Here is a 547997-nt window from a genome sequence, read left to right as displayed (position 1 = left end):
TTTTTGTATTTTAACAATGAAACTTGAAACGCGACTGCTGAAAATAATTTACGTGAGCACCATAAAGCGTTTATTTCAATTTAAGCTATTGAAAATGGAAGATAAAAGGCAACACATAATCTCAGCGTTGAACCATCCTTTTGTCCAGTTAATTCTTAAAGATTCTTCAATAACATATTTATTTATACAACATATCCACATATGAGACATGCGATATAAAATAGGCTATAAATACATATTACATTTATAACGTTTCACACAACCTATAAATAGGATCTACCATATCTAAGCAAGTGTTAAAATTTTATATTCATAGAATTTCAAACTATCTCCTTTAATAACAGTATTTTCCAGATGGATTACTTTAACTGGAGACTCTTTGATCATAGCGCAGATTATTTCCATGTAGGTTCTTTCTCACTAGAGCTATGGGAACAAGCGGTAAATATGATCTACTTTATCGTAATTAATGAAGTAACAGGGTAAACAATAAAAGCCTCCTTTGAAGTATCATACTGTAATCCTTAAACGTAGATAGTTGTTATTGAGAAATATTACTACCACTAGCAGATACCTACTTGGTTTATTACATTAAAATATAAAATGAAAAAAAGGATGATTTTTAAATTTAAACATCTATTTATATGTATCCTTATCCACCTTCTATCTCTTCTCACTGGTATCTATTGCCAAAAAGTATCCACACTTTTGTTGTATTATGAATATAGGTAGGTACTATTTTTCGATGTATAACAAAATGGAAAGTTCATTTTTCATGAAGGTAAGTATATAGAAGAGCATATATTTTGTGCTAACAATACACAACGTACCTAACACAACATTAAACTACAATTAGGCAATTTGGGATTTTGCGCCATTATCAATTCAACACATTTGAGCTTCGAGCGTTCTATGATTATGCTCTATATGCCTGGAGCTCGTAGAATATAGAATTATATACTGAGATCCGAAACCCAATACATTTAGCCTTTTAAGGGTACACCTGATACTGGAAAGACGACAATAAAAGAGCTCTTAATATGAAATTAGTGTTCTTATGTACAGAATACCGCATTTTTTTTTACTTTCACGGTTCTACGTTCATCAAGTTATTCTAATCTCATTTGAAAACCTCCAAAAAAGTAAGCGACATAAATCTCATAGACGACGTCTCAAATAGTCGCTGTAGTAGTAGTTACTACAGCGACTAGTCGCTGTAGTAGTAGTTACTACAGCGACTATTTGACCCGTGCGTCGTTTGTTTTCATTTTCTATTCTTATTACAATGTTTGTTTAATTAAAAAATTCACCAGTCACCAAATTAAACTGTCTGTCTACCTACCATGACATTTGGATGAACATAAAGACCTGCGACTAATAAAACCATACGAGAGCATCGTGTTGTGTATAAAAACATAAAAGATAAAAACCTCGTAAATTCAACCGCTATATTTCATATTATGGTAAGTGACGCTGCATTACTCAATTCACCTGGGCCAAACTACGCTAAAAGCTTTTTGCTGTTTGTCGAATGTGCGAAGTGACATGGAGGGTTTGCTGTATTTGTTTCGTGCTTGGTGACAACACATACCTAATGTGCTTAGAGCTCTCTTAACCCTCCGTGAACCACGTGGATAAAAGTTACGTCCTGCACTACGTGGGGTTTCCTGGACCCAATAATCTTTCCACGTTTTTTTAAGCTAGTATTTATTGTAAATTTGTAATGTGTATATTATTATTATCCCTTGACTATAAGAGGTTATATAAATAAAATAAATTTATCAAATATTATATACATTTATTATATCTTTAGGCAATGTTACAGAAATAGTACTTTTTACCAACTAAAATAAGACTATGTTCTATGGGTTAGACTTTAAGAAAAAAAATTAACTAAGAACTTCTTAATTCTATGTTTTGGAGGCATAACAAAGTAGTAAACAAAAATAAAACAAAAATTACTAAAACTAATTCAAACTCCAACTCAAACTCAAACATTTATTTATTCAATTAGACTACTACTTTTAGTAGCACTTTTGAATCGTCATTTCATAAGTATTTTTAACATTTACCACCGATTCGGAAAGCAGTATCTATGGAGAAGAACCGGCAAGAAACTCCATAGTTGCTCTTTTAGTCTATTTATTGAAATAAACTAATTGGTCTTCTTGAGATCCAAGTTGGTTCAAATCACCACAATTCCATAAGTGCGGATAATATTGCATTTCATTGATGTGATGAGCCATAATGAGCCCTAGAAACAATTTCAGATAATTTTAAATAATAAAAAAACAAATTAAATAAATATTTATATAAAAATAGTCGTATTTTATCACACTATACTGCTCACCTTTTAGTAGACGTCCCGAACTACGTGGGGTTTCTGACACCCAGCTGCACTTTGACGGCGTCCGTTCACCGCGTCTGCGACGCTACTATTAAACCGCTGTCGCTAAGAGGTCTGGCAACGTCAGAACTCCAGCTAGACGAGGTTTCAAGACTTTCGCACAATGTTTGGAAAAGATACAAAGATTTTTGTATGGCTGGGGTGTATTAAACCCCACATGGTGCACGGAAGGTTAAGACTAGTAGAGTACTTTTGAACTGTATAATTAGTGTTGAAAATGAGTAAACTTTAGTAGGTGTAAAGAAACATACTTACGGTGTCGGTGATAATATACAGATGATAATTTACGATGCTTAAATAGGCATGTGAGATCTTTAAACTTTTCTCAGCCGTACGTCTTACATTAATTATTTTGTAATAGTCGATTCGTATCAGTAAGAACGTCTAACAATAAAATAGTAGTGTAACTTATATAAATAGGTAAATACAGCTCAGATATAAATGAAAATTAATACGAAACATCAAGCGTTGCTTTGTAGTCATAATTCGCAAACAAGATTATATTATCTGGGATATATGTACACACGTATAGAGAGATCTATGAACATATTCCAATTACGGTGAATATCATAAACGGGATTATTCGCACTGTTTTGAAATATAAACTAATTGAGGCAGAGGTAAAGAACCAAGAGATGAGAGCAATCAAGAATAATGATCCCCAGTCGGGTAGGGGTCGCGGAAAAACAACGATTTGTCACAGCTCCACTAAGTCTGAATGATTACGATATTTCTTATATTTTTAATGGTTCTGCGAATTTTATTTATCAAAAAAAAGTATAATAGAATTGAATAACGTTATTAAAATTATGGTTATTATAATAATTAATAATGTACGTACCTACCTACCTATGTATGTATGTTTAATGTGTATTAACTAAAATTCTACCTACTGAATAAAATGAAAGTGTAATTATTGTCATTCAATTAGCCATTGCGAAGTAAAAACAAATTAATTAAGAATTTTCATCAATTATTATATCTAGATATGGAAAATTAAATGATTGTTGGTGTTAATGATGTTAATGCAGCACACGTAATTATAACACAACTGAAATAACCAGACATTACCTTTTGTTAACAATAAGTCTTATCCATTGCGAATGTTGAATGATTGGAATAAAGGCAATAATTTATAAATTTTGAAAATTTCACTGTTGCAACTTTTAAAAAGGTACCTAGTATGATATAATTGGTTTTATAGTCACGAAAATTTAAACTCTAAAGTACCTTCCTACTACGAAATTAGTGATGCTTAAAATTCTACTAAAACCGAACTGTTTATCGGTTCTAGTCATTATACTGCATGAACTTCAATCCCTTTATAATAATTTATAGCACAAGAGTATTCACATTTATAGAAACTTTAAGGCAAATTTAAACAGATTCTACAAATCCAATACCGCTTTATAACTTTACTGAGAACGCATATTTTCCTCCCATTTCAAATTCTAAATCAACATCGTATTGATATTGGAACAAAAATGAATAGAATATTAGATTACCTACTTGGAGCTGAAACTTGAAAGCTGCTTCAAATGTTTGCGGAACACAAAAACATGATTTCCAAGAAGAAAAATATAAAGTGCGTGTTTTAAGTTTACTTTCATTTTTTCTGATATTAAATTATTAGAAAGTGTTTTTCATTAAATTTCTATTCAAGGATAAATGTATAGGTATATGTAAATTATATACCATCTTTAAATAATTAAGATTCCTTAAAGATAAAACAGCTTACAACACAATAATTATTTTTATTAACAAAATTTGTAACTAGTAACAGCAATGCATTTTTACATTCAAACTCAAACTCAAACTCAAACATTCATTTATTAGTAGCACTTTCGAATCGTCATTACATAATATTTTTAACATTTACCACCGATTCGGAAAGAAGTTTCTATGGAGAAGAACCGGCAAGAAACTCCATAGTTGCTCTTTTAAAATCATGTCGATATTACATAATATGTAACTTATAACTAAATACATAATATATCATAATATGCCAAAGAACAGCTATCCTGTGGTTTTTACGCGACAACCCTCCATGGGTTTTTATCGTCCATATATTCCTGAATACTGTATTTTATATACCTAAGTTTTAAATTTAGAACTACTAAACTCTTTAATATTATGAGAAATTCTATTGTAAATTATGCATATAATGGAGATAGGTACCCAGTTTATTTACGATAATATACAATTTTTCCAACAGCTCTAGCAATTCCACAATCCACTTCCATCAGCAAGATCAAAATATTTGTCGTCTCAACGTATAAATGACTTGTAAGACGCGAAACATTATGAAACAAATCCGTCCCTTGCTGATTAGAATTCTTTTTGAAGGGAGAAATTCATAAATGCATGAAAAGTAGGCCGCCATGTCGAGCCCTCAACCCTCATTACATTGTGCCTTCGAGGGAATTCACTCGCATATTTCAAAACCTTCGTTATAAAATGACATCGACACATTTAGATAGAATGGAATTATTCTTGCGTTACACAACACTTTTATTTACTCTGTCAGTTTTAATAAAGAATCTATATTAAATAGGTGCATAGTACATAATATAAGATAGGTTAATTGAAATGAAATTAAAAAAAATAGTCCTGTGAATTGTTACCTAGTTACCTACGTGATTTACAAATATTACGACAGTGGGCAAAAATTATATCTATGGGTAATTTCAAGTTATTAATATAGATACACAGCCTTTATAGATAGGCATATAACATAAAATTTAAAACATGAAATGCAATGAGGAACACGACTAATGAGTTTCCACGTTATGATTAATTAATCTACAAGTGCCAACTGTAATAAGGCGCGGAGGCAGATGTTGGAACAGAAAAGAAAAATATTTAATTAAAATCCATTCGCATTCTCAGTTGGAGCGCAGTTCGCTCGTAAATTAATAGCTTTTACATAAATGAATCCGTTGCAAAACATTACTAAATATATAATCTGATTTTATGCCGACTGCACGTTGACTTTATGAAAATTTTAATAAAGTTCTGGCTTAGTTAAAAGAGAGCAGTTTTTAATAATTTACAGCCTGGCCTACGAAGGGTGAGTAATGGTTCATTATAATTGGTCGGCTTGAATCATTTCTTTACTTTTATAAACATGGCTACGTAAATTTTTTTTTTATGAAACAGTAGACATTATAATAAAAAAGAAATGAAGTTTAGAGAAGTAGGTACCTACATATTACTTTTATATAACCTGTTAACTTCATATACAAACCTATTTATATCAGACCAAGAAGGAAATGAGATATTGATAAGAACATATATACAAGTTATTTGAACTCCCAGACAAATAATTCTGAACGATATCCAATATCATACTAAATACTAAAGCATCATTAAGTTTTTCGCTTCATTACAAAAGCTCTATATAGATAATAGAACATAATAAAAAAACGACGTGTGGCAGTTGGCACTCGGGGACTGCCGCGGTAAAGCTAAGTATTGCATGCTATGCCTTCAAGCCACACCTCCAACCGTCGGAGTGGGGAGCGTGAGGTTTTTTCGTTACGGAATTTCTCGATTCGGTCCCCGCGCTCAAGGCCCGCGATAGAAGCTATGCAATAGCTTTAAAAGTATACGAGAACAATCGCATAGGCATTATAATGCTTCCAAAACAATCCACTTTCCACGATACCACGCTACATAATAACCAAATTCGTGAATATTTCACGTGCCGAACATCGTAAGCGATTGGAAATTAGAAACGGGCTGACAGTGACATAGACTGATGAATTGACTTGATTACCCACTATACTGATAGTTCCTGAGTTACAACTACATTAGATGAACACGATTTTCCCTTGCATATTCATAGAACTATGTTGGTTTAATGCTCTAATATGTTATTACTAGGTACTAATACTGGTCACATGCTATCGATTTTCGTCTAGTTTTTTTGTATTGTTTTTTATTGTGGTAAGTTTTAAGCTATTCTACTATCGCGCGGCTTTTATTAAGTACAGCAAGATTGGTCGCCGTTGTTCACATAGAAAATTGTCGAAAAAAGTAACTAAGGTAAATTTCAATACGTAATATTACTTAAGTTATTAATTTTTTAAATCAATAAAATTAAATTAATGAAATTACCTAAATCAGAAGCAGAAATCAATATTGTATATATTATATATCAAAACGAAAGTGAATAATTTAAATGCAATTGCCGATTCTACCTTCCCTGTTATAGGTACCTAATAGAATTAATGCTCTTAAAGCTTTGTTTGCCATGAAAATAGAATTCACAAGAAACAGATTTCGCAAGAAACAGATTGCATATTGCATAGTAATTCCCAGTTTAATTAACGTATTTATGAGCTCTACATTAAACATTATTTATTATAAGTCATAAAGAGCAAGCTAAGAACTCGATTTGAAAATAATATCACGTTTCGAATGAATAAGTTTGTGATATAAAGCGTCTAGCACTCTTTTGTTACTGAGCTTTTCTTGCTGACTAGTAAAACATATATTTTTCAAAGTATGTAGGTATCATTTTTATTCACTTGCTCTATCTTTACTCTATATGATATTTTAATTCAAGATAGAAGCACGAAGCAAGAAAAGCAAAATGATTTCTTATTATTTCTTATTATTATTATCAAAAGGAAAGATCCTTTAAAATCGCTTATTTAGACGAACTGAACTTAACATATAGGCAACATTCTTTGAGAATATTTTATTTAAACTTTATTTTGCTTCCATTATGTCCCGATGGTTCAAAACTTTCCCAAGCTTGTGAAGTATCCCATAGCTGCGGTGTCGTTGAATTTTAGCAATTTCAGACAAATAATTTTAACGTTTCTGTTTATTGAACTGCTTTACTACAAAATACAAATTTTATAAAAATTTAGTAAAGTTTCTATAATTATTCTTCGTCCCCAAAACAAACAAGCAAAGAATACAAGATGTTTGTTAAAAATGTACCTACCTTCATCATTGTTGAGTTTGAGTTTCATTTAAACACCTTCCTGATAATAATGCTCTATTTAATTGGTATTCAAATAAAATAAAATGCATTTCGAATGCAGTGTTGTTCGTAAGTAGACCCTATTCAATGATAAATGTGTAAAATTTATTTCGACGAATCCGTGATTGGATAACACCCTGCCATGCTTTCTATGCTGAGTAAAGTCCATCCAATTACGCAGTTTTAATTAAATCACCAACAACGTTTCCATTCATTTAGTTGTTTGAAAACTCTGTGATGTTATATTGTATGAATTCCAGAAAATGTGTCCGGCCCGTTGTCAGTGAGATAGATCGAGAGTAGGAGTATATTATATAGAGTACTATATATAGAGTATAGAGTATTATTATTATATAGAGTACTATACCTGTATTCTTTGTTCTTTTGCTTATATTTTCTTTGGTCTTGTTGACGCACAGATATTATCATAGTATAATATTAGGTATACTTACTTAGTTTTTTTTTTATATGTTGCAAACCATAATTTTGTTTTTAGTTTTCTTTAACGACCGTGTTTGGGTCCTATGTGACTCAGTTAAATAAATTTGGCCAATACAATTTTATAGGGAGTAGAATTATATGGGATAAGTATTAAAACTAAATGCGAATAAATTTATATATTATAACTCGCTGACCCGGCTAACGATATTCTGCCAGGACACCCTTATCACTTAGGGGTTTGAAAAATAAGTATAGGTAGGTACATAACGATCGATAACCCGAACATTAACCTTAAATACCGATTCTTATACCTACGGAATATACCTATATACATTATATAAACCTAGGTACTAGCTGTACCCCGCGGTTTTACCCGCAGTGCTCCGCTCCTGTTGGTCTTTAGCGTGATGATAATATAATATAGCCTTCCTCGATAAATGGGCTATTTAAAACCGAAAAATTTTTTCTACGTTCGCGTTCAAACAAATAACTAAATTCTTCAGCTTTATAATATTTTAATTAATATAGTAAAGATAATCTCATAAAACTAACTATCTACTGAAATACTATCTACTGTTCTTTATACTTTGAAACCATTTTAACAGCTTATTAATTTAAATTAATACAAATCCATACTAAGTTTATAATTAATGCGAAAGTAACTCTGTCTGTCTGTTACTCAATCACGACTAACTAACTAACAACAATAACTACTGAACCAATTTTCATGAAATTTGGTATAGAGATATTTTGATACCCGAGAACGGACATAGGCTACTTTTTATTTCGAAATATGTACCACGGGCGAAGCCGGGGCGGACCGCTAGTCCTTTATAAAATTCTAAAGCATTGAAAAAAATGTACTCTACTAATCCAACATACATTTTAAACATTCCATATTTGCGTTCACAATAGAACCGCGTGAAACTTACCTGAGAAGCTTTCACAATCATTTCTTAAGGAGGAAAAACATTGTCGAGATGTTTTCCTTTCTATATGTAAATAAGAAGCAAACACTTTTGTATTTTATGACGTTCCCAAGCTATTATTTCGAGGGCTGTGTAAGTTTTTTTATGATATGAGTTTGTTTAGTTTTAATATTCTTTCAGACGTTACAATAGATTTATTAAGTGAAAGTGGTGTTTTGAATGTGGTAAATAATTTGGTGTTGCTTTTTCTTGCATATTGTGTAACTTTATAATAGAAGAAGTACATTCAATATATCTTTGTTATTTTTTTAATACGTCAACACTGCCGGCTGCCAAGCCCGATAAAATAAAGGATGGACTCCAATGGGAGCAGCATTCTTCCTGCCATACGCGCCTTCAACATATCCGCTTATAGTCTAGCGACTGATCGCAGATATAATATTAAAAAAAAAAAAAAAAAAATTAATACACAAACCTACTACTTGATAAGTCATTTTATAACAAGGCACTTTTAAAAAATAGTAAGTATTTAAATTATTTTTAAAAGGACCTTTTTCTCTCATCTATTATATGCAAAATGAAAAGAAAAACACATTTCAATATGAAAAAATAATTTATTAATCGACTAAAACGTATAAAAATATCAATAAAATTTGTTACATCACAAGATATACTTTATAACTTATATCCACTTATTTTAAGGTACATGATTTGAGTAAAATAATAAATATAAATCAAATTTAAATTTTTTATTACTAAACTTTTTACTATCATGTATTTTAAAATATTATGCGCCTACATGAGATGGAATATGGGTCACAAAATTTGCTAAAGAAAAACAAGGCCTGAATATCTCAAAAGCCTAAATAATTAAAAATAAATTAAAATCCCCACCATACTGCAAATCTTCACATAAAAAGTTTCTATACATTGCATAGATAACAGATAATATATTTTTAACTCTGCTCTAAGACCATAAATCAGAAGTTACACAGATTAAAAATCATGCTCAATACAAACACTCTTGAGTCTATTAAAATAAACGGATACGAAAGAGGTTAAGAATCTTAAAATATAACCAGTATAATATGAATTAATTTTGCTTAAAACTTGGGATAATTTTAAAAAATGTAATATACAAAATTCAACCAGCAAGTTGTGTAAGTTTAAAAATTATATGGCTACACATTAAGATTCTTACCTATGAACAATAAATATACTGAAATCACAGATATTACCTTAAAATAGACGTCACATCTTACAACTTTTTAAAAGTTAAAAATGCTTTAAAGTATACTAGTTAAAATTAATTTTATACATTTCATAATCAATATAGCTTTTAACACTTTCAAATCATACAACACGATTATTATATTATATAATTTATTGATGTATATAAATAATTGAATATTCCTAATACTTTTTAACTCTTCCGATTTTCAATAATTAATTTTAATGAATCTTACACATGGCTTATCAACTTTATACATTCCGACGAAATTGATACATTTTTATATTACAATAAATAATTTCAAATATATTTTTAAAATTTTTATTCATATATTTACACGAATAATTAACAATAGACTCGGATAAAACAAATTGTGTTTGAGTCTTATAAATATGCTAATAAATTTTGTTTTTTTTCCGACCACTAACGATTGCGAGAATTACAATTTTTAAACCAAAAGGAAAAGGTTTATAATCAATTGAAGAGACAGTTAAAAATAATGATCGTGACTGTAATATCACATTTATTTTAAGTTCAATTTTATAATGGAAACATCGGGTATAAGGTAAAATCTAAATAAATGGACAGTTATTCATGAGTTTCACATCGTTTCATTGTTTATGATCTAACAACGTAAAATTGCTTCATTGTAATTAAATAAATAATTTTAAAACATTTTACAAATTTGTGGATCACCAAAATTTATGTGATCCATAGTTACAATCACTAAGAATATTCACCTTAACTGTTGTAAAATATGTTTTTCTTAATTTACCAAACAAATAACGGGCCAATTATCTTGACTTTACCCTGTACCATACAAGAACCACCCAGAATTTTTAATCCATTTTCTACCTATAACTAATACCATATCTCGCTGCCACTTGTGGAGTATGTGTAGTTGCTACCGCTAGTAACAGAGGCACATCATTAACATCGATGTTGAGAGACTTCGTGAGTGTTGTTATATCGCAGAAATCTGTTGACATCAGCATATCTGCGAGGGTCTTGGATAGCACGCAGAATTCGCGTAACTTGCTCTCTAGGAAGAGGAGGCACTGCAACAAAAATAATAATGTTAGAGATACGATCTTATCCAGTTTACAATTTTTCCGGTTAGTTATTAAGCTATTGCATAGCTTCTATAGCGGGTCTTGAGCGCGGGGACCGAATCGAGAAATTCCGTAACGAAAAAACCTCACGCTCCCCACTCCGACGGGCGGAGGTGTGGCTTGAAGGCATAGCATGCAATAGCTTTACCGCGGCAGTGCCCGAGTGCCACACGTCTTTTTTGTTTATAAGTACAATATAAAATTAACTTGCAAATCAATCTATTTATTGTCACACAATTGCATGTGTTACATTTTTAATGTGGGAGTCGAACCCGCTTCGGCACGAAATAAGCTCTGTGGGTGTCATACATTAGCTTGCACCAAGTAATGTATCACACCATTACTGAAGATGAGCGTCAAATGCGCATGCTACTGTATTTGTAGATGAGTGAGAGAGCCGAAGGCATCATTAGCTTTTAAAAGTGGGCAACGCTTTTGCAAAGACCCTTCGTGATACCATAAACAGACATTTATGGTCGTTACTGATAGCTTACCATCAAGCGAACGACAAGCATGTTTTCTCGATTTTACATATAAAAATAGGGAGCTAGAAAAAAAAGCAATTTAACATTGATAACAGCAAACTCACCTGATGCGGTGGCACGCAAGCTCGGCGCATAGCCGGCAGAGCGTCAAGCATGCCGCCCACCAGCGGCGACAGCCCACCGCATCCAACACCACGACCCACCACACGAACTTCCCTACGACAAAACCAAATCTTATTATTCCACTAAATTATTTATTTACTAGATTTCCGCCCGCGGCTTCGCCCGCGTTTGCAAAGGAAAACCCGCATAGTTCCCGTTCCCGTGGGATTTCCGGGATAAAAACTATCCTATGTGTTAATCCAAGTTACCCTCTATATGTGTGCTAAATTTCATTGTAATCGGTTCAGTAGTTTTTACGTGAAAGAGTAACAAACATCCATACAACCATACTTACAAATTTTCGCCTTTATAATATATATTAAGATTTATTTATTTATTTATACATCTTTGACTTACAGTACAAAACATACCAAAACGCACAAAGATAACAATTATTACAAAGTTTGACTTAAAAATTAGGTACAATTAGAGACAAACGATACAATATTAACATTAAATAGGTCAACTTCAGATTTAGCACGTAAAAATTTATTTAACAAATGCCGATCGCTCAAAAAAGTTTCTTTTTATTTTCATACTAGCTGTTCCCCGCGGTTTCACCCGCATTGCTCCGCTTCTGTTGGCCTTAGCGTGATGTAAGAATATAGCCTAGCCTTCCTCGATAAATGAACTACCTAACACAGAAAGAATTTTTCAAATCGGACCAGTAGTTAGCCCCGAGATTAGCGCGTTCAAACAAACAAACTCTTCAGCTTTATAATATTAAGTATAGACAAGAGCGCAAACGTTCGTACATTGTACGATTATTTATACACAAATCTTCGACAATCAAATTTACACACAAAAAATGCGCAATTTACACACAAAGTTACGCTCTCTATCGCATTTACGGGTAAGGCTTTAAGATTCAGCTGACTCTAGCGCGCATTTATGCCACGTGCAGCGAGTGTTTTATATAAATAATTCATTAATTTTGATGGTTGAAGTAGTATTATATTATGGATGCAAAAGTATATTTGTCTATTGCGCTTTCATGCTTAAACTACTGCAAATAAATAAAAAATGCTATGTAAATGTAAGGGATACGTCATTTATAACCAGTATGTATCTATAATTTGTCTGCCATTTATATGTAATTTTAAAGAAATTCTCAGGCTGTGTATGGATGTGCATTTTAAATCGTCTGAATACAAGGTTACAGGAACTAAGATAAACTGTGAATTTTATTATACTTATTGTTATGTTGAATTTTATTATACTTATTGTTATGTTGAATTTTATTATACTTATTGTTATGTTGAATTTTTTTATACTTATGTACACTTTATCATAGCACATTAAAACTTTAAAAAAATATTTAAATTAATTAAATATCCGTAGCACACTTAAACTTACCACGTATTCGTATCTCCAATAATGGCAACCGCCTGCATCGGCGAATCTAAAGTTTTATTCAGGTACAAAGTCAAATCTAAATCTCTCTTCAAATCTGCTTCCCACACTTTTGGACTTGCTAGCGTCCCTGCAAAAAACAAAGACAGTATTTTAATGAACTAAAAAATTGCAACAAGTCTCAATCACCATATATAATTAAAAAAATATATGAAACAAAAGTCGCGTCTGACTGTTCCTTATTATGCTTAGCTCTTTATAACTACGCAACGGATTTTGATGTGATTTTTTTTAATCAATACATTAGCATTTCAGTCTTACGAAGACGGGGCTAGTCGCTAGTGTAATAATATGTAATATATAACATTAGTAAACATATTTGTAAAAAAACATTAAAAATGAAAGTTGTTTTATTATTTTACCTTCAAAGAAATTTTTATCTAAAAAAAATCAGCTCACTCAACACTAAATATTTGAAAGATAACAAAAACTATCTCACTGTATTTTTCCTTTCCTTCCTGACACTCCTTATCATGTCAAATAGTGACAATATGTTACAAATTTCTAAAAAACTTATTATCTTTGATAACATATTTGTATATTGTATTTAGAAGTTCATTAAACGACTCTAGTTATTATTTATTTACGTTATATACTTGGTATTTTCCACATTTCATCAGCAATGAGGAGTTTCTATATAATGATTTGTAAGATGTTACTATATTTATAGTTCATTCTTACCTTGTAAAATTAAATCAGGTACATAATGGTCGGTGACTCCTCCCAGTAGCGACACATCGAAACCGGAACGAACTTGCAGTGCAGTCTTAAAACTTATCCCCGTCAAGGGAAATTCTATCACTTCTTTAACATCTACTGTCTCTCTCTTACTAACTTCTACTACATCTTTCTCTTTCCTCTCGTTTTTCTTAGCGTTAATGATAACTGTGTTTTCTTTCCTCTTCCTAACGAATGTTTTAGGCGATAGCTCTCTATGTTTCTCTGGCTCGTGTACGATCGTTTCCTTCGCGTATTGCGGCTCCGCTTGTCTCGGCATATCATTCATGTATTCCATTTCCGAAGCATTCGTAGGCGTCTGCAGCAAAGACTCCATCATTTGGCATTTGTAACAAGTCTCGCACGTCTCCTCCTGTATCTGCGGCACGACCGTCGGATCGAACTGGAAATTGTCCAACTTCAAGTTCCCCGGTTTCCCGATATAGTGTCTATCTAGAATCTCTAAGTTTTTGCTCTTCATATAATTGGTCACTATCTGTGGATACTTATCGAACTCGAACTTAAAACCGGAATGTTTGATAGGTTTGGAATGTTGAAGCGTTTGGTTGCAGCACTTCGCACTGCTGATGCCGTTGGGCTGGTTACGATTACAATTTTCAGTGCAGTCCTCTTTTTTCTCTTCCGTTCCCGTCGTCGGAGGTTCCGAGTTGACAGGCTCGGTCGGAACTTTCGATGACTTTTTCACGCTTTTACCGCCAGATTTATTCTTCAAACCGATTAGCTTCTCATTATCACCGAGCACAAACAACACTTTGTTATCCACATCACTCTGGTCCGACACGGATGATTTCTCACTCGAATCTGAAGAGTCTTTGAACGAGATCATTATTGAAGGATTTCTGCGCATTTGATTACCCTTTGACGCGTTACTCAAACGAGAACTAGAATCTAAAGCATATTCTGGTTTAGAGAGCTTTTGACTTAAATTAGTGACTGTTGTGGATTTTTTGAGGCCAACTTCGACCGCGCTCAACAAACTCTTCTGGTTATCACTCGACACCGTATCATTGCACGTAATCGTTAAATTGTCTTTATTACACAACGTACTATCACTACCACTGACATTTTGCACTGAACACACTTCTAAGCTTTCCATGAAAGATTTTTCTGTTCTTTTAACACACATCACTCTGCTTTGACTGTGGTCAAAGTCTTGGTACACAAAATCGTTTCTCTTCACGTCGCCACACCGCATGAAGTATGTTAAGACACTTAAAAGTCTGGTAATGAATTGCCTATTGGTGGATCCCGCGACAATAGTCCTGGCAGTTCTTGGCGGGAAGCCGATACTGCCGCAGAGGTCACCCAACTGCGCCCACAGTGCGTTGTAAGTTCTTTGGAAATCTCGCTTTGCTGGGAGCTTGGTTGGGTCAACTGTATCGTAAGGACTAACGGTCGTCACCCAACCAAGATGATACGTGAGCACGTGAGTCAGGAGAGTGCTGATGAAACTGTAAATAAAAAAAAACTTATATTGACTCTTAATAAATATTGTATAGAACTGTACTAGGCACGTGTTAACGTAACGTTACGTAAACCATTCAATAAAAGACTCGTGCAATCGTCATGCTCATTGATACCTTAATATTAATACGACATACGATACGTAAACGATAGCTTGGCACAAACATCCTACAAACAGGAAGTTTAGTCCGCATTTGCCAATTATTTAAGCCTCATTACATTACTTTATATCAGTTCAAGTATAGAATCGAATTTCATCACACGGATCCCGCCCACATAAGTTACACAACGGATTCTTACGATTTGTAAGCGTCAATCTTTAAAGTAATTCGCATCACGTGAGTGCCGCGTAAACAAAGGACGTAAATATGAGCGGCGAAAATACAAGCCGCGGCTAAATATACCGCGTTCTCGACATGGCTTCCATTCACACGTTCGCGTATGTAATTATCGGACAAAAGTTACGGGCCAAAGACACGCGTTTCTTTTTTCGCTTAGCGATCATTAATCGTGAAAGCGCTTTGGACAGTGTCCAAGAAAACATCTAGTATCTATCAACGTCTCACTACCTATCGGATTAATTACGGGAGATTAAGCGATTGTGTAACCGAGGTGAAGTTTAACTACTAATTATATTGAATGCTTTTATTGTTGCGTACTAATGGCTGACTCTCGCTCACACATAACATTTCTTAAATACTTCCCTACACGTACCATTACGAATTCGGATTGATACAACGGATGTATTGACACCTAGCCAATTTAACGTTCCTAATGTACATTCAAATTAAATTAATACAATTGTATTACCCAGAAGTATTATTTTAATAGAATAATATTATGATATATGTTGCAATAGTTAAGATTCATGCACCAAGCAAGGATCTATCAAGAATTTAATCCTAATATCCTAGGCTAATAAATACCCATATAATAGATAATATTTACCCAGTAAATGTGCTAAATACAACTGTGTGACAACTATTATATGAAATTAACATATACGTGATAATTTGCACATCCGAGAATCTACTACATATTATCTAAATGCTTAATACGACAATTCATTTAGAAGGAATTCCTTTAGCGACTCTATTTTTCTTAAAAAAATACTATAAAAATTAAAGTAATCAAAATTCAACGTCATTATGTGCACACCTTAACAATCATGTGATTCGTTTGTAATAAAGCAGCTACGTCATTAAAACGACAGAATGTACGGCCGATTTAAATATAGTGTTAAAATATTTTTATCACCTGCGCACGTTACTTTTTACGTGTTTAGCATTTCATGCAAACATCTGGCAACAATATAATTTTTAATGACATAAAGTTGCTTTCACTTGTCTCAAATTTTCAAAAAATCCAACATAATTGAAAAAAAAAACTGAAGAGCACATAAACCGATGTTTTTTCTTTATTTTGCAAAACTAGTATATTTGTACGTCTAGCCGGTTCAACAGTATTAAAACATTTGGCTTCATATCAAAACAAGAATGAAACAAAGACGTCAATTGTAAGGGACGTTCTGATTTTACAGATAAACAGTGCCCGTGTGATGTTAAAACTTAAATAGAAACTTTTTTTTCGAACAGACAGTTTCTTTTGTAATAAAAAATTAAACGAGATGGTAGATTAAAATTTCAGTGTATCATTCTATTTTTACGTAAAGTTTTCTTGTATGAATTTTTTCTGTTATCATCTGCGAAATAAAATTTGATTTTGATAATTATTACAAATGTTTAAAATGTCCAAGATAAAGATAAATAATTGAATAAAAAAATATGACAAATCAACCTACGTCTGATTTAATGATAACAAAAATCTAGATAGGATTTTTATTGTAATATGCGATCATAATGATGAGGAACGGAGGATCAATCACGCGCAGTTTTTTCTGTTTTATTAATACTGAACATTAAATCTTACTCAATTTATTAATGCCTCGAGGCCTTACTTGAGTGTCTGTCTAGAGTACCTAGATGTAGGAACATCCAAATTGATATTATAATGAGATGATTTTAACCATATCTGGCTTTATTGTTTTGACATTTGATAATTATATAGAACATTTGTGGCGCATTATATAACCAAAGTGAGTTTCAAATTCGCATCTTTTTTTAAATAAAATAATCTAAAATTTTATATTATCCCTTCATAGGTAGGTAATTTAAGTGCAGACAGTAGCTTCTGATTTCAATCTATCTTGTCAGATAAGAAAACTGTCATTTAAACAAAATCCGAATATTAGTATCCTTAATCGATCATCTTCTGTTATTTGATAGCAGATAATCAACATGTCCGATAATAAGACTATCGAGAAACGAATCCGGTCACTGTCACTCCGATTAAATCCTGATTAAAAAACTTAAAAAAAGGTCGAGTCGCATTCTTTCTTTCGTAAAAATGACCTTTAATTTCTCTTTACTTCAGTCTTAATCGATATCAAAACATAAACACTTATATATTCTACCATTTTTCTCTATAGTCTCCATAAAGAAGTTTTAACCCATGTCCAGATGTATCACAAATCATCCCTTATAGACCTTTTGCTTAAGTTAATACATTATGCACTTTATTTCAAAGCCCATAAGGTTCAATATACTTACAAGTTAGTACTCTTCGTGTCTCCCACACTGATGACAGAACACAGATCCGATAGAAGTGTATCAGCTATCTTATTCCTCTGTCTTTGCTCGCTGGTGACTAGGTTCAACCATACCGGCTGCAAACGTGCACCGAACATTAGGTCTGATAACCTGAAATATAAGTGTCTAAATTTTAGTTTGTTCCATGCAAGTTTTATGGGCTTTTCATAGACTGAACCATGATATTATTATCATAAGTCTGTAGTTTATTGGATGAAAATAACGTTTCTCTCATATAAACCAATCAACACCGACAAACAGCAGTAAAATATTATTATAATTTTAACATTTGTATCACTGATTTGAGAGATTGCTATTAAGCAAAAAATATTTGTTGTTTCAATAAACTATGTTATTTTTTGCACGGGTCGATGTATCAGTTAAGGTTGATAGCAAATATGTTCGTTATCGTAGCTTTAATCTAGCTAAATTGATTACTTAGGTATATATTTTTTTAATTATCCAACGATTAAGTACATAATCCAATTTTACGTCTAGTCATTAATTAAATATTATTAAGAAGTCCACATTCTTTCTTTTTTATGAACGAAATAGTCTATAGACTTATAATAATATCTCCCTTCACGAATTGTTATATCGAAACGGACGCATCTATTTTCATCTACACGTGTCACTTTTTATTACTATCCCGTCAAAACTTCGTAAAAATGTTCAAAACGATTGCATCATTTGCCGACCGAATAACCAAATCTTACATATTTCTTTAGTAACCTTTCTTCGAGTGAACGTTCATAGGTTTAATTAAAGGTCCGTATTAAATACTATAAACTAAGGAATAGAAAGAAGCCCGTGTAGTTAGTTCTACTCGATATGAGAGTAGAAAACTCGTGTATGCATTATATACTTCGTCACTTATCGTCATTTCGGCAGACTGCCACGCTCGCTGCATAATACTGTCGTATGACAGGAAACACGTAGATAAAGCTAACTACGCTATATTTGGAAAGCATGGAGGCAATGTCTAAAGAACGTTCCAAAATGTATCTATCCATAATAACATGGCATTGGGCATCACCGCCTATTTTGAGCTCATTTAAAACGAACTATGCTATCAAAAAGGAGCAAAAGTTATGTCGTGAGTTATGAAAATTCTGTCTCATACAAGTCTACGTGATGTTAATTGCGTAGGCAGAAAATATGTAAAATATCAAGGCAACTAAATTAATAGTCTGCTTTCACGTTGCACTAATAAACAAATGTGAAGGTCCTTACAAACCATTTATGTAATAAATTTAACCGACTACTGAGGTAAACAAAAACATATTTGCTAAAATTTTAACAAATGGAACTCTCATTTTTCTACATTTAGCCTATTATATTTGAATATAAATCTTATTGAACATAGACAATATTGTCCACAATATTTGAAATATTTGAAAGAATTGTACACATGTATTAAATAATTTACACAAAAACAATGACTTTAAAACACTTCATTTTTATTTCAATCGTAACTAAGAGCAATAGTCACCTACGAGCAATTTATTACGAACTATATACACAATATGTGCATACAAAAATCAATATTAATCATCAAGTATGTGACAAGTGAAACTACGTAAAAAGTAAAAATATCATATCACGCTCTCAATCATGACCTAAATTTCATTTCGAGCAAACTTTGTTATAGTAAAAGCATACAAAACAAAGTAACGGTCCTAGAAATCTACCTTCATACTAGCTTGGTGTTTTATTAAATTACTGTTTTGCATAAAATAGCAAACAAAATGGGATTTTAGGGAGTTCTACTTCACATAAACGTATTTATATTTTATCACAGTTGTTTTCGTAGGTATTACAATACAAACCTACAGTGTATAAAAATGCATCATCAAGATACGTGTAGTAATAGTCGAAATGAGCGTTCAGTCACAACGCAGTCAGAATGAGCTCATTCTCATTCATTTTCAACTACGAGTGAATATTAATACGACTATATATATTATGTAGTAACAGTAGAAGTATTTGTAAGTAACTGTTTATGTTTTTATTACAGAACAGAAATAAATGTAGCAGTAGGTACTAGTTACTAGATTTACAATTTATAGCAGCAATAGTAACAGCTACTAGTAACAGAAGTAACAGCTACTAGTACCAGAAGTAACAGCTACTAGTACCAGAAGTAACAGCTACTAATAGCATAAGTAACAGTTACAAATAACAATTACTATAACTCACCATCTAACCGCATCTTCCGTAGCCGCATGTAGGGTAGACACGAATTTTCGTTCCGCGCCCGCTCTGAGCGTCGCCAGTCGCAGTCGACACACGAGCGACTGCAGTTGGTTGGAATGTTGCACGCAGCGACGGATCACTTCCCTATGGGTTTTATTATTATTAAGTTATGATAATTAATGTATCACAACGCAGTTCGGACTGTGCTTATGAATGAATGAATGTGCTTATGAATATTATACATGAAAAAATAAGTTTGGTTTATTGCACTATTTAGTATTTAAAAAAAAACAAGGTTTGTTAGATAGCCGCCCGAATATAAAAAGGCGCCAAATTCTATCATTGTCTTTCATAATAAATTAATTAAAAATATGAAAAACGTATCACAATCTATATTTCAAGAAAAAGATACTATTTCGTATCCCATTTTCGCAATCAAAACAATTAAAGGTGCAACACATAATATTATGTATTTCGCAATTTCTGAAAAATTCTTAATAACAGTATATTCAACACATTTACATACTACTTCATCATTATTTATTTTAGTGTCGTCGTATCATATTTGGGCTGTTTGCATATAAAAATCACCTGATCTCGAGTGCAAATATTATGATGAAAGGTATTAATTTTCGCTACGCATCGATAATATTATTTGTACACGATATAATTCATTGTCACATGATTTACTACAAAATCCATTGATAAGACTCAATGTGCCTAACCTAACCACAACAAAAGGACAAGTTACTAAGAGTTATTTTATATGAGTAAATCTCAATATGGGATCAATAAATATTTCTATATTTTTGTTTATAACTTTAAAAATTTAATGTGAGTGGAAATGAATTGATGGAAATACAATTGGAATTTATTTTCTTTGGACCTTAACGATATCAAATTATTTTTATACAGTCAATATTATTATAATTATAAATACGTACAAAAATACGTATTTGCTGGGACATCTGCCAAAAATTAACCTACCTCAATGCTATCAAATGATACCTCGTCAAATTAAATATTATAACAGGTTTTCCTTAACTATAAGAATTATTTATATTCGTAGTAAATATTTGCAAACATTTGCAATAAATTATTCGAAATTTGTTCCAGAATATAAAGTAAACACTATTTTGTGCGTTAAATCTAAATAAATTAATCATATTTAGATATTATGGTTTATCCGTTTACTTAAGATAAAGAGCGAGATAATATACTATCGTGTCACCTGACATAAACACTTCATATTAACCTTCCATTATAAATTGTATCTATGTCGTAAAGTTCGTAAAAAATAGTCATCACTTTTCAAATGCAGTGTACGTCGAAAATGTGCCTTAATATAAAGGTCATAAGGTCGACTATTTCTGTTGATTGGAACTAGTGGTATGCCTATTATTATTAGCACATGGAAAACCGAGCTTTCTACTAGTAGTTTTTGTCATTTTCCTAAAATTTAACTTAACTAAATAGATTTACCGCCTCCATGTGTCGATTCGTTGATCAAGATCATATCTACACTAATATTATAAAGAGGAAAACTTTGTTTGTTTGTTTGTTTGTTTGATTGATTGTAATGAATCGGCTCATAAACTACTGGACCGATTTTAAAAATTCTTTCACCATTCGAAAGCTACATTATCCACGAGTAACATAGGCTAGGTTTTATCCCGGAAATCCCACGGGAACGGGAACTATGCGGGTTTATCTTTGAAAACGCGGGCGAAGCCGCTGGCGGAAAGCTAGTTTATTATAAAAGAATTGGTCGTTTATAACTAAGTGTTCCCCAGACTGAAGTCATTAAAAATTCAATCAATATTTCTAGTAAAATTTCCAATATGCATGCATACTATAAATATTTAGGTATATACTTACATATCAGCACTCTCAGCCACAGTGATCAAAAGTGCCAAGCCCAATTTGGTCCTTCGAGACATCACCGACGAACTCGCGAGGCTATCACTTGTCCCGCTTGTCACGCTATTGCTGTACATCTGTGATAATAAATATATTGTAATGTGTATTTTTTGGGGCATTCTATGAAGGAACTTCTCATATAATGATACATATATCATTTGGGCATTGAATTTAAAGTCGCTATTATAAAAAGTAATTTTGATGTTATTTATAGAACGAACACTATTTGTCAAATAGTTGAAGGAAAAACGTTCCTGATACATCCATACTAATATTATAAATGCGAAAGTAACTCTGTCTGTCTGTCTGTTACTCAAGCACGCCTAAACTACTGAACCAATTTGCATGAAATTTGGTATGGAGATATTTTGATACCCGAGAAAGGACATAGGCTACCTTTTATTGCGAAATATGTACCACGGGCAAAGCCGGGGCGGACCTCTAGTACACTATAGTTTGAAACTGAATAGAGAAGTATCCACATTTTTCGAATAACCTTCTCTCTAACCAAAATAATTTCCTAAGCCACTTTTCTAGTCAATACATTATGTCTAAATGCTGCCATAACGTCGGCACTATAACCCCTTAATCCTCGTCTATTATTTTCAATAGCATTCATCAAATAGAACAAGGATCAATTACTTGATCTGCGACCATTTAGCTGTCGTGTAATTGAAACTAATGTTAGATATGTTAATCTAGGTTACGATGATGTTAACCAGTCTAATAATAGCTAAGAATAGTACATAGTTGTCTATTAAACTTGGTTGTGTTGCATTTACAATACAATGTCTTAATAATTGTAGGAAAGGCGGAAATCGTAAAAACTAACTGCATTCGCCTATATAAGTCGAATAAGTTCTTGGAAAGAAATTATGATATCCTACATTACTGTTATATCACTGCCCTAATTCTGATTTTCCATTTTCTATTCTGGAATGTCTGGAGTATATTGAGTCATCAATTTTGTAAATTAATAAGCTTTTTACTCTGCTATAATAACCACATTCATAATAGTTCCACATGTTACGTTTTTAAAGACATGTATCATGATAATAAACAGTTCTACATGTTACATGTTACATTTTGAAAGCCAGAACTGACATCTTGGCAGAAACAACACATACAAGACCAAGGATAATAGACATATCCATCAAACATCAACATTCAACCAATTCTCGCTACGAAATAAACAATAGAAAATTATCACACCACTAGTGCACCTAAATAACAATAATAATAAATCGTCACACCGATAAGAAGTTCACATGACTTAACGATAGCGGTCATTCATGTGACGAGTCACGAGTGATAGTAATCTTCCTGTGTAAACAATTAAAAGCTTCAATCGTCATAAATTCACTTTATAAAGGTATTAAATTTTATTTCACTTTGTGTGTGGTAATGATATATTAGAAATAAATGCTAAAAATCAAGGCCAGAGCAACACATAACAAAGTTACTTTTATATTTATATGTAATTTTCGCATTTGTTCTATAGCGACTAATGATATGATGACACTCAAAATTAAGCAAAATCTCTCCTACATAAAATTGACCGAAAACACACATACCATAAAAACATCGTAAACCATCAATTTATTCAACACATATTCCAAAATTAGCTAACTTCCTTCCATCCCCATCCACCTTAAGTCTATAACCAAAACCTCTGGAACATTTCACATACCTGCGAGTCATTACTAGACACGGTCGTTACCGTTGGAACTCGAAGCGACGTGGAGGTGAGATCGAATCGAGTGGCCATGCTCTGGAACGTTCTGCGTTGCCAGCTGCCGCTCGAGCTCAGCTTGCGGCCGGGCGACGCTGGTGGGTATTACACGCCTATTTATATAGTAAAGTGCCGATGCTCTAGTAGTAGAATCTTTTTTATTGTCTCTTTTCGGGTGAAATGTAATGTAATGTATCAATTAATAGTAAACTATTTCTGTTATACTCAGTGACAATCACACTAATATTCTGGTAGTTCGTACAGAAAACTGTTGCCTTCCTAAATAAGCTAAATGTAATTTTACTATTATTATTATGTAAAATATCGTAAATTAAAGGGAGACTTATCTGTTTCGTTTTGATTTGAGATCGGAGTAAAGAAGCTGGGAGAAAGTAACATATAAATATAATCAATAAATTTTAACTCAAACAATACACATAAAAAACTATAAATTTAAAATCATCTGAAAATTACTCAATTATCAAAAGTTAAACACAAACTTTTTGTAAATACTTACATGTAAACGAATATTCAGATTGCATGTTTCCATCCCACGTGTCCAGCATCGAGAAGAAATCGACATTCGAACCAATAGTACTGTACGAATGGTCGCCATAGAAACCTGAAAATTATTCTTCTTTATCATGTTGAACTATAACTAAAATACTTTTTATATAGAGTAAATATTATTGGATGTAGGTCAATTGATATTACGAGCTTCGATGTATTAATTATTATTAAAGCTACATAATATTGTGCTTTAGTTCTGTCTTTGTTTGCGATACGCATTAAAGAAGCTTAGTTATTTATTTTATGTTCAATCAAGAAACTCCAGTCATTTTTCTATGTAAAGTTAGCTAACTACCCAAATATCTAAAAAGCTTATAGAATACTTAATGAATTTAACTCCGATTTCCAATGTTCTAATTAATAATAAGGTAATAAAACTTAGTCTTAGACCAAGAAAACTTTATATAATATGGCGTGGTTAGTAAAATAAATAACGTGATTGTTGCATAACATTGATATGTTTAGATAATAATAATATGTAACATCTGATTGTCTGGTGTAGATAATGAATCTAATCTAATCTAAATCTCTAATCTAGAATGGTGTCAAGAATCTTTAGAATAAACACGAAAACTAAATAGAACTTCCATGATTATGACGCATCATATTATGACCTATTAAACTTTTTAATAGGGAAGAGAACTCAAACGAAGATACGAGTTTATCCAATACTGCAACGTAATATTCATTGACATATTTGTTGCTATTTATAGAAAAAGAGTTACGAGATGCGACAATTCCATATGAGTTTTTGGAAGTATCCATACTAATATTGTACATGAGGAATTTTACTTGTATAAATTGTTGTTACGGCTAAACACTAAACTGACTTCTATGAAATGTTGAGTAGATTAGCATTTGGGACGGCCCTTTTATTAAACTTACCCTAACAGAAGAGAAATAGATCGTGGAAATTGGCATCGCAAACTATGAAAATGACGTCGTCTAATACAAGAACGTTATTATTTTACACTTAATAAATTATTTTTTCAGCAATGCAGGTGATCTTAATTGCTATTTCGATTGCACTATCGCATATATTTATTTGTTCCTTTACCACATATTTTGTCAAGATTTAATTACTCATAATGGTTTTACCAAAAAATAAAGTAAAATGTCAATATTTTAATCAAGCACATATCAAATACGCAACATAACATAGGTACTCCATAATACAAACAACTCAAGATACAGGGCTATTTAATTTCACGCTTCTAATAATAAACACAATAACTATTTCCCATGCCTAATTGAATTGCTTCGAATCGACTGCCAACCGCCATTTATTATGATCACACATGTTAAATTAGAATTTATACCTTGTACAATACTCGTGCCTTTTGAATCAGTATTATTAAAAAAAATTCATTAAAACCCATCAAGCGTAAAAACACATACACATACAAGCACGTTATACTATAACAATTATAAAATAAGTATGAATAGTACTGTCATTAATTTCTTTTCCTAAAAGCTATATAGCTGAACTAGCCGTCCGCCTCTACTCTGTCTGTGGTATTTACATAGCCTGAAACACTCTAATAAAATCTGTATAAAATCGGTCCAGTAGTTCCTGAGATTAGCGCATCAATCAAACAAACAGTTCAGCTTTATTCATTAGTATATCCTAGTTTAGACAATATAATAATGAGAAAAAACACCCACCAGAATCTCCTCTATCAATCGAGAAGCTTAATGACACTCCCTCCTCCCGCAACGGCATATTCAGAGGAGTGGAACAACTCCGTAACTCGCTGGTAACATTAGCGTTGATATCCGTCTTGCGATCCGCCCGACTGATCCGCCGGGAGTTCGGGACAAAGAACATCTTTGTACACATCAACCTGGGTGGAAGAAAATGCTTATTCATAATATACTGGCTGTATAACATCTCTGTGGTGAAAAAAAAATCCTAGAAAACCATTATTAATATCCCTACCTAATACTAGACTTGAAATTTATACGATATAAAGAAAAGCGTTATGAATTAAAACTACTAATATGTAATGTTTACGGGGTGTTGATATATGTATATTTATATTTTCTCGAGAAACTAACTCATGTAAATGTAAACGATTGAATCAATCATATAACACTTAAGATTGATTAATTAATTAATACAGAGATGAGCAAAAATCATCTTCAAAAATAAGAAAAAATTCTAACATAAACAAAATAAATTAAAGAGAAATTCCATTCTAATGATAATATAATGCAAGAAAAGTAAATTTCAATAGTATCATGTATGTGGGGATGGTGTAAATGAAAAGCCAAATTCGCCCAATCGATTTATTTCCCAGACACCGGTTACATATCAAAAATACATTTTCAACAAATCTCCATTACATCGTACCAAAAAAACACACAGTCCAATCATAGACAACCAAAAATCTACAGTCTACAGATAACATGTCCACAGATTAAATAATAGAAAAACACAGACTAAAAATAAAACTAGTAATCATGAAATACATCTTAATATTTTATCCTATTCCCACACGGTCATCCTGCAGAATCATCTGTCCCAGATGAGTCAACAGTCGTAGATGATCAATATGGTAAGTAGACAATGGTAAATCACCTTTATCTATTACATGTAGAAATCCTTCCTTCTTTCCTCTTTTATTTGAATTAAGTATACATTCCACGCAATTATCAATGTTTGTTTTAATCTTTTCTTTTAAATTCTCCATATAATAATTTCTATTTATTAATTCCTCAGTCTTAACACAACCAAAATGTCCGTTTTCATGATGTTTTCTTATAATTTCATTTTGCATTTTCTTAGGTACAACCATTAATTTATTTCCATCCTTAATCTTCCATAACATTCCATTCTTCTTTTTTGCAAGCACAATTGGACTAGCATAATCAGACTTACTTGTTTTTATTATTCCTTCATCAAGCCATTCTTTAATCTGTTTGTCAACAATGTTAAGCTCCAAAGGTGACAATCGTCGTGGATTCTGATAAACTGGTACATCATCGGTTAATAATATTTTAAGTTTTACATTTGATTCTTTAGTACATCTTTTGGGGTTATATTCTTTTATAATATTCTGTATTTTATTCTTATATTCTTTGTTTTCAATATTTGTGATATCTTCATTTTCATTCTCTAGCATTGTAAGGTGTAATATTCTTGTTGCAGTGATAGTTCCAGATTTAAAATTGATTTCTACTTCTTTCAGTACAGGATTTCCTAATATAATGTTGACAGGGATAGCGCCATCATCAACAACATAAAATAAAGTTTCAAAATAACAATCATCAATTTCAATTTTTGCTGTGAAAGATCCTTTTGTATAAATTTCCTTTTCAGCTATTCCAGTTAAAGTTTCTGTTGTTCCTGAACTATAAGATAACAATTTTTCACCTTGAATCTTCCTAAAATAAGACATAATTATTAAATTAGCATCGCTTCCGGTATCAATCAGGGCTTCTACATCAATATTATTTATTTTCAGCTTCTTGAAAGGTCTCACATCAATATTATTTTTAGTTGACATAATTTCCAAGCTCTTTTTTATACTTTTAGAACATTCAGTTGATTTATGGCCAAACAAGTTGCATTTAAAACATTTAATGCCTTTAGTACAATTAGGCGACTCATGATCTAAATCTCCACAATTGAAACATCTCTTTACTCGTAGTGTTTTTTGAATTTTCATGCCAATGGACTTTGATACTGAATTACTTTGAATCTTATTAGGTGAATATGATTTTTTCTTAATTTCTGAATAAATGTCTAATTTCTTTCTGAATTCTTTAATGTTACAAGCGCCATATAAAATATTTTTGTTGGACTCACTGTCTTTAATACCGTCGATGACATATTCCATCAGGGCTTCATCTTCAACATTCCCAAGTACTGCAAGTTCCTTCATATGTAAAAAATATTGCTGATGAGTCTCATTCATCTTCATCCGGCGAGTTGAAAGTCTCTTGTGAACAGTTGCACTGTTCAACTTCTTACCAAATTCCTCACGGAGCTCAGACTTAAGTGTATCCCACGTGGTGGTCCCACTTAGTGAACGTAAAAATAGCTTGGCGGATCCCGCGAGAAGCCGCTTCGAAAATATGAGTTTTTCTATTTCACCCCATTGCATTAAAGAGGAAATATCTTCAAAATCTTTTACGAATGTTTCGATGCCATAGGCATCATCACCCGAAAATGGCGTCATTGATTTCTCTAAGTCATTGAAGGAAATACGCGGCGATGGTTCACCACAATCATCATCATCCTTTACTCGTTTCGGCGGCATGTTGAATAATGTAAATAAAAAGTTTTATAGTCTTCAAGTCGTAATCGTATAATCATAAGCTTCTTTAAATCTTAGTCTTCGTTCGTAATTCGTAAATTCTTAATCAGGTTAAATCACCGGCATCATAGTCTTCGTCTGTTTTTTCTTTATTCCACCATCCCGTATCCCGGACGAGCCCCCAAATTATGTGGGGATGGTGTAAATGAAAAGCCAAATTCGCCCAATCGATTTATTTCCCAGACACCGGTTACATATCAAAAATACATTTTCAACAAATCTCCATTACATCGTACCAAAAAAACACACAGTCCAATCATAGACAACCAAAAATCTACAGTCTACAGATAACATGTCCACAGATTAAATAATAGAAAAACACAGACTAAAAATAAAACTAGTAATCATGAAATACATCTTAATATTTTATCCTATTCCCACATGTATATTTAATAAATCGTTTAAATATTATAATAAAACAAAGGAATATTTATTAAGGTCACAATGTAACCGTATCTTGGCAATTTGATAAGCACACATTAAGAAGGACACTGGTAATGGAGGGAACATACTGGTGCAATGAAAATATCATATTACATAAACGTATTATATTAGAACAAGTGTATCTTATTATTTTATAAGAGGTATAAGACTACTTCATAAAGTTCTCTTACACACAAACAATATTCCTTGGAATAGAAGATCGATCTTGATAACAGCTTTTTGTTGTCACTTCGCCTTAAATTCTGCTTTCTGAACCAATTAGTAGTTCAATAAGAATCCAAAGCAGTACATTATGAAATACATATAAAGAATTGTCAAGTTTGAGTTTGTATTTTAATGCAGTATTTACTCAGGAAACTACAATCATTAGGTACCTACCTAGGAAATTCCATCCTTAGAATACGAGATAATTTTATCATGGCGATAGCGTGATTCAATAAATCACCGCTCTACTTAATCACTTAAGAACCGCTTTACTTCGTTGTGTAAACGATCATATAATAAATTGCCTGAACCAGCGATTATTACCTAAATCGAAATAAATCTGGTTCCCGCCACTTACGGCCGGCTGCTATTCGCGTATTCAAACATTCTATTTCTATGATCGTGATACGAATGGAACGATTTATAGATGTTGAGATACAGTCGAATTCATAGGGTTAAGGTCAAATTCAACATTTTGTTTTAACGGTAATTCAGCAATGATATTTCTTTCGTCTATTTGGACCACCCATTGTGACCCATCTCTATGGACATTTCAGATTTTAGATGTATAGTGTCCAAGAAGTTCTTAATTTTGTTTTTTATTTGATCACCCTATACTTAAATCGAATCCAGAAACTTTTGTACTACAAAACTTGCAATATCGTCTTTGTAGAAAAGATCCTTTCAAATTCGTCCTTCTGTACGTAAGAAATGCCAACTTTGCAACTTCTTTAATATCACCAAAGAAGTTGCAAAGATCATCAGAGTGATTCGTGAACAATCTAAGGAAGTCCGACATTACAAATACAATTTTCCTTTCAACCTACTAAGTAATTTTTGTAGACGACAATATAAAAACTTTTAAAAATACTAATTTGACTAAACTATTTTAAACCTCATGTACTATAAATAACGTCTAATCTATTAAAAACTAGCCAAATATACATTTCACATGAGAGATTGATAACCAACAGTTATGTTCTAGATAATTACCTTTTCGGGTCGTCCATGATGTGGATTTTGAATGACACGCTCTTGCAGTTCATAGCGACAGCGCCGAATATCATCTCACCGAGCATGCCCGCGTCTGATGCTGGTCCCTTATACTGAACAAAAACAATTTCTTTAAGAGACCATAATAGCATTATCTATAAAATGTACTTATACACAAGTAAGTAGTAGTAGTTCCACCACTCGGATCATACACGATCGTATTTTTATGATTTTTTATTTGTTGGATTTGTCTCCTTTGCCATTTTGGTGAAATTGGAAAGCTTACAACAAACTGTCACCCCAGGGAAGGTGAGGTAAGCAGCTAGTTTAAAATAGTGTTCAAATAACTCAAACAATTGAATTCCTCTTATTTGTCCTCACCACAATAGAATCTGGGTTAATTATAAACAAACGTTAAAACAATATTAACTTATCTATTGTACCAAAAGCTAAATCTAGATGCATTAAACGAGTAAATTTGGTTGATTTCGGCAAACAATATCAGTTAAGAAAATAAAATATGCAAACCATGGCGGGAAAATTTTATGGTATATTAATAGTGTTTTAATATACTTAAAGATAAGATCTATATTAAACTAAATTTTATCTTTATTTAATCAAACGAGTGTGATTGAGTCGAATTTAAACTTTCACATCTCTAATTCTAACAGGAAGTAAAATTTAAGGAGATTATTATATTAGTGTTTGAGATTCAAACTGAGCTTAATCATACTGAACAGAAAGGAGTTGTAAGATCAGAGAACCAAGGTCACAATAAAGTTTAGAATTAACAATACATAATAGTTAATTCTAAACTTATTTGCATGGCAATAAATTCATAAAACTTGGTAACTGGTACATATTATAATATCAAATTTTGTGTAATAATTTATTCATTGGGTCATTAACAGAACTGTTAGATTGTATCATACATATTGTAATAACATTAAAAATTCATAATATGATTGCTATCTAGCTTTTAACGTTCCATATCATATAAAATAACGTTAAAGCCTAGATAAAGTTAGAAATTGTATAGGCGGATCAATCGATTGTCCATTCAATGATTTACTTAAAATAATTAATATAGGGGTATGGGTTCCAAAAAACTAAAAAAAAACCTTTAATAAGATGAAATTATTCTCGTCACCAATATTCCGAATATTTAATTAAATATGTCCGTTTAAAGTGGGTCAAAATTGAGTTAAAAGGAATCGGTTTAACACACAAACATACAGGTGAAGTTATAACCGTGTTAAAATAATTTAAAGATGCTGCTAAACAAATCTTAAAACACATAAAAATTCTAATTAAGAGACATTCATACGTGAATAATGAATATAATAAACGATAAGTAGAAAGGAAAAAAATACTGTCAAAACATACGATTGTAAATATGTATTGCAACGCAGATAACAGCCAACCTTTGACGACTTAATGAACGTAATAGATGACGCATAAGGAAAAGCATCTGCTGCAAATTATAAAGAAGATGCGTATTTTAATTTTAATGGCGCGGAATCTTTACAACAAAATCTGTTCCATGGAATATTGTTTGCACATGGTAAACAGTTTTGATTGTGATAGGTCGTTGTAAACATCGGCATGTGTTGTTACCAGGCAGATATTATTGATTATTATGTTAGCATAGCATTTTACACATACGTGATAAAACCTAATTTTAATTAGCGTAATTTCTATGCAGTTTCTATTTAGAAATTTTATAAATAATTTAGTATAAAATAAGTATATTTACCTCTGTTAAGAGGCAGTATTTTTTGACTCTCTAGTTTCTAGTAGCATAGCTTTATCTCTCCTCTCAATATAATATTGCTTCAGGGCTGTAATACTTATTATTTTTGTTTTCGTTTGAAATCTGCATATTGTTTACTTTGTGTATTGCAAGAGAAAATCAAAATTCTGCATTTATGCCTTGACCCTACGAGAGATCATTCACACCGACAGTTGGCGGCCGCCAATGTTCCAGCAAAATCGTCTGTATGAGCCATTTTATAAAAAAATCGTCTGTATGAGCAATTTTATAAATCATACGGAAACAGATAATTATGTAATATTTTTAATACTAGAAAAATTAAATGACAGTCTAACGTTTGCAATTACATGTACATATTTTCCTTAATTCTAATTTAGCTATTTACGTTTATATTTAATACATACTGTTTATAATGGTTACTTTGCACGAAGTCGGGAAAAATGTATAAAGCTACTATAATCAATAAAAAAAAATAAAAATCTTTATTTACCAAAAAGTAGTACATTAGAGTATTATAGGAGATCCAAACTAGGCTGTTGCCTGTGTCTTGGATCTAAGAAATGTTATACAGGTCTCTAAAAAGTCTAAAGTTTAGTTACATAGGAACACTTGGACATTAAAATAGAATAATATTTATTTAACAAAAAGCGTGATTGTGTATAGGACGGTCGTGTGTGATGTGTGTGTGAGTGTGTTTGTGAGTGTGTGTGTGTGTGGTTGAGTGTGAGTTTGTGCTTCTGTGTGAGTATTTGTACTATCAATGCTTTGTATTTTTGTTTCAAAAACGGACGAGAAGAAATTTTATTAATTGCTTTGTTTTCATTCTTACGTTTAAACCAGGTCTTCTGTGTCGCTGTACGTTAATTCGTGAAGCCAGGATTTCATTATCTTGTTGCATTTGTGCAAGTTACAATTCTTCAGTGATTTAGTTTTGCAGACATTATTGTAAGTGTGGATCAGTGAGTAAGATGGGCTTCGTCTAGCTATTTTTGAGTTGTATGCAGGAAGTGGGATACGATATTTTCTTTTCCTTAGTAGTTCCTCGTAATCGGGGCGTGAAGCAACAGATTTGTGGGTTAGGGTAACTGCTGATAGTATGTATAGTTGGCGGACGCGATGAACATTGAACTCCCGATACAGTTCGTTTGTCGGAAAGCGGAAAGGCTTTTTTAGAGTAACTTTGATTAATGCACGTTGTGCTCTCTCCAATTGCAGAAGGTGTGATTTAGCGGCACTTCCCCAAACGGAGATGCTGTAATTCATTACGGATTGACAGAGAGATATGTATACTTGTCGTAAAATATTAATGGGGGTACAGTTGCGGAGCTTCTTCATTATGAAGATGAGTTTTCTTATTTTAACTGAAACTTCTGTTATATGTTGATTGTAGTTTAGGTTGCTATCTAAAGTAACTCCTAAGTATTTTATAAACGGAGTGGTTTCGATGTGATTACAGTCGCATGTTGAGTGAGTGATGTTGGGGTTGGTACAAGTATGAAGTTTAATAGTCTGATTTGGCAAAAGCTTTTGATGTGCGGATTTTGAGAAAGACAAGAATTTCGTTTTCCTAGGATTTAAGGTGAGTAGGTTTTTGTTGAGAGCTTCTAGAATGGTTAATAATCCTAGTTCTGTAACCTTTTGTGCATGTTTCCAATCTTTACCGTGAAACAGAACAGCAGTATCATCGGCGTAAGCAATTGTGTGGGAGTTTTCTATAGTCAGTTTGAGTATATCATTAATGTAGATGGTGAAGAGAGTGGGGCCGAGAACACTTCCCTGTGGAACACCGAATTCTATTTTTTGTTTAGAGCTAAGGTTACTGTCAATTTTTATGCACTGAGTGCGGTCCGTTAAGTAGCTCTTAAACCAATTTAACGCTGTGTCTCTAACTCCCATTACCTCCAGTTTCTTTGCGAGTAGTCCGAGTGATATTGTGTCGAATGCTTTAGCCAGGTCTAAAAATACGGCTATGCAACATTCTTTATTTTCTATATGTGAAGATATTAAGTTGGTAAGTAGGGAGATAGCATGTTCTGTTGATCTGTTTTTTCTAAATCCGAATTGATTATCTGAAATTAGTTGGTATTTGTCTAAGTAAGATGTTAGTCGATAATTCACAATTTTTTCAAGTACTTTTCCAAGGATGTTTAATAAAGCTATGGGTCTGTAGTTTTCCGGTTGGTTTTTTATTCCACTTTTATAAATAGGTATCACAACTGCTGTTTCCCAGCAGTTTGGGAACACTCCCGTCTCTAAGCTTAGGTTGTATATATGAGTTACAGGTTTGATGATTTCAGGAAGAATGGCTTTTATCGTTCGGACTGTGAGATTATCTATGCCGGGGGAGCTATCATTATTTATGCTGTTTATGAATTTGCGTACTTCAGTTTCGTCGGTGGGGGAGAGGAAGAAGGATTGAGATGCTGTGTTATCTGTTTTATAAGAGTTGATTAGAGCTCCTTGAGATATATTTAGTTTTGTTAGGATCTTGTCGGACAGAGTTTTCCCGACTGAAGTGAAATATTTGTTACAATTGTTAAGAGAGCTGTTTATATCATTATTGATATGTAGAAGTTCTATCGAAGAATTAGTATGATTAGAGGGATAGCTTATGTTTTTAATGGTTTGCCATAGCATTTTTGTATTAGATTTATTTTGATCTATTAGAGTGCTGTTGTATTGTATTTTCACATTTCTGAGAATTTTATTACAGAAGTTTCTATATCTTTTATATATATGTTGGCGGATTTGATCGTGAGGAAATGCCTTTGCATCTTTATGCAGTTTGTCGCGGTGTTTAATGCATCGAATTAAGCCTGGGGTGATCCAGGGCTTTATGTTTGTGCATCTGCGACTTACTTTCATTTTAACGGAGTGTTTTTCTATGTTCTTTGATAATGTTTCATAAAAATAGGAGGAAGCCTCGTCAACTTTTGAAGAAGAGAGAGTTTCATTCCAATCTATCGCTTTTAGTGTATGTATAAGAGCGTCTGTGTCAGTTTTTATTCGCCATCGAGGCTTATTTTGTGATTGCTTTGTCTTCGCGACTAGGCCAATAACAATGTCATGATCCGTTATAGACGATTGGCAAATGGCGCCATAAAGTTTACTGGACGCTTTGATAAAGATGTGATCGAGACACGCATCACCCCGTGTGGGTTTTGTGATAGTAGGAAGTAGACAGTGAGAAGACATGAGACATAAATAATCTAAGGACTGTTGACATGTAGGGTTGCATATATCAATATTAAGATCACCGGCTACTATCGCTGTAGGTTTATCACTTAATGTTTGAAGGAGATTATCTAATGAATAAAGAAATAAGTTGTTGACGGGAATGGAAGGGGTACGGTAGATTCCCAGGAGAGATATGTTATGGTTAATATTTAGTTTTAAACTATCGGCGTTGGCTATTGAAGAATTTACCATGACTGTGTTGTGACAAACTTTAACGAATATGACTACACCACCAGATTTGTTTATTTGGTTGGAGGAGCGAAATGTGTTGTAACCAGGTAAACTATCGATTATGATGTTTTCGTATAGCCAGCATTCGGTTAAAATTATAGCGTCAAATTTATTATGAAATCTACTCAGATTTAAGGCGAAGTCGTCGAAGTTGCGTTGGATACTTCTAATGTTTAACGATAGTACCGAAAATCCGTTTGCGTTTGGTTTAAGTTTGGAGTTATTGTATTCTTCTATGGACTGGTAGGGATGACATTCAATACAGATAGATTCATCTAAATCATTGCTTACGTTAATTAATGACATACTGACGATATGAGTTTATAACAGATTGTTTTTTCTTTAAACAAGATTTTGTCATCCCTATAATGAGTTTGTATAAATTTAAATTTTGTAAAAAGCTTATATAATATCCATAATAATTATGAGTGCAACGTGTTGATGTGTATGATAGGAGGTGAGTGTGTGAGTGAGTTGTGTGTAGTAGTGTTTTGTAGTGGTAAGTGTGTTTAGATGAAATTATTTTAATAAAGATATACATTCGTTTAAATGAAATTACAAAGAAGATAATATTGAGATAACTTAAATTAGCGCCCTTAAATACAAAAATTAGAAACAAAATTATTATTCGTTTTGGCCATAGGTTCACACAATTAGTGTGTATACAATTATTGGTGTGTTTACAATTAGTGTGTGTACATAACATAATTTTAATAAAGACATAATATATTAGTTTATATGAAATTACAAAGATAATAATAAGATAACTTAAGTTAGCGTTCTTATATACAAAAATTAGAAACAGAATTATTATTTTAAACAATATTCGTTTTGGCCATTGGTTCACACAATTAGTGTATTTACATAACGTTATTTTAATAAAGACATATATTAGTTTATATGAAATTGCAAAGGTGATAATATAAAGATAACTTAAATTAATATACAAAATTAGAAACAAAATTATTATTTTAAACATGATACGTTTTGGCCTTTGAATCGCACAATTATGAAAAATCCTTAAATATGTAGAAGTAATAATAGTTATATTGTTTTTCATCATATTTTTATACAAACTTATTTTTGACTCGTGCAACTTATTTATAGTAAATTTTTTCTTAATAACAATTATGTAATTTATAAAACGTTTTAAAAATGAAAAATTAAACATATAATTCACTAATAGATAAATAATATAACCATAAAAATGCACAGACAGCGTTATTCTATTTCATTTTTTATACAAAATGTGACTGTAAACATTAAATTACCACAAATAATCCGCAACAGATGAAATAAATCAATCAACGAACAAAGAACTAGTAATACCTACTTTAATAATCAAGGAAGTGACATTTCAAGACACGTATTCGAGAACACGTGATTATAGGTAATTTAGAATTAATTTCGTCTTGTTTGATGACACATGTTCGCGATCATTCCACCGGACAGTATCCGAAGCTCATAATCCATTAATCTTTAATTGTAATGAAGGGAAAATCTAGCAGAAATACTATAGATCAGAATTTTCTATAATCTATGGTAAGGAAAAAATAAATATAATTTTAAAATCAACTTTTTCAAAGCGGTTCGGAAGTTGTTTTTAAATGAATGTATTTCTAGATAGACCAGGAAATCCTACATTGCCAATAAATAATCAGGTTTAGGTTCTTAATTCATTTTATTTTAAGGATGATTGACGTATGGTGGCAGTGGCTCTCTTTATAGAGCGCTTCATAAAAAGTCATACGACTGAGTCAGCGTGGTTTTTACATTGTCAGAGACAGGAAAACAGTGTTTTGCTAGTAGTTATTCGAAAAATGCCTTGTCTATTTTTGTTTATGTAGTTTGATTTTTTGTTGCAAGTTTGATTTAAAAGTGGAATGTATTTGAAATGCTTACAGCAAAAGGCTATAAGAACAGCAGATATGCTGTAAGCCAATCATATTCTATACACCGTAGAATTTAGGTTTAGTAAAAAAGCAACATTATTCTGATTGCGAGCTATTTTACTTTAGTTTGAACACACTATTAGGTCATTCTGGGTCATTCAGACTTGATCATATAAAATGTCACGGTTCAATCTCTTAGCCGCGTCACGTGACTGCAATTCCAAATGATTTATGTGGACAGGTTTTAGATTCGTTGAGTTGACAACACTGTTATGGATGTATACAACGGATGTATACGATAATTTTTTTGACAATAATAATAAATCATTACTTTCTTATTATACGAGAATTTCATTATTGACTTACGTAAATGAAAATAAAAAAGATATAAACGCCGATAATATTACCTTAATATAAAATAGGTAAACATTATTTATAAAACACAATAAACTGAAACAGACTTGTCTTAATTATAGTTTTCATTGTGGAGTAAGCTCATTATTCACATTTAATGATTACCGACCACAATAATAATTCAGCAATTAAATTGCCCATCGTTCTAATTATTTGACGGTCAGGTTTTATGAAAATATTTCCTTGTCATGTTTCGACAGCTGAATTCCTCAAGGAAAACTCATAATCATTTGTGAGTTTTTGTTTTAGAAAATCCACCGGTCGTTGAACAATAGGAGGAAATTAATAACGATTTGAAATCAAATGCTCCGTATATTTTACAATCGTAAGATATTTTTAAATTACTTACTAAATATTGCCGAAAGTCACTGAGAGAAAATAACGTAGGTTCTAATTACTGAAACATACTGTTAAGTAAGTACTAATATTTTAAATTCATTCAAATAAATAAAATAAATCGATTACATTATAATGTGTACTCATTTGTTATAACTCCCACACACCTGCGAAGAGTTTGTTTGACTATCGTATTTTCAGCTGTTACAAAAATAGAATTACTTTTACACTCAACCTAAAAAGCATAATTTAATTATCATATTTACTTTATATAGCGTCTATATTCCATATAGAGTAATTATATACCAAATTGGTCGCACTAAACGATCCCATGCGACCATTTGTCACAGCCGTAATAGTACATGTTTATTAATCACAATGAAGCTAAAATTACAGTCATACAGAAACTCTTCTTTAGGATCACTTACGTTGTAATCAAAAAGGCTAACAAAGTGATCTAAAAATAGATGCGAGTACTTCGTACACATACACAGTCTCGTGACGTTACAACTGTAGTGTTATTTTTATATCTAAACGATTATATTGATGAAAAATCGTTATTGCGATTGACTTCTGACATGATATACCAATTGTTGAGATAAGGGCGGGAATTCTCTTTTTTATTCTATTATTTATTCCTATAAGGAACAGTCTTAGAAACTAAATGATTATTGATTATTAAATAAGCCTACAGGCGGAAAACTCTAGTCATGTGAAAGGTCAAGGGTATAGGTATTTTCTATGAAGGTCTACACAGGTACTATAGCGAGTATTTCTCATGTATGGCTTCTATAATACGTTACAATGAGAACTCAAATAAAATACATATAAGGTCCGATATAAACCGAGGTCGGCATTAAGTAAAACGATGATGGATTCGGAACTATAGAGTTCATTATGTAATTGCTGTATTGTTTAAATTTTGCATTCATAAAATATCTGACCTAATCACCTAATATTAAATACATTGAGATTCTTGTTTATTTGTTTGTTACGGTCTATCCAAATAAACTCCGTAACTTTTACCAAATCTAGTATTATTACCAATAGCTTTATTTTTATTATTTAATGTTAATGATTAAAAAGATTTCATTGTTTTTCTCCGGGTCAACCCACATGTCTCGAGTATTCTTAAAACAAAATAATAAAATAAACAATTCAATAGAACCTTCTGGAACAGTTTGTCGCTATAAAGGAAACGCTCTAGTGATGAAGATAAAAGTCAATGACTCACGAAAAAGTTTCGGACAAGAACCCGGCTTATAATTTTTGATTGCATGATAAGAAAAAAGGATCACTGAACGCAAAATGTAGGTAGTAGTAGGTATTTGAATTGTTAGTCGTTTTTTTGTTGTAAAAAACGCTGAATAAATACTCAGCCAAACTATAAAAACGATTAACATAGTTAGGTCAAATGCCAAAATAAAAAGGAAAGTTCATTTTTAGACGACTCACGACTTGCGACGAATGCAAATTAGCTCAATTAGTTAAATTGAATGTCACGTGATATTTGAGGATTTACGCATATTACAAAAACTGTTTAAATTTGATTCAACAGGATATTTTTATTTTAAGCATTCTTATGATTACATACATAATGATGATTACAAAATCTACATTAACAACAGGTAATAAGCTAATAACATTAATCATTTATAATAGACCAAGTGGATCTGATTTTTTTTTAATGTTCTGTAATAATTTATCTAATATACTACTAATGGTATAAAAAAACATTATTCTTGAGTACAAAATTTAGAATAACTTAGATAGATAGATTTAGCTTTTGCGCTCCTGGCCGGTGCAGGTGTGATCAACTTGTATGAACACTTTTGAAGCCAAAAAAACTTATTAGTCAGAATTCTGCGTTATACAGAGCAAAAATGGAACTTTTTGTTTATTTCGTCATAACCATCTGTCAAAGGCATTTTCGTCATTCGTTGCTGAAAACAGTTTCGGCACTTTCACAAAACACAATTACCTGTCACCGAAAATAGATTCTATATCTATTTTAAGATTGTTTTGCATACTCATATAGATATTTCAGAAATATATTGACCCTGAGCTTTCATCATATACCTAAGCCATTATATAAAATTAAATGTTCTAAGGTAAATAATGACTTGAATTTTTTTGTCAGATATGATATTATTATTTTTTTTATGATTATAGATATTATTTAATGATTATTCTAATATTTATGTAATTTTTTAACTGACTTGAATTACAGCATTTTTTTTTTAATTATATGTAACTTTTATTACATAAATTGCATGAAATATTATTTACCCTTCTCTTGAGACATAAAGAAAATTTTATCAGTGCTTATTTTCACAGATTTTTTTTTACAAAATATCCTTAAAAAAAAACACCAAGCTAAGCTAGCTACTCAAATCTATCTATACCCAAATAATAACAATAATCAATTACTAGAAAATCAATAAAACAACTTACCAGATATTTAAATCCATCCACCACCTCCACGATACATGGCAACTTCCTGGTCTCTCCGTAATCTGGCACATCATTTTTATTAGCTGGTAACTTTTCTATTGTCGACGAATCAAAAAGCACTCTTCTTCCACGTCTATCACACTCTTTGTATAGAAGCAAACGCACTTGCTCCAATTCTGCTTCACGAGATCTGTTTTAATAACAATTTTTATTTTAATGATGTTCTAATAAGAATTTCTTTTTATTATCGTCAATACTATCATTTAACATCTCTAATAATTCCATATTTAAATATTATGTGAGCCAGTGCATTTGAACAAAATATTTATTTGTCGCAAAATTAAAAACTTTCTCTTGCACAATACAAGTCATGTGCCCACTTTGCATTCAATATGCAATCATTATTGTTTACACTTAGCTTTTTAACATTATGCAAAATACATAGTAACACTAACTTATTTATTTAAATGAAAAAATCTTATTTTAAAAACACTTTTTTATTTGGAAATAAAATTATTATTTTGCTATAAACTTTCAACATTAATTGTCCCACTTTTGATAATAACTGCAGTCATTTAAACAAGTTTGCACTGCTTCTGTTTACATAATGCTAGTTTCTATTGAAGAACAGCAAATGATCTAACATTGTAGTATTTTTCAAAGCACCGTCAATTATCAATTATCATTTGATTATAAACTAAACACCAACTTTTTAATTTACCTCAATAGCATTTTAATTCATAGTCGCTTACAAATTATTCACAGCTGTTCTCTACAAATGTTATGTACTAGCATCAAAGAGATACACACCACATGCACTTTACATGCGGGAAATGCAACACAACTTTAAATGCACTTAGACGGCTGGAGGATGGGCAATCAGCCGATGCGAGTGGAATGTGCGAGTGTACTGGGTCGCGTGTAAATAACAAGTAAACATTGATTGAGTAGCGGCCGCCCCTCTTCCTGTGTGACGTCATCGGGCAGTCGCCCACGCTGCCCCCCGCACCAACCTCGCTTATCACATGCTTCGGGCCTACCTCTGCCTCCCTTGCTATTTGCCACTTGCCAGTCGTTGTCGGTGACGACTGACAGTCTGTTCAAAGAACTGACAATACTGTGTGCGTCATCAACATTCTCCGCAATAATTTATTTTAGATTCGTTTCGCTTTTTCGCCAATTCATTCATAAGACTTTCGAATAATGGAAACAATGTATAAACGTTACGACTTACCTACTCCCAAGGAGTGAATTTCTAAAGCCATAACTTAGTTTTCCATTTGTAACAAAGATTTTTTCTAACAATGCCATTACGTCACACACCACATTTCACAGCAATCCCGTTTAAGATTCTTAAACTCATCTTCATGTTAAACACAACTCAAGAAAATGATATAATATCAATATTTTGCACTTCATTAAAAAAACATCCGATGTAAATTGTAAATAAAAATAATCTGACAGATCACGTGAACTTAAATGACAGCGAGTCATATGATTCACCATAGACAAGAGCTATACTTTTACATTAAAAAGGTCAAGGTTAAGGGGAAAAGGTATAAAGATAAATAATTATAATGTATAATTAATAAATTAGGGGTGGATAATTATTAATGAAAAGTTCTTATCATAAAATGGACCGGCTGCAACTAATTCGACGAATTTTCCTTTTTTTTCTAACTTAAGATGGCCTACAGGTTAAAATAAAATCTGTCATTTTGACATTTCTGAGTATACATTACTAACCTGTGGTTCAGATTTTGATTGTCATTGTCATAATCTGTTTTCTATGGTGTTTGTTTACTTTCATTTTTTTAGTTTTTCCTAAAAAAAATTGTATTCTATTTAAAATTTCCTTATTTATTAACTTATAAAAAATATTTGTAAATAATTAAGTGACAAGAATTTTGTGGTAAGATATATTTGAGAATTAAAATGAATTCCTAACCTTACAACATCTTTATAATCTTTTATGTTCCTCTTCCAAAGAAATAAATTACTTATGAGCTATTAAAAAATAAAAATGCTCAGTATTTGTGAGAAAATTCAAGAATTCAGATCATTAGTGTTAGCATCGATAGGTGAAGTTTCTGAATTGGACCACGCCAGTAAAGCATTACTTGTTAGATATTTGAACGACACTACAACTATAACTTCGACTTCATCAATAAAAATTCAAGGTATAATTGATTATATGTATGAACAAGTCAACATTGGGAATTGGAAAGATGTGAGAATATTTTTACGTAAAACAATAACCATTGCTTCCTATTTACGTATTTTAGCCATTTTATTGAATTGTAATTCACTTTCTGATACTTTGATAAAGGAGTTATATGTAGTCATAGACTTTGGGATTATGTTTGGATGTCCCATTAATGCAGAGCCTAGACTACTTCAGAAATGTGCCTCAATTGTAAATACATTTACAAAACAAGATGAGAATAACTCTGAAGACAAAATTGTAAACAATAAACCAAATATAAGTCCAAGTTATGAACATGAAAGAGCTATTTCAATAGATGTAATAAACAATCCTAGTATGGAAACATTTTATAAAAATTACATCATGTTAGAACAACCAGTTGTTTTAGACAAATGTATTGATCATTGGCCTGCACTGTCTAAATGGAAAGATAATAATTATTTCATCAAACTAGCTGGGCTAAGAACAGTTTCCATAGAAATAGGGAAAGAATACACAGATTCAAATTGGACGCAAAAGTTAATCACTATGAAAGATTTTATTAACAATTACATTTATCAATCTGATGGACCAATTGGATATCTAGCACAGTATCAGCTTTTTGATCAAATTCCGGAGCTGAAAGATGATATTATAGAGCCAGAGTACTGCTGTTTCTCAGATACAAATGATCCAGTAAATATAATGGCTTGGTATGGTCCTAAAGGCACAGTATCTCCCTTACATCATGATCCCACTAAGAATTTATTAGCACAAGTAGTGGGTGAGAAAAGACTTTATCTATTTTCACCAAAGGACTCAGAATATGTCTATCCTCATGAGCATGAACTATTAAATAACACAGCTAGAGTGGATCCAAGAAGTCCCGATTTTGAAAAATATCCTGAGTATAAAAATGCTACACCATACTTCTGTATATTGAAACCTGGCCAGATGCTGTATATACCACCTAAATGGTGGCATTTTGTTGAATCTTTATCAGTTAGCTTTTCAGTCAGTTTCTGGTGGCAATAATTCAATTTTTAACATCATTGAAGTTAAATAGGACAGATTTGAGAGAGATTGTATGATATATCAACAAATGAATAAGGAGAAAGTTTAAACAAGAATAAAAGAATGGTATGTAAAAATATATTAATTTATTTTTTATAAATTTTTGTATTATTATTTATATTCATTGTTCAGAGCCCTTCCGATAAGCATTCTTCTGATTTCCGATGTGCCAGCACCAATTTCATACAGTTTTGCATCTCTGAGAATTCTACCAGTTGGGTAGTCATTAATGTAACCATTTCCACCTAAAAAAAATTATTATTATTTATATTTAAAACGTGCGGCGTCTCAAAAAGCGATGAGACATTTTTGACTAGTCAACACTGCCGGCTACCAAGCCCGATAAAATAGAAGGTGGACTCCAATGGGAGCAGCATCCTTCCTGCCATACACGCCTTCAACATATCCACTTATAGTCTAGCGACTGATCGCAGACATAATACTTTTAAAAAAAAATATTTTCCTTGAATTTTTTTATTAAAAAAAAATCTAAATATCTTTTCAAATATGTTTATACAGATCTATAACATTCCATTGTTTGAATAGGTGGAAAAATGATTTAAAATTGGACTTAATGAAATTATTTATTAAATTGTTTTTTTAGAAAGTAGAAGTCACAACATATTTATTTACTTACTAAAAAACATAAAATAACTGAACCTTTCTATCTACCTGTTTGTCAAACTTGACACAGAGGTTTATGCTATACTAAAGTGATATGAAATATCCACATACCTAAAATTTGAATAGCATCCAAAGCCATTTGTGTAGCCTTCTCTGCACTATATAGGATCACACCAGCACAATCCTTGCTGTTGACATGTCCCTCATCACAGGCTTTAGCCACGTTATACAGGTAGCAGCGAGTTGCACTTAGTGTTGTATACATGTCTGCCATTTTTCCCTAAAAAATAATATTTACATAATATCACATTAACAATCAAGTTTACAACCTTATAATTTACTATAAAAAAATGGCTCAATTTCACATTTTAAAAGTTTTATCTGCTTTTGCAGCTATTTGCACACCTTTGTTTATAAATAACATTTAATTTTATGTTAATGTACTTAATAGCTATAATGTCAGACAATACTACCAAATTACCTGTAACAATTGAAATTCGCCAATATTCTTGCCAAATTGTTTCCTAGTGTGTGCGTAATGGAATGCAGTGTCAATCGCAGCCTGCATCAGTCCCACTGGACCAGCCGCTAGGACCAACCTCTCTAGATCCAACCCAGACATTAGGACATATACACCTTTGTTCAATTCTCCTAATATATTTGAAGCTGGCACCTGAAAATTAACCCATAAATGAAATATTTGAAAATTGATATCTCAATCGCTCTCTCTCAAGTCTTAATCTACTTGAATGTCACATTGAAGAAAAATAATTTAGGTATATAAAGTTTTTTTTTATACCATCGTTATGGTTATTTTTAACAATTTCTTGGCGTAATTTCTGTCCTGCGTAGGCACTTTTTTTTTTAAATTGTAAAATCTTACCATCACAAAAAATATTGTTGTTTTACACTCACCTTGCAATCTTCAAACACTAATTCACCAGTGTTGGATCCTCTCATACCCAATTTATCCAGCTTTTGTGCTGTGGAAAATCCAGGGAAGTCTTTTTCTATTATAAAAGCCGTTATTCCATGTTGTGGTTTACTGTTTAAATCTGTCTTTGCGTATACCTGAAAAATACGATTTGTTTATTATTGAAACACTTACGAAAAGACTTGTTGACAATATTTCATTTATAACTTCATACCTAATATGGTGAACCCATATTAGGTATGAAATGATGACTAAAAAATGATTAATTTAAATATAACTAAAAATAGCTCATACATACCACTAATACATCAGCATCAGGGCCATTTGTTATCCAGAACTTATTCCCATTCAAAACATAATAGTCTCCCTTCTTTTCAGCCCTCAATTTCATAGATACTACATCGCTGCCTGATCCAGGTTCGGACATAGCTAAGGCACCCATATGCTCTCCGGAACATAACTGCAATGATATGCAAAGTTAATTTTTGTTAAAAAAAACTGGCCAATGTCAAATTTAATTAAATAAAATTAAAATAGGAAGAGGCCTTACTTTTGGTAAATATTTGCTCTTTTGCTCATGACTTCCGTTTCTATTTATTTGATTCACGCAAAGATTCGAATGTGCTCCATACGATAAGGCAATACCTCCGCTTGCTCTGGAATTAAAATTAATATGCTGTAACAACTTTTTTTTATAGATAAATCCGTTTCATGAACCATCAAAAAGTACTTTCAAATCGTTCATTAACATTAGGATGATATTATAATTTATATCATTGTACCTTACCTTGAAAGCTCTTCCATGATGACGCAGTGGTCGGAGTACTTTCCTCCAGTGCCTCCATAGTCTGGGCTTGCGGTTATTCCTAGAAAAAGTATTTAGAATATATTTCCTCAGGTCTTAGGGTTTCCTTCTCGCTGATTTCCGAACACTATTTGGTTGAAAATCTTTGGACATTGGCATCTAAATGCCTCATGGACATCAATAATACTTGCAATAACGACGATGCTTTTAAAATATTAGGTTCAAGTATTTATGAATTTCTAAATAAACCCACAGCTTCCAATATGATAACGAAACCTTCGCATTTAGCGACTTTAATCAGAAAAACGGAATTATTTATTTTACTTACCAAGCAGACCGAGATTTCCAAGTTTTTTCCAAAACTCTCTTAGTTCTTTAAAATTATTTTCCTTGTCTATTTCAGCTGCTTTTGGCGCCAATTCTTTTTGGGCAAAGTCAAATACTGATTGCCTCAGCTGTAACGCAAATTTTTTTATGGAATATCTAGCGAATCTAATGCATAAGATTTTAGAAACTAAGAAAATGTAAGGATGTTTGACCACAGTATGTAGGTAATTTTGGAGCTAAGGTACTCACCTAGTTAAAATTGTTTATGTGTTTTAAACGTGATGAAAACATGATAATAGTTCCATTTCGCGAGATTTATTTTAGATGGATTAGATATAGACGTAATAGGTAGCATTTTTAATAATTGTTTAAAAACACATAAAATATTTGTGCTCTATTATATACCATCTATTGTAAAACAGTACGAGTTTAACCCTGTGGTTTAACCAACCAGTAATATTATCATTTACATTTAACCTTGACCAGGCTGACACCAGATTAAATTAAAAATAGGTACATTTCCATTATTTGGTCAACTTAAATGAACAATTAATTCAATAATTATTTTATAGAAGTGTGCTATAATAAGCATTGTTTGTAATAGTTATCAAAATCAATTCCTATATAAATAATATAAATAAATTACAAAATAATAATTATTTTTTTTTTACCTGTTGTTGTTCACTGCTCAATCCAAATATATGTTCATCTATGGGATAGTACGACATACATCGTACGTTTGGTTTCGCATTTTTAGCGAGTAATTTCCTGACACACAACCGTAAAGACATGTTACCGGTTTTATACTGATGTAATATACATTTATATCGCAAATAAGCAAAGCAAATAATGAATTATGAGCCGTATTACATTAACATTGAGTTGATTGTAGAATAACTGATTATTATGCATACCCACTGATAAGGGTCAACAAACGCTGATAGTGACTTTGTTGTTGGAATTTGATAATAATTGTTTGTGTTAGAATTTGAGTATTTGTTTCGTACTTACCATCAAGGTAGGTATGTATGGTAGTACTTATGGTACCAACTTATAAAGTATATTTTTTATTATAGCAACATAACTTGAGTTTATTGGTCCATGATAACTACCAACTAAGTTACTGTTTCTTTTCCTTATAAAGGCAAGTATGATTAAAAACTTCTATGCTCTAAATTGAAGTATTTTGTTTTTATTTAAAATTGTTTTGCGTAGTTATGTAACACAAAATACATTTTTCTTTACAATTTATTTTATTTTCTAGTGTTTAAATACCCCTGCAATAGATAAAGCAATAACTTTGTGATGAAATTTAATCTTAATTCGTAGCAATAAGGTTGATAATCATATACTGTAACAAAACATTATTACATATTGTATTTCTGAATGTTATTTAAAGTTAATAATGTCACTGATTACGAGTATGATAGATATTTTGTGTACGGATGAAAATAAAACAACATTTACACTATGTATATCACTTTATTTGTATATTAAATAAATCTGATTTTCAAGCACCATAATTATACTTTATGTTTAAAATATACATTTTAAAATCTTTTAAAAATTAACAAGGACCCTTCCCTTTAAATATTTAAAATATAATACTTCAACTATTGTTCTTAACCGAATAAATTAACAGTAATATACATCGATTTCGCTATTTTGTTACAAAAAATACTGGAATGTGTAAAATTACACAAACGAAAATAGGAATGTAATAAAAACATTAAACATTGCACTCACATTGAGATATTCACAATAATATTTGATTTATAATAATATAATATAATAAATTTAAATTAAAACATTTGTGCCAAATAAACGATTCTTAAATAGTGATCTTAAATAAGTTACTATAATTAGTTTGTGTCCATTTTGGATTTTAAAGACTGGTAATATTCTGATAATACTTTCCAGGCGGATGGCGCCATGAATCCTTTTGGCGGTTCCTTGCCAGCACGAGCGAGGCCTGATAAAAATAACATACTGAAATTAGTACTAGAAATCAAATATGGCAAAAATTAAAAATTAGAAAGAACTTTTTTAACTTTGATACCAAAAATAAGGACCTTTAATAAATTTTCTCTTCGAAATAGAAATCATACCGTCAAATTTATAATTACCCCAATTTTCTTTGAAGTTTAAGTAATTTATATTAATAATTATAATCAATATTTTCTGTTAATTATTATTTATACCTCTCATCCTTGTTCCAGATATGAAATCGAAATCTTCCTTCCTGGTGGGATCGAAGAACGCCATCTTGCCAACAGATGCGTCGTAGGCGGCAACGCGGAATGGAATGATCTAGAAAAACAATAAACAGATTTAAAATTCGAATGTTTTTGATTTCTTTTAAATAACCATTGAAAAAAGCTCTTAACGCGAGCGCGCAAATCGTAAGATACATATTAATATCGAGTGCACTGTAAACATTTGCGTGAAAGGGCTTGTCCAGAAATGGGGAATTCGTCGCGATTCTCACGGTGTCTATTATCTAATTAGCGTGCGAATGTATTCGCGCGAAACGTTTCGCACACAAAAATGAGACACATAAAAATATCTGTTCGCAGCAAATTTCTGGGGAATAATCAAATAAAATTTAAGTAAATAAAAAATGCTAACACTGACCTCCAGATCATTAAGGCCCGGTGCAACAGCCAGCAACATGGCGCCATGTCGCGGGTCGAACAGGTCCCCGGACCCGTCGGGGTGCGGCAGGCCCGCGGGGTCCCGCCCCACTATGTAGTGGTTGGCCCCTGCGTTCATACGGCACTTGGCGTGCCATTGTACCTGTAGGGGGAAATGTGTAAATTGAGGGTAGTTGAAAACAAAAATAAAATTAATTTGAATATTGTGCGAAAAAAAAAGAGAATAATCATTTTTTTGCGCTTTGCTTTGATTGCTTTAGATTGCTTAGAATTGGCGGTATTAGTTTATTTATAAAATTGAGGGTAGTCGCGAATCAACTTAATGGAGGGGGCATTTGCATTTTAATAATTGTAAAAGAATTATTTTTTTGTAAAATAGGGTATTAGAAGTACTGGTTTCATGCCTTTAATCATTTCAGTATTTAAACATTTATATTTTCTACTAGGGTATAAATAACTACGCAATAGTTTAAAATTACATAAATAAAATAGTAATTGTAATTCTAAATAATAAAACGTTCATATAAATTTAAAAAAAAATCTCACCTCAGTAGGTCCCGCATACATCATGGGCGAGGGAAATATAGCCAGTATGGTGGACTGCGGGTCCAACACACCCTCGTTGAGCACCGCCTTGTGTTGGTTGATACGGACCTCTAGGGGCACGTCGTCGTCTTTTGTCCAACCGCCTGGGAAATTAAATTTATTTAGTACTAGCTTACCGCCCGCGTCTTCGCCCGCTTTGTCTAAAACCTAATAATTTATATACTAAAACCTTCTTCTTGAATTACTATATCTATTAAAAAACCGCATCAAAATCCGTTGCGTAGTTTTAAAGATTTAAGCATACAAAGGGACATGGGGACAGAAAAAGAGACTTTGTTTTATACTATGTAGTGATGAAATATAGTACTTGGAAGTGTGATTGTGGCAAATATTGTCATTGGTTAATTTAATAATATGTTCTGTCTTTCACTTACACAAAGGTTTTACTTTACAAGTAACAAAATGATGATTGCCTAAACTGGAAATGGAATTTCTATAGAACAGGACTGTGGCAGAATAGGATAGGATGTGGTAGGATATGGCGTGCAAACTTATTCGCAAAAAAAAGTTATAGAAAAAGACCTGAAAATAATGGCTAGAAATAATATTTGATTTATTAAGTTAGTATTTTAGGATAAAGCAATGAATACATACAAACACCAAAATGCATATCACATAGTCATAAGGGAATTAGGTTTTAATATTTACCCAGTGGATGCAATAGAAGTACCGGTTTCTGGTATCCCCTTTCGATGAGTTGCCGCTGCGTGTCTTGCATCAGCAGAGCGTGCCCATTGTGAATGGGATTGCGGAGCTAAAAATAATTAATTAATATTTAGTTTAACTCTGGAATAGTATCTAGGATAGAATAATCTAAAAAAAAACATTTTGTTTTAGTATAGAGACCTGATTAGTTTTAGGCACAAATAGGAGATACGAATTACTTTTGTATATTATATGCATATATGCAATAATACATCCACATTAGTTACCTAATATCGTTTTATCGATAAATATCGATATCACGACGATCGACGTTTCTTTTCCGAAATGCTTATTGATACTATAAAAAAATCACAATTCTTTTCAATCTTTTTTTTTTTAAAACTTATTTAGGTGCGTTGAGAATAAAATTTCAAGGTCACGTCATAGAGTAATGCGACGATTTTGGTATCTTTGAATCTTGCCAAAGAATTTTCACTTCTGACACGTGTGCTCGGCACACACTCTTTTTTTTTTTGTAATTACAATCAAATTAACTTTTTTATTATTATTACGTACCTGGAAAGCGAAAACAGCGTCCGCATTGAGCTCCCTGAACTTGCGGCGCAGCTCGTTGGGCGTCAGGCGGAACGCGTCGAGCCCGTCGTTCCAGCGGACCCGAGCGAACACCTCTAGGTTGCCGCCTACTAGCCAATCGCCGGATTCTTCGATCATCTAGGTGTATAGATGGTTTTTGAAGTGAAACTTCTTTATCGGGGTTGGAAAAAAATTTAGGCTGGTTGCAGAGCTTGACCGACCATCAGTGCGTTCCATCGGTCCTGACGATACGCATCAACAATGTGTATGACTATGACACTTACGCATGACAATACGCGTGCGTATGGTCGGTCTAGCTATGAACGGTTTCATGAATTTCCATACATATGACAAGCGCGACTGACGTACGCACTGATGGTCGGTCAAGCTCTGCAACCAGCCTTAGTGTAACATTTTTCGTTACGCGTGACATTTTTCCGTTACGCGCCATCTTTTTCTTATCCCTACCACACGTGATTCTGTTAAGTTCTGTAAGACGTATTTCTGTAAAGTTAAATACAGTAAATTATTTTTTGAAAAATAAGGTCATAAAGAAGTTTTACTCCTTACGTTAGTAACATTTTCTTACTTACATTTTTTTTTTACAAATTTTCATAATTTTGAGGAAAGTGCTTAAGTAGTTAAGTTAGTTGTCTGTTTTTTTCTACTATTAGATTGAAACAAAAACGCAATCACTTCATTAATTTCGCTTGTTTTATGTTATTTTAAATGATAATGTAATTGCGACGGATTCTTGGAAATTGATCGTCATTTTTAAATGTTTATGAAAATATTAAACTAGTAATTGAAAACTTATAGTCATCGTTCTATTGTCCACTTTCTACGCACGACATTTACCTACGTCGGTGCGGCAACGTCGCGTCAAACGTTCGTCATACGTTTGTCTTGCAGTAACAATACCAAGTATAACTTATGAGTACAACCAGGTAACATTGATTTCACATCAATTTATTATTTATTAGTTTTTTATTTTCAATTTGCATTTGCATACTGAGAATAAGGCAGCCGAAATTTTAATTCCGCCATACAATGTGAAAGTCAAAATAAAAATATCCCTTCAAATGCGCAAAAATAAAAGATTGTAGCTGTTTTTCGTTCCTTAAAAATGTTAATGCAAAAAATCCAAAAAATTGAAGATGAAACCCACAAACACTATTTTCTAACTACCCACCTTGATATAAGGGTGGCCAGTATTATAAATGCCAAACTGGCGACTGCATCTCTCCTGTTTCCTATGCGGGTAAAACTCCGGCGACCGTAGCACGGCAACACTTTTACCCTCATATACCAGGGAAATCGCTTTAGAACCGGTCATTCGTTCTTTGTCCTCCGTTTTAACTGGCAACACTATGGGCACGGATTGGTTGACGATAGTGCCGTCGGATAGTGTTAGACAGTTGGAGTGGAGCGCCTGTTAATATCAGAATTATTATTAAAAACAATATTTGATATTGAATATTTCATAATTATTAGATCATTAAGTAAAGATTTTTTATAAACAACTAGCTTTCCATCCGCGGCATCGCCCGCGCAGTCAAAGAAAACCCCGCATAGTTCCCGTTCCCGTGGGATTTTCGGGATAAACCTATCCTATGTCCTTTCTCGGGTATCAAAATATCTCCATACCAAATTTCATGAAAATTGTTTAGGCGTGATTGAGTAACAGACTTTCGCATTAATAATATTAAGTAAGTATGGATTTTTACCTCAATTTTTTAAAAACACAATTACTTTATAGGAATTTAGGCATAAATTTACATTGAAAACATAAAACATTATTTTAGTATTGCAACTTTTATTGTATGCTTTAAAAGTCAAATAGACATTATAAAATTTCAAGGTAGATAGTTATCCCGTTAAAAAGTATTAAAAAAAATACGTAAAATTACTTACTTGTAAATATTCAATTTCCCTCATAAATCCTTTCAATGGATACGCCCAACCTTCCGATAATACCTGAAAACATCCATGATTATTATTCACAATAAAACTTTAATTATGACGAATTCTAATTACAATTCGACTAGGTAATTGTTCAGTTCAAATTAAATTGACGAAGGACGCAGCCTTCACTTTCTAATTAAAATGTCGAGTACTCAAAACAATAAAAAAAAACATTATCTAAATTAAGAAATAATAGGTACTTTGTTGGCTACAGGCTATTACTAGCCTGTAAGGGTGGCCGTACACGGACCGCTTGAGCAGTTAACGGCTGAGCGCCGTACACGGACGGCTCGAGCGGTCGACGTCAACTGCTCGAGCCGTCGGTTGTTGACCGCTCGAGCCGTCGCTATCAACCGCTCGAGCGGTTGATTTTTTTGACTAGTCAAGTCATTGATTTTCAGGGGAGGAGCGAGCCGACGACGGCTCTAGCGCAGTCAACGGCTCGAGCAGTCAGTGTATGCCTCACGACCGCTCGCGAGCCGTCAACGGCACGGTGGAATTTCGTCATGCAGTTGACGGCTTGAAGCGGTCGCGACGGCTCGAGCCGTCACGTGTACGGCGGTGAATGAATGCCTATAGTTCACCGCGCGGTCGCGGCTTCAAGCGGTCGGTCTCAACTGCTTGAAGCGGTCCGTGTACGGCCGCCCTAACAGCCAGTAGTAGCGTAGCGTTATACATTTTTAAAGAATAGAAAAAAACCAATCACTCAGCGGGATTCGAACCCGCGTCTTTCGTCTTGCCTGCGTGACGCCTGGTACCTCTCAGCTACCCGTGATCCCCAATCAGAGCATTTTATTCTACTCTTTCGGTTTAAAATACATATATATTTTTAAAGCATTTGAATGCAATAAAACTAAATATCAAAATTACTTTAGTAACAAGCTAACAAATATATTTAATAATAATACAACTTACTTGAACCCATTGCATGTCGAGCTTTGTAAGCTCAATTTGCGGCAACCTTGCAGCTTCCTCGATAGCACTGCTCAATCTGTTGCCGTATATGAAAAGCTCCTCCACACCAGATACGCTTTCGAAGTGAGGAATTACACCCTGGATACAAGAAAATGAAAAAAATGCATATTTTCAAAATATATTAAAAGCTTGGTTGAACCAAAAGACATGATCTTAATTCAAAGAAGTGAGAATTGAAAATAATTATAAAGTCAATATTGCTGTATGGTTAATGGTTATTGGACAGAATATTTATAAAGTGTAAATAAGTGCCATACAATTTTGAAAATGAAAAAATTAAATTTTATTTTAATTTATTTTGATTATGCCCCAAAAACTGATAAACGTTGAACTAACTTGTTTGGTAAGTAAATTCAACGTACTTGCATACTGAATCTTATTTTTTTAAACTAATTAATTAAACAACACAAACTGTAACTTTATTTCGCATTTTATTGACAACATACCTGAGCCTCAAGCAGCTTAATAACCTCCATGGTGGATTCTTCCACAGAACGGCCAACTGTCTCTATAACTAACTCAGGAGCTTCTGGACGCTCATATTCTTGTGTGATTCCTGTGAATCCCTGGAATTTAAACCAAAATAAATAAATATTGATTAAAATCCATAGATTGTATAAAACTTGGTATAGTATGATAAGTGTCTAATTGTATAAACAACGGAAGGAATGGAATACTGACTACAACTGACCCCATACCCAGATGTCTTAAAGCATTATTATTTCCAAAATGAGAAAATGACAGCGCTATAGGTCGTCTAGCGCTATCACTTTCCCACACTGGAAATAATACTGCTATAAACTAAATATAAGGGGGTCAACTCACACCAAAAGAGCGGCGATGGGCAGCGAAGCGGAGCGCAGTTTCCGTGTCATATGAATTTTTACTTTATTGTCATTACTATAAAACTTATTATCGCCTGAGAAACTCGAGCCTGCGACTCGTTCGAGTTTCTCATGGTTACACGACTGATGTCTGATAGACAAACATAAGAACGCAAACTGTTCAGATTAGTAACTTGAAATTTTGCACCATTTATAAAGAAAAAAATATTTTTTGCAAATTCACTCATGAACGGGATAAAAAGTACTTTATATGAAATCTATAAGTTGTGAAAAAAATTCTGTAAAATTGGTATATTACTGAGCAGTGGTGGCTCAGTGGTGAGACCTCGGACTTCGAATCGATAAGTCCGTGGTTCGAGACCAGGCGAGCGCGCAGGAAATAAATTGATTTTTCAATTTATCTGCGCATGTTGTAACATCACCACTGCTCGAACGGTGAAGGAAAACATCGTGAGGAAACCGACATGTCGAAGAATTAAAAAAAAAAAAAAAAGTTCGACGACATGTGTCATCCGCCAACCCGCACTTGGCCAGCGTGGTGGATTATGGCCTGTACCCTCATAGGAGGCCCGTGTCCCAGCAGTGGGAACGTATATGGGCTGATGATGATGATGATGATGGTATATTACTACGAAGTTGATACAAAAACAAACCTTTATTTGTCCATCACGAGCCTTCTTATACAGCCCTTTGGTGTCACGTTGTTCACATACTTCTAGCGGTGTATCAATGAACACCTCGAAAAACGGAAGATCCGAATCCGTGTGGGTACGACGAGCTACCTCTCTATCCTATAAATAAAATAATTAATTACTAAACCACCTTTAAATGGTCAGAACTAGATAATTTAAATGAGACCAGCCGGAATACATAAGCTTTTAAATAAAAGGAGTAAATAGGTTAACCCAGTCGAAAATTTTGTGGTAAAAAACAGTCTACTCCTCCTTTTTTCGAAGTCAGTTGATAATTATCAAACTAGGTAAAATCAATAATGAACAAAGAAATCTAGGTTGTAAAAGGGAGTAATGAGAAAACCAATTTAGATAATTGAAGGTAGTTTTAAATTACTATGTATTAAGATTGGGCATTTTAAACTACATTTTAGTTTACAAACATTAATTTTATGTAATAAGATTGCGATCAAGGACAGATCAAAACAGCTTTTACAAGATCTAAGATTTACTATCACAACTGAACTAGCAAATGTTCCAAAAGCATATTTACTACTAGCCTGAGTATGTGAATGTTGCATTGTATACAAAATATTTTTTTGCTCGTGAAAAAACTTGAATTGCAATGCTCAAATCAAGTTTTCCAGAAACAGGTTTACTGACCCACAATTTACTTACATATTTAGTAAACATTTTTTGTACATTTCTCATGAGTTCAATAACTCCTTCACTATCATTGCCATACTTTTGAGATAACCCAAGTAATTCAATGTCCTACTTAGTTAACGATAAATCAAATCTGAATAAGATTTAGTACTAATTAGTGTTAACGAACCTTATTAAATAGCAATCGAACACGATAAAGTCAAAGGCCAAATAGATATGAGGTTTATATAGAGCTCTTTATTTTTAGGTGCAAAAAGGGAAATACGCGGATGTATCATTTGGTGATAAGCCGATGATAATTAGTATTCACAAGATACGTAGCAGATTTATTGTATTCAGTACCCTAAGTAGGTAAGCTGTCTCTCTAAGGAATTGCCCCCTTCAGTGAACAATATCTAAACACACTTTTCGTAATAGCTCATCTCTATCCTGTTTTCATTTTACAACTGAAGAGTATACTGTGAAGAATTTTGATAACTTTTTGTTTGCGAGATTGGGTAGAAATTACAATTCATGTTATTATTACGCATTAGGTACTAAATAGTCACTAGCCATTCTTTTGAAGAATTTTTCCTTAAATTAAACACAATCTTATTTAATCCGGCGTTATCATAATGACAATTCAATTTTGAGCCATAAAATTACTATTAGATAACAAAAAAAAATATCTGTCATATTTACTTATGATCTCAAAAAATTTCAAGGTTCTTTTTTTGTAAATTTCTCTTTGTTATATACTAGCTTACCGCCCGCGGCTTCGCCCGCTTTGTCTAAAACCTAAAAAAAACCGCATCAAAATCCGTTGCGTAGTTTTAAAGATTTAAGCATACAAAGGGACATAGGGACAGAGAAAGCGACTTTGTTTTATACTATGTAGTGATTTTCTACCTAACATAAACTACAAATATAGATATTATAGGTTTAATTTAATAAAATATAATTCGAAATGACCGACCTTCCTACATAATATAGGTAAGTAGATAAAGCAGAACATAATTGAAATTCAATTCAATCATAAGTTTTCGATCTTACTATGGAATTCGATCTCGAACTTTATAATCAGTAGACTGAACAAACATTTTAGGTCAAATTAATTCTTATAATTGCGATCGTTCTTTAATATTAAGAGAAATCTACTAACGGCTTAATTTTAACCTTGCATCAAGTCGAGCATAATTATAAAAATTAAGATGTTTATCAAAACAAGTGTAAATATTAGCTTAACAACTTTGTTATATTAATGCAATAAAAATGCATGATAAATGACATAACAAAAAATGTAATGCTTGTCTCTCTTTCTACCTTCAAATTTCTACAAAATGTAATTAATACTTTAGAAAAAATAACAAAAAAGGTAACCTTCATTACAGTTCTCGCATCGCTGTTATATAAAAAATAAATAACCTTTTTAACATTTAAAAAGAAAGTCGTTTCCTGAATTTAATGATTCTTGGTTGATTCTTTCTTTAATTATCTGCGTTTAAAAAATAATAAAAAATCGTTTCGACATTAATTGTTACTAGGTAATTAATAATTTAAACATTTTAACTCACTAAATGATTGTATTGTCACCGGTCCTTGATAAGTATACAAAGTTTGAATTAAATCCGTTTTAAGTAAGTTCCAAATCAAGTCTAAAGAAGTCGGCTACATACAAACATGTCGGTTACAGTCAAACGTGAAACTACTCAAAAAGCGTGTTATAACTTTGTTTAACCCTACAAAAAAGGTCTTCCCAGCAAGCAGAACCAAATATACAAATTCATCACATTACCTCTGCAAACGGGGACACAAAGCTGCACAAACAGACGACGCCACTATCCGCGAAAAGTTTGGCCACTTCTGCCACTCTTCGGATATTCTCTTCCCGATCCTCTTTACTGAAGCCGAGGTTCTTGTTAAGGCCTGTGCGAATATTGTCTCCATCTAGACCGTATGCTGGAATGCCTGGAATAATGCCAAATTTATTTATTAGTAGTTCGGGATAATAAAATAGAAAAAATAATTGAATTTATATTTTTGGTTTTATGGCATTCAAATGCTTTATAAATATAAATTTATAAAGAATAGAAAAAATTCCATCACGAGGCGGGACTCGAACCCGCATCCTTTCGCGCCATTCCGGGGTAAATGAATTAATTTTTCTATTCTTTATAAATTTATATTTATAAAGCATTTGAATGCCATAAAACCAAAAATATAAATTCAACAAAAAAGGTCGTGTTCCATCGTTACAATATTGTATTCACTGAAAAGTGCTTCATATTGGTTGAAATGGTTGTTAATCATCTCAATAGATGGCGCGCGCGGTGTGTCCCTTCAGACACATAAAACTGAAAGGATAGAATAAATTCGATCGCTCGGCAGGCGGGTCACGAGTGGCTGAGTTGGTGAGGCATCCGCCCCGGAATGGCGCGAAAGGATGCGGGTTCGAGTCCCGCCTCGTGATGGAATTTTTTCTATTCTTTATAAATTTATAGAAAAAATAATGCCTAGAAAATTACAATTATTATCTACTGGCTGTGGCTCTTAGAACTGGCAAACTGCCTTAGGAATAATGTGAGTTTAAGCTAGTTAGGTTCAGTAGTACAAATTGATTAGTTAATTTATCAATACATAGTGGAAAGTGTTTTTCATAATTTATCAATAACAAACAGCTGATTAATGAAATATTTTACCTTGTTGTAATATTAGAGCCAATGTTGTTATGGTGAAAAAATACCTTAAATTGTTCATATTGTTTAGTGAAATAAATGATCGTCATTATTTTATTTTTTTCATTCTGAAAGTTTAACTCAAGGAGAAACCTGTTTTTTTTAGTTATCTTTTAATTTTATACAGTGTTATTCAAATATTGTACTACGAACACCATAATATAGAAAAAGACACGGAGCCCAATGCAAATGCTCATCATATATAGGTAAACCAGACTCTGATGGCAATTAGGGAAATCAAAATTTTGAGTGTGCAACCCTAGGGAAAATGGACTGAACGATCTTGATACTGCTTATTTTTTATTTTGTCCTCAGTATCATTAGTCACATTACTTAAGTGGACAATACTGTACTTAATAATGAGATATCCACTTAATATTATGTAGGTAGGTACATACTTACATGTATAATATAGGTACAATTATACATATTACTTTTATACAGTATACAGGTAATACATATTATTATTTACACATACCTATATTTGTATATTTATTACCAGTATGCCATGTGAAAATATCGATATAATGATAATGTAGATCAAAACTGCTTATATTTTTTTATTAAATAAAATAAAAATAAAATAAAACTATGTTTATTTTCGTAAGTATTAACAGATACACATTATAAAATTGACTTGGACAGCTTTGACTTGAAGAATAGCCGTATTGGAAACTCCTGTAATAAGTTTATATTCTAATCAACAAACAATATTATAGTTACCTACATATAATATTTTTTTAATTTAAAGTATCAAAACGGGTAAGTCCAATTTACCAATAAAATCTTCAAAATTGAAAATTGTGATGTGTTGGACCCTTCTTCATCGAATGTTTTCTTATCAACAATATAAACAACACATCTCGCTTGTGATCGCAGCGGCATTTTCGACATTTTCGAAGATTTTTTAGACAAAATCCTAAAAATTATTCATCAACTGCAAAAAAGACAAATAATTTGACAACCAATTTGATAGTTGTCAAATAAGTTGCCACATGAAAATCTTTTATTTCTTAAATAAAAATATGCCATCAGATTCTGGTAGACCTATACCATTTTTGAGCATTGCAATGTGAAAATAAACAACTCCTTGTTAAAGTTAAGACTAATGAGCAACACATGTAGGATCCACCATGATCCTCGTTAGCTTGTATTCAGTATTTGAATTGAATAACGAAATAAAATACACTGATAATCCGAGATATAACTAAGCTTATATGTTATTTTTGTCAATTCTAGATCCAAGTTATTTGAAAAACTACTTGTAAAATTCTTACGGTTCTTACGTATAGATACCTATACCGAGAAATTCACCTCATCATACACTAACCTCGAGGCAAAAACTTAATGATTTTATGTAATAATATTTTACCCTACAATTTTCTCAATAATTAGATTATATAATAAGCTCCATGATATAACTCTATATTGAACTTTCCTAACATCTTATTCAATGTGATGTATTATAATAAATCAACTTGCTGCAATTTCACAGAATATTTAATTTGTGGATTTTATAAAAGGCTTATATCTTTGATCCAAATTTAGCATAAAAGGTTTGCACTATTTTATTTTCATACTATCGACGGTAAAGACCCAAACAAGTTCCAAAAATTATATGTATTCCGTTTAATATTACAAAAGTAGTTATTAATATAATAGAATAATATACGTATATTCGACTTTATTTTATGAAAACCAGGAGAATTTAACGGTATCTAAATGATTTCTTATAAAAATGTGTTTGTGAATTGAATATTAAGTTAACGTGAAATCGATTGAAAATATGTGTAAATAAAACAAACTTTTTTTTATTATACAGGGTTACAGCAAAAGTCGATGTAGATCCGTTAAGGGCATGTAGTACACATCATTTCTGAATGATTTCACTATGTAACCCCCCATCCTAAACTTAACCGTTTTCGAGATATTCGAGTTTTAATTTTTTTTATGAAAATGCCCAATTTTTCGGCTATTCAATTGAATATTTTGAATATTTTTGACTCTTATGATTATTTTTTTAGTTTTTTACATGAAGATTGAGATGCTTAATTACCTCAATGACTAAAATTGCACGTAAGTAAACTAAATAGGTCATTGTAGACGATCGAAACTTAAGAAAATAAGTACAAATTATAAAAAAATATTTTTCTTTTCTGGATATCTCAAAAAATTATTATGGCACTTGCTCTGCAGATGTGCTTAAAAACATCTACATTTTATCAGCTATCCAACGAGGTATAACACTCTAGGGTATTTATTAACCTCAAAGGTGAAACTTAGTTTCTAAGGCTACATGGCAGTCAGAATAAATAGTCCTTATTTAATCTAATTAATTTGACTTATGTTCAGCATCATCATTTCAGCCTACTCTGGCTTCCACTATTGAACATAGGCCTCCCTCGGCTAGGTACAACCTTCATGCATCCATCGATATCCCGCTATCCTGACCTAGGAGATCATTCAGTTTTATAGCATTTTTTTGTTGACATTGTCGATCGTACAAATAATGACCGTACGCCAACTATTACTTGAGCGTAAGTGACTAGTTACTGGCTATTGTTTGGAAAATAACGTAATCGGTGCGTTGTTAACGCTAGTTGGCATACAAAGTCACTCACGCTCAACTCATAGTTGGCATACAGATCGTCGCCCAACCAGCAAATATGTCCTATAACAATAACTTACAGCACTAAAAAGCTTTTTAAATGACGTATAACAGTGTCGCGGTGACAAGCTTGTTGTATAATAGCGTTTAATGAGATGATTTTGCTCTATAATCATACACAGCAGATTTGTCCCATAACAAGGTGATGTAAACGTTTATATCACTATTTTATACGGCGTTTATAGAGCAGCTCTTATCCAGATTTTGATACAGCAATAACAGGGCGATATTATCACATAACAGCGCTGGTGGTCTCTTTTTTACAGCAAATTAGTGCAATAAACGATTCTAGGGTAACCTTTATAGTCCCATGCCTATAGAGGCGTAAAAAAATCTACAATAGGACAATTTAGTGTTGTAATGGTTTTCCTTATTGCTATTATAGCACTGTGAATCTTCATGGTAGCTGAAACTCCATAATAGAGCAATTAGGTGATATATCCGAGTTTTATATCACTTCTTTGTAACCGTATTGAATTATATTAGTGTTTTTCTGCCCATTATAACGCAGTGGTGTAATAGCTGAGTGGTCAGAGTTATAGGACTGTTTTACTGTATAAAAGAGTTAATAAATCTGTTATGTGACAAAAACGGCGTATAAATGTAGTAAAATGCGACACTTACGAGAGATATACGGCTTATAAGAGAGTTTCTTTCACTTTAAAATAACAAAAACCTGCCATATTGTCAGCACCGTATCGTAAATAATTGAAGGGTTCTATTTAATAAAATCATGGATTTAGAACATATGTAAGACAAGTAAGGATTGACAGACAAGACAGACAAATTCAAGGTGAGGCTTCGAATACGGACAATGATTCCGTACAATCTGTTACATCCTATGAACAAAACCAAGTTAACAGCCATCATGTGGTTTGTGATAATTCAGAAGCAGACCATTCAGACTCTAGTGTTCTGCTTGATACTTCGGGATCGGGATCTAAAAATCGGAATTTACACTAGAAAAAATACAAAAAAAATGTTATGGGTTTTCTATTTACATCAGGGAACCCTACTAATTTAATCCAGTTTAAGGCATGACAGTTGTCAAAACTACGTTCGTTTGCGGTTGTATAATAGCCACGGAGTTGCTTTTTGGCATCCTATACAGCAATTTAGTGTAAAATTAGTTTTTAATTACTTAAAACTCAATAATTCGAGTGGGGCATTAAAAAAACATCGTAATTATGCATATAATCTATCAGTAAAATTTCATTCGCCAGTCAGTTTATGTATCTAACATAATTAACAGCGTAACAAAAATTAATACTCGACACCACGATGATGGTTCCTATAGTCATTTACTCGTATTATCAACTGGTACACGATTTACCTATTTATTACTATTTTGTACTATAATTGTAGCGTCGCGGTGGCTCGTACATTGCAACTTCGTGCTACAAACGATTTGCGGTTACTCTTAAAACACAACTTCGCGCTGTAACAGCATCGCAGTTCCTTTTATATTACTAATTCGCTCTATAACAGCATCGCGATTCTATAAGTGTACTCTTCTATAGGTCCAAATGGCATCTGAGTTGCTGCTACAGCAACACAATACCATCAAATGGCTTTATAAATGCGCCACTTTGGGGTTTATACAACGTTCATATCACCCTTATAGGACTACCAATTAGCACCTCTGAAACGTTCTTATCCCTTCTATAGAGCAACGATTTGTTGGTTGGGCGGTGATTGTAGTAAGCTAAATGAAACAATAAATCAGTTCAAAATAACATTTAATCACCTAAAGTTTTTGAATAAAATTTTATAGTTCATGTTCTACGTGTCCACCTCTATTTCGCACACATTTTCTCGTTCTTTCATGTAATCCACTATTCACTACACCATGTGGTTAATGTTCTTCTTATGTCGTTAGCAGCATTAATTATCCTTTCTTTGAGAAGTTCCACTGACGATATGGGGTTGGGCTCACTGTAAACGAGGCTCTTCATGTGCCCCCATACATAAAAATCAATGGGGGTCAGGTCGGGACATCTGGGTGGCCAGGGTAAAGGCCCACCTCGTCCAATCCATTTGTTAGGATAGTTAGTGTCCAACCATTCCCTAACGCTTCTTCTGAAATGAGCAGGGCAGCCATCATGTTGAAACCACATGTCCCGCAGTAATTGTAATGGGAGATCATTAGTAGGTCACCTAAGTCACACACATAAGTCGTGTGGGAATCCGAAAGCACAATAATTCGCATCTACCATGGACGAATCGCATGAGTAGACTAAAATGGATGGCAAGCAAACAAACGACCAAATACAAAACAATGGGTATGTTGTATCCCCAAACTTGTTTTTGCACATTATTTTTCTCACTCTCATTTGCATAAATCGAAAGTTGTCTCGCTCACATGCACCGGATTAACTTGAAGGACAATAGCCGAGGGACCCGTTAGACCTACTACCTGAACCTTTTCAACTATGTTTTTTTCTATGAGTTTAAATACAACCCTAGGTTGTTATACCTCGTTGGATAGCTGATAAAATGTAGATGTTTTTAAGCACATCTGCAGAGCAAGTGCCATAATAATTTTTTGAGATATCCAGAAAAGAAAAATATTTTTTTATAATTTGTACTTATTTTCTTAAGTTTCGATCGTCTACAATGACCTATTTAGTTAACTTACGTGCAATTTTAGTCATTGAGGTAATTAAGCATCTCAATCTTCATGTAAAAAACAAAAAAAAATAATCATAAGAGTCAAAAATATTCAAAATATTCAATTTAATAGCCGAAAAATTGGGCATTTTCATAAAAAAAATTAAAACTCGAATATCTCGAAAACGGTTAAGTTTAGTATGGGAGGTTACATAGTGAAATCATTCAGAAATGATGTGTACTACATGCCCTTAACGGATCTACATCGACTTTTCCTGTAACCCTGTATATATGTTTCTAAACATAAACTCCAGTTTTAAGCATCCATAACTCTGTGATAGCTAACATCTCTTCTATTACGAAATGTCTTACAGAAACATTTATACAAAACTTATTTTATATTAAATGCAATTACCCAAGAACTAATAACACATATCTTTACAGACTGATGTCATTTAGATAAGTGCGACCTTCAATTTTGTCAAAACAAAAGGATTACCTTTAGATACGAGGTACGCTTCCAATGCGAAGGCAATACTGGTCTTGCCCGCTCCACTGAGACCAGTGAACCAAACAGTGCTGCCCCTGAAGGCCTTACTTCCGAAGGCCCTGCTTCGCTTGGCCCTGGAAACTTGGTGTTTCTGCTCCACAACGTTGGTTGCTACTTGCGCGCACTGCAACAAACATTTATCATCAATAAGCCGATAAACATTTCCGTATTTCGAATGCAAATACATATACCGAAACTTGGGATTTTGAAAAGTTGTTAGGAAGTTGGGATTATGCTAAGACAAATTACTAGATGAAGTTGTATGGAAAATATAGTGAAGTGTGTGAAAACATACGAATAATATTCTTATGTTTTCAGGCGTTTATGAAGGTCATAGTTAATTTGCATTTAATTGAGGCTCTACATTTAGTAAAATGTACCTAATTATTCATTATTCATAAAAGTATGTAATATGTATATTTACCAATTTAAATTCAATACATTTTAAAAAGGATAATATACTGATATAAATTAGGTATGCTATAGTTAAAACTAATTAACTTGTCATTTCATCCTTAAATGTTTAATTTTTTATCTATTTAATATGTTAATTTTATGTTTTTAATAATTAAGCATAGCTTCTATCGCGGGCCTTGAGCGCGGGGACCGAATCGAGAAATTCCGTAACGACTAACGAAAAAACCTCACGCTCCCCACTCCGACAGGCGGAGGTGTGGCTTGAAGGCATAGCATGCAATAGCTTTACCGCGGCAGTCCCCGAGTGCCACACGTCGTTTTTTTCCATTAGAACAATTTCAGAAAACAATTCGATTGAATCGTTTCCGTGAACGTGCTAGAAAATCCAATTTCAAGCTATATTGTATTCGATTGATCGTGAAGTAACTTTAAACTAATCAAACCTGACCTTGCGAAAGGTCAGTTAAAAAATAGGTTGGACAGTTAACACTTTACTTCCTGTTCCCTATGGAAAAGTGCAATTTATTATATCTAGACATTATTTTATTCATAACTTTATAATAATACTCCTAACACTGAATATTGAAATGAACCTAAAATCTGAATCGGTTACTAGGTCAATTCCGAGTCAGATAACATTCTGCTGGGGTCAATGAATTGGAAAATACTTTTTTATCATGTACCTACTTACTCTCATTATTTCATATACTATTTTCCTGGTCTAAAAAACCATTGCAAATTTGTTACAATTACCGCTAATTATTATCTCTAAAAATTTCGACAAGATACCTTCCTATCTCGATAGATACCTAATAATAAATTATTATTATTGCTATCTTAAAAAAATAGACACGATAAATTTTTATCACAGTAGATACTTATTATTGCAATCTTAATCACGTATTTGTTTTATTAAATATAAAATGCAAGAGTCTAATAAACTTGATGTTTTATGCATCAGTCATTGCAATGTTTACATGTATGAACATAATTTTGTAGTAATAAAACCACAGAATAAAACAGAAATACGATTCCAACAGGTCATATTGCATGAACAGAAAATTACATATAATTACAGTAGACTTTAAAAACCTATTTGCCCTTGATTGGTCTTTACTTAAATATGGTAAATGCTGCAGTATGACTGGGTAATTATTTATTTATTAAGTTACCAGGATAGCAATAAAAACTATACCTAACGTAGATGACTAGTTACATAGCATAATGAAAAATGAACGTTATCGTTAGATAGACTATAACCGACGACGGCGCATTTACATCAAACGAGCGAATGCTCATTCAAACCCCACTATGTCAAATTATTTTAGTGTAAACAGGCGTAGAGCATTCTTTCATTGTTCTTAGGGTGTTCGAATAGATCTTATGCAATGTTCTAATACTGAACAACACTGATACGAGTTTTAGTTTACACTAAAAGATCAAGAAAGACTGCTCTCGCTCTAGCTCTATATTCGTTTGATGTAAAAGCACCGTGAGATGATGTCCGCGTTACAACTTACAACTCTACCTTCCTATTTCCGCTTAATAGGTCATAATATGGAGCTTTTTATACATATAATGTTTATGTGATGATTAAATGTACAAACTAAAAAGTGAAATTACTACTACAGTAAGCTGAGCGAGTAATTTAATGAGTTTTAAAAAGGAATATTTTAACCGTTTGTCTTTTCAATCGCCATGTATCATAAGTATCATATTATGATTATCGAGAATCCCGAAACAGTATCAAGGACTTGTGCTCTTAAAAACAATCTAGGAAGCCGAAATTACACATATAATCTTAATATATTCTTCTTAATATATATAAATCTCGTGTCACAATGTTTGTCCTCAATGGACTCCTAAACCACTTAACCGATTATAATAAAATTCGCACACCATGTGCAGTTCGATCCAACTTGAGAGATAGGATAGGTTTTATCCCGGAAATCCCTCGGGAACGGGAACTATGCGGGTTTTTCTTTTAAAACGCGGGCGAAGCCGCGGGCGGAAAGCTAGTATCCATATAATATAGCATTCATGTAAAAAGAAAGCAATTCGATTCAATCAATATTATAATATTGTAATTTTTTTCCTGAACAAGACTGGAAAGTACCTTTTTACATTTAGTATTTATATACCTACGGTAATGCAAATGAATTTATAATCTCGAATGTTGATTAAATAATTTATTTACTTCTCAATATCTCCTACATTCACAAGTAAATAAACTATTACTTAAATAAATAAAAACAAATATTTAAAAATTATCTAACAAAAAGCTTTGAAAAGCTTTCGCTTTTACTTCCGCCTCATCGGTATGATGGTCGGCATATTAAAGGCTGTTTGTATGAATAAAAATCTACATAATCCTATGTAACGTACTTCTGAAACCTCAGATTAGTAAATAATTTCTAATAAAACTCTATCAGAGTCTACATAGTATAAAACAAAGTTGTTTTAAAAAGTACGCAACGGATTTTAATGCGAAAACGCGGACGAAATCACGAGCAGAAAGCTAGTGAAAAATACCGACTACGGAACCTCGTTCTCAACTCGCGCTTTAAAAATTCTCTATGACATTAAAATTTTTCTTATCTCTTATGAACCCCTTAAGAAATTATTGAAATAATTGCATAAGTGCTCATATCGGAAAATATATGAATTCCATAGATATTGTACCTATTATTTATGAGTTATATGCATGTTACGCGTGAGTAGATATATATTCCAGTAGGCAAAGGTGTTACACAACGTAAAATACTAACATATTTTATAGGTATTTATCATTTGCGTTAGGTACTAGAAATAAATTTTACACTGCCGCACGTGTAAAATATTATCAATTAAATTGTAAGACGAAAATGTGTTTTCTAAGCTATTACAACTAAGTAGGTATGTTATGAGTTAAAAATTTACACATTTATGTAATAAATACACGTATCATATTTACAACTGTTTAAACATCAACGTTGCTAATTTCATTTCCGATGGTGAAGCAATTAATAAAATAGCCATGAATTCATACTAATATTATAAATGCGAAAGTAACTCTGTCTGTCTGTTAATCAATCACGCCTTAACTACTGAACCAATTTGCATGAAATTTGGTATAGAGATATTTTGATACCCGAGAAAGGACATGGGTTAGGTTTTATCTCGGAATGCCGTGATCTTGTTTCATACCAAATAGCTTTATTTCAGAGTAAAGACCCATGAATTATTATTAATTAGGTAATGAGAAAATTTATGGGCATTCATAAATATACCTAAGTAAAAACTATACAAATAGATAGAGATTTGTTCCACACAAATCTCTTAAAAAATCTCTCCTTTTTTTAAATAGGATACTAAGTACATTTTTCTATTACAAAATTATTATGTGTGTTAGTTTGAACTTGTAGCACTCATCACACAAAAGGCCTCGGGTATGTACAACGATAAGTTTCATGCCGCTAATAGTTCAATTAAATAAATAAATTTGTTACATCGGAATTGGATGGGCAGATTTAGGTCTCAAACACGAACACTAGACTCTAGCTAATTTAACAGGTGTTTTTTCTATGATAACCGTAACAATTTGAAAATAATGACTTACATTATTCTTTAATTATTATTATAGGCAACTAAATCTAAAACAAAAATAAAAATGCACAGTCATCAAAAAAAGATAAGCATATCAATTAGGTACTTATAATGTGAGAGATTATCGTTTATTTCGGCTTTCTTATAATTGAATTACTTATACATAATTTAGATAACAGTCCGTGTTGGTAGAAAAGTTATTTATTACTAATAAGTACCTAGAATTCAAAGTTTAATGAAGTGAAAATTGCCTGTAAAAATTTTTTAATCAGAAGAAATTTAATATTTTTCGCCCGGATATTTTCGCTACTAACTACTAAGTACGCGTATTAATACTTATGTGATGTATTTAATAAATAATACAATATATATTACTTTATATAATAACATATCATATTATGATGTTATTATTTTATGGTTGCGAAACTAAAAATGTAGTAGAAAGTGAATATCCAGTTTACAACAATCTTGAGGAAATAAACATGAGTGAAAGTTGAGTCATTCATAGAAGTCGCGCTATCGGTAAATATTGGCAACACATTCACACTTTCGCTTTAATCCGCAAAACAATAATTATTTTTTTTTAATTATAACAATATAAGCACTATTAAAATAATAAATAAATAACTACAAACCGTTCTTAAAAGTGTGTTTCCCCACTGGCCTATTTTAAATTTCTCAAAAGTTTCTGCAACTTTTCTATTCCGTTTTTCCAAACTCATTTTTGAAAAAAGAATTAGCGTTTAAAAATAAAATAATAAAACTTTCCCGCCAAAAGACGCGAGAGTCTTCTTGTTTACAAACACAGTCTATATTAAAATGTTGCCGAACTGTAACCGCGGCAGCGCGTACGCTTTATTGAATAACACTAATCGACTGTTGTTTGACAGTTCATTTCTCTCCCACTGCCGGCAAAGTTCTTGAAGTAGGTTTTATAGTACCCTAGTTAATACATAAATAACCTTAGATTATAATTGAAAACGCGATTTACTCGACTGTTTCCTCATTACGTAGAGTCTCATAAATAAAAATATAGTCGCTTTGTATATTATTATTACATTTCAGTGAAAAAATAGATAATAATAATAGTCGTCGTAGACGTACTGAGATAAAAAGAATAGGCGTAGTATTACGAAATTTACCAAAGTAACATCTAAAGATGAAAAATTAAATTTAGAAAATTAATTATCTAAGTATAGGGTATAGGCCTAATCTACCCCAATAGGTAAAATATTATTTTAGACTAACTTATTTTTTAAACTTGCGTTAAATACAGACCCTGTTACAAATATATGTCATAAACCACATAGTTAATCAATCCGATTCTTCAGTTCAATGACCCTACTAGATAGGAAATGACCGCAAGACTTAAAAACACACTGCACTATATGTATTTATGTCAAATTGTCAACACAATACGAATTTTCGATTGATAAATAGGAGAAAATACTTGTTAAATTAATGTCATATCTTGGGCTTGTTTTAATAAGATTAGTACTTACTATAAGATATTTATTTCCCTTTATTTATTTATCACAACAATAACAGCTTATTTATCACAATCTATAAAATGAAATCTATTTTACTATAGAAACGTCATCAATGCTGGTTTAGATTAAAAGATAAAATGGAAATTGATTAAGAATTGATGTCATTAAATATAAAAAAAATTATGATGACTGTTGCTTGCTCGCACATATGTTGTTAATAAGACTGTGGTAATAGAATTTTACCATGACCTAAGTTGACAACTACTTTATAATACAATATTGACTACTACTACTGGTTGGTTGGCCCTATCCTTGTGATAGTTCATTGCATTAATCTGACTTTATGCATATTATAATGAGCATTAAATGATTTAGAGTATAACTTGGCACCAAAACCACTTTTTATCTTTTAAAATTTGTTTGTTTTAAGACAGTATTATTAAAATGAATTGTTATGACATAATCCAGTCATACTTACAATCAGGTTTATAGTAATAAATAAGATTTTCTAGTATTAAGAGAACATATAGCTGCATATAAAAATGTTTGTCGGTGATATCTTAACAATATTTATTATATCACAAATTATAGCACACTTAGATAAGTATGTTATATTCAAAATTAAGGCAATGAGATATGCATACATATGCAGTTGGGTTTAGTAATAAATGAAATTAAATAGAATTAAGAGATCAAATAGATGCATTTAAAGAATGTTTTTTAGTGATATCTTAACAATTTATGGTATCACATATTATACACAATAAGTGCAGATAAGAGCTTATACAGTATATCTGATAAAATATAAATGATAATGAATATTAGTCCTGAAATATGAATATAGGAATCATGTTGATGTTGTAATAGAACTTTTTTAAAGGTAACATCAAATACAGACATGAATTTATTCAACTAGGTTTACTTCTTATGCAGTAAGCTTACAAGAGTTGACCTACTTTCTCAAAAAAACTATGACACTCATAAAAAAGCTTTTTCTTTTACTTTACTACATAGATAAAAAAAGGAAAAATAATATTATAACCATATTCTTTTGCACTGTTGTTTATAATTATTAATATAGAATGTTTCTAGAAATGAAAGACTTTCATATACATGATCTCTCCTCCGTACAAAAAGAAAAATATGCAAAATATAAAGAAAATTTAAAGAATTATGTGCTTATAAATTTATAATTATGTGCTATTTTGCCACAAGATCATTTAATATTATGTTAACATGATTAATTTTTTACATTGAAATCTAGAACCTAAGTTAATTTACAATAAATATTTGAACATTTATTAAGAAACGTATTGTATATATTTTATTTTTTCTATTAATATTAACTGTTTATATAAAGAAGCTTCTAATTCGACTATTTAAATCAAACAGTTTACTTACTGCCTTGAGCTTCTTCCTGGGTCTTGAGGGTCCGTCCATTGCTTTTACTTTTTAACTTGATCCAACTTTCTTATAAGAGGTTTCTACGTTAACTATTATAGATTTTATAGTATCGTTCAGCTATCAATTAAAAATTAGAACAGATAAACAGTCGGCTAGTAGTCATTAGACCTTGATTTAAATTGTTATGTGTATCAAATAGTAAATTCAAGCTTTACAGGTACTGCTGCACTAGGTGCTGCACTATGCAGCTTTGACCATTTGCCCACTGCCCAGTGTCCTAATTTTAAATTATAATTTACAATGATTATTTCATTATTTCTTGTATAGGTATAGGTACCTCTTTACGTCGCGGATATTGACACTATGCTGTCACAATGACAATTGACAAATGACAATTACATTTCACAAATGACATGCAAATGACAAAATGAAATCCCTATTCCAAGAAGCTTATATCCTCTAAAGTCTAATACACTGGAGATTGCACTATGACCATTAACTTGAAACAAGAAACTATGACATTCAATGACGTCAGTCATGTTTTTTGTCTCTTTCTGTCGAGTGACCACGCTGGTTTGTAAATTCAGGATTTTTCAAAATAGAAAAAACTAAAAATCATGGTCTATAAATAATAACGACATATATTTTTAACAGTATTTATATTATAATATTATGGTCATACTTTATAGGTAGGTACATACAATTTTAATTGGTATAGAATGATAGTTATAAATAATTTTTGGCTACAAAGCTTGGATATGAACCGATATATAGCATTAACATCCTTTGTAAATAGAGGAAAGTTGTGTTTTGCATCAGATGCTGTTTACTACTCAGATCTTCTTTTTAAACGCGTTGCTTCGACGGGTCAATTTCAAGCCAGAATCATCAAAGAAAAACTGTTTATAGCAGCCTTGCACAAATTTCAGCTAACTTTACAAAGTTTATTTTTAAAAAGGTATTTTTTTCTGGGTCGTAATCCTCAGTAACCTTGATGGGCACATATATTTCTTTTTATTTTACTTTTTGGAAAGCTGAAATACGTAAAACAAAAAAATATGAGGTAAGTTGAAAAAGTATAAATTTCAATGTAAAAACGAACAATCTTATAACTACATGTGAGTGCAATACCGATGTCATGTGTTGTTTCATTACTAGTAACAATCTTTAAAATGGTGTTCTAAATTTTCATCGTAATATTGTTATTACAATATATTCTCTTCGCTATCCATAAAAACTCGTCATCATGGTTACCTTACTTGTTAAATCTGTTTATTGAAAACTTGTTGAAAAATGATAAAGTATTAGGGAAATAACAAATTTAACATGACTGCTTACTAAAATGATGCTAAATTAGACAATTTTTGCCATTGAAATGATTCTAAACAGGTAAATGCAGGAGTATTGAGGAATATTGTAAATAACGTAAATATACACTTGCCTGTGAAATTCTATGCCAGAATTTGGTGTCCAAACACTTCTGCAATTTTGCACAATACAATGCATTCTTTATATTCGGAAAATATTCATTAAATAAGCAACAATATTAACTTAAATATTCGAAGCGACGCAATTTTTTTGACACACATGCCATATTGACAAAGTGAGAGTTGCTACAATTTTATTATGGTGACTACCCATAATCAGGGAGTATCGCTTTTTAATAATTGGTTCAGATACTTAGTTTTTTTTAGCATAAATAATAATTGTCTCATCCAACAGTGCTTCTGAATGACGTAGTTGGCAATTTATCAACAAACTCATGTACAAAAACTAACCTTTTGCACAGAATATTACAGCATACATAGTAGCCTTGGGAAAACTTCGTATTAACAGTGGCAATACCAAGTTAGGTGTGAAAGTGATAAAAAACATGAACTGGGCAATATTTTCTTGTTACACGTCAATGTTCATACCGAAATCTCCAGTGTATTAGATATAAGCTTCTTGCCCTATTCCATACAGCTAAGGCCGTGTATCCATCTACAAGTAAGCCGGCCACATACATCCTCCAGCCTCCGTTTTCCGAAACCGGGCCTCCAAACGCAGTAAATTCATACAAAAGTAATTGCATGACACACACATTCGATAACTTTTCGTGCGGTTTTTTCTCCCCGTTCTTTCCGAATGCAAGCCCATGCATCCGGAATTTCTGACGGAAAAAAACGAAACGGATGCAAAGCCTACATACATTTGGTATGGCCCGCCACACACATTCGAAAATTCCGAACGGAACACTCAGTCAGCGCAGCGCGATCTGGCGCGATCGAGCTGAGCGAACGCGTATCGTAGTCATTGCTGGGGCACCCACGAATACGATTATTTACGATGAGTGATATTGAACATTTAATCAGAATTTGTGCAGTACACGCGCTCTATAAGACTATAATACCTACATTCGCATTTTCGCATTCATAAGTGCTGATTTACACAGGGTCAGTAGACAAGTCAGTCGCGGCGCCAATTTCGGCGCCGCGGCTTACTTTAACTGTTTACATGAAGTAAGTAGTAGTGGTGCGTTTCTCACAGTGACCACACGTTTGTGAAGTCAGTGGGAAAAATGAATTCACGAAAACAACTGAAACGACGATTTAATTATTTGATTTTTTTTAATTAAAAATTTATCAATTTTGCTGTTGAATGAGTTAATATAAATTGTAGAAAATGAGATAACTAAAAATAAACGACAATAGGTAAGAAATTGGATTTAGGGATTTAATATCCCAAAGGCACTCGTTTTTGCCATATAAATTGCACCAATTTTAAGGTTTCGTCTTCGCTTACGGGTCATTTTTCGCAAGCGAAAAAAATGTGGTCACTCTACAACGCAGCGGCAGTGACTAACCACGCTCTGACTTGTCTGTTTACACGGGGTTTATTTAGCTGACTTGGGGGTGCGCGGGTGGCGAGGGGTGCCGACTGACTTTAAAATATTCGTGCCCGAATATTCAACTCAGCGCTGACTTCAAGCCTCTGTACTGACTTCAAATCTGTTTACACGGGGTTTTTTTCGGGTCAGCACTGATTTGCCTCGAATTTGTAGTCAGTTACTGACCCTGTGTAAATCAGCACTTATATTATTATCAGTTATCTGTGTTAAATTGTTCTTACTTCTTTGTCTATGACAGGTTTTATGATATTGTCTATTGAAAATTGATGTTGTTTTAAAATAAAATAAAATAGTTTTGAATTGATTTCTTTTTTAGATTAAGTTGTAGATACTAGGTATTAATAATAAGTAATAAATACTCTTGTAGGCTTAGGGAGTCCAATATTTTCATTTGTGAAGATTAATAGGTAAAGCTATCATCATAACACCAGTCCTGGAAACCTCATCGCCAAAAATGCCAGCAGTTACTTCTACAACTGCTGAAGATCAAAATGAAGCGGAACAAAAAATGTGGAATGCTCTCAAGCGATATATTATACGTGAAAGACAGAGAAGAAAAGAAGGTAATTTGATCTTAATCGAAACTTCAAGACGCAATAGATTGAAGCTTAATTGAAGCTTCCAAAACAGATTGTTAATGTTAAAAATTTTACAATTTTAGAATATGAGGCTGAGGTGGAAGAAGAAAGATTACGTAAAGAACGTGAAGCCAGGGAAAGACAGGATGTTATGACTTTGGGTAAGCCGTAAGATTTTTTTTTCTTTCTTCACGCAAGTACTACTGAACCGATTACAATGAATTTTAGTACTTATATAGAGAGTAACTTGGATTAACACATGGATAGGTTTTATCCTGGAAATCCCATCGGAACAGATACTGCGGGTTTTTCTTTGAAAACGCAGCAGAAGCCGCAGGCGAAAAGCTAGTCTAACTTAATATTTTAAAGTATTGTTTAGCCACTTTTTTTCTTCCTTTTCTATAAAAGCCAACTCAGGCATACTTCAAACATGAAATGTGGGTGATTTATTCACTACATAATTTAAAGCAAAGTTGCTTCCCGCACCTGTCTGTGTATTTATGGTTTGTACTTTAAAACTACACAACAGATTTTAATGATTTTTTTACAGATAGATTGATTCAAGTGGAAGGACTTAGTATAAAATTTCTTAGGTTTTAGATAAATGTGTGAAATCGCAGCGCAGGTGGAAAGCTTGCAAAAAATAAATGAATAATCCATGTTTAAAATCTTAACAACAACATATTTCAGAGGAAACAAAAGAGCAGATAGAACAATTGGAGCAAAAGCTCAAACAATTAGAAAAGGAGAAACAACAACTGTTCATGCAATTGAAAAGGGTGTTGAATGAAGATGAGGTTAGAAAGAGACAGCAACAAAAGGAGGCTAAGTGAGTAAAAGAGATGTAATGTGTTTCACATATTAATTATTATTCCTTATATTTTATATCCCTAACATCTTACATCTTAAAGGGAAGGATTCTTATGGTTTATAATATACTCATAAAATTATAACAATGAAATCAAAGAGCAAACAACCTTTTTTCAAATTGTGAGTTTCGTTAAGTAAACAAAAGAATAAAATAGTATAGAAAAAGTAGCTTTATTAGTGAACTAGCGCCGCCACGGCTTCACCCGTGGTACATATTTCGCAAATCGCAATAAAAGGTAGCCTATGTTCTTTCTCAGGGTCTAAAGATTGTCTGTGCCAAATTTCATCAAAATCGGTCCAGTAGTTTAAACATCTAAACAACTGTATTTAATTTTAAAACAAATCAACAATGTCAAATAGTACACAAATATCACAAACACTAATAATTTTTACTTGTTTTTAATACATAACATTTATCTTTATCCCTCTTCTTTCAGTGAAATGCAACCAATGAAAATGCCTCTAGGTAATATACAAATGCCAATGTTTTCGATGCCATCATCACAGCAAGGGCAAGGGGAACCCCCACAGAACCAGGGTCGACCCTCGCATCTCAATTCTCATAACATGCTTAATAAGGTATTCATGTATATGCCATTCTGATATTTTGATATATTTAAAATGTTTGTTTTTTTATTGACAACGTTAGGGATGCAACATCATTTAGAAAGAATAAAAAATATTGTATACATTCACAATTTTATAATGTTAAGAACAATGTCAGCTGATACCTTAAAAAAAATAATTTTAATTGAATATTTACATTCGTAAATTAAAGGAAAAGGAATTTATTTATGTGTTAATATTTTATGAAATGGGAATGATTTTATTTGATTAAAAGTAAAATTATAGAGTACATATCATCTCAGGTCAATTCTCTAGTCTAGCGTAGCAATTAAACTTAAAGGAAATCCTGAACTAAAGTTTAAAAAAATTCTAAATAACTGTGTATATTTTTTATCCATATATATTTTGAAACAGATTATATAATACAATTAACTTGCAGTGCAAAGGTCTACTAATAATTCGTTACATGGATGCTTCAGGTATTGTCTCTACAATATCAATGTCATGCCTTGTGATGAAACTGTATTACTTAGATATGATGTCGCTTTAAATGTGTTTATTTTTTGTCTCTGTTATGTTGTGCATCAATTTTAAGAACTGTATTATGGCACGACTCATAATGCGAAGCATAAGAAAGTGCTACAATCGAAAAAAATTGTCGCAACTAATCAATTACACGATTGGTAATCCAAGTAATCTCATAAATCTGAACATCGTTTTATAGATTTAATGGAGATAAATACTGTCACTACTAAAAGTTTATACAAGAAAATAAAGCCGGAAAAATATGTAGAAAGAGAGAGAAAATAAAAAAAATTAAACAAAATTAATTTTTATTGACTTTAAAGCGACTATGCGGAGATTGGTATCAAAAATAGTCGTAATATCATTAAGCACCGTTTAATTGCTATTTACGAAAAATTCAAATTAAAAATTACATAATATATTCTTTTCGTCGAATGAGCATTATGAGTCGTGCACTTTTCCAAAAATTTTGAACTTTTATTTTTCTTTATACCTTGCGATGACCCTCCTCTCGATGTTGTGGTAGTTAACACATGGGGCTCAAGGTGTTCTCTTTTTGTTCAAGAAAAACTACTCAAAGTACAAATTGTTTCCACAACAGCAAACTATTGTCCGTGCCCCTATACAGTCGGGGGTTAAGCGGCAACGGAGCCCGTCGCCGACGTACGCTCTGTATGCGCATCGGTTGCACCAACCGTCTATGAAACAACACGCTGTTTATTCTGATCATAGTAAGTTTTGTTATTTTTTTTTTGTTTTGCAAAAAAAAAATTTTCGGCTGCAATCAGCATTTTGTCTTTAAATGTTTGTACATTTTAATTGTTCTTCAATTTTGTACCATTAAATATTTTATTGTTATGTTAGATAAAGTCAATATTTGAAATAATCCTACAATTATAAAATTAAGATAGACAGGCACATAACTGTTACAAGCTAATATTCCCATAGCAGAAAAAACCTGATTTACCATTATCAGTAGGTTATTAACTTATTAACCTATAAGTGTATACAGATAGAGATTATTTTGATTTGATTTGTGAAATCTTTTGCAGAAGTAGAGGATGGCCGAATGGGCCGACAAATGGCTCGAGCTGTACTATGGAACAGTGAGTTTTGTCCGCTAGGTGTCGCTAATGTAGCTTGTGCACGCGTTTTTCATTGTGTTCTACTTAACCCCCCATCCAATATATAACTTCATTTTGTATTAAATTCCTTCCTTCATTTCATAGCTTAACGTTATACTTTATTTGTACCTTCGTGATTGCCCTTGACCTGTCTTTATTGTGTTGCATTTTATTTCTTTCTAACTTCCACTTACGATGCTGAATTAGGATTTTTCTGACGCAATTACTTTGAACTGTTATAAATAAGTAAGGTACTGTAACATATGGTTTGTGTTAATTTGAAGCATAACATAGTAATTTTGATACGGTCTGCAACTTAAATCTGTTAACTTCTAACCCATACATACATTCTTTAGCAAAGTACAAGTATTTTGGATAAAAAGATTGCATTGTTTCTCAGCATCGCTTATGGAAGTTAAAATATTGTTTCTTTCTCGGCATTAATTCCATACTAAAACTCGACTAATCCAAATTTTATTTTTCATTCCATTCATTTTTCCTTTTAATTTGCTTTTCAACGCATTCAATGTGGTAGAATAGTCTGGTTTAAATTTAACAATTTAACTAATATTCGTTTTTGTCTTGAAATAATCATAGAAACTTAATAAGAGTAGTATAGAAATGTTTTTTTAGATTTTAGTGATTTTTATTTACTTTTCACGTGTTCAAATCTAAATAGTAGTTAGATTCATATATTTACGCCTTAGTGCAATAAAAACAGAATATATCCCATTTCATTTATAATTTGTAGTTAAAAAAATCTACAAAAACTCCATCAACTTTGTTTTATTCTGTACCCATTGTAGGTTCAACTAACGCATAATTATTGTTCACGTAATACCGAAAATTATACATATTTCACCCAGCGTTATAATATTACTTAGTTATATGTAGCAACTTTAAGTACCTACATATAAATATGTAATAGCTTTAACTAACAAGTTAAAGGAATCGTGCATAAAAGAACCATTTATTTCTACTGTATATAGATTTCTTAGAAATACTATAGAATTGATTTAATAGGTAATATTACTTATCTCTCAATATTTTTTTAATATTAACTTCATACAATTCCATACCATCAAATGTGATATTGTATCAGCTATCCTCGATTAACATACTATAAATATATCCAGAAACGTCGCAATACGCGTCCAACGTGAGCGGGTCGTCTGGCGCGTACTACGCGATGCCAACCTCAGGCGTAGTGGGCGTGGTCACTGAACGACCGCCGCCATTGCTATACGCACACCATGCGCATACGCCGCATACACCACACACCCCGCATACGCCACACCATACGAATCTAATGTATGCGCCGGCGCCACAACCGCAGCTGTACTTGGATATGCTGAAGAACAGGGAGGGTCAGCAACACAATGAACAGAAGAAGGAATCTCAGGTTAGTGGAATACACACTACATTGTAATACAGGTATACGCTATATACGCCACATCGTACGAATCTAATGTATCCGCCAGCACCGCAGCCACAGCTGTACTTGGATATGCTGAAGAACAGGGAGGGTCAGCAACACAATGAACAAAAGAAGGAATCCCAGGTTAGTGGAATAGTGGTGAGCGTGCGGCCAAACCACGGATAAACTGTAATTTAGATCTTATTCCTAAAGCCATTAATTTTACATTCAGTATATCATAATAACAGGCTCCACAAAAATATATCGTTCGGAGCTTGGCGCACTGTCTTGCGGTCAAATGTGATAATGTAAACCATATTCTAATAGGAATAAGTGCTATATTTGAACAATATACATACCTATAATACCACTTACCATTGACTGAAACCACTGATGAATTGAAATTTAGACCTTATCCTCATAGTCATAAGTGCTATATTAAATTCCAGGCGCCACAAGTACTAATCGGTCTAAGTGAAGCTCACCATCCAGCGGTGAGCAGCGGTGTGGTGTACGCACAGCCACCTGCTTCGAGACACATTTCGATACATCCACCGCAACATAATAATATACAGGTATGAGTATTTAGATTACGAAAAGAAGGTTTAGGGCCGATTTTTCAATCGCAAGTTAATAACTCAGCCCCCGGAATCACAGACACAATAGAAAATCTATTGTGTCCTGGCCGCGATCGGGCCGCTCGAGGCTCAATGAGTTAAAACTTACCCGTCCAATAAAGCATTACACGATAATTATTAAAATGTCACCTGTAAACAGTCAAATACGGGCAATTAGAATACATTTTGAAATGGTAGTTTAATACGTTATTCGACGAATAAGTTTTAACCAAGGATTTAAAAATCAGCCCTTAGTAGGAGATATTTATTGGGTATCATTTAAGCTATCACCAATCTAATTAGTTTTGTGTTTCTTAAATAATAGGGTTTGTCCTCAAAATAGTAGATCTGTCACCAAAATGTAGTCACCAAACAATGCAAAATCAGTTCCACATTAAATCACTTAAAATCCTGAGATATAAGGTCTAGTACCAAATAAATGTTTTTGTATGTATTATAATAGGTGTGTCCTAATAAGTATTTGAGCAAACTAATTTAAAGAGATCACCAATAAATCATATTATGTTACTAAAAGTTAAAATAATCAATATTTATTCTTAAAAATAATAACCACTGAATAATCAGCTCTGGTTTAATAGCTGGCTAATGGTTAGCATAATTGTATATAAAACACTTAATTAAAGTTAAAATAATCAATATTTATTGTTAAAAAACAATAATCACTGAATAATCAGCGCTGGTTTGGATTTCGAAGGGCGCCCCTTTTTTCTTTTCTGGCCGATAAGCACATTTTTTGCTTCTAGTGGGGGGTTGGTCAGCTTTAAGCTGTATGGCTAATCCGATAATATGTCAATTTTTAAAGAGCGCCAATTTGTCTCCGCCCCTTTGATCATTTTTTCATTTAAATTATAAATTGATGTATTAAATTGGTAACGTATACTATTAATTTAATATCTGAACGAAATAAAATGTTACTACTGTATTGGTGACAAAATATCAAATAAAAAGGAGTCGCAGTCAGGGATCGATAATCGATTTATTTGGTGACAGATCTACCATTCTGAGCACAGAGCAATTTAAGTAATAAAACTGTTATTATAAGAACGAGGTTTATATTCATGTAATGCAATATTATTTTATTGGTTATCGATCTCTTATTTTACACACATATTAACATTAATTTGATAATTCACACCTGGGAACAATTTTTGTTTATCTGAGAACGAAAATATTTCGTGGTGATAGATCTATTTATTAGGTGATACAACTTGATGACAAATATAAATTTTGGTGATAGAAAATATAGTTCCCATATTTATTTATGGTTTAGTTTAGATAGAGAGGTGTACCATTGTGTTAAGTAGGTTGATTAAATAGTAATTTTTGTAGAGTAGACTAGTTAAGTGTAGTGGTTTTTTAAATACAGAGTTCATTTAATGCTTTATAAATTTGTGTCGCCTTTTCTCGGAAAAAAATGAAGTGCAAGTTTATGTTATAAAGAGGCGTTTATGTTAGTATTTCGTTCAGAGAAATATTGTGAATTATTTTTTAATGTCACGAAAAGAAAAGACTGCGAAAATTAAGACGTGGTCCTCAATTGGTGAACTAATTAAAAAATTCAAATGAACCTATGGTTAGGTGACATTGCAATATTTCACTAAAATTTAACGAAATTGTGCAGTGTGCACTATTTCAATTTTTGAAGTAATACTTCTTTTGGCGCGATGGAGAAAAATGATGAGAGTGAATTTTTACGATGCGCGCGCACACCGACACCTAAATTTAACAGCATGAAGTTAGTTCTAGGTGGTATGAAAATTAATAACTTTGTTCAAGTTGTATATTCTAGTATTTTTTTCCATACGCCAAAGAAGTATAACTTCTAACGCGTGTACATAAGTACACACACTCTTTTTTTTACCTTCTGCCCTACATTTTAATGTCAATGTTTTTTTCATACTTTCAGACGGCGAAACCAGGCAGTATAACTCAAGGATACCCAGTACAACAATCCAACCCAAATGTGCAGAACCCCAACATATATCCAAACAGACATCGTTATTAGCTAGTAATTGTTAAACAACACGCAAAAAAACAAAAACCATAGAACTATTGAAAAAAAGGTTCATTAATCATCTGAAACAGTATTGGAAAAAAAACTAGTGTTTGTTTGTGCAGTGTTGTTCAGTGGATATGACGGTGAAATAAACGATTTTGTATAAAGAAGTATTTTTTGTTTAAAATAATGTTGTTTTCAATCGATTATATCAGCACCAAACAAAATTACAGGTGCTAAATGTTTAATTAATTTTGTCATGTAAATACAGAATACAGATACGAAATACAGAATATATTTTATTGTAAGTTATCTTTAGGCTATTTTATTTAAATCTGTTGTAATATAATTCCCTAATCCTGTTATTATTTTTTGTCTCATACGTTAAATGAAGTATAAATGTATTGTAGAAATAGGCTTTTGTGAGCTGGTGGCAGAAAATAAATTTTATAAAAGACATTGATTTTTATTTTTACCCTCAAATATATCCAATAACTTTATACACCCATATGTACTAGATTCTTCACTTAGTTTCTTCAATTCTATTAATTCTAAATAAATAATAATAATATAATAATAATTCTAAATCTTATAGGAAACAAGGCAAAAAATACCGAAAAATAAGAAGAAAGGAGAAGTCTTATTAGTTACTAATATCCTTACTCAAAACTAGGCACATATTAAATTCGTCAAATAATGTGGTGATTGCATTTTTACTATCGATCAAATGTTTTTACGTCACATTCAATAACTATGCAAACTTAAACAGATTGTACTATTGCTATGAAGTCGAGAAAATTATATCGTACTAGGTTTCAGCCCGCGGCTTCGCCCGCGCAGTCAAAGAAAATCCCGCATAGTTCCCGTTCCCGTGGGATTACCGGGATTGCGTCATTTTTCCGGGATTAAAAGTAGCCTATGTCCTTTCTTGGGTATCAAAATATCTCCATACCAAATTTAATGAAAATTGGTTCAGTAGTTTAGGCGTGATTGAGTAACAGACAGACAGACAGACAGAGTTACTTTCGCATTTATAATATTAGTATGGATTATTACAACACAAACATTACCTTTTCAGTCTCAAGACTTTAATAAACGAACAATATAAAGATCGAAGTTTAATTTGCTTCTACCACGAATCGATTTGGCCTTCAATAGTTTTAATACTGTGAGGTTTCATTAGGTAATTGCCAACCTATTAGGTAAATAGTCTACGTTGCGATCTAGAAAATTATGGAATATGATTTAGTTACACGTGTTAAAGTAGGTAATACTATTTTATAAATCTTGCCCGCATGGCAGTAAAAAGATAAACTAATTAGGTATATCGAGTTTAGTAGATGGAATCAAGTCTTATTTTTGGCATCTTGCAAGTGTTTGGAAAGCTGTGCCATGCAGCCTGTACGGCTGTTTTCAAGCATTAGATCATCATAAGTAGGTACCTGTTACAAATCTATACTAATATTATAAAGCTGAAGAGTTTGTTTGTTTGATGGTTGGACGCGCTGGTGGTTGGAATCTCAGGAACCACTGGTCCGATTTGAAAAATTATTTCGGTGTTAGACAGCCATCGAGAAAGGCTATATAAAATCATCACACTAAGACCAACTGGAGCGGAGCATGGCGGGTACAACCGCGGGGCACAGCTAGTAATCCATAAAATATGAATGGAATATTAAACAAATTAGGTACTTACTATATAACAATTCTCCGTTATAACTAATATACAGTTATGGTATTTAAAATTTATTGTGTGAGTATAATTTTAAGACTCATATCATCATTAACTCAGCTTTTAGAAGTACATATTGTACTTACCTACTTCTAAAAGCTGAGTTTCAAAAAAATATTGAATGAATATTAGTATTTAGAATATTATAACCAAATGATAATAATTAAGATCTTCCATAAAAAAGTAGACTAATGAAAACGACCAGGCTAATTAGGAACAATACGCTGACAAAAGTATTATTTTCTTCACTTTAAAATGCAGCCATAACCTACCGCACCTGTAGAATAAGAGGGGTAGGTTAGCGGAGGGGGGTATGACCTAGAAGTGGGTCAGCATCGATCAGTAGATACTGCATCTTATTCACGATAGCCTATGAATCTGGAATGATCGGTGAGTAAATGTTTATGTAAAACTGTTTTCCGCTTTGATTTTGTTTTGTTTGAAGCTTTTCTGTTGTTGTTGTAGACAAGATTAGAAATTGTCTGTGGTTAAAAAAAGCGGGAAAACTTTCATGTCGTCATTGCGTTGGCGTGATCTTTGATAATTGTCTACTTATTGCCTTTAAAATTTTTATCTTAATAACTCCTTTTTATTTATTGTAAATATATTTTATCTTCTTGCGCACCTACTTAACATCTAGTAGGTCACTTCCTAGACACTGTGTGTCTGTGTATCGGATTAAGAATTTGATATTACCAAATTACCTACATTCTAAATGACGTAAGCATAGCGCTAGATTTTACTCTTTTCTTCTTGATTTGATTATATTCTCCATGTCTCCCAAATTGAATAAATTTTCGAGAACTTTTAAAACTTTTGATAAAGTAAAGTACCTAGGTGTAATTTACAATACGAAAAATTATATTGTAAAACACTGTTCTCAATTGAGTTGTTAATTTATAGATTTTTGATTAGGGCTGATGTTGATTAGCTACGCTCGATTATATCTATAAAAGTGCCTTATTATTATTAGTTGCTTGCTTAGCTTTTATAAGTGATAGGTACTTCAACAATGTATTTGTACTTTGTAGAGTTGAACTGAATAACATGTCTGTTATAAGGTCTGTTACCTGTACGGATTTTGTAAGATTTTTACTGATATAATCATACAACAATTTGGTTATTACCTACCTAGGTACTTAGGTAAAACGTAGTTAGGAACTAACTAAGTATGTCTATGTCCAGTTATATTATCTTAGTGAGATTGTCTGGCACAATTCCAATACATCCCGACAAACGATCCGTAATTTCATTCGTTCCGTGATAGATTGAAAAGCGAAAACTAATGTTTCGCTTAGTTTCCTTTCAAAGGTTTATGCATCTATGCTGAAATCACAGGCTGAAATAAACATTGATGAGACAATAAGTTGTGCTACGTTCTTACGTCTAAATATTTTCGTCGTTTGTTTATTAATTATGATTGCTAATTTTAATATTGTAAGAAATTACACGCGAGGGCGGGTTAAATATTAGTTTGAATGTAACTAATAAGAATGTACTGCGATTCTACACAGCTAATTGATGTAGGTAGTTGATAACAAAACGCAGCGAGTCAACGATTATTAGCAAAGTGAGGGTAGTTGGGTCGAACATCGTATAAACAATGTCCGGGCCTCTAGGCACGATTCGTACGAATGGGCCACGTTTTTAAAGGAAAGCGGCAATTTATAGTATTCGACAGCTAAGCATGTTTTGACAGGAAATAGTGGCAACTATTCATCGATAAAATTATTAAATCAAAAGTTACGTCTAACAATATTATAATATGACAGTTACCTATTACTTGCCTTTGCGAAAGTATTATTATTTTTAATTAATAATAAATTATCACTATAATAGCAAAAATAAAACATGACCTTATATTTAATAGGTCCCTTTGTGCGCTATGACTTTAATTACAATAGGTAATAGTTCCAATTGAAAGCTTTTACTTAATTTGGTTCCAACCTTCATAAAATAATAGTCCATCACTATAGTCACATTAATTTTTAAGTAATCACCTCGAATTAGTCCAATTAAAATAAAAAAGTGGTAAAAGTAACTCAACGTAACTACCCTCAAATCCGAAACGAAAATATAGTAACATAAAGCCGCTTTTCAATCAAACATGTTTGGGAATACTTTTATTGAAGGAAATAAAATTAATCCTTAATCATTAAAATACAATATATAACACGCAAATCAATGACTATATATCTATTGACTATCAATAAAGTAAGAATGGTAGCCATAGATGGTAGCGTGTAGCGTGACGCCATTAAAAAGAGTCAATTGTGTACCTACTTGTTTTATTCTGTGACGTAGACGGTAGAACCATTGTAGAACTGTCGTAGCAATGTTAAAGTTAATAATAAAGCAATGCACAAATATTATAATAGTGAGGCTTTTATTGATATAATAAATACCACAATAACATTTTTCAATAGGTACTGTAGTTTCAATCTATTAGTTTTTCGAGATTATTGATGAATTTGTACCAAATTAGCGTAAAGCATCGTCGCCGTTCGCGTTCGCGAACTTTATAATTATAATTTTTAGGCAATTCAATATAGATATTTCCAATATAAACCCTTCCTGGAGAACTATATTAGCCATTGGTGAAAGCTGAATTATTATGAGTTTATCGCAAACAGATAGAGACTCGGTGGACGTTACTTTTTATAATATGTAGGTAGTTATATGTTACATAAACATTTATGTATTAAATTGTACGTCACTACATAAATAAAATGCCAATACCTAATTGAAGCATAATATAATTACCCTTACATCATAAGTTCTACATGAAAGGAAAGTAAGGCGATTGTTCTACGATATGAATGTGTGGATTATCGATGTAAGGTTTCAACAAATCACTTATATAAACACAATATAATCTCTCCAACAGTGTTAAAACTTTAGTTAGGTATCTTATTATATATTATCCTATTACCAAGATTTCCTTAGCCCGTGTAAAAATAGAAACATGATCTAATAAAACGGATGAATTATTTAGCTCTACAAAATGCACCTAATTCTTAGGATATCGGTAATTTGTTTATAACAAAAGGTAGACTAATTAGATTAATTTGTTTTGTCTACCTCTTTAATAAATGCTCATGTAGTTCTTATTAATTATTAGTGTTTATAATTTTAGAGTCTAATTTTCTTTGTCTCAATGAAACGGTCTTGTACGCATGCGCGATGCTATCGACTACTCCCCTCAGCAAAACCTGAATGTAGTGCTCGGTTATAGATAGGTACTATGATGCGATGTAGTGAAACAGAAATGTCTTTGTCTGGGCTCAAGCACTAATTTAATTACGTACATATACTTAGCATAGGCACTCCTAACCGCATTTAAGTGTTTTTATACGTTTATAGTAGAAGTAGAGCAGCTTTTTGTATGCTCTCATTTTGAATATCGGGTAAAATCAAAATTATATTTTTTATAAGGTATTTTTCATATTTATTTGGTAGGTACTTAGAAAGAACGGGAAAAAAAAAGATGAATAAGAAGTAAGATTTTTCTCTTTTCTTGTTAGCGTAGGTATTTTATGATAAATGTACTTTCTTTAACTGTGGAAAATACCTAATTATTTGTAAGTATTGAAAAAAATACTGTGTCCATGTAGAATGCGTTCACGTCAATAGTACGTACGTACTACGTAGTTGATTTACATAAGACAAGCTCCGGCTCTCCAACTACTTATATTTAAACGAACTAATCTCCTGATTACCTCGCAACCTTATTGCTAACTAACCGTGAACGATACATTTTGTCTACCCTCTACGCGATTAGCATGCAACCCACGCAGAACTATTTCCATCACTGCAGTTCATATAAACCCACGGCAATTTCCTCATAAATCGACCTTGTGTTTATTGTATCAAATGCATCAATAATAATCAGACGATATGTTTACGTAATAGTCGTATAACGTTGATGTATGTTTTATTGTTCTAGCCAAACTATCTTTGAGCTATATGTTCTCATAAACGTATACCTATAAAATAGTAATATGGAGATTTTCCTGTATCTGTGTACTTACAAATAATTGTGTTTTTATTGTATTTAATTTATTGTACATTATGCACCCATGGACCTAACAATTTTTTTAGGTCCATGTATGCACTTAAAAATATTAGATATTGGTTCATGATCAATTATGTTAGGTAGGATAAGTTTTAAATATTACCATGGTATAACTTTACAATTTGACATTTAACTGCGCAAAAGAAACCATATAAAATGAAATTTATGTTTAACATTATATTGAAGAATTGGCTTGAATAAAACAAAGAGAACTTGTGTGGAAGTTTTCGTGACCTAGAATAAACTTGAGAGGAAAATGAGAGCTGCAGATGTTATTGTTGAAGTACGTAGCGGGAAAATAATTTGTAACTGTTTCTTTTGAATAAAGTGAAAACGGTTCGAGAAGTGACTTTACTCACAAAGTATTTTAAATAAGTATTTTAACATGAAACATTGTAGTTTAAAATGACTAATTCCACAGTATTACAATATGTAATAATATGCTAATTCTATGAGGTTAACTATAAAAACAAAATTGTTTACAATAGTTAACATAATTTGCACAATAAAATACATTCTATTTTATTTTAGAAGAGTTCTATACAAACCCGTTCTGTCGTTTTTGACTGAAAAACACAAACAAACGTAGTAAATCTTTTTCAAATTATTGTTATGTAACTTTTCAAATCTAAAGCAATCCTTCTATTAATCTAACATTGTCTATTAGATAAATATCCTTCCACAAAACCATCTATAATATATACCTACAGTTTCTTTGATCTGTGATACCTACGCACAGGCTGACTGAACTAAACGAATTCATAACGTTTTCAAGGCTGCAATATAATCAATGAATATCCATAACCATACGCACAATAAATATAGAGTAGGTACCCGTGGTGACTTCAGCCACGCATACGATTAAATTACCTATACATTAGGGTAGTTATCTACTGGGGTAGTTCCCCCCACTGCCAAGGTCACATCGATCGCAGCGGGGGATAGTCAGCCATCTTCTGTGGGGATGGGGATGTCGGGAAAGAATGATAGCAAATGTTGGTAAACAAAGATCGTCAAGTACTACAAAATACGAAAATAGGGTAGTGTTTACGATTTTCTTTTTAGTTGGGAACATTGGGATTTGGAAACATTAAACATTGTTTATCAATTTAGATTTAGTCTGTTTATCATATTAGCATATCTATTGTCTATACAAAACAATCTAATATCCGAACAAATAAACAGAAACAGGAAACTCTACTGTTGATGTAAATGTTGGGAATTTGATTGTACTTAATTATTGAAAACACGATGAAAGCCGTGGATGAAAGTCTATTGGAAATACTAAAATAACATTCGAGCTTTGTTTTCTTTAGTTCATCCTTCGGAAAGAAAGATGATTGATTATTTAATACGTAAGTGTATAGGTATATACCTATCAACTTTTTAACGTATTATTATGTACACACATACAGTCGGTAAAAGGTATTCCATATATAAAATATTTATGTAAGAAAGATAAGTACATATCAAAGTAAACATAAGTTGACGTGTTGTCTAGTCCGTTCCTTGTCGATAAATATTTACTTAATTTTTTGAGGGACAACATAATAATACCGATGATACATAATACCGATGTATTTTTATTTATTATGATCAAAATTTCTCAAAAAATGTTGGGTCAATCTTTTCTCACTTTATTTAACAATCCACACACGCACATTGCACAAGGCTTTAGGTCCTTTTCCAGAATAATTGATAGAAATCAAGTTATTTATATTTTGATTAATTAATCTTTAGTCTTTACACAGTAACAACAATGCCTGTTGCAATTTGATCCGATGATATATAATACATTTAAACATTTATATCATTGCGCATTGGTTACGCAATTAATTTACTCGAATATCATGTAAGTAATTTGATAGATATTAATTATTGTTTCTATTTCGTGATGATTTGTATTAATATTCCTAGTAGATAGTTACAAAATATTGAATAACATTTACTTTTAGCTTAATTTATTGGGCCATGATATTTTTTGGTTAATATACCTACATAATACATGCCTATATGTGAGCGTAGAACTAATAATTAACTTATCCTAAACGTAGCCAAAGTACCTACCACAAAACAGATTCAATCACTAATATTGTAATACTGTGGGTTCAATAATTTTTGGTGCATCATTCTTTATAAAATCAGGAGACAAAAAATATTACAACAAAAAAATAATGTCCTCTTTATACTACGCAGTAATTTAAATGCGCTGAAGTAGTGGCGCAGTGGGTTTAATGACAATGTATATTCGTACCAAGTAATTATACACATAAGGTACTCAAAACATAATTTTAGCTCAGCCAAGTCTCCGGAGATAGTAGACTATGCAGTTATTTAATGGAAGCACGCTGGGAAGGTTACGAAAGCTCTTAAAATTCTGCTTCTGTGTAAGCTACGCCGGCCGGCTTGAAGGCGTGCTCCGCTCTTGTTTACGAGTGTAGTGATGTATAATGGAAATATCGATGATTGTATATCGATGTCAACAAACAATAAAAACTTAAAAAAATTGTCTTGAGTAAGGTGGTGAAGGTATTTAGAATTGTTATTGTTTTAAAATACGAATGGACAATGTGTTTAATGGCATGTTATCTAATATTTATAAGCATAATACATGCTTTCATATTTTGTAGTTTCAGTAGGTTAACCTAACCTACTGAAACTACAAAATAGCATAATTCTGTGGATACTTTTTAAAAATTTCGACCAAGAGCTTAAAAAGCTCTAGCTATATAAAATATCCACTCAGGGCTTAGGCGCATGATTTAAACAGCTTTTTACTTTCATTCAATTCGAACTTTAACTCAAACATTTATTTATTATTATAACTTTATAAGACTTCTTCTAGGAGCACTTTTGAATCGTCATAACATAGATTTACCATTTATTAGCGGTTTCCAATTCAATTTACTTTTACTATAAGAAAACAAATGTTCCAAACCTGTAACATTGTAAAATCAAGAATACATTTCTATCGATATGTTGATCCAGCACTATTAGAGCATCGGCGCACACCGCCCAATGTTTCAGTAACTCTCGCTTGGCGTTCGCGATAGGACATTAATTCCCTCCGCCATTTTATCTGCGACGCCATTCTGTGAAAATACTTCCTAGTTTTCATAAACCTTCCTGAATAAACTGTTTACACAGGTATGTAAACTATATTTTATATGTATTTTACTGTTATATCGTAGGTTCTAGAAGGTTTTATTGAATTTTTCTCAAGGACGTTTTCCGTCCTTGTCTGTTCAGATGCTCTGTAAATAGAGAGCTTTTGTTCCGTATTGAATCTGAATGACTGCTCAGGAAAGGGTCATAAATATGCATTTCTGAATGAGGTAATACAGTTTGTGCATTTGTTTTGTATTTACATGTATTTTACAGTTGCAATTCATTATATGACTGTACATAATATATTATACCTACCTACATTAATACGTACCTAGATAAGTATATATAGTTAGTTAGATCATACAATAATATAACCTTTTGTTCTAACAAATGGTTATATTATTATTGTTAAATATTATATTTATTATAAGATAGGAACATTTTTTTATCGTTGGATAATTAATTTTATAAACTAGGTTTTTGAATTGTACTTATTTTAGCCGTATTTTTTTCTTTAGGTATTTATATTAATTATAGAATGGGATAAAGACACTAATAAATCAAAATCAAAATAATGTTATGTAAGTAGTCTATATTTACTTACTAAATAAAAAATGGAAAATATAATAATTTCAAAAATAAAAGATTTCAGCGCAGACTTTACGATAAAAATAGGTAGGTAGGTACCTAACTATAAGATTTGATCATTTGACCACTAGCACCATTTCATTATTATATGCGCAATATAAAATCAATCCTCAACCAATTCCCAAATTATGTTAAAACTAAACCAGAAAACATTATGAAATATATCTGAGCTATTGTAATCAATTAGACCGGCTTTTCTCCGGGGATTGGTACAGGAGCGCTCCGCCAGTGACACGCCCACTTGCGATCAGCGAACCCTGCGAAAATCAGGTCAAATACGCCTTTATGTTTACATAACTATTTGTTTATACTATATAATAAATAAAGTAAAAAAATAAGATAAACTCATAAAATTATTGCATCTAGTCACCGATCCTTGAAGGTTTGAATTAAATCTGTTCGTTAAAAATTGGTAAAAATGGAGTCTAAACGAGTCGATTATAAACAAAACATGGAGGTAAAAAAGCTAATAAAAGCGTGTTAAAAATAATTACCCGCATAATATGTAAATTAGTATAAACTAAAATAAGGCGTAATTTCTCTTCCGTATACAGCAGACTTCTACTATAGGTACCTATACCTTAGATTGTGGATAGCTATAACATAATAATATCTATTTGATTTTATGTAACTACTTACTACCTACAGTCTACAGATTGTATTAATTGGGTCTATATGTAGGTATCTTTAACTTCACTCAATCAGTTGATGGCTACCAAGTGGGTAGCATCACAATAGGTTTTCAATTTATGATTAATTAAAATTAAAATTATTATTATAACTACCTAAAAGAAAAGATTTAATCTTTTATAAGAAATTGAGATTATTTAATATTATAAAATAAAAATGATTATTAAAATAATTAAACAATTTTTAAAGACAGAGTTAATACCTATATCGAATTAATTACAACTATTGAGTCTCATTTTTTTACGGATATATTTACAGAATTTGAGTTTCCAATCCCTTTAAGGAAAAATAAATTACAAGTTTTATTTCTGAGAAGGAAATTCAATAGTATTCTATTGCGCACCTAATGGTTATTTCATCAGTCATACACGTGTAAAAAAAAGACAATTCGAATTATTTCTTCTTATTTGGGTATTTAAACATTTTCTTTTGTTCCAGATCTTCCTGTGACTTCGAGTGTTATTCAAGAACAAGTGAAGTGTTACCAAAATGTCTAGTACGATAGACGAAAATTGAAAGTTAGTTTAACATAACAGAATAATGTGCCTATCGTCTATCATGATGATAAAAGCGTTATTCTAGGACTATTACGAGCTAAAAGGCTCTAAAACTCACTACTTATCTATCAATGCTAAACTACAGGCTAGTTTCAACGCACTTCTTGAAGCAGCCGTAGTTTGTTGGACAATAAACTCTTCATAGACTGCTCGAGTTGTAACACTATGTGCCGGGACCGCGATATGTTGAGGCAGAGCTGTGAGATCATCAAATAGAGACTCTGTGCTGTTTTACAATTAATAATCTGTATTTTAGTGAATAGTTTACCGCCAAAACGGCGCTCGTTTCCGTGCTACCGTTTCGTTTTGTTTCTTTCATTTTGTTTTACATAAAAGGATAAACAATAGCCCGGTAGTTTAGTGATTGGTTGTGGATTATCACCCGGGGTCTCGCCCAGGTTTGGGCCCCAGAGGAACCCTGGCAAGTCGAAGTCGGGACAACATTTCCAGAATTCTCAACTCCATAGTAGGCGCTGCGAGATACTGCATCGTAAGTATTATCGTCACAAACGGTCAAATCTTATTCAGGACACACGATCCACAATTGGCTATAAAAGCGCCGAAATTAAACTTTTCTTGGTATGAGATACATTAGATGTGGGTGTCATTTAATTTCAGAAACACATTTCGGCCGATTACTTTTGGAAATTGGGGATTTATTTTCGAGGGTAGTCTTTAAAAAGAAGCAAAGATGGTACTATTGGAAATTGATCAGGTACTAACTAGGTGACGGGGTAAAATTTTATTATAAACTTTTATGTAGATCCACGATATTTTCAAGAGTATTTTCAAGATTTTTAAGCTTCATATTAGCTTTGGCACAAACAAGGTTATTGGATAGAAAGTGACTCGAACATAAAAAATCCTAATCATAAACACATTCCTTTAAAATTACCTAGGTTCCAGTAACCTTGAAGATATATAGCCGCGTTGTAAAAACCTAGCTAAAGAATATTTACAATGCCCTAGTAGAAAACGCTTTAGGCAGTACAATTCAAATAAATCTACACAAGTAAATTTCGTACAATATATATTGCTAATACACCGACAATCATGTACTCATACCACGGCCCAAGACATCTCATAACATACCTACCTAGCAGATTTGCAAACGAATTCAAGCTTGTCAATCCATGCATAACACACACATTAACATAGACATTACATTAGGGTTACGGCACACCATCCGATTGCTCGAGCGACCGTCGCATTGTAATTACCACAAACGGGTGGCGTGCGCAGTGCTGCGAGCAGGATCGGGAACGGGGGAGTGAGAGAGAAGATATGGCAGCCCCTGAGGGTGAGCGCGAGGCCCGTAAACGGCGGGAACGTCGCGACTCGGGCTGTGCGCACGAGCGCAAAGAGAGGAGACCGCACAGCGAAGAACGGCTCCCACCTCCTCCGCCGCCACCACCGTTACATGATCACAATCGTCTTGAGGTTTGTTAAATCCCTTTATTTAGCAAATTTGGTGCTGCGATTACATTCCTTAAACGTAAAGTTACATCTCAAAAGAAACTGTTAAGAAAGATGACAAATCAGTTGATCAGTCAAATTTAACCAGCTACCTAACCTGAATACTACTTTTTTGTTATGCAAAAATTTTTAACACTATAGAGCACTGCAAATTGCTTAGTAAATAATAAATATTATGAGCTTATGTATTTAAATGTATTAATCATAAACATTTGGTTGCAGTCCGAACGTCGTGCAGAAAGGCTGTCTCGCGCACGTAGACCACAGTTCGGAAAGCGACGCCGCGCGCCTGCCCGCCTCCCGCGACAGCCCCGGGAAATTGACCATGTGTCCGCAGAGGACTCCCGCTGCGGCACACCCCCACACTTTGAATACGTTGTTCAACAGAAACCAGAAGGTGGGTAATTTTGAAATGATCAATCAGATTTTAATTTACTTTCAGAAAGTTACGAAAGGAAGGTTTTGTTTTTTGTTTTCAATGGATCACCTTAACTGGGCCTACTGGACTGATTAAAAAATTTTCTGATTACTTAGGACTGCATTTTTGAGTATCATACATTTTACTTTGCTTCTAAAGAATTGTACCACCTACAAAATCAACACAATTTAACTTTATTAAAATTCAGACAATAATTTACTTAATCTTATCCAGTATGTGAAGAAACCGAACGATCCCATAGCTCTCGACGCGAAGAAGCGGAACACGCGCGTCGAGACGAGCGAAGCGTGCCGCCGCGGCGCACGCAGCCCAGTCCCGATAGACGACTTGAGAAAATTAACAAGAAGGTATGTTACAATATGCAGAAAATCTTCTTTAGGAAACTAGTATATGTAGAACTAAATAGTTCAACGACATGTGCTATCTGCTAACCGTATCATCAGTGTGGGGTATTAATGTCATAATGCGGTATATGGCTATACCAAAACTCACGAGTATTATAGACTAAACTGTCGTTGGAAAACAATCTTAATAGGTTTTGGTGGCCGTATGAAAAAATATGATGATAACGATGTTATATTATGTGCTATCTAATCAGTAAGAAGGTGAATAGCAGAAAATGATAGGTCAGAGACTAATAAAGCTGAAAGCATTTTAAATTTGCACAAAGTAGAAGTAAATATTATCAAAGTAGTTTGTGATAAGGATAAAAAAACATAGTAGTATGAACGATAAAAGATAAATGAGCTTTTCCAAAGACTATTGACTTTTGCGGATAGGATAGCAATCTACCGGATTGTACAAGATAGATGATACTTATTGCCCAAGCATAAATATACAGGTAGCTCTATTTTTCGTCAAATATTTAAGTACACTGTTTATACTATTTATACTTTTCAAAATTAAGTAGTATTTTTGAGTATTATTTTCTATTCATCAAACAAACGTCGTTTGTGTCCGTACTCCGTATACAATGCCTACTATAATGATTCTATAAATGCATCTTTTTGTATTTACTTATCTAAGTATTTACAATTATTGAGTTGCGGTTATTTCAAAAACCTGAAACATTTTCCTGATTATATTAGGTAACTGATTTATTAATCATGAATAATAAAGTTTATATTTTGCTCGATTCATCGTGCGGAATGCGAAGATATGATTCTCAAAACTAAAATCCAAGCGAATATGTTACATTGCGTGCCGAATGAAAATAAAATGCCCATATTTCTTTGTATAATACTCCTTCCGAAATGTACTCTGCCTTATAATATCTAGAGTAGGTACTACTAGGTACTTATCTATTCGCATCTTCAGCCTTCAACTCTAATTTACATAGCGGCAAAGATATCATGCAAACATAATGTAGAACACGTTTTGATAACGCCGCATTTAGAATCCCTCAATGTTATCTGTACTTGAAGTTTTAATTGATCATTGAAGCATTAATCAAACAGTTTATAGTTACGATTTGCATTGACTTCATTTCATCAACTAATTTCCGAGTATCGCTATTTTAAGAATCAATGTAAAACAATAACAACTACACTTGTTATAGCTCGAAACTATTTGCCTTCTAAATTGGCCGAATACTTTACTAAATAACAATATATATATTCGGTTCATTTCAAATTAATTGTCCCTATAGACGAACGGAAAGATCAATAGTATACTCATTCCTTACTCAATAATAAATAACAGTTTAACTAAACAAAATTATGACTTTTTTGTCGTTCAAGATCGCCGTTCTCAAGAAGTCAATTACCAAATACGAGAACGACTTCGAAACCCAAAACGGGCGTGCTATATCTCCCGGCGATCGAATGACTGACGTCCAACTGACGCGCATGCATGAGACCCTGCGGCGCTTGCAAACAGAAAAGCGCTGCATCAAAGCGGACCCCGTGGAATACGCTCTGAAAGTTAAAGCCGCTAAATTGCAGAAGGAAAGAGATGAAAAGCTGGATGCAGCGCTGAAAAGCGACAAATCGATGGTAGATGTGGTTCGGGATATTGAAGAGGTAAGTGTACGAGCATCTTTATATTGGCACAGCGTTTGGATTTTGTTTTGTTTTTAAAGCCATAACTTTCCAATAAATTCTGATATGTTGGTCTACGTGACTACTGAACTCATGATACTTATATTTAAATCATAATTATGGTTTAAACGTATTTCTCTCCAATAGTAGGATAGGTCAAGGCGAGGTTTATTACATTTATGTTTACTTTTGGGCAACATGCCCAAGTGTGACTTCAATATTCCGTTTGCCAAGTAATATATGCTTTGCCGAATTTATCCATTTATCTTGGAGTTTCATAGCTGCATTCCGTATCCTGCACCTGTAGTCTCGACACATTAGTCGGTAATTACCGACAACTAATTTATAGACCCGTCTTCAGCAATGAAAATGATGTCGCTTAATACCTCTCCCCAATTTGATGGAAGCATACAATAGATACATATTTGTTTATAATTTTTATTCTTCACAAAACTTTCCGTTATGCGTCAAAATATTTATATAATAATAGCAGTGTAGTAATGCATTTTTATCTAAATTAATAACATCATTATTTCAATTCCGTAGATATATGAACAATAAATAAAATATAGATTTCATGGATTTGGAAAATCATTTCTTTGCAACACATTCGAATGTTGTCAAAACAAATTATACTTTGACATTGTCAATCGTTATGATACCGACGTTTTGATCTCGACAAGATCTCGATAACTAAAGCCCTTCTCCCATTACGATACTTCTAGAATAGGTACGATACTCGAGTAGAATACTAGTAAGATATTTGCTCGCTACCCGATGATCGCATATTATGCGACTGAAAAAATGACATCGTTATTGTGCCTCGTTTTTGTGGGCGGACGTTATATAATAATAATAATAATTCATTTATTTATTGTAACAACAGTTAGGTCGTTATGTCGAGCAATCAGCGATTCCAGTGACGAAGAAGCTCTTGCAGTTTTTCTTTTTTATAGAAATAGAAGACGGCAACATAAGAGTAGGAAGTACTGGATTCATCCATATATTGAAATAAAAATAAATTGTAGAGATTTGTAGCCGCACGAGAATTACAACTCATGATGATTAGAAATTTTTATTTTTCTACCGAAGAGATACGCGGGAGATTTGACGCAAAAGCGACCAACACGTGCGATGCTAGTCGCGGACGTGTAGGATACCGATAGCGTAGTGTGCGAGCCTACATACAAATGTATGTGAGTTACTCCGCGGCGACTAGTCTCCGAGACTTGCAGGATACTTGAATCGCCTGTGCGTATCGTAATGGGAGAAGGGCCTTACGGTTTGTGTGGGTTTGTAGATACGGTTGAAAATATCGGAAAAATTATAGATTATTATAATCTATATACATATAATAAATCTGTAGAAGGGTCAATTCTGTACATTGCAAATATTGAAAAAATAAATAGCAGGGGGTGTTACTGGATCGATACCAAACCCAAATATGTGATTAAAAAAAATATTTGTCTGTCTTTCTGTCTGTCTGTCTGTATGTGAAGGCATCACATAAAAACTAACGGTTCGATTTCGATGAAATTTGGTATAATTATACCTTATTATCCTGGGCATAAAATAGGATACTTTTTATCCCGGAAAAATACGTAGAAAAAAGAAATCTTAATTTTTCTTAATTTTTCCGCGCGGACGGAATCGCGGGCGGAAGCTAGTTTTATAATAAAAAAGATATTTCACACTTCCGATGCTATATGATTAAACGCAATAATTTTTTCTCTTATTTAATGTTATTGCAATTAAAATGAAATACACAAATAATGTTTTATTTTTAAGATGGTTTCAAAATTTTATTGAAAACTAGCTGTCCGCCCCGGCTTCGCCCGTGGTACATATTCACGTTTTCTTTACATAAGAACCATCCTCGTACTTCAAGGAATATAATAAAAAAAGAATTAAAGAAATAGGTTCAGCTGTTCTAAAGTTATGCGCTTACCAACACATTTTGGGATTCATTTTTATATTATAGATGTTATGAAGCCTCTTATATTACTTATATTAAATAAATATTAGAATAGTTTACTGCTATCTGCATTTATTCAGCCTAAATATTCGATAAATTTCTTTCTGAACTTCTAAGATAATAAAATTATACAGATGAATACAAATAAAATAAAAACGAGCCAATTACGAAAAAAAATTTATTAGAAAAATTTAATTTAATAGTTTATAATAGCGTAGTTGAAAATTTGGCTCAAAACCATCATCTCTCACCAACATAATTCTAGTAACTTGTACATCTGTAAAATATAAAATTTATATTTAATAAAAATAAATATTTATATTTAAGTAAATCAATTGCGTATATTTAAGTAAATCAATTGCGTATATTCATCCTTTGCTTATTAACTGTAATAAAATATACCTACAATGATGCACATAATATTATTGTATAATAAGACAAGCTAAAAATACAAGTGATACAAATTATCCGTTCCATCTTTAGTTTTAGTTCCGTCCGTTTCTATGATGTCTTAAAGATTTTTCGCAAGGCTTCGAATTGAGCAAAATTATCTTGTAGAGCTTTTAGAGTCTTTTGATTAGAATGTTATTGCACTTCACAAATAACGAAATATTATTACTTAAACTAAAACTAATAGCTTTAACTATATAAAAACATAACGCAGATTGATATTTTCTTAGGATATTTGTTATCCAATAGATTTATAGGATTTTTAAGAATATAATTAAAAATTATCCTCTTGAAAATACAAAATTTATATTTATTTTGATTGATTGATGTCAAATGTCAAAAAAGTAAAGAAAGAGATTGCCATACATGGAATTTTGGATTCCATGAATATGTAATAAATAGAACATTAATTAAACGATTGATATAAAAAAATATCGAATTTGATTAAAATTAAATTAACTGCCATGTTTTTTGTGCATAACATGTGCTTTTTTCATATGCAATTGTATTTGTAATAATGCGAAAAATTTATGTAACTAATTTTAATTTACTATATATTCCATAATATCAAGGTAAATTTCTTGGAAAAACAACACTAAATTTTTTAGGTCCATACTATAGATACTGAAAATCGTTAGTTACCGACCGATTTCGGTCGACATCGATGTCGATTAATGTGTCGAGACTACAAGTACTGAATTCGTTTTCTTCGATATTTATCAAGAAACTTGGAATATTGGTAAACTATCTTACGCTTTATCTATTTAAACTTTTATTTCCAAATCAATAATAAATAATATGTACTAAACTAAATACCTACTTACCTGACTGTTTTAAATTATTTATCATTTTGTATCTGACATTCCTGTTCATATCAGTACACTAATTTCTGTATTTATTATGCGAACCATGCGAAATTACTGCATATTTTATATTTACCCAATCAATAATTTGGAGGCATTTTCAATACTTTACTTAAAAAAAAATGTGCGACAACCCTAACTAAATTTCCCAAAAATTAATAACACAATGTTCACTTATAGTGGATAGACGGGTGTCGTCAAGCAGCTGGTCGAATTATAGCTTCCGAAACGACTTGGACCTCAGCGCAACTAGCTGCAGAGAAGGCCTGTGTGCAACGCGCTTTACTCCGCCTTGAGGCGGCTAGAGGCAGACCAGCCGCTAATACCGCAGAGCGAGGTGCCGCTAGACACCTCTATGAGAGATATAGAGCTGTGAAACGCGCTCTACAATCCAGATCTGATATAGTGAGTTGTATTGTAGAGTTTTTATTAACTTAGCTCTTTCAGTAAAAGTAATAGAGTATTCAATATACTATTGAATATTTACAATATAATAGAAAATATTCAATAGTAATAGAGTTTTGTAGTCTTGAGAAAAGGGGCTTTTTCAGCAATATATATGTCGTGGCCATATCGTAGATTTGCTCATTTCATGAAATGGCCAATTTAGTTTGGCCAAACGTGGATGGCCATTTCACGAAATGCGACCATTTTTGTTTCTTTTTTAAAAAGCGATTCGCTTCTGGCACTCGCCGGCTACTGCCGCGGCACGCTCGCTTTGCTCGCTCGGCTCGTGCGTTGTTTATTAAAGTCTAACCTAACCTAACCTAACTGTTTTCTATTGAAAAAACCATCTCGCTTCTGGTATCTGGCGGCACAAACTTAAATGACAATGAACAAGTTCTTAAAATATTCTGAATTTTCTAATGTTTTATGGACTCTCTAAGATATTTTATACGATCTGGCCAAATGTCGATGATCAAATCGTGAAACGTTGACGATTTAACGATCTGATCAAACTATGTTGGCCATTTCATGAAATGAGCAAATCTACGATATGGCCACGACATGTATACTATAATATTGAAGCTACATAATATAAGCGGCCAATATATTTTTCAATGATTAAGGTGGTTAGTTACTCTATATGAGACACTAGTGTTGTCTTATGTGCGAGTTCTATGAAATGTAAAGCTACTAGCGAACTCTACAATTTAGATAAAAGGTGCTAAGTATATACCCTGTATCTAGAGGTTGAGAGAATCAAAATCCAGCAGTTATTAGAGATGTAGATTGTAGAGTTCATTTAATGAAAAAAGGAAATTAATAGCTACTTCTATAGCGAGTAACTATAGAAGTAGTACTACTTTACAAGAATCAGTAATAGCAAGACCATAAAAAAACGACGTGTGGCAACCGGGGACTGCCGCGGTAAAGCTATTGCATGCTATGCCTTCAAGCCACACCTCCGCCCGTCGGAGTGGGGAGCGTGAGGTTTTTTCGTTACGGAATTTCTCGATTCGGTCCCCGCGCACAAGGCCCGCGATAGAAGCTATGCAATAGCTTAAAAATATCGAACGATAGAATAGATTAGTACATTGTTTAGTCAAAATATTTCGTCAATATTATTATCTAGTAATAAAAGGGGAGTAGGTCACATTGGTGTGTTTTTTGTTATCAGTATTTAACGCGTTATTTGGGAAGTAACTTGCCACTGCGACTGAGAAAAATATTTACTTGTTATTAGTTTTATATAATCAATGTAATTCACGTAATTACCATTTTTGCATCTCATTATAGCAATATAAAGAAAAAATAGCATTCTTAGTTTATTAAAGGATAGAAAGGTGTTTTTAATGTCTGGTTGACTTATCAAAGAATCTTGCGCTGAATCAATAAGTAGAACAATGGAACGCTACTGGGTTTGTTGAGTTGTTTCCTCATAATTTGATTATTTTAATACGTTTCTTTATAAGAGTAAAAACATACCTACAAATATCAAAACTAAATGTTTAATTACGAAAAAAAAATTTTTGTTTTGGTATTTCACGAATTTGTAAGGATATAGTGGTGTACTTTTAAATTCAGATGGGAACTAACGGTGAACTAGCAACGATTCATGAACACGAAGCGATGCTGTTCACAAGCGTTGATAGCTCCAGTGACTCGCAGGAGAAACCATCGGACACTTCTCAGGTAAGATACAGATAAGAGATAACCATTCACTGTAACACATTTTCAACCAGGAAGTTTTGTTAAAAGAAAAATATAAATTCGTCGCAATGAAACAACGACACATAGATTAGTATGTACGGATGAACTCATACTTCAGCAGTCACTTTAAGGCCGTTTTGTTGATTGAAATTTCTAAGCAAATTTGAACTCGATACTTAGGGTGTTCTGTCGCGTGTCAGACAAAGCATAAAGACTCCAACGCGTGATGTGGTTCAGGAGATCCCATCAAGAAGTCTGCTCCGTCAAATTGCACTCTATGTATTAGAATAATTAAGAGCTATAGCATACGAAACTGTAGAAAGCTCGCTGCTTTTTCCATAAACTGCCATTATCCGCGTTTTCTGCCAAGTTTACTCTGCAAAATTATTGTACTCTATATCTTAGTAATAAGGGTGTGTTTTCGCACAGGAAACAGCAGAAGAAAGCCCGTTACAATCACCTCCAATACGCGAAGTGGTGGAAGAAATGCCTTCATCCACATCTTCAGCTAAGTCTGCTACAAGTGAGGAGACACCTTCCAACGAAGGATTGCATTTCCTGGGCTTGGATGATCTGGCCAGAGCCCTAAGTGAAGCCAAGATGCAGAAATGTGTAAGTATTACAAAGTTAAATATTTGTAATACTAATCGATAATTAAATAATACTTAGAAGGGGTCATTGGTATTATACATCTAAATATGCCCTTATTAAACATCATTTATGTTAATCAAATTCTATTACATAATATTATATCGTAGTCGCAGATTAAGACCATGAAAATAGGTAACCTATTTCTTGGCAAAATATATAGAGCCTATGGGAATGAATAGAAAATATCCTGTATTTTAACGAGGCTAAACTTCATTTGACAAGTTCCTGCAAAATCAGTTTCTGTGTGGTTGGTATAAAATTTATACAATCCTTCTCTCTGAGTATTCACACCATCAATATAATTAATTACTTAGATTAATTAGTAACGTTAATATTCCAGGTTCTTCGCCGAACAATAAAGGAGTACGAGTTAAACTTCGAAATACAGAATAGCAGGAAGGTCCAAAGTGACGACAAGAAGGGCAGAGAAGAAGAATACCAAAGATACAAAGCTATTAAGGCCAGGATCAAATTGTTGAACGCGCTCATTAACAAACAAAAAGGTTTGCAGTGAAAAGTTTTTATTGTGCACATTTATATAATCAATGGTCTTCAAAAAAAATTGACACGTCGCTTAGGATGTTTCTTTTTAACCGACTTCAAAAAAAAGGAGGAGGTTATCAATTCGGCCGGTATGTTTTTTTTTATGTATGTACACCGATTACTCCGAGGATTCTGAACCGATTTACGTGATTCTTTTTTTGTTCGATGCGGGATGGTGTCGAATTGGTCCCATAAACATTTTATTCGGATAGGCCCAGTAGTTTTTATTTTATGAGCATTTTTGTCTGTATTTGTAAATGTTGCAAGTGCAAGTTTGAAGTCGGTTGTTTTTAACGCAGATATTGACTTGTTTCATTTGTCATTGAGTTTTAACTAGCCAGTCTCAATTAGAGCTAGCGCGCAAGAAAGTTGCTCCGCAACTATTTTGTCTCTCCCATCAACTCTATGGGCTAGTAAGAAAGTGCGCGCACGTAGCGACGCAACTCCCCATAGAGTTGATGGGAGAGACAAAATAGTTGCGGAGACAAAAGTTGCTCTTGCGCGCTAGCTCTTATGCCTCCTCCACACTACTCGCGAAGTTCCTCGGCGAAGTACTCGGCCGAAGTTGACTGAAGTCCGCGGTGCTACACTACACACTCGTTCAACTTCGCGAGGAGCGCATACGTTCATATTCAGAACGAACTTCAGGTAACTTCGTGCCCTTTGACTCGGGCGCAAAAACCGACAACAAACGGAAGTCGGCCGAGGCGAGGTAAAGTTGGACGAAGTAAGCCGAAGTGCCTCTCTACATTATTCTATTCGTCTAACCTCGTTCAACTTCGCGAGTAGTGTGGAGGAGGCATTAGGATGGTTAAAAATATATTTTTTTTTAAACTTACGTCAAATTGATCATAAAATTTTGTTTCTGTTTCAGGCTTATTAAAAAATAACAGAGGTTGAATTATTGAGCGTTGTATTGAAGGTGACACTTACAATGTTGTAGTAAAAATCAATTTTAAAATAATCTTTTATGAATGTACTCTCTTATTATGACTGTAGAGTTTAAATTTCACTGTTTAGACAAGAGGGTTACGACTTTAAGTACAAAGGCATATGGCCTAAGGTTTGTATTGCAAAGATTTAATTGTATTTATTTAAGAATTTAATATTTTCTAAACTTTAATGACACCTTTAATGTACAAGTGTTACGGATTTACTAACGAGCCCACATTAAATTCTATATATCGAAATACATAGAATGTATAATACATAGAAATGTATTAAGACATTGAGTGTATTATTTTGACTTTGTAAATTTTGAAAACATCATGGCAGTTTATACATACAAAATAACACGTAGTTTTTGATGAAACAAAGAGATTATTAAAGTAGATAGTGTATATATGATCTCTGAAAACAGGAACTTTCTTAGAAAAAATCAAAATAGGTATTATGTTAAAAATAATTGTAACATAAATTTAGTCTCATTTTACTTTACGTACACACATGTAGCTTTAAATTAATAATGTGCATGATTTCAGTTTTGTATTGAACAGTGCCAATTTTTGACAGCTTATGTCGTAAGTACCATCACACACGGATGCATTTTCGGTTTACGGTTTGAATTAATAATTTCCTGTTATTGGACATTACTCATCTAACTCTAATTAATTAATAACATTCGAATTCATTATTTTTATGATTTTTTTCTTATCGTTAATTTTTGTCGTGTTTACAACTAATAATCTTATACCTAACTTTAAGAAAATAATCATTTGTTGTGACAAGTTATTTAGTGCAATTTTGTAAAAACATAGAGAATTACCATTATTTCACTAGATTTTAAATACGACTGAAAACTAAATAACTAAAATTCTATGGAGATCTCTTGTTAAAATTATAATGGTACAAACGGAAAAATTATATTGTCACAAGTTTCTTTTTATAAGTGGTTAATTGTTGGCGCGTTTTTGAAAGTGTTTTATAATCTATTGCTATGCACTTAGGCTATACATACCTAGTTATATTAATATTATAGAGGCGCGCGAGTATAACCTGATTGTACGATAAAAAATATTGTGAATGTATGAGTGATGTCCGTTTCTAGTAGAAATGAATATATGCTTAAAACATAAAATCATCTAATAAATAATGTGTGTGAAATCATCTACTAAATAAATGTTTTGTGAAAATTGAGGTTGTCATTGGATACATTTTTAGCCTATGGTTGACAAACCTAATCTGTGTTTGCCTTTTTCGCTCTTTATATGTTCTGCATTGAAAGGACAACACAGATATTTCTTTGTACTTTTGATTGTAGTGATCATATCACATCATATACTCTTGTTTTTCGACACACGGATCGGATAGACGTCGTCACCAATTCGCTTATTATAATTAACAATTTAATATTAAAAATTGTGATTATTCTTTGAAAGTATTTTCTTTAAAATAAATAGCCGTCTAAAAGGCTAATTTAAATTTTAACATAGTAGGTACATTGTTAATTGTATAATGACTGTAATATAAAATTACACAGTGAAGTTTCTATAGAAATTGTTCAGAAAAAGGTCGATTCGCAGCATATTACATATAAAAATGCACTGTTATTAATAAATATGGTTGAAGAATAATTAAGATTGCGCATACATATTAAATGTATTTGATAATCATTTCGTAAGTTGAAACATAGACGAATACAATCGAGTATTGTAAATAAATTATTATTTATATAGATACTACATACATAGGTACCTACTACAGTTAGGCTTAGCTGCAATATTATCTTGAATGATTTTCCGATATTTTTTATTTATAATTTAACTATTATTTACCTCACAGAGGTTTTGTAATAATTTAACTACGCTTAGTACTAAGTAATTAGCTGTGATTTATTATGATATATATATAGAAGTATCCTTGTGTAACAAGTCTATACCGTAGTTTTATTTAGATTTTTATAACGTTTGTTTTGTCTTGGACACAAATGAATTTTATTTATATTTTATTGATATCCCTATATATATAGTCAAATACATATTGGATCTTATTATTTATTTCAAGTAGGTACTTGATTTTAATTTTTAAACGATGTCAGGAGTTATTTTGTATTTTAATTTATTCTCCTATAACATTTTATTTCATATTGATGATGATGATCATACGATTTAAATGATTTAATATAATATTGTTCCTTGTTATAATGACACTTTTATGAATGTAGCACTGAAAATTAACTTTGAAATATGTTAAATTTTTTTTTTGTTTTGCTTTTATTATCAATAATTATGTAGATACTTGAACAGTTCATCAAATTGAGATTAATATTAAAAAAAATGAAAGTAAGAGTTCTTGTGACAAAACGTAGAAAGTTTTATTTTATATTATGCGAATGTATTGCCAGATAAAATGAATATTCGATTTTTTCCAACATGGCAACCAACGTTTATATATTATCCATGCGAAGGATGTGACCTTGGATGTGACTAATAAAAAATAATGTACCTTCAAAGAAAGCTCTTGTTAATACATGTTTTAATATACGTATGACATATGAACATCTGTTAGATTATAAGCGTCTTCTTACAGAAGAAAATTATATGTACAGAAGTAGAGTCGTAACAATATAATATGTCGACTATAAAAAGCTTTTCTAACTTCTTTAAAGCTAAGAAGCGATTTTTCCACTTCGAAGAGGAATTTGTAAAATCACTACATTTAATTAGATGTCATGGTGAATAATGCATAGGTAGGTATTAATAGTTTAACTGCTTACGTAAGATCAGTTATTTCTAGAAAAATCGCTTCTTATATGGATTTTTCTATGTGATGTAAACATATAACTTATAAGTATTTGGTAAATTATGTACAACCAATCAAAAAACGGCTCTTTAAGATATCTATGCATCATGAATATTTGGATATATTGTAACTTATAAATACATACCTACTATAGTTATCAACATGTAGCGTTCATCAAATCAATTAATATTATTGGACGTTTTAAATAAAGGACAAATAAATCGAAGTTTTTTATTTATTGTCAAACCCACTCCCCGCCTAAAAGTAATAGAATATTATAAGATTTAGTTATTATTTACATTTTAAGTGTTCTGAACCTCAAAAGGAAAAACGGAACCCCTATAGAGGTCAAGACTCTTTGTCTCAGGAACGCATTTAGGAATCAAGCTGAAATTTATATTGAATAGAAGTAGAAGTCCTTTGAATCTGTGAAAAAAATTAAACTTATAAGCCAACGCAATCAAGAGATACAGCCGTTTGTGCTGCAAGTTTTCGCAAATTTCGTCATTCGCAAGGCAATCAAAACCTACAGGGTACTTACCCGTGAACAGTGAACACAGAGTCTTGAAATTTGGTAAAGAGCAAAATCTTATAGCACATAAAGGAATACCCAATTGCTAAATTTAAAATTACAACATAATAAAATAGTTTGTCGGAGCCCTCGACTTGCGAATCTGATTCGCACTTGGCCGGTTTTATATTTTATCCTAGATGTTTATCCTATATTTTATTTCTCAAAAAACCATTGAATAATTTTTTGTAACTGAGTTTTATTTACAAATTAATGCATGGTGTTCAATGTTCATACGTTAGTATTTTTTTATTTTACACTTTAAAACTCATTTTATGTGATTTTAATATATCCTTTTAGATAACGGGAATCCTTAATGTCTTTCAAAGTAAAGGTATCGCAAAACAAATGCCTACATTTTAAGTTTTAATTATGCCTATTTAAAATATATGCCTTATTTAGGTACGGTTGGATGCGGTGATCGGGACAAACAAAAACATAACCGAAGAAATGAAAACAAATAAATTTCAATATTAATTTATTTAAAATATAAAGCCGGAGTATCAAATACATAAATTATGTTTTATAATGTTTAGGAGTCGAAGTATTTTCCGTTCCGTCCAAAAACGAGAGAGGCAGGATGCTAATGAACTGAGGATAACCCTTTTTATTTTTTAACTTCTCACTACACAATCCATAATACGCACAAAATATAATTAAAATCACTTGAAATATTTTATTAAACAACATTTTGGTATCGCTTATTAATTAAATTATAGTTGTTTACACTTAACTCGGTGGCTTATCACTGAAGCTAGTTGCGGTTAACCCGTTTGAATAATGATAAATATCTAACAAAACACAAATAAATAAGGTGGTTTTGTTATTATGACTATAATATATTTCCTGGTATATTTGGCTAATAAATTATTATTGTTTGCTATTTTGATGAACAAACAACGTCTCCTTTGAGTCCACAAAGTCCCTAGAGTCTCATTCATTTAAAACAATAGATACTAATTCTCCGATGGGGCTTTACTTTGAAACCAAAGAACTTATAATACGAAATACATCTCTTCGTAAACCTACAAATACTTACCTTTTGATGTAAAAGTTCTCAGTCGCATTTTTTAATACGCTAAAAATATCCAAAAACAAACTTTTTATAACCTCTATCATATTTTTTATTCTCGTACTGCCAGCATGTGCCACAGATTTTTTTTTTGTACTTAGATCATTCTTCATCAATCTTTCATAGATACAAATTTGTAGAGCATTAATCGATTCTTTTTAGCAAGTAATGTACATTCAACGACATGTATTTCGATGCATTGACGGAAGTGGCAATTGTAAGAAAATGGCCCGTTAATGAGTTGTTAAATTTTCCATCCTAAGCGGATATGGCGAATGGCACAATAAACTTTATCATCCGTAATTAATTGCATTACACGGTTTAATCTATTTACTTATCTAATGCAGCTGGAATCACATGCAACTTTTTTTAACGTAGATAATAAGTTTTTTTTTTTTCGAATTGAAACTGTAAAGGTGTTTTCAAATATGCTTGGACATCATTATCACAAATGATTTATTTTTAATATCTTTTGAACTATTATTTTATGCTCTATTTTCCTAGTGAACTTAAAATATGTACTCCCCATATATTTTAATAAAATGTAGCGAATAATAAAAATGATAGGTAACTACTATAAAATATTCTTAACCGATTATGTATAAAAATAAAAATAATTTCGTATTTCATACCTATCAGTGCTTGCAACGATTATTTGAAGGTGTAGATTTAAGCTGAAAAACGAAAGAATCTAGTAATTCATTGATAACCCTCACTATCGAGGAATACGATGCTTGGGGTCAAACGATACTTTACAACACAGTTGACAACCGTTCAAATGCTGATGATTAGGGACCTATTCTAATACTTTCTTTCTTAATATTTGTAATGTGGATTCTGTATTAAAAACAAATGATTTCGAGAACAAGGCTCTTGGTGGGCTTTTATTGACTACATCTTGAAGGCTCCATCACTCTATGGCTGGATTGCTGGCATCATACCCAAGTCGTCAATATCATACTTTCCCAAATAAATAAAGCATGATTTATTACTCTCTTTTGTCCGTGGCTTAATCGTAAATTATTAATCGTGTATAGACTAAATGGCAGACTTTAATGATTAATCTATGAGTAGGTATACCTGTGTGTCTATGCCAAAATTCAACCAGTTATCGATCACTAGAAATAGGTACTCACTGAGCTAACATTAGAGAAATCTACATTAAAAAAATGCAATAATCTGAAATTAAGCATAGCACTCTATTGTCGATTATTCTTGAATTTTATACAAAAACATCGATTATACATAATCAAAACAATTAAGAAATTATAATTTAAGCAAAAATAGAATATAAGTAGGTATGAGAAAAAACTTCTACAAGAAGATGACAATCCTATGCAAATATATTATATATATTAATTTATTACCGACGATTTTTCTACTATAATAAGTCAAGCTCTAAGAAATATCAATCTGTATGTGTTACCTTATAAAATGCGTATAGCCATAAAAAGAAGCTAGAACTGAATAATTTATAAATTATATGTCTATTGATAGTCAAGGATTACATTTTTTATCCAATAATTGTTGGATTATTCACTCTAAAATGTTCTTTAATTAATCTACTCAATCAAATAGTTCTCCAGGTTTTTTTTTATAAGAATGACAATAACAGGTTCTTAGGTATAATTTTAGATCGTTAATATTTATAAAATTGATTACAATTATAAAATAGAACACATAAAACGATGTGGTAGACCTTAGGGAAAAATTAAAGAATAGCAATATCAAGTGAACAAAGTATATAATATACCTAAGCATAGAATTATTTTAAGAATATTACATAAAAGTTACAGTATCATTAGAGAAGGGCCACAAAAGTCCTTTTTTATTTTTCTGAACTTTCGAATAAATTATATTTTACCAGCTACTTCAAACAACTTCCCATATTAATTAAGAACTTATTTTACAATCCTGGAAATCCAAAATTCGGTCATATTTAGAAAAAAAAAAAAACGAATTAAGTGTCGTACGACAATATCAAGCGAAACCATATCGAACACTTTGAGAATACACGCTTATTGAGTCAAGCATAGCTGTTAATATATATTGTGTTGATCCGATGTAACTTCAGTCATCAAGCAACCTGGGTTCTGAACACTTCATCATGCTTTTCAAAGTATTCCTTGTGGCCTTTTTGGCAGTCGGTAAGTTTAATATATTTATAAATGATATAGGAAAACAGAGGAAAAATAACAAAAAAAAACTGTGTAAAAGTTTGCGATAAAAATTGTTCCTATTTAGTAAATATATTGGCCTTAATAATGTGCTTTACTGAAAAAAAAAATCGTTTGAAAAGTGGAAAGCGCTTATTTAAGTATTTTTTTTTTTCATAAATGTAGCTTAAACTTAAATGTTACCCTGCTTCTAAATTGTTGTATGTATGTTGTATTCATTAATAATATTAATTCGTTAATAAACAATTTTTTATTCGGATTTTAATTGTCGACCTAGAGCCCAAACGTAATGTTTTAAATTACCTACATACCTATAAAACAAATGCGCCTAAGTATAAGTAGATATTTTTATTTTTTACACATGGGTCATTTTAAATTAAGTGTGCCTACTATAAGGTATTGAAATAATATCGATTATCAATATGTAGTATTAAAGATCTCGTTCATGATTGTGTAAAACTTTATTTGTTGTTTATAATGAAAAGCTCCGTCCGAGCTTAGATAACTTTATAACCTACATATTTGTTTTTAAATCGTCAGTTGGTAGCGACTTTTACATGTTTATTTTAAATTAATCGTTTATAGTTGAATACAAATTGCAGCCATGAATTAAAATATCGTCTATTATCGTCAAGCTACAATACTAATTATTTAAACAATTTAACAAGACGTAAAAATATTTTTGAAAGAGTTGCCTATTGAAAGCTCTATAAAAAGCCCCATTGAAAATGATGCTAGAAATAGTAACAGAGTAGCTAGGTATATCCTGGTCGGTTCCTAGTGTGAATTCCGTTTGCATTGACAACATTAATGTCAGTCTGGGTCACAGATCGTCATAATATGGTGCAAGTCCCCTTCTTCCTGTGCAAGCCATTTACCAATTTACTTCGTCGCTACGTTCGCTTAGAACATTCTGCTATTTGGCTTGTTTCTGTGTTGATACTATCACATTGTGTCGAATTATAGAAGATCGTAGTTAGATATTAAATAGTTTTATCGAAGCCATAATCGTTATAAAATTAATCTAAAATTCATTTAAATATGTAAATATTTCTTACTTTATTTCCGAGTGATGCAACTGAAAGAAAAATGCAGTTAGATTATAAGTAAAATGCTAATATGTATGTCCAAACTCTTAATTCCTAGTTTGATTATTATTTATACCATACGATACCTATAGGTTAGGTTACACGGGTGACCTATAGATTAATTAGATATACTTACTTAGTTATAAAGGGGTAACGATTCGTACTACTCGTTACACTAATGACATTTATTAAGTGTAACAATCAATGCTCAAACAATGGTTAATCTTTAATAATTGTAACATTAGTTTGTGGGTTGCTAATGTAGTGCATGGATAATCGAAGTATTGTTTACGCTCCTATATTGTTATTAAGGTGATAAATGATATAATATATAAGTTCATAATGATCTTGTTTATACAAATCTGACAAATACAGAGAAATGTTTATTTGCTTAACGAGTAATTTTATGTTTAGATTAGATAGTTAGGGTTAAAAGGTTACTGAAGCAGATGTTTATACTTTAAATACTTAATACAAGTTTATATTGCTTAATATTTTTAATCTCTGTTGTTATTATATAAAGGTGATAACAACGATGTCGTTCCTATAATTATAATATCAAATATGTTAATCTCTACACGGTTTGAAAAAATTAAATAAACGCTACGAGATTAGAATAGAAGATTCTTGCGTTTTGAGAACGTCTCCGTTAAAATAGCGTAATGTTGCTATTTTATATTTTTTTGAAAATAACATAAACCTTATTGAAACCAACAGGAGTCCTCGGTGAGTACAAGCTCAGCGAAGACCAGCGTCAGAAAATTAAGGATGCTATAAAGGACACCTGCACCAAAAACGGCGCCGCTGATAAAATCGACCAGGCTGAGGTAAGATTAAGATAGATAAAGATATTAGCACAAATATATTGTTGTAAAACGTTAGATAGATCTATATTACACTCCTCCATCCCTGGGAGCCGGATCTATGCAAATTATCCCAACTATTAATGATGCGAACAAATTTACGGTCAACGTTATTTTTACTTCGGCTTTTAGCAATACTATACCTAATAGTGCCGTTTGTAGCATTTTCCTATACCTACATAAAAAAAACTAGTACCGAAAGGTCATCTGATGCTAAGTAAATATAAATACAAGTCAATTAAATCGCATGTTTATAAATTAAACTGACTTAAATTATCCATTTCCAGAACTCAATCAAGAACTTCGTCGACTGCGTCAAGACTCTGTTCAACTTTGATACTCTCAAAAACGAAATCGAAGCAGCTAAACCTAACGGTGCCCTCGATGAGGTCTTCAAGAAGTAAGTAGATAATAGAATAATAGAATCAAAATTTACAGGGATGTAAAATCATAATAATGTTGACGTAATATTAGATATTTTTTAAACAACGTTAGAAATAAATATAAAAAATGTATATGTACTTAAAAAATTATGCATGTACTTTCTTTAAATAGCCATGATGTCTTAATGCAGTATTAAATAAATAATAATAAATAAAAATACTTTATTGTACACACAGAAGTTCACAGAAAGACAATAAAAAAAAAGTATTATTTTCAATGTGGAAAAATAATAGCGCTGTAGGTCATCAAGCTCCATCACTATAGTATGGGAATACTACAAATAAAACCTACTGCTTTGTCAAACCCTACAAGTTGTCAATTTCTTGTACATTTGATGCAATTAACTTCACAAATAAAGGTACTGCGCCAAATCGCCCGAGCTGAAGACTTGCATACACACGCTCACGGAGGGCGTGTCCCCTTGCCTGCCCGTCAGCATTCGCGACAACATCAACTCCGGCAAGAACGCCAGCGACCAGCTGATCGACTTCGTGTGCTACAAGGATGGAGACAGGATTGCTTGTACGTATTGCCACAGATTTGTTGTTTATGTTATGAAAATTGATACATTTGTGTTGGAAATAGGGTTATTGGAAGGATTAAAGATCAACACCAAGACATCAATTAAGTCAGGTTGTAATTCAACAAATTAAAGTTCAAATCTAACACGAAAAAAAAGACGGGTTGCACTCCGGGATTGCCGGCAGAAGTGAAAACTTGATTATTAACGTTAAGCATGTTTGATATCCATCCGTCTTACGCTTTTTCGATCAGGGTCACGTGTCCTGACGCGAGTTTAAGATTTTATACACATTAAAGTGCTCGATGCCGCTAAAGAAGTTTTCACTTCAAAAATACCAAAATGAAAACCTCCATTTTTTGAAGTCGGCTGAATAAGAAAACGAAGATTATGGTATAAAATTATTACATAGCAATTACAGGCAACATTCTAAAATCTTTTACATTATCTATCATTACAGTGTTCATCGCCGAGGGAGGTCCCGAGTGCTTCCAAGAGAAGAGCAACTCTCTCCGTGAATGCGCCAACAAGGCTCGCGAGGGCATCACCGACATTGACTCCGTAAAAGCCCTTTCTATTGATGTACGTTTTTCTTGTACCTAATAATTAATTAAATATTTGATTCTTTGGTACACACTAATATATTTTGCTCTACACGTAAAAATTGCTTGTTATCGCAATTTGGTTGGATATAATGTGGCAATCGCTGCGAACTGCGATATACTATTTTCTAGAATACAAATAGATTATTTTCACCGGATACCACGCGCAAACGCTACGAGCACAAGCAGTTATGAAACAAATATTTATTTCTTTTACAAGCCCAAATAAGATGTCTCTTTCCTCATTTACGCGAGCGATACCTTTATAAGTTAAAAAAGGTCCTTACATATATATTTTGGTACGCTAATGTCCTTATCGTGATATTAACCTACTGTTTATTTTAGGAGAAATGCGCCAAATTCGACGATCTGACCTCTTGTGTGGTCAAAGCCCTTGAGGAATGCTCCACACCCACCCCTGGTAACATGGCTGAATCACTCATGAGATACATCAGGAAAGGAACTCCATGCAAGGTAACAAATACATAATGTATAATAAATACATAAATTATTGTAATCATCTGTGTAATTAATAGGTACATTGTTGTAGTCTAGACGGCATTCCAGTCTGTATGTCTATTTTATATTAAACATTTATTTTTTAACATGTAGATTGTACACTAATATGCTAAAGTAGTTACTTTTATTATATTGTTTTTAAATAAATACAATTATGATTCATATCTTTCTCTCACGATGAGGGAATAGGTAAAATAATATCTCAAATTAAAATCTATCTCTCTTTCATATTATATTCCAGCTTTGTTTGAATTAATTTACTTTTGTATTTATTCAAAAATTGTGTTTTTGTTTCAGGCAAACTAAACTCACCCATCGTGAAAAGACTGTCATTTAAGTGCCATTCAAATTTCGTATAAAACAATAAACGCACCATTTTTCTGTAACTACTTGTTTCATTATACCTTATTATTTGTAAGACGGATTTAATTCCTTGTTACATAACGATTTATTTAGTAAAAATAGGCGAACCTGAAATACATAATATTACTAGCTTACCGCCCGCGGCTTCGCCCGCTTTCTCTAAAACGATTTGAAATTTAAACTATCCTATCTCTCAAGTTGGATCGAACTGCACATGGTGTGCGAATTTTATTATAATCGGTTATGTGGTTTAGGAGTCCATTGAAGACAAACATTGTGACACGAGATTTATATATATTAAGATTTTAGTGATGTACATATTACGATACATGGTTTTGCCGATACGATACCGACGGCTTAGTAGAAAAATAAATAGTGAAATATTCATAAAAGTTACCAACATTAATTAACAGAGACTCAACTGTAAATCGTATTTTTTTTTAAATAAAAATGCTAAATCAAAAGACAAGAAAAACATCTCTGAAAATAAAGGTATTTTATATCGGTAGAGCATCACAGGGAGGAAGGAACAAGGAAATAAATAAAACGAAAATGCATTACAAAAATTATACTTTAATGCAACACCAAATTATCACAAATAATTAAAAGCTAAAACCGCTTCGTTATGACACCAATTCAGTGCTTTATGATAAATTTAAACAATACAAGGTTGTCGCAAAATATAGGAAATTTACAAAATAGGTTCCAATTTTTTGAATGAGTATGAGATATAAGAAAATATACAATTTTTTGTCATAAAAATATATGCCTAACTTAACAATTATAGAATAACACCCGTGTACCTATACGAAGAACAAAGTAATTTGCATAAAAGAAATGCACTGAACTTGAGCTGCCATACATTAACATGAAAATAAACAAAATAAGTGACAACCCTATAATTAGACTTCACTTCACAAGATGTAAAAACTTTTGTCAATATAAAATAAATAAATAAAATAAAAATTCTTTATTGACATAATTAGATATAGATATAGAATATAGAATTATTTTTTATAACATATTGCCATGTTAATTAAAATTCTTTTTTAGAACATCATAACTAGACATCGGATTATATGCATTTGCATATTTGCATATGCAAATGCATAAAACTCTCTAATTACGGCGTTAGTGCATATTTTATCCTTTTTCCCCAATCGTGCATATTTCGTGCATAAATCTTTAAGTAGCGGGAGTTTTGATTGGTCGACTAACCTTTATTAGCCAATCAGAACGCTCAGCGAGTAAACAAACCCTATTTTGATTTTTGGCATGGTAAATTAATGGCAAAAAATTACAAAATGGGCTCCATTTTAAGTAAATTTTGAGCCATTCAAAATAGGGCTAGATTACCCTTTTGGGGCTAAAAACGTAAAACACGGGTTGAATTCCAAAAAAGGGCTAGATTTAGCCCGGAAAGGGTTAAGGTGGCAACACTGGGCTCGCGGGTGACAAACGTCACAAATTTGCGCTCAAAAATTTGGTTAAAATGCTTAATTGTATATTGGCACAAAAACTATACTCAATTTCAAGAAAATTTCAATGTTTTTGTACAATCTTTGATTTAAATATATAAAAATAATAAAGGTTTTTTTGATTTATATGTGCATATTTTAGGCATATCAGTCGTTTTTAGTGCATATTTCGGCCTTTTTTAGTGCATATTTGCATGCATATTTTGGCATTTTGTTAGTGCATATAATCCGATGTCTAATCATAACATAAAAATAACTTTTTTTTCATTGAATACACACTTTAAAATTGCTTTATTTGCTATATTCATCCGTCTAAAATAGGGCTGTCACATGCATGTCACAAGCTGCCATTAAAATCTAAACACGAACCTTAAAACTGAAATTATTCACAACATCAATTTTACAACCAAGTGGTAACAAAACTTATACCATAAACATCGAAAACAGCATGAAATTTAAAAAAACAGATATCGTATCAGAAATAAAACAAAAAAATAGTGCATACAACGATAAAATCACATTTTAAAATGGTAATTACGCATGACTTCACATCTCTAAAACGTACTACACAATGGCTACTCTTTACTCTATGGAAAAAATGGCGTTTTAAACACAGGTACAAACCGTATCACGTCTATGGTCTATGAAAATAGATAAACATGGACAAATCCTTAACCTAATGCTGGAAGCGATAGTTTGGCAACACGTTGGCGATATGGTTCACTAGAGGATATGTAACTTTTGGCGAAGCTCTAGGAATCTAGAAAGTATTGGAAAAGCGACATTGTCTATGGTCCATTCTCTTGGAAATAATAGATGGAATAAAGACATTTCATATGAAGTTCCGTACATTTTAGAATTTATTAACGGACATGATAGTTCATGTTTCAGCATTGTGGAATAGTTTTCGGGTCTTTGAACGATCGAAAAAAAAAATATAATTATTGTTATGTATTATACGACTTAAAAATTAGTTATGACAGTATGGATAAAAAAGACTAATAATTAATTGGAATGTTTAAAGTTGCTATAAAGGAATGCCCAGTAGATGTCGCTTTTCCAACACCACGTTATCACTAATTACAAAAATACTGTAACATTTTAAAGCCGTCTCGCTCAGGGTTTAAGCTTCTGTTAAAGCACTCTTATACTCTATAAATATTTTCTTAAAGGTAACAAGTCCGTTATATGGAATGTGTTATTTAATAGTAAAATGTTGGAAATTGATTACTAAATCCCAAACGTTAAACTATCAGACCTGTATTAAAACATATGGTAGATCTGACATATTGATAAAAAAAAAATTATTCCACTAAAACTATGTTTATTAAAAGAGCTGAAAAACGAAATAACTTTAAATTATACATACATTGTTGGATTTAAAATACTGTCAATAGAAAGAGAGAAACTGAGAATCAATATTCTTCTGAAAAGTTCACTGCAATAATAAAGTCAGGTACATCAGATCTACCATATTTCAACGAATTACGTAATAATACTTTAGCTTAACATTAAGATCGTTGTTCATCTGTATTTAGGTCGAATTGGCTTCTATTGTCACTTTTGCGCGCAGCATTAATAAAGCCCAAACTAATAATTACAGTATCGAAATAACGGGGCTCAATATCGAATGTCATGGAAGAAATAGTCGTGTTTTTTGGCTTAGAATAAAGCTGCAACGGCTAACGCGCCCAAAGCTAAGCTACTGACGGTTAGACCCTTGGCTGAGTTGGCTTTCTTGCCTTCCACCTGTAAAAGTAATACATGTATTTTAATTTAATTCAAGCGCCCAACAGAAGGTGACAAAACATTTTCTGTAACTGTTTTAAAAACAAACAAACACAAAAAAATTACAGTAAAAAAACACGCACACAAAAATAAAACAAAGTAAATAATTAATTGACAAGCAATAACAGACTGCATTTAACTATACATGACCAAATTATGACTATAAAATGCTCGCTTACTCATTTCCCTAACTGATCAAGTCTATGTCAAGTTTCTATGAGTATAGTCGACCGTATTATACTTGAAATAGGAAACCCAGATGATCTGGACACTATTACATAAAAAGCACACACGGATTCCCCAAGAAAAAAAAACCACAAACAAAGCATAGACAATAGAACATCAAAGAGCTCCCAAACACTAACGCGGAAATGTCAGAAACTTACTTTTGTAGTTCTCTTGTTACCCTCCTTTTGTTGGTTGTAAAAGAAAAGAAAAATATGTTAAAGAATATTTCACATAGTAAATTTACATCATGTTTTTTATTTATTGTTATCTATACAAGACATAATTATGGAAGAAAATTTAGAAGGGCTCATTTCCAAAAACAATTCTACTAATTTTATTCATAATCTATACTAGCACATTCTATTATACAATACAATAATTCTAATCCTTGATATTTTTCAATTAAATTTGATTAACGTTTCACAACAAAATCATCTATTAGTAAAAAAAATGAAATAAAAATAGTTGAAGACCCATCCCAGGGCTAATCTACTTATTTTTATAAAAATCAACTGTTTAAGAATAGAAATAGGGGATAAAAGTTTTTGATCGTGGTTTTGTAGATAATAAATAATAACTTACCGCCATATCCTTGCAAGGTGTGCCTTTGAGTACGAACTTGAAGAGAGACTCCACAATATTAGCCGATGTGGGCGCTGAGCATGTCTCCAACGTTGTGACCACGCACTTTTGGAGCTCCGTAAATTGCTTGCATTCCTTTTCCTGAAAGATAATTGTATTTGTATGTGTACTTTAAATTAATCTATACTAATATTATAAAGCTGAAGAGTTTGTTTGAACGCGCTAATCTCGAGAACTACTGGTCCGATTTGAAAAATTATTTCGGTGTTAGATAGCTCATTTATCAAGGAACACTATAGGATATAATAATCACGCTACGACCAACAGCAGAGGACGTGGGTGAAATCGCGCGGAGCGGCTAGTATTACATATTTTTAAACCCCTTTTTTCAACGAGACTTTCGAATTTAGGTAGTATTCAAGCACATTACCTTTCATTATTTTAGATCAATAGTAATTTACGGGAAAATATTTAACCATATTCATCTGAATCTTAAGTATCATTTTATTTCAATTTCAAACCCCAACATAATATAAAAACTAACTTCATAATACTACAATCGAAGTATAACTTTAACAATCTGTACTAATTCCACACTTAATTTAGTACTGCTAAGTCGCCGTAGCACCCCGAACGTTATCAAATACATACAATCATTTGCTTTTATCCTACACTAGCTGTTCCCCGCGGTTTCACCCGCATTGCTCCGCTCCTGTTGGTCGTAGCGTGATGATATATAGCCTATAACCTTCCTCGATAAATGGGCTATCTAACACCGAAAGAATTTTTCAAATCGGACCAGTAGTTCCCGAGATTAGCGCGTTCAAACAAACAAACAAACAAACTCTTCAGCTTTATAATATTAGTATAGATTGGACCTTACCTTTTACATATCAAAATTAGTACGCGATTATCGAATTTCAAGTGTTCTAAAAATAAACCTCATTCATTTACAAGAACATTTACGTTATCACGATAAGTGTGAACATGATCGTTATAATCACAATTTTATATAGTTGTGAAATAATGGATCACGATTATTTTATTATAATGGCCATCAACTGAACGCTCTATCTAATACACTCATTAACCTAATACGACTATGTCCTTTATTAATGCGAAAGTCTAATTACATATTATAAATAAATTTAACTTATAAATATATCGCATTGGATCAGGTATAAGTTTTTCATTTCTTAAAATACCTTTTATACTCAAACATACTATCAAAGCAACGAGCATTTCTAAATACATATTTTCTACAACTTTTCTAGATTTTTCTTTGGCTACACAACATAAAATTATTCTTGTAACACGATTTATGTAAAACACCAACAGATGTGAGCCTGATAAATAATTGAACGGCATTTAAATATTTATTACATAAAGGTCACTTGAAAAAATTTCTCATAAAAAATTTCATCTGTGTGTTAGTCTACCGCCATGACTTACCCACCCTCGAAATAATACCGCTATAATGGGCCCTCTTCACAATGGAGATTTAGGCCAATGTCGATGATCGGCCATCATTGTAGATGTTTATTCATAATCGCCATAATGGCGACAAACATTGACGATCATTTGTTGAGCCAACGCTGCCCATTGTGAAGAGGGCCTATAATACATCATGGTAACCCCCTGATGTTTTTGAGTGAACTAGTAAGAAACATACATCCAATATCCAAACATCCTAACAAACTTTCGCATTTAAAATACCACCAGTAAAAATAACATACCCCAAACACGATCATAGGAATGTTATCAGCAGTTATGGATCCCGCGTTGAAGTTGAAACTAGATCCCATGGTGGTGTTGAAGCATTGCTGGATCTCGTCCTGTTTCTCTTGGATGCATTCTGGACCATTCTCTGAGATGAACACTGAAAAATATATGGCATTGAATTAAAACATGACTTAAGGAAAATTGTGGTGTTTGGGCAATGGAAGAAGTACTTCTTAAGCCCGATAGGTGCCTGATGATAAGTCAATCATATTTTTCATATATTTGTATTTTAAAATCTAAGGGTGAATATCCCATTACGCAAATTACAAGAAGACTCTAAAAAAAGAACTAGGATAAATGGAATCCTAGAGTGTTTCTTAGCCTATAATTTACAGATATTTCAAGTATGCAAAGAAAAACACGTTATTTACACCTGAATACTTATCTCAATAGACTGCGATGTTAATTACCATAAACCATAGTCCATACATTTTTTATTATAATTAGTTTCCGGAATGACATGGAAACATAGTATCTAGCAGTAAACAGGATATGAATTGCCTATTGACTACTTAACTCCTAAAAAAACATTAATAACACAAATACGGTGATAAGGGTTACTTTTTTCTAGACAATTAACTTAGTGACACAGTTACAATACGCAAAAATGTCACACTCCAAAAAATGCAACAACAGAAAATTTCTATGTTGCTGTTGTACAAAAAATGCATATTTTCACAAAGACTGTAGCCACTCCAGCTCTTTTATTTCAGAAGTAATTTGTTTAAATAAAGGCACTAGAAAACTTACCTGGGTCTCTGAAATAAAGTTTATAATGAGGCCACGAAAACGTGTGTCAAAACAAAAAAGTGCAACACTTTATAATATATAACCCAAATGTTTCTTATTATAATGATGATTACCATTTCATAAAGTTAAATGTTTTTACTCCCCTTGCGATTAAAGTTAATGATCCCATAAGAAATGTTGAATATTATTATCAATGGCCGCTGCATGAGACGCTTTTGATAAGTAGTTAGTAAATAAATATCGTAAAAGATGCTTCCCAAATTGTTTTTATAATAAGGAGTATTACACAATTTTCTTACACTCAAACTAATTTTAGACAAATAATTTATTCCTATTTGCTTCCTATTTTTTTGGTAGATGCCAAATACACATGTAAAAGAAATTATAAATACCTTTTCTTTTATTTTCCGAGTGAATAAATTCTACTGATAGTGAGTACTAGTAGTAACTAGTAAGTAAGAATATATTGACACTAAAGGTTGAAAGGGTACGGGTAAGTACTATTGAAAATCCATAAAACTATATTTAGATGACCGCAACCAGGTCAAGTATCCTAATAGTGAGTTTTCACGAATGTCGTATTGTATTGATCTATAATGAATAATCTATATAGACAATACATCGACTTTTTACATCCATACTATATTATATAATATTATAAATGCGATAACTCTGTCTGTCTGTTACTCAATCACGCCAATTTCCAATTGCCAATCAGTGAACCAATTTTCATGAAATTTTATGGATTATGGAGATATTTTGATACCCGAGAAAGGACATAGGCTACTTTTTATCCCGGGAAAATTACGCAATCTCTTCTTTTATTGTGCGGGCGAAGCTCGGGGCGGAAACCTAGTACGCAATACACAAGTATTCGGTAAACAAACGTCTATATAAAAACTTACTAGTACATATCGCTAATTATATACCGTTTAGTAAATATGTTTTTATGTATATCGGAAATTAAAAATTATAGATTAACAGATACGAAGCGTTAAAATGAAATGATATAATATAAGTGTAACCTAGACATAAATTAAAGTTGATATTGATGGAAAAAATACTAACACACCACTCTACCCTGTTGTTTCATTTTAAATCCCTTTATATATAACAAAACTTTATAAATACATACATTTATCCCCCATAAGTTATATCATACCCATAGTATATCAAAATATAGCCCCCACTCAATTTTACCTATAACTTGCTCTCGCATCCTCTTTTGCATGTATACTGTAACGTGCAAAAAAACGATTTAGTGCTAAAGTCCAGAGGCCAGCAAATTTATTCAATATTCTTATAACCTTCATTGAAATACTTGAGAAAACCGATATTTTAAAGTCTACAGAGAGACTCTTAACCAATAATATTATAGTTTTTGCTTTACTTCGGTTTCCATTCTTTCAAAAGGAAAATCAATTCGAGTATTGGCATTGTTCCTTGACGCTTATTGTTTGATAATTTTTCGATATTCTATTCGCAATTGACGATACTTATTTTGAAGTGTACAATTAAATTCGTGATTGCTAAATGCATGACACCTATATTACCTATATTGTCGCTGTTGAATCTGCTATTTGCCGAATATCTGCTATTAAAGAAATGACGTTGAACGTCAACTTGATGTTTAAATTCAACAACTTGACGAGTTGTCCTTTAGTCATTCAATTAAATGTCGTCATTCAAGGAACGTGCCAGTCATTCAATTAAATAGCATATTTAACCAGATGACTGCGATATAAAGATAACAAAAAATCGTGTTTTATATTATCTGTGTACATAAAAAAACATTTGTTCAACTCACAAGCAATCCTATCGCCCTCCTTAAAGCAGATGAACTCAGCGAGTTGCTCAGTAATATTGTGCACCGTCTTGATGTTCCCGCGCTCCTCCTCAGAGAGGCAAGGCTGGATCGCGTCCGTCATGTTGCGGAAACAGCCCTTGAAGTCGGGGGTTTTGTCGCAGTACCTGGGAATTTAATTCAATGATTTGTTTATTAATAAATTAAATCATTTATTTTAACAAATCATTCCAACCACTAAAGGAAAACGTACAGAGTATACTTACTTCCCGTGAACACAGAACCTTGTAACGATACAATGTCATACCATAGATAAAGGGAAAATTATGAAAAGCATAAATTTAAAGTTACAACAGATGAAAAAAACTGGGCTATACCTACGGAACCTTCGGTGCGCGAGTCCGACTTGCACTTGGCCAGTTTTATAGATAGTTAAAAAAGGTCGTGTTCTATCGATAAATTGCAAACATTAAACTATTGTATCGTGTTAGTTAGGATGCAAATTGATTGTTAAGAGTGGAGGAAGATTACGAGGAAAACAGCACTAAGTATCTCGGGTATCGATAAAGTTAGATTACATTATAGATATAAATAAATATTAAATACCTTTTAAACACTTCGTCCACTTGACCATTGGGTTTTGCATTTTCGATTTCTTCTTGCAATTTTGTAGGATCTACTAAGGCTGACACGCACTTGGAGAAATCTTTGAATGCTGCCTGTAAAGAAAAACATTATTCATTATTAGGTAAGTAATATTTATATATTTATTTAGTAAAGCTATATTTTTGGGCAGATATTCTTAATCAAAGAGAGAAAACAGAAGAGACTATTATTGCCGGTTCGCTTTTCTCTATAAAACTGCTATACGACATTAACTTCTACATTTGATAATACAGAGATAGTCATAAAATAACCTTATTTAAGTAAATGTTTGAATTAAGGTAATATGTTTGTTTTTTTTTTTTTCTAACAATGCATGTTGAATAAATATTTCATCTTGATACGTAGTTAGGTGACGTAGAAAAAATAAATAGTAAGATTTTCACAAAAGATTTAAAATAATATAATGGCATAGATGATGATGATGACCTTTGAACCTCTAGATAAAAATTACTACAATATTATGCTTTATAAGGATCCCTTTGATCTGATGAAACTCGAAACTTCACTGGTCGTTTACCTTCTAACTATGCAAATAAAATACGTAAATGTATTAAAATTTTAAACAAGTTTTAGAAATATTCTAAAACTTGTTTGAATCTCAAAACTTTTTGAAATCTATTATAAATGTTTATTGTTGAAAAAAAAACGAGTCTGCATATTAATATTGTTCGAACATGTCAGATAAGTAATTTCACATGTGTACCTAGGTATTAATTGATGATATAGGTAATGTTATTATTTACTCTCATAGGTTATTCATTACACCTAAATGTATTACAACTACAAATAAACAAAAAAAAATATTTATTTCTTAAAACGGCTCGTAACTGGTTAATTTTAGTCCTAATAAGTTGCGAATGTAACTTAATTAGAAATAATGTTAAATAACAAGTTAGATACGGTTGTTTTAAAAACCGGTTTGTTCACGTGACGGAAAAACTGTTATTAATCAGATCGTAACTTCATGTTTCTGATGCTATGTGTATACTAGCTTATATCCGCGACTTTGTCCGGTTTCAATGGGAATTACAGTATGCAATGCGAAGTGAGAAGTAAGAACGCGAGCGGAACCGGGGCGTGCGGCTACAGTTTATAGGTGCGATAATGTCGACTAAACAATATTTTAGTTTTAACGTTAATTGTAATGCATACCTCATAAGATTTTTTGTGTAAACGATTAGAAAAAAACTGAAAAGAGAACTTTCAAGGCATGCTTGGGATAAACCGCCGATGACCTAGTATAAAAAAATACATTTATTAATACTGATTTTTCTACATATCAATCTTCTGTTATATTTTTATAGCTGCTGACAATTCAAGCCGTAGTTGGCTAAATAGGATACAAGGAATTTGATACTCAAGATCGTCCGGAATATTATATGCCAATGAACTCAAATTAAAATAGTATAGGTCACAAGGGCACATTGGTTAATTTTATACGTACGTAGATAATACTTGTCACTTGTAAATTGTAGTACGCTAGTTGACCTGTGCCCTTCGCTGGGCGTCAATATTTTATCGATATTTTGAACAACTACGCTCCATACAAACTTTCCCTAAGGAGGTAGAAAGGTACTTGCATATGAGGATCGTTAATAATTTTACATGATTCAAACAATTCGAATAAAAAAAAAAAACAAAGTTATCGCTTATTTACATAAACGAGAGAAACCGCCTAATCCCATCATGCAAATGTACCGGATAAAACAATTAACAACCGTGATATTTCCATAAAACCACAAATGTTTTTTACATAAAAACACCATAAATTATAGCAGTATTTATACATTGTGGTTAAAGACTAAGGTCTCATTGTAATTTGTACCTCACTCTTATTATAAGTACCTACTTTGGAGGCCACTTCAAGATTGTTTTCAAGTGACTGTTATTTAAAAACAAGAGGGTTTGTTCTTTATGGTTCTTAAAACCATAAATATTTCAACATGGGATATCGGCAATTGCCCACTTAAAACAAATTCAACATTCATTTTTTCGACTTCCAAAACTTAATATCAGCTTTAGTGTGGCTTTTGTTTAGAACACTTAAAGCAAAGAAAATAGATATTACGACACCTAAAGTGTTATAAATTGCAGGAGGTATATCTAAGTGTTTAAAGTATATTGTAACAACTGCAGTGAAAAAATATAAAAAAACTTAGAGCTATTTTTTTTTAATTATAGGTATTTCAATGTAAACTAATTACGAGGCAAAATGTCCATAAAATTTCTCGGTTTTCCTCGTCATGACAATTAATTTATCATTATAATATAGATATTATAGATGTCGTTACGATAATTTTATTATTGTACAAGTCTCGTATTGTGAAAGATAAGAACATAATAAAAGGGAAATATAGTAAAACTCTGTAAAGACGATTTGGTATTATTAGAAGCTATTTAGATAATAATTCAATTAGGAATACACAACATTAAGCTACGTTGATATCGAGTAGATGTTCTCACGATCATTATAATATATTTAACAATAAATAATATCTTTGCATCTTTACTTCAGCGATAAGACATAGGTAGTTAGTTACAGCTATCAAATGTACCTATGAATTTACTTCATTTGAGTAAAAATTGGAAGCGCCAATTGAAAAGGAGCAAAAGCATTACGTTTCTTGTAAAAATCAAAAAACAATCACATAAACATAATTATTCCATAGATAACAATAAAAGGTACTCTTTGGACCTTGTCAAAAATTTTAATAAGATGTAGTTCTGCTAAACAAAAAAAGATTGGCTAAACGACTAGCCTTCACCTTGAAGATTAGGCCCGTATTGCAATATCTTCGTGATATCTTTTTTTACTTAATATATGAGGAGTTTGTTTGTTTGCTGGTCCAATTTAAAAATTATTTCAGTGGTAAATATTAATGGTAGGTACAAGAGTAGGTAGGATATTTGTCGAGGGAAGAGAGGCTGGTTCTAAATCGTCACGTAAGGAATCAGCCACAGGTATCAAAACGAAATTATACCAATGCATATCGTTACATAAGTCGAAACAAATACGTAGTATGTAGCAATTGTTATATAAGTACATAATATTATATTCATTGTCATCATTATATTCATTCCTGAATACCTATTACAGGTATTCAAACAAAAATAGCAGTGCATAACGTTACGTAAGTGAAATACCTAGGTACTAGGTATGTAGTAATATCATTCAAGAGCTCACGAAACTACCCCTTTGTAGCCATTACGGTATTGTCTTTAGGCATTTGGCTGATATTCACAAATTCACAATAGACGACTCTGAGCTGCATGTAGAAGTACACATACATAATATATTCAAGTTTCCGTGAACTACACGGAAGATGTGAATATTCAAAGGTTAAATCTAAATTCTAATGGGCATAGGTATTTGTTTAAATTATTATTATCTATGCACACTTATGTCGAAAAGATTTTTATAATACGAAATTGTTCTTTTGTTTATTTATTTTTCTAGTAAATCCGGATGTACTCTGACATTGCTGGAATGATTATGATGGAACCTTTACATCTTCCAGTAAAGGTTCCATGTTAAGAGGAAAAACTGTAGCTGCATTATCTTGGAAAAACAATTAGGGTTATTCGCGAAACTCCCATTCATCGAGGACGAAGTCACGGTCATGACCTAGTTTCATATACCTAATATCTATTAAGAGCAAGTATATACATGAGTTAATTGTTCCTATATTTTTAAAACTGAAAATATTATGGCATTTCTATTGAAGTGTGTAACTAACGCAGTAGTACAAAATTGAACAAATAAATAGGTACGTGCATTTTAACAAAGTAGCATTATTTTTTATTTGGCCTTAATTGTTCTAAATCATGTTTAAATCATAATAATTACTGAATAATTTGGCGTCGATATCGTTTTAATCTTATCTGAAATCCGTTAATGAAGTAATCTTGGATGGCATTGGTTCATGTATCGATGTGTATCGATAAATTTGAAATCAAATTTCATATACGAGCTTGATAGGGTAAAATTCCACAGAGGAAAGAAGTGCAATCAAATTATATTAACTTAAATAAATTCAAAAACTTGTTATTTTTGTATACAATGGTGACAAAAACCTCATTTCAATGATTTTACTCAAGTATTTAAATTTTTTTGCCCATCCGAGGTCTCGATGTACATGTAAAATTATATTATGACGTTAGTAACTCGTTATGTTTTATCCTACCACTTTAAATAATATGCAAGGAAACATATTTATTATTTATTCATCTTTCATGCAAAAAGGACTGATAAGATCGGGATAAAATTTGTCATACAAAATATAGTCTCATAGACACTTCAAAATTAGCCTGATTAATGCGGATATCAAGAAGCTTATATCTAGTACACTGTAGATTGCACTATGACCATTAACTTGTAACAAGAAAATATGACCTAGAATGACGTCAGTCATGTTTTTTGTCTCTTTCTGTTGAGTGACCACGCTGGTTTGTAAATTCAGGATTTTTCAAAATAGAAAAAACTAAAAATCATGGTCTATAAATAATAACGACATAGGTATATTTTTAACAGTATTTATATTATAATATTATGGTCATACTTTATAGGTACATACAATTTTAATTGGTATAGAATGATAGTTTTAAATAACTTTTGGCTACAAAGCTTGGATATGAACCGATATACAGCATTAACATCCTTTGTAAATAGAGGAAAGTTGTGTTTTGCATCAGATGCTGTTTACCAAATTGCAAGCTACTCAGATCTTCTTTTTAAACGCGTTGCTTCGACTGGTCAATTTCAAGCCAAAATCATCAAAGAAAAACTGTTTAGCGGCCTTGCACTAATTTCAGCTAACTTTACAAAGTTTATTTTTCAAAAGGTATTTTTTTCTGGGTCGTAATCCTCAGTAACCTTGATGGGCACATATATTTCTTTTTATTTTACTTTTTGGAAAGCTGAAATACGTAAAACAAAAAATATAAGGTAAGTTAAAAAAGTATAAATTTCAATGTAAAAACGAACAATCTTATAACTACATCTGAGTGCAATACCGATGTCGTGTGTTGTTTCATTACTAGTAACAATCTTTAAAATGGTGTTCTAAATTTTCATCATAATATAGTTATTACAATATATTCTCCTCGCTTTCCATAAAAACTCGTCATCATGGTTACCTTACTTGTTAAATTTGTTTATTGAAAACTTGTTGAAAATGATAAAGTATTGGGGAAATAACAAATTTAACATGTCTGCTTACTAAAATGATGCTAAATTAGACAATTTTTGCCATTGAAATGATTCTAAACAGGTAAATGCAGGAGTATTGAGGAATATTGTAAATAACGTAAATATACACTTGCCTGTGAAATTCTATGCCAGAATTTGGTGTCCAAACACTTCTGCAATTTTGCACAATACAATGCATTCTTTATATTCGGATATAATAAGCTTCTTGGCGGATATTAAAAATAATTAAAATCCTTTCAGTCGTTCTTGAATAATAATATAAACTTTTTTCTTATTATAATAAGAAAAAAATAAATAATATATTTTTGGTAACATTTTTTACTGTCAATCTACTGACTAAAATTTAATAGTCTCGTAAACGGCGTACCTTCTTAAGTAACATGGAGTAGGTAGTTAAAGAATCTTGAGAATATATTATTGAGAATATAGAGGATACTTAGATATAATATATTATGTCAACATTCCTACTCGAAATATAATTATTTAAAACAATAAAAACTTATGATGGATTTAAAACTATTTTTTTAATTTAACAATAATATGTGTGTGAAACAAATGTGGCAATGGCCGTTTTAAATTGTATAGTCAATAAATGAAATCTTCACACTCTTTTATAATTTATTGTATGTAAATTTAATAAAACTCAAAAAACAACGATCCCGAATTCAATCAGCTTATTCATGTTGGGAATACCCATGACCATTGACCAGTCAGGGTGTTGTGAAATTTAAGAAACATTTTCAACCCCCTTTACCATTAATTAATGAATATAATTACAATCACCCTTTATAATTATTGTCAGTAGCATGAAAAACGAATATTCCCGATGTTTTGGAAGGCCTTGCAAAGGAGCAATAGATGCGTTAAGCTTTATATGAAAATGTTCCTATTTTGTATTAATTTTTTAACCGACTTCAAAAAAAAGGAGGAGGTTATCAATTCGGCCGGTATATTTTTTTTTTTTTTTTTTTATGTATGTACACCGATTACTCCGAGGTTTCTGAACCGATTTACGTGATTCTTTTTTTGTTCGATGCGGGATGGTGTCGAATTGGTCCCATAAAATTTTATTCGGATAGGCCCAGTAGTTTTTATTTTATGAGCATTTTTGTCTGTAGGTATTTGTAAATTTTGCAAGTGCAAGTTTGAAGTCGGTTGTTTTTAACGCAGTTATCACTTGTTGGATTAAAATTTTAAAGTAACATTATTACCACGCATACCATACATAAATGCCACACACGCCATCTTTCAATATCACCGAAGTCCACACGACATTATAAGAACGGAAGTGTCAACTTTAAAAACTATTAAAATACGCCAAACCAACTTAGCAACAAGGTCTCCGTATCAAATTTCCTCAGTACTTAACGAATCACTGCTCACATTCGGCAGTTAAGGGCAGATGGTCAAGGAAGTCACTCAAGGGTGTTAAACTGGTACGGTGACCCCATACGGTTCTTCACCCTTATGACTAACATATGGAGAAAATAAATTTGATGATACGTGTTCATTAAGTAATTTGCGAACTAATTCAACAAAAATCTAATATTCTAATATTTATATTATAAAGGCGAAAGTTTGTATGGATGTATGGATGTTTGTTACTCTTTCACATAAAAACTACTGAACCGATTACAATGAAATTTAGCACACATATAGAGGGTAACTTGGATTAACACATAGGATAGTTTTTATCCCGGAAATCCCACGGGAACGGGAACTATGCGGGTTTTCCTTTGCAAACGCGGGCGAAGCCGCGGGCGGAAATCTAGTAAATACATATGTATTTATAAGGCGTAAAAGACCAGATTTACAAATACATTCGAGAAACCTATTAAAAGTCCTACACAAAACTGAATGTAAGTGCTTATATTATGAAATCGATATACCTACGGAAAATTCCACACCTTCATCCCCAAATGTATTTCTTACGAAAATCATTTACTGGTACCTAATATTTATTTTAGAAAAATATATGGGATTACGCCGCGCATGTTTCTTAATAAAAAAAAGTTTATTGACATTTCCAAGTACAACGGTCTTAGATGTTTGACTGGCATATGCTAATTTAATATTAGCACATAGGTATTTACCGTTCTGTAGAAAACACATATGACATGTTTACAACAGCTGTGTATATATTATTATTGCATATAGATAATCTTAATGTTTTTAAAGAAAACAACGAACTAACTAGGTGTAATATGTTTATCATTTTTTAAATTGCACAAGGAAAACACTATATATGTATAAACATAAACATTCTTTATAAGACTGACCTTTCAGCAACATACGTTGAAAACCATAGAGAGATTATATCAATTTATTTAAGTCGGACAATTGAAGAATCAAAATTTTTTATTTTAAAGTCTAAAATAACTAAATAAAGTACCTATAACTAAAAATGTTCTTTCGCTCAGACCGTAGCTGTAGGTGACTAATATTATCATAATATTACCTATATGGACCAGACTGAAAATCAGCGCTGTTGCGTTCTTATTTCTTACGAGTCAAACAGCATCGCTTAGTTGTGAATTGTGATTGTGTAAGTTTTTCTAATATAAATATAAATATAAAAATGTAGGTATACATAGAAAAGAGTAAAATACACAATACACATTCACTCTTCACCAAAGCTAACTCAGAAACAAAGCTCATTTAACAATTAAGTATTTATTATTTCTTTAATTTATCATTTTGCTTACAACAAACGTATGAACAAAAGGTATTATTTTACAATGAACGAACCGTTAGTTAGGTAGTTATAAGAACAGGAACCTTCTTCAGAATACTTGTAATGTAAACATTGCCTAAGCAAAGCATTGAAGCATAACATTATATAACAACAATTTATAAATGTAACCTACATTTACCAAAAAATTTAAAACATTTACCACAAGACCTTCTTTGTTCGAAAGGTTTCTTTAAAATTTATATAGTTATAAATTTTAATCATAATTCATAGGTATAATCATATTATACTAGCGGTCCGCCCCGGCTTCGCACGTGGTACATATTTACGTTTTCTCTACATAAAAACCATCCTCGTACTTCAAGGAATATATTTAAAAATAGAATTATCGAAATTGGTTCAGCCGTTCTCGAGTTATGCGCTTACCAACACATTTTGCGATTCATTTTTATATTATAAGATTATTTATGTAGCTATTTTCTAATACATGCTGTCGACAACATAATTAATTAAATATTGCAATACGTATTATATGCAAAATGTATGCCTATTAAGCGTTATTTACTAAGGTGTCGATATACAATATCCTCCTTGTATTTTATTATATAATTTCTTGTATTAAATGTTGTAATTTTATATGTATAAGTATGATAAGTGATACCGTTATATTACACAAATCTAGACAACGAAACTAATTAAATCAATGTCTATATTCTAAAGCAGTATTATTTTAGGTGTAGCTTGGTTCTTTAACCCATTTAAGAGCGTCCGCGTCGTTTATCCATCAACTTACACATGACAATTAAAAAGAAAAACAATTAATACCCTCATAAAAACAACACGTTTCCAAAGTTCGTGATCGAAGAAAGAATTTTATCGCAATTTGCAACGAATTATAAATGATAAGGAGTTATTTCTACCTTTATATAATATGCACATCACCTGCATATATAGGTACTGTAGTGTAATTTTCCAATAAAGATCAGTCACCGGTCATCAAGCCTCCCCCTTAGTAAAATAATCTATACGAATATTATAAAGCTGAACAGTTTGAATGTTTTATTCAATTTGCTAATCTCAGGAACTACGGGTCCGATTTGCAAAAATCTTTCAGTGTTAGATAGTCCAATTATCGAGGGAGATTATACTAGGCTATGTGTACGCTTAGACTAACAGGAGCGAAACAATGCGCGGTTAAACCACAGCTAATGCTTCTATCTATACTAATATTATAAAGCTGAAGAGTTTGTTTGTTTGTTTGAACGCGCTAATCTCAAGAACTACTGGTCCGATTTGAAAAATTCTTTCGGTGTTGGATAGCCCATTTATCGAGGAAGGCTATAGGCTTATATCATCAAGAGCAACAGAAGCGGAGCCACGCGGGTGAAACCGCGGAGCACAGCTAGTAATAAATATTAAAAAAATATACGAACCAGATAGAAACAAAAATTGTTGTAGGCAATTTCGTATAGCAATAAATAATAATCACACTTCCGTTCATGAAATAACCGTTGATTCACGGTTCAAGGAATAGAGTAATATTACCTAATTGCATATTAGTTACGTATGAAATTTGATGCTATTTTTGTGTCTAGTTTTAAGTTTTAACCTGTACACACTACACAGTACACATATCTACTTACTATGAAAAGTCAAGTAATTATAGATGAGAGACTGAAAGAATCAATTCGACACAAATCTTTGTACTAAATGTAATAATATACTTATTGTCTAAAAATGTCTCTCTTTACAGGCTCCAGACTCTATCAATTTTCAAGGGATTATAACCGGCTAACTATCGAGTAATTTGGCTTTTCTTATTGGAAAAAAGTAACAAGTAGGTAGGGTAAAAAACTTGCGATAGAAGCCACGGTCAGCTTGTATAGGGATATTTTTTGTTATTTTTTCTTCAATTATTTTTTGGTGTAAAACAATGTGTAAAACACGATATTATTTTACAAATACAAATAGGGGTTTTATAATTTAATATTTCTAATTTAATATCAGAAAATCTTTCCAAAAATTCTTTAAAACTTTCAGTTCATAACTAAAGATTTTATTATGACTAAGCAAAAAAATTGTAAAAACCTTTCAATTCATATTAAATTGAATACCTACACTAATGTTTATAAAGTCTGTATTAATTCAGTTATAATAATATCTTTGCGATTGCCGCCTTGCCGATATTTTCGTAATAATGACAACAAAGAATTGTTTTCTTTGCAATTTGAACTTCCGGTGGATTTATCATTCCATTGTTTCATTTATTAAATTATAATTTACATTAATAACAATGTTTTGGACATAATTCAAGGCATGAATAATTTGATATAGACAATTCATTTACAATTATTTTAATGCTTGTTTTAATTATTTCTCTGTCTATTATGAAAAATATTAATAATGATGAGAAATCATTTCTCAGATATTAGATACCTAAGGCAACAGAAGATTGTTTACAATATTAACTACTTTTAAGTGACTGGAGCTGTACACAATTTTTTAAGGTTTATAAAATAACTTTGTTATAAATGATTAACTCTTTCACTCAAAATATGTATTGGTTTCTTTGATTAATAAGCATAATGCCTGTTTATAGGTAATCTAAACCTTTCTGTAAATTTGTGACAGAAATTGCCACATATTGAGCATTTTGAACCCAAAAATCAAACTCAATTGCCACAATCTACACCAAGAAATTGGCATTAAATACTATAAAACATAAAAGCACTTACTTCAGCATTGTCATACGCGCCCGGCCCACCATTCTTATCACACTTCTCCTTGAAGACTTCAGTTGACTTGTTCCTGATAGCCTCAATCTGGGCCTGGTCAACTTTCCCCTGGAGTTCTGGAGGCAGGGAGTTGATGGCATCGGCTATTGAGGGCTCCGTGGACTGACATTGTGCGAGACCTGAATGAAATCATTACTCATAATATATTATGAGTATTATGATTATTAGTATTAACGGGGACTGCCGCAGTAAAGCTATTGCATGCTATGCCTTCAAGCCACACCTCCGAGCCCGTCGGAGTGGGGAGCGTGAGGTTTTTTCGTTACGGAATTTCTCGATTCGGTCCCCGCGCTCAAGGCCCGCGATAGAAGCTATGCAATAGCTTAAAATAATATGGAAATAGATTGGTTATTATTTAAATAGTAGTAGTTTTAGCTTGATTTATAGGAAATTACAGCAAATCCTTACAATTAACAATGTTATTAAGGAATATATTCATTTAAATCAACAAAATAATTTAAAGCAAGAATATATTGTGTGAAAAATGGTGGCCTAATAATCTAATTATTATTTAACTACTCTACTGTGATAGTATGAGAATGTCATAATCTGAATAAGATTATTATAGATAGTCTCTGGACTAAACAATAATTAAAATTTATTGGAAAAAGCTTTAGTTTCTTATGTAGTAACTTTTTATTAAAAACAATCAAGTGTTGAAATGCAATAATTCAAATATTTTAAATGTATAAAAATTAATCTAAGTGAGTAGGTATATTAAAATTTATAAACTGAATAAGTACAGTAAGTTCATTTCATCTTTTTTAACAAATATCTGTTCAAGAATTTTGAGAATATTGAGCTATACAGATTTACAAATAGGATTTTTATCAATCATTTTAAATTAAAAAGAAAATATTCTTACCGATAATAACAGCAAACGTGAAGTATTGTAGATACATTTTCGTATAACGACTCTTTAATTACGTAAAAACGAAATATAATACTCAAACACACGAAATTAGTTATTACGAACCAACCGGTTTCACAACTTCATATATCTAATTCAATATTCAATGATGATAGCTTCGCGTCGAAATTGCCCGAGCAATGAACGTTAATCACAATCTAAAACACAATTTCTACGTCCACCGGAACTTGTAACTCCAACTCGAATGTTGACTTCACAGTTCACTGTTCACAGTTGACTTGTGTCTAGTTGACACTTGACAGCTACAGCTTGACACTTTGAGTCTTGACAGTTGAGAGGCCACAACCCGTAGACAGAGAAACTCCACAACCCAACCACTGAACCACAGAACAGTAAGAACATAATAGAAGTGCTATAATGTCATAATTAGTATGAAAACCAGTGTCGCCAAACCCACACATTTAAACCGATAGTTATACAGTACACTACAAGTAAACTATGCCTTTGATTGGACAGCTTAATTTGAGTAAAAACTGACTTAGGTTATAAATTCAGCATTTCAATATGTACCATAACAAACCAAGTTACGGTTTATTTTAGTATAACATCCCTAGGTATATTAGCTGTTTTGTTTCTCTTTGCTCAGAAATTCCAAATTCGAAAACATTCAGCTATTCCACAACAGAGGGCGTTGGTTTTCAATACATATAACTTTGAACCTCAACACATAAAGATAAGGTTGAAATTTGTGTCACTCTAAGTTAATGACATTAACTTGACATTAACCTGATGCTATGCTCTAAGGGATGTCAGCCTTGTTATCGATAATTCACAAATAAATATATTTTTGTGCATTTTTTTTTCTTTCTATTATATGAGTATAGGATAATGTGTCACATTTTGGAGTATGTTTATTACTACTAAGTACGTCTTTTCATATTATTATATTTAAATAAAAAACGGATAGAATAGTATAAATCTATATTTACAAAACAAACAGAAAATATGCATTATTTTAAATCTTGGAACTGCCGTAGGTTTGATGTATCGGTGGCCTTTGTTAGACTGCTCATTGCTGTTCAGCATCCAGTTAACTCGTCACGTTGCATTTATTATCCATTTCTCTTTTAAATTAGGCTCTTTCGAAAATCTATAAATAAATAGGACAAATGAAAGCTAAGGAAAAATAGAATAAAATTTAATATTTATAATGTTTGTCTTTTCTAAAGTATCGATACTGTCGATATGCGCCACATGCATCACTAATCCGACATTAGTTTGTTTATTGCAATAATATTCCAGAAAGTCTTGTTTGCTGTTCAATCTATATTAGTACTTATTTCTTATGGATTAAGGTTCATTTTGACTTAATATTTTTATAAATTTTTGACAAATTACGACAAGCGAAGTTGTTACATAAAATATATTTAAAATAAATTAAAATAAGACTTACCGATGGTATGAAATGCCTCGATTGCTGATATTATTTCGTCTGCTATCATTTTTCCACTCTAATACCGAACAACACGCTCTAATTATTGAATAAATATGGAAATAAGGTTTGACAGTTGACAACCGGCTCGAATATTTTTCTGCGCACAACTGAGAGCCAGTTAGGTGCTCTTACCTTACTAGTGACACGTGGGCCACGCCCACATCGCACTTCTATTATGTTCTTACTGTTCTGTGCACTGAACCTTTGCACAGAACAGTAAAAACAAAATATAGGTACCTATAAAGTGTGAAGTGTGCGTGGCAATGGGGAATACCACAGGGAATACCTTGGGAATACCGAATATACGTGTACACAATTGACACTGCACATTGTACCTTTATCAACTGGACTTAATGATCAATGCCTTTAATAATATAAACACAATTATATAAGTACATAATTATTATGTATATACTACTCTTTCTCTTCGGGTGCTAAATAACTAAAAGAAAACCTTTTTTTTATTGACAATATTATATAAAACATAAAACACAATACCTAATATGATTATATCACAGTTTTGATTCTCCTGCATAATATAAATAAACAAATAATCTACCTAACTGTATTTTCAAATTTCTATATGCCTTTTATCATTTATTCCGAAATCCAACTCTGGAGGTATTTGAATAATATCTATTAGGTACTTGCAATTTAATTTTATAGGCGCCTACACGACTGCGTCTGAGACTTCGAATGGTAAAGCGTAAAAACGAGGTAAACGTAAAACTCTGCAGTGGGAAGACAAATTTTTAACAAAAGCTTCCTCGAGTAAACCACAGAACAGTAAAAACCTTAGAGCATAAAAACAAACCAAGGGTGCCAAGAGTAAACTAATGAGATGATACTGTGGATGATACCTACATAATACAATGATAATAAAAAGCGTAAGTATAAAAAGTTTCGATCTGATATTATTATGACTTACAATGTCATAAAATCTGTGCTTAAATCGAGGTTATAAAAATTTTTAGTAATGATTTAAAATTAGGTAAAAAAATAATATTTTTGGCCTATAATAATATAGGTAGATATTAGGTGAAAAATTATGACTTCTTAATATGTTCAAAATACCTCACAATAAATATGATATAACGTTTATGAATATAATATAATTATAACCTTAACAATGCAACGCGAAATTTACTGTTATCAGGTAGGCAGTATTCTGAAAAGCAAACGAAAAAAATACGATAAGGGCACTCAGAACACTGTAAAGTTTATTAATGATGCCATTTCTCCGTTGCCATATAAATATGAAACAAAATACACAAAGACTGAGCAAAATAATGCTACTAATAAAAAGTGCAAAGGATACAATATATGTAAATGTAAACTTCGAAAACAGAATAGAACATACAACTTGAAAAATGTTTCAAATCTTACTGAAATCAATAATGATAACCCAATAAATAAAAAGAGCAACAAAAGCCGATTCACTTTATTTTCAAAGAGGAGACGAAGTTATCAAGTAAATCCTAAAAGAATGTCACTTATTAGCTTATATCGCAAACGTGCTAACCGTACAACAGAACGTACGGACCAAGACATGGTAAATAACAACAAAATTAACGCGAAAAATGAAAATATTGCAGAAACGAAGAAACCAAAAATTGCAAACACTGGGGTAACCCAAAATAATAAAAATAATAAATGTAACAACAGTAAAATGGAAAAGATTAAGAATAAGAGTAACCAATCTCGAAAAGTAAAATTTAACTTCGAGCCTACTGATACCACACTATATCCAGAACCTTTATCTGATAAGAAAAAAATCAATAAAGCAACAAAGAAACAAGGACACGCTTTTAAAAAGCCATTCCCAACTAATACCGAAGAAATTTATAAAGAGGAGTATCATAAAAATAAGGAAGAGAAAGAGGTCTCGCCAGACATGAAACATTTTCTTTCGAGAATTGGTGCTGGAGATCAAATTTTAAAAGTAAAGAAAAAATGCAGTAATGTTATATTAGGATTTCTAAATCATAAAAAACATTACATTGAGAAACAACCGCCCCCGGCGCCTCTATTTGCAGTAAAAGTCGATTCCTCAAATTTTCAAGTTTTAAACTCAGCCGAAATAAAAAGAAAAGTTAAAGCTATGGGAAACGTTGCTAAAAATGAGACATGTGTATGTCCATCACGATTAAAGAAAGCGAAACAATACGGTATAGGTGATACATGTGAAACTGGAATTTGTGAATTAGCGGGAAAAGATAAATATAATCGTTTTAATTGTAAATGTGTAAAAAAAGCTATTGTAGAATGCAGTGATACGACATGTGATGAACCATTCATTAAACAAACAAAATTAAGGAAAAATTTAATAAATAATTACGTTTCTCCAAAGACCAATAATCCTATGTTTCAAATGGTTTTAGACAATAATCACATGAATATTTTGAACACGGGAGAAATTAAAGACGTAATAAAAACCGCGTCGTATACAGGCATATGTCCAACAGGAGTTTGCAAACAATCCGCAAGAAATAAAAGAGCCGTTTTAAACTGTAAATGCGTAAATAAAAAACTTTCGCCTGGTCTATACGAATGTGATGAACGTACATGTAAGCCAAAGAGATCGCTGTTTTATATTATTTGCTCAAGAATTTTCAGCGGAACTGATGATTGGAATACTGCCCGCCGTACTTATAATCCAAATCGAAGACGAGCTCTGCAATTAGGTCCGAATATCAATCAATGTAAGTTATTATGGACAATTTTTAATTGATCATTTTTTGATCAAATTAGTTATTAGTTTATTATGCATATCATATTTAAATATTCTCAAAAAATCCTTTTTCTTATGACATGAGATGAGATAACATTAATTTGTATACCTACTTATCTACCCGATAACTTAAACATTGTTAAATTGTGGTGTTTTTAAATATTTATAATAATTTTCATTCATCTTCAACTAAATACTCGATATTAAATACTAGATAAACTGAAATAAAAATAGGTTTTGAAAAATTAAAAATTATTAGTCAAGTTAAGTACCTAAAATATTGCCTAGTATGTTTTGTATTGAATGTAGAAGAAAACAATATGGAATCGAAATACATAGTAAAAGCCGAAATAATATACAGGGTGGCCCAAATGTCGTGGATCAAACGCAACAAGGGGTTAGGCGAGGTCATCAGCAGCAAAAAGTTTTTCTACGGGAGGTCTCTAAGGTCAACCACTGCAGAGTTATAATTTATTTTGTATTTTTATGAGAAAATTGGCTTTTTGAAACTTATTCTTATTAAAATTCGAAAAAATGTACACCTATATCTTTTTTATCCTTTTAACTAGATTAGTACTGATTAGTCCTTGCGTTAGACATGCTATTTATGGTTGTTTATTGGGTGTGTTGAAGATAATCTTCAATTTTATGAATTACTTTTTTCTCAAATCATAACTTTTTATTTACTTCGAACCCCACTGTGAAAAAAAAATACTCTACCGAAAAGTGACGCTGTATTTCAAGTTTTGGCGCATTCAATGGGGATTCTGAAAAGGTATTACACATGGCCATGAGTAGGTCTAGTATCTTTCAAGGACGAAATAACAAAACAACGATTGCAAAATAATTGTTTTATTAAAGCAAAACATTATACAATAAATGCTCAAAATTACTGCCTCTGACCATAATACACAATCTGCACCGTCTAATAAAATTTCTACGTAACCTACGGAATGCACCTCTGTTGTTAGTAACTTGTTCCCTAGCAAATTCGAGCTTTTTTCGTAGTTCTTGTTCAGTATTGTTCTCTCTTTGGTAAACTATTTCTTTAAAATAGCCCCAAAGAAAAAAATCTAATGGATTTAAATCGGGCGACCGGGGTGGCCATGCAATAGGTCCTCCTCGACCAATCCACCGATTGGGGAAGCGCTCATTCAAATGATCTCTAACTGCTCGAGTGTAGTGAGGCGGGGCGCCGTCATATTGCAGCCACATTTCTGCTATTCTTTCTTCTGAAACTTCAGCTTCGTTAAGAATTTGGTTTAAATTATTTTGTAAAAAATTTAAATAATGAGCACCATTCAGTCTTGCTGGCATTTCATGCAGCCCCAACTGCTGGTTAATTATACCAGCCCACATGTTAATGCCATACAGATGCTGGAATCGATCATTTCTTATGATATGGGGATTCACTCTGGAGTAAAAATGTAAGTTGTGGATATTGAACACTCCCATTCTTCTAAAATTTAACTCATCCGTCCATAAAACATTATTGAAAAACTGCGGATCCTCTCTGTTGTATCTTAGCATCTCTCTGCAAAACTGTACTCTAGTTGCATAATCACCGGGCAGCAAAGCTTGCACTTTTTGCACATGGTAGGCGTGATATTTATTCCTTTTAATAATACGTTGCACCGTCGATCTTGGAATCCCGAGATTACGGGATATTTGGCGTTGACTTACACCAGGATGCAATCTTAATTCTCTCAGCACTTCATCTTCATTTTTTTACCAAAGAGAGAACAATACTGAACAAGAACTACGAAAAAAGCTCGAATTTGCTAGGATACAAGTTACTAACAACAGAGGTGCATTCCGTAGGTTACGTAGAAATTTTATTAGACGGTGCAGATTGTGTATTATGGTCAGAAGCAGAAATTTTGAGCATTTATTGTAAAATGTTTTGCTTTAATAAAACAATTATTTTGCAATCGTTGTTTTGTTTTTTCGTCCTTGAAAGATACTAGACCTACTCATGGCCATGTGTAATACCTTTTCAGAATCCCCATTGAATGCGCCAAAACTTGAAATACAGCGTCACTTTTCGGTAGAGTATTTTTTTTTCACAGTGGGGTTCGAAGTAAATAAAAAGTTATGATTTGAGAAAAAAGTAATTCATAAAATTGAATATTATCTTCAATACACCCAATAAACAACCATAAATAGCATGTCTAACGCGAGGACTTATCAGTACTAATCTAGTTAAAATGATAAAAAAGATATAGGTGTACATTTTTTCGAATTTTTATAAGAATAAGTTTCAAAAAGCCAATTTTCTCATAAAAATACAAAATAAATTATAACTCTGCAGTGGTTGACCTTAGAGACCTCCCGTAGAACAACTTTTTGCTGCTGATGACCTCACCTAACCCCTTGTTGCGTTTGATCCACGACATTTGGGCCACCCTGTATATTTTGTTACAGATGGTGGGGTGAGGAGGAATTTGGAAAATAATACTAATGTTGAATGTATGTGCAACTGCGAATGTGACAAAAAATCTGTGAAGAAAAATAAGAAAAAGAAAGTCAAACGAAAACCATTCGCAAAGAAACATCCAGTTGTTAAACGTACTAGTATTTTTAAGAAAGAAAATATGTCAAAAAAATTTCATCAACAAGAAGTAAAATTTTCGAAACTGAAAAAGAAAAGAGCAAAGGAACAAAGAAAGAAAGAAAAGGAGGAACAAAGAAAGAAAATAAAACTTCAAAAAGAAATTGAAAAGCTAGCTATGAAGGAAAGTAATAATACAAATTTTTTAGGAAATTTTGTTAACGGTGTGCTTAATTTAACCTTACAAACTGTAAGGCGATTTTTCACGGTTATAGTATCTATCATATTCGATCCAATAAACAGTTATTTATACACGAAAGACAAGGTAAGCAATCCGCTTGATTCAGCAAAATCTTTCAAGCGTTGGATTGTGGATACTTGGAAGTCAAAAGACTCAAAATTTTACAAAACCATAGCAGATTCGAACGCGATTAACGTGCTTGCGGACCATTTAGAGGATTCCGCAGTTTTCCAAACGTTTACCAATAAAGGTCGCACACAAGTGGAGAGGAAAATATACGAAAGGAAATTTAAATTGCGTAAAAAGAGAATGCGAAAGCGTCATGACGCTGCACTTTATGGGTGTCGACACATGCTCCTTACCACATTAAGGAAGCACCCTTGTTTGTGGGTGTACCACATATGCCCCAATTGTTATCCTCAATGTTTGAGTCTTTTAACGATTTTTACTAACTTTTTTCATATTTTGTTGTATTTAGGAGCCCTATTATGTTGGACTCCATGTATTATGATGATGGAATTAGTGCGTGCGTTCTTGTGTTGTGTTGTTTGTACACAGTGATTTTATACTAAGTAAATTGTGCTATATTAAATAAATACATGTTTTTTTTAATTATTTTTTTTTACTTATAATAAATATTCCAAATCTTTTTGCCACGAAATTACTCAAAAAACTCAAGCTTTATAAGTTTCTGGGTCATCTACAGGGTTAGTTTTCAATGACCGGACAAATTTTCAGAAATGGTTCAGAGTCGATAACATTTTAGATCTAATGAAAAAAAAACGTTTTTTTTTTTTAATTAGATTCCATTCCACTAAAAAGCGAACGTGTGGATATTACAAAAGCACAATTCAGTTCTAACCTTGATAGGTAGAAGTTAGCACACACATAAATTTGGCGATGCGCGCACGCACACAAGTGCATTAATGATTCTGGCGGTGTTTACGATTTAGGAAATTTTTAAGACATTTTCAAATGAATGCTATTATTTTTATTTTATTTTATCCGACAATAATGTTTCAAATGTACCTTTGATTTAATATCTAGATCTTAATTTTAAATTTTGGCTGGTCATTGAAAACTAACCATACAAGCGAGCGAGTGGCACAGGTAGGTTTCGGTGAAATTTTGCTGTTAAATGTTATGGAAAAATTTTCTATAAAAGGTAGGTTACTTTACAATAATTAGTAATTTATCAAACTAGCTGCTCCGCGCGGTTTCATCCCCGTGGCTCCACTCATGTTGGTCGTAGCGTGATGATATATTATAATAGCCTATAACCTTCCTCGATAAATGGGCTATCTAACACCGAAATAATTTTTCAAATCGGACCAGGTAGTTCCCGAGTTCAGCGCGATCAAACAAACAAACTCTTCAAGCATTATAATATTAGTATAGATAAATAAAACAAAAATAAGTTGAAAATTGAAATCCCAATTTAATTGTAACAACAACAACAAAAACACAGTCTACACAATTCGAACATTAATACAAATGGACTCCATACAATACACGTTATAAAAACAAGAAACAATTGAAAATTTTGTTTACAAACTTTAAGAAAACTTATAAATTCAGGGTACATCCATGGACAACATTTGTATATTAATTTACAACGCCTGTGCCTTACTGTTCTCATATATATTTTGTCGCATTTGTAATCCATCACTTCCCTACTTTTCTTTCGTTTACATCTCGAATTTTTGCCCCTGTGTATTTTACAATAGAATAGTTTAAAAACCTTTTTAGGTAAACAAAGAAAACAATTGCATAGCTGGTTCCTCTTACAAGGGAAACAAAATAGTGCATGTTGATAGTTTCTACAGATTGTTGACTTTTTATTAGGGAATAAAAATTGGCAATGATTGGAAGTTTCACAGGACGAATGGTGATCACAGCTGGCAGTACATGGATATAAAGCCCAGTTAATAAAACTGCCTGATGGTGACGAGGCAATACATGTACAAGGAGCTGGCGAGTATGGTTTCGTTGCCTGCATCTGTATGCCTTTGTCCCTTTTCTCAGTACATTTATTAATGTGCCGACATTTATGTTGACTTATTTTTGCATGTTTACATCGATGGCCGGGTCTTCCTTGTCTATAGCCAAGGTAGGTGTTGTCGCAAATGACTGGATATATCAGTGGTTGATTGCGTTTTATTTTAGAAAATAAACTTCCCTTTTTCCGTTTGTTTTTTTCAGTGTACAATACTATTGGACCAGTGCATTTACAAGGTTTAGGCTTGGATGATTTAAAATTAAATTTGGAAAATTTTCTAGCCTTTTTCTTACACTTGCATTTTCGGTCCGTAACATAATATGGATAAATTGATTGCTTAGGAACATAACAGCAACAATTACGAATCGACTTTGATGTAAAGAAATCTTTCGTACACGTGCATATTTGAGGTCTCTTAATAATTTTATTATATTGAGTTCCTACGGTACATACACGCGTTTCAGGCCCCGTGCGACTCATTGATTGTTTAGATTTAGTTTTTGTGTTTTGTTTGCAAGTCTTCTGTTTTAGCAAAATACACTGAGTGGCAACAGCTTTTATATTTTGCTTCTGAGAATACTTAAGAGATGTATTAATACTAACAATTTCTTTCGAATCCTTGTGAATATATCCTTTTTCAAACATATTACATTGTGTCCCAATGCATACGGTTTTGGTTATTTTAGATTTTTTAGAGTACGAATTACATTGTGTCTTTTTACTATATGAAACTTTTGTAATTGAGCAATATGGTGTGTTATCCTTTTTTGCTGGTTCGGCTAATCGTTTGTGGCATTTGCAAAATAATTTTTTTACTTGGCCATAAACTGTATTTTTTTTCATAATCAATGATGTCTCCTCAGTGATGTCTTCCTGTTCTTTTGTTTTCGTAATAGTTTGTACTCTGTCTCCACATCCGAATTCAATGATCTTTGGAGTGAATATATTTCTATTTTTTATAGTTATCCCTTGCGAACGCCTTACATTATTTCTTCGTTTCGAATATATCTCAGAGTTATTATTATTATATTTGCATTTCGTGTTATATTTTTGTGTGCATGTTTCACTATTGCTTTTTTTCACACTTGCTTGTACACCAGCTACTTTTTTTCTTCCATTTACACCACAAGAATCAGTTGAAAGCTTTTTATGTACAAGTATTCGGTTCTTATTGCATACCTGAGTGTATTTTTCTTTCATGTATTTTCTAGTATTTTCTGTCTGACAAAGAGACTGCTTTGATTTTATAATTATCGCCTTTTTACTCTTAGTTACATTGACTTTGAAACCCTTTGAATTTTTGTCTTTACATGATGTTGAGCAGTGTAATTTGTGAATTATTTTACCATTAGATTTACTTTGAGTAGCGGGCGACATTGTTTTATAAAAATAAGATTGTGAAACATCAGGAAACTGTAATAACGGCAATTTAAAGCATTTGTCTTTTTTATTTTTACATATTGGTTTAAATGGCTTTTTATTCTTAAGACATTCATCACAATTTTCTTTTGGCAAATGTTTACAGTTAAAATGCATATTCCAATAAGTTTGTGAAAAGGGCCCATGTTGAGGCTTGCAAGAAGTAAGATCTTTTACTTTCTCAATTGATGTCGTAGTGCGTTTCGAAGGAATTTGGGTCAAAACAGGATTGCTTTTGACGTTGAAATCAGAAATAGATGAAAGAAGCCCAGACTTAATTTTTTTCCATATACTTATTTTTTCACCTGTTATACAAATATCCTTGTAGAGAACCGCCTTATATTTTCTTTGTTCAGGAGCAGAATCATAATTTATTGACCTCCGAGCTAATTTGCAGTTAACCTTATTTCCAACGCTTAATTTTGGCTTCAGTAACGTATTCATGTTTCCGCTTTCTTGCTGCATTTGTGGTATATTCTTTGTTTCCCTAGTAGTACATAAATCTCTATTAATTTCATTATTGTTCACTGGAGTCTCCATTAACTGGGAAATATTTACCTCCTTCCTAAAATTACTTGCCTCATTATTTTTAATTAAAGGATCAATTTCTTGTATTTTCGGCGAGCATTTCATTTTGCTGCTATTCTTTTGTGATCGATGTGGCTTAGGACTTTTCATTTCAATATGTTTTTCTAATGAACGAACTTCAGAAATCTAATTGTTATGAAATGACAACAGTTGCACTGCAAATTTCAGCAATTAATGGTTTTGCTTATTTGTTAATTGTTTTCATAATCAACTTCATAATAATACCTAAATATAAATAGTAGATATATTTTAATGGTATCACGTACTTATTGGGATTTTAAAACAGTAATAATAATTATTCTTCATTTATGAACTAAACTAATTTATGGCCAATGATGATTGCTGATTCAACAACATAACACTATAATATTATATACTGAAATTAAATATATATTAATATAGACTCATATTAAATAACCTAACCTAAATACGCTAGGATAGGATTATATTATGACAAAAGACAATAACAACTTTCTTTCATTCTTGACACTGAAAAATAAGGTAGGTCTAGAACTTGTATAGAACAAATAGTAATTTTATTAACTTTGTTTTATTCGGTTTAATTCCAGAAATTGATAGGAAAATTAATTTAAAAACTTCTCATTATTTATGAAATTGAATTAATGATATTTTATTTTTCCAAAGATATTTTCGTCTCGTCTATAACATCACGTACCAAATGCGTACCAAGATCACATAGATAATTTCTTGGAAACTTTATTTTTGACCTTATAAGCATAAAAATATAGTCTTGTTATATCTAATTTAATAACCAACTTACTTACTATCGACGAAATGTTGTTTTTATTACCAATGAAACTTTAACACTTTGACAGCTAAGTATTTTATTTATTTCCAATCTCTGACAGCCGATCACGTCCCCTGTCCGTGACAGTTTTTTTGTTAGAGACGCTGATCACGTACTGCGTACGTGTGTGAATTTCAATACTGTTTACTTTAAAACAACGGCCTGTAAGCGTGATCCGCGTCATGTCAAAGCTTAGATGAATGTTTTGGCTACACACACAAACGCACTTCAAATACTTGCGGTGTGTGGGGTGCGGGAAACAAAGGATCGCACGAGCCGGGTCGACACTCGACTCTCGCGCGCCAGTTGCCTAAGCGATCGAGACGTGTGACAATTTTTGGCGCGAAATGACTTCGCGACGACGATTTCGTCTGGATTCGGAAAGAGAAACTAGAGATATTATTGACATTTTGCAAAATGATGAGGATTCGGATATTGAGGAGAACACCACGATAATAGAAACTGAAGGTAAGCTATTGATTTACTTGTATTTTTGTAAGATCGTAATTGCTTTTGGTTTTGAATAAGTACCTACATGTTTTGTTTTTCAGAGGCAATAGACGAGTTTAGAGCCGGTCAAGAACAATTAGAAGTTAGTGATGAGGACATACCCGAGCAGGAACATACCAGAAGACATACCAAGCACCGATAAGGACAAGGGGGCGGTCAAGGATTAGAAGAACAGGTCTAGTCTTACTGCCCAGATTGCAACGTGCCCTTGTGTTATGACCCGTGCTTCAAAAAATACCACACCAGGAAAGACTACACGTCATAAAATTCGAAAAATGTTGATGTTAGAGTTTTTTTTTTTTTGAAAACGTGCCTCATTCTAAGTTGATTTTATAATAAAAAAAATACAATTACACATGTTTTTATTATTTTATATAATAATATAAAATATCTTCAATACAATGAAAAAAAAATCACGGCCGCAACTATTATAGTTTTTTTTCTATGAAACTAACAAAATGGTCAAAAAGTGCCGGCGCGCCCAGAATGGTACGCTCATTATGTATGCGGCTAATTAGCATAAAATAAGCGCCACGTACGTCGGACGTGATCCGCTGTCAAAGTGTTAATATATCCTAAAACATCTACATAAGAAAAGCAAACTTTTCTTCCTGACCATCAAAATGGTAGTTACCTATATCTACAATTTTTTGCGTTTATTCGAACCCGATTAAAGAGTATTAATCTAATAATAACATTGATGACGATCTCATTTTGGTCTCAGGATTAGGTTAATTATTAGTGAGGAAGATAGGGGAAGTGGGCCCAAAGGGGGCACCTTACCGGAAAATTAAAAAAAATGAAGTTTGAAAAGAAGTTAAACCATTTATTTTTTTGCAAAAAGTTCCATTAATAAATACTTTTGAATGCTAAGTGGTTAAACTTGTCAAAAGTTAAAGTATATAATAATTATTAACAGTTTACTAAAAGCCTACGATTGCCTGCTTTGCCCGAAGGGGAGGCCTAAAGCGGGCTTTCGTTTAGGGCAAAACGGGCAGTAGTTAGGTAAAGCGGGCAGGCCTGGATTTAAACAGCAGATTTCAAAATATACAGCCACAAATAATATATAAATCTAATAAATAGAGTAAAAGACAAAAATATTTTATAAGTTATGTACTTATTTCAAACAGTCACACAATTATTTTTAAATTTAAATATGAAACAAAGGAACTTAAAAAAATAAAAATCTCATAAAGTCACATAACAAAATTAAAAATAAATTTATAATTGTCATTAATGATGAAACATATTATAAAGGTCAGCATAACATGTGAACGACAAGTATTTAAACAAAATAAATCCTAAAATAATGTAATAGGTAGGTATACAAGTTCCATAAATTCTTGTTTAGACAGCCCGTAAAATAAAGAGTCCACGTATTCCAAAAGCTCCATACCTTGTTCCGTAGAAAAGACAGTAGTAAACCTAACAATTAGCTCATTACACGAACCCGATTTAAGATGTCTTTGCAATGTCGTTCTTGGAATCCCATATTTACCTAGTTGCTACTTTTTTGACAGGTTTTCCTAACTCTTGCACTTCACGCATTGCTTGCTGCATAGTTGAGCATTGCCATGAGGCTTGTGAAGTTTTACGCTTATATTTACTAACTATCTGAAAGGAAAAAGCAAATTCTAAAGCAAAAAATTAATAAAAGAATGTAACATTTTAGCGGACGGGGCAAAGCGGGCGCGTGCCCGCTTTACCCTGCCCGCTATGCCTTTTTCGACATTTGAAAGGTTCAGACGAAATTCTAGCCTCAAGATTTTTAGACATGTGGATTTTTATGGAACCACAATACAGCCAGAAAGCCACTTAATAACTAACAAATTTTGATTAAAGGATTGTAAAGACCAAAATAAAAAGAACACATATTACATACCTTGCAATATTTTTCAAAAATCATCGAAAAACATTTATTTGTTGCAGCTTGTAAATGCGTGCTCGCAAGCGAATCGAACGAATGCTGCGAGGTGGGCTAGGGGTGCGGGGATCGTGCTCACGTGTCGCGCGCGCGCCATTATTTAAAATTTCGATACTATACTGAGTGCCCGCTTTAGGCTCTATGCCCACTTTAGGCCTCCTTCCCCTAAGTAGAAACGAAGTCAATTGTGTTCTGAATTGATTTAATGAAAAAGCAAATACATTTTAACCACATTATACATAGGAAATTAGTTTTCTTACATCGTTGTTCCGTTAAAGTAGAGTTCATTTTTTAGACCTTTTCCTAGTATTTTGTTCCTTTTCAGTTTATCGATAATGGCATACTTATGAAACTCTTTTACAGAGTAATTGAAATCAGTGCTATTCAAAGACACTGTTGAAGTTGCTCGCGAACGATTATTTAATCTTACTGGAATTTCTTTGAAATTGGTCTTATTCTTAACATCTATATTTTTGAGATTCATGCTTTTTAGATCATTTACTACCTCCTGTATTGAATTGCTCGTAGAATCGTAGAAATAATCTTCGTCGTCGGACTGTATTTCTCTGTATTTGTCCAGATATCTCTCTATTTTACTTTTGGATATAGTATAATGTCTTTGTCTTTTGTCATTTTTTTTAGCTGAATCAGTAATATTTTTGGTAGGTTTTTTATCAACAAAATTGCAGGCATCTTGCTTTATTTTGCTGAATATTTTACAGGGTTGTAAGCCCAGGTCTAAGAAGAAACTTTCTATCCAGTGTGTGTAGTAGAAAATTATTGTAACAAGAATGATACAAACAATAATAGCCCCATTGTAGATGCAATATGAGCCCATTTTCGGTGTACAGCCTGAGGAACAACTTCCAGATTTAAGACATTGTTTAGCGAAGCAGAATGCGCAGCACATAGGTAATAGAGAACAAAATTGTAGTATCATCGATATGTAACTATGAACTGTATGAATTGAAAGGCGTATTAAATCTTCAATCGCATACAGCGTTGCGATAAACACCCTTGATATCATTTGCAGAGCACAAATTATTGGAACATAAATCGTATAGCACATTATAAGTTGCTTTTAGTTCAGATCATAAATTGGATATATTTTTTTTAGTTTAATTTTAATGTTTTTCATTTTTTTTGATACTTTAAAATTTTCATATAGTTACAAAACTGGTGATGGTACTTCCTTCAATTTACATTTTAGAATGACATTTCGTTGACAATGTAATTTTTAGTTTACTTGTTTTAATTATTTTTAATTTCCTGTGAATTTCCTGCGTGGATGCAGCATTTTTTGAAATCTTACATGCCATTTAAAAATGTATGTCGATGTCGACACTCGATACCATGTATTAAATATATATATATATATATATACTAGCGGTCCGCCCCGGCTTCGCCCGTGGTACATATTAACGTTTTCTCTACATAAGAACCATCCTCGTACTTCAAGGAATATAATAAAAAAAGAATTATCGAAATCGGTTCAGCCGTTCTCGAGTTATGGAATTACAACGAAAAGTGGCATTGATTTTTATATATTAAAAAAAAATATATATATATATATATATATCTCAATTCCATAATACACGGGTACCATCATAAGGAAGGTACCCGGTCCTTTGGAAGGCTTACGTGGGGACACGGATCCAACACGCAGAGGCCCTTTCGAGAACTTTACTGTGTTGTGGGACACCAGCCGCAGCCTGCCCATGACTGCACTATAGAGATACAGCCCTGGGCAGTCCGCGGCCGATGTAGGATTATTGCAAGATAAGGAAACAAAATAAACTGGGCTATGGAATGGGATGTTAATGGACCGGAATTAAGGACTATGGAAGACTATGGCACCTGCCTTTCTACTGAGATATAGCAAAAAATTGTTGGCAGGTGGTGACTCGCCCTCTCACTGTATGGGCCCCCGAAATAAGTCGCTGCAGTAGTGCGACAAGGGGGCAACATATTGTGAGCAGCTAAGGGTGGAGAGGCGTCCCTGGACTTTAAACTCCGATCACGCGCTCCCTGAGGGTCCAGCATCACGTGCCCACTCGCCACTTACGCTTCGCATCCACCCTTCGAGCTAAAAGCTCTCGCTACTCCCCGACACCCCGCCACAAGGTGTCCTGCGGGTTGACTGATTGCACGGGTGGAATATCTATTGTCACATAGACAATAGATATTCCAACCGTGGGCGATGGGGTCGTCACATCCCTACGCCATATATATATATGTACTTATGTTATAATCTAATGTTTTTAGTAGGTGTCTATTTAACTATTACAAATAAGCTCTCATTATCATCAGAATAATATGTTGTACAACATCTGATGTTCAGTATAGTGCAGGACCACCTAATGACCCCATAGCACACCCATTTAGTTAACGAACATGTAAAGCAAATCGTCAATCAATCTATACATAAATCTTCGCAGATATTCTACCTATGTGAAAATAAAATAATAAAACTTCAAAACTGCTTGACTAATTCTCATGAAATTTTGTGTGCACCTCGGGTAGGTCTGAAAATCTAAAAATATCTATTTTTTTTATTCCTCTGAATGATAAGATTAAGGCAGAAATCAGAACAACGTTTGCCGGGACAGCTACAATATATTATGAGAACAAGAACAGAAAAAGTACACATTTATAAACTTTATTAAACACAAACATATTAAATTATATAGTCGTGACAATAGTCGACAAATTAAAAGTTAGATAATATTGTTGTCCAATTCTTGTTACTACTAGGATTTTCAGTTCGTCCTAAAAGCTTCGGGAAGAAGAAATTATTTCTTAACACAGTATTCTTTTCTTCTGTTGGTTCAGATACTGATTCAGCATCTGCTTCTAAAATATACTCTTGAGTTGGGTTTTCATTTAACGTTTCAGCTGTTGACAGGGCTTCATAATACAGGAAGGTAGGTTCTGAATAAGTTGTCGTATCCGTTTCATCTGTGTAATCGCTTTCATTTCTAGAACACTCTGTAATATCACCGGGGGTGGGCACAAATCTCAATTGGGTGCTCCGTGTTTTGATGTAGCCTAAGCTGTAGAATATTTTGTCTAAAACGCCTGTCGCTCTGAAGATGAAGAAGAGGATGATAATCGCGATAGCGGACATGATGCAGTCGCAGGCGCCTCCCCTGTTAACTGGGCAGGGTCCACCACCACCACACATAAAACATTTCAACCGTGCCGTAAGCAAGAACACTGCGCAAATCGGTATCAATGATATCATTTGGAGAAGGAATGATATGAAGTTGTACAGGGTCTGCAGTATCATTCGTATCAGATTCTCCAACATGAGGATGACGGTCATAAAGACACGTACAAGCATTTGGATACCGCATATTACGGTTTGCAGGACCGCGTGCACCGTTCGACACATCTTGAAATTGCTGAAAATAGAGTATCATATAATTTAAACGTATTTTATTGATAAAAAACTAGATCTATTTAGAATAATATTGCAAGTTAACAGGAAGGGTTCAATTTGTTTGTACACAGATCACACGGACTAAGTAATACTTACTTTTATTTATTTTATGCGGGTTAATTTATTTCAACATACTTATGGCAACATACAATAACATTTTTGGATACAATTGAAAAATTCACAAAAAATAGCACAATGACACAACAACTATCAAAACATAATTATTCTATCATTGATATCAAATTTTATCCAGAGAGTAAATTTAAATCAAGCAATAAACAGTAGATTTCTGTACTTTATTTTTTTTATGGATATTTTATTGTCACTGGAGAGTCGCGATTAGTTCGCAGACAAATCTGCGAGGGAATTTATTGGTTCTCGGTTGCAAAAATCTTGAAATTCAAGAAACTGCGGAGTGCGATTCTCCTGGAATTTTTTGCCAAAAACAACATCGTTATGGAATGAATTACCATCTGAGGTGTTCCCAAGCGTCTTTGACAAGGAAACCTTCAAAAAAAGGGCATATAAATTTCTTAAAAAGCCGGCAACACATTCGCGGTGCCCCTGACAACGCGAATGCTTAGGGGCGGCGGGCACTTTCCATCAGGTGACCCGCGGCCCGCCTGCTCGCTTTCCCGCTTAAATTTAAAAAAAAAACTTTAAAGCGATAAGTATATTTTGCAGTACATAGTTTCTACTCCACCATGCTTTTAAATCTTGAAATCATCCACACTAATTTTAAAATAAGAAAGATTTCTATGGGCGGATACAAAAATAAAACAACACAAATTTTTAACCATTTATTAAAATAATCACGCAATAATAATTTAATAAATCTTTTAATATTTTTTTATAATAATATAATAATATATAAACAGTGCAAGGATAGTACGCTTGTTTAACCCGTTTTCTTAATTTAAATGCGACAAAAAATGTTACTAAATTTGCACCTTCAAATTGCGCATGAGTCGAAACAAGCCATAATATATCTATCTCTCTTTTACATGAAACGTGTTAGGGATATTGAGGTGTGAGAGAAGGACGGATATATGTTCTCGCTTACAGCTTGTAAGCTTGACGCATCATTAAATCGAAATAGCAATCATTGTCTATGGAGACGCTGATCCCGCTGTAATAGTTCATAAACTCCTCGAGGGTCACCTGAAATATTTTTTCAAATGTTTAAAAAATCATTTTAGTGATGGGATTTTTGCGATAAGTAAATTATATAATAACTCTCATCCTTGTGTCAAAAAAGAAACACAATTTAATGCGATGAAAATAAGAATGGGAACAGTTTAGCGCCATATTCCGACGTCATAGATCCTTTCAATTCAAAAGAAATGAAACTCAATAAAAAAATACTCTACAACTCTTTGAAAGAGTGTTCTCCTTTTTTATATTTAAAAAAAGGAAAAGACAAACCTTTCCATCGATGGATCCCTCCGTTTCGAAATTAGCGAGGAACTTATTCAGAACCTGGTCTGCGGTCTCTTCGCCGCTCATGTATCTTTAAATGTAAAGATAAATAATTAATTAACATGATTGTTTCAGATACTAGCTATGCCCCGCGGTTTCACCCGCGTGGCTATGCTTCTGTAAGTCTTAGCGTGACGATATATAGACTATAGCCTTCCTCGACAAATGGGCTATCTAACATCGAAATAATTTTTCAATTCGGACCAGTTATAGTTCCTGAGTAATCTCAGCGCGTTCAAACAAACAAACAAACAAACTCTTCAGCGTTATAATATTAGTATAGATTTGAGCTAGGTTATCCGTTATAGCTGTCTATAGAAATGACACGCGATTAAAACTAGCTACTTTTGGATTTACTTTGGGGTTTATACCCAACTGCTACTAGACTCCTAGACCAATGTAATATGCAATTAGAAGGATAACATAAAAATTTTGCAAAGCCATTCTGTTACATATATTATTTTTATTTGATTTACCTTGGATTCGATTTAACAGCATACACATTGCGTATATCATCGATGGTGATCACTCCATCACCAGTTTTGTCCAGTTTCTTGAACGCCTGTTCCACTATCGCGCGACGAGATTCCGACATTGGCGGCTGGAATATATTAAATTAAAATTATTTCTATCCATACTAATATTATAAATGCGAAAGTAACTCTGTCTGTCTGTCTGTCTGTTACTCAATCACGCCTAAACTACTGAACCAATTTTCATGAAATTTGGTATGGAGATATTTAGATACCCGAGAAAGGACATAGGCTACTTTTTATCCCGGGAAAATGACGCAATCCCGGAAATCCCACGGGAACGGGAACTATGCGGGTTTTTCTTTCAAAACGAGGGTGAAGTCGCGGGCGGAAAGCTAGTTTATTATAATTTAGAGATACATTTATAGGCCGGTTGCAGAGCTTCACCGACCATCAGTGCGTACGTCAGTCGCGCTTGTCATATGTATGGAAATACGCGTGCGTATGGTCGGTCTAGCTATGAACGGTTTTATGAATTCCCATACATATGACAAGCGCGACTGACGTACGCACTGATGGTCGGTCAAGCCTTGCAACCGGCCATAATATTTAGAGAGGGCCTTTTTTTCAAACTGTTAGTTTATACATATATGGGATAACGTGTAAGTACCTAGATTTTTATTTAAGTTAGACTTAGAGGGGACTTTGTTTTCAGGGTTATTTCTAAGTTTGTTCTGAAATTATAGCTTTCAATAGACTCTGAATTTATATATTTTTGAAGTGAAACTTCTTTAGGCGCGTTGAGAGTAAAATTTCAAGGTCGCGTCATGACAATACATAATAATATTGCAAAACTGTGATACAGTCATGTCATGTGATAAATCGACGATTTTGGTATCTTTGAATCTTGCCAAAGAAGTTACACTTCTGAAACGTGTGCTCGGCACACATGTACTTTTTTTTGTAATAGGTATCTACTGTCACGCAGCCTTCTAAATATTGTATTTTATCACAAAAATATAACAAATACAGTTACTCCTTACCCGAATATGGACGAGAAACTCATCAAGACTGATGGATCCGCTCTTATCCGTATCAAATTGGTTGAACAAATTTTCTGCATCCTGGAGAAACGAAAAATATTGAATTTATATTTATTTTCATGTTTAATAACAATAGCGTTTAAACACTCCTATTTTTAATGATAAAGGCATTATTGATAAATTATTTCAATGCAAATATTTAGGAATTTGATTTAAACAATTCCGATTGTTGTATTCAACTTTTATGAATATTTAATACCTCTGCCATTACTACTAGAACTAATACAGAATGATTTTTTGATAAAGTACTTATCCAGAAAATCATAGAACTAGATTTTTAAAGAAACTAATAGGCATTGACCTACGCTACAGCAGAGAGTTGAATATGTGGAATACATAAGATTATGACCAAAAGAAAATGGCCTTGATAATAAAGACAAATCATGGTGATTCTATTGATGATTATGCTGATGCCGAAGTTTCGTATAATATACATATTTACCGCTTTGCTCAGTTCGAGGCCAGTTTCTTTGAGGCCATTGATAAACTCCTCTTTGTTGAGCTGCTTGCTGCCATCGTCGTCCATTCTACGGAATACTCTGAAATTTTTGAAAATAAATAGTCAGTTAATCGAGACGTAACGTCAAGAGAATTTGAGGCTTACCATAGTACATATTATATTAGGCATCAGTGATCAAACAAACATCTACTAAAGAATTGCTAGTTAGGGGATAATCATAAGTAGGATTGATTTAACGAAATAACATCCATCATCAAAAGCATACTGAGTCTAAAAAATTGGTGATTTGTATTATCATTAATCACATTCCACTAGGACCTGTGTAGATAAAAAGCAAAATCAAGCAATAAATATTATAGGCTTTATCTAAAAGTCTGATAGGATTATACATAATCGCACAGAACTATATTTACCTAATTTAACATTTTGCCATATAATTACAAAAACACACATTCAGCCCTTATATTATATTAAAGCCTTGTCGAAATATTTAGGACGAAGACGACACACCAAATTAATTGCCACTTTAACATTGTACCAACATGGACACTACACGTAACGTCTAAAAATTAAAGAAGTTTCAGAAGTGAAACTTCTTTGGCAAGATTCAAAGATACCAAAATCGTCTCCTTACTCCATGACGTGACGATATTGCCATGACGCAACCTTGAAATTTTACTCTCAACGAAGTTTCACTTTAAAAATTATTTAATTTCTTAGTGTAGTTATAAATTATAATACTTGCGTAAAACCAATAACTACCTCCCCAGCCCCAAGATCCCGACAGCCCCCCTTGACAAGCAGAGCAGCCGCAACTTCTCCAGGGGATCTGTTGTATTCGCCAACGCCCTGGTGCTCTTCTGCATGAGCTCCTCATCCTGGCGAGTGGAAGCGGATTGCGGCCGGTGCATCGCTACTACGGGTTACATTTTTGTAATGTGAGACAATTATTTTATGGCAACTATAGTGTAGAATTATTGAGGACAAATTATAATAGAAAAGCTTTTATAAGACCACTATAACTTGATTACGATTTGTACAGGCATAAAAAGCTTCGATTAAAAGTTAAACATGCACATTATTAAATTTCACATCAAGCCGTTGTCGCAACTTGGAAAGAACTGAGCCCGAGATATTACAACTTAAAGTAAAAATATTTTACATGACATATTAAAAAAAAAACGCATAAAACAACATAATATGATAAGAAATAATAAAGCAAAATCAATAATTCTCTGAAGACCAACAAACAATCATCAAAACGTAAATATAACATACGGTACGGTAAAATACAATGGACCTTGATACCTTCTCAATTAAATCTAATAAGATTTGAAAATGCTATAAAATATAAAGTTTCAGTACCTACGCGCCCACGAGCGCTACATTTTAAAGTAATTACTAGCAACCCTGGTAAACACCTTTAAGTTAGAGCCAACATTATCTATTGGGGTTAAAAACCCGGCGATACCAATCAATATCGACCTTTTTAATAATGTAACTTATTGTCCTACATAGGCATTATGAAACGCGTAACTAAGGATATTTTCATTTATAAAATTAATATAATATACTAAAATAACACAGTTACTGATATTTCATAATCATAGTGTTTTAGAAAACTACAAAATATTATTTCCAAACTTTCCGATTAATTTTTCCGGAATAGCTAATAATAATATTATACGCATAACCATACCATACATAAATATTAAAAAATAAGTACATATTTCAATGTTCACTAAAAATCAAATCAGATCCTAAACTAATTACTGTGCTCAAAAGCAAGGAAATTCCCCATTTACAAGCCCTAAGATTCAAGAATCAAGCCTTGAAATATCAAAAGAAAGCCTTTCGAGCGTTTATTACGTATCTAAATAACCAATCCCCTGTAACTTCAATTAAATTTAAACTTACTATTCGACGTCGTCCTGTATTTAGCACGATACATGATGATGGAGCCACTAAAAAACTAAACTAACAATTCAATTCAGAGACATTTCACGCAAACAAAAACACTGAAAGTTCGTAAACGTCTTCATAGTTCAAGGGGTTTGTTACGACTGGCCTCACTATGTGTTCCTATACATTTAGTGTACATCTACTAATAGTAATTAGGTACGTATACTACTATAGATACAGAGCTAGTGGTATGTTCCCAAAGGAATCAACCTATTAAAACAGCCGATCCCATATTCTGTAATTCGTAATTTTTCCAACGTAGTGGTAATTTATTGAGGCCAGACGAATGATAAATTACTTTGAGAACCTAATTAGTTAATACTATTACAAGGTAACGATGTATAAAGTGAAATATAACTCCAGTAGGTAGCTCTACATATTATATAAAGCTTAATATTTTTCAGGATATTTTTTTATATTGATAATCCTCAATTGTTTCGGGAAAATTTTTGAGATACTTTTTATTTCAAAAAACAGAAACCGTAAGTAATTTCCCTATATATTTTGATTTATAATGATTCTTTTCAATCATCCTTTGCTATGTAGGTAGCTCTACAGCTCTTAAACTTTTCTTTATGACTTTAAAGGTTTTCTTTCACTCCTTTATCTATTCCAAAAATGACATGAAACCAAAACAGTCCCTTTACCGGTTATTTAACCTTGAATCAGAAAGGTACATGAATTCTTTTAATTAAAAGTATGAGTCTTTTATGAGAAGCGTGACAAACGCTTTTACCAAATTTGGTAGGTCAAGTTTTCCTTTTGTTACCTCAGTTCAGGGACATACGAAGCTAAGCTGCGGTGAATATCCTTCAGCGAATACATTACATTGCCCAAAAACGAATTCTGGCTACAGATCTTATCGTAAATAATACGTTTTAGTCACTTTTGTGTTTGGAGAAAATTAATGCTTGGGTACTTTTAGCGTTTAGCTACTGTTAAGAATGTGTATACCTATTGGGTATATGAATTCAACATAAATGCAGTAACTAAGTAAACTAAGTAATAGGTTTTGAAAGGAAATTATCTTCAGCCAGCATATTATAATATGTTTCCATTACACCACCTCTTGGCTCCTAATCCTATGAAGGTTTAGTTTGTGATAGCAAGATGTGGAACATTTTACCAAAGACGGCTTTACATCTTGGACATTTTCTTCACGAACTTTACCTTCTTCTATCATTATAATATGAATGGTTTTGGAACTTGAGCCAGCTATGAGTTAACGTTCTTTATTAGTAAAAAAGTTTAATAGTTACTACCTATTGAGCGTTATTAATAAGTTGCGGGTACAATAATTACTATACTTTATAGATTTTTATTTTTTTTTTCACATTACTATAGGGAGAAGTAAGGGCTCGAATTGTATGATGTCTTATAATAAGTTGCGGGTACAATACTATACTTCATAGCTTTTTATTAATTTTTTCACACCACTATAGGGTAAAGTAAGGGCTCGAATTGTATGATGTCGTGTGTCGGTCGCGTGCTGAAATGTATTCCAAAATAAATAGCATGCCAACGATTTTATTACTCACACAACACAATTAACAATCGACGGCTGATTAGTGTAATGAATAATGTTTGTTTTCAATTTTCACTGTAAAAAGGTTACGAATACCAACCCCTATGCATTGAATGGCGCTTGAAATCTATCTACATATAATATATATTTATTTAAAAAATCATATAAGCAAAGAAATAAATTAAAATGTCTATAAATACATATGAATTTTTTTTCTGGGTAAAAATAAGATATCGAAATAGGCGATTCGAAATGTAGGCTATTTAGTTAAACGGATAGCTTAAGTTTTACAATATTAAACCCTTTTAATAATGAAAACTAGATCTTACTGACGCACTAATTGTTGTTTACAAAATCATTATGTGTAAGAAGAGGGACGCGTAGTAATAATTACTTTTAGCCCACTTTACTGTAATAATTGTTTTATGTACGCAGTATAGGTACCTACGTAGTTTAGTTCTTGTTGTCTTATCGATATTAAAACTCATTTATAATAAAAATATTTTCTTATTTACACAAAGGCTAATTGCGAGGTAACTATTTGATTACTTAAAAGTTAAAACTAACAAAACTCATGTTTTTATTTTTTACTAACCATTTTAATTTTTATGCTAAGTTCAAACGTCGAATATAATAAAATAATAATACAAAATTTACCTATCTACTAACTAGGTATAATTATTTTAGTACCTAATAAAGTTATCCTCTATTATTTTTTCATTTAATTTGAAATAGATAAGAAAAGTGTGTTCATCGATCGATATTTTATTTATACCTACATACCTATTAAACCAGTCAATACTAATGTGAATACCTTCGGCTCTACAGACGCAAGTCGTATTAGTAGATAATAATTATATCGATCTAGTATTTATGAATTATGAATCACATATACCATTAGGCTTATCTCAGATAATGTCCACTGTCATAGTCTAGAATTGTTATGTATTTGGTATTTCACGAATATGACTCATTTTATAGGCTTGGTTATTGGTGTATTGTCTACACTCTACATTGTGTGTTTTAAGTGACACAAAGTAGGTTATGTCTATATACATATACGTGTAATATAGCGTGATCTTTTAGATTTAATCCGAATTTAATTTACTATTAAGTACTTAACCATCTTTTACATTTAAAATTGAATACTTAATACCAAGTTATTTTTTCTATCTCTACTCTCTACTCTACTTTTTGTAAAGCAAGCCTATTTTTTTAAATAAGGTACTAAACTATTATACCTACTTACCTATTAAAAACCTGACTTTTAAAACTGAAAGTTTTCGTTCGTTTTACTCTAAAGCTTATCTATTTTGCATTTATTAAAATTTTACTAGTAAAATGAAAATATATGCTATAGGGAGCCGATACGTTAACAATTGAAAAGTGGTGTATGCCCGCATAATTATAGCCTTATCGAAGGGAAACGGTACTGTAAAGTGTAAACGTTGAAGCAATTAAAGTTGATCCTTACAAGTATCGACATACACGTAGGTACATACCTATTAAATATATATTTAAAACATACCATCAAAATAGTATTGTATCAACAAAAATAAAACATGTATTAACAAAGGCTCCACAATATCTAGTTCCTTAGACTCTTCTCTGATTTGGAATTTCTAGGAAACAAATTAAAAATATCTCGAACAAAATATAGAACACATTATGTACAAATACGAACTTTATTGCGAGTATTAATCGCATCACTCTTTATAACAGCAAAATGGCAAATATGTAATTGAAGCCATTTCATTTCCCATTGGTATTACCATAAATACCTACTGCTAAAAAATTAAATATAAATAATACCATTGTATAGAATGGCGCTTGAAATAATATATCTACATACAATATTTATTTAAAAAATCATAAATGCAAATTGCAAAGAAATAAATTAAAATGTCTATAAATACATATGAATTTTCTTGGTAAAAATAAGATATCGAAATAGGCGATTCGAAAGGTAGGCTATTTGAACGGATAACTCACACAACTAGTTATAGAATTTACGAATTTAACAACATAATATTATAAACTTACCAGCATCCATGATATTCAGCTGGCTATTGTCTTTATCGCCCTTCGCTGTAGGCTTCGACGAACTCTCGTAGTTGAAGCAAGCTGCAAACAAAAGACTCATATTAGCGCTGAGAAAAGCAAATTTCAGAGACAATAGGTTTCTTTTTGACATACATTATAGGTCGTGTTTAAATGGTGTCAGAAATAAATCTTTAGGTGAATAAATGAGTTTACAGCACAAAATAAAGTGTCTTTTAAACTGGAATAGGCATCTACAATTGATCAAATATCGTTTTATTTAGTTATCGATATTATTTTTAGCCGTGCTTAAATCTGTAACCTAAATGTATTTCTAGTATATTTATATATGTCGTAGGATTTTAACATCAATGAACATTATATTAATATGAATCAAAATAGACAACATACGCAATTGACTGCGTTAAAATTTGATAACCCTATCCTATGACGATCCTCAACAAGGTTTGGCTGCTTATTCACGTGGAACAAAGACAATCCATTCTATGCACAAAGCATCAAGCATGAAATATTTAGATCAATATATATGACCGTCTACAATGACCTATTAGTGATAGAGTGAATTCTAATTATTGCGTCAGATATTTTCCATTCATGAGTTTTCCGGTTCAATCGATCTTGGTTTGCATTTAGAAAATACTTAAAGGTATTATTGGTACTTATTGAAATAATTATTAAAAAGTAACATCTTTTTAACATAACTACCAAGCAGCATATTATAATGTGCATAGGCGCGTTTATACACATTACACAGTGAACACAAAAAAAACTTACCTACTCTTATTTTAATATCTATTATTTAACAAAAACAAATATGTATTAATTGAAAAAATAAAAATAAACATCTTGTACCATACATAAGTAACTTACCTTTCCCACCAAAAGTTTATCGTAAAATATTTACTCGCCGATTTGAACGGATGTCAAAGCGGCTATAGCTGAAAGCCACTGTCTCAATAATGATGTCTGAATACAATGTTACACGCTATGGGAAATCGATAGCTCTAATTATGCTATACCACAACATAATGTGAATAATTTAAAAGCTCTATTATTTTGCCGCATAAATCCATGATACGGTTGCTATCTCTACTTATATCTACTCACCTATACATATAATATTATATTAATCTCTAATAAATGACCTATAATTTTCGAAACAAAGCGATGAATTTAATTGATCCTTTGTCTTTGGACAGTAGGTAATTAAAAAGCTGCATTACTAGCGCTTACGCTTATGTACCTACAACACTAATAAAATGCAACGTGTTACGTGACAATGCAAGAGCTTTTACGACTCGTAGTTGAATATTTGAGTTTGAGTTTGACCGGTGGCAGGTAAATAGGTAGTAACATAGAAATGTAGTTACCTTGTTTTTTTTTCAAAAAAAATCCGATTGTATAGATAGATCACTTTTCTGTGATACCTAAACGTTTACACCAAAACCTAATTGGAATTCAATAGGTAGGTAACATCATAGGACTACAAACAAATTTTTTTTCAATTAAATAGGTAACTATATACCTAATAATTGTAATTGTATATATATACAATTATTGAAATGACACAGAAATAAATATCACCGAATTTAATTAAAGTACTATTTACCGTATCTACTACAAACTTAAAAGTACTTTAAAAAGACGAAGTATCTATGTATATCAATTTCAATTACTTGTTCTATAATATTAATTAAAACTTCCTAATTCAAAACATGCCTATCTCAAGGCATAACAAATTACATAAAACACCGGCAATTCTAATTCATTATTAATAATACCTATTATGTAATTTCAGTATGTAGGTACTAACTCACCTTATATAGTTACGTATAAGTATATTTGTAAGATTCGCTTCTGTGCGGATAGTTACGATAAAAAGATAAAAACAGGCACTATGAGGTAAAACACTGCAGATACTAGGGCAAGACTGGCATACGTAAGAGACTAGAATCTAGATGAAGCTATGACACATAGTACGACGTTGCAGAGGCGTGTAACCTTCATCCTTATTTGATACAGCCAAGTTTGTTTGTTAGGTAATATAATTATTAATTGTTTACTTCCGTTAGTTAATCATAAATTAGATGAAATCGCATATGCATATGAACCTCTCTGAACCTCGTTTCTCCTGCACATGAACCCGCGGGCGAAATCAAGTATGTATATGGCTTATACTTTATCCTGATAAATACGTAAGGTGTGGGTATACACCACTGCCAATTGTCTTCAAATCTGTTCAGTGGTTTTCGTGTGAAAGAGTACCAAACATATTAATATCCATACTACATTACTACCTATCCATTGAACTTTCTCGTTTATATTATTATCTAGTAGAATTGTAAGTTTATGTAGTAACATCAACTAGGTAGGTACTTAACTAATAACTATATTGTAACTATTATTAGTTGGCATCACGCATTTCATTCATACGATGAACAGTTCGACCTTAGTACCTTTAATGTTCACCAATGAAACGTTTTAAACTATAACATAGATCAGTTTTCGATATCATTGTGTAAACAAGTTTTATACATAATCTAAGATTACCTAGCGTTTTACGTACTGACTATAAACTACCTATTTAAATATAGTTTGTATAATTTAATTCGTAGTTAAATACATAATTAAATTTTACTTACGAGTCAATAACTGATTTTCATTAGCTCGAGTCCTAAAAACATAGAAATTTAAACATACCCGCCATGGAGGCGCTGCTCATACGTCCCCGAGTGAAATCAATTTTGAATAATTTATTGTCCACAGAAAAAAATTCACGCTGAATTAATAGTAATAAAATAGCTGAGTGTTTTTACTTTATTTCCAAGTATCAATGTGGATATTACTATAATTAGTATTAATAATAAAATAATTGCAAGAAATAATATTAGATGACATTATCTTTCAACATTATTTTTTCGAAGTTCTCCTCGGCCAGTATCATTTAATTTGTAATTACTAAGTAATTTGTTTTTATTAAAAAACAATATTTGATACAAAAAACCGAAATTAACAGGAAAGGTACTGTTTTTTATAATATTTTTTCGTTAAGCTAATAAACCTTAGAGTATATATTATAGATAGTATATATACTCTAAGTAATAAACGTTTTTAACTTATTACAATAATATTTTTTAAAATTACAGCAATTTCGTATTGGTAGCTCTGTGCAAAAGTGTCGTCTGTCATTGTCATTACGTTGACATAAACTGTCAAGTATTATCATGTGTCAAAAAGGCTGAAATGTTTTGCAACAAATAAACATTCTTCACTGTGTTTGATTTTTCTTTACTTTGATGAAAGTTGAAAAGAGTGTATTATTTATTTTTGGCTAAATGATAGAGAGCTATGGCGCCTGGTAAAAAGAATTCTGCGCGTGGCAAACGATCAAACCAGCACGTGCCTAGAGACTATGCAGAAAGGATGCAAGATTTAAGTGTCCAATCATCAGAAGAAAGCGACTCATCAAACAGTTCCGACGATGAAGGTTCTGAAGCCGAATTTGCTGTGAGCATGTGGGATTTAAATCACTGTGATCCGAAAAAATGTTCCGGTCGAAAACTACTGCGACATAACCTAATAAAAAACTTAAAATTGGGTCAGCGGTTTCAAGGATTGGTGCTCTCTCCTGTTGGTACACAATGCGTCAGTCCAAACGACAAGGATATTATTGAGAAGTTTGGTTTGGCTGTGATAGATTGTTCCTGGGCGAAAATCGACGAGACTCCGTTCAGTCGTATGAAGTCGCCACATCCGCGATTACTGCCGTTCTTAGTTGCGGCCAATCCAATTAATTACGGGAAGCCGTATCAATTGAGCTGTGTGGAAGCATTAGCTGCTGCCATGTTTATTACGGGTCATAAAAGGGAAGCAAAGTTCTATTTATCCAAATTCTCATGGGGACATTCATTTTTAGAGTTAAATTCGGAAGCCCTAGAAGCGTATGCTTTATGTACTGACAGTAAAAGTGTGCTAGAAGCACAGACTAAATATTTACAAGATGTTGAAAATGAAAAGGACACGAGATCAATGTGGCCATCAAGCAGTTCAGATTCAGGAACAGATAATGAGACTAACAAGTTATGATTTAACTATATTAGGATATACTTATTTAAGCTTTATTTTAAGTGTACTCAAGCCTGAATGGGCTGTGCCTCAACGGATTTTCGAAAATTTGTCAAATAAAATCACTGACAAGTGACGGAAACATTATGACACTGTAAAGCATAATTGAAAAATAATTTGTAATATAACGGCTGTTAACTAAACTCTACTTGTTAATCTTGTTACTAAATAATTTATAGTATTGTTAGCTATAGCTTGACTGCAAGTGTGTACCGCACCCTAAGTATGTGTGGTGAGACAGAGACCAGGTAAGAAAGAGCACGAGTTAGAAGTTAGAAAGGAATGGTACGGTTGGTACTCTCCTCCGCTTCACCGCGTACCTTAGGTGAGGTACTCCGGTACTTGTGATCAAGCTATAACAAGATCAATAAAATTATGAGAAAGCAATATTTCTATGTATTAAATATAAAATGTTGACAAATTGAGTGTTTTGATTTGTATTTATTAAAAAATGTTATCAGTTATCACACATTATTTTTTCATAATAATTATATATTATTGGACTTGCTGTGACTTTATCTGCATAGAATTGTTCAAGCAGCCTAAGTTATTTCTTATTACATCAGCTATCTGCCAGTGAAAGTTCTGTCAACATCAGAAAAGCAGATTAGCCAGATAAACACTCCTATCCTATTAATTTTTAGCTAAATGTTCTTTACTATAATATAATAATATGTATTTGGAATAATAGGTAGGTATTGAAAAAGAAACTCATTGGTGTTAGTACGAACTAATTTAATTATATTGTTAATCTCACAGAGCAAACATATCTTTTTCAGATCCATTTGCGAATTTTTTAATTTGATGAAAAAATACTTTGTTGTGTCTTCATGATTCTTTTTTTCCTATTGTTCAAAGATTTAATCAGAATTGAATTTAGCGCCATCTATTAAATTTTGTTAGAACTACATTGTAACCGCTAGGTATAAAACTTGGAACAGCGCCATCTAGAGTAAACATTTGTCAATATAAAAAGTTGCCTCACATTTCTAATAGATGGCGGTAATAACGTAGAGTCCGATTACCTCAAAGCTCTCATGTGTCCAGTCGTCGAGGTTTCGGTTACGATAAGTTTAGTTTGCTTTTGTAGTTCAAGTGTGGGAGTTGACTTATGTTGAGCGAAGTTATTGTTTGGAACACGCGATGTATTAAATAATACAATATATGTGTGAGTGATTTAATATTTTGTGTTTTCTGTGTAGTGTTTATGAGTGAACTTATTTGAGTGTAACGGACAATTTTCAACTGATAAGGTAACTTAGATAAGTAATTATATAAGTTAAAGCCTTACTTTAGTTGCAACCTGTCACGCAGGTGTCTCGAGTCACTAACCTCCGATGAAAAAAAAATTGCTTTCTATGGATAGATTAATAAAATTATTTGATACTTAAGTAGTTATTCCGAAATGTATTTTATTGAAGCAAATAATATTCTAAAGTTGTTTTATTTCTCATTGTGACTGTTTATGAAAGAAAAGTTCTTAGTGGAATATTTGTGAACTTTTAAGTAAAACTTTATTCAAAAATGATAATTTAAAGTTATAAAGGTTTTGTCATATTTTAAATTAGGTATGTTTTTATGTACCTAACGAAAATATAAATTAATCCTTTAAAAAATAAAAAAGGAAAAATAAGTTAGGCTTTATGTAGAAATGTAAAAGCTCCGAACTTTTTGCTCGATTGTCCAAAAAGAGGGTTATGTTTTCCGATTTTATATTTTAATATTAGCTTTCCGCCCGCGGCTTTGCCCGTCTTGTCTAAAATCTTATTCATAATAATATAAATTGGGGAATTGGGGAATAGGAAGTATCTCAATGAATTTTTTAAAATACAAAAGGTTCAAGAATTCCAATTGAATGTCACCTATAAAAGCTTTGATATGGACGAAAATGTATTTAGGTAGTTGCGCTTTGTTGTAGAGTCGTGGTAGAGTCATCGATATAAGCTTTTTGTATAACTTAAACTAGGTACTTAGGTGGTGGTAAACCTGTGCCATTTAGCTACTATTATGTATTCTGTGCCTGTGCGCTAAATTCTATTCTAATCTAGTTTCAAATTTTAAATTTAAAACACGAAAATGGAAATGACTATCATACTACTAATAGATAGTTTGTAGACAGTAGGTACTTAGTAGAGACCAATCCTAGAGCTTTACCTAGGAAGCAATTAAAGTATGTGGGTACTCTTAAATTATGTTAAATGTTGGCTAATAAAATATTTATGATTTTTATTGTCAGGTTTTATTGTTGGTCAGTCTACACTCTACAGCATTAAATGCAATTTATAAAATATTATGTAAAGAATCATATTTCGTTTCATGTTTCGAATTACCTATTATTAATTTTGAAATGTTTTAATTTAATTTATTTAACGAAAATAATGATTGTATTGCAAACCGACCTTCATAGAGCGTATCTTTAAAATACTTTTTTAAATTTAGAAACGTCAAAAATAATCAAGGATACTTTTCATTCATAAACAATGATCTTTCGATGAATGTTTACGATATTTTAGAATTGTAGAATAATTTACTAAATTATTTTAAATGTGAGGTGTTCACTATAAGGATCATCGCATGGACGTTCTTATAAAAACGACCATCAATATATTATAATCATGTAAAATATTCGACGGTATGATAAGTCGAAATATTTGAATGTTACTTGTTTCGTCCGGTAAGTTGATATTCTGTTGTGATTGTAGAAATAATAAATCTCTAGGTAAAACTGTACATTATAGGGCGTGGAGTTGAGAGTCGACAATTTTTTTGTGGTTAGCTATTGTCCTATGGAACCCAAATCTGAAATTTCACACCAAGGAAACTTTTAGTTTTTGAGTTACGAATTTTTGAAAATCGGAACATTACTATAGAAAGTTACTCCATCTTGTTTTTGTTACGCATATTTATTATTTTGTCAATGTCAAATTTGGCGTAAAACAATTCGAGACGCTCCGCTCGCTGCGCTCGCTCCGCTCGATTGTTTAAAAAAAGTCTAACATAACCTAACCTAACTTGTTTCGAGTTCGGAGAGTTTTTTTTTTCGTAAAAAGTTAAACAAAATTAATTACTCTACTTAATGGTTAGAAATGTTGTACTTGAAATGAATCACACTAAGCAGGTACTGTGTGTCAGGTTGACATTGACAAAACAATAAATATGCGTAACAAAAACAAGATGGAGTAACTTTCTATAGTAATTTTACGATTTTCAAAAATTCGTAACTCAAAAACTAAAAGTTTCCTTGGTGTGAAATTTCAGATTTAGGTTCCATAGGACAATAGCTAACCATAAAAAAAATTACGACTCTCAACTCTACGCCCTATAATGTACAGTTTAGCCAATCTCTATTCTATGGTTATTATATTTACTTATAGGAAATAAAATTTTCGTTTATACACATTTAATTAAGAAGCGTTTAAGAACGAACTATCATAATCTGTTGATTTTTTATTGAGATCTAATATTGAATCTAATCACAACGGAAACGTCACCATAATACTAATACATAATAACATAGTAATATTGAACCGTCTACAAAAATAGATTGTGTTTATTTGCTCCATATACCTAATAAATATTATATTATAAAAAATATACTTAGTACTAAACGTTAAGAGCTATTTAATTTAGTAGTTAGTTAGGTACATTTTTATTGATATAAAATTATTTTGAAACTTTTACAGTAGGTTTGTGAGTTAGCAGAGGTCACTAGCTATACTAGTGATCTCTGGAATATTATTATACTTTTTATTAGCTTTTATCTAAAGTTAAACCGTATAAAGCTAGGCCGAACATTTTAAATGAGATTACTATTTGATTAGATTTTTTCCTGATCATTAGACATTATCTAGGTACTCTAATTTAATCAAAAACATTTCAACTTAAACTTAAATTTTTTGATCGCTTTACAGATGTCCAATTATTGTATAGTGGACAAGTGGATAATCTGTCAAATTATGCGGAAGAATGTTAATATTTTTTTGACAAATTCGATGTGTTTTTTCTTATGACTATCTACACCTAGTCACCGAAAAGGCAACACATCATGAAGTCTCTAAGAAAACCGCATAGCACTAGTCAGACTTGCTCCTGTACGTCTTGTATATTCAATAGCGATACTGATGGTCATTCTCTACAAAAGTTTTTGGTGAGTGGCTCTAAAATAGATCGTCTTTACTATGGAAAATATATTCCCCTTCGAGAAAGAAAACTTTTAGATAAATTGGTAAGAACTAGAGCAGTTTATGATGATATTAGAGCTCAGTTAGTCACAGATAGTACAGGGAGTTTACAGAAAAATGCGAATTTTAAACATTATTCATCAGGCAGTGAACTTGATGATATAGAAAAAAGCAGTGCTATTTTGGAACTAGTTAATTTAGTAGATAAAGGTGCAGCTATAAAATCATCAAAACTTAGTGAATGTTGTAGCTGCTGCAGTTGTTCGTTGAAAATGCGGACAGGTGATCATAAACAGAAACATCACAAACATAAACATGTGGCAGAAAAACAAAGATATGAATTTAAAAGAAGAAGAGGAGTACGATTTAAAGCTAAACACATAAAATCTGATCCTTGCACCTGCACGTTTCAATTCAGTAGTAGAGCGAAAATTCAAGCAAAACCGGAATTCGAAGATAACAATGAAAGTACAGATACAAAAGCTCAGGCGAATAAATTCAAAGCAATAGCAATAAAATCTTTACAAAAACTTGAGGATTCTAAAACAAACCTCAAAAACAAAATAGATGCGGGTATGATCAATTTTCAAGATTCTAAAACAAAGCTACAAGAGTCTTTGGCGCTTCATACTAACGAATCGTTGGGAAAAATTAAGAGGATGAAAGATCGATTAAAAAGGAATCAAGAGTTTCCAGAAAGAATGGCATTCGATACCGATCTGGTAAATGAATACCAAACTAAAACAAATCGATTGAAGAACCTTGCAAAATCGTCGCGCGATAAACTAAAAATTTCACAAGCCAAGTTAAAAAATAAAATGCTTGAAGGAGGTGAGATAATGCAGTTGCAGATGAAGAAATCTCTAGAGAAAATGAAAAAAACTAAAGATAAAATTAAATCTATAGTATGTGAATGTCCTGAATATATTTCAGAAAAGGAAATAGATTTAGCTTTTAAAGCCAAGAAGGAAGTAGGTGAAAAAGTGGATTTGCAGGTTAAAAAATCTTTAGAGAAAATTAAAAAAACTAAAGATAAAATTAAATCTGTAATATGTGAGTGCCCTGAATATATTTCAGGAAAAGAAAAAGAATTGTCATTTAAAATAAAAAAAGAAGGACGTAAAATTCGGGATTTGCAGTTTAACAAATCGCTAGAGAAAATGAAAAAATCTAAGGATAGAATTAAATCTGTTATATGTGATTGTCCTGAAAAAGAATTAGCATTAAAAATAAGAAAGGATTCCATTCGAAAGTTTAAAGAAAACTTGAACAAGAAACAATATTTAGAAGATTGGAAATGTGAGAATGATTGCATCCAAGGAGTATGTATTGCAGAAGAATGCTATGAAAAATTAAAAAGAAAGGCTCACAAAAAGAAAATACGTGATAAACGTTATAGATACTCCAGTAAGCGAAAAATGAGTAGTCGAGAAGTAACTGTTAGTATATTGCCTAAAAAATCAAACTCTGGAATTCAAGCACAAAAAATCGTAGTGCACAAAGGCACAAAATATACAAACACACAGAAAGGTGTTAATATTAATAACAGGTATAAGGAAAACAAAGAAAAAGGCCTGGAATATTCTAAAAACAAACGAAAAATAAAGACACGATCACCGTTGTCATCGTTCAGTTCTGAACAAACTAAGGGATCGCGTCCAGCAGTTAGAATTAGTTCTTCGGCTAGTTTTAACATTCAATTTGTTAAGAATAAATCAAATTCAAATGTAAAAAAGGGAACTGATATTGAGCCATCACCCACTACACAAGTTAGTCGTTTAGGAAGAAAGCTAATTTTGTCCAAACACAAGAAGGGATCGCAGGTAAAGTTAAACAAGTCTATAAAAGATATAAAGCAGAAAGGTTATGCTCTTAAAAGATGCTTTTGTACTTTGAAACTAAAGCCAAAAAGACGGAAATCAGTATCTCAGAAGTCTACTGGTACTATATCTACATTTAAAAGTTACGAAGGAAATATTAATGGTCAATATCGAATGGAAACTAGAAATTTTAATAGAAATAAAATTAACAGTGAATATCATAATGAGAAGCTTTTGCCTTATGAGTGTGAGCCCGGTATTTGTGTGCCATACAAATGTAATCCATACCATTGTCTAAAAATACAAAATAAAAGGTTGGCTTCTAAGAAGAGAATCCGTACCAAAAATTCTTACACTACCAGTTCTAGAAAAACAAGATCAACATCAAGCGTTACACCCAAAGAAAAGACTTCTAAAGCAAAACATGTGCAGTCTGCTATAATACCGATACGAATGCATGTACCAAAAAAGGAAAAAGGAAATTTGCAAACCAAAAATGGTGTCACAGAACCCAATCGCAATGTTGTGCGCATTGGTTCAACTATAAGTTTCAATATAGATTTCTATAGGGACACAGGAAATCAACAATTACTTCCCAAACAAACCCATGAAAAAAGCTTTAATCTCCATGGTTTAAAATTACAACCAAAAATGAAAGATAAGAAACATATTAACCAAAAGCCAAAAAAAATCAAAGAAAAGAAATATAAAAATCTGCCTATGATGTCCAGTACAGCGACTGAAACAAGTGGGAATTTTTATAAAAAGACGCGCAGTAAGGCAACTAAAACAGGAAGCAATTTGAGCTATTATTACCATCTTGAACCGTACGAATGTGAGCCTTTTACTTGTATTCCAGGAGAATGCGATCCATATATTTGTCTTCAAAATATTAAGAAACGTTTAAAGAATACAAAAGAAATCAGTCTCGGTACAATCAATCCTGAGAGTAGATCGACATCGAGTTACACATATTCATACGGAAAATACAAAGATGTCTACGTTCAATCTAAGCCACATACCAAAGTGCAGAAAGTTTCAGTAAAAACAAAACCCAAACCTTTGAGTAAGATCGTGTATACCCCCAAAATATCAAACATTCAAAATAAATTAAGAAATTCAGTATCTGTGGGATCTACATTTAGTTTTAATGTAGAGTTTTCTAAAACTTATAATGCAAAGGAAGCCCAGTTAGATTTATCACCGATTCCATTAGACGGTAAAACAAAAAGAAAAGTGAAACACAAGGGAATTAAATTAGATACAATTACAGTGGATAACATCGATACACAAATGGAAAGAAATAAAAAAATAAACAAATCATCTGTTGTTGGACCAATTTTGAAAAGATGTTTCTGTACACTTAATTTATATAAGAAACGTAGGAGAGATAAGGATAAATATTATCATATTCCTAAGAATACGATGTACACAGTTAATACAGCTTTAATAAGTAGTAGAATGCAGAGCCGACTTGGTTTATGTGGCAAAAGTGAAGAATATACTTCTGAAAATCAATCAACATATGAAATGTCAAGAAAAAATAGCACTTTGCATATTTTAAATCAAGAAAGAAAATATTCTATAGGCAAACAATCTTTGGAAATAAATTCAGATCTAAGTATAAATGTAAAACTAATTAAAAAATCTTCACACCGCCAATTTTTATTAAATCAAACAAAATGTCAAAAGGAAATCGTTATAGGAAATTATGAAAGTTTTGAAAAATTTAAAGATAATTACATTTATCCAGTATCAATAAATCAAACAAAAACTGGCCTTGCTCACTATTTAAATAGCTGCATTTACTCTATGAATATGCAGGTAGACAACAAAAAAGTAATGAATAGAAAACTCAAGCCGTACGAATGTGAACCAGGCGTTTGTATACCCGGGCAATGTGATCCCTATGAATGCCAAAAATTGATAATGAGGCGACTACAAAAAAGAATTTCTAAGTCATCTGGTACTCGAACAGATTCTAGATCAATGTCTAGTAGTCAAACGCAGGAAACACCCACCAAATCACATATAACTAATGTATCTCTGAAACCCGAGTATAAAAAGAAACCAACAGTACAGAAAATGTCAAAGCCCAAAGACAGAAGCCAAGTTGTTCGAGTGGGATCAAATTTTAGTTTTGATGTTGAATTTTATAAAAAACGTTCAAATAAGCCAGGCAAAATACAATATCATGACGATTTTTACTCCCAAGAAAAACCGCCAAAGCGAACGAGAGAAACAAAAGAAAAAAAAATAGAAACAAACTCTGATACTCAAGACAGTGGATCACAGTCGAAACTACATAAAGTAAGAGCTAAAACCTCTCAAGCTTTGCAAGGTGTACAAAGATGTTTCTGTACTTTGAAACTACAAAAGCAAGGTAAGCTAAAACAAAAAGTGAAAAAAGAAACTGCCAATACAGTGCGAAAAGAATCAATCAGTGTGAAAACGGTAAATAGAGGACAGAATACAAAACCCATTAAAATTACTCGAGAATTATTGCCATATGAATGTGAACCAGGTATGTGTATACCAGGTGAGTGTAATCCATATGAATGCCTCGAATTGATTAATAAGAGGAAACGCAAAGAAAAGGGTACCGATACAGTGTTGCGTAAAAAAATAACTACTTCTAGTGCAACGATAAGCACGGTACATAAACGTAAATCGCGAGCAACTTATGTACAGCCAAAACGCCAACCGAAATTCAATTCTGAGATAGTGAAACCAAAGTATAAACAGGTTACGTATCCTCATGATACTGGAAGACAAACAGTGAGAATTGGCTCTACCTTTAGTTTTAATATTGACTTCTATAAGGATAGCCCACCTTCTGATAATCAAGTAAGTGTTATTAAAACTGACAAGTATACTCACAGTAATAAAGTTCCTCAAATTCCCGTAGCCAAAGAAAGAAGAAATAAACAGAATTTTACACATCTGAAGTCTCAATCGCAAATATCACAAACGTTAAAAGTACCACAAAAAACTTCGTCAGTAGATGCAAAACCTTTTTTACAACGATGTTTTTGCACTTTACAATTACGCAAAAAAGAAAAGCAAAAACAAGAAAAGAAAAAGATCCATAATGTCAAAGAAATACGACAGAAAAATGTTAAGACAATGACAAAAGATATAAAAGATGTTCAAGAACTTCTTCCATATGAATGTGAGCCTTCATTTTGTATACCAGGCGAATGTGATCCATTAGTTTGTTATGAACGAATTAAACAGAGAAATAAAAGAATTAAAAGTTTGGGCACGGAGACAAAAACTCGAACAAAAAAATCAACTGGCAGTACACCAACATCTAAGAAACAAAAACACAAAAAGATACAATTTCAGCATGTCGATGATGAGCCAAAACCGATAGCGAAGCCAAGTATACCTAAACCCATAGTTGAAAGTGGACAAAAACAAGTTGTACGAATTGGTTCGAATTTCAGCTTTAATGTAGAATTTTTTAAAGATTCAGGGCTTAATAGTAACAGAATACAATATGATGATTCACAAATTCGAAAAAATAAAACCAAATATATAAAACAAGACAAAGAGGAATTGCCAAAACCTGCTACCAAAAAACACAAAATTGTACAAGATAAGAAATCTTTGCATGCTGGTCAGTCACAGACATTAACTACATCCAAATCTGTGAAATCTGGTATTATATCAAATTTAGAAAGGTGCTTCTGTACGCTGGCACTTATAAAAGATAAGAAAACCAAAAAGAAAGCCAACAGTAAGGATGAAAAGGTACAATTGAAAAAAAATAAAAAGGACAAAATAGAAAAGAAAGCTAAAAAAAAGAAAAAAGGTAAAGTATCAAAAGCTGTGGATAAAGATGTTCAAACGACTAAATCTTCAGCATCAGCAATTAGTTCTTTCATTAAAAATTGTTTATGTGCTCTCAAAGAAAATACAAAAAAACAATCACCAATGGTAAAAGTAGAAATAAAACCACATAAACAAAAACAATGGAAACTTGAACCTTATGAATGTGAACCTGGTGTATGTATACCGGGCCAATGTGATCCATACAAATGTGAAAAACGCATACAGAAACGATTATTTCGTGAGAATGCAACAGAGACTAAACACATAAAATTCAAGACTCACTCTAGTTCTACGCCTACTAAAACGCATAAAAGCCGTAATGTTAAAACAAAACCTTTAAAACTAGAACCAGCAAAAGAAAAGAAAGAATTGCCTTTAGTTGTGCCTAAATCGAAACCAAATCATTCAGTTTCTTTAGATCGTGAAGAAAATAATAAGCAAACTGTAAGGATAGGTTCATCATTTAGCTTTGATATAGAGTTTTTTAAAGATAAATCGACACCTGATTCCATACGAAAGATACCAACGCGTTTAAAAGCTATCGATTCAGGAATATCAAAAAAAGAAAAACCTAAATATAAATCTACAGGACAGCAATCATTTCATAATGTGAAAAAATATGATTCATCACAATTATCTACTATCAAAACGCAGCCCAGCAGTACGATTACCGATCCGATACTGAAAAGATGTTTTTGCACTTTGCAATTTCATAAAAGTGCAGCACGTCTGAATAATAGCCACAATGCACAAAAGAAGCCAGCACGAAATAAGAAAAAAGGAGAAATACCGAAACAAAAAACTACATCTACTAAAAATACCACTACTATATCGTACATGACGTGTTCTAATGATTGTCCGCCTTTAATGTGTATTCCAAATAAGTGTAAGTCTAAAGTATGTAGAGAAAAACATATCAAAACAGGCACAAACAAAGTCGCTAATGAGGATAAAATATTACATAAGGCTGTGGAAGCAAAAGTACTTTCCAAAAAATCAAAAAAAGTACAAGCTCAAGTAAAAGATACCATATCATTGAAATCTTACAAAGAACAAGAAAAAGGTATAGTGGAAATACCTCGCTTTAGTAATTATTTCAAAAAAGAAAATAGACAAGCTCTCAAATTTGGTTCAAATATTTCTCTTAATATCGAATTTTATAAAGAATTACTACCTCCAGTTCCTCTTGACATGTCAGATAATAAAGAAGAAGATTTGAAACCAAGTAAATATGAATCATGTGATAGATCAAATTGTTTAAACTTAAAGAAGAAAAATATACCAGCATTACGAGCAAATGTGCGTAGTAAAAAGTCACAAATTGAAAAATGTCAAACAACAAATAAACGATCTAACACAGCCAATAAGTTAAAAAGATGTTTTTGTACCCTGAAGTTACAAAAAAGTAAAAATGAAAATATCGCATCTAAGGCGCCTTATTCACAAGTTATTGAAGTTCGTAGAGTAGAAATTCAGAGCAATAAAAAGAAAATATCTAAGAAAACTAATACCGAATGCAGAAATGTGTGTACTAAAATTGATGCTGCGTTATTAAACTCTGACAAAAAATATAAACCTTCATCACAAAAAAATACCAACAATATGAAAACTATTTTACCATACCAACCGACCAAATTTAAAAAGAATGTGAGCAAAACTCTTGTAAACTATGGTAAAGCATCAATCCGAAAACGCCCTGTGAAGCCTTCCATTACTATCTCCCAAAAAGGTAAACGTTTAACCAGGAAAAAGAGTCAAAACGCTTTTAATTGCACTGAACTTTCTTCCTCTAATCAAACAAATAAATGCGCTATTAAACGGTACCTATGTCGCTGTGCAAATAATGCTTTGAAATCAGGAAAGCCAATATTTTCAGAATCAGTATGTGATGAAATTGCAAATAACAAGGAAAAACAATTTAAACAGTCGAATAAAAAAGTTCCGAAAAAAACTAAAAATGTAAACCTAAAATGTGGACCATGCGTTGGTGACCTAAAAACTTCTCATAGTGAGCGTCAATCAAAACATTTAAAAGAAGTATCTGCAGTAAGGATTTCGAAAAGTCTTAAACTATCGCATAAAGATAAAAATATATCAAACTTGGATAAATTGAAGATTCTCAAGACTGATCTACTCCAAAAAGGCGATGAGTATAAGGCACCTTTATCTAAACTGATGAAATCTGCAATGAAGTCCACGGATGATAAAAAATTTGTTTGTTCAAAATGTTTGGCTATACATAACAATACAGAAAGGAAAAATTTAAAGGTTAATTTCAAGGATTCTCCTCATACCATAGAAAAACAAGGAAAATCAAACAGAAAAAAGAGATTGCCTATACAAACAAACGCCCAAAAAATAAAGTCCAAAAATGTATGTGAAAATTGTGCTAAAAGTATTGATGAAAAATGTAAATATTGTAAAGTTTGTTTCAAATCTGAGAGCCAATTTAAACAATATTTTAATATTTTCATGAAACAAATCGAAAAGTTGCCTGTAAAGACTTGGATTAACAAAATACAACAAAAGGAGTTTATAAAAAAAGAATCTCCACAGCCATTATTTGATGTTTATCTGGAGTCGGATAGTTTAAAAATTATCAACAAAGATGAAGTTGATAAAAAAGTTAAAGAACTATATACACCTAAAGGCAAAACTGAATCTCAGAAACACGAAAAAACGTGTGTTTGCTGTATTTGTCTAGGAAAAAGAAAGACAGTCACAGACAGTGTAGGCAAATCTGATAAAGTAAGTAAAAAACAAGGTATTAAATTTGGTAAAAAGAAATGCACCTGTGGAAGTGAAGTGTGCGCGAAAACTGTTGAAGAAAAGAGATTGAGCATGCAAGAAGACAAGAAATCAAAAGAGTTGAAACCATGCATATGTGGAAGTCCGGTATGTGGAGAAGAATCTCAACTAATGCATAAAATTACAAAAAGTCCCGGCGAAATAGTTTGCACGTGTAGAGAAGAAATGGAAAAAAGAAGGCAAAAGAAAAGGGAATTAAATGAAATAGCGTATCGGAAGAGACGCAAAATTCTGTCTCAGCAAGAAAAAAGAGACGATAGTATTCGAAGAAAACATCGGCTTAAAGAAAATTTACGACTTGAAAAATCAATAAAAAAAGATGCTAGCGACACCATGTTATTGACTGAATCAGTTGTAGATGTTGCAAAATTGGGTATTACAGGCGTATCCGACCTGCTTCGCATTTTATATAGATGTGTTAGAGATCCAAAACACACTTTACACAACTTGAAATCAATGCAGGAAAATCCTAACCTGATACTAAAGTCGTTGAAAAATGCTTACAGTGACAGTGGCGTGGCAGCGACTTCGAGAAGAGTAGCGAAGCGTGTTCAATCAATGGAAACTGTAAAATCAGCGACAGATTTACTGGAACAATATCCAGCGACGAATTATTTAATCCACATTAATAATCCGAAGAAACGGATGCGCAATATAAAGAAAAAACGGCGTAAAGAACGCATTGATTTCCATTGTAATCTTTTCATGAGCTCTTTAAGGAAGAGACCGTTTATGTGGATATATGATCGTTGTCCCTGGTTTTATCCACATTGTTTATCAATTCTCAATGTTTGGCGTCAATTTGCGGATGTAATGTTGTTCTTGTTAGCTGTTGTTGTATGGAGTCCTTGTATTTTTGCCATGGAAATGTGTAGAGCCGTGATGTGTTGCACTTTGTGTACGGGTTAAAGTGATGTATTAAATTTGTTGTATTTTTTTGGTATATTATGTGCAATTATTAAATTTTGAGGTATAAACTTTTATGTATATTTTATTTGCAGTTTTCGTGTTTTTACTATTTTAACTAAGAAAAATAGACTTCTCTTTGATGCTTACTCTCGCACATAAAGTTATGAGTAGCTAAAATGTAATTTACATCCCTATTATGAATTGAACATTTTGTGCTTATAACCTATGCACCCCGAGTTCAATGACCGATGCTTAAAAATTTGGGGTGCATGTTTTCTGGCCCTATGTCATGGTCAGTTTTAATATTCAATGTAAATTTTGTTTCGTATTTATATCTTACTACATTCATAATTATTATTCAGAACAGAAAATTTTGAAAAAAACAATGAAATAGGTATAAGTTTTATAATTGTAAAAAAATGCATTTAATATTTGAGTTACCTCCTTTAAAAAAGTATATTTGTGCTACGTAATATCATACTTTACCTTTACCACATAACAACACACTTTCTTTACCAACTTCAATAGTTGTCAAGAACCGTTCATCTTCACACTGCTAATCTGTAATCTGCAAGCATTCAGCAACTCAATAGTTATCCAACTATTCAATCGAGTTTAAGCGAAATGAGACGCAATGCGTTCAAAGTGCGAAAACAAAAGAGAGCGGTATCGACCAAACCCTCAAAAGTGAGGGCCGCCACCCTCTTTATGACTCAGAGGGGAGGACCCTTGCACGTAGGTACCTCTGTACCCTCAGTACAGAACATGCACTCACTATTGATCTGGGGTATTTGGAACCATCTAATAAGTTTTTGACCTATCGAATTTCGGCTCGCATTTTAGGGTTGAAGTGTACTTGGTATAGTACAAAACTGTGCGATGGGTTCTGTACAAAAATAAATTTTAGTTCCTGTGAGGCTAAATTATAATATGTTGACTAATAAACTACTTGTAAGGGACACAATATCATAGACTACAATATTTGTTTTGCAAACCGTTGGTCAATTACAAAACTTCTACCAGAAAGAAAAGTATCTAAACTACATTGAGTTACTATGTACTACGTACTAGGTATACGTACCTAGTACGTAGTACATAGTAGTTAGGTAGTTATAATATCTCAATGCTAAATTACCATCTATTATTTTGGAACAAGCAATTTTATATTTTTCCCAAAACAAAAACGAATAAAGTCAAAGGTTGCATTTTTGAAGAAACTTTTTATTACTATTTTATTTTATATCAGACGATTATGGTAATTTTATGATTTATTAAAGTATTTACATATTAATAGGCAATAGCGACAGTTCATAGCTACCAGTTGCTTTATAAATCAAAACAATATAAGTACCTATTTCTTACATCGTTTAAAATTAGTTCGTATTTTTATCGAAGACTAGCTTCCGCCCACGACTTTGTACGTGCACCCCCGTTTTTCCCCGTTCCCGTAAGAATATCGGGAAATCCTTTCTTAGGGGACGCCTACGTTATGACATCTACCTGCATGCCATGCCCGATACGTCCAGTGGTTTGGGCTGTGCGTTGATAGATCACTGTATCAGTCACCTTTGAGTTTTATATATAAGTATTGATTATTTCACGAATACGAATTGTTACAAAGCAACACCATTAATAATAATCTCATAACAAATTATCATCAGCATATTAATATAGAGACTGAAATCATCATATAGTTTACAAAATTGGATTAATGCGGAAAATTTAACATGCTCATAAATTCATACATAATATAATCGTAGGCACTGACATATTTTCCACATAACTCGATTAACATTCTGTCATTTCGGGTTTATGTTCAGTTTACAAATTACACGTCATCGAATTGATCCTGCGTCCACACAACGTTGCTGTCTCTTTCTTATATGTTTATTCCGATAGAGACAAAACTATAAATATCAGACGGATACATACATTTTGAATTTGTTCGATGATTCAGTAGCATAGGTAAATTTTGTTATTAGAAGCGAAATTAAAAATTGAAAACTAAATTGTTTATATTATTTATAGGTAATTTTTCTAAGTAGGTATCTGTAATACTCTCATTGCCAAATTATATAATTTTATCATCAATGCTATTAATTAATCTAGATACAGATTACAAGATACAATTTATATTTACAATAAACACATGCATATTTTATTTAATACAATACCTAGTTAACAGCTAGGTATACCTATTCGATGCTGAAATATTAATTTAAAATAAAAAATAGGTACATTATCAAATTTTTACTTAACCAAAAAGGGTTCCCGCCAAAATGCTCTTCCAACATGGCGGATCGAGCGCCTCTTTACGATCACCGTGAAAATTACGACGCTCTCCGTACGTAAAACTTTTATATCCTTCGTGTCGGTTTCACGTAGCACCGTATAATAACAGAGTTACTGCTAAAAAGCATGCAGTGCATGTTTTCTTACACGATTTATAAATTGTTTGGAAATTTTTGAACAGTTTAAATTCTAAATAATTAATTTTAGTGATACGTAAGTGATAATACATTAAAAATGTTGTTTTTCTTTGTAATGACCGTAATATTTTGAACAGGGGGTTCTTTTAATTATTTTTAAACATGTACTACTCAAAAAGTTTAGATAAAATTAAACTTTCATACCTAATTACATTTTATTCATATTTCTTTACTACCTACATACTTTTTAATAACAATGGCCAATTTTGTTGTTACAAATCAAACATTCATAAGATACATCAATTCGATACGTTGCGAACTATTTTTCGTAGCACCGTAAGCGTATGTCGACAAAACGGATTAGTCGCAAATACGTGACCATTAGCCCGTAAAAGTACTTAGATTTACGCACCAAGTTTGTTTACTACAAATCGATTGGGTGATTCACTGAACTGCCGCGACCGTGCCAACTTACACAGACTAGCGATCCCCATCGGTTATTTACCATGTTCCAAAGATTTATATTGACTCTCTTTTATGGGTAAAACGAGGAAAATTTGGAGGGTGGTGAAATTAGTTCGATATGTGGAAAATAAAGAATTTAATAAATCCGGTTTTGAGGTTTTTTCCAAAATTCTATTATGATTAAATGTTTCTGTAATCGGAATCCATAAGGTTTATGGATGCTGTATTTGTTTAGCTAATAATAATCTTTAAATACGTGTTGTCTGAATCCAAATATTCAACGGGTTTGCAGCTTCTACGAGTATTATGATCAAATATTAAATGTACTATTTGCTAAGCCAAAATAACCTAAATAAATAATAAGCAATTGATATGGTAACATATTCGTCAGTCTCCAGAGAGGTTTACGACAGAAACGGGAGTTTAGACGTTATTTTATAGCAAAACTTGTGCCAAAATAATTATTACTGACAATTCCACTCCTCTCTATGAATATTAAATGAGATTTTCCATTCAAGCACGCCCTTGATTCGTTTTTAAAACAGTTCTTATGTTGAAGATGGCGCCGTCTAAATTGTAAATGTCGGATTGTATGAATATTGTAATTTCCCGCCTACTATTTTAATTTACTCCTCTTATTTCTGGAACAAAATAACTTCTGTGTTCTTTGCAGCTTTAATGGATATAGTATTTTAATCACATAATTGGTAATTAGGCAAACGCGTATCTCAATAAATGTTTCTAGGAAGCTACGTAAAAGCTCACAAATAGGGAACCTACAGTGTGCTATGACATGGTATGATAAACGACATTCCTCACAGAGGCCATCTGTTCGCGACAGTAAATAAAGTTGAGTCGTACATTGAACATTCTTCTGAAGATCTAAGCGTCATTATTCTACGTCTACAACCATTGTACAGAGAGACAAATATATTCTCAAGAAAAACCTGCCAGATGCAAAAGGTTTACAAAAGCGCACACGACGTTCCAGTGACAAGGTTTTTGTAGATCTCTGATTGATCACTTGAGTTCGTCGACCCGTTCGAGAATTCTCGCTACGAATGCGTAACGGTTGCAAAAAGACGATGCAATTTATCTTTTGTTGATAGCGGACGTGATAAAAAGTTAACGATTAATAGTGGGCAATTTGAAGACGATGAATGGGAGATTTAGGAAATGTGTTGTGGCTCTATTTAGATTGTTAAACCTAGCTATTCGAATTAGAATGTATTCATTACGTCACTAAAACCGATGATGACGCCAGTAAGCTTTTTTTTAATAGTAAAAAGTAGCGGAATGTTAAACGAAAAACAAGTACTTACCTACATAAGTTCAAAGCAAACATCATACCATAGACAGTCCGCATTGCTTGTTTAGCATGTGTTAATGCACAAACAAGTTAACATAGTTAACTTATAATATGAACTGAACATCACTAACTCGTACGCAACACAATAAAAGAGTAGAAAATCGTTGCTTTGAAAAGGAAATACACCGAGCTGTTCTAACATTATTAATGACAATCACGCACGATTCACTAAAAGAATACAATCTCGATAAATCGCTGGGAAATGGCGTCCATTAATCAGGAATATTATCATCCGTACGTGACCATGAGCAGTTTGCGCGGCAAAAGCGAAATATGTGACCAATTAACGCCCGGGTCACGGCCCGTTCGATGTGATTACATAATTCATATTATGAAAAATTGTTAAAATTCTACCCTGAAATTTCATACCTGCTCCTGGATTAATATTAAAAATTCCAGACAGTGATTGCTTCGGCGCCCGTTGAGTACCATTTTGTATTTCGCATAAATACTCGAAGTATCGTTCCATTTTTTATTAAATTCAATTTTGTACGACTACGTCCTTTGTGTTTCAAAATAAAACGAGCTGTCGAGGTCAACTATAAAACTTATACATGTAAAAAGAAACAAAAAAAAAACAAAAAGAAGGAAGATACATCTAGAATTTATTAAATTTATCAAGCATTTTGTAATCATATCAATTTATATAGCTACCTAGTAAAAAAAGTACTTAATATGACCTTTTGATTATAACTACTAAGGGAATACTAACTACTAAACGCTTTAGACATAAACTTTACACGCGCATACGATACTAAATACATATAGCAGAACAGCCGAACTAGAGTTTCATAAAAGTATTAAACATTGATAGCAGTAGCGTTATGAAATAATAAATTTAGGGTTGTAAGCGCGGGGGCACGCTCCCGCGCAGTTTGCTATCTGTAAATGGATTTTAAATTAAAGCCCACGAAGGGATTGTCTGGGATCACGTGTATTGTATTGTTTACTGTCTCAGTTTTAATGAAAAGTATACACGATCGCTTGTTGATGGAGTGAGGTTTGATCAAAGCAAGGATAACATAAGAGTTACATTTAGTCATTAGGGACCATGTTTCTGCAATAGCTAGGTTTGCTGTTTGATAAAAAAAATATTTCTATTGCTTGTAATAGTTTGTAAAGTTTTTAATTAACTATTCCTACGGAGTAAGTCCGGAAAAGGTGAAATTTCTTGCACCCTTTGTTGACATGGGCCTCATAAAGGTAAATTTTTAAAGTCCTCAAAAATTATACCGAAAAGAACCACAGAGGGGACCTTAACATTAAAATACCGTACTTTAGTGAGTATATAATCCTACAAATAAGTAGAGAATGTTAGACTATGTAGACAGGTTAACGGCGAAAACAACATACGCGTTAATTGCAACTACTATGGTATGTCCAAAACAGCCTCTAATCCTGCAATCTAATATGGACTTCAAGCGGATCAATTAGGGTTGTGTTTTGTCTGAACTCATTGTGTGGTTTTCCCGCGCAGGATTGCAGGCGCTCATTCGAAACAGCTAATATGCCTGTGACGTAAACCGCGGAAATCCCGTCGTATACCTAAGCGCTTGTAGCCAACGCGGCCGCCAGTTGCACACTTTAAAGTTCTATGCGTGAATTTTCATACAACATTTCATACTTTGCTGAATGCTAGACGAGACAACTGTCTGTAAATAATAGTATCATGGGTAGGAACATTTGGATTCTCGAATATTTTAACTTTGAGGAGAGAAATCTATACCTATGGAATAAAGATATTCGATGCCCAGTGCCCTTTAATGTAGACCAATGGTTCTATACAGTTCATCTATACTTTAATCCTACTGATTTAAATTTTATTGCTAAATGAAACCAAATAAGCAATAAACTCTAAAGGTAATCTGATTTCACGCCAGCCTATTAATCCCTTTTAATGTGAAATAAATATATAAATATCTTGGCGCTGCTACAAATCTAATTATCCACGAAATGATATGGAAGCATTAACATTTGGCCCGGGCGTATTTCAGCAGTGGACCGTTAAATCTCTCACACGTTGTGCAGGTCACAGAGACGAACTAACACCGTAAGGTCCCATGGTTATTTATTATAGGGGTATGGGATCAGAAGTATATTTAAAATTTACCAAAAAAAATAAAAATTTTGGCCCACAAAAATTTGTTCTTTTAAAATATTGTTTAAATTTCATTTGACACACACTTTGTTAATAATTCGGGAATATTTTCATACATTTTCGATCAAGTATTGGTTATTGAACGTTGCCAACCCCAGAAATAGATTGGAAAATAAGTTTGTAATTAGTTCTTGTAGAAAACTAAACTGAAACTTACACTAAATGTTTATTTATTCAACTAGACTTCTACAATAAAATCACTTTTCAAATCTCTAAGCGTTGGAGTGTTTCTATTTTTCTTATTTTAAAAGGCAAATTTGTCTAGCTTACGCATAGGCAATTTCGTGTGAGCCTTTGTTTATCCCACGTCGGGTCTGTATATTCAATTTATGTAATACCTATCATTCTTTACCTTTACATTGGTGAATACTTTGACACACACAAAATATAATTTTATGCTAAGATACTGAAACACAGTTGACGCAAAAGCTGATATATGAAGTTATTATGTACTGGGTATTTAGAGAAACATATTTAGTATCAATAGGTAATCGGCTTAGTAATCGGTATTCGGTATCTATTTAAGAATTTAAGAGGGTGAGAGAAATGTACGTTATTACCATGACAACGCAAGCTTAAACGCAAGTAACCCAATAAAAAAGTTGAATTACCTATGTATTTTTAATCACCACAGCAATTTTGATCACTACACATATAAATGAAGTGATAATTTAGCTCCGAAAATAATATAAGTTCTTATATAATATATGCTCTACTGAATAATACTTCAACATTAAAAAATCTTCAGGGCCCGATGTAAAAATGGCCGTTGCCGTACCCTGTCCATTGCTAATCCTCAGAAAATCTATTTTGATCGCTTCAAACAAAGAGGACAATGGGCTCGCAAGATAAACGGATTAAAATTTACAATTTATAGTCCCCGGATTACGTTTAGATTCACATGTGACTAATGCTCACGTGCGATTAAAGTTAAAACCTTAACCTTTTGAACTCTATATAATATTTCGTAATTTATGGGAGCAATAAACTTAATCGTGGTCCTTTGAAATCACGTTTCACGTAAATACGTAAAAATTATACGTATTTTTTATGGGTGTTCATTTAGATTGTAAGGTGCGTGTTTCTTGTATCGTAATTTAATGAATTGCATTTTTATATGAACACACTAAAATCTAGTAAGTATATAATATTTTCGATATAAATCTTTGAAATTGTACTAGCGTAATATAATTGTTTAACATACAATATACACACAAATCAATATGAATAACTAGCATCATTTTTATCGCTATAGAAACACTATTAAACTTACATTAATGGTCATGGTATTGGAATCAATTGATCATCAAGGATATCCCGACGCTGTCTGTTGCAGCCGGTGCTTCAAAAAATCGATGTCTATTTAATGTGGAAATAAACTAAAACAAAAGTATAATTTACTCTTTATTTCCATACAATTCAGACGTATCAAAAATCATCATAAAATAGGCCATTTATTTAGTAAAAAATCGTAATAGATTAAAAATCACTATGAACATAACATATCTATAGTTTATGGTATCATAGAGATGAGAGCTTAAATTTGCGTGCGTCATTTTGTCTATTCCTAATCCCTTTATAACTTTTGGTAACCAATTTCCTCGTGGGAATTGAAATGGAATAAATTTATAGCATTCACATCGACCCTTATCCATTCCACCGAGTAAAACCGCTATAATTTCCATCCAGACCTAAGCTCGACCATTTTAAATTAAATCCAAAACCTAAATTAGGACGCTGCTAAACTTGTTACAACATATGTTGGAAATGGGTCATTTAGACCAGATCTCTTATGAGCTTTGCGATAAAATCTCAGCTGGTTTAGATGTAATGTTATTTCATTATGGCAATAACAATTTTTCAACAGCAGGTCAAATAATGTTTTATTACATGTTACATTGTTCTTACAAGCATTCACGACCAAGAGTGTGTGGGTCTTAGAATTAATTTTAATGTATTCTGTATATAAATCTTAATTAACAAACTACATTAATTGTACGCTATACGGCTTTGTTCACCTTATCGTATGACAACTTATTTCTGTTCCGAATTTTATTCTCTAGCTCATTCTCTTTCAAGTTCTCTAGACGAGAAGTATTAATATTTTTTGCAATATCTATTACTTTCTAATATTCTTCAATATCAATTACCCGTTAGTTCATCAAATTATAATCATATTTAGTATATTACTAGAAAAGTAGAAACGGCCGTAGATCTACATTCATAACACCGACTTACTATACTCAAACTTCGATTTATATCTAATTGCTTCAAATTATTCATTACTAAATTTTTGTACAGGAATCTTGTTAATTTGTAGAGCGTCCGGAAAAGCTTTGAGGCTGAATCCAACGGGCTGTCTGTCCTAATTAGTGTTAACAAGTGCTCTCAACTTACCTTTCTGAATCCTAAATGAGTTTCATACCGTACAAAGTTCTAATTTCCTTGGACTTCAAATTAGAAGGTAAAGGTCTTGTGAAATTGTGAATACTAAACTCAGAGATTTGTGAATGATTGATTTGTAGAAACTCTCTCTTTAGGTTGTAGGTATGCAGCGTAAAAAAGCTACAACTTTTTTGTCTTTATGCCGTTTGGAATTTATTAAGCTTTTGCTAGTCTGAAAAGAAGTTAGGATCAAAAAATAATAACATGTATTTTATCCTTATTCACATTACCTTTAGGAAATATAAATAAAGTATTCGTTTTACTAAACGATATCACACATAAGAAATGTTATAAATTATCTTTGTTAAACGAAACCAATGATGAAGAGCAGTGTTAAAATTTTTTGTGATCTTTAAAAACAAAATGTACCTGGTAAAGGTACCAATTATTTTGGGATATACGTGATTAGGTTGAATCGGGTTTAAACATGGGTTGAAAATAAATTCCGAAAAAACGTTTACCTGTTTTGAATTTATATTTTTTTGGGTTCTCGTTTTTTTTCTACTTGATGTAATTAATATTTGGATTAATGGGTGTGTTCTAACCTTTAACTGACAGACAGATAATTTCCGAGCAATAACTAGCGTTTAGACTAGGTATTTATGTATTCTGTGCAATAACCAAACATTTTCCTGTTTGAGTTAAAGTTTGAACAGTATATGTATGTTTCAGAAATCCATTTAAATAAATGAAACCTTAGATAATTTATTAGGATAATATACTTTTAATAATCATTTTTAAAGATTAATTCACGTTTAAATAAACAATAAAATCCTCCAAACATTTCGTTAATTAACAATTGATCGAAATAATTAAAATAAAAACAAAATCGAAAGTTCCTACAATCATTACCGCCGTCTGTTTATTAAAACATTCCGATTCATATTCCAACGTATTATTACAGACTTGAATGCTTTTATTTTGAATCGATAATTACAAACTATGTTAGGACTTGCTAGCTATTGTGTTCAAAACTAGACCTAGTATGTGGAGGATAGAGTTGAAAATTGCATTGTTACATTTGAACCAATTATATGACCATCAGGAGCTTCGGGTAAACGGGTTTCTGTCGGGTCTCAAGATGGATGGACTGGCTTCTGGCTATCAGTTTTTTTTACTCTATCTGTCTCTTTCTCTTTTATGAAAACGGATGAAAGAGATAATCGATCGGTTTAAGATAGTTTAATATATGAAAAGTGCATTCAAGGAATGTACTGAATGAAATAATTTATCAACTTCTGCAGTGGAGTTGAAGATGATTTTAAGTGTTTAAAAAATATAATTATTTCTTATCCATATTTCGTGTGTGAATAAAAATAATATTTGTATAACAATACCAAAACAACACCATAACTCACCTAATAATAGTTATATCTGAGACAAGAAATCAATCAAAAGGTTTGTTCACAGTTCAAAAGGAATCTTATCAAAACTACACTAATGACGGATATTTTAAACAATTCTAAATCAAATTCAAACAAAAGTTTAACATAACACAAACCGTATTATCCTTAGTAATTAATAGACATCTGTAACAAAGCCATTTGCATTACCGTGTTAATTAAATATGCATTAGATCTCTTATCATAGTACAATGCGTGTATAATCGACATAACGTGTCCGTGTAAGAGAAATAATATACTTTTGTTTGTTACAATACTATAATAATTATTGTATGTAGGAGTAATGCTGAAAAAGTCTACAAAAAAAAAATCAAAGAATTACCACAGATAACATAATTAAGTTGGTACTTCGTACGTACCAACATACAAATATTAATTTAAAAAGAGGGCCCCAACATACCAATATTGATAAATGTTAATATCTAAAGGCATGTCATAAATTCAAATTTTCTTTTAAGCCCCGGTAAATAGCGGGAGGTTAAAGTTTCGTGGGTTCATCTGTTTGAAATGGAAACGGCTAGGTGTATTTATAGCCTTTGCGGTGCCTTACCATCGACCTGTGGTACGCATAATATATTATTGTCTGTAAAATATGTATTGGAGGACTTTAAATAGAATTCTATTTTTAACCGACTTCAAAAAAAAGGAGGAGGTTATCAATTCGGCCGGTATATTTTTTTTTTTTTTTTTTTTTTTTTTATGTATGTACACCGATTACTCCGAGGTTTCTGAACCGATTTACGTGATTCTTTTTTTGTTCGATGCGGGATGGTGTCGAATTGGTCCCATAAAAATTTTATTCGGATAGGCCCAGTAGTTTTTATTTTATGAGCATTTTTGTCTGTAGGTATTTGTAAATTTTGCAAGTGCAAGTTTGAAGTCGGTTGTTTTTAACGCAGTTATCACTTGTGGACTTTGATATTGAAATATAAATTATTTATTGCCATTTGTGAAGGATGAAATTAATCTTATTTTAAATTAAAGCATAGAATTATAATATAATACATAGAATTATATATTATAACAAATAGATTCCTTTCGTCAGAAAAATATTTAATAAAGAGATATATATAGCACTAAACCAGAGCAAAACAGCATGCACTCAAATTATACGTAGATAGTTAATTCAGTTAACAGCGATAGTCATGCCTTGCAGTTCGTCTATCTAACTATCAACTGAAGAGTCCATTAACTAGATTATATGATTACCCAAAACAACTGCTGTATAGTGTCATTCTTTAACTTTTGCCATTGACAAACGTGAACGCAACCGTACGGAATATTGCGTTCAAAAAATCCATCATTGCCTTCCTTTTATTTCATCGCAAAAACCGAATAAACGGATAACAGCCAGAGAGTTTGTAAACCCGTTCGTGTACGGTTAAATATGCATACAGACCACTGAGAAACAATCGGGAATGAATGCCGGCTTCAAGGATATCTTGTAAACGTTTAAGGGATACCGTGGTTACGAATCAATTTAGATACTTTATTTATTACTTTAATATTTATAAACACAATAAGTTCCTTATTTTATCCATTTTGTGGGATTTATCGTTGTGTATCGTGAACAATGTTTATATCAATATTTATAATTGTTTGCACTATAGGATAAATATTTGTAAGCCAGTTTGTTGGAAAATTGTGTGGACTTTATTGTAATATATTGTAAAACTAGGCACCACAATACCTGCAAATACATTTTTCATATTCATTTTCACTAAAAGTAAGTAGGTATGTTTGTAAACGTGACATTGAATACAATCGCTTGCAAATTGTACAGTTTTTATATTATTTTGTTATAATTTTAATATCAGGGTCGGTGATGCCATGCATAGACTATAAAGACTGTTATAGACTAATGAAATAACTTATTTTGCCTAAGGAGGATAATAAAACAACATAGTGCTGAAATTCATAGCGGGAAATTCTTACAAGCTTTATTTAGAGATACTTTTCACAACGATGAGTTTTTCTCGTACACCTTTTCAATTCAGGGAAAAAAATCCTGAAACTTATACTTCTTATATAATTTAGGCAAATCCAGACTGCTTTCATAGTTGAACCAAATTTACATACAAAATATAATTTATGGACGAATGAACAGTTAATTAATAATGATTTTTATCTCTAATTAATCATGGTTAATCTGTCAAAAGCGTATTTACACCCAATAAGGTAAGGCAATAACTCACGATCGTTTGGCGCGCCATTACTCCACGCGAGGACCGCAACCAAAACCACACTAGTTATGAGATACATTGTAACACTGCATCTATTTACTGGAATTGCTTTATATATAATGACCGTGACTGCCCACCGCTATCATTAGGTCCATCCGAATCGACCTTGACAATTGGATAATCGCCGGAACGTTATTGTTTTGTGCTTGGACAGTACTCCTAGCAATACCAATGTATATTGTAGCTAGAAATTTAATTAGATCCGCGGGGAATAGGACAATGTTGCAAGCGTTTAACTTATAAAGATTCCAATATGTTAGTAATTTAGTATACACATAATAGTACTATCGAAACCTATATAGATCCTTACAAAGGTAAACCACTTTTTTATACGTTTTTAGTAGGAACCTCGAGATAAAATTTGAACTACTATTTTAAAATGAATTTTCGTATTCAAGGTTTTGGAATGAAGTCACGAATAATAGACACTTTAGGTCTTCATTTATGAAAGTAACTTTGTATATTACTTATAAGAAAAAAAAATTATCTTATTATTTTATGGAAATTGTTTCCAAACCACACCCTGCGTTCAACCTACCAATACGATGGCAAAAAATGTAGATAATACTCATTTAAAAAACTCCATTTTAACAAAATTATCCAAGCTGTTAGCTGACCATGTTCATTAGGGAATGTTAAAACGTCTGCCTCTAAATCGATACAAACGCGTTGCTAGGCATCTTTGTTGGGGATGCTCCCCTAGTGTAAGCTACCCCAAATGCGTATTCACAATAGCTTGGTGCTTTTTGTTCGTTACGCTTATTACGACTCATCGCTGATTCATTATTTTTACTTAATCCTCGATCGATTGTGCTTTTAATTGTTCTTGTGGTAGCCTAAAACAAATGGAATACTTTACTATTATTCGGCACAATCAGCCCCACGATCTTTGACCATTAATATGAGAGCGTAATGGAAAAGGCAATAAAATAAAATGGGAAGGATTGTGTTTGTGTTGATATTTTATCATACAAATTGTAATATATTTCAGAATGTGTAATATAGTTTTTACTGTAATTAGTGCACTGTCCATTTGTTGATATATTAATAACTAGGTTTCCGCCTGCGGCTTCGCCTGCGCAGTCAAAGAAAAACCCGCATAGTTCTCGTTCCCGTGGGATTTCCGGGATTGCGTCATTTTCCCGAGTAGCCTCGGTCCCTCCTTTCTCGGGTATCAAAATATCTCCATACCAAATTTCATGAAAATTGCTTCAGTAGTTTAGGCGTAATTGAGTAACAGACAGACAGACAGAGTTACTTTCGCATTTATAATATTAGTATGGATAACGATCAACGACAGACTGTAAAGAAAATTCGATCAATCAAAGAATTTAGAAACGCTTCCCTTCAATTCATTATACTATAGTGCACATTAAAATGTTACTGGGAAATAAAAAGTCTAAAGTTTTTATAAGCCTTCCTTTATAAACATGATACTACATTTTATAGGTACATATATGGTAGTATTTGAACATTGACCTTCAGGGAAAGGTTCCTCCCAAGTGTATAGTAATTAACGAATTAGTGTCTTAGTTTTGTCGTCACTTACCATTAAATTTCTGCAATATTCCAACTTCAGTACTATATGTATATAATCGATATTTACATGAATGCTTTTTAGTACTGCATCAAATTATCAACTTTTCGTAGGGGAGCCACCGACGCGCAGTCATTACATAAATTTTTATTTCGATCACGTATGCTGGGGCAATCAGCAAATAAAAGAAATGTTTTTCAAGTAATATATTAACTAGTCTTGTCGTGATTTCGACAATATGAAATATTTTTAGAGATATGTATCTGTTTAGAATTCATAATATCTTTAAAGTTGTAACACACTCGACTCACACTTCTTATCTAACATCTACATTGAAGAAGTTTAATTTAATCATATAAACCTGTTTTTAATCGTTCCATTGATCCCATAAAAAATATCATTCAAAGTGACATAAGTAGCTTATTTCTCAATTGTAATATAGTAGCGAGTATACAAAACCAGATATACTTACAGTATACTAATACATACCTACAGTATTATAAATTATCTGTGCTAATACCGTTAGCACAGCGCGCGTGATAACTAAGTAAAACATCAATTCAAATTGATATAGTTCATTTTTCATTTGAAGCTACATAGGTAACACAGTACATATAGTAGTGAGAATTCAAAACCATATACTCAGCTGCATCGTCATAAATGGTAGTAAGTAAGCAAAGGGTAAGTGAAACGAACATCCTACATTCGATTTTGGCGCGTGACTTACAATATTAGTTCTACGTTGCTGGTACGATGTACTTATTATTTCATTCATTATTCTTTCTACTACTGTATGACGTAGTAGCCTTAAATACTATATACGATTGCAAACGAGAGACCAACGACCTATGTTTCCTCGATCGGAATGCAACCGGAGTGCTTTGAAAGTTTTATCGCTTACTCTGTTCAGTTCGGAAACAAGAGTTTAGTCCGTTGTATTTAGTTGTAACTTCCAAAGCGGTTTTACGTTATTGTGACCTGTGCTACCGTTTTTTATTTACCTCCTTTGTTTGAACAAAGACGTATGAACTAAAAAGCATATACCTACAAATAGTAACAACTGTGGTAACAACTATAACATTAATTTAATTATTTTATTGTAATTATCTTATAATTAGAAAGCCAATTAAACATTTAAACGGTTTCTCTACCTAAATTTTATGAAGTATTATGATTATCGTGTAAAAGCTAGAGAGTAGAGCTACTATATTGCTTCTTACTAAATTATGGTTTTTAACCTCCTGAGACCCAGGATTTTTTTTTCTTTCTTTTTTAATAAAAATTAGCTGTATCTGTTCTAATGCAATTATAGATATTAAAAAAAATGGAAAAAAAAATCTTTCGTGGAAAACTTGGATTTTCTTTATGTCATTTATATATTACAGGGGGTCCCAGTTCCAAGTGTAATAAGTTTATGAAAATGAAGAAAAACTACTTGTTTTTTTAGTTATTATATATTTTTAAACTTGAAACCTAATATTTATTATTCTATCTATTGTTCTGTATCTATTTTTTGTAACTTGGTTCAAAGATAGGTATTTTTAAGGGTGAGAAATAACCAGTTCAAATATTTTGCACCGGCGCGGCGGTGTATTTATATTGTCACGTCCACCCATAGGTCTTATTTCTAATCCATCCTCTTGGTCAGCCTCCTCTAATGCTTGGTCCACGTCATGTGCGTCCCCGAAATGGTCTGCCAATAACTGAAGATGACATATATAGTGACGATTCTGTACTGACGTGACTCATACTCATTGGACGAATGGAAGAAGACTCATTTTCTGGTGTTTGGGCGGCTTCATCGGTATCATTTGGGGGATTATCTTCATCTCAAACATTTATTTATTAAATTAGACTTCTTCTAAAAGCACTTTTGAATCGTCATAACAGTATTAACATTTACCACCGATTCGGAAAGCAGTATCTATGGAGAAGAACCGGCAAGAAACTCCATAGGTCCATCATATAGGTCAATATTTGACTCATCCAGGTGTTGGTAGATCTCAGTATCTTATAATCCTTGAAAATTATAATAAAATCTGTAACATAAACTAAATAATGTCATATAGGTAATACATGGGGCCCTTGTAACCAATACCAATTTGGCAAGAATTGAGACCAAATGTCTTACCAGTATGACATAAAAGAAAACATTCATATTTTTCACAAGTTTTAGATTTATCTTACAAAATAACTATTGCGGTTGCAGAAATAATATCTATTATAATTAGATATACAAAGATATACTGCAATATACTAATGGTTCCACTAAAAATGTAAGATTACTGACCACGTGTTTGCCGTCGCACAGCCACCGTCAACTTCGAAATGAGAATACTTCAAATCACTGTCACTTATAAAACCAAAAACCGTTTAGTATAGCGGATGACATACCACTACATCGATTTGAGGTATTATTCCCGCATATACGCAAAAGATGGCGTTGAAATATTTTTTTATTGTTTATGTAATATATATATGACCGCAGGCCCCAGGAGGTTAAAACGTATTTATTACAGGTTAGTCTTTATCATATGATTATGATGATAAGTTCAATTAAATAAACATTTATTAAGAAAACTCCGAAAGAAAAAGTAACATCCATGCCACCACCTAAATAAAAGGGTTATTGTAAATTTGCCACAAAGTTAATTCGTCACCTAAAAAAGTATGTGTAAATTTGCCACACTTTTATTTTTTTGAAGTTAATTCGTCACGATTTAATATCAAGTATTGTAAATTCGTCACATCGATAATTTAAGTACAGATAGCAAAAAAATTAAACAATAAATTAATTTAAAATGTTTATTTCTTAATCAGTTTTAGATTTTCAACCTTACATGTAAAAAAATCACAGTCAAATTGGATGGCGATGGACTTTGTAAAAACATAAGGAAAAGCATAACAAAGTTAAATTTTGCTAAAAACCAAGGAACATCTATTTTGTATATGTTCTAAAAATTCACAGCAGTTATAAAGAGTATTACTTAAGAAATATCTAATATCTACATTATTCTACATAGGTAATGGTAAAAAATCACAGTTCTCTCTATAAATATTTTTAAAATGTAATGAAATGAGAGCGGCTCTATAACTAATTAGACCGCCTCCTTCGTACAGTGGTTGACGCGTGAGCGTAAAACCGAGGGGTCCTGGGTTCGATTCACGGTGGAGACGAAGAAAAAAAAAATGTCTCGGTCTGGCAGGACACAGAAGGCTGATCACCTACTTGTCCCTAAAGAAAATCGATCAGTGAAACAGGTGTGTAATGCATCTGCCCCTTACCCCACTTGGGGACATGGGACTTCACTTCACTATAACTAATATTTATCACAATCGTATAAAAATAAGGATAAAATATTTTTCACCTATTTTGTATACAGGGTGTAAGGGACAGCCTCCCGAAAACTTTAACCATGGAATCATTCTGAGCAATTTTCTCAAAGAAAGCATATTGTGGAAATGAAAAAAAAATTTCAACCTCCCATACAAAATTAGCATCTCACTCGAAAATTTTGTATGGGAAGCCGAATTTTTTTTTTTCATTTCCGCAATATGGTTTCTTTGGGAAAGTTGCACAGAAAGATGACCTGAGTCCATGATCAAAGTTTTCGAAAGACTGTCACTTACACCCTGAATGTTCTAAAAATATACAACAGTTATAAAAAATATTACTTAACATCTATATTATTCTACATAGGTAATCGTAAAAATCACAGTTCTTTTTATAAATATTTTTAAAATGCAATGAACTAAAAGCGGCTCTACAATATTTATAACAATCCTATAAAAATAAGGATAAAATATTATTCTTTTATTTTAACAAGTAAAGATATTGCTTAGGTACTTACTTACTTTACTTAAATCATATCCTATAATATTAGAAAAACACAAAGCAAATAAAAATCAAAACTCAAACAGACTAGCGCGTTTCATGATCATGACAATTAATAAATCACAGTTAAAATCACATTAATTATTTTTATAAGTCAACTTTCGTTTTCCATAAAAATAAAAGTTCTAATATACATAAAAAATCATTTCAAACTTTTAAAAAGCGCAAATCAATTTGACTAAATAATGAATTTACCTTATGTGAATGATGACTGTAATATTAAAATGTAAATCATTATATTGCTGGTTTCATCGCAGGCTGAAAGGTATAATTCACTTGCCTTGCTTGCTGGCGGTACTTTACTACTTGTGGCAAATTTACAATAACCCGAATATACCTGTGACGAACTTACACATACTTTTTAAGGCATGTGACGAATTTACTTTCAATGTATGGAGTTTTAAAAACGTGACGAATTAACTTTGTGGCAAATTTACAATAACCCAAATAAAAGCCACCATCAAATTCTCTTCATAATACAATTATTTGTTGTGCAGACAACATTAGATATCATTTAATGAGTCATGACTAACGTAAAACTATGTGAAGGTATTTCTTATTCGACGTCGGGTTTTTGATCGCGAGAACTTTGCGTAGGTTGTTGAATACTGTCGTGTTCTGGGAAGTAATTAACTAGTAATAGGAGAGTAGTAGGTATGCAATAGTGTATTTCCTTTGTATGGGTTTAACAGTAAATATGAGTCGAACTCGATTTATATGTTTTTATTAAAGTGAAACTTTTATTATATTATTGTCTCAAACTTTTTGGTCTGTGTAGCGCATGTCGCGTGACGCACGATACGTACGATAATTATCGTACAAATACGATAATTTTTAGCTAAATGTCTATAGCGTGAAAAAAAGTTTCACTTTTACCGTGGTTTCATAAAACCACACAACATTTTTCATTTATGAGATATTTTAAATGATAAAAACGTACAAAACCGCCTAGTATCCAAATCTAACATACTTAATATATCTCTCTCAAGAAATACTTACCTTTCACACTGTTTATCCATTACAATTTTACAAATAAATAAAATAACATACCTAATTTTCTTGTTTTTCGTCTAGTTGTTGAATATTTACTACCTACTTACATAATATTATTTCAAGTAGTATAAAAGTTGAATATATATAAGCTATATAAAATATATACAAGTACAAATGTTTTATCCTTATGCAAATAATATCTACATGTCATACGTTGATTTGTTGTTGCATAAAATAACATACTACATTTATAGGAAAGAGAAATCTCTCTGGTGATAGAATTGCCTTATAAATTCAAGTAATTGAATTAGCGATAAACGAGGTAAACATAAATGTATATTTTCTCGATATTATAAAACATATGTACGGAGAAAGTTACAAATTGCATTTGAACAAATCCATAATATATCGTGTTTTATTATCTGGCTACAGATTTTTGAATGAAACAAAATTAAAATAATTAGATATCAGTATCTAATTATTTAAATTTATCTAACTATTTTAATTAAATTAAATGCAGATTATACTGATATAATCTGCATTTAATATGCCGAGAAAATAGTTTAGCAAAAGAGCATTTTCGCAATAAAGATAAACTACAAAGATTTAAAACTACTTTTACAAAAAAGGTTCGCCCATACAGATTTTTTTCAAATTGCATAATACGTAAAACAAGTTTAATTATTATTAGATATTATATACAACGATTAAAAACAAATTTACGCCTTTTTTATCACTTAGCTATGTACAAAAGAATTAGCTAAGATTCTACATATAAAAATATCCAAGTAATTTTCGCAACTTATTTCAGCTAAATCTCTCGAACGTGTAAAAGTCGTTCACGTAAATATTTTATAAGAGTTTATCGTTGCTATAGAAAATCTTCAGTAAACGATCATAAGTTGACGTCTTTATAACTTTGATGGAGACTTTACTTGGGAAAACTTTTAACTTCCGTTCCATTTGCTGCAGAGTTTATGAAGGGCGAAAATATCGATTTGAATTAGGTAAATGCAATCTTTATCACGCATTTGGTGATTTTATAATATCTTTTATTATGAAACTTTATTTCGTTCTTGGAATTATTTTTAAAATAACTATCTAAAAAGTAAAAATATAGAAATATTCAAAGAGTTAATGGGGATTTGGAATTCTAACGTTTTTTGTGCCATAAAAAACTTGGTAGTGTAGAATATAGATGGTTGTTTTCTAATTAGGTATTAAAAAAGGAATATAAAACAATCACTGCTATTTGAAAATCTGATATATTTGTAAGAACTTATTCCGTTTAAAAGTTTCAAAAATCAAATACATTAAATAGTTATTGTATTTTGTAGTATTCCAAAATGCCAAACAAATCAAACCAATATATAGTTTCAATTAACATAGCTGTAAATATTGTTGCCGCACAAACTTCAACTCATAATTCTGTCGTACGCCGGAAAAACTTTACAAGTGAAACGAGCTGTTTTTCAGGCAACTTTCTGTTTTTGTTCGCTCCACGGCTAGCGGCATGTAAGATAACATGAATCATGTGCTACAGAGTGAATTTTCTGCACATTTCAAGGATTTTTTAACTTTATAATGGAGATAAAGCTACAAGGTGTGTACGGAATATAATGCTCTGCATTTTTGATATAAAACCTATTTTGTTCTTGTTTTTAGGTAAGTAAAATGCGATGTTATGCTGAAGCGATTAATAGGTTCGCTTTTTCTTTTGCGGTATTTTTATAAGATGGGTGGAGAGTTATGACTATCATGATTTGTTATTAGCAATAGATTTTTTCGGTAAATTACGCTATTACTTAAGGCTATAAACCATTCATTTTTTGTCTTTATTAAGGTTGTTCTTATCGCAACCATTCAAATTAAGTTAAAACAACTCTCGACAAAACAAAAATATACTTAACAATAAAATGTACAGAATCATTAACTCGAGTTCCCGCCATATAAAAAAGTTGACAGCGTATTTTCATATTTCTATGTGTAAGGGGTTGATATTAAACGAGCATGGCTAATGTATAATTCCGCGGATTATAGTGTTATGTATAAAATGCTGGGATATTTCACCTTTGGATATGTTATGAAAAATTATTATACATATGACTTACCTACGTGGTAAAATAAAAATGCCTACAAAGTGATTGCTTTGTATGTTAGTCTAGACGTAGAAATTTACTGATGCTATCAATAATGGTCGATTCGATTTAATCTATTCCAATTACAGTTTTATAATTACTAATTAGTAACAGAAATGATTGTGCTCTACAAAATGTCAAAGTTCTTACACCTTTTATCTATGAAATAATCACCTAAAACGAACGAGGGCTAAACAAACATAGACCTATCCTACTAATATTATAAATGTGAAAGTTTGTGAGGATGTGTGTGTGTTTGTTACTCTTTTACGCAAATACTACTGAACCGATTTCAATGTAGCACACATATTATAGTGGGTAACACATAGGTTTTATCTCGGAAATCCCAAAGAACGGGAACTTTGCGGATTTTTCTTTGATAACGCGGACGAAGCCGCGGGTGGAAAGCTAGTATATTATAATAATATACTTACCATAAGTTTTCTTTATAAAACAAAAGTATTATACGTTTACGACTAGTTTACAATTAGGCAGGCCAATAAGAAATTCAGGAAATGTACGTACTTTAGAAAACAAGCGAAAAATTAAGGTTGACTACATCTTCACTAACCCTTGTTAGAGTAACTGGGGAGAATTCTGGACGGAGGGTTAATTTCAGAGAGACTAATTTCTTTGAATCCTTACAAACTACGCATTAGGGACGGTAGGAACGGGCTATGGACAAATATTTTGATTCACTCCATGTAAAATGTTTGGCTAAAGCAAGCGTTGAATACACGTCTCTGGAGAGCTGTTCATTGGTTTATTTATGAAGTTACTAGCGTTCTGCCCGCGGCTTCGCCCGCGTTTTCAAAGAAAAACCCTCATATTTTCCGTTCCTGTGGGATTTCTGGGATAAAACCTATCCTATGTATTAATCCAAGTTACCCTCTATATGTGTGCTAAATTTCATTGTAATCGGTTTAATTAGTATTAGCGTAAAAGAGTAACAAACACTCACACACACACATCCTCACACACTTTCGCATTTATAATATTAGTAGGATATTTATTGAAAACGGGATCTGTGAAATAAAATTAAAAATAATTTGATTAAAAGAACACGTAAACGTTATTTATTTAGCATTATCTTAAGTTAATGTGAAAGTTGTAACTAAATAATATATTTCTGTCATATTAGGTATGTTTTATTACTTTCATGGTTTCTATAATAGAAAACGTTTGGTTAATAGTTAAAGACTTATCCTCTAACTATATTACCAATAGGTATATTCTAAGCTTCTGTTCATTATTCTTTCCCCTTCGTATCAATTCGTCAGACGTGTTTACTTTTATAGTTAGCGTGCACTTTGATAATGGACCCCCCGTGTTGTGATTTTTAACTCGCGTTTGTTATGTTATTAATGATTTAACTATTCTATCGAGTATTGGTTTATTATGTTCATACTAAGTGTTCATATAATAGTCAATGTTACTTTAGGGCGGATTTTTTTAATATTAAGTTGTTTTTCCGGCTTCGAAATATTTCGTTTAGGTATACTATGCATACAAAGTAGCTAATTGTTTATATCTATGGTTTATAGAAAAGCAAAATGTATTTTTACATTAATTCTGATAAACATGACTAAACGTGACTGATAGACATGAATAACAGCCGTTGCTGTATAATTTATTTATTACTTTAGCATGTGTGTATATTTGTTCTCCTTGTAATTAATTTCTCCAATGAATCCCTTATTTATTTAAAGTTGATAAAATCTAAAATTACTACCACTAACATATAAAACAACTGCACAAAACACTTCTAACATCACGTTTTCTTTACAGAACAATAGCTGGAAATCATCCACGGTAAGTTAACCCTACGCTGTCGAAAAATAAAAAGCGTCCCGAAGTTGGCTTCTGGCTACAGCGTGGTTTTCCATTGAAATACGTGTCTGCACTGTGAGCATGAGTCACAAGGGGTGGTACGTAGTAGCCGGATTCATTTATTCTATTTATACAATATACTATGTAGTATGTAGGTATGTATTGTGGTACAAGACTGGCGCGATAGAATTTGCTTAACATTTTTATTGTGTGTAATGAATGTTTCCAATCTTACTATGTGTTTTGATACAAGACTTTACAAATTGTATATTGCTGTATAAGTGTATAATGTTTTGTTAATTTTTATTGCTCTAGAGTTTGTATAATATTTCTATTGTTGTATGTGTTTAATAAAGATAAGACAAGAAAGTGTAATCAAATTTTAATTAACTTAATTTATATGTAGATTCTCGTTGGATTCTCAGGCTTTTATAAAAGTAAATACGTGTTTTAAACTATTTTGAAGTTATTGTGATATTCTCTATCTCATTAAATATTATTAATATCATTCAAATGTTAATAACGATAAGTGTAATAAGACTTCACTGGTTCGTTTCGATTATTAAAAATTACGTAACTTTTAATAAAGTTATAAACTAGTCCATAATTAAGCAGTAATTGTAAACGTTGATTGTAGTTATAAAGGTAGACATTGTTAGTAAGTTTTGACCACCCTAACAGGGAAAATCCCCAAATTAAAATTCCTAATCCGCCAAGATACGTCGGGGTTATAAATGATCGAAAACTTAATGGATTTGCATGCTATTAATTGAATGAGGAGTATTTTGCCTTTCGTTTTTTCATATTATAAATTATTGCATGAACATGAAAAATACTGTAGAAAAATTTACTGTATTTTTTTATTGAAAAGTGCTTTTACGATAGAGTTATCAAACGTACGATCAATAGGTATTTTCATTGTTAACGATTTTTCGATATAAATGACCGTTTAACATACGTATTATTTTGATAAAGCTTTCAGTGCTTTTATTTTCCACGGGTGGGTAAAGATAATTAGGTTTTAAAAGGCTTTATTCTTATTAACACGTGCAATAGAACATTAGCAATAGTATGGCATAATTTTGGTTTCATTAATAATGATAATTTATCATAGAAAATACATAAAAATTAGAAAATAAATAAATATAGGATATGGGATACCTAATTAGTATCCCTGCGTTTTGAGAAGTAGATATTACTTTTAGTCAATACATACGACTTGATTGAATATTTTATCTTTTATTCTTACTATGATTTCAGTAGTAGAGTCTATAGGTATGTATACGAATATTTAAGCAATAAGTAGGTATGCAATATGGCGCCTAATTGCAAGCATTCACTATCCGACCGCGACCCGAATGATTGATCACCAGTAAGCAATATGGAAATAATTTGTCACCAGACTGATCAATTAAAATGGGCTTTTAAAACGAATTTACGTCTTTGAAACGTTAGATTTAATTAAATTGACGCTGAATGAACCATTGAAGCGATAGCAGGAATTCATTAGGGTTTTGTTTTAGATCGGGTACAAACGAAGACGGATGAACGTTCAAGAAATGTTACACTCTTTTTTGGTTTCTTTTGTTTGATGTAACATGGACTACACTAAGGAAAAGCTGTGGCTACGCTTGCTTTATTGGAAATGTGGAATTAAATAGTGTGGGAATCGAATAAAATCTTTATTTGTCTACTAATTGACTATTTTGTAGGCTAAAACTTGATGTGTTAGAATGTAGAGCAAGCAGAGTTTTACGAATAAGTCCGGTTATTGATTATTCTAAGGTATCTAATTTCAATATGATATTATGCATCTCTCGTAATTCCTTATTTCTCAATGAATTATATCATTCCACTTGCAATTACCTATAACTTTTATACAACATACAATAAACCTTAAATTTAAAACAATAAGTCATTGACTTGCCTTGTAAGCATGGTGCATTCACGCCAGTCTATTATAAAACGGGGAACATTAAGTGTTAACAATAATAATAGTACTGCATGGTAATCGAACAAAGCCAGTCGCATACCGGTCGCGGCGGACGTGTGTCGCATCGCAAATGTGTATTGGCCTTGGGTATCATTAGGGTTGTCAAAACTGTTTAACTGGCTTTTTGATATGTGTAGACTTCAATATGAAAAAGGATTTCATGTAATTGTTGTTAATGTTGACAATTTTTTCTTTGGTCGGTATACTGTTTATGTGCTCTGGAAAGTCTTTGATTATTTTGAATTATATTATTAAAAGACTATAAATTATAATGCTTAAATTATATTGTACTTAAAAGACTATAATATAGTCTTTTTAGTACAATATAATGTAAGTAGGTATTTTGTCGATTTTAGTCACTAGGTACTATTACAAATATATTATGTTGAATGTAGTTAATTACCAAGCCAAGTAAATTTTTTCAATCAATCATTTGAATTTGAAAAAATGTATAATTTTAGTGAATATTATTGCGATGCTTATGATGATTTAATCACGTATGTTTCTTACCTATTCAACTTTAAAACCTGTGCTTAAAATTATATTTTGACAGCCCTGCGTAGTACCCACGGGAATCTCTGTTCGTTACTCCTGAGGCAGTCGATCCACGCGACAAGATGGGAATTATGATTTCCCTGATACATTGATATAGCCACACTACAGTGTAGGTACCTAGGTATGAAAAAGACAATGTAGCAAACGACTCTATGTAACAATTTCATATCAAAAATTATAGGTGAACCGATTTTGATAATTTATTTTTCTTATGATAGGAGTAGGTTAATGAGACAAAAATTATGCGTAGACACAAATATCCAAAATATCATACGACTCTACAATAAATAATAATATGCACTACATGTTTAGAAGGTATAATTCGTTGAAAGTAAGTATATAATGAAAAATTAAGCCCGTTTTTAAGTACCTACCTACTATAAAAGCATTATAAATTCTAATAAACTTCCTACTTTTAAGCAGAAGAACTTCGAATAAACAGACACGCGTCTCTTGCATAGTAAGCAAATATGAGACGTTCAACTTCATATTTGTTTGAAAAACTCGTCGTAAGCAGATACCGTCATATCGGGATAGGTAAATACCTCCACAAATGTAAGACCAATATTTAAAGACGACTAGCTGACTAGCTGTAATTTGAGACGTTTGATTCAGTTTGCACCTATGCAATTGACGTTTCCTTAGTGAGAGCCATGTTGTAACTGATTTTAAAGCAATATTCTCATTTAGTCTCAATAATTTATTAATTCGTTAAGTTATAGAATAGGTATCACAATTTTCATGACGAAAAAATAACCCGTAACCGTATTTAAATGCAAAACATATTCTAAATAAACTTGTCACGTTTTCTTATAAAACGATTTAAATCGATAAACAATCTTCTGAGCTAATAACTTGGCCAGTAAATAATCCGATACGACCGGAATAAAACCTCTTCAAAGGAGTGATAGTAAAATAACTGCATAGATAATAATATCGTTAAAGCTCATAGCCACAGATTAGATAAGTCTCTGCCTTCTCATAAATAAAAAGAGCATCTTTGTGGTCTGACCGGCAGGACTAGTCGTTTTGTTGAATAAATAACTCTATGGAATGACTGGTTATGTCGTTCTGTTCTGAGGAGTTAAGTAGACAGGTTGATATTAATTTAAAAATTAATTTTATAGTTAATCCTGTTACTTAATGGGAATAACATTCATGAAAGTTTACGATATTTTCATAAATAATTGTGAAAGCCGGATGGCAAGAATGTGTATGAGTAATGAGTATATAAACACTTAGCGGGTGTGTGGTTGGTATTTTCAAAATCAGTCTTATAGATTTTGAATCGAATCGCAACAAAACCAATCAATAATACGTATTTTCCCCAAAACCAAGCAGAATGAAACAAAAACGTGATTCAATTTCATGTTTTTCGCACTATAAAAATTACAAACCAATTTCTGCCCAATGACCTATTATACTAGTAGACGCGGCATACGCCAACATCATTGCACTAAAAAACAGCGTAATTAATACATACCTACTTACTAACGCATTATCACCAATACAGTTGTTCTCTCTTTCACTCTCACGCACGAGACATACATAATACATGTCTCACTCATGTACTTCGTAATAACAACTGCCGATTAAAATATAAAAAGAACGTCCAGCCACGACGCTGAATGGTGCGTGACTAAGTGAAACTCGGGCACTTACCTGAGTTTTTTCTTGCCAAAATAGAGAGCGGGTAACGTATCTAGCTCTTTTATATATCATAGTTTCTGCCTATATATTTTATGCGTATAGATAAAAAAAGAAGCCTTAATAAAATGTTATTACCTACCTATATGTTTATTCACATAATATAAAAGCTTTTCCGTACCCACTGTTTCTTAGAAACGATTTCTTACTGTTAGCCTGTTGTAAAAACAAGACATACTTACACGCCATTATTTTATTTGTCGTTACAAGACTCCCTCTATGGCTCTCTGAGTTACTGATACCGTTCTCTCTAGTAATTACAGAACATTTTTTTATTTAACAAAAAACCTTGCCAGGAATTTCCTTGACCATAGACACACTTTTATCAATTGTTACAAATACACCTCTATTAGTATACATTAAGATGCATTTTAACTTAATGAGATGAAAACCCTACTCTTAGACATCGTTTACAACAAACTTGTTATTAACTACACCTGTCAGTACATATATATGCATAACATCTGCTAATGAATTTGATAAAAATAGAGATTCTAAAAGGTGTTTTTGGATTCATATTTCATATTCAAACGTATTAAGGCATTATTCAATCATGCCACAATAAAATAAATTTTATTTTCTTCCAAATCACCTCGTCGAATTTATTAATTAGAAATTATAATTAGGTGTAATGAAACTATTACCTTTTGAATTTTTAATATTCCATATTTAAGTGATTTGCTAATTATTATGATAAAGTACAACCATAAACATAGGCAATCCAGAGTAACTCAAATCATATGCCTCTATAATCTATGCAATGCATATTAAATACCTATGGTTATAGGTTTAAGTGATCAGCTTCTTATAGAAGGTAATTAAAGTTCAAGGAAGGTTCCCAGCCCCACAATTCTCATGCAACAGAGCGGCACAAGTTCCCGTCTGATATATAAATATTTATAACTATGAATGAATCTGATATATTCAATTGAGTGTCGCCGTAGTTCTTATATGTTTGTGTAATGTATTCATTGAATAAGTGTCTTTAAAGCATCATTTAATGTCTTTAATTATAACGGTAGATAAGAAAATAGTTTGAAGATACAATTTTATGGAAGTTTCATCTGCACTAAATCAGAGGAAAGAAAGAAATTTATCAGGAATAGCACAACACGCACGAAATACAAAAGACTATCAAAAGAAAGTAAAAAATATATCACAACAAGGATCGAATGAAATTATCTTTAACGAAGCGCTTAAATATTAAAAATCATGTTACAAAGAACTTTGAAATAATAAATAATCTTTGACTAGAAGAACACATTAATACTTATAATATAATTAATTTATCCATCTGTTAAAATATATGAACCGATACAAATACAATCAAATAAATAAGCGTACCTATTTATAAATTATAAACTAAATTTTCGGAACAAATTGCCTAATGTTCCAACAATACGACTACAAGGGTCCGGGCTAATCAACCGAAATCCTTTTATTTGTAATGTTTATTGGACTCACTTTGTGCTTTATGAGAATATTAAAATGAAAATTAAGTAGACAACAATTAATATCATAATGTGTCAAATTTGTTAGATCATTGTAGAGCTAAATACGCGCGCTCACATATATTGTAGATAGGTATCTACTGATATAACTAATATAAATTCGGGATACATTTTTATGTAAAAAATATCAATAATTTATATGTCGTATAATATTTATAACGGACGCTATTTTAAACGACGGAGGTTCTCAATTCGTAGAGTATTATAAAACGCTTAAAATAACAGAACCTTTCTTCGAACAATAATAATAATGGTACGTCGAGTCATCATGTAATTTTCATGATAACAATTGTGATAGCAATCGCGTCAAAGATCTATTTTAAATATTGTATGTTTATTTTGCACGGTAACTAAGGAGGTCAAAGGACTAATCCTTAACCTCCTTCCTCGCCCTCCGGCACAAAGCCACTCGGTCAACAATACCTCCTTAATTATAACACTGGTGTCTCTTACATAAGATACTTTTGTAACCTGAAACCAAAATGTTTTTATTCACGTATTATTTATTTTATCTAAGTGTAACTTTAATGTTTGTGAATAAATAAATTCTGTTTGACAACAAAAACAAAGTGGAAGCTTTTTATAAATGTGTACCTACGTGATATCGATTTTTAGATGAGATATATTTATAGCACAAGAGACACCAATATAAACTGAATAAATAATCTAGTATTATTCTTTGTATATCTAACAAAGAAAACTAATTTCATATGGTATGTTCTGACAATATTTGTTCAACATTGCGATAATAATAAGCTACGAAAGTTGTTTCCAAAGTAAACATAACAGATTTATTTTTAGCAATCTACACAAATAAGAAAACGAGGAGCCGGGGAATTGTAAATTTCATGAAAGTAAAATTGTATGTTACGTCACGGGAATATAAAATGAAATTCGGGAACAACATTCCTTGCACTCTCTGTCTGCAGCCGAACGTAGCCCGAATACAAATGGTCTAAATAAATACCAATGTCGCACTCAATTCTGCATTTCATGAGATGTTACTGAGACACTAACTATACCGGCGAAATGAATTATTTATCAAATTACGAGCGAACTAACGATTTGCAAATGACTTAAGGTGGATGTTCCGACCGTCCCTCCATACATTTTTGATTACCTCTAAACACTTAACACAGACACTATTTCTTTAAAACTAATCATTTTATCACTTCTCTATAATGAAATGTGTGCGCGTTCGACCTTTTTAATCAATAATTTACAATACAATATTATTATAAATCGGTAAACTACCAAAGTACTTCCGAATTTTCAGACAGACAAACAAGTAGTTTGAACACGCAGTTTTCTTATACTAGTAGCAAAAATCAAAACCATAATATTATGTTTACCTACTATATTTTACTAAAAGTCGAGTGCGTTGAAATCGTAAATAATAATATAATGTTTTTCACCTTCCTGGTTATTTTCCCATAGTAAATAGTGTTTTAGGTTTGTTGTTGTAGGTAGGAATAATAATAATTATTCTTACTTGTTGGTTATGAAATGTATATTGAAATAATTTACTTTTACAAATCATTAGTGATATTAGTTTTGAGTGAAAATGCTTGGATCAGCATAATATTATAATTATGGTACTTCAAATACATGTTTTGATAAAAAAACAATAGTGTAATAAAATAAAACTGCGTTTTATTGTAATCAATGTTGACAGTTTTAAATTCCAAAATTATTGATCAATAAAATAGTTTACACCAACAAATATAACTTTTATTTTTATAACCATCGTTCATAATTATAAACCGTAGCAGGTGGCGTTTTGAAGTTCTGTCTACTCATACAGAAAAATGGAAAACTTGTTTTTTTTGTAAACAATTTATTACTCATTATTGTTGTTTGGCTGTGTGTTTGGCAACTCGAAGCGTGGTCGTCCGTCGTAGGTACTTTTGTTCGGCGTCGCGTCGTCGCTCGTCCGCGTCGGCTTGATATAAAACATTCTTGATTTCATTGACACGCGCTATGATTTGCGCGCGGAATTTCTTGTGTTGTGAATTTATTTTTGTATGCTATGCATTTTAATTGAATCAAATTGCAATATTTCTCTAGTATGCATTTGAGACTATATTGTAATAATTGATCGTGGGTAGGTATAGTAATTAATTATTCTAATAACGCAATTATATTTTCGGTGGGATTCAAAACAAAAAATTGGCCCGTGATTTTTATGAAATTTCACCACATTGCAAATTATATATTATACAATTACAATTACAATTATTATAAATCGGTAAACTATCAAAGTAATCACAAACTTGCAAAATATGCTTTTCCGAATTTTCAGACAGACACACAATTTTATTAGTTTGTTTTAGCAAAGTAGGTACCTATACCTATACGCTTACGTCGCGCGTCGCGTGACGCGTCGCGTCGTCGAAAACGGTGCGCCCAGAAACAAACATACCTACCTAATTCAGTTACAATCCTTTTTTTGTTCCGTAATATATTGTATTCTAATACGATTTTTTTTATTCGTCGGCCAGTTCTACTAGGTATAAAAAGATAAAATTGAAATATAATTATTGTAGCGACAGCCATATGTTACTATGTTTTCGTAAATATGTTTTTCACCTTCCTGGTTATTTTCACATAATCTTATATATATATAAATGAATCGCAAAATGTGTTGGTAAGCGCATAACTCGAGAACGGCTGAACCGATTTCGATAATTCTTTTTTTATTATATTCCTTGAAGTACGAGGATGGTTCTTATGTAGAGAAAACGTAAACATGTACCACGGGCGAAGCCGGGGCGGACCGCTAGTCTAATATAAAAATGAATCGCAAAATGTGTTGGTAAGCGCATAACTCGAGAACGGCTGAACCGATTTCGATAATTCTTTTTTTATTATATTCCTTGAAGTACGAGGATGGTTCTTACTTCTTATGGAGAGAAAACGTAAACATGTACCACGGGCGAAGCCGGGGCGGACCGCTAGTAAATAATAAAATAATAAATAGTGTATTAGATTTGTTATTGTATCTTGTATACCTACGAATAATTATTCTTACGTCTTGTTGGGAAATGTTCAAATACCTACCTATTGAAATAATTTACTGTTACAAATCATTAGTGTCATTAGGTAGTTTTGAGTGAATAGGCATGGATCAGAAATTCAGAATATAATATGCTACTAACTACTCAAATACATACACGCCAAACTTGTTTTACATTCACGCCATCTAGAGTTCAATCTTTATCATTTTTGTATACGTCTGTGTGTGTAAACGACCCTGTATGCAATGACAGATGTTAAAACGCATGGTTTTACCGAATTGGGTGGATTTTAAGGCAATGATATGACATATTTAAATAAAATATAATATTCAGTAATCGCCATAACTATTCCTACGACCTTAATCTTTTCCAATTACGCAAAAACTCAAATAAACTAGAAATGTAGAATTCAGCGCCATCTAGCGGGACATTGGCTGGGAACAGATCGTAGCAATCACCTTAAGATAAAGCGTTTAAAACGGTTCCATAATTTCGAAGCAATGAATAATCATGGATTATTTAAATCGTGTAAATAAAGTGTCTACTTCTACATTCATATTATTCAGAATTTTGAGTAGTTATCCCAGTACTGAGATGTTGTTTAAATATAATAAAGATGTTTTAATAAGCATCAAAGTTCTTCTTGCGGTGTAAATGTTAGGTGAGGCTCAATTATTTTTCTACATATATTACTATTAATATTATGTAGGTTAGTGAACACATTTCATCTTAATTTAATTAAGACACATGAATAATTTTTTTCCCTACAAATAATTACTTCTTTTATAACATAAAGAATAAGCTGTTAGCTGAACTGTAAATGTTGCGATGAATCCGTTTTAAACTGTAAGACCATATTCCTTAATCTGTCTTAATGTTATAGAATTTGAGAGTACTCAAGAGTATTTCAATGTAATTTAAGTATACGAAACGCTTTGAACCCCAGAGACTAAATCTAGATTAAGTAATATTACGAAACTAGGAACTAGGCTAGCATAAGATCTCAAGATAGAGTTCGGATGCACAACTACATTTAACTTTTAGACAGTTGTTTATTGTTAATAACTTTAAAATACAAATCTGAAAATACTTTTTATACGTCCAGAAATAAGATGGTTTGGAGACTCAAATATTTGTGTAGAATAGTGAATACCAATAGGTTTCTGTTCGTTTTGGATGATACATAAACGTATGCATTAGAAATTAGATAACTAAATATACATCAGCAGATCATAAACATATATCAAGAAATAGATCCAATATTTCATCCAATGTATCTTCTATAACTTGAAACACAAACATAATTGACATTTCATTTTCTCAAATACTGACATGACATTTTCTCAAATACTGTACATAAATTTAAAAAGGAATTGCTCTCGATTGAACCTTTGCCAAAACCCAGTTGATTATGTAGTTTTATTTTAATTAATTATTTTGCCGTCAAAATTGGATTTATGTATTATGTATTATGTATATGTGTATTTTTTACCTAATTTGCAGTTAGCTGCAGACTGTGTGTCTGATTTGGATTTAATGTTGTATTTGTTAGTGGTAGTTGCCTATAATTGTGACAGCACTATGTCTACGATTGTAATTACTTTAAGGCTTTTATCTATGTATCAGTGTATGTCATGTTGGTGATCCTTAATGAAATAAATAAATAAATAAATAATTAATTACCAACCTCAATACTTCATATTTTCAATGTTTTCAGCGATTATACGTTGAATCCCGAGCTTGAAAAGCGTACTCAACAAATACAAGTAATGCGTATGTTACTTCAAAACTCTTGACACAGATTGTGGTAGCTTCCACCCTAATTACTCCGAAATGCATACTCTTACTAAGATGTTACTCGTAAACATTGGCAAATTCGTACTTATGTTATTTCTTGGTAAATAAAGAGGGTTATATGCTTTTGTATAATGAATAAAATACAAACGTCACAATACGTACTAATAAGACTGTTACTGTTGTTAATAATACTGTTTAAATACCTCCTAATTGCACATTTATTTAAAAAAAAGTGTAGGTATAATCTTATTTAAATATACAACGAGCTTTTTTGTCAAATGCTATTTTACAATCTCAGTTTGATCACTCCTTATTACCTTTACCAGATAAAAAACAACCAAAATAATGCACTAGGCATAGTCATACATTATGTTAGTACATTTATCTATTTTTTTAAGTAACTAGCAGTTATATATTATGTTCTTTGAGCAATATTTATTTCTAAGTCTCTAGTCTCTATAATATTATAATCAAAATCAGAACATAGGCTACTTATCTTAGGCATAATGTTCAATAGAAATCTTTAAAAAGTATTTGAAACCCTCGTCACCTGCCTTCCTGTCAACAATAATGGGATATTTTACGACCCGCTGAATAAACATCTGGCCAAACTTTTTTCAATTAAAGTCCTCAATCAAAAACTCGATACGACTTCCTCTTAAGCCTCGACCCGCAAAAGTACATATATCTGTGAAGTGCTTCTCTAATTCATACAATTGGGTTCAAATATTTTATGCTACCAAAATATTAACTAACTAGCTTCCGCCCGCGACTCCGTCCGCGCGGAAAAATTATGATTTTTTTTCTACGTATTTTTCCGGGATAAAAAGTATCCTATTTTATGCCCAGGATCATAAGGTATAATTATACCAAGTTTCATCGAAATCGAACCGTTAGTTTTCACGTGATGCCTTCACATACAGACAGACAGACAGACAGACAAAAAATTTTTTAATCACATATTTGGGCTTGGTATCGATCCAGTAACACCCCCTGCTATTTATATTTTCAATATTTTCAATGTACAGAATTGACCGTTCTACAGATTTGTTATATGTATAGATAAATGTTTACCTACCACCAAATTTAATTCATTAGCTCAAAGGATCCACTATTCTACGAAACTAAACACATATTTTCAGTTTGACACAGGTCATACATAACTTGAATATGTTTCAACTGAAAATACACAATAATATATGATAACTTCATCATGCTTCGTATGGATGTCCCCATCTCTTTACCGTATTTTAGATTTGTCTTTCATCAATGACGTCGTTTTCCACATGTGAAAGAATTTCAAAATCGATTAATAAGTAACGTTTTGAATATATACCACATTCATCCATTATAATACTACAATTAATGACGATAATAATCTTTGTTGTTTTGAAATAAGTATAATCTATACTTAATATTATAAAGCTGAAGAGTTTATTTGTTTGTTTGTTTGAACGCGCTAATCTCGAGAACTACTGGTCCGATTTAAAAAATTATTTCGGTGTTAGAAAGCTCATTTATCGAGGAAGGTTATAGGCTATATATCATCACGCTACGACCAACAGGACCGAAGCCACGGGGGTGAAACCGCGGGGAGCAGCTAGTATAATATAATATTTAAATGTAACAACATATTGGTAACTTAATCAAAACCACATACGTACATACACGACACTACTGCCACAGGCTGCTAGAAGTTTGATGCAACAAGGTCTAATTGTTCATAAAGTTATGCTATGCAGCATCTGCGTCTTTCTTGAGCTTCGAGAGTTAAGGTGATTTTCCACCAGAGATTTGCTATGCTTTGCTTTGGATGCGTTTGATATTCACCAATCATAGTCAATTATGCATAATGCATATAGCTTACCACTGTTGGAAATGGATTTAAATAAGATTTTTTAAATGAATATACATGACACGAATGGTGTAGCTATGGGCAGGGCAAAGCCTGTTATCGATACATTGCATGGCTTGAGCTGTGCATCTTCCTTGAACAGCTACATTGAGGCAGCGCATCTTCATAGCAAAACTTACTCGCACCGCTACGTAGCTTAGTATCAGTGGAAGCGGTTGCATAGTTTAAAAGCGTAGCTATTACATTTTCGTAGCTGCATAGTATATCTCTAGTGGAAAAACACCCTCACTCCATAAGCTTCAAGAGTTAATGTTGGAACTTACATTTCTTGCCAAGCCGCTTATGTAGCGCCCCGCGAAATTTGCAACTTGAAAATTTAATGAACAACCTCTTACTGTCTGTGGAAACAAATTATTTTTCTGATTTACTCGGCATTCCTGTAACGTGTGTTTTAGGAAATTAATTAATGGTTGTTGTTATTTTAGTTTAGACAGTTTTACACTTCAGTCTAGACTTTACACATTTTAATTCAATTAACACTCACGCAAGTTAATTTATGATTGGTTTTCAAATTTAAATAATAAAAGCTGTTTCTTGTTAATACAAAATTATACAAATATTTTAATAAATCTACCTTGTGATTGTTTTATTTGAGTTTATCTTTAAGCTACACGTTAATCACTTTTATTATAATCAATTGCCTGGAAATAACGTGTCCAAAAGCTTATTTCTCACCTGAAACTACCCTATTAAACTCAGTCACGTAATCACCATATTACCATAATATTACAGGTAATACTAACAGATTAAATATAAAAACCCGTATTCGTAAAAGTTCAGTGGTTTCCACGAAAGAGGTCCATTGTGGTGTTGATTCAAGGTCGAGATCGTTGGTCGATGCCAAGGTCACTTTTTTGGTCTCAACACCCGTCGATTGTTAAGTTTCTCAAATCGTAATAGTATAGTATGTAAAAATATATTTTATTTTTTATGACTGCAATATTGTCTATTTTAACACGTGTTAGTAATAAAAATAAAGACTTATGTGTATGAACCTTTCTTTGGCTAAAACTATGTTGATAAGTATTACGATAAACTTTTTCTATTAAAAATCTGCGCTACATTTAGCGGACATTATGTCTTGAAAAGAAAATAGGTCAATATTGTCACTCTTGATGACTTCATGAAGATCAGATTAAAGAGTGCTTTCTTATGTTTGGATTTACGCGAGCATTTAACGTTTAGAAATTATAGACAATTTAAAGGATTTTGTACCCACGAGACTACGTTATAATAATTTCTTACTTTCGCCTATATTTTAGCGTGATAGAATGAAAATGAAAATGAAAAAAAATGAAAAATATATTTATTTATAAACCAAATGTTTTTTACACAGCTGATACACTTAGTTTGACGTTGCTCGCTTTACACATATTGGCTTAATCTATGTTTATTAAAAAGGATTCCCTATAGCACCCACACTAGGCAAGCCTGTATCGTGGGCACTGAGACGATTTTACCAAAAAAAAACAGAATTAGATGTCCTCGGTATGATCAACGCTTATAATAATACGTACAAAAGCATTTTATCACTTATAAGCTAGGTACAGAATAATAAATATGGAAAATACTAAAAAATACAATTAATATAATAAATTATGAAATAAATAAAATAAATGAATATATATAGATTATATAATATATAATATGTAATAACAATAAATATAATAAATATGTAATAATATAGGTGCCGATTATACACAAATTAAAATTAATATAATGATGCAAGAAGATTTTCTGTTGATACGTAGTTTAGAGAATTAAGGTAATTAGTTACGATGATCTTTGCTTTTTTAGAAGTGCAGTTTTTTATGTTACAATTGGAGCTAATTTTATTATAAATAAATATACCAATAAAAGGATTGAATCGCTTAGCAAAAGAAGTATTTACACGAACATTTGGTATTTTGTAAATACGCTTTCTCACATAATTCTTGTAATTGGGAGAGGTTATGACCCATTTGTGCGTAGATATAAATTTATCAAGAATAAAAAGTTGGCGAACTGTAAGAACACTGGCGTCTTTATAAAGGTCAAAAGTAGGATATCTAAAAGGTTTTTGTAACATAGTCTTAAGTACCGCTCGTTGAGCCCTCTCAATACGAATTAGGTTTGACTTAACGGCGCCTCCCCACGAACCAATGCAGTAAGTAATTAGTGATTGGCATAGCGCGAAATATATAGTTTTGAGTAATTTGAAGTCGGCAGATCGGCGGAGTTGCTTCATAATGAAAATGATTTTACGCACGCGATCAGACAGAAGATTTATATGATTCTTAAAACTTAGATTTTGATCCACCAAAACCCCTAAGTACTTGGCAACTTCAACTCTTTCAATGTATTGAGGTGCACATTCGTCAGGAGATATATTTATTAAATCGATAAGTGATGGGGCGGACGCAGCAGTCTTATGAAAGCAGATAAAATTCGTCTTGTCTAGATTCAGGGTCAACAAGTTACGTTCGAGCCAAGAGTTTACCTGTATCATTCCCTGCCTTGCAGCCAACACTGCCTCATTCCAACTGCCACCGTGAAAAGTGATAGCAGTGTCATCCGCATAACAAAGAATATCAGCATTGCTGAGGGGGAGGTTGTGAATATCATCCATGTAAAGAATGAAGAGAGTGGGACCCAGGATACTGCCTTGTGGAACACCGTAATTAACTTCTTTCGTGGCACTAACACTCTCTCCAATCTTCACACATTGAAGTCTCCCTCTGAGATAACTTTCGAACCATAGCAATGCATGACCCCTGACACCTTTATTATCAAGTTTTCTAAGCAGCAGCGGGATAGAAACAGTGTCGAAGGCCTTCGCAAGGTCGAGAAAAACACTGAGACATGCGTTTTTGTTGTCCAAATGTGAAGCTACTATAGATGTCAATAGGCTTACAGCATCTGACGTACTTTTTTGACATCTGAAACCGAACTGACGAGATGATAGAAGATTATTGGACTCTAGAAACTTGGTAAGGCGGGAGTTAACGATTTTCTCCAGAATTTTCGAAAAAACGCCCAATAGTGATATCGGCCTATAATTATTGGGATTGTCACGAACTCCTGATTTATAAATTGGGCAAACTGCAGCAACCTTCCAGCTATTAGGGAAAATACCGAGTGATAGGCTTCGATTATATATTGACGTTAAAGGACATAAAATTTCTTCCCGAATCTGCTTAATTAGTGAATTATTAAGGCCATCAAGGCCAGGTGATTTTTCATTTCGTAATTGTAAAATAAGGTTTTCAACTTCAGATGTATCCGTTGGACTCAAAAAGAACGATTTTGCTGGGATATTGTTCGATTTAATACTAGAAGCCAGCGTGTCTTGAGTAATTTGTAATTTATTTAAAATATTAGTAGCATATGATTCGCCGACTGAGGTAAAATGTTCGTTACATATATTTAGAGATTCAATAGTTCCATTTTTATTAATATTTAAGAGATCTAAAGACTTATTTTTGTGGCTATCTATGTAACAAATATTTTTAACTACATTCCAGAGCTTTTTGGGGTTTCCTACACTAGATTTTAGGATATTGGCTTCATACTCGCGTTTCAGTTTTTTCAACAGATTATTAGTAAAGTTACGATAACGGTGGTATACGTGGAGTAATACTGTATCGAGAGGGTTTCGTTTGACTCGAATGTGAAGACGATCTCTGTGGCGTATGCAACGCAAAAGACCGGGTGTTATCCACGGCTTTAAAATATATTTTGACCTGGAACAATGAATTTTTTGAGTATGTTTATGAATAATTGTAAGTAGTGTTTCTGTAAATGTCTCAACCAAAACATGTATATCACTTATAGCCATAACCTCGGACCAATTCACCTTTTTTAGGTCGTTTTTGATGAGATCTATATTTCTTTTAAACATAAACATTTTTGGTGTATGAGTTTTTATCTTCCCTAGTCTCATGCCAACCATGACAGTATCGTGATCTGTTATATCAGTTCCACAAACTAATCCCACAACAGCTTTGTTCGTTTTAACAAAAATATGATCGAGACACGCCCCTTCTCTTGTAGGCTGTGTAATCGCGGGAACAAGACCAAATTCTGCTAAGATACATAAATAATCATACCACCAGGAGTTTGCAGAATGTGCCAAAATGTCAATGTTAATATCACCCGCCAAAACCAAATATTGAAAATTTAGTGTTGTAAGGTGCATGTGTAAAGAACCAAGAAAAATTGAAGGATTTCTGAAGGACGGGGAGCGATAAATACCTAATATGCACGTTTTTTCATCCAGAACAAGCTGCAAACAATTTGCATCGTCGATTAAAGGTTCCGACACTGAAACGCTCAGGGTACTCCGTACATAAGCCACAACTCCACCGTTTTGGTTAATGAACTTGTTGGTTTTATATGCAGAGTAATTAGGTAGTATAGGAATTTGCAAGAGATCATTGAGCCAACATTCAGTGAGTATAATAACATCATACACTATATTTAAGCGTTTTAATGCTACAATGAAACTATCAAAGTTTTTATTTATGCTGCGAATATTTAACGAGAAAATTTTTAAATTATATTCACTTGTAAGATAAGTTCTGCATGATTCAAGGTTAGAAACAGTGTTACATTTTATTTTATACGAATCTAAGTCTGTTGCAATGTTATTCACAGCCATTAAAAATAATAATTGTTAAAATCCATTTGAGTATTAATTTCATGTGTTGGGAAAAAAGTGAAAATAATTTTTTAAAAATGTAAATAATATTTTTTCTCGCCTGATGATAATATTGTAGCAAATTTGTGTATGTACAAAACTGCATTAATAATATATTATAAATTTCTTTAGCATAAATTAATATGAGATAATATAATAATTTATGTTTATAATAAATATAATAAAATAAATACATATAAAAATACATTATAGATTGTAATATATACATCAATAGTTTAAATAGTACAAAGTTATACACGGTTAACATATTATGTCGATGAAAATATAAGACAAACAGGGTTCTTTTCAAACTAATTGAACAATAATTAAGACTTTTACAATTGAGAGATAATGAATCAATAATTTTATCACTACGGCTGACTAGGGACGTGTTTGTCTGTGTTAAAAATATTGGCAAGAACTTCTCGCGACCGGATATGAATTGCGCTTTTCCCTTCGCGCTGTCTAACATAAACGTTTCCGTTACTGCACCAACAGAAGGCATAGCCGAAATTCTTATATAGACTTCGAGCCTCACGAAATAGAATTCGATTATCTTTGGTTAACCTTTCGTTTATATAAATCTTACAGGCATCTCCGGGTAAATTAAAATCTGCACTGCTAATGTTTTTTCTTGATTTTGCGGCTTTCAATATCTCGTCGCGCTTCGAGCGGCGAAGAAATCGAACAACAACGGGACGGGATAGCTTATTGGTATTGTCAGGGCCCTTCTCCTTCGAAATACGGGGACCCACTCGCATTGCCCAGTCTATGTCTACATCGCTTAGTTCCACGCCGACTTTTCGAGCCGCTAATAATATAATATGATGAAGGTTTTCGTGAGAAGTCTCCGGGATACCGGCTAATTCAATTTCATTACGTAGATGTTGTTGCGCTTGTAGGTTTAATTCGCATTGAAGATTGGATATAGTGACTTTCAGGTCATCAATCTGCCTAGAGTTACATTCCAATAGCTTGATACGCGATTCGCTTGTATTAACCTTCTCCTCTAGTTTATCAAGGCGCTCGTTACAAATTATCAACGATTGAGTGGCGTCTTCTAATTTCAGCTTGACGGAGGAAAGTTCCTGGGTCAGACGACGAATTTCGGTAGTGAGTTCCTTTACGTCTTCACCCGACACTGTCGCAGCGGACGTATCTTTTTTACGCATCGTAATAAAATGAGAGTCGCTAGTGCACCTCACCGGGGTATTGCTATTATCACCCCCTCTCTTTTGGGCCGAAGAGCAGTTAGGACACTCCCATATGTTTTTTTGTTCTGCGGATAATCCACTCACATTAATACATAATGGACAGAATTTTTTTCCACAGTCCGCAGACGAACATTTGACGAAGTTGTTATCTTTAAAAGATTTAAGGCAACCGGAGCACTTCATATTAACTTAATAATAGTAAACTGTGACGCCGCGATTTTTTACAATATACTTCCGTGTCAGTTCTGCGGAGGCTTATCTTTGCCGTGCGTCGACTCGTAGCCAATGACTAACGGCAAGCGGCCGCACGGAGATGTCACCCGGTCGCTCACAGGACTTACGTGCGGTAATCGCTTGCACGGAGATGCTGCCGCAGAACACTACCCGACACTTTATTACTTGCGAAAAGAATTACTTTACTCACTAAATTGATTGAAATTATATATATAATTGCACTAAATACTTGTTGCACTGTTCTTGTTCGTTCACAAAGAGTTTATTTTAGAAAAATATTATAGAGAAAACTTGTTTAAACAAACTTTTACAGCACTAAATAATTATTAAATACGGAGCTTACACAAAGACCAAGTTAACGATTTGACCGAGGCGTCAAAGATCATAGAGAATATTAGTTAAGTACTCTATCTATGTCCACATCTTAACATTGAGTTATAACTTTCTTCTTTTATACTTATTAAAAAGCTGTATCTACGATCAGGAGATAGAGCCCACTCTATTTGAGTTACAACGCTGTAGAACTGACATCCATACTATAATATTATAAAAGTGAAAGTAACTCTGTCTGTCTGTCTGTTACTCAATCACGCCTAAAATACTGAACCAATCTTCATGAAATTTGATATGGAGATATTTTGATACCCGAGAAAGGACATAGGCTACTTTTTATCCCGGGAAAATGACGCAATCCCGGAAATCCCACGGGAACGAGAACTAAGCGGGTTTTTCTTTGACTGCGCGGGCGAAGCCGCGGGCGGAAACCTAGTATGTATATAAATATAATTCCAGACAAAGGAAAAAGTTAATCCACCAGACAATGCTAACGAAGATAAAAAATAAAGGTAACAATTAAAGATTTCACAGCCATAAACCGTACGAATGCGTGTAAAAAGCGTAGGTATATAAATACATGAGGGCATTGTCCATAGCTTTGATCCCACAAAATCTTGTTTAACCTTATCGCAATGCTATTTTTATTATTTTTATGTTAACGGTTTTGCCATTATTCGTGAAGAGACGTGAAGGCGGGAAAATTATAACATTCCTTGGCATTGTTGTTGTCGCTGATAAATTAGAGTGTAAAACTGTAGCTGGATATTAAAGATACCCTCTTATGGTTCTTTTATTATTATAAAGAAGTACTATAAGTAGTAATTAGAGGTTATACATTTATTTAAACTAACGGAAACCATATGAAAAATCGAGTTTACGTATACTTATTAACCTAGCTGAATTTGCTTTTGACAAATAAGTATGTTCTAAATTAATTATATAGTGATTTTATCGCAAATTATATAGATAGCTATTTAAGATATACATAAATGATAAAATATTTAAAGCTCATAAACGTTTATAACGTAATAAAATTATCGGTGTTGAAAGCTCTTTCACGTTTAATTTAAATTGTGACCGTCTCAACTTCTGGAATTATCCATTTATCTACAAATACATTAAAATATTGCATTTTAAGCAGTTCTAACCATATAGAGAAACGGGTAGAACGTTTTAAGTGTCCAAGTCTGTATAGACTGGCTAGACCGGATTTGTAACTGTTAAACGTTATAGTGGCCAAAGCTGAATCGTAATTAAAAACGTTTAAATTGGCCATCACACGGTGTTTGAATAAGAAGTTTTTTTATTTGTTCTTGTTTCTTTCTGTTGCTTGAAATATATAAAATATCAGCTATATATTATAGGTACAGTTCCTTTGTTTCATGCAAAGTTTATGAATCAACTAATGTAATTGTTTAATATTGCATTCGAAAAGGTTAAGTTCAAATTTATTTCACGGTTTGTTCCCTCTTTGTACTGGGGCTGGCAAAACTTTTGCAAGTTACTTTAAACTTCCTTAATCAAATCAATTCCATTCGAAATAATACTCGATTTCAGGTATTTTAAATAAATTCGTTTTATTAATTGGTACTTATGCCAGTATTTTATATACAATTGCGAAAAAAATTACTTTCACAATAGCTCAAAGAAAACACCTATACAAAAATAAAAGCATGTAAAGTTTTTGTTTTTTAGATACCGTAAAATAGAAAATTTTAGGAAGATATGGAAAAGAATTTGTTGTACCAATTAATAATGTATTCACTGAATAAGTCAAAATCATTGAACAAATAAGGCTGATAGCGTAACTCAACGGCACACCATCGCTTATCAGCTATTTGTAGCTAAGACAAAGCCATATTTTTCAAACCATTAATACCCGTCGAAAAATAATGACAAAACTCCACCTATTTCTCAACAAACAAGTCTTGATAACGAACTCGGGAATAATTTATTAAATCCATCCATTCAAAATTAAATTGAATTTCTTACGAGGTATCCGCAACGTTGTATTACGGGGCAATTTGCTTTGTTACGAAAAGCATCAAATTTTTCGTTCAGTTGGTAGATTTAAGTCCTACCAAACTGATTTCAGTGTATAAACTTGATAGTGTGAACTATAAAGTTGAAGAATCATGATAATAAAGTTATCAATAGGTTTAAAATGTTCTTTTTCCCTTATTTTGCTTTTGCACTTCATTTCGTTCCATTATCCATATATTTATATACTTACAAACGACGCGATGATAACAGAGATTAAGTCAATTAAAGTATAGATATAACTTCATGGTCCTTAAATTCCCAAAAGTAATTGATGTTATGCATTTAATAATGACAAGAGCTCCATTGTTAAATAGTCATAAGCTTAATCCTTTTCGTTGTAAGAAAAACTGTGTAATTCAATTAGAATTAATTTAGAACCAATTTAATCTGACCGGGCTTCAAAGGTTTCCCTTTAATTAAATGACACTTAGCTCTTTTATTTACTTCCCTGATAAAATATACTGTTACCCAGCAATACTGGGTTTAATGCCCCTGGTTTTAAGAATCATTTTTGTGTAAAATCTGGGAGATATTGAGCTTGATTCCGGTTTTTGAGTTGACCATTTAATAACTTGTGGTTTAAAATTTGGATGGACATGTATGCTTCTAATGTGATATCTTTATGACTTGATTAAAATTAACAGTGAGTTTGAATTGCGGTATCTTCTAAGTAATTCAATTGTTTATTTTTTCTCGATTGATAAAATACTGAATATATTATTTAGTTAAACATATGTGACTGCTCAACCCTGAGCAAAAAGCTCTATCATCACTTACTTCAATAGAAAATCACAGTTGCAAAATATACCGCAATTTACATAAATTTTGTAAAGGTATTCAACCATCCTCAAATTAACCAAACGTCCATCCTCGTAATGACGTCATAAACTGAAGATCCAAGGACATTTGTCACTGACAGACTCCGTCGAAAGTGAACCGCCTCGCTCCGGCAGTCATGCGGCACTGTACATACACAAATGTATGTAATTAACGGTATTAAATGATATAACAGGCGATAAATCATACTTACACTTTCGTATATTGCTTCTAGTTTTACGCGCGCGTACCGTACTGTTTTTGTGCAGCTTTCGCATTGAAAACGGTGACTTTCTGAGTTGTTAGTTTATGATATGAGAAAGTCGCGTTTTTTGTGCGATACGTTTGAAGTTACACTACTATAAAAATAAAAGAATGTGATGATAAACAACAGTAGTAGGTATGCTGGTGATATTTTTTTAATACGCAGTAATCTTTGTGTCAAATAATTACAAACATTCCTACAAATATAGAAACGTTTCCTCTTTATAATAATAGTTTAGATAAGTGTCAATTTTACGCCAAACCTTTTTCTTCTTTTCCCAAACACTTATTTTGTTTACTATACAGTTTGCATTGAATCTAGTTTCACTTCGCTATTTCCTAGATGGTCTTTTTATCTCTTCAAAAGAGCGTAAGCAAGGGTTGCCGTCTTGGCGGGAATTTATTTTAAACCGGCCTTTTATGATTCTCTTCTACAAGTTTTCTTAAGTACGTGCGTAAGATAAAAATGTCTTCCAAAGTTTAAAGTTTTAAAACGTCTAAGATAACGTTGTATATATTTAAATACGTTTCTTATAGGACATTCTAAGATGTGAATTTAATTCGAATAATCGAGAAATATCCGTTCTAAATAATTAATGACTCGAGTATTGAAATCTTAAATTACATTAATTAATTGGATGATAATAGCTTTCTGTTATCTGTTCATGTTTATCTTTTATAGTAAACGTTTGTATCGAAATTCATAAACCGAGTTTGTGGCTTGCTGTGAGGCTTCGAGGCACAATTTAACATTGTTGATGGTAACCATAGCAACAGTTCCGGTCGACTGGTTTTCTTCTTAATTATCACATATTTAAACTGTGTTTAATTAAAAGATACTCACTACGTTTGATTTCATAAAATAATTATGCAATTAATACTAGGTATGTGTACTATTATATACCTCATACAATGCGCGTCAAAAGCGATATACGATTTCATATTGATAAAAGCTCTTTCAAAAAGCTTAGGTACTACATTATGCAAGTATACTATTATTTACCTATATTAGTTACAGCATTAACTATGTGTTAAAAATAATAACTTTATAATAAAACATTAACGCTTTTACGCAATACAAAATGAAAAATGTGTTCAATAACGTCTCGCGCTAAGTTCTTATAGGATTATAGCAAAGTCTTGTAAGGCGCTTCAAGCTGTCTTATCCAATAAAACTTACAATAGATTTTCTGCGTCGCTGGAGCATTAAGGCATCGCCTTATCAAATCTACACTTACTAATGCCTGTTAGCTGGTATCAATTAGACGGTTGGGGCCAGGAAACATACACGCTATGTAGAGCTTTTGATTATTATATTTTTTGTGTGAAATAGGCAGCTTTGAAAAGGTGAGCAAATGGGTTCATTTTAACAATTAACACATTTTTTTATCGTATACATTTAATTAATTAACTGTTAGAAATAAATATGTAATTACGCGATATTACGATGTTACAGAAGTGGTATAAGTATTTTATTTGAAAGTATATTTTTTCTGAATGTCTGTGTTATAATATACATATTATGGTTGTGAACACCTGTTTCGTATAGTACCTATTAATAATATAACTTTAGATATTAATAATTAATACTGGGATTATCTCCTTCCTATCTTCCTCTTTTTTATCCCTCCAAGAGCGTTAACCATGTCATGTTTATCCAAAACTTTTTACTTACTTACAATACATCCTTCAAAGGTTCAAAATCGCGAATTTAATGGCCTCCACTTAAGTCATCTACAGATAAGGATAGTGCAGGCTTATCCGGATCTCCGCGGGGCGCAACGTGTTGAAAATATCCGGTTTGAGAGTGTGTGTGTAACTCCCGGGTATTGTTTACGTTTAATTAGGCTCGTAAATAAAGGGATATTACGTTACACGCATGGTGTGTGTGTGTGTGTGAATAAGCCCTTAATGTCTTAGTCCTTAGATATAATTATTAATTGGGGGATTTGCAACTTTGATAATGTGTTTGGATAGTACCTATAATCGATTTGTTGAAGACGTTCCTATGGAAAACTATCCATATGTTAGGAAAATAATTATCAATAAAGAAATTTCTCCTGTTATGTAAAGATATTCCACATAGAACGAAGACCGCGGCGAAAAATGCTTCGTAAGGCTTTTCGCTCTGTGTGGATCCGCCTAATAAAACTTTTAAATTAATTGTCAAAAAGAAGCCGTCTCTACAGTTAAAAGATTTTTAAAATACAAAATAAGTTTGCAACAAAAAAGAAAAAGGCGCCTGTATCGATAATTAAGTACTTAATGATATCAATCGTTTATGGGATAATAAAACTAACAGCATTCCGAGTAATGCAAAAAAAACATATCTGTATCACATTTAAACCCAAAAACAAGTCATTTGAAAACTGCCCGTGTGGTTAGGCCATTACGTAGCAAAGTTGCTTGCTCCAATTTTCGTTTCTAAATGTTTAAATCCACTTACAAGTCAACAGGTTTCTTGGAAATTTAATAAAGTTCTCGCTCTTAAGATTGATATCGTAAAAATATTCTGAATAAATAAAGACATGAAATTCATACATTCGTTTCTTTCGTTCAAATATTAAAGAGTATTTTTTTAAACCTTAATGTAGATCCAAAACATTGTGTGTGCACACATGTGTATTTTTAATTAAAATGTTTATATGGCGATTAGAATATGTATCAACATCCTATGATATAATAACAATTGTTCTATTTTCAACGTCTTGTTTTGCAATCCTAGTCGCGTTATATTTATAGTGTATTGTGAGAAAGCTACAAAGATATTTAACGTTTATTAAATTATTTGTAAAAAAGTAGTAGATGTATACTTAAATAAATATAACTATTAGTCATACATCCTGCAATTTCAATTTAGAAAAAAACTATCCCCATGCAATCCTAGAAAATGTAATCACCGTTAGAAAGGAAGTCAATGAAAAATTGATACGCGTACTTAACAAGATGAATTTGTCCCCCCCACTTATTGGAATGAAAACCGAAGCCTCCCTTGGGGGACATAAATATGAATATACGTACGTAGTGGCATGAAGCCGTCTGTCCTGACATAATTCAAATTAAGCTCATGAGGGTCCGCGACAAACGAGCTCTGATTATGAAAGTTTCGAAGGCATTAACGTTATTGCAAAATGTTGGTTGGAATATTATGTTTTTGTGGCTTCGTGTAACGTTAGGCTAGCGGTATCTTTGTATTAATAATTTATGCGATTTGATAATTTTGTTATTGAGACGTTTTTAGTGACATGATTTGGCGTTGGTGCTAAATTGACAAAGTTGAAAATATGAATAGTCTAATAAGGTAGAGATTGTTTCATGGTAGTTGTAAACACTTTTAATATTTCAGAGTATCTAGTCATTTTGAATTGCTGTGTGTGTTCTTATGCGCATCATTATCAATCAAAGGAAGCTGTATCATCTTATTAATGAGCTTCTTTTTACTCCAGTTTCCCAAATTCATTTATGCAAAAAAGCGTGCCAAAATGAAGTATTTTCATATTTCATCCACCTCGTTTCTACCTTGAACAAACAGAAATAATAGCCTAAATAACACACGCTCCGCTATTCAAACAAACCCAGGATGAAAAATACTTTAATTCACGCGACATTGTCTCGACATCGAGTGACATTTTATTTGGAGATTTTTACATAGGACCATTTTTTTGTTTACGCTTTTTGCGTACTGGCTTTTTGGTTAAGCTCCGTCAAAATTACGCACCGGTAAAACTGTTTTTGGCGGGAGAAAAAAATTTTGTGCATGGGTGGTTGCGTGGTGTTTAATTTGAAATAAATCGGTGCTTTTTTTAAATAAATAAATTAATTTTTATTTCAAATTGAAACTTAGGTTTCCCTTCAAGCAGGAAACCTTAGAAGATCTAAGCAAACGAAATTATTAAAAATTAATTTCTCTCTCGACTCGACTCTATAAATAATTTCAAGTACATCTTTAAAAGTTTATTCCAACGTTTCTCTTTGTAACTTTTTAGGTACCCATTTAATTAGAGAAAAAATACGTGTTATTAATAACATTATAAGATACTTATAATAATTTTGAAGCAAAACGTTGAAGCAAAATTTGTGCTGCAAACATTTTTACTTACATTTTTTATTTGGGCGTGAAACCACACCACAGCAAATGAAAGGCCACAGGCGTCAGGCAGTGACACTAACTATAGCCGGGTTCAAAAAATTAAAAACCACATTTCAACAGGGATTCAAGAGGACATGAATAATTCACGGGTCGTGCTAACGAATACAAAAGTTACAGTTTTCAAGGGCATATCCTCTACTTCTTTCGCCAGATTAATTCAGAAAATGTAAATTTCTGTGATATAAAGTGTAAAATATGTATAACATTTTGGTTTATTCGTGTTCATATACTTGAGTATTGAATTATTCTATTTTTGATGAATAAATATGTAATTTAAATTGTATTAAAAAAAAAAATTTCTATTGTCAATGGGGAAGCGCTTGACCACAACTACTGTATGAAATTATACTATAGTTTTCCGATTTTCAGTAGTAATATAATGTATACGCTAATATAACTACATATTTACCAAGGACCTTACAGTTACGGTTCAGATTTTTATGATAGATTATCATGGATATAAAATAAACGACCAGCTCCAACTATATTCAATAATACCAAACATATCTTACTGAAATGTTCTATGGCTATTAACATTTTATTTTGGCTAGTAACAGATCGGTTCACACATTTCACCAATACTTCACAGTAAAGTTGGGTTGACAGGTGATTAATTCCCTTGACCCTTTTTCACATAATACGTCTAAGCTGTGAAGAGAATTCCCAATTTTCAAGACTTTCAGAAATTGACATAATATAGGTAATTTAAATGCATAAAAGTAACTAGGAATTTTTCTATTGTTTAAGAATTTATCATTTTGAAGCATTTGAATGCTATAAAACTAGATATCAAATGACTACAAGTACCTATATACTGAAAGCACAGCACATGCAAGCTATATACAATAAACACGATTGTAAAACTCAAATCGTTAATAATTATAGCGTGTTATATACGAAGGGAAGCAGGAAAATTGGCTACCTTAAAGTGAGGTTAATATTCAATATATACTTTTTGCCGTGAAATTATTAAAGCGTTGTGAAGACTGGAAGTAAAAAATAATAATCTTCTAGCAAAAAATCCCGTTATCGAACTCAAAAACATTTTCACTTATCTCAATCTACTTTTTATTTAATTCTGAAGCCGTGTGAATCTAATCGGTTTTCGAGTGACGCTTTGCTTTTTGCTACGTTTTAGCTATCGAGATGGGCATTATATCTTCATTCGGTTTGATTCGTTTTTGTCTTGTTTTTGTTGATTCTGGCTATCGAGAGATACTTCTACCATAGTATAAAGAGAACAAGCAAGTTATCTTTGAATAAAGTATGTACGCGTAGCGCTTGGCCACGTACGTACGTAGGTACGTACGCAAGTTTGACGCACGCACACAACATCACTAGGTTCCTTCTCATTAAGCGATCGGTGTTTGTTTATACAATTATTTAAAATATCAATGTGACTAGTGACTACAACCCTGCGCCTCGTGAGTTGAGGTACCGTGCGCTCCTAAACGCCGGGAGACGGCCTACTTGTCTACGACGGTATACTATGGTTCTACCATAGGTTTCGAAGTAGAACATTGCAATTTTCTGAAACCGGTTCGTAACGCACGGTCTCGCCTGCGGTGGTAGCTCATTATTATAATGCTGTGGATTTATATAACGATCCAATGTAACTGTTGATTTGTATATTATCCATTATTATATATTTTAGCCAGAGCAATGTCTTCCTTGTTTGTCTTGAGTGCTGGTCGTAATAAAGATTTGACTGCAGTACTATTAAACAAAAGCATTGAATTGAAACGCAGACAAACATTTTAACTAATAATGTAATTGGAAGTCATATTATTTCGGCCTGCTATTCATATATAACAAAACTAACTGTATACGTACGTAAGTTTATTTTGCTAAGTTACAGAATATTTGTTATTTCTGAAGACGTAATTTATTACAATTCTCAACTTTATTAGTATGGGTTGAACATTCAATATACCTATTTCCTTTGAGTCAATTTAACACAAAATTTGACTTATATCACCAGCCCTTTGGTATTTTCGATAACAATTTCTGAAATAAAAGCTTTTAGAATTCACGTTTTCATTTCATTTTGTCACTGACTGTATCATACAGAGACTTTGCATAACAACAATTAAAACCTTTTTAAATCATGTGTACTCAATCCTATAATTTCTACACAAGTCACCGTTTTATAAGCTCATTAAACTAACTGCAATTAAATCTGATTACACCTTCAGCTTCCGTAAAAGGTCGATGTTTGAATTTATTCATTAGACACAATACAGAAAACATTGGCTCTTAAGCTTGTTTAATGTTTAGTGAGTCGACATCGCATTAATCCCGTAAGTAGAAAAACTCATTAAAAGGATCCGTAGCACATAAAGGCAATAAACTTTGTGTAAATACCCTTGTTATCGATGTAACATTCCCTGAAAAGGTAAGATGTTATCACTATAGGACATAGGTACATGTCATTTGTACCCTTCCGAATGGTCGAACGATTCGGACAATGGTAGGGAAGTTATAATACAGGGATCATGAGATATGAAGATTGCTCGTTTTATTGCTAAACCTTTCTATGGGTTTATAAATTGCGATCGTTGTTACAAATGTTTAGTGTTAGTCACTGTTTTCATAAAACTCTGATGGATAGAGCAATTGGGGTGTTGAAAAGTTGCTTTAAAAATGTTTTAGAAAGTACCTACTTACAACATATTAATATTTTTTTTTAATTCAGACGATAAACATTCTTAGAATATACCTTAATATGAGTAAGTAAATTGTATAAACTAGGAACATAACCGTTTTATATACTATATGTAAATCTAAACAATAAAAAGCATGAGATCGTCTTAATTATTGAAATCTCATTAGACTTTACTATGAATTAATTAAACGAAGTGCTTTAGAAAAACTCGTCGCGCAATTAAAAGCCAGACAAGTGCGAGTCGTATTTTCTCTAGAAATTGCACTCGTTGACGTCAATTATAGAGATTTAATTACGAATTTACAATGTATTGGCTCTAAAATCATAAACAAATATATTAATTAGGGCGATATCATCGTTAAGCGATAATTCAAGGATAATACCTTCAATTAAATAGAACTCAAGCAGTAATATTTATAAAACATGACAAATAATTTTCGATATACTAAGTTTTCAAACCCGTACAAAACAGTAAATATTTAATTTCATAAATTGAGAAATAATCATGTTAACCACGCTTGCGAAATTATTTTCATCGCGAACTCCAGGCTTGTAGCAACTTAGCGAAAACCGCTAAATCAACAAAAGTTTTGGCGGGAAACTTCAACAAGTCAGATTAATTGAGGGATTTTTACGAGATTACGTGTTCATTTAACTTTCCCAGTAAAGCCCCAAAGTTGCGTCAAGGTGAAAGATAAGTAAGAATGTTGTGTGTTGATTGGCTTCTTATATAGGTCTAGATAACTCTTACGTATGAACTTACAAAGGCAAATATGATACAGTTTTCCTCCTCGATATCGTTGATTGTCTTTTACGCTAACTTTCAGACCGCGGCTGCTCTATCGAAAACAGAATGAAAACCGCTGCTGTAGTTTTGGAGTTTATAATTAAGGAGGAATAATGTTATAATATTTAGTGATGCACGTATTATTGTAACCACTTTATTAACTTTCTGTATTTTATTATAATTTTACTGAATTTATATATTTTCTGGCTTTAATTGCTCAAAGCTTCTTAGTTTTACTTAATTAAGGATCTAAATACAAAACATAATGTTTAACAATCGCACCTAGTCAGGGAATTACACATCTCAAGTGGTTTAATTAGCAACAAAATGGCTACGCATCTCATTACGGCTCGATTGCCGCCAATTTCATCCGTACTAACCATAGTATAATGAGAAAAGTAGGCCAACTCCCGGCGTTTAGGAGCGCACGGTATCTAAACTTGCGAGGCGCAGAGTTGGCACTTGTTAGATAGATATTTTAATAATTGTATATACGTATTATTGATATTTTAAATAAATGTATGTACGTTATATTGTGTGTACGTACATGAACGGGGGATGTGGCCAAGCGCTCCGCATAAATATAAACGGCGCGATGAACCTTTGTTTGAAGATAACTTACTGTTCTCTTTATACTATGGTACTAACCCTATACGTTTAGTACCGCTAGAGACAAGATTACAATCGTAAAACCGAAGAAAAAACGACGAAATTTGTATTCAACACGAATCGCTCCCTAGAAACAAAGGTCAGTAAGATAAAATGGCCGGAGTAAAACTTTTAGTCTTTGCCTTAATTTACTTTGTGTGGCTTTTATATGCCTAATTATTTTACGGATCATTTTGGTGCCACTTTTGAGGAGTTAGTAAAGTTTTATTTTAGCTGTTATTTTTCTTGACTTGACTTCTTGTAAACTTTGCTTCACCGCAATGCATAGATGCTTTTGAATCTCAAATAAACACAGTAGTATACGTAGATACATAACATATCTAAAACGCCAAAAATTATAAAAGACTGAAAGAGTTCAGATACCATTTTTCGCTTTTCCAGCAACATATAAGCAATTTTAATATCGATAGCTATAAAATGTGAATATCAAGCTATTCACTTACGACTCACAGTAACACGTGCGACGCCAAAATGAAGGCTTCATTATGCGAATCGGTAAAATGTATGAAATATAGCGGGGGTATCTGCCTTGCCCTGATAATGGGCCACACGGGATGAAATTTTGCCAAACGTATTAGCATTTTTATAGCAACGCTTTAGGATTTATCTGTAACCGAGAAAAGCGAGTTTCTATTATTTGGTCCACCGCTCGTGGTAGTTGTTATTAGTTAAATATGTAGTTAAACTCGGTTAAACGTTTAAATGTTTAAACACGGTGTTATTTGAAGGCAGGGAACTATTTAGTAATCTATGGTCGAGATATGTTAGTACAATGAATTGACTATAACGTTTTAGAACGACTTTGTTTATGTATGTAGTTATTATATTTCCTAGACAGTTAGATTATTATCTCAAGAATGGACGCCGTGACTGTAATGCGGTCAAGAGAACTATTATTATCATAGAAAATAAACTGAATGGTATCCAATAAAACTACGTTTATGATTGTTGACAAGCCATTTGCTCTAGTACTCATGTTTCATATTCTATTGCATTGGTAGGCAAAATTTCCACTCTAGCAGATATAACGTCATCAGTTAACCAATAGTCAATACAACCAGAATCCACATCGTAAAGGACATAACTACATGCCTATCAAACCATTCTAGTAACTAAATCACAACAAATGTTTTCTCTATAAACGTAGAATCTACATTTAAGAGAAGCTAAATATATACATACGGCTTTTCTTGGTGTAAAATACTGCGAGCATTTATCTTAAGTGTAATTTAAATACAGTGTAACATCTAGCAATGTATCTTGAACTTAAACAAAGAAAGAGTAATAAATAGTGTAACAAATTAGCCCTTTTCATCATGTCATAGTAAAACAAGGTGTACTTACTTAAAATCATAAAACAAGATGCATATTACCCAGAAAATGTTTGTTTTTTATGTGATGCATAAAGTATTAGTTACATTATCTGTGGTGATACTTAATAAGTATGTCTTATCATCTACTACGTCTAATCTTATTTTCTTTCATGTCGAAGATCCAGAGCTTATCGCGAATCTTAATATCATCGTCCACTTACCGATTAAATCGCCATCTTATTTATTTTACAACACTATTTTTTCATTTAATAGTAAACATTTCTCGAGTTTTTACGAGTCACCATCAGATTTAGGTCTGAGCCCTGAGGCCATTTTCAGACGTGCGTGTTAAATGCAACCTCTATTTAGAAATACATCTGTTAAGTTATAAGTTTATTTTGTAGTATTCGAAACTAGTTGTTCGCCCCAGCTGCGTGCAGGTTTTGCCGAAATAAATGCAAAGAGTTTATAAACAAAACTAAACACAAAAAAAAACAAAACGTTAATTGTGACTTTTTTACACGCATTTTTCTTTATTTAGAAAGTAAGTAATTTTAACAATTTGAATTAAATTTTTCTAACCATTCTCTCTTAAACCTATTACAAGACTTTTCAATCTCTATTTTCATAATATATTCTGAAGTATCAAGGTTTTAATAATTTAAACGGGATATCTCAAGATATTTATTAACAAGCGGGAGCCTGCTGTGATCGTGGCAAGCAGTTGATAAAGGCATTAAAATATGCAAGTAACTTGCTTCTGGGCTCAGCCCTGTCTAATTAGGCGGTAAATTACAAAGCCTTTCCCTTTTCATGGTAAAATATTATATTTCATTATCTGTATAGACTCTATACTAAAGAGGTTATATTATAGGGTTCTCAATATTAATTAATAGATTATTGAATAGAAGATTTGTGTTCTCATTCAATGCTATTGTGTAACAGATTCGGATTACGAAATATAATGTTTGTAAGGTTTACTTGATAATAAGGATAATAAATATAAATAAAATAACATTAAAGCTTTAATAATATGTACGACGATTTTAAGCTCTTCGCTGAATTGTTATAAAACTTTGTCTTATAATTTTACGTTTATTTTTTCCACATGAGATTGTAACTACATATAAAATGATTTGATCATCTCTCTCAATTTTATATGCATTTAATCAATAAGCAATACAGGGTGTCCCACTGTTGGTATACTAAGCTCAAAGGAGTTTATAGTTTTGCATACGCTGAGTACGTAAAAAATACTTATAAAATTCCAGACCCATTTTTTTTCTATGTGTACACCCAAAACAAGCAACCCGCCCAACTTTGCCACCAGCACGTGAGCTATTTGTTTAAGATTATGTTTTCATAGACAAAATGTTTTATGCCGGCTGCGCGAAGCTAGAGAAGAAAACATGGATTTTCAGGAAAAATTTAGCAAAAAATTTTTGACGTAAGTAATTTTGTTGTTTAAGTAATTTTTACGTGATCAGTGTATGCAAAACTACAAGTCCCTTCGCGCTTAGTATAACAATAGTGGGACACCCTGTATAATTGGAAAAGCCGACAAATGGTCCTTAAAAAGGTTAAGCGAACAAAAACTTAGAGCCTTCTAATTGGGAACAGTGAAATTTTATCACAACCATTATCTGAAGGAGACTTAAGATAAAATGGTTATTTATCATTTCGGCTTCTTGGAACAAACTGTAGCAATTTATTCGTAGAGTTAATAGATATAAACTAATTTCAGCTTTCAACATTGTAACACAATTTTAACATTTACTAACTTTAAACTTCTAAATGAAGCGAAATTAAAATAATGGTATTCCCACATTTTAAAGTTGATTTTGAATACGCTTCCTTCATTATTCTTCATCATTAAAAAACACTTACTCTGCCCAAATATAATAAATTCTTAAAATCAGAGTAACGCGTTTTCGTCCCTAAAAGTTATTATTTCAAATTAACTCATAACAACGTTATCTTATTAAAAACTGTCCTCTGTAAAACAATTAACGTACAGAAGCCTCTGTAAATGTTAAAAAGGGAAATCTCATTTCATTTTATTTATTTTATTAGTGCTTTCGCGGCTCCGGTTGTGTTATTGCTGCGTCGTGACAAATGTTTCTTTGTTCTGTCAATAATTGAATATATTTTATGTTTTAATTAAAATAAAACATTGATACAAATTGAAATCATCCATAGGTTATATGTGTGTGTTTATAAATAGCCGTGATAATAATAATTAAAAATTTAGATTAAACAAATTAAATTTATTGGTCCGAAAGCATCAGCAGTCTTCCGTCTATGCCTTTCAAATTATAAAGGTTCAATTCAAATAAGAATACGAGCGTTATAATTCTATACAAATTACTCTTCCCTTACAAATCCATTTTGATTACAGGATGAGGAGCGACTGGACACTTTGTACTTACCGATCTCTTTGCTTCTTAGCACTAAGAAGCTTTCGCATAAAATTTAAGGATAACGTTAGACTGTATGATAGCCTAGCGTTTGATACAAAGCTATTAACATATAGCAGTTTGTATAAATGGTAAATGTATTAACTCGCTATAAATATGTAGGCAGCTAGCGGGCAATCATCGCAATGGTTTCGGTCAGTTTGTCATGTTTAACGCTCAATTAGGCCGTACAGTCGCCGACATTTTCGTCATCAAAGTTTATTTTAGCCTATTTATTATGCATGTTGAATTTAACAAAATAATCCAAAAGCATTTGCATGCCTTTAAAATATCGATTTATTAAGTGATACTGTCGCTTTGTTTGTCATTTATTTTAAGCATACAGGAAACAAAACAAGGTAATTCCTTGTCAAAAAGAAAATAATCTTGCATTAAATATTTAAACCTGTTAATGTTATCTGGCGATTGAACTTTGACCTTTTTATAACATGATACACAAAACAAACAAAATGAAAGCTTTGATAAGGTTTTGGCTATAAATATTCCTATACGGAAATTATAGTCGTATTTGGTTCGCAAATTATCAGAATTACACCGAAATACCAGAGCTATTCTCGTAATAAGCGTGCTATCAGATACAGTGGCCAGATAATAATTTCTCCTATCGGAATAGGGAAAACAATACTGTCTCTATATACTTTCGATCGTGACAAGCTGTTACAGTATTAGATACCTCCGTTAATGTATAGAGCAATCAATAACTGAACTTTCAATACAGTCTGGTCAAAGTATATTCTAGAAATATGCCCCGTAATAACGTCCCTTACGTTTCTATTTACGTATCGAACAAACACAGAATTGACTATCAATTTAATAAACGTAAAATTTGACAAATTTACAAGCAATTTTTAGTATTTATTCAGTTTAGTTAAGCAGTATTCGTCACGTCAATAAAGTTTGTAATTAAACTTTAACATATCTAAGATGAAGACGAGCACAAACATGAAATGTACACAGAGCTATCAATGGAGATGCCGCAGGCCATATTGTGGTTAGTGTGTGGTTACATACAAACAAACAAATTACTGCTCTTGCTTGAAATCGATAGACGTAGCCACTAGACACCATTTACATTTACTGCCTGGATAACAGCCGAGCATCGTTGGTTGGTTTTAAGCGGTGTTCGGAAAAATGTGAAACTAACGTGATGTTTATTTTGTAACGCGCAAAATAAAATTCAAAGTCTGTTTACATTACACTTTAAAACACAAATAGGGCTTCTTTTTCAAATTGCTTTAGCGTTGTTGCCTTGGTTAACAGTAAACCTGAAAATAAAGTTTAAAATGACGATAAATTAATCAATATAAGTAGGTATTTTAATCGTAAATTATAGATGCACGATGCAATTAACCTACACGCGCACACATACATGAAAATCACACAAGTAGGTACAATGCATCTTTTGAGAATTATGTCACAAAGATTTACTACCAAACATTAGTAGTGAATTAGTCTGCATTTAGTTCTTTCGATATCAAACTACAATTTCTTTTCCGAAATTGGATGTTAAGTGTCACTCCGGCTGTTCAAAACGCACTCAAAAATATGAAATGCGACCCAGTTCGACAGGTAGAGTTTAATTCGACAGTTTCAAGTATTCGCGACGCGAAAATACACTGCTCACGATGTTAAATACAGTGTTTTTATTTATTCACTAGCTCTCCGCTTCGCCCGCTTTGTCTAAAACCTAATAAATTATATACTAAAACCTTCCTCTTGAATCAGACTATCTATTTAAAAAAAATTGTATCAAAATCCGTTGCGTAGTTTTAAAGATTTAAGCAAACAAAGGGACATAGGGACAGAAAAAGCGACTTTGTTTTATACTATGCAGTGATTTATTAATTTCTAAAACTAAATTAATAATTACGCTATTTCCAGCGATTATACCGTTTGTTTGTTAAGTTGAATGGCTCAATTAGCGAACATCAAAGTTCCGCTGTTTATTTAGGACGATATCAAAGCTAACATTTTTAATGTTTTTCTTTAAACGACATTTTTATGTTATCTATACTTCAAAGTGTATTTGTTGTCAATAATATTGTTAATTTTTATAAAAATATTACCTAACTTGTATGTTATTTTTAGCATCGTAGCGTCCTTTGAAATTAGGAAAAAAATTATTTTATTTTGTTACTTATTAATAATATTATGTTTTCAGGTAAGATACATCATGCAATGCTGATGCGGTGGAAGGTATTTTAATTAGAATTACACTTCTTAATAACTTCACAAAAATATATTTTTCATGTTCAAAATCTACTTAGTTTACGTAACCTTAAATCCTCTGAAACTCAGAAACTCAATAAAATTATATAAAGTACCTAACTATATTTGGTTTTTAATATGTAAGTATATCTATTAATTTGATGTCATATTCCATTGTCCAAATAAATATAGATTTTACGTTAAGGCAACCGCAGTTCTTCTTAGCAATATCAAAGGTCTCGCAAATCACAGGAATAATTTCAATACTGTCTCGAAAGTACTAAAAAGATGCTTTGAAAGCGGTTCTAAGATTTGAGTTCCAATAGGTCCTGGAAGTTTTAAATTCACGGACATTTCTTTAGTTAGACTAAAGAAGTTGCCAGCTTAAAAGCACAATTTGTAGAACCTTCGTCTAATATGATTTTGAAATTTCCAACTATTCAATCTTGAAAAGCGCTTGATTGAAAAGAGACTGTTGTATAGCATATTTGAAATAGTATTTTAAGACCGTTTTTAAGGAAACGAATTTCAAAGGAACTTTCTTGCCAATGTTTTCGTAAAATACATATTATATGAAGAATGGAATCGTTTTATTGCAATTCTATGAATGAAGAGGAATTCGAAGTGTAATGTTTTCGGAATTCACGTATGATTTTTTATCATTTAAATGTTATCTGTTAAATGTATAAAATATTTGTTTTTTTTTTTCATGTCCATTATTTCACACGGAATTTAAAAATGCGTAAATACATCCCGTATTCTCTTACAAAACCTTCAGCGTGTTTGCCCTTTTACCAACAAAAAACACAGAATAAAACCATACGAGCCGTGTGGACTTTAATCCAATTTTATGCAAATTGGTTAGCGCAGTGTTCGGTAAGCAAACGGAATGACATACACTGCCATAAAAGTAAAAGGGACATAAACTTTATGAAGTCATATTTGCATAAATTTTATGGAGCAAATACTTAATAAGGATGTCGCGCATAAATTGATTTTCATGGTTTTATCTGTTCGTTCGTAATATTGTTTCTTGTTGTTGATGCTAATAAATTTTAAGCATGCCAGATGTTCTTTTTGAGGTAGCGAATGCCTTTTAAATTCATTAACTAAATTGTTTTCATACCAAATATATACATGGATCAATTTTTGACCAAATTATATATTTAAACACTTCTCCATACTATGTAGATACTAGATAGGTACTACGTATTTATATTCTTTCTACAAATAGTAATTCTTTTACTCAATATTTTCAAAAGTATCTAACTCCAATGCATTTAAGAATAAGAATCAAAATGTATTTGAAAGAAATTGAATACGTATACCAATAGGATCAGACGAATCACCAACTTCGTCCGCATTAAATTTGTATTTTACTTTCCCTGATTTTCCGTTTTGTCCCTACAAAGTACTCTAACTACGTCCTCCTTTGCGCTATTAGAAACTTTCCTTTGAATAAAAACCTATGTAACTAAATATTACAGACTTTGGTTAACATAACAGAAGAGTATAGAGCCTGTTAAAAACAGACATCATTTTCAATAGCCTTTTATAGAGTTTAAGGATGCTACTTAGTGTTATTTAGGGCAAAATTTATAGATATCGTGTGACAGATATAACAATAAAATAGATGCGGGTACAGGATATGCTAATAATTGACTTAAGAAATTGGCCGAGCAAAGTGGCGTTTACTGTTTTGAGAGTCGTATTTCAAGACACACGGATGTCTCAGATTATCTCACGGATCATTATGCTTGAAAGTAATGCGACGAAGGATGCTCATATTTTTGTTAACAATGAGATTTTCCGTTTGAACCGGTTTTATATAGGGTGTTCATTTGTCACTTAATATCGGTCTCTGAATTTTTATTATTCGATCATAGTACTAAGGGGTAAGCTTGAATTGTAGGTTTAGTATTATCGATGCGATGAATTGAAAAAGTTTTCTATATTGGTGACTATAATATAGTCACCAATACTTATATATTATGTAAATTGAAAAACGTCAATGTACATTTTTTTGCTTTCCTGGTTCGTGCTTAAGGTATATAACCTTAGTAAAGAGTTAATGTAAGTAGTTAGAAAGAAAAGTAAGCTTTCTTAACCAACACTTAAGATCAAATAAAAAAGGTTAACATTATATCCAATGCCTCAGTCCTGAAATATTTACTCCCAGTTTATAAATAATTACCGTCAGACAAATAAAATGTTAACTATCACGGTTGTCGTAATAAACAATCGTTTGAACTGGTGTAAAATTTGTGAGAGCACTAACGGTGTTTACAGCGCTATAAAGTGATAAGTTTTGCGCCTGTGTCCCGCCAGTAATACCGTATATTTTATGTTAACCCACCCTGTATAATATATTTACATAATGGTTCTGTATAGTCGATAATGTTTGTGATATATGTGATTCGTCGTGTTATCTTTGTCAATAAATTTCTATGATTGTATTGATATTGAAAACTATTTCGACTACATACTAAGATAATAGTGATGAATGGGTCTATAAATAATAATAGTTACATAGTTTAAGGGAAAGTTGTATGTAAAAAATATTAAAAATTATCTTCATATATTGATGATCTGTAAGTAACATAATAATATGTGATTGAGGCATAATAATCAGTATTTCTATTTCAGTATTAAGTTCGCCAGTATTTCTAAAAACTCTTCTTCATAGTGCATAGTATATTATAACGTCCATATGATACCAAACATTTCTACCTGTCGATTATATAGCATAGTCCATAGATATTATGTTACAAACAGACCATCCATACTAACCCTAATGAAACAAACAGTCAAGTTAACCAATAAACTATTAACGTCCCCTGCGCTACGTGTCTCGCCGTAATTGAGATCTACACTATGTATTTGAGGTGATATTGTCGCTATCCCCAATGTATACAATATTATAGCTCGGAATACAAATAATCATTTTCCTTATAAACTAATAAAAACATTTATTTTTGTCCTTTTTGTATTAAGTTGTATAAAATATCTTACTCGTGTCGTGATTTAAATACACTCGTGAATAATACCTTTAATTAATAATACGCCTTCGTCTTTATAAATAACAAAATTTATATAACAAAAGATTTAAAGAGTTACAATAACAGGTAATTATTTATTTATTTAAATGTAGCTTGATATAGTTACATAAATCTCATAAACATGAACCTATATCACACGTATTGAAAGAAATCACAATAAACTGCCTATCACATTAATTAGTTATGCATCCCAATACAATCTTCAAGAAGCAATCCTGGTAACAATACCAAAATAATTTAATATTCTGCCGAATATCTATTCAGTTTAAATCATTTTCCCTATCAAATTTCACCCCCACTCGCCTGTTTTCTAACCATCAAAAAGCTCTCTTTAATTGACTCTATCCGTGGTAATGATCCAAAATGGATGCCAACGTAACGTAGTTAAGCCAGACGTCATGTGACGCCATGTAAGCTGTCACCGACAAAGCCTAGCTCGATGTGAAGAGGATTTGAATTTATTACGGTATGGATGGTATGATAAAAATTGGTGCATATTTAAACAGTTTATTGTTACATTTCATATGATATTACTAGCCAATATGCATAAAAGTAATGTAATTCGAACCCTTAATATGTATATTTTTGGTAAGTGCACAATGTAACCTGTTGTATTTTCCACGAGCTTCTCCAATATTTGTTGCTGTAATATACGCAGCATAAATTAAATGCATTAGTGATTAATCAATACAAAATTATTTAATAGACAAAACCCCGATTTCAACTGTAAATTTAAGAAAAAAATTGTCATAAAAAATGTATGGGGATTTTTTTATAATGATTTTTTTTATTTTATAGATAGGATTTTTTTATTTTTGTATTAGGATTTTATGTAAAAAAGAAAAGATTTACTTCGAGATAGAAAAGTACCTATAGCATCCTATTCTTCAATGAAAAATCAAAAACTATGTTCCGAGAACTGAAAAATGTTAAGGCTAGGATTTTCCGGAGTATTAGGCATTTTTGCTGTCCCAGAACGCGCGAAATATATCTCGCGCGCGCGCGTCTAAGATGAACTTGCGTGACCCCGCCGCCCGCCACAGTATAAAATTTTCAGTAATATCAGTGGCTTTCATATTTATTAAATTCGAATATATTTATTAAATACGAATATATATCATTTATAGGATACAAAAATGAAATAAGGGTTATTTTAATTTTATAATTTTTATTTTTTTAATTATAAATAAACAAGGCGCAGGTAGGTTTTTAAAACACGATATTATTTCTTTAAGCTAAAGATTAATAGCAAACAGTGCAGTTCGCAGGTCCGTGATATGCAATGACTACGGAATGGTCGTGCCCGACATGCTCTTGGCCACTTTTTCAAAAACAACGCAAGTTAAATTAAATATTTAAATTAAACTCAAATTCTTAAATTAGGCATGTTTTGTCAAAACATAAATTAATTAAGTATTGTCTACTTTACATGTCAGTTGTCAGTAACAGAGTGTCAGTTAAATAATTCTCCAATGCAATGCAACCAATGCAATAATTCTGCAATTTTTTATTCTATATTTATATGCCTTTTCACGCAAAATACTCTTGAGTATTTTATTGTATATAAACACTTATGAAAATAATGGCAATATAGCTGGGTTTTAATTAGAAATCCTTTATGTTGGCCGATGATTATAGAACGTTATTGTTATATCTAAGTTCATCTTTTAAAATTCTTCAATATTTAGTTGTCGAGTTCGCAGCACCGGCTGGACATTTTGATAACCCTGGACTGGCTGGAAGTAAGTCCACACTGTGTAGACTTTCTACCCTCATCTGACAACCTACGAATTAAATATTCCATTATAATTATTTCACCCCACACAGGGTGGTTTTAGGACCTCCTGCCAAATTTAAATCAGTTGTTCAGATCAGACCATGAAACTGAACAACTTTTCCAAAGAAACATTGAAAAGTTAAAAAAAATCAGACTTCCTATACAAAACCGACCACATGATCGAGTAGTTTTCTATGGGAGGATTTTTTCTCATTTCGACTCATGCATGTTTCTTTGTAAAAGTTGTTCAGTTTCATGGTCTGAACAACTAACTGATTTAAATATGGCGGGAGGTGCAATAATAACCCTGTATACACACGGGTAGCTCTACTGTTATTGTCTATACTGTCCCTCTTTTGTCGTTTATTTATTTTTAATTTTTTAACAAAAATGCACGGCGGCGGGAGTCGGTGAGCGCACGACTCGACACAGGTCTTACCTCAACAAAGCCTCGCGGGCATTTGAAGGCCCGCGCGGCCTCGATTTCGCGCGTATCTTGGTTAATTTTTTTTTGTGATTTAAACTATATTAATTCTTAAATATTTTATGAGACTTTGCCCTCCGTAATAGTAATACCTACCTAAATATGCATTTTCAAAATGTTTTTGTTATTAAACACACCTATAAAATTGAAAAAAACAGCGCAAAACGGGTTGACTTCCCGATTTTTTTTGATCGTACAAAGTAATTGATATCGTGTTACCGATGACACTCTGCCTTCAAATAGATCTTTGTGTGTGAAATATATTTTTTCCAGTCGAAAATAATGAATATTTCATTGTTTAAAATTAATCTAAAAAAGGGCAATAATCGGAAATCCTCGCCTTAAAAGTAAAATTCTGAACCGTTACAAGCGGTGCACGTTTTCACTTTTACGACTTTTAAAATCTTTTAATTGTATAGCTGCACTGGAAATATTTAATATTTCTGTTACTAATAAAGTGAACAATTTTTAATTTCAACGAAAATGTGCGAACATTTTACGAACTGTTAATTTAGTCTGTAAAAATTGTATGATTTAATGAAGTCTGTGACTTTTTTAATAAAGAATTTTAATTTTTTAACACAGAATATTTATTTATAAATTCTATTGATAAATAAATATTCTGTGGACTAAGGGCTTATTTTTCAATCCTTGGTTAAAACTTATTCATCGAATAACGTATAAACTACCATTTCAAAAATGTATTCTAATTGTCCGTATATGACAGTTTACAGGTGATATTTTAAAATGTTCGTGTAATACTTTATTGGACGGATACATTTTAACCAAGGATTGAAAAATCGGCCCTTAAGTACATTAAACAAATACATGACTGATATTATATTACACTCAAAGGAATCTAACTGAGCAAGAAAAGCAAGATATCACGTTAAAAACTGAATGGTCGGTGCGCATGCGGTTGACTCCCTCTACATCCTGTATTGCCGGCTCCACACTCGCGCCGCGAAGGCCCGCGAAGGCCGCGAACCGCGAGTGTGGATGGTTTCGCGACATCGCGTTCGCGCTTCGCGGCGTTCCCCGTCCGGTGGCGGTTTTTTGGTCCGCTTCAAAGGATTTGCGAAGCGCGAACAAAGCGCGAACGCGAACGCATCCACACTCGCGCTGTGTTCACAGTTGTTCCGAATTACGTATTTTATGTTTTAAAAGCAAACATAATTTTAGTGCATAATATTTTTATTAATTCTCATATATTCTCATTTATAAATTCTCCTTAACTTGTTTTTGGACTTTATAAAGGCATAATTGTAATTCGCTAAAGCGCACAATGTCAGAGCAGCAGCAACTTCCACGTCCATTTTAGTCAAATGCGCGAACGTTAATGCGAAAGGTCGCGAGTGTAGAGGGCTATATTTATTCGCGGCGTGTCAATGCGCGAGCCGCGGCCGTGAACCGCGCCCGCGGTTCGCGGGCGAGTGTAGAGCCGGCTTAAAACCCGATCCAACCCTTGCTAAGATGTTCACAAAGACAATTAATAGACTTACTTATGTTATTAATGGGCATGTTTAATTAAATTACTGTATAAATTTACTAATCGCATCTAAACAGTAGGTTATTCATAAAAGGACACATTATACAACATTCGTAAATTAAACATAGGATTTAAAGGAAGTTTATGTTAATTTGTTATATATAATATACTAGCTTATCGCCCGCGGCTTCGCCCGCTTTGTCTAAAACCTAGTAAATTATAATATACTAAAACCTTCCTCTTGAATCACTCTATCTATTGAAAAAACCGTTGCATAGTTTTAAAGATACATAAAAATTGACATAGGGTCAGAGAAAGCAACTTTATTTTATACTATGTAGTGATTTAAAATTAAATCAAACCATACTAATCACTAAGGCAATTAAAATACAATATTCCCACGGACTTTGTTCATTGATGAGTTACTCGATTAACCCGAAGTTTCCATTATCCGCGATTTGTTATTCTTGCGGGAGGTGAATTTAGAAATGGACTAAAGTATCTGGCAAAAGTTAACCTTCAATTTAAAATATTAACATAAAAATAATAATGAATGATTTGTTTTGTACAATATCAAAGGCTTAATTTGCTGGGAAGAAAATTATTTGTTGAAACCATAATTAAGTAATATTAGTACTTATAAAGTAACTAACTAGCTGTGCCCCGCGGCTTTACTCGCATTGCTCCGGTCCTATTAGTCTCAGCGTGATGATTTAAGTACAGCCTTTCTCGATAAATGGGCTATCGAACATCGAAAGAATTTTTCAAATCAGACCAACAGTTCCTGAGATTAGCGCGTTCAAACAAACAAACTCTTCAGTGTTTTAATATTAAAATACGTAGTATAGAGTATGAAAACAGTATGTATAACTTTTACAACTAACTCACTACGGATGCATAGGGCATATTATATTATAATGTCTTAAGTTTTCGCTTTGTTTTATCATAATAATAAGAAGAACTGTTATTACCCACCAAATATATGCACAAACTGTCTTCATAGCTACACAAGATATAACTATTGAAATACACAAGCGTAATCCAGTAGAGAATCCAGAATAAAACCGGCTTGCAATAACACGTTGAAGAAATGTTTAGAAAAAAAGACCGGTCGAGCCCATAAACGTGAGATTCCGCACACGCAAGCACTGCAAATTGTTTCAAATTATCTCTTGGACTAATCTACGGTAAATTCATTGGAAGTATTTGATTTCCAATACTTTTATGGCTTATAACTTACTGTCCTGTCGTTAAAGGATTGATTTTACAATCGCTTTGAAAGATGAGCGATTAGTGCGGAAAGGAGAGATTTATGTGCTAAGTTTGAGTTTGACTTTAAGTACAGGACCTTAGTTATGTTACTAATTTCTACGTGGTAATGTGTGTGCTTTGCTTGGTTATGGACTGACTATATTTGTGTCGAATTAGGTACCTACTTTTCTTCACAAAACGCATGTGATGAAAATCATATCGATTTTTAAGGTAAAGAAGAAAAGTACAGTAATAAAAACGTAATAAAATATTCCTGTGTTAACATTATACACATACCTACTCTGCATATTGTATGGACAATAGTAAGAAAGGCCTTTGCGTTCTCAGTCCTAATGAAGTTTTGATGACCCTCCTGGGCATCATATTAGTTTCTAGAATTCATAGTGTGTATAGTGGATATTGCAGGAATGTGCAGATGTTATTGTTGTGTAACGCTGTTTTAACGATGTAATATACGGAAAAATTTAATAAGAAATATAGTACAGTATTTTGTTATTATACATATTTCATGATAGAAACTTATTAGTTAATTTTAATGTATTGATACGTAAGTCAAATAAATAACTGATAAGTATTGATTAAGTATGAATAAAAGTTCGTCAATTAAATATTTTGAAACTAGTTAACTTGTTTAATGAATGCAATAGGGTCAATGTTACCGTAATCTATACTAATATTATAAAGCTGAAGAGTTTGTTTGTTTGAACGCGCTAATCTCGAGAACTACTGGTACGATTTGAAAAATTCTTTCGGTGTTAGATAGCTCATTTATCGAGGAAGGCTATAGGCTATATATCATCACGCTACGATCAACAGGAGAGGAGCCCCGGGGGTGAAACCGCACGGAGCGGCTAATATACCCATAAAAAATGTTATTAACAATAAAGTTATGAAAGTGTAACACTTAAGCTGTGCTTGATTCTGATGTGTCGTAAAGGAAAATGCAATTTTTATGCTACCTACGAATACAGGCAATATTCTGTATGAACGTCGAGTATGTTAGGAATCCTGTAAACGATCGGAAGTCGCCACATAAGAAAGGTATCATACGTGTGGGAGAGGTGCGTGCAGACGAATACGACAGGGACCGGTTTCGAGCCTTGTATTACCAGAAATTGCTTACCGAATTCAAAAACAGCCCAATCTATTTAAAACCTTATCCCATTCACTTACAATTCAATTTGGAACACCAAAATCGGTCGCGTGCTGGTATTTTTTGAGACAATTTTAATAAAGTTGAACATGCATCTTACAAAGTGGTGGAGCTAATATCTCCCTCAGGGATTTGATAGGCTTTCGTTATGAACCCTTTGCGGCTTTGAATGATGCAGACTTCATTTCATTTTATGTGCGGTTCCGGATGTATTAATCCTCTTAGGAAGGTTTTCATTCACATCTCATGGATATTTTTAAACGTAATTCAAAATATTTGTAATGTATTTTTATCATATCAGTGAAAATCGTGAAGACCTAAATCAAAAATTGAAATTCAATGTGAAATTGTTAAATACTGAGTAACTGACGTTGTTATATTTTGAGGTGCGTTATTTTAGAGAATAAGTTTGACGATACAGCAATTAAAATATCATTATGTTATTTTCGCAACTTATAACTCTATCCCCATCAAAGTTATTTTATTCGAGGGTTGACTCGCTCATTTCTTCCAGTCGAACAATTTTCGTAAAACTATTTATAAACAGTAAACATTCATTGCTATTTGATGTTAAACATTTATAGATATATCCCCATAAATACCCATTTCGTTTGAAGCTCTCTCGCCCACTTCGGTAAAGTTTTAAAATAAAATTTTCAATTGAATGAAAATTTGAAAAGTTCTAACTAATTCGTTTAAGTGTGGTCAGTCAACCGTAAAATACTCTCGTCGAGTTGATATAATTTTTCTTTCCTCTTACATTTAATTAAACCTCACAGTGTGCATTTAATAATGCTGTTCGACTGATTGCAAGATACTTTACATGGAAAATTATTTCAGATCAAACATTTACTTTCGTAATTGTTCTGTAAATATACCTCTGTTATGAAGAGAATTTATATGTAATCGTTAATCTCGATGCATACTTATAATTTTAAGTAAATAAGGTACCTACGGATAAATTATTCTAGGAAGAAAATATTAAAAATTAAAGATATGTACAAATAGGTACATTGATTAAATTAATTAGGTATGTAAGTACTAAAAAATATTTGTATCTAAATGTGATACTTATTTCATGTAGAATGGAAAATACACATGAGTTGTTTTCAATTTTAAATCATCAATTAACATTTTAATAATTCGATAGTTATTTACTCCCCGTATAACTAGCTCATACTAATCGAATCCTACAACTCGCCTCACGCAGCGACCAGCGTGTCCCCAGATTTAATCCCATTCCGTCCTATCCAATTTTAACTTTGTTTCGTTTGTAATGTAATTGCCGATTCACACATAGCACAGTGAATTTGAAATTGCGCGAACTTTGTAAGCGAGAAGCTGTGTCTGCCCTGTAATGACGAGACGTCATGAAACCAAACTTTTACACATTTTCGTCTCAACTTTGATACAGTCTTTAATTATAAAGTTTTTTTACATCTCCTATGCCTTCTACGTCTTTATTATATTGTGTGTATTGTTAACGGTTATTTTAATTAAATGCGTTTTATTTGAGTTGTATTTTGATTTGATTTGTAAAGTCGTGAGACAATAGGTTTATAATAAAACACTTAGTATTATTCCTTATAGAAACGTTATAATTCAAATAAAAACGTTCTATTCAGCTAGTATTCTGTTCAATTTCGTATACCGATTTTACCCAATGAAAAAAGGACGATCCAATTTTCATGTTTATTCTAGATTTATTAAAAAGGGTATTTTTATTACGCATCGCCTCGGCAATAAATCCCCTTGTCTATGACCTCAGTGTACTGCCCTGGGATTATACTGGGGCAATCTGTCAAGCTCTCGTAGAAAATGGACACTATTCAGCTCTACGTAACAATCATATTTTACGCAATTTGTTATATTTTTTTGTTATTAAAGTAATGAATCACGGTCATAAGCGGCACTTATAAGTAATAAAGTTTTTCTCCGGATCTTTAGAACTTTTTGGGGCCTTTTATAAATAGTATGGAGTGAACTTAAACCTAAAATAATTATGATACGCAAAGAACTACTTTCTTTCCTTTTACTAAAATTTTAGACTATTAGTATTTTTAATGTTATAGAAAGACTAATCATATTTCGTCCTTATAGTTATTAAATCAAAATTTATAGGCCAAAACTATTCATAAAAAATGTTCTATGCCTCTACGTCCGCATTCACTTCATATGAAAATTTAAATACGTTACAGATTTATCTTTTCAAAAGTTTATAAATTAAAAACCACAGTGTTTACATCTTTAATTAATATCCAAGCTTGACGTGAATAAACACATGAATGAAATGGTTTTATTCGCATTACCAACGCCATGCATAATTTTAACTAATTAGGTTAAATACGCTTGCACACGGCTACAAATTAGCGCCTGTTTCAACTCAAAATTACGCTTTAGCTATTAATCTTCGTTGGAATTTTCGGATACTGTTGAATCTGCTTTTCTTGCTAAAGCGATGAGTTAACAAAAATATTAATTAGTCTCATATAACGCCGAAATGGAGACAGGTATACAATAACAATGTTTTAAATTTTATCTTACTTTGGTCTACTTTATATTTCAAATGGTACAATGAATACGTATTACAAAATCAATTCTCTATTTATATAAATTTTTAATATAAAGCGAAAGCCGACAAAATTCTATAAAGCTCATGAATAAGTTTCCCAGTTTCGATAAGACCTCCATTAGGGTAATATTACAGAACTAAAAATGAGGTTAACACTATTACGTTTCTTATAGTAAGGATCATCACTTAGAAGCCATACAACGACATGAATGTTTTGGTAAGCACTTTTTATGGGTTTACAAAATATATACTTATATAGCTACGTAAGTTTCATTTTATTTATTTATTGGTGGAAATCGGTTATACGCACAGGTATTATATATTATATACATATTTATTTACGATGATAGCGTATCGATCTGTCCCAAAATGAATAATTTGTTTATGAATGGTTGGCAATCAAATAATACAATTTTACGTACCGTTTATCTAAGAGATTAGAAGGGAGATAAATATGAAGCATAATATAATATATACATTAATGAAAGAGAAATATATATTAATGACTCATGCATTATTAATGCTAACGTTACAACAATATCAAACATAATACAATATAAATTCATAAGTATCGCGTAATAAATGAGAATTATTCCTATCATTTTACATAAATTATACACCATTTGGAGATTTGGGCCAAATGCCTGTACACCTGTACCCTTGCTAAGTAAATGTGTATCTTGCTGAGTGGGGGTTGAGCCACACTTGACTCTCTGAGCACCATCGATACGTGAAACGTGGCTGAAGAGGGTTCCCTACTCCTTAGGGTATGAAAGACTTTGCTATGTTGCTTTTCTTAAGACGTCCTTGAGATTCCTGTATTTTATTGAGCAGTATCCGCGTTCTGAAGATTTATTTTGATGAGTGGGTTGTGTATATTTTACAGAAGTTTACATAATTACTCTGTTTGGATCGCAGAGCTAGTTAAGCAAGTAAGTAGTAAGTAGTACATATTAATATGATTAGTAACTAAAGTTATAACTTATAAGTATACTGTAATGATATCTGTTATATACTATTAAAATTATACCTCTATACGTGATTTTATAACACAAAAAAGTGACCACAGTACAAAAATAATAGATTTAGCATTCATTAAAAATGTATGTCATTTATATTATTGTATGTTTGCTCTACAAAATTTTCATGATTATTTTTTACCTAGAACATTCCATATGGGTATCATGCAAACGCTCTTTTATCCTAAGAGAAAGGCGATTCACACAAACTAAGGACTGCATTTCGTACCAAAGCTTAAAACAATTGTTTTTAATGAGGCCAGGCTGTGAGTGCATTTGAATAGGACAAAACCACAAAAGGCCAAAATGACGAATGAATCTAGTTATGACGTCACGATAATGGATCTCATTATGAATATTGTATGGCAAGGTCTTTATTAAAACATACGGCATTTGTTTAACATAAATAAACAATACATTTAGTTCATTATGTTATGCTAATTTAATTTTATTCAAATTGTCTATTCATTGAAATTTCAACGCATGTTGAAAGAGTCCATAGTAATATTATAAAGATAAAGTCTAACTGTATTTTACGCTACACAGGTTTACCGTTCAATTTATTTTGAATAGATTTGGCATGGATATCTCCATTTTAAGGATCAGAGTTCCGTGAAGTACCGTGGAGTGCGAAAGCGAACCGTCAACTCATGTCACATATATAATTAAGATTATTAAGAGCATATTCAAGTATCCCATGTATTAGGGAGAATAACAATACATTTCACTGATTAATTTTCTTTACAAATAGATGATTGCGAGCTTTTGCTCTAACACCGAGATCAGTCCATTGTCTTTCAGGTAGAATCCTGTTACAAACTACATAATAATCCAGTATCTTTACACTTCACAATATAAAAATATATAAATACGTGCTTGGAAAGTTATTTCGAGCCACAAGTTCCATAATTCAAAACATTTAATTAGGTACCTAAAGAAACTCCTTCGTCTTAGTACAAAATTGTATCAATTACAGGTGGCTTTTAGACAAAGTTCCTGTGGGATGTTATTAGATAGGTAGACCTAGGGGCGCCTACGCGCAGCTAATTTGGTGCGCTTTATTAATTTCCTGGGTTTCTCCATACTTCCTACTTTGTATCCTATTATTATTTTTATTTAATAAAAGTACTAAGGAGAAAAGGATTTTTATAAAGGAGACTAGAGAGAGGTACTTTGATGATTTAATATGGCTGTATTGTATTGTATTTTATTGGTCTAAGTAGGTATTAAATATTTTACCTATGTCATATAAAAAACAAAGTAGGTACACAATGTTTAGAATTGCACGAAGTCAGTAAGTATACTCTTATTACTCATAGAAGACGATGATATTATAAAGTAAACGTAGATATATTTAATAAATATGTTGTGAAACGAATGCTTGTAATTAAATTATATTAAAGCTTTAACTATTGTTAAAAATCACATACATCCGTAAGTCCTTTCTTCTATAAAACTTACAATTTGTACTAAAGAAACGTTCTATAAACTTTGTTCCATAACAACCCAAACGAAGTATCCGGGCTATCAATAGACCACTCTAAGTTGAACTGTCCGCAACTGAAAATTTCCTCCACAATCTATACTTTAGTTCCATTATCTCGAAGCTCACTGAAACTGGTTGTAACAGAAATTACTCTGATTCCAAAGCAGACAATACAGTGAATAGGCCTTCGTACAAAGCTTCAACGGAATCGCTTTGAATGAGACTTTGTTAAATATTTTGGTCGGTTTTCAAAGTTAAACTCCCTGAAATAGAATCATTTCATTTAATTGATGAAATGGAGGAATGAGAATGGTAATGAAAGAGAGAGTAATGGATATAAAATTGTATAGGTATTGGTTATGATTGTGTCAAATTACGCGGTTGATTCCCGGAATTCCCGGCTTTCGCGGTTATTCATTGCGAGGAAATCTAGTAAAGTGTATCTTTATTTTAAAAATAAATGCTTTCAAAAATGAACTTACTACACACATGGTTTTCAGTATTACAGACATGAAACATCAAAGTGAATATAGCGGAAAAGATAATCCTATTAAAGCCCACACCTAAAAGAATCTTGATATTATATTTGTTGGAAGGTGCACCATTATTTTCCGACAGCACAAAGGATTGTATTGAATCGACGATATAACGCTCTGCGGCGAGGTGAATGGATGGGATCTTCACTTCCTTTTCAAACGTAACCCCAGTAATGGTTCCTTCGGTATCTTAGTATTTTATTCAGAAAATATATCCCTTTAAATATTTCCGACCTTTCTTTTCTAATTTCCTGGAGTTGGAAGTTTTTGATCGGTATTATGTGGTGATCAATTCCTTGTATTTGCTTAATTATAAAGCCTTATTTATTTTCTTATTTTACTCTATATCACAGAATTCTGAATAATTTATTATATTTTTCTTAATTGTGAAGTCCCTTCAATTATAATTCTGGAGATTAATGAGAAGAAAATCTAAAAAAATATATCCATACCTTTCGATTGAAAACTATGGTCATCATAATTTTGCACAGATAAAATTAAAGATTAGAATGGGGTAAGCTTAGCGGTAAGTTAATAACAGATAGTATATAATATAATATCGTACTATGAAATACTCAAACCACACTCAAACATAATACCTACATCGAAGATCTTGATGTTACCATATTATTATATCGTCTTAAGATCGTCTTTTTATTGCCACAAAGTGATCTTTTCGCCATGCTTATGCACTAATGAGTTTATAACTACATATTATGTATAGAGTATTACTGTTATAACCATTCTCGTTCCAAATGATCATGCTCGTTACAAGAATTCACATTCATAAAAAGTGAGATTCAATCATGCTTACATTACTTTTTAAAGCAATACCATTTTATAGATCATGGGGTGCAATGTTTGGTGACCCGAATAGTTGTCATAAAGGGTACAACGAATATCATGGAAAAATTCATAGTAAATTTAAAAATTTGAACACGTTTACTTTATTTAGGGCACAGAACACTTTATAATAATTGGGCAAATACAAATAGTGAAAAGCTCTAAAATATTATCAATACGCACCTTCCTGGTCTTCAGAATGAATATCATATTTTCTATTTATTTACTTTGTGCGGAAAATTATTAAATAAGCTCTCAGAAACATTACCAGTAAGTACAGAAACCGTTTCTTAATCTTCCTAATTAAAACGGGTAAGCTGTTCAAATTTAACTTAAAGCCTTATTAAACCGAAGTTTCCAGAATTTCCACATGAGTTTACGAAAAACGATTCGAGAACAATAAACGCCCTTCGAAACCGAGAGGATAGCTGGCATTGTGAGTTCCAGACCACTCAACTTCCCTCTTAATTAAGGAGGTAATACTTAAAGCTCAGAGTTGCTAAATAAAATTGTTTAATCTTGAGTCTTCTTTGTGGAATTGCAATGTTTAAAGTGTATGATGAAATATTTTTATGAAGACAACGGTAGAGAAAAATATGAAGTGCATAAATAAATCATTTTGTTCTGTGGAAAAGTTTTATTTCTTATTTTAATAAATATAGTAACTTATTCGGTTAAGCGTGACTTTTCATTTTCATTATTAAATATTAAAATAAGCTCAAAATATACATATAGTCTTATAACAGTGAAGTGTACTTAAAGTGACGCGTAAAAAGAAATCGTTTACAATCTAAGTTTACAATACAACAAAAATATTGATTTCTTTCGAGACATGTTTATAGAACTTCATTGAGAAGATAAAAATGTAAAGAATTTTCTACGAAAAGTATTTTGGAGTGGAGTTTCGGCGTGTTCGTCATGTACAAAATGTTTCAATATAATGGTGTTTGAAGTTAAGATATATTATATCTTAACTTTATATGGATTTTAATTTTCAATGACGTTAATAAATAACTTACTACAAATACAAGCTTATGAAACTAAATACCATTATTTTTTAATTATTACCTACGTAAAAAAACTTAATAGAAAAATATAAAATTCTAACAAAAATAACCAAACCAAACACTCATGTAATTCCTAACAAAATACATTTTCATGTATTTTTACTTATAGTTCGTCATCTCTTAGCCTAGTTAGTGTATCAGACACGTCAAATAGCCATTCACACGTGCGCCGTCTACGTCTAGATAACGAAGCTCTCAGTTACACTCTTTTCTCCCTTTGCCGGCTGTTTTTATCCGAAACTTGTAGCGTTTACACTTGAATAGTACGTAGATATCTAAATGAATAGTAGCATGTATTATGGTTGTTATAGCAAGTGTTGTTGGTACTTTGATAGTTAATAGTTAAGCTTTTTCATGTTCATAATTATTCATAATTTAATTTCTGTCTGTTTAATTCTATTATTTGCTGTGAACCTTATTAAGTAATCAGCTTACAAATTATGAAATCTATTAAACAGAAATAAAATATATCAATAAAAATCATGCTATAATATGAAATTATTGTAGGTATTGTCACCGATCCTTGAAAAGTGAGAATCGGGTACATACACACCCACAAACATACATGTGAAGCTATAAAGCTTTTTAAAATAGCTTCTTCAGCCAATTGTTCCAAACTGTATAATGCATTGGAATGACCAGTGTTACATCATAACCACGGCTGTATTTGTCTTTGATATTACACCGCATTCGTCTCCATTAGTACCATGATTAGAGGTTTTATTTTTGTTTCTGGTCAGATTCGGATTCACCGTGAAGTGGATGAAATTGATATGGACATAAAAAGTAAATGAGCTTGGCGGTTGGAAGACGAATTACGTGATTATTTGTTTTTCGTGTTTGAATAAGATTGTTTTTCTTCACATAAAGTGGATTTGTTAACTCGTAACTTATATTATATTCGTCTTTTAAAAAGGTTATAAAGTACCTATCGTTTACAACCATCAATTATATTCAAAACATGCAAAGCTATAAAATATTCCATATTCCTTGGCGCAACAAAATTGCCGTAAACTTACAAAATTACCAGTTACAGTTTAACCTAGTTTAAAGTATTCAATGATTAAAACGCAGTACGGTTTCTAGAACAGAACATATTATAAAATTCCCTGTATCGAGTGTAATCATAGGACGGCGACCTCTAGCGGTCGATACGGCAATACTTTATAAATTCAAGTACTGAAGCCTGATGACTTTAATGGATCAAACATTCCCTGTTAACACGCTTTTATTACCCTCCATTGTATGTTAACGTAAATTAAGATCGTAATTTTCACTTGCCAAATATCAGATTTTTATCATGGTCGATGATGATGCAATAATTTAATAACATTATTATCTTGATCAAGATAATCTTACCAGTTAAAACGTATTTCGTAATTTTTCGATAATATGTAGGAAATATTTTTATTGTACCTTAATACTGTTTTAAAACACATTCTCCAAACTTCATATTTTTGTCTATTTTTGGTCTGCTTACACAGTTAGGAATTGTAAATTTACCTTCTTTCAGTACTGAAATTCTTCACTCACTATAAATTAAAACATAATATCACTATGTTGCAGCTATAATCATATTATATGATAGCTTGATTAAATCTTATAGCCCACCGTTATTATGAGCTTAATTGCTTGAGGTATTCTAAATTTGTTCATGTTTGATTAATTAGTCTACGCATTATTGACGCTTAATTGGAACCAGATTTCTCGTTTAATAACTTTATTAATATCGAATACTTGCAAAGTATTTATTAAATTTTATGTGCTGATCTGTTGATTTTTTTTATTATTAAGTATTTTTATTTATTGGATACATAATCATGTATTTATGCTGCAGCTTATGAAGTTATTCTGAATCTCGTAAAAAAGTTATGTTTATAAGTTGAATGTACTAAATGTAACAATTTCAAAGTACTTCTACCAATACTATAAAGAAAATGCCGTGAATAAACGTAAAATACTCTGCAAGAAAAACTTCCCAAGTCTCTAGACTCAGATAGGAACAGTGTGAGGCGTAAATCATTCAATAAAGCCTTCTACAGTATTCCCAAGGTCAATGACTTCGCAAACATTGCACTAACTCAATGTTTCACAGTTTGAACACTCCGTTTGTTCGTAAACTGTTTAAAAAGGAAATAGTTTCTTAACACCTGACGCAGTATTTTATTTTAATGTTGTTGACGAACTAAATATTCAGTTAGCGTTTAAATCTTGTAAATGTTTGGAACATATTAAAACTAGTACTGCATACCTATGTTTAAAACGAATACATTACGTCTTAAAGTAGTAATGCTTGCAACATTATTTATGATATAGATTATAGACTAGCCGTTTCCCGCGACTTCCATTTTGGCGTAATTTATAATGTGACCGCCTGCGGCTTCGCTCGCTGGGACTGTAGAGTTATTACCTTAAAACCGATATTATGTAAAGAACAAAAAGGTAGCATTTATTTATTTATCTGGGTACATCGGCATCGACAGATCGCGCATACATCATTCCTTAATAATAAATATAAAGTAAGAATATTCTAATGCTTTACCCTATTATAGATGTAGTATATTATAGAATGTAGTCAATGAGGATGTTTTATACAACTAAAGTAAGTATATTAATTCAATATTGCTTAATTCTAAAACGTGATGTGATATGATCTGTGCACTTTTCGTTTAGCATTTATAAACTTTAGATGTTATTCTGGTATACGAGGTACAAATACATACTGCCAAGATTGATAAATAAATCAGTTTTTGGTGGGATTCAATAAAACACAGCTCTACATTTCCAAACATAATATTAGGTTATGTTAACGCACTTATTATCACATTAATATTGTATGATGTTATGTTGTATAGAATTATAGCTTACATAACGAGCATTGAGAATATGCTTTGTTACTTTCAGATAGAAAATCGAGTTATTAATGATCGACGATGATGAACCTAAATACCAAATAATAACACAGGTATAATAAGTTTCAGAATATGAAATATGATATTGTAGTTCATGACGAGATAGATTTCATTGTTTAGTTAAGAATAATATATAATATACATCATACTTATATTGTATTACCTACCATACCTATAGTAGAGCCATTTTAATAGGCAACATTTGACAGTTCAACAAAATTCAACAACGTAACCTAGTAACGACGACATAGAATAACATGATATTTCGTTTTGTTAGAACTGCACATTTGCTTTACTTTTTTCAATTACGATTACATATTTATAATAATAATGACCGATACAAGTTATTTTTAGATTTCATTTTACTGATAAACCATCCTAAACATAATAAACAATTTCTGAATTGAAGAACTGACGTCGCTACAATTTTGTGTCAATAAACCTTTTTTCTTTTTAAATACTAGAGACGTTACTCTAAAAATCGAAATCTGACATCTAGAATCGAATGCATTGATTACTTGTGAATAAAAATCATCATAAATTAATAAATTCGATTGACAAATGTTTCAAATCCGTATCGATTAATACACTTTAATCGATGTTTTTAAGCAGGTTACCTCTCTTCGAAGATAAAATTGATAGACGTCAAATGTTGCCTATTAAATTGGCTCGACTATAATTGTCTATAATCTATATTATTAAGTACTGCAAAAATAATTTCTGTAGGTATATGCAATTTTAGTCCTTTGAGTAGGTATAGGTAGCAAGTAATCATGTAAACTTTCCCTTTTATGAAATTAGTAATGTTTGATTACACTGCTTTTCGCAGCACCATCAGAGAGCTTTATATAGTAATTTAGAAGTAATATAATATATTTGTAGTACGCAAAAACGATTCCATATTTACTCATAGATTTCTACAAATATTAATATTCGATACGAACTAGCCAGTTTTCTAGACGCAAAATAGGAGACAGAGCTTTACGACGATATTTCGTGCATCGAAAGCTCTCATAAAATATATTATTACAAAGTAAACTTTACGTCCCGCCTTCTCGGAAATGACGCTTGAGGAAACTAAAACATTGTATTTTCGTGCTATTTATGAAAAAGAATTGGTAACTGAAAGAAAAGAAGAAATTCAATTAATTTAAAGATTTTTGAATAATTACTTTAATATGACCTAGTAAGAATTTCACTTTCTATCATCTTTGTGTTTTGAAAAGTATTCTCCATACGTCTGTAGACTGCAACGAACAACTAAACTAATACAATTTTAACTGAACATTAGTTCAGTTTGGTACAGAAAATTTAAATTTATCTGTATACATATATGTGAGTAAATATGACATCAATGTGTTAAATAAGGAGTATTACATTATTTATGAAGTTATAAATTCCACTTATTATATCTTCTTGTGACTAATAAGCTGTCGGATTACAATTTAATACCGCGTACGATGTCGTTAACTTTCATGTTCATAAAAATATAGATATAAATTCTTATAAATTAGCAATAAAATATAACACGTCAATAAAGTTATAATAAGTCGAATTATTTATCATAATTTATCGTTCATATTATAACCGGTAACATTTCAATTCAAGTTTTTATAAAACAATACTTAATCATACGCAGTAATTAGTAAGCGATACAGATGTTATTAAAATTCCAATTCCAGTTGCACTGAACAAAATCGAACTCATATATTTATTGGCTTGAAACTATTAATAACTACCAGCTTCAGAGTAACACAGTATTGAAATTTAAACTTACTACGCATACAGGTTAAAATCAAGGAAAGTGTATAGTTGTAATGCAGTAAATCACGTAGAAAGATAAATGATCACAGTTTCGGGCCGCCAGGGTCCCTATTCATCAAGGGCTCACACCAAGTCGCAAATTTTACAAATGTGACCACATACGGAGCGTAAGATGCGTGTGATAGGAATTTTTATTAGTATGTAAAATACAATCTTGACTTGGGAAATAACTACACAAATAAATATAGTTACTACTTACTTAGACTTATTTACTGACTCAATCTAATTAAATATCTCTATATCTCTCATACATAAAGGACTACTACATTTAAAAAACTCAATAATACGCTAACTTCAGGCATGTCTGTCTTAAAATTGAACACAACAAACGACTATAATATTTTGTGCAAAACGGCGCAATGAAATGTATTATTTTAAGAGGAATACGCCGAAAATTTTTATTTATTCGTTGTTGTTGTACTGAGATATGGTATTGGAATTCTGAGCGTTACAACCTCTTTGTTTAAGTGGTATATAAATTATACGTCGCCATTTGTTATCTGTGCCTATTGTAATAGGCGGGAAAATGAACAATATATTATTGCTTTTAAGTTTTCAATACCTGGATTTTTTTTAAGAAATGTTGTTTAGTGTATTTTATTTTTTATTTTAGTCAGAATTATCTTGACAATTTAATTAATTTTGTTTTCATATGTGTTTTTACATTAATAACAGTGTTTTATGTATTAAAATCTAAGGTTATTCATTTATTCTCATCTAATATATAAAAATCAATGCCACTTTTCGTTGTAATTCCATAACTCGAGAACGGCTGAACCGATTTCGATAATTCTTTTTTTATTATATTCCTTGAAGTACGAGGATGGTTTTTATGTAGAGAAAACGTAAATATGTACCACGGGCGAAGCCGGGGCGGACCGCTAGTACTTTATAATTACATTTAAATATCATGAAAAGTTCAGGTGAGAAAATATATAATGCCTAAACAAATAATTTAATAATCTATTTAGATAATTTCAATCTCTATTATTTAGTTTCAGTTTAAAAGTTTTTTCGCCTCACATGTTTCATGTATAAATTGCTAGATTACCGCCCGCGGCTTCGCCCGCTATGTCTAAAACCTAATATCTAATATATAAAAATCAATGCCACTTTTCGTTGTAATTCCATAACTCGAGAACGGCTGAACCGATTTCGATAATTCTTTTTTTATTATATTCCTTGAAGTACGAGGATGGTTTTTATGTAGAGAAAACGTAAATATGTACCACGGGCGAAGCCGGGGCGGACCGCTAGTACTTTATAATTACATTTAAATATCATGAAAAGTTCAGGTGAGAAAATATATAATGCCTAAACAAATAATTTAATAATCTATTTAGATAATTTCAATCTCTATTATTTAGTTTCAGTTTAAAAGTTTTTTCGCCTCACATGTTTCATGTATAAATTGCTAGATTACCGCCCGCGGCTTCGCCCGCTATGTCTAAAACCTAATAAATTATATATTAAAACCTTCCTCTTGAATCACTCTATCTATTAAAAATACCGCATCAAAAACCGTTGCGTAGTTTTAAAGATTTATGCATACAAAGGGACATAGGGACAGAGAAAGCGACTATGTTTTATAGAGATAGGTACTATGTAGTGGTTTCATCTGAAAATAAAAATAAAACCATAGTTCTTTTAAATGTTTTTTTTTTTTACATAGGAATTGAAAATACAAAAAGCATAGATACCTACCGTTATTTAATATCTCAATACAATTTATAATTTAAACTTCCTTTGTGTCGTAATGTTTTAAGTTATAAAGGCTAAGCTTAGCTGCAATATTTAAATGTATTATCTTGTTACATTTAATCTCCGTTTTAACTAAATACAAAGAAGAAAATAGTTTCTTACGTACTTTATAGTTGTTTGTTTACTTTTCTTTTAAAGACCCGTCGCAAAAGGAAATTGAGTTTTTAAATATATCAACAAGAATGTAAGATTTTAAGAAATGTATGAAATAGAGATTCAAGAGTCTTCATTTTTTTAAATCTTTTTACATAGTTGATATGACTTTTAGAGACAAAAATTATTGACAACAAATATAAATAAACTCACTTAAGAAATAAAACACGACCAAAAAAAAAACGTTCGCTACTTCCATACTATCTATGAAAACCGTCTATCATTTAGGATTTCGTATCTTTATATCTGTCGTATAAATAAATGTCAAATGACCGGGCAATGGCGTAGATAGCAATCGAATCGGCAATTCCTGACACGTTTAATAGATAGCACCATTAGTGTTAGGCGCTATGGTGATGCCAATTTTTGTAATGGAAAAATCCCCTTTTCGACCGTGTTTTCGCTTGTGATCTGAATCTGAGTGTTGCGAATTTTTGAGGGTCATAAAAATTGTATGTGTAGGTAAGATGAAGACCTACATAACTAAGATGCGTAAAGAATAGGAATGTTAGGTGTATTGAGGATTTTGTTAATTCCAACATAACACATCGGCAATTTTCGATTTAGTATAATTTTTGTTTTAAATCGAAAATGCATGACTTTAGGAACTATGTAAATATTTACTTGCCTAAACACAAAACTTTTTAAGTAAATCAAGTTTTATCACTTTAATTACCTATTGTTACCCTAAATCAATTTCCCAAAGGGCATTATCGAAAGAGGATATTTTCGCTGTTATAATCCTTTTTCTCTTAAAGAACAATATTAAATTATTAGAAATAGCAACGTTAAATTCGCATCTATGATTTGATGATGTTGAATCATTTATCACTCAATGGGAGCTTATTTACCGAGCGCAAACACATGGTTCCCAACTCCCGCCAAAATTTCACCATACGCTACCAACGGTAATTATCACCCGCTATGAATTTAACACGAGATTATGTTTTGGCGCGCTAATCCTAGGATTGAATGCGATAAGACGACTTATTTATACGTAAAATTGTTATTACTGCTTATTTTGCAGCTTATACGGGATTAAGTTTTGAATTTTGCAAATTTCGAGATTTTCCATCGTTCTCTAAACATAAGCCATAAGCCATTGCTAATATAAACATCATAACCGTTAAACCAAAATAGCGTTTTGAATGGAAACATATTTATTTAATTGTTTCAGAAAGTTGTTTCTTACGGAACTATCATATTATTATTAAATGGTAACTAACGTAATCTCTCTGTTCGTTTCAGATGGGCCACCACATACGAAGAACGAGGCGTAGGTGTTGCAGGTGAACAAGCCTAGCAATGACGCGGTGGGCGCACGCGGTGTTGACGGCATTGCTGCTGTCAGCCGCCCGCGCCTACCTCATCCTTATTCCCGATACAGCTCCACCAGGCCACACCGTCATAGATGCCGCTGTCTACAAACTTGGCTCCGAACGAACGTACACCATCGATGTCCACCGCACCGCTAACTTCGTCCATCACATCCTACGAGTCAACCGGACAACTGGACTCGTTACCCTTCGCAAGCGGTTAAGATGTGACGGCGTACTTTACCCCAACCTCTTCACATTCTACGTCGACTCTACCTCCGAACGCATCAGAGATATAGACTACTATAGCTTGCCAATTAGAATCTTAATAGTAGGCGACGACTGCAGCAGGAGACGCGCTGACTTGTATGACATTGATTTCGATCGAGTCTACGATCAGGATGACTCTGCGATGCAGTATGAAGACGAGCACATTAGAGATAAAAGAGAAGTAATATATCACGAGAGTATAGACTGGAGATTATTAGAAGAAAATGAATTGGGCTCTAGTCAAATTAGTGTTCTGTCCACCGCCGATCCCTGGTCTAGCAATATGTTTGAAGATTACGTTGCTAGAAATAGAAGTAGGCGAAAACGATCTCTATTAGTACCCTTTGATATGTCTGTAGATATTAAGATTGCGGAGGCTAAGCAGTGGATATCAGAGACGTATGCGAGCTTCTCAATACCGACCACGGATAGATGGCAAGGGATATGCTTGAAGAAGTCACAGTTTGTGAATTCCTTGACGGCATTTTTGCCACGGACGGTTCAAAAAATGTGTAAAGTGCAATTTTTAGATGTTAGTGATCCAAGATTTGTTATAGAGAGTAGCCAAGGAGATTTGGTTGCAAGTAATGATGTGTGTATCCAAGAACCGATGTGGAAAGTCTCTGTATTATTTACATTCAATTGTGATCGAACAAATATTATTGACTCTGACCATCGACTGAAAATTGTGTATCACCACCAGGAGCTAAATGATACAGATATAGCGAGAAGAGTCAAAAGGGAATTGAGGAATCAATCTCCTTACTTCGAGCAGGCATTATATGTAGCATCAGTGGCTGAAGAACAGCCACCTGGTGTTATTGTTACAACTGTGAGAGCCCGGTAAGTTTTTCTATTTAATTCCTAGTATAAATAGATATTAAACTCGTTCAGAAATACCTACATCACAAGTTACATGGATCGATATGCCTTGACAGAAATAACGAATACGTTGGTGGTCTATAAATGTTTTATAAAGCTATTAATATACAATTGTCTCATGCATTTAAGTGACAAATTAACCAACTGTAGACAGACACCATTGCGCTATCCACTGAGTCATGAATGCCATGGAAATAGCACCTTCTGATCGTAAACCATCTGCCGCTTTAATTGACTTTAAGCTGGCTCGTTGGGCTTTTATGAAGTCATCTATTTTATGCGTTCCGGAAATAATGTCAACCGCGGACAATAGAGACGTGTTATAAAGCTGAAATATCTCAATTTACAACGGTGACGCGCTCTTTTGTGCGATGACTGGCGGATAAACAGCTCATTTGTTTATTCTAATATTCATGGTCTAGTTTTATTAGAAAGGGAAAGTACATAAAGCGTAATGTTGATGTAAAATTGTAGGTTGAAATGTGGAGAGAATTTAAATGGAAGACAAAAACTTAACAACTAGAATTTTATTATTTTAATTGAATTGAACTTTTACGTGTTCCACAAAAAATTAATACTCATTGTGGTAAACAGACGCTGTTAGCAATAACTTCTTCTGTTGTAATAATATTTAGAACTTTAAAAAAAGCAAAAAAAGTATCAAATACATTTCAAATCAATGTATAAATTGCTATGTTTATTACGTACTTATAAAATACTTAGTACTAAGTGATGGCATCTAATGATCGTATATAATAGACAAAGATCGAGCAATTTGTTTCATTTCCTCAATTTCACTACTGGATTTTACGGTATAAAGATTATACCGTTGCACATGTAATTAGAAGCGAGTGTGGTAATATCAACTTAATACCTGTAATCTCAATGTAATTTAAAGCCCATGACAGCTTCAGATGCGTGTAATGATTACGAGAAATGATTATTTTACTACAGATTAAACTACAAAAAGAATAGCGGTTGAATTGGGATATTTTCGAACGATTAAAAATTCAAAACCGCCGGCTATCTGTACTATTCGTACAAACAAAACTTCAGCGGAAACGAATTTTAAACGCATTGCACACAAACTACACTTACAGATAAATGTTCCGCTTTATATTGTGTTATTCTAGTTTATAAATTGTAAACAAAACATTCAATAAATGAATTATCTGATTCCTATATTTATGTGATTTGTAGGTAATAAGAAACTCGTTATTTTATTATTTTAAAATGGTAGTATACATTTTCAGAAAAAAAGCAAAATGAATAGGGTATGTGTTGCCAATCTCTAAATAATTGAGGATCGGTCTGGGATTATTGAAAGCAAAAGGGTTAGGGATTCGAATTTTTGGCTCACAAATAGTTCGTGAACTTTTATGTAGCATTTTCCATGATAGGTACTTTCCATGTTATCGTCGTTATATTCTATTGCTGACTCGCGAATACCTGTGTAAACAACGCAATTTACATACAATACATATATCGTTATAGGTCTTTTGAGAGAGAAGAAAAGATAGATTTTACAAATGCATACAAAATACAATGTTTCACGACGTTTTTTTTTATGTTCTAAGTATTGTTAAGTTTAATTTTATTTTATGAAATAGTCTCGAAGTGATTTAATCACAATCAAATACCTATTCTAAAACGCAGTTCTATAAAGTAACAATACAGACTATAGCCACGTAAGTAAGAATGTATAACAAAATACCGAAAATAACTAAAATAAACCTAGGCACTCTCCGTTTTGAGTGTGTGTATAGATCTTAGATGACACAATTTAACGCTCTATATTTATGATCGGATATAAATAGGCCTAAATTTATGTTTCCACCAAATAAATTAATTAGGCTTCTAAAATTCTATCCATAATCAACAGCGATCCAGAAAACAGTCCAGTCACGTACTCCATGTCAAGCCTGCTGGATTCGCGTTCAGCGGGCATGTTCGCAGTGGACACCCGAACTGGGGTGGTCACCACGCAAGCCAGGCTAGATAGGGAGAGGCTAGACGTGCACTACTTTAGAGTGGTGGCGCAGGACGATACGTTCCCACCGAGGAGTGGTACTACCACTTTACAGGTTGGTGGTTCTGTTAAAAAGGAGTTTTAAGATGTTATGTGTAATGGTTCGTTTTTTTAATTGAATAACTTTGCAGAAATATAAATAATAAGTAAAGTAAAAATAACATGTCAAAGTATATAATCTAAAATTTAGGTATATTTAAGCCTTAGTTAAAAAAAATTGGTTGCCTGTAAAGTCAGTATACGGCTATGATATATAAAAGAGCTAGATACGTTACCCGCTCTCTATTTTGGCAAGAAAAAACTCAGGTAAGTGCCCGAGTTTCACTTAGTCACGCACCATTCAGCGTCGTGGCTGGACGTTCTTTTTGTATTTTAATCGGCAGTTGTTATTACGAAGTACATGAGTGAGACATGTATTATGTCTCGTGCGTGAGAGTGAAAGAGAGAACAACTGTATTGGTGATAATGCGTTAGTAAGTAGGTATGTATTAATTACGCTGTTTTTTAGTGCAATGATGTTGGCGTATGCCGCGTCTACTAGTGTAATAGGTCATTGGTATACGGGCGAAAGTTTTACGTGACAACGACTTTTTATGTCTGTCTCTCTCGCTTTTAGGCGGGCTAACCATGCCCGCGTGCCTCTTTCGGTGACTCATCGTAACGTTACCGAGCGTTACACTTTTTCATAAGTGACTCCCAGCCGCAACCTAATTTAAGACGTTGTCACGTCAATATAAAGATTGATTTAATTATTGTATATAATGCAAAGTTCTTACCATATTGAAATTTGAAAGTATGGTTAATTATTAACCATACTTTCAATGTTATTATGCTTTATAATTGTGGTATATTCATTACCAAATTTTTTATTTCGAATCTTAAAATATACTTAACATTATTTTTCTTAATTCAGATTAACGTATTGGATTGCAACGACCACTCGCCAGTGTTTGAAATGCAGCAATATGAAGCATCCGTGAGAGAAGGGGCCAGTCCTGGAACTACTGTCCTTACCTTGAAAGCTACCGACCAAGATATCGGCAAAAACTCAGAGGTAAATAAAAATACACTTACACAAAACTTTAATCTATACTAATATTATAAAGCTGACTGTTTGTTTGTTTGAACGCGCTAATCTCAGGAACTACTGGTCCGATTTAAAAAATGCGTTCGGCGTTAGATAGCCCATTTACCGAAGAAAGAAGCGGAGCAATGCGGATAAAACCGCGGGGCACAGCTAGTTACATATAAAAATGATAACGGTAAAATAAATAAATTAATATAAATTTTTAAAATTGGTTCCATAAATTAATCCCATTGCAGTTCAATTTGATAAAATTCCACTTACAATTACTGAGCAATTTAATTAACAAAACAATTTTCATATATTTTACTGGTAAATGCAGTCATTATATAAAGAGTAATTTTGTTTGTACAAATATATTCACGAAAATTTATGTTTTTCAATTAACTAAAATAAACCTTTGCGTATCCGTAGAATAAATATTATCATTATAATCCTGCTTCTGATTTCCTATATTAATAAATGTTCAGTTAAGTGGAAAAATAATTGAAATTTGAAAAATAGAATATTTGCTAACCTTATTTTATATTTTATTAAAATTATTACCTTGTTTAATATGGTAAGGGTATGGTATGGTAAGTGTACCATGACAATTTAAATCCACTCTATACGACTATGCTTTAAGCAAAAATATAGTGTTAGGTGTTATTCGTATTCTTCAAATAAAATAAACTAAAATAAAATAAATTTTCACAGGTGGAATACTCAATAGATTCCGTAACAGCCGACATTTTGAACCCCGAAGACAATGATTCCATAGATACAAAAGAAATAGACGCTCAAGACATATTCCGAGTAGATGGTCGAAGTGGCGCCTTACTAACCAGAGCATCTTTGGATAGAGAAAAAGTTTCTAGATATACTGTGGTTGTTAAAGCCACGGATCAGGCTAGCCCAGTGGCTGATAGGTTATCTAGCAGGTAAGAAAAGTGAAAGATTAAAAATAAATTTAAAAAATTTCATCGTGATCATGTGTTTTTCCTAATTAATGATATATCTTATTTTGTAAATGTATGTGAATCTCTCTTGAGGACGGTAAATTGTGCGCATCAATATCATCTATGATAAATCTAATAGATGTTGACCTTATGTGTCTTAATGGATTGATACTTTTTGATATATCTCCAACTGGGAATCGAACTCAGAACTTGTTAGGAGCAACTAATAAAGATGACAGACTTCTTGTTCTAACAAACAACAAAAAATGGAAATAGACAATTTGTTTTAAACGATATATACCATAAAACTAAGAACTAGCAAATATTTCGGTCAACGCGTTGGCAAAGCTTTCTGCTAACGCTGCCAGTATTTTGGGCTTTCTCCCTTGTTATGTTTTATTATAACAATTTATTTATTTATTACAACATTTATAAAATATATTGGAATTGCATTTAGTGATAGAGTTTAGATTTCAAAGTCGAAATTTCACTGAATAGCATGAAATACGATAAAAAGCTATCGTGTATAGCCATTGTAGAGCACTTTTATTTTATATTTATTTCGATACAAGAAATATATTTTTATTAGTATAAAATTAAATCTTTTTTAACAATTCTCATTACAATTTGACTTTTATTTCAGTGCAACAATCCACGTGAATATTTTAGACGACAATGACAACTACCCACAGTTTAGCGAAAAAACATACACCGTCACTGTGGATGAAGACATCAGTGTCGCTGACAACCCTATTGTTGCGAGAATCAAGTAAGTTTTTAGTAAATTTTATTTATGGACAGAAATATTTTATTCGTTGCATTGCATGAATTACATTTTAAGTGTAATGTCGTATTATAAAATTACTCTATAAAAATTTATCCTTACAATACATTAACTTATTAATTGTCCAATTACGCATTTTTACTTCCATTACCTATTATTGAAATAAGCTAGATTTGGATTCGTTCAATAAACCTCTTTCTACATCAAGCGACAAGACCGTCAATTTATTCCAAACTGGCTCCATACAAATATATAATTTGCGTCAAGCTTTAATCTAAAACAGATCATAAATTACAGTATCTATTCAATACGCCGTATATTTTTCATAACGATTCCCGTTTCACCCACTTATCTTTGAAAAGAGGTACTTTAATAGAAGTCGCGAATAAAACACAAATAGAAAATTATTTATATTGGAGTCTCCAATAGCAGACGGCGGAACACCCGCGGCGGGTCTGCGAATTTATAACTCTACAGCGATTCGTTATTTACGGATATTGTATTTCCCTCTAGCTTTAAAGTGAGTTACTTATGTTTGAATGCTACCGATGTTTTTAACATTCACAGTTTTCTTGTTATTTTAAATTCGCTTGGTCTTTTCAATGTAAAATTGGTAGGATGAACTTCCGCTCTCGTTTACTATTGCAACTTAATTATTTAATTAAAGATAGAGATAAGATTAAGTTTTATTTATGAAGACTTTTTCGTATTAAATATGCAAGATTTAAATCCGATTGTAATGAATATAAACATTGGAAACACCTTCTTTACAAAAGCTCGTATTATATACCTACTAAAATCAAACTATACTAGGTACCTACATTATTCGATATCAAAGAAAACTAGCTGATCTGTAAAGTGTTATTTTGAAGTTAATCCAATAAGTTAACTTTGGAAAGAAGTTTCAAAATAAAATTGTATTGCACAATGACAGCTGTCTGAAAATGTTCCCCGAACTATCCAGGAAGCAACGAAATTCGCAAAACTTAGGAAATACTCTGCAATAACTTTATACTTGATAGCTGCTGGAATTTAGCTAACAATAACATGTGCGTACATTTTACGACCTTAACATTAACTTGCATGATACTCTTAACTATAATAACCGTGCTCTATATTTTATTAAATTATACCCATAATCGGAACAACGCAGCCCAAGAAGTTTTTCAATTTTAATGCTTTATAAATGAAAAAAAAAAGGAATGGAAACAAATCGATCGTGAAACGAGCTTTTGCCATACCTTGGCAACATAGCAGTTTAACCAGCATAGTACATGTCCTTTATTTTTATGGTTGCCAGGAAGAGAATGCTTTAAGCAATAAGGCCGTAAGCAATAACTTACCATGTTTATGTTTTTCATGTTAAATTATATGTTTTATTACTGGTACTGTACAATAAAGTGTCATAAATAAATACCCATGAAAAAACTAGTAATCGATTTCTTATGTTCTTCGGTTTTACGTACCTATTTTTTTTACATGACCTTAATTATTTATTTCCAATCCATAGAGCAAAAGACTACGACATAGGCGCGAACGCAGCTATCCGCTATGCCATTATTGGCGGGAACACACAAATGCAGTTCTCTATAGACAGTCTGAGTGGGGATGTGTCGCTTGTCAAACCCCTTGACTACGAACAAGTCAGGAGCTACCGACTCGTGATTAGAGCTCAAGGTTTGTTGTTTTATATGTATGTCTGTTTCTTTGTGACACCAAAAATGATGTGATGTATTTTTATGAATGTGAAGAAATAGAGAAACAAAGCTTTGTAGTTTAACATAATATAGTACAGTCTATAAACTTCAATGTGTGTGTGTGAGCTATCGCATTATGTTGCCATGCGAACGAAACCACGGGTAGAACGCTAGTATGTAGATTGTAGATAATAAAGTTTTAAAGCTTCTGCGATTTAAGACTTCTGAAAGGCTCTGAAAGTTAATTAAAAATATTGAATACGAATTTTTATCTATATTAATTGACTTTGATCAAACTCTGAGCTTTATTAACTTTCATTATTTTCTGATGAACTTTATTCCTTTCAAATTAAACACTTTACATAACCTATTTAAATTGAACTTTCAAGTTTCATTAATTTAGTAAAACAAAACTACGTTAAACAATTAAAATACTCAAGTTTTTGAAGTGAAACTTCTTTAGGCACGTTGAGAGTAAAATTTCAAGATCGCATCCTGGCAATACTGTCACGTCATGGAGTAAGGCGACGATTTTGATATCTTTGAATCTTGCCAAAGAAGTTTCACTTCTGACACGTGTGCTCGGCAGACGCCCTTTTTATCTATTCATCTATCTTCAATACTTATTTTGCGAATATTACAGACGGTGGAAGTCCCTCCAGGTCGAACACTACACAGCTTCTCGTCAATGTTAAGGATGTGAACGATAACTCGCCGAGATTCTATACTTCGCTTTTCCAGGAGTCAGTTAGCGAGAGTGTGCCTGTTGGTTATAGTATTGTTAGGGTAAGGATCAGAATATTGGTATTAAATTTATTTTTCGATATGGGTAATTTTTCTGTGATATAATATCAGGGTTTTTTTTTATATTTTAAAATGTTATACTCACTCACTCACTCCTTTTTGATTATTTTAATGCAATAATAATTATGGATTTGGCTACGCTATAATACGTTTTTATGAGCGTTTTTTTATATATTTTATTTGACAATGATACGCCTCTCAATTAATATTGAGAAAAGTTCAAGTACAACTGCATTCTTTGAAACACAATCAAAATATCAAACACCCTTTTGAAAATATTAATAATCTACTTCTCAGGTACAAGCCTACGACGCGGATGAGGGTGTGAACGCCGAACTAACATACAACTTGAGCGATAAGGAATATAACGGTAACACTGAGCTGCCGATCACTATCGACCCGAGATCCGGGTGGGTTTACACCTCGGGGACTTTGGATAGAGAAGTGCAGTCTAAATATCAGCTACAAGTAAGTTAGATACGGGTCTTCTTTCGATTCGAATTCTTTCATTCTTTTTATTTATTTGAAAGAGATAATCATTTTGGTTTTAGAAAATTACTCTTTAAAATTTGCTACATTACCTTTTTTCCATAAATAATTATTATGCGTGAAATATGTAAACTATTTAGGGACTTTCGATTAAGAGCTTTCAGTTTTTCTATTATTCCAACTCTATGAAATTCTATAAAATCTTAGCCTATAACTACTAATTTACATTAAAAAATAAACAGGTTCAGCTCAACAACACAATATAAAATTATTATAATAAAAAGTATATGAAATACAAATACATATATTCCATTCACTCCACTTTAAACAAAGAAAACTAACAACTCACAGGTAACAGCAACAGACAACGGCACACCACCTCGATCAGCTACAGCATCCGTAGTAGTGGTCGTACAAGATGTCAATGATAATGACCCAGTATTTGCGCCCGCACAGTATGATGTGGAACTTGCTGAAGATGAACCGCCTGGCACTCCGGTGGTTACTGTAACTGCTACTGATGCTGATGAGGATAATCGGTAAGTTGGAATTATAATTATTTAAAAGAAAGGAAAACTAGATTATTGATAGACAGATCAAGCTATAAGTATGGAAAAATAAGAGAATAACTATCGTCAGAATATAGTAAATAGGTACATAAACCTAAGTATTGATGTGAATTTCGATTGTTGATAATAAACATTATAGAAAAGAAATGATCAAGTAGTGAATATATTATGGAAAATGAATTATTATTTTAAGAAACAGTGTTTAATTCATTCATTTGAATTATTATGAATTGAACAGTGTTCAAAAGTAGTCATTTAAAGGGTACCTAGTTCAAACGACTATTTACCTGAAAACATTCATAATGAAAAGATTTTAAACTAAGTAACATTTTATCAGGTTACATTACGAGATAACAGGCGGCAATACGCGCGGCCGTTTCTCCATAACATCACAAAATGGCCGCGGTCTCATCACAGTGGCTCAACCACTTGACTTCAAACAGGAAAGGCGATATGTCCTTACAGTCACTGCTACTGATTCTGGAGGAAGATCCGATACAGCCATGGTTCATATTAATATAACTGATGCTAATAATTACGCGCCTGTTTTTGAAAACGCTCCGTATACCGCTTCAGTAAGTTGGAAAGAACCGTTAATTTATGGTTCTTCACATATTATTCGTAAATTCATAAATTCCTAGAGATACATAGACATAGATAAAATTGGATACTTGAAATATTTACATCATAACTCTTATGTTAATCTTACCATTGGCGCAAATATTAAATATCATTGGTCTCAGCTAAGACCCTTTTGGAACACCTAATAAAAAATAGGTACTATCGAATCGCTTATTGATAAATATGTAAATAAATTAATTTTCCAGGTATTTGAAGATGCTCCAGTAGGTACAACAGTTCTTGTAGTGTCAGCAACAGACAGTGATGTGGGAGTAAATGCCCAAATAACATATACATTAACTTCAGAAATATCTAACGAAGCTGTAGCGCATCATGAACAGGAATTCCTTATAAATCCACAAACTGGTGCTATTACTACTAATAAATTGCTGGATAGAGAAACTATGAGTGGTGAGTTAACATTTATTTTTGTATAAGTATAAAAATTCCAAACAACGAAATACCTTAAAAATAATAAAAAGTAGACAAAATCTAATTATAATAATAATACGTGAAGCGGGTATTCAACATTAAAATCTAAAATTTATTTTATTTTTGTCTAAATCTATTTTATTTTTAACTAAAATTATATATAGGTACAGGATTAAATTCAAAAAATCCTAAAGATTCGATTCGATTTTTCTTTCCGGACCATTTCTACAAAATGATTACGTATTGAGCTTGCATTCAAAGCACGTATCTTTAAACACAAAGGCCCGGTCCATATAAAGATGTTTTATCGTTCGATCTCAACTCACACTCGGTTGGAATGCGTTTATCGCGGAAATTGGATCGAATAAAAGTCAATTCACATACATTTCATCCTTAAATCTATATTTTATAGATTCTTACTACCTATTTCAAATGTTACCAAATAATGTACATATTATTTTAAGATAACTAATAGGAATGAAACGTAAAAGTTCTATATCTAGTTTGTGTTGATTATTATTAATTTTTACTGAAGATGATGATGATAATGATGTTTGCACTTTTTTGCACTCCAAGATATACATGAAAAAATAATCGATAGTATTTTCTAGTATTTGATTTTACGCGAGTATTATACATTTAGAAATTAAAGATTTTTTAACGGATTTTAAACGCGATCTCAGTCTCCCCGTGACCACGCTCGCTCTAAAGTTTTCGAAACGTCGGGAAAATAATATAATGAATAAATTGCGTTTAAAATCATTAAAAAAAGTCTTTAATTTCTAAAATAATCGATTTCTAAATAAAATCTGATTTACAGGATATTTACTAACGGTAACAGCAAGAGATGGTGGAGTACCGGCATTATCTGATACTACTGATGTGGAAATTTCTGTTGTTGATGTTAATGACAATGAGCCTGTGTTTAAACAACAGCTGTATACAGCCACTATAATGGAAGATGCTTTAGTTGGTAAGTTTATCTTTCAGAATTAATATTTCTTGTACTTTTGTATTTGTGTGTATATAGTCTACATGTTTTGTGGTATTATAATATGTAAGTTTTAAACTTATGAAGGCATTCAAATAAGACTGTCTTCTAGGAGAATTGGTTTTGATTTTAATCTAGTCTTGTGTATTCTGTATTTACTGTGTAGCTATAGGAACAGTGTTATACCAATATCATTACTATCAGGGTTTTATGATACAAAAACCAAATTAATAAAACTATTCTACCATTTTCCAGGTACCTCAGTAACTCAAGTGGCTGCAACAGACGCGGACGTAGGTCTCAACGGTCGGGTGCACTATGAACTAGATCCAAAAGATCGGGAAGAAGGATCATTTGTTATAGATCCAGCGTCTGGAGTTATTAGAACTAATAAGGCATTGGATCGCGAATCGGTAGCGACTTATGATTTGAAAGCGCTGGCTGTTGATGGAGGTTCACCTCCGCAGAGTTCTACTGTAAGTGTTAGATAAAGTTAATAAGAAATTCTTCATCAATTCTACATATACATTGATTATAATATATACTTCAGAACATTTCGAATTCCCTTTTCTATAGATAAATATTTCCTTGCCACATTATTTCTCCAAAATGCCAAATGACTTGATTAATTAGTTTTAAACGAAAAATTAAAGTAAGTAAACTGTATATCCAAAAACTACAAAAATATCACAATTTCTATAATAATTCCCGACTTGACTAACTCTTCCTACATCATTCATTATCCTACCAATATTTAAATCTAATATAATTTTTTAACAGGTAATAGTCCACATAAAAATCGAGGACATAAACGATTCTCCGCCAGTATTTTCAAGCGATTGTCTCACATTCTACATCCCAGAGAACAGTCCGATCGGCACCACTGTGGGAGAGATATATGCTAATGATCCGGATGAAGGCGCTAATGCTGTTGTGCATTATTCTATTAAAGGTTAGATTTGATATTTTTTAGTCTTTTATTTTGTAATATAAGTTTTTTAGGCTATTTTGTCATTTTTCAAAGCCATAGGGTCACTGTTTAGCCCTGGTAAATGAAATACTACAGGCGTCAAAATCTAAAGCAGTTAGTTGTATATTTCTGTTCAGTCTCCTTATTGGTAAAAATTATAGATTGCGAGTGACATTTTCATTTAAAATATATTTTTTTCTGACATTACTAGCTTGGTTTGATCAAATATCTATATAACGTTATCTTTTATGGTACCTATACTTATAGTGTTATACTATCTGTGCCTATACATGATATAATGATGAATGCTTACCACAATCCATACTAATATTATAAATGCGAAAGTAACTCTGTCTGTCTGTCTGTCTGTTACTCAATCACGCCTAAACTACTGAACCAATTTTCATGAAATTTGGTATGGAGATATTTCGATACCCGAGAAAGGACATAGGCTACTTTTTATCCCGGGAAAATGACGCAATCCCGGAAATCCCACGGGAACGGGAAATATACGGGTTTTTCTTTGACTGCGCGGGCGAAGCCGCAGGCGGAAACCTAGTACCAAATATTTTCTATCATTTTCTTCCAGGCGGAGACGATTCAAACAGCTTCTCTCTTGAAACACGGCAAGGTTCAGACAAAGCAGAACTAGTGACAATGGTAGATTTGGACTATGAGAGTCCTCGGAAGAAATACGAACTCGTGATTCGAGCAGCAAGTCCGCCATTGTGGAATGACGTCAGAATAGAAATAATGGTCACAGATGTGAATGATAATGCGCCCATGATGAAGGATTTCCAAGTGATCTTCAATAATTATAAGGATTGCTTTCCTGTGGGACCGTTTGGACGCGTTCCGGCTTATGATGCTGATGTTTCGGATAAGGTTTGTGAGAATTATTTGACAGAATTTTGTTTTCAAGAAAATAGACAAAAATTACAGTATGGATAAAAATATGTTTGGTTAGATTTTGTTTGGGCTTACTGTTTGGGAAAGAAATGCAGAACGTATGTATGATAGTGGAATGATGATTATAAAAAAATTGGAACGAATGTTTAAACATTAATGTAGATAATGCAAATTATAGTACATTTCTTAAAAAAAATATTCCTATTTTCAGCTACAATATCGCATATTATCAGGAAATAACGCGAATCTGGTTCTATTGAACGAAACTTCCGGTTCGATGACGCTCTCACCACAGCTGAATACTAATGTACAGAAATTGGCTACTATGGAAATCTCGGTCACAGGTAAAAACCGCAATATTACTTTTATTTCGAATTAAAATAATAATTGAAATTACCTTGCTTACGTGAGGGAGACCTTTTTCTAGCAGTGGACGTCCCACGGCTGAAACGTATGAACGAATATTAAATTGCCCCAATTATCAACCGTTATTTAATCTTAATTTTGATCGTATTACAAAACATTGCTAATAATTAAATATTAAAATAAAAACATTTGTTAATGGAAATATTATAGATTAAATATGCTAAGATACAACCTTGATATAACATAATAATTTGCCACATTTGATAAACTTTTTCCCCACACAAAAAAAAAATATTCTGACAACCGTATTATTTCAGATGGAGTAAACGAAGTGAAAGCAATGATGCAACTGCTAGTCCGACTCATAACAGAAGACATGTTGTTTAACTCCATCACAGTGCGTTTAAACGACATGACGGCTGAGAGATTCCTGTCTCCACTACTGGGCTTCTTTATAGATGGACTTGCAGCTATTATACCTTGTCCTAAGGAGAATATTTATATATTTAGTATACAGGTAGGTTTAAAATAGATTTATTGGTGTAAGGATTAGTTTAAGGATTATTGTCAGAAGTTTTATTTACATCCACAATTAGAAATTCCAGTAAATTTGCCATTTTATTTAAATATTGGTTTACTTCAAAGTCTTTCCCATTTTTTTCTTTGATCTTCTGTAATCATCGATCATTAATTAATGTTTCGTTTCTACAACATAAGTGTGTGCGAATTTATCAGTTTAATAAATTACACGACTAACACAAATTATACACAACCAGTAACAAAAAATGTCACCCCCGAGTGCATTGTAAATCCCACTCTATTTCAATATAATAAGGTTGAATTTACTTTATTTGTTACAATTACTCCCCCAGGACGACACAGACGTATCCGGCAACATTCTGAACGTATCCTTCTCAGCGCGTCGTAGTGCGGGTGAATCGGAAAAAGATCCCTTCTACTCGCCTACGCACTTGCGCGAGCGAGTTTACTTGCACCGCACTACACTAGCTAGACTTGCTACTGTACAGGTTTGTTTATTATTTAAATCTATTTTCTCTTTTCATATTCCTTTCGAATGATCTTTCTTTCTATCTTCTTTCTTTTAATTGTCACTGTCAATTATAATCGAATTTAAGTGCAAATAATACCTACCTAAATTAATGACGCTCTTTAATTGTATTTAATTATCAGTCAAATAAAAATGTATTTTAATTTTGTTTTTATGGTCAAGCTCTCTTTAATATGTACTGGAACAATTCTCTCATGTATAAATTGATGTTTGTTTCAATACAGTTGACCAGTTGGGGTTGTTTAAATAAAACTAACCAAAGTGAAAATGAGATTCAAATATCCAAATTTTATACAGGTACTTCCATTCGATGACAACGTATGTGTCCACGAACCTTGCCTCAACTTCCAAGAGTGTCTCACTGTACTCAAGTTTGGAAACGCTTCTGGCTTTATAAACAGCGATTCAGTTTTATTCAGACCTATTTATCCTGTGACGACATTCACTTGTCAGTGCCCTAAAGGATTTACAGGTAAGCGTCTCTACTTTCACATTATATAGAGTCCAATATTTCTTTGAATAAAAGTGATCTCTTATTGTGCCAAAATATCTGATAATAAGAAATGTAATATTCAGAATAAGGTACATTTTATTCTTAAAAATATATTAATTTTGTTTAGGTTCCCGGGAACACTACATGTGCGACACTGAAGTAGATCTATGCTATTCATCTCCATGCGTGAACAACGGGACTTGTATCAGACGAGAGGGAGGATATACTTGCGTCTGCCCTGCTGGATTTACAGGTTTGTTACTGCTATAGATACTTCTTATAATTTAGGAAATTGTATTCCTAAAGTTTATCAAAATAATCAGGCAAATCATTATTCTAATTTTAATGTCATTACTATCAATATTATCACTATTGTTTTTGTATGAAGTAATGTTATTTTAACCATTAATATCATTATCTTCACTACTAGTATTTATGTCAATCATGAATTATTATTTTACCAATATCATTACTATCAGCGATGTTATTACCATCAATGCCATTACAATCAATTTCATTTCCACCACCAATGCTATCCAAATATATCAATGACGTCACAGCCGTAATACAATAACAATTATACGTTCCCAGGCGAGAACTGCGAGACGATCTTAACAAAAGCTACTTGCGATCTCAACGACGGGTCACTTTGCCGTAGTGGGTCACAATGCGTGGCTCGGCGTGAAGGCGGTATCTTGTGCCAGGGCTGCTCTATTGATGAGCTTTATACTACGCCCATGTGTGAGCTTAGTGCTAGGAGCTTCCCGCCAACTTCATTCTTGACATTCCCGGGCATTAAAAAGCGGCATCGGTTCCATTTGAAGTTGAGGTGAGTAGATAAGAAAGATGACCCGCTTTGCAGGGTGTGAAGTGGCGCAAGAGCGGCCGTAGTTCAGTAATGTAAACTGACATTTTTTCATAACATGTTCTATTCATTATTAGGGATTGTAAGGCCAAAAATCGCACTTATTTTTTTTCCTATCGACCTAAGAATTTTTTTTTTGTTTTTTCCTATCACGCATAAAAAGAATTAGAATAAGACAATCAAAAATAACAGTCGTAAATTTCTGTCTTTGCATGCTTGTATCTACGTATGTTATCAATACATAAACAAATTAATGAGACACGCCTCTTTGTTTCAAATATAAATCATCACATCACCTTCCAGATTCGCAACCCAATCCACGTCCGGTCTCCTCTTGTACAACGGGCGATACAACGAGCGGCACGACTTCATCGCGCTAGAAGTAGTATCGAGTGTGGGTCGCGGGGGAACCGGGCTGCGGTTCAGTTTCGCGTTAGGAGGAGCAAGGGCAGAGGTCACTGTGGAGGGGAACGTGGCTGATGGAGAATGGCATAGTGTGCAAGTGGATTATTATAACCGGGTGAGTTACATATAATTGCGTTTAGGGTAGAGAAGAAACTGGGGAGCATATTGTTACAGGCATGTATTAGGTACGCGTAAGTTAATTGGGATGAGAAGTGGCAAAATGTGTTATTGATTAAGACTAACAAGATGCACACATTCATCACTTTATTCGTCTTGTTAAAGGTGCAAATGTGCCTGTGAACCATTTATTATTATATCAGTTGGCAACCCATTGGAGATATAATATTATGTTGAACGAGATAATTATTAATTGGATTTAATTTATGTATTTTTGTTTACAGACAGCAACAATGATCCTAGATGATTGTGATAAAGCGTTATCATTGGCTGGAGCAGCGGAATTCGGTGTCAAGTATGCATGCGCAAACTTTACTAGAAAAATATTGCCACCTCGCTGCGATATTCCTACCGAAACTTGCCACAGGTAAAGATTTTCTACATATATATTTGTTGCAGTATAATGTAGGTACTTAAAAATTAAAAATCTCAAACAACATAGTTTAAGATTTTTAGTCTTGAAATTTTTTCAAAATTATATTTTTTCAAATCCCTGTTTTTACTCTCAAAACCATTAAAAAGTCTACTATTACTCAAGTTACAGACATTGAAATAGAAAATAAACTGTGCAGTGCTATCCACAGGTTCCTGGACCTCACTGGCCCGCTTCAGATCGGCGGCTTGCCGAACATACCGTCCAGTTTCCAAGTCAAGAATAAGGATTTTGTTGGATGCATCGCGGACCTGTATATTGACCACAAGTTTATCGATCTAAACAGGTAAATTTACTGAACTATATAGAATGGAAAAAATTCATAATTCTTAACTTTAAGACATCCCACTTTTGATATATTGCTCGATTTCTAGATTTATGATAGGATTAAATTACTCATTACAATAAAGAAATACTTGTTTGTAACAGTAATTTACGGGTTTACAATGTTGCTCATCGTATTTTCAAACATCTCTTATTTTACTATCTTATAAAATTATCACACCTTTGTTTATTTCGATCATAGGTGAACTTTTTGCCCCGTACAAGTATTGTGTCATTTAATTACCCCTGCTACGCTACACCTCTAGGCTACACTGCCTACACCAAGAAAATAATATGATGTGCGTATTCGAAGCGCGATTCAGAGCAATGTGCTACACTATTTTACGTCCGTAGCTACGTAGCAGACAACGGCACGGTAGCGGGCTGCCCGCAGAAGCGCTCGCAGTGCAGCAGCGCGCCGTGCTACAACGGCGCCGCGTGCCGCGACCTGTGGGACACGTTCCTGTGCGACTGTGCTGAGGGCTACACGGGCAAGGACTGCGCCGAGTGTGAGTGTGGCTAGTGTACAACGGCACGGTAGTAGTGCCCGCAGAAACGCTCGCAGTGCAATAACTAACTAACAAACTATTGAGCTTTTTTGTAAGGTTGTGAAGTACAAAATTGATCACTTTCATTGAACTTCCCAGATAATTTGAAAATGATTTTTGGACAATTTAACGTTTAGTGTCCAAAAATTCGGAGAACTACATTTTCTTGGTTATTTCAGCGAAAAAAATTTCAGAAAAATGAGCAAACTTCCCAAACACTATGTACTTTGAATTTCGACACCATTCAAACCCCCTCTCCCCTTCAGCCACCGCACCACCTTGGCGGTTCAGCGGCGACGGTTCCCTCTCATTCAACCCGCTGCTCCGCCCCATACAACTGCCGTGGCTCAACGCGCTGTCCGTGCGCACGCGGCAACGAGACGCCTTCCTTATGTCCGTGCAAGTTGGACAGAACAGCTCTGTGTTGCTCACTGTGAGTATTACATGATACTAATATTTGGGAAAAGGATAATAAGAAAACAATAATGGAATAAAATGATTGTACAGTGATCTGTAAAATGTTCAGATAATCGAAATAAAAGACTTCTCGAATATAATTGATTTTACATTTTGAGGACAGAGACTGGATATTTTAGTATTCAGCAGTCATCTAAATCAAAATGCATCGAGATTATATTTTCAATGTTTTTGTCTTGTACCTTGCCGATCTTTCTATGTGAAACTTATTCCTTAATAGTTCAACTTTACGATGTCTTTCCGATCAACAGTGCTCTAGATGATTTCCTTATTCTAGCTAAAATCCGGACTTCTCCACTACGCCTACAATGGAGAAACCATGTTCCTACCATCCACCACGTTAGCTGATGGCGAATGGCATCGCATAGAAATCAAATGGCTCGGTACTGATATATCAGTTACCATCGACTATGGACTCAGAAACGCGTTGCTGCCGATGCTTGCCAATAAGATACAAGGACAGTATATTGGCAAGATACTCATCGGTGGACCAGATACTACAGCTGGGATTTTGTCATCGGATGTGGGATATTTTGAAGGATGTATTCAGGTAATATATTTCAACATACCAAAAACTGGTAAAATTCAAAAATTCATTAAACATTATTCAAACTTTTAGACCATATCTCAAAATATATAGCATACCTACTCATATTTGCCAATTATACTCAAACCTATGTCAGAACTATCTTGTTCTTGCTAAGTTAACACTATGTTATCTTTAGTGATTATAATGTTTTTAACTTTTTAGGATGTTCGTGTGGGCACAGCACAGTCATTGCTGAATAGACCAACAGTGAGAGAAAATGTCAGAGACGGTTGTCAATCTAGATCAGATTGCATGCTGTCTATATGTCCACCTTATGTAAGTATTGAATAGAATTATTTTGTTACCCTCTTTCTATTTCTCCTATTGAATTTGACCCTTAATCATTGCTTCTACCTCTTCATGTGGATAACTAACTTTTATAAAAAAAAAGAAATGATTTCACGAATTGTTTTAGTTGTATACGTTTCTTTCTTATTTGGATTAAAAATAAATACTCGTTCTCTTCTTGAAATTAACAGTTTATCTTACTATATCATTGTCTCTTTAACTGGAATCAATATGAATTTAAACGTGTATATTTATTGATGGGTTGAGGGCGAAAAATAAATGTTAAATGATGATTAAGGGGATTTATTCAGCGACAAGCGAGTACTTAAGGCTTACAAGATGCGAATGGACGATTGAGTCATATTGACATCTGTCAAGCTCGACAATTATTTTTTGATTTGAAAGAAAGAAAGAAGAAAGAAAGATCATTTATTTGACTCCACAATATTAACAAACACAATGAACACACAATACAATAATTAAAATTAAAACGTTCCAATATTTGTTTGACATATTCTACTGAACACTTCCAGAGCAAATGCATATCCACCTGGGACAGCACAGAATGCGAGTGCGAGCGCGGCCGCGTGGGCCCGCAGTGCGTCGCCGCGTGCGAGCTGCGCCCGTGCGGCGACCACGCCACTTGCGTGCCTGATGATTCACCGCGTGGGTACACGTGTAGCTGCCATGTAGGGTATACTATGAGCGGTGAGTATGTGGGCAGTAAATGTTGTTTAGATTGTGTAGTGATGTTGTTATTTGAATGAAAGTTTGTTTTTAAAGTGAAACTTTTTTAGTAAAATTTAATTAATAATTTTAAAGGTCGCGTCACCGCATTACCGTCACGTCATGGAGTAAGGCGATGATTTTGGTATCTTTGAATCTTGGCAAAGAAGTTTCACTTCTGACACGTGTGCTCGGCACACACGCTCTTTTTTTGTAAAAATATTTGTATTCAGGTTTCTTTTCTAAATCTGTGACTGTGTTTTAAAAAAAAGGGACAATGTTATTTCAATTGGCACGTTTTTAATTTCTTTTAATTTTTTTCACTTTATTTGTGTATTTATTTATTTATTTATTTATTTAAGTTACACCACATCATACATTATATAAAGTTTTATAAAAATATATATTGAACATATTATTATCTAAAATATATGACAATAACGGTGTACATAAATTCAGCTATGACATAACTTATACAATAACATACTCTAAAACATGGTTTAAAAAAGAAAAAGTCACATGAAACATGGTGCGTTGTTTTAAAATGTTGAAACAGGTTAATAATAATAGTAAGACAAAAAAAATATATATATATAAAATAAGACACTATTTCTTAATACTGTGGGTACGTAAATAATTGAAAACAATTCTTTTAAATTGGGATAGCCGGCTACCGAATACATCAAGACCCGTGATGGTACTGTTAAGTTTGTTGTATTCCTTAAGAATTCGAATGAGAGGAGCCTGTGCACCCAAATTAGTTTTGACAAGAGGAATATGGAAGATTCTGTTTATTCGTGTCCTTGGAAATGAATGAGGCACTTGAATACTAATAAGTTTCAAAATATCTTTGCATTGAATATGTCCATTTAATAGCTTATGCAGAAACAAGACATCAGTAAAACATCTTCGATTATGTAAAGATATCATGTTGAATTTGTTAAGACGCTGTTTGTATGGCTGTCTATGAGAGAAACCACTACTTATAAACGCTAGGTGCCTTGTAAAGGTTCTTTGAATACTCTCAATGCGTTGTGAGTGAACTGTATAAAATGGATTCCATATAAGGCTACCATATTCGAGATGACTGCGCACTAGGGCGTTATACAAAATTGTTTTAGTTTTTACACCAAAGCAACCCGTGTTTCGCTTGAGAAATCCTAACATCTGGGCAGCTTTAGTGACTGATTTGTTAATTTGAGAAATAAATGTTAACTTTTTATCGATGGTCAAACCGAGATCGCGAATTTCGCTAACTTCTTTTAATGGTGCGCCGTCAAGCTCGTACATGGCAGCAAGTGGTTTTTTCTTCCTGGTATACCTTATATGGAAACACTTAGATGCATTGAGAGTCATACCATTTACAAGACACCACTCTTTAATTTTATTGAGATCGTTTTGAACAAGAATGGTGTCAGAAGGTGAGTTTACAGTTTTGTAGATTTTTAAATCATCAGCAAACATGGACACATTACAGTTTTTTATATGGTTATTTATATCGTTCACGAATATGAGAAAAAGCAGGGGTCCTAGGTGAGAGCCCTGAGGTACACCGGTTTGCGCAACGTAAGATGGAGAGGAAGAGTTACCGACAGCTACCGACTGTGGCCGATTATGAAGATACGATTCTAGCCATTTCAGTAAGGGTTCTCCTATCCCGTAATTCACGAGTTTCTGAAGAAGTAGAGTGTGGTTGACTTTATCAAAGGCGTTGCTAAAGTCGGTATATATTGCATCGACCTCACGTCCCTGGTCCAATTCCAGACAAATCTCAGTTACAAAAGGAATTAGATTAGTTTGAGTTGAGTGACCCCTCCGGAAGCCATGCTGACTATCTGAAATAAAATTGTCAATATTTTTGGAGATCATGGGATATATAACGGATTCGAAGAGCTTTGAAAAACAAGATAAGATACATATCGGGCGGTAGTTCTTTACATCCATGATATCCCCTTTTTTATAAACGGGTATTACACGAGACTTTTTCCATTCTTCGGGGAAAACTCCATCTTTGAGCGATTTATTAAAAATAATAGTTAGAGGTAATGTTATTCCAGATCTACATCGCTTTATAAAAAGTGGAGGAATGGAGTCAGGCCCAGCTCCCTTATTTATGTCCAGCTTCTGTATTTTTTTCGATATATCAAGCTCAGATAATTTTATAGATGTCACAAATTGATCACTACCTTCTTGAAGCGATATTTTATTCATATCAAGGGATTGTTGGCATGAGTAAATAGAAGAGAAGTGTCTCGAGAATAGATTAGCGATTTCAGGTTCAGAATGCACCGCGTAGTCATCCAATTTCATACAAGAAGGAAGCTGCGAATGGCCACCTCTTTTGTGTTTAATAAAACTCCAAAAACGTTTAGGGTTTTCATTAATATTTGATTCAATGTTCTTTTTGTAATTAGTGTAACAATCATCGTACTGTTTGTGACATCGCTTCCTAATAAGTTTGTACTCTATCTCATCACGTGGATTTCTATATATACGATATCGTCTGTGAATCTTATCCTTTTCGCGAAGTGATTTTATGAGAATTGAACTAAACCATATCGGGTATTTTGATTTAGTGTAGGACGTTTTAGGTACAAATCTGCTTATTATAATGTTCAGGATATCATAAAACTCAGATACCATACTATTAACATTTTCAAAGACACAAAGCTTTTGGGCCCAATCAATACTCCGAAGCTCTTTCAATATGGCAGTGTAGTCGGCTTTGTAAAAATTCAATTTGGGGGCACCTCTCGTTCGTAAAAAGGACAAATTAGGAAACTGAATATTTAATAATAAACTAGGATGGTTAGGGTAACTTTTGCTTAATGATTCGGGAGCAGCCATTACATTGATATGAGATAAATTGCTTAAAATTATATCCAAGAAACGGTTATCGCTATTACTGACACAGTTATATTGTTTTAAGTTATTAATAGACATGAAATCAATCAAGGCATGACCTAAATTATTATTGTAATTAAAGGGTGTCATAAAGGTGTCGTTACTGAGCAACCTCCAATCAATAAATCCTAGATTAAAATCGCCAAGAATTATTAAGTCGTCACTCAGATTTGCCGCTCTATCAATATTGTCTAAGAAACTTTTAAGTGTCTCAGTTTTGACTGGAGGAGGCATATAAACAACACAGATAGAAAGCTTTTTTACTATCTGACCAACATTGAAGTGTATGGTGACCCATAAATCCTCAACATCTGATTCCCAAGACTGAATTCGATACGATGAAAATTCATGAGATACAGCCAACAACACCCCACCGCCATCCAATTTAGTATTACTAGAGCTGGCACGGTCCCTACGATATACGGCGTATCTGCTGTCAAATAGTTCGCTATTTGATATACCAGAGTTCAACCAAGTTTCAGTAAGAGCGACCACCTTATAGTCAGACGTAGACAAGTTCTTTTGGAAATTAACAGTTTTAGTTCGTAGGCCCTGCACATTTTGGTAATACAAGTCGATCATAATAACTCAAAGTACCCACAGATTTTTGGAAAAAAGAATAAAACCTTAATATAAAATTAAAAACTAAGTATGTAGCTTAGATTAGCTTATTTAAAGTGTCTTTATTTCTGATAAGCAAGGCTTGGCAGTTTTCATTTTTTCTTACGAAAATGCGCCCATTACGAATCCAGACAAACTTATAATGAGCTTCTTTTACTTTGGCACGGGCAGCTGCGTATAGGGTATTATTTTCTGGAGTCAGATGTTCAGCAACAAATATTGGTTTTTTTGTTCCCCCTATACCAATGTGGTGTGAGTTTAATTTATCATTGGAATTCTTTTTGTCCAAACTTACTCACAGCAGCCAGAACAACGTCGCGTAATCGCGGACTTCGAAGCTTAGCAACCACAGCACGCGGTCTATTACTGTCATTAGATACCTTTGCAACCCTGGTCACGTGCTGTATATCTTCTTGAGTTAGGGGAGTATCTATCACTTTAGCTATTTGAAGGACAGTTTCAAATAAGTTCTCAGACCGGTGCTCAGGGATTCCGCTAATCAGAATGTTATTCTCCCTCATGTGTAGTTCAACGGATCCGAGTCTATTCGACAAGTTAGTAATAGTGGACTTTAATATGTCGTTGTCCTTCTTCAGATTTTCAATAACAGATGTTTTTTCTTCTAGAGAGGATTTCAAAACTTCGAACTGCTGGTTTAGAAAGGTGATCGTGTCCTGAAATCCAGTAATCTTTTCAAGAAGGTTGTTTAGCTCTGACGTGACCAGTCTTTTTATTGTTACAGTAAGAGCAGATGATAATTCTTGTTGCAGAATGTCTCGTAGCCTTTCTTCGGTGACAAAGGAATCCTGTTTATTAGGTTGTGGGGGTTGGTAGGTGGGCTTCATGCGCTGTGTCACACCATCGATGAACATAGATTCACTTTCGGGGCTAGTCTCATGGGAGCTTAAATCGCGGCAGCTGCTTTCGGAATCCATACTTGAAGCTTTCGTGTTACCAACAATTATCGGCTGTTTACCTGAGCAAGTTAGACATTTAAATGAGGCCCTTTGCCTTGTGGCCATTTCTACAAACCGCTTGCGAGGTATATTAGCACAGTCAAGGTCATATTTTAGTTTGCAGACATGGCAACACAAATAATCTTTTTTTGGTAACTCCTTACGACAGCCAGCACATGAATTTGATGGTGCCATACTTTTTTTTTTTTCTTTTTTTCTTCTCTCTCCCTTCCTCCTCCCTACTCTTGCAAAATTTATGAGTGAGAAAAAAAAAAAAATTAAAAAAAAAAAAATTCTTTTCGATACGCTGGGATTTGAACTTGCAACTCTCGAGGCGTCGATTTAAGCCCAATGGTTAACTCAATATGCTAAGAGATCATTGACGTTTGTGTCGAATAAATGCTATGTATTTTTCTTGTTCTTAACAATTGTACAAATGAAGGACTATTTCAAGGTTAAATTTAACGTTGGGAACAACGAATTCACAAAAACATAGAATTCACACCTTCTTTTTGATTACTTTAGCACTTCACTTCGTTATCAGTATAAATATGGACTAATGGGATAATTTAAGACTATACTTTGTTCCAATTCACATCGATATTCAAAACTAAGTTAACTTTCCTACGGGATGACACAGCAACTTGCAAACATTCACACACTGCTATTAGGCCTTACTTATCACATTTAGCACAACATATTTGGGACATACATAACATATTTCAACAGAGGGTGAATGTATAGAAGAGCACACGCAAGCGCAGTGCCCGGGTGGGTGGTGGGGCGCGCGCACTTGCGGTCCGTGCGACTGCGACGCTGCGCGCGGCTTGCATCCGTACTGCGCGCAGGACACTGGCCTCTGCCATTGCAAGGTATACACTTTACGAGAAGCTCGTAAACGGTGCAGTACTCAAGATACAGTATACTGTTTAAAGGTCACTGTGCACTTGATACTGCAAATATCGAAAACAATTTATAAAACATAAGAATTATTTTTTTAAAACTGTCCAATTTAAAATCTCTGATATTTATAAATCTTTAAGATACCTTTTTTTTACCCAGGACAACCACTACCGGCCCGAAGGCTCGTCCGCGTGCATCCCGTGCCAGTGCTACGCAGCGGGCTCAGCGAACAGCTCGTGCGGCGCGCGCGGGCAGTGCGCGTGCCGCCGCGGGGTCATCGGCCGCGCGTGCGACTCGTGCGATAATGTGTACGCGGAGGTCACGCCCAATGCGGGCTGTATGGGTGAGTAAATGTGTGTGTGACGTCACGGCAAATGCGGGCTGTATGGATGAGTAAATGTGTGTGTGACGTCACGTGTAACAGCAAATGCGGGTTGTATGGGTGAGTAAAGGTGTGTGTGACGTCACGTGTAACGCCCAATGCGGGCTGTATGGGTGAGTAGATGTGTGTGTGACGTCACGTGTAACGCCCAATGCGGGCTGTATGGGTGAGTAGATGTGTGTGTGACGTCACGTGTAACGCCCAATGCGGGCTGTATGGGTGAGTAGATGTGTGTGTGACGTCACGTGTAACGCCCAATGCGGGCTGTATGGGTGAATAGATGTGTGTGTGACGTCACGTGTAACGCCCAATGCGGGCTGTATGGGTGAGTAGATGTGTGTGTGACGTCACGTGTAACGCCCAATGCGGGCTGTATGGGTGAGTAGATGTGTGTCATGACGTGACAAGAATGCAAATGTGTTCGCTGACATCACATTATATCACATCTAGAATTTCCTACTCTTTTTGGAAGGAAATCATCGTATCGTCAATCGTTAACCTCACTCAATCTTGAATTGCATTACTAATTCATAAAATACCTTTGCAGTTGTGTATGATGGATGCCCAAAATCCTTTGCGGCTGGAGTATGGTGGCCACGAACTAAATTTGGGATAGAAGCCATCACAGACTGTCCACCAGGTAATATTCGTAATTATTAAAACAATTTCTTAATGATTTTCAATGAATTGCATAATCAATTTCTTTGTTATTCAGGGTCCAGTGGAAAAGCAACAAGAATGTGCGATGAAAGCCAAGTAATACCATGGCAAGAACCAGATACGTTTAATTGTACCACATCTACGTTCTATCAGTTACGAAAACAGGTTAGTTATTTTAACTCCCCTTTTCACATTGATAATTTATTATAGCTTGAACGAACTTCGTTACAATTTCCAATACTAATTTCAGCTGCACAAAATAGAGACAGGAGAACTAACAATGAACACATTTGTCGGAGTACGTCTAGCTGAAGATTTATCTAGTGCGTGTGCAAACACAGAACGCTTGTACGGTGCAGATATTCTGGTCACTGAAGGGATACTACTAGAACTGATACAGTATGAGTTGCGACAAGCTGGATTGAACCTTACTCACAGTCAGGATAAGGACTATGTTCGGGTGAGTTGTGAAGATACTTTTAATATAGGAATTAGATAAGACTTATGTTAAGTTTGCATGCGCAAAGCAGAACGCTTGTAAGGTTAAGCCTACTCCATCTTTTATGCCATATAAATAGAGCTGCAACGCAAGGAGTAAATATTTACATATATTTCAGCATTCTTATGTACTACTTTAATAAAAATCTTAATCCATTATTCATTCGCCCACACAGAATATAATAACATCATCGAACACGATCCTAAACTCGCAATACCAAAGGGAATGGCGCCGCATCAGTGAGCTAACTGGTCGGGGTTCTGAACATTTAATGCAACAGTTCGATAAGTACATCTCAGTACTTGCTGAGAGTCAGCACGATACGTATACTAATCCGTTTGAAATCGTTACCAGTGATATGGGTAAGTGTTGTTAATAATAGTCCAAATTGTGCCTAATCTAAAATATGTCTCAATGTTTCATCTTCACAATCTTTGGATTGCCTTATTGTGATATTCTTACCATTGACGATAAATAAATTGTTCTGCAGCTCTTTTCAACATTAAAATTACTTTTTAAAGAACCTTAAACAATAAGTTTTCGTCATCTCCTGCTTAATAAAAAGGATTAAAAAAAAATATTTTTTCTAATGTAAATGATGAGCTTCTATGCTTATTGACATCTTCCAGTAATCGGCGTGGACATAGTAACAGCGGAATCCATATACGGCTTCGAGCCAACCCAACTAAGCCGTTTCAATATCGACTCGTACACAACAGAGCGAGTAGTTCTACCCGACACATCATCCTTCATACACTCTCCCATACAAACTACTGGATATTATGGAATTAACAAATCCAAAAGCAAGAAACCGTCCAGTCCCACCGTTTCGTTCCCAAAGTATAATAATTACGTGAAGAGTAAAAACAAGTTCGATAAGTATTCGAGAGTTCTGCTGCCTTTGGATTTGATTGGGATAAATAATGTTCAAGGTAAGACTATTGAAAATATTTACACGGAAGTTTTTTGTGAGACGTGCCATATTTTGCTTGGTATAAGATTATCCTATCAGCATTATCAGTGAACTCTTATCTGAACTGTATAAGATTTAATTTGACAGTATCGAATTCTATATACATGATAAAAAAGATAATATTTTCAAAGACAAATCAATGAACTATTGAAATTTCATTAACTAGCTTTATGCTGCGAGTTCATTCGCGTGGTAAACTAGAAATTTATCTCTGTACAAAATGACTTCCTCCTTAGTAACTTAACACACCTAAATCGTGAAATTGGTTAAAAAATAAATAGAATTACCTATAAAAAATACAAATTTCAATATTTTCACAGATAACTTAGAGACAATGTACGAATCCCGCGCAGTATTTTCCTACCTCCAATACTCAAGGAACACATCACAGTTAATGCCGTTGCGTATGGATGAATCCGTCAGTAGACGATGGGGAGTTAATATCACCATAGGGTCTCCTATTCTACAAGTTTCTTTATTTGTACCTGAATACGTTTGGATAAAAGAGTCCAAGGAAGTAGAGGATACTTCTGATAATAATGTAGAAGATATGGATGGTAAGTTATGCAGATTTAAAGGTTTTTTTTTTAATTTTATTAAAAAAAACAAATCCTTTCTTGCAAGATAATTTACAAATATTTTTTTTTCTTTCACACAGGAATAACATATGTCAACAAAGGTCATCCACATCCCACCCAAGTTAACAATCATAATAGCAATAGCAACAAAAATCCTTGGGGATCTACTGATGAAAATGGCAATCAAGACAACCACGGCCCAGTAGTTATTCAACCAGCTTTCAAAAAACAAGAAAAATCGTCCTACACAGACGATAATTTGCAAGAAAACGAATCCACATTTATGGCAGAGAAACTAGAAAGCCAACCTCAAGCAATGGCGTTAACTATAGATCAAAATGATGTTAAAAACAAAGATAGCAATATAACCAAAGATACCGATAAAAAGTTAGTGTATAAAAGTCTGAACGGAATAAGACTGAAGAAGCCAATAAGGTTGCAAATGTGGTTAGATATAAATAGAGAAACGTTCGGCTCGAGAACGAATCCGCAATGTGTTCATTGGTCAACTCTACGAGGGTAAGGATTTTTACACACTAAATTGATTAAGAGATTAAAAAGATAAAAAGTATATTGTTCTACTTCAAATTCTGTCTTTCAGGACGGGCGAATGGTCTCGTGTTGGATGTCACACAGAGATAGACTACAACTGGTCTCCATATTCTAATGATCCGCTTCTTATCAACTGTACATGCAACCACCTCTCTACCTTTGCTGTTTTGGTCGACGAAGTTGATATAGAGGTATGTTTCTGCTATTTTCATACTAATATGGGAATCTATTTTACCTTTTTTATTGTAACTTTTAAATAACAATTAATTTCATAAAATATAGACTTCTATATTGTATTAATCTATTTCATTATTTTCCAGTTCATTCCAGAACCATCTCTTCTAGAATCAGTGACGTCATACACAGGGTTCAGTATATCGCTCCCACTACTGCTTTGCACGTGGGCGGCGTTGTCGCTTATGCGTGGCGGTGCGGCAACAGTGTCCAACTCTATACATAAACATTTGATATTCTGCGTGTTTATGGCGGAGTTGTTGTACCTTATAGCGTTAAAAGCAAGGAATACATTGGTACAGAACGAGGTGAGATTGTATTTTATAAACAAGTTTATGAATGTTAACCTTTAAGTCTACCTAAAATAAATATTTCAAAATTTGACTAATTCCTTTGTTTCAAAATCTCATCCTTGCGACAAATAAACATGGAAATGAATCTAAAAACGTTCGTCACTTGAAGATGTATTTAAAAAAACGACGTGTGGCACTCGGGGACTGCCGCGGTATAGCTATTGCTCCCCACACCTCCCCCCTCGGAGGTTTTTTCGTTACGGAATTTCTCGATTCGGTCCCCGCGCTCAAGGCCCGCGATAGAAGCTATGCAATAGCATAAAAATATTTCAAATACTTAAACCATTTCATCGAATGTAACGTAATAACATTCCAATATTTCGGCATTATAAAGGTACATTTCACAACCATGAAGCCTATGCGCTTGCGCATTTCCAATGGGTGTTTCACGCCGTGATAGGTGCCGTTTCTCAACACTATGGGGCACACCTTACAACACCAACAATACAAAACAATTACCAACAATCAAAACATTTACATATACACCTTATAATTATCAACAATCAAAACTTTTTCCGTCCGCAGTTCCTCTGCAAGGTAACAGCGATGTCGCTCCACTACTGGTGGGTGTCCGCGCTGGGCTGGGCCGCGTGCGACGCGTGGCAGGTGCGGCGGCTAGTGCGCGAGGTGCGCGACGTGAACCACGGGCCGCTCGCGCCGCACCTCGCGGCCGCGTATGCCGCGCCGGCCGTCGCGCTGGCGCTGGCTGCGGCGCACCACCAGCACCAGTATGGGAACGCGCTCTTGTAAGTACCACGGAAATCTTAAGAGTAACAAACACACATACACACACATCCTCACAAACTTTCGCATTTATATTACAGTACGCGTCAAGTAAAAAGAACGCTGACGGATGGCTGCGCATTGGCGATTTATCGGTCTATTTGGTGTTATGAGGTGGTATAAGATTAACAAATAGGTAGTTGCGAAACCACGATTCGTGAGCCTAGTTCAAAAATAAAATAATCGGCACATAGCTTTCGTGCAAAACTCAATCCATGTGCAAACACACCCCATCACTTTCATCCAGCGTTCTTTTTACGTGACGCGTACTGTAGGTAAGTAGGTAATACATATAAATGCGAAAGTTTGTGAGGATGTGTGTGTGTGTGTGTGTGTGTTTGTTACTCTTTCACGCAAATACTACTGAACTGATTCCAATGAAATTTAGCACACATATAGAGGGTAACTTTGATTAACACATAGGATAGATTTTATCCCGGAAATCCCACGGTAACGGGAACTATGCGGGTTTTTCTTTGAAAACGCGGGCGAAGCCGCGGGCGGAAGGCTAGTGATGAAAATTTTGAACGTGTGTTTATTTCGTTTCGATCATAGAATGGTGGAAATATATTATTATGTCAGTAAATGTTCAAAATAAATAAAGCATTGAAAACAAACAGCATGGGCTTATTATTATTTATTACTTATTAAAAATATACATATACCTTCTCGACATCATTAAAAAAATATATTTTTTAAACTCCGCTACTGTAATGAACTGACATTTTAGAAATTATTAAATGTTTAAAAATATCTTATAAATGTAAATTTATAAAGAACTAGCTTCCGCCCGCGACTCCGTCCGCGCGGATGTCGGTCTTTGCGTGGATGGTTTATTTCTCCATTTTGAGTAACTCGGACAATGACATCTTATAAATATCTATTGGACCCAAATACGGCTAGGTCTATAATAATACGCAACGTGTGTTCGCGGTACCTACTACAGAACAACGTCTATGGATAACTGAAAAATTGAGATTAATTTTTTTTCTACGTATTTTTCCAGGATAAAAAGTATCCTATTTTACGCCCAGGATAATAAGGTATAATTATACCAAGTTTCATCGGAATCGAACCGGTAGTTTTCACGTGATGTCTTCACATACAGACAGACAGACAGACAGACAGACAGACAAAAATTTTTTTAATCACATATTTGGGTTTGGTATCGATCCAGTAACACCCCCTGCTAGTTATTTTTTCAATATTTTCAATGTACAGAATTGACCCTTCTACAGATTTATTATATATGTATAGAATAGATAGAATGCCATAAAATCAAAAATAAGAAATTTAAAAAATCTTCGACCTTTAAGAATAAGTTGCATAATTAATATCTCATACGCAGTTGCTGGGTGAGCTGTCACGAAGCAGTAGTATGGTGGGTGGTAGTACCGGCGGGCGCGTACGCGCTGGCCGCCGTCGTACTGCTTGCGGGCGCCACGCGTGCTGCCTTCACTGTACGAGACCATGTTATTGGCTTTGGGAATCTGAGGTGAGTAACAATCATTACATGTTGTCTTTTTTGTTGTTGAATTGCTGTTTTTTATATTTATCTCGATTCTTTTATATTTAAATCCTTTTTTTTAAGTTTATAAATATTTGAAGTGAAACTTCTTTATCGGAGTTGGAAAAAAATTTGGTGTAACATATTTTCGTTACGCGTGACACTTTTCCGTTACGCGCCATCTTTTTCTTATCCCTACCACGCGTGATTCGACGTATTTCTGTAAAGTTGCATATAGTAAATTAATTTTTGAAAAATAAGGTCATAAAGAAGTTTCACTTCTTACGTGTGTACACTAGTACACGCACACATATTTTTTTTACTGCTAAACAGCCCATTTAAGTGTGATAAACTGGATAGCGTCATAAATTATTTATTTATTTCTTTTCCCATAGGATGTTACTCGCCGTGAGCATAATCTGCCTGCCCCTCCTGTGTGGTGCGTGGGCAAGTGCGCTGATCCTGGGCAGCGAGGCGGGCGGGCGGCGCGCGGCGCTGAGCTCGCTGCTGGCGGCCGCCGTCGCGCTGCACGCCGCGGCCGCCGCGCTCGGGTACATCGCGTTCAACGTGCGCGTGCGGGACAACCTCAAGCGGTGAGTGTGTGACGTCACTCGCGGCAAGTGAGTGAGTGACCTCACTCGCCATGAGCGAGACAGGAGCTTATAGCGCTTCGTACAATACGCTGACGAGTGAGTGACATCACTCGCAGTGAGCATCTGCGTGTCGCTGTGCACGTGGCGTGAGTGAACGCCCTCAACCAGAACAGTCAGGCAGAATAGAGGATTTATATTAAACTGGCTGTAGCACGCAGTTTCGCCAATGTATTAAAAGTAAATTTCCATGCGAATAATATTTTCTCTAATCTCCTAACCTTCCCCGGCCTTAAAAATATATCATAAAATCGCTTTACCATAAAATCGTTTGTTTTGCGATGCAAAAGACAAATAAACGAACATACTTTCGCAGTTATTATTTCCACAGCAGTCCTAACAAAATATAGCAATATACATTGTGATTTATGCAAAAACTTTATACTATTCAACAGGTCGGTACTTAGATGTCTTGGAAAGAAAGTTCCGCTCGCTGATACTTCAGTTATCATCAGCACTAGTGCACAAAATCTATCACATACAAACCGGTAAGCATTCTATAATTCTTAAATAAAAAAAATGTATTTTTGAAGATTATTAACCAACTTTTTTTTCTATAATCTTATGCATTAGAACCTCTTTTTTTGAAATCGGTTCAAAAATATTCGTTTATTTTTTATCAGATCTTCACTGGCATACCACAGTGGTACGGAAGCACGGCAACTCCGTAACATTGGTATTTCAGCATCTTCTACAACGTCTCGATCAACTACGAAGACTAGCTCTAGTCCTTACAGGTGAGTGAAAGTGATAGACATACACACTACTGCTAAGTGCCCTTACGCACTAGCGGTTAACCGCGGGGGCGGCTAACCGCGCGGTTAGCCGCTTTCCCATTTTAATATGCAACCGCTTATATGATTAGTGCGCAATCATAAGCGGTTGCATATTAAAATGGGAAAGCGGCTAACCGCGCGGTTAACCGCCCCCGCGGTTAACCGCTAGTGCGTAAGGGCACTAAGCTTTTATGATCTTATATTGAAATGTAAATACTTTTTTACACACAAACAGGTTCTCTGTTAATTTAGGTCAGACACTTAACCCAATAATAAAACGTTGTTTCATTGATTAAACGATAATTTACGATATCACAGATTCCTTTAATATTTTTTTATGATTTATGTTCAGTAGAAGCGATGGCCAACTGCGCCATACAAGCACGTCGACTTCAAACTACAACACTAGCGCCAGTGACATGCCGGCTTACTTGAGAGGCTTTGATTCATCTCTGCATCATAGCAAGAGGAAAGATGGTACGCGTTGCTTTTTCTAGTAATTTTAATATTTTGGTCCTTCGAGTTTGATAATTTTTATTTTCATTTCTTATGTACTGTGTGTTCTTATGTATATAAATATGCTTTTCGAACACAAGCTCAAACATTTATTTATTCAATTAAATTTAGACTTCTGCTAGCAGAATTATCATCAATTCCAAACAGCAAAAAGAAACGGAAAGAAATTCCGCAGTTGCTCTTTTAAAATCGTTTCAATTTAAAGTTTTGACTTTTTTATTGATATTTCTGATAGTTATAGATTTAGAAGATTTTTTCTCATTTTATTTGTTACTAGCTTACCGCCCGCGCCTTCGCCCGCTTTGTCTAAAACCTTATAAATTATAAAATACTAAAACCTTCCTCTTGAATCACTCTATCTATTAAAAAAAACCGCATCAAAATCGGTTGCGTAGTTTTAAAGATTTAAGCATACAAAGGGACATAGGGACATAGAGAGCGACTTTGTTTTATACTATGTACTATGTAGTGATGTGTCTCTTCATCGCGTTATCTCAGGAATGGTAACTCTTGGGAAAAAAATCATAGAAACCATTTTTGTAGAGAATTATATAAGATTATAAGATCTAGAAATTTGATTTAAAGCCTTTTTTATAAAATTTATAGTTTTCGAGAAAAACTGAAAAATCTGAAATTTTGACCTTTGACCCCGAATAACTTTTGAAGCACACGTGGGATAAATGGGGATTTTTCAATTTTTATTTGTTATGGTACACTCCAGCTCCAATTATCCTTATTTCAATACTATTTTCAAGCTTAATTTGACCGGATTAATAATTTTATCCATTTTTCCTTTAGAAGATCGTCGCCGCCGTCGCAAGGACGCGGAGCCCACGTCCCACGGCACAGAGAACACGGACAGCGACAGCGAGGCCAGCGCGCGGAGCCTCGAGCTCGCGTCCAGCCACTCGTCGGACGATGACGAGACCAGCACCAGACGGTCTTCCCACCCGCCCTCTGCTACTAGTTAGTTTATTATAAATATTAAACGGTTTTGACATTTCTTTTTTCAAAAATTAAAAAAAAATCTTTTTTTCTTGGAAATCTTGTCTATGGATGTGTAATAATTAAATGATTTGTGTTATTAAAAGTTGTTTGTAATTTGTAATTTCAAAAATCCTTTGCCAAATTACAAATTGCAATCGATTTTTATGTATTTGTCTATTACATATGTATAATAATTTATTTCTACAACAGGAGAGCGTGGCAGTAGTGCGGGCAACAGCTTCCTTCCCAACATCACGGAGGGCGCGCCGCTGGGAACGCCGTCACGGTGGCCACAACATATGAGAGAAGGTATACAATTTCATAATTCGGACATAATTTCATATAAGATAGCTGTACAATTTCGTATTTTATAGAAAAAAATACACAAACGTAACTCGTGTACACGAATTACTTTTGGGTAGTTGCGTTCAAGACTTTAATCGTATTTTTTTTTAAAATTGCCATGTATCCAATGTATATTTCGCTTGGTTCGTTCGAACGTGTATATCAATTAACATACCACTTCTATACCACACATAATCTTTATCCCACAGGAGAATCCCGCGACTCGCACAACCCGCACGAGTCCCGTGAGTGGTCGGACTCGCGGTCCCCAGTAGCTCTTCCCGACCCCGACCTCACGTCCGACGTGTTCTTGCGCTCACGGCTCAAGCCCTCCATACTGGAGAACGTGCACGACACATATGTGGCGAGTGTGGACGCGTCGAGACTGCCGCTGGATAATAGGTATGTAGCACAACTCGCACGAGTCCCGTGAGTCACATAACTCGAGCAACTTACACGAGTCCCACAACTTGCAGGAGACCCGTGAGTGCACAACTCGCACGAGTACCGCAAGTCCCGCGACTGGTACTTAATAACATGCACTAGCTAGCGCGGATACGTTGCGTCTACTACATATATACTAATCTTAAGTATAGGTGCTTTTGTAAAAAAAATGAATATTTTCATTTATAAAAGACCAAGGTATGGAAAGAACATACGCATTAGGTAATACTGTAACCACCACACGTTGCGCTACGTTAAAGTACCTAAAATATTGTGATGGCATTATCTTAACAACAAACTATTTTACCAAAAACTTTCTCTCCAGATACGGCATGATGGAAGACGAGCTAATGTATGGGGTGCTCCCCACCGAAACTGACAAACAGACTCCCTACGATCCTTCCTACCCCCTATCGCCCAATCTGTACCGTCTCCCATACGGTTCCAAGACCTATCTCTCCTCTAGAACATCAGACTATGGGTATAGTCCTACCAAATACTTAAACACAGACGTATACGGCTCCCGCGACGGAACTCATGAAGGATACGCAAGGGAGCACGAAGGATATCCAAGGGATTTCAGGGATTCGGGAATAGCGACTATGCTGAAGAACGATTATCAAAGGAAAATGGAGTATGGGGAGTACGCGGATAGGATGTCTGACGGATCGGAAAAACACCACCCGCATGATAAATATCACTTCCCGTATACTGGTAAGTTTTTCAGCTAGCTAGTTAACTAGTCAAATTTTGTGAAAAAGTCTTATTTGTACAACTAAGTATACAAAAAACTTTGTATTTAGGCTATAGCGAAAAATTGTTTTTTTTTTTTTTTGTGTAAAAATGTTTATTAGCATACAATTTGATCAAAAAAGACAGAGTGAATCACGTGTGTTGTTTCTTTTCACGTAACAGTAATTGTTGAGAAGCTTATAATGCTTTTGAATTATTCATTGAATAAATAGTGGAGTGAGTGAGTGTAATGAGAATTTTTTTTTTATCGTCAAATATTCTTTAAAATATTATGTCCACTCTTTATTCAATTTAAATAAAATGTATTGTTTTGTTTATATTCCGCTTTGCTTTAGCTGAGGAGGACCACATAAACATGCGCGGCATCAACCACTCGCCGCAAGTCCCTAGTAGTGATAGTAACGCAGGTAAACTACACTGCTTTTTATTTCATTTGCATTTTTGTGTGTTTTTTAGTTCATGTTTGACACATGTATAATTATATTGTTTCTTTTTTTATTTGCTTGTTTAACTGGCAACATCATTATAACCAATTAATGTATAGTTGAACCACAGTATTACAATATTATTTCCTACAGTAAGGAATCGCCTTTGATGTCGCGCGATGCCGCCGCCAGCGTAGGTACTTACGCTGCCACACGAAAATACGCTAGGGTTGCAACAAATGGGAAATAAAACAATTGTGATTATTAATATTATGTATTATGATGAAATCATTTATTCATATTTCATATGTACATTCAAAATAATTGCGATTATTAAATCTGATGTAATTATTTGTTCATAAATATATAATTACAGATATTGCACTGCTAAATATTATTTACGTGGACACTTTATTTTTGGATGTTCTTAATTGTATATTATAACATTTAATTAAGTAATGCATTCGCATTGGGATGTACAATCTGATTAGGAAATAATGAGGACAACATATACATAGCTTTGATTTTAATTCAACAGATACAATTAATACAATCTTTCTGAAATATTGTTTCCTTCTGGGATTTCAATGTAGATTTACATCCGTAAACGGAACAGTTTGTGCGCGCCATAACAGAATATGTAAGTACCTATGTATAATAAAATTATTACACAAAAAATACGACTGCGTCGTCCTTTCGCGATAGGTAAAGCAATCTCAGCGTGATTGCTTTACGCGGCCCGCGTCGCCCGACCCCCGCCAGTTCCCCTCCGTTTCTCTGCACAAGTACATTCGTCGCACTACTGTAGGAAATATGGTAATACTGTGGTTGAACTCTGAAATTATATTGTACGACTAAAGTTTAGTTGATTTCTAGAATACCACCATGTGTATTTTTAGTAATAATTATATAAATGATGTGATACAGCTGACGGTCAACAACAAATGGGAGCGCCCCTAGCGAGCATGGGGGAAACTAGCGAGTGAGTAACCTTTGTTGTCTATGCCTGTCTAACTTTAAATTAAGAACAAAATACTTCACCTTATATAACAATAAAACACCGGTTAACTCAACTACATAATATGTTTCAAAATTTATCAGACATCACTTCTCATTCATTTTTATACAAATTTAACTTAACGAGATTCCATAGATCTAATTTTTTTATTTCAAAGTATAACTTATTTGGGCCAATTTTGCATGTAATGTTGATACGTGCACTTATTTTGCACAGTTACAAACTTTTCCACATTAAAAAGGAGATACTTAGAACATTTTTCTTCAGAAGAACAACAAATGAACACAGTAAAATAATAATTGCTATCTAAACAGTTAGGTATATAACTACCGTTATTAACATTGAAATAATTATATATAATTTTATTCTACTTAATACCACTTTCAAACTGTAAAAGTAATTTTGTTTTACTGTGCCTAATTTTAAAATCTTTTACAATTATAAATTATCACTAGATGGTGGCGGTTATATGAGAAACACTCTTTATAAAATCATCTTTTGCTTTGCTAACTGGTGGTGCTACCGTGCTCAAAATCATCTATATTCACCATAGGGATGAGGTAATATTTTTTTTATTATGCATGACTTGTTTTTAAATAATTCTTGAAGGAATCTTTAGCATGGAGGCATGAGGGAATTGTCATTTAAAATGACGCAGCGGATTTGGCAACATAATTGACAAAAGTACAAATGGTCGCTGATTGGAAAAGATTGGTCGGACTTGTTTAAAAGAATACAAAATTTCTAATGTGTTAATTATCGTCACTATTGGCTTCACATATTCAAAAACATAGCATGGTAATCAAAAATATCTATTTACTATTTAACTTACTGTGACCTCTTTACCCTAATTATTTTTATGGTTATAAAATTATTAACTAATTGTTCCAATATCCACCAACTTATATTTATTTACTTCATTTATCTGTTATAGGAAATCTACTACTGAAGACGACGCTGAAACAAGAGTATAAGACTACATAGTACAAGATTTCCAATGAATCTCAATTATTTTAGTAATTTATTTGTATTTTGTACACATAATGCATTAATTTTAATAATATTAGTTACAAATAATTATTTTAGCTATCATTTTTAAAGACTGTCGCAATATCCCCACGGACACTGCCATAGTGTATGTCTAGCTTAATTAGTGTCTATTGTTTATGGTTATAAAAAAGTTGCTGCTAAGAAAATTATTAACATTTTTTTTAAGATCATCTAAAAACAATTTTATTGGAATTTGAAAATATTTATCGAATCAAATTATATAAATTAAAATTATATTATAATTATTATGTTAATATCCAAAGTCAAATGTGTAAATAATTTTAATGCTAAGTATTATAAGTGTAAAGATAAGCTATTTTTGTATAAGACACCAAAAGATAGATAATGTTTAGTAACAGGTTCACCTTAGGCACTTGTAGTATAATAATTATTATTGTATAACATCGAGCATCACAACATACAATCAAGTCTATAATTGTATTAAAAGTATTCAAATAATAGTTTTCTATTACTCTTTCTTTGTATATAATTACGTAAATAGGAGTGTTGTGTGCATTTTTAACGTTTTACGAAGAGTCCACCTATTTTGTAAATACTTAGACTTTTACACATTGTAGAAATAAATTAAATAGGTAAATATTAAAAGCTTTATTTATGTAGTATGAATAATTTTGCCATAGTAGTTGAGTCGGTAGTACCTATAATAAGAACATTATGTACTCTCTATTTTATAATATTATTAGAGAGAGATATTAAAATTATCATTGCTTTAGCATTGATTTTAAGTATCTACAAAAAATTATATGTGAGAACTTGGTGAGAACTAATTTTGATACTATTTGGCCTGCTCAAGTATTCGAATTCTATAATATTTATTTGAATGTGAGAATATTCAACGTATGCTTTTATTGCGCTGGCAAGAAATATTGCTCTTTCGAACTTCTTTTGAAAGTTTTAAACAATCCTCTAAAATTGTTAGCATAATAATTACCTACGTACCTACACTATCTCTCTGAAATTGTTTTAGAGGTACAAATACACATTCCATTTTTTATAAAAATAAATATTTTATTGCTAAAATTTGGTTGTTTTATTTAACTTTCTTTATTTCCTTCTACCGTATTAGTAAATACAAGGGCGGATCCAACTGGTGTCGTGACGCCCTTACCGCCCTAACCCGGGGCCAGGTCCACGACTTAACCATTTTTACTAGGTAATTTTGAGATATTTCCACGCTACTGGACCTAAATTGAAAATAATGTTGCCAGTAGCTTTCTTAAGCTACGTAGGTACGTACGATCGATCTATAATATAAAAATGAGTCGCCAAATGTGTTGGTAAGCGCAAAAGTCGAGAACGGCTGAACCGATTTCAATAATTATTTTTAAAGAAAGAAGAAGAAAGAAAGAAAGATTCTTCTTTCTTTAAATTATTTTTCATAACATTCCTTGAAGTACGAGGTTGGTTCTTATGGAGCGCAAACTTAAACATCTACCACGGGCGAAGCCGGGGCAGACCGCTAGTTATTTATAATAATATCCCGTTCTTGTCCATGGTCAACTTGGGCGGAGCCGAAGAAACCGGCTAGTATCTAATATCTCTAGATCGTGAAGGAGTTTGTACAGTGTACACCACAAACTACATTACATTAATAAAATTATACCTTGGCCGACGGATCCTGGGTTCGACTCCCGGTCACAACAAACAAACAAAAAATTTCAAAGTCTGACAAGACATAAAAGGCTTGTTCGTAAATATAATAATCGATCAGTGAGATTAATGCATTTGCCCCATACCCAAACCCAAGGGGATACGGGAATGCACTTTTGAAGGAATAAATAAATAAATATTTCAGGACAATTTTCACACACGGCACGCTGATCTCTTACCTACTAAGCTTTCGCTTGTGTTATGGAAACCAAATGGCTGATAAACATACATATATAATTTTAAATAAATACATAGTTATATACTTAGATAATTAACACCCAGAAACAGAGCAAACATAAATATTCATCACACAAATATTTGCACCGGGTCGGAATCGAACCCACCACCTCTGGCTAGGAAGGCAGGGGCACTACCAACCAAGCCAACCGGTCAGTCAGTAACAGTACATATCTGTTTGTTCAAATTTTTAAGCACGTGACATTATTTATGCTTTTTATCAGCATAGGGGAAACTTGCCTAATTCGTACCACTTAAGGAGAACCTCAAAAATTTTGGAAATGAACAATGATACACAGTTATTTATATTAAGTAATTATAATTTCACTAATGTTCTATTAGTATTTCAACAAAAAATAACATATATCTTATAAACTTCTGAGAAATAAACAATTTTCAAAAACTTAAAAAAAGTACGATTTAAGACCATTCATCTTAAATCGTACTAGTATATTCTTAAATCGTACTTTGAGATCCTATCATTGGTTTACAGTCTTAAAAATCACAATCTTAATAATCTTCTCCTCTTTTTCTTAATTTTAATGCACCTAGATTAATTCTTATTAATACAGCGGATGGTCTTTGCCAAATCCTGACAGTCATCGCAGTAATAACATTTTGTTTTTTTAGTTGTCCCTGCACATAGCTCATGTAGGTAATTGTGAAGTATGGGTAGGTACCCATACTTCACAATTACCGCATTTAACCTCCTGAGACCCAGGATTTTTTTTTCTTTCTTTTTTAATAAAAATTAGCTGTATCTGTTCTAATGCAATTATAGATATTCAAAAAAATGGAAAAAAAAATCTTTTGTGGAAAACTTGGATTTTCTTTATGTCATTTATATATTACAGGGGGTCCCAGTTCCAAGTGGAATAAGTTTATGAAAATGAAGAAAAACTACATGTTTTCTTAGTTATTTCATATTTTTTAACTTGAATCTAAATATTCATTATTCTATTCATTGTTCTGTGTCTATTTTTTGTACCTTGGTTCAAAGAAAGGTATTTTTAAGGGTGAGAAACGACCAGTTCAAGTATTTTGCACCGGCGCGGCGGTGTATTTATGTTGTCACGTCCACCCCTAGGTCTTATTTCTAATCCATCCTCTCGGTCAGCCTCCTCTAATGCTTGGTCCACGTCATGTGTGTCCCCGATATGGTCTGCCGACAACTGAAGATGACATACATAGTTACGATTCTGTTTTGACATGACTCATAATCTTTGGATGAAAGGAAGAAGAATCATTTTCTGGTATTTGGGAGGCGTCATCGGTATCATTTGGGGGATTATCTTCATCTCAAACATTTATTTATCAATTAGACTTCTTCTAAAAGCACTTTTGAAACGTCATAACAGTATTAACGTTTACCACCGATTCGGAAAGCAGTATCTATGGAGAAGAACCGGCAAGAAACTCCATAGGTCCATCATTTACACAGGTCAATATTTGACTCATACAGGTGTTGGTAGACCTCAGTATCTTATCATCCTTGAAAATTATACTAAAATCTGTAACATAAACTGAGGAATGTCATATAGGTAATACATGGGGCCCTTGTAACCTGTTATCAATTTGGCAAGAATTGAGACCAAATGTCTTACCAGTATGACATAAAAGAAAACATTCATATTTTTCACAAGTTTTAGATTTATTTTACAAAATAACTATTGCGGTTGCAGAAATAATATGTATTATAATTAGAAATACAAAGATATACTGCAATATACATATGGTTCCACTAGAAATGTAAGATAACTGACCACGTGTTTGCCGTCGCACAGCCGCCGTCAACTTCGAAATGAGATTACTTCAAATCACTGTCACTTATAAAACCAAAAACCGTTTAGTATAGCGGATGACATACCACTACATCGATTTGAGGTATTATTCCCGCATATACGCAAAAGATGGCGTTGAAATATTTTTTTATTGTCTATGTAATATATATATGACCGCAGGCCCCAGGAGGTTAATCATGTTTTCTTTAACGTCTTCTTGACATATTTTGCAATACCAACTGTCATTTTCATCTTGTTCTTGTTTCTTTTTCTTGTTTCCTTTTTGAGGTGTTTTCGTTCGTTCGTACAGGTACGTTTTAAGAAGTTGCTGCGAGTACGAAATAGGCACAAGTATCAAAAGAATTTCAAATTTGCCGCAAAAAAAACTGTCAACGAACAAGCCGGCTTTACTATGTGAAATATATTCACAAATATACGCATAAATATAAAATAAACAGTTAAACAACTTATGAACGGTATACTTGGAAGACAGTTCTTGTGAAGTGTGCGAAAAAATTACTCAAAAAGTAAGAAAAAACTTACTTGATAAATATTTTAGTCGGGAGCAACGTAACAGGTATTTATTTGTCACATGGCAATATGGCCGACTATTATTGACATTTTATGCCACCAGAGGCGCTGGTAACTATTACCCTATTACCCAAGCCGAGATATAGACGAGGTACGATTTAAGCGCAGGTACGAATTATGCAAGTTTACCCTAATACATAATATTATGTAATACCTACAACAATAGTTAGGTGTATTAGTATAGCGTGAAGCGTCAAATGTGTGGGTGACGACGCGGACGGTATTATAATAATTTATATTATAGGATTTGATCTCAAATCAAATGCACTATTAAACCAAATTATTACATAAATATCAAACGATGAAATAAATATTTAAATCTGTTCAATAGTTCCTGAGATTATCACATTCAAACAAACTTTTCAACTTGATATGAAGTAAGTATGAATAACTACTTCTGACGATTCCAATACCTAAGTCATTTAATTCTTATGAGACATTTGTAAAGGTACTTAACAGGAGTGAGCAATTTATAGAAGACTTGAATGATGTCCACCGTTCCAAGAACCAAAATAATTTTAGTTCAAAAATGAATAAGTAACTCTTAACTTTGAAAAAGTATTTTTTACGGACATTTGTAAAGGTACTTAACAGGAGTGAGCAATTTATACAAGACTTGAAGTTGCATTAACTCCACCGTTCCAAGTTCTAAAATAATTTAAGTTTGTTCAAAAATGAATGACAGTTAACTTTTGAAAAAGTATTTTATACCTATTGTTGCCCACTCTGCTTTTACTCAGTAAATTTATATCTGAAAAGGCTTACAATTATTATTTCTAATCTTTAGAGATTGGATGAGTAGTCATATTATCATCCACAAAAACGGCGCAGTAAAATCGCAGGTGTATAGTTCAGGATACATCGCCCATTTTTGCAAGTGACTACTATCAAGCTGATTTTCCGTTTGTAGCTTTACCACTCTCGATTGTGGTAGCTAACAGAGATAACAAGGATCAAAATTTTTGATTTGATGGTTCTCAAATATTTATTACGCAATTTGTAGGACAATATGTCTGTTGAATTATATAAACATTAACTAAGTGAAAACAAAAAAACCAGCTTGTTAGTAATCATTTATGATGACCTCGTTATCGATACACTTTGGAAAGGGGGACTCTTTGAACCAACCATAGATTTTGTAGGACAAAAATTTTTTTTTTCGAATAATTTAGGTAATTATCTTGAGATTGAACAAAAAAAAAATCAGTTAGTAATAAATATTTGAGAACCATCAAATCAAAAATTTTTATCCTTGTTATCTCTGTTAGCTACCACAATCGAGACTTTCGTACACGAAATTATTGGGCGTCTCATCAAAATAAAGCTACAAACGGAAAATTAGCTTGATAGTAGATAGTCACTTGCAAAAATGGGCGATGTATCCTGAACTAGTATTCGATGTTGTTCTTATTTACTCACTCAATGACAGAATTGCAAGGAGAAACTAAAAACGAGTGAACTGTTTATAGAAACACCATTTCTAGACTATAAAAGGACAGTGTAACCCCATATAATTCGACTAAAAATTCAATAGGTAAATCAAATATTCATGAAAAAAAACCACTGTCACGTCACGCAAGGTTACCATTACAAAGATAATAAATAAAAAACACGTAAACCAAATAACTTTTAGCTATTTATTCATCAACATACATAATATCTACATTTGCACAAATATGTTTAACTTATAAACATCAGTAAATCGTTTTTCGACTGATATTAATACTTTTTCGATTTTGTTTTCATACGCCCAAATGGTTTGAGCTTTGCAAGACGATTTCTGCAATCGAGCAGCATTCATGTCGACACCTATAATATATTTTTGTGAATATAAATTTACAATAAATTAGTGTTTTTAAAGTACGAGGAGGCAAACTAATATTTACAAGTGGAAGTCAATAAAAAGAAATAAAGGAGTATATGGGTCGCACGCGAAAATCATAGGCAATTTTTCCCACTAGACACATTTGTAACACTGAAGTTAGAAACAAGATAAACTATTTCAAAAATAGGTCTAATTATTATGACATTGAGTCTAGTTGGAAAAATAATATGCAGAGTCATCTGTTATATAAACTTATATACAGTTATATACCAATCCAAGCTTTCACAAGTTGTAATAAGATTTCATGGAATGTTTAAAGCTTTAAAATGAATAGATACAACAGTGTTTGTGCCTCAATTTACAAGTAGTGAACACTATTATATAAATGAACTATAATGAAGATATCTATAGAAATCACTGTATATCTAGCCATTTCAATATAGCACTGTGATATGGTTTAAACAACACAAGTATATTTGTTATAACGTTGTCTAGAAACACTCCAATACAATCAAGACCTGTTTGCTCAAATATGGGGTCTTAGCTTATTCATATTTTTTGTTCATAATCTCAATATTGTTATCTAGAAACAGCTAAGATGAAAAAATATTTGCTATAGGGAGCTAAGACCAAATATTACACAAACAGTAACCACCAAGATTATTTAAAAAATTAAATACATTAAAAGTTTCACATCAACAAAACAATATTATCAGAAATACACAAGTTCAACACTTAAATATGTAATTCAAGCTTAAAATTGCTTCTTATATAAATATAGCTTCAAGCACTGATGATATTAGGTGTCATTTTGTTGTAGGTTGGGGCGAGATGGTCCAGTGCTCTTGTACACTGAAAACAAATAAATAAATATTATTTGTAAAACATTCAATTAAATAATTATTTAGAGAATTGCATTATACAATTAATTTATTAATGATTGATGATGAATCATAGAATATAAATATCGCCATTAATTTCAAATGTACGATAAACATAAATATGAATGCTTGTGCGGTTGGATGTCATATACACACGTTCAAGCTGAAGATATACTTGTTTTTACCTTTGGTTTTATTGCAGTAAAAGTTAAGAATAAGTTTCCCCTTACATCAATCAAAATCTTAATAAAATAGAATGTACTGTATGGAAAGAATAGAATGTACTCTATTTTAAAGCAGTGTGAACGAGAAAAAATTTAGATCATTCAATCAAACTAGGCTGCTCGCAGGAATTTTGAGATTTTATTTTATCTCTAACTCAAAAGCTTACTGTAAAAATAAAATCCTGTTGTAAATTATATAGGTCAAATATTTTTAAATAAAATTTTAAAATTTTAATTTTGATTATCATTTGTTTCAACGTCCTGGGTTTGATTCCCGGTCGAGACAAAGAAAAAAAATTGCTTGGTCTGGCAGGACACAGAAGGATGACTTTTACCTAAAGAAAATCAATCAGTGATACAGATGTATAATGCATCTGCCCCTTACCCCACTAGGGGACATGGACTTCACTTTTTATGGAAATAAAAAAACATTCCAAAATTGTCTCATAAAATTAGCTAGCCAAAACTAGGTAAACTAAAACTTCAACATCATCGCTAACAATTAGCATTATGAGAATATTCAATGCCAAATTTTTTTTTTTTATTATAAATCATCATGCTCTGACTGTCATGTGACTTATTGTTACTATACAACATCTCTTCTGTAAATAAAAACATATACTTTAGAAGATTTTAATGATACAATTTTGAGCCTTAATGAATTCTATTATTTACATATGTAATCATGAAAGCAATCTGTATAATATAAATATTTATTATAACGCTATAAATTGTACTTTTCTCTGTTCTTAGCATAAAATTATTCACATTCATAAGAAAATTTGTATAAGACAATGTCAATATTACATCAATTAGTTACTCCAGTGCAAAACATAATATATGCAAAGAAAGACCTTTTCACTGTTTAAATATTGGTATTACTAAACCTCAGCCAAAATCAAATTTTGATGATTTTCATTTTATATCTATGATTTTCAATTTGTGAAAGTGAAATAATGCTTAAAAGGCGCTGAAACCACTAAAGACCAAAATTAAGAGCTGACAGTTAACATAAACACATGTAAAATAAATGTTAATTACATGTTTAATATTGAAGGGATGATCTTGCAAGTAAAAAAAAATTGGTTGTTTGTAAAGTAGGTTTACGATCGAGATGTTTACGTGATAATGTCTTATGATGAGATGAGACGCTCGAGATGAGATGGGAGATCGGTCCGTCTCTCTCTCGTTATACCTGCGATCGCACTTGTGAGGTTTTGGTGTGACACAAGTTTCTGAACATGTCACACGACTAAAACGATTTTAAAGACATTATCAGGTCAAAAACAACATGCAGTAAATAGCAATCATGATTGACATGAGTCATTACGGCATTATAGAGTGGATTGTTATATAGATGAGAGCAGCCAAAAATAATCTAAATCTAAATTTTAAATACTTGAACTAGAGCTATTGGGTTAGAGTTAAAATAAAATCTCAAAATTCCAGCGAGCAGCCTAGTTTGATTGGATGATCTAAAATTCTTCTCGTTCACACTGCTTTCAAACAGATTTTATATACCTAGTATAAAAATAAATATTTAATGATAAGGTTATACTTACACATAATACCTATAATGTTCTCTTTAAGTTACTGGTTGCCCATTTTGACTTTTGACGTCATGTAAATGCCGACGATGAGGCCGAAAAGACCAATGGCGGATCCGAAAATCTCAACGATCAGGATCTTGACGAACAGCGCTGCGTTTGCAGCATCAGCCAAGGCAGCACCAGAGCCCACGATACCGACAGCGATACCGCAGAACAGGTTTACTAAGCCCACAGCCAATCCTGCGCCGAACATCACGTATCCAGCCATCCAGTTCTGTTGCTTGATGGTGATATCCAACAGTGGTTCCGTGTATTTCTCCAACATTCCCGACAGTACGATGGCTGTGATGAGTCCATAAATAGCCACGGCTTCGCAGAAAATGACGGAAATCAAGTTCTTGGTCTTAATTCTAGGCGCCTTGACACCACCTCCGACTATGCTCACTCCGGTCGTGTGGATGCCCATCGCTGCGCCGACCACCGAGAACGCCACGGCGAAGGCGATACCCAGGGTTCCCCACATGTAGGGGGAAGTATTCTCCAAGAACCATCCGAAACTTATTTGCTCACCCTTTCCATTGAGAAGATAGTACATAGAAAATATGGGTATCACGATCGCCACCAGCAGCACAAACAGGTAAGTTAGAAAGTATCTCATTTTGGAGATATATTTTTGGTCTATTGGAGCTCCTGAACCTAATAATCCCAATTGGGACGGCCTTTTTTCCTCCAATTCCTACCTTGACAGAAAACTCAAAACGGAGGAGTCTTGTGATCACAAGATGTCAGAGACAAAATTAGGCTTGCCAGATAGAAAAAGAAATAGATCACGACATTAAACCATAAACACACAAACACATTTATTTATCTTCACAAACCAAAATAATCAAATTAAAAAAATTAACAAACTTCCACCCTCCTCAATCCAGCCCAGCTTTGATTGTAATTTTTTGTAAGTTCAAATTTTTATCAATAATTATTATCATAATCGATTGGAAACACAATTGGAAACAAATTCAACACCTCAAAAATCATTAAAATTTATTCAGCCTTTCCTAAGTTAGAATTGTATTTTAGAAACAATATTATAGTTTTAAATATATTTTATTTAAAACCAAGCCAAAAATAGTTGCTAATATTGATTTGACATCAATATTCGTTGCTACAATATTCAATATTTTATCGGCAGATTAACTTTTTGACCATTTCGTAATTTCGTATAAATAAAGTTTGATATTAAAATAAATTTGAATTAAAAAAAAATCATGTATCGTGAGAACTTAAGCTTAGAAATATTTACATAGCTTTTGTAAAAAAAGAATACGGTCTTTGTTGAAATGAGATTAAATTATCACCTGTATTTTAATTTTTTAAGCATAATATCAGAATAGATCTTATTGATCTAAAGGCTATCTAAGGGGCCGTTTCCACCTGCAAGTAAACTCGCGGAAGTCTTGCATGAGTTACTTGCAATATCGTTTACATATCCTGCAATTTATTGCTGCTATAAATGTCGTGCGAGAAGCTCGCGGATCATACTATCGCAACTTATCGCGGAGGTGTTTACACACGATCTTGCGAGTGACGGGATAGGAATTACTGTTACAATTTTTCTATTCTATTTTGTGAAATAAATCGTATACTATAATTTATAATGTGTACTATTTAATGTAAAATGATCTAATGAACTAATGTAAATAATATATTGTTTAAATAATAACTTAGTTAAATTATAAAATTAGATAAGCATAATATAAATATATTGTATGCCAATTTGTTGGTGAATTGTGCGGACATGAAATTTATTATAAAAACTTTGTAACCACAACTCAACACATAAATTTTCATTTCACTTCATTTTCAAAAAATAATCACATTATTCCATCTTAAGATCTCATATAATCCTATTGACTTTATAGTTTCTTCATTCTTCACAAGAGCATTCACGACTCATTAATTTCAAATAAACAAAAATCAAAAGCCATGTGGGCGATACTTGCAGCTTGCTGCGAGATATACGGAACTAGACCGATAAGCTGCGAGAACTGTCGCGAGTAGACGCAGTCATGTTTACACATGCTGTCGCAACTTCTCGCAGGAAGCGCTTGACAAACTGTCGCGACAGAACTTGCAACATAGTTTACACATGCAAGCTGCTGTCAGACAGACTGTCGGACAGTTCTCGCAGAAGTTTACTTGCAGGTGGAAACGGGGCCTTAGGAATAGATACTTAACAAAATATTCTAGAATAAACTGTGTACGGGATACATGGAGACTGGAATCTCATCCACGGTTTATTGTGATATCCATATTATTATTAATATTATAAATGCGAAAGTAACTCTTTCTGTCTGTCTGTTACTCAATCACACCTAAACTACTGAACCAATTTGCATGAAATTTGGCATGGAGATATTTTGATACCCGAGAATGGAGATAGGCTACCTTTTATTGCGAAATATGTACCACGGGCGAAGCCGGGGCGGACCTCTAGTTTTCTATAAATTATCATTCAACAGAATATAGACATAACATGACAATGACATGAAACAATTATTGACATTTGACAACAGTCAAAATTCAGGACTCAACTCATACTCAACTACTCAAGTGTCTCCGCCTCACACACCTGGGTTCACCTGGGTTATTTATATTTTTGTTTTAAAAAAATTGAGTGAAAAATATGGTTAAGGTTGCCGTGGGGCTCTATTCGAATTCTTGATTTCGAACAACGACCAATTTATGCTTTTTTTTAACGTCTTGTGTCTGAATACTTTACAAAAATGTAACAAATAATATTATGCGATGTAACAACGTAACGTAGCTGCAAAAAATTTAAAACTATATTTGTGAGTGAAATCTGCAAAAGAAGATGAAGTAACCAAATATGAAGCCAAGAATATCCAGGTTTAAAAATGTTGTCCGCTTACGCCAGGTTTATAGTGCGTCATTCTTATTTGATCCTTTTCAGTGTAGCTGCCATATCCACAGTGTTAACGATAATACCACTTGTTTGTCACCCATTACCCTCCTTTTCCGATCCGGTGCTTGGATTTGAAACTAGAGGAACCACATTAGCTAACCGTTTTATTGCTTGGGAAAATCTTATAGATGAAACGAGACCGTCCCGAAGATTAGCTGTAAACCCTAAAGAAATTGAAGACCAAATTCGTATGAATCACACCTTTACCAATAGAGTTATTAAAAACAAATCACATTCTGTACACCGACACAAGAAGGGGCGTAATAAGAAGACAAAACAAAATAACAACACTGCCTTTGCAAAAACTTCTTACAATTCTGCTGAAATTAACATCTCAGTCAATCATATTCATTGGAGCTTTGGTAAAAATGTGTCATTTGAAGATGAAGATACTGTTTTCCTTAGAAACCATACTAGAATGCAATGGAAAATTATTAAGGACATGCCAAGTTCACCTGGTATGTATGGACATCATAATTATGCATCTGGTGTATGTGGAGGACCTGTAGCGGACTATGCTCATTTAGTAGTGACAACTGCTGATGGAACATCGCTATTAACATTTGAAAATGTGCAAAATGTGTGTGAATTGCAAAATAAGCTTGTCGAACTGGGTAATGATTTGTATGTCAACTTATGCCAAAGATCAACACGTTCGGAAGAACTTTGCTGTCCAATATGGAGTGTACCAAATTACATTGCTATTATTTCTGGCAAAAACTCATGCGAAAATGTTACAAAAGAAGATGTTGATACAACAGTGCAAGTTCTGAAAAAATGTGCAGGTTATTTCCATAATTTTACTTTAATGTCATCCTGTGAAATGAATCGATGTAGGGTTCCAAAATATTGTGCCCAACATGACGCTGTCTATAATTTACTGTTTTATCTTATAGATTCAGATGCTTTCTCTCCAGAAAATATTACAAACACATTTGTTAAAAATTCAATGTTATTCTTACCTTTACCAACAAGCAGCCCTGTATTGCCGTATTATGAAATACTCGAAAATGCTAATTTATCATGTGATTCTCTTCTTATACCAGCTATGGATTTTGGTTTAAGGAATGCACTTTTTGATCTTTGGATAATTCAAGACACTTGGTTAATAGGTTTGGGTGGCTTGTTTGTACTTATAGGTGTTTGGTTTTATACCAAGTCACTTTTACTTACGATTTTATTATTCATAGCTATAGCATATTCTCTTGGTGTAGCATACTTTTTGTACATTTATGTATTTTCTCTGGAATTTTTTCCATTTATGAATTTATTAGTTATTGTTGTTGTGATAGGTATAGGGGCTGATGATGCATTTATATATGTCAAAGTTTGGACAATGGTTAGTAAGAGATTAATAAGGGATAATATAGTTATTCAGGAAAATGGATTATCTGATATTAAAAATGTTTCCAGTGCTGGCGAAACCATATTGGTACAAATACTTGAGGAAACTCTGAAGCATACTGTTATTGCAATATTAATAACTACTGTAACAACTGCTGTTGCATTTTTTGCGTCATATGTTAGTTATATTCCTGCCATAAACTGTTTTAGTGTTTTTGCTGGTACAACAGTATTAGTCAACTTTTTTCTAATGATGACTTGGTTGCCAGCGTCAGTTTTCATATTAGATGTTAAATTGTATATATCAAGATATGTGTTACTAGGTGTATTTAGGAGGATTATGAATGAAATTGGAGAGGATATCAAAGTAATATTGAATAGATTTATCACAACTTGTATCATGAGATTGCATATAGGTTTAGCAATCATCCTTGGTGCTATAGGAATTTGCAGTATTATTGTAGTATTTTATTATCCAGGTCTGCAGTTGCCAGACACAAAACAGTTTCAACTTTTCCAAACTTCCCATCCCTTTGAAAAATATGATCTCCAATATAGTGATTATTTTATATTTGAAAAGTTTAGTAGAGATATTGGAACTGGTGTGAAAATGCCACTTCGATGGATATGGGGTGTCAAAGCTATTGACAACGGAAATCATATGGACCCTGGATCGAGGGGTAAATTAGTTTTTGACGAAAACTTTAGTATATCTGAGCCTCAATCGCAACTATGGTTGTCCAAATTCTGTAGAAATATAAAGGCTCAACCTTTTTACCAACCGACTTTAGGTCCCTTGTTGCCAAATTGCTTTATTGAAAGCTTTAAAATGTACATGAGTAGACGTTGTTTCGATGCTATCGATAAAATGAATAGAACACCGTGTTGCGAATCTTCGCGTTTTCCATATAAGAAAGATGTTTTTGATCATTGTATCATAAAAGCTATAGAATCACTATATCAAACTCCAGGTGAAATCTTCCTTCCCGGAGTAGCGGGTCCGAAGTTTTTAAGGAGCGCAAATCCACCCACTGTAGCTGCTCTGGTAGTGGAATTTGAAAGTGTTGTCCCCTACTCTATGTCTTACAAGGAAATGAATAAATTCTTTCTTCAAGTAGAAAATTGGACCCAATATGAATTGCAGTCCGCACCGCCAAGTATGAAAGGTGGTTGGTTCATATCCGATTTTCAGTTCTATGACTTACAAAGAACTTTAGCGAGTGGCACAGTCATGGCGCTTTTGCTATCAGCGGCATTGGGGTTTATCGTTTTATTGCCATCAACTTTCAGTTTTGTGGTCAGCATTTGTGCTCTCATTGCAATGGTGTTTTCTTCGACTGTTACAATAGCAATTTTGGTATTGAGCGGGTGGAAATTAAACATTTTGGAAAGTGTTTCTATTTCAACATCAGCAGGTCTTGCTGTCGATTTTAGTTTACACTATGCATTAAGCTATACCAATGCTAATGGTACAAAAGCATCGAGAGTTAAATATGCCTTGTGTACTTCGTCGGGTCCCACAGCAGCTGCCGCATTTACCACAGGCTTAGCTGGCATATTTTTATTGCGATCCAATCTTCTCCCTTACTCGCAAATCGGATTGTTTTTAGCTCTTATTATGTCTGTAAGTTGGTTATATGCTACGTTCTTTTTGTGTTCAATGCTACAACTTCTTGGACGAAACTCATCTAAAGACATTGCAACGGAGGAAAAGAAGTCGGTATCGAGGGTCAGCTCAATTTGTTCTGGAGTACCAAACTTGGAGAGCCACGAACTTGAGCATTTAGCAGATAGTAATCGCACAAATGTAACGCACTCTCAAAGTCCTTCCAATATTAGCGCGACTACAGTGGTGTTACACGAGGAATATGAGAATAGGGTCGAGAAAAATACAGACAACGCAAATAATGACTGAGGTTTTATTTAAGTATTAGTTCTTAATTCTAATTCTATTACCTTCTATTACCTAATTCTATTACTATCTAATTTACAACTTTAAAGTATTATTTCGTAATCAAGAGTATTATATACATTTTTTTACGTTTCCAAACCTGACAATTTATTTAAAGTTAACACCTGCACGATTGTTGTCGGTTGTAGTTAGTTGGTGAGGAAATCAGATTACTTGATTCATTAAGACTTATGTACCTTTATTTATATGTTTGTTGTATTATAATTATTGTGACTTGTATTGCAGTATTATTAGTTTAAATTTTTCAAATTGAAAACTTTGTGACAATAACTATCACATAATAATTCACACACACACGGACAATATAACTCGAAACGAGCTTAGATTCATCACTTGTATTTTGTTATTAACTTAGGGCATGCCATGTAAAGACTTGCTGAATGTAATGTGATAGTTAGCATCAAAACTTGGCAATCTACGTCAATTGAAGAAATAGCTTTTGCTCAATTATGTATTAAACAAGAGAAAAATAATATTTAAATGCACTCATATGTGTAATAATGTTATTACATCTTTTACGTAACGAATGCTTATAAGAATAATATACCAGTGTTCATTGTATTGTATTTTCTTCATTGTAGCTTTTTTAATGTGAATATCTATTTATAAACGTCTGTAAATGTACCACGTTATTTCAAAAATAGAAGTATTTACGTTCAAACGTCCTATGTTGCTTGGAGATTTATACAAATAAGAAATTAGGTATAATAAGTAATATTTTGATGAAATATAACTGTGCCATTTATAGATCTGATAAATAATTTGTTTAGAGCAGCTATAAGACGTATTCTTTAAAAAATAATTTTAAAGATTTCGTATTAAATGTGTAGTGTTTTGATCAAATGTTTATTTTGATAGGAACATAAAGAGTATTATGTGTAATATAAGTAAGTACTTAATGTAAATGAATGTATCATTAAACAAATGTTAATTTTTAATATGTTTTGTTTGAATTTTAGCCATACATTACATATAATATAGCCATAATATTTTTTGCGATAGTTACATAAATGCATAACTACCTTCTTATTTCATTCTAGGTATGACCTGTAAGAAAAAACATACAGCTACGTTCTTTATACAACAATTAATTCCTCTTCTCTCCTCTCTATTGCTAACAAAAATCCTAAATTTCTGTTGAAGTTTTGGGTGTCGGGTGTGGCTTTATCGGTACCTAAGTACTACATGGTACTACTATACAATGGATCACTAATCACTTTTGAATTCGTAGAGTGAAATGATGAAATACAAAAGGAATACAAACAAATAATTAAAATTAAAATGCACATCCGTTGAGCGGATAATAATTTTTGGGATTAATATTATTCAAACAATAATCCATACTAATATCACAGACTAATAATAATATACTACGTATACAACTAATATTATAAATGCGAAAGTAACTCTGTCTGTCTGTTACTCAATCACGCCTAAACTACTGAACCAATTTGCATGAAATTTGGTATGGAGATATTTTGATACCCGAGAAAGGACATAGGCTACCTTTTATTGCGAAATATGTACCACGGGCGAAGCCGGGGCGGACCACTAGTACAAGATAAATGAAACGTTAATATTTGGAGAATCATAAATCATCAATATACAGCTCAGATAGGTGGAAAACAAAAAAAAAAACTTAACTATTATATTATCCCCGCAAATTGCTAATGCGCCTGGCCGCCATTTTGATGACGTAATGATGACGTAATTTCGTGACATTGTACCGTTAGTACCACCCGGCCGGCTTGTGGGTGACGTCATGTGGGTGTTAATTAGACAAGGTTCCAGCGCATTAGCAATTTGCGGGGATTATACTAGATAATAGATTCTTGCCAATCGCGTGGGTAGAGTATGCTTTTTTTAAATTTTAAACAGTTACCGTCGTCGCACACGAGCCACGGACCACAGCCACAAACGCCGCCACGCGAAGCTAGAAGCGTGTAGCGTGTGGCTGGCACAGGCGTCAACCGTGTGCGGCGAGTCCATATAAAATATATGAAAAGTGCAGGAAATTTGTCGGTGGCGGCGTTTTGTGGCCGGTGGCCTGTGGCCCGTGTGCGGTAGCCCGTTATCCTAAGAAATACATCAATTCTGTTCAGTCGCTGAGTCTTGCTTTGTGTTATAAGCTGCCAGAGCTGAAGATTTTTAAAGTGAAACTTCTTTAGGCGCGTGGCATTACCGTCATGTCATGGAGTAAGGAGACCTGTGTAAGGGCGCTGGGCGTATTCAGAAAGAAAGCTGGAAACTTATAAGCGCTTATCGGCGCTTGTCAGCGCGAATAAGGCGACGAATTTGGTATCTTTGATTCTACCAAAGAATTTAATTCGTAGATTCGTTCGGATACCTTAGCCTTAACCTTAGCCATGGGACTTCTTTCGTGGCGGCCTCAAGTCAGCTTAATTTGGCACTTTGGCACTTTGTGAACTTGATGACAGTCGAGCGATTGACGCTTGTCTATTTGTCAAGAATGTCAAGTGGTGAATGGTGTCTGGTGATTCATAAATTACAACAAACAATACAATCGTATTACTCACTTCCAAGTTAAATTATTTACATATACTAATTTCGTCTTAAACAAAATGTTTTCAACAAATCCAAACTACACAAAGTTGAAGACACATCTTCGGCTGTCTGTGAATCGCCTGAAACTTCTGGAGAAAAAGAAAACAGAATTGGCTCAAAAGGCTCGAAAGGAAATTGCTGAATATATAGCTTCAGGAAAAACTGAACGGGCCAAAATTCGAGTAGAGCACATTATCCGGTTAGTTATCGTCATGTTTCATAGTTTATTGAAACTTTTAAAATTGTTTTTTACAAATAAATTGTTTCGCAATTTACAGAGAGGATTACATGGTGGAAGCCATGGAAATAGTGGAAATGTACTGTGATCTAGTATTGGCGCGGTTCGGATTAGTTACACAGATGAAGGATTTAGATGAGGGGTTGGCGGAGGCTATATCTAGTCTCATATGGGTTGCCCCACGCATGCATACTGATGTTCAGGTAATTTGATTGTTTTTAGTGTTATAATATGATGTTTGTTTAGAATGGCCTGGAAAAGACAAGAAGGTTATTTGCAAAAATCATGTTTTTAATAAATTCTTAACTTAATCTAAATAAACTATGAATGTACACACTTGTTGTAAGTATATATAATTGTAAACAACACAATAATAGAGAAAATGTTTGAACAGGAACTCAAAGTGATATCAGATTTACTGACAGCCAAGTATGGAAAGGTTTATGCGGAAGCTTGTCGCAACGAAAGTGTCAACACCATTAGTGAGAAGCTGCGTCACAAGCTATCAGTACAGAGTCCTCCGAAAATACTTATTGAGAAGTATCTCATCGAGATTGCCAAGAATTATAATGTGGAATATGTCCCTGATGAGCAAGTTATGAGGGAGGAAGAAGGTATTTAACAAAGTTTCTACATGGTCAATAAAATAATAATAATTTATGCTCTAAAGTGATTCTGATAAAACTGGATGAAACACATACGGTGTGTTATTCTCAATAAAAACAAGAAAAGTTATTATTTAAATGTTTTAATGTTTGGTTTCAGCTCGTGATGCATTGTTAATAGATATAAATGGCCCACCAAACCCACCTGGCTTTATTGGCTACCCACCACAGCCACAAATGCCCCAAATGACGCAAATGCCTAATTTACCGCAATCTTCTGTTACACCTTTCAGCTATCCATCGGTAAGTATGACTGGAGCTTTCAGTTAATTATTATTTAAAAATATTTATCCTTAGCCAATGTGTGTCTTAATATTATGTGTATAATGTACTTTGTCTATCATTAATTTTTTTCTAAAAAGCTCAATAGAAATCATCTAATTATGATAACTCGTTATTTGGAAAATGACTATTCTCTTAATGACAATTATAAAACCTCAATTATCTATTCCTAATGATAATTATAAAACCTCTTGAAGTTGGCTACTCTTATAAGGGTTTTTTTTCATTGAATGTATTCAAATTACTTGTATATTACACGAGTTGTGCCCCGCGGTTTTACCTGCAGTGCTCTGCTCCTGTTGATCTTAGCATGATGATAGCTTAGCTTAGCCTATAGCCTCCCTTGAAAAATGGGCTTTCTAACACCGAAAGAATTTTTCAAATCAGACCAGTAGTTTCTGAGATTAGCGCGTTCAAACAAACAAACTAACTCTTCAGCTTTATAATATGTATTATAACAGAACTTGTTCAAGTTTTTATACTCGTAATTAATTTCAGATACCATCGGGTGGCAAGGCAGGTGGTTTTATAGCAACACCCAATTATGGTGGTCAAAGCAAGCCCATGAGCTATAATATACCACCAGGCGTTGATTCTAAGACTCTGAATAACAGTTTCCTGCAGGTAAATGTTTTATTTATGTATTTTACTTGGCTTTGTTAGTTTTGCTATTTAGAATGATTTGTTGTTTTCAGTTTGACCTAATGTTATGTAAGGGGTTTGAAACTTTTTGTATGGACGCTGGCATACCGACCCGCCGCCATTTTTATTTTTTTTCAAAATCGCGGCGCACGATTAAAGTGGTATGTATGGATAGAGGACACATAGACGAACAAAAAATGTCTCATAACATAGTACCCTAAAGCGTCACATTACCGAGATATTTGGAGGTAAATATTCACTTATGAGTACGACAAACACTAAAAATAGACTTATTACGTGTCTATATGCATAATATTATCTCCAAATAATCACTCCCAGGTAGATTATTATTATTACAGGAAGAAAGTAGGTATTCATTACATTACTTACATTTTTATGTAATGTATGTATGTTTTTATGTAATGAATCTACCTACTTTCTTCCAATAAACTGATATTTACCTCCAAATATCTCGGTAATGTGACGCTTTAGGGTACTATGTTATTAGACATTTTTTGTTTGTCTATGTATCCTCTATCCATACATCCATACATACCACTTTAATCGTGCGCCGCGATTTCAAAAAAAAAATCAAAATGGCGGCGGGTTTGATATGCCAGAAAGTTTCAATGCCCTTTAATTCATTTTTAATCGCTTTGTAATATTTGTAGATTATTGTGTAGATTTAAAGTTGTAATTTATATTTTGTAAGTACAGTTATGTAGTCTGGGATCATAAGACTCAGTTTAGAAACATTTTGATTCCCTAGATTTGCTATGATTTCTTTAATCGGCAAATCTTTAATAGATTATGAATTCAAAAACAGAACACTCTTATACACATAAATTGGCCTAACTAGGAATAAGGACACTCTTATACACATAAATTGGCCTAACTAGGAATAAGGTTTATTTAAAAGTTTTTCCATTATTAATTTAACACAAGGTTTTTTTATTAAAACAAAACCCAACATAATTATTACACTAAACTTCAAAGCATGGAGTTAGCATTAGCTGACCTAAATTTTTCCTTCCACAGGAGGAAATGTGCAACCTACCACCTGCTTATGACAGCATTGATCACTCTTTGGTAATAATGAAAGACTACATTTAATATACTAAACTTTTTTTTAACTCCCTTTTATTATTATTTTTTTGCGAGTTTCTCATTTAGAGCTTGTAGTTATAAATTAGATGCTGTAAAGTGTAGTTAAGTAGTAGATTAAAGTCACTATCATATTCTTATCATACTATGCCGAAATTATTGCATATTATGAACAGCTTCAAAAGAAATTCATAAGAATAATATACATTAAAATCATCATTTTTTTTTGCATCACACAGTTTGCTTTCTGCTCCTTATTTATAACTGATTTCGAGTGATTTTAAAAATGATTTTTGCTTTGTTCTAACACATGCTACTGTTTCCGTGACACACTCATACTAATTGATTGGTGTAATTATACCAACAGAATACTTAATAAATGCCACAAATATGATAAGTTTTACTCGCAACTACAACTGAAATTTATTTTTCCAGCCGCCAAACTTACCGAGTCCGAGTAACGCACCTGCGCCTCAACCACAACCGAGAACCAAACCACCAACCAATAATAACTACTTCCCGGAACTTCCAGAACTACCCTCAGTTCCATCAGATATTATTTTACCCTCAGTCCCGAATAGTTCCAACTCTAACACATCCAATGAACCAAATGCTCCCGACGAAATCGACTTTGAAGATCTGAATAGACGTTTCGAAGAGTTGAAGAAGAAAAAGTAAAAAGATTCTACTTGCTTGTTAGAGCTTTTGTTGAAAATAAGGATCTGCAAGTGGCGATATATACATATTTAGTTAACATCTGCACTCATGTATACTGCTTTAATGTATTGAATCAAGTCATCCACAATATGTTACTAATTCAATGTATGAAATGTTTATTGTATTATCCCCGCAAATTGCTAATGCGCCTGGCCGCCATTTTGATGACGTAATGATGACGTAATTTCGTGACATTGTACCGTTAGTACCACCCGGCCGGCTTGTGGGTGACGTCATGTGGGTGTTAATTAGACAAGGTTCCAGCGCATTAGCAATTTGCGGGGATTATAAATATGTGTATCGAATTAATCAAAGATATTTTTTTAATTTTGTATCATACTCGCTTAGGATAAGGTTGAATTTTATTGTCACTCAGTACATTGTGATAAATAATACAATAAAATAAATATGTATAAAATTCATTTATTAAATCATTGTTCAATATTGCTTTTTTATTACATCCCAATTAAGATTAAGCTACATTATGATTTAGGTTTATCATGGAGGTATATTCCCGTTAATCATATAACTGTTTAAAACATATTGCTGAGGAATTACAGATAAAACTGCAATAAGAGTATTCAAATTGCAAATTGGCAAAAGTAGCCTACTATAAATGACACAGACATAACAAAAAAAAAAGAGAACTTGACAGCTATAGTTTCCAATTGCTATAAAACCTTTTTTCTATAATTCAGTGGTGTGCGTTACCCAGGCAAAATGTTTTGCTTTAGAGAGATGAGACTTAAACAAATAATTAGTGTATCATGAGGAGCAATTTGTTTACTAATAGCAAAATTTGTTTGAATTGTAGTTTTTAAGTTATTTAAGAAAAACAAATTTTGCTGGAGTAACGTTTGAAACGTTACCCAGGCAAAATCGTCTTTCAAAAATTAGTTTCAGCACGGAACCAAATACATGAATAGATAGCTTTTGTTGAGTAGTAAATGTTTATAAATAGCAAAATTTGTGTGTGGTATAGTTCTTTAGTTATTTAAGATTTTGCTGCGGTAACGTTTTGGGATTTCCCAGATCTCGAAAACGGCTCAACGCAGAAGTTTGAAAAAAATACCAATAAAAGACCTTAATTTGTTTAAATTTGTTTAATCATTAGTTTTTGATTTGGTTGACGTAAACCAATGTAATTAAATGGTTTCAAAAATCAGAAGAAGCGGGTTTACATGTAAACCAATACACTTATAACCAAATAAACAGCTGTAAAAAATACCCGTGGTTCGACGCTTGTTTACAGCAGACATTTTAGATTTCATACTTTACACGTTAAGAAGATAAAAACAAATTTGATTTATTTTAGACTGGTCGTACTTTAGCGATCGAATACGCAGTTCCCATAACATTAAGAAACATGGCATACTTTAAACAAATTAAAATGATTCATGAAAATTCTTTCCTGTTAATTTCAGCCTTGAATTACGGCTCTAATGAAAGTTATCTCAAAAACAAGAGGGCATTTTCACAAAAATGTATACCCCCCTGATTTTCAACTGTCCCTCGAATTCATTAAATTCTATATAATGAAGTAGTTGCCAGATTTATTTATATATGTTATCAAAGTGATTATACGTATACAATATTTTGTTTTTTTAACAAAAACTATGACAAAATCTAAAATAAAGTTAAGTTAATCATAAATAACAATTGAAAAAAGGGTAATTTTACGCTGTCCCCTGCTTACTCTTACGCGTTTATTAAATTATTTCTTTTAACTTTTTTGTAAGAAAGGTACCATCTTTTAAGGTTTTATTTGGTCCAGGATAATCAGTTACTGTGATAATAGTTAAAATATAATAACCTTATATAACAAAATAAAAGATAAAAAAATAAAAAATAAAATAAAAAAAATTGTCCTTCCCGGAACATTCAGTTGTGTCACCGATTTTCTAAAAAGAAAATTACTGTGGTTCAAATATTTTTGCATTACTGTCAACACCATAGCTACTGCTATGCAACTTATCAGGTTAGAAGCCCTCAGGGTCAAAAAACTGCTTAGAAGGAGTGCACGCGTGTTTGCAAGCCGCAGGGACCAAATTCTTCATTCAGGTATGTGACCATATTTTGGCTTATTTCTATCTATTTATCTTGTAGTATTTAGTTTATTTTGTTTTAAATGTTTTTATAAGTAAGTTGATCAAAAGTTTTGATGAATATAAGTGTTGTGGTTATATTTTAAACCGTTTTTATTACTAGAGGATTATCAAATGTGACTTCCGCTGTGTGACTATTTGAGCGGTCACATATACGCTGAACGAAAAGTCACAACATGCCTGAACACATAAAGCAATGTTTACATGGCGATTTTCTTGAGCTATAAAAATATTTTTCCAAGACATTTTTGACTGAGTAGGAAACTACGGCAAAAAGTAGATTTCAAAAATAAAAATTATTTCCCCATACAAATCGCAACAGCTGATTGATCATTTTGCATGAGGAAGTAAAATTTTTTTTTGAAGAAAAAAAGAAGCATTATGCAGAAAAAGAAACAAAATAAGCCAGAGGAACTAAGAATCTAGACAATGTGCCTTGTATAAGTAAGTACTAAAGATAATATGGGAACAAAAATTAATTTTTTTCACGATATTTTTCATTGGTTTTTTTTTATTTACAGATTAACCTTCGTGTTTGCAGCGTCCACTGAAACAAGATTTTTTTATCCAATATGGTGATTGAGATTATTTAAGGTTAATATTATAAACGAATCACGAAGACTGATTATTATCGACTGATTAATTTGATTAGTGCCAATATAAAACATAAAAGAGACTTCTTATTCTTGAATCTTGATAGTAATTTACCCTTTAGATAAATAATAATAATGTGATGGCTTAAGCCCGAACTGATTGTGATAATTTAGTTTGAAGTTAAATTAAGTTTATAATTATATTTATTATGTGTGCCTGCGTACTTTTTTTTCGCCATGTATACGCACCCTTTCCCTTTTTGGGTATTCGGTTGTGTGACTGTCCCTATATTACGGAGCTGAATTTTTTAAATATTTCAGTAGATTTTACATTTAATGCCCTTCAAATCAGTCTCTTTAATGGAGAATAATACATAAGTGTAATATTTGTTGCCTTTTCTCTAAAAAAGTATCTAACATTTTCAATGTAAAGATAATAATGACAGTTAAAGTACCAGAGTCACAATACTGAATATACTATTGTTTTTTTTAATTAGCTTAGATCCAAAAGTTGGGAATAGTGAGTGTTTAAAATATACAAAATAACGATTTTAAGTTAATAAATAAACAATATCTAAAAATTCTTATATTTTGCACTGTTTTTCCAGCTACTGAATATAGTCACACAACTGATATAAAATTGCGAGACTTTCCATTGTGTCCTATTATTTTTACAGTTTTCTCATTTTAAACCCATCATATATTATATGTTTTCTTGAAGTATATTGAATTTCCGTTTTAAAGAGACCAAAAAAAGTTTAAAATATAATACTATCAAAAAAAATATATTTTTCAAGGAGGGGGTACATTTTTGTGAAAATGCCCAAGAATATGTCAGCAATTCTCTAATAAGCCGACCAAATTGAAAAGGTCACGTAAAAGCGACTGCACCGTACGTACGGGTAATCTTCGCAAATTAGCAGCTTGGTAACCGATGTTTTGTACAGTTAAGCAGAAAAACGTTATTCGTGAAGCCGATTTTTTAATATTTTTTAAGTGCAGTACCATATTACACAATTTTTACTAGTTAATAAAAGTGTAATATCATAGTGTATAATTTATAGTGTGATTTAAAACAATACAAACATATATACATGTAGCTATATTTTTAGTACTTAATTTGTTGTTTCTGTTAAACCAAATGTTTTATTTTGATACCACAACGCAAAGCCACGCTAAAAACGTTTTAACGTTCTTGATGCTAGTCAGAGCAGCGCGCATCGCTGTGTGCAATGCAACGCAACAGCTATATGCCTTGTCTTACTTACTCTTTAGCTGTGAGTAGTTGAGTACGCTCTATCTATGGGTACGCTAGCTCCGACCGAACCAATGAAACAATCAGTCGTGAACCAAGTGTTTTGGAGAGAAGTGCTTGTGGTTTATGTGTGTGTGTACGACGACGTCTTTGAACGATGTGAGTATTAAATGTTTTTATTATATTGTTGTTTTCTCATTTAAAAGTTTTGTGATTATATACATTTTTTATAGAATATGCTCGAAACCGTCCCTCATAAGGGCAAGAAATATAGGCAAGCCGATAATACATATTTTGTAAAAAAAAACATTAAATGTGCTTTGCACATTACACACACAACGCCGACTCAATTCCAACTCAAGTCACACTGTGGTATTGAAATATGAGCTTTATGTCGTGTTACTTAGAGTGGATATTTCAACATTAAGTTAAAAGAAGGTTACGACGCTTTGACAATGATTGGTTCACGGGTTATCCACCTGTGGCAGTCACATGTAATGTTAAAATATTCACTCTAAGTAACACGTAACAAAACTCAAAAATGTTGATGCTAAGGCAAAGCAATACATATAATTTGTATGAGACTGATTTTTTAAATAAAAATAATGAATCTTAACCATTTTATTATTTTAACTAACCTGACCAGAAAACTTTTGTATTCAACTGTACTAACAAAACATCTATATTATCCTGTTCATTTCAGATGGTTGCGCTTATGTATGGTGCGGTCGCTTTTATGTGACCTTTTCAATTTGGTCGGCTCATTAGAGAATTGCTGACATAATCTTGTTTTTGAGATAACTTTCATTAGAACCGTAATTCAAAGCTGCAATTAACAGGAAGGAATTTTCAGGAATCATTTTAATTTGTTTAAAGTATGCCATGTTTCTTAATGTTATGGGAACTGCGTATTTGATCGCTAAAGTACGACCAGTCTAAAATAAATCAAATTTGTTTTTATCTTCTTAATGTGTAAAGTATGAAATCTAATATTTCTGATGTAAACAAGCGTCGAACCACGGGTATTTTTTACAGCTGTTTATTTGGTTATAAGTGTATTGGTTTACATGTAAACCCGCTTCTTCTGATTTTTGAAACCATTTAATTACATTGGTTTACGTCAACCAAATCAAAAACTAATGATTAAACAAATTTAAACAAATTGAGGTCTTTTATTGGTATTTTTTTCAAACTTCTGCGTTGAGCCGTTTTCGAGATCTGGGAAATCCCAAAACGTTACCGCAGCAAAATCTTAAATAACTAAAGAACTATACCACACACAAATTTTGCTATTTATAAACATTTACTACTCAACAAAAGCTATCTATTCATGTATTTGGTTCCGTGCTGAAACTAATTTTTGAAAGACGATTTTGCCTGGGTAACGTTTCAAACGTTACTCCAGCAAAATTTGTTTTTCTTAAATAACTTAAAAACTACAATTCAAACAAATTTTGCTATTAGTAAACAAATTGCTCCTCATGATACACTAATTATTTGTTTAAGTCTCATCTCTCTAAAGCAAAACATTTTGCCTGGGTAACGCACACAATTCAGTGCCCATTTTTAGCAATAAATTTGTTTAATATTAATAATAATATTATATGTTCAGGTAGAATAAATGTTTATGTATATGGCTAACTAGCTTGCTAAGTAAAATCTTGACACTAGCAATATTGCTTTAAGAACCATAAAATTTTTGAATTATAAAAAATGACTTGTATTTTTTACAGCCTACTAGATGACTGAATAAAATTTCCAATAAAGTGAATAGGTAAATCAAAATAAAATTTCACAAAACCTAAAACCAGGTACACTTCTATATACTTACAGCGAATTTTATTCGCCGAAATGAATGAAGTATAAAGTCTTATTCCTTAAATTTCTTTAATAATAATAATATAAAAAAAAAACATTACGATAACAAACCAAAATAAAAAACATTTTTTGAGAACCACGCACTAAATTATACATTTCCAAAGCCGAAAATTATTCTAACAAATAAATAAGAGAATGCCATCGTAAATATAAAAAGACACAGATACCTATTAACTATGTATTGGCGTTTTGAAATGAATTACAGTAAAATATGAGCGTATTTTAATTTCAGTATGATTATAATTAACTAGACTCAATCAACGAACCAAAGAAACTCAAAAATGTCCGATGGGCTTTGTATAAAACATTTTAATACCTTATTTCGTGGCAGTAATGTTCAAAGTCCATTGTTCCGTTTATTAGAAAACTTTACCACACACGCGTAGACAGAGTTTGCCTTTGGACATTTTATGAGCGCGATCGAGTCTAGTTGTTTATCGTTCATCAATTAAATTAGATTTCTTTATCTTCACTGCATTTAAATTAAAACGAGACTGGATTAATATTGTTTTGAATGTATTCATGATATTTGTAACATCTGAAGAGCGTGGGCACTTAGTCTGTCAATAATCATCTAACGGCATGCATCAGGACAATCAGGAGATAGTACTAAACGTTTTTTCATAACAATCTTAGTATTTGTAGTGCGCAAGTGTTGATTTTCTTAAAATTAGGATCGACAGTGGAACTCTCTGCCTTCAGTCTGTTGTGGAGTTGCGGGTTTGAGACGATTTTCGTTTGAATCATCACTTTGTTTGGAGATTCAGCTAACAATGTGCCGAGCGCTACTAACCCTCTGTAAACAAAATAAATTCATTCAGTTTTTGATACATGTATGTATGTGCAGTAGAGTTCTAATCATACGTTTTATGTATTATAATCATTATTTTTTTTATTTTATAACTTAATAAAAAAAAGATTTCGTAACCGTATCGTTTTTTTTAGACCGAGACATTTTCACTACCTAGTTCTAGCTTTGCGTTAAATGTGACGATCTCGGCTATTATGATAAGTTGAATATAAAAGAAATCTCAACGGAAACAATATTTATTTTTATTACTTACCTAAAGAAAGCCTCTTTATCGGTGATCCTATTCAACAAGTGTATGATGCAATCCGCTAGCTCCACTGTATCAGCCTGTTGGGCCAACGCGACCGATAGGTTTAGTACTAGAGATGATGCGGCTATCTGTAACAACATTTATAGAAAAAAATTAAGTATTTTCATATAAAGTAATTTGAAAATGTTGTTTTGTATAATGTAAAATTTTCCACTTCTAAAATAGTATTTCTATGCAAAACTTATTTTAAAGCGACCTTTCGTATCAGAGAGTCTTAAAAATATAATATACATAAAATATACATATTTTATAAATACATATTATGTACATTTGAAAGCTTACATGAATCATTTATTTTTGAGTTTAAGCAAACAAAATATAAACACAACATTAAATGCACATAAGAACCAACTCAATATTAAAAAAATCACCATCTTTTAAAACACATCATATACCCATCCCGCTCGCTCACCTGCGCGTTATTATTCATCTGAGGGAGACAGATGATAGCGTGCACTACGCTCTCGCACGCGGCTAGTACGAGCATCTCGCCGGGTAAGTCACTGAATGCGTTGACTAGCACACGCATGGAGAGCATTTGGTTCGCTGGTATGTTATCTGAAATTGGTAATTATTAATAATTTATTTGTAGTGATTTAGTTGTATTGACAAAAAGATACAGTAAAACACAGATTATGTGTGTTGTGTATTTGGTTCTAGATGTTTATACCTACAGATGAAATAATTAATCAATTTATACTTTTTGTATGAATGTTTCTTTCATGAAAAGCTATCGAAGTTAATTAGAATAATTAACAATACAATCATACAAATGTACGTTAGATGCAATTATATAGGAAAATAAAGATGAAATTGTCAATTAATAATAATTAGACATCTGAGCTATTCATATAATATTATGTAAAACAAAAAATTACTTAATATTAATACAAATTTATTACCTGGAGATAATAAAGTGAGTAAGTATTGAACAAAAGTCGGGCCATACGAAGTGTCGAATATTAGCCCATTGATATCTTTGTTCCTTACTGCTAGCCTCGTTACGTCCAAGACGGGGAATAATATTTCTGAAAGAGAATCAATTGATGAAAATATATGGAGCCATTTTATAAAAATAACAGAATCTGTGTATATAAAGTAACTGATAAATAATGAAAATAGGATTTGATTGTAAAGTTACCTTTTGGCCACTCGAGCATTTTTTTCAAGGCAGTAACAGTCTCGGGATTAAATGTTGTATTCTAAAATAAAAATAATAAAACATATTTCAGTTATTGCTTTCATGTTTTAATCATTGAAATGCAATATAATTTAGGTCGTATTACACGCAAGGAAGGTTTTAATTAAATTGAATGTTTAAAATATAAAAATCAGTGGATTTAATCTAAAACAAATAGTTTTTAATCATGTCATCCATAAGTTCCTTTATTAAAGTATAGATAGATAGCATAGATTATAGATATATAATAGTTTTCTTACCAATTCACCTAATTTAACAATATCTTCTAGTTGCGCATCTGTAAACGCGCTCAGTCCATCGCCCACTTTGCTGTTGAATTCCTTTAACTTTTCGTGTATCGCTTTTAAATTTGCTTGATCGAACCTAAAAGTCAACAATATTTAAATATTGTTACATATTTTTAATGTCTTAAGATACGTTCCAATCCCAATTGGAGAAAGGACCCTACTAACCCTATGAATACGGGGCTCATACCATTTTTAATCGTTGTTCCAATATAGATGATATTCCATGATGACCATCTATGATATAATTAATGTAAAATTATAAATAGTTATACCACAGATAACTACATAGTTACTAGTTTTAATATGAATTGCCTTTCGTTATTCCTGTTGCGATTATTGAAAATTTCCATTTCTGCTCGACATAAGTGATCTTTGTCTCTAAGAATAAATTATTTTTACTCCTTTCTGTTCTGTTGTATGCAGAGGCCGCTGTTCTGTTGTATGCAGAGGAATTATTGTTTGATTTAGCAAGAGAATTTCTTTGCAACACGTTTGCGTCAGTCAGTTTTAATGTACAGTTTTTATTTTTACAGTTGTGGTCAATATTGTATTGTTTATGTTTAAGATTTAATAACTTGAATAATTTAATCAGTTTTGCTGTTGGCACTCCTCCAAATTTAGCGGTGCAACGTTCATAACTTTAAAAGGTTTCAAAATTATATCTTTAGGAAGGTCATTCATAAAAGGTTTCCTCAACCAGTCTTTATTCTTTTTCCGAAATTGTACCATAATTCTTCTACTGTCATTATATCTCGTCGTAATCTTGGTAATAAATCGGCATATAGCTATGTCCAGACTTTTCTCTTGTGCTTCTGAAAGTGGTGCCTTTAATATATTTGCAAGAAGACATTTAACAAGTATATTACGTTCCGATTTAGATAGATCAAACGGTTTTCCATAGCAACCATTTATTTTTTTACTTTCTTGATCAAGAAATATGTATGCATCAAATCGGGTTATAATACCCGTTTCTTCTGGTTTATTTGCGGGAATTTCTGAAGAACAAGACGTGCTGGGACTGGTGTTATCCATAACTTCGTTAGTCTTATGTATCCAATCAATTACAACCAAGTCTTCCTTTCTTTGATTAGGCAATCTTCTCGCTTCACAATGTAAAACCTCGATTCGAGCATTAAATTTTTTCTATTTTTTATTTTATTTTTATTTCCAAATTCCAACCAATCGATAGACGAAACAGAAAGAGCGAAAGAGCGGGCAGAACGCTGACACAAACAACCGTATACTTTTTATTATTATTACGCTTGATTTTCCGAACCAACGAACCCGTTTTATGGGAATCGGCTTATTCCTTATACATAAGTAAATAAAAACTTCAATAGCGTGATTCAACGCGTGATAGCGCCCTCTAGTTTGGCTTGCGGAATCACAAGCGACTAAGCAATGTTATAATTTTAACATATTATGTTGAAATAAAGAATTGTTGATATTACTAAAATGTGTGATTGAGAGTTTTATCTTAGTAATGTTCATTAGGATTATACTTTTGGATTGAATAATTTAGTCACAAAATTTAAATAAGATTTGGATACATTTGCGATTTGAAACTGCGAAGCTTTATATAAATGGTCAATAAGATTCCCTTATTGGCAGACAGATTGGCATTTAAGGTTACGGCGGAATATTATTTATTAAAAACCCGGTATCTTCTTTATACATTTTTTTTTTGGGAACTAAGATAGTAAGCTTCAAGGGAATTTTACTTTTGATTTGTTATCGACCATTCTAAAAATCAAGTCGTCCCAAAAGAACGATCAAAAAAATGTCCGGTGAGAGTTGAGACCAAGAAGCTTATATAGATATAATTTAAAAATTGTATGTACCTATAAAGTATGACCAGTAATATTATAATATAAATACTGTTAATAAAAATATATGTCGTTATTGTTTATAAACCATGATTTTTAGTTTTATCTGTTTCGAAAAATCCCGAATTTACAAACCAGCGTGGTCACTCCACAGAAAGAGACAAAAGACTTCAAAAAAAGGAGGAGGTTATCAATTCGGCCGGTATGTTTTTTTTTTATATACACCGATTACTCCGAGGTTTCTGAACCGATTTACGTGATTCTTTTTTTTGTTCGATGCGGGATGGTGTCGAATTTTATTCGGATAGGCCCAGTAGTTTTTATTTTATGAGTATTTTTGTCTGTATTTGTAAATGTTGTAAGTGCAAGTTTGAAGTCGGTTGTTTTTAACGCAGTTATCACTTGTCTTGTTACAAGTTAATGGTCATAGTGCAATCTCCAGTGTATTAGATATAAGCTCCTTGGTTGAGACTCACCGTATGTACGAGTCGTGCGGCACCAGCCTGTCCGCCGGCGGCACGCTTGCCGTGCTGTACGCGGACGCGCCGGTGAACGGGTCCGCTCCGTGCAGTACGGGGGCCGGCGCGCCCGAGCCCGGCACGTAGCGGGACTCGCCCGTGAACGGGTCCGCGAAACTGTGGATTGTTAAAATTGTATGGGTAGAGTACGCGCACAGTACGGCACGCACAAATCTAAAAAAAAGAGTGTGTGTACTTATGTACACGCGTTAGAAGTTATACTTATTTGGTGTATGGAAAAAATACTAGAATATAATACAACTTGAACATAGTTATCAATCATCATACCACCTAGAACTAACTTCATGCTGTTAAATTTAGGTGTCGGTGTGCGCGCGCATCACATAAATTCACTCTCATCATTTTCCTCCATCGCGCCAAAAGAAGTATAACTTCAAAAAAAACGACGTGTGTCACTCGGGGACTGCCGCGGTAAGGCTATTGCATGCTATGCCTTCAAGCCACACCTCCACCCGTCGGAGTGGGGAGCGTGAGGTTTTTTCGTTACGGAATTTCTCGATTCGGTCCCCGCGCTCAAGGCCCGCGATAGAAGCTATGCAATAGCTTAAAAATAATGATACATGTAGACATAATTGATTTTTTAAAATGTGTAATTTGTGCGAAGGACCTGGAGGAGGAAGGAGAATCATGATTGATTCATTTTGGTCCTTCGAGCCCAATATATTAAGATCTTAACTAGAAAATTTTGAAAATGATGAAAAAATATTTATTCTCTGCAGTTATAAAATGTATATAATATGTACAACTTACCCATTACTTGGAGTAGGCAACGAATCTAGCTTCGCATTTGTAATTATAAAGTTAGCTACTTGTTCTAAGTACACTTGTGGCAGATCATTTCTGAAAAACAATAAATATTATGAAGTTGATAATTTACATTTATAACTAATGGCAAGTCAAAAAAGGAACAAAATTTTTGTCATTCTTATGTCTGTACACAGCAATATACTAGTAAATTATTGTCAATACTCTTATTTAAGGGGTAAAATGACATGCAGTGAAATTATTTAATAACTCAGCCCCCGGAATCACAGACACAATAGAAAATCTAGTCGTGGACCGAACGGGCCGCTCGGGGCTCAATGGGTTAAATATAGTGATGCAACGAATACTACTTTTACGAATACGAATACGAATACGAATATCAAACCTACTATTCGGCGAATACGAATACGAATACGAATATCTCGCCTTGGTAATAAAAGACTTATTTATTTAATGAATGTTTACTCTTCTAATAATTAAAATTTACAATAGGCAAATTTTTATTTAAAAAACATAAAATTCGTAGATTTTCTAGTTTTAGGCGATTTTTTTTCAGTCTGGATGTTTCCAGCCGTTAAAAAAGTCTTTCCGAAGCGACTGTACATGGCTTCAGTGAAAAATATTTTTGGGCGAGTTTTTTCTGACTTGGAAAATGGACATCTTCTCGCCAAAAGGCCAGTGGATCAGCAATCTCTGCACACGTCATATTTTTTTGCGCGATTTTTAAATTTGTAGTAAATAGAGTTGCGTACAAAAATATTCGTTTTTAAAAATTCGTATATTCGCCGAAAACGAATATTCGGTAAATGTCTACTATTCGGCGAATACGAATATTCGTATTCGTATTCGTTGCATCACTAGTTAAATACTAATTAATGTGTTTGGTAATTAAAATCTCACTTGTGTATAAACGCTTGCGCCGCCACCCACGGATCTTCAGTCTTATTGAATGGCAATTTCAGTGGCGGGGCGCCATCTTTTATATCCACGCTAAACACGAAGTCGTATTCCTGAAATATAATGTCAATTTAATTGAAAACGCTTTTAACTATCACAATTAAAATATTAACTTGACCATTTTCATTTAGAAATGTTGCTAAGATACTTTTAGAAATTCAAATCAAAATAAAAAATAATGAACTGAGTTCAATATGATCAAATTTGTGAAGTCACAGACGCTAGAACAAATACAATACAATAAAAACACTGCACACACTTAAGCAGCTTTTCTTAGGCTTGATTAGGTTTGCTATTCCATAGCGAGCTTTATCCTAATCCTAATCAAGACTTAAGAAACAAGAATTATTGAAAATGATGATGTTTTATACCTGTCCTTGGTACATAGTCTTCCCTTCACTCGCCGGTTTAGCACCCATGACGTCACCGATCTCGTTCCACGTGTTCGCGCTAGCGCTCCACGAATAACATTTAACGTTTGTACCACGACGGACGAGTTTCGTCTGTCCGTCTGATTTACCCGGCTCTAGGAGTACTTCTGGACCGGGTAGCCTGTGAAAAGATTTAGTTATAATGTTAGTTGTGTAATGTAGCTTATGGGTTTGTGTCTTTGGGAATATAGGCAAAAAGCGCGTGGATTCCACTAATAAAATAAGTTATTTAAGTTTATTATTTAATAATTTTCTATACCGTGCTACAAACCGAGAGGATATTCTATGCCCCGGTATGACAAAAAGACGCGGGTTCAAATCCCGCCTCATGATGGATTTTTTCTTTGCTTTTTTTAAATTCTCATCTCATGCAACTTTTTACTAATAGTAATAAATACAAATTTTGGAGGATTTGTTTTACTCATATCATTTTAATATAATTTTAACGAAAACAAAACTCACTCAGAAAGTTTAAATCCACCAAATTCCTGTTGAGATGCCATAGTCATTTTTTCCACATCTTGTTCAAACTGTTTCAAAGTTACTTCATCTGCATAACGCGCTGGGTCTTTTGTAAAAACACGCACTAAGCCATCACTTGAACCTGAAATCAAATATATAAATTTAATTTAGTTATATTGATTAATTAATGTGCATTAAGCGGATACAAATATTATATTAGAGAGAATTTAGAGATATAATATTTTACAAAATCTGTGTTGAACATGCTTTTGAAGTTCAGTTAAAATACAGAAAGTCGCTTGAAAAATTGGAAAAGAATGTCTTGTACTTCTTTCCCAATTTTTGAAGAGCACCAAAGGCTTATTATTTATACTTCTACATCTATTCCATACTTCCATTACCTGTAACAATATCCCCATTATCAAGACAAGTGACGCTCCACACAGACTGCACGGGCAATCTCAGTTCCCTGACACAGTCCCCTGCCGCCCAGAGACGAACGCTACCATCTTCACCGCAGCTGGCGAAACCGTGTTCAACAGCAGGGTTTATGCTTATACTGTAAATTAAATGTAATGATAGATTTTTTTATAAAATAATGTATTTATTTACTAGAGGTCCGCCCCGGCTTCGCCCGTGGTACATATTTCGCAATAAAAGGTAGCGTATGTCCTTTCTCGGGTGTCAAGATATCTCCATACCAAATTTCATGCAAGTTGGTTCAGTAGTTTAGGCGTGATTGAGTAACAGACAGACAGACAGACAGACAGAGTTACTTTCGCATTTATAATATTAGTATGGATATATTACAAAACCATTACAATTTACTAAATGCGATAGGGAGGTCAAATAAAAATACATTTTACATATTATTAATTAAAAAAAAAATACTCAATAGAGCATGTAACTCTTTTAGTAATAGACATATTTATTGACAAAAAATCAGTTTAGTATAGACTATAGTAGTGAAGTTTCATATTTCTAAAATAAATTTGTTACAAAGAAAACAATGAAAAGCATTTCATTTTATTGGCTACATACCTGTAAATATAATTAGTATGTCCATAATATGTGTTAAGACATTCACCCTTATTAGTCCATAGTTTAATGGAAGCATCATTTGCACAACTGATAAATGTTTCATTACTTGCTACAGCTAGACCTCTCACACAGTCTGTGTGTCCTGGAAAATTGGAAAGACAAGTTTAAATATATGAATCGAATTCGATTCTCTGCATATTTATGTACATTTAGCAATCCATTCAACTTAAAATTGTCCAATTGTCTGTTTCATATGTCCAATATTTTTGTGGGCATAATATAAGAGATCAGTCCTCTGTGTTCAAATACAAGTGACATAATGAAGGAATATAGCTTAACAATGTTTAACAAGCTTAACAAGAATAGGCACATTTGCGTAGGTGAAAATAAAATTATTATAATTTATAAACAAAAAATAGGAATAAAAACAAGAAAAAAATAGTTACTTCTTATAATATTAACTATAGAAAAGCTGTTGTTAAATGTTATAAGTAAAATAACAATAACTGTTTATTTAAATTACCAGTAAGTGTAGCTATCACTCCACCATCCTTTCTCCACAATTTGATAGTTTTATCTGCAGATGCCGTAGCATAAGTACAATTGGCAAGTTCTACAAATGCCCACACAGCGGCTTGATGTCCTTTCAATATGATGGGAGCCATCTGTGGCGAGTTTATATTCCATACCCTGCCGGTACTATCCCAACTGGAACTGTGAAATAAAAGTTTTTGTACTAATTATTCTAATAAGAATTTCTGTTTAAATATTGTAAAAAATAACTATAATATAACAGTATGAAGTTGTTAAGACATGACATTGGAAGAATAATCATATGCATACAGTAATAACAGTAAAAATGTATAATACATTGGTAAATACCTCAAAAGTATACCAGAATCTCTTCCTGGTATAACACTACATACTGCATTTTCGTGGCCCTTTAAATTAATTTGCACGGCTGCGTCTTGTAGATTATAACCGAGAATTGTATTGTCATTACTTCCAGTTATCACCAGGCCCTCGGGAAACGCTTCACACGGCGGTAGCCAACAAACGCACGACACGAAATTGGTATGTCCCTTGTAAGTTACTACGTTTACGAAATCTTTCACCCTGTGGAGAATTTAATACTTTCAATTATGAAGAATATATATAATTTCTTCTCACGCATTTTAATGTGTAACAAAAGAAAAAGGCTCACCCTTCCGGATGCCATAGCTTTGCGGTTCTATCACGAGATGCTGATAATATACAATACTCTTTTGTTTTAGCTACACAACGCACATCCATGGAGTGTCCGCATAGAACGGCACTTAATTTATAATCTGGGATAGCCATAATACGCTTAACTTTAGCTCGAGATACTTGAAAAATACAAAAAACTTATTCAGTAGACCTATGATTTCTGCCTTCTGGATAACAAACAAACGGCATTGTCATTTGTCACTTGTCAACAATTGTTTTTCATACGATTTATGCTTATGCATATGGATACATAGTTATTTGACAATTGTATAAAATAAGTTATTAGTTAAACTTAAAGTATTTAGTCCTTATTTATATTTAAATTAACTTCATAATTTCTTAATAATGCAGAAAATATTTAATTAAATATTATTTAAAATTTAATTATTCGTTAAATTATTACGGAATAATATTTTCATATATTTTATTGAACGCAACTTTAAAATTGCCAACATAACGAAATAATTACCGCGAAAATTTCAAACATCAAGTTGAAATATTTCTAAACTTTTAATTTTTTCATTTCGTAATCTTTACTTAGTGTTTAATTCAAAACAACAAAATTAAAATCTTCAAACTTTTGCTTGTTTGAAGAAATAATTGTATAGAATAACTTTAACATCTAAAATCAAGAACAATCATTATGCTTTAATTTGACCTTTGAGATTGGTTTTCGAGACGAATACGAATTATAAAATTATCAAAATGTTAATTTGCTTTTATTTATTTAAGCTCTTTCGATTTTAAATATTTTTTTTAAAGACAGCGCAAGAGGTAGCAGCTCAAGATATTTGGGTGTTGTACTGTACGTCTTGTTTTTATGTAGTGTAAAGATGGCGTCGACGGTGTGTGTTTCTAGATGCCGACTCTTATCAAAATTAGAAATAAATCGTGGTTTGTGTTTATCACCGATATTTAGAGATTTATCAAATAACAAAGTAAGTATCTATTATATTCTGTGCTATAGTGATTTATTTTTACGTACTTTCATATAAGTCAAGTTAATTTTCGGACCCTTTCGTTTTGCACGTGAATCTATATAAATAGGTATAGATATTTATTTTTAAACTTGCTGTCAAATGTCATCTTTATTTATTGGATTGGGTTTTTGTTTACTTGCTTTTTTTATTTTTTGTGTAAACAAAATTGTTTTGGACAAAAATAAATAAATGATCCTGTAAAATGTGTTTATGTGGAACTGATAACGATGACATTTTAACGTACACACTACAATATTTGATAAATATGACAGTTATGAATATCATTAAAATATTAACGTTTATTTACATCCTTGTTATTAAAATCATAAATGAAATTATATTTTATTTAAATTTAGAGCGTATATCTTGAAATCGTACAAAATATTCTTTCTCTTTGTATCAGTACGGATTTTATATTTTCTTAATTTTCAATTCTAATAAAAAAATAATATTGTTATTTTCTGTTATATTATGTACCTATAAGCATAAATTATCCTATGCAGTATCAATGTGCTAAGTATAGTAAAAAATTAAGACTAATAGGCTATTAAAAATAAAAAAGTTCAATCAAAAAATAAAATCTCAACAAACAATAGGTAAGTAATTATTTCACAGATTTTAAGTAAGTATAGGTTTGATAAATGTTTTTTTAAAAAATTAATGCACATGATTTTTATTATTATTAAACATGCATGTCTCTAGTAAAAATCTCATTGGATTTATGTTTAAATAGAGGAAGATTGTGTTACTTACGCTATATAACTCACAATTAGTGCCTGAACATATTTTTATGATTTTTGTTTCAGTTGACTAGTATTAACTTTTTTTTTTTAATATCGGAGGCTAAGCCTAGGGCATATAGTAAAGAATTATTAATTGTCATATGTTAATATTAGATATCAATGCATTTAATTGTTCTGTGATATTTGTATACTGTAGCAACTAGCATGCTGATTGAATAAGGTTTTATGGAATTTCATGTTTAGATCAAGTTTAGATAAAAAACTGGAATTGACACAAATATCTGTCATTAGTTACTGGAATTTAAATATTATGGTCTTTACCCAGTAGTTGTTTGCATTAACGTGAAGATATTTGTCACTTGTTCAAACAAAAATGGCCAAGTAAATTAGGTAATATTATTAAACTCAAAAAATTGTATCCATATAAATTTCTACAATTATTTATGATATTATACAACCACCATGTATGAAGAATAAAAAAATATTAAATTTAAACTTATGTGTGGTCAGTTATCCGTTAGATTGGTTGACAGACAACAGTAAAATGATTAAGATGATTACTTGCTAATTAATATCAATCAACATGATAAATAAGAATTGATGTTAAATGCTTTGCTCTCTCGCTTGCACTCAGCTCACTTGACAACATTTTATTAACTGGCTGCAATCATTGGATGCGTGCCATATATTATTAAATGTAGTTACAATATATTTTATTATTTGTCAAAATCTCAATTCAGCCAAAAAAGAATGTTAATCTTTTAAAAACTATGCATGTTGCAATAAATTATAAAGGTAAGCTAAAAATTAATATGTAACTATACCTAATTAAAGCCTAGCTAATCGAATTAAAAATTTACAAGGATAAGTATTTATGTATTTGAAGAATATATAACACAATATTTTGTATATGTGTAGTTTGTGTGAGTCTTGGTATAGATTTTCTAGAAAATACTATTACAATATAGACCAATTCACTTATGATATGCTAGATAACATGATGTACACGAAAATTTATTTATTCAGTGCTTATGGACAGTTCACGCAATAATGACTTACTCATTGTCATGTTAAAATTATTTGCGCAATTACTCTTCTTAATAATCTTCACTCGTGACACGCGTGATTTTTGAGTTGTTAAAGTTAGTCCAGAATATGCTTGGCTAGGCTTTGCTCAGTTCATAAGAATTTGATACCAAAAATACGTATTGATATTTGATGCCAACTTTGATGCTTGAAGTAGGTATATGTTGCTAAAACGTAATATCAAAGTCAATATAATTTTCCTGTTTATAAGTAGGCAATTGAGTACACACTTTAGTAGTGTACAGCTGGTCTTCTTCCACAGTGTCAATAATTCTGTATACCTACGTAAATTAGTTCGTGTAGACTAGACGGCTGTTCTATTTTTCTAGTAAATTGTTTTTGATCTTGTTTAGTTAATGGAAATACCCAACTTCTAGAGCTTAATTTATACTAGTTGCTATCCGCGCGGCGTCATCACCTATGTTGTAAAAAAATGAAACCAGCCAAGTGCGAGTCCGATTCGCGCAACGAGGGTTCTGTACAACCTGTTTTTATACATATTATGTTGTAACTGTGAATGTATACTTTTTAAAATGTTTCCTTTATATCTGCAATACAACGTTGCTTCTAACCACGTGTGTTCAAGGGAAGTACTCTGTAGGTTTTGATTCCCGAACTTATGTAAAAATTTGCAGCATTAACAGGTGTATCTTTTGATTGCGTTGGCTTGTAAGTTTCATTTTTCACAGCTTCAGGGGAAGGAATTCATGAGCGTTCAATATAAATTTCAGCTTGATACCTCCACGAGTTCCTCAGAAAAAGGGTCTTGATAGACAGACAGACGGACAATTAAGTGACGGGTTTTTTCCTTTTGAGGTTCGGAACCCTAAGAAACAGAAAATAAGACTACTATTTAGAACATTGTTTACTTTATGATGGCGAGGAGTCATCGTGTTCGTGATACACTGTTAGAAAAAGTAACCTATTATTGGCACATGTCCAGTTGTAGTTCTTTTAGAAATCATTAGGTTAGAAAATGAATTAAAACATAATTTATTATTTCTATAAATTTTATGTTAAAATTAGAACACGCTAAAGTTTTTTTTACCTTAAAACTAACGAATAAAGTCCCCTTTTTTGCGTGAAGCACAAATACAGTTAATTCATAAAGGCAGGGCTAGGAAGGGGCTAGGCTTGTAACTGTAAGTGTATTCATGTATTGTGCCCACAACACATTAGATTCGTCACTGATTACGTAAACCTTCCAGTCACCAGGTGTCACAGGTGACTTCTCGGAAAATATGGTACTATTAAGGAAATGAGAAATTAAAAGATATTTCTATGAAAATTATGTAATCCTATGAGGTTTCCTTCAATTCAATGTACTCGTAGCTTAGCATATACAATATCCACATTATATTATTATTTCCCAGCAGTCTTTTTTTTGTATCTTCGAATTTGAGTTTCATTGATGTATCACGATGATGTGTTTGTTTTTTGTAATGTTGATGTCTCTAATTATTTCAAAGAAAAACCTGCATAATTCCCTTTCCTGTGAGATTTTCTGTGTTAATCCAAGTAAATTATCTATATGTGTGTGTGTGCTAACTTTCATTGCAATCGGTTCAGTAGTCTTTACGTGAAAGAGTATTTACAATTTACATACAACATACCTATTTACTTACAAACTGTCGCATTTATAATATAAGTAGGATTTTTAATCTATATACAATTATCAAGAGAAATACCAATAAATATGATATTATGCGCTTTCTAATTTTTATTTATTAACAGGAATCGTGGTGTTGGAGATGGCGGCCGACGCGTCGTGCTTTTTTTACAAGCATTTGCGTGCATGGATCAAAATCAACACCCACAAAGATAGAAGAAAAACTTGATGGTAAGGTATAATAGAAACAAAGGATGTGATATTTCTATATAATATATTCATTTATTTATTCATTATTGGGGCTAATACCATCACCCTACAGGACTTATGGTATAAAAGGTTAAGGAATACAAATGATGAACGACAATTACATTAATTTTAGTAGGTACATGAAAACTAAACTACACAATAAATTATGCTAATTAATATGTATAAGAAATTACATTTACAAGCAATAATTTATACCAGTATAGTAATCTTTGTAACCAGATCACAATGCAAAAGTTACGGGCTCTTAATTAATATTTAAAATTATTTCAAAGACTTATTGCTATTTAAACTATCGTAGCAGTTTTCTAACACTTCAAATTCTTCGAAGACCATTTCTCCAAATTTCCCCACAGTGTCTACTTTGTTGTATTCTAGATTATTATTAACATAATAGAATTTCTTTTCAAAACTGTGATTGTCACCTGAAGCAATATCTTGTATTTGATCTTTCTGGCTATCTGTTTCCTGGTCAGTGCTAGATTTATTTTCGTTATTTACGCTGTCTTTGATTTTTAATTCAGTATTTTTACTTTGTTCCGATTGATATTTTGTCTTTTCGTCATTGTTTTTAATTTTAATTGGTGTTTTTATTTGTCCTTTACTATAACTTTCTAATCGGCAAATTTTGTTCTTCACGGAATTTTCTTCATCGTGTACTAAAGGGGGATCATCTTTTGAATTCTGTCTTCTAAACCGTTTTAAGGTTTTGTTATCATCTGTACCTGTAAGTTCTAATCGACTACTACAACTATTTGATTTGACAAGTTTAAATTTAAATCCTGGAAAATGATCTGTCCTTAATTGTTTTTCTGGGGTTGAGATATTTTCAGATTCAATAGCGCGTTGTGATTCTTTTTCTGCTAGATTTTGCCGGTGCTTATCTGCTATTAAACAGGCGCATTTTTCTCCCTTACATTTTGTTTGGCATGAATAACAATTTGTGCTACAGTTTCGCTGCAAACTTTTTATTTCATCCATAATTGCTTTTGTCATTGGACTCACATTTGAACCCATTTTAGAATTTAATACTTTACCACCATAATAGGTAACAGAAGTTCCGCATTCTCGAATTTTTTTCAAAATATCTGGGCTGACATATTGGCTTTCACAACAAAAGTCTTGATTTGCGGAATCGCAAAGATATTCCTCACTTGAACTATATGCATTATCTTTAATATTTTTATTTGAGTATGGACTAAGAGCATCAGCTTCGTAATCATTGTTGGAACTTAAGTCACCACTTGAAACTCCACTGGACAGACTGGCATTGTCCCATTTTTTATGACCAAAGTTTGTATCGATAGTTAATTGGCGTACTATTTTCTTCCTTCCAACACTTTTATTGCTTTTAACTTCCTCTGTCAGGTTCCTGTAAGACGTGGAACGCCTTGTGAGGCCTACATTTTCTTCTACTAATGGTGGATCCTGAGTCATCGGGCTTTTCATTTTCAATGTATCTTCAAATAAATTTCTTACTTTTTTTACAGTATCCGGATTAGGTAATTCTTCTTCTATTATTTCTTTATTTACTCTTATTGGATGATAGAAAAAGTGTCTTCGTATAGCATTTTTCGTCTTCTCTGTTTGTGACAAGCACTCATTCTTTTTTAGTTGACTTGGATGAATTTTATACGGGTCGGTGTTATTTATTTTTTTAGGTGCTGGTTCCACTTTCGTTCTGACTGGTTCAATGATAACAATGTTATTATTTGTCAGAAGTTCCTGAAAGCTATAATCCTGCAAATATTGTAGTAATCCGTCAAATTGTGCTTCTTTACGGTAATTCGCGATCATACTATTCTTAAATAATTCTGATTTCATAACTTTATAACGAACATGATCGAAATCGTCACAGCCCTTCTCATATCCTTTAGCTTTTATTAAAGTTGCTTGTGTTTTTTGATTTTGGTTATCGTCACTGCTTAATTCTACTATTTCTATTTCTGGAGTATCTCTGTAGGAGTCTGATTCAGTTTTTTGTTTATTGTTCTCCGTTTTGGGTGTTTGATAGAAATTTTGAGTATTCACATTATCTTTTACAATTTTTTCAATAGGTGCTTCTTCTATTTCTGAATCGCTCTTTACCTTCTCTGTATCATCTTTCCATAATTGTAATTTAGCTTGACTTATTTTTTTGATGCTGTCGACAATTTTAACGTTCTCTAATGATTTAATTATTTTACCCACGGATACTTCGGGAATGAAACTAGTATTATCTTTGCTTAACGGCTTAGAAATTTTTTTTTCTACTTCATTATCCTCTCCTTGGTTTAATTGATTCGGAAGGTCACTTTCTTCTTTTTCCTGTTTATTTAAATGATCAGGAGATTTATCTATCAATTGTGACCAGTAATTTTTCACTGAGTTAATTTTTACTTGATATTCAATGTCTGTTTTAATAGCATCATCTAATTTATCTTTCACTTGGCAATTTTCCATTTTAGGTACTCTTGATAAGTCGTTACTGTCTTGGTTGTCTTCCCCTTTATTGTTATTAGTTTCCAGTTTTTCACATGGTTTACTCTTCTCTAGAGTGTTATTATATTTCTTACTTTTGGAATCAACTACTTGTAGTATCTGAGGCCGAGTCATTTTACTATTCGTGGTATCAAATTGTCGGGTAAGTGAATAGTTTTTATGGTCTTTTATAATTAATTTTGATGGTGGTTTGTTAATCACCTGCTGTGTATTCAAGTCTATATGATCACAAGTATTAGCATGCAATTTCTGTAGATTTGTCTTGACTACTTTGTTTAATTTTATCGTGAAAAATGACTCCTTAGTCTCCGAAGAATTTGTTTCTTTGGTCTGTGTTTCGCAAGGTTTTATTGTATCTGGTGTTTCTTCATATGAACTTATTACTTTATCGTTATTATTTTTCGAACAAGTGGTGAATTCTTCCTCTAAGTGTTTAGTAGGTCTGGGTTTATCTGTACTTTGATTCAAGGGCGGATCTATAACAAGTGTTTGATGACCACTTAAAGGGACAATATCAATCTTTGAATGTTGAGAAGATTTAAACGATTTTACTCGAGATAGTAGACAGTGATTTTTTATTTCTTCTGCAAATGATGGATTGGAAAACACTCTGCTTGTATCTTTATTTCTTAGGCCTCTTATTACAGTATCAGGACTTGGAATTGGAACAGAATCAACTGGATCACGTTGTCTTAAGGAATAGTGCTTCTTGATATTTGTCTTTGCTTTTCCCGTTACACTTTTAGGAATATTGTCATTCGAAAATGATTTTAGTATTTTATATTCTTGTCTATTTATAGAGTCTGAATTTACTGCCAAGCTTTCCGATTTGGTGACTAATTTAGTGTTACGGATTGTGCCTTCTATTTCATTTATTTCTCTTTCGTTTTGATGGTTATCTAAAAGAAATTCTTTAGCGTGATCGTCAGCATTGGAACTTTCAATAGTTATAATTGACTTTAAATCGTCTTCTAATTTCGTACAGTTTTGTAAACTTTGAGGTTCAGAATATTCAGGTAAGTAAATAGATGTATTATGTGATAATTTGTGGTCAGAGGTGATATTTATAAGGGATTTATTAAGTTGTCCGTAATTTTCGTTACTTTTATTGCACAATATTTCTCTAAAATGTGTTTGTGCCACTTCATACGTATTTTCACAGGGATTGTCCTCTGGATCTTCTTCTCTTAATTGTGCATCAATCCTTTCAGATTTCCTCAGACACTTGCTTATATTTATATCGGGCAAGGAGTAATACTGATTTTCTATTAGTGTAGTAACGAAAGGTTCTGTAGTTATATTTTTTGATGCGCAAGTATTTCTTTTATCATATGTTTCTGTATCAATATAAGTCCGACTTACATACGTATCAGCGTGTCCGTTATTTATGTTTTCTTGGTACGAATTTTGCTTTCTGGCAAAGGATTCCCTACGTAAATCAGCAAATGTTTTTTTCTTTTGTACTGATGTGTAAATAGGTTCTTTATCTGGTTGATTTTCTGAATTCAATACAGGTGATTTTGTAGATATTTGGTTTGACTCACGATTCTGTGAGTCACAATATTCATCAATTTTTTCTGCTAATGAATGTGCCAGGTATTCTAACTTGTGCGATTTTTCCGTTGATGAAGCAATAGAAATAGAAATATATGAAGTGATGCTATCTGGTGGACTTGATATTGTTCCGTCGTTTTCAGAAATAATAGATTGACTGTCACCGTTGTCCTTTATTTCATTGCAATTTCCATAAAGGTCCGTTTGATTATCTTTCACGTCAATCTCTTTACTTTGAATCGATATTTTGTCGTATGTTACGTGATCATCCACGTGACAACTATCTATTTCATTATAATTATTTCTTTGACTTTGCGCACTTGGTCCTCTTTCTTTACACGCTGAGTTTGGGGTTTTTGATTTTAGTCTACATTCATTTTCACTATCATGTTCATCAGTAGCAATATATAAGTCTTTACAACTCGGTGAAGCTAGAGATCGGCCTGTAGATGGAGAGCCTTCCTTACAATTTTTTAAATGAGCCTCAAAGTTATAATGCTTACGTACGTAATTTGAATCCAAACTATCTATTTCACTTGGGTTACGTGAATGTCCGATACTATCTTCCGATAAGTTTATTTGTTTTGTTTCTTCGGTCAGATTAGCCCAACTTCCATTAGCTGATTTAGAATGTTGACTCTCGTTACATACAGACCCTTCTTTTGCTGAATTATTGTCGCTAGTAACAGGTGCTGGGTTAGATTCCTCCTGTCCTTGTCTATTAATATCAGCAAAACACGAAACTGTGCTGTCGATATATATTCCTTCTAAGACTTCTTCCTTAGTTTGGTATTTGGTACGACCCGTTAACCTGTAATGAAATAGACATACAAAATTAATCAACAATTTACAATTTTTTTTGCACATATTGGATATTGAATATTTGTGTAAATATTTTTAGTGAAATGTTAGTGTTATAAGTCTCGCCAGATTTATTGCCTTTAAGCACTATGTGTGTGTCTGTTTATTATGATTCAATAAAAATTCATATACTTATAATATATCATATATGAATCAGTTCTACCTCATCGTGTTAAGTATCTGTTTCACTAATTAGTTAAACCTAGTCATCTATCTTAAAAGCATCATTAATCTAATATAATTATTATCATTGAATTTTTAATTTAATCATGATAACGTTATAAAGGATAACAGAAAATAATGACTCACCTGTCTTTAAAACAAGGTTTATCAAATAAACGAGCTCGTGGAATTAGCTGAGATCTCTTATTTTTCCCGTGGTTTTGTATTTGAAGGTCCGTAAATGTTTCCTCTCTTATGACTGCTAAGCTTCTACTGCGGCGTAAATTGGAGCCTTCAATGTCTCTGTGCTTGCACAACCTGCCGTAGCTTCCACTAAACTCAGTTTCGGAGTTAGAAAAGCGTTTTTGCAAGAACTCTTCTGCCGCGCGTGACCTGGTCAAGTGCTGATAAAACTCGTCCTGGGGCAGTTGAACGGGTAATTTGTAATAGTCTGCTAATTTGCTCTGATACTTCTCCTGTTTTTTATTCTTAGTATCGTTTGGTTCTTTAGTTTTTGATAACTTCCTTTTCTTTGGGCGTTCGTCTTGATTCTTTCTCGAATCAAGCGAATTGCGTGGACTGTCAAATTCTAGCGTTTCCGCGGGATTTTCAAAGTATTGTATATCAACGACGGGATTTGCGCCGGATCTATGTTCGTCCTGACTCGATTTCCTTTCAACAAATTCTCGAAGGCGGCTTCTTGTAGAGCTTGTGTTGGAAGTGACGCTGTCTGGACGTTTCGCCGGATATTCTAAGTTGGATGAAGACCTCCTGAAGAGACTTGTTTTAATCGATCCAAAGTCACTATCGTCTTGACAAGAAGCCGCTGAGAAATTTTGAGTCCGTATTCGGTCAACGTGATTCTGGCTAGAATACGACGCGACCGAGTCCACCGAATGTCTGAAACACAAAACAAACCAGATTAGATTAAGTCCAAAAGCTATGAATCTGAGATAAATTTGTTTGTACAAGATTATACTGCAAACGGTTTACGTCATGGTATGTTTCAATAGCACCATTCACGAGATCAAATATTGGTGATTAAGCCTTGTTTAACTGGGCGAAGCTATCGATTTACTTAACATAAATAATCTATATATATAAAACTCAAAGGTGACTGATATAGTGATCTATCAACGCACAGCCTAAACCACTGGACGTATCAGGCTGAAATTTGGCATGCAGGTAGATGTCATAACGTAGGCGTCCCCTAAGAAAGGATTTCCCGAAATTCTTGCGGGAACGGGGCAAAACCGGGACGCACGTACAAAGTCGTGGGTGGAAGCTAGTATAATATAAGTGCAAAAAAACCATGTTAGATTAAAGATAACGGGATCTTTAGTAGTTGTATGTTGCAGACGTCAATGACTTTCTATCGTCATTTATGCCTGTGGGGACATATTGGCACGGCGCCAAAGCTTCTTGAGGGCTGATGTAAATTGTAAATTCTGTTCAATGAAACGTTTAATTTATTTAGACAAATGGTTTTAATAGGATCTGTATGAATTATAAGCTATAAAACACGTTATTTTATGAAATGAACTGATTGCGTAGAATTATAGTATCGAATATTCGTAGATATTATCTATTCAATACGTTATCAATGTTAACACTACGTTATTCGAATATTACAGTAAATAAATACAAAATAAGTACCAAATTAAATCTCTTTTAATACTTTTTCTCCAAAAAATCTTAGTAGATTATAAATATATTTATACAAAATTCAGCATTGAAAATAAGTACGATTGTAGTTTAGTGTTAACAATTCTTGATAAAATTCTATATTATACATAAATGATCAAGTAATCATTTTATATCTATTTATATGGGTATAGGTGTCTACTGTAAACCATATTTCATATGATTAGTAATTATTATTGATCACTTTGCGTTCAAAGTGCTGTTGAAAGAATGCCAACCAATTCGATTCGATAATGAATCACTACTTATATATTTCACTATACGTTGATGTAATACAATTATAATTTCATCGGAAGATCGATTGATTGTTCTAATAATTACATATTATTACTGGTATGGTGTGTTTGTTAGTGAATGAACTCCTAAACGGCTGGACTGATTTTAATGAAATATTTTGTGTGGTCTTACTTCAGGTGAATACGAGAATGGATTAGACTTTAGAGTAACGTTTTAGGTTATTTATTTTTTAACACGGGCGAAGCCGATACTAGTGGCTTCTAAAATATATGACCAAAAATAAACTTTATAGTCTAGTAATAAGTAAGGGGTGTTACTATAAAATATAAATCATTCCTCATAATAGTTATAGGTTAAATGTAGCATAAATGAAGAAATATGTCCAAAAACTTGCCAAAGTTACAAGGGTTGTGTCGGTAAGAAAGTCGATTGTAAATATTCATTGCAGGAAACTCCCAACCCTTGTGAAGGGATGCTCCTTGGTAACACAAATTTTCTCAAGTGTCAGATTATGTACCGGTGTTAGAACGAAACAATTTGTTATCATAATAGGTTTTTATGGTAATGTTTATGGTTTTCTATTGAGATAGAATGTTTAGCTTTCAACAAATTTTCATAATCTTGGTAGAAAAAGTTACCTAAATTACTTTCGTGACGTAAATTTTGTACGAGACACATTTGACTCATAAAAATGAATTGAAACTTGAACAATAAATTGTCGAACAATCAGAAGCCATGTCGGAAGACGTATATAACATTCACTCCATTGAACATTACCATTATATTCCAGGACTTTCTATTAAGAAGCTTTTTGTAACACCGTTTATATAGAAATGATGACAAAAGATACAAAAAGTCGTTTAATGTTAAAAAGGAATCGATGTAAAGTAAAAAGTTTAAGTATATATGATTCATATTTAAAGGTAACTAGGGGATTACTATGGTGTATTAGAAGAGTACTAATTCCATAGTCGAAAAATGACAGCAGTATATGGATCGTCTAGCGTCCTCATTTCTCTACACTGCTTTCTTTATAGCATTATTGCACTCCCCCAGAACATCAAAATATATCACAATGTTATCGTATTTTTACTATAAACAATGACACAATAATTTGAGCGCATCCTATGCACATTTTATATTACATTCCCCTTATCCTCTAGCTGTATGCTCAATACAATCATCACCTAATCGTTGAATGTTTAATTTCCTCAATATCTCTGGATCACATAATATTCCAGACTGAAGCTATAAGGACCGTAGTTAATCGGGTGTGTTTACGAAAATACTTTCTTATTTTCGTATCGTTGTATCACACGTCGCGATCTACGTCAGCCAAGGTGAAGTAAGGTTATTTCAGTTTTAAGTCGATTCATCTCCATGACAATGACCGTGTCGAATCATTATAATGAAGTTTTGATGGAGTTTTATAGCATTAATATTAAATTATAAATATTTTTCGATGGAGTGTTGAGAGTTATATTGCTCACTTTTATACTTTAGAATTTGCGAAATGCGAAATGCGAAATGTACTTGACGCCTCATGTTTATGCAAATGTCTAGTAATATAGACGTTGTGTAAACTTATTCAGTAATTTTATATTGTAGCTGTCAATTTTCGGTTTCGTTTCACTACTTCTTGGGCAATATTTTATTTATTTACATAACTTAAGTGTTCGTTACACTTTGTCACAATACATGTATGTGTAAGTAGTAAATAATAAAATATAGTGGAATTATTTTACTCAATATTATTAACCAATCGTTAGCAACAATAGGTAAGCTGCCTTATTGGTACCTTTAATTCTTATGATGTAAATTATTTCTACGTTTAATAAATGAAAGAAAGAAAATGTTTAATTAAATAAGAAATTTCTAGATGAACTCACGGGAAAACATTAATTTAGATGTGGAAATAGCGTACATCTGTTGAGAGTTGATTTTATTTTAAGATTATAAAAGTCATCTGTGTAACCTCTGCTTGTTATTTATTCGCCACGGTTGTTTTTACTATTACGATTTATGTTCGATCTTTTATTCAGTTTTTACAACGAACGTAGTTTTTCCCTAAACATTTTGTTGGACGATTGGAACTTGGAAAGGTCGTTATGCCAATCCATTTGACACGTTCGAACTTCGAACTGATATTTATTCGATTAACCGTTGGAAAATATCAAAACCAAGTGTAATTGGATTTTTATTAAATTTTATGATTATTGCTTTTTCGTTCGTACTTTCAGTATTGTATTTTAAATTGCTTTGATATGCTTAAAGTTGAATGAAAGTAGGTAAATTATCGGGTCATTAGGTCAAACCTTACATTAAGAAGTAACTTTAATATATTTTTATTAAATCTGTACCATTTTGCTCAAGCTTTTCGACCTATTGGCAACCGCAAGTAATGAGCCGAATGAACTAGAAAACTACATGTCCTTATTTCGCCTTCATGGCCACAGTTCTAGATTATTGTTCATATTGACTTCTTATATAACATAGCGATAATGTAAAACAATTTATTTGGGCTTTATGTGTGTCATTTTTTATTTGTAATGAACGAAATGATATTAAAGAGTGTGGCAGTTTCAGAACGATATTTTTTGTAGAGTGCTCCTAAAGTTTACTAAGTGAACAGTTTGTTTCAAAGAAAGTTTAAAATGCATTGAGATCGCAATGCTCAACAGAAACTATCATGTATATATCAATTCTCATAAATAAAATGTATGCGAACTGCATTTGACATCAAAGCTCAATAAAAACAGTTAGATATATTATACCACAACAACAATAATAATAAAAAAAATGTAATTCACACTTATCGTCGTGTGAACGCGATGCTATCAATTATAATGTTTTGTCGGTTCGCCTTTCTTCCGGCCGTGACACCCCAGTTATCAATAGGCGGATCCACACAGCGATCATCCTCGCGAAGCAATTGTTTTACGAAATCGGTCTGGGTGGCCGTGTGATGGCCAAGGAAAGTGAGTTTGAGGCATGCCCACATAAACCGAGCTGTGGTTAAAATGTCACTTAAGACGACGGCCTTTTGATTGATCTTCTGACCAAGTCAAGCTTTAAATTTTTGAATTTTAAGCGAAACGATTGTTTGTGCTTTTTGTTTTAATTGACATTCTAATCTTCCTTTTTGAGGACGGCAACAGAAACACTTCCTAGAAGAGTGGATGCTTATGGGCAGAGTGAATAGGTTAACGCCAGGTGACGCGTCTGTTCGTTTGCTCTTCTATAGCATAAAAAACCCTTTTGCTTCGCATAGCAGTTGCTTCGCGAGGCTGCTCGCTCTGTGTATTCCCATTTCCCGCCTATTGTGTTAGCAAAGTATTGTACACGATCAATTAAATTTGATCAACGATCGAATACGGTAGCTGTAGTGATAAAATAACGATCAATTATCGTGATTGGATCGAAAAACTAGACGTTGATTGGTGATAATTGAACAAACAAAAACAATGTTTTAATTAAAATTTTAGATTATTCAATTATGTTTTATATCGTATATTTTTTCCGTTAACTATTTTACTAGTAGGAAGTATAAATATTAAAAACATCAGGCGACGCGTCTGTTCGTTCTATAGCAAAAGTGGTTCTATAGCAAAAGTGACAAAAACCCTTCGCTTCTTCTTTTCTATTATATTAGAATTATTATTTTACTGAATAGTGAGGGTTATATAGAAAAATAGTCTTGATAGATAATACGGTGACGATTCGTAAACGCCGTTAATAGTTCGAAGTTGAAAACTTTCTCAATCCATTCCTATCTGAGTTCTCATCACCCGATTATTGACTTAATCTAAGAGAGACAGTCCCACCTTGCTCTGGATTAGTTTGCACTATTTAAACGAGCTACCATTACTACCGTACGGGGAAATGGTGATGACTCAATATATAAAATGGAAAGCAAACAGTACATTAGAAATAGATTGTCGCTAAAGCGGTGTGTTAATGTACTATTGAATATATTGGCACTCTTCAGTAATTCAACACTTGGAGCCTGACCTAATTCGCGCATGGCTCGATTCTCACTGAAAATAATTAAAAACTTAGGCTACATTGTTTTTTTAGTGCTTAAGTTCAAGCGCTTTCAGTTCTTTAATTGAAAAGATACAAGCCAGAAGTTCCTAGCCCAACGGTTTTAAATATTTAATTTTAAAGCAGACACTTCTCGTATTCATGTTCATTAAAATAAATTGAGTAATTTCCAGCATCTTATAGCCTTCGAGGGACCCATGTCAACAAAGCAAGTTAGTTGAAGCAATTTTTTATAATAATAATTTAAATATTCCGGAACTAAGCCTCTGGAAACCGCAGTACGGTATTACAATGGGATTTTCTGTATTGTGGAGCCGAAATTACTACTCAAAGCTTTCCTCTGAAATACATTTAAAACACGGAATGCGGTTGTAAGTACCAGTATTTTGAGAACTCTCTAAAGAGGAAATAGAATAACATTATTTGTATTTGAACTGTTCTAAAATCCTTATCAATTATAAAATTAATCAATTTTAGATTTCGCATTTACAATGTCAATATTGTTTTGATTATGATTAAATTTCGTAACAATCAATTATTATCTAACATTGGCAAATTATTGGCACCAATTGCCGAATAATAGAGATTCTAGCCATTAGCTCTGAACAAATAGTGTAACTGTATCAAAATAGCATTATCGCTTGCAATTAGCAAAGTTACAAGGATGTAAGTGCTCTTGATGTCTGATGAGTTGTATAAATAAACTAAATACATTACGCTGATTAAATTTGTAAGCACTGAAGTCGTGAACCGTATTGAACCGTACCTATTATGTATTTATTCGTACCGGCCGCGGCGTGTCTTCAGATCATTAAGCATCACTAATGGACCAGTGGAATACAAAGGAGAATCTCGACACATAGCTGATAACGTAAGGAGATAAATTGTTAGCAACGTGCGGGACTAATATAGTGACAAAACACAAGATGGGTGAACGTGGTTTATGATTAATGTTCGTGTTTGAAGTAGACGATCGTGCACGAGTATTTATTGTTTGGCGAGAACAAAGCTTGTTACATTTAAATTATCTCTTTAAACGTAAATATGATGCTCGTTAACTGTAGGTAGGTACTGTTTATGAATGTGATGGACTGATGGATATCGTTTACAGATAATGACAACGTATTTGAAGCTATTAAAATTAACGTAGATATTAGTTTAATTTTATCTGTATTGGTCAAACACACCACACCCTACAGACAAAGATAACATCGGAATTGGTATTGTTTATTTATATTTGACTTCAAGATAACGATAAAACCATTTTCAATATAAATTTTAATGCAGCTTTCCTTATTATTTATAAATTTTATTGAAGAGTTCAATTAAACCAATTAACGCAATAGAGCATCGCTCAAGTCGAGAGCTCATATAAATCCCGCCTGCTAAAGAGAGCATGCATTGAATTATGTACAATTGTAAATATAAAAAAATAACACGAATTATTTTTTGAAGTGAAACTTCTTTATTCGCGTTGAGGCTAAAATTACAAGGTCGCGTCATGGCAATACCGTCACGTCATGGAGTAAAGAATCGATTTTGGTATCTTTGAAGCTTGGCAAAAAAGTTTCACTTCTGACACGTGTGCTCGGCATACGTGCTATTTTTTATACTTGACATTCACGGCGAATGTTTTGATGATTGAAATTTGAAACGTACAATCTTAAAGCGTAAAATTTAATCGCCCGCATCAATGAGTCTGTTTATTGAATAGCGATTGTCGCTCAAATTCACAACGGTGCTAAGGTCGCAGAGTGAAGGTCACGGAAGGTTTGTCACTTGCAGGACATTTTAATCGATTTATTTTAATTGATTTTTTTCATTAGTAACTGTGAGTTTAACGCTAGTCATACTATATAGGTACAATGTAAGTAAATTCGACTATAATGGAAGGCAGTAAAGAATTAATAGGGTGTTTACATCGTCATTTGTTTCATCTGTTTTTCCTTGGGTTTTCCTATTATAAGGCACATTCACCGGCTGCGTCTGAACGCAATAAACATAATAACAACCGAATGGATTTTGATATGGCTTTCAACATTCAAACATATGATTTTTTCGTAAGGAGTCTGTCCACAATACCTATATCCTACTTGCAAATACTTAAAAATTAACCGTAAGTCGATAAAAATTTGATTGTCGCGTGCGCTGGTTGCACCAACTAACAGTTATCTAAAATGTTATATTAAAATTACACGATGATTAATTTCTATATCCAAAAGATAAGACATATTTATCTATATTTACGAATTTAATAAATCGCGTAAATGTATACAGTACACATTTTTGTACACATAAATAAATTTAAAGTGTGTGTATAAAAAAATATAAAGAATCTTTAAACGAAAGAAACCGCTGCCAAATTTAATCGGTACGAAGTTCATAACAAATGATTAATTGGCAAAAAGTCAGTATAATGGGTGCTGATAAGTGCGAAAAGGCCGGTGGTTGACTTGGAGATAGCGAGGCAATCTTGACACATTTCTCCGAAACGGGCAATTGTGAACAAATCCGAACCAGACACTATTATTCTTTAATACATGGCGGAACTTAGTACTTAATCTTGTATAGAAAAAAAAATATTATTAGATCAAATTAACTATTTTTTATTATGCTTAGCCATAATTTAATTATTACTTTGTTCAAACAAGGTAACAAACAAATTACAGGTTATCAGTAAAAATATTTCGTGATGTCTATAATAAATTTAAGGATAAATATTAAATGAAAAAATTAAAAGATTCTCAGTAAGAAATGTCAAGATCATGTTCATTATTTACTTATGAAATTATATTTCTTCACTTTATATATCTAGTAACTAGATATTTTTTGTAATTTTAGCAAAAGCGTGATCGAAGGAAGGTCGTTAATTAGTCAAAATATATTCAATCACGACTCACACAATGCTTACGTAGTTGTTTAAATAATGATTGATGCAAGTCTCGTATAATATTCTATTATCAGATCTTCATGTATTATAGGTATTATTTTGTCTGTGGTATAGGTATTATATTTTTAATTTACACCTACCATAGAAAAAACAAGTAGTTACATATGTCAAAACTAAATCAGTTGCCCAAAGGGATATGAAATGAGACGATATAGTATTTCAATGCTACTCTTCGAACAATATTACGAAACACGAAGTCTTCGAGGCCTTTAAAATTACTCACGTTAATACAATTGTCGAAATTTATTCCAGGAAAATTAATCTTAGGCGCGCCGCACACCAGGCATACATTTGTATCTCGATAATTGTGGCGCCACATTTGAAACGCGACACATTTATCGCCCCCATATATTTGTACGCGAGCACGCACACCAAGGAAACATTTGTAGCGGGCGCACTTTGTGGCGAGACGTTGTCCGGGCTACACGAATTCAAGATGGAACACGTTCGTTATTTGTGGCGCCACACCAAGAAATCGTCGTCATCAGACGATGATGTCGACATTCTCAAAGCGGTGCCACGCTACAACTGTGCTTCCGATGTGCGCATATACAATACATTTGTAGCAAGCTGAATTGTAGTGCATTGATTGTGGCGACGTAAATGTTCGATGCATGTAGCATGTGGCGCTGGTGTGCGGCGCGCCTTACAGATAAGTCAGTCTGAACGAACTCAATAATTCATTAAAAGTTTTCCTTCGCAAAGAGACGGAAATTTCATTCATGAATGTTTTATCACAATTACATTACCTAGCAATAAAATACCTGAATTTGCAAGAACAATTTGAAATGATATCGTTGATAGTGTGTAATAATGATAAATAATAATTTCATATAGGTTTATAAACATAGCTCGATAATTAATTTCCTAAAAATGGTGTAGCAATTTTAATTTTCTTTTAAAATGGTTTCAAGTGTACAAATATTTAGTGATAAGAATTTAAAGACTCTATTGTACTATTAGTTATTACATATATGGACACTAGGCGCGTAGTATGTACTTTACGCAATAATCAGTATGGTCGTGCCTTATCTAATGATGTGTGATAAGCAAGTAAATCTATTCTATAAATAGTTTCAAATATATTACACAACTGTTATATTATAGTAATTCTAAAACTGAAGACTTTAATTTTAATTCTATTTTTAATGTCGATTAAACTTTATGTACTAGAGCTTTTATAAACATCACCGTATCAAAAATGTTTTCAATTAATACGTTGGCATAAAATAAACATAACTATAACCATATTTATGTATGATTATCAATATTATTGGCATGTTTTGTTGTAATGTTTAACAGTGCAAAAACATGGCATGAAAATATTATTTACGTAGAATCGAGAAAAAGCTAACAAGGTTTCAATTTTCCTGGCAATATAAATAGGTCTTAAGCTGCCGCGGAAAGCATCTTACCATTTTTAAAATATCTAGGGAATGTTTGCTTGGCCTACTTATCATATCATATTACTTCTCTAACATTTAATATATTGCGAATATTTTTCTACTCACGTAGATATCAAGGATTGTATTATTTGATTGTTATTTTTATGTTGGACAACATGGAATGGAAAATTGTATTAGCTTACTGGCCAATACTTGTATCCGCAAAAGGTACTACACTTTACAAGACATGCTTGCTTCGAAAACAATGTTGGTATGATAAAGTTGTAAATTAAACGGATATCATAAAATTTTCAATGCTTGGCAAAAGTGATCATAAAGTTACACGGTTTAATCGACTTGGTAAACGAAAAGTGAACCATTTTGAATATATAATCTCCATTATCGTAACTATCGTAAGTCAATGACCTGCTTATTTGTTTTTTATGGTCTTTGAGGCTTTATTGCTAATATTATTTCAACGTGTAATTTGGTACTATTTTGTGTGTATGCATTAAGTTATAAATTTTATTAAAAGTATTGTGAATTGCAAGAATTTTTACAATCTATGATATAAAAATGAAATTTTAAATTTTTTGCGCAAATCTCGAGAAAAGCTGAACCGATTTCGTTAATTCTTTTTTATAATATTCTTTGAAGTACGAGGATGGTTCTTACGGAGAGAAAATTCAAACATGTACCACGGGCGAAGCCGGGTCGGACCGCTAGTATTAAAATAATAAAAGAATAACTGTCGTAAGCAGTAGCTTGTGGGGAATAAGCTAATGAGAGCGTTTACCACAATCCCCGTTCATTTAATAAGTCTCATTAAGTTATCAGTAGAGAGTGTCAGTGCAATGACTTGCTGTAAGAACTAGACTTGTGGGTCGAGGCTGTGTTTGATATAATAAACCGTATACATGCTGTTTAGATAAAACATATGACTAAGAAAAGCTACAACGCCCTTTATGCTAGGGTGGAGGAAAGCGGCTTTTACTGGCGTTCTTGCTAGCCACATCTGCAAATGCGAGCTTTAATATTCATTCAGTATAAACGGGCATTACAATGCAACGTGCTCAGGGAAGCTACAGCGTCCCTTCCTTATCGTAACGTTGTAGATATAAAAGATTAGAAATTTGCCGATTTAATAATGCTTTGCATTTTATAATGAAACACGTACAATTCCTTATATTGTGAGTTAATTTATAAAGATACGCAATTATTTTTAAAAATTATTTACTTAAAGCACAATAGTTTATTTTTGTATTTTATCAGAAAAGAATCAGAGTTAATCGCAGATGTGTCACCAGATGAAAAACAATGATAACAAAACATACGACATATTTTTTATTCTATTTACCTTCCTTGCATTTAATGTGCTAATATTGTTTCTATTTCACGACACAAATTTTATTAAAAAATATGTGCGTGTGGCGAGCACACGTGTCAAAAGTGAAACTTCTTTGGCAAGATTCAAAGGATAAAAAAATCGCCACCTTACTGGAGTAGAGCATCATGGATTGGTCATGGATGACGTGCGGTATTGCCATTACGCGAACTTGAAATTTTACCCTCAACGCGCCTAAAGAAGTGTCACTTCAAAAAATATAAATTCCGCAAATGTTATGATAAACCTAGTGTCTAACGATGCCACTGTGATCGGTTCGATTGATAAGCAAATCAGATTTCTCTACCACAGTTGTCTAGAATTTGAAATGCTAATACGGTAGTGCTTCTTTGTCAAGTAATGAAGCGTAAATGATTGAGAAACGTCCCGATCGTGCTGGCTGGTCTAAATACTCATTCACTGTTACAGTATTGTAAGCTGTTGCACCGTACATTTCATTTGTTATTGAATGGAATGTATTTTGTGGAATATTTGTATGTCAGTGTCATTTTATACGATCGGAACTTGGATCGGAATCACGTACCTATGTAATTAGATAAAGAAATATTATTGCCATAAAGCATCATCTTGTGTACCTACATGGTTAAATCATTGTTAATTACGACAGCAACCAAGTGTAACTTTAATTAAGAGTTTTAACATGTAAACACAGTTAGCCTTATAATTTGTTTGTAAGAATATATGTAGCATGCAGGTGAAGATATATCAAGAGTAACAGTACCTGTTAGTTTTTTACACCCGCTGTTAATGCTCGTACATACGAGTATAGGTACATCATCCCTCACAAAGTTTGGATATACCAACTTTTATGAGCAGGATGAATGTGTTGCTGTACTTTTATAATCTCGTGCCAAGGCGAAGTTTTGTCTAAGTATTATTCGCTTCCGCAGTTAGTCGCACGAAACCTACAATTTGCTAATCATCTTTGGAACTATTCCTCGAATTTAATGTAATTTATAACGTTTTACACTTTAGCCGATTACATAAAATTAAAATATTTACCGGATAGGTGACGGAATTTTTAATGTATGCAACATAAAGGAAATTGACTTTTAAGAACTTACATCATCTTGGGGTTTTTCGAAATCAGAGTATGTATTTAAAAGCTGTTTTACTAAAGCTGGAAGCTATATTTTGCCCCGGTCTCGTTTTACTTCCTACGATACATTTAAGACAGTTTCCGTTAGTGTTAGCTAATAATTAACTTGCTCAATAAGTTCTACTTTGTTACGTATTTGGGTTCTCGACTAATCGTCAATCGACAATAAGCCATATAACATCGAAATTATGGCGAGTCACGACGTGAGATGCGAATCACATATAGTTAGTAGTTAATGTGTATTACATAAATAGTCATAAATGCATAACAAATGTTACAGATAATGTGGCAATGGTCATTGCATAGGACTCACTTTCACGGTAACGTCTGATCTCGTGTGCAATCGGCGGACAGTTGTGCAATTTGAGTGTCGCGTTAACTTGTTGTCGTGATTATTGACTGATTATTTTAATTAAGCATTTTTAATACTGTTTACCTTCACTCGATTCCTGTGTTACGTTATGGTACATTTTAGCATTGCTACATTTAAGTTTTGGTCGAATGAGTAATTGCATACATTAAATCCATATTTACTTTCGAAACGGTTAAAGAGCATAAGTAAATGGTTAGCAATGTTTGTCTTTTTGGGGATAACTAACTAGTATCTACGTAACGGTAAATTATTGATGGGAGTAGAGAGACCGTGATTACTGATTTATATTACAAAATTTTAATGCACATACTTATAGATATTATTGCTTAAAAATAGCAAGCATACGTTCAGGTATCTAAATGTGATCAGTTTTATGATGTCCAACAGGTGCATTGCGAGTTCAATAATACATACGAAAATGGTAATTAAAGCTTGCGAAAATGGTGGCAAAATTACTGCTGATATAGGTAGCTGTTATTGCCAAAGAAATAAGGCTCAATATTCGACGACGCTATAATTTTAGGGATTCATACCATAGTTCCTGTCCCTTTGTTCCAACGACCCGGCGCCGATTATATGCAGAGATAGTATGTTCGCATATATTTTGTTTGTAACAATTTAATTTTCTCCCACGTTAGTAAGCCGGGTAAGTCATTTGATGACATGAAATATATATTGGGTAGGCCCCGAATGAACGGTTACAATAATAAAGGGCAATAATTCTTCGCCTTGATAAAGCTTTAGGGCAACCTTATACACATATGAAACGTAACTTGTACGATAAATGTCATACGAAATTGTAAAAAAAAAAACATAATGTCGTGTTGAATTGCGTAAACTAGAATGACTTAGCCTTGCTTAAGATGTTCGTGATCTATGACAACATTAAATTTAATAACGTCGAGGAAACAGGTAAAATTGGAGGCATTATTGCGATTCTTTATTGCGTATTTTTATTCAGAAATAAAGTCAAGTTTTACGTACGGGTCCAGGTATCATTAAATTTTTCATAATGCTGCTGGTATATTGTTTATAAAATTTTTATTAAACATCAATCTATACAAACTTCGCTCTCACGCTTAATATCCAGCCAATATATTGGAAATAAAAATTTAACGATACACGTACAAATAGGTATATGTTTAGTGTAAAAATCGTTTTTATTTTTCAAAAATTTCCAAAAATAGATGGCTTAATTAATTTAACTCTTGTTATTTAAAAACGTGGCATAAAGGTCTTCGAGATAAATTTGTAATACTCTGTAGACTTTAAACGTAAAACAGAATTGATTGGCCTTAAAAATAAGGAAGAAGGAGTAAGTATTCTCTTTGAAACAAATTATTTTCGATGATTAAGGTTACATTTATTAATGAATTTTTGGAGAAATTTGAAACTCAATCCGTGTTTCAATTGAAACGTAAATAAATTGTAAAACATAATCAAAGGCTACTTCCCGAACACGGGTGGCGTACTTGTCAAATACCCGCATGATCGTTAACCCCAAATGTTATAAGTTATAACCTTTCAATGGATTTTATACACAGCTGTTTTAACGGCACAACAATATGGTCGAATGCAATGGAGCGAAAGTATCATTAAAAGTTTGTATTTATGATTACAATTATGATACGATAGTTGTATGAAAAAAAAATATTATTGATAAGTATTTTCAAACTCGAAAAAAATATTTCAACTAGACCGCTTTTGAATGGTCAAACTACAGAAAGAAATTATTTACCACCAATTCGGGATCACAAGCTGAAAGTATTTCCACATGTTTTAAATTTCCCGATAGAATACACTACTTGAGCATTTTATTTTCATATGAGTGAAAATAAAATGCTCAAGTACCTTTTCCAAGACCAGAATAATAATTAAGAATATTATTGTTATTCAGAAAATCAATAAATTGTCTAGACTCTAGCTTATTAAACTTGTTGCAAGTTTTGCGAAAGCTGAATTGCGAAATATTTTCAATGCAAATCATTAATGATTCGATCGTTTATCGACAGAATATCGGAAGTAAGACTAAAAAATCGTATGTATTCAGACTACATACTTAACTGTACGTAATACTTGCTGTATAAAGGGTTTATATGTTTTATAAGCATGACCTAAGTTGTATTATACGATGTTTACAAACAAAACACGTACTTCTTAACACGACGTGCAATAAATTACAAAAAAAGGAGAAAGTATCAATTTATCAGTCAAGATTTTACGGGTCAGATTTCATGCCAAAAATTATGAATTTTTGCGTAGGTACGTATAATTATGACCTTTGTATATATTAAAAACAATCGTCTACAATATAACCATACAATAACAACAACAACAAGATAAGAAACAGAAAAATCTAAAGATAATATTTCGAACAATGCTTTTTATAATCATAAAATTAGACCTTAACTACAATCTATGCATGTACTTATCATTGTACAACTTACCCGGCCTGTAATATGTTTAGCACTAACGTCACGGCTTCGCAAAATAATTATCGTTTTAAAGCAAAGTGATTTTTGAAGGCCAAGTAAAATTCGCATCACGTATGTTATCATGATTTAGCCTCGAGGAAATAAATAGGTTTCTTGTGCTTGTGGGAACGATTTCTTATTAACAATAGATGAGACCTTGTGTTTGTGATAATCGTGGGTTATGATAATGCGGTTATGATGCGCGAAGAAATGACAATTGTATTTGATTGTAATGATGTAAAATGCTTGTAAAGGCTTGTATCACATTATACGTCAATTATTCAATTGTGTTATTTTGTTCGTTGATTTCTCTAGTGACGATAGATTAATAATATGTTTACGTACTACAGCTTTACATTGATAAAAAAGCTCATAAATGCTAAAAAAACGCGATTATTATAATATTCAACATGCATTTCTAATTAATCATCATCTGCTATTATTTACTGCGTAGGTAATAGTGTTGCCCAAATGCAAGAACAAGACGAGACTTAGCCAGTCTTGGTCTTGGTCTTGCGCCAATACATCTGGTCTTGGTCTTGGTCTTGGTCTTGCGCCAATACACCTGGTCTTGGTCTTGGTCTTGGTCTTGCGCTCCCAGTCTTGGTCTTGGTCTTGGTCTTGCAGCAAGAGTCTTGCAAGTCTTGCAAGTCTTGCAATTACCTATTAGTCTATTACTATTTATTAAAGTTTACTTTAAATCTTAGAAAAACGTATTAGAATTGGAACATTGTGAGCTTGAATTAACAAAGCCATAGTAAAGATCAAGCAGATTAATAAATAACTAGTAATGCGCATAGGTCCAGTTTCTCATATTCTTTGATACAGTTTTTTGCGTCTCATAGAATTCCTAAGCGTACCTACCTAGTTATACACCGAACTGTTACACCTAACTACTCAGTGAAATAGCGCTAAGTCCTAGCTGCAAGACGCAAGAGTCTTGCAGGCTATGTCTTGTTCTTGGTCTTGGTCTTGCAAAAACGCAAGACGCAAGACCAAGACTGCAAGACCAAGACTGAATTTGGGCAACACTAGTAGGTAACATAAGATTATAAAAATATTAATTTATTTTTATTTGTAGGACCTATGTACACACAATAACATGACTGTTACATATTTTAAAATAATCCTGATTTGTTTCGAGGTAAAAAAAAGAATTTAGGGCCGATTTTTTAATCCTGAAAAATCAGCCCATAGTAAAAGTTAACGAAATTGATAAACTAGTAAGTAAATAAGTTTAAGTTAAAAATTATAAATATTTGCGGAATAATGTCTATGTTATAGTGTGGGCCAAAATACAGTACAACATTATCAGTTAAGATAACGTATCTCGGTGAGAAATTTGACTATATCTCGATCATGTCATCAAAATGAAACAGCTGAAATTTCGCATCAAAGTATTTCAGTTATCAGTTAATATTTACAGTATGTTTATATTAAAGTTTTACTTTCTCCAACAATAATTTAAAATAAATAGAACAACAGGAAGCATTTAAATAGGGAAGTTATATTATATTAACAATGCGCACAGGTTTTGCTTGAATTATAACAGTAAGTAATGAATTATTCATTAACTAGAAGCATAACATATTTATTAATTATTATGTTATTTAAAAATTAACAAGAATATCGTCTTTTATCAATTACTGGCAAAATATCTTAATTTGGTCACAAGAAAAATTTAAATGTTCACACGAAAGACAATGTATTTTATAAAGATATCCGCAATGCACATATTATTTGCATAATTCCGTGGATGTAGTAGATAGTAGTGGCTTATGTAAATAATAAATGTTAGTACTTTATGCAGGTTATTTAAATAAATTTGTAATGGAACATTTTATGGATTTTAAGTTAATTGTTTTTTTTTATTCACTAGAATAAGAAGTACTTTAAATTAAAACTTATTCCAACTAAATACCTGTAAAAAGAATTAAGTATATAGAATTAACGTGTGAATTTTTTTAATAGCAAGTACAGATAGTTATGGAAACATTTAATGTGATTAACGCTTGCGTTCGAACTTTTCGCAAAAATTGAATTATGTAGTTAGGAATATTTTTATGAACGTTTATTTCATAATAAACCCAGATAATATATATTTTACCCCAATAGAGAACATGTTTCAAATTTTAATGCGACACGAAATACTATAAATATGAAGCATGGACTGTGATACTTTTCATTTCCGATGCGCAAGAAAATTTATTTCTATAATTTTCTGCATGTACAAATAAAATAGACTATATTTTACTATAATAACATAAAATTAAGATTATAACAATCGTAGCTGATTCATTATTTACCATCAAAATTTGAACATTAAAAAAAAAAGAAACTTAAAAACAAAACAAAAACAGCTTACAGAGATACACTAAGTCAAGTGCAAGGTGAACCGAATTACCTTGACGAACATCCTTCACAATTCACAACACTAATTCAGTTTTCACTATACGCGCGGTATGTTTCGCGTCGGTTAAGTTATGAGAGGCTGTCGCGGGAACGCGTCTGTTTGCGCGGGCGCATCACGTGCGGCTGTGGCGCTGGTGCGCTGCGGTTGGTAGTGGAACTAACGGCTTTTCACGCTCTACCGGCTGGTCGGATACTATTCGATCTATCTATACTAATATTATAAAGCTGAAGAGTTTGTTTTTTTGAACGCGCTAATCTCAGGAAAACGTAGGTATAGGATGTAGTCTGATTTGAAAAATTATTTCGGTGTTATGGATAGCCCATTTATCGAGGAAGGCTTATATAGGCTATATCATCACCCTAAGACCAACAGGAGCGAAGCTACGCGGGTGAAACGGCGAAGCGCAGCTAATTGTTAATAAAATGTATAACTTAAATGAATGTAAGAGTAGTGTACGAAGTAGGAACGACTTGTATCGAATGTACGTTCGGATGTACGTGTAATTGTTTGAGTTCTAGATGCTATTATGATGTAGAACGATAGTGTTTTTGTTTAGAGGGGTATCTATGTATGTCGCTTTAACTGTTTGTTGAATATGAATATCTCAATCTAATGAACAATTTAGTTTTTGCAATAGCCTGTGTATATTAATATTGATAAACGGCCGTCTTTACTCTAGAATGGACACAGAACATATTTTTATAAAAACTTCGTGGTATATAATCAACAGCCACTTCACAACGTCGCGATACTTTCGCGACTTCGATCTTTACAGTGTATCAAACAATTCTACATTTCGCGCTGAAAGCTGTGCAGATGGAAACAGAACTTAACGAGCTTGTGTTTTAGCGTATTTTGAAATGAAATGTCCATATCGCTCCATCTAATTTGCGTGAACACTATGCATCCAAATGTATGTGATTAATATCGGAAAAGGCAACATAAACATGAAATGGGAGATAATTCCCAACTCACAGCTGAAATTCGATTTATTTGTAATTGATTCTAGATGAACAAATATTGTTCTGGACAATTTAATGATCGATTACTGAAATGGAAATGGAATGAAAATTACAATCGTTATTGGATTTTTAACGGTTTGTAAGTGTGTTTTTATTCACTGATATGTATTAGAAAAATGTGTTTGGTTAAGTTTTGGTTAGATACACTTAAAAGTGTAAAATCTCGTTTCATTAAATGTGTTATGTTCTACTTATATTGGTTTAGTCAGTAAGTATCGTCCGATGCTAATTATTGTTATCATTGAACACAAATCACGTCCGCCTAGTCGAAGCTCACGAAGAATGTCAATATTATGGAACAACCAAGATAAAATAGCTTTGTCATGTTAATTTCATAAACAATAATAATATGATCATCAGATGCTATTGTTAAATCTATAAGAGCGTAGCAAACTGTAGCAACTTACATAAGTAGGTACCTACCTTTATACGTACTTATGAGTTATTAGCTGTGTTCCGTGGTTTTACTCGCATTGCTCCGCTTTTATTGGTCTTAGTGTGATGAATATATCATCACGCTAAAAGCCTTTCTGGATAAATGGCCTATCTAACAGTGAAATAATATTTCAAATCTGACCTGAGATTCCTCAGGAAGAGACCTCTTCAGGTTTATAATATTATTACCCATAGATAAGAATAAGTAAATAAAAAGAAATTTTTTAGCTGTCTGGATTTACAAAAAGTATATAAGTACATTTAAGATTATAGACTTTAATAAGCGTTTATAAAAATATAACCTTTATTTTTATTTCGATAAAATCAGTTTTCCAGTAGTGCCTAGCAATCAGCGTAGGCAGACGAGTGATAAAGAAATCGTTGTTAAAATATTCAAATAGATATTCATTTTGTTTTTGTAAGATTTTGATGATGATGTTTAGGTGAGATTTTAGTTCAAAGACCAATTCCTATTTGAATTTTGTCAGTGAAAAACTACATATAGGTACTTCTATTTTTCTTTGCGTTACACATAATTTTGTACTTAAAAACAATATAATATATCTGTGGTCTACGCTTCTAATAATTGTCCGTTGTTTTGCTAAACATAATATGTACTTCACATTTATGTTTTACATAACAAAAGACAACGTAAGAGTATTTAGTAATCCATACTTTAGAAGATTTATGTTAATAGTGCATTGTTTAAATAATGATTATCTGTCCAGCGGGTTAAATATGTATACCTAGTTTTTTTTTTAAGATGCTCTTATTATGGATATACAAGATATTTTTCGGGGACATATTAGGGTTTAAGAATTTAATTTTTTTCAAGAAATCTATTGTCTTATTCGTTTTAACCGACTATATGAAAAACCTATGTATGAAATCCTATTAACTTTTGAGTTACACGTGGGTTTATATTTATAACGGTATAATATAACTATTTAATTTAACGCTAAATATTTTCATAAATATAAATTTATAAAGCACTAGTGGTCCGCCCCGGCTTCGCCCGTGGTACATATTTCGCAATAAAAGGTAGCTTATGTCCTTTCTCGGGTATCAAAATATTTCCATACCAAATTTCATGAAAATTGGTTCAGTAGTTTAGGCGTGATTAAGTAACAGACAGACAGACAGACAGAGTTACTTTCGCATTTATAATATTAGTATGGATTTGAATGCCATAAAAACCAGAAAATGTATTTTCATAAATATTTTAATATAACTTGTAAATCAAAAGTCATTAAATTTATTGAAAAATTATACTGAAAGTTACACAGCTTAATAAGGCGTACTCTTATCTGCCTTATAACTTATTTTATAACATGCCATATAAATATTATTGTAAAATTATTATGGCGCATATATTTTACCTCTTTAAGGCCTTTTGCATGCAACGGTAAAAGTTTCGGGGTCACAACATGACAAGATGTTAATCTCAATCGATTTTAAGAGACCTTCCACAAATTTTGTTTACCAATACCATATTGAGTATGTGCCAATATAGTCGTAATTATTTTTTTAAACAAGATTAATTACATGTTTCATTTAAAACCGGATTTAGGATTTTAAAACGGACCAACTCTAGTTACATTATAATGTTTCGGAATCATAGATTAGGTGAATTAAGGGGTGGAATATAATGGGTATCGAAACGATATGATGCAATTTAGGAATTTTTGTGTATTATTTTGTTAAGTAAAAGGCAATCAATATGTTGTCTTTCTGTTTCTTCCTCACTTTGAAATTTCGTAGATTTATGCAAAGCAGTTACTTGTAATATTTATAATGGTTTGTTGCAATGTTTTAATCAAAATGCTATTCACAAAATCCATGTGAAATGAACCAACTGTGAAAGGCCTTGTCGATAAATTGTTACATTTTTATAGCAGAGTAGGCAAACGAATAAGTGGGTCACCTGATGTCAAGCAATCTTTTGTATTGTGATTATTAACATGTACAATTAAGTGCACCCATTCAATTGATAAACTGTGCCCAAGCGCGTATGCAAAACTGATTTTACATTGCATTGTGATTTGTGCCTTTAAAAATTACAAACAATATATCGTGTTTATTGAATCATTTCTTATTTCTTGTTTGCTACGGTAAGTCAAATTTTTGGAAATTATGTCATGATATATTTACTTACGTATATTATATGTTATTTTAAAATCACGTGTTTAAGAATAAAAGAGTTTATCGTGCATTGTGAAATAAATAGACGAATTGTCTAACAGCGTGTACAAATAATAATCTATATATATAAAAGAAAGTCTGTATGTTCCAACACTTATAACTCGAGATCTGCTGAACCAATTTTCATGGTTTTGGATTTGTTGGATTTGTCACCGCCCAGAATAGAAGAATAAATCATAAAAACAACAAAAACTAGACGAATAAATATTTTCCGAAAATTTTGATTTTCGTACATGTCAATCATTAGTTGTCAATCCTGTCAAATACGAAAAATAATGTTTGACATTAATGCGTTCAAAAATGTATTATGTGTAAAATAATTAAAAAGTAAAAAGGGTGAATTAATATTGTTTGTATTTATTTTAAAATCAATTATTAAATTTTAAAAAGTGCAATAAAAGCAGATACATAAAAATTCCTCAAATGTTTGTGTTTACGCGTGTTTTCAGAAATTTATAAGGTATTTTTGTGGTATTTTTGGTGGGGAAACTAACCAAGAAGGTTGGTTCGATTAATTATTGAAAAAATTCTATAAAAATGTAAAAATTCTGACAATTATATTTTGATCTTCTTGATTTTGATGCGATTTCGTCGACTGCGTCAACAATATAAACAAGCTAAATTGCGTTTTGAAGATTGCAACCATTTAAGCGATGCAATTAGCACAGAAGAAGATGCAGAAAATGTTGGTCTATTGATTATTTTACCGACGACATACACAGGCAGCCCAAGTGAATATGCGCAAGATGCAATGACATCATAATATGTTCGTCATTATGGTCGGCCAGATTTATTCATTACATTTATATGTATTCCGAAATGGATGGAAATTGTTCAACTGCTGCTTCCCGGACAAATATCAAGTGATCGGCACGACATCACCACACGTGTTTTCAAGCAAAAAATCCGATCACTGATGAGTTACATTAATGAAACACATCTTTGGGATTATTCAATGCTGGATGTATTCAATCGAATGACAACAATCTGGCTTGCAGCATGCACATAATTTGATTAGTCGAAAGGATTCGGGCAGATAAAATATATGAGTGTGCGGGGATTGATAATCCTGAAACCGATCCAGACCGACATGACGTTGTTATCATGGACCGTGTGAAACAATCAACCACCAAACACCATGCATGGTTGACAGCGAGTGTACCTAAAGGTATCCCCGAAAATTGATGGCAGAGACCATCACAGCCAACGATGGTTACCCACTGTATCAGGGTCGATCGCCCAATGATAATGGTAGAATTATGACAATTAAAGTGAAACGAAACGATGGTGTGGTCGACAACAGTTAAAGAATGAAAAGAGTTAATCCATGCTGCACAACTTATTAAAATTAAATCATTTTTCTCTGAGACATGTTTGAAGTAATAAAATAAAATACTATTACCTACAATATTCAATGTACTCTGTGATTACCTATCAACCCATATAAATATTTATTTTGTATCATTGTATTACGTTCATCAAAGCCTTAATTAGTTCAGCTAAAAGGTAACACAAGTCACAACATTCATTGACAGGGCGGTACAAAGTTCGCCGGGACAGCTAGTTTATAATAGTAATCAGTGTTTCCATGAAATATTTCTAATAATATACATAACATTATCTCACTTAGAGTCGTGTAACAGTTTAGTTAAATGTATGACATAATATTTACATTGTTATTCGTGCACTGGCAAGTCCTACGTAATCTGTGTGGAAATTTAATTTACCTGGTACAAACCTTGGAAAGATCACGTCTACGGCCTTTCCTTGAGTTTCTATTTTTGTAATTTGGCTAGAGTATTAAGCTCCTATTTATCTTTATTAGGGTCAACTTTAACAGGGACAAAGGGTAGCTCGGTAATCGGAGTAAACAGGAAATATAAATAAATCTTATGCTGAGAGAAAACCGAGATTAAAGGTAGATATTTTGTAGCATTACTAGTCCTGTAACGTACAAACACAGAGAATGTCCTATTTCAATTTTTATTTTTAATTAGGTACTAACTACACATATATATCTTATACCTACACCATTATATCCATACACACTAGAACAATAAATTATTCAAACTTTTATACCATCCCCTGTCTACCTTGCCACATGAAACTTTCGCTGGAGCAAATTCATCTTATAGAGTACTTAAATATTTATTTTAAATGTAAATACTATTTTTAGTAGTCTCAGAATACAACTACTTAATCGATTTACAAACGAAAGTAAGGTACTGTATTATATCTAACATAATATAAAGAATCTTTTTGTACCTTCTATTTGATCTCCTAACTCAGCCCGTATTTCGTATTAACTCGAAACAAACTTCGTTTAGTTTAGTTTCTCCGACCAATCAAGAAACAATAAAGAAACTCATTTCTTTTATATTTTCGTCGGCGTATCTTGAGTCAATATGTATCAAGAAACCCCGATAGCTATATTGTTTTATAGTAATAGACGATCCTTTTTTAGTATAACATGTTCAGAATAATATTTTTTTCTATGTAATTTTTATTACTTATATGAAGGTAGTGAAGGAGTTATTAGATGTTGTAATTCAGAATAAGGACATTATCGATGCGAGAAATAAGCTTAAACAATAGATGGTGAATTACTTAATTTAGATGCCCTTCAAGAACAAGGTTGTAAATTGTTGAGTGAGAGTATTAGGCGTATCTTATTACTTCCTCTGTTTAAATCCATTTTTTTTATCACAGAAAATAACTTGATTACGGTATTTTTTTCTTTAAAATGTAATTTATACTTAATAAAATACATAACATATGAAATTACGGAATAAATAGAAATTGAAATTTAGTTCATTTGAGAGAGGTCTATAGTCAATTTAGTTTAGAAAAAGTGGAACGGACACCCCGCAAAACAATCGGAGCTACGACTATGTTAAAGAAATACGCTTTACCTATGTTTACATAGTATCCCAACGGCGAAAATATTTTATTCGAGTATCTTATTTTTTAGAACACAAGTTATCCAATGCAATAAGTAAATAGTCAAAAATAAAAAGTACAAAATTTTGTAAAACGTAAATCTAGTACAACATCGTAAAACCAAGGCAAGTTACTCGTAACAACAATTGTAAGCCAGCCAAAGCAGCCAGACTGATTTGTCGACAAAAACTAGGCTTTACATTCGCAAGTCACGTTTCTATTAATTTTCAATTGGCTTTTGCTTTCGATATATGATGTGCTAAAAATTAAGCCACGGGTGCTTTTTTATTGACCTTGTAATACCAATTTCGTTCTCAATTGATTTCATTGAGTTATAAATTTTTAAAGAAAAAAAACAATTCGATCACTAGGCGGAATTCGAATACGCGTCTTTTTGCCATACCGGGGCAACGCGTAGCACGTCTCAGCAATCGAATATCTTCGTCTTTCCATTAAGTTGTTCATTAGATAATGTTGGTGATAAAGCAGTATTATTAGTATGCTAGATAGATTCGTTGCGTCTAGCTTATACTCTTTGTGCCGGAAGGAATGCTTTCTCTGACGTGCCACTTTCGGATATTACTTGACATTGATTATTTCATATTTTATTTATATGAAATCATCTTAGGAAATCATCCTCTTATTCGATGCCACAGTAATCAATGTTATTACAATGAACAATAACGTAAAGTTATTGCCAACACGTGCAACAGTATGTATTATTATTATTAGGTATTTTTCAGTCTATTTTCTAAATTCAAAAGGGATATTTGAAGATCACTTGTTTAATTATTTGTTTAATTTAGGAAGTACTGGGATTCAAATAAATATACTGAAAAAACTTGTATAAGTTCTGTAAATTACAAATCACCGTATTTTTTCAGTCACTTAAAATACGCTATCATGAGTTGATATGATTTTTATTAAATAGCTCGGCACTTAATTACCTTAAATATCAAATTAATTATTAAAGGATTAATATTACTATTTACAAGATAGTGTTCATTTTAATTCGTGAAATATTTGTACGTGCAAAATAGAGCTGTTAGTGCCACACACATGTTGAAAGAACAATCAAATGTAAATTATGTATGTGTCTATAAATAAATTACTTAATTCTACAAGTTACTTCGAACGTTCATATAACAAATAATAGATAATAAATATTAACACAATCGTATGCAAAAAAAATTGTGCAACATTGCAAAGAGAAATTACAATGAATACAAATAAAACGTTCACGTGTCATTAGCAATTTCTAATAACATGTCTGTTAAGAAATAAATAATTTAATAACACCGTTTATTTTCTTCATTTCTACGTGATGAAATCGCGTGATTTGAGCTAACAAGCGTGGAATTTACATTAAGGTGTTTTAAGGCTCGAGATATCGATCGTTTCATAAAATATTAACGCACTTATCCTACCTGCCTTTTCCTAGTTCAGTTAATGAAGTTCAAACGATTTATGACGTCATTTACCTCAAATGCCTCTGGTTACCATACCGAGGGGTTGTTTCACCGCTTGCATGTTGCTGTATTATGCTTTTGGACTTAAATTTTCCTGTAAAATTCATCATAAGCTTTCCGCCCCCGGTTTCGCCCCTTTGTCTAAAATGTTATTAATTATATACGAAAACCTTCCTCTTCAATCTATAAAAAACTGCATCTAAAACCGTCGTGCAAACATGCATAAGCGGCAAACGACTTTGCTTTATACTACGTAGTGATGATGATTAACCAAACATATCAACCGGCAGTTAGTCTTAGCTGTTATAAAAGTCAATAAATAAAACAGTTTTAAATCTACATACGTTATATCTGTCTAGACACGCGATGATGCCTTCGTGTCTCGAAGCAACTACAGTGAATGATTATGTAAAATATGTTTATCATGTCCAACTCAATTTTCTGCAAATCTTGCCAAGTAGGCAACTGGGTGAAAACTTCTGTAGTTGACCTGGATTATTATGACGGGTAACTTTTAATTTGTGAATATCCTGGTTTTTATATGATTGTTAATGACAAATGTTCATTAACAATCATACAAAACTATTTTTTTTAAACTAATATTATGAACGTGAATTTTGGTGAAAGGATGTATGTTTGTTACTCTTCGTATTCGTAAATAAGTATATGCCAGTATTGGACATTTTTAAAACTAGTCTAGACGATCCAATAGAAATAATAATTTCGTTAAGAATTAGATTAGCTCGAATTGAAAAGGCGGCAAAATGAATTTGTCACAGATTATCCGATTTGCTCATCTTGCGCGCTAGTTATTTCATTATTTGCCAAATAGACTGATAAAATCTGATAAAATACACGGAAAATAACAGTTCAATGTCGGTTCCGAGTTTATGTAACCTTTTTTGAAAGAGAATCGGTTTTTGTTGCTATGAATCGTATTTTGTTCATGCACTTTGCGGTTTTTTCGAAGTGCAGTTACAGTAAATAATTGTACTGACCTATACAATCATTTACTCGATCACGTTTTAACTTTTATAATAAAGTTTTATAATAACAAGAACCTATTATAAGTTTTTTGTTATTAAAAGTTTAATATTTGTTTGAAAAGATATTCTATCTAGGGATTTTCACCGTATTTTGTTTGTCTACATTGGCCAATATAAGAGATTATCTCCCGGGATGCCTTTAAGCCGAGCTCGATAATAGTTGACTGAATAAAGGTTATAGACGAAGGTTGATAAAGTCATATGTATTCTGTTCAGTACTAATAATATTATTTGGTCGTAAGTTTTCGTTATTATTTTTATTATAATTAGCTTATTGTTGATGCTATTTTGATCGTGAATGGTACTGAAAGGCCTTTGAATGAACAAAGAGGTTCAAGGTTGTTAAAGGTAGTTAATTTGTCATTTGTATACAAAATCGACGAAAAATCAGTTACTACTACAGTACTACGATTTTTAGTATACTAAACATGCCTATACAATAATAATCCTTATGATAATGTAATAAAAAATAAACCGATTTAAGATAAAGTGTTACTGAAAATATAGGTAACAACGTATAAAGACATCAGATTTTCAAAGGCTCAGGTGTAAACACGATAATGCATATTGATGAGCATATTTTCTCTTCCAATTTTCTTTCCTATAAGGTCACCGTTTTCTTTAAAACTTTCCTTATGACGCCTTCCATCTGAGCTTTTCTTTTTACTTACCTGAACTTCGTGTCAGTCTTAGTTTGTGCACCTACATCTTTTATTTTCTATACTAATATTATAAAGAGGAAAGGTTTGTAATTATGTATGTATGTATGGTTTTCACGCATAAACTACTGGACCACCATTAGAAAGCTGCATCTTCACTGAGCAACATAGGCTAGGTTTTATCCCGGAAATCCCACGGGAACGGGAACTATGCGGGTTTTTCTTTGAAAACGCAGGCGAGGCCGCAGGCGGAAAGGTAGTATTCAATAAAGTCACAATATTAGTGCTAGTACTATCGTTTTAAAGTGATGTCTTTTGGATTTTAGTTTATTATGTGTCGTGTATCTATATCTACCTCTACTTATGGGAATGGGAAAACTGTTGTTTTCTAAAAATGTTTTTCGTAACAAGAAAGTATGTTGTTAAATGTTACGTACTGACCTACTGAAACCATGTCCTCTATATATATATTTATAAATAAAATATCTGTAATATTATTATATTTTTTTTTATAAAGGACACACTATACATTACACTTTAATGCTTTTTATATTTAGGTACTTATTTCTGATTTTAATGTGTTTATATTGTAGTAAATAATTAATTGTATTGATTTTCTTTTTGTTCCAGGTAAGTTGGATTGAGCGGCTAATTCTTCTTAATTCGGAAGGTTAGTTAGTGTTCATTTATCTCAGAAGTTAGATAACTTCTAGTTGGACCACTGTGGACTGATTTATTTGTGGTCTTCAAGATTGCAGAGGAACATTATTTAGGTATATTCTAGTATTTTCTTTACTTATATAAAATTTATTACCTAATGCGAGTTAAATGAGTTTTATATTTAACATTAAAGATCGTAATATAACGACGATGTAATGATAATTAAAATTGTTAAATTTACGGTAATCAGTAGAATTGATGCAGCTTTCTCTAATCTTATTTTACCTATCATTAATTCAGAGGATTTTGAATGTGTTTCGTAGTAAGTAAGTAATAATGAAGCAATATTCTTGAATTATTATTAATCAGTAGAAATAATGCAGCTTTCTCTATTCCTTATATTTACCCTTATCTTTAATAGAGAGGGTTGTGAATGGGTTTTTCTCTCGAATTTTGCATAGCACTTCAAAGGCGGTTAGTTACTCATTGATAACGAAGTAAGCCCCTGAAAATTATACTGTTGCCTTCTGCCAGAATAAAAGCATTTAAAGAGCACTTTTGAAGTTTTCAAGCATGATTCCTAACTCGTTATTTGATATTCGTGGAAAAATGTCATGCGTAACGAAAAAATGTTACACTAAATTTTTTTCCAACCCCGATAAAGAAGTTTCACTTCAATAAAGAAGTATCTTTAGAGCAGGTTCCAAGGAGATGTTCGTTTGCAAAAATAGTGGACCTAAATCTGACTTCTGATATATATTGTATAGATCCCAGACATCCTATAGACAGATGTTGCCAACCAGTTTTGTGGTCCCCCTCCCCCCACCCCGGTAATTAAATATGGCATACAAAGAAAAAAATAAAAAATTCCAAAACATGCCGTGTGGGGTATCAAAATAATGAAAGAGCTTAAACTTAAAAATATACTCGCCATCTTTGAATGCTCCCCCCACTCCCCCATGCAACTATTTCACTGTACGAACTATTGAATCGTAAACAATGGACTATTGTTAATTATTTAAAATAATAATTAAAAAAATATATTCATGAGTTTTCAATCTATAGTGGTTTAAAGTTAACTCAAAAATGGAGCATTTTCGTAAATTTTCTAAAAAATCTTAGAGAAAGTCTAAGAAATGTTATAGTATGCTATATATTCGTGATCTACTTAATAAGCTCTTTCATTTGATACCCCACACGGCATGTTTTGGAAATTTTTATTTTTTTTTTTGTATGCCATATTTAATTACCGGGGTGGGGAGAGGGGGACCACAAAACTGGTTGGCAACATCTGTCTATAGGATGTCTGGGATCTATACAATATATATCAGAAGTCAGATTTAGGTCCGCTATTTTTGCAAACGAAACTCCACTGAGAGTCTGGTCTACTTGCTTTTTTTTCATTCGAATAACTAATGTTGAAATTTTTAGATGCGATAATATATAATTTGTTGTGATATGTATGATATGCCGTGGAGTGGGTACATAAACGACATGGGAATAATATGAAAAGATTGAATTTGAGGGCAGAATTATTTGATACCAAGGAATAATATTAAATCTTCTAAATATTCCATAGCATGTTGATTTTTTAGTTAATTTTTGAATGTGTCATTATTCATACAAAAATTCATTATATATATTCATTATTAGATGTGTTCGTGTTGCGAATTTCATACAAAAATGTTAGGTAATCTTTTCAAAGCGTTTTTCATACGAAATGTATGTTTCAACACCGTTCGCGTTTCTCTTCACGCATATGTGAATGAATAGATTCTTTACGAGAATTTTCCTCGTTATGTTCGAGCTTAACGTAAAATATTGAAGGCTGAAAGGTTCGAGGTAAATCTTTTTAAGTATGTTGTTATATTTACATCAGATATACGGTGTGTTAGAGTTTTATCATAAAAATGTTGTATGATTATTTTATGTTAAACATATTTTATTAATTTAAAGGTATTATTGATTTGCATAGTAAGTGTCGTTTTTAATTGAGGGACAATTAAATAAAAGAGGTATCTTAGCATTTATATCGAGAATGGAACTCTGTAAACAAAGAAAATAGTAAAATCTATAAAGTTATGGCAACAATTAACACCAGTAGACACTCAAATCAGAGTAATAATTTAACGTCTTTAATATTATTACTGGCATATTTCAAACAAAGGAAAAAAATCTTTATTATCTTTATCTGCTCAAATTTGAGATTTCCTCACAAGTATATTTGAGCTAACGCGTTAAGTATTCCCAGAGGTGTAAGGGCAACCTCTTAAAGACAATAAATGTATTTCGTAAGAATAAGTTTTCTCCAGAAATAAATTAACGAGGAACCCTTTAGTTGAAGACTTTTATTACCGATAAAGACATTCTGTCGGTTTTCATAAACAACGCCTTAAAATAAAGCAATTTATAATTCATATTATTAATATAGTGAATTTATGTGTAAGTATCCTACTAATATTATAAATGCGAAAGTTTGTGAGGATGTGTGTGTGAGTGTAACTCTTTCACGCAAATACTACTGAACCGATTAAAATGCAATTTAGCACACATATAGAAGGTAACTTGGATTAGCACAAAGGATAAGTTTTATCCCGGAAATCCCACGGGACATATGCGGGTTTTTCTTTGAAAACGCGGGCGAAGCCGCGGGCGGAAAGCTAGTCAGTAATATAATTAAATGGAGATATAACCATATCTTAGTACCTACGTCGTCTTTTAATATCTCATGGTATAGTCATTCCACGATTAACACATTTTAAGTTATAATTTGTAATCCTTCATGTAATCCAATTGTATTGTCTCAACAATAAACCGTATATATAGGCAATCTTTCTAAGAATACCCCGTATCACGTCTCACCAATTCCGTAGTTTTACTTTGATTAGGAAAAGCAATCAAAGGTCGTGTTGGTCTTCTATTTCAGCGACGTGTTTGTATACGTGACCACGGAGTTATCACTTCTCTTGCGGTGAAATCAGAAAGGTTTCAAGTCTTTGTAGGTAGGGTTTTAGTGTATAGGGGGATGTTAGAGATGTCATTTTGGTCTACATTGGTGGGTTATAAAAATATATCACTTCTGTTGCGGTGTAAACTGAAAGGTTGGTTAGATATAGATTGGATTGGATTGGATTTAGAGGTGATATTTTGGAACAAATTGGTAGGTTTTGAAAATTGTGTGAAGAAATAAGAAAGTAGAAGTAGTCCTCATTATTTAAGTTACCATCTACGTTTGAATAATCTCCAATATTCAGAGAATTCATTTATTTTTTGAAGAAATATTTTGTCTGAATTTAGGATAGGATAATATCATTACGTGACTGGAACAACAAGCTAGATCAAATCAAATAAATCAAATACGCTATAAGTTGTGGAAATTTATCGTGATATTGAAGGTCGAATTATCAGTGACTCTACCTTATCCTATAACGCGTATTTATTAAATAATTGTATGTTATTGAATACTTGACATAGTTGATTTTATATCGTGACCGGAAAATCTCAATTTATGGGTGTAGACGTCAAGAATAAAGTGATACATGTAGCCTTACCAAAGCCTTATGGTATTAATGAGACTCAGGGTTGATGATTGATATGGGTCATGTGATTTATGCAAATGTGCAAATGCTTCTAGTTATTTCGCCTTAGGTTAATTTTGTTCATGTATTTCATACTAGCTTCCGCCCGCGCCTCCTTCCGCGCGGATGTGGGTCTTTGCGTGGATGGTTTATTTCTCCATTTTGAGTAACTCGGACAATGACATCTTATAAATATCTATTGGACCCAAATACAGCTAGGTCTATAATAATACGCAACGTGTGTTCGCGGTACCTACTACAGAACAACGTCTATGGATAACTGAAAAATTGAGATTAATTTTTTTTCTACGTATTTTTCCAGGATAAAAAGTATCCTATTTTACGCCCAGGATAATAAGGTATAATTATACCAAGTTTCATCGAAATCGAACCGGTAGTTTTCACGTGATGTCTTCACATACAGACAGACAGACAGACAGACAGACAGACAGACAGACAGACAAAAATTTTTTTAATCACATATTTGGGTTTGGTATCGATCCAGTAACACCCCCTGCTAGTTATTTTTTCAATATTTTCAATGTACAGAATTGACCCTTCTACAGATTTATTATATGTATAGATTTAATTGGTTTAGGATCTTGTGGTGTGGGTTCTTTTAGCAAGGATATGTCATGACAAGTATTGTGCAAAGATTTCATACATAAGCTAAATTTCTATAAAAATATTTTCATTTGTCGTTCCTACATAACTAAAATTCTCACAGTAAGCTTTATTTTAAAGTTTTTTTTTTGTATTAAATTTCTGTTAGCACAGGACGGATTCTACACCGTAACCGGGCTCTGTATATTTTAAAGTTAAAGCTACATAGTCCAACCACAGTCCAACGGAGCTTTATGAAACCTATGCAGGTGTATTCGGAGAACCACTAACTGTATCTAACATCCATAATAGACATATATATAGTAAACTGTATTTACATAAGACCAGCGCAAGTATACACAAGTATTAACAAAAGTTAACTCCACTTCTAACTTTTATAAAGTTACATGAATATTTCATCGCCTTAATGCAATAGTAACTTAGTTCTTGACTTGTAATTCGGCATCCATTATTAATAACTTTGGATTTTGGCGTGCGAACAAGTCTCACGGATTAATCATTTAATCCTTATATCCCACGAGAATGCTTTTAGGGTAATCAAATAATGTAGTAAAATATGCTGTAAGCCGAAGTGACAAGGTGGCATTTTAATTGACAGTTTGACCGAGTTTCACGCGTCCCAAGTGGATCAAGTTGTGGTACCTACCTATGAAATGATTATGTCATTTAACGACGGTCTGGTGTGATGGTTTTATAATTCACTCCACTTCCCTTTATTCCCCTTTAGCTTGTCAAGTGAGTTAGTGTGTTGTCAAATACATCGATTTTCAAACGATTTCTATTGCATACGCCTGGTGAGAGGTTATTTAAACTGCTTGTAGTTGACAGGATTACATAGTTTTAGATACATACGTATATTTAACTATACAGGATATAATCAACCAAATGGAGTGTACTATTGCCAACTCTAATAACGTAAACAAGCGAAGTATTCCCTTAAGAAATATTAATTAACAATACCCACATGAAGGCACGTTCGTGTGACGTTTTTAATAAAATAATATTGTAATAGTTAAAACCTTTATCCGGTTTATGGTCGCTTAAAATGGAACAAGCTGCGTTGCGGCTTCGTATATGCAAGTTAAAACAACGATAAAGAAAACCACTTTGGAATAATTGGGAGTATTATAATGAAGCTTTTTAATAGTGTAATTAAGAAAGCAAACAGCCCTCTTCAATTTTGCGTTAACGTACTTGCGTTTTCGAATTGTCGTAAGCGTAGGCCTGTTTATAAATCTTGATTGGTAATTCTAAGGGTAATTCTATATGTAACGTATATCTATATTTTTTTTTAATAAACACTCGAAAGGTTTTTATTAAATGTCTAAACTAACTTACAGGATTCTATAAAATTATTTATTGTAAGAGCAAACTTCCTTCGATTACCTTTAATTTATTTTTTAATTGTTCCTCAAACGTAAAAAAAACATTACACGTAACGGGTTTCATAATTATGAGATTTTTGATTCAGACTACTCAAATAGCTGTTTTTTGGAAGTCTGAATGTTGAAATATTTGAAAACGAATTAAAATAACAAAATATTTGAAGTGAAACACGATGATAGAGCAAAATGCACTATTAAAGAAAAAAATTCTGTAAATATTGTGAGCTATAACATAAATATAATGAACCATATATTTTCCTCAGAAACGGAGTGTTGGCTTCTTAGCAAAACGATATATTTGTAGTATGTACTTAGACTGTGCGTATGCTACTGCGTAAGCGATAGCGGGATCAGAAGCGGAGCGAGCGGGTGCGGTAAATGTTTATGAAAAATGTTGTAGTTTATATACATTTATTTTCATTAAAAGTCAATTCTAATTGATTTAATATTTGTACCATATTGGTTTGTCTCTATTTAATTTTAATTATGCTCGATGTTTATTCTGTCAAGAACCCTAGAGTTCCCTATTGTAGAGCTAGAAAAATTATGTTCGGTAATAGAACTATTTTGTGACCTACGAAGTAGTATAATATGTATATTGTTATTTTTGTAGGTCCTCGTCGACTTTAGTCGTCGATATAAATTGGTATAACTGGATAGTGCATATTATACGTGGTTCAACACGATCTACAAATATGTTAAAAAATTATTTAGATTTTTATATCGCTCCGCTCATCGCTGCCGCTTGTGCAACATTTAGACGCAGTTAGCGTCTAGTAGTTGCAAATTGTAGTAACATTTTAGTATCCCTGGAATATATCCAAGATGCTCCATTTGAGGGCATTGAACCCACATGAACCAATTTGTTGATGATACCTGACATGTCGTGCGATATCGTATAGTCGATATTTGCTAAATGGTCTGATTTAGGTCTAGGAATAGTCGTTTATTCTATCATAATGCTGTTTTCTATAGGAATAGCGAAAGCAATAGCGAAGGGATTTATGCGATTGATTTTACGTTCATTATTAAACGGTAGACGGTTTATTGAAATGATAATTTTTAGAAAAACTATTATATAAGGTGGAAATAAGAATGAATATTGAATTAGTAACTAACTGCTAGTAAATATGACGGTCGGTTCCAGCTTTGGTTTATTAGGCTGGTTGCAGAGCTTGACCGACCATCAGTGCGTACGTCAGTCACGCTTGTCATATGCATGGAAATTCATAAAACCGTTCATAGCTAGACCGACCATACGCACGCGTATTGTCATGCGCATTAGTGTCATAGTCATACAATTGTTGATGCGTATCGTCAGGACCGACGGTACGCACTGATGGTCGGTCAAGCTCTGCATTCTGCAACCAGCCTTAGGTGCCTACATACAAGCAAACAACTGAAACTCTATTTAAGACCACCTTTGAAAATGCAGTGCTTCTTTTACATGATTATTTTACGATTAAAATTATCGTCATGTTTGTTTTATTTTCAAACATTTTTTAAAACAACATGCTCCTCTTTTATGGGGTTAAATTATTATCAAAGGGAATGATGATTATTACACTTCGTTACGTTGCCCGGATTATAGGCTGTTATTCGTACGTGTAAATTTCAATTGAATACATTTTCAAAGGAAATAAAATATCGTTAATCGTTATGCATTAATTATGTTGATAAACGATATTTACTTACATAATATAGTAGATTTCTTTTTTAATCGTGGTTAGTACTTAAGTAATATAGGTACATGTGAAAACTTAACATTGGCCGTCGTATTCTCTATTCATTCTTAATATAATTGAACGAGCTGTAATTTTTTAAATAAATAAATATGAATTGAATTGTCTCTACCTCTCGTTACCTATGTACAGAATACAAGAGAGAAATTGTCTATAAAATTACTTAATCACATTGTTATTAAGTAAAAACCAGGAGGTCAGAAGAGTCAATCTCTTTTAACGACGGCGGACCTGTTAATTGCGTCAATTTGTCTGCGTTTTGTTAAGGTTCGTTGTATAAATGAAAGTGTTTTGTTACGGAATTAAAATTTTTATTAAGATTTTGTTAGTTAACAAGGAAATTCGATGAGGCGTTTAGTAAGGCAGGTTTAATCGTTTAGTAAAGCGGGTTTAATATTGATTATTAATTAATTATTAATTAGCGCAACCATCATTACAGATCGAGAACATAAAATTGATGTTTTTAAGACTAAATTTATAGTAATTTGATTAAAATATCAAAATTATAAATCATTGCTATATATCAATTGGATAAAGAGAAACATAGAGCAAAATGAAATAACAGAATATACCTGGATTAACTGTCGACTTTTAGGGCGAAACTGGATTTGTGAGAAAACATTAACAAATTAATATTTTTTCTTGTAAAATATAGATAAAAGTAAACAAGAAGATTATCTTGCTCTTAATAGTCGACAATAAAACAAGACGATCTCTTTACAAGGAAAAATGTTGCCATTTTATTAAAGTATTAGGTACCGCAGCGTAGCAGGCGTTTTGGAATTGTCCTTAACAGTAAAATTAGGTAGGTACAATCAAAGGGAAGATACACTAACGACTCCGCACCCTAAAGGTTGATAAGGATTGAGATATACTGATATCGAACCTCAGTATTATAAGAAACTAGCTTTCCGTGTCGTCTGATTTCTAGTTAATTTCTGATATGGATAGACCTTTTTTATGGAATTTATTAGTAGATAATATCAGCATCTTATCAGCATATTTATGAATAAAGTTATATTAGAGTAACTCTATAAAGAGTCTTTTTAAAGAACTTAACCGCATGTCGATAATGTTCCTGATATCCTGTTTTAAATTTTTTATGACAAAATATATGGATTTATTTGTCACTAGGTTTCCGCCCGCGGCTTCGCCCGCGCAGTCAAAGAAAAACCCGCATAGTTTCCGTTCCCGTGGGATTTCCGGGATTGCGTCATTTTCCTGGGATAAACAGTAGCCTATGTCCTTTCTCGGGTATCAAAATATCTCCATACCAAATTTCATGAAAATTGGTTAAGTAGTTTAGGCGTGATTGAGTAACAGACAAACAGACAGAGTTACTATGGATTTTAAGTAACATATAAGCTGAAGAGCATATAAAACGCAACAGCGAAACCAGATCTAAGTGTATGCGCTATATTTATATGAAAATAATGTAGTGAGTGAGTTTATATATTATATAAAGTTATGGCCTGGCAATAGATGGACCAATCTTGAATATCAACACTCGTGACACACATATATACTGATTGAACGTGCTCAAATATTTCCCCAAGGGATTTGACCGTTTCCAATCGTCCACGGAGATAGTGACGTCATTCTTTCTCACCTTGCCTATAGTTTGATTAATAGAAGGTTTTTGCATAAATCCGTGATATTTGCATACATAAAGTATAAGGAACTAATAATGAACATTTTGCAACTCTAGTGAACTTCCTACTTTTTGCATCTCCGGTGAAATGGAAATGCCTTGATGTTTAAACAAATTCATCATAATGGAGCCTTAAAATATTGAATATACCATAAAAGCAAGAAATTTTAACAATATTTTTTTCACCCTTGGGAATGTAGATTCGTCCACTTTGTAAAAATTGTACGAATTCAAAGCCTAAGCGGTGCGCTAGACGCGTTCGGAATCGGACGTGATTAGTGCTAGCACAGTAAGGAATAACAATTCGCGTCACGCGCGGCTTTGCCGCTGCATGAACTTTTTATAATGAGTTGTAAAACACTCATTGTAAATGAGCTGTTGGCGTTCATTCAAAATGCCATCGATACCATGGACGAGGTTAGCATCATGCAAATCTGCAAAACTAACTTTAAGGAGGAGGAAATTAGCAGTGGCAAGGTGCTACTCTACCAAACGCTGGACAAGATTGCCACGATGCCGTCCCGCCGCAGGAACGGGGGTGAAAAATGCATACAGGATATCATCAGCCTATTGAAGGTGACTGATCCCGATGACGTGCCCGATTTCGTCGCAAAGGAGTTGCATAAACTTCCTCCGGTGGGATTTGACCACGTCGATGTTACGAGGCTCCTTAAGGACATCACATTCCTTAAGGCGAGTCTGGCCGAGGTACACACCAAGTTGGAGGCTTCAGAGAAGACCATCTCCGATTTACGAGTCGAGTTAGCGTCATATCGCGATGCGCATGCAATATGTAGGTCACCCGTGCCGTCATATGTGAATGCACGTCGCGGAGCTCAAAATGCATGCGTCGGCATTTTAACTGCTGATGTTGATGTGTCGCCGACCGCCGATGACCCGAGTGATGCCCCGCGCCCCGCTCCCGTTACCTCTCCCCCGGAGAAGACATCGCATGTCACGTTGCCAGCTGCTCCTCAATGTGACTACGCCGCCGCAGCCTCAAAAATGACTGCGACCCCAAAATCATCAAAAGGAGTAAACGCACCCGTGCGGAAAAGTTTACCTTCAAAAACGAAGGACGTTGACGAGGATGGCTTCACAAAAGTCCAGAAGAAGAAGAAGTTGAATCGTCAGAACAAGTGCGGCACCGCAACGAAAGATCCAAACTTGCGGATGCGCGCAGAGGTGCCGACGACGCCGCTCTATGTGTCTCGTGTGCACTACTGTACCAAGACTGAAGATGTTGTCGAGTACTTGCATGCGAAGACAGGTTTGAGTCTGCGAGTGGAACGTCTGGAGTCTCGCCATAAAGTGAGCTTCAACTCCTTCGTGGTGAGAGTACCGACCGCCAAGCTGAGCGTCTACATGGACGAAGGGTTTTGGCCGCAGGGAGTTGTGTTTCGCCGCTTCCGCGGACGGATACCCGGCCCCCCGGAATCGCGTCACACGCCGAAGGCATAGCATGTATTAATTTAGTATTTAAGTAGTTTTAAGTTCATATGGGCCGTAGTTTTTAAGTTATATTAAGACCTTTAACTGTAACTACATTTGTTGCCTGAAATAAATAAATAAATAAAAAAAAAAATAAATAAAATAAGCGGGTCAAAGGGTTGGAAAGTTTGTTGGAAAATTCGACGATTTTCAAACGAACAAGCAAAACTATTAAAACTTTCGAGCAAGCTTTTAAAACTGTATTCAGTTGTGATGAGACATTAAATATATGTGTTACTACGTGGCTTATGAAAATTCATATCTCATGCTTGTTTTGAAAAAGTTCACTATAACATCTGTTTTTGTTTTCCCAAAATTCGGAGATCTCATATTAAAGTTGAGTTTGAATAATCTACCTTTTTAGCATAATCTACGTAATTATCAAAATACATATAGGTAGTATGTAACATAATCTGTTTGTAATTTTATTTAGACAGTTAATTTCTAGGAAGTTTCTATCTAATCTAGCACATAATTTAATCCACCCACAAAGCTATTCCATTCTATTTAGTATAATTTCATCCAGTCTATTGAAGCTATTAAACACATTATGTTCGCATTTTGCAGTAAGGAGTTGCGGCTTATATGGTTATTAAGTTTTTATACAATTACCCGAACAGTTGAGTATCGATATAACTTCGTTCATATTCCTTAGCGACTGTCGTGTTCGTTTTAAATAAACGGAAAATTGTAGAATAATGAGAAATGTTTAACTTTATACTTATCTAAAGCTTAAACGTGGGTTAAACAATAAATATATTGCAATAACACTCTACATGATTGACTGATGAGGTCGTAATCATTCCTTTCCAGACTAATATTATTTATTTATTTATAATTTAATTAAATAATTAATAAATACATTTTATATTCGTTAAAACTTATTAACAATAAACGTTATAATCATGGTTATTACACTCTAGTTAATTGACTGATGAGGTCTTAATCATCCATTTTCAGAGCATTATAAAGGCAAATATGTTTATCACATTTTTACTCATAATAACTCATTGATCAATAAATTGAGCTAGTAACTAGTCAATCAATGCTTATGTTTCCAATGTTTATAAATCGCTGAAAACACAACTGGTTGGCGCCGATCGTTTCACTTTGAACTACATCGTCAATCTCAATAAACGGAAAATCTTACACGTAATAGTTCATTTTGTAGCCTTTTATTTGGTGCTACTTTTAACAGCATCAATTTTCATATAACATTTTCGTGGTTTGAGCGAACTCTAACGAACTTTTAATAAATCGACAAACTATGCAATGCACGCGTTGAAAACTATTTCCGGGATAATGTTATATCAACATAATTTAGTCTAAACATAAATTGAAATTTTAGTTATTTTTAATGTTTACATTACGCTAATAGACTTTGTCATCTTTATTACATTCAATTTATATGCGTTTCCGTTGCCAAGATACTTTAAACTGGTATATTTTAATTTGAAAATAGCATTCCGCGCGCTCCTTCGTCCGTTTTGTAAAAAACTTAACAAATATTCTAAAACCTTCCTCAATAACCACTCTATCTTCAACACTCACATCAAAACCCATTGTGAAGTTTGATTTAAGGATACAGGGACGGACAGACAGCGACAACTGACAATGTTTTATACGTTGTTTTATACTATGTAGTGATACGCGGCACGGTACGCAACCGCCGATCAGCATAGTCTGTTACCTGAAACAAATGAAATTTTTTTTTGAATTATTCCGTTCACATGTAATTTTTAGATTTGTGAATTTATGATGTTATGGTTAGGGAGCCAGGTGCAAATTTGGTTAATTATTTCCTCTCAAGAGATAATTCATCAGACGCATCAGAGTATCTTCTGAATGTATAAAAATCTCGTGTCACAATGTTTGTCTTCAATGGACTTCTAAACCACATAACCGATTATAATAAAATTCGCACACCATGTGCAGTTCGATCCAACTTGAGAGATAGGATAGTTTAAATTTCAAATCGTTTTAGAGAAAGCAGGCGAAGCCGCGGGCGGTAAGCTAGTAGTATTATAAAGCCTCGTGAACGTCAGCTGGCGCTCGGTTGGGGGGATGAGCGGTTGTAGCCTCCCACGCATGTAGGAAAAAAATACATTCATTCATTTCCTCTCAGCTAAAAATTTGTCAAATTGTAGCTAACCCAATATCTCAACGAAAAAAAATAATCAGCTGGTTACAACATGGTGTATTATACGTCAGCTGGTGTCTCGAATATAATGAGACATTAAAAAAATCAACACCATGCTGTAACCAGCTGATTATTATTTTTCGTTGAGATATTGGGTTAGCTACAATTTGACAAATTTTTAGCTGAGAGGAAATGAATGAATATAATTTTTTTTTTCTTACGTGCGTGGGAGGCTACAACCGCTAACCCCCCCAACCGAGCTCCAGCTGACGTTCACGAGGCTTCATAATACTATACTTTGATGCATTTTACTAATTACCGCTTGAGAGGAACTTGGTCATAACATTTGCTTCTGGCTCCCGGATCATTATGCGTTTATGAGTAATGTCCTCGTTAATTTGCAACATAATGATTCATTTGATTACTATTTGGACGGCATCAATACAAATATTCGATATTCGCTCTGGTCGTGAATAAAAAAATAAACGCATCTTTAAGTTCTTTTTTAAATCTATCAATAGGTATTTCATTAACTTTTTTCGTTCGTCTTAGGAAAAGTTTTTTAATATAATAGAAACCAATTTTTTACCTACTCTGATTTGTGTGTTAAAAATTGTTTATTTTAACTCTTCTGTGCGTAAACACCAAATAAATATTATTGGGATCATGAACAAGAAATATGTAGTTATTGCTACGTTAAATTTCATGATTAACTTTAAAAATTAAGTAGGTAAAGGTTCAATAACTTTGTCCAGTGACCCTCAAATAAATCTCTTCGTGTGGTCTCTCATTGGCTTATCTTTATCTATTAAATTAACCTAAAATACATTTTGCGTCTAAAAGTCTGAATGAAATAAAATCACCAAGATTAATACGTATCTCAAGAAAATCAGAAATGAGAAAGGAAATTTTGTCTTTCGTAGAAAGGTTCTTCTACCGAATATTATAGGTAGGTATAGAAAATTCCTTTGATGAATGTAATCTAGTTTTACCAAGAAAAGTAATGAAGCTAATGGAAAAATAATTATTTACGATTGGGACAGGATTTTCGATATTCTTCTTAATGTAAAATCTAACTATAGGTTATCGAACATTATGAAGTATCTCCTTTTCTAAATTTTTTCGAAACGAGGCAAATGCTATTTTTATAGTTGAATGCTGTCCTGTTACAATGTATAATTGAAATGATAATTATGGATCGAGAAAGAGATAGATAGAGATATAAAGCATTGATAAAATAAAATAATTAACTAACATTAATTAGCGTAAATGATATGTAGAAATCTTTAAAAAGTGAATAAAAAATATTCATTCATAAAATATAAATACTTTCATATATTTTCTATGTCCACTTAATAAAAATACTATCTCAACAATATCTTTAGGAAAATTCCGTACATCCAAGTGTTCTGACAAATTAATTTTGTAGGATTATATTTACGCTCGTTTAATTTATCCCATGTTTATAAAAAAAAGATTAAAGTCTACCAGAAAATTAGAATGAGACAAGAAAACAACATGGAGTTATGTTGTTCACACATTTGCTGAAAATGTGTCACAGGCGAAAAATAGATGTTCTATTTGTAAATGAATGCTTGCAGATGGACTTGTGTACTCAAATATGTATCTATTATTAAAAATACTTAGTCTCTTGGAACAGAGATTATTATTATTCATGTATGTATGTATAAATGTAATAATTAAACATTATAGACAAGAAGCCATACTATATTTTAATTGTTGATCCCAACAAAAGACGGCTGTTATAAAACAATTTTCATATTTTTTCATTAGATGTAAACCTTAGTAGGAAATAAATCACTTTAATTAAAAATTCATGAAACAAGAAGCTTGTAAAACGTAACAAAATTGTATCACAAAATGGTCGTATAATATGAAAGAATTCAAGGCGATTAAAAGTTCTGTAGTGAACTGTAAAGTGATATTTCGCAAGTTCGTCGGGTCGCCTTTGGTAGTTTTTCCCTTTGAAATTCGCGCTGTGCCTCTACAACACAAGAGGTTTTAAGACGTAGAGCTTTGAGCTGTTTCCTAACAATGTTCACTTGTTGATTTTTATACTTTGCAACGGAGGAAAAATCGCGTACAGATTTTTATCAAGTTTCAAATTTAATAAACTACTAGGTTAATGTACTAACAAATATTTTAATTTTTAATTAACAGCTTTCTCTGTAATTTCAGCTGAATTCGAACCAATTAACATTAAACATGATTAAAAATATTGGTTCATATATTTGACACGAAACGTGCAAATCATTCGATAATGAAGTATCCTCAGAAGTATCATTCATTAATACGATTTCTGAAATATAAATAATGCAAGTGTCGTAATACCTTTCGTGTCTTGTTCTTACACTGAATATACAGTAATGATTGAAGGATTCTTATCATTCGTGTATCACGATACAATTAATGTATGAGACTTTAGATTAAGATGTCAGTGTTTAAAAGACAAAAAACAAAGAAGCAGTATTAAAATACCGTTAAATTACCGTGAGCTAGTAAGCAGTACTATTTCCAGTTTGGGAAAGAGAATGCTAGATGGGTCGTCTAGCGCCATCACTTTCCCCCAATAAGTACTGCTATAAGACATTTAGACACTTCGCACACACCGTATCAGTTTTCTATTGAGAGAAATAAGCATTTGTTACATGCCTCAGATAATGTAGATTACCCGTACCTAAATTACTAAGCACTGCTTACAGTCCCTAAAAAGGCGCAATTTGTAAGACCAGGCAGACACATATTATAGTTACGGTGTTATTAAATGGACCATGATGTCTTAGCAGTATTATTTCCAATGTGGTATGTGATGGCGCTAGACGACTTATATACCTAGTTCTATAATTTCTACAATCTGATTGGTTGCAATTATCGTTGTTCCTGTAATACAAAGGTATTTACAATGCGGTCATATTATTTTGACGCTTGCCGTTGATGATGTTATTTGACTCTCAGGTACGGCTTAAACTACCAATTATTGTATTTCGGAGCGTAGATTTTATGAGCCAATCTTGAAATACATCTTCATACTACATCTATATCTACTGGGGCGCTCGCATACTAGAGATGCATCAATTTGACCGCGTTGTAACTATGGGTTAGTAAAATAAAACTGTTACTTTTGCATCAGTTAATTGGCAACACGGACACGATTGCTCTCACTCGAAACAGAAGCGCCGCCCATGCGTTTCGGCGCGTTCCGCTCAACGCTATCAGTCACGTCGACAACGGAGGAATGCTTTGAAACGTACTGTAAAACACTATACACTAGTGCTTATGTGAGATTGATTGGTTCGTTAAGGTGTAATTAATTGATTGGAGGGATGATGGTTTTGATTAAGTCTATGTAGCTGTTTATATCTGCTTTTTGATTGAATGAATAGCGCGTTCATTGAAAGATGAACTCCAGATGGCTGCAATATTTACATATACTCTGTCGTCACACTGAGATAGTCAGACAGTTAAGATAATTTTGATTAGGTAGGTATATTAAGTCCGATCATGAAAATACGTACAAAGGAAAGTATTCACATTATAATAAATCGTAATCCGTGATTAAGTCAATTTATGAATTTGTTGAATATTTTAAAATTACCAAGTAAATAAATAGTTGATATAAACAATTATGCTATGTTCGTTTTAGTTGTGAGCAATTTTATGTATTTCATGAATGAATGAATGAAGGTTTAGTTAAATACTTTTAATGCTCCGGTATTCGTTAAGAATTTCTTAAATTGTTGAAGACAAATAGCGCTTAAGTAGTCCAGAACAAGCCACCGACAGTTGCTTAAAAGTTGTTCGTCTTATCTCGTCTAATTAAGATGCTGCCGAGTTATTTTGTAAGGCTTCATACTCTGTATTTCATTTTTAAAATTGTAGTTCGTTAGTTTACATTGATAATTAAATTATACATTATAGATTTCTGTCTATTTGTATTTTTGTCTATTTGTAAAAAGTACGAAAAACATAAATAAATAGTAAGAATTGTAGGAAATAAAAATAAGAAGAATATCTTCAGAAAATGTTTAATTCCTCCCAATTTACTGCTAAGGATAATCCTCCTTTGATGTAGGAAAATAAAATGCTACGCGTAAATACTTGTATACGTAAAACATTAAGGTATATTTATTCTAAGGGCTGATTTTTCAATCGTTGGTTAAAACTTATTCATCGAATAACATATTAAACTACCATTACAAAAAGGTATTCCATTGTCCGTATTTGACAGTCTACAGGTGACATTTTAAAATGTTCGTGTAATACTTTATTGGACGGATAAATTTTAACCAAGGATTGAAAAATCGGCCCTTAATCATTAATCAATAAATAAGTGTAATTAGCCAGTATTATACGGCTGAGTAAGTTTTACACGTGTAAAGAGAATGTGCTAATGAGGCGTTTATGTTTTATCCTTTTTCGATTAAAACAGGCGTATGTAATTATTGTGTAAGCGTTCCCTTTGGGTTACTAATAAGCAGTATTCATGTTATTAGGACACATTGGGATGGAATATAAACAGGCTTAGGCTTAATTTTTGTTTTAATTAAGTCGATTTTTTGTGTTTCCCATATGAATATTGATATAGGTGCAATTATGAAAGAAGCTTGGCTAGTTAATAAAAATAAAACGTTTCGGATTAAATCGAAAAATAAAAATAAAAAATAAAACTATACATTTTAAATATAATCACTTTAATAATAGATACTACTTTTAGAGTGAGTACATTTATATTTGTTTAAACAGAGCGTCAAACAAGTCGTACTACATTTTTAGCACTATAATGTGGCTGACTGTGAGGTAACTATGTTTGCTGACGACACGGTTATATTATTTAAAGGTAAAACATGGAATGAGGTATTTAAAAAATCTGAAAAAGGACTTCGAGCTGTGACCAGGTGGTTGGAGACTAATTTGTTAAAATTGAATGTATCTAAAACTAAATACCTATGCTTTTCAAAAACATCTGCACTTAGTCCAGCTGATCACATGGACCTCACACTACATGTTTTTCCGTGCAACCGTGATTCCAGCAGTACTACAGGCTCATGCATGTGTCCGAAGATACAGAGAGTTCCCCAAATAAAATATCTTGGCATTATAATTGATGATAAGCTTAACTGGATTCCGCAAATTAGAAATGTCTCAACGCGGATCAGAAGATTAATATACGTATTTAAAACACTTAGAAATTTTGCAAGCAATGACTTAATAACTCTAATATATAAAGCACTTGGGGAATGCCTCATAAGCTACTGTATTACATCGTGGGGAGGAGCAGCAAAAACCTATCTCTTAGAAATTGAAAGGTCACAGCGTGCTCTTTTAAAAGTAGCTTTCAAGTTACCATTCGACCACCCAACTACCATGTTATACTCTAAAGTGAAGATTTTAAGTGTCCGAAAACTATTTGTGTATCAATGTATTCGGCGTTATCATAGACTTAATAACAGCAATGAGTATAACAAAAATAGAAGAGTTGCTGTTCCAGTTCCGTGGACTAAATCCAAATTTGGACACAGGCACTATAAATATATTGCTCCAAAACTGTACAATAAAATGAATAAGTTTTATAATATTACTGCTCTAAATAATTACCAAATTAAGGCTAGAATTTTGAATTGGTTATCTAGTCTTGACTACAATGACACTGAAAATCTATTATAAATTCCTTAAATGGATTAATTAATACATGCATTACACAAACACAAACACACACACACACACACACACACACACGCACCCACATAACACGCACGCATGCACACACGCACACTCACATAAACTTATTCACTTTAATATAACTAGTATTGATAATGGTTTTGGACTTATTGATTTTGTTTTTTTTTCTCTTTTTAATTTTAATTATTAAAATATTAATTTCCATTTCTTGACTTTTACATTTTAATATACTTATCGTGAATCTTAATTTTACCTTTTAATTGTTATTTTAATTGATTGTAATTTGTAATATGTATTTAGCTATAATAACTTACTACTAACTTACATTTTATTGTTATGTTGATTGTAACAACTTATAATAGTGTTGCATTGTTTCGATTTAATTTTGATTTTTTGCTGATTTAATATCTGTTTCTCAATTTATTTTATAATTACTAACCTATTTAATTTTTGATGAATTTATTTATGTGCTGATATAATTTCGAATTTTGTTTTGGACTTGCTTTATTTGTAATGAGTTACCTAGACACATTTTGTTTTTTGTTTTGCTGTTTGTACTTATTTGTTATTGATTTTTTCATAGTTTTAATTGCATGTAAATTTTTAATTTATTTTTGAATTTATTTAATTTGTCTCTGATTTTTTTCGTGTCGTGTAACTGTAAATGGAAGACACAGGCTCCTGAAAAACAGTTCTTACTATCTTAGGAGCCTGGGTCGCTCTAATTTGTAAAATGTTTTAAGTGAAATAAATTATTTATTTATTTATTTATTTATTTAATAATGGATATGCGTAATAGCTAACGATGCATCGCAGGCGCGGTCTTTTATATTTTTCTATGAGATCTGCTGATGTTAATTTTTTAAAGAATAACAAACATTTGTAGGCTTCATTTTAACAAACATAGAATCCATAATGAATTCGATAATTTTTCGAGTTTTAATTAATACATTACGATAAACTCATTATTAGATAAGTATATATTTTATTTTTCCTTATTTATGACCCATTTTAAATATACTTACATATATTTTTAAATCGTATTATCACTTTCCTAATAAATAGACCAAAAAAGTTAAATTAATATTAAATTAATATTATTATTATTGATTATTACAGCTTACTAATTGCAGTAAGTACCTACTAGTAATCAATCAATCAGTAGTCAGTTGCTTTCATAAATCATTTATTTTTATAAGTGACCACTTGCATTTTCTTTGTGCAAGTAAATTTAGTTTCGATGTTATGTTCGATGAAAATTCAATTACATTTTTACGGACTAATTGCATTCCTGTGCAATATGAGCTATTTCAATCGTGTGATACATAATGTAAAAACATTTTTGTCATATGTTCGATTTGAAGATGCAATTTTACAATTTCTTAGCGTGACTAAGATAAGTTATTGCACATATTAGTCAGCTTATAATGCCGACTACTCACGTACCTGCAACAGGGGCACTATTGAAATTGCACCCTTAATTGGCTCCTTCATTGTGATGTGTATAAGCAAGCAGGGGCAATTTAGAGAACAGCAGAAATTGCTCCAACAGACGTGCAACCGAGATTGTTCTCATATTGCCCCTGCGGCGGGTACGTGAGTAGCCGGCTTTAAGAATATACATGGTTATTCAATTTAATATTATTCTGAGTGTAGAGCTATTAGCATTTAACACGGATATGGTAATAAGTGAAATTTTATGATTGCATTATTATTGTTATCCAATTAGCAATAATTGTTTTGATTGAAACGACCCGTAAATTAATACATTGAATATGTGCTCGTTATGTGCTTTAATTGTTTATTTATCACTATTTTGAATGAGATGATTAACTGTTCATAATTAGTTAAAATGATTTATTTGTAAACATTGGCAAGAATTTCAGTGTTTCATACATTTTTCATACTTGTGTGGCATGTTATATTGAACACGCAATTCCTAAAATTCCCACTAAAATTGTGCGTATGAATTAAATTAATAAATTTTAAAGTAAAACTCGTAAAAGGCTGAACGAACATGAAACCGCGATTGTTAAAATTCATAGCTCTTTGCAATATAAATAAGAGCATCTCTTCTTCGTGGGCGTTAAAAGAGGCCTGAATTTTGTCAAACTAATTTCGTCCGGGACTTACCGTAGGCGTGTTATCTCTTAGGGGCTTTACACCTTTATGTTTTACGATTTACGATAAAAAGAGCTTTCAATCGCGTTTTTATGGAGTTGCCGTAAAATCTATTGGTACAGAATGGTTGGTTAGCTTGGTGAAACAATACATAGGCAACCGACTAGTAAAGTGTTTTATTGGTAAGAAGTGCGCTTATGATTTCGGAGAAAGTATACGCAAAATGAATTGAGGTATCTTATAATAAGCCATAGGAATTTGAATGTGATAAAATGGAATTTTCTGCTTATTATATGTTTTCTTTTGCTCTAGTATTTTTTCTTGTGTTCTGCCTAGTCTATGTAGTTTAGCATAATGAAAATAGTATTGTTGTAACTTCAGTTTAAATGGTAGGTATAAGTTCCTGTACTCTATAACTTGCGTTTTAAAATTTTTGTTCACATTTTTTAACTCTGTTTTAATTAAATTTTGATTCAATTGAGATTCTTAAACTTTTTGTCGCGATTAATTAATGTTATAGGTTTAGTGTTTATAGAATTAAACCCCACGTTTTCGATTTACTGGTGTTAAAATAAAACTCGTATGAACCTGTTTTACCGAAATCCATGTGTTTTCAGCTCACAATATTTAAATAAATCCCTCTTACCTTTACAATTTAAAATAACCCACAAAAAAACGGAGCCGACACAGTTATTATGATTGACAACAAATGTTTTAACGGTACGTTGATCCAAAATATAAGATGAAAAGATGAGCTTAATGTTATTATCATCTGAGTACAACAATATGATACCTCTGTGGGTATGTTTAAGCTTTTATTTATACGACCTTTTTATAATAAAGAACTGAATGTTTAGTGGGTTAGTTGTAGTTAGTAATTGTTTGTTGCTATATATTTGGTAGATTTTGTTTATGGGACAGTTTTGGGTCATCTAGCCACATAATATGATACGTAGGTACCTAATTAATAAGTTATTTATCTGAAATAACAAAGATTAGTTATCTGCCTACTACTACTACTATCTAGACTCGATTACATATACAATCATAAAACCATTACTTTTAACAAATTCATTTCCATTCAAAGAATAAGTTGACGTGCCATAATAATAAAAAAAATCCGCACCACGTGGCTGGTTATATCAGCTTACGTACCCTTAACACGCAACTTTTTTCCGCATACGCTAAAGATTAAGAAGATTTACCGCCCTTTATCCCGCCAATATAAGAATAATGTTATAGGCTTTGTCAATAAACATAGGGTGTTAAATGTAACATGTTTGTGTTATTAACATTATCTAACCAAATATACGTATAAATAACTAAGCAAATTTTAAAGAAAAAATTCGATCACGAAGGATTTAACCGAATACATACTTAAAAAATTTATTGCTTATAAAGTACTAGCTTTCCACCCGCAGCTTCGCCCGCGCAGTAAAGAAAAACCCGCATAGTTCCCGTTCCCGTGGGATGTTCCGGGATTAATCTATCCTATTTCCCGGGGTAAAAAGTAGCCTATGCCCTTTCTCAGGTATCAAAATATCTCCATACCAAATTTCATGCGAATTGGTTCAGTAGTTAAGGCGTGATTGAGTAACAGACAGACAGACAGACAGAGTTACTTTCGCATATTTTATAATATTAGTATGGATTTGCATACTATAAAATTAAATATTAAAAACAACTAAACATTTAACATCAGATTATCTGCAATCTACATACATTCTTCTGTATAAAATAAACTACTATACCACAGCCCAACTTGACATCACTTTACAGATAAAGCCAGGCGTGACATAATATATTTATTCACGTGTAAAATTGTGTGTCATGAAGCTTCGGTACAAATTGGGCGTGGTTGTAGGCCTTGTTAGCAAATTCTACCGTAAAACAAACATAGAGTTTATGAGGGCTTTCTTTGTCTTTTTATTATATTGTCATTGGTCATTTAAGGTTGGAAAATATGTTCTTCGGTTAAAGTTATTTCCAAAATAACAGAAATAGTAAAATTTCAGTGCTATACATTACAGTGATAATTTTAGAATGCAGTCGTTATGAATTACAGTTTTGAACAAATTTACTTGAAGCTTTCATACGCATATTTTTAGTTGAATCCTTAATTTTGTTCTTCATGTTTGATAAGTGAGATACTACGAGTTTCTGTGAAAACTTTGATGAGTTGACAAAGTTTTCGGGTGCCAATCTCGTAGCGCGTTACGTCGTAGCAGCGTAGGCATAAGGACGTTTATTACTTAGTTCTTATAGTTAGTTACTTTAATAATAAACTTTTTTTATATGTACTTTGTAAGATTATTAAACAGCAAAAAAATATAATTATATACGCTAACTGGTTTATAAAATGAAACTATAGTTATTTAAATAAATTCTGTAGCAGGCGAATTTAGTTGTATCGTTTTGTCTAGTCACTAACTAACGATTACTAGTAACTAGGTATTCTTTGATCCAGCCTAATTTATTCATAATCACTACATAGTATAAAACAAAGTCGTTTTTTCTGTCCCTATGTCCCTTTGTATGCTTAAATCTTTAAAACTACACAACGGATTTTGATGCGGTTTTTTTTAATAGATAGAGTATCCGTCTTGGCTCGAGGCTTAATCTCTTCTAGATTCATTACTTAATGGATTAAGATAAGAAATAAACAGGAAATAAATTGCTTAGACTGTACTCAAGAGGAAGGTTTTAGTATATAATTTATTAGGTTTTAGACAAAGCGGGCGAAGCCGTGGGTGGTAAGCTAGTTGCTAATAAACAAGACACGTTCTATTAATTTCCTCAAAAATTCGTACAAACTGTAAAATAGAAGATTCTGTAGGAGTGAATCATAGAGCAGAGTTTTTACATGCGGAAATTTTAATTTCAGTTCCGAAAACAGAAATGTTATTAAGGAGGCCGCAATGAATCTTTCATGTCTGCATTTACGTATTTTTTCCTGGGAAATGTGCACTGCATTTTTCATTAACTTTGGACCGAGAATTTAGTTGGCCAGTTATTTAATTGTTTTATGAAATTATATGAATGTTGAGACAGTTTATTTCACTGTGTATTAAAGTTGAAGCAATATTTCGGATTTTTTTTGCGTACGAAGTATTTTTTTCTCGTTTAATTGTAAATTGCAATTGTGCTTTACTTTGGCTATTAAAAAACTTGGAATAACAATACTTATATAATTCAGAACAGCAAACGTCTGCTGGTGGTTTTGAATAATTAAAAACGCCTGCATATTTTTTTTGGTTCGACAAAGCACAATTGCTTGTTGTTAGTAAAAGGCGTTCTTAAATATACCATACTCTTATGTTTTGTACTAATTCATTCATATGCTAATTAGCGGACAGGATACTGATACATTTTCGATTTATCCTTTTTTTAATCACGTATCTTGCCTGAAAGATAACAGTATAATTAATTAACACGTTTTCTCACTTCGATATATGCACATTACATTTAACAAAACACGCCGCATTTAACAAAAATAACATTTGAAATATTTGCACAAAAACATCAACACTATCCGTATTTCACTCTACTCATTCACGTGACCTGTATTCTATAAGATAGATATGTTTGATCCCTCACAAATTATATATCTATCTATTATTTATGTATGTATCTTCGGAAAGGCGAAAGCAATAAAACTTTTCCGGGTATAATCGTAGGCGAACGACCTCAGCCCCTGTCGCTCCAATATGCACAGTCTAAGCAATTTATTTCCTAAGTTAATGCATCTGGAAGAGATTAAGCCTCGAGCCAAGTCGGATATTGAGATCTGATCTCTCGTCCGGTCTCGTTTTGAATTATTATCTTAATTTCGGAATTGCGAATTGGCTGAGGTTATGTGAAAAGCGTTGGTAATTTTATTTTTTGTAAATTTTGTGAAGATTGTAAAATGAAGGTGATTAAATTGTACTGTTTATAATTGAAAAAAAAACCCTTCGTTTTTTTTCTTATAATTATCTTAATTAGCAATACGTATAATTTGATCAAAATCCAATCGCTTGTTTCACATAGTAGGTACTATGGTAATTAATATTGGCATGGCATGCGAAAGTCCCGTGCATTAGATACACCTTAAAATTAAACAGAGGTAGGAGATACATCAAGATCAAATGCACAAGGCTAACATGAACTACCTTAGCTTCTGTGTACGTTATATTTTAGCTAGTTAAAAAGTAATCGTCTGTAACATCGCGTGCCTCTGTAGCGTGTTGAGTTAACTTGAGTTTGATTGATACAGCATGTCAAGTGGACATTGACTGTTTACATTTGTGATTTGTTTAGTTGATTGTAGTTAATATTAAATGAGGAGAACGTCCATCTGTCGCATCCATGTCATACCGTCAATGCGGTCGCTGAAAATGCTATTGGCAAAGTTTCGAAATAAGATAATTCTTCAGACTTCCACGTATTACAACAGATTAGGTATAAAATAGTTACTACTTATATCTTATATAAAGTGCTCTATATACAAAAACTTAGGGTTTGCTCACATTTAGAGTTAAAAAAGATATTTGATTTAGGATGCAATATGCAGACAGCTCAAAAATAGTACAAAAAGATGATTATCGAAAAATTCAATTGTATTTCGTTGATCATTGAATTGATTGTGCGTTCGAATTTTTATATTATGCCTCTGATTTTTGCTGCAGTGCATTCTGACTATTTTGATCAAAAAAACGGAACGGAATTTATAGGAAAAATCCTTCATAGTTTAAATCTATGTATTTAAGTGAAAATAATTATACATTATTTAGTTTCAAACTTAACTTAACAACTATTGACCAAATAGCATCCTCCACTTAACAACGTAGTTTAATTACGGATAATAAACTGTTAAATGTACAGACTACAACACAAGTTCAGTATAACATCTCCTTTGTAAAGACATGTCCCGTTTTACGTTACTAGAATTAATGTTGTAGCCTCGAGGACATAATTTGCATCTGTCTTGGCGCCAAGAAAGTCTTGACTGAGTTGGGTTAGAGCGAATATCTAGTGCCTGGAATGGCGGGAAATGAATTGACATTTTAAACAAACTCAGAGGTAGAAAGAAATAGAGAAAGATATCTTTATTTAACACACAATAATACAATTAAAACATAACTATATTGACAAAACAGAATGGTAAAAATGCGGGTAAAAAAGAATATGATAGAGTCAGTGGATCATTGACCATCTTTTTTATATCTTTGCATATTGTATGTAGGTATCTGGCATACCTATTGGCTTTATTAAGACAGTATTTATTGAGTACTAGCTTCCGCCCGCGACTCCGTCCGCGCGGATATCGGTCTTCGCGTGGATGGTTTATTTCTCCATTTTGAGTATCTCTGACAATAACATCTTATAAATATCTATTGGACCCAATTCCCAAATACGGCTAGGCCTATAATAATACGCAACGTGTGTTCGCGGTTCTACGGAACAACGTCTATGGATAAAACTGAAAAATGAAGATTAATTTTTTTCTAGGTATTTTTCCAGGATAAAAAGTATCCTATTTTACGCCCAGGATAATAAGGTATAATTATACCAAGTTTCATCGAAATCGAACCGCTAGTTTTCACGTGATGCCTTCACATACAGACAGACAGACAGACAGACAAAAAATTTTTTAATCACATATTTGGGTTTGGTATCGATCCAGTAACACCCCCTGGTATTTATTTTTTCAATATTTTCAATGTACAGAATTGACCCTTCTACAGATTTATTATATGTATAGATTTATATGATATTTCTTAGATTTCCAATAATATTGTTTTATAATTTCTACAAAATTAGATTTGATCTTAAATGATTCCTTTACTAAAATAACACCTTCAGTGATGAAGATATTATTTCAGGCCTTTCTATAGAAGTTTCACGGTGTGTAAGATACACCTAGTTTAGGTTTACTAGCATACCGCCCGCGGCTTCGCCCGCTTTGTCTAACATCTAATAAATTATATACTAAAACCTTCCTCTTGAATCACACTCTATCTATCTATTAATAAAAATCGCATCAAAATCCGTTGCGTCGTTTTAAAGATTTAAGCATACAAAGGGACATAGGGACAGAGAAAGCGACTTTGTTTTATAGATACTATGTAGTGATATAATGTTAAAGGCACCTCTATTAACTCCCTTACCCTTACATCGTGTTACAGATGTAGGATGATAGTTGCAAACTCTTCCTGAATTGTGTTTATTAATTGCCGCCCTAAGACATTTAAGCGTTTAATTAACTGGGATAAAACGTCCCACGTTATATTGTTCTGTTTTCGTTGTTTTAAATAATATAACAAAGGATGTAGTTTTATCTTATGGGAAGTTGCAGTATAGATATTGTTGAAAAAGAAATGTATTTTCAAACACCGCTTGTTTTGACATAATGATCATACTTATCTAAGTTGTAATTTTATTCGTGCTATTACTTTTTTCGTCGCAAAATTATTTTTTTCAATGTAACAATCCAAACTTCAAGTGGGCCGTGGGAGTCGAGAACTTTGACAAACGAGCATAATGGATGAGTTTTCATAAATCTTGTATTTGTCACAAAAACGGAACGGCGGAAAGTCGGAAAAACCTCAACTTCGACGTTATCGCGAACCGAAAAATATTTATTCAACGCTGCGGTTGAACCGTTTCAAATCTTATTTATATAACGGAGAGAATTTCACAGAAAAACCCTATCGAATCTGAATTTACGTTTTAATTTTTAGCTGTTCAAAAGAAATGTAAATGGCGATTTTGTTTTTTATTTTGCTTCCACTGAGACGCAAAAAACTGCATTTCCTACAGACTGAAAAAGTGGAAGCGTTCTGCAAAAAGCAAATAGCGGTAGCTAATTTGCTCCGGGCTTGCTTATTAGAAAAATAAATAGACTTATAAAGGTACTGTCTCTTTATTTTCTGCAACGAATTATACTGGGACTCAGGATTATTGACTTAAGCAGTGATAGATGGAAACAAAGTAGATTGTACTTAGTTTAGTAACAAAGACAATATTTTAGCGCTTGTATTAAAACCAGAATATAACTTGCCATTTGTTCTATCAAACTTTATTCTAAAATTTACTTCCAATTCTTTACAGTAAATTTATTACTAAATAGCAAAAGATCGAAGGTATTATCGAATTAAACGATAGACTTGAAGTGAATTCTTAAATCCCTGTTTCGTAAGTTGTCAGATTTTCTAAAGGCACGTAGAGATACTAATCATGTCTGTCTGCTTCAGTGCTTTTCTACACGTCCTGGGCTTTTCATTTTTCTTACGTAACTTATCTATGAAATACCGATCTTTTACTAACTATTGTTACTTTATGAGGCCTTTGTGTCTTATTATATCTATATTTCGTATTTATTGTCTTCGGAGTGATCAGAGCTTTGCAATTTTGTAATTTAGATTGCTGTTATTACATTAGAATTTCCATCCTTGAGAGTAAATGTTGATAAAATAGATGTAATTTTTTGTGAATCTTTGCATATTTATTAACAAGAAACGCTTGTTTACCACTCATTTGAACGAATAGATGGTGTCGGAACAAGCGAAAGAGAAAAATATCACTGGACCGCTCCTACATCTTGATTGAAGATCCCGTCAAATAATTAGCTGACATATTTTGCTCAAAGAGCTATTAAGTGTAATTAAACTGTTAAGTATTAGAGAACATGCGATAAACGGAATGTGGAATGGAAAATCCGGACCGATAAATGCTAAGAATATTTGGGAAAGTTTAGTTTAAAAAAACGATCTATCGATCGATCTCGGAAATAATAGTACGTATAAACATATAATATGTCATCCTGTATATTAGTTGGGGAAAGTTGGTTTAATAATAATAATAATAAATCCTTTATTTGCATTTAAACATGGTATTTTATGGTGTTATAACTTACAATATAATGTTACAGCATGTTTAGCCGTTATTTAACAGCGTGCAAAAATTATTTTATTACATAATATCTATATTCAAAGTATCCAATTAATTTGTCATTCATTCACATTATTCATTATACAATAAAAATTTCAAAATTTATTATACCTAACATACATCATAAAAATCAAGAAACAAATCGTCGCCGTAGAAGAGAAATTAGATAACTAACAAAACTGTTTTTACGAGAAAAAGCTGATTTAGTGTATTTTTTTCACAAAAACCGAAATAAATATTTTACTGTTAACATTTTTACGGTTAGTTATGCATGTTTTTAGTTTATTGTAAACCCGATATCATGTTACCTTAATATTTAAGAAATAATTTAAAAGTTATCTAATTTTGCTCCAACGAGATTTCGGAACTTACATGTAGTTATCTACTTTATTAAGTTAGTTGTTCAGTTTTGTCCGTGTGAGTTAAAGACAATCAGTTTTAAATCGAAATGATAATGAACATTGTTCAATTATTCTTCTGCAAATAAAATATATGAAGAACATTTGTCTAATTTTTTCGGATAATCTAAAGTAAAAAATTGAATAAATCTTTGTATATGAATGACTGATAATTACTAAAAAAATACATTAGATAAATAAAAAAAAAAAAAACAACAGTGAACACATGAAAGTGTGATAATTCATCGTGAAGCAGATCGTGCAGTACCGCATCGTACTCTCCAAAGTGTATCCGATAGAAGACCGATAAGCTGGCCACTCTGCGGCGATGACCGAGGCTCTGGAGTTTTTTGCCACTAGGTCATCGTCGTTTATGAGCCTCTTGGCACGCCTCTCTATCGCCTAAGCGCCTCCAGCTGGTAGGTACTTGGCGGAACCGTCCCAGAGATGAGAGCAGTATTCCATGCACGATCGGACTTATGCTTGATATAGGTTGAGCAACTGTCCCGGGCTGAAATACTGTCTCACCTTCGCCAGAGTTCCAAGCTTTTTTGAGGCTACTTGGGCTTTTGATTTCTATGAAGGAACCAAAGTTCAGAGTAGGCGTTAAGGTGATACCAAGAAGCTCGAGGTGGCTAGTTATCGGCACGGACACGCCTTGGAAATTCGGACTCAGGTGGAATGGACTCCGTTTAGCGGAGAATAGACACGCCTGGGTCTTAGACGCATTGAACTTGACCAGATTGGCATCGCCCCAGTCGGAGACCGCCTGTAAGGACAAGTTCATACGATCAACCATCGCCTCCCGTAGAGACTGAGTTTGTGCCGTACTGGCTCGCGCGTTGGATACATATCTCTCCACAACAGTGCTATCGTTTGCGTACCCATAGATACCGGGTTTCAGCAGATCGTTGATGTGTAGCAAGAAGAGTGTTGCGGAAAGAAATGATCCCTGAGGTACTCCGGCATTTATAGCCATTTGGTCGGACGAGCAGCCGTCGACGGCCGACGACCGGGTAGAAGCGAAGCGACCGGTCTCTTAAAAAAATCTGAGATCCAGGCGCAGAGATCAGCAGGCAGATCGTAGGATGGAAGCTTGCCAATAAGAATATCATGCCAAACCCTATCAAAGGCCTTCGAGATATCAAGGGAGACAGCAAGTGCTTCACCATGATTCTCGATGGCCTCACTCCAGATGTAGGTGGCGTACGCTAGAAGATCCCCAGGTCCGCGGTCCACGGTTCCGGCGGAACCCGTATTGTCGGTCACTGAGGAGGTCGTTCGCTTCTAGGTGTGCCAGGAGCCGGCTGTTCAGTACACGTTCCATAGTCTTACAGAGTATGGACGTGACTGAAATTGGCCTGTAGTTGGAAGGATCGGCACGACTGCCTTTTTGGGGCACAGGCTGCACGGCGCAGGCGATTATTCCATAACTATTACAGATATCAAAAAACTTTATACTGAAAGTACTATACCTAATGAGTAAAATGACAAAAATAACTTTTTAAAAATAAAACGAGAATTATCCAAAAATGTTACTCTGCCTTCTTTATTTGCTCTACCTTGTTCGTTTTCTTTCGATTCACCATGCTTCCTTAGTTCCTGAAAGTCTGTTTCACAATCTGTGGTTTCAGCGATCGTACGATCGTAAAAAATAGTTTTTTTTTTTTTAAATAATGTACATTGTTCGTTTTTGCCACATCTTTCTTTTTACATTCTCAGAATTTGCGGCGAGGCGAAAATGATTAACGCTCATTATGCATTTTATTTAACACCTTATGGGTTTATCTTGAAAGTTAATCATTTATTAGTCAGTTATTCAATTTTTCTTCTCAATTTATACTTCCATTATTGAATGTTCATTTTTGTTACAGAACCCTACTTTTTTTTATATCTTACGAACAAAACGAGATTTCAAAGCGAGGGTAAGGTCAAAAGATGCGGCCAACTTTAAACTTTAATATAATGCAAAAAAGTAGATTTTGGAAAAAATGCTAGTTGTTCGATTTCTCTTCTACGGCGACGAAATATACTTACAATCCCATTTCATGAGTCCAAAAATTCCGTAACACTATAAAAACATTTCTGTTGAAGCCATTCGTTAAGTTTTTTTAGAAATAATTTAGAGTCTAAGTTTTTTAATTTAGTTTGTACCTATTATATATTATTACACTCATACAAAGACAATTTTTATTATATTTTTTTGTTAGATTCTTTTAAAATTAATTTATTTGCATCTCTGCGACTACGGCTATTTAAATCACTTGCTTTTTTGTATAGGTACATATGTTTAGTCACAAACACGCACATCTCATAAATGTAAAGAGATGGTAAAGGCAGTTTATTTTATTTTTATTGTTTTTTCCGGATTTCTATGCCTGAGTACTATATTATAAATAAGGTTATAAATAACTTGGTCTATTTAATAATGGGTGATGATCTTGCTTCTTAAATTTTTATGAGTTTCCGAAGCCAGGCTTTTGTTGAAGGCAAATATATACATAACATATGAAACGCGCAAACGAGATAATGTATGAATGCAAATCGTGCGTAGTTCGCGTTTTACGCGCAGTCAGCTTTAACTGTTTATTCGCACGTAGCGGTCATATCTTTAAATATGCGTAGGATAAAAATCGCTTGCCAAACGCCGTAAAAACGTACGAAAAAGCGCCAGCTTATTAGCGTATAAATCACACCAATATAGTCCATATGAGCGCTAAAAGTTTTTGTAAGGTAACAAGGCGGTTTCACTGCAGGCACTCTTCTGGAAAGGGCTGTGAGCGTGACGTCGAGTTTTCACTTTTAATTGCTTTTGCTTCACATAAATCGTTGGGTGGCCGCCTGACACACAATTACCATAATCGCTTTGAATAAATTCGCCGTGGTTCTTGTTTTTGCAACAACGCTAAGCAAGAGTGAAATGTAAACATGTCAGTTTATATTAGGCTAGCTGTGTCCCGCGGTTTTACGCGAATTTTTCCGCTCCTTTTGCTTTTAACCGTACATTTTACGATGTATATGTAGCATTTAGCCTTGCTCGATAAATGGACTATGTAACAGTTAAATATTTTATATATATAATATAATTAATAAATTAAATCGGACCCGTGGCTCTTGAGATTAGTGCGTTCAAGTAAACAAACAAACTCTTCAGTTTTATAATATTAGTATAGATTTTGCATACTTTGATTCTATTTTTATGAAATTTTTGATAATTCTTTTGTGTAATTTGTAAAAAATGTGCTTTATGAATACAAATATAAGGGACTCATGAAATTTTCATTTTAATCCAGTTTGGAGCTTTTTATTCAGCAAAGCCGATCAGCTCTTGAATGTTTAATAAAGGCACAGCCCTTTATTAAATTATTTTGCTTTACTATGATCCTATTTATGTGATAGATTCGCTGATGTATTCTGCGGCGGTATACCTACTTACTTTGAGATATATAATTGATATTGATTTATTTACTTTATGGTTGGTCTTCGAGGAAGCAATATGTTATACTTTTGATAAAGTCTATCTTCTGCTAATGAAAATGATGTCAAAATCCTTACTTTTTTAATATTATGGAAATTTATTGTATCGTTAAAATATCCTATATTTCATAAAATTAAAACCGTAAATATGTTTCACTCCAAAGGAAAAATGATGATCTGAATAGTTATAAAAACAAGCGCTCATCTGAATATTTTGCGTACTCATCAGTATTTTTGCAAAATTATCCCATTGCATTTTTTAACGATGCGTACCTACTTAACGAGGCAAAATATTTGCCTTTGTCGAAAAATAAAACAAAGACAAATTAGAGGATCGTCTGCGATTTAGAACAAGCCCTGAGAATCCTTAATTTATGCTATATTTAAATTTTAAACCCTTACATTGTATACTTTTAAAATAATTATGTTGTTTTATTATCGTTTGATATGAGAGAATTTAAATTTTTAAAAGAATAACAAATGTACATTGAACAAGCATAAAATTTATATTGACTTTATAAAAGGGCGTGTTTTATAATATTATTTCCTTTGTAAAACAACAAAAATTTTCATTCCATAAAAGTTTTGTTTTGGGAATTTAATAAATAATTTTAATTCTAAAATACATTAAGAGATTCTGTTAAAATGTAAGATACTAGATACAAAACTACGTTCACATATTTATAATAGTGGTATGCTATACGTTTTCGTTACGAATGTATTATCACATATATTGGATTTGAAATGGGACTTTATACTTTTAAAAGCTCTACAAGTCCGCAATAACATATTATTCTAGAACGACATATTGGAACTTCGTGGATTACAGAGTACTAAGTTGGTAAACTTTGAAATGTGGCCTGCGGTTGGAATAAAGAGGGAAATTGTAGCCAATATCTGGAGACAACAGAAAGTATGGCAATATTTTTTGATTGTACGTCATTTTGTTTATGTTAGGATATGTTTAAGGCGATATTTAACTGGCATATATACATCTATTTCTGTTTTAATAAAGCAATATTAGTTTCTTATGTAAGAAGAAATATAAAATACAAAGATGGGGAGGAAATACTTTAGGGAGAGATAATGATATCTTTAAGGTTTAAGGTTTAAAGACATTTATTCCCATTAAGACATTAAGTCTTACATAAGAAACTTAAATTTTAAACATAGGTATTTATAAAAAATATCATTCGTTAGTTAAAAATTTAGAGCAAGTTACATACTATAAACATAAGTTTAGGTTAGGTACTCATTCATTGCATTCAAAGTTTGAGCGTGTGGTCTTCCAGGATGTGTTTCGCTAATTGTTTTTTGAATACAATGAATGAGTTTACACTTTTTAATTTGCTTGGCAATCCGTTATAGAAACGTGCTCCCTCGTATGTTGCCGTTCGCCTTCCATAATTCGTTCGGATCTTCGGGAGGGCAAGATAGCTAGCTCGTCTATTACGATAGTGGCGATTTGATGTTGAGAATATTATATTTGTATTTATGTTTTTATGTAGCGCTTTGTGGATGAACATACACGTATTATAAAAGTATAATTGTTTTAAATTCATTATTTTAGTATCGTCGTAGATTTTATTTGTAGAAGTTAAAAAAGGATATTTAAAAATGGTTTTAATAATTTTATTTTGTAAAATTTGTAGTGGCGCTAATTTATTTTTGTAAGCGCTACCCCATACTTCTATTAAATACATTAGGTGAGGTTTGACTAACGTGTTGTAGATGAACTAACTTTAGAATTCTAAATTACTTTAAAACATTATCTGATTTCAAAAGAATTATGTGAATAAGGATAAGTAAACACAAAGGCGACCGAGACATTTATTTTCCTGCTACTTTTACTGGTTTATTAGAAGAAAGTTTTTAATGTACCTACGTTTCCACGTTTGATAAAGGATTTCATAACATACATTACACGAATGTAAAACTTTTCCATAAACCTACCTTACATTACCTTTTTCCTTTGAGAATTGTATTAATAAGCGAACGTATAGAATTCTGGAAATTATTACATTTTGAAACGGAAAATTCAAAGCATTTATCTTCTAATTTCCGACGTTGGCAAATCCTCCATGTTTCTTTGAATTACGACGTGAATTGAGTCTACACGGTTGATTGTACAATTTGCATGATAGTCGCGGCTTGATGCAATTTGCTGGGACGGTGGATGCACTTAATAATATTATTAGCAACGTTAACCTTATTGCCGTTTTTTGTTAGCGAGTCCTGCTGGGTAATATTTATTTACTACTAGTTTAATGATCTACGAATACTTACTATTATTATAAATGCGAAAGTGTATTTCTTTATTTTTATTTTTGTCACGTCGCAATGGAGTGATTTTATTATATGATTTTTGGGTCTGAAATGTTGTTAAAAGTTAAAAGGCCTAGGGTGGCATTTGCTACTTTTTACCGAGTTGAAACTGTTTATTTAATTGATCTAATTTTAGAACATTTCAAGGATCAACAGTCGTGAAAACCTTTCTTTATATATTTACTCTATTAAAATCCAACTTGAACACGATAGCGAGGTCTATCGTGTGACATGAAGAATAAAGAATTACGTATAGAATGCTCTATAGGGGGGTGCGTCTGCAATGCGTATTGCGGAATGCCAAACGTGTGACCGGGTTATCCTTTTAACCGACGTTCCCGATGAAGGAAGTGTTTTATGAGTACATATTTGTTTATATATATAAAAATGAATCGCTTTTTTATGTTTAGGTAATCAAATAGTATAAAACAAAGTCGCTTTCTATATCCCTATGTCCCTTTGTATGCTTAAATCTTTAAAACTACGCAACGGATTTTGATCCGGTTTTTTTAATGGATAGAGTGATTCAAGAAGAAGGTTTTAATATATATATAATTTATTAAGTTTTAGACAAAGCGGGTGAAGCCGGGGCGGACCGCTAGTACTAAATAAGGAGTCAACTTATTTCAATGCATGTTAAAAAACACATCCCACCAAAAACATTTTCATGTAAAATGTTGCCAAGACGAGCCCATATGACTCGCACTGTCAAAAAGTTATCAGATCTCATGTAGAGCCAAGCTTCTAACACTACACGCCCTAACTCTACAAGGCCTAACTTCACAAACTCTACACCTTAGTCAAAATATGTGGCTTGGTCGTTCGTTACATTCACATCGGCGTAAGGTGAAAAATTAATTCACTGTTCATTACTTTTGTGTTATATACAATAGTTCTTGTAGTAACGAACGGCCAAGCCACATATTTTGACTAAGGTGTAGAGTTTGTGAAGTTAGGCCTTGTAGAGTTAGGGCGTGTAGTGTTAGAAGCTTGGCTCTACATGAGATCTGATAACTTTTTGACAGTGCGAGTCATATGGGCTCGTCTTGGCAACATTTTACATGAAAATGTTTTTGGTGGGATTTCATTTCTTTTTGTCAGTTGTTTGTAACAAAAGTGTCGATTAAAGTTTTAATTCTTTTTTTAATAAGGAGTACCTATACATATATGTATATATCTAGGGGAACCAAGTTTTAGATTATTAGATTAGACCTCTAGCGTCATCAAAATTTAATTTAAAATTACAGGTCTCATACAAACTCCCATCCCCTAGTTTAAGGGGTTGGGGGATGAAAGTTACAAGTTTTATAATTTTTTTGTTGTTTGTGTGCTAATACTAGCTTACATACAAAATTTCAGCTTTCTAGGACATTAGGAAATACCTTAAGAATTTTGATGATCATCAGTGAGTCAGTGACGAAATTAGCGTTTTTTAGATATAAATAAAATCTGAAGTATAAAAGCTAATGTAATTTAAACTTAATATTTTCAATAAGTCTGCTATTGACAATATATCCCGAAAATTTTGTTGATCTAGCATAATCCAAACCCAAGTTATGAGGGTTCAAAAAAACGTCGAAGCGCTTCGAGAAAAGGTCTTGGCGGGGGCACGGTAGTGCCCCCGCCAAGACGAGCCAAGCGAACAAGCGAACGCTTGGCTCGTCTTGGCGGGGGCACTACCGTGCCCCCAGATATCAAACATGTCTTTGACATAATTAGCGTAACTATTCAAGCCAATAAAACGGTAGGATGTAGGATGTAGACTACTGGTGAATAGAACTTACTATACTCAGTCAAGCGTATTATTTTAGGTCTTAGCTTGCTGTTTCGCTGATTTCAGTAAGACTTCAGTAAGGTAAACTTTAACAAAGATATAGGTAAATAATACGTAATTAAATGGAAAACGCAAATAGTTACATCTACGTAAGATGTTATTGTACAAGTAAAGTTTTTGTTTTAGTTACTATTTATTTAGGAGAAAGTTTTCAAAACTATTTCAAGGCATACAGTACTTGTAACAAAACAATCATTATTAATATTATATCTGTTTGTTAAGAAGGGAAAAAGTTACATATTAGTCCTGCTTCTACATTGTTTTCTCTTTATGCGGAAGACCACGAAAACCTCTCAAGGGGTTCGTTGTGCTTGTGAAACAATAAAGAAAATATAAAGAAATTTCATTAAAAAGTTCCTCAGTTTTATACACTTTATAATTATATCGTTGCAACACAGCTTGTACTTGTTTATAAGGCTTTATTTTGGAGGTACTTACAAATATTCTTCACTAGCTTCCGCCCGCGACTCCGTACGCGCGGAAAATTAAGAAAAATTAAGATTTATTTTTTTCTACGTATTTTTCCGGGATAAAAAGTATCCTTTTTTATGCCCAGGATAATAAGGTATACCCAGTTTCAACGAAATCAAACCGTTATTTTTCAAGTGATGCCTGAACATACAGACAGACAGAAAATTTTTTTTAATCACTTTATTTGGGTTTGGTATCGATCCAGTAACACCTCCCCCGCTATTTATTTTTTCAATATTTTCAATGTAGAGAATTGACTCTTCTACAGATTTATTATATGTATATAGATAAGGTTCCTTCATAATTATTAAATTGAGTCTTCATCTTAACTCAAGCGTATGTAATATTTGGATCCCCATGAATATTTATTTAATTATTCATAAACTTGTTAACGGAATTTGTCTTCCGGCATAATTTCTAATTGCTTTAACGAGAGTCTGGTTAAGAATGAGTCTTACCAAAATTGTTTAATTCAACTTTGGATAGGGATATGTAGAGCGGTTTGGTTTGTGATTATAGGACTTTGCAAGTGGTATTGGTTAGTTTGTTAGTTAAAATATAATTTAGGTATGTTAGTTAATATAATTAAGGAAATATAGGTTTTGTACGTGTTTAAAAAATCCTTCATTCGTTTTATTATTAACTAGCTTCCGCCCGCGACTCCGTCCGCACGGAAAAATTAAGATTTATTTTTTTCTGCGTATTTTTCCGGGATAAAAAGTATCCTATTTTATGCCCAGGATAATAAAGTATTTGTACCAAGTTTCATCGAAATCGAACCGTTAGTTTTCACGTGATGCCTGAACATACAGACAGACAGACAGACAGACAGACAGACAAACAGACAGACAAAAATTTTTTTAATCACATATTTGGGTTTGGTATCGATCCAGTAACACACCCTGCTATTTATTTTTTCAATATTTTCAATGTACAGAATTGACCCTTCTACAGATTTATTATATGTGTGGGGATGGTGTAAATGAAAAGCCAAATTCGCCCAATCGATTTATTTCCCAGACACCGGTTACATATCAAAAATACATTTCAACAATCCTCCATTACATCGTACCAAAAAACACAAAGTCCAGTCATAGACAACCAAAAATCTACAGTCTACAGATAACATGTCCACAGATTAAAAAATAGAAAAACACAGACTAAAAATAAAACTAGTAATCATGAAATACATCTTAATATTTTATCCTATTCCCACACGGTCATCCTGCAGAATCATCTGTCCCAGATGAGTCAACAGTCGCTACCCATGGCTTCATCATGTCAGCTGAGCTTGAGGTTCTCAGAGGGCCTTCACCCTGACCTATCTTCCTTAAATTATATCGTTCATTTCTCTTCTTCTCAATAACTTCATACGGGCCGAGGTATTTTGGATAAAGTTTATAACCTTGTACAAATTGTGTCCTTTTAATCGCTACTAAATCACCTACTTCGTAATTGTTTGACTTCTTTCTCCTTTTATTATAATTTTTAATGTTTTCATCCTGTATATTCTGAATATTTGCTTTCGCCATCCTTCTTAGTTCTTCACGGTCGTTGTAAAAATGTTGCTGAAACTCTTCTTGTATTTTATTGTAAATATCATCATCTTTATCATTCATTTTGATTCCTGTTAAAAGTTGGAAAGGTGACATCTTTATACTTCTCTGATATGTGTTATTCAAACATCTTTGCAATTTACTGATATGTTTATACCATTTTGTAGGATCGTCTGATGATAATTTGCTTAAAACTTCAATAATAATTCTATGTATTCTCTCAACTTGACCATTTCCTCTCGGTTGACCAGTTGTGATTGTATGATGCATAATTCCTTCTTCTTCGCAGTATTCTTTAAACATGTTGGATGTAAATGAAGTGTTGCGATCGCTTATGATTCGTTGCGGCGAGCCAAACGTCTGTTGTTGAATATTTAATTTATCTATTACTTCATTGGTGGATAGTGTCTTTGTCGGATAAATCCATGTAAACTTTGTGAATCCATCTACAACGGTAAGAATGTATTTATAATTTTTATTGGTGGATGTCAACGGTCCTAAATGATCAATATGGTAAGTAGACAATGGTAAATCTCCTTTATCTATTACATGTAGAAATCCCTCCTTCTTTCCTCTTTTATTTGAATTAAGTATACATTCCACGCAATTATCAATGTTTGTTTTAATCTTTTCCTTTAAATTCTCTATATAATAATTTCTATTTATTAATTCCTCAGTTTTAACACAACCAAAATGTCCGTTTTCATGATGTTTTCTTATAATTTCATTTTGCATTTTCTTAGGTACAACCATTAATTTATTTCCATCCTTAATCTTCCATAACATTCCATTCTTCTTTTTTGCAAGCACAATTGGACTAGCATAATCAGACTTACTTGTTTTTATTATTCCTTCATCAAGCCATTCTTTAATCTGTTTGTCAACAATGTTAAGCTCCAAAGGTGACAATCGTCGTGGATTCTGATAAACTGGTACATCATCGGTTAATAATATTTTAAGCTTTACATTTGATGCTTTAGTACATCTTTTGGGGTTATATTCTTTTATAATATTCTGTATTTTATTCTTATATTCTTTGTTTTCAATATTTGTGATATCTTCATTTTCATTCTCTAGCATTGTAAGGTGTAATATTCTTGTTGCAGTGATAGTTCCAGATTTAAAATTGATTTCTACTTCTTTCAGTACAGGATTTCCTAATATAATGTTGACAGGGATAGCGCCATCATCAACAACATAAAATAAAGTTTCAAAATAACAATCATCAATTTCAATTTTTGCTGTGAAAGATCCTTTTGTATAAATTTCCTTTTCAGCTATTCCAGTTAAAGTTTCTGTTGTTCCTGAACTATAAGATAACAATTTTTCACCTTGAATCTTCCTAAAATAAGACATAATTATTAAATTAGCATCGCTTCCGGTATCAATCAGGGCTTCTACATCAATATTATTTATTTTCAGCTTCTTGAAAGGTCTCACATCAATATTATTTTTAGTTGACATAATTTCCAAACTCTTTTTTATACTTTTAGAACATTCAGTTGATTTATGGCCAAACAAGTTGCATTTAAAACATTTAATGCCTTTAGTACAATTAGGCGACTCATGATCTAAATCTCCACAATTGAAACATCTCTTTACTCGTAGTGTTTTTTGAATTTTCATGCCAATGGACTTTGATACTGAATTACTTTGAATCTTATTAGGTGAATATGATTTTTTCTTAATTTCTGAATAAATGTCTAATTTCTTTCTGAATTCTTTAATGTTACAAGCGCCATATAAAATATTTTTGTTGGACTCACTGTCTTTAATACCGTCGATGACATATTCCATCAGGGCTTCATCTTCAACATTCCCAAGTACTGCAAGTTCCTTCATATGTAAAAAATATTGCTGATGAGTCTCATTCATCTTCATCCGGCGAGTTGAAAGTCTCTTGTGAACAGTTGCACTGTTCAACTTCTTACCAAATTCCTCACGGAGCTCAGACTTAAGTGTATCCCACGTGGTGGTCCCACTTAGTGAACGTAAAAATAGCTTGGCGGTTCCCGCGAGAAGCCGCTTCGAAAATATGAGTTTTTCTATTTCGCCCCATTGCATTAAAGAGGAAATATCTTCAAAATCTTTTACGAATGTTTCGATGCCATAGGCATCATCACCCGAAAATGGCGTCATTGATTTCTCTAAGTCATTGAAGGAAATACGCGGCGATGGTTCACCACAATCATCATCATCTTTTACTCGTTTCGGCGGCATGTTGAATAATGTAAATAAAAAGTTTTATAGTCTTCAAGTCGTAATCGTATAATCATAAGCTTCTTTAAATCTTAGTCTTCGTTCGTAATTCGTAAATTCTTAATCAGGTTAAATCACCGGCATCATAGTCTTCGTCTGTTTTTTCTTTATTCCACCATCCCGTATCCCGGACGAGCCCCCAAATTATGTGGGGATGGTGTAAATGAAAAGCCAAATTCGCCCAATCGATTTATTTCCCAGACACCGGTTACATATCAAAAATACATTTCAACAATCCTCCATTACATCGTACCAAAAAACACAAAGTCCAGTCATAGACAACCAAAAATCTACAGTCTACAGATAACATGTCCACAGATTAAAAAATAGAAAAACACAGACTAAAAATAAAACTAGTAATCATGAAATACATCTTAATATTTTATCCTATTCCCACATATGTATAGATAAAATCACCTGCTGAACATTGAGTAAAATATTTCTTATATGTTTTTCACTATAGTAATATTAAAAATATCCTTTATTTTTAGTAATTAATTTGTGCAGAAAATTAGCTGTTTATAACATTTTGATCGTAGCGGGCGAAGTTTCTCATACATTCACCTCTAAACAATTAACCCGCCTTTGTATTCATAGCCAATTTGGAATTGGTATTTTATGTAAACAATTTCTCCACCATTCTCCGTATTTAAGCAATAGAAATGAGAAATATTATTATTAAGCATAGAAATGTGTATGATCTTAATAATACATGTCGAATTATATGTACTTAGTTCGTAAATCGCAATCAGAGTTTTAATATGTGAATATTAAGGTAGATATAAAATATAAGGCTAATTAAAACACCAATAATTAAATATGATGACGTGAATGACCTTCAAAGATAACACACAAAACTATTTCTCCTATAACCAAAACACACTATCACATAATTACCATTTACCTCAAATAACTACCAGAATTCTATTCCATTAAATATTGACAGCACTCCAAAATAATTGTAGGTGCTATCAAATACCAACAATCCAGCAAAGATTCTATTATACAGCCAAGCTATTATTCCCAAGGAAAACTTAGTACTGGCTTCCAAACTACGGACAGTGGATTCAATTTCGTGAGAATGGTCAATGCAATCGGGTCTGAAAGCGAATCCGATAGAAGTGTCCACTGCAGTGCTTGCAAACTGTATTTGTGTATTGTTTTCTGGTATGGCGCGCGGTTTATTCGTAGATAGAAGGTTTCTGTTAAGTTTATAGTTTGGTAGCGGCAAGACTTAGATTTCCAAGACTAATCTTGCTCTAGGGAATTTTATTTTGTGCTGCTAGAAATTTAATGCTAATCTTCATTGAATCGCATTGTTACTTAAAATATTTAGTTCATTTCTATTCTTTGACTAGATGACTGTTTTTGTTAATGATGAAGAATATCTGAAATTAAGGACTATACTACGATCCTACGATCCTTTTATGTTCATTGCCCATCAAGAAAATATCACAGGTCATATAAAAAATATCGCCCATATATTGAAATCTGAAATTCACTCAGTTACAATGATATGGGTAAATGACACCCAGCGTTATCAATATAATAATGTCCCAGTGCTCTTGGAAATACTACATAAGTATAGGTATAAGTAGGTATCAAGCAGAATGTTTTCTTTCTGAAACTCTATTGTGTAAGTGTCAGCTTTTGTGTCTTTGATAAACTTATAGGTACTTTTAGTAAAAGATAGCGTAGGATAAGTGCAAAATGTTGGACGTTATATGGAAAAGGCTTTGAGGTTTTTTGTTTTGATATTCTCAACAGTAGGATTATATTTTTATACATGATCCGTTTTTGTTTGAGCAATAGATAGAATTAGTCGGCGTATTATAGTTGTCATATGAATACAGAGCGAATGTATTTATAAAATGGATGTAATTTGAGACTGTCGACTTTTTCGGAGTAAAATGAATAGATGCCACGATACATAAATTCACTAATATACCACGTTTTGAGTATATTTGAAATTTGAATGATATAAGGGATAACACATTTGGACTTAATATTACTTTATAATATATACAAACAGTTCCAAAGTCCGTCTCAGATATTGATACCAGTACATTTTTACTCTACTATACAGAGTTCTTGCGGCCAGTGAGGCAATATTTTGTACATTAAATTTATGATCTTTCCAGCTCATAAATTGGAGGGTGTCCTTTATTTTATATTTTAACGTGAAAGGATAAAATTTTACCTAGCATTAGCTTATATTAAGGTTTTTGTAACCTTCATAATACTTTGTTGTAATCATGAAATATGAACAGTTTTCGGACTATAAACGTTACATGACATGTTTAGGAAAGATACGCGGTTTGCTGGTTTGTGGTGTATGGTTTCTAACCGCAAATCAGATGGCTTTACCATCAAATGCATGTAGCATAAATTTTAGAATTAGATAAATAATTTACACGTATTTTGCATTATAATTTTTATGATTTTTATAAAGACCTTTTTAATACTTCAGTAGGTATATATATTCAAGTCGTTTTAAAATGTTTCCACACGTTTCGTTTCGAATTAGGTCATGTTTGCTCCACTCCGCAGTATTTACCATATTATCATGGCGTCGTGCTAACATTAATTTTACACAGTATGTTGAACAGGGAACAATTAATATAGGGACTGATGACATATCTGTCTTGAACCCTTTGCGCTCACATTACAGTATAATTCTGTCTTCATCTTGAAAGGGTTAATACCATTAGAAGTTATTATAAGTATACAGATAGAGGAATATCCTTCTTTAGTATAAATTCTAACTGTATTTTATGCAGCCGTTATAGACCAGTATTTAGGGAGTTCATTGTATAGAAATGGGGTATAAATTCTGTTTGCGCGATGTTGAATTTATGTAAAGGTGAATCGATAAAACAGCGGAAGGTAGCTTCACATTTGAATCAATTGATATATTGCTTTGTTTTCCTGACTGTTATACCAGGAAACATATGTGTGTATTAATACATCAGAAATAAGAGCTTATCACTACATAGTAGGATAACAGAGTCGCTTCTCACTCTGCCTGTCTGTCTCTATCTCTATGTATGCTTAGATCTTTGGAACTACGGAACGGATTATGCATGCGGTTTTTTTTAAAGAGATATAGTATGTAGTAGTAGTTCTTGAGGAAAGTGTCAGTATAAAATTCGTTAAGTTCTAGACGAAGCAGGCGATGCCGTTATATTGAGTAGGTACTAGCGGGCGGAAAGCTAATAGCTACTGAAAATAACGGGATTAAAGCCACCCCACTAGATGCGGGTTTAAATGTTTCAATTAACTAATTGCGTGCGTGACGCATACATAATGAGTTTGTGGGAATGTTTTTCCTAGTTTTAATTATTTTATATGGTATTTGCTTCCTGAGTACGTATTATTAAGGGTGTGTTTTCCATGAATGAACCCACGCTTATAAATATGTATCAATTATTCGATTTATCATTACGAGTGTTATATATTTTGATTAACTTTTCTGTATATATTTATTAAGAAGATACTACATATGGATTATGTACTATCCTCTTTATACCAAAGAAAAATACGTTTATTTCAAATAATGGTTACATTTCAGTCAAAACGACGTAGGAGCGAGAAGATTTATAGATGTCATATTTTATACCAATAAAATAAATCGCTGCAAATTGTATTTAAGTGCGATTCTAGAAATATTTAACGTATGAAGCGCAGACGAACGATTTAAATTTCATAAAATGAGTAAATATAATAAAAATGAAAGCTATTGATCCTATAATAAACGGGAATATCATAAAATGCTCAACCTCGATCAGGGAAATCTACAATTCTGTTGAGTGCCGTCGCAAAAATCAACAAGTCGGAAAATAAATGTTTATTTCCTCTTGAGCTTTTTAATTTTCAGATAAAATGGATTCAATTTTGATCCCATTTATTTGATTGAGTACAGCTGTTATAAAATATTTTGAACTGAGTTGATTTAAATTTAATTGTCGAAATTTTGTACCTAAAGGAATTTTAAAACTGCATTAGGTACCCAAAGAAGATTGTACAAAATATTTAATTGAGGGAAATTCTTTTTCGAAGTTGTCTAACATTTTTGCATTTAAATTTGAAACATTTCTGCTATTAGCTAAAACGTCAGAAAGAAGAAAATACATTTACGTTCTAGTTTAAAAGATACTAAGTTCATAATTTAACTTAAATTTTTAGAACATTTAAGAATTAGGCGTGCCAAAAACATCCTCACAAACACCATAATAAAATTAAAACTCAAAAAACTTTCTTACGTTAATAAATCACTCAATATCAATAATTTTTCATTCAATAAATCACATAGAGCTATAATAACTTGACGATTTCCAAGATAATATTATATGGTGTATCTGTATAGTTGGCGGCTAATTGATGCTTGATTGACGAGGGTCATTCATGTGTCGCAGATAACACTCAGACCATATCAATAGTGGGGTATTATGTTGAAAGAGGCGTGTGTAAGCTGTGGAGACAGGCTTTCTTCGAAACGTAAATTGATTTGTGAATTGGTTAGGTATGACGTTTGAGTGATTACATACAATTAAGGGCGGCAAAATATTGAGTAGGTCACTAAAGACTTAATCGATTACTTCAACAAATTATGAAATAGAACGAAGCTGCTTTTCACACCAGCGGCAATAATTTGTAACGCTAAGTGTGGAGGACTCTGAATCTGTCGGCGTGAGTGTATAGATTTTTCATAAGAAATATTTCAATATATTCCGTCTTTTTCATCATATATTTTAAATCTGTTTTTATTTTCTTCGGTTTAAGCATTATTATCGATACACGCAGTTCAAGGCCAGCATACAGCATTTTCATACACGTGAAAGTAATTTAACTTAAGAACAAAGATTTATATTATCCAAACACGCTATTTTAATTGCTGTAATGACGATTCAATTGCTCTTCGAAAATATTTCCATTTAATATTATAGTATTAAAATTTGAGTATTTGTAATTGTGAAATATAAGTAACTAGCTGTGTCCCGCGATTTCAGCCGCATTGCTACGCTAATGTTGGTCTTAGCGTGGTGATATATAGCCTATATAGCCTTCCTCGATAAATGGGCTATCTAACACCCAAAGAATTTAAAATCGGACCAGTAGTTGCTGAGATTAGCGCGTTCAAACAAACAAACAAACTCTTCAGCTTTATAATATTAGTATAGATATGTATTTGTTTACCTACTAAGGTAATGTATTAAAAGTTACATAACTGGCTTTGGAACCTTTAAGGCTCCGAACTTTTAATAGCACGTAAGTCGTATAATGCTGTTTCGACAAGTTCTGTGTTTGTATTCAGAAGAGATTTTCCGTACTTCGTTATCTTGTTACCGCGAACTGTGCACTTATTCGATCTAAACGTGACTCTTGACTTGGGCTACATGTCGGAACTTGGGCTACATTTCTTTAGATTGACTGACCGGTTGCCTTGGTTGGTAGTAGCCCTGCCTTCCAAGCCAGAGATCGTGGGTTCGATTCACACCCAGGGCAAATATGAATATAGATGTTTGCACTGTGTCTGGTTGTTCATTATCTATATAATATTTTTTTTAATTATATATGTATGTTTATCAGCCATCTGGTTTCCATAACACAAGCGAAAGATTAGTATGGGATCAGATCGTGCCGTGTGTGAAAATTGATCTGAAATAATTATTTATTTACATATTTGGGCTACATTTCTTCGAATTGGGCTACAATTATATCGCCTTGGGCTACAATTCAAAGTTCCTATTTGTAAAGAAACGTGAGGTGCGGAAAACCTTCAATGTTGTTTTATGATGCAGCGCTCGAAGCAAGCGGGGGATTGGGATAATCAGTTTTATTCTATTTTATTCCTGGTTCGAGAGGTGGAAAATAACATGTGAATAGTTTTAGAAAAGTGGAATTTTTTCCAAGTGGCAGATGAATTTTAGACTTTCGATTGTCAAATAGTAGAAAAAAAGCAGATGAACAGTCTTGTCATCTTGTAGGTAGGTATATCGGGTTAGAGCTAAACTTTTTATCCACAAGCAAGGCTTTTTAGTGACGTGTTCTAAGCACTATTTCAGGGAGGCGAACCGATAAAAAATAATTTGATGCGCACAGCTGATGTCTGTTATATATGTATGGAAAGAATATTCTGTGTCATAGGTATGAAAATGATATCATTTTCTTAATACGATCACATCAAACGGTTATAAAGTTCAGTGTAAGTACTGTAAACAGAGAGTAGATTGAAAGTATGAAGGATTTTCATAGGTACCTATATTATATGCTTATGTAAAGAATCATATATAACTCTTATAAGTAAATGGACACAATAACTTTTGATGATCACGAGAAGTTATAAAGAAAATATATGTCATATAACGTATACCAATGAGCAAGTACTTAATAAATGATAATGTTATTAAGATGTAGGCTTTCATAGAAGCTTTTCCTTATAAATCCAACCATTCTTGGTCCATTTATAACTGTCGTACACATCTAGAATAAAAGGGAATCTCTGTCACCAGTAATTCCTTTTTTCGTTTTAGTTCGAAGCATTTCCCTTGTGATCGCAATTGTAATATCATGCAGGATACGGGGCAGTCTTTGTTTAACACTTAGATATTATTTGTTGAGAAACAAATTAGGCGAGGTTCTAGAACCTTCTTGTAATTTATTCTTGTTATTTTTTCTGTATTTTTATTCTGGACGGCCGTAAAATATTATGATTTTTTTGTGTGGCAATTCACTTCCTGTAAATATATATTTTCTTTATATGAAAATAGTTTACTTTTTTTAGGAACAACGCCAGCGAAGCGTCGAACTTATGTTAGTAAATTAATATATTTAAGCCTCGCAGACATTTCGTCTGCTTATTATCTTTTATAACCGCTTTTTTATGCAAATCTTCTTTATATATACTTGTTGTTAGCCGAATAACATGTTTTTAACCTAGTTTAAAGTTGTTGGTAGCGGTTTTTTTCGTAATTATATAAAAATAGTTGTGCTAAGTTTATGTAAATTTGGATGGTGAACGATAATATAACAAGAAGAAGCGGAAATAAATGTATTACATTTAATAAGAGTTGGTAATAACAATTTAGAAGTAACATTAATCGGCTTACTAACTATTGAGATGTATTGAGATAAATAGCCCGTTTATATGCAACTTTGAAAGAAAGAAACATCATTTATTTGACTCCACAAAGTTGAAATAACACAACACACAATACAATTAGAATATGACAATATAATTCAAACACAGTAAAATTAAAATATGATATAAAGCTAAGAAGTGGAGCCAAAAACGGTAGCCACTCAGCATAAATTGCAACGCAGTTGCAACACTGATTTTCAGTGGCCCGTCTTTGAAGCGATTGGAGCGGCAGTACGTTCAAGCTTTGCGAAGCGATACGTCAATTATCTTATTACTTTTAGTTCGATCCTTGTTCGAGTCTTGATTACTGAGCTAGACTATACCACAGAAAACGCTAACTGTACGTAACCGTTATGTAGACATTTACCCTTACTACCATTACCAGTCCTTTCTAATATACATATTACCTATTTGCGAAAGTGAGGTCGATTCTATGTTTATTTGCTGATCTTTCATTCACGTCATAATGGAGCGGTTTTATGCTATGACTTTTGAATGGAGACAGATACGAGGATAGAGATTGCTATTGTATAATTTTGATCGCGGTGAATTTCGTTTCCAAGGGAATTTTATATGACCAACGCGAACGGAAAACTAACAATGTCTATATTTAAGTAAAGGTGCAAATATTTGACATATTATATCGAAGAATCGCAATAGTTTATCGTGTAACGTGCTAAGCTAGCGTGGTGGGGCAGCTCCAAGTGTCATGTTCCAACTGAAAAACGGCGAAGAGAAACGCGAGATGCTGTCACGCTTTGCTGGCCCAGCTCGTTGTAATTACCGTATTGTTGATTATTATTTATTTTTATACGTTTAATTTTATATTAGATGTGATTATTGTGGAGATTGTTTGATTTATGATTGGTGTTAATTATTTGTTTTATTGTAGTTATGTAAGTTAATGTCTCTATCTGGTATTATTTATTTACTCATAAAAAAGTAGATTTTAGTATTCACAATCTCCTACTATAGTTGATGTAATGAAAAGTTTTTCATAAGTTTTATATTTGTATCCTTTCTTATTTATTAACTTCTATAAAAAAGACGTGTGGCACTCGGGGACTGCCGCAGTAAAGCTATTGCTTGCTATGCCTTCAAGCCACACCTCCGCCCGTCGGAGTGGGGAGCGTGAGGTTTTTTTCGTTACGGAATTTCTCGATTCGATCCCCGCGCTCAAGGCCCGCGATAGAAGCTATGCAATAGCTTAAAAAAACAGTTTTATTATTCATAATCATACACGATTAAAATAGTTGTCTCAAGGGGTATTAAAATGTTTTTTTAAGTTATCTACGTAAACATGTTTTATCCGCTTACAGCAAGGGTAATAAGTATTCGTAGATTCAAACAAATAACAAGCAGTAATGTTTAAAATATCTATGTAAATGTTGTAGTACATCCGCAATATGACAAAAAGGTGGAGTCTTCCGCGTTTCCTTAAATAAGACTTCCTAACAAAATACAACACATTTTTCTTCGGAATACCAAGTTCACGTATGTTTACTTTTTTCGTATAGTAACATGTATTAAACTTGATGTATGACTTCACTTTGGATTTATATACAATTAGATGTTGCTTGGTTATGAAGAAATGAGTAGTATGATGATTAATGTTTGAATGTTATGTTTAGTATTTCTTTTGTAGATTATTAAAAAAGACGGCATAAATTAAGATTGAAGTGGCAAAAATAAAGTTTTGTATTAGAGCTTTTGAATATTGAATGTATAATTTTACAGAAAACAAAACTGTTTGTGGAATAAACGAATTAGAACAGAATGTTCCCTATCGTAGTAATTTGCGAGAATTATATCAGAAATAATTAGACAAATAAATATAAACATGTTTCGGTCTATTGTATTAGTTTTAGGCTGTAGGAAAAGTGAATTTACATTAGTTTTTTGCTCTCACTTAAGACAAAGACTTTATAAAAAACACATTTTTTTTATAAAAGCTATCAGAAATACAGAAAAATACATAGAGTAGTATACCTACACATACAAATAAATACACAATAACTAATGAAGCGGCACTAAAGCTACGCACATAAAATATAGGTACTCTGATAATTTATTTGGTAATTAGTTATTAAAATGCAAATACGTGTATTGCATGCTATTCATAATATTGCGAATCATATGAAATAATATAAGAATTATTCTATTTGTAAATTGTATAATAATGTGATTTGTTTTCTAAACAAAATGAATTTGTGAATATGAAATTAAACTTAAATTGTATAATGTTTTACTAATGAGATTGATTTCCATGACATAGTAATGTTTGAGGATGTTAAGCACAAAAGATGTGGGTTTATTTATTTTATTTTTAATAATTAATCTTATATATACTTATCAATAGAATCTTATTCATTTATACTATTTAAGTTTTGAGAAAAATATATCTTTTCTTACTTAAATTGTAAGATTTATTTTTATATTCTAAAGAAAAGAGACTTTCTGCTTAGTTATATATAAATATTATTGTCGACACCTATCGTTAAAACTGTGGGTCAAAAAAAAAATTAAATATAGATACTTAATTCAATGAGTAAAATAAACAAAGCAAGTAAAAAATAACATTCTACGTAAACGGTGAATTATTTTTAACTCCTACTAAATCGCATTGTTAGAAAAACAACTTATTATTATAATATAATATATATCTCACAAGATTTCTTCAAGTCTGATAACGGACAAGTAAGTATTGTCCAGTTAGGATATGCTCTAGTTACTCCGCCGCTCGCGATCTCATCTGTACGTAGATACCGTGTGCAATACATATTTATATGGACTTTATGATTGTGAAAAATCGAGTAAGGTAGGTCTTTTTTTGTGGAGCAAGAAGCAAGGTGCAACTGATGTAAGTGTTAAAAATCACATAGGATAGGTCTTTTTTGTGGAACAAGATGTAGGGACAATCTGATGTTTAGTAAAATTGGTGGTGATAAAGGTGCTTTGCCGGCCAGTGTAGATAAGTAATGGCAAAATTTAAAGAGGTTGATATTTATTATTAACCTACTTCAAAAAAAAGAAGTAGGTTCTCAATTCGACCGGTATAATTATTATTTTAGTTTTACAGCATTAAAATGATTTATAATTTAGTTTATAGAAAATTTGACGCTCATTCATATTTGAACAGACGATAAATTTAATCTTTACATAATTTTATGACTTCAATCCTAAATAGAGTTATATATTTTAACGACTTACCCCATATCAAAGTTTATGCGAAAACCAGTAGGTGGTAGTAGGTGGTGGTAGTAGTGGTAGTAGGTGTATGAACCTTCCAATAACCTTCAAAAGGGTCTAATTGAGCCAGCTTATTGGTTCGGAATGGACTAAATATAGCCATTCATAAAATAGCCTTAATATGCTACTATAGTTTTAAATGTTAACACGTAAACAAGCAATAGTGATTCCTAGCCTATAGAATACTTAGGTATATTATGACATTAGCTGTGCTCTGCGGTTTCACCCGCATTGCTCCGCTCCTGTTGGTCTTAGCGTGATGATATTATATAGCCTATAATCTCTCTGGGTATCCTATATGGCTATCTAACACGGAAAGAATTTTTCAAATCGGACCAGTAGTTCCTGAGATTAGCGCGTTCAAACAAACAAACAAACTCTTCAGCTTTATAATATTAGTATATTATAAAGCTGAAGAGTTTGTTTGTTTGTTTGAATATACTATCACCAAACATATTCACTACAGAATCTCGTAACACAACTACGTTGCAAAGAAACTCTTGACTTTGTAACGTTAGCTAATACATTTACCATTCATGTCGTTTGAACTGAATTAACTCGGATAATTTGCAACACTCGCAGTTGCAACGTCTTCAGTACTCTGTGTAATTCAACATCGTACTTATTTGTTTAAAACGACTTATAGAATGCTTTCAACGTTGCCATTGTTAATTATTCCTTAAACTTGCGAATCCTCTTAAGAATCTTCTATTCTATCTATTGACTAAGAGTTTTCTTTACATACACATTATACATGCTGATATTATATCTATAGATATGTGCGAGCTTTATTAAAGTATTATAATTTCATTAGCTTAGCCCGTAGCTGCCAGATCATCTCATGTAAGAAAGAGCATAATCTTTTTTATATTCTAACATGATGATTTTACATGGATAAGCAACAAATATATTCGCACGTACAAAAACCAATACACAAACTGAGCTAATAATATTACCTAATCATCTAATCTATCATCTAAAAATCAAAAATAAAAATCGTTCTATGAAAATGGAACTTTCCGCTCTTTACAAACTAGGAAATAAATATATAAAAAAAGATTACGAAAACTATAGAGAAGATACCATAAAAAAACATTTACAATATACTGGAAGTACGAAGAAAGCCTACAAGGATCTCAGAACAAAGAAAAGCTGGATAAACGAATTGAGGAGTCAAGACAAAACTATATACCAAAGAAAGGATATTATAACAGCAGCAACTGAGTTCTACAGAAACCTATATAGAAATCCGCAGACAGAATTAACCGGCTCTTCTAACACGATTAACACGAATAGCAACGAGATTCATCCAATTAATGAAACAGAAATCGGTCTGATGATAAAGAAACTAAAAATAGAGAAATGCCCAGGTTCGGACAACATTACAAATGAAGCACTAAAATTAGCACATACAGCTCTATCAACACCCTTGACTAAACTTTTTAATCTTATTCTAAACAAATCGGAAACACCAAAGCAATGGTCCGAATCAAACATAATACTTCTCTATAAGAAAGGGGACCCAAAGGATATCAGCAACTACAGACCAATAAGTCTGCTACCTTGCCTCTATAAACTATTTTCATCTATTATAAATACAAGGATCAGCACGACGATACAAGCAAAGCAACCAATAGAGCAGGCAGGTTTCAGAAGAGGCTTCAGTACAGTCGACCATATTCACACCCTAGAGCAAATTATAGAAAAATATCAAGAGCAACAGAGAACGTTATATATAGCATTTATAGATTACCAGAAAGCATTCGACACAGTTTCACACGTAAGCATATGGGAAAGTTTGAGAGAACAAGGAGTCGAAGAAATATATATAAAAGTCATAAAGAATATATACAATAATAATACAGGCAGAATCAAACTAGAAACTCTCGGCCCAAGTTTTCCTATAGAAAGAGGTGTAAGACAGGGCGACCCGCTCTCTCCAACCATATTTATAGCCGTTCTTGAATCTATCATTAATAAACTTAATTGGAACAAATTGGGATTGAATATAAAAGGCTCATATCTAACTCATCTTAGATTCGCAGACGACTTAGTTTTACTAACGGAGACAAGCTCTCAGTTACAGCTTATGATAGAATCCTTACATCTAGGCAGTACAAAAGTAGGTCTAGAAATGAATATCACTAAAACTATGGTAATGACAAACGGCTGGAAAAGACCAATAATACTTAACAACAAGCCATTGGAATATACACAAGCTTACGTATATCTAGGAAAGAGAATTAGTTTTGACAAAAGAAATAACGAATTAGAAATAGACAGAAGGGTTAAATGTACTTGGAATAAATACTGGAGCCTAAAAGAAATTTTTAAAAGCAACATGCCAACAAATCTTAAAACGAAGGTTTTGAATTCAAGTCTACTACCATGTTTGACGTATGCCTGCCAAACATGGAAATTCACTTCAAAAATAAAAAATAAAATAAATAGCTGCCAAAGAGGGATAGAACGTAGTATGTTGAAGATAAAGAGATTAGACAAAATTAGGCACACTAAAATAAGGTCCATTACCAAAGCAACTAATGCTTTGAGTCACGCACAAAAACTGAAGTGGAGGTGGGCAGGACACGTCGCCAGACTTACTGATCAAAGATGGACAGCGAGAACGACAACGTGGAATGGCCCACTAGGCAAAAGGTACAGAGGGAGACCGTTAACACGCTGGGACGACGACATCAAGAAAACAGCCGGCCCTCTGTGGTACCAAATAGCGCAAGATAGAGACGGGTGGTCAGCTTTGGAGGAGGCCTTTACCCAGACAGGGGTTCATGCAGATTGATTACTTTAGTTCATAACGTTAAATTAATTTCTTTTATTTATTTACAATAACTTAATAATTAATATTAGCATTGGAATTTGGAATACAACAAAATTACAATTACTAACACTAATAACAATCAAGTTTTGTATACACTTATTTTTTCTTACCGCGTAAGCGTTACTTTGTAAAAATGTCAACATATCTGCAGGAAATAAACAGGCTTTTTATTTATTTATTTATTTATTTAATCATCTAATCAATATGAAATGTATTTGAGACGTGACTTGGGTAGCCTTATACGCCTCACAAACTAGAAAATAATTAATTAATTACCAGAACCCAATCTCGGAAACTGGAATAGAACCACGTTAACATATTGATTGAGATTGATTTACTGCTAGGTATAGTAAATTAATGGATACTATATTCGGCTGTATTGTTTAAGATAAAACTTACTAATATATGTTTTTAATAATTAATATCATAGAGATTATTTATTTGTAAAATACGTTAATTTATGTTATATTTAATAATATAGTTAATACATAATTCTTTACATTTATTTGCAATATTATGTTTTAGTTAAATAAATAGTTCTCCACACAATAGTAAATGATGGTCATTTGCGCGTAACGGTCGGTATTAACATAAATATAAATCATACTATCTACTACTCATCATGTAAACTATCGCGGTATTTGACAATAGATCGTTTTAAACATAATTTCTCAATAATAAATTCACATAATTATAACGCTTTTATAATAAGAGTGAAATTGTGTCACAGTATGGTGACAGTATAGTGTTTATTAAAAAGAGAGAGACGATTGTAAATCGTGTACATACATATACACACACCGGCACATTTAGCGGAACAGAAACCGATGTGCGAGAAAATCGTCTGGGATTTGAACGAATGGCAGCAGGTTCTCTTTACTGATGAGTGCAGAGTTCTTTTAAAACAGATCGATGGGAGACAGCGAATATGGAGACGCAAAGGAGAATGCCACATACAGTCTAATTTTGAACACACAGTGGCTTATGGTGGCGGCTCGATTATGGTTTGGGGAGGGATATGTTTTTGAGCTCGCACGGAGTTAGTGATAGTCACAGGAGGGACCATGACAGCAGATCGATACATCAGAGACATTTTAGAAGAACATGTTGTACCATTTGCCCCATTTATTGGTAACGACTTTATTCTAATGCAAGATAATGCTCGTGTTCATAGTGCACAAGCGGTACAGGCATATATGAGCCTCGTAGGTATACCGGTGATACAGTGGCCAGCAAATTCCCCCAATATGAATCCGATAGAGCATGTCTGGGACTTGCATATAGGCGTATTTGTATATATTTTCAGAGTTGTTTTATAAATACATAATATGTTCAAGCTTCTGGCCAAAGAATCCCCTATTATTATTGGTCTTCTGAACCGCATTCCAAGTGCTGGCGAATTGCAATCTTACTATTACTTGAAAGATAATTTTCCTCTGCAAAATATACAGCGAACGTCCAGCCACTAAAAGTTACAAAGTCCGAATAAAGTTTGCAAAGATGGTATAAGTACAAACTGCATTCATATAACTCGGGAAGGATATTTTAGTTTAAAATGAATATCGCCAGCTGCTTCCATATTTAAACTGAAACAAAAATTTAACTTTCACCAGGTATTCTCGGAAATTTACTGTAACGGCAAATTTTTAAAATTCTATTTATACAAAAGTAGCCAATTAAAGAAAGTAAGCGAAATTAACTGTGCTTTTAAATCATTCATATAGCGAAAATTGAATAACAGGTTCGTGTGTTATTGAAAAATTATTTGATATGTTTATGTTTTCATTGTATATTCTCGAATTCACTAGATAAATATATAAAATTCTATATTTAAAACCTTCAAATAATATTTTTTTTTATAATTTTTATTTTACGTTATTTATATACATTTTTAGCTCATATACGTTCCCACTGCTGGGACACGGGCCTACTATGAGGATACAGGTCATAATCCATTCACATTAGTAATATTCAAAAACAGAATATGCTACATCTAAAATGAAATGAGATTTTGATAGACTTGTAACAGCTCTAGGTTTTATGTCAGCACTAATAGATATCTATCTATCTCAATGTCAATCTTGACGACGCAAAAATCGGCTCCATTAATAAGTTATGACGGTGATTGATTGAAAGGTCTATTTTTCATCATTCCCGGTTTGTATGGCTAACCCGACGAGAGCGATGGATTTTTGCTTTATGATCCTACGAAAAATGTATGGTATTTTTCTATAACATTTTATAAACTGTTTCAATAAAGGGAGGAGGTTCTCTAGTCGATTTTTTTTGGGATAATATAAGAACTTTCGACTGGATGAAGCGATTTTGATGATTCTTTTTTTATTTCAAATCCAGTGCCTTCTGTTTGTTCCCGATTATACTTAGTCCAATTTGAAGCAATTCAGTTTGTATAGCAAGTTGTTTTTAAAGCAGTTAAAATAAATTTTATTTCTATCTTAAAAATCATTATCCAAAAATAATTATCGCATTCACTATCGGAATGTTTATGGCGAAATGTAATAAAAATGTTTAATTCAAATAATGCACATATATACTTTGTTCAAACTAAAACTCAATTATAGCTGAAGCTTAAACACAATTGTAGTTATGCAAAAGACATTTTTTTTTTTTAACGTTGGGAAATGCATTTACGCATCCCCCTCTACAGTTTTACTGCACGAGGGGGTATGTGGGACTCGCATGAAGCCATATCCACTAAAACCCAACGGTGGCCACCGTTCATCTTCGGCGACAGGGGTTAACAGCCAGGCCTTGTACCCCCGCCGCCTACGTGGTGAGTGTCGCAACTGGGCGACTCGCCCAAGCCCCTAGTATGCAAAAGACATTTTATCCTTAAGCGTTCTTTTAACGAGAGAGAAAGGTCGTCAGCTCGTTATGATGTTTGTTATGATTTATGTATGAAAAACTGTTTTTATTTATTTTTTATCTTTTCTACGTAGAAGAAAATAAGAGTAAATAAGTTTGAAGTAACTGTGTGTAATGACAGTTTTGTTGTAAGTACATAAAAGTGTAAAAAATATGGTATCCATAATTTAGCCACGTAAAAAATTTTTGAAAGCGGACAATGTCGCTGTGATGTCGCGGACATAGTGAAATAATGTGCAAAAATACATTTTTAGAAGAGAATTAGCGTTTAATTTGTTCAAAAGTTTCATGACTACTTTCATTAATTTTATAACCTATATATTAACCTATCACCTTGTTTATTATTAATGACTTGATACTGTAAAATAAAATTAATCTGCAAATATAATTGCATTAATTTCCGATCTGATCTCATTGTATGAGATAATTTACAATAAATTTCACACACAATAAAATTTTTCACCAATTTTACTACTTCCCATTGTTTGTAATCTGTGATAAATAATAAGCTATTTGATGCAATTAATAATGACTGATTTACTTCACGTAATAATTAATCCAATAAACGGTCCTGCACGATTAAAGTAATTGGAATCGCGCGCTCATTTAACGCTTTTTTATAACGTTTAAATAAAAAACGTAATCAAGTAAAAAATAACACTTTCAACCTATATCTTTATGTTAATGTGGCAATTATTTTTACGTTGGCCGTAAAATGCCAAGTTTGCAAGTCCCTGTAGGCTTAAAACCTTTTCAACGTGGAAATTATAATATGACTATGATAATCTATCGTTATATTTATAGAAAAAATAAAATAAAAATGTATTTTTACACCGTACTGTACTCTAATTATTTCGATTTAATCTAAACGAAGGTAAATTTTTCAATTCAATCAACAATTATCAAGAAAAAGTTGCGCAAACGTCCACCTATTACGTCTTATCTTACATGGGCATCGATGGAATTTAGAAATCAAACCTTAATTACGCACAAAGAAAGTTGTGTTTCATTTACAGAATTTATATCATAGAATAGACAACAAAATTAGTTAACAGCGACGTTGTTTCACTTTATTCTGTACGCTTATATGAAAAGCGTCCGAAATGAAAACAGTAACAACCGTGCCACGGTTTACAATGTGGATGTTACAGATTAACCAGAGGGTTTTGTGGGGAATTGCAAGGAAAAGCGGCGAATGGAAAAGTAGGGAACTTTGAATAGTGTATGCAAAGCGGGGTTTAGTTGTAAAGTGGGAAAGAGCCAATGATTTTTTGTTAGGCAAAAGCTTTTGAATAGTTTTGATTGGGGAATTATGTTGTTAGGAGCGAGTTTTATGGAAGTATAGTACCTACTTACAACTTTTTCAAGATGCGGAGCTAAAAAAGTTAAGTGCGAAAGAAGCTCAAAATCTAACTTTAAATAAGACTTTGAATGAAGGTATGAATATTCAAATAGTTAAATGTTTGCTTTTCAATTTAATTGCACACAGACGAGCACTCTTTGTAAGAAATCACAAAGAGTGCTCACAAACTGCTCCGTCTACATATTCACTATGGATCCAATATCCTATAGAAAACGTGGAAAATCGACATTCTATACATCAAACGTATTGAGGACATTCATACACTTGAAACGTAGAATACGAATTTAAAATGTGACAGTTGATGTTCGGTTCGATTTTGAAATTGGAAAATGTTTTGGCGGGATTTTCGTTTCGCTTCGTCGCGTCGAATGTGTCCTACGGGGCTTACTATATTTTTTTGTACCTAATAGCTTTTAAATTTTTACCGCTGTGTGCATATTATTTGGAAGTTTTGTTGTAGTTGAATATGTATGTGATGTTAATATAAGTTTTAACCTAACAGAGAAATTATAGTGATAGTGATAATTTTTATTGTATTTCCTCTAAGATTATATTATTAAACATTGTCTCTGCGTCTTTCTTATTTGGTCTTACAGAAATTACATTATTACATATCTATTTTTAGTAAGTAGTAACTTATTCTTTTTCATCTTTTTACCTGGTTCTATTCATTTTACTATCTTTGATTGGTATATCTATCATGTCTTAGACAGATCTATGTTTTTTTTTTTTAGAATAATCATAAACATGACTCCAGTCAATGTCCGTAACATTTATACGGTCAGCATTGTTCTTGTATACCTAATTAATATTGGCTCATTGAATGCTTGATCGATAACTGTACCGAGTACAGACAGTTATTAACATTCCTATTATTCATATACCATAGCAGTGAGAAAACAAAGTATTGAAGAAAGCTGAATAGTATTTGTCGTATGTTTTTTTTTTTATAATAAGTATAGTCGCCTATAATAAGCATAGTCGCGTATAATGTGTGCTCTTCTTTATTGTTTTCTTTTCTTCACACTCATTGCAGATTACGTCGAGGTATTTTTGATTTATTTAAAAAAATAATACAAATGTAATGCAATAAATTGATTTGAGTATACTGTGTGAAACGAAGGCAATGAAATGGAATATTTTGTTACATTATTACATGTTACAAAAAATCATTTATGCAAATTTTTTAATAGTAGTTTTTAAGTGAATGTATAATGAGTTTTATATTATTTACAGCTTATGACTACTACCCTCCAACTATACGCATGCAAAGAAACACAATTTCTTTACTGTATAATATTGCATTCGTTTGTACAAGGCTTGATAACATTCTTTTACATTTTTAAGAACGGCTGTGTGAACAAAAACAAATTATACAAATACAAAGTCCTTTTTAATTTCACAGAGTACCTCTTACAAGGCTCTAATTTGCAGAGTACTTCTCAAGATACATTAAAAAGGTCGTTGGCTTATAATTATTTCTGTTTATTTCCTCGTATTAAAAAACCCTTGTACCGACGTTGTTAAGGGCTATTATCTTAATGTCTTTTATGTCGGCTAAATGTTTTCCTTCTGGTGAATAGCCCTCGAACTTGAAAGCCTACGAGAGGCTACGAGCGTTCGTAGCGCCCTTTGAATCTACATAATGTAGTAGTCGTTTCGGCTTGTGTTTAATTTTGTGATTTTATAACGCGAATGTGTGCTACGAAAATTGTATGTGGTTTGAGAATGGCTTTCGTGTACCAAAGGGGAACAATACATAGGATATTAATGTCTTATTTAAATTATAAACCACTGGAGGTAAAATATCTCTAACGTGGCTAAATTAGAAGGCTTAATTGTAGACAATTAGATGTCTGTGCGCTTTCGACACATTAATGACCTTGGACACTAGGAAAGATGAACTATTAAATTACAATTTATATAATATGAATTTATAATTGTTCTACATCGTTTTGAATACGATGGATGGTTATGACTTTCTTCTTTAAAAGTAGTTAAGCTTTATATTGTTATAATCAGCTTTGTCTTAGGTATATAGTGCAATTTATTGTGACTTAAAATGTATTAAAATTCAAATTGACTCATAACATACTTACGTAAACAACCTACATTTTTAGCTCCATTTCTCAATCTTTTTACAAAAATGAATCACCTGACCACTGATAAAGATATCTTCCATCTATAATCCACTAACCTGCGGCGTCTGCTATGTCCCTTCTTCCGTTCAGAGGCTGGCGGGTCGCTGGCGTATGCCCCCGCGTCCCCATCGGCGCTATGTCCTGCCCCCATCCTGCCCCATAACACTGCACTCACTCACTCACCGCAGGGCACCTTAGGGTACCGTGGGGCACTTTATGGGACCGTCAGGTACCGTGTGGGGTACCGTTTCGTGCCCGCGCGTATAGGCATGTGAAGCGTAGCGTCGCAAGCGCAGCCGTACGCGAGCTGATTTGCGGGGGAATTTGCCTTAATTGAAACTAATTTGGCGGACTGGATTTGGGATAGTGTGCGATATGAAGATAATAGGAGAATTGTATAATAGGGTTGTGTTCTTAGAAATATTGAGTATATTATTTACAATAAAAATTAATAAAACTCGTTAATCGTTCTGTTCTCTTGTTCTTAATAGTCTTACTAAAATAAAGATTATTTTATGTTTTGTTAATTACATAAGCAGCACTTTAAATTGATAGTAGTTTTTTTCTGAAATAGTTTTTGTTCATGGTTTCTTACGTTCTAAGCAAAGCTTTAAGCACGATCGAATGACATAACTGAAAAACATTTTATTTTCGTGATTTTCATAAATTTGTCTAAATTATATTTGTCTTTTATTGTTAAAGATTAATTATTATTTATACCTAGATTAATTAAATCGCGTTCGCTTGTAAATTACATACACATAATGTGCGCTAATCGTTGCGCATCGCGACTTTAAAAATCGCTTCGCTCTCGTTTCTAGTAATTACAAAGCGGCTGCTTTCTCAATGAAAAACGTACAACAAGCGACAGTCAAGTGTCCTCGCTAATAGCCTAGAATCTGCTGTTTAAATACTTCGAAAGTTTACACAACAATATAAGATAAACTAGAGATTAAGGTATGTGATTTTTTGTGTTTTTAATAACAAAAATAGGGTAGTGTAACCTATTAAGGTTCGGTATGATAGTTATAATAATGCCTTTATGATTAATGTGATAATATTCACAAGAAATAAATCACGATAATACGTAAAGCTAATAGTAAAACGGTTATTTTCTGCGGTTTAATTACATATATAACTAGCTGTTCCCCGCGGTTTCACCCGCATTGCTCCGGTCCTGTTGGTCTGAGCGTGATGATATATAGCCTATAGCCTCCCTCGATAAATGGGCTATCTAACACCGAAAGAATTTTTCAAATCGGACCAGTAGTTCCCGAGATTAGCGCGCTCAAACAAACAAACAAACTCTTCAGCTTTATAATATTAGTATGATTAATGTGAAAATGTCTATTTATATACTTGTGCAGTTATATAATTTAAAAATCACTGAAAATTAAATGGAAGTCACGCTTTTATCCAAATTTTATTTATTCAAACACTATTTGAGTACAAGGAGCGAAACATTGTTTCGTTGTACTTTAAGCAGGCAATTTCAGAAAAGATTTCCTCACTCGCTAAGCAAATCTCAAGCAAAGCTGACTCTACGTACGTAATATTTTCTAGCATATTGTGTAGAACACACATATATTTTAAGTAAAATAAATAAAGAATAGTTAATGTCCACCTGTGCGCGTGAGGCTAGTTATAAATTGCAATGTAAACACACTTTATCAGCTCTCTTTGTTTGTTTGGACGTGAAATATATAAGAGAAAAGACTCACGAAATTAGGGCTTTATTAAATCCGAGGAAAGTGAGATAGGTAATGGATGAAGGTATATTAACAACACGTGACATTTTTTATGAAAAGGGGAGAATAAGTTGCGTAATTTAATTTTGTTAGACTAGTTTATAGTGTTAATTAATATCACTAAAAATATGTTCATGAGAAAGTTAAGTCAAAATCACATCAAACTTTCGTCATATGAAAGTATTAAAATTCTAGAGAATTCTGTCTTTAGCGAAATATTTTCATAAATAATTGGTATAATTTGTCAGTAAATCTTAACACAGTGAAAGAATATTGCACATTTCGATTCGCTTCGGAGATTTGCCCCGGATATATCACGCTTGCACTGTCACTTTCTCTCTTGTAGAAATGTAATGTGTTAGAGAGAGATGGATAATTAAACAGTAATGTTGTTACTGTTAAAATTCGCTACGTGAACTTATGGACGGTAATCTTTAAGATAAAGATTGACCAATATTTTATAATTCGATTAATAAAAAGTATAAACGGTAGATAGAGCGGTAATATGTACTTAAATATTAATCTATTATATGAGTAATTATTTTAAAAGGAGTGTAATTGTGTGATAAAACACACATGTCAGAAGTGAAACTTTTTCGGCAAGATTCAAAGGTACCAATTTCGTCGCCTTATGTACACAGGTATTGCCATGACGCGACCTTGGTATTTTATTCTTCACGCGCCTTAAAAAATTTCACTTCAATTAATGTTTTAATTCATAGGATACATTTATTGTGAAATAAGTAATAACACAATTTAGGAAGAAAGAGACCACACAATCCGAGATTCATTCAGCAGTATTTAGGTATATTTTCCCATGATTATAGATGACGGTCCTTTTTCCTTGGTTATCAATAATTTATAGAATACAAATATATTGTAATGTATCTTATCAGTTCCCCGACCATACATTGATATAGAAAAATAATAGAGCTTAAAAAATAAACAATGTAATGTTGGTTTTAAAAGCACTTATTTCGAAAAACAATTCAGTGTAGTGGTCGTTTATTCGGAATTCCCTAGGTATAAAGTGACTATAAATTTTTTCATAGACAGGTGTCCCCACAACTTAGTAATACGCCTGAGATTTATGCACTGCAAATTCTAGACTTTTAAAGTAAAATAAGCTCTTTTGCTTTGTTGACGGGTTTTAGAGATTTCGCTTTTGCTATTTGATATTTATTTTTAAACACAAAGTTGCAAGGGAAGAAAGAAATTTAGGAAGATGCTGATTATTTCAATCTGTAAGATATTAAGATAATTATATAAATACTAATGGTCCGCCCCGGCTTCGCTCGTGGTACATATTTCGCAATAAAAGGTAGCCTATGTCCTTTCTTGGGTATCAAAATATCTCCATACCAAATTTCCTGCAAATTGGTTCAGTAGTTTAGGCGTGATTGAGTAACAGACAGACAGACAGAGTTACTTTCGCATTTATAATATTAGTATGGATTAAATAGCAATGATAACGTTATAAATATAAATGTAGAAGGTCGTAACTCGAATTGATTATCCAGTACGCTCATTAGAAGAAATTGACGCTATACTATACTATGCACGCGCAATTAATTTGTAGTGGTATCAGATTGAATACTAAGACATGTTTGCACTATTAACTTTTCGCTAACGTAAATATTTGTGCACGCCCAAACGTTCAGCATTGCACGGGATTACGATGAAATTGAGTTCGTATTTTTAGACAATATTCGAGCTCTAAGCTTGAACTTTCCGTCCAATTTTTCGACTTTTCCAGAATATCCGATGAGCTTTGTCACGAAAGGCTTTATTAAATTTGTTATGCAGGTATTATGTTTGAGAATAAAAGAGAATGACATTTCTCTGGGATAAAAATGTTATACCTAGAATACGATCTAATAGGATTCAATGGTGAAATCTGAAGGAAATATATAATCAAGAATTACTAGAGACTTAACAGTATTAACAATGGATTGTATTTCGGCGGATGGAAATATTACGAGTAACGAGAGTCAATATCATTCCAAAGTTTGCTTGTTCAAAGGGAGATGTGAAACTCATTGTGAATCAAGAATGATTATTATTATAGACTTCAGTGTTCGTGATCGAGATTTATCACTTAAGACTACGTTTCCCTGAATTCGTATGTTACCTTGTCACACATTTTTCTTATCGTTCTCTATGTATTGTTGTTTTATAAGGATTGACAACTCTTTCATTGCAAATACTACCGTTATACTAAACACGTGCACTAATATTTTCCTAAATTATTCAACAAGTCATCAACATACAAGGATGTTTAAACCGGGGTTATGTCAACAGATGGCAAAAGCAAAAAGGAAGCCGTTGCTGACCGGGAAAGCAACGTACCACAGAAGATCGGGGACTGGGAGCAGCAGAGACGTCAATCTTCCGCTCTAGCTCCCACGCAGCGCATCCCCAATAAGTCTGCCAAAGGTTGGCGTGTGATGCTTACGAACATAACACGCCTGGCTAACATGATGTCTTAAGGCAGTATTCACTCCAGTCTGGGAAAATGATGGCGCTAGACCACCTATATAGCACTGGCAGTTTTCCACACTGGTATTAATACGGATTTAAGACGTCATGGTAACCCTGTTTCTATGTCTTCCCCATATCGCAAAACTAACACTGCTATAAAACATTGCTGTTTGAAGAAATGTATCCTTAAATAAGCTGTATAAATGGGGGACAACGTACAATATTGTGTCTAACAACCAGAATTGATCCCTATCGTTAAATAAAATGCCCGATTATCAGACCTATTTGCTCCATAAAGCGATCACTTATAGCGAAATAGCTTCGCGACCCACACATTTGCGGCTTTAAACACAAATATTTCCTCGTCCTCTCTTACTCCATCTCAATAAAGGTTGATGGAATCCGTTTAAGTTGTACCTTTGGAAAGCCATAGGCATAGTATTGTGAAAAGCGGGGCCTGATATGAATTTGTGTAGCGATATTTTTGTGTCTTCTTGGAAGAATTCACTAAATTATAAATACTGTGTGATTCTTCGTGATTATGTTGGTACATGAAACTTTCTCAGCTTCGTGATTGATTAAGTGTTATTATTATTGTTTAATTTGCTCAATCACATTTATTTGTTGTATTTGTTTTACTGGTTAGTTAGTATCTTATAGGGATACATTTTTATAACTATTTTAAATATTTACACTAGAATTTATTTCGATGTGGTTGCTTTTTAACAAATCGCATTCTCTAGTTGCTATGTGATTACCCCAACCTTATTGAATACCTGTAATTTCTCCATGCAGGATGTAGGGTGGGTTGAATGATTGCGTGGAAAGAACATTAAGCATGTCTCTTATTTTGTGTTTTTTCCTTTTGCTTGTTTATACTCCTTTGTACTCCTACTATTGTTTATTTAATGTGAAAGTCTTTAACGACTAAATGGATATTTAATTCAGAATATTCATAACGTATAAAGTTGTTCATATTACCAATACTTTATGCGGTAAAGGATCACCATAATAACATCGTAAACGATGATAATGAAAAATAGATATAAAAACATTTACGATAATAGGCTGAAGATGCTGATCGTTCATATTTGTTTGTATTACCTACATGCTTAATTGCCTGTTATTAACTATTAAATATTAATTGGAAATTTTAATTTAATAGTTAATAATAGGCTTGTGAAGTGAAGCGTGAGGTTGTTTACTGAAATTTGATTACTGTGGTTATATGTTCGGTTGTCAAGTTGTTTATCTTGAAATATATTGCAACTAATTAATGCATTGACGTATCTACCACTATCTACTCTACATAAATTATATGGTTAGTAGTGGCTTTGATATTGGTTTTGGGATTACATCACGTCAAGATTTCTGCTTGTGGCTCTGATTGTATTGCTCTGTTGTATAGAAATTTACATTACCGACCGTATTCTCTTAAAGATAGAATTTCGCAACAAGCAACTGTCAATGCTTAAATTTATACAAAACTAACAGTTCGCCCAGGCTTCGCCCGTGGTACATGTTTACGTTTTCTCTCCATAAGAACCATCCTCGTACTTCAAGAAATCAGCCGTTCTCGAGTTTTGCGCTTACCAACACATTTAGCGATTCATTTTTATTATTTAGATGTACCTACAGAACCATAAATTAGAATTTATTATACGTACGTATAGATTATCATATTTCTATTAAACTAAATTCAGCGGCGATTGCTTTTCAGCACAAAATTTAAATTAAATTTCGTTCAGTGGACAAGTTTGAATGTGATTCATATAAATATTTAGATGTGATTTTCGTATGCAAATAGCGTGCTTGCGTTTTAACTAAACGTCGGAATTTGTCAAATGAACCTTTGATAAACAAGCCACTGGTTATGAAGGGTTTATTTTAACAAGCCTAATAATAGAGGCGTGTGTGCAATGCTTGGCTTTTGTTTTTTTTTTCGTTTATCATTTAAGTACAATACCAGTTTAAGAAAATAAAGAAGTTTTCAAGATAATAGTTAATGATAAAAACATTTGTGCGAGTAAAATTAGGTTATTGAAATAATACGATAATCGAGGTGCAATATTTTCCATTACAAGTCACACATACTTAATAAAAAAATACGTATTTACTTTTCTGATTTCTAACGTCTCTACGAACTGATTTCTACATATACTATTAAAAGATATGATAGAAAATACATTTTTTCCAATGCACACCTACATACCTATTCAAAAATAGTAGGTATAATAGGAAACTTATAAGTAAGGATATACATAGCATAAGTGTTTCAATAATTAATTAAAGGTTAACAGTGTAGACAAGGCTTAAGAAAGAGCACTGACCTTCAAATATCTCCTATAACTTTGAGTTTGATCGAGCGCATAACATGACTTCATGAATATTATATAAGAACGGGATCGAAACTCGTAGACGAAGAATACATGGAAAGTATTATGTTGTTACACGTAGTATTGCTTATCGAATATTTTTATTTTCTTTCGTAACAATGATATATTGAGATGTGTGGTTACTCTACGTTTATTAAAATTACATTTTGATATTTTTCTACTTTATTTAATAAACTAGGTTTCCGCCCGCGGCTTCGCCCGCGCAGTCAAAGAAAAACCCGCATAGTTCCCGTTCCCGTGGGATTTCCGGGATAAAACCTATACTATGTCCTTTCTCGGGTATCAAAATATCTCTATACAAAATTTCATGCAAATTGGTTCAGTAGTTAAGGCGTGATTGAGTAACAGACAGACAGAGTTACTTTCGCATTTATAATATTAGTATGGATCGTGAAACGTTGACGATTTAACGATCTGATCAAACTATGTTGGCCATTTCATGAAATGAGCAAATCTACGATATGGCCACGACAGATATATAACTCCTATAATATTGTGAAGGTGTAGGTTTGATATCGTATGATTTTTTATATTAACTCTAATTTGTCACAATAAACTTTGTATTCAGCTTTCAATGTTTATTAAGTTCGTCAGGGAAAACTAATTTATTATTCTTTTTCTTGTAAAAGTCCACCAGTACTTACATAGATATAAAATGTAGGGCGTGCTGCATCATTAAAAGGTTCTCTTTGAAAGCGAATCCAGCGAGGCTTTATTTCCGCCGCAAATGACAGACAATGAGCGGAAAATTCGATAGAAAATGTCTATATTTGTTTCCACCCTTATTTTTCCTAAGGGGATCATTAAAAAAAACAAATTGACTTTGAAAGAATGGTTTCTGTGTGAATATTTAATTTAGAATGAATTATTATATCGGATAGAAACTTTGGAATGGCTACTGCTTCATTAAGTTATCCGTAATTTAAAGAGAAACCAAATGTCTGTAACAACTGTTTCTTGTATTTTCTATATTGTTTATTTTACAGATCTAGTAGATCTAGTAGTACTATTACGCTTTCTACTGAAACAAGCAAATTTACTCACTTTTTTTAGAATACGATTGCATATTTTAATAAATATTTCAATTCAAAAGATATAATAAAGAAAGCTCTACGGTAGAGTCTCTAACGGTGGAAAAAGCTAAAAAAAAATATATATATTTTTATACGTTAACCCAAGTAAGTGATTGTCCCTGATTATATTTGTAGTTTAATCCTCCGTAAGTCAGTATAAGATGTGGTTAACAAGGCTACATAGGGTCGTTAGTGTTAAGGGCTATTAGGTGACGAGATTTCCCGCCCCGAGTGGTTATACCGTCGCATTATCTTATAATATATTGCTATTTGTATGAAGCTGTTAAGATTCGATATCTTTATGGTGTGTAATCCGGTTGAATGTATATGAAATGCAAAAGTGGCTGACTGATCTATAACGTAGACCCTAAACTACTGGACCGATCGGCCTGAAATTTGACATGGTAGATTGCTAATATTATGATGTAGACATCCGCTACGGGTTTTGAAAAATTTACCTCCAAAGACATAGAATAGGAGATGAAAAATTGTACAATTCTACCCCTAAGGTAATAAAATAGGGGATGAAAGTTTGTACAATAAAAATTTATTGAGACCGGGCAAAGTTGTGGACAACAACTAGTTATGGATATTTGGTATTCAAATACGTTTTGGCGCGTAATAACTTATAGCTTGACGACAATGTAATAGGTCGAAATGAGTTAGTTACATACATTATTAATTATACCATCTTCGTGCATTACTCAGGTTTCTTGATATTCTTACATTAGGGTTACTTACTGAAGTCTGAACCAGATAATATTTTCATTAATTTCCAAATAGTTATTACGCTAAACTAATTAGAATTTTCCCTTAATTTATTGGTACGTTTTTGAAGTATTTTGCACAATATCGGAAAAGTAGGCAGTATTTAACTGCAGTATTTATCAATGGAATTTTAAACGTTTCATAGCTAATTAAAAACATGAATGTTGACATCGATTGATTTCATGGTTACTTGACTAGTTAGGGCAAATTATTTTTTAATTCAAACATTAGCAACCGTGTAGTAAATGCGTTCTAGAAATGTATCACAAGGTACGGTTGCAATTTTGTATGTTTTTCAATGTCTACAAATAAATGGAATGCATATTTTATGATAATTTATGCATTTATGATAATTTATGCATTAAATTTACGTTTTTGTGAAATTTTTCGCGTGCCTGTTTGATAGTTATATGTATTGATAAAAGAATATCGCTTATTAATTCTAATTTTCATTTTCTAAAAATTATTTAATGGCATGCCTTTATATATGTTTTTGCGGACTTTGAACCGTTATATTAACGAAATATCATAGTATAGAAGTATATAACTTGCACATAACTATTGAATACATTCTTCGCTTGAACTTTTCCAAGTTGAAAATTCAAAAATGTTTCAATAATAGCAAACGACAAACATTGCCTAATAAAAGTCAAGTCTACGCTTGGTTGGGTCCCGTCCGATTAGGGCCCTTCTGGCCTCCTCCACTCAAGCGACAGCTCAAGCCGAGGTTCGTGGTCCCCGTCAAGGGGGGACGCCCTTGTGCATTTCGCTACCAGGGTGAACCTTCAGTTCACCCCCGCGTCCGCGTTAAAATGTAGAAGCCCTTCTGGCTAACATTGAGAAACACCATACAAAAAAAAAAAAAAGCTTGGTTGGGTGCAGGCTTATTATTGTCACTGTGAGCACTTACTGAACCCCACCCTCGATAGCGATGGAAAAATTGTACGGTAAAATTGGTTATTAAACATGTATACAGAATGAAGTATGAATTAATTTGGCACATAATGGGTTTCGAAACTTAAGTAACTTTTGTTTACATATAATTCCACTAGTATCTCGCAGTTTTACCCTCGTTGTTACGCTCCTACATATAGGTCTTAGCGATAAATGGGTTACCAAAAACTGAAAAAATAAAATAAAATTGGACCCGTAGTTCCCTATATGAGCACGTTCAACCAACCGACCAAACAAACTCTTCAGTTTTATAATTCTACTTTCATAAGCTACACATAAAATTACATAAAACACGTAGAAACGAAGATGGAATACGTAAGTTACTCTTAAACACATACATCAAACATTGAAAGTGTTTTTTCCTTCATCTATATTGACAACTTGGAATTTTTCCCCTATTTGCATGCGTATTTGAAATGTTTTGCTGACATGTTAGTAACGGTCGTAATGTACTGCTTGCAACGTTAGATGTGACTACAATTTATTGCCAAACGTATATTGGAAAGTGCCAATAATGAATCTATTTACATGATAATCGATTTACATTTAACAATTGCGAAATAAATTACGATTAAGTATATATTGGTCAGTTTGATGAACAAATCGTTATTAGATTCCCTTGTAATGACGTTAATGCATATATAAGTAACTCTTATTCACGCTATGTTCAAATTTAAAGTTAAAATGATAAATGTGTGTTAGTTTTGAGCTCAGAATATTGTTAAACATCCTAATACGTGTACTGGCTCTCGTATTTTACTTGGAAAATTGATTTATGATTGCTCTAAGTAAATATGAAGTTAAAAATGTTCTACGAATTTCAATTTACCGGTAGAGAAATTTCGGCGGCGATTTGGTTCGAAAAAATGACCGATTAAATTCTCGTATAATTTTACATCGCTCAATTTGTTTTAAAATGTACTAAAATTCCATACGATAGATTTCCCTTCGTAAATTTTAGTTATTTCAAAGCTTGTTTCAACGTACATAATTTTGCAATTCATTCGTTTAAAATTCTGTGTCTTCTTTATATTCTGTCTTTAAAAAAAAATACAAAGCTTTTAGAATGTTCAGAATAATCATGCCTTCATCACACTTTCACGCGAACACAAGTTTTCTTCATTACCATGAATGTATTAGATAAAATCAGAAGTCGAATAAATAACAACTCGATAAATACTATGTATGATATAATTGATCGGAATGATAGTTATTAAGAAAGTGAAGACAATTAGTGCGTCTGTGCAAAGGATAGAAATCAAACAAGCTTGATGTTGATCTATGATAGAGACATAATAATGTGAGTAATTTAATTTTCCTTTGGAAGTTATATTATGGTTCTATGGAAAATTATTCTTGAGCCTTATAGATGATGAAGGAACCCAGTATTTGAAGTAGAATAAAAATGAAGTTGTTGGTTGAATTTGTTGCACACTAAAAGCATTTCGAGTTGAATACAGCTTTTGTTTATCGTGAGAACAATTAACCTTATTACCTATTCTAGATATAAATTAAAATAAACTCATTAGGCATGTTTAATAATAATAATCAATGGAAAAAGGCAAATCAAGGGAGAAACTCAACGTCTAATAACTGCAATATTTTTATTTTCATTGGTATAAAAGCTCTTAAAAATAATCTCTAATAAATGCTCTAATAAATGTTTTTTTATATATTACAGTGTAAAAAATATATGTCAGTAGTCTGAAGATAATGAAGTTGGCTTATCACTCTTTTGTTTTAGATAATTAGCTTTAACGTTTGTGAATAAGAATAATACCTACGATAATTAAATAAACATCTGAATAGTTCTTTGTTTAGAAAATATAAAAATGAAGAATTCGTGCACTCCTTGCGGTAACGTTTAGTATTTTCATACAAAATTAATCATAAATATTAATGTAGTTTAAGCAACAGAGAGGTAGTTGCAATTTTTAGACATTACGAAACTCTTTAAACCCATGTTGAACGCAAGGAAATTAAAAAGCCAAACTGCAGAGACTGAAAAACTAGTGAACGAAGACTTGAAAGATAAATTACTTTTAGTACGACTGACTTTGGAACTTGAAATTGTATAGTATTTAGGGGAGGTATTTATAATTTCATAAATTTTAACATACTTCATAATATCAATATAAAAATAACTTAAAATAACTAAACTAAAAGATGCAGAAATCGCTTCCACAATTAATTTAATCTTAAATTTATTTTCCTTATAGTGTACTAAGGTCTTTTATGTTAAATAAGCATTCTTCTGACAAGAAGGAAACTTCAAATGTTTACAAATGCAATGCGGTAATCTCCATACGTAGTTACACCGATTCCAAATGAACTAATCTGCCCGAAGATCTGCATACGTAGCTGGGCAGTTGGATCTCACTTTCTCCAATTATATAACCGCCCTTATACCTCAGTGAATAACTCATTTAGCTCGCAATTATGCTTTCCTCAGCCGAAGTAACACTCGGCTAGGTATGTGGAGCGAACAATCAGGGTACGACGTCGTGCTAATGGTATAATGGAATCATTTCTTTCTCACTTACCATAATGTGTTTATTGTTTGTGTTAATTGGTGATGGTATGTGGTGTATGGTGGATGATGTTGGCGCCTTTTGATGGGTTGGAATGATTGTTTGAGTGTATGTATTGATTAGTTTTTTGGAAACGTCGTGTAATGTTATTGTCTAGGTAATATGTAAAATTACCTCAAAACTTGAACTTTTAAGGGTTGATTTTTCATTTTCAATCTTTGGATAACTTATTCGTATAAAATATAAAACCACAATGTCAAAATTATGTTGCCGGTCAAATGCTGGTCGTTTGCCAGCTGTGTTTGCCAGTATACAGGTGACAGTTATATTATTCGTAAAAAATAAAAATTTATTTTTGTTTCTATTCATTAATTAATTCTCATTTATAAAGCATTTGAATGCTATAAAAACTAAATCTCACTTATCGGACCGTTAAATTTTAGGGATTTAACATAGGTTCTAATCAATATACTTATTAAATAGTATTCTGTTTGCTTTGTCTACAGAAGTGTCGGTGACATACAAACGCGGTCTGCCCGTCATCACGGTGCCGCTGCCGTCGCGTCGGGAGCTATGTCGGTTCACTCTACGACCTGTCTCGCAGACTGTGGGGGATCTATTGGAACAGGTGAGATAATAAAAATGTTATTAGCTTCATTAGTACAGTGTACAGTAAAGTTTTAATACAAATTTGTTATATTGCCCTGATGGAAACTTTAAAGATATACTTACTAACACACTTACTAATCACCATAACAAGATCACTAGCTTGTTGAAAAATATAGAGACATCAGACAGTACAAATTGGAAGCAATATTATTTCAATTTAGTCACCGTTTAAAATTTAGTGCGTTATTAATCTAATAAAACTTTAATTAAAACCAAAATGCCATACATACACTTTTGCTTTTGCTAAATAATTACTCAGTTGAGTCACTGTAAAAAATTAACATGACCCGCTATTTGGCATAGTTTGTAAGCTGTCCATTCTTCTATATCAACATACATTTAATTAGTCAGCCTTGTATTCAGGCTTATATTCAACGACAAAGGGAATTGATTCCCAAAACGAAGTTGTACTAATAAACTTCCATTTTACTTCGCAAAGCAACAACGTAGGTAAATTGCTTTTAGCGCTTCGACGATAAATCATTTCGTGAACCAAATATGTTCAGCATTTTGCATTTGCGGTTCGCCTCTTACCGAAATCACTATGAATTTATTGACTATATATGACTTTTCTATTAACAAAGCTAGGAATTTAATTCAGCAGACTATGGTATATCTTTATTAAGTTTGTATTGAAATATAACTATGTAGTTTATAATATTTTATTATAATCTCAGTATGAAATACATTTGTCTAATCTTGAATCATTATTTAAATTGTGTTGTTATGTCTAATAACGATGCAATTTTTCATTACAGATTTATTATACAAATATATTAGCGTACATATAATAAACCACCTATTAGATAATCATCTCTTATCTTCTTGATGAAGATTTATAACTTGAGACAATTTATTTAAAACAATGCAATAAAGTATTGTAGCAGTTTCTTCTTAATAAAAATTGGACAATATACTTGCAGATTTATCCAATATCTCTGAACTGTTTTCGGAATTAAAAAGATGAACTGACTGAATTTTAATTGGAAATGGGATAATTCTTAATCCAAATTAAATAATTTGAAGATTGAAGATTTTTTTACCCAATATTTCTGAAAGATCTTTCGGGATTAAATAGATTTCTGACTAATTAAAATGTTACACCTCTTTTGAATGTGTATATTTATATTAATAGAAGTCTCGAAGAGATCGCTACCTAGCGATAAGACCGCAATTTGTACCTACTTGTCTCTCTGTGTTTTATGTTAATTTTGTGTGTGTGCAATAAAATGACATAATTACAATTTTCTTTGAAGATACATTTTGGTATCATTGTACATTTTTTTTTTGTTTTTATTTTTATCAGCTAAAAGCGGAGGACCGCGGAGTGGAGCGTGCGGTCGCGATGGCGGCTGACGACCGAGTGCGTATCGCGTCCAGTGACACCGTCGAGGCGCTTCTGGAGAATGACTTCAGACTCATCATTAACGATACCGAATACTATGTGAAGAGTCCACCACAGGTAAATAATACTACCCGCAATATAAGTAGAACTTGAAACAGACGCTTTTAATTGCGCTCGACGGTGATATAGCCATATAGTCTGTATGATACAAAGCTTATGATAGTTCTCTGCGTAACTATGGCAACGGCCAATTAATTTTCCCGCGCTCCCTCTGCGTATTATTTAGTGAAAAATAAATTGTAAGAATTATTATTTTCTAATCGTTATTCCGTCTTATGAAGTTTCTCTAAAAGATCAAGATCCAAGACAATTTCGATATTGATGAAAAATCTAATAATGGTTGTAGATCTGCAGCCACTGAAATGTAGCATGTTTAATCTGTGTAAAGGTTTAGTAGATAATATCTATGTTTATGTCATTAAAATTATAATCAGGCACAATTGATTACATAATAATACCTCATTGGAATCACGACCCGCTTAACACAAAGCAACCGCAACTGTTCCCCATAATCCACTGCTTAATCAATTCCAATGGCAATTAAATCCTATCCAATTATACTTGCTTCCACGGAGTTCGGAATAGTCACGATCCATCATCAAACAACTGTGTTTACTGGGGTTTATTGGTAAATAGATATATCTATACTTATAATATTATAAAGCGATGAAGTTTGATACCATGCGTGTTTGGACGGGGATCATCGGAAATGCCTACTGAGTATTCTAAAAAGTAATTCCGATCGCTTAAATTCTTTCACTAATACTAAGGAGTGACATAGGTAAGCTATTTTTGTCGTTGTTCTACACGGGTAGAGGCGGGATAAGGGGATAGTAACATTACTATATTGGTAATAGGTACTCGAAAATTGAGGTATGTAGTGAGTTTATGTTTATTTTTAATTAATTTGTTTGTTTTATCTGACATACATTTTGAATAGTGCTGTATAATATCTAATTTAACAATTTTTACAACGTTAGAAAAGAAAAGATATCAAAATACATTCATAATTATTTGAATCAACATTAATTAAAATAAATGCAAGTTGCATAAAATGTAAACCTGGCAGTTAATTATCATACAATAACATCTTTACAGTCTTTCGTGGAGCATTAATAGTATCATATTCTATAATTTATTATAATAAACTGAATAAATAAACATGAAAGATATCTCAGTTCTGTATAGAATCATATTTTATAATTTATTATAAACTTAATAAAAATGAAAGGTTTATCAGCTCTATATAGTTACACAATATTGTGCTTTTTGGTGAATTGCTCGGGTACATTTTAATTGGATGTTGGATATTAATTTCGGTTTCAGAGAAAATTATATTGAGTTAATGATACTGCCCCAGTGTATTGAATTGGGGTTGAAAGGATTTATTATTTGCTAATTTTACAACTTGCCAGCAGGCATTTTTACCTTGGATTTGTTCAATTTTAAATCAACCATTGAAATAAAAGAAAAAACGTTCTGTTTTTTGTTTAAATTCATGCTGGTTTAGCAATTATGATGAAATTTGTATTTCTCTTTGTTATTAGGTAATAAAAATATGGAACTATTTACCGGTGAATAGCTTCTAATAATAAATGATGTTTCATGTGTTAAAATATTATATGCTATCGTGTTTCAAATGTTTAGTATATAGGTAGGTTACGTTTAATATAAGAACAGTATTTTACCTGTAGTTTATACCCATCATAATCAATTCAACTGATTAGGTATAACCAAGGTCCAACACTTGATCCTACACAATAGTGCATGTGCACAGTATACCAATAAGTTTATTTAGTAATTGATCACTAATGGCATACCATTTAGGGAAGTACTTATCTAGTTATGTAGGTATTTGGTTATAGTGATTTTCTAAAGCACTACTTCTATAGAATTGACAATTCAAAGTTTATACAATAGTCAGTTATCGCATTAAGGTTTAACTGAACAATTCCCTAAACTGAACAAGCAAACTTTGTTTGCAACATTTGCACTTGTATATTACAGATGCAAGACTAGTGATAATCACATTTCTGAACTAAAACTTTTGCATAAGACATTCAGTTCTAAATTTTGCACCCAAATCCCGCACGGGAATAAAAATATTTTCTTTGAAAATATTAGCTGACAAAGAGAATACTGACATTGCAATTACGTTTAAGCAGATAAAATCCCAGTCCGCCATTTTATTTGCATTCGACGTTCTATTTCCCGCGCGATTTACTTTTTTTATGACCTGACTGTGGTCACTTAGTCATTCAGCCTACTGCCAAGGTTGATTAAGAATAAGCTTGCCACTAATTATCGACGCAATTAGGTTAAGTGGAACCAGGACTTTAAGTGCTCTATGTAATACGGTTTAAAAGTCGCTGCCTCAAAATAAGACTTATTTTTTTATGAAGATGCTTTTTACGAGATCATGAGACACTTTAGATAATTATTTAATTAATTTTAATAGCATGACAACTCGTATATTTTACAGAAAATTGGGGCAAAGCTTTTTACGTCTATTAAATATGAGAATTTTGTTTATGTAAATTACGTTTTAAATGTAGGTAAATTTAATAAAAGCGAAGCGCAGCATCAAAGACAAAACATAATACTTGAGAACAAAGACGTTTCCTGAGCCTAAAAGGTTCTATAATAGCTCGCTATAGGTACATTTTAGCGTAGTAATTATTAGTCAAAGAGAACAAACAGGGATTTCAATTTAATTCATATGAATGTGATGCTTTTCAAAAGCAGATATTGTGTTTCGCATTGAGGTATCGATACATTAAACAAAGCAAGCCTTCTCTATGGAATTTGCGATTTACGGTCATATTCTGCCGATAGGCGATTTTCAGTATTGAGTTACGTTTGCCAGTATAGTGTGATAGTATCGAATCTGTTGTATGCGTTGTTTCCGCTAACTTGTAGGTTAGTACTGTAGGCTTCACTGCTCGATTTATGTCATTGTTTCGACAGCCGAGGTAGTAATCTATAGAAAGCTACTATGAATGTAGGAATTTAATTTGATAGGCTAGTAAATATGTAATTATATATCACTGGTATAATAATAATTAAAGGCGTTCACATGAATGCATGTTTAACATTTAATCTACCTTTTATTGAAATTATAAGAAATTACTATTGTACTGGTAAGCAGAATAACAATATTATTTTGCATTTTCACACCTCACAGACAGAAAGTACACAATGATATGATACCATGCCGAAGAAGAATGAAATTGAGCTTTAAATGGCGCTCAACTTCGTATAGTTTGTACTTATCCAGACGGAAAATTAACAAGACATTATCCATACTTAATATTATAAATGTGAAAGTAATTCTGTCTGTCTGTTACTCAATCACGCCTAAACTACTGAAACAATCTTCATGAAATTTGGTATGGAGATATTTTGATACCCGAGAAAGGACATAGGCTACTTCTTATCCCGGGAAAATGACGCAATCCCGGAAATCCCACGGGAACGAGATCTATGCGGGTTTTTCTTTGACTGCGCGGGCGAAGCCGCGGGCGGATACCTAATAACAAATAAGAGAACATCATTAAAGTTAGACGAATTTAATGTTGTTCTCTTATTTATTACTATTCTGCGTTCTTTTCCCAAAAGCGAAAGTGTGAATGGCCACAAATGATTTCCGCGTTAATTAAAACATCAAATGAGGTCAATCCCCTAATGAGGTATTGTGCCAACCGCTAGCCGACTAAATTGCTATTAATTCTTTCATAGTAGCTAACTTTGCTTTTATTAAACTTAACAAGCGTTTATATTTTGATTTACTTCATGTTAAAATATTTGTTTAATTTAAATTAAAAGACAAAATTATAAAAACAAATTAAAACTTCACTGATGGGGTAAGCAATAATTCAGCAACTTGGATAAAATAATGGTACAAAACGAAAATCGACTCGACGTGCAAATGTTATTTTGATCCGGTGATTGATATAATGCATTCCTGGAAAGAAGTTTAAAATTGTTTGGGAAAGTATGACGTCACGAGTTTCCCAAATATTATTACAATTCTGGGCTAACTACGAGCGACGCGAAGCATGATTGCAATTAGCTTCCGCCCGCGACTCCGTCCGCGCGGATGTCGGTCTTCGCGTGGATGGTTTATTTCTCCATTTTGAGTAACTCTGACAATGACATCTTATAAATTCTATTGGACCCAAATACGGCTAGGCCTATAATAATAGGTACGCAACGTGTGTTCGCGGTTCTACAGAACAACGTGTATGGATAAAACTGAAAAATTAAGATTAATTTTTTCTACGTATTTTTCCAGGATAAAAAGTATCCTATTTTACGCCCAGGATAATAAGGTATAATTATACCAAGTTTCATCGAAATCGAACCGTTAGTTTTCACGTGATGCCTTCACATACAGAGAGACAGACAGACAGACAGACAGACAGACAAAAATTTTTTTAATCACATATTTGGGTTTGGTATCGATCCAGTAACACCCCCTGCTATTTATTTTTTCAATATTTTCAATGTACAGAATTGACCCTTCTACAGATTTATTATATGTATAGATTTATTTTTATACACCATCAACGCTTGTGACGAGTGTATTGAATTGTGTAGTTCATAGTACATATACAATTTAAAAGCTATAAAATTTAATGCTATAGTTTTTTTCATTGAATTTAAATTATATACTAAATAAAAACAGTCAGAACAGAAATGCACTTTCGTATGCCTTAATTTAGCACTGTCTTTAAATCTGTTAATTATGAATACTCATAATTAACAGATTTTTCTAAAATCCAAACTTATTCATTCTCCCTATTCGTGTGTTAGTCAAACTTTGCACGTTAATAAGCTCAATATGAAAGCGGCGGCCTATATTTCCGAATATGTATTATTACTTTGGTAACAAGCTTACAAGCAACCTTAATTAAATTTTGTTAAATAGGCCGCGAGTAAGCTGTCAAAATTAATCTCGAAAAGGTAAATTCGACGCTTTTATATTTTGAAAGGATCACGCAATGAAAATGCTGAATAAAATACTTCGATTGATATTAAATCTTTTTCAGGCTGTATCAGAGTTTGATTACGTTGTACATGAAAGTATAAATATCTTTTATTTTCGCAAACGGTAATTAAAAAGGTATTATTTTGGTATTTAATTTGTGATTAAGGTATAACATACATAAAGAGCAGTAGAGCTTCTCAATTTAGGTCGGGCTCGCACCAGGGAAATACCGTAATCTCATGAAAGATCTGTGTTAATTTCTAGCTTAATAATATTAACTATCCGTGTTAGTGCGGAGGCTGTATTTCTTTTTCCTAGTTCAAATACATGTCACGACCAACAGCAGCGCCTACGTTTTATAGATTAAATATTATTTTTATTATATTAATTGTAAATAACGAATAACAATATTTGATGTTTTCTTCCTGGAAGGTTTCAATGTATTGCGGAACATGGGATACTCCGGGGAATGAAGCAGGGAAGAGCATAGGTATTCTCGGAAATGTTCTGTCAATTGACAGAACATTTCACTGTGCTGCACTAAGTATCTTTGTATCCAGATTTAAAAAAAGTTACCTGTGATTGGTATTTTTCTTCAATTCCAATAATTTGGTTATCACTACATAGTATAAAACAAAGTCGCTTTCTCTGTCCCTATGTCCCTTTGTATGCTTAAATCTTTATAACTACGCAACGGATTTTGATGCGGTTTTTTTAATAGATAAAGTGATTCAAGAGGAAGGTTTTAGTATATAATTTATTAGGTTTTAGATAAAGCGGGCGAAGCCCCATCCGGTAAGCTAGTTCATTTATATACTAAATTTTAACTAAGCATAGGTATTGCAATACCTATGCTTAGTTAAAAACAACCCTACTCTCATTATCCTATAATTTCGTAAACTTTTAATTGTCCATAAAGCAACAGCCCCTTTTGTCTTGAGCCTTGCAAAATAGACAATTTTAAGATAGCGCTAACAATCGTCTGTTGTCTAACTTGGTTCGTTAGGTGAGCAACGCTTTCAATTGTATTCTGCATGGCAACTAGCCAATACTGCGTACTCAGCAGATGTCGGGAATTGTTGGAATGTTTTGCTAACACTCACGTTTTATTGAGGGAATTTTAATATTATCGTTGGTGATGGCGTAACTTTTTCAAAATAGCTTTTCCTTTGTCTTCTATAAGTGCTGGAAGAAGGTTACGAACTCCTAATTATGAAAAAACAGACTTGAATTACACGACTGTAAAATAGAGATGTAGATACGTAGTAGATGACCTATATAGGAGATGATAGTTTTCGAATGAATATCATTGTGGTAAATTTGTAATAACCATTATTATTTATGCTTATGCACCAATTCACCATTCTCCATGTAACTTAATATCATGTACTAAAAAATCAAGTTAATTAATAATTACTATCTATACACATTTCTACTTAATCTATTTGAGACCCTTCGAATGGTCAATAAATTTATAAATGAAAAGGAAATCAAGATAAATCATTTGTAATTCCAGGAGCGTATAAGTGCTGAAGAAATAACTCGGTTGAGTGACGTCAGAAACCTGGTGAACCAGCTGTACGAAGCCTTGAATGTGAGAGAGCACCAGATCAAGAAGGAACGGGAGTTACGGGCGCAGTTGGAGAAACTGTCCACTGAATTACAACCGTTGGAAGAGGTTTGTGTTTATGAAGTATTGGATAGCAATAGGATTTGTTTTTGGAATAATTATTTGTAAATGTAAAATAATGAAGGTTATTTATTGATGTCCAAAAACAGGTGCATGAACCTCTTTAGAATACATGCAATTGATATCAAATAATTTAATTGTAACATCATTGAAAATTGATCATTCGAATACAATGTTCTAAATTTAATTGAAATCGGTTTCACGAATTAGGTGTATTGTACTTTTTCAGTACATTTCTTATTGGTCAATCAGTATATCATTTGATTGACCAATAAGAAATAAGTTATCTTTCTCTTCAACCCCTTTTCCATCTACAACTTTAAATAGGTCTCTCTTCTATATATAAACTTATTTTCCCAATTAAAATTCCCAGAAACGCATGTCCCTCGAAGTGGAAACGACCCGCAAGACGTCCGTCCTCACGTGGGTTGGGCTCGGTTTGATGGGCGTGCAGTTTGGTGTACTAGCCCGACTCACCTGGTGGGAGTACTCGTGGGACATCATGGAGCCTGTCACGTACTTCGTCACGTACGGCACGGCTATGGCCTTGTACGCGTACTTTGTGCTGACGAAACAGGTGAGGCTTTTAGGGAGGAGCAAGCAAAGGGGCTTTATGGTGTACGTAGGTAGGGTCTGGCACTTATAAGATAATGGTTCGGGTATAGTTTTTTATTGAGGAAATATAGCATTTTTTTGCCTTAAAGAATTGAGACTTTGGAAATGGTTTTCAGCCTTCGTGGTCACTATTTATGTTTTGTTGTTGGGGTTCTATATTATTGTTGATATGTCATATTTTTTATATCGATCGTCGAAACGTCGTCTAATTTTGGTGGGTGTAGAAAGTTCCTTATTTCCAGAACATTAAACCAAGATTTTCTAATTTGCCACACTTTCTGTAGTGGTTTTTGGTGATACGCCCACGCGCATCGAATTGAAGGCGTCAATTTTTTATACCACACCATTACCTATCTACCAAATAAATTACAAATAATAATATATGTATTACAATAATTTGAAACATTATTCTGACATTCTGGACGAATATTCGGATCTAGAGTATTAGTAGGATGAGTGGAAACTGAAGCGTTGCGCTGGCCGGCAAACAAACTACCTGTTTTATGGATAAGCTAAAGCGCTGAGTTAGCTAGAATATCCTTTGTGTTTATGAGCATGACTGATAATTTCGTTAGGTTAGCCAAAACACGGTCTCTTTTATAGGTTTCAATATTTAATATATCATAATTTTATCTTTCAATATTTAAAGTATTTCGGTTGCATTAAAATTATTTTAATACGCTTTTAAGTAATTAATCTCTTTATTTCATAGCAATTTCGTACCGTATTCAAAAGACTATTTCAATCAGCCAATATTGAATGAACTTTTTTTCCAGGAATATGTCTTGCCCGACGTCAAAGATAGGCAGCACCTGATTATTTTGCACAAGAAAGCGAAAAAGATTGGTTTGGACATCAATCATTATAATCAGCTTAAGGATGAGGTAAAGGTTTTTCTGCAAATATATTTTTTGAGACAATCAGTTTATTATAGGTAAAATGTGAAGTAAATTTCTTTCATTAAGAATTTCTAAATTTCTACATTTAAGAAAAAAATATAGTTATACTATTTTGATTGACATCAAGTATCAACTACACATAATTTATTTATTTTGTTATATTATTTATACGTTAATTTAGTATGTAATGTGTATGACCGTATTTATACCAATCTCATTTATAACATTTTTTTTTTCAGATTGACAAACTCCAAAAGGACTTGAACCGTCTTCGCGATCCGCTAAACATTCACTTGCCACCACCAATTAAAGCCGAAGAGAAGAGATCGCCCTTGACCAAAATCAAAGACATGCTAGAGGAAACTACGAAAAAAATAAAAATCACGTAATACAAGTTGTCTATGGCGCGTCGGAAAACGCGCGAAACATAGATAGTAGAGTTTGTTGAATCTGCGTTGTGCATTTTTGAATTTCGAAATGTGTATCGTGTTTTGTCTAGGGTATAGTTTTTTTTTAATGCGTTAGCTTTAAATGTTGTTTCGCGCTCATTTAGATTAAATTTAATATTAATATAATCTGTTTTATGAATAAGTACTTTCTTCGTTTTTTTCTTCGAAACGTTTGGTTGTGTTGCTTCTTTTAAAATAGGATAAGTATTACTTTCATTAATGAAAACTTGTTTTGTAAACCAAAATAAATGTTTTGCAAAACATAAACATAGGTAAATATATTATTTGAAAAATATACACTTAAAAGTTTACTGGATTGTCTATTTAAAGTTATCATTATAAATATAATTTATATTTAAACATTGCTCAAGGCTAAAATAAAATTTATATTTGTTAAAAACATATTTCACTTTAAGAAATAAAGTGAAAAAAAATTACACGGTACACATTTTGAAAATATATGAGATTTAAGCTGACATTGCTGTTAATACATTGTTAAAGTTGTTTTTAAAACCAAAAACTAGATAGAGGCTTGCCAATTGATATGGATACATTTTTTTTTAGTTATATTTATGAAAAAGTAAAATACATTAATAAATTTAATAGTAAAATACTTTAGTTAGGGATGTTGACCAAATGTTAACGATATAGTCCGAACACAAGTTATCTTATAGTAACAAATACGTATCCCGTTCATTTATATTATGTTTTAATTTCAATTCTTTGACAGTATTATATTATGTCTATGAAATGTTATTTAACAATGGACTTTAAGGCCCAGATTCACAGTCGTGACTTTACTTTACCGCAAAAGAGTCTTCACAAAGTAAACTTTGTATGACCGAAGTTTACTTTCAACATATTTAATTTCAGAGACAATTGCTTGACTTTCCTTACGGCCCCAAAGTAAAGTACAGGGTAAGACGTGTAACTGTTACTTTATACGCATAATTTATGTTTTTGAGAACATAATATTATTAAATTAAGTTATATTTCCATAAAAAAAACATATTATATAATAATAACATTATTATTTTATATCAAAAATGAAATGTTTAGAAAAAAAAACCATTATGTAGGAAGATTATAGTAGAATTATATCAAAAACCGGTAGACACCGCAAAATTCGTCAGAAAAATATTATAATAATGTTAAAAGACACACGAAACAATGCAACGATCAACACATCAACAAAAAAATGTTACTCGACATGACGTTTCGATCTATAACCCAACCATATTTAATGTGTTTCTGTTCTAGGAAATTGGTTTAAAATGAAGGCCTACATAATTTATACGCATAGTCATGTAAAGTTTACTTTGAGACCAAAGTCATGATTATCGGCTCCTTAGCCTTTACTAAGTAAAGTATAGTTTCTGGAAAGTAAAGATGAGCTTGACACGACTAAGAAATATATTTTTGGTTGAAAGTAGATCTTTCCATCAAAGTAAAGTTAAAGTGCGATCTATGAATCTCGGCCTTAGATCATAGCACAAAAGCGTATTTTCTTTAGTCGTGTTTATTCTTGGTTTTGAATGCGCATAACATTTTTAGTGACAACTGTTCAACGTAGTAAAATGCTTTTTGTTCGCACAAAATCCCTTTAGTTGTTTTATTATTCGATAAATGACCAACTACTTATCTAGAATGTTCTTTGATGTGTGTTAATAAAAAGAAATTTGATAATGTATTTGAAAATTTAATTGATTCTTTGTATAGTTGGTCGGAAGTACCTAAAATTTATTTTGATAGATACAAATAAGGACCAATGAAAACATTAATATGATTTAACGCGCACATTTTTAATTTTCTACCTCATAATGGGTTTTTTTTCATTTTAAAATTTATAGATCCCTTCTGTCCTTTCTATTTGTCTATGGTCGTTATTAAAAAAAAATGTATTTTCGAAAAAAAAAATCTAGATGTTTTATCTAGATTTTTTTATTGTGACTTAAATGACAATTTGCAAGCAACATGTACAGTTTATATGAAGGACTTTTTTATTTTAATTTATTTATGAGTTTGTGGTTATTTCGTTTCCTTTATTATAATAATGAGTATTTTACGTATAAGTATTGACGATTTTTAGTAATAATTAAATAAAACATTATTACTTTAATGTGTTGTTACAATACGATGTTTTTACCCATTAGATCAATTTTTTAACTTCAATTCATATCAATTACTATGAACTTAATAATTTTGACATTTTAACTTAAAGATCTGCACATATTATGTCCTTAGCCCAATATTATGATAATTTACATAATAAAATATTAAATTATTTGTTTTAGTAAGAGTTTATTGTATTTATATTTAGATGAAATTTTATTAGAAAAAGTTTTATATTTATTAGTGTTTTAAAATCGTGCTCATGTTGAAGTTTCCTTTATATTTGTATTACTAGTTTTTAAAATAAATTATTATTAATAATTATTTTGACATAGTTTAATCTGTGCCAATTAACTTAACTAAACAAACATTCTGTTACTAATTAATCTTGTCTGTTATTACAAACTAAATTATTTTAGTCGTATTTTAAATGTTTTTAGGAATTGTGTGAATTGTTTTGTTTATGTAACTTCTTTTTGTTGAAAGTCAATAGAGAAATTAATCTTTTCTTTACTCTGTTTATAAACGAAATTGAGTACGACTAATAATATTTAGTTTTTGAAAACAGTATTTCTATAATCGGATTAAATAAATGTAATACTATGTATTAGTATAATTTATTCTTAAAAGAATTTAGTAGAACTTTTCTAGTCCGTGCAGAATATTAGTCTTTCTGGACGTATCTAAGACTCAAATATTTTTATATATACATTAATTGTTCCTTTCGCTTGCCAGAATTAAACATGCTTCAATTAAACGCTTGAACTGCACAAAATAAAATAATTATATGAAAAATGTCATACTACTTGTATTAATACATAAAATTAATTTAATACCATATTTAAGCACAAATAATTATAATTTACCTTGATTGGTGCTTATGCAATTTGCTCGAATTTTATTTAAGTAGCATAATTTAATATATAAATTTAATTTTAACGTATTAACTTCTCGATTGAGACATTTCGTGTACTGATTTAGTTTGTTTTTGATTAAATATTGAATGAGGTTTTTATTTTTATTTTATTTGATTAACATGTGATGATTACTAAAACTTTATTTCTTATAAAATATATAAGAATTTATATTATGTAAATGATCACATCGTTGTTGTTAATATTGTAAATTATGAAATTTCGGCTTTATGCCGTAGTGTGTTATAGGTCGTAAAACCCCATCATATAGGGAAATTTATACGTGTCCACGTATTGTGAAGAAAACTATGATTTATACAAATGATAACCACAAAATATGGTTAGTGACTTATAGATTTCTCATCTTGATAATCAAAGCCCACTTTATTTATCTGTGGACAAGTTTCGATCGCTTCTAGTTTCTAGTAAGTATAAATAGATATATTATTAGGAATATAAAAGCCGTAGGTTAAATGAAGGCTGTGAAATTAATATGAATAATCCATCTGCTAATATTTCAAATACCAAGTCGGTTAGTAACGACTCCTTGAAAAATTTAGTTGCTATCATAATATTACGATAAACCTTCACGTTTTTGCCTTGTTCATCTATATAGTAATATGTACTTCCTTATTGATAATGCTTGAATGAATTTCGATTAGTGTAAGCTTTTTAAGTATAAAGGTAGATACTACCTGTAAATTTAAAAAACGATCCGAGGTGTAATTGCTTGTATAAATATGATAGGCGCAGAAAATATTAGGTTGCTTGACTTGGGAATGTTTTTTTTTTACAATTCCTTATAACATTGAACATCTGTAATAAATTAATTTATATTTATAACGATTAAGAAAAGGCGTCTCGCCAAATTGCTTATATTATTGATTTTTTCAACACACTACGATTATAAAAGCGAAGCTTTTGGCCGGGAGCCAAATTAGTAAAATGAGCTGAAGCTGTAGGCGACAGCATCCAATTAATGAATCTAATTTGCTTTTGAGAATGGAATTTATAACCTGTTTTAAAGAATTGAAAAATTGCGACTAGGTAGGTACAGCTTAATTTTACAGTGCATCTAATTGCTTATTTTACTGAAATATAGCCTTCATGAATTAGACATTTTAACGGAATTCCAAGAAGCTTATTAGCGGATTATTATAAAATAAATACCTGTAACTGTATCCTGCTTGCACTATTTTAATTAGCGTACCTAACTTATACCTAGCCTTAAAAAACTATGATCGTAGACCTGAAATACGAGCCTTCTTCCAATGTATATTTGTAGAGAAGAAACCTGTTTATATAATGAATTGTTTGTAAATATTTCCTAATATTAGATTACCTTTATACAAGCACTTTCCACTGTAACTTTGCTTGATATTATAATTCGCAATTAGGCCTTTTACAATCTTTCTACATTTAGGAATGCTTCATACCTAGTTAATATTTTTCAAATATACACTTTATATATATATAAATATTAAGGCAGAGCAAGGCTTCTGGGTAGTTTAATTTTGCTAAACTATTGTTAAAATATTGTGATCGAGGCAATATACGTGCTAAAATACAGCAAAAATATTATAACCTATTTGTCAGACATTTTGGCGCGAAGTTCTTCAACAGATTATAAACTTGTCTTGTCATATACTTTTATTGTTCAAAAAATATTCATACTGTTATGATGCGCAATATATTATAGAGATTCCGTATCTACTCTACTTTTAAGTCTATTTCTGCACACAGGTTTTGCTCTAACAAAGTTCAGATTATTTACTATTTATTATACGCAACAGTCTATTAATTATATTTTTGTAATATTATTATATTTAGCATAATATTATAAACAAGCTTCCGCCCGCGACTCCGTCCGCGCGGATGTCGGTCTTCGCGTGGATGGTTATTTCTCCATTTTGAGTACCTCTGTCAATAACATCTTATAAATATCTATTGGACCCAATTCCCAAATACGGCTAGGCCTATAATAATACGCAACGTGTGTTCGCGGTTCTACGGAACAACGTCTATGGATAAAACTGAAAAATTAAGATTATTTTCTTTCTACGTATTTTTCCAGGATGAAAAGTATCCTATTTTACGCCCAGGATAATAAGGTATAATTATACCAAGTTTCATCGAAATCGAACCGCTAGTTTTCACGTGATGCCTTCACATACAGACAGACAGACAGACAGACAGACAGACAGACAAAAATTTTTTTAATCACATATTTGGGTTTGGTATCGATCCAGTAACACCCCCTGCTATTTATTTTTTCAATATTTTCAATGTACAGAATTGACCCTTCTACAGATTTATTATATGTATAGACTTGTTTTATATTATATTTTATTATGTACTTATAAATAGGTTCTGCGCACTAATGTTAAGTAAAATGAAACTTGTTTATGTCATAAGAAAAATTGTATTTTACACTTAATTAAATGTACTAGACACCGTTCAATCTCGCATATATATACTTGTTCATATTTATGTAGGCCTAATGTTTCTATAATATATAACTTTCCTGTTTATTCACTAAAATTGCCAAACTATTCTTCCTATTTATAAATTCTTATTAATCTGTTATGTCTTTGCATAATGTTAAGACTATCTTATAAATATGGTGACCATCTTGTGTATATGAACTTAATTTAATTTTAATATATAAATGGCATAAAATATCATTGTTATTGCATCCTCAAATATATGTATGAGATAACCATATTTATAGGATAGAAGGAAAACTAGAAAGGAGTAATTGTTTTTCTGGAGCGATGCCACTGTTAATTATAAAAGAACAAAGAACAACATTACTAGACTCCTTGTAATAGTTACTATTTTGCATTTTGTTAAATTTACAGTCGTGTTCAAATAAATTTTTCAAAAAATTCTTAATAACGTTTTTTATTTAAATATCACCTTATATTTAAAAAATGTCCACAATTTACACATTTTATTGAAGTTTATATGGCTTGGCACTAATTTAGAAACATAAATTACACTTTGTCGTTTTCAAGCGCCTCTGAAGGCGATATAGGCTTAGCGCCGAATGGGTACAAGTCTATACTCTGAACGTGAGCCCGCACCGACACTCCTGGAGGAATTCCAAAATAATTGCTGCCAATGTTTTTAATAATAGTCGATCCGGGCTTGCTATGGTGCACATTAAATCCTACAGCGAATTGTGGTTTATTTTTGTCGGCTTCAGAATCGTCTTCGTCTTTAAAAAATGGGGCTTGAGAAGGCTTTAGCGGTACGTAAGGTTTCTTCGTCGGCCTAAAAGGTTTGCTGGTCGGTCGCCAAGGTTTGCCTGCAAGTTGTAATTGTTACTAAGTTCGTGCGCTAACGCGGTGCTCTTGTGCCGAGGTGATGGTGTAATAAAAACCAGTTGGGTTGTGAACAACAATTTATTGCGATCAAGCAATTTTAAACTCATTCCAAGCTCTCTCATTCAGTGCAATTATTTAATTGAATATTGTGATCTTGTTTTTAACATTTAAAAATATCATTCGTTCTTTCCTTACTAAAAGAACGGCGACTCTTCGTGTTTGTATCGTCATGATGAGTTATCAGAGCCACGGCTTAATTACTAAATACAAGATCACCAACGTCAATTGTTTTCTATCGGTGCTATTCATCACCTGGTCCTTTGCTTGGTTTTACGCCTCCAAAACTGGACGAATCTTGATCAACGTAGCTTATGTCTCCACTGTCTGTTTCTGGTCTTAAGGGTGGTGTTTGACCGTAACTATCAGATCCATTGAGGCTGTCTTCAGAACTACTGACGCCTAAACTAGTATCGCTATCAGGTCTGTCTGGTTCGGAGGTGGGGAACGGCGGTGGTTTTACATGTCCTGATGCAGCTGTACCGTCTGGACCTATAAATGATTGATATTACCGTAACAAGAAAAAAAAAATGTAACTTCAACTCTATTCACTCAATTTAAATTTAATATCTGAGGTATATTCATTCTACACTTCAAAAGTAATTAGAGTTCTTGAATTTTGCATCAGGATTTTATTTTTACTCACTTTAATAAGAAGTGGAAGTGATTGAATTTGAAATTTTCACTTGACGTTACTCAGAACTATTATGTTAACTACCGGTGTAAATTTCTACACTTACTTTATTCTTTTCTGAGAATATTTGAGCATAATAGAACAATTTAATTTAAACAAAACAAAAACGTCACAAAATTCTTCGTCATACCTTTAAACACGTCATCACTGCCATCATCATTCGGTGCATACGCGGGTGCTACGGAAGCTACGACGGGTCCAACGTCATTGAAAGCTGGATCATACTGGCTTGGTAGCGTCGGGAAGTAAGATGGAATGAACGGGTCATTACTATTCTTCACTATACGGTAACCGATACCAGGTCCGGCTATGTAGTGTACCGTTCTGAAAGTGTAAAGATTCCAATGAATTCATGTTAGGTATTGTTTAGTTACAGTTATTTGGACAATTGTCAGTTTTCGTCTGGCAATTATTCATGCCTGTCAAAACTGTACAATTACGTGAGATACATAAATATTAGGATTACCTTTGGACTCCTTTATCGTCTAAGAAGCTATAAGATCCTCTGACGTTGCCGCGGGAATCGCTGCTTTCTGTTCTTCTTTGGTCTGGTCCAGCAGATATAAATCTAAATATAAGTTTATTAGTTAGATTTGTGAGGTCAACTTTTATTATAATCTTTATTAAATTTCTCTTTACAATTTAACATTTTTTTATTAACTAATAGGTTTTTTTTATATCTAAGTAGATATAGAGCAGCAAGTGCTGATTTTACAATTACTTAAATTTAAAAGCTTATCATACAAAAGACGCTTATCATACAAATTCCTCTATAGGACAATGACAATGTAAAACACGAACAATATTGTAATAAACTGAATCTGTCACCTGTACGAGCCATCCAAACCTCGCTGTACGGCAGTTTTGCCTCTAGGGTTCTTCTCGTTGCGTACTAACGGTGCTCTATGGAAAGGGCTTCCGATATTACGTGGTGAGTCAGGGAAAGCTGACGATACGTGGAAGCCACTGTCCCTACCAGCTATGTACGATACGTCGTGTCGTTCGCCGATATCGTCGACGAATGAATAGTGGCCTGAAATGTTGTTTTATTGTAGTCACGTAATTCAAAGCCCTATATTGCTCTACCAATAATTTATTAGAAGCATGTTTACAGAATTTGCTCACAATTACTTGATTTACTGCAAAAAATATAACACGTTATAAATACTTTAATTCTAACATCTTTATTAACATCACGTAATTAAAGAAAAATGTCAGGTATCATTAGTGATAAAAAATTTTTTTAAGTAGGTAATAGGTTGATATTTCTTTTACAATGAAAAATCTTTTATTAAATGAAAATTATATTATCTATTTACTATTTACCTTTAACATCCCCTCTGCTATCTGCGTTCTCATTTTTGGAGTAAGTTCTCGTGTCGATTTTGTAAGAATAACTCGGATCTTCGTTGGGATCGAAGTAGGGATCATCTTTGTTTCCAATCGGTCCTCTTGGCCGTTGGTCGAGATCAATTTTTCTGTGAACATTTGGACCTTTTGCGCGGAATCTGGAAATAATCACATATTATTTAACATTTATGTAGTACGATCGCGAAAAAGATTTTTAATGAGTTGTTAAAGAATCTGAAAAAAATAATTCTTCTGCAAGATGCAGTTTGTACGGTCTACTACGTAATTAAGCACATATTGGTGCTTTCTAAGTTTTCGATTGCAAGAAGAATTTTCTTTTCGGATATTATTTAAACTAGTGTAAAAATTTTGTCAGTAAATAATTATATAGGAATAAAATTCATTGTTTTGCAGAATACCTACTTTATTAAAATACGACACCTAAATACCATCCGATTACTACTAATATAATAAAATGTAACTCACCCTCTAGGACCAGCAGTATAAATAGTTTCCTTAATTTCTTCAGTGCCGGGTTCCCGGGACCCAAATCTGCCTCCTACCACCCCGTTGGCATTACCACGAGCTAGGTGGTAGCTGGCTCCTCGATCTTTGTTAGCGTATCTATTGTGTGAAAGAAAAGGTGTTGGAATTAGTATAATTTTTTGTATAATGTATTATTATTATATATAATTTTAAATTGTTTGTAAATTTGATGAACAAAATAATCATATAATGTGAGTTTAAAAAAATATAAATGTATAAATACTGTAACACACGAATAATAGATCATCATGTTCTACTATGTTAAGAAAAATAAATAAAAAATGCAAAATTTTTAAAAATAAGATTATCTTTTCCTTTTTAGAAGCTTTTCACATAATTACGAAAGTCCAACAAAATAAGGAATTTTTATTTCTGCTCAATTACTAAAAATAAATCCAAGGAATTTATTAAGGAAGTCCAATTTTAAATTGTAATTTCCAAAAAAACTTAAAAATTAAAACATAGCACAATAATTAACAAACCCGAAATCAAAAGAGCCATCCGTGTTCACACTATTATATTCTCCATCATTTGTCCTAGCCTTCCCCGGGATAACTTGAGTCCTGGCCAAAGCACACACACACAAAACACGTATACACAATGTCCTGAACATGTTCACAGATCAATAACACATTATTTGCTAGAACTAAAAGCTTGCGAGGTTGTTCGTTGACTATGAAGTTGAGAACAGAATTCCTCTTATATAGATATTGCGCTCAAACAAGTGAAGAACTCATACGCCGTGAAAATGACCGGACATCATTGTTATTATTGTAAGACTTTGAATCCATATAAAGCGAGGCTATCCTAAATATATAGTGTACACGAATGTTCGTAACCACAAAACGTTTATAGTTTTCAAACCGTTAAGTGAAAAAGCTCTTTTATAGCAATGTAAAATGCTATAAAAGAGAATGGTCAACTCTACATGGCTAATTATAGCAATGTAGAGTTGACCATTTCGCCCCGCAGTAAATATATATATAAAAAGATGGTTGTTGCTTAGCTTCACAAAGGAATATGTTAAATTAATTTCAAACCTGGTTCAATATTAATTTAGCGCTAATTGGTAATAAAAAACTATGTCGCTCTACAATTATACGATATACAACTTTCAGGAGAAAGAACCACAGTTTATAAATCCATCTGTAACAATTCTAATTATTATAATTTTCCAAAATTAGGTGTGCTCTAGGTACTGTGATGATGCACCTAATAGTTCAGGATACATCGCCCATTTTTGCAAGTGACTACTATCAAGCTAATTTTCCGTTTGTAGCTTTATTTTGATGAGACGCCCAATAATTTCGTGTACGAAAGTCTCGATTGTGGTAGCTAACAGAGATAACAAGGATAAAAATTTTTGATTTGATGGTTCTCAAATATTTATTACTAACTGAATTTTTTTTTTGTTCAATCTCAAGATAATTACCTAAATTATTCGAAAAAATATTTTTCCTACAAAATCTATGGTTGGTTCAAAGAGTCCCCCTTTCCAAAGTGTATCGATAACGAGGTCATCATAAATGATTACTAACAAGCTGATTTTTTTGTTTTCACTTAGTTAATGTTTATTTAATTCAACAGACATATTGTCCTACAAATTGCGTAATAAATATTTGAGAACCATCAAATCAAAAAATTTTATCCTTGTTATCTCTGTTAGCTACCACAATCGAGAGTTTCGTACACGAAATTATTCGGTGTCTCATCAAAATAAAGCTACAATCGGAAAATCAGCTTGATAGTAGTCACTTGCAAAAATGGGCGATGTATCCTGAACTATAATCATTACACCCATATCGAAATTATAATATCATAGCTTAATTTGTGTGCACAAGGCTATCTTTTCTAAGATGTAGCTTACTCAGTTCCGAGGGCCACAACATCCTCTAATCTGACTTCAGGAACCAAATACTCTAATATTGATATGCATGCTTTTGTTTTTGGCTTAATGGATAATTAATAAGGTCGGAAAATCTTTCCGTTTTTTAAGATAATTATTTTATCTTAATTACAACGTCATTGTAATTATTTTGAATATTTAGAGTATTTATAAGTTATGCACTTCTGCACTGGGAAGAGGCATTATAAAATTGTAGTAAATGTGTACAAATAAATACCACAATGTTGTGTGTCGTAGCAGATTATCATCTAGATATCAGATAACTTATACTGTGTTATTTATGTCCTTTTACGCAGTTAATTTTTAAGTTGTGGTAATAATGTATTATTAACTTGGTAACAAGTTGTACTTTGATAATTTGTAATATATACATTTGCTTATCCAATAGTGTAAAGTTAAAGAAAGTCGACTACAGCCAAGATAAGTTGCTTGAAATTTTCAGGAAATAAAAAATAAAGATTGCACAGGGCTTTTAGTTAGGGCAGTTTTAAAGAAAATAAAACAAAATCACGTTTTTTCAACCAAATTAAGAAATATAGTTATTAGTAAGATTTATGACTATTCGCGTCCGGCTTTTGTTGTTCACTTCCGTATGATCTCTAAAGTGTCGGACCTTGGGGATGGCTACAATGCTGCAATAAAAATGTCTAAATCCGATAATATCTCTCAATACTCAGACAAACTGTATTATGTGTGCTGACGGTATGTTAGGTACAATAATCCATCAATATTAGAATTAGAAAAGATTTTCCAGAACAAAGAATTCGCAAAATTATACAAATCTCTAGATTTTATTTTAAATATCTAAGTATGGACACAGTATCGTTACTAGTCTTCATCTCATTAATCTCACTCGATTAAATAAATCTTGAAATAGTTTGCCTGGCTAGAGAATTTTGGTTCAAAAAGTAACTAAGATTAGAAAGCTTCAGCATTTTCTTGTTTATATGTAGGTAAAATAATTATTAATTAAAAAAAAAAATATTATGAAAATGTCAGAAGAAATCAGAGAAGCAGTCTGCGGTTTATCTTTACCAAATATCGTGTTTCAGTTCAACTTTAGTGGGAATGAAACAGAGTTATACCGTGGCTCTACTATCAGTCTATGGTTTTCTAATATTCCTTTTTCCATAAGTTTTAAGGAGGTCAGGTGTATCATAAGTTGAGTCAATCAGGGGCGGAGGTCAAAAGCCACAATGGAGGTACCTACGAAGGGCATCTTCTATCTTTACGCTTGCTTGGTTCCTGTACATGTGGTTATAGGATGGTGTCTGTAAGCTGGTTTATGATGGGTTTAATTGTACAAAGAGGATATTATTTCATTGTGCTGGTTATTATAGGGCTTAATCTCAATGATCTGGACATTCCTTTGTTTTTTCAGCTCTCAATAATTATGTTACAGTTCTTTCCTTTTCTGTTTAAACTACGAGTATGTGTCCCTAAAGTATGGCTATATTAAGAAAATTGTTATGATTTCTGATATTCTAAACTAATTATAGGTAATGCAAGACAATAACGAAATATATCTATATATATAAAAGAAAGTCTGTATGTTCCAACACTTATAACTCGAGATCTGCTGAACCAATTTTCATGGTTTTGGATTTGTTGGATTTGTCACCGCCCAGAATAGAAGAATAAATCATAAAAACAACAAAAACTAGACGAATAAATATTTTCCGAAAATTTTGATTTTCGTACATGTCAATCATTAGTTGTCAATCCTGTCAAATACGAAAAATAATGTTTGACATTAATGCGTTCAAAAATGTATTATGTGTAAAATAATTAAAAAGTAAAAAGGGTGAATTAATATTGTTTGTATTTATTTTAAAATCAATTATTAAATTTTAAAAAGTGCAATAAAAGCAGATACATAAAAATTCCTCAAATGTTTGTGTTTACGCGTGTTTTCAGAAATTTATAAGGTATTTTTGTGGTATTTTTGGTGGGGAAACTAACCAAGAAGGTTGGTTCGATTAATTATTGAAAAAATTCTATAAAAATGTAAAAATTCTGACAATTATATTTTGATCTTCTTGATTTTGATGCGATTTCGTCGACTGCGTCAACAATATAAACAAGCTAAATTGCGTTTTGAAGATTGCAACCATTTAAGCGATGCAATTAGCACAGAAGAAGATGCAGAAAATGTTGGTCTATTGATTATTTTACCGACGACATACACAGGCAGCCCAAGTGAATATGCGCAAGATGCAATGACATCATAATATGTTCGTCATTATGGTCGGCCAGATTTATTCATTACATTTATATGTATTCCGAAATGGATGGAAATTGTTCAACTGCTGCTTCCCGGACAAATATCAAGTGATCGGCACGACATCACCACACGTGTTTTCAAGCAAAAAATCCGATCACTGATGAGTTACATTAATGAAACACATCTTTGGGATTATTCAATGCTGGATGTATTCAATCGAATGACAACAATCTGGCTTGCAGCATGCACATAATTTGATTAGTCGAAAGGATTCGGGCAGATAAAATATATGAGTGTGCGGGGATTGATAATCCTGAAACCGATCCAGACCGACATGACGTTGTTATCATGGACCGTGTGAAACAATCAACCACCAAACACCATGCATGGTTGACAGCGAGTGTACCTAAAGGTATCCCCGAAAATTGATGGCAGAGACCATCACAGCCAACGATGGTTACCCACTGTATCAGGGTCGATCGCCCAATGATAATGGTAGAATTATGACAATTAAAGTGAAACGAAACGATGGTGTGGTCGACAACAGTTAAAGAATGAAAAGAGTTAATCCATGCTGCACAACTTATTAAAATTAAATCATTTTTCTCTGAGACATGTTTGAAGTAATAAAATAAAATACTATTACCTACAATATTCAATGTACTCTGTGATTACCTATCAACCCATATAAATATTTATTTTGTATCATTGTATTACGTTCATCAAAGCCTTAATTAGTTCAGCTAAAAGGTAACACAAGTCACAACATTCATTGACAGGGCGGTACAAAGTTCGCCGGGACAGCTAGTTATTTTAATAATCGTATAATTATTACAATGAAACAGATTATAAAACAATTTATTAATGTTAATAATTTCCTTATTTTTTATGATGTGCAATAATATAATTAAACAACTAAAAACGGCACTATGCCAACAATACTGTGCGTAATTGATCAAAAAAATACCGCAATAAAACGAACAATACGGAACCTAAATAAAACGCACATGAAATCACAATAACGTATACGAACAAACCTAATTGAAATTAAAATTATGTGAATATGATAAAAACATCAAACATCGTCTAAGTATCCTGGATTTTATCATGTCTCGTTAGAAAACCTGTGTAATTAACGAGTATAGACGTCTTATCTCATATAAAACAATTGAATTTAGTAAATTTATACAGAATCAGGGAGGTCGTGGGACATACGGACAATCGTAGATTGTGATCACCAATTTTGTTCACGCTTTGTATTCCGTAGTTTATGAATAGGAAGCGCGTGATAAGTATATAAGTATAGATATGAATAGGTGTATAATATTGTATGCAGTCAATGAACACAAGGTAGAAATGACTTTATCGGTTATCCCCATCGATTTGCGAACTAAAGCCTAGCTTTGTACATAATACACCTGTACAGAGTTTCTTGTCGGTTCTTCTCTGTAGAAACTGCTTTCCAACGAATTTGCAAAATATTGTTTTTCAGTATACGGACGATTCAAAAGCGCTTCTGAGCGAAGTCAAGAAGGATGAATAAATGTTTGTTTGAGTATAGGTAGTTATAATATCTAGTACTTACAATCACTACAATTTTTGTATGGTTTTTGTATATAAGTACCTACGGTCGTTAGGTTTCGTTTATGAAAATTAATAAAAAAGTAGGTACCTATTTATGTTGCTTTTTTAACCAATTTATTACTTAGATACGTAAATTATTGTGCACCCACCTTACCTTACGAAGATAAGCGTGGGAGATCATTACTACTGCATAATTATAATTACCATCATTTAAATATTAAATACGCATAAAAATTGTTAGTAAAAATCGTATTTGTATTAATGGTGGAACTTGAAACTCTAAACAAAAGTTTTGAACCTATCGGTTTAATAAAGCAAGTTGCTCCGATTAGACATTGCCTTGATTTTTAAGGGTACCTATTTTAAGAGTTTTTTAATATTCGAATTTTTATCAAGAATCTAATAAATATGAGAAATCCTACTCTACTAATATAATAATATATAATATTATATTATAAATGCGAAATTTTGTGCGGATGGATGTTTGTTACTCTTTCACGCAAATACTGCTGAACTAATGACAAAATTACGTGGTGGGTATCTGAAGACCCAAAATAAGACATGGGCTACTTTTTAATCCTACGGAAACGGGAACTGTGCGGGTTTTTTTTTAAACGCGGGCGAAGCCGCAGGCGGATCAAGTCCTCTAATTTCATTATTTAATATTCCGTTTTTCTCTTCATTTGGTCTTTATGATGTGATGTATTTTGTTATTCCTTATGCTTAAGATTTTCTCAAAGTTAACATAATTGTAATTAAGACTTTTCAATAAGAGTCCAAATGATTTGTTAATCCAAATTGATTTACTGTTTTAGTAAGGAAGTGGCTAAAGAAGAATAAATAATATATTTTTGATTAAAGATTATGTGCAAGCACATCCAAAGCGGTTCAATTACGTCAAAAAGTTTATCTATTGTCTAAGTACCTATCATTTCTTAGTAAATATCTGAATCAATTAAATATTATGGTATTTAAACAAAATAAAGTCTATATATATATATATGATATAAATCATATAAATTGATTAATATAGTATATTCTAAATTTTTTTAAATAAATAACCTTTTATAATATACGTGTGTGCTATTTGGTTATTCCATTAGGGAGGGATAAATCAAACAAAAGACCAGCTATTTACATATTTATTACACAACGTTTACAATCTACATTAATTCTATCAGTTCGTTATAAAGCTTTGCTTAGTTAAATTATTGAAAAATTATTAAGAAACAAAAACGTTGAATTTTATTATTTGCTCATAATTAAAATAATAAACATTCAATTTCCGTGAAGAGAATTCATCGATTTCATTTTAAATGTTCAGATCAAAACGGAAGTCATAGATCCATTTACATTTTGCTTGAAAATCTCTTACCAGTATGTACAATAAGTTCTACATGGTATTAGCTTAAAATTTAAAAGATCCTTTTAAATATGAGAAGAAAAAGGATGTAATAAAACAGAAAATATTTATAAGAAGTAGAAAAATAATATATAATACATGTTTAAGAAGACACCGGGTTAGTATGCATCATTCCTTCTATAGCGATATGGCAAAAGAATATCGGTTGCTGCTCTCGTGTTTTTTTGAAGAAAGTTAATTTTCAAATAAAGAGTAAGAGAGTTTATACAAATATAATATAACAATTAACACTAAGGGAAAGTTATTGAGCATCACATTTTAGTAAAGTTAATATTTTTTATAAATTATCACGCTTACAATCATGTTCAATATAAACACTTATTCTAATTTAAAAATAATTAAGAAAATATAAACATCATAATATTATGGTAACTACAAATATTGTTACAGAACATAGTTTTTTAATTCTTCTGAATATTGTAAATATATAGGATACCAAAATATACATAATATATAATTTACTAGGTAGGTACTAGGTATATCTATAATACATAGAGAAAACTATGCATATTAAAAAAAATCATTTCATACAAAAAGTTTCGTTATAACAGGAATCTACTTTCACTTTGATTTATTGTTATTTATTATTTTTATTATTTTGTAAATATATTTTCTTAAAAGATCACATTAGTTTTATTTATTTAAAGTCCCGATGTCCCGCAGTATTCACCAATCCTGTCTGAGATACATTCAAATATGTCGAAAGAGATGTCGCAGTTGAGACCGTTATCTGAAATAAGAAAAAATATCAATTAAAAACTAATTCTTTATTCTACGTAACTTCATTGGGGAATTGAAATATACACAACTACTACTACACTACTATTTTTATACCAGGTCACAGAATACATAATAGTAGCTATGACCAGGTGAAAGGTAAGACGTTAGACAATTTTAGACAGGAGCTTCTACTCATAAAACTGAACAACTTTTGTTCTACAACTTTGCTGAATTCGTAAAAAAAATTGGACTTTGTAAGGAAACTTCGCTAATCAGCTGACCAATTTCCATACAAAGTCCAATTTTTTTTCTACGAATTCAGCAAAGTTGTACAACAAAAGTTGTTCAGTTTCACGAGAAGAAGCTCCTGTCAAAATGCGTCTGACGCACTGTATCACTGATCACACTGTATTTTACTGATCCGACAGTAAAATATAAAAAATAGTCTACTTTAATAAAATCAGTTACTAAAATAAATATGACTTGCATTAACCCCGTCGGTACTCTAGAAATATACATGTTACACGTAACATGGGACTCAGTTATTTTCCCGCATAAAATTTCGATTAAAATGGTATCAATTAAGTATAAGTCTATTAAAAAATCGATATTTATTTGTAGAAAAATAGTTTATGCATCTCAATCATTGTAGAGTAAAAATGTGAACATGTGAGATGACTTTATTATCAATGTTTAAAGCACTCTGGTGTTCAAAACTAAATGGAGTTGTATGCATACATAACAGTACAAAATGTAATTCTTGTGTGTAGTGTATGTATGTTAAGTTAAAATATGTATTTAAAGTTAAAATAAACAATATCACATACCCATAGGAACAGTCCTAGAGAATTTATCGTGATTCTTCATAAGGCACTCCCGTGACGCGTCGAGCACCGCCATGAAGTATCCTCTCTCGTTCACTCCGTCTGAATACAAACTGACCAGACCTTCAAGTGTTGGGAAACCGTAGCCGTCCACCTGAGGAAAGAAATTTAATTTTAATAAAAAAATAACTGATACTTAGCTTAAAATATGCAAAAAAATAAATTGCCTTTATGAGTCGAGATTGAAATAATAAACTATAATCAAACTATATAAAATTTATCTCTTATGGTTTCGAAATACTGAATGTTATAAAATTCGCGCGCGTTTCAATATAATCAAACATAAAATTACCACCATAAAATATTTGGTTAAAAAACAATTCACAACCGTATATATTATAAGTTAAAAGTATAAAAAGGATAAGTGTCTCCTATGAACGATATATATTATCTGTGCCATGAACAAATAAACGATACTAAAAGAATTAATAATAAATTTTCAAACTGATGAATTTTTCAATTAGGTACCCTATGATTTACGAAGGTATGCAATTTTTATGAGGCTCGTATTTCTCTGTGAGCAAGAGGATCATAAATAGGCGAATTTTTTCAAGTTTACAGCCAGCAAGAGGGTTTATAGTTAACAAATTGTACCAATCAAGACACGACGAAGCCGTAAAATAATAAAATTCGATTAAATGAAATTCGCGGTTTTAACTCTGAAGCTTGATTTACCTGGTCGCTTCGTGGACTTTATGAAACTATAAAGAAGTTGGTACGTTTATTATGTTACCTACTGGGTAATAAATGGTTTGCGGTAAAAATATTTAGATGATGTAAAACACAATTATCTGATATACAATTTATCATTTTAAATATTTTTTGATCCGAAATAAAATTTTTCCAATATACGGAAAAACCGCCTGTTTTTTAAATGTCTTAATTCTTAAACACTAATAAATTATAGTGAAAAGTAGCACTAGGCTCTAAAGTCTATTACCTTTTTTGCCAATATGGTAGTTAGGGAGTCTATAGATCATATATGATAAATTAAAAGTATTTTTAAGTATTGTTAGGTAATTTCTATCACTTAAGTTACAAAGTTCCTATAAAGAGTTTAAAATGTCTGTACATGGCCCTTGTTGATTATATTCTTAGTTATTCTCTGGATTGTTATGGACTTACTACTAAAACTAACTTAAACAAATTAGAAAATATGCAAATTAGATTTTTAAAACTCTTAGTCAGTAAAAAGATAAAACATAAATATAAACATAACTATAGAATGCTATTTAAATTTTGTAATATTCTTCCAGTCAGCCTTAAGCACAAATATCTTCTTGCTGTAAACAACCATAGTTCTATTTCTTCTCTAATTCTTTTAAATACCAATCATACAACAAGGTCAGTGACCTCAGGAAAATACGAAGTACCTAGAGTCAATAATTATTTCGGAGATCGAACCTTAGATAAACGTTTACCATATTTTCTCAATAGTTTAGCAGAATACATACGAACAGAAGCAAATAGCCACAAATTTAAAAGATTATTAAGAAAACACCTTCTTCAGTCATTAGAATGCTAAAGCACAAGCTCCTAAATAGATATACCTACTCACTCAAATAAATATACTTAATACCATATTTTATAACAGATAATAATATATTTATATAATATATTTAGTTATAGATAAGATATAATATATTACTTGATCCCACAGACAAACTGCATGTGCAGTTTTGTGGGACTTAGACTTAAGTTATTGTAAGTAATAATTTGTAATAATAATTTCAATAAAAAAAAAAATCTAAATGGAATAACTTCTCAAACATTCCCATTCCTAACATTAAATTAAATTTCAAATGGAACACAATCAAAGTGAAACCGAGTAAAATCGCTAAAGATGAGACGCTTAGATATAAACCAACGTTATCTCACTGATCTCACTTAAAGTGTACACTTTTACTTGCGTATCCAATAACTTTAGCCGTGTAATATCAATTTAATGCTTCTGTGTTTATTATAGACTAGATTTCGACGACGCCCGCGGCTTCGCCCGCGTTTGCAAAGGAAAACCCGCACAGTTCCCGTTCCCGTGGGATTTCCGGGATGAAAATTATCCTATGTGTTAATCCAAGTTACCCTCTATATGTGTGCTAAATTTTATTGTAATCGGTTCAGTAGTTTTTACGTGAAAGAGTTACAAACATCAATACATCCATACAAACTTTCGCATTTATAATATTAGTTAATTAGTAGGATTCTATTCAATTTTAAATATAAAATAAAATTGCATAATATAGGCCTGTCGACGTAATATAACTTATAAGTATGTTTTATAATAAATCGACCAAGCATTTTATTCATGTTTTTTTCAATGTAGATATTAATTGTATTCCTGAGTCAAATTAATTAATAAAATATTCGTGTTAGGTATATTAAGACATGGATATGAATACCTATTTCAAATATTTGTTGTAGAAGAGAACAATATTTTATTTATTAACAATGTTTGTAAATTTTACTGATAATGTAAAGTATTTATAAAGCATTTTAACTAAAAAGCTTTAAAAAGAAAACTTTTAAATTTTAATACCATTTTGACACGTTAAGTGATATTTATTTGATTTCCAGAAAGTGGAGGGACATTAAAATTATTACGATCTATATTCTCGCAACTGAATAAAATCTTATAAAATAGTCAATACTTACAGCTTTCACTTTCCGGTAAACACACTGCAGCAGGCACTGGAATTATAAAATTGTTACAAATTAATTAAATTGTATATCTATACTAAGTAATATTATAAAGCTGAAGAGTTTGTTTGTTTGTTTGAACGAGCTAATCTCAGGAACTGCGGGTCCTATTTAAAAAACTCTTTCGGTGTTAGATAGCCCATTTATCGAGGAAGGCTATATTATATCATCACGCTGAGACCATCAGGAGCGGAGCAATGCGGGTGAAACCGCGGAGTACAGCTAGTGTATCGTAACTATAAAAATCACACTTTATTTTCTTCCGTGAAAAAATAGAGATTTTTATGAACGAGCTTTCGCCCTCGACTTGGTTAATGTTAAACACATAACACCTTTCAATGTATCTCAACATTGTAATTAAAATATAATTGGTTAGTACTTAGTATATAGATTAATTATCGACCTGTGAAGTTTCATTCAAAATCAGTCCAGCTTTTTTCAGCTAAAGGTCTTTCTTATTATATTACTAGCTTCCGCCCGCGACTCCGTCCGCGCGGATGTCGGTCTTCGCGTGGATGGTTTATTTCTCCATTTTGAGTAACTCGGACAATGACATCTTATAAATATCTATTGGACCCAAATACGGCTAGGTCTATAATAATACGCAACCTGTGTTCGCGGTACCTACTACAGAACAACGTCTATGGATAACTGAAAAATTGAGATTAATTTTTTTTTCTACGTATTTTTCCAGGATAAAAAGTATCCTATTTTACGCCCAGGATAATAAGGTATAATTATACCAAGTTTCATCGAAATCGAACCGGTAGTTTTCACGTGATGTCTTCACATACAGACAGACAGACAGACAGACAAAAAATTTTTTAATCACATATTTGGGTTTGGTATCGATCCAGTAACACCCCCTGCTAGTTATTTTTTCAATATTTTCAATGTACAGAATTGACCCTTCTACAGATTTATTATATGTATAGATGTTGGTTATACACCTATTTTTTAAGATTAAAATATATCGAATTTAACCCATTTTTTTAGTAATACATATTTATATAGATGAAATTTAATATACAAAATACGAACCCCAGCGATCCTCTTCTCATCATGTGTGAAGGGCACCTCTCTCTTGTTCCTGCGTCTCTCTGCCGGCATCGTGTGCTCCTCCTTGATCACATCTAGTGCTTCTGGAATACCAAGGTTGTTGTTTTAATATCAAATAGTAGAAAATGAAGGACAAGTATGATATTTACATAATATATCTATAGTTTATCTATAGATATGCAAATATGTTTACAATTATTGAGTCAGTCTTTGTAAGCATCCTTTTTTAAATTCGCTTGATATATTTTAGCAATCTTTTTTGTAGAGTCAGTTTTAATATTTATAATAAAAATAAATCGCTAAATGTCCAACAAATATTAAGAGCAAAACTTAAGAATGGCTGAACCGATTTTGTTAATTATTTTTTTATAATTTTCCTTGAAGTTTGGTTCCTTATGGTTCTTATGGAGAATGGAGATAAAACGTTTACCACGGGCGAAGCCGAGACGGAGCTAGTTGGTATATAAAAATTGATCCCTATTGTAATCCCTTAAGTATGAATGTTATTATAATATTGCAGTTTTCATTGCATATACGTGTTTTTATTAAAATTTTAATTTTAGACTGCTTTTTTAAGTTATGGATGACTTTCCTTTCTTCTAAAACTTCATTACATGAGGTCTTCAATGTTTAAATAGCATAATATAAGAGAACCTTAAACACTAGTGCTAGCAATACTATGCAATACAGGGAATCGCTATTACTAGGTCATACTAGTCTTCAAATATTTGCTAATTACTTCACTGAGCAAACATTTTAAAGACATTTCTTTAAAATATACGTCTATTTAATTTATGTACCTGTATTTCCAAATAACTGAAATAACGTCTACAACTCAGTTGAACTTGCAAGGAAACTATAAGGAATTTATTATGTAAGCCAAACAAGAGTTGTTCTCTTAAGCCTTGTTTCCACTTGAGCATGCTCAGGCAAATGAGCGGCTCATTTGGCCGAGCTGCTCAAGTGGAGACGCCTGAGCATGCTCGGGCCGCGCGTGCTCAGACGTCTCCACTTGAGCGGCTCGGCCAAATGAGCCGCTCATTTGCCTGAGCATGCTCAAGTGGAAACAAGGCTTAAGGTGACATAATAATATTATTATACTGCAGTGATATTGAAAAAAACGTGCTATCTATTCAGTCATTATTTTGTAGCACTATTATTATTTATTATTATAAAATAAATTCCAATAATTCACATAAATTAGTTAGAAAAGCACTTGCTTCTGTGCCTTGCTTCATATGTGGAACCGCGCGACACAGCTGGTAAATAATAATCATATTTTTGGCGCATCCATGCGCAGACCAAGTATATTATAGTCCACATACAGTTACACTAAAACCGTAAACAAAACCACAGATAACATAATATACACAAAACGCAACACTTTCGCAAGATGCAAACGTTGCATGTCCCTTGTACAAGTGCCTACTGCCTAATGCAAGTTTATGCAACGAGTACTTATATGGGTCACTAGACAATCGTGCTGTGGATGTGAAATGTGAATTACCTAATCGTATCCATTTTTGGTTTTGGCTGTAATGAGAAAAATCAAAATGGTCGTGGTTACTACAGGTACTACAAGTGAATTGTTACCTAATGAGAGTATATTACGAAGTTGTTACATTTAAAACGTTTGTGTTTTTTAACTATTATGTAAAATCAGAAAAGGTAGTGTAAATAGGTGATATTCCAAAATAAAATCTCTTTCTTGCACTGAAGTAAACTATTAAACAAATTGAAGTAATACTTAGTTAATAATAATTACTTAGTTTTAAATTCATGAACAAAATCATTTGTATAATTCTCATGATTTTGTTATATAATGATAACGGATGAAGCTTTTAAGGGCCCTTAGTAGGTGAACACGGCAAAATGGACTGTTTTCTATGAGCTATAATTGAAAATATTTAAGTTTTTTCGCACTGGAATTTCTAATATGTATTACAGAACGTATGTGTGATGGGATGACTGTTTCCAAAACACGATTGGAAAAATTTTGCTCGATAAAAAAAAATCCTGAAGTTATCTCTAAAATATCATATAAATGCTCATTACAACCGTATTTTACGATAATAATTCGTATAAAATCACAAATACATAGGTATTTACCTTGTCGATTTCGTGACTGTTTTAGATTTTGAAAATACTAAATATTTTCATTCACTTTTTGATAAAAATGTGAATGGCGCTTACGATTTTTAGTTTCGAGCACGTTGATTCCATACTAAACGCGGACCCCCTCACCGCTTACCTCAGGCCCGAATAGCTGAATTTTCGCTGACCGCCTAACCCCCCTTAAAGCTCTATCTTATCATAAATCAACCTTAAAACCTTTTGACAAAGAAATGTACGAGAAATTTAAAGATTTATACATTTTTAATTTGAATGCCTTCAAAATCAAACCATACAAAATGCAAGTTAACATGACACATTGCGACCCCGATAAATATTTTTATTTTTATTCCCGTGCAATAACGGCACTTAGTGATATTTAAAAGTACCGTAAGAAGGGCGAAATTTAAACGCAATGTTAAAAGGCCATAATAAGGGGGTATTATAAAAGATAATTGCTATGTTATTTGGGAGCTACCGCTCAAAGCTCGTTAAGCTAAAGCGTACACATTTTAACTCCCTATGTTATTCCATTACCTGAATAATATACGTGGTTTTTTAATGAGACCGGAACATCACACAGACTGAAATTTTAACTGAATTCCAAGAGACTATCTTTGGTTCAATATTAAGTCAGTATTTGCATTTAATTGGATAAGTCCTTAAATTACTTCAATCATCTTAAGAATATTATCGTTTTTAAGTCACGAACTCTAGGAATTTTGCACTCGGAATTAAGAGTTACTAGATTTAAAAGTATACAACCTACATGTTACATTGTCAATGTAATACAATATTTTTCCTATAGTTTTTCATTGTCTAAAGGTAGTCTAAAGGTACTATACTTTTGTGCATATAATGTAAGTTATACCAACTTACGCATAGATGCTTGGTTTATGTGAAAAAATAAGACACCATGTACCTACATAACTAATGTGCAATACAAACATACAACATTAATCACAACCGTGAGGGAGAAAATTCAAAATACGTTTTAAAATTCACGTACAAATACTACAACGAAACATTGAGTTACATTGCTTACAGAATAACATGTATTTTTTATGTTATTTCAAAATTCTCAGTACTCATCATTGATTGACTCCCACTTTAACATTTGTTCACGACTTTCGGCAATAAACGATACATGGGATCGTGACTGTATTTGTTCAATAAAGGTTAACATTAATACATAGTGCAGTAATAAAAACATCAAATAGAAAAACAATTTGTTCCGGTTACATCATGTTCAAATTAAGTCATGATTTTTAACACATTATTGAATGATAATTGATTTTATCATATTGAAAAGAATTGTAATCCTAATGAAACTTGACTAAATTAAGCTTGACTAAACTAATCTGATGAATTCTAGTCAGCTATGAGCCTTGAAACGACGTGATCGGCTCTCATACATAATTATATCGACATGTCGTGTGTTATTTGAAAGTAGGTTATCTTTGATCTTTCATCTTGATAATGATCAACATTTTGCTTTTTAATTTCAATAATATCTAAGTTTTATTCATAATTCAAACTTTATTGGACATCCTTGGCTACTTGATCATAAATGTTTGTGCACGTAAATCGTAATGTTAATTATTATCTATACTTAAATATGGTACAAGCTACATCAGTGATGGTATAATTATAGATCCCAAAAATGGTATCATATTTATAAGTAAATTATTAAATAACTAACTAACACCTCTATGACCTTCTTCCCACACTTTTGATTGGCAAGGTCTCTAAGCGAATACGTTAAATTACATGACTATGTTTAACTTGTTTCGACCTACTTGAACATATTTGACTAACTAGTCTCTAAAAATCAAAATATCACATCTAGATATCTAGTCAAAGGCTAAATATATTTAGAATTCAAGGCTCTTTCAGAGTTAAAAAAGCATGTTAAAAAGAAGCGACATTTACAAGAGCCATATGAATTTTATATAAAAAAAATAACCGATTTTTATAAAATTTAATATCAAAACAAATAGTTAGAGTTAAGTCCTCATTCATAATTTATTACCAATTGTAATACATTATACAGTGTTTTAAATATTACCTATATAGTTGCAAGGAATTACGCGTGTTTAATGAATCAGAAACATTGAGTCATACAGAACGTATGAATTGTTGACCTTAAACGAAATATCAACCTTATATTAGCGATTTAAAATGGTCGCAATCCACGAAAAAGACGAGTATTTCGCCACGTATTTGCACGCTATGTAACCTTTATACCTACTTCTGTAACAAATTGGTCAAACGCTTAAACTTTGCGATCTTTATTATCAACACAACTACCATATTATACATTCACTCATGTCTTCTTATATTATTGTATGATTAAGTTCTTATAATCCGCTTCCTAAATGTTGAATAATTATTTTTATGAAGTAGACGAAAGGTGATAGGATAAGTCACTTTCATCACTTTCATACAAGCGTAAAATTTTTACCGATGACGGCGTCAATTATCCAACATTAAATATCTATATTTATATAAGTATTTCAAATTCTAATTTTATAAAACAAAAGATTTTAACTATTGTTTATTATCATTCAAAATGTACATTTGTATAGAATATCGTAGACACAATATCACGCATCGTCCAATGATCTAGAAACCAGCCCCTGTAGTCTGTACAAATTAGTCGGTAATTACCGATAACTTATTTATAGACCCGTCTTCAGCAATGAAAATGATGTCGCTTAATACCTCTTCCCAATTTGATGGAAGCATACAATGGATACATATTTGTTTATAATTTTTATTCTTCACAAAACTTTCCTTTATGCGTCAAAATATTTATATAATAATAGCCTTGTAGCAATGCATTTTTATCTAAATTAATAACATCATTATTTCAATTCCGTAGATATATGAAAAATAAATAAAATATAGATTTCATGGATTTGGAAAATCATTTCTTTGCAACACATTCGAATATTGTCAAAACAAATTATTCTTTGACATTGTCAATCGTTATGATTCCGACGATTGATCTCGACAAGATCTCGAAGGCCCTTCTCCCATTACGCTACCGGTATCCTACACGTCCGCGACTAGTATAGGTGGTCGTTTTTGCGTCGCGTTTCGCGCGTATCTCTTCGGAAGAAAGATAAAAAATTCTTATCATCATGTTGTAGTTCTCGTGCGGCTATAAAAACTCTACAATTTACTTATGTTTCTTTCAATATATGGATGAATCCAGTACATCCTACTTTTACATCGTCACTGGAATCGCTCGACATAGCGTCCGTCTACAAAAACGAGGCACAATAATGATGAATTTAGTCATTTTTCAGTCGCTTAATATGCGAGCATCGGGCAGCGAGCAAATATCTAACTAGTATTCTACTCGAGTATCGTATTCTAGAAGTATCGAAATGGGAGAAGGGCCTTACGGTTTGTGTGGATTTGTAGATACGGTTGATAATATCGGAAACATTATATATTATTATAATTTTATAATAAATAGAAGATATTTCACACTTCCGATGCCATATTATGATTTAACGCAATATTTTTTTCTCTTATTTAATGTTATTGCAATTAAAATAAAATAAACAAATAATGTTTTATTTTTAAGATGGTTTCAAAATCTTATTGAAAATGTTAAGAAGCCTCTTATATTATCTATACATATAATAAATCTGTAGAAGGGTCAATTCTGTACATTGAAAATATTGAAAAAATAACTAGCAGGGGGTGTTACTGGATCGACACCAAACCCAAACATGTGATTAAAAAATTTTTTGTCTGTCTGTCTGTCTGTCTGTCTGTCTGTCTGTCTGTCTGTATGTGAAGACATCACGTGAAAACTACCGGTTCGATTTCGATGAAACTTGGTATAATTATACCTTATTATCCTGGGCGTAAAATAGGATACTTTTTATCCTGGAAAAATACGTAGAAAAAAAATTAATCTCAATTTTTCAGTTATCCATAGACGTTGTTCTGTAGTAGGTACGCGAACAGCGTATTATTATAGACCTAGCCGTATTTGGGTCCAATAGATATTTATAAGATGTCATTGTCCGAGTTACTCAAAATGGAGAAATAAACCATCCACGCAAAGACCGACATCCGCGCGGACGGAGTCGCGGGCGGAAGCTAGTATTAAATAAATATTAAAATAGTGTACTGCTGTCTGCATTTATTCAGCCTAAATTATTGCATTCATATTCGATTAATTTCTTTTTTAACTTCTAGGATAATAAAATTATACAGATGAATACAAATAAAATAAAACGATCCAATTACGAAATAAATTTATTAGAAAATTTTAATTTAACAGTTTATAATAGCGTAGTTGAAAATTTGGCTCAAAACCACTCACCAACATAATAATTCTAGTAACTTGTTCATCTGTAAAATATAAAATTTATAGATAAATATTTATATTTAACACATAAATAATATTAAACGTGAACCGCTAAATCAATTGCATTGCATCCTTTGCTTATTAACTGTAATAAAATATACAATGATGCACATAATATAATATAATAATAGAAGCTAAAAATACAAGTGATACAAATTATCCGTTCCGTCCTTAGTTTTAGTTCCGTCAGTTTCTATGATGTCTTAAAGATTTCTCAAAAGGATTCGAATTGAGAGCTTTTGGAGCCCTATCTTGTAGAGCTTTTGGAGTCTTTTGATTAGAATTTTATTGCACTTCACAAATAACAAAATATTACTAAACTAAAACTAATAGCTTTAACTATATAAAAACATAACGCAGATTGATATTTTCTTAGGATATTTGTTATCCAATAGTTTTATAGGACTTTTAAGAACATAATTAAAAATTATCCTCTTGAAAACACACAATTTATATTTATTTTGATAGAAATATTATTTTCATGATTGATGATTTATGTCAAATGTCAAAAAAGTAAATAAAGAGGTTGCCATACATGGAATTTTGGATTCCATGAATATGTAATTAATAGAACATTAATTAAACGATTGATATAAAAAATATCGAATTTGATTAAAATTAAATTAACTGCCATGTTTTTTTGTGCATAAAATTTGCTTTTTTTATATGCAATTGCAATTGTAATAATGCGAAAATTAATATAACTAATTTTTATTTACTATCTATTACCTAAAACTAAGCTAAATTTCTTGGAAAAAGAACACTAAATTTTTTAGGTCTATACTATAGTTACTGATTGGTTACTGATAATCGTTAGTTACCGACCGATTTCGGTCGATATCGATGTCGATTAGTGTCGAGACTACGCCTACAGGAAAACAAAGGTATTTGTCAAGCAGTTTGTATCATTTGCATTTTGCACTTATTATAATACATTACGGCTAGCAACCTTTCGAACACACTGCAAGTAACCTTGTAGCGAGGCTTGTGGACTAGGTAGTCTGATATAATATTGGTAAATAAAATATTGTATTGTATCGTTGGATAATAATTGTCAACTATGCAAGGACAGAGGGCTTTAAGTAGTTCTTGACTATTATTATAAACTAACTTATGTCTTATTCGTATCTAGGGATGTATATTTTTTAATAATATTGTAAAACTATTTATATTTCAAGAATTCTATTTTAGAATAAAGGCCGATTTTTCAATGCTCAGATAAAACTTATTCGTCGAATAATGTATAAAACTACCATTTTAAAAACGTAATTGCCCGTATTTGACAGTTTACGTGACATTTTAATATTATTGCGTAATACCTACTTTATTGGACGGATAAGTTTTATCCAAGCATTGAAAAATCGGCCCTAAGTAAATTAGATATGCACAGAATATAACTTTCGATGACATTTTAAATTGTTTGACGACTTAAATACCGACCGCTACTATACATTTTATTGTGTTGAGTTGTTATTTCATTTTATGGTTAAGAGTGGTTTAGGTTGTGCTTCTAACGATCTAATTCAAATCATATTGCAATGCGGAACTTCGATCAGGCTTTAAATAAAAAATCTTTAGCCGGAATATATACATAGATAAATAAATAAATATATTTGAAAAATAAATAAATATATTTGAAATACAATTTTAATTTCAGTGTCAGTGTTTAGGTAGTTAGCACCTTTGTAACCGTTAGAAATTTATTCCGCTTACCTACTAGATAGACAGGATTTGAGGGGATTAGGGTGTTACTGGATACACAAAATCAATTTAGAAAAATCAAAACTTCATTCAGCTGTTAGTACGTCCATTTTCATTAGACTATTTTCACGTCTAGCACGTTTCATTAACACATAAGGGGCCATCCATAAAGTACGTCACACTAATTTCATGAGTTTTTGAGTCCCCCCCCCGTCCTTGTCACAGGTGGTCACATTTCTGAGACCCCCCCCTCCCTAGTGTGACGTCACATGTTTTGCAATTTAACATCGAAAAATTATTAAATTAAAACAGCAGTTCCGAAATTAGTCTTATTTCCATTTAAATTAAGTACTTTTTTAGGATATCAAATATTTGAAACAATAACAAAAAATAAACTAATGAATAAATATAAATTGTCAACCAAACAACTTAAACCGTATTGCCCTTAAGATAGAGTTGGACATATTTTTTAGTTTAATTTATATTTCCAATTACGCGATTAGTATTTTGAAGTGTGATGTCACGAAACATAGGACCCCTCCCTCCCCTTGTCACACCATGTCACACTTTGTCGACCCCCTCCCCCCCTCTTTACATGTGACGTACTTTATGGATGGCCCCTAAGTAGTATAATAATAAATGACGTAACATAGTTACAATGGTACTGGTTATCATAACTTTCGCTGCTGACCTTGACTACTCGTGACCTCGAATTATTTACGAGCAAGGAAGCAGCTGCAAGCCGTACTGCAAGCTGTAAACTGCTGTTTTACTTGCTTTTTGATGTAATTGTTATTTTCTTATCTATTGTTTTATTTTGTAGTATTTATTAAAGTTCGGTTCAACACGTTAAGAAAATGTTTAACCAATGAATTATTTTTTAGGTTCCCCTTGTGTTATTACAATATTTTAGTAAATTAAAATCAATCGCAATATTGAAAAGATTCTCATTCGTATTTCTTCTAATTCCAGTTAAAAGTTATAAAAATGTTACGTGACGGTATAAAACTAAATTTTAATTATTCATACATTTATTAAGTTTGCTTTTATTCTAATATTCCAACAGTTCATTCTAAACCAGAACGGAAATTATTCCACAGTACCGTAGTCAATTGTTGTCGCCATTACAAATTTGTAACATTAAATTGGTTCCAGTTAAACAATACATAGGTATTATTATCTATTGCGAAAAATTGGTAAGAAAAAATGTTTTAAAACATTATTCAATGCTGTATAACAAAATATATATGTTTGTTTCTGCCTTTTGTGGCTACAACTTTTGTTAAGTGGTTATGGCTATGGCATATATCACTTTAAAACGGTAAATTTCTACAAATCTGCCATTTTTAATTTTTGATGTTTGGATTGTATGTCAATCATCAAAATACAACGATAAAGTGGGATGAAATGTATAATTTAAACACTAAAATATACATATGAAAAAACTCCAAATGTCAAAGTAAATGATTACTAGGTAATTCCAACTTGGTTTCGGTTTCTTTAATAAGATCTCTACCTACTTTTAATCTACTAATATCTAATGTAATGTAACCAAATTATTAAAATAATAGTAAATAATTACTTGCCTCTTAGAATCGAAAGCTTAATTTCATCTTGACAGAGGGTGATCACTCGCTCGATCTTTTGTGGTGCCGTGGGTGGGTTCCTACATCTCGTTTCCTGAAAAGATAAGTCATATATAGAGAGTGGAATATCGTGTTCTTATTGTTTACTTCATTGTTTATTGATATCAATAAATCTTCACATCTTCATTGCATTTGAAACGATATTATATTACAACTAGCTTTGCCGCGCGGTTTCACCCGCATAGCTCCACTTCTGTTTGACTTAGCGTGCCTATAGACTTCCTCGATAAATGGGCTATCTAACACCGAAATAATTTTTCAAATCGGACCAGTAGTTTCTAAGATTAGCGCGTTCAAACAAACAAACAAACTCTTCAGCTTTATAATATTAGTCTAAATACTGTAGAAGTTAAGTTTTAATAATAGTATATTTTTTTAAATAACTTCATTAGATTATTTTAATTGGATTTTATAAAGCTTTTCAATAAAACTTGCTTCATCATGTATTTGCAGATAGGTATGTAGAGCAGTAGCCACAGTCTTCTACCCTTTTTTTAACTACTTAGGTACTTACGTAATTAATAAATAATTCATTATTTTCAACTGCATATAAACTCACATGACACAGTTACGTAAAAATACGTTTGTTGATAATATATTATACACATAATCTTTGTTTGAATATTTTTTTTTCCTAAGATTCCATCTAACCTAAGTTCATTGCTAATTTACGAAATTTATAGTTCCCTTAAAAATATTTTAACAAGATTTTCTAACCTCGTAACAATCTAATAAATTAATCGAAACATCTTCATGGTCAGTCACGCTTCATGAAAGGCTGAGTCTGATGGTTATCGGCTGTTTATTTTGGCATTTTACTAATTGTAACGTTAAACTTATAATTAGCCCATAACTTCCAGCAGTTAGAACAGAAAGATTTTCTATTATTCGGTAACAGATTTTCTGAATCTATGGTCTTACTAGATTTCCGCCCGCGGCTTCGCCCGCGTTTTCAGAGGAAATCCCGCATAGTTCCCGTTCCCGTGGGATTTCCGGGATAAAACCTATCCTATGTGTTATTCTGATGTATAAGCTATATTGTGGTAAAGTTTCATTCAAATCCATTCAGTAGTTTTTACGTGAAAGAGTAACAAACATCCATACATCCATACATCCATACTTACAAACTTTCGCCTTTATAATATTAGTAGGATACATTGGGTAGGTACTCGGTATAAAATTTTTAATATCTAAATTTTTAAATTAGAAATTAATACCCGTCTCTATAAAGTATCATTTTTTACCTATTTATTATAATAAACTTACAAGCTACCTAATAATGAATGCAATAACGTATAATTTTCTATTAAAATATATAATTATGTACATAGTCATGGGAAATTGAACGCCGACACATATAAAAGATTGACAATGCATGTTCACAAATAACAATGCTTCCATACATTGATGTACAGTTTTAATAACAAAAAGCTCTTCGCGAAAGCGTTCAGAACGGTAACCAATTAATCATTAAACTTAATTAGGCCATAACTATTAAATCATTTACGTATTATGGATACCAACAACAGTATACGAGCTGTATCTTTAATTTTAAAACATGCATTGATAATTTTAACTAAATATATTCACTTTTCAATTTAAATGGACTAATTTATAAGATCTGAGCATCAATTTGGAGAATGTCCTTTAGACTGTTTGCCTTTTAAAAGACCTTCGGGCTTCGATAGTCAAATGTCCTTTTGGTCGATATTAATAAGATTTTACTGACCTATTTTATTTTAAGTTTCATATTATATTTCATATGAAATATATTTTTAAATAAGTTTTGAAATGAACACTGCTTGAGATATCGATATTGTATTTTTAATAACTCGTTTGTAAATGCTTACGTAAAGTGCGTAATTGGAATGTTAGAAAAAGCTAAAAGTTACTCGAGATATGTGTTTTTCAAGTTTTATGCGTAAGTTATTATGAAATTATTAATTGTTTATTAATCTTACCTTTCACTTTAATTGAATTGTATTCTGTTTGTATTTATAAAAGCTAATCTACGAAACAGTTTAGGGATATTTTTCTTGATAATTTGAAATTCAGCGTTTATTAAAAAAGGTACCTACAAAATTAACTGCATAATTTCTGCGTAAAATCGACTCTACATTGTTATTAGCCCATTTCATCTCTAACAAAACCTAGGTCTAGTTTTTATAAAAAAAAAATAAACTTGAACAAATCCAAGTCAACCTAGTATAAAATTAATGAGACATATAAGACAAATCTGAATGTGACATTGACGGCTTTCTCGTCGATCGATGCATGTAGAGCGTGCGTCGCATGCGTCGAATTACGCGGGAAAGCACTTTCCTTTGAGACATGATAATTACATAATGTACCTGTATCTGTATCAATGTATATCATTACATCTGGCATAGATCAATGAATGATAGATTTTACTGATTGCAATAGAACTGTTTTGATAAAAATATTTATTCCAGAATACATGCTTTATGTAGTTATTGAAATTCATGTGTAGAGTCGATAAAATAAAGTCTAACATTGTAGGATGTTTTTTGCGATTTAGATTTAATAATACTTAGAAGTATATCGATAGTAATGCATCTTCTATTAAAAGTTGTAATTTATAAAACAATTGCATCAGAAAAGAGTAAAATAAAACATGAGAGTAAAAATTTGAGTTGATTATTTTACTAAAGACTCGAACCGGCCATAAAATATAGCCTATGTCACTCAGAAATATAATGTAGGTCTTCCTGCTAGTGATTTTTTAAATCGGTAAAGTTTAAGCATTCAAAACTCTATATAACTACCTAAAATATACATTTTTTAAAGCATATAAAAAATCAAAGACTAAAACATGTTCACTGAACGTTCCTTTAAAGCAACTAATGGGCATCGAACCCACATCCTCTTTACCACATGTGAATAAAATCTAGGTTTCAACAGAAATGCCTTCAATTAGCCTAACAGGTTCAAGCTTACATAAGTCTACCATAACTTGTATTTCGAGTAGCCTTTGCTTCGGTAAATATGTCACCTTGTTTACATAAGCTCTGTGCAAGATAAATGCTACTCCAGTTTTGAAACAATAGTGTTCTTTTTGTTAAGTTTAATTAAGACATCTAGATTCCAATGAGCAATATTTGCGTTCAAAGAAATTAGGGTTATTTTTTGCTTGTGTCGTGGTGAAATGAGGTAAAGCGTGGATTACTTCATACAGTAAGCCTACAGGTAAGTATGTAATTGTAGGTTAGTATATAAAATTATTGGCAATCGATGAATTTAATCAATGTTCTCTCACATTATTTGCAATCGATACTAGGTATTTTCCTTTTTCTATTTTACTTTTATATGATGACTTTTGAAAATAAGACTTGAAAATAAGAAACTTACTAGGTAACTAAGAAGTAAGTAAAAGATCCCTTACTATATTTTCGACATTCGTATGTTAATTTTTCGGCAATAGGTATTGAGAACTTTCTAAAAACGTGAAACAGAATTGGCGCAAAATGTTAAGGATATTAAAGCTTACACAACTACAGTTAATTGTATGCGAAGATATTTAAATAGCAAATATTATATATTAATTAAAACTAGTTGATTACATACAGATAAGAACTTAGGACTCTTGGCTGCTTTTTTTAAAGAACTTAGGACTCTTGGCTGCTTTTTTTAAAGAACTTAGGACTCTTGGCTGCTTTTTTTATAACTTCTTTACTCCAAAACGTGTTAATAAACATTTTTACCAAATTTCAACAATACAAATTAATAAACCAACTAAAAAGTAGAAAACGTTTAGTAATTTTGGACAATTTTTAAGTTCGTCAACCTTGAATGAACCTTAAGTAAAATAACATAAGACGTATCAAGTTATATCACAGTATGTTAGCAATTGAGTCAGACGCAGTGGGCGCAACCTTGCTCAGGCTATGTCATTCAGGCTAAATAAGGCATTGTGTGGGCCTTTCGAGTTGATTTTAGTGTAGATCCGTTAGTTTTTAACTCAAATTTTGCTAATAGTTAAGGCCCAGTACAGCACAATAAAAAGATTTTGATTTATACATTGAACTAGCATACCGCCCGCGGCTTCGCCCGCTTTGTCTAAACCCTTATAAATTATATACTAAAAAACCTTCCTCTTGAATCACTCTATCTATTAAAAAAACCGTATCAAATCCGTTGCGTAGTTTTAAAGATTTAAGCATACAAAGGGACATAGGGACAGACAAAGCGACTTTGTTTTATACTATGTAGTGATATACCTTATACCTTTATAGTGGTTACAATCAATGCTATTCTAGTTCAATAATCACATTAGCCTTCTAACAATCGTGATTTTTTTGTCAGTAAAAATGATTTTATCGAAGTGATTTTTATTCCTCATAGCCTAAGATTCTTCTGGAGGATTCTGCTTTTTAATTAAATTATTATATTCTAGGAGGTAGCAACGTTGACAAGTGAGCATTTTAGTATAGTTGGTTCTTTGATATGCTGTTCCTCTTGCTATTTCGGTTACAGTCCGGGCTGTCTGGCTGGCCGCAGTGGTTGCGTTTATTAGTGCGCATCTTATCTGCACAGGAAAATATACTTAAATTAAAGTCATTTTTTAACGCGTAATTTTTAATCGTTTGCCTTTAGATAGATCCATTAGACATACATTTTTTATTGCAAGACGTTTTTTTCGTTGTTAAATAGGTGCCAGACGCAATTTTTATTTCAAAATAATTAAAATATCATCGAAATAAGTGAAATTCCATCAACAGTATATCAAAAACCCAACTATACTAAAATGACTTTTTTTTAAACGTTGCTAGCTCCCGTACTATTATGATGAATGACAACATACACGTAAACTTAGGCATTATAACATTAGTAAGGATAATAAGCTTTTTAATTACTGTTGTTTATGTTAAAAAAAATAATTCATCCAATGCATTATGAACTCACGTCGTAAATGTAACCATATTACAAAATGAAGCACACTAATAAATACCATCGCATTTAATATTATTTGCGTAATTATTGCGTCAGGGATTGCCAACCATTTTGCATGCTCTTCCTTTACTGCGAAATTGTTATTGCTTTAATTGATTTGTCCAGGCCGATTAGCTGGTTATGTGGGTTGAACCAATGGAGCTTGACAACCATCGCATTGAGCAAATGTCTTTATGTAACACAGGAAGTATCGAGAGTTTCCTGTGTGATTTCATAAATAACTGTTATGGATACGTGGTTTGATGAAATGTGGAAACAAATAGTTGCTTTTTAATATATTATTGTATTTATTTTTTGGAATGCGTTATGTGTATAGAGGATTCAAAAAATAATTCTTATCACTGCAAAATGTATTATTAATTAAATGAGAAATAACCGACATTCATAACGGAAACTTTTCCGCAAAAGACGTATGACTTACGGTTACGAGTCTCTGATTTCATCTATTGATGTATAAATAATACGGTCTATCATTGATGTTAATAACAACGAGAATGTAAAATTTTGAATCATACGTGCGAGACAATCATACGTGCAACATTAAATCGCGTATATATGGAATGTATCATTAAAATTGTATATTATTACCACAGTTACAAAACGCTATATAAAAACTGTTTGAATTGCAATATTGTAATCCTATTTCGTAACACTTTTGATCGAATAAAACTCATAAAAATAATAGATCATCACACGCACGTTAAACGCACAAACAGAGAACTACTGAACAATAGAATTAACTCAATAACAACGCATATAAACAGACAAACAGAACAAAAGCGCACCCACCATAGCCCAATGGATGAAGCAAGCGTCTAAGCGCTACTTCGACAAGGCTAAAAACCACCCTAACCCATTGGTGACAAAGGCCATCGCATACGTCGCGAAACCCGATCCCACTCATCGTCGTAGGCGGCCGAGACATGTCTTGGACGACTCCGACGATGATATTACCAAAGCTAACGCACGGCTAGACTCGGCGATTGAAGCCCAACGTCGAACAAACCGCGACACCGCACACACCACAGCAGAAAGCGTACACCGTCTTCGCCGGCGAAGACGAGGTCCCTTGTTCCGCGTTCCCGCGCCCACCCGGGTGAGCGCCCGTCCGATTAGGGCCCTTCTGGCCTCCTCCACTCAAGTGACAGCTCAAGCCGAGGTTCGTGGTCCCCGTCAAGGGGGGACGCCCTTGTGCATGTCGCACCCCCGCGTCCGCGTTAAAATGTAGAAGCCCTTCTGGCTAACATTGAGAAACACCATACAAAAAAAAAAAAAAAAAAAAAAAAAACAAAAGCGCATACAACATTAGCGACCCGTGAACTTTCTCTCTTTTCAATTCCACGCACCAATTGTTTTGAACACCTGATGTTTGTAACTTTACAAAATATTGCACATATCTATTACTGCTTAGCGATTACATATGCCCAATAAATCATTATTAAAAGTATGTTAATAGTACTTGTATTCTTATATAATGTTTACGCGTAAAGAGATTGACCCTTCGAAAAAGGTTGTTACATCAATTTAATTAGCGTGAATTTTTCGCATGTCGTTGCTTCATTTTCCGTTGAAGATGATAATAATTATAAAATGTTTGCAAGTAATGTTATTATAGTAGATAATTTTTCATGTTTTGTTGAATCTTGTTCCTTAAAACAGGCATTAAAATACACTTACATATAGGGATCATATTGTTACCCTAAAATGTGAAACATTATAATAATGCAATTTTTCACATTCCATTAAAATGCTCTTTTCCAATGGAAAAACAATATCAATATTTTTGCATCCGTAGACAAGTTAGTCGAATTGCAGAAGTGCAATTTTTCGCATTTCTTTAAATATGCCCTTTTATCGAAAGTTATCGATATCTCTGCATCCAGACAAGTCTATTACCCCTCTGATAGTCTTATGAAATACGACTTTCTAAACAACACTTAAATTAAACCAGTCGTTCAGGCGTACCGTGCAATACCAATACTATGATATTTTGCATTGATACTTATTGAGAAATAATTGATTTTATTATAATTATTTTTTTTAACTTCGATAACATATCGATGAACGAACTAAATATCGCGGTTTTGTTCGAGTAGAATAAAATAATTAACCTTTGATGCATATACAATTAAATTAATTAAATATACATATGCATATACAATTAAATATACATTAAATTAATTACATGGTATAAGTAGTTTTTAAAATTTAAAAGCATTTTTAGATATTAATTCTTACATACGATCATATTTGAAATATTCATAGTTCACATATTCACCAATTAAAAGTTAAAACTAGCCAATTTTATGGATGTAGAGAAGATGTAGAGGCAGTAAAAGTGAGGTTTGTAAATTAAAATATTTATTGGTTAATGTCACAGACAACTGTAAAAATTAGCAAGCGGTAAATTATTTTAAAAGTCAGTAGAAGATGAAATATTAACTGATAAGTAACTTTAATATTTTGATGGTGTTAAAAAAACAAAATTAGGTACCCATTTTTTTATTTTATAATAAGCTTTAATAGCAGGACTGTCTTACGCAATAATTATTTAAGAACGATTTATAAATAAGCACAAGAACACCAATATTATTAATATAATATCAACAATGTAAGTCATCATATTATAAAAAAATACATGAAATATACATTTTTGTCTATCTTATATATTTTCGGGTACATACATAATTTTGGGCACGTAAGTCATATGAAATATTTAAACATCTCTTCTATAACGCTTTAAAATTTTAACATTACTCTTTTTGAACCCCGTGTTCCTTCCTCCTCCTTTTTCAGATATCTGTATGTTTTCTGATCAGATTTGGCTGGCAATACTTACTAGTAAATATAGGTACCTAGATTCAAGGATACAAAAATAAATACCAACGGGGAAATGTCAAATCATCATTCATCATTCAATAAACCTATAAAAGTAATCTATTGTATCTTTCACAAGAACGAGTGAATTGAATTTCGCTCGATCTCTATATATTTCCATGTAAGAACAGAAAGCTGCCATGTTTTGTAGATGTATGTTCATTTAATATAATATGTACGACTATATAAATCTTGTATCTTGTATGTCAAGTCGCACGCTTTCAAGGTCAATGGAAACTGGAGCAAAATATCGACTTACCGCCATTTGTATTGGTGACGTTATAAATATTTGTATTATGCACAAATAATAGGTTCTACATAAAATCAACCACATTATAATCAAACTCTTTTTAGTAACTTAATATTTAATATTTTTCGACTTCTTTATTTTCAGTCACCGAATATCCATTGACTTGATAGTAAAATAATTTCTAAATAAAGAAAATATTTGCTATTGATCATAAAAAACAAACCTCAATCTTTAAAAAGTTACGTTAAACTTAAAGGACTGGTGGATTTTATTTAGTCCATATATGTAATTGATTAAAATGCAACAGGTGTTCATTAATTATTTCAAAAGTAACCTACATAATATTTTCAACCGTATTGCCTTATAGATGCTCCAAAAAAAGGACAAGATACTGTACATATAATTTAATCAATATAAATATTTATAGTTATTTAAAAAAAAAATAAACTTACGGTTTCTGCGGTTATGGCGCTATCAGTCAACGCTATACCCAAAAAGCATAAACAACACAGTAAAACACTCATTTGGCGAACCATTTTTCACTGGCACAATATTTTTTAATCTGTTTCACTATTTTATTTTTAATTTATACGTTCGATTTTTAAAACCAACGTGAGAAGGCGCGCAACAGATGACAGATCACAGTATGGAACTCACGTTGTGAATGTAATGATTTTTGAAAGGCCCGCGTAGGAGGGTTTCGCGCCTATTTCGTTGTGCCGATACGTTCCGTTTCGCAATTCGATGTTTATTTTTTATGTGTTTTTTTTTTTAGGTTTTTATTAATAAACAATAATATTCGTACTATTTAGATTCTATTGACTAAGCTATTTAATAAAGTACTAATTAAGTAAAGAATAACATTATTTCAACTAACCGAGATATCTACAATTATTATTACACACACATCTTGTATTTATTCTCATGCCCAAATATTTTATTCATATTATTGTAGAATAATATATATGTTCTACCCTTTTACCACTTATTACCATTAGGTATATGTATCTAGGTTGATAGCTGTTGTTGAACAGAAAGTAGGTATTTATTGTCATTATTTTCCTGGTGAAAAATAAAAGCAAAGCTTTAGATCGTTGTTTTTATTATGCTTCGTTTTAAAAACTAAGTTAATTAAATACTTCAATAATATAATTAAATGATAATAATTACCTAGTGTTGAATGATCATTCCAAACCACTATTTCATGCAACTTTCTCAAGTTATATTTTGCATTTTAAACGAGTCATATATCGAAAAAATCTACGTAGGTAAGTAGGTAGGTATGTCTATTGTATCACCTTATAGCCTGCTTACCTACATGACAAATACTGATATATTGCAAAAAGTACATTTTTATTAACTATTGTAATATCGCGTTAACTAGGGCACAAAAACACTGTGAAACCTAATCTTTCCTTTTGCGAAACATAGTTTTGTAAAAGAGGAAAATAAACGGCTTGATAATCTCACGATAAGATATGACTTTGGTTAGTAATGCTGTACTTAGAACTTAAATTATAAATAATTGCAATTTTAGTAACTCAATTAAACTAAACTAGACGATGTTTAATTACCTAATAATTCTTGGCCACTTTAAAAACGTTTTTACATGTTTATGAAACTGATATGCCTCGGCCTATTATGCCAAAATGTAAGTATGTAGTGCAAAATAGAAAATAAGTGAATCGTGTCATAGAATATAATCTATCTCAAATTATTTAAAAACTGATCGTATTTTTCCAAAACTTTTTATTGTTTTAATCTTAAACAATAACATAGTAACTATAAAATATGTACAACGAAATTTCTAACGCATTTTGCACGCCTCATAAGCGAAGCGTTGAGGTGGGCTACTGTCACTTCGCGCAAAACATCTGATTTTTCAAACTTAAAATGTCTTTATGTATCATACATTGCACTTGTAAGATAATACATACACACACATATTAAGAAAAAACACTATTTTTAACATTCATGATATTTTTGATGTCATTTTTGTTATTTAAACTAGTTAAAAAACAGTTTAAAAAAGTTCTGTCTTGGACGTCCGTGTGTCTGTATGTGCGGAGGATTTTCTTGTTAACACGATAGCGACCGAAATACTTTACTAATCGAGTCTTTTTTTTTCTCTTACGCTTGAGTATGCTCAGGAATAGAACCCTTTCATTTTTCAGGGTCTGATTCGATGTGGTTTAATTGTTATTAAATAAACAAAAAAAAAATATCGACTGTTCTCCATAATTTTAGTATATCTATATATTATATTCTTTATTTTATTTATTTTTTTTATATTTATAGTGTACTCAAAATTCACCATTATAAACTCGATTCTTTATACTATAAGCCAAGGTTTAAAAAAATAAGGTGGTAGTCAGTCCCTTAAACCTGCGCAGTTTCACATCTAGGTGGGGCCCCAAGAAAAATAGCTCAATTATTACGGTACCGCTTTCTTTACTTTTCCAACTGTTTTATTTTATTTCTTTTTAATATTTATAGTGTACTCTTTATAAATAATCAATTTTATTGTAAAGGATGAGATTATGAGGCGTGCACTTTTGGATTTTCCAAACTATTTTTTTTTACTTTTTACCTATATATTTATATCCAAAATGACAGACCATCACTTAGTTTTATCCCCATCCTTACTTTTATCTGCATCCTTACTCTTATCTGCATCTTTACTTTTATCCGCATTAGCTTTGTCTGTTTGTTTTGTGTCTGGAGCCTTATTACCAAGATCTGGTGACATTCTACGCAAGCTCATAGACCTGTCTCTGTGTCTGTCCATTCGAATTAACGATTTGCTGACACCACTGGGCACATTCCGTAAGTACATTTCGGACTTTATCCGTCTTTGGGAGGTCAGGGTTGGACGTAAGTCTTTATAATATTCCTCTATTTCTTGAAGTGTGAGATTTTTTGTTTCGGGCAGATAGAGGTAGAGGAAGAGGCAGCCTGTCGAAAAATAATACGTCCAGATCACGAGTTACCTACAGATAGGTAAGTAATTAAGTGTTTTAATTTTAAAGTTACTTAGCCTTAAATATATACCGGAATCAAGCAGAAATCTTCAAATCTATGTATTCAAACCTTTAAAACTTAACACAAGAAAAAGTTAAGCTTTATTTATTTATCATAAGTAATTGAATACTACCTAATAAGGAACTAACTCCAAAGCCCATAATAGTAGCGGCGTAACCAAACGCGTCCCGCACATAGGGAAAACTCTTATTGGCGCCAAACATGAGAAAGTTTAGTATTGCTATTGATATTCCACCCAAAATGCCACGAATCTGAAACAGCATAATACTATTCATGACCTAAATCCAATTTTATTTCTACAAATTATGTGTTATTTTTGTAGGAATTTCTACATGAAACGAAAAAGAAAAACTATCTCGGACAGGCGCACAATTTAGGAATGGAACTTATTTCTCAAAAAGCTAACAAAACTATCAGAATAATTACAATTAAGTAGGAAAAGGTCATACAATAGTCCCGTAAAGAAAACTGGAAAGAGAAAATAGAAGGTAAAAATTATACTGTAATTAATTTATCTTACCTGCAAAGGATACAATTCAAACATAACAAGAACGGGTAGTGGATAATGTCCCAAAGACGCGAATGTTATGTAAGCCACATAGCACATTTGTGGGTATACACTGGGATAGTCCATGTATATCATTATAAAGCTTAGGATAATAGCAGAAACACCCACTCCGAAACCTGGTGAAGACAAATTATATAGACATGAAAGTAATACATATTATGAACTTTTGTTGGATAAGGGATTAAAAATGGGCTCATTTTGTGTAGTAGTAAGAATTTTAATTATAAGTACGATACTAGATAAAATATGTCGATTCAAACAGAAAAATAAAATTACTATGCTTAATTTCAAGGATAAAAAGTAAAAACGTTGACGTTTTATGACTAGACTAGATACACAAATAGTTCCATAAAAATAAGCAAAACATTAGCAAATGGCTTAACTAAAGGACTGGAGTGATTACTGGTTAAAATAAAAGGTAATGTAAACCTGATATAAGTGCTAGAGGTCTTCTGCCAACTCTAAGGATAAGAGCCGATGTTAGTATTCCTGCCAGGAGTCTTGTAATGCCCAACATGACGTTCGCCATGTGAGCGTCCACACTCGACTTTGAATGCTAATTCAAAAATAATAAAAAGAAATGAATGATATAAATAAATCGTTGTTTTAGATATTATGTAGGATATTATGTGATTTTGAAAATAAGTATTTAGTACCAGTTGGGGTTTATAGTTTGTGAAAATAAATCTAGTTAAACGCTGATTAATTATTATCAACGGAAAGATTGGTTATTTACTTTCATAGTTTATTGTGCAAAGTGTCTACGCCAGATTTACCTCCAAAATATCAACAGCCCACATCGTAACTATAGTAACTCCAGAGACCTGAGTGATCAGCAGATACATAAACATCAAGAAGAACGGCTTACAGGAAGACTTCATAAACATTGCTGCAATCTGCTCCTTTAATGTTAACCTACAAATTCAAATTGCTTGTAAACTTATGCAATAGCTCGAAGAATATCAGTAAATTATTTGACAATTTATCACAGAAAACTATTAAATACTTTTCTACTCACTTTCGTATATTATTATCAATTTTAAAATCTAGCATTTCATCCATCTCTGCATCAATATTATGTTTCTTTGAGCGAAACTTTTTCAGTGATTCCTCTGCGTCTTCTATTGACGATTTTTGTAATAAGTAATACGGTGTCTCAGGAAGGAAAATGTTACAAACCACGAGAATACATGAATAAATACCGCAAATATAACATAGTATTGTCCAGTCTAAGAACGATCCTAAGCCAGCCTGAAAAATATTATAATATTTACCGTTGCACAGAAGATTAACAATAAAATACCTATGTTATTAATCGAATCGAACATTATGATTTTAAAATAAGATTAATTATTTACCGTTGCACAGAAGATGAACAATAAAATACGTTATTAAGCGAACATTAGATATGATTATAAAATTGGGTGAAAAATAGGGACTTCCTGTATATTAATGAAACATCTTATCGTCTTAATTAATTATAATATTGCGTGGAACAGCTTTTTGAATTCATTTTGAGGTTTTTTGTGCTATACGTACCTGAGTCGTAATTCCGATCGACATAGCAATATTGGGAAAGGAGCCAATCACCCCCCGCATGTTTGGTAAGGAAATCTCCGTCATGTACACTCTGGGTACGCTCATCACCATTCCGATGCCTATTCCAGTGATGACTCTCCCTAGCAATGATATATTATTTAAGAATTCATGGTGTGATAATTTTGAAACATTTACATGTGTTTTCTGATACTTATCTATTTATTTGAGATCAAACCGGATATGAATACCTACAACAATATTAAACGTGAATAGGTACCTAGACATTATTCCGTTACCAATTTATTTTAGGAAAAAATTTACTCCTGTACAATTATTATTGACATCACTAAAGCACTTACCATTCTTGAATTCTGTCCTAAAAAATTTAATGATAGGTACATAGTTTTATTACCTATTATAATCTGGAAAGCGGTTTGCGCGGAACCAGTATAAAACCAGCCAATAGCCACGGGTATACCACTGAGAACAAGCATGATTCGACGCCCAAAGTTATCCATGCAGTATCCACATATTACACAACCAATCGGTGATACCAAGGTGAGGACACTAGCTGAAATTTAATTCTGTGTTTATATTAAATACACACACAGAACTAAGCAATAAATTGCTCTAGAATGAGGAATATCACATAATATTCTACGAATGGAATCTATTATCCGTTACATTTTTAGCTATTGCATAGCTTCTATCGCGGGCCTTGAGCGCGGGGACCGAATCGAGAAATTCCGTAACGAAAAAACCTCACGCTCCCCACTCCGACGGGCGGAGGTGTAGCTTGAAGGCAAATAAGGCATAGCATGCAATAGCTTTACCGCGGCAGTCCCCGAGTGCCACACGTCGTTTTTTTATCTAATACTAATGCTTCAAGTATAAAATTTGAAGAAAAAGTAGGCAAAAAGGTAGTAGACGTAGCGAACGTCTACAACCGGAACGGAAAACGGATTGTGCTACATGGTCGGATAGAATTTATGTATTTCATAACTACGCAGACAGACAGGTATAATAGCCAATTTATCAACGGCCAATATACAAAAGTTTAAATTTAAAATAAAGTACCTATATTACTCACCAATCCATGACTCGTCCGCCACGGTCAAAAATATTTCAGAATCTGGTGAATTCAGTTGTGGTATGGCCACTGCTGAGAAGCCGAACGTGAGTCCAATAGTAACTATGGATAAGTTCACCCATATGCCATATCCAAGTTGGATTAAAGAAGTTGCTGTCCAGAAACCTGGGTCAGGGTATGTGAATTCCAGGGACATTTTAACCCATAGCTGATACTTTTATGCGATAGAGTGCAATAGTAAGTTAAGTTTTTCGATTTGCGTATTAAAATACATTAATAGAAGTATTGATGTAAACACTGCACTTTGCTGAATTGATTTGACATTAATGGCAGGATTGTTCATAGACATAGAGAATATTAAGGAGAATATATTTCTGATTGCAATAGGTTGTATTTGTATTTATTGGAATGAATTAACTGTGGAATTAACTAATCTGTGTAACTAACAGTGTGCTAACATTATATAAAATTGTTATTAAATGAGACCTAGGTACCTTTTTTCCTCTCCAATCGCTTTATATCAATAAATAATGTTGATTGAAACTTACCAGCTTCTAGATACCAATTTAAATATTTATCATACGCCATAGTTTTACGGTCACTACCTTTATTTCGCACAACCTATTCTTGCATTCTGATCCGGTAAAGCACAAAAAAACAACAAGTTAACATTTTATCAAAATTTATTCTTCATTCACATCCAAATTTCTTTCTTATTAAAGAAGTGCGGATAAATAAATGGATACGTGTGTTTATTGTTAGCAAATTCCGCTTTAAACAGGGGTATTTTCTTCCCGCCCATCCTTGATTTGATGTTCTCATCAAAAGCAGATAGGATTTGCAATAGAGTGCCTCGGGATATTGAGTCAAATTCTACGCCGTCTACATGTCGTATAACACCATGACCTATGGAACAATGATTAATATTTGTTTTGAGTTATATATATATTTTTTTTGTATTAGACATAATAATATTAAAACGCAAATAAGTCCCTATCTAGTGTTGTTAACATATTATGAAGACGATATCTATTAAGTAGGTGTACTTACTCTTGAATATGGTACGAATATTATGGCCAATAAAATAAGATCTGAATAAAAAAATGTCTACTTTTAATCAAATTAATCGCAAACATTGGTATACAAGGATATTGCCGATACAATTAGATGCTTAGTAAATATTTCAACACTAAAGAGACAGGTAAAGCAAAATCCATATTTCAATAAAATTAGGCTTACCTTTACTTTCAATAAGGCTTGAAATAGAACTACTCTGTATAATGCATAGTATGCACGTGAAAACGATAAGGTGCAAAACAAACGTTTGATTCATTGAGAACGATTCAAAACACTGATCGTTGTTTCAATGTAGAGCTAAAAACTTAAAAATAAAATTGAAGTATCTAGGTCAAATCTAGGTAGCTGTTTTGTCTTTGGCATTATCTAATAAGTAGGTACCATTTATTTCGGAAAAAAAATATATATTTTTTTTATAATTAACTTATAATTTGTGAAATAAATCATTTACCGACTTCAGAAAAAGAGGAGGTTCTCAATTCGGCCGGTATATTTTTTTTTACTTTTATGTTTTTTTCGAACAATTTCTTGTCCTCCATATTTTTAGTGATTGCAGACTGTAGTATCACTTGATTATAAATATACAAACAATAAATAAAAAATCAAATAAAACAATAATTAAACAAATTGACTTTTTATTTCCATGCTTCAAGCGCAAAAATTCATTTACATCAAAAAATAAGGCAAATCTCTTTGTACCTTCAAATGCTGACTTCTAAGTGCACAGCTGCCACAATAGCACATATTATTTAATTATTACGATTTGTTAATAAAGGAAAAAATACAAATTTTCTTAGTAAATTCAGTTAAAATCTGTAAAAATCCGAACCATAACATTAAAACATGTGAACTTTATTCGTACCTAACTGAATACAATGTAAATTACACTATATGTATAATAATCATCACAATGTCTTAAATATATGGAAAATATAAATAACTTCATTACATAATAACACATTAAATAGGTAACAATAATTAATTTGAATAAGGGACTTTTCATCACCAAAGTTTTCCAAAAGGGAATTCTGATGGACCAACTCATAATATAATAACAATAAAAGCAATTGATCGATATATTATGATGACATATCTTATAAGTAGCCAATAAAGGTAATAAAAAATATAATTTAATAATAAAAGATCCCTTTAAACTCTAAGTTATTTTATTTTCTACACATATAGAGATAAAAAATCAAGAAAAAATCAAAACGTGAAATGAAAAAAAAATCTACTTCCCTTCATTAACAAACCATAGTAACTTTTTATAGATAATTAAAATATACAATCTGTATAAATGCTATTCTCTTTCAATACATAAGTACTTATATACAAACTCTATCTACAAAACTTATAATAAATAATCACTTATTGTTCCTTAAATGGCACTAATTCTTAACCTATTTAATTAATACTTTTTATTTTAGCACATTGGTAAATTTATTATGATTAGGACTTTTGTATACAATTTCAAAACATTTAAAAAACCTCAAAAACACAAAAAACTTATTTTTTTCAGCTTTTTTATTCCATCAAAATGCATACCTTTTCAATTTTTCCCCATGTATCGCTTTACAAACTTAATGAAAATGGTCATTCGAGTATTTTGGCTTTGCACAATTAATTATCTTTAATAAGAACATTACAATAATTTTGTATACAGGTATATAAATCCAAAATTGTATACATTTTTTTTAATTTAATCTAAAATTTACACCAAAAATACAGTGTTTAAAGAAGAAGTAGGTAGTTTTCATTATTTTTTTTGAAGATTCTTGTATTGTTGAACCATAAATTATTGACTGATAAAAAATAATTTATTTTTACAAATGAATACTATCATGTATGTAAATTTTATTAGCAGATAGTATTTAATATTTATCGTGTACTTAATATTTTTCAATAAATAAATAATAAATTATATGATAAAGAACAAAATTAACTTTCCTTTCGGAAAGTGTAAGTCGTAGGTTCTATTCATAATAAAAAATATAATTTAAAAAATTAATAAACTACTTTCATTAATTGTAAACTAACACATACTAATATGAAATAAACATTTTTTTTATAATTTTGGGGCATGTACCCCACTACTAATAGTATATAGATTTTTACAGAATAATTCTACCTTATACATTGATTTCATAAATTAGTTTATTGTCTCCATTCAGATTAAAAGCCATTGAAATAAAAATAACATAAAAACTAAAAAAAATCCGATCTAAGAAAAAAATGATCGGTATGTAACTGGTATTGTACTCATATCACAAAAACTAAAAGCAACAAATGTACAAAACTAATGCATCACTATTAAAAATATAAATACATAATATACATTATTTTGTTCCCAAACAACTAATTACCTACAAAACTACGCGAGGTCTGTCTGTGCGTTTTTCTTTAGAGTTTTCGTTCTGCCGCAGAAATAATCTTCTATCTCTTGTAAGGTACGGCCTTTTGTTTCTGGCAGGAATACGTAGAAAAATGCGGTACCTGAAATAGTAATTATTTCTTAATTTAACACAATTAAAAGATGTGTTTAAAGGATGTGTGTGAAAGGAGGAAGCGTACATTTTATTGTAGGTAGTGTTGTAGATTTTTTCAAAAAAAAAATGTAAGTAGCCTTAACTCAAATAGTTTAGTATTTTTTACATTTAATTGAATCAGTTTTATACTAAGTGAACGATTGTTTCAAAATTACTACAACCATAAATCTGCAAAAATGAAAAAAATGTCTATTATTTCAATATCACATACGCATTCTACCCATTACGCAAAAAAAAATACTTGCAACATCAAAAATCCCAAAAAATGACAAAAAAAATACTTACCAGCCAAAGACAGCGCGCCATACAATCCAAACGCGCCATAGTCGTTGAGCGCGTGTTTCAACAACGGGAACGTTTTCACCACTGAGAATATTGACAAGTGCGCCACACATGTTGTCATACCACCCACTATACCACGAACCTTGAAATTAACAAATAATTTTATGATATAATGAAGAAATAAAGGAAACTTCGTATAAATACCCTCGAAACTGCATTTTATTCGGGGACCCTTATGTGCTTAAAAACTGCCGTTTTATATGGGTAAAACAAAGTGAGTATATTTGAAAATATTTGATCAGGTTAATAAATTTTTGAGAAGGTACAAGGATAATTTTATATAGTACCTGTATTCTAAAAAAAGAGCGTGCGTGCCGAGCACACATGTAGGAAGTGAAACTTCTTTGACAAGATTCAAAGATACCTACCAAAATCGTCCCCTCACTCTATGGCGTGACGGCATCGCCATGACGCGACTTTGAAATTTTTCCTCTCAACGCGCCTAAAGAAGTTTCACTTCAAAAACAAATTGGTATAAATTTCTGTGCAAAAAAAAAGTTTTTTTTCCATATATCTGTCATTTCTACACCTAAATCTAGTATAAAACCTCACCTGCGTAGGATAAACCTCTCCAATCATGATCCAGGGCACGATCAAGAAGCCGAGCGTACAGAATATCATGAACAAATATATACTGGCCACTGGGATCCAGGAATATTGCGGTTGGATATTATTATCCTTCCAATATTGTACGTAATAGAGATAGACCGATAAAACTGTCATGGATGTGCCGCAGCCGAGAGCTGGAAATTTCAATTATTTTAGCTATAATAGATATTTTTTCAAGTTATACAATGGAAAAAATAGTAACAGGGAGTAAATTGGAAGAGGAGGCTTCTGGAGTACCTAAGTTTTCACATGCAAGACATAAAAATACTTCTTTTATAATGTGATCAGTGGATTGCGTCATTTTCCCGGAATAAAAAGTAGCCTATGTCCTTTCTCGGGTATCAAAATATCTCCATACCAAATTTCATGAAAATTGGTTCATTACTTTAGGCGTGATTGAGTTACAGACAGACAGACAGAGTTACTTTCGCTTTTATAGTATTATACCCGGCGCGGCCTAAGATGATCCCTATGACAGTTCGTCTTAGTGATTGCTCGTATGATGGATCGTGTCGATACTTTACTATTTTATAGGCAAAGGCGTGGTTTGCATTTAGCCACGTCGGTAAACATGTTTTTACAAATATTATAAAATGAATTTTTAACGTCTATTATGTAAACGAAACGGTAAGTAAAACGAAAGTTTTCCAAAACATAAAAATGCACCTTATCATTTTCTCGTAATTTTTAACCCGTTAAACACAGTGTATATTATTTTATCATGAAAATGGAATCCCCCATTTAATTTTCCTAAAAAACTTATATTATCATAGGTAAGTAAATTAACGCGAACGGTAATTAATTAATTAATTATGCTGCGATCTTCTGTTCCATTAAATAGTGAATGAACTATAGCTTAAGCATGGAAAAAATGTGAACTCGTTTCCATTATCGAAATTTGTTTATCGATACTTTCCGCACTAGTCGATAAATGCCAACGATGTAAGTTTTGAAGGACGTAAACGTAAAGTCAGATTGACATAATTTCTCGTTAATGTTATGAATTGTTATAATTCCAACGGAATATCATTGTAATGGCATAAAGCTACGTAAAAATTAATAAATGCCATTTTTAGACGACTCCAATACGTTTCTAATTTAATGGTGACGCCATTACAAGTTTGTCTCTTGAGAATAACTGTCAGTGTCATAGGGATCATCTTAGGCCGCGCCGGGTATAAGTATGGATATGAAAAAAATCCATTATATTTTTTATCTTAATTTCGAAACTACCCACAGCTTTAATTAATTTTGACTGACTTACCAGAAACAAAAGTGAGTGGTCGTCTACCACAACGCCGGCACAGTATACAACCCACCACTGTGAATATCACACGTAGTACACCCATTGATATTGTTAAAGAATATTTGTCTAGAGATGCGCCTGAAGCCTGGAAAAATTTAAAATTAAATGTTTTATTTATATTTTTAGTCGTTTGAATTTTGAAATAACATCAAAGAGGAAACACCTATTTTTTTTAAATGACTTTTTAGTTAATGCGTCAATCTAAATGTTCTAATGTAAAAATTACCATTTCACCTTCTAATTTTAAACATTATAACTATTTCATATACTTATAAAAAATTAACAACCGACACAGTTTTTGAAATTTAACTGCCCTCATTAAAGTGCTTGAAAAATAGTAAATACTATACATACTTACTTACTATTACATATTTAAATTACCTCAAAAACTTCAACAGCATAAAACGTGATGGTATTAACACCACACCACTGGTATATGAAGAAGTATAACGCAAGTATTCCGAATGGCTTCAGCGTAGATGGCGCCATGAGCGCTTTGATTATTTCACGCGGCGATTTTAAACTGGAAAAATATGGAAAAAAATATAAAATGTGAAAAATTGTAATTCCAGCTGGAAACTGTCTTCTATTAATTTTGGTCGAAATTCCTATAAATGTAGCCGAAAAGAACTTAACCTATAACAAAAGAGTCTATATGCGTACATGCGTATGCGTGTGTGCGTGTGTATCAAATGCATGGTAGGTGTGTACCTAATGTTTATTTTGTGGTTGATTGAATTAAAATATGGAAATTATTTTGTTTTTTCATAAAAAATACTGTTCACCTTTCGTCTATATACGTATAAAAAAGACATTTCGTAAAGAACCTTGAACATGACATTTAGATGCGAATTTTTTGTAGGTAGGTAAGTATAATGTGTATTTTCACGTGTGCAACAACATTGTCATATTATGGAAAAGTGAAACGTGTTAAATTTGCCGTTTTAGCGATAAGAATTATGTATGAAAACTTAATAAAAATAACAAAATAATGTTATCAAACCATCTGTTCAAAGGTTTAGAATTTAATGTGCAGTTTATGTTTAGTAAATGCGTCGTATGTAATACACACTATTTGCTATACTATTAAACAATTGTTTTGGTTATAAGACCATATTGCTATGATTCTTTTCATCGCTTTTAAAAACGTGTAATACTTAAATACTACACGTTAAACGTGTTCGTGCCTTAAACTATTCAAACTTTATTCGTAAGTTATTACTCAGTATTTCTTGCAAATTATTATCAAGATGTGCTTTATCATGTTATCAAAATAATTTTCACATCACATTAATACACATAATTCACATTAATAATAACTACTATAATCAAATAAGAAACTGCGAGTTGGGTAGGTATAAATAATTTTCACCACACATTGATTATCGTTGTACAAACTCAAGATAGGAATCAACATCAAATATTATTCCATCATAAATCACGACTGTACACGTCACAAATCATAATATTTAGTATTTACCAACTAAGGGATAATGGAAAAACAAAACGCACGCCTACAAACACCTATAAACAAGGAATAGATTAATAATACACGATCATATATTATGCGTATTGAGTGCAAACTGTTAATTATTTACCTACTCGTAGTTTATTTGTTGTTGTTGTGTTGTGTTAACTGTTGGGTGCACTATTTGTAGCTTAATCACTACGTATGTAAGGCCTTTTGCACGAGAAAGTATTTTTTATGGTCTAAGAGCCCGTGGGAGATCGTCCTTCACCGATCTGATAACCAAATGAGAACCAGATACACTGAAATGAGTAGGCAAGCATAATAGCATAATAGGTAAGGTAATTTAATTAAAAATAGCCATGACCACTTTTCGATAGGCAAGCAATTATAGGCATATTTGTTAATAAAAAATACGTCTCATCTGGTTACCAGATCGGTGAAGGACGATCTCCCACAGGCTCTCCTACTATTAGGAATTAAATCAAAAGAGCAGTTGGGGCTGGAGAAGTTAAGGCCTTCGACTTTAATGAAAAAAGTTTAATGTATTTTTTTCTTATCGAAACTGGGCAGATTTATCTTCTACAAAAAAACATTTTCTAAAAGCCTTTGCCATCTACTGTCGTCTTAGTATATCTATCTACAGGGCCGTATTATGACTTCTTATTTCCACAGTTTACGCCAAGAATTGTACTGACTGGCAAATTCATAATATTATGATTGCAATAACCAGCCATGGCAGAAATACGGCCCCTGGTCTTTCATAATCACAATCACTCCAATAACAGTTATAAAACATACTGTCCTGATAAAGCAGGTTTATCCACATTTTTAGTCTACATTCGCTTATTATTTATTCAACTCTTAACTGTACCTATTGTTGGTGTGAATGGAATTATTGGACATGGAAAATTTTCTAATGTGTTAAAGTTTTATTACGAAAATACTAATATACATTATGAATGTAAATTTAGTCTGTCTCTGTGTACATAATATTATGTCTGAATACTTCCACAGCATCTAAAAATAATATATCTAAACACGAACTACTTCTAGGTAATATGTATAATACTTAGTTTGTTTTAATTCTGAGAAGATTTTCATTCCACTTATTATAAACAACATAACATTTATTTATATCATTAAAACAAAAATCACAACGCAATATAGAACTAGACACAAAGAATCTACAATTATCATAGACAAATCGAACTTACGGTTCAACATGATTCTTCTCTTTAAACGCAACCATCTTCTGTATCTCATCTGTAAGATTACAAGTGGATCCCCGTAACTTCGAGAGAGATTTCTCCGCTTTTTCCTCCTTGTTCTGTGTGAGGAGGTAGTTGGGAGTCTCCGGGAGTACCAACATGCCGAGGAGGGATACTATTGGCACTATCGTACTCACACCCGCTAGAATGTTCCATGATGTCGCACTGCCGATAATGTACTGAAAAATAGAAAATAAGACTGTAAATAACTGACTAAGGTTACAGAATAATAACTAGTAGCTTGCTAAGGTATAAAAAAGGAATTGTTTTTAACGATTGAAGTAGTGGAGATAGGACAGTGAAATTTTAGCGATTCCAATGTAAGATGTAGTATTTCGTAAAATGCAGCAACGCCTTCGTTCAACCACCAGTTGAAGAAAAAGTTTTTATTATTTTATAAATTAGGTTAATGTTTTCATTCATTGTTTGCAGAGGAATTTAAAGAAATATGTAAATTAGGAAAGCAAATATTTATAAACATTTTCCTTGTTTTAAATACCTAATTTGTTATCGTTGATGCAAATATTGTGTTTTAGAAAATAAGTGGATAGGGCAATAAATACAAAAATAAATGTTTGTGATGAAAGGTCAACTTAGAACAGTAACATAGAACTTACAGGATTCCGATTTCCGAATATTATAATAAATATTAAACACACGTAGAAATTAGGTAGATAAATTATTCAAAATCGGTTTTCAAAGTATGGATAAGAAAATTGAAAAAAATTTCACACACACATTCTCTAACAATTTCATCAAATTTTGTAATAATTTGTTATTGTATAAACACACATAACAACTATCAAATAATACCAATCATGCCTAATTCTTACATTGTATCAATTATGCCTCGTTTTTAGGACATTTTTCACACACGGCACGATCTGATCGCATACTAAGCTTGCGATTGTGCTATGAAAATCAAATGGCTGATAAAAATGCATATAGTTTATCATCTACAACTTACTAGTGCTTCAACATCAATATAAAACACATACAAAAAAGTACGTTACATTAGCTTATTCAATTGTTCACAGAAAAGTATGCCACATTTCAGGATAGATGTCTTCTTATCATGATGACTGTGACGTATTTATATTTAAGCTGCCTAATCATCATTGCACGAAATTCATCATAATGTAGATACTATTTACACGCACGTTTTCACAAAGATTTGAAGGAATTTCGCAATTTACTTAGCTTCAATACGTCATATGTTATTAGTTATCTGAAACTGAAATATTTTGTGCAGTCTCATTTAGGTAAATACCTAAATAAAATTATTTTACCTCTTCTAATTTAAATAATAAATATAAAAAATAATAAAATTATACCTCTATATATAAATAATGGATACTACATCCATTATTTATATATGCAGGACAGAATAAGGTTAATCGTTTGAAAAATGAAAGGGCACATTGGATAATTAATTTACCTTAGATTACAAAATAAAGTACAGATGGAGCATGACAACCGCCCGTCGCCCTTGTCAAAGAAAATACGAAATCAAAAACAAATACGTCGCTGCACCAGTGCTATAGCGCATATAGTGTCATGCAATACGTCAAAAAGGGTTTGCAATTTTAGTAAAAAAATGCCGTCTTGTGATAATAAAACGCTGTAAAATTTGTTCCCGAAAACAAAAAAAAAAGATAAAACATCGTTTCACAGGTTTTCTGTAGATTATTTGGCTGATTTATTTCTTTAATACGAATAATAATTTTACAGATATGAAGGAATACAAAACTTCAACGTATGTTGCCAGTATTTTGAAAATGAATTTGCCATTTTTATTGGTAAAACGGTAAAATGGTTAAAGGATCTTCAGGGTAATGCTGTTGGATTTTTCGATCGTGAATGTGATTATTTGTATAGTGCACTAAAGGTTCATGATAATAATTATTAGATTATTTTAATAAGCATAATACATTATTTTGTTACTTTTATAAAGCTTAAAAACGTCATAGTCGTTTTCGCTAGCGATTTAATTTATGTGAAGTCCATGATGGATATGATGAAAATAAAATGTCCCGTATTCTCGACTAAAAACTCGCTATTCGTATTCATATATTATGAAAAATAAAAAATAATATAATTATTATAGTTAATATTGAAACTTTTTTTATGTAATTTATTTAATAAAAAATTGAATAAAATTATTTTGTCCATATATAACTTTAGTAGGCAGGTACTCTATGTAATAAAAGAATTTAAATAAAAATTAAAACTTGACTTCTCATTTATGTATATAGCCTACGTCACTACAGCCACTAACATAATAATTCAGATCATTGCAATGAAACCTCACAACTCAAAATCGGTCCAACGGTTTATACTGCAGGGCGTGTCAAAGAAATATTATACATACATCCATAAACTCGAAAAACATAACCCTCTTTTTTCCGTAGTCGGGGAAAAATTTGGGAAATTTTTCAATATCTGGCCACATTACACGCACACAAAAGCACCGTGTACGTACAGTGCAGCGGCGAAATGACAGCACACATAGCTTTATTGAAAATGACGATAAATTATTCGGTTTAGTTCGGCAACGCTCCATCTGTCTTTTATTTTGTAATCTAAGTAATTTACCTACTTGTAGATTAATTCGATTTATTTTATTAAAATTATTTTAAACCATCCGTTATTGTAAACACTTTTTTATTTCGTAATCATGAAAATAAAGTAGGTAATGTATGGTAACTACATTATTTAGGTACTATGATTAACTAAAATCTGCGTGAAACCACTTTAAACAGGAAAAAACCAAAGTCATTAATCACGAAGCTAGGAATTTTGTCATCTATGTATCTATTTTTAAAAAGTTAAACATGATCAATCAACACTTCATAAATTAAATATCGCTAAAATTCAGCTAAAAATAGCAAAGATATAATAAGAATTAAGAATCATCATGTAAACATAATTTTATCGTTCGACAAACGTGTATGTGTAACCAACCTTATGGAAAGTAACCAAGTACCTACCTACCTTGTTATCAGGAAAATTTTCTATTTATAATTTCACTGAAATAATCATCTGAATATTGACTATTTTAAAAGTGTGTTTATCTATTTCTTTGTATGTCATTCTTTAACGTCGTATGGCAATTTTATGGTAGTTTTTTGCCTGGAGAGCCTCCTGCTAGAGTCATATAGGCTTATTACATAAGATATTCCCTTTCATAAACGAAAACAGTATTATTAATTATTTATAATGTTATATTTAAACAATTTCTGCGACGTTACCGTTTATAAGCGAAAGAGATTCTCAATTCTAGCATGTTTTTTGCCCATTAGTATATTTATATAGCTACCTATTATTTCATTTACTAGAACAACATAAACAGGATTAATAGTTACCTACACAAGTTCATACTGATGATTTAACAGACGATAAAATGATAATTAACATATCAATTCACAAGACATGTACAAATGAATGTTAATTCAATACATCATGTGTCCATTTTATAAACGTGACCGATTCATTTTCATGCCATTTTTTATAATTTTCTGCGATACATGCGAATTGGTTGTTGTGCGAATCGTATGATATTTTTTAAGAAATCCTTTGATACATAGTTAGTATTAGATCAATTTATGATAATAGGCAAGCAATACAAAATTTAACTCTATATTATAAAGCTGAAGAGTTTGTTTGTTTGCTTAAACTCAGGAACCACGGGTTCAATTCGAAAAATTATTGTCAGATAGTCCATCATACGCGACCAATAGCTGCTTCTATTGGTTTTAGCGTGATGATGCGTGCAGATAGACATATCTGCAATCGGGTAAAACCACGGGCCATAGCTAGTTAATATCTAAATTATATTTAACTTAATTTTAAAAAAATTAATTGTTTAACGCACATAATATATTCTAGAAATGTTCGAAATCAAATCATAAAATATTTAATGTTAAAAAGAAATCTTTTAGGATCTCTTTTTATGAATTATTACTAGGTTTCTGCCCGCGGCTTCGCCCGCGCAGTCAAAGAAAAACCCGCATAGTTCCCGTTCCCGTGGAATTTCCGGGATTGCGTCATTTTCCCGGTATGAAAAGTAGCCTATGTCCTTTCTCGGGTATCAAAATATCTCCATACCAAATTTCATGAAAATTGGTTCAGTAGTTTAGGCGTGATTGAGTAACAGACAGACAGAGTTACTTTCGCATTTATAATATTAAGTATGGATGTAATATTAGCTCAATATTTGTAACGCTTATTAAATTAACATTTATTAGCATTATAACGAAATACGTGAGATCTGAATTGTTCAGGAAACAATAACTTCTATTTACATTAACCAGTAATCAATGATCCAGTAATCATTATGTTTTAGCTGTTTATTGATATTTTTTATTTAGCATGTTTTATTCGTTTAGCGACATAAATTTTCCTAAAATGGTGTATCCGTTTTTAAATAATAATAACATCTTTTAGGAAAAAAAGAACTTGAAATTGCGGCTTAGCAGGCAGAGAATGTTATTTCAGAACGCATTCTATTTACCTACGAATACGCATAGGTATTAAACCTGTAAAATAACTTTTAATTATATTTTGTACTATACGAATAAAATTAATCAAACATCATAATATAACTTATACCTATCCGTACATTGAAATTTAATGCCGTGTAAATCAGTAACTTCCTTACAAATTACCATAAGTGTTCTTTCCACATAAGCATGTCATAAATTCGCAAGAAATTAAACTTCTTCAAATAAGCGTGATTAAAATCTACGGCAGCGTTGTATAACATCACTCAATCTACCCATGCCCAAGATAAAAATGCAGGAAATTAATCAAATTAGCAAAGAAAACAATATTATTATATGATTGCTCTTATCTTATATGGATGCGGATGTTATACGGCATTGCTAAAATTACAATATAGCCTTGAACCCATCAGCTAACTTTTATAGTTTATTTTATAAAATACTAGTGGTCCGCCCCGGCTTCGCCCGTGGTACGTATTTAGTATCCTATATCCTTCTCCTGGCTCTAAACTACCTCCCTGCTAATTTTCAGCTAAATCGGTTCAGCCGTTCTTGAGTTATAAGTGGAGTAACTAACACGACTTTCTTTTATATATATAGATTCTTTATTTAATAACTTCTTCTCACATGTATTTTGTATTTATTTTACGCTAATATTATACACTAGCTGCGCCCCGCGGTTTCATCCGCGTGACTTCGAACCTGTTTGTCTTAGCGTGATGATATTATATAGCCTTCTTCGATAAATGGGCTCTCTAACACCGAAAGAATTAAAAAAATGGAACCAGTAGTTCCTAGGATTACGTCGTTCAAACAAAAAAAACAAACTCTTCAGCTATATAATATTAGTATAGATTTAACAATAATTCATAGAGCATTAGAAAATGCTGCAAAACGTAATTGTTATAATATTGTTTAGTTTGAAGTTTTACTGCTGCGCCGTTACATATGTTATGGGTGATCAATTTTCTTTTAAGTAGTATTTAAATTGTCGTATAATCTTTATAGTCAGGAGAATTAAGGGGAGTTCCGTCAGCGAAGCGGAGTAAAATTGGTTTGCAAGATCAAATTTTTTATGTATGTATTTGCAATTACATGACGCATTTAGAAAAAATAATCAATACACTTATACACTTCAAGATATTGCCTAAAAAGCTAATTTGTTACACAACCACGTGTATTTTGCTCGATCATATAAAATCATAAAAATAGGCTAAAATAAAATCGAAAACGAATTATTAAATAATGACATTTCTGATATTTAAAATAATTGTTGTATAAGAATATGTATTTTGATGTACTGCAGAAAACGTGCTAAATTTTGGTTTTCAAATGAATCCCTGTTATTATTAAATACATATTATATCTCAGAACTTAACGTTGCGCAGCGTTTTCTTGACAAGCCGACGCGAAGAGCGACTCGCGCAAACGGCGGGATGAAATACCTCGCCTTAAATACCGAATCTATTATTGTAAACTGCAAGTGTATCATTAGCATTTTTTCATACTACCTTCAAATCATGTCACATTTTCGATACCACTCTGTCTAACACCACACGGGTAACCAATCTGTTCAGAGATATAAAAAAATCCCAGCTGTAATCTACGTTTATCTACAATCTGATATAATCAAGTACCTAGTACCTACGTCATTATATCTATCAACTATGAAGTAATAGATCAAAAGGCGCCAAAACGTTCGACGGTTTAGCAAAATCACAGATAATAAAATACTATGCAAAATTTCCACAGAGTATAGACTATACAATAGCATACAAGGCATTGACGTCATTTCGTCCACTGTCCAAATGAGATGAACACTCGTAAAATAGCAATTATATACGTGTTACCGCTTACATGGACGATCGGGTTTCACGCGGTGAAAACAACGAATATTTTTAGGCGTGGAGGCAATAACAGTAAATGACATTCAAGGTTAATAGGTTCTTTAATTTTTGAATGTTTGCATATTTAAGGAATTAATTTCGTTGATAATTGGTCTCACCAATTATTAAACTACCGGGAAATTCTGCGGAAAGAATACAAAGCAAGAATTTTGAACCTTCTCGATTGGCTAATAAATAATATTATCATAAAAAACGATTGCTTCTTCTAAGTGTAGTAAGGACACTTCAATATTGGTCTTAAAACTTTCGTAGCAGAACGCTACGAATTCTGTTCATCGCAACATTTATATTGTGTTTGTTAAGCAGTAGGTAAGTATGGGAATATTCGCCCTAAGTGAGTCAGTTAGGGGACCATACATTTCAATATACACTTGGGGCTCTTGCTTGTAGTGAAGTTAAAAGTGAAAAAAGCGGCGCCACGCGAACTTATACAAATCAGTAACTTTTCCTGTCTAACATTTTTAAACCGGCTTCCAAAAACGAAAACCTAAAATTCTATCCGTAAGTGCGGGTTACTTGGCCAGCGTGGTGGATTATGGCCTGTACCCTCATAAGTGGCCCGTGTCCCAGCAGAAGGAACGTATATGGGCTAATGATGATGATGATGAAAATTGTATTTTGTATTTTATCTCTTCTGTGTGATGTTAGTCCCTATATATTTATATATGTTCTGTGTACATGTTTGTCTGTCTATATACCTGTATCAGCACGCCAGTAGACACGCCAACGGAGGCCATCGCGCCAAGCATACCACGCAGGTGCGGCTGCGACACCTCGCACGTGTATACACGGGCCGGTGCGCCCACCATGCCTGACCCGAAGCCCACTAGTAAACGACCTGGAAGAAAATATTTAGTTTGTGCTATGAATTAAAATGAAGATTAGTTTACTTATGGGCTACTAGCTTTCCGCCCGCGGCTTCGCCCGCGTTTTCAAAGAAAAACCCGTATAGTTCCCGTTCCCGTGGGATTTCCGGAATAAAACCTATCCTATGTCCCGGGGTAAAAAGTAGCCTATGTCCTTTCTCGGGTATCAAAATATATCTATACCAAATTTCATGCAAATTGGTTCAGTAGTTAAGGCGTGATTGAGTAACAGACAGACAGACAAAGTTACTTTCGCATTTATCTTAATATATATAAATCTCGTGTCACAATGTTTGTCCTCAATGGACTCCTAAACCACTTAACCGATTATAATAAAATTCGCACACCATGTGCAGTTCGATCCAACTTGAGAGATAGGATAGTTTAAATCTCAAATCGTTTTAGAGAAAGCGGGCGAAGCCGCGGGCGGTAAGCTAGTAATATTATAATATAATAATATATAGATAATAATATATAATATATATGGGCTATAGAGAGGACCTGAAGTATATTGTACCAGTGTGAACCAACAGTTCACCCACGCGTCTGCGTTAAGATGTAGAAGCCCTTCTGGCTAACATCGAGAGACACCACATAAAAAAAGCAGCAGTGTGGTAGATTTTCAATTCCCAAAATAGACGAAAAATATGTCATGAATCGTAAACAAGTAAAAGCGTGTTGCTTTTTGTATTGAAGATTGAAATAAACCTGATTTATTCATGTTCTTTCGATAACCAATTTTGAAGTTATTAATGTCAGACAGTGTGTCCACTAACTCGATAGCATACCTACAATAGTAGAGAAATTCCTTTCTTACTCTACTAAATGTTCATCTATATCACTATATCTTCTTAACTAATAGAAAAACACATACCAACATAAATCATAGGCACGTTAACCGCAAACGCAATGAGTATCCAGCCCAGTATGAGCGGTATCTCCGTGAAGATCAGCGTGCGCCTGCGTCCAATGTTGTCCATAAGGTACCCGCTAATTATACAGCCGATAGGAGTGCCCACGGAACTTAAACTTGCTGAAATAGATTAGGGATTTGAATCATCATATTAATTTATATGGAGTCAGGAGTAGATAGCTATTTACCTAATGAAATGGTCATCAAAAGTTTTGGGATAAGTTTTGACCATACTTTTATTCAAAAAAAAGGTGGGGTGTAACATGTGGGACATCCTATTGAAACAAATAACGAATAAAGTATCAATATTTAGGTGTTCAATAATAAATGAAATAAGTGAAGGAATGTTAATTCGTCGTGAGGATTTTTCGTATCTACAGCCCAGAAAGGAACGTCGTTCCAAAAAAATCCTTATTCATAAATTGATGACAGAGAATTTTCAAATTACACACTATTGTCATTATAAAATAATAATCAGACTACTGTGTTTGTAATGCAGGGACAAAGGCCTCGTATAATGTTATCAAGCATAAAACATCCTGATGAATGAAAATAAATGAAAAATTCTATGCAAAATTATAAATTTATTGCTATCCGACAAAATATACAATTTAATTATTTTATTAAAACGAAACTAACTAAATACATAATCAGATCAAAATCCTGAACAATGTCAATTCACTTACCAATCCAACTAGCCTCATTTTCCGTGACATGTATAGTTGAATCTGGACTTTTCAGTTGAGGCAGAGCTGTCGCCGAGAATCCAAATACCATTCCAGTATTAACAGTACCAAAATTAGCAATTAAAGCTGCTACGATTTGCTTAAATGCCTTTCCTCTGCCTTCTTTCCCCGTTTTAGCCTTTTCAGGCACAGGTGTTTTCGCGACTGTCGGTTTGACGCCATTTTTAAGGAATGGTGTAGCATCGCTCCTGGAACAGAGAATGTAGCATTGATTATTGTAATTGAAAATGGTGATTTAATTTTTAGACCTACCGATATGATTACGATCTCCATACAAAAATATGTATCATTCTGTTCGTCAACAGAAAACTGACAAGAAAATAATATATATGTATGTATACCTTATTCTAACACAAATGTTTGGAACCAATATTGATTCAATATATTTTAGAAATACTGCATCTCTGATATCTTAAGTATATGGTAGGTACGTCATAAATAAACAACGGTTGTTTCTGAAACAACAAAACCAAATACATACTTCTACGTATGTATGTATGTATGCATAACAATTAACATCCCACTGTAGGTAACTACATAAAAACATTCGAGTCAATTCTAAACAACAAAACAATTGACAAAACACATGACAATTGTCCGGTTTTAGATGAAACAATAAAAGCGCTTTATTATGGTAACTATCACTTAATCAAATAATTAATGTTGAAACAACGGGACATTGTGCCATAACAGAACTCGTCATAAATGAAGGTTATCAATTTGTGAGGTCAATTTCATCCCGCCACGTTCAATTTGCCGCAGGTCCGTAAAGTTCAAACTATAAAACACATGGACACTTCACTATTAAACCATTATTATCAGCTGTTCATTATAACAGTATATTATTTCCTATATTAAGTACTTCAATTAAGTAAGTCATTCTTAATTCTATTAATTCAACCATGACTTTCTTGAGCTACTAATATGCACCTGAAGATGCCTGAAGGCTTTTATGGAAGTTTTTTTGGTATTTTTATTCATATGAGGAACGACGACGGTTCAAATACCTTTTATATCTAATCCCAAGTTAAGAGAGTCGAGAAAACAACGAATACCTATATGCAATTATTATGCAAGTAAAACAACATGCAATTACGTTACGCATACATCATATGGATCGTATTATTATATATGCCATTCCTTCTGCAGGCTTAGCATAAGACAATTATCCCACATAAGTGTCATATCAAAAGAAATCAAACAATATATTGATAGATAAATGCAACTAGCAATAAAACGGGCTCATTATGATAATAATGTTATTAATAGTGTTATCAGAACAGTCGTTGACACATAGTTGATATTGGATCGTGGCCTTCCGTGGCACGTGATGTTTATATATCTATACAATTTACATAGATTCACCTTTTACTTATTATATCATTGTTCAATTGTTATTGATTACATTTAGTCAATAGTAATAATTATATACAAACATTCGTATCATGTTTTGCGATCATGTACGGAACGTACAAATAGTGTGTTAATTGAAACATTATCTATTTCTTATAACATTTGTTAATAAGCCTGAACTACAAAAGTTTACGATGAAGATGTTTATTCACATCTATTTGCATCAAAATCGTTTTGAAATGCTTTGTGCCTATTAATGTTAGGGGCGGTTGGAATATAAATTGTAGAATAATCGTAGGGAACTGCAATCTTTCTGAGAGACGTAAATAATTAGATAAATTCACGAATATAAATTGATAAACTTTTAGAAGAGCTTTACCAAAAATTTATGAAAAATCTACTAGGTATGTAAATTATTACCTTGTTAATATTATAAACTGCAATAAAGATGAAAAAAAGCTATTATCTTATTTACTAATTACACACTTATTTAAATAAGGTGTGAGTAATACTTTATAGTACCACATGACATGCTTAAAATTTGTTTATCCTAATTCAAACATCGTTCAAATTAACTAATAACCTCAAATTAAGGTCAACCTGTTTGAATTAATAAGTATTTATTTATCTCAATTATTGTGTTTACTCTGTTCCTACTGTATTACATAGATATGGGACATTTGCGACCTAAATATAGTTTAAAAAACTATTGAAACACGTAAATCATGAAGTTATTGTATTATTACCGATCCTTGATAAGTATTCAAAGTTGTAATTAAATCTGTCTGTTTGCTCAAAATCGAGTGTGAAGGGGTTGGTTACATACAAACATAAGTACATAATATGACGCTAATAAAAGCGTCTTAAAATTTGACTCAAAAATCAAGAAAAATGTAAATACGTACTCTATTTTTCTGAGCCTTAAGCTTTTACTTCTTTCTTTCTACTACCTACGAAAAAAATTTACTTACAGAATAAAATACACTAAACTATCTAATAAAGTAAGGCTATGAGAGAAGGTAAAATACAAATATATTACTATTTATTCGTTGACAATTTAACAAAACGATTGCATTCCACACACACCCCTATTCTTAGTCACATGATAATTCCGAGGTTAATGTTAATCACGAGCTTATTAAATGTTGTTTTTATTCATATTCATGACTTTTATCAATGCTACAAAGTAGGAGAGTAACTAATTGTTTTGTTACTATTTACCGCAAAACTATACGAACGATCGGGATTGTTTTTTCTATCTTTAAATTTCCTACTATTTTTGCGATAACTGTAAAAAGTTTCTATTATGCTATGGGATATAAAAGTAAACAATTTTAAGTATACCTACGCATCTAATAATTCCTACTACCTACATCGCTACAAGCATTCTATAAAAAAATTCCTATCATTGAAAACCATTTCAAAACATTATTGGTAGTTAGTCGTTAAAAAATTATGCAATATTTGTCATTCACAGACTACTTTAGATCAAACAAAGGAAGCGCACAGTGAATCGGCGGTCATTATCAATTGCTCTAATTAGCCGAACGTAAACCGTAAGTATCACAATTATGTTACTACGTCATATGCGTGTGTTTTGCATCTTTCAACGATTTTAGAAATCGCGATAAAGTTCAAGTAAAAGAGATTTTTTTTAATTCTTTATTTGTCGTACAAGAGATACGTATTATAATTATTGATTATAATATATGCCTAATTGTACCAATAAAGTTAAAAAAATATGGTTATCTGATGTCTATCTTATAATGTATTGTTTGTTAGTTAGACAATAACGATCTGTACAATCTGAAAATATTACATGTTTTCAAAATTGTCACAATTTTAATCTATTTTGGAAATATTAATCATAAACATACACATATTGATCGTTATATCAACCCAAGATAAGATAATACCTAATATAGGTAGGTAGTTTGTTAAGATTAGCATCAATAAGATCGTAATTTAACTAACGAAAGACAAACTTTCCGATAGATGCAAAACAAAAGTATGCATTTATAATCCACTCTACAAAACTACTAATATCCCAAGTTTTTTGACAAAATAAAAGGAGAATTCAAAATATAAATAAATTCCATAAATTCTACCTGAGTTTACAATCAGTTTTACAACAATCACCATTACAATACATTATATCAAACTACCCTCATTTTATAAAGTACAAAACTTACACAGAACCATAATTTGGAACCTCGTGTCTTGAAGTACTTGGTGTGGACCAGCACCTAGTGGACATTGAAATACGAAATAACCTATTTATATTATAAAAAAATCACTTTTTGTAAACAAAAAAATCTTAAAATATAATAGTTAAAATTAAACAAGTTAACATAAACATTTCAAAATTATTTACGTGACGCTTTAAATAAACAAATAGCATATTTTCACTAGTTTTTAAATCAATATTAGTTTTAATTAATATTTTAACAACTTTAAACTAATAAACAACTCACAACGCGTCGGTAGAACGCATAGTACCGGCGGAAACTAGACTGTCATTCCATAGATGTAACTGATAAGTGATTTGTAATAATCGGACAAGCTGTGAACTATCGATTAAAGTCAATATTTGTTACTGATATGCATACTGAGTGTTATGAAAGGCTTCAATAAAGATTAGGCAGTAAGTACGTTCTTACTGATATTTTGAGACTTCTCTGTAATACATATTTTTATGCAGTTTTACTGACATATAATTACAACCGCTATTATAATTTAGTGCTCCCTCCCTATATCGCGATAACACGAATTACGTTTCGCGATACACGGAGATAGATTTATGGATTTTTTTTTTGAATGTGAAATTAATAACTAATTTAAAAATAAGAGAATAATTACAGCTCGGTAAGGAAGTATATTTATATACAATTTTATAGGTCGGTACCTATTATATTATTTTGTAAGAAAAATTGTATTATTAGAAAAGCCTCAATAGCTGTTAATGGAAAATATTCACTATCAAGGCATGATAATACGATAGTTTCATACTTGAGCACGGTTTCATACCTATACCTACTGTATGTGTGTGTACTTTGTAGTTCTTTATGTCTACAAAAACAATAAAATTACGATAACCTCTCATATTTTTAAGCATGCGCTAATAAGATTAAAGACCTACCACATTATTTCGAATAAGTAAACAATCTTTTGTAACTATGGAAAAGTAAATTTTATCGCATTAGTGATATAACATTATACAATAATGATCTGTACAATAATGTATTACTTATATTTAAACAATTTCAAGATTTAAAATACCACCTATATGAATTATTTTATATCATTTCTAGATGTTATGTTCCTAAATAATACATTAATTAGGTACTTTCTCTTATAGGATAACAGTCCTTTATATTTATTTCACATTCAATATTAGATAACGATTTAATTTCTAGAAATTTCCTCTTAGTTGACACCAGATCCTTGAACTAAACCTAAATATCCCAGATCAAATGCGTTGCATCACTTCGTTACTATTAGAATATTATTTTGTTGTATGATAAATGATAATAGATAACAGTGTCAACAATGCCACGATTACTAATTGAAGGGTTTCTACTTGTGCTTATAGTGGTTTAAACCAGATTTCTTTAAAACTACGAAAAATATTCAAGTGTATTTTTTTTTAATAAGTCAAAATGGTCAAAATGTTAAGTGTTAGGTACCTATATAGATAGAAATTAGAAACAAACAACAAAACGATACAAAATATCACACTAGTATTTAATTTTGTTTATACACCGCTTTATTTAACAAACATTCAGAGAACCTGTATATATATCGCCTCTTTGCGACGAAACCGTGTTATTTCGAAAAAGGCGATTTTACAGGAGAGCATTTTTAAACTTTCAAAAAGGTATATTAGGTAAATGAACGTTTTTATGGGTTACATCTATAACAAATTATATGAATTATCTTATTAACTATTGCATAATGCAAAAAAAATACCCTAATTTAAAAGATTTTAGGACAAAAAAAGCATTAAAAAAAAAAGGAAAAAATATGTCACATTTTTTCTGAAAAAGTATAAGAAGAACGATGTAGCAAATTAATCTGTCACGTTGTTGATGCTATTATTTTTATTTTATGCTAAATTATAATATAAAAACACATTGTTGAAATTAGAAACATTTATTAAACAGATGAAATAGTTGTAGCTAAACAGTGGTTTCTTTGGACAAAACTATTACTAATCAACAGTTAGTCAGCCTTTATTGAATGTAATCAATATTCTTCTCACTTTATGCTTATTTCTTCTTACATTGTAATCATCTTAATTATATAATCTCAAAAAACTAGTAATCTAAGTTTTCAGTCTCGGTCATAAACTAAGTAATCAGTAAATTTGCACAATTAAGTGCTTACTTTATAAACGTATGTTTATAAAGTAAGCAAAATTCTAAACAAAAAATAATAATTATCAAAACATAAATCTCCTCGATTATCTTTCATTAATGAAATGTTAGTATCTTTATTTTTTTTCTTTAAAGCCGTCTCTATAGGGCGATTATTAATCCCCAAAGTGTTCTTAAAAAACAGTTTACATACTCTATTATTATTATCACGATTTAATGCTATGGTTCCGTCCGGATTAACTTTAACGTATCGATGTTTAGGGACGACTACTTCGATATTGTTTGCGATGAAAGACCATTGCTTTTCAATCTCGCCTAAATCCCAGTATTCTTTTAAAAGTTGTTGTCTTTGCTCCTCAGTGATATTAGATCCACATTTAAATGTACATGTTTCTTTGCAAGATGGTTTTAGTTTACGTTCCGGTATAATTTTATTAGTTTTTGTTGATTTGTATGATTTTCCACAGTTTCTTAGTCGCTTCGCAACATTTTTTTTCCATAATAATTCTCTTTTGGGCCTTTTTTTACCTTTTTTAGTAGGGGTATTATCTGGTTCATTTGACTCTACTTGCGTGGTGCTAACATTTTCGACGGCAGGTGGTTCATTTTCTGATATTAGCAGGTCCTGTTGATTTACGGTATGAAATACAATTTCATGCTCATCTGTTGGGGTCACATTCAGGTCTATAGCATTGAGTACTGTGCTTACAGTAGCTGCACTAGAATGAAAAACGTCTTGATCCTTTCGAAAGTCGATGTTGGTATAGACGTCATTGTTGTCGTCAGATTCTGAAGAGCTCACACGTGCTGGTTTCATAATTTCATAGTTGGGGTCTTTTACGGAATCATCACTATCTAAAAAAAAACCAAAAAAAATCTATTAAACTTTCAATTATCTATAAGTCAGTAAATAAATGTAAGATACAGTTATCGAGTACCCACAATAATATGAGTTTTATTAAATTTATACCTTCGTAGAAAGACGGACCACTGCTTGATGAACTACTGCTACTTGAGGAACTACTGGTGCTACTACTAGTTGATTCACAACGGCGACGATTAGTGACCATTGAGTCTTCTTTGTCTAAAACAATATCAAAATGATAAATATTATGATAACTACCATAATGTTTTCCACGCTTCACTTTACCATCTATAAGCCTCACACGAAACACACGAAAAGACGGGCGTCGAATAACATTACATACAATAAAATTAACTAATAATGTTACTTACATTCGGCAACTGCTGCAGCGCTGCAACCAGTCACCTCCTCATTTCGGTTGCTTTCATAGTTAGTTTCCATTGGAAAAGTTGAATCGCCTTGCTCGATATTATTGTTGTCGCTTTCATTTTCATGTATTTCCATTTGAGAAATGGAATTGCTTTGTTCTCCGTCATTATTTTCTTTTGTTGCTAATAAAACTAAGTATTTGGACCGCGTCCCCATCTGAAAAAATAAGTCTTAATAGTATTTTCTTTTAGTGCTTACAACGTGATAAATCATTATGTATTGCATTGAAATAAGAAACATATCTATAAAAACGGAACAACAATAAATGACCATCACTCATTTCTTGTAATAAAAAACCATTCATCATCAACAATGTTACACCTTATGATATCACAATTCAAAAATGTTATTATTTCAACAACAACGTGATATCAGATTTTATAAAAAGTTGCATTTGAAACATTTTTTCAAGAAAACCGAGTTATATTGCTTTCCCACAGTATAATAACAAAAAATATCACTGAATTTAAAGATATGTTTGCAATAAAACTGTGGTACACTCGTGATATCACGTTTTTGCAGAAAACTGAGAGCTCCTTACCTTTGGCGCTTAAAGAGAAAACTAACTTGTCACAGTGTTGAAAACAGAGTACTATGTGAAAGGGACAACGCGATAACACAACGTACCACTGTAGTGACGTCCTTTTCGCTCATGGTCTCGCTGTCCTTCACTTTTAAAACACCACGTTTTTGCACAAAATAAAGTTGAATACGGCGGTTTCGATTATCAAATAAAAAAAAAAAAACATTTTGCGAAATATCACGTTTTTCTCGCAAAGAGGCGATATGAATATTAAAATAATTATGTTATCTATAGATTTGCTATTAGAAAATGATTTATTTCTCATATTAAATAAGGTCTAGATAAGTTACATTCGAGCCAGTATGCTAAAATGCTAATCGTATTTTTATATTAAAAACATTAGTATGGATTTCGGACACCGATCGATAAATTTGACGGATTTTAAATACATTTGATGACCTACTTGTAGAATATTCATAAACGGTACATAATTACGACTTAACTCTAAAATATATCTGCTTTTAAGGATTGACTATGCTTCAAAGATTAGTTTACCAGTTTACGTTTTGTTTACCAGTCTACTCTCAAAAGGAAACATTTTTATTGCTGCTCCGCTCCCGTTAGTCGTAGCGGTTTGATATTCTAACAATAATCAGTCGTTAAACATTATTACATTATTTTTACGTAATATTAGAATAATCTCATCTCGAATGCATCTGGTCACTGCTTAGTGTCGCATTACGATATTACATAAAACTCAATATTATAAGTGTTTACGTTTCTATGCATTGTCTTCGTAATAAATGAAGAAATCTTTTCTACAAGAAGTCACCCACGTTCTGAAGAGGAAGATACCACTTCAGATTCTAAAATAAGGATTAATAGACAAATATATTTTTACAATAAAATGAATCTCATTTATTAAACAACTTTTTGGAAACGTCGGTTAAATATGTAGGTTATGTATTAATTTTATGTATGTGTATTTGAAGTGAAAATAAATACGTTATCAACACGTAAATATGGGAATGTTAGTAATAAACTTTATTAATTTCAAAGTTCACTAATAAGCAAAAAATATATTTTATTAAGAACCACTTTGTACCTACCAAAACCTATGTCTAAAATGAATATTCCGGATCGTCTATGGAATATTTGAAATAAAAATTATACCGATTTGGCTGATGTTGTAGGAAAATAGAAACAGATACCTCCATTACCCTAAAATAACTAACTATATGGTTAGTTAGTTGTCCAGATAAATAGAAAAACTATACAGAAAGAAATATTCCAAGTATTTAAAATATACTAGAAAATCTTAAAAATCCTGAACATAACATTCTAAATAGTTTACTTTGGTAAAAATAATATATACATATTCAAATTACCATCTTTTTACGGGCGCCGTCCTATCTGGTAAGTAAATTAGTAATCTTTTGTTTGTTTACCGTGGTTGCCTGGAAGAGATCACTACTAAGTAATAAGGCCGCCAAATAAGTTGTACACTGTCTTTTTCTGTAATTAGTTAAATAAATATTTGTTTACCGGCTGTTCGAACTGTATATTATCAGTTTCGTCACTATACGTAACGATTATTTTGCAAAAAGAAACAATCGATGCTATGTATAAGTATACCGATTTATACGTAATTTCAAGATATAAAGTGAAAACAAATACCACTTTATCCCGAACACTCGAACATATCATTTCTTCTAGACGTGTTACTTTGATGAAATAGATAAGATATGGTTTAGCCAAGAGCATACTGATATAATAATTGACTGTATAAAAATATTCGCTCATTTAAACATGGCATACAAATTCGCAATTATCTGTACGACCAACAGGATTATTTCTAACATATCTAATATCTATATGTATTAGAAAGCGTAAAACAAATTATTATATTTCTCTACATGTAAAAATATTTAATATATTGTATGCGTATATGTCGCCATTATCTGTTTGAATCTGGTATTTGATTGCATGACTAGTGTGTTCATTGAATGACGACATTTAATTGAACGTTCAACGACTTGACTGAACGTCATTTAGCATAGCCGTTGGTTTGGCTATGGGGGTATCTTTGACTGATTACATGGATAGAACCGGAAAAGTTTATTGCTTTATGAAAAGAGAGACATGAAGCTAGAAAAAATCATAAGTAATCTGTTAATAATAATAGTGTGCATAAATCCTAAGTGTCATACACAAAGTGCATGATATTATGTGAGCATTATCAATGATTATAATAAGATTGCCATCAAACAGCTGTTATCGAAAAACTGTTGCTATCTCCATTATAGTGTCATAAATAAGATTACAATAATCTACTTGTCATATTATATTGTAATGGAGATATAGTTTAAAGTATGGATCATAAAATGTAACAAACTTTTACTTGTAAGATAAGATGAAAACAGTCTTATATTATGATCTAGACACTTATAAGATGAAAGGTATTATTTTATCAGTTCCGGGTGTTTCTTTGTATCAAAATTTACCTCATTGTACATGTAAATTCTTCCAAAAATAAATTTCCGAAAACAAAATTTTCCTGTCCTGCTAAAGTCTTATTCATACCAATATTTTGAGAAATTTCATCTTTGTCAAGCAAACACTTCGAAGGTCACATAAAAATAACGTATTTCATTGACAATTCATGATGACTGAATTGGTATTTCTTATTTCAGAGTTTGGCAAGACATCCAACGAAAATGGAGTGGACTTTGACCGATAATTATAATATCTTGGCTTCGCTTCCACGCCTTCCTTTTATAAACTGATGAATAACATTCACAGATTTACGTCAACTTTTCTAATTAGCACTACGTACCAAAAAGACACTGGAAAATGCTATTTTAAAATGAATTAAATGTGCATGCTAAGTACGAATAATGTATTCGAAAAACATATTTGTACCAAAGAAAAACAATATGTGTCATGCAAAACTACTGAAATATCTAATATGAAACGCATGGTCATACGTAATTCCCTGCAAAAAGATATTCCCTACAATTTTTGATTACGACATAGTTACCACGTAAACACAGTCGTCATTTCTGAAACATCACCGTTTCTTACTAAATCGCCTCACAAACGCATATCTTGAACCTTCCAGATTGCAACTTTGATACACGGAATACAATAAAATAATGTTTAAAGTAAACAAATAAACACAAACAAGAGATAAACGCTCGCTTGACAGTACGTTGACCGCACGTTATCGTCGCGTGATACCGAAGTACTTTGGAAGCCCGCCAAAAACCTTAACCTTGCACCTACATTAATGGTCACTTGCTCTATATGCACTTTCTTAATACTACCACAGATAACATAATAGTATACGTACTACGACATGTGGGTGAAACAATTGGGTTTGTAAATAACACGAAGCTCTTAACAGAATGGAAAAGAAGCATGAAAAATCAAGCATTTGACTTTATCGTTACCTACATTATTTTTATGAAACGTAGATACGTGATTGAAATATAATTTATATTTCCTTTTAAAATAATTTATGGCTTTGCCTCCATATAAAAAAAAATATATAAGTTTATTCGACTTAAACGAGTTATGATGAACGGTTCCCTAGGATACTACCTATCAAGCAGATCTACAGTGCAACCCAGTAAACGTGTTCGTCAAAAAATATTACAATAATCGGAAAAATCTATTCAAACTTGAAAGCAATGCCTATTAGTATGTACCTATATAACCTAAACCTAAATAATTAAAGCTTGTAGTATTACGTTTTGTATAATTGCATATGTATATAATTAATATAATTAAGAAGGTGCCCTTATGTACAAGTAATTAAAACTTCAAGAGACCCGTCCTTTAATAAATAATAATTTCATAATGTTATTAACTAACATTCTTATATTTATTAAAACAATTTTAATACAATAATAACATAACATGACAGCTAGACTACAGCAAAGACCCCAAGTACGGTAATTCATATTTATATACGACTAAACATTGACAATAATAATAAATAAATAATGCATAATAAATAATCAAGTAGACAAGATTTATTATTATATTTTATGTTTTAAATAAACGCGTTTTTTTATATTCAAAAAAATTACAAACACCTTATTTATTTTCTACCTACCACGAATGTGTATAAAATTTTAGAAAATTTACTAATTAACTACCATAGAAAATTTATTTATTATACATATTCAACCTATTAAAATGTATCTTATTGAAAATTACCTAATTGCACAGCAATATTTCTTTCTTTCTTATTGCACAATTTTCAGACAGTTTTCCAAGTGATTCTGATGCAATTCACACTACATTCATGGAAACTTCGAAATGGTTCACATATTTAGGACAATCCAGTCCCCACGACTAGGTACATCAAAAAACATTAAACATTTCTCGACTTAATAAATCTATTGTTATCAAGACAGTATAAAAGCTTTCTTCGTTCCAATCACTTTTTATAAATTTCAATAATTTTGATTTAACCCATTGAGCCCCCATCGGTTCGATCGGTCTGTGATTCCGGGGGCTGAGTTATTAATATGCACAAATATTCAAAATGCGACCTCAATAAAGTAAAATTTGCAAATAATAAAGGAGTGTTTCTCTTTAAGCTTACAAAATATACGTAAAAACCAATGTACTAGCTTTTTAACGGTGTATACCGGATTTTAGTCACTTCAAACCTAGACATAGAATGCATAGCCTACATTCCACTTTACAAGACTTTGGAATAAAATGCGTTATCTCGATTTGTACCCGCGGTAAATAATTATCGTTAAAACAAATTTATTTATTAATACTTTATTGCACGTACTTAGTTTAAACTAAGTACAATTGGCGGTCTTATCGCTAAGAGCGATTTCTTCCAGACAACCGTTAGTACAATAGAGGAATAAATAAATAAACAAATTCCTAGTTGGCCGCAGCTAATAGTAACATATATACTTTAAGTGATAAATTATTGTGTATTTTTAACGTCCAGGTTACACATTACACACTGAAGACTAATGCAATATATTATTTAAATACGTATGTAACTAAATAAATAATATTATGTCCCTTTCAATGCCACCATTTCGTAATTTATCTCGAAGTTTTTAATTTTAACAAATAGTCAATAAAAAACTCTTATTACGAAACACGTTGTTTATTCTCATTCTTTACTTTTCTTTAACTACATAAATATAATAAGCATTAATATACCGCACACAACTGTGGCTTATGTCTATTTGCTGCCATTATCAAATAATTTGTATGCAAGTTACTTTACTATGGGCGTACTCTTGATAACATTGCTAGTATTTTCTTCGCGTAAGTATTTTAACATTTTATTTAAATTTAATTCGTAGTATTTTATATTTGTAACTTAGAAGTAAATTAAGACCAACTTAGATTTGTATCTTCGATAGTAAAATTGAAATTTCTTCCATTTTCATGAAAAACTAGAGCCCTCTAAGAAATTATTTTAAAAATTGTCCTGTACTTTGCATAAGTCATTATTGCTATTTTTCTAACCAAATAAAAAAAAATCACATATTCTTACCAATTTTTGCTAATTACTTATTTGTTAACTTGTGATTCTATAAAGTTCTAATATTTTACAAGTAAATAATACAGTTTTTAATTATAACGACGCGGACGTAATCTATTATGGCACCTTTTCATACTAATCGAATTATATATTGACAACTTACTTTTCGTCTGCCATTGTATTACTTATATTAATTACACTATTTTAAATTAATGTCCACAAAATATCACAGATTATTTAGCAACGTAAAGCTGAACATCACATAATTCCCATCGACCGATATACCACTTCTATAAAAAGTTGACCGAAATATCGTGAAAATAGACGCACGGTTTTACACGCACGTATACTTCCCGCGGCTCCTACATATGTACTGGCATTATATACAAGTTTCCTCGCATATATGGATGTTTTTATGTGTAAACGTTTGCACAAAAGCGCGGCAAAAATATAGCGACAACATACATAATATTTTTAATCTGTATCCAATCGCGACGCCTGCAGCCCGCGCCTCACACGGCGCTAACGTTTGTGAAAAAGTTGTCTTTCCATTTTTGAATTTTGAATTAAAATTAAAACCAAAAAAAATATTCATTGTAAGCACTTGTAAGTAACTAAATGAGTTAATAGGTGTTTTAGCTGTTTAGTCGCATATGGAAAAGTAAATAAAAAAAATATCGAAATATTACATTTTTATGCTTTCCTTAAAATTATTAGATATCAATTTTTACATTTTATCTGTGATGTGTATCGCAATCATCCAATTTATTTACCGTTTAAAAGGTTAATTATGATTATTCTTTACGCTCTTACTTTTCGAATTCATATTATAACTTCAGAATTAATTATTATTGTGTTGCTGCTTTGGTGTGTCTTTCCGAAAAATGAGTTTTAACGAAAACGAAGTGAAAATGCAAATTTTAAGTTTTTAACCGACTTCAAAAAAAAGGACGAGGTTATCAATTCGGCCGGTATATTTTTTTTTTTTATGTATGTACACCGATTACTCCGAGGTTTCTGAACCGATTTACGTGATTCTTTTTTTGTTCGATGCGGGATGGTGTCGAATTGGTCCCATAAAAATTTTATTCGGATAGGCCCAGTAGTTTTTATTTTATGAGCATTTTTGTCTGTAGGATTGTCTGTAGGTATTTGTAAATTTTGCAAGTGCAAGTTTGAAGTCGGTTGTTTTTAACGCAGTTATCACTTGTATTGCCTATCCTTTAAATGAAGTTAATATTATAATATATCCTATCTTATGTCTTTAGAGCAATGGTTAATTAATTCACTTTTCATAAGTGTTGATCAAACCTGTTAGCAAAGTTGATCTAGCCATAAGCTAAGACTACGAGTTACGACTGAGGTTTCTGTCTTCATTTATTTTTTAGTATTTTTTTTTATGTTTGCTCGGACTTATTTTTCTGTATTTCATATTGTTGTTTTCAATAAGATGATCAGAGAAATACTACTACTACTACGGTCGTAACCTAAATGATATAATAGGTACATATTTAAAGATGTACCTACTGCTTAGATCATTCCTACTGTAATGCTATAAGCTGCTTAAAGTTTTTTTTTTTTTTTTTTTTTTTTTTTTTTTTTTTATGCTGCGATAGGGGAGCGCTTGGCCACGATCTCGCCTGATGGTAAGCTGAGATGTGGCCTAAGATGGAGCGTGCTTCCCTAGAATGTACCTGTTCACTCTCCTCTTGAAGACCCCCATATTGTACTCATCGGGGAACACAGACTCAGGAAGCATGTTCCAGTCCCTAGCGGTTCGAATAAAGAATGTCGATCCGAACCGCTTAGTCCGGGTACATGGAACGTCAACCATGTGGCGATGCCTAGAATCTGTGCGCCTCGACGAACGATGGTAAAATGGGGATGGCGGAACTAAGTCGTGCAATTCCGCAGCGCACTCTCCAAAGTGTATCCGGTAAAAAACCGATAGACTTGCCACTCTGCGACGATGAGCGAGGCTCTGGAGTTTTTTGCCTACTAGCACATCGTCGTTTATGAGCCTCTTGGCACGCCTCTCAATCGCCTCAAGCGACTCCAGCTGGTACTTGGCAGATCCATCCCAGAGGTGAGAGCAGTATTCCATGCACGAACGGACTTGTGCTTGGTAGAGATTGAGCAACTGTCCCGGGCTGAAATACTGCCTCACCTTCGCCAGTATACCGAGCTTTTTTGAGGCTACTTGGGCTTTGGATTCAATGTATGAACCAAAATTAAGAGTAGGCGTTAAGGTGATTCCAAGAAGCTCGAGGCGGTCAGTTATCGGCACGGATACACCTTGGAAGGACGGAGTCAGGTTGAATGGACTCCGTTTTGCGGAGAATAGACACGCCTGGGTCTTGGACGCGTTGAACTTGACCAGATTGGCCTCACCCCACTCGGAGACAGCCTGTAAGGACAAGTTCATGCGTTCGACCATCGCCTCCCGTAGCGACTGGATTTGTGCCGCACTGGCTCGCGCGCTAGATGCATATCTCTCCACAACAGTGCTATCGTCTGCGTACCCATAGATACCGGGTCTCAGCAGATCGTTAATGTGTAGCAGGAAGAGTGTTGCGGAGAGAACTGATCCCTGAGGGACACCGGCATTAATAGCCAATTGGTCGGACGAGCAGCCGTCGACGACTACTCGAATCGACCGGTCTCTCAGGAAATCTGAGATCCAGGCGCAGAGACCAGCAGGCAGACCGTAGGATGGAAGCTTGCCAATAAGACTATCATGCCAGACCCTATCGAAGGCCTTCGAGATATCAAGGGAGACAGCAAGTGCTTCACCATGATTCTCGATGGCCTCGCTCCAGATGTAGGTGGCGTACGCTAGAAGATCCCCAGTGGACCGGTTTCGGCGGAACCCGTATTGTCGGTCACTGAGGAGGTCGTTCGCTTCTAGGTGTGCCAGGAGCCGGCTGTTCAGTACACGCTCCATAGTCTTACAGAGTATGGACGTGACTGAAATTGGCCTGTAGTTGGAGGGGTCGGCACGACTGCCTTTTTTGGGCACGGGCTGCACGTTGGCAAGTTTCCAAGATTTTGGTACTATTCCAGTCGTCATCGAGAGGCGAAAGAGGCGCGTCAAAACAGGAGCAAGTTCAGGTGCACAGGTTTTAAGAACTATGGCTGGAATTCCATCAGGGCCACTGGCTTTATTCACGTCAAGATTCCGCAGCGTTTTAAGAACCTCAGTCTGACGGATGCGAATTTCCGGCATGTTCACCTCGCATCCAGGTAGACTGGGAGGTTTCGCATTTGCGGGATCAAGACGAGAATTTTCCGCGAAAAGAGAAGCAAAAAGGTTCGCTTTCTCTACGGCGGTGTGAGCCAACGACCCATCCAGTTTCAGCAGTGGAGGAAGTGAGGGGCGGCAGAAATTCGATTCAACCGCCTTAGCCAGGGACCAAAACGCTTTGCTACCAGAGGGGTAAGAAGCCAGTTTGTTCCCTATACGGCTGACATGGTCAAATCGAGCTTTCCGTAGAGCCTTTTTGCAGGACTTGGCGGCCCGGTTGAAGGCTTTCTTCTTCTCTGACAAGTCCTTGGCCTTGCGGTGTCGAGCATCAACCCAAGCCAGATATGCTTCATGCTTAAGCGCTTCAGCGCGTCTGCAATCGGCTCTGAACCAGGGTTGAGCTTTGCTGGAGGTGGCTACATCGGAGAATGGAATAAAGTACTCCATTCCCTGCCGCAGCACATCAGTCACAGCATCCGCACAGGTTGAAGGGTCTTCAGAAGAAAAGCAGACAGGCCGCCAGGGATAAGATGCAAAAAAGGAACGCATCTCGTCCCAATCTGCTGACTTGTATCGCCACACGCGCCGAGAGCCCCTGGGACTGGGATCGGGCGGCGAGTAGACGGATACAGATTTCACCAGACAGTGATCGGAGCTGCCAAGCGGCGATGAAATCGCCACCGAGTAACGGTCTGGATCTGTTGTCAGCAGAAGGTCCAAGCAATTGGCTGTATGACTCTCAACATCAGGAACCCGCGTCGCTCCTTGAACCAGCTGGGTGAGATTTAACGCTATAGCGAGTTTACGCGTCTCTCTCCCAGCTAGGTCAGTGCACTGGTATGGGTATAGCCACTCCTGGTGGTGGGCATTAAAATCCCCCAGAAGCACTAGCTGAGCGGAAGGGTATTTGTGTTGAGCAGTATCCGCCGCCTCACTTAGATACTCTGTGAGCCTGATTGTCTCCTGGTCTCCGCTGTGCGCTCGGTAGACACAAGCATAGATGAGTTTCTCTAAGCCTGTGTCCACCAGCATCCATAGTACAGAGAGATGGGGGTCTTCAAGGTAACGGAGACGCCGACAGCAGATGTCGTCTCGTACGTACGCGCACACACCAGACCGAGCTTTAAAGTTATGCTCCAGGGTGTAGCCGGGATAAGTTAGGTACGCCAGATCAGACGGACATCTTATCTGCGTCTCCGTGAGGAACAAGATACAAGGAGTTTGAGTCTCGAGGTGGTAGTGGACTGCAGCGAGATTGGAGTGTAGACCTCTGATGTTAGTGAGGTCTACTTTCAGCGAGAGGGAGTGCTGCCGCTGTACAACTTTATTCCTGTACCTTGCTTTTTTCATGTTTGTTTTAGAGAGTGAAGTAGGTGTGAAGACGGCAGTGAATCGAGGCGTTATACTTCTAGACCTGAGACACACACTCATCAGCTACACTGATGGGGACTAGTCTGGAGACTGCGGGGACGCCCGAGCCCCCCCAAGGATGTCCATAGGGCCCTCTCATCCGGTCGCCAACCGGCACTATGGCGCATCTTGGGATTTTTCGCTAGTTGGCGGGGCAGCCTTTCACATGTGGCTAGCACGCTACTTGGGCCCCCTACTGACTAGCGGTCGGCCAGCGGTGAACCGTGCCTCGGATCCCGCTACCCTCCATGACTAGTCTCCAGGTGCAACAACATAAGTGTGCGTCAAATCGTCCAGGTTGTATAAGCGCAACTGATTCGACCCGTCTCCACAGGGGCTACATCAGCTTCATCGTGTCGGAACGCGGACGCTTGGCGACACGGCTTCAGCTGATGGGTGGTCATTATAGCCGCGACAATAGTCTCCCACCATGTCACCTGTTTAGCACCACCCAGGGGCCACGTGTAGGGAATCCATACTCCGGGTATACTCCTACGGACGAAGGTGACTCGCCCCCCAAAAGTTATCTATTATAATAAAATATACATTTAAATTATTTACTTCTAATTATTGTGTACCTACACATTATACACTGTCACATAACACATACACACACATCATTTTTAAGCATTAAGCACATTAACCCAGTCACCCCAAATGAAGTAAACAAATAAGATAAAAACAGCTGGCATGATCACACCTACGTACTATTTAAGATTTTATACAGTAAAAGTGCAAGTGCATATAGTAAAAGTTTAAAGTGCAAGTGCACAAATAAATAAATTGTTTGATATGTAGTTTTACAGGATTCAAATGCTTTATACATAGACACAAAACCGAAAGTGTAGAATTCTACTTCCGCATCACATATTTTGGTAAAGAAATTATCAATTCAGTGATTGTCATACAACAAGGGAACTATTAATGAGGGCCACATCCTCGACCGAGGTCACCGACTAATATCCTTTAGTGTTTAAGTTCAGGTCGTACGCAAATATAGGGAAAATCATTAACGTACAAATTGAATACGCTATTCGAAACAGAAATAAGCGCGCGAAGAATGCCGCGTGATCGACATGTATAGGTAATTCATACTTTATTAACATAATGTGATAACACAGTACAATACTGGTGCATTTATCAAGATTTCAGGGATTCTGTTAAAACAACACGAGTAATAATATAACATGCTAATTAAAATTTCTATTTTGCCGCAAAAATTAAAACAGGAAAAATACGAAGATGAATGCCAAAATAAACGTTAATAAACTTCAGACTTCAAAAATCAGACCTCGAGAGAAGTACTAGGAAGTAGTTACTCCTTTTCTTTGATTATTCTTATTCCATGTTTTCCGATTGCCTTTATGTCAAAACCATGAAGTCTTATTGCAGTATTGTTTCCAGAATGGCAAGTAGGTAATTGTGTTAGACCTTTATTATAATTTAGCTCATTGTGTTCTTTAACTTTTGCTTTTCCACTGTTCTGGAAATAATATTATTCTTCTATTCTCTGTTTTAAGAAATATTAAAGTGTGGAAGCCAATTGTGAGCATACCTTTACGTATTCGCTATTACAAAAATGTCCTCCCATGTAGTTTTAGCTATATTATAAACTATAAGGTATTGTGGTTTATTCATAAAATTACACGCCTTAGATGCGTGTCCGCCTCAATATAGATAGGTTTTATTTATTCATGAGGATGCATAATGTGCAGTTTTATTAGCAATACAGGGTCTTTAGTTAAGATTAGATAATAAACTGACAAGGTGAAATTGTAAATATACCTATTTACCTGTTGTTATTTAAGGGAGGGAAAATAGGTCAGTGCAAGTTAAGTGCATGTTCGAGAGAATAAAAAAAGTTCGAGAAACATCTGTTCAGAAAAATGAATTAAAAATGAATAGTGTTTTACTTAGAATAGTGGATGTTTAGAAAGGTTATGTAGGACTACATTTGCACAGAAAGCAGTATAGGTACCGACTGACTACCTAGGTACTCTTTGATCTGTCGCGCCACTTTCAGTCGCGAGATGGTGAGATTTTTTGGATTTTATCACGTTACACAATGGTTTTAGCCATAAGACTAATAAATAAACAATATTTATATAAACTTTGTCATTTTTATAAGCAATATATTCGTCATATTATCGCATCAGTATCATTGACAAAATAAAAAAATAGTCATTATCTCATCACATTACTTTTAACAAAAACTTTATTCAATAAATAAAATCTTTACGAAACTGCGACCTCAACTGTCAATGAAAGACATGCTTTACTCATAATGCATCCGTTGCATTTTTTATACAAGGTAAAATGAATTAGTGCCAAAAAGATATTTTTATGTGATGGAAAGAAACGGGTAAGTCACATGACAGTAACTGTGTTCGCCCACGACGGGACACCGAACTCTCAACGTTATATTCGTTTGCCAATTTTTAAGTAAAAACATGTAAAACATGTTTTGCCAATATGTTTTTACATAGAAAGTACGATTGCTCTTTATTCTAATATGTTTTTATAAAACCCTAGAAAATACTATGTTTTTATAAGTCTAGTTTCCAGTCATTTTAAGTAACTTCTATTGTCAATGTGGATTACTTAAAAGTAAGTTTAAGGTTTTTGCCTTATTTCCAACCCCTGACTAAAGCACTGCTGTAGAAAATTATAACGAAAGGGTACCGATAAATTCTAATTTTTCTAATTCTTAGAGAAAGTCACTATTATGAAAAAAAGTTCTGATATGTTGCCGAAATAATAAGGATTAGACTACAGGCCCGTGTTGAAAAAATTATGGGTCATTTGACCCAACAGGTGACCTATCTAGAACGATATAAGAGCATAAAATAATAAGATTCAGCATTACAAAAATGGTGGTCCACAAAGTCGGAATTTATTTTTATTTTTCGACAGTTGCCGGAGTAAATTTGGTCATTTGATTTTGTACGGCATCTATGTCATACTATTTCTATACTGCTTTTATTCCATTATTCCGCAACGCCGTACAAAAATAATGGAGAAAAGAGGAAAAAATCTCTACCTGAACTTTCGAATTCTCATCTACACTCAGGTGGACAGCTTACAACTTACAAGTGATGTCATAGTGCTGAATCTTATTATTTAATGCTCTTATATCGTTCTAGATAGGTCACCTGGTGGGTCAAATGACCCATAATTTTTTCAACACGGGCCTGTAGTCTAGATTAGATCCTGGGTTATAAATAATTGTAATGTAATTGTAATTTAACTGTAATATAATGTAATAATTGTAATGTACTTTAATCTTTATATGTATTGTAATTTTTATTTTTAAAAATAATAAAGGTAGAAATTTCTACTTTAATTTGAGGGGTGGGCGCAGGTATCTGTAGCACAGTTTATAATACCGGTGTTCCTCTTATTTTATTGTATATTTTTTAATTAATTTATGGTATTAACTATTTGTGTAAATTGTTTATGAACCTTTCAAATAAATATAAAGTAAAAGAAAGATCGAGGGATGGATACAGAACTACACAGTACACACCAATAAACTCGTGGGCTAATCTATATTCCTGTTTGGCACTTTTCAATTACCAATTAGATATTGCATATCAGATCAGCTTTGAGAAGATTCAAAGAAATCTAAATTTCAAAATATAACCCATAACTACCTACCCATCAACTTTTGCACTAGGAACACTGCGGCTGAACATTGGGTTCGATGATCGAAAAAGTGTGTGATATTTCAGAGTAGGTACTACGTGATATTCCATAAAATTATACGGTGTATTATAATGCGAGTTATAATAGTTTATAATCCCATCTACTTACTGAGAGCGAGTAATTAAAATTTATTCGCCTGCCCGAAGCAATATCCTGAATGATTACTCGACTGCCGCCGTTTTCATACACCGCTGTCCGAGTTGCTTCGCGCAGAAAGCATTGTGTGGACTTATTAAAATTTTGGCAAGAAATTTTTTTAAATAATATCAATATGCATCTTTATCGATACGTAAATACAAGTACTTACTACATATAAACAAGTAAAGATAGTATCTACGATAAAACAACACCAAATCTACACAACTATAAATGGTTATCATATTTGCATATAGTAACATGAAATTTGCAAACAATATCGTTATCAAAAACCCTAATGTTTCGGCTATTAAACTGATTATATGCGAAGATAAATTTGTCATTGTTATTAGTCAAAATAATGTAGAAAATTAAGTCTGATCGAATATAAATATTGATGAAACAGAAGTACATTACTTGATAAAGCATTATTTACTTTCTTTGTGATTTTAAATTACTTTCATCGCCATATCTAACTACTAAATATCGTTATATAATTATATTACTAGGTATTCAATGTACGTCACATCTTTTAAATAACGTATATTCCTTTGTGGCTATATCTATCTGCCATGTTAATGTTTTATCTGTTTGTTTTATTGTAGTTATCATCAACATAAAACTTCAAAAGGAACATCATAAATTAATAAATTTTGTGCGAAAGTTAACGAGACGTCATATAAATTTAAATACGTCTAGGTACATTACGTAGAACACCAAGATATGATCACAATATAAAGTCTGTCGATTTCTCTACTAAATCCGCGTCCGCGTTAAAATGTAATAGCCCTTCTGGCTAACATTGAGAAACACCTTACAAAAAAAAAAAAAATTCACTACTAAAGGTTTCTGATGTCCACTTTACTTACCTTTATTTCAATAAATTTAATCTTCAAACGCAAATTCAAAGTTCTGTTTTAAAAGTTAAAACCACCTTCTCTCTATAAAAATGCATACAAAATTTCAAAAAGAACATCTGAGAAGAATAAATTTTGTGCGTAAGTTGAAAGGACGTCATAATCTATAAATTTACCTAGGACTAGATACAATATGTAGAACACCAATAGATGTAGTCTGTCGATGGC

At 32.5% G+C, this 547997-nt stretch overlaps 27 protein-coding genes and 3 long non-coding RNA genes across 50 annotated transcripts; 14 read left to right on the top strand and 16 right to left on the bottom strand.

Annotated features, from left to right (window-relative positions):
• Positions 1-9367: 9367 nt before the first annotated feature.
• On the bottom strand, positions 9368-42190 carry LOC123692221 (folliculin-interacting protein 2). Of its 3 annotated transcripts, none has more exons than XM_045636927.1 (13): positions 41980-42190; positions 40746-40935; positions 30408-30520; positions 26110-26288; positions 24392-24496; positions 23833-23969; positions 22101-22219; positions 20226-20366; positions 17988-18137; positions 13858-15365; positions 13120-13246; positions 11706-11817; positions 9368-11062 (listed from the first exon to the last, which is right to left on the bottom strand). In XM_045636927.1, exons 1-13 carry the CDS (start codon positions 42054-42056, stop codon positions 10856-10858), a joined length of 3165 nt encoding a protein of 1054 aa, XP_045492883.1. In that variant the 5' UTR covers positions 42057-42190; the 3' UTR covers positions 9368-10855. The 3 variants fall into 3 exon arrangements, with proteins under 3 accessions (XP_045492883.1, XP_045492884.1, XP_045492885.1); XM_045636928.1 differs by lacking the exon at positions 41980-42190 and adding an exon at positions 41467-41779; XM_045636929.1 differs by lacking the exon at positions 41980-42190 and adding an exon at positions 41556-41778.
• Positions 26906-28996, bottom strand: LOC123692222. The gene is made up of 2 exons (XM_045636930.1): positions 28256-28996; positions 26906-27831 (listed from the first exon to the last, which is right to left on the bottom strand). The coding sequence occupies exons 1-2, from the start codon at positions 28707-28709 to the stop codon at positions 27776-27778; spliced, it is 510 nt and encodes a 169-aa protein (XP_045492886.1). The 5' UTR covers positions 28710-28996; the 3' UTR covers positions 26906-27775.
• A 335-nt stretch (positions 42191-42525) lies between the features above and the next one.
• Positions 42526-44083, top strand: LOC123692319 (bifunctional peptidase and arginyl-hydroxylase JMJD5). The gene has a single exon (XM_045637054.1). The coding sequence runs from the start codon at positions 42769-42771 to the stop codon at positions 43963-43965; it is 1197 nt and encodes a 398-aa protein (XP_045493010.1). The 5' UTR covers positions 42526-42768; the 3' UTR covers positions 43966-44083.
• Positions 44074-47523, bottom strand: LOC123692317 (isovaleryl-CoA dehydrogenase, mitochondrial). The gene is made up of 9 exons (XM_045637053.1): positions 47366-47523; positions 46696-46822; positions 46350-46428; positions 46113-46218; positions 45861-46022; positions 45544-45699; positions 45110-45301; positions 44740-44908; positions 44074-44249 (listed from the first exon to the last, which is right to left on the bottom strand). Exons 1-9 carry the CDS (start codon positions 47483-47485, stop codon positions 44116-44118), a joined length of 1245 nt encoding a protein of 414 aa, XP_045493009.1. The 5' UTR covers positions 47486-47523; the 3' UTR covers positions 44074-44115.
• Positions 47524-48203: 680 nt separating this feature from the next.
• On the bottom strand, positions 48204-72083 carry LOC123692316 (bifunctional 3'-phosphoadenosine 5'-phosphosulfate synthase). Of its 2 annotated transcripts, none has more exons than XM_045637052.1 (14): positions 71751-72083; positions 64807-64981; positions 58090-58262; positions 55632-55769; positions 54580-54699; positions 54074-54211; positions 53108-53170; positions 52386-52625; positions 51176-51331; positions 50603-50708; positions 49895-50037; positions 49329-49490; positions 48896-49004; positions 48204-48666 (listed from the first exon to the last, which is right to left on the bottom strand). In XM_045637052.1, the coding sequence occupies exons 1-14, from the start codon at positions 71787-71789 to the stop codon at positions 48557-48559; spliced, it is 1872 nt and encodes a 623-aa protein (XP_045493008.1). In that variant the 5' UTR covers positions 71790-72083; the 3' UTR covers positions 48204-48556. The 2 variants fall into 2 exon arrangements, with proteins under 2 accessions (XP_045493008.1, XP_045493007.1); XM_045637051.1 differs by lacking the exon at positions 71751-72083 and adding an exon at positions 69495-69745.
• Positions 72084-74937: 2854 nt separating this feature from the next.
• On the top strand, positions 74938-82815 carry LOC123692688 (golgin subfamily A member 6-like protein 7). 2 transcript variants are annotated; one of them, XM_045637462.1, is made up of 9 exons: positions 74938-75206; positions 75305-75382; positions 75912-76050; positions 76529-76670; positions 77749-77914; positions 78236-78289; positions 79444-79709; positions 80174-80299; positions 82269-82815. In XM_045637462.1, exons 1-9 carry the CDS (start codon positions 75098-75100, stop codon positions 82365-82367), a joined length of 1179 nt encoding a protein of 392 aa, XP_045493418.1. In that variant the 5' UTR covers positions 74938-75097; the 3' UTR covers positions 82368-82815. The 2 variants fall into 2 exon arrangements, with proteins under 2 accessions (XP_045493418.1, XP_045493419.1); XM_045637463.1 differs by having other exon boundaries at positions 74939-75206; positions 77785-77914.
• Positions 82816-83635: 820 nt separating this feature from the next.
• Positions 83636-106295, top strand: LOC123692418 (protein FAM13A-like). Of its 7 annotated transcripts, none has more exons than XM_045637161.1 (12): positions 83636-83796; positions 93050-93658; positions 93787-93883; positions 94339-94608; positions 94867-95041; positions 95297-95430; positions 96823-97104; positions 100591-100815; positions 102439-102546; positions 102994-103176; positions 103556-103718; positions 104633-106295. In XM_045637161.1, exons 3-12 carry the CDS (start codon positions 93860-93862, stop codon positions 104656-104658), a joined length of 1590 nt encoding a protein of 529 aa, XP_045493117.1. In that variant the 5' UTR covers positions 83636-83796; positions 93050-93658; positions 93787-93859; the 3' UTR covers positions 104659-106295. The 7 variants fall into 7 exon arrangements, with proteins under 7 accessions (XP_045493117.1, XP_045493118.1, XP_045493119.1 ...); XM_045637162.1 differs by lacking the exon at positions 83636-83796 and adding an exon at positions 90504-90610; XM_045637163.1 differs by lacking the exon at positions 83636-83796 and adding an exon at positions 90676-90694.
• Positions 106296-111211: 4916 nt separating this feature from the next.
• Positions 111212-115741, top strand: LOC123692817 (27 kDa hemolymph protein-like). Its single transcript, XM_045637611.1, has 7 exons — positions 111212-111289; positions 113125-113234; positions 113558-113670; positions 114073-114236; positions 114695-114816; positions 115182-115310; positions 115653-115741. The coding sequence occupies exons 1-7, from the start codon at positions 111250-111252 to the stop codon at positions 115659-115661; spliced, it is 687 nt and encodes a 228-aa protein (XP_045493567.1). The 5' UTR covers positions 111212-111249; the 3' UTR covers positions 115662-115741.
• Positions 115742-118665: 2924 nt separating this feature from the next.
• Positions 118666-136609, bottom strand: LOC123692501 (27 kDa glycoprotein-like). 2 transcript variants are annotated; one of them, XM_045637257.1, is made up of 8 exons: positions 136358-136609; positions 135433-135611; positions 124737-124849; positions 124134-124297; positions 121531-121673; positions 119795-119935; positions 119371-119394; positions 118666-118945 (listed from the first exon to the last, which is right to left on the bottom strand). In XM_045637257.1, exons 1-8 carry the CDS (start codon positions 136392-136394, stop codon positions 118859-118861), a joined length of 888 nt encoding a protein of 295 aa, XP_045493213.1. In that variant the 5' UTR covers positions 136395-136609; the 3' UTR covers positions 118666-118858. The 2 variants fall into 2 exon arrangements, with proteins under 2 accessions (XP_045493213.1, XP_045493214.1); XM_045637258.1 differs by lacking the exon at positions 119371-119394.
• Positions 136610-139018: 2409 nt separating this feature from the next.
• Positions 139019-145195, top strand: LOC123692618. The gene is made up of 3 exons (XM_045637382.1): positions 139019-140560; positions 143014-143763; positions 145131-145195. The coding sequence occupies exons 1-3, from the start codon at positions 139345-139347 to the stop codon at positions 145193-145195; spliced, it is 2031 nt and encodes a 676-aa protein (XP_045493338.1). The 5' UTR covers positions 139019-139344.
• A 3010-nt stretch (positions 145196-148205) lies between these two features.
• On the top strand, positions 148206-148805 carry LOC123692830. Its single transcript, XR_006751604.1, has 2 exons — positions 148206-148663; positions 148747-148805. It is a non-coding gene; the product is annotated as an uncharacterized LOC123692830 (long non-coding RNA).
• A 4490-nt stretch (positions 148806-153295) lies between these two features.
• Positions 153296-154193, bottom strand: LOC123692747. Its single transcript, XM_045637538.1, has 2 exons — positions 154168-154193; positions 153296-154033 (listed from the first exon to the last, which is right to left on the bottom strand). Exon 2 carries the CDS (start codon positions 154021-154023, stop codon positions 153340-153342), a length of 684 nt encoding a protein of 227 aa, XP_045493494.1. The 5' UTR covers positions 154024-154033; positions 154168-154193; the 3' UTR covers positions 153296-153339.
• A 665-nt stretch (positions 154194-154858) lies between these two features.
• Positions 154859-193357, bottom strand: LOC123692824 (calcyphosin-like protein). Of its 5 annotated transcripts, none has more exons than XM_045637618.1 (8): positions 193279-193357; positions 163117-163197; positions 158349-158502; positions 157569-157665; positions 157067-157147; positions 156027-156151; positions 155497-155581; positions 154859-155232 (listed from the first exon to the last, which is right to left on the bottom strand). In XM_045637618.1, the coding sequence occupies exons 1-8, from the start codon at positions 193343-193345 to the stop codon at positions 155131-155133; spliced, it is 792 nt and encodes a 263-aa protein (XP_045493574.1). In that variant the 5' UTR covers positions 193346-193357; the 3' UTR covers positions 154859-155130. The 5 variants fall into 5 exon arrangements, with proteins under 5 accessions (XP_045493574.1, XP_045493575.1, XP_045493577.1 ...); XM_045637619.1 differs by lacking the exon at positions 193279-193357 and adding an exon at positions 165835-165856; XM_045637621.1 differs by lacking the exon at positions 193279-193357 and adding an exon at positions 164952-165106.
• Positions 166338-167680, top strand: LOC123692825 (18S rRNA aminocarboxypropyltransferase). Its single transcript, XM_045637623.1, has one exon. It carries the CDS (start codon positions 166483-166485, stop codon positions 167218-167220), a length of 738 nt encoding a protein of 245 aa, XP_045493579.1. The 5' UTR covers positions 166338-166482; the 3' UTR covers positions 167221-167680.
• LOC123692826 (protocadherin-like wing polarity protein stan) lies at positions 168355-304924 on the top strand. The gene is made up of 55 exons (XM_045637624.1): positions 168355-168512; positions 203678-203701; positions 264724-265904; positions 267826-268027; positions 268886-269026; positions 269753-269976; positions 270638-270763; positions 272289-272455; positions 273119-273261; positions 273577-273747; positions 274120-274307; positions 274675-274912; positions 275165-275369; positions 276211-276363; positions 276637-276857; positions 277162-277333; positions 277941-278236; positions 278472-278604; positions 278944-279143; positions 279499-279654; positions 279993-280167; positions 280316-280441; positions 280780-281017; positions 281357-281573; positions 281860-282002; positions 282220-282354; positions 282747-282901; positions 283207-283373; positions 283695-283967; positions 284169-284282; positions 284828-285002; positions 290231-290373; positions 290564-290747; positions 291334-291426; positions 291502-291611; positions 291697-291906; positions 292121-292307; positions 292575-292877; positions 293239-293475; positions 293577-294015; positions 294098-294239; positions 294369-294590; positions 295161-295381; positions 296767-296913; positions 297321-297518; positions 297971-298063; positions 298199-298312; positions 298704-298828; positions 299669-299833; positions 300065-300163; positions 300409-300601; positions 300969-301357; positions 301732-301803; positions 302749-302803; positions 303774-304924. The coding sequence occupies exons 3-55, from the start codon at positions 264781-264783 to the stop codon at positions 303811-303813; spliced, it is 10359 nt and encodes a 3452-aa protein (XP_045493580.1). The 5' UTR covers positions 168355-168512; positions 203678-203701; positions 264724-264780; the 3' UTR covers positions 303814-304924.
• Positions 169772-180867, top strand: LOC123692823. Its single transcript, XM_045637617.1, has 2 exons — positions 169772-169933; positions 171171-180867. The coding sequence occupies exon 2, from the start codon at positions 171305-171307 to the stop codon at positions 180812-180814; it is 9510 nt and encodes a 3169-aa protein (XP_045493573.1). The 5' UTR covers positions 169772-169933; positions 171171-171304; the 3' UTR covers positions 180815-180867.
• A 4868-nt stretch (positions 304925-309792) lies between the features above and the next one.
• LOC123692693 (V-type proton ATPase 21 kDa proteolipid subunit) lies at positions 309793-313441 on the bottom strand. Its single transcript, XM_045637467.1, has 2 exons — positions 312662-313441; positions 309793-310846 (listed from the first exon to the last, which is right to left on the bottom strand). Exon 1 carries the CDS (start codon positions 313305-313307, stop codon positions 312690-312692), a length of 618 nt encoding a protein of 205 aa, XP_045493423.1. The 5' UTR covers positions 313308-313441; the 3' UTR covers positions 309793-310846; positions 312662-312689.
• A 1850-nt stretch (positions 313442-315291) lies between these two features.
• On the top strand, positions 315292-319886 carry LOC123692539 (protein dispatched). The gene is made up of 2 exons (XM_045637294.1): positions 315292-318918; positions 318958-319886. The coding sequence occupies exon 1, from the start codon at positions 315565-315567 to the stop codon at positions 318889-318891; it is 3327 nt and encodes a 1108-aa protein (XP_045493250.1). The 5' UTR covers positions 315292-315564; the 3' UTR covers positions 318892-318918; positions 318958-319886.
• Positions 319887-321412: 1526 nt separating this feature from the next.
• On the top strand, positions 321413-325279 carry LOC123692210 (IST1 homolog). 2 transcript variants are annotated; one of them, XM_045636913.1, is made up of 7 exons: positions 321415-321712; positions 321792-321954; positions 322146-322365; positions 322517-322659; positions 323197-323322; positions 324379-324429; positions 324880-325279. In XM_045636913.1, exons 1-7 carry the CDS (start codon positions 321531-321533, stop codon positions 325120-325122), a joined length of 1128 nt encoding a protein of 375 aa, XP_045492869.1. In that variant the 5' UTR covers positions 321415-321530; the 3' UTR covers positions 325123-325279. The 2 variants fall into 2 exon arrangements, with proteins under 2 accessions (XP_045492871.1, XP_045492869.1); XM_045636915.1 differs by lacking the exon at positions 324379-324429 and having other exon boundaries at positions 321413-321712.
• Positions 325280-326894: 1615 nt separating this feature from the next.
• On the top strand, positions 326895-328074 carry LOC123692212. The gene is made up of 2 exons (XR_006751507.1): positions 326895-327222; positions 327788-328074. It is a non-coding gene; the product is annotated as an uncharacterized LOC123692212 (long non-coding RNA).
• Positions 328075-328689: 615 nt separating this feature from the next.
• On the top strand, positions 328690-330276 carry LOC123692211. The gene is made up of 2 exons (XR_006751506.1): positions 328690-329273; positions 329818-330276. It is a non-coding gene; the product is annotated as an uncharacterized LOC123692211 (long non-coding RNA).
• Positions 330277-331405: 1129 nt separating this feature from the next.
• Positions 331406-341034, bottom strand: LOC123692209 (phospholipase A-2-activating protein). The gene is made up of 16 exons (XM_045636912.1): positions 340827-341034; positions 340505-340738; positions 340146-340336; positions 339623-339764; positions 338983-339140; positions 338582-338723; positions 338060-338240; positions 337632-337741; positions 336717-336806; positions 335904-336062; positions 333554-333677; positions 333255-333315; positions 333016-333141; positions 332526-332671; positions 332057-332181; positions 331406-331788 (listed from the first exon to the last, which is right to left on the bottom strand). Exons 1-16 carry the CDS (start codon positions 340961-340963, stop codon positions 331614-331616), a joined length of 2301 nt encoding a protein of 766 aa, XP_045492868.1. The 5' UTR covers positions 340964-341034; the 3' UTR covers positions 331406-331613.
• Positions 341035-341687: 653 nt separating this feature from the next.
• Positions 341688-462870, top strand: LOC123692612 (calcium uniporter protein, mitochondrial). 2 transcript variants are annotated; one of them, XM_045637374.1, is made up of 9 exons: positions 341688-341808; positions 345414-345519; positions 443483-443617; positions 451891-452012; positions 453360-453515; positions 459965-460126; positions 460512-460715; positions 461530-461637; positions 461892-462870. In XM_045637374.1, the coding sequence occupies exons 1-9, from the start codon at positions 341704-341706 to the stop codon at positions 462039-462041; spliced, it is 1248 nt and encodes a 415-aa protein (XP_045493330.1). In that variant the 5' UTR covers positions 341688-341703; the 3' UTR covers positions 462042-462870. The 2 variants fall into 2 exon arrangements, with proteins under 2 accessions (XP_045493330.1, XP_045493331.1); XM_045637375.1 differs by lacking the exon at positions 443483-443617.
• On the bottom strand, positions 345546-439611 carry LOC123692611 (protein javelin). Its single transcript, XM_045637373.1, has 3 exons — positions 439490-439611; positions 350761-351513; positions 345546-350401 (listed from the first exon to the last, which is right to left on the bottom strand). Exons 1-3 carry the CDS (start codon positions 439582-439584, stop codon positions 345820-345822), a joined length of 5430 nt encoding a protein of 1809 aa, XP_045493329.1. The 5' UTR covers positions 439585-439611; the 3' UTR covers positions 345546-345819.
• Positions 462871-468015: 5145 nt separating the features above from the next.
• LOC123692807 lies at positions 468016-471788 on the bottom strand. Its single transcript, XM_045637602.1, has 8 exons — positions 471586-471788; positions 471044-471181; positions 470534-470715; positions 470036-470240; positions 469674-469775; positions 469338-469531; positions 468769-469005; positions 468016-468437 (listed from the first exon to the last, which is right to left on the bottom strand). Exons 1-8 carry the CDS (start codon positions 471714-471716, stop codon positions 468124-468126), a joined length of 1503 nt encoding a protein of 500 aa, XP_045493558.1. The 5' UTR covers positions 471717-471788; the 3' UTR covers positions 468016-468123.
• A 6157-nt stretch (positions 471789-477945) lies between these two features.
• LOC123692616 (general odorant-binding protein 70) lies at positions 477946-502223 on the bottom strand. 2 transcript variants are annotated; one of them, XM_045637378.1, is made up of 6 exons: positions 502003-502223; positions 493393-493486; positions 483583-483683; positions 482497-482532; positions 479788-479938; positions 477946-478970 (listed from the first exon to the last, which is right to left on the bottom strand). In XM_045637378.1, exons 1-6 carry the CDS (start codon positions 502084-502086, stop codon positions 478882-478884), a joined length of 555 nt encoding a protein of 184 aa, XP_045493334.1. In that variant the 5' UTR covers positions 502087-502223; the 3' UTR covers positions 477946-478881. The 2 variants fall into 2 exon arrangements, with proteins under 2 accessions (XP_045493334.1, XP_045493335.1); XM_045637379.1 differs by lacking the exons at positions 493393-493486; positions 502003-502223 and adding an exon at positions 484821-485020.
• A 1947-nt stretch (positions 502224-504170) lies between these two features.
• LOC123692617 (facilitated trehalose transporter Tret1-2 homolog) lies at positions 504171-507985 on the bottom strand. The gene is made up of 9 exons (XM_045637381.1): positions 507790-507985; positions 507112-507270; positions 506700-506839; positions 506179-506411; positions 505937-506075; positions 505590-505716; positions 505113-505276; positions 504705-504843; positions 504171-504505 (listed from the first exon to the last, which is right to left on the bottom strand). The coding sequence occupies exons 1-9, from the start codon at positions 507983-507985 to the stop codon at positions 504171-504173; spliced, it is 1632 nt and encodes a 543-aa protein (XP_045493337.1).
• A 475-nt stretch (positions 507986-508460) lies between these two features.
• On the bottom strand, positions 508461-509123 carry LOC123692829. The gene is made up of 2 exons (XM_045637627.1): positions 509029-509123; positions 508461-508695 (listed from the first exon to the last, which is right to left on the bottom strand). Exons 1-2 carry the CDS (start codon positions 509120-509122, stop codon positions 508484-508486), a joined length of 306 nt encoding a protein of 101 aa, XP_045493583.1. The 5' UTR covers position 509123; the 3' UTR covers positions 508461-508483.
• Positions 509124-509484: 361 nt separating this feature from the next.
• On the bottom strand, positions 509485-538780 carry LOC123692453 (facilitated trehalose transporter Tret1-2 homolog). Of its 3 annotated transcripts, XM_045637200.1 has the most exons (11): positions 529170-529208; positions 528888-528941; positions 525283-525530; positions 524558-524716; positions 523516-523655; positions 516355-516587; positions 514051-514192; positions 513628-513754; positions 512307-512497; positions 511698-511836; positions 509485-511359 (listed from the first exon to the last, which is right to left on the bottom strand). In XM_045637200.1, the coding sequence occupies exons 1-11, from the start codon at positions 529187-529189 to the stop codon at positions 511238-511240; spliced, it is 1575 nt and encodes a 524-aa protein (XP_045493156.1). In that variant the 5' UTR covers positions 529190-529208; the 3' UTR covers positions 509485-511237. The 3 variants fall into 3 exon arrangements, with proteins under 3 accessions (XP_045493156.1, XP_045493158.1, XP_045493157.1); XM_045637202.1 differs by lacking the exons at positions 528888-528941; positions 529170-529208 and adding an exon at positions 538582-538780; XM_045637201.1 differs by lacking the exons at positions 528888-528941; positions 529170-529208 and adding an exon at positions 528804-528864.
• LOC123692454 (osteocalcin 2-like) lies at positions 531950-533120 on the bottom strand. Its single transcript, XM_045637204.1, has 2 exons — positions 532308-533120; positions 531950-532155 (listed from the first exon to the last, which is right to left on the bottom strand). Exons 1-2 carry the CDS (start codon positions 532519-532521, stop codon positions 531968-531970), a joined length of 402 nt encoding a protein of 133 aa, XP_045493160.1. The 5' UTR covers positions 532522-533120; the 3' UTR covers positions 531950-531967.
• Positions 538781-547997: the final 9217 nt, after the last annotated feature.

This window comes from Colias croceus, chromosome 6, assembly GCF_905220415.1.
Source record: "Colias croceus chromosome 6, ilColCroc2.1".
NCBI lineage: Eukaryota > Metazoa > Arthropoda > Insecta > Lepidoptera > Pieridae > Colias > Colias croceus.
This window is presented reverse-complemented; position numbering and strand designations above follow the sequence as displayed.

Bases quoted from the DNA above. Each gene is read 5' to 3' on its own strand.
- LOC123692222 (XM_045636930.1), bottom strand. From the start codon at position 28,709: ATGCCGCCGAAACGAGTAAAGGATGATGATGATTGTGGTGAACCATCG. The intron at 27,832-28,255 runs GTGAGTCCAACA...GTCTTATTTTAG, and splicing joins CATCGACGGTATTAAAGACA to GAAGATTCAAGGTGAAAAAT.
- LOC123692221 (XM_045636927.1), bottom strand. From the start codon at position 42,056: ATGGCATTGTTAGAAAAAATCTTTGTTACAAATGGAAAACTAAGTTAT. The intron at 40,936-41,979 runs GTAAGTCGTAAC...TTATTAAAACAG, and splicing joins AATTCACTCCTTGGGAGTAG to ATCTCGTGAAGCAGAATTGG. The intron at 26,289-30,407 runs GTAATTATCTAG...TCTTCCACCCAG, and splicing joins ATCATGGACGACCCGAAAAG to GTTGATGTGTACAAAGATGT.
- LOC123692319 (XM_045637054.1), top strand. From the start codon at position 42,769: ATGCTCAGTATTTGTGAGAAAATTCAAGAATTCAGATCATTAGTGTTA.
- LOC123692317 (XM_045637053.1), bottom strand. From the start codon at position 47,485: ATGTCTTTACGGTTGTGTGTCAGGAAATTACTCGCTAAAAATGCGAAA. The intron at 46,429-46,695 runs GTAAGTAAAATA...TACTTTTTCTAG, and splicing joins TGGAAATCTCGGTCTGCTTG to GAATAACCGCAAGCCCAGAC. The intron at 46,023-46,112 runs GTAAGGCCTCTT...ATATCATTGCAG, and splicing joins AGAGCAAATATTTACCAAAA to TTATGTTCCGGAGAGCATAT.
- LOC123692316 (XM_045637051.1), bottom strand. From the start codon at position 69,581: ATGAGTTTGGAAAAACGGAATAGAAAAGTTGCAGAAACTTTTGAGAAA. The intron at 64,982-69,494 runs GTTTGTAGTTAT...TGTTTGTTGCAG, and splicing joins GAAACACACTTTTAAGAACG to TGCGCGCAAGTAGCAACCAA. The intron at 49,491-49,894 runs GTGAGATTTTTT...TTCCCCCTACAG, and splicing joins TGTATGCGGGACCTACTGAG to GTACAATGGCACGCCAAGTG.
- LOC123692688 (XM_045637462.1), top strand. From the start codon at position 75,098: ATGCCAGCAGTTACTTCTACAACTGCTGAAGATCAAAATGAAGCGGAA. The intron at 75,207-75,304 runs GTAATTTGATCT...TTACAATTTTAG, and splicing joins AAGACAGAGAAGAAAAGAAG to AATATGAGGCTGAGGTGGAA. The intron at 76,671-77,748 runs GTATTCATGTAT...TTTTTGTTCAAG, and splicing joins CTCATAACATGCTTAATAAG to AAAAACTACTCAAAGTACAA.
- LOC123692418 (XM_045637161.1), top strand. From the start codon at position 93,860: ATGGTACTATTGGAAATTGATCAG. The intron at 100,816-102,438 runs GTGAGTTGTATT...TTTTAAATTCAG, and splicing joins TACAATCCAGATCTGATATA to ATGGGAACTAACGGTGAACT. The intron at 103,719-104,632 runs GTTTGCAGTGAA...TTTCTGTTTCAG, and splicing joins GCTCATTAACAAACAAAAAG to GCTTATTAAAAAATAACAGA.
- LOC123692817 (XM_045637611.1), top strand. From the start codon at position 111,250: ATGCTTTTCAAAGTATTCCTTGTGGCCTTTTTGGCAGTCG. The intron at 114,237-114,694 runs GTACGTATTGCC...CTATCATTACAG, and splicing joins GGATGGAGACAGGATTGCTT to TGTTCATCGCCGAGGGAGGT. The intron at 114,817-115,181 runs GTACGTTTTTCT...TGTTTATTTTAG, and splicing joins TAAAAGCCCTTTCTATTGAT to GAGAAATGCGCCAAATTCGA.
- LOC123692501 (XM_045637257.1), bottom strand. From the start codon at position 136,394: ATGTATCTACAATACTTCACGTTTGCTGTTATTATCG. The intron at 124,850-135,432 runs GTAAGTGCTTTT...TTTTCTTTACAG, and splicing joins GCGCGTATGACAATGCTGAA to GCAGCATTCAAAGATTTCTC. The intron at 118,946-119,370 runs GTAAGTTTCTGA...TTACTTTTACAG, and splicing joins GTAACAAGAGAACTACAAAA to GTGGAAGGCAAGAAAGCCAA.
- LOC123692618 (XM_045637382.1), top strand. From the start codon at position 139,345: ATGTCACTTATTAGCTTATATCGCAAACGTGCTAACCGTACAACAGAA. The intron at 140,561-143,013 runs GTAAGTTATTAT...ATTTTGTTACAG, and splicing joins AGGTCCGAATATCAATCAAT to ATGGTGGGGTGAGGAGGAAT. The intron at 143,764-145,130 runs GTTTGTGGGTGT...AAACCTTTTTAG, and splicing joins CACATTAAGGAAGCACCCTT to GTAAACAAAGAAAACAATTG.
- LOC123692747 (XM_045637538.1), bottom strand. From the start codon at position 154,023: ATGTGTCGAACGGTGCACGCGGTCCTGCAAACCGTAATATGCGGTATC.
- LOC123692825 (XM_045637623.1), top strand. From the start codon at position 166,483: ATGGCGCCTGGTAAAAAGAATTCTGCGCGTGGCAAACGATCAAACCAG.
- LOC123692823 (XM_045637617.1), top strand. From the start codon at position 171,305: ATGAAGTCTCTAAGAAAACCGCATAGCACTAGTCAGACTTGCTCCTGT.
- LOC123692824 (XM_045637618.1), bottom strand. From the start codon at position 193,345: ATGTATCTCATAACTAGTGTGGTTTTGGTTGCGGTCCTCGCGTGGAGT. The intron at 158,503-163,116 runs GTAAGTTTATAA...TGTAACCCGTAG, and splicing joins GCTGAATATCATGGATGCTG to TAGCGATGCACCGGCCGCAA. The intron at 157,666-158,348 runs GTAGTTATTGGT...CAAAAATTTCAG, and splicing joins GGGATCTTGGGGCTGGGGAG to AGTATTCCGTAGAATGGACG.
- LOC123692826 (XM_045637624.1), top strand. From the start codon at position 264,781: ATGACGCGGTGGGCGCACGCGGTGTTGACGGCATTGCTGCTGTCAGCC. The intron at 278,605-278,943 runs GTAAAAACCGCA...GTATTATTTCAG, and splicing joins TATGGAAATCTCGGTCACAG to ATGGAGTAAACGAAGTGAAA. The intron at 281,018-281,356 runs GTGAGTAGATAA...ATCACCTTCCAG, and splicing joins CGGTTCCATTTGAAGTTGAG to ATTCGCAACCCAATCCACGT.
- LOC123692693 (XM_045637467.1), bottom strand. From the start codon at position 313,307: ATGAGATACTTTCTAACTTACCTGTTTGTGCTGCTGGTGGCGATCGTG.
- LOC123692539 (XM_045637294.1), top strand. From the start codon at position 315,565: ATGTTGTCCGCTTACGCCAGGTTTATAGTGCGTCATTCTTATTTGATC.
- LOC123692210 (XM_045636913.1), top strand. From the start codon at position 321,531: ATGTTTTCAACAAATCCAAACTACACAAAGTTGAAGACACATCTTCGG. The intron at 321,713-321,791 runs GTTAGTTATCGT...CGCAATTTACAG, and splicing joins CGAGTAGAGCACATTATCCG to AGAGGATTACATGGTGGAAG. The intron at 322,660-323,196 runs GTAAGTATGACT...AATTAATTTCAG, and splicing joins CACCTTTCAGCTATCCATCG to ATACCATCGGGTGGCAAGGC.
- LOC123692209 (XM_045636912.1), bottom strand. From the start codon at position 340,963: ATGGCTATCCCAGATTATAAATTAAGTGCCGTTCTATGCGGACACTCC. The intron at 340,739-340,826 runs GTGAGCCTTTTT...AATTCTCCACAG, and splicing joins AAGCTATGGCATCCGGAAGG to GGTGAAAGATTTCGTAAACG. The intron at 338,241-338,581 runs GTGAGTTTTGTT...ATCTTTTCACAG, and splicing joins GGTGGATTTAAACTTTCTGA to GCTACCCGGTCCAGAAGTAC.
- LOC123692612 (XM_045637374.1), top strand. From the start codon at position 341,704: ATGGCGTCGACGGTGTGTGTTTCTAGATGCCGACTCTTATCAAAATTA. The intron at 345,520-443,482 runs GTAAGGTATAAT...TTATGTCAACAG, and splicing joins GATAGAAGAAAAACTTGATG to ATGGCAAAAGCAAAAAGGAA. The intron at 461,638-461,891 runs GTAAAGGTTTTT...TTTTTTTTTCAG, and splicing joins ATAATCAGCTTAAGGATGAG to ATTGACAAACTCCAAAAGGA.
- LOC123692611 (XM_045637373.1), bottom strand. From the start codon at position 439,584: ATGGGGGCAGGACATAGCGCCGATGGGGACGCGGGGGCATACGCCAGC. The intron at 351,514-439,489 runs GTTAGTGGATTA...TTTGTGTTTCAG, and splicing joins GGACATAGCAGACGCCGCAG to ACATTCGGTGGACTCGGTCG. The intron at 350,402-350,760 runs GTGAGTCATTAT...ATTTCATTACAG, and splicing joins AAACCTTGTTTTAAAGACAG to GTTAACGGGTCGTACCAAAT.
- LOC123692807 (XM_045637602.1), bottom strand. From the start codon at position 471,716: ATGTTCAGGACATTGTGTATACGTGTTTTGTGTGTGTGTGCTTTGGCC. The intron at 471,182-471,585 runs GTTTGTTAATTA...TTCACACAATAG, and splicing joins GATGGCTCTTTTGATTTCGG to ATACGCTAACAAAGATCGAG. The intron at 470,241-470,533 runs GTAAATAGTAAA...ACAACATTTCAG, and splicing joins TAGCAGAGGGGATGTTAAAG to GCCACTATTCATTCGTCGAC.
- LOC123692616 (XM_045637378.1), bottom strand. From the start codon at position 502,086: ATGGTTCGCCAAATGAGTGTTTTACTGTGTTGTTTATGCTTTTTGGGT. The intron at 483,684-493,392 runs GCAAGTAATTAT...TTGGTATTCCAG, and splicing joins TAAGCTTTCGATTCTAAGAG to AAGCACTAGATGTGATCAAG. The intron at 482,533-483,582 runs GTTCGTATTTTG...TTATAATTCCAG, and splicing joins ATGAGAAGAGGATCGCTGGG to TGCCTGCTGCAGTGTGTTTA.
- LOC123692617 (XM_045637381.1), bottom strand. From the start codon at position 507,985: ATGTCCCTGGAATTCACATACCCTGACCCAGGTTTCTGGACAGCAACT. The intron at 507,271-507,789 runs GTGAGTAATATA...ATTAAATTTCAG, and splicing joins GGCGGACGAGTCATGGATTG to CTAGTGTCCTCACCTTGGTA. The intron at 504,506-504,704 runs GTAGTATTCAAT...ATTTTTCGACAG, and splicing joins TGGAGTTAGTTCCTTATTAG to GCTGCCTCTTCCTCTACCTC.
- LOC123692829 (XM_045637627.1), bottom strand. From the start codon at position 509,122: ATGAATCAAACGTTTGTTTTGCACCTTATCGTTTTCACGTGCATACTA. The intron at 508,696-509,028 runs GTAAGCCTAATT...ATTGTTCCATAG, and splicing joins AAGCCTTATTGAAAGTAAAG to GTCATGGTGTTATACGACAT.
- LOC123692453 (XM_045637200.1), bottom strand. From the start codon at position 529,189: ATGCGTTCTACCGACGCGTT. The intron at 528,942-529,169 runs GTGAGTTGTTTA...AATGTCCACTAG, and splicing joins ATGCGTTCTACCGACGCGTT to GTGCTGGTCCACACCAAGTA. The intron at 513,755-514,050 runs GTAATTTAAATA...AAATTTTTCCAG, and splicing joins ATGCTGTTGAAGTTTTTGAG to GCTTCAGGCGCATCTCTAGA.
- LOC123692454 (XM_045637204.1), bottom strand. From the start codon at position 532,521: ATGGGGACGCGGTCCAAATACTTAGTTTTATTAGCAACAAAAGAAAAT. The intron at 532,156-532,307 runs GTAAGTAACATT...ATATTGTTTTAG, and splicing joins CGCTGCAGCAGTTGCCGAAT to ACAAAGAAGACTCAATGGTC.